At 38.6% G+C, this 516,401-nt stretch overlaps 4 protein-coding genes across 9 annotated transcripts; 2 read left to right on the forward strand and 2 right to left on the reverse strand.

Annotated features, from left to right (window-relative positions):
• Positions 1–7,991: 7,991 nt before the first annotated feature.
• KIF13B (kinesin family member 13B) lies at positions 7,992–157,132 on the reverse strand. Of its 4 annotated transcripts, none has more exons than XM_087960322.1 (40): positions 157,018–157,132; positions 144,316–144,409; positions 106,931–106,943; positions 105,856–105,916; positions 104,645–104,737; positions 101,281–101,461; positions 99,591–99,678; positions 95,628–95,762; positions 93,491–93,603; positions 93,006–93,117; positions 83,731–83,943; positions 80,498–80,608; positions 77,955–78,089; positions 74,184–74,314; positions 73,268–73,354; positions 70,592–70,782; positions 66,759–66,969; positions 65,486–65,648; positions 63,440–63,586; positions 60,667–60,816; positions 58,658–58,786; positions 56,494–56,664; positions 53,205–53,362; positions 52,339–52,471; positions 50,332–50,478; positions 48,318–48,347; positions 46,614–46,713; positions 45,587–45,713; positions 42,205–42,260; positions 39,734–39,858; positions 37,551–37,727; positions 34,139–34,231; positions 33,043–33,195; positions 29,416–29,493; positions 29,106–29,159; positions 22,951–23,053; positions 22,001–22,134; positions 13,212–13,274; positions 9,820–10,858; positions 7,992–8,438 (listed from the first exon to the last, which is right to left on the reverse strand). In XM_087960322.1, the coding sequence occupies exons 1-40, from the start codon at positions 157,070–157,072 to the stop codon at positions 8,140–8,142; spliced, it is 5,853 nt and encodes a 1,950-aa protein (XP_087816448.1). In that variant the 5' UTR covers positions 157,073–157,132; the 3' UTR covers positions 7,992–8,139. The 4 variants fall into 4 exon arrangements, with proteins under 4 accessions (XP_087816448.1, XP_087816430.1, XP_087816436.1 ...); XM_087960304.1 differs by having other exon boundaries at positions 39,734–39,855; positions 157,018–157,130; XM_087960310.1 differs by lacking the exon at positions 13,212–13,274 and having other exon boundaries at positions 157,018–157,130.
• A 73,215-nt stretch (positions 157,133–230,347) lies between these two features.
• On the forward strand, positions 230,348–449,139 carry MSRA (methionine sulfoxide reductase A). Of its 2 annotated transcripts, XM_087960326.1 has the most exons (6): positions 230,348–231,833; positions 301,182–301,250; positions 320,423–320,542; positions 348,218–348,322; positions 364,038–364,144; positions 447,454–449,139. In XM_087960326.1, the coding sequence occupies exons 1-6, from the start codon at positions 231,599–231,601 to the stop codon at positions 447,616–447,618; spliced, it is 801 nt and encodes a 266-aa protein (XP_087816452.1). In that variant the 5' UTR covers positions 230,348–231,598; the 3' UTR covers positions 447,619–449,139. The 2 variants fall into 2 exon arrangements, with proteins under 2 accessions (XP_087816452.1, XP_087816454.1); XM_087960328.1 differs by lacking the exon at positions 348,218–348,322.
• Positions 449,140–456,372: 7,233 nt separating this feature from the next.
• On the forward strand, positions 456,373–464,705 carry LOC113414510 (serine protease 55). Its single transcript, XM_087950533.1, is given in 5 exon segments — positions 456,373–456,424; positions 456,633–456,840; positions 457,220–457,487; positions 462,197–462,484; positions 463,666–464,705. Coding segments are annotated over 5 exon segments (1,128 nt in total). The 3' UTR covers positions 463,978–464,705.
• A 31,630-nt stretch (positions 464,706–496,335) lies between these two features.
• Positions 496,336–514,590, reverse strand: RP1L1 (RP1 like 1). 2 transcript variants are annotated; one of them, XM_087960337.1, is made up of 5 exons: positions 514,275–514,590; positions 507,761–508,418; positions 504,480–504,645; positions 498,711–503,320; positions 496,336–498,419 (listed from the first exon to the last, which is right to left on the reverse strand). In XM_087960337.1, exons 2-5 carry the CDS (start codon positions 508,394–508,396, stop codon positions 497,229–497,231), a joined length of 6,603 nt encoding a protein of 2,200 aa, XP_087816463.1. In that variant the 5' UTR covers positions 508,397–508,418; positions 514,275–514,590; the 3' UTR covers positions 496,336–497,228. The 2 variants fall into 2 exon arrangements, with proteins under 2 accessions (XP_087816463.1, XP_087816474.1); XM_087960348.1 differs by lacking the exon at positions 514,275–514,590 and adding an exon at positions 513,013–513,031.
• Positions 514,591–516,401: the final 1,811 nt, after the last annotated feature.

A 516,401-nucleotide genomic window follows, 5' to 3' on the forward strand; every position in this document is an offset into this window, starting at 1 on the left:
AATCAAGTGAGTCCAGAAATATTACATGAGAAGAGTCCTCCACTCCTCTACTCGCAATATGCCTCCAGACATGAAATTTTAGGCTTAGATAACTTAGAACTATGCCACCTTCGGTCTGACCTAAGCGTAGTACATAAACTTATCCATTACAATGTCCTACCTGTCAATGACTACTTCAGCTTCAACCTCACAATACATGAGCACACAATAGATACAAACTCGGTAAACCGCACAAAACTCGATTGCAGGAAATATGACTTCAGCAACAGAGTGGTCAATGCCTGGAATACTCTACCTGACTCTGTGGTTTCTTCCACTAACCCCAAAACTTTAACCTCATACTGTCTACTGTTGACCTCACCCCATTCCTAAGAGGTCTATAAGGGGCGTACATAAACTCACCAACGTGCCTACTGTCCCTGTCTTAATGTTCCCTTTTATTCGTATCTATTTCATGTATTAATAATCATGTCTATACTTATATATATTATCAAATGCAGGCTTGACAAAATTAAATAAATAGAATACATGGGCCTACAGTATTCAGATAGATTGTTTATTATAAGGTTTTATATATCAATCATTTCTATGGGTCCTATATCAAAAAAGATAAGACTGCGATATGATGGTGAGCCCAACCATGCGGTAGGCAGGATTTCAGCAATTTGTGAAAGGTGAAGAGGTAGCTGTAAGCTTTAGTTTGTTGAAGAAAAATCTATAGTCAGCCTTCTCTATTCTAGTCCCATAGCCAGAAGTCATGGCTGGCCCCAGTATTCTGCTTGCAGGTTGTTAAAAGCAGAGGTGGTATTCAGCAGGTTCTGACCAGTTCTGGAGAACTGGTAGAGGAAATTTTGAGTAGTTCGGAGAACCTGCAAATACCACCTCTGACTGCCCCCACCCCTATCTATTCTCTGCTTCCTGAGTCCCAGGTGATTGGGTCTTCTTTTGTTGCCCTGCACAGGAGAATGGAGCTGGAAAGCAGGTTAGTGGGGTAGTGAGGGAATGGGGATTTTGCAGTATCCTTCCCCTGCTACACTCACCAAGCCATGCCCACCAAGCCATGCCAACAGAACGGTAATAAATTTTTTTGAATCCCACCACTGATTAGAAGCTGCCCTAGATTCACCATACAAAACAAACTCTGGTGTAAACATGTAGGAAAGCTTTATATTGTATGAGACAGTTGCTCCATCTAGTCAGCATCGAAGTATTTATGGAGAACTGCAGAACTGAGCATTAGATGCCCTGTGTTGTGAGATATTACAATGATGTATATTATACGGTTACTCTTAGCAAATGTAGCTGATTTATAAACTTTTAAGGAGATATGTTCAGTAGTTTGACAAAACCTAGGACCAAGTAGAGGGGAAAATTCCAGATGTTACCCCTTGAAAGAGATTTTAAAAAATAATTTTCAATATGGAATTGATGCTATTTTAACATAAAGATGGAATTGGTCCCTAAGACTTGCCTCTGTAGCTAGGACTGGGAAATAATTGCAATAATATTTTTAAAAAATCTAATTCCTAATTCTAATTCAATAATATTTTTATATAAAGAAGATGGACATGGAGACGAGATATAGGGTAGAAATCCTGGAAGTCTCATACTATTTTTACATACCGTGTTTCTCATATAATAAGGCCGGGTCTTTTTTTTTTTTTGAGCCCCGAAAAAAACGGCTAGGCCGTCTTTTCGGGGGTGACTTAATTCCCCCCCATTACATCTTAGGGCGGGTGGCGATGGCTTGGATGTTGACCTCGGCGTTGGTGGGGCACTTTGTATCAGGGTCAACGCAGGCAGCACCATATCCGGGTGTGCAACAAAAGTACTTCCTAACAGCAAGCTCCCCTGCCATTTCCCCCCCCATTTCACATGTTTTAATATAGGCCTTAATTTGGGGGGAGGAGCTTAATTTCATTTCATGCCTATAAAACATGCTGGGACTTCCTATTGGGGGAGGCCGTATTGTTGGAGAAACAGGGTACATACATACATACGTACATACATACATACACACACACAAAATCATGCTTGAATGAACAAATGAGTGGTGCAGTGGCCTAGAGATGGAGCTCACACCTCACAATCAGGAGGTTTTGAATTTGATTCTAGGTAGCAGCAGATATTTCTCTCTCTGGGCACAATGAATCTGCTACAAACTCTGCATTGGCGATAGGAAGGGCATCCATCCAGTAAACACTGCTCCATTCAGTTGCCCCAACTCCACCCTGATGTAAGGGATTATGGGGTCATTAAAAGACAAAAAATATGCTTGAATGAACAGTTAGGCATAATGAAAGAAACAACTCACTAAAGAATTAGTTTGAGTCCTGCAGAGACACGTTCTTGCAAATTATTTCAAAATTAACTAGCATAGAGGTGGAGATACAAACTTCCTAGATTTTTGACAACGTTCAAGTCATTGATTAAATTAATTTAGGAGTGATTGGATAAGAGACCCACTAAACATTCAGAGGAAACATGCACCCACTAAACCCATTTACTCTTTCTAGCTTATTGGACATACTCTCAAAACTAAGCAAAGCAAATGGACATTTCATTAAATTAAGAACAAAACATGAAGGATGAATAGCATGGTGACTTTTTTTTTGTGAAAGCACACATTGCACATATTTTTAGTATACAAGTTAGTGAAAGGGTTAAACATTTTCTTGTCAGATTAATGGAATGACACATGAGCTTTAAAGAAATGTATTAGGTACTGAAATTTGGAGAGAAATCCTAACTTAGACAGACCCTACATCAGGGAATGGAACATTGAAATACAGGAACGAGCTTGACAGAAGGAAAGTATTTTATTTAGGTAACATTTGTCACAGATATGGTACAATATTACAAGTTTAGTATATAATACAAGAGAGAGCATTACAAACTTTACACTTCATTACAAGAATCTTTGGATTTTAGCATCTTTTAAAAAGGTACAACCAACAATACTTCTGAAAACCAGTCTCAACATTTGCTCTTTATATACAGGCTCCCAACATTTACAAAATCGTCAGACAAGAAACAGCTTCTCGAAAACAGGAAGTTAGTGTCCAGGCAATGAAATGCTTTGGGTTGCTTGGAAGGTGAACTTGCTTTCCAAACATAAGCTCATCTTCTGTTTGTAGGTCTTTCAGGATATCTTAAATGTGAACATCATGTTAGATGTGCAGTGATGAGAGTCATGAGAGGCCCTGCAAATACTGTCATGCTGAACAGAGTTCCATGTGGCTTTTGGCCTCATCTCAGTAAAAATGATTTTAAAATGCTGATACAAAATATTATTACTTTATCACACTTTTCTGCCCAAAAGAAAGGCATTGGGACCCTGAAAAGAAACCGTGTAAGAACTGTAAAGAGATGCCATGAAGAATCTCTCAATTTTCAAGCAGACAGGATGATGCCTTAGATTGGAATCATGCAGGATCCTATATTCCACTGTGTGCCAGTTGTCATTATTAAACACTGCTTAGTATGTAACAGTGCCAAATCAATGGATGCAACACATTAGTTGGCACCAATCAAGATTATGAAGAGTGTGTGCTAATAAAAAAGGAAGAGTTATGTAGACGAGAATTATGTAATTTTTGCATTGATTAATTTAAATTCATTTTTTCCTTAAAGTAAGTGACAAGCAGCCTATTAGATAAAGATATGAAGAGATTTCAATTCACACCCAGTGAACTTTGGGGCTACATGGGAGTTTGAACTTAGATCCTAAGAACTTTTAAGCGACAATTCCATACTATCTCAACATAAAGAGTTTTGTACATTGTCAGGGCAATTTACAAACAGAGCCATTATCGTAGTTTCACTAGAAGGAACTGTTCCAACTACATGGCTGACCTACTGATGTTACTCATCACATGATACGGTCAATCTCCAGGTCTGATGTATTACAGACTGAATTAACAGCCTCTTTATGAAGGTGCTATGGTGCACATGCTCATCATGCACCATAGATTTCTATTCTATTCTATTCTATTCTATTCTATTCTATTCTATTCTATTCTATTCTATTCTATTCTATTCTATTCTATTCTATTCTATTCTATTTCTATCCTATTCAATTTCTAGTTTTCTAATCTCTTCCATGAAGGTACGAACTTTGACAAAGAAAGATGATGGCAACCAAAACATTTCGAATCCATACACTTTGCAACAACAAAAAAACCCCACAAGCTTGCAGTATAAACCAATTGCCCTGCAAAGTGAAGGAAGCAGTAGACATGTGGGAGGTAATGGTCAACCAGTTTTTGAATTAAGGCACCATGGTTGTGGCCTGGTTAAAACGAAACAGCTGTAGCTATTGCAATTACATGTCATAAGACACAAGGCAGTGTCACAGATGCTTAACACAACTATTGTTTTGCTTAAAATGGCTGGATGCAAATCATGTGCAAAAGGAATGCAGTAGTAAATCAATTAGGTAACATTTTAGACATATTTTAATGTTTAAGACAGACTTCTTAGTTGCAGAGAAGTCTGAGATGGTGGTTTTAGCAGAGCACTTCAGAAAGCTTTTGCTTTAGAAGTTAATGGACGGAAACAAAAGGAATATTGTTTTCTAAACGGCACTACCAGAACCTCAACAATATTTCAAAAACCCATTTGAACAAGGGAATCACCTTCGTTAACACCGCTTCCTGAAGCTGGGGAAACCTCTTCAGCTTAATCCATCAGAGCTATCCCTGCTCTATTTGCTTTAAGAACAGAAATAGAGCTTAATTGGGAGAAGGGGGAGGGAGAGAAAAGAATTTCACTATTGGAAAAGAAGGCTCTGTCTTATAAAGTTCATTTTTCCAGTCCAGAAAACCAGTGGGAATCTCTTTACCCCCTCAGTTTGCTTTTAAATCAACACTTTTTTGTTTCCTCTTTCTTCACTATTTTTTCAAAAGAATCTTGAAAGCTGTTCTGCATTATAGATAGTATACCTTGGTTGCTGAATAAAATACAGATTATATTTAGAGATTTAGAGATGGAGAGAGAGAGAGCAGATACAGAGATTATAGTGAACCCAAACCTACAAGTATCTAAATCAGGGTTTTAAAAACTGCATCCCATGGAAGCCTAGAGTTTTATGAAAACTTGATAGGGTTATGTGAGAGTCTAAGGGCAAAAATAAAAAGGTTCCCTCTCATGCAGCCAGTTTTCTATCACCGGAACTCTCTCTTGATAAGGATCCTGGGATTTTTTTTAACTAATAGGTCCTATAATGTGGACTGAAAACATTTGAAAATCACTGTCCTAAAGAAACTCTAAATTGTCCACAGCCTGTCAACATTTCTTGTGGGGTTAGCTCTGTTTTCCTTTAGGACAGGGGTGTCAAACTCACGGTGTCATGGTGGCATCATGTGACGTATCGGAAATTTCCCCCCCCCTTTGCTAAACCAAGCGTGGGTGTGGCCAGCACGTGACACATTTGGCCTGCCAGCCAGGAGTTTGACAGCCCTGCTTTAGGATAAAGTGCATGGAAAAGACTTGGAAAAGGCCTGCACATAAAAAAAAAAAAAATTATTCTTTCTTTCCGCCTTTTTGTCTTTTTTTGTCTACCTTTTCCTCTTTTTATTTGTATTAGTTGTTCATTTTTATATCCTTTGTAAAACTTTTAATAAAAATGATTAAAAAAATTAAAATTCAATAGTAGGCAGTTAAACAGAAAGTAGCCATCCAAGTTATAGTTGTAAGCAGGACAGTGTTTGGCCATTCTTCTAGTGTTTGTCACCCACCCAACAAAGCAGTCCTGAAGGAGGGCAGAAATCTAAGAACATTATTAGTGCATTGATTTTAACAAGGCTTCAGTGTAATTTCATCCTGCCTGGATCGGCAGGAAGGTCTTTTAAGATTTCGAAATCGTCTTTCTTGTTGGAAAAAAAAAGACCGCTTGAAATCATGTAAATGTTCTACAACCATAAAATATTCCAATTCCATATACACAAAGCAAGTGAGAAAATGAAGGTTCTCTGGAAACCGCTAAGTGCTGCTACCAATTTCTTCATTCTCCTTAGCAGCAGCTTTAATTGTAAAACAGTTTTCTTCAGTTAGAAAATCAGATTAGTACAGAAGGAAGTCATTTAAGATGTAATAGTTAGATCAATTTCCTTAAGCTCACCAGTACAAAGAGAGTCTATTAGCAGCGTATGGAAGGAGGATATAAAAATATAGGTCATGGGAATTTATATGCTACGAAGCAAGCCCTTAGAATAGTCCAGCAGCTCTCCTTCTCAGTCTCTGTTATCTTTTGGTGGCAACTGTGGAGCTGAAAGATTTTTCCTCTCATTGGCATCATTTAGGCGCGTCTGCCATTGCCTAATATCCTCCATAAAATCCCTCTGCTCAATTCCCAACCATTTTACTTTGGATATTCCTACCTTCTTTCAAAGGAGCATCAGAAGCCAGATTATCCAAGGCCAAACCCCTGGCCCATGTAACACAGCTTCCCGGCAATTGTTCTCCTGAGTCTTTGTTGAGCAAGGACCTTTCTCAGTGCTCTCCGTAGCTGGGTTCAACCTGGAACCTGCTGCAGGCAAAGCATCTGATTCACCCCTGAGCTATTTACCCTCATTTTAAAAATAGCTAAACCTCTTTCTATCTGGGCAACAAAGCTAATTTTATCTCCCTGGTGGGACTTATCCAACAGAGATTTTCAAGCCACGGAGAAGCCATTGCCGGCTAAAAGTTCTGCAGATAAGATCCAATTGCACCCATGGAAATTATGCACAGCATTCAAGTTGTGACCTCAAAATCCTGCAGGCACAAATAACGTATATTCATTTTGAATTCACCCCCTCTTCTTCCATGGGAGGAGGACAGGGTGAGTATATGGAAAGAAGATGATTACCCTGAACCGTGTGTGTTTCTGTGCAATGGTAGGCAGTGGGTTGATTGTAAGTCGCAAGGGATTCCCTACGCTTCTCTTTAAAAAGAAAACAATAAATAACAAATAAATATATAGCTCTAGCAACATGGACACGCATAGTTTAACCAGGTTTATCACTGGTGAAAATCCAGATCGTAAGGAAGGCCCACCTTACCTCTAGGGCTTTGAATTCCCTCTTTGCGTTATGTTCCTTAAAACAAAGGCAAAGAATGCCAAATGCTGAGGTTTACTTTATAAATGCAACAGCACTGAAGGGAATGCTGAAAATAATAATAATAATAATAGTAATAATACCTTTACCATGAAACAACAACATCTGCCTGCCCAAGGTCCTTGGGGAAGGACATGATAGGTTGATAAAAAAGCCAAATCCGATCTAAACCTCTGGCTGACTGTGTAGCCAACCATAATAATAAAACACTAGAAGAAAAAAATGCACTATTTACTCTTCCATTTAAATGGAAAAGGTCAGATATGTTAGACTGTAATCACAGATTGGATTGAGAATTTTAAAAGAAAAGAAAAGCAATGTGCATGTAGGCTAGTCCCCAATCGTCATTCCAGTAGAACGAGGGACAATATTTCTCCACTGACATCAACAAGAACAGTTTAAAGATCATAGAAGAAGTCTTAAAGACAGGCACTTTTTCCAATAGGCTGTGATCTGCCAAATTCTATGATTCTCATTGGTTCACTGTGGTTTAATGATGAGACTTGGAAGGGCAACAGTTTGCTAGTAAGCAGCATTTGGCAGTCTTTCTAAGAAAATAAGCCCTGCCAACATCTCTTATAGAAGACTTCCTTTGAATGGCTGGGGAATGAAAGGAGAGATTTGGAAAAACACACTGGGAAAGGTCACCATTTGCATCAAGAGCCTCATGTTACTCCATCATGACAAAAACCAACAAATTTCAGTAAAAGAAATCCAAAATACTCATATACTCTGACACACATCAACCATCTCCTCCAACTGGCTTAGTAGTGCAAAGAAAGGCCATTCAGGAAAGAAGGAAAGGAAAGGAAAGGAAAGGAAAGAAAAGGAAAGAAAGGGAAGGGAAGGAAGGGAAGGGAAGGGAAGGGAAGGGAAGGAAGGAAGGAAGGAAGGAAGGAAGGAAGGAAGGAAGGAAGGAAGGAAGGAAGGAAGGAAGGAAGGAAGGAAGGAAGGAAGGAAGGAAGGAAGGAAGGAAGGAAGGGTCAGTTTCACACAGTAGTGTTGCGAGCCAGGCAGACATGCCCGTTGGGAGATGCTCTCAAGTAGCCCATGATTTCCTGTTTTCTGTATTCTTTTTACTTTTCTCAGTCCGTGGAACTGATCCTCCTTCTGTCTTGGCTAAAGCAGTCAAAGAAGCCAAATTGGAGGCAGAGCCTGAGAAGGTGCCACTCCGCCGGTGCTCAGTTGCGGTCCCAGTTGTGCCCTGTAGTTTCATTCCAGCACTCCGCCGCCTTGCAGAACCTGTAGCTCTTTTGACTCGACTTGGCTTCACAAGGAGCCCATAGCCTGGATTGCATTTGAAGTACTGCCGGCCTCCAATTGAACCATCGTTCTTACCTTTGAGATAAAGAGATTTTCTTTGAAAAGGGTTGTTTCATTAAATCATGAAATAAATGCATCTGGCTAAGGATACTGCCTAGTGGTTGCTGGGCAATGGGTAGTTCAATAAAACATGTTGCCCGATGACATAGCATCCCCATGGCAGCATTTGGCTACACATCAGCACACAGGACACTTTCTCTACCACCAATAATGTTTCCTGGGCTCCATAAAAATTGCTTAGGAAAGTAAGCCTCTCCTTCCTGCTAACTGAGGTGGTAGTTGCACAAATTAATTCAGAGCAACGATACAGTCTTAAAATAAACATTTTTATTTTCTATGGCATATTTTCAGCATGCTGCGTATTCAGCATATATTATCAAGGCTTTCATCTTTATATGGAAGCTCAGAAGTAGAGGCAGAAGTCCCTGTCCTTTGGAATATCCTCCCGCAAGAGACGAGGCAGGCCCCCACTCTCCTGGTCTTTGGGGAGAGTCTGAAGACTCATATGGGGCTTGCAGAGAACCAAAAAAAAAAAAAAAAAAACCCTTTCTATTTAGTTAGTGCCTCAAAGTCCCTCACTCCCCTCTTTTAACTTTAATAATTCTATCCTTGACTTCTTGATAGAACATTTTACATGACTTTTCTGATTTTAATTGTATACCATCTAGAGTTATTTTATTTACCTAAAACCCAATAAATGAATGAATGAATTCAAATATAGTATCATATGTTTTCAAGTTTTCTTTGCTATTCAAAACACAAAGTTAAGCCTGATGGAATTGCATTTTCACAATCAGTGCTTCTGGTCATATGAAGCTGCCCACTATTGCCTCTTCTGGCTAATTCACCAGACACTTTCCACAACCGCAATCTTTTAAATGGGAGATAGTTGCAAATTGAACCAGACTAATTGAACCCATCCACAAATCTTGTGGATGCAAATGTGTGTTCTGCTACTCAGTAAAGAAATCCTTTACAGTCAGCCAGATTTCCATGTATGCTCTGGATGAGTCACCCTATTTCCAATCACTTTTGTTGAAGGAACTGTATCTGAATGCAGGTCGATTCCCCTTTTCAGTAGAGATTAATCCAGGGGATGATGAACCTATCCAAGTGGAAGGTGGCAGAATTTCAAACAATACTGGACATTAAGGAGAACGGCTCACCAAACTGGTGACTTTTTCCACCTGCACTGCTCTACATGCCTTAAGAAAAATTTCTATGTGCGACTGACCTACACTGGAGAACAGTGAAAGAAACTAGACTGACTTCAATAAGAGATAAAGGTCTGAGGGAATCACCCGTGGATTGAGGGAAACAAAAACAACCACCGAAGCCAGCCACTACCATTTCCTGCACACCTTACTGCATCCCAACAACATTTCTCAACACTTACCTGATGGCAAATCCAACTCAACTCCAACCCAGGTTCCCTCCTGGAAATCTGTTGGACCAACATATCTCACAGTGCCTATTTTATTCGTGCCAACAGTTACATATTCGCCTTCTTTCAGCCAGTCTGGGATTTCATTGGTTTCTTCTGAGTCAGATGCTGCTGCATCCAACTTCTCTTCAGAACCAGCATCTACACTGTTGTTCTGGTCTTCTGAGTCTTCTGAATTCTGTCTGCTCTTTTCTTCCTCTGAACACAAAGAAGCTCCTGGATCCCCACTCAACATACTGGAGAAGGACTTGAGTTCTGATGTTCGTACTCTTTGGATTTTGAAGGGAGAACTTGTAGTGCTGGACTGAGAAGGCAGGTCAACCGTAGCTGGAGATTTTGAAGGTCCTGTTTTATAAATGGGAACCTCCTTTGGGACAGAAAGAGGGCTCTCTGATGGTAATAAGATGGTTGTCTGTGTCAATTGTATTTGTTTCTTATTAGGAGAGATAGAACAGCAATGTGCATCCTCAGTAACTAGGGAGGGAGAAACCTGATCGTCATTTGGAGCAATGGCAGAATCAACAGATCTTGATTTTAAGTTGCCATTATAGCTCATTTTCTCATTGTCCTTGTCTATTTGATCATCTTTAAGGCCAGGGAGAACTGGATCCCTCTTTGGAAGAGAATGGCAACATTGAGAAGCTAAATCAGAACATGATTTTATAGGATTATCTGTTGAAGACACCACCTTAGGAGTTTTTGAAATTGAGGGGGCATCATTTGTGGTGGAGGTCTGACTACTGGGTTGAAGATGGGGGTCGTTTCCTGATGCAAGTGCTTCAGAAAGGGTTGCTGTAGAAACACTGTGAGAGAAGTATCCACTGGAGGCTTCACTCAAGGGACTTGGTGGACCCTCTTGAGAATCTTGTGCTTGGATGTCCACTGTGGACTGCTGTAAAGGCACTTTGGTTGGTTTTTCAAGGTTCTTCCCCAACTCTGTCAACTGCAAAGCCACCTCAAAAGGTCCTTTGCTTCCTTGTCCCTCGGTAACCTGAAGCAGAAAAGGGTCAGAGATTGTCAAACTTACATTTAGGAAAACAGAAAACAACACAACAAAGATAAACTACACATTTGTTTAACTTCTGTTGCCATATCTGAAGAGGCTTGCCACATTTTGATTTATATTATGAAGGAAGTTGAAGATGAAAGATGGATCTGGGTAAGGGCAAACAAGAGCAGCCTTCCTGCATCATCCAAGATCCATCTGGTTTTTTATCCCATTTCTAAAAATGCTTAGTCAGAGGTGAAGGGAATGTCCTGTGTCCTTTGATTCCCCAGTATCTAGGGTTCTGAGATACAGTTTCTGTAAGTTAAAGAAGCAGAGAGAGCATATTAATCTACTTGTACTTCCTTGTGCTGTTGTTGTTTTTTTCCCTTCCAGGAAGCATATATGTCCCCCACTATATAATGGTATGTGGGGAAAACCATGGGGGCAAAATGACACTGCCAAGGGTATGGCCGAGTAAGAAACAACATACTGCGGCTGGATAGTGGGCTCACAAAAAGAGTTTTTCAGGCTATTAAGGGTGGGGGAGGGAAGAATTGTATTTTCATTTTAATGCAGCTTTACAATAAAATGAAATTAGCCGATGTGGTCATGTTTCCTATCAGGTCTACTTCGTAAGGTTGACATACTGTCTGCAATTGCGATTGGACCTATAGTACATGGACAGAGAGAAGGAAGTCCCAGTATATCATGCAGGAATTCTTAAAGAGTATACCAACAACTCAGAGGCCTTGCATTCATTAATACCAAATGTCCATAAATTCCTTTCCCGATCCCTATGAAGGAAGCTTCACCCATTATTCAAAATGTGAGAATTCTCATAGTCTGAAGAAGACTATGATTTGGGATAAGAGACATTCAAAATTAACAATTTTAGGATACATTGATATCCAAAATGGATGAATGTATCAGCTTATGGAATTACATATTTTATAGGCTCATTTATTGTTTTATCTTCTGCATTTTATAGCTTGTAATCCACTTTGCGATCCTTAGGGTGGTGGGGAAACTAAAAATACGTTAATAAATAAGTATGTAGAAATAAATAGCATGAATAACACATACTAATGAGTGTGTGGCTTATTTCTATGCTAGAGCATTAACAGGCTCAAAGGAGGCAGTCTGGCTAATAGGCTGAAGGTCTAGTAGGATTAATATATAAATGCATATAGCACATGAAATATGACTCCTATTATTTACTAAAAGATCATTTATATTACAGAAAGATATGTTTGCTGTTTGAAAGAGGCAATTTATGTGAAGTGGGAAACAAGCCAGATTTATAAGTCTCTCCCAGTTATTTGGCTTAATTTACAGAAGACATAAATCATCATTTCCAAGTCAAGTATCACCTTGTGTAACTCCATATGCCAAAAATGGCTTCCTTCCCAAATGTGTTAACCGCAACACTGCAAATCCACAACTTTCAGAATTAATGACTCTTTCTATGCTTAACAGTTCATAATATGCATATGATATATATACCCCCACATGCATATATACACAATATAATAAATATGAAGTAGCACCAGCCAACTTTGAAAAAACATGGGCTTTTGCCAGCCCATGCCTTCAGCAAACTCTTGACATCATGAGGATTTTTTTCAATGTCTCCTGATAAACTTTGCTGCATGTCTATTCCCTATTCCAGTCAACAACTTTAGACCATTGATTTAAGATCACATGGAAAGGAATGTTTCTGCAGAAGAAGGTGCAGTCCTTACAAGAGGACCTTGGAGGATAGAAAGATAGTTAACTATAGTGCGGTAGATGCAACTAAAGCAAGGAGACTCCAAGATGATATTTGCAAAGGAAGAATTATAAGAAAAATTGTGAATCACCTGATATTATGCAGACTAAATGTGCTATTATCTGAGATAAGGAGATACAGCCCTCAAACCTGGCTTCCTGTTTCTTATTCCATTGGATACCTACAACATGGAATACTGTTTACTTGGCATAGTACAGTGGTTGTGCACTTGCTGGCTTTTGGACACACTAGTGATGACATTACAATAGAATAGTGATAATTCAACAAGTCTTAGATCTTTTTATGTGAAAACCGAGCAATTAGAATATCTGGCTCATGCAGGATCAAGGCATAAAGTTGGATTTCTCTTTCTGAAAGCTTAATATGCATTGGGGCTTAGGATAATTCATAGGCAAATGTCTCCAATCTACACCATGAATGTATAAATAACTATAACAGCTTTCTGCATGTTTGGAGAACTCAGTTCTTTATTGATTCTGATAGTAGTTGTGGTATTACTGTTGCCTCCCAGCCCCATGTAACAACAATGTAGTTATTCAGCACCATGGACAGTTCAGAAGGACCCACCTGTTGGGTTTTTGCAGGACTGGCATCAATCCTGGCAGGCTGAACCATAATTCGTGGGACTGGCTGCAATAAGAAAAGACGTTCCTTTTGTATTAATCCCTGAATGACTATAAAAATTCTCAAACAACAGTAGAAAGTTACTTATTTTACAGGCATCATATTTTAGGCATAATGAGTCCTGGTAGCCCAGTTCCCTTAAAATCCTAAATAGCATTTTTTTGTGTGCTGTAAATAAGGGGCTTCATTCTTTATGTGCAAATTAAGCTGTTCCAATTTGCTCAACATCAGAGTTAAAAACCTAAGCTCAATGAGAACACAGTATTTCCCAATTATTTCACACTGTAGTTATTGCAGCTACTTCCAGTACCAATATGCTGAAAATAATACTCCCCTAGTATCAGTTGTGCCTGCCCCCCCCATAAGCATCTCGCCAAGTATTTTCAGTCTCTGTTTGCCTGACATTTAGTGTAGTATAATTTTTTGAACTGAGCATTCTTGTTACTAACTTCCTTCAGCATTTCCTAAGCATGCTCTACGGTGCTTTTTTCTAAAGGTACAAATAAATTTATATCTCCACCCAACCCAAGAATATTTGATGAACCATTTGTAATACTTTTCCTTGAAGACAATATATTTCCAGTGCTGGAAAATTTGCATTTTTCAATTCATCTTTTTTTAAACTGTGAAAGTTTTCCAACAACAAAGTAGTTTTGTAAAATAGTCTCCTAAAAATTATAATTTAAAACCACCCCTTACTAAAAGCTAGCAAAAAAATGGGTTCTTAAGACGGTAAACTTCTTAAAAATGGAATGAAGTAGCAATTTATTTATGCATATTTATTTTGAAGAAGTTGTGATTAGCTCAACAACACAGCGAACTGCTTAAAGACCACTGTAAAAATTGTTGAAGAATCGGTCAGACTCAACTTGTGACCTCAACACATTACGACAGAAATTCTGGTCCCGATTGTGGTTGTAAGTTGAGGACTACCTGCACTTGACAAGCTCTTCTTCAAAGATGGGAAATTTCCCTGCCATTCCCAATTTTTTCCTTTGGTTCTTCAGAATACGGGCTGAAAACCTGCAGTGAAGGTCAAACAGAACCTTCTCTCTCTTTCCTTTGAAGTGAACTCATTTCTTTCAACTGCTGCTATAACAAAAGCAGTTTCTTAATTTCCCTCACAGAACACCAATGTCTGTTTGTTTCTTGGTCTCTTGTCCTTGCCGTTTCCATGAATGCAGAAACTTACAAATGTCCATCCCTCATTTGCCCTCAGAAAATGTTACATCACTTTAATTTTTTAATCTTCCCTTTTTAAAAAGAAATCCGCTGCTGAAGTCAGTTTTCACTTTCCAGCTAGAGCTCTTCTAACACATTAATTGCTTTCTAATAAATAACCTTCCATTTCTGTAACACCCAAGAGTATCTGCATTGTGGCAAAATCACCAACTACAGCAAGCCTTCAGCACTGTAAAGCCATAATTTCCATTTGCAGTAATCAAATTTTTTCGCAAGCAGAACAGGAAGATTGTTTGGTCTCTTTTAAGATTCCTCTGAACACTTGACCCTCCATTTGGGAGATTGCTAGTGTATTTTTTCTACTATCCAATACACATTACTTCCCATTGTATTCCCACTCCATATTTAACTGTGGGGTACCTTTTTTTTTTTTTTCTACTGGCATTTCACAGTTGCTGTTTCTTCAGAGATTGTTCTCATTGGACAAGATCCTTCTTAGCTTTTGCATTTTTATTGATGCACATAAACGCCCACATATATTTCTTTTATGCTAACAAAGAATGAATATTGGATTATAATATAATATAATCTTTGCTATTCTGAGGTGCTGTATGGTAGCTGCAGAGATTCCCCAGAATTCCAAGATAAAAGGAAAGAACCTAAAGAGACAAAGATGTTCATAGGAATAGAGAAATATCTTTTGGGAAAAGAGTAATAAGAGAACAGATACCGATAGTAACTAAGAAGAGGCTGAATCCATGACTTGTTCTTCTTCTCCCTATGGTGCTACCAACAGGTACATCTATAGTTCCTTTTTCATATTGGGAGAGTTAAAGCAGGGTAACCGAAAGCAAATTAGAACACAGTATCCAAACCAGAACTCCAAGAACAAAATCTGCAAGTCTGGAAAGCACAACAAGCTTATGGATAGATTTGTAAGATCTCCCTTGAAGTTTGGAGTTCTTCTCCCTTCTAGTTATGGATCAACTCCACATTGTGTGATGGATATTGTCAAACTCCCAGGGGAGAAGGTGTGCATTCTGAAGGAGCAGAAGACAACACAGTTTAAATGGTTTGCATGAGAGAAAGAGGGTGAAAATGGCCTTTTCCCAATACTTGTCAGCTCTATATATGATGCACACGATCTGCTTTAGTCTGGCAAGATTTCTATCTATAGGTGACAAATACTAAAGAAATAAGCTCAGAAAAATCTCAATGTTTCTTTCTTTGTTTTGGGGGCCTAACACATTGTTTCTTCTTCACAAATATTTGATTTGTGCCATAAATGCAGTTGAAAGTGGGATACGTTGAGGTCTAGGGTTTCTTCAAAGATTTTGATCTCTCAAAATGAAAATTGTTATCCATCACTTCTCCATAACCATAAAGTGACCAAACATTTTAAAGAAATAAACTGTAGAATGCACTCAACATGATCTAATGACTATTGTCAGATTTGAACATGGAATGGAAGAAATAGAGAGCAAACATTTGATCTCATTGCTGAGCACAGTGGGATGGTGCTACAATCTGGATTATATATAATCAGACCACCCTGATACAAGCATGCAACAGCTTTACAAGAAAGCATCCTGGAAGTCATGGTTATTTTTTTAAAATTTCTATGCCAGCTTTCCAAACAAAGTCTATTTCAAGTGTCAAATGGGATGAGAAATTAAAAAAAAATTTATGAAAGAAATAAAATTAGAAATTCAAATAATGGGGTAAAATAGCATTATGAAAACAGAGAGGACTGAATAGAATAAAAATCCATTTCACTGATTTCAGGCTAGGACTTTATATAGAGACAGCCTTTGTTGCACTTGTTGATGATCTGAGATGGAGCCAGGGTGGAGGTAGTGAATTAATCCTTATGTTCATTGGTTTCTCACTGGCTTTTGATGCCACTGACTACAATATCCTTCTGGGCCAACTCTGGGGGTTGGAAATAGGGAGCACTGTTTTATTGTGGTTTTCTTACTTCTTCCAGGGCAGGTTCTAGTTGGTATTGGCTTGAGGGGGGGGTGTTATTTCCTAGACCCCTCCTCTGTGGGTGCCACAGGACCTGACTCTCTCTCTCTCTCTTTCTCTCCTCCTATTCAATGTCTACATGGAATGGGACTTCTAAGTTATAGGTAAAAATGGAACAGGAACTACTCACATTCTATCCTTTTAAAAGCACCCCCAAACCTGTGAAATGGCTGGAAACGTTTCCAGGATTGTTACATAGTTTTAGGTGTGGGAATTAGTTTGCCTCCATCGATCTTTCCAGTCCACCTTCACCCTTAATTTGAGGGGGGGGGGCATGATGATGATGATGATGATGATGTAGTAAACCTGTATGTCGCCCAACTCTCAATGACTCTGGATGGCTCAGAACAATCAAAGATATTTCAAGAAAATCAGTAAATCATAAAAAAATAAAGATAAAAGGCTAATGAAGTGTGAAGGTCCCACTCTCCCTCACAGGAAAAAATGGATTTGACACAAAAGCACTGCAATCTTGGAGAGGTTTTCAGAGGTTTTGCTTTGTTATCTTTTCACTCTGCTGTTTAATAAAATCTTTTCTAAAACTTTGCTAATATATTACTGAATTTTATGTCACAATGAAACATAAAACTTTTATACTGCAGTAGAACTTTTTATCTAATTTTTATCTAAATCATTACTCATTTATTACTCATTTATTTAACGTACATGTTACCAGACAGTTCACAGCATAGAAAGATGTAATCCAAATAGAGAACATAGGAATAATCAGGATGGGCAGATCCAGTTACAGACATTACTATACACCCAGGGCCTGGGAGAACCTTCTGGTGAGAGCCACCTGGATCTCAGAGGAAACCTCATTTTATTTGGCAAATACCACAATAGGGAAAATACTTGAGAGATCCTGATAAATAATGCTACTTAATCAAAGGATTATCAATCCTGTCAGATTGAACTGGCCAGGTCAACTCCACAGGAGATAAACAGTACCTCAAATAACCATATCTAGAAGCAAACCCACAACCAGTGCAACTCATGAAGCATGACTTACTGAGGTATGGCTATCACTGCCAGTGTCACTGCATTCTGATTAGTTGTAGTTTCAAGTGGTCTTCAAGGGCGGCCTTATGTAAAGCACACTGTAGTAACTGAACTGTGATGTGCCTAGGGTGTTAGTGACCAGGGAAAGGGTATCCTGATCTCAGATAAGCTTGCCTACCGGATGAAGTTCTGCAAAGGCCTTCCTGGACATAGCTGCCACCTGCTCATTTAAGAGAAACTGTAAGTTCAGGGAGAAAGAAGCATTCTACCCATGCAATGTTAAAGATGGAATTTTCTGGTGATCTAGGTGGTCCTAACATGGACAGCCACTTAGTCTTGGAAGGATTGAGTTGGAGATGGTTCCTCCCCATCTACAACTACATAATTTTCAGGCACTGGGGTAGAATCTTAGCAACTCACCTGACTGGCTTGGAATCAAAATATATAATTGGATATCACCAGCCAACTGATGACGTCAAACCCCAAACCAGTGAATAATCTCACTCAGTGAATTTCTTGTAATACTCCAAAAGGCCAGAATGCAAATTGGCATCCATGAGCTCTTAAAATACTGCCTGCTTCTATACCAGAAGATTCATCACTGCAATAATTCGGTTGCTCTGCCTTCAGTTTTTGTGCTTCTTTTGCTGAAGACTTTCTAATACACACGCTGCAGTGGATTCTCAAGAATAGGTAGCTATTGGTTTGTTATGACAAGCCTGAAAATTTTGATTCTTACAATCAGGTAGGATCCTCAACACTCTTTTCATTTAGGACTTGAACTGATTCTCTGATGGCCAATTTATGTATTCAGCACATATTATGACTTTCCTTCTCTACCATCCTTACCATCTAAAATATTCTTTGCATGTAGACAATGAGCAAGTCAAGGAACAGTTAGTAACATGGCTTCCTGATAGCTATTATCTCACATGCAAAGAATATTTTTTCCCACCACAACCATCATCCAGGACAATTTTTATATATAATTTTTTGGGATTGGGGTTGATGCTAGAGACCAGATTAGAGAACGAGATTCCATAGGAAATGCTGCTATCATCATAATCATTATCATCTTATGGTGAATTAGTATAACTGTCCTCTATTATAGGCCCAAGCAAAGCCAACAGAATACCCTCCATTCCACCAGCAGCACTATTTAAACGTATTGATAACACTTAAGCACCCAGCACTTTCATCTAATGTGATTTATGAAAACATCAGTTCCAGCAACAATAGTAAAATTTATGATGAGCACTTAGTGCATTTGTGTATTGCCAAGTAGAAAATGCACTTCTATTTTTAAGCCATGATTCTATTCCTCATCCCTCAGCTTCACTCAGATAATCCTCATAAGATAAGGTGGTAAAGGAAATGCTAGCGATCATGATAGAAATGGGAATTTGCAACTATGAGGTAAGGAGAATATTTATATCTCGCTTAGGGATTTTTGGTGGACATATGTTAGGAACCCTGATATCAACTTGGTTCTGAAAATGAACAAAACCATGAATTGTTAAGAAGCAAACTAACACCTAGGAACGAATATTCCAAGTCCAGAAATTTATTTCTGAGGAAATTATCATACATTTTATTGCTTTCTCATCTAAAGCTAACCTTCTAAAATCCCAAAGGACCACACTGACTTGAAATTGGTAATTATATTTCCAACAAGTCTGGCTGACGCCTGCTCAGAATAAGCTGAATTACAATCATCTCCACAGCGGAGGATGGATAGAGTCATCAATGGTCTTACACTACTTTCTAAATTTAAATGACCTCTTCTTCTTGCCAGATGCTCCCCCAAAAAAAAAAAAGTTTACTATTTGATTAAGATGGTTCTAGTTCAGATGAAACTGAAGGGAATATGAAATACTCAACGTAAGATCTAAGTGTTTTTAAAGTAGATAGACTTTATAGTTGCTATGTATGAATTGTCCCTTATGGATGTTGCACATGCTGTTTATCAAAGTATTACTTCGCAGAAAGAGTAATGGAAACGTGGAACCAAATTCCAGCAGAGACAGTGGATCAATCATCACTAACTGAATTTAAACATGTTTGGGATAAACACATGTCCATCACTCAACAAAAAAATAAAATAAAAATATATAAAACATAAAAAAATAATTAAAAATAATAAATACATAAATTGATACAACAACAAAACCTCAAAGGGCAGTCCACTAGGTCTTTTTCTGCTGTCAGTTTTATATGTTTCTATGTTTGACTTGGTAATGTTTTTTGCATATTTCTGTCAAGATCACCTCCCTTACTCTCTTTATTTAGCAAATTTTCTAAAAAATTAATTGCAAGTTATTGCAATTCTATGAAGAATCAAAAGAGGAGATGAAATGTGTTACACTTTTAAAAGACAATGTTTTTTATTTTCAAAAAGAGTTTTAAGGAGTGAATATTATCTATGAACGCTTCAATTTTGTGAAGCAACGAATCTGAAAAACTGAAGTAGATAATTTTTTGCTAGCCAAGAGCCACATTTAATACTTTTATAGAAGATGAACCCACAAAGAGAATGGGATCACATCATAGGCATTTAGAGAGAGAAAACTGGAGGTTGCTTTATATGTTAACTATCATCTGCTTGTTTTACAGATTGTGTTTCTGTTTTCATGACTTCCACATTCAAATGGCAAGCAACTGTGCTTCCAAATTTTAGGAATCATGTTTCAAGGTGGCTTCAAGAATTGCAAACAGATGAGCTGAAGCTACATGTTACTTATCACTTCTGCAAATGAAAGTATTAATACTAAAGCAGTTATAGACCAAGCCTCTGAAAAGATGACATAACTTTTAATATGCTTATCATTTCCCCCAATTTTCTATAAAACAGTATCAACTTTTTTCTTGAGAAATGAGGACCATTTTTGTGATGCTCTTCTGAATTACTATTTCCTGAAGGTCAGCTCAGAACTTGTGCCTGACTGCTACTAATTTGAAATTCATACTGGAGACCTGGAGCTCTGAACTTTTCTAATTGAGGTTTTTTTTTCCAGCTTTCTAAAATAGCTACTGCATATGCTGGTTTGGCAACTCAAATACCTACTTTTAAAGCCATGTTTGCAAGTGTAATACAATTACAGATTATACTGAAATGCCACTGCTTCAAACGTCTCTTTCTTTCCCTTACAAAGGCACGACACAAAGAAAATGAACATACATACATAGAATACATACATACGAAATATGAGCCCATCTAGAACATTTGCACAAACAAAAACAAACAAAATGTGCATAATAGAAATGTCAGCTTAAGTCACTCAAATACCTCAGGAGCTTGCTGTGGACATTCAAAAGACCAGTGACTGCACTAAAAGAAAACTCAATCTAAACAGGGAAAATCAATTTGATGTTTTAGACATTAACCTATCAACTTTAATCACACTGATAATGCAATACAAGGATGGCTTCTAACTCCCTCTCTTCTAAGGATGACTTCTAAAATAATCACATTATTCCCCTCTTAAAAGGCCCAGCTACTCTTTCTGTGGGATGTTTTGTAGCTTGTCAGTAACTTTTTATGGATGGCTCTACTCCAAGTTATTATACACAAACTAAGATGTTTATTATTCCAAAGATGCTGATAATCTTTCAGCAATCTTTATTAATTGATGGAACCATATTTTAGTTTTCTTCCGATTACTTCTTTCTCCTACACTTCCTCCATGGTAAGAGATCAAAGAGATCCTTACATATTTTGAACAGTGAATGGAATCAGACTGAAACAATTCAATGCATAGTTTGTGATTCTGAACTAAGTTTTCTAAAATGATACTTTTCAGATGTGTTCAGATTACAATTCTCAAAATACAACAGTAGTGTCATAAGATCCAGAAGGGCTTCATAATATATTAAGTACAATTAAAGGTTTTAAATCTTCTTTTCTTTGTTACTACTATTATTAGTATTAGCTATTTATAATATTTTTGTGTTTATTAGTTAAAAAACATGAATGTATTAGTAATAGAAGAGTGGTTATAATCCAACACGAAAATAAATGGAGTATATTGTGAATTATTTAGTACTTAGGATGTGACAAAGTGTGAATATGTGACTAGTACTAGCCAATAATGATTTTTAGGACTCATCAATTGGACAACAAATGTAAAAAACTATGTGTTATTATTTGTTTCTGTATTTTTGAAATTGTACGTTTTTAAATTTGTAAATAAAATTGTTTTTAAAACTTAAAAAAAAAAGATCCAGAAGGGCATCAGGCTGGAGAAGCCAAAAAAACTTCACAAAACTGTAATACCAACTACAATCTATTGAGTCATTAGTAACCAATCTTGGGGAATCACATTGTGTTTTGCTTCCCAAATTGTACGTTGTACTGAAATGTACACATGGAATATGACATGGTAAGTTTTTTTTTAAAAAGAACACCATTGTGGTTGAACAATTGTTTGCTAACCTCAGGAATCCACTCTAAACTCTATTCACTGGTGAACAATTTCGTTTTTATTCTTGCCTGCAACCCTCTAAATAGAACGCTCTTGTACCTGCTGTGCTAGGAGAGAGGTCTGCCTGCCCTTTTTTTCATCTCTAACAGGAAACAGAGATTTGAGCAGCTTTGGCATCTGAGGCATGAGGGACTTCACCGGATTCAAGTAAGAGGCAGCCAGACTACTGAGTCCTGAACAAGACAAATAAACAAATTCACAATGCTGCTACCTGTCTCTTGAACATCCACAATATTATTGAAGTCTACTTTGAACCATTTCTGAATGTAGGGGCTTTTGCTTAATGTTGAACTTGGCTGCCAAGAAACAACCATGAAATTTCCTGCCATTGTTTTGGTGGAAAAATACATAAATTCTGTGCAAGCCCTTCCATCCAAGGGAATCTGGCCTTGCTCATGACATTAAATCATATCCGTCTATCCAATGTGGTGCTCATTCACCAAAGAAATTAGAAACTGTTTCAAAGGTATGCCCCCTATTTGCCAAAAAGGATCTTATACTTTTATATAAAACCAGGGGAGAGAGGAGGAATCTACAGCTGCAGTGGCTAGTGTCAACCTGCAAAACGACTTCAGCTGAAGCCATTCTTTCTCATGCTTACTCCTTGATTGTTTCTTGGTTGCCATTCACAGAGGGAGGGATGGGGGAACTTAGGAATGTGATGTCTCAGTCACTAGTCAAAACATCTACAAACTGGCATGTGAAGCAAAGTCATGTCAACGGAAACCTGTCGGAGCAGGAAGTTGTGGCTGGCATGATTGGCCCATGTGACCTAAAAGACTCTGCGGGGTGGGAAAATCCTACTCTTTTAACTATCCCTAAGTGTGGGGGCTATTTAGAGCTAGCTTCACCTTTCTAAGTGCTGCTGTGATGTATTCAATAAAGGGTTTCTTGAACTTGCACAAAGTGTCAGAGTCCTGACTTCCCTGGGTTTATCATCCGGAACAATGACAGCTAGTTCACATCACTGATCTGCCCTACATTTTTACCTTGGTCTGTAGAACCATTTTGCTGAGTTGACCCATGGAGACTTGCACTGGACCTGGATTCTGTTGAAATCTGAGAAATATCTTGCTGGCTTTCCCATCGACTCTGGAATTATTAATATACATATATATTTGTACAATGATCATATTGAAAGTAGCAACCACTCAGACAACTTGAAAAATGCTGAAACATACAATGAAACAAGAACAGAAGCCTATTAATATCCCATGCTGCAAAGGGAAGGCACAGGCCCACTTCATGCTTTTCTGAGCCATAGGTTAAGATCTAAAAGGCCCTGTTGTAAACTGTAGCCAAATCTAAGCAGATCTAGGTCTGATCAGGGCCTTTATGGAAGACATCTGGCAATATTATTTATAGAACATTGAGTTTAGCAATAGCATTAGCACGTAGACTTATACACCGCTTCGCAGTGCTTTTACAGCCCTCTCTAAGCATATTAACAGAATCAGCCTATTTCCCCCAACAATCTGGGTCCTCATTTTACCCACTCTGGAAGAATGGAAGGCTGAGTCAACCTTGAGCCTGGTGAAATTTGAACTGCCAAATTGTAGGCAGCCAGCAGGCAGCAGAAGTAGCCTGCAGTACTGCACTCTAACCACTGTACACCATGGTTTACCTACCCTGAATGCAATAATTAAGGATGTACGTCAGCTTTCCCCACTGTGGCACCTTTCAATGGACCTTGCATGGACCTTGACTCACAGAATTTTCAGCTATCAACATGTTAGCTCGGGAATTCTGGGCACTGATGTTTAACCATCCAGAGGAAGCAATGCTTCAGAAAGATTAACAAAGTTAATTGTGCTATACTTCTTCTGTTGTGTTTCCCTAAGAGAACAGCCCTATATCAGAAGTACTTAGAACTTTATGTCCTGAGAAAAGTACAATTTCTTGTCACTTAATATTCTGATGGAGCTGTACTATTCAGATTGAGGGAAAAAAGTGCAATGAGGTTGAACATCTAGTACTCTCTTGAGCTGTGTGTCAGAACTAAGATTCAGGGCATGTTTAACAGAGAGGCTGAACTTACATTCTAGCTACTGATAGAACCTCTTGCCCTTCATTATTAATTTATAATTGTTGGCATAAAACGGGCACTCCAAAGCACCATTTAATAAGACAGCCTCTGTCTGTACAATTGCAATCAACGGAAAAAGCATCTGTAACAGTTGGTACACCTGCACTAGAATCCTAAAGGAGCTACTGAGTTGGCAAGCATTCATTCTGAAAAGGAGACAGAGTTATCTTTTTTCACTGTAATCTTAGAGGCTATCTCAAAGTCTATGGAAAGTCCAAGGGATGTAATTTAACAACCACTAGGTAATGAACCCTAAACAACTGTTGAGGCTTTTGCAAGTGAATCATACAAAAGAAAGAGGAAAAGTACAATGCAAGAAATTTCTGACTACAGCAGAGTGGCAACCAATTGAAATTATTTTATTGCAATGCAGCCACAACATTCTACTACGAATGAAGTTGTTTGTTCAACAAGTGGTGGGTACCAAGACCAACACTTGATGATATCGGAACAACCCACTTTCAGTTCTTACAAAAGATGATGCTCTTTATGATTCAACCTGCCTAGGTTTTCCCCATATTCTCTTTTCTTCTGAAGTAGATAAAAGAGACAGAAGGATGGCTATGTTTTCCACAAAAAGTCTGTAACAAGGAAAGAACTTATTCATTACTTGTCTAAAGAAATGTTTGCCAAATGACTGGGCACCAAGGTCAGACTTCATTAAACTAATTCTCATCAGTCCATTTAAGAACATCATGCTCTCAGTCTCACATTGGGACAAAGTCATTACAGAGATACCTTGGCACCTTCCAAATAAACCTTATAATTCTATGCCTTCTTCCTACAAACTCCGCCAACTGTTATTCATCCCGTGTATAGAACTGCCCCCATTATGCAGCTCAGAGAAGATTTCCTACACGGTCCATCCGCCACTCTGGGAAACAGGATGGTTCTTTAACTAGATCTTGGACTGCTCCAGCAAAGCAACTTACTAGAGCAGGGGTTCCCAACCTGGGGTGCTCGCACCCCCTGCGGGTGCGAGACGATATTCCAGGGGGTGCGAGAAAAGTCCAGGTAAATAATAGGATATTGGCTATATGTTGGCATTTTTATTTATTATGCAATGGATTAACTTTGTTTTCATTTTAGAGTTAAGTATCATTATTTAGTGGCCGTCACATACATAGCTGAAAAGATTCAATCCTACCATATATTTAATGCGTTCAGTAGTTCCTAAAGTCTAAATTTCAGGGGGTGCGAGGTTCGAGTGAAATTTCTTTAGGGGTGTGGGGTGAAAAAAAGGTTGGGAACCACTGTACTAGAGGGATCCCTAACCTGTAAAAAAAAAAAAAATGAAGCAACAATCAGGGTTGCTCAAACTGAACTGTGGGCAAAATAAAGTATCCATTTAAATGGAGGTCCACTGAATCCACTCATTCTGAAAACATTTTTTGCATTATTCTGCCATGAAAATTAAATGTTATCAACCAGAATATTTTTTAAAATGACAAATCCAGTATATGAATTCTATTTTTTAGAAAGATTCAGTAACTTATTATTACTTATTTTCATACTGCCACCCACCTCACAAACAACACCTAAAGATAATAAAAACAATAGTAACAAATAGTAAAACCTGCTGTGGTTGCTGAGGGTATGCTATATTTTTTAAATTCTGGTGACCACAGACACTTCCCATTGTCAAATTGGTGACCTGTGGGCCAGATGTGTCATGTGCAGGCCACACCCACCTCAGCTCCGCGAAGGGAAAAAAAAACATTGCTATACGTCACATGACGACAATGTGACATGGCGAGTTTGACACAGGTGCCATAAAATATCCTTAGCTTTCCCTTTGGTCATCAGTAGTTAAAAAAAAATAAATCAGGATTTTAGTTGATCTGTGCAACTCTCCTTTCTACTTTCACTGTCTTGAATTCTGCATGATTAACTACTTCGTTTTGACATAACTGCTTGCAGCTAGTGATCAACAAAACCAAGGCCACTCATACAAAATAGGCAATGGAAACTCAGTAAAAGTCCTGGGAATCTATGCCAGTCTGGGAATGGAAAATCACAGGGAAAGAGGTTATGTTCCATCATCTGATAATTCAATGGCTTGCAAAAGTTTGCAAGTTATATCACTATAACATGGCTAAACCAGATAACTGTGGTTTCTGCTGAAGAGTGAATTAAGCTTTCCTTGAAACACACTGGAAGGAGTTAGAAAACAGATGTATATGCTACTGCACTGTATAATCTGACACATCATAAACTTATGATGTATGACTGCATCACTGAAGGACTGGATGAATAAAAACCACCTCCTTGTGGCTTGAGTTTCAAGCTAGCCATCTACTAAAATCATTCTAACTCTTCAATGTGCACTGAATGCCATCTATAGGAATGCACAAATCCTATCTGGATTTATGGACAGAACAGTTCAGGAGCAGCCAATTTGGCCAAGCAAACTAATCTCACATTGCAGGCTCCCTAAGGTAGGTTATACTTACTAGACCAACTGGAATGGATCGGCTGTAAATTCAATAGAAGTTTAAAAAGGTACACTACTTCATTCTACAGTGATGTAATTTCTGAAATTCACTTACACAAGTGGGAATGATTATATGCTTAAATGGCTTCTCTTTCTTTTGCACACTGTCTTGCTCATATGAAAAGATAACAAATAAATTATTTAAATAAGTAAATGAATTAAGCAGATATATGGAGAATCGGTATATAACCCAGAAACACTGAGTCTTGTGCCACTTTAAAGATTTACAAATATATTATTGGATGGATGTCCACAGAACACAGTCTATCAAATGCCTATTACACGGTTTGATGAATATTCAGAAAAGAATACATCACATTACACTCCATACATGAAATAAAATGGACTGTCATCCACAAAAACAAATGCTAATAGCATTTGTTAGCATTTGTTAGTTTTTAAAGTGATAGCAGACTTGTTGCAAAATACTAATATAACCACCACTCTGGTTTCCATTCTTAGTTGTTCTATTGCACTGCTATCGGGGCAATTCATGGGAGAGATATTTCTTTTCAGGTCTTGCTTGTGCTGTTTCTACAGAAATCTGTCTGGCTACTATTAGAACCAGGATGCCATGCCTCTGGCCTGATCCAGCAGTCCTCGTGTACATTACAACATGCATACAATTGAATGAGTTCATGTTCATTCTTCATTTTCTGTTTGTTTCATTCTCTTATCAGTAAAGTTTAGATTGTAAATTCCTTGAGCTGAATAGCTAACTTTTTGATTTAGATAACTTTCTCATGTTTCTCGTACTTTGATGGCTCTATACCAGTGCATGCTATTTATGGACACATTTCAGACTTCTCCAACTGCTCAGATAAAGCAGGCAAGCTCTCTGCTTCAGAACCAAGGCCATTTCCAGACCAAGATTGCATACCACCACATTCAGAAATATTACCTTTATGCTAGGTTAATGAAGCAAAGAGGAAAAAAGGAAGCACAGTGGCAGCAAATCCAAAGCAGAGTGTTAGGATTAGAGCTAGGTCATAGAAGACCATGAAAAAGCACTCCAGAAAGGGATACTGTATTTATTCTGTTTATTAGATAATTCTAATGAGTTCGTTACCTCTGCCACGACCTTGGGACACTGAGACAACATATGCAATGAGGGATGGATATCGTTGAAGGGTTAAGAAACAAACAAATGCATTAAAAAAAGGAAAGGGAAACAATGAAGATTCAGATTATGAATTATTCTTCCTGCTGAAAATGCTGTTGTTCAAGGACTCTTGAACTATTTGTGGGTTCTTTGGAATTCAGCAGTCAACTACAAACACTAAAAAACAAGGAGACTTTGAAATTATCTAGAGATGAACAAAAGTATAAATACTCCTACTTGGTCATGATTTCCCCTCCAAAAGATTTACCAGCAAAAGATTTGTCAAACTGGGAATTCTCATTCATATAACAAACTTACATTATGAAATATCAATATCTTCCACATAGGCCTTGACTAAAAATAGAACCAAGCCCCTGCCATATTAAAAGAATCACATAATAACTCTGGACCAACAGTGGACTTGATCATGTGTCCCATTAGAAGACTGATTCAAAATTTATGCCCAAAGATATAGCTGAAAATTAGGAAAGTTATAATTCCCTTTATCATTACAATAGTCATACTTTAAAAAAAACTACCCTTTAAAAAAAGAAAAAAAGAAAAAAAGGAGGAAAAAAAAAGAAATTAAAAGCAGAAATGAAAGAAGGCTCTGCTGACATCGAGGCCTGGAGTGGTGGCAGCTGACTGAGGCTGCTGAAGGCCCCAGGCCTCTATTTCAGGCTCAGTCTTGGTGATGCTGCTGGGTGCTGCTGCACTGGGTAGCCTACATTATGGAGGACATAGGCAGATGTGGGAAGCTGGGAAGCATTTCTCAGCTGCAGTGGTGGTGCTAGGGCTGAAGTTAAGGCTTGGGGCAGTGACAGCTGGCTGAGAGTGCTGAGACCCCCGAGTCTCTACTTTAGGCCCTGACATGGGCCTGGTGCTGCTGCCAAGTGCTACATTGCAAAGCTAGTAGGCTGAGGTTGCTATGACTTTGCACCCCACTGCACCACACACATATACACACCCCAGCTTGTGCATGGCCTGTTTGTGTGGCCTACACTGAGCTCCCACTCCTTGAGGCATACCCTTAACAACCTCTGTGACCACTGAATGACTGCATCTGGAAGTACTGCAATTGCAATTGCGAAGCATTTCATTTAATAACCATTTTGCTCAACGACCAAGATTCTGGACTCAGTTGTGGTTGTAAGTTGAGATGATACTACCTGTATAATCTAAATTAATACCACATAACACAATTAATACAATTTTGATTCTTAGTGATTTGGGTATAAAACCATTGACATAAAATAAATTATGTCTTTTAACACCCACATCCCCTATTGGGTCATATATCTTAGTTAAAACAAACACCTCAGTTTAGAACTCATAACGCTTACAAAAATAGGTAAAGCAGTTTTCAAAATCAGTTTTTCCAAATAGTTAAATTCCTATTTTTCTGAAAAAGTGCAACCTCTTAAACACAATAAAGAAATTCAATAACAAACTGAACGCTTACTTTGTAAGAAGCAAGGCTGTATGATGGATTTAGATCTTGGCGGCTTCCTGATAGCTGAAAGAGTAACAATAAAATCATGACTTTCAAACAGAGCCTTCAGTCTGCAAGACTTAGAGCAGACATAGAGGCCAACAGTACACCAGAAGGTGAAGATACTTCCTATGCCTTCAGTAGGACCCCAATATGGTGTTACCAGATGATGAAATGCTCCTCATGTTCCTACAAACTCATCGTGGAGCCACTCTTTTCTTCTCTCACCCTCTTCCAACTATGTCTTGGAAGGATTTCAGCTCTAGTATTATAGACTCACTCGATTGACATTTGGTGAACTGAGACTCTTCCGATAAAGTTTTCCCTTGCCTGTTAGCTGTTCCTTCACAGCAACCTCCTGCAAGGAAGAAACAGATCATTCTTTCTCTGATATTCATTTACAAATAAAAGCAAGTTTGAACTGAATCAAGGGCAAGGAATGTTAGGCTTCTACTTCTGTAAGAACCATTGAGAACATTTATGCAAGTCAGTGTTACTGGCTTGGAATTATGGAAAATGTAGCCCAATATATCTTACTGGAGACAGCTAAGACAAGCACGTAATCAGAGACTGGAACAAACTGTCATATAAACGCAGTCTAAGATTGCATGCAGACCTCCTTGGATAACAACATGAATCCAACTTTGGAATAAGACAACACTGAACCCACCCAAAAAACAATACACCAATTTTTCCAAAATTAAATTACAGTAATAATCTAGTCATCGTGTTGTAATTATAATATAATAATAACATAGTCAGAGAATATTTCCCCTTCCCTACAAATATTGAAAAGGCCCCTCTGCTAGTGGTTAACCCACTTCTGGGTTGAAAGTAATAGAATAAAAGTGGGGCTGAAACCAGTCCCCTAAGGAAGGGGAGAATGCTCCTGTTTCAAAGCTACTACTCTAAAAATTTACAAAAACAAAACAAAAACACTTCCGGTTTGCAAGCTTGCGGCGGCGGCAGGGATTCGCGACACAGCGCGATCCCTGCTGTGTTCGCCGCCAAGGTTCCCCCGATCCGTTTGGATCTGGGGGATATAGCTGCCCCGTAGAGGCAGCTGAAGACAGGGGGGATCCGGAAAGGGGTTTGGGGGCGTCGCAGACCCCCTCCCCAGCCGGCTAAACCCCCTTTTCCCGAGGCGGAGGAACGGCGGTCAGCAATGGCCGCCACGAAGAAATCTGCAGCCGGACAAGCAGGTGCAGGAGGGAGAGAGTCGGAAGAATAGTGAAAGTTGCTTCTAACCGGGACAAGACAAGAGAAAGTGACCTGGAAACTTGAAGGCTGCTAAGTATGTATTGTCCCTAGTGAGAGTTACAAGCTGCGAATACTTTACAAGGGAAAGTTTTTTTCTTTGTTCCACTCTCCTTCCTAAAGTGACAGCGGAGGGAAAAAATCCTTTTGGCTGTGAGTGGGAAGGGAGAGGGAAAAAAATTGGAGCAAAATTTGAGAATAAGGAGAAGATTGTCTAGAATTGTAAAGAGTTACTAAACATCAATAAGACTTCCAAAAATATATTTGAAAGGGAACTTTGTGATCAAACTTTAACTGCAGAAAGAGAAAGTGAAGAAGAAGAAGGTATTTAAAAGAAACAGCCTGTTTGGATTGTTTGGTGATTTTGGAACTTTTGAGAATTATTTTTGATCAAAACATCTGGGTGGTTGTCTGGAAAAACTTTTTCTCTACACAATGGCATCACTTGTGGAGGGATTGAAACTTGTATATCAAAAATATGAAAAAGAAAAACAAGAAGGGAAAGATGGTCTTGGCACTATTTTTCAATTTTTGGAAATGGCGGTTTATACTTATGTGAAGCAGAATGAACAACAGGATGAAGGGGACAAAGAAGAAGCCATCTTTGATGAACAAATGACTTTGGTTGGAGAAGGGAAAAGAAAGAGAAAAAGGAAAGAGGACTCTAAGATCTGGAAAAACAACCCAAAAAGAGAAGAATAAGGTGAAAAAGGGACATTATGTTAGGAAACAACAGAAAGGGGGAAAACAGAATAAAAAGGAGGTGGAGAGACAAGGGGTTAAAGAGGACAAGGAGAAGAAGAAGCAAGGGAGAAAAGGAAGGGATGAGAAGCCCTAATGGTGGGGAGCAAGATGTTAAGAAGCAAAAGTTTTTGAGATAATGGATAAACTTTATTGATAAAGGGATTCTAGAAAGGTACATAAGACTGTATTTTTATATTTGTATTTAGAAATAACCATAGAAAATTGGAAATAATATGTAATTTAAAATGTGATAAAACATTTAACATAAACTAGTGAAATTTTTGTTAAGAAAAAAGGAGTACTGTAATGAAATATGATTTAAGATTGTGATTTTTTTTTTGGGGGGAATAATTTTTGGAAAGCATAATTGTTCCCACAAAGGCATGATATTTAATTGAAATGGATAAAATGTTTAAGATATAAATGATTGTTAATATTAATGATCAGACTATGGTATATTAGCGAAATTTTTCGTGAAATGATAGATTTGAAGTAGGAGGAGGAACATTGTAATGAAATAATGAGCTATAATATGTGATGTGGGGGGGGAATAATTATGGAAAATAGGGCTCCCATAAAAGTATGTGATTTAATTGAAAAGTAATGTGTTAAACGTTCAAGATACAAATGAATATCAATACTAATGATTAGATTTGTATCATTTTTGATAATATAGTATAATTTTAGAATGTACCAGACAGAATCCCAATGTAAGTTATGTGATTTATATTAAGTATTATAAATATAGGGGAGAGAGATAAAGGCATCATACTCCATATGTGTATAGGAGAAGTTTTTCTTCTTTTTTAAAGAAGAAAAATAAATGGATGGATGGAAATAGAACAGACAAAGAATAATAAATATTATGATCTGAATTGAGAGGAGATAATAAAATTGAGAAAATTTAAAAGAGAGTAGAAGTTATATAGAAAATTGAAAATGTTAATAAGATATGAAATGGTATATAAAAGGAATATGAATTTGAATTTGTGTCTGTACCAAGAGTTATAACCCGGGACTAAGCAACTTTCAGAAAAGAGATTTTTTATGCTTTTATGTTTTGTGTTTTTGTGTATGTATGTATTGTTTGTTTTGAAGAATTAATAAAACTTGTTTTTTTTAAAAAAAAAAAAAAACACACACCCCACACACAATGTAAAAGTGCTTTCTCAACAAAATCCTACCCATCTACTAGCATAATTCTCATTTATTTATTATTGATTAAATTAATAAAAATATTACTTAAATGCAGTCTTGTTTTTTAGATTATTCTTTGTTTGAATACAGTGAAACTTTATGTATAAACATGATTGCTGCCCGCTATTCTATATTCTTTGGAAAGTGCCCTAATGTTGTTCTATTTTCTTTGGAAGTGAGATATAACCCAAGTAAAATTTAAAAAAAAAATAGTTTGGTTCATCAACATAGGAGGCTATTTAAATTTTTAGGCCTTTAACAATAAAGTTAGAGTAGATGTTATAATTCCACATCTTTTTATTTTTATTTTTTATTAATTACACATTAGAATATTGGATACAGTGCACATCTTAAAATTGGTGTATGGCTCCAGAAGCGTTCAGGATCATACATTTGAAATTCAGCACAATGTATTACTACTTTTTAAAAATAAAACAAACCCTAAAATTGCCGGGATTACAGCTAGAGTTGGAACGTTTAGAACCAACACCCTCTTTTTACGGTCCTTGGTCTGACAACAGTTTCCTGGGATTTTTAGATGGAACCTGCAGGATAAACCTTAGAACAGGCAATACCCTATTAGCCTTGCTCATTTATGATGTGGTTTCACACACTTGGTTACTGAAGTCTACCCCAAAAATGACCCTGTAGCCTATAGCCTAAGAAAGGTTTCCACACCTTATAGCACTTTCCCTTACAATTAACTAACCTGGCGCAACCGATCAAGGGTAAGGATGTTTTCTACAGCCAACACACTTCGAAGGTATTTTTCTATATAGACTTCTGAAGCAGCAGAAGCTGCGTCTTCAACATTGGCCACCATTCTTGCTAATGCCTCACGTTCCTCTGCCCCCTGAGCATCCTGAAAGAGAAAACCTCTCAAGTTAGTGAGCCCATTGGCACATAAAAACGTAAAAGAAACATAGGTCACAAAACACTTAATATGCTGATATTTGTGATGGCAAGTTTAGAACTAGCGGGGAGCATAAATCCCTTCAAAAGTATAGCTGAAGAAATACTCTCTTGTTCTCTCTACTCTGTCTTCTCTCATACACAGACACACTCTGATATACACAAAATTGGCACGTCTCAGGCAGACTAAAGACTGAATTTAAATAAGGTGCTTTTCAATAGTCAATATTCATTCAACTACTGAACGTTCTTCAGTTTTTTTAAAGTTAAGCAGTTTAAATATAAATGCCTTTGTGCATTTTAAAAAACTTTTTAAAAGTCTAGATGAGGGGTCCCAAACTTGGCAACTTTAAGACTTGTGGACGTCAACTCCCAAAATTGCTGGCTGGCTGGCTAGGCTGAGGAATTCTGGGAGTTGAAGTCCACAAGTCTTAAAGTTGCCAAGTTTGGAGACCTCTGGTCTAAATGCAGAAATGGGAGAGTAGACTTCATAGATATTTGAGTAGCAGTCATAACATAGAAAGAAACTGATCTTTTCATTTTGATCTCCAAATAAGTGAAAGCGTGTGTGGACAGATAGCATTAAGTACTAAGAAACAGGATCTGTAAGATAAGGTGAGCTGAGCTGGTAGATACATATTTCTAACATGGCTCATGTTGAACTAGGAATATGGGAGAGGTTTCCTCCTGGTTTTCCTCTCCTTTGAAACCTCCATGGGAAATTGTCCCAATCAGTTGTAAGCATATGTTAAAAACCCAACATGTGGATTCTCTTAGGGTGTGATTTAGGAAACATATGATTGTATGCTCTCTAAGACTAGCAAGGGAAATTGGCTTGTATTTGCGTGGGCATATTTAGAAACAACATTACTTGAGTTACTTGTAATATTCACCTCTGGGATATTTGAAACGATTTCAAAGGTGATTCCACAGCCAGGTACAGAACTCCGGTAAGACATTCTTCTCATGAAACTCTGAGCAAAACCCTAGAGATGAAAAAGAGATCTTGTTGTTTCATATAAGTCAATACTAAAAGCAGATATTTCTCTTTCAGTAAGGTTAAACCAATACTCGTATCAGCAGCAGATTATTTAGCATGAAAGAAAAGCAAACAGCAACAGATTAGCCAAAGGAAAGACACAACAGAGCCATTTAATTTTTGGAAACCCTGTTTGTGTGGTGGACAATAATACTCCCTTGGCCATCTCCATGCCATATATATTACAAATGAACAACCTGCTCACTCACTTTTAATAAAGTAACCTCCTTCGTACCCAATTAAACATATTACTTTCACGATCATACTACAAAAATCTCCTTTTGGGGGTTATTCACACATTGTGAAATGACTCCAGTTTTGGAACCCTTTAATTTTCTTTTCCCCACAGTATGGAAATATTTGGGGATCTGGGTGGAATTCAAGCAGGCTTGTGTTCCATTAAGAAAAAGGTAAAGAGGGATCAAACATTGCTCAGGTACCCAGGAAGTAAATACGTGAAATGATCCCAAATTCTTGATGCTTGATGCTTGGATCATAATAGAATGCTGACAAGGTGACCGCTTAATTGTCACGCTGGGTTTTCTTTTTTTTTTTTCTATGCATGTGCATATTTACTTGTGAGCTTGGAATTACTGGTGCTTTGAATTGCCAACAAACCTGATTTCTGAATCCCAGGCCACTGGGATCATTACAAACAATGATTTAAGAGGATCAGTGACATTGTTTATTCTGACAGGAAGGTTCATGAGGTTAAAATCTTGACTCCTGAATTAATGCAGAGATGAGTCATCCAAAGTTGCTAGGTACTTGGAAGGTTATTGATACAGTTTTGTAATACATGCTTGAATTGTGTGTGTATTGACAAAAGACAGAATAGCTAAATAGCCCAGAGAGTCTAGCAAGCTGCATAGAAAATACATTTATAGAGAATTTATGCTAATGGATGTAATGAACTACACCAACTGAGCATATTTAGCACTGGCTATCCATGGTCAATGGCAGAGAGCATGCTTTGAAACTTTGATCTCCAACATCTCCAATAAAGTGACCTCTAGAAGCTGTCCCACATTTGAAATTTTGGAAAACTGCTGCCAGCCAGAGGAAAGATGAGCCCAAAATCTGAAACAATATATGACACCTCTATTAGCCTTATAGCCCTTCTATTATATAAGGAGCCTCTGTGGCGCAGTGGTTAGAGTGCAGTATTGCAAGCTACTTCTGCAGCCAGCTGCCTACAATTTGGCAGTTCAAATCCCACTAAGGCTCAAGGTTGACTCAGCCTTCCATCCTTCCGAGGTGGGTAAAATGAGGATCCAGATTGTTGGGGGCTATATGCTGCCTCTGTAAACTGCTTAGAGAGGGCTGTAAAGCAGTATATAAGTCTAAGTGCTATTGCTATAAGCCGGTGTGTACAAACACATGTGAAACTGTTTTATGAATTCTTTTCTAGATTAATATCAGATAGTTTATCACATGAATACCTTGCTTAATGCCTAACAAATATAAACTATCTCAAGAAATTTGTTGGGTATCCAATTTTAGTAGCCCAAGGAGAATATCACTGAGCACCCTATAATTACCACCCAATTTCATCTCATTTTCTGAAAAGTTTTTCTCCCACTTGGGTACTCACCAGATTGGGACTCAATCCCCAGCCGGCATAGCTATTGCTGAGAATACTGGAAGATGAGGTCCACATACCTGGAGGTTGGAAATGGCTGTCTTATGCCATTATAATTTACGTGCTGCAATAAACCAGCAAGACTAGGTCTCCGGAAATGTTTACCAAACCTATATCTCTTGAATTTGTTTAAGCATCATCTTTCTATTGTGTCACCCTCCCTCAAAACTGAGCTGTTGGAGAGCAAGGCAGAAATAAGCGAGGCAGATAAAGCACAAACCAAGGATCTGACAACAACATCAGTAACATTTCAACACACAGCAAAAACAAAGTTTCTATTACAAATGTCACCAAACAATATTGACTCTGTGGGTTGATGAGAGATGGGACAATCTGCTGGCAGCATAGATTTGCTGAAGCGTGTTTTGCTAACATGCAGAAAAGCTCATTAAGGTACAACCTATCAAATACTGCCTATAAAAGTCACTATGAGATGAACTATCTATTTCAGCAGTAAACAATGCTGACAACATGAATGATCCTCAATACTTCAGCTCCTTGCACACACAGAAGCCATACAGAAAAAAATGCTTGTTGCAAAAGTATTATATTACTACCCTCGTGGAACCTCTATGCAGCATTCTAGCAACTGCCATGGAATCAGGAGCAAGGAACAATGAAAGAAAGGAAAAAAAACAGTCAATTAGATAAGGAAATCTGGCTACAAAGAATACCCCAGACTAAAGTCTAAAACCACTCAATAGATGGAAAAAATACTGTGAATTCCAATCATACTGAATTCAGCACTTCCACCAAGGTTTGAGTACAAACAACTGGAACCTAACTGATAAATCCCAAAATCTATTTAAGCTTTCACTGAAAATTTTCTGATTAAAGGAAGCTGTTTTTTTTTAAACTGAACACACTTTACACATTTAATAATAATTATACTTTTGCCCTAGTACTTTCAGTCTCTATCATGTTGAGATATTTGATGGGATGGCACCCTTCAGAATTTTAAAAGTTATAGCCATGAATCTTAGGTCACCTTTTCACTGCAACAATATGCAACACTATTGACAGTATTGCCCAACATCACAAAAACAAACTGTAGGCCTGTGCACATAAAGACATTCTGAAAGTACATCTGAACTCCAGCATAACCATCTTTAAGGATGCAATAAGGGATCCTAACCACTCAACCGTACAAAAAAAACCCTCTCATTTAAGAGAGACATAAGTTCCTGACCAAAATATTTAAGGTGCTTTGATACCAAAGTTAATATCAGCAGCAAAAAAGTGTAAGAGAATATAAAGTTTTACCAATAGTTTAATCCTGGATAAACATGCCTGGATCCTAAAAGGATGTGAAAATGACCATGAATTTAGATAGCTTTCTAAAAAAAAGAAAATCTGAACAAATGTATGGAACATAGCATTCATTAAAGTCTATTAAGCAATTTCCTCCAGCCTGATGCCTTTTAGATGTATTTACAGTTTCTGGAGTTCTGGCAGACTGGCTAGAGAAGGGGGAACAGGATGGGGAGAAGCCATTCCCTTCTATATATTTTAACTTGGGATTTAAATGATCTGTCTGGCTAGTAGCTATTGGAAGACCAAATGGCTGACTAGATGGATTTTTGGCTTGATCCAGAAAGGTAATAATAAGGTTTTAATAGTGTACCTGTTTGCCATAAACATTGACACAGATCCGCTTACGAAGGACAAGCTGCATTTCTGCTGGATGGCTGAGCTGTACTGCAACTCTCACAATCAGGAAGACTCTCTGTTCAGCCATTGTTCCTCTGCTAAGCTGTGCACAGTTGTGAACTGTGGAATCCCAGGAAGCTTCAGCTTTTACCTGCAAAACCACCCAGAAAAAAATTAAAGACAAACTAGAGCCAGGATGAAATTATAGTATTACAAGACTTTGCACTCTGCTACTCTTAGTACTCATTCAAACCTAATGGGCAACTCACAGAGTAAAGCTGTGTTTTGTTTTGTTTTGCAAAAAAGAGGACATTCCACATATCTATAACAATTCATTGTGTTTACCCACAGATTGTGTTTATGAAGGGGGAGGTGACGGACTACAATTACCCAACTGGTATCCAAGAAGGAGGGAACACATTCTAAGGAGTAGAGTCACACAAGAGATAGCATACTCCAGAATGGACCGTGAAAAGATGAAGAGATTTAGGATAGTCACTCCCTAGAATCTCATCGGGCACGTCTATTAATTTAGGGTAGAATAGGTTTAATCTGTCAAGATTCTGTCTATATGGGGCAATCAAATAAAGAATTGAAATTTTGCATGACCGTGTTATGTCATTCTTGGACGAGGCCTGACATCCAAATAATGACAGGGAGTATGTTAAGTTTTGATTTGTTCAAATAAGTTTCGATATTTTCAAAACTAAATCACAAATGGTTAAGTTTTCATTAAATGCTTAAGTCAGGGGTGCCAAAAAGTACACCCAGAAGGCCATATATATTCCCTAGAGAGTATCTGGGCATGGAGGGGTGGGGAGGGGAGTATGTCTCAATCCAGACATTAAGAAAATATAGTCAACAGCAGGTTCCTAGGGTATGTCTAGGAGAATAGCCTTGTAAGCTATAATAATAGAGGTGCTTGATCATTCATTGGCTTCAGTGGCTCTGTTGGCAGTGGCTTCTCTTGTTTAGAAGATCCAAGGATCTAAGGCAGGAATTCAATTTCCATACAGAGGAGGTTCTGTTGATGTATTCTCAGTTATTTTTATTTTATTTATTTATTTATTTGATTTGCCAATTGTTTACAAGATAATAAGTATAAGTGTATACATAGTTGTGAATACATGAAATGGGTACATATAAGAAAAATAAAAGAAGAATAAGAGAACAATAGGACAGGGACGGTAGGCACGTTGGTGCGCTTATGCACGCCCCCTACAGACCTCTTAGGAAAGGGGTGAGGTCAAGAGTAGACAGTCTAAGGTTAAAGTTTTTGGGGTTTAGGGAAGAAACTACAGAGTCGGGTAGAGTATTCCAGACATTGACCACTCTATTGCTGAAGTCGTATTTCCTGCAATCAAGTTTGGTGCGGTTAACTTTGAGTTTGTATCTATTGTGTGCTCTTGTGTTGTTATGGTTGAAGCTGAAGTATTCATTGACAGGTAAGTCATTGCAATGTATGATTTTATATACCATGCTTAAATCAGACTGAAGACGGCGTAATTCAAGGTTTTCTAGTTCTAGAATTTCCTGAAAGCGCTCAGAAATTATGCTTAAACTATTCCCAAATATACCAACAATGGATCTACTATTCAGGTGGTAAGGAATGCAAGAATAGGTACTTCTCTAAATCAATAATTCATTTTTTTCACTAATGAGATAATAAACCTTCACTGTATGTCTAAGCTCACATAATGGAATGCATGCTTACCCTCTGCTTGTGCAGCTCCATTTGCACAAGCAGCAGGCACAAGTGGCCATTGCTTATGCAAATGGAGCACACTTGTCCATGCTTGCCCGCTGCTCATGCAAATGAAATGCGTGCATGCACTTACCAGTCACCTCTGCAGCCTGGTTCTGAAGGGCTCAAGGCCAAATAGTGGGCCACAGTCTGGGGGTTGGGAACCCTTAATTTAAAGTATAAGCTAGGAACCAGTTGACCATCTCAGTAAGAAATAACTACACAAGATATTTGCCCCTTTCCCTTTAACTCTCAGACAATAAATTATAATTTCAAACTCACTCCAAAATACATTAGTAGAGTGGAAGCCATTAAGAACCAAAGGATCATGCCATGATTTCCCAAGGCTGTTGTAACATCTCCCATTAGCAGCAAGAGAGCCTTCCAGCTCCAATGTTTGGGTACTGCCTTACCTCACTCTTGTGGTGCTTTACAATCTGTAACTCAAAGAATTCATCTTCATCTTCAGCAACAAGGGTAGCATCCCAGCCACCAGCTTCTGGCTCATCAAGATTATCCTGAGAGCTGAAGTCATCTGCTATAAGGGGGGGACACAGAAAGAGAGATTCCGTAAGCAATTGCTGTGCACAAAGTAATATTTTTTAGAAAGGTTTGAACACCATGGCTATGCAAGTGGTTTGGGTTCAGTTTCCAAAAGTTGCTTCAAAGCACATAGGAGCTCAAATGTACTATAGGTAGTCCTTGATATATGACCATAATGCAGCCGGCCCATTGTGATTATATAGCACTAGCACTTAGACTTATACACCACTTTACAGTACTTTACAGCCCACTCTAAGTGGTTTACAGCATCAGCCTATTGCCCCCAACAATCTGGGTCCTCATCTTACCCACTTCAGAAGGATGGAAGGCTGAGTCAACCTTGAGCCTGGTGAGATTTGAACTGCCAAATTGCAGGCAGTCGGCAATCAGCAGAAGTAGCCTGCAGTACTGCACTCTAACCACTGCGCCACTGTGGTTCTTGTCACAACAAACAGATTTTACATTTTTTGGGGGGTGGATGTTAAGCTAATATTGAGTGAACCAATGGCTCACTATGGGTAAGATTTTGCCAAAAACCGGAAGTGCTGTCCCAAAGGTGCTTTCTGGTTTTTCTTTGACGATGTTTCGCTTCTCATCCAAGAAGCTTCTTCAGCTCTGACTGGATAGTGGAAAATGGAAGGACCATCCAGTCAGAGCTGAAGAGGCTTCTTGGATGAGAAGCAAAACATCTTCAAAGAAAAAACAGAAAGTCCAACTGCCTCTTGAAAAAAGCACCTTTGGGACAACCATGTCCCGGATGCCTGAGAATCTCCACAGACAGCCAGAAGTGCTGATTTTCAGCAAAATCCATTGTAATATGTGCTCACATGACCATGAGACTGCTGCTGAGTGCCCAAAGATTGGTCACATGACTGCGGAGGGAGACTGAGCATCAGAACTTCAAATCCAGTTTATAAGTCTGCTTTGTCTAGTCGGTTGTAACTTCAAATAGTCACTAAGCTTCCTGTTGTAAGTTGAAGTCTATCTGGTTTTTTCTAAAGCTGTTTTTCAACTTCGGCAATTTTTCAGATTGCTGGCTGGGAAATTCTGGGAGTTGAGGTCTACACATCTGAAAGCTGCCAAGGCTGAGAAGCACTGGTCCAAAGCAACTTCAACATAACCCATAATTGCATAACTGTGTTTATAAAACTCTTAAGTTGCACAATAAATAACCCTTAGTTCCCGTGGTGAGGATATTTTGTTAGATTAAATCATGTAAGCATCCTACCAGATTAATTTGTTTCAAAAAAATATAAGAAATACCACCACACCATAAATGATCAGGGTATCATTTAAACAATTACTTCAAACAGGATGAATTGGCAACAAATTGGCCATCTGAGTTTCAACCTGGCCTCCATTAGTTTGTAAGTTGGACAAAACAATCATGATTAAGGGGCCAAAAGGCGGGGTTTTTTGGGTTTGGGGAACTTGGGGCGGGGGGGGGGGGGGGGGGGGATTCTTTAAAAATTGGCCATAGTTTCAACTGCCTTGGTAATGGAAAAAATGATAACCAAAATGGGATATTTTTATTTTCTTCCTTATCCAATCATAAGGAGATACATGTAAATCTTCCACTGTGAAGTAAGAAATCTGTGTGGCTGCTCCAACAGGATGTTGTTGCCCAGAAGAGGAAGATTTTCATGGTTAGAGAAGTTAAATGGAGGGCTGCAGTCCAGTGGTGGGATTCAAAATTTTTTACTACCAGTTCTGTGTGTGTGGCTTGGTAGGCATGGCTTGGTGGGCATGGCAGGGGAAGGATACTGCAAAATCCCCATTCCCTCCCCCCTCCTGGGGGAAGGTTACTGCAAAATCCCATTCCCTCCTCACCCCACTAACCTGCTTTCTGGCTCCATTCTCCGTTCTTTGTTGCAGGGCAACAAAAGAAGATCCAGCTGGTACTCAGGAGGCAGAGAATAGATGGGAGCGGGGCTAGTCAGAGGTAGTATTTGCCAGTTCTCCGAACTACTCAAAATTTCCGCTACCGGTTCTCCAGAACTGGTCAGAACCTGCTGAATACCACCTCTGCTGCAGTCCCAACGCATAAACTCAGTGCATTTACTTAGACTACATGCCCAGCATCTCTTATAGCCTCCAAGAACTTTTCAAGGTGAAAAGGCAAAGTTGCAATGCACAAAGAAAATGCTCTTGTTTTGGGGAAGGGAAATAAAGGAGAAGAAAAGGAGAAACACATGGTTGATAGGACCTCTTATAACTGCTTACAAGGGTGTTTTTCACTCACCAAGATCTACTCAATATATTCCTTTTGTATCCCCTTTCCTGAAATTCACCTCCCTTCACTAGGCTCTTATCTCATCTTGTTTGCCATAGTGAAACTTACCATTTAAATCAAGGAAAATGACTGGAATGTGTGTCTCCATACCAGGCACAGGTGTCCTAAAAGAAAACAAAAGCCATGGACAACACTGGCATATCAATGCAGGAGAATGTTAATGCAGGACATGTTCCTGGTGATGCACAGCCATTGCATATTACATTCAGTACCCAAGCAACTCTAGGACAAGGCAATGATAACCTTGATGAGCGTAGCTCTAGTGTAATTTTTTTTTCTCTTGCAGATGTAAAGGACAATCAGTAATTTTCAGCGCCGGTGTTCAGTCATGGCAGAATTCTCAATAGCAAGCAGACAAATAGGTGTGTCTATCTCAAGGAACTAGATTATTGTAATTTATGTAGTCAACTAAGTGCAAAGGTGTATGTCTGCCGGGGAAGGGAGAGTAAATAACTACGGCTTCTAGTTTTCATGGATAGGCAGAGAAAAGAAGGTTGACCAAGTGATTGACTGAAGGCCCCAAAACAGTTCTTGCCCTTTACAGATTGAACCAGAAGTAATGGCAAGATGTGCCATTTTTTTGACAATCATTTCTCCACGATCCAAAACATAGCTAAACCAATTGTGGTAGGCATACACAATGTGGGGATATAGAACCATTCTTGGGTCAAGGATGACACCAGAGCTTTGATTAATGTGCCAGTATCACACTCAAATTAGCAGATAGCAGAGGTATCTGCAGATGGATTGGACAACCCCCTTTTTATCTCTATGCCACATAAAAAAAGGGAGCAGGGTTTCTATCTGGCAACTGTAGCCACCATCTTGACTGAAAAGGCTGGAAACTAGCACAAAACATTGAAAATTAGTCATGTGATCATAGAATGTGTGCAGTTGTCAGAACCCAGAACCAGAATCATATCTAGCTTTGGGGGTCCATTGTCACTAAGCAAGAACTACATCTATGTGCAACATGTGAATGATCTTATGTGATACACAATATGTGATATCTGAAATTGTATCTAAATCAGGAGTCCCCAACCTGTGCGCATGGCCCACTACTGGGCTATGGGCTATTGGCCACCATGCCACAGCAGTAGATGGCTGGTGCATGTGTGCACAGCCCTACTTGTGCAAGCATTACTGCAAGCACTGCAGCCCCACTCAAGCGAGCAATGGGTATTTGCGCATGCACACACCTGCCCCTCCCACAGAACCATCCCCTCTTTCCCTCTTCCCTCCACTCTGGGCCACCAACCCCAAAAGGTTGGGGAACTCTGATCTCTATCATTTTTTCCATACCAATAATTATATATCTTACCCTACACATAAGAAAGAGTGACTCTTCCCAGGGTTTCATCTCTTGTACTGACCAATGACATTTCCTATGCAATTGAAGGGGTCTCTTTGCAGCCATAAGGACTGGAAGCTTTATTTTTAAAAAGGTACCCAAATTCTACATTCAGTAAAGCCTTCCTATACTTCCGTGGGGTGGCAAAGATTCCAGATGCATTTGATGTACTTTTTCAATATTCTAAAAAGACAATTTTGCAAAATATCTCTGTCTGCTCAGGACTTATGAAATGCTGAATCCAGGTTAATCTTACATGCAATACCACAAGGAAAGAGAAGGCTTTTAAGTGAATGAGCCAGGCAATTGCTATTCATTTTTTTCTTTTAAATCAGCTAAAGTGCACTAGCAATAAATATTGATTCAACTCCTACAGAAGATTGTAATTAAACTTTGTTTAAAAATTCCTCTACTTTAAAGAAAGTGCATAGAGACTAAATACTTTTTTTTCAAACATCCTCAGGAACTTGCTTTTACATCTCCTATCCTCCTTCAACTCAGGCATTGTTTACAAATCTCACATAGGGATCATTCTAAAGGCTATTTAACTGTCCTGAGGCAGCTTCCAAAATATATATTAGATATTCTTGAGGCACTGGAACTAAAGCTGATTAACTGTGCAAACACCAAGGGCAGCCATATTTTGTGGGAAATTATACAAACCATATCTTATTAAGTTTTACAACTGCATTGTACTGCCCTCAGATGTGATGACAGTCCCATATTTGGATGATTTTCAAAGAGGACTGGACAAATTCGGGTGGGGGATAGTCTCTCAGTTACTACTATTGGATGTCTACCTAGTCATTATTCACAGCCAGTAAATTTTAAACACCAGCTTCAAGTAAGTAACAACTCTGCCATGTTTGTGAACTTCCTATGCACAGCTGGTGGGCCACATGTGACCATGAATGTTGGACTAGATGGACTAATACCTTCACGCGATCCATATACATACATTTCTATTCGTAATCCCGGGTAAATAACATTATGCAGAGCACAAAAAAGGAATAAATAGATAAAAGTCCTGTCAAACTGTGGCCTGTGGGCCCGATGTGTCACACGCAGGCCACTCCCACCCCGGCTCTGCAAAGGCAAAAAATGTCACGATATATCACAATACGTCACGTAACGTGATCGAGTTTGACACCCGTGATCTCATTCATTATACCTCTCCAGAGCTTTCTAGCTTATCAGCTATTTCCGAGCACAACTTTTTTAGTTTTCCCTTTACTCTTGAGTCTTTCACTTTTCCTTCACAGATTTGTTTTACAGTATTATCCTAATTCTTTCTGTCTATATATGATCAAATAGCCTCATTGTTATTTCTTTTGAGTTGGTCACTCTCTTCTATATTAGGTCCACATTGAGTTGGCACCTGTTAAATTTTTGATTCTATCTCTTGTTTTTATATCACTTCTTTAGAGTCCCATTCATGCTATATTCAATTTACTTCGCTTTTCCTGACACAATTAACTCTCACTTTTGAATTACAAAATGGACAGAAGCTAGCTCCTATATGCAGACATTTCCCTGTCTTTCAACAAGCAATATATTCCTTGCAACAGGCCACATGTTACTCACTAGTCGTCTACCAGCACTTGCACATGTTGTATTTTGGTTCTCAACCAATAACATGGTATCATTTACATCTATGGCACAAACACATTTAGGCCTCCAACCCTCCCTAACTTTAACATCATGACTAACATTCCTTATATATTAACACATTAAACAATTAAGAAAACATCATTCTTTCTCACTTTTACTTCCTGCCCAACTCAAAACATTTACTAGGCATTTCATTAATTCTTATGCATTTTTTACTTCTGCAATTTCCTACTCTTACCACTTTCAAAAACCATATCTTCTCTTTATTTTTCTACCATCTTCCAGGAGGGTAACTGAATTTTTTTCCCTTCTCATCCCATTGGTACAATGCTTACACTTTCTTCTATGGCGACAAGCAATATAATAGCACCCTTCTATTTCTTCACCACAGTTCACCACACGCAAACAATAGGAACTCAAGCAATTTGTAAAGCTAGCAGTGTATGGCTTTTTTATTGCAGGCCTTACCACTCAGCAGGTGCTCCAGGGATCCCACTGCCTGCAGATGGCACCATTACAGCATTCCTCTCTTCTGTAAGGGTCAACCTCATCTCTAACAGTTGAGCTTCCCGATCAACATCATCTTCTGATTTGTCTAGGAGAGGTCAAGAAAGTTTCACTATATACTCAGCAACAACTCCAAAGATGACTTCAATGAATATTGGAAGGGAACTCAGGAAACCATATCAGAAGACGGCAGTATGTAGCTGGCTTTGTTCCTATGGGTTTAGGAGGTTAATACTTGAATGGGAGACCATCAAAAATACCAGAGGTATAGCTTAGATTGGGAAGTCAAAAAATATCCACAAACTATTTATCTACTATTGCCAAGAAAACTACTTAGTTGTACCCAAGTAGTCAACACAATCATATCTGACTTGAGAACTTATTGACTTTTACCAGTGAACACAAAGCCCTATCTTTCACCCTTGCCATAAACAGCAGAACCAAGGTCATATCAACAGACACCTGTTGAAGTTATGCAGGAATGTACATCTGGACTGATTGGCCCATGTGGCCTGAGACACAAAGGGGGCTGGGGAAATCTCATTCTTATAAGTATCCCTAAGCGCGGGAATAATTCAGAGCTAACCTGAACAAAGTGTCAGAGTTCTGATTTCCCGGAGTTCATTACTAGGAATGATGACATAAGGTTCCTTGGGAGGATTTTTTAAAAAATACTCTTCAATAGTTGTTTTAATACTGATTTGTATATTCTTCTGAAATACATACAGGTATAGACAGAAGATGCCATGCCTGGTAATTCCATTGTGGCCTCTTCTATCCTTATATGCATGTATCCCGCTCTTTCAGTCCTATATCACCTTGTGTTGAGCAGATAGGCTTGGAGTTATTCTATGTGCTTATAGTAGTCTGAGTGCAAGAATGACTTTCCATGCAGCTGAGGATGCCCTGAACATGTTTCAAGTTTCTTAGCTTCCCAACCAACTTTGGCAGCAGTTGCAATGGAAAATAATAAACTACTGATGCTTACCAGGCTTTCCCACAAGTTTCTGCAGTTGTTGATCTAGATATTCTTGGCGTTTTGTAAGAGCATTTAACCATTTCCTGCGCAGCCTTTCTAGATCTCTGTCCTGTGGAGAAATGACATTTAAAAAAAATAACAAAACAAAACATTCAGAAGTAACAGTTTGCTTCTGAATGTGGATGTTTGAATCTATGCATGCAAAATGTTTTGAAACTTAGCTCTCAGGACAATTAAATAGCCACTGAAAGTAAAGCAAAAAAAAAAAAAAGCAATGTGCTAAAGATACCCTTAGTTGCACTTGTAAGGCCATAGGTAACCAATGCAGCTTGTGCAATAGCAGTGGAACATGAGCGGAATGCCATATGCCTACAACTACTTGTACTGCCTCATTCTGGACCAGCCACAGTTTCCAAGTGTTCTTCAAAAGAATTTCAACATGATTTTGTAACCATAGCCCAAGCAACCATAGCCCAAGCAACCATAGCCCAAGCCCAACCATAGCCCAACCGTAGGATACAAATTACTGTGGAGGGTCTCCCAATCCAGGAATGAGTACAATTGATACACAAGAGGGATTACGGTAATGCAAAGATCTTCCTCACCATGGTGGTTCTTCCAGTATGAACCAGGAGTCTAGAACTCCCAAATTGCTCTTCAGTTCTACTAGGGGTAATGCAACGTGAACTAATTCTAACAACTGAAATCGTCCAAATCCATATCCACTTGTTTTGTATAGTTGAGATTAAGTTTGATTATCTCCCTCCAGACTCCCACAATCTACTGACACTGAGACAATGCTTGATTGGCCCAGAATTAAGATACACATCAGGGTATCATCAGTGATTTTTTTTGTCCCGTTACTTGTCCCAGCTTCTGCCAACCTAGCAATTCGAAAGCATGTAAAAATGCAAGTAGAAAAATAGGGAACACTTTGGTGGGAAGGTAACAGAGTTCCATGCGCCTTCGGCATTTAGTTATGCCGGCCACATGACCACAGAGACATTTTCGGACAGCACTGGCTCTTCGGCTTTGTAACGGAGATGAGCACCGCCCCCTAGAGCCGGAAACGACTAGCACGTATGTGCGAGGGGAACCTTTACCATCATCAGTGAACTGATAATATATGTATCTGGATGTCACTGAATGACCTTGCCCAGCAGCTTCATGTTAATGTTGAACAGTAATGAAGAGAATTTAGAGCCCTGCCTGAGGGGTCTAGGGCCAGACTGCACTCCCCAATATCTGGAACAGGCCAGTGAAGGAACATTTATTTTGTGCCATCCCTTCCCAATCCTCTGAGCCAGTCTAGAAGGATACAATGACTGATGGTTTGAAAACTGACCAGAAATCAAGAATCCAACTGACAAGATACATTTTATGTATTTATTAAATTTATAATTATTTATTAAATGTATATGCTTCCTATCTCACTATCCAAAGCTCTATCCCCATCATAAATCTTCCAAAGTAGTCCACAAGTGTAACCAATGCTGTTTCAGTACTATGCCCAGACTTATTTTATTCTTACCATGTTTTTTAAAAATTAAATTAAAATTATCTTATTTGATTAATGACCATAACACTAATAACTTTTGTTTAGAAAATATAATATTGAATCAAGGGTAGAATATAATGTTGATTAGATATTGTTATTTTTCTAGTGAAAAAAGCTAAATAATTCAAAGAAGAAACTAATCACAACATATTTACCTGATAGCTGTCCATGTCATCATCTTCCTCCTATGTAAAGACCATGCAGTCACATAAATTCCAAAATTTTGGCAGCCAAATTTATATTAAACATGCATATATTATGTACAAGGAAAGACTCTCAGTTAATGGGTCCATATGGTAGAGAAACACTCCCATTTATAGTTTATTTTTGAACCAATTGTTATTGGGGGGGAAAGATAGAATAGTGCTGCAATTCTGGGACAAAAATGTTCCAGCAGCTCTTTAAAATAGCTATTAGAGTATGTAAAAAATTATCACAAGTTGTTTCTCTTAAAGTTTGATGAAAAGAAGGATTAGGGGTGAAATGATAGCAATGTTCCAATATCTCAGGGGTTGCCACAAAGACAAGAGAGTAATCTATTCTCCAAACCACCTGAGGGCAGGACAAGAAACAATGGATGGGAACTAATCTAACTAATAAAACTAACGAGAGAAGCAACCTAGAACTAAGAAGAAATTTCCTGACAGTCAGAACAATTAATCAGTGGAACAAATGCCTCCAGAAGTTGTGAATGCTCCAACACTGGAAGTTTTTAAGAAGAGACTGGATCACCATTTGTCTGAAATGGTATAGGGTTTCCTCTCTGAGCAGGGGGTTGGACTAGAACAGGGGTCCCCAACCGCCGGTCCGCGGACCGATACCGGTCCGCGGAACAACTCTTACCGGGCCGCTGGTTGCTGGGCGCCGCCATCTTTTTGGTAAAAGTGCTTCCGGTGAGCTTTTCCGGGTAGAAAGCTCACCGGAAGCACTTTTTCATCAAAAAGATGGCGGCGAGCTTCGTGAGCTTTTCCGGTAGAAAGCCATTTCTACCCAAAAAGCTCACCGGGCGCTACACCGCCATCTTTTTGACGAAAAAGTGCTTCCGTGAGGTCACCGGAAGCACTTTTTCGTCAAAAGATGGCGGCGCCCAGTTGATGCCGGTACCGGCAGCGGCGCCCAGCTGATGCCGGTACCAGGCAGCGGCGTCAAAAAGGTTGGGGATCCCTGGACTGGAAGATCTCCAAGGTCCCTTCCAACTCTGTTATTCTATTTTAAACGTTATACAGGTCTAAATGAAGTATTTTTGTTCAAGTTCTGAATGCTAGCAGGCCTCAAAAATTGTGGCTGGCTGCAGCCTGATGCTTTGTTAAGAATTCTGCCTTCTTGCTCAGGAAAATGATAAGAGGCTAACTTGAGTTATGGAGCGCATTGTATGCACCAATAAACCATAAGCACTGATGATGTTACCTAGCTTGGTAATGAAACGTCTGCAAGAAAACAACCCAAGAAAGCACCGAGGACTCTTGCATCCTGTGCAGCCAAGGAGATGGATGGAGGAAATCTCATCTATTTGCCTTCTAGTAAATGGATACTTTGAGTTAGTTTGATGTAGTGCTTAAGACTCTAGAAACCAGAAGGCAATGTCAAATCACTTTTGAAATCTTGCCAAGTAAACCACAGGGACTTGTCCAATGCTGACTCAAAGACACACAAACATATACAAAAAGGATGCTTCATGGCCATAGTAATTGCTTGATCAATGGGAAGTCCTCTGCTACAGCCAATTGGTAAACACCCAAAACTTGTTCTCTACATTCAAAATACATATACACATGTACATTATTGTCTTTCTGAAAGCAGGTGTAGAGAACACCATTCACTGACAGGTGTTAACATTCAACCTCCAGCTTTCAAACAGTACTGCTCCCTGTCTCACACAGATGCATGTGACTCAGCACATATCAAAACTCTAATGAGCTCAAGAAAGTGGGTTCTAATGCACCATTCCATTCTGCATGGCAGTTCTGTAAGTTAAATCATAGCGGAGATATAGAAATGCAGTAAGCTTATTTGTCTAAGTAATTCAGAATGACCCACTCATTCCTGAAGCTGAAGCAGAGAAAAGTTCCCTGCCAATGATTTACAGATGGACATTTTTTGTGAGTGGATTTGACATATATGCACGAACACACTTAACTGCTTTGGTATGCAGTAATAAGAATCTTCTACCTGATAATTCTCATGACTTTTTGGTGACTTGATATGTCTGGTCTGCACACAGCCCACTGCTACAGATAAGATGGATTCTTCCATGAGAGGCAATGTTCCTGATTCTTGCACAGATTTCACTTCCACTTGGATTCGGTGTGACTGTCCCTGCAACATCCAGAGAAAATATTATTAAAAGTAGTATAGGAAGACCAAGGAGTAAGTGCGACCTCTGCTGGCAAAAAGTGGTCAGCAAGTCTCAGCATCTTGATCATTCAAATTGATTAACTGATTAATCAAATCATTTGCCCTCTCATTCCAAATTGCTCAGGGGGAGAGAGAACAGCAAATCGAAAACACTGTCTGCATTAAGACTATCATGCTAAGGCAGTTTTATAATCATAAAACACTAAAATCACAAAATTATAAAACTGCCTTAGCATGATAATCAGACAATTACTTTACCATTCTAGCATTCCTTAATTTTGACTAGCATCACTTTCCAAGATCTTCACCAAAGGTCTTTTTCAACACAGCTATCTGAGTTTGTTGGGGCACCACTGCAACCTAGGCCTCTACTCTGTGTAAACTTGGTGGTAAACTGTCGAGCTAAATCCTCGACTAAGAGCTTATCCTAAGTCTGTGAAATAAAACACTCACACACTATTCCTAAAAGCTGAGCTTGAAAAACGTTCCATTTACTAGGTGAGTGTTTGCAGTGTGTTGGGACTGCAACTTGCAGAATTGGAATGGGGAGGGACTGCTGCAAGTAGCAGATGCCAAACAACTGGAAGGTTCTAGGATGGGGAAAGCTATACTAGAACTGCTCTTTAACTACTGGTGTAGGCCAGAGGTCTCCAAAGTTGACAACTTTAAGACTTGTGGACTTCAACTCTACAAGTCTTAAAGTTATCAAGTTTGGGGGCCCCTGGTGTAGGCTTTAGAAAGTACAGATAGAGCAATGGTAACATGGTTTGGAGCAACTTTTCTTCGTTTACATATGCTTATTCATTCACGTGCATGTGATTAATGGCAACTGATCAAAGGAATGGATTCTAACATTGGCTGCTTTCACATAATATGCATAACCTAGTAACTGAATTAATTCATCTTCTGTTCATATACTGAAGCAGAAGTATCCAATTGGACTTAACTTGCCCAATGCTAATCTTATTGAAAGGTTGATGCTAAGATTTCTATTTTGTGCAAATGCATCTAAAAGCTTAGCTGGTCAGATTCACCTAGGGAGAAGTCTTCTTCAGTCCACAGAGTCTTTTCTATAGAAAAATAACTAAAACCTCAGATGGTAGAAGGGATAGTCATTAATTTAAAATATACGTTAAATTACTTCATTTGCATCCATTACACAAATTAATTGAAGAGATGTTCCCCAAACCCCAAAATCTTCAACATTAGACTGTCTACTATTGACTTCACCCCTTTCCTAAGAGGTCTGTAGGGGGCGTGCATAAACGCACCAAAACGTGCCTACGTCCTATAGTTTCTTTTTCTTCTTCTTTTTTTCTTATATGTATCCATTATATGTATTTATAACCATGTTTATACTTATACCTGTTATCTAATAATTGTTTGACAAAATAAATAAATAAAATAAATGTAGAACATTAATGCTATAATCATGCAAATTATATAAATTACATACATTTTCTAGTCTTGGAAACAACGTACTTTGTTGCTTGGGACGAGAAGTCCAAATTAAAATGTTCAATATCCAGTTAAGGGATGTCCAAGGAATTTGAGATTTTTCTACAGTATATCAAGGGGAAGAATTCTGTAATGTGAACAAGCTTGGCCTCCCTTAGAGGTGTTTAGAACAGCAGAGCAAATAATGGGAAGGAAAAATGTGATGCTAAGTTTGTTCATGCTACCACAGGAAGAACTGAGTAGCCTGAACATCATTTGACAAAAGCCAAATTCATAGTGTTTATGTAGTCAAATCAACCACTTCTCTAAAAAGAGAGGCAAAGTAACAACTATTGACATTATTGATGGTCTTTACCATCTTACCTGCCTGAGCTGAAAAATGCCACCTGAATGTACATCCTTTGCTGGAGTTACTTCTACTGGACAGTATTCTCCATTCTCATTGAGTTCCAGAATCTGAACCCATAGCTCCACTTTGCGGGTGACCTCACTCCACCTACCAAGCACAATTTTTAAGACAAATGAAACACTATGCCCTTTGGAAAAGTGTTCAAAGATTTTACTTTGCTTTGGAAACTATACACCAAGAGAAGAGATGTTTGCAAGTATAAGGATGTATGTGTGAAAGAGAGGAAGAGGGAGTATATGAAAGAAAGAAAGAAAGAAAGAAAGAAAGAAAGAAAGAAAGAAAGAAAGAAAGAAAGAAAGAAAGAAAGAAAGAAAGAAAGAAAGAAAGAAAGAAAGAAAGAAAGAAAGAAAGAAAGAAAAGGAGCATATGTGTGCGTGCATGGGAAAGAAACACTAAAAAGGGAAATAGTTTCAGTGCAGCTTCACTTCAGTTGGGAAAACACATTTAAGTTTCCCTTGTGGTTATGCCCAAGTTACTTAGAGTATCAAATTTTGCCAACATTGGCATTTACATTTTGAAAAGAGCTACTTATTGAATTGAATTGAAAACTACTCCATTCCTAATATAGTTATAATAGAATCTTGAGATTTTAGAAAGCCAGTGATTAAAGAGTAGGGGGAAGAGTTGTGGCAGAATGCAAACAAGAAGGAGAGAAGGTAGTAATGCCTGCACCCCCAGTGGCCTTTGGGAATAGATTGAAAGATCAGAAGAAAATGCACAATAACTCATATTTTGCTTGTAAATCTTCTCCTCTGACTTCTACACTGTTCTTCCTCACAAATTTTAAATGCGTTCATCAGCTAAGTGCCATCTCTTTTACCTGTCTCGGAGGCTTCGTGTTTTGGCTTGAATTATTCCTAAATCCCACAGTGCTGGGATTTTGCGAGAATCACACTGCTTGTGCCCGTATACTTCAATAGCTAGGGCACCATCAGAAAGATATTCCATAAAATCTTCAGTGATATTGACAGAGAGTTCCTGGTCAGAAAAGGATTAAAATAATAATGCATCGTTCACTTCCTTCCCAACTATTGCAACATATAGACGCTAAAATAAGGGAGCAAACATGTTAGCATACATTAGTCCCAACAGGATACCTGAACTGGAACAGTCAACAGCTGAGATCTGCAACTTTTACAGAAAGCTTAAATCACTATGATAAATGGAGTACCAGAAGGATCCAGAGAGCAATTTAGAAAGCTTTATGCTTGGAATCCTGAAGTAAACCACAGGGGGAAACATAGCAAAATTAATGGATGGAATTTGCTGTCCTACTTTTGGAGATTTATTATTGCTTTTCATTATGATGAATTCATTTCTCTCTTCAATGTGATGTTGCCTGATTGTACAGCTTCGACAGGCAATTAACCAGCAGTCTTTTGGAAAAATTATACATGCATATTGAAAGCTCCAAGTTGTTAGAGAATATATTATCAAGAATAATACACACAATATATACACACACACACACACACACACACACACACACACACATATATTCTTGATAATATATATTCTCTTACAACTTGGAGCTTTCAATATGCATAGATACTGTTTTTATCAGTTTCAACTGGTATATCAGCATTGCCCATTTGCAATACAAAGGCAATAATAATGTAGGGTTGCTATGCTGGATTCTTGTTATGATTCGAATAGTATTGAGATATGAGAAACTCTTTAAAAACATTTCCATCTACTAAATTAGCTTTCCTGAACCTGCTGTCTTCAAGATGGTGTGGTGGAGAATGCAACGTTACACACAGAAAGGGAACAGCCTAAATCACATCAAGAATAGCTTTCAACAATCTGAATCCGCTGGGTTTTATGATCAGTGCCAGAAGCAGCTGAGATATAGTTGGTCAACATTAAGAATGGGACTACTTGGGTGCTGACGTTAATTTAAACTGTTTTTAAAGGGATATGAACAGCATTTAAAAAGTGCTGGAAAAAAGGAAGAGAGATAGCTCATATAATTCAACAATATACTGAATTATAATTTGTTTTATAATACTTTGTATTGCTTTTCTATTTTTTTGTTTAACTAAGGGCTTTTTAAAATAAAAAATCAGAATATTTCAAATTTATAAGTCATCGTAAGGATTGATTTCAATTTTAATGGCATGGTATGAATGCTTTACATCAGGGGTGTCAAACTTGATTTCATTGAGGGCCCATCAGGGTTGTGTTTGACCTCAGTGGAACGGGGGGCGTGGCTAGGGGGGACATGGACAGCTTGACATCACTTGTGTCAACAGCGCCTGTGGTGGCTCCAGTGCTCTGCCAGCGAAAACGGGCTCACAGGTTCTGTTTTTGGCTGGGATGGTCTCCTGCAACCCGCTGCCAGCAAAAACGGAGCTCGGGAGGGCTGCACGTGGCCCTCCTGAGCTCCATTTTCGCTGCCAGAGGCATTGTGGGCCGGTCCTTTGCTGTTTCCGGGGCAGCCCTGCGGACCAGTTCTAAGCACCCCATGGGGCAGATCCGGCCTGCAGGCCTTGAGTTTGATACCCCTGCTTTAGACTGTATGAAAGAGGCTTGAAGGACTTGCTTATATTAGAAAACTGTTGTGGAAAAAATGTTTGGGAAAAAAAATGCTTGAGATGATTGAGATCTGAGGGTTTGAGATAGGCTTTTTCAGAATAGCCTTTTTACTTTTAAGAGTCCCCAGAAGAAAAATGATCCTTGGAAAACACTGTAGCTCAGCAAATAAGACACAGTAAGCCAGATCCACATGTTTCCCAGGGCTAGACGTTTGTTAACTGGGACAATTGTATTACCTTACTGCGCTGTCTTTCCTATTGTTTCTAGTCTGTTCCAAGATGCAATGAAAAATGCTGGTTTTGGTTTCTAAAAAGCTCTAAACGGTTGGGACTTTCTTATCTGAAGAGTCGCACCCTCTCTCATTTTCTCCCTGGACTTTAGTCTTTCGTAGAATCATAAAATGAAATTCAGAGGGTGTCTACTAAGGAAAATGGCATTTCTTCCAATGCTGAAATCTTGGTTATAAAAAGCTTTTTTCCTATAGAAGCCCAGCCTACTTTATATTCTTTTCAGTGAACAATCATTTTCCCCTTTATTTCAGGCTTATTGAGATTTTTCACATAGAAGTTTTTAAAGAATTTTCACAGCTCTTCAAGAACCTGGTAACTTTAAATTTCTAGAGTTTCAAAGTTCTACCTACATATGATAAAAAATAAGGATATTTTCTGATTTCTGAGTTTTAAAAATTTCTGCCACTAGTTATAAAGTTTTTTTTTTAATTTTTAAATTATTATTTTAACTCCTAATGGAAGTGATCCAGAGAATTCAAACTATGTGACATCCTAGAAATATTCTAAATAAATAGGTAGAGCATATATATAATGTTCAGCCTAATAAATGCTAGAAAAAAGAGAGAGATTTGGAGCAATGCCACTTTAAGGCCAGGAATCTTGATATTCAGTCATTAGCTGCATGCTTATTGAAACCACATGTTCAATCCTGGTTACAGGTAAATATAAACAGTACCAATGAAAGAATGTGACATGCAGGAGTGCAATTCTTTATGACTATACATGACAAGATTCATAAGCTAACAATCGGTTTAGAACTGGCTTATGAATACAATAAATTATTTAGGTGCAAAAAATCGGTATCTTTCATTTGGATGTTATGCTAAGTTTTCTCTATCTGGTTTGTATCTTTCAAAGAATGAGCTGCCAAGCATTCCCATTTTATTACTACTAGCAGAATTTCAAGCTTAAAATGAGACACATACATATCCTATGTAATACCGAGTCAGAATTTTTAAAACCATGATTCGTTGAACAATCCATAATGATTTTTAGGTCAGTCATAGTCTATATTTTAATATGTGTGTTAACACCATATGTCTGTTCCCCCCCTCCCCCACATACATATAAACATTATAGCAGGGGTCCCCAAACTTGTCAACAATCCTGGGAGTTGAAGTCCACAAGTCTTAAAGTTGCCAAGTTTGGAGACCTCTGCATTATAGCATAGCATCATATCAGAATTAGACTAGGAAGAAAACATTTTGCCCACCCATCCTGGCAAGCACTTTAATCATGAAATTAAAGTGGTAACTCTGAGATAGCAACAAAAACAATTACATTGCAATGGTCGAAGACAACCATGCACTGTGGCTCCTTGCTGACGGGAGACAAAAAAGGATCCATTTCAGGGGCAACCACCACAGGTTCCATCTGGTCCCAGAAAGAATACTTGCAGAACACAAAATTGGAGAGATGCTGAGGCAAACCAGTAGCTTGAAGGATTTTAATCTGGGGGATTAAAAGAGGCACATAAAACACATACAGAGGTCACTACAATAAATAATGAATAGGGTGCATTCACAATAAAAGTTCAATATATCTTTATAGAAATGGCTTGTTCATATTATTATGAAAAAGCAAAAAGTTGTGATTTGATGTTACAATGCCTTATATTTTACTGCAACAGAGAGAGTCGGAAGTCAATGCCTCTTTTTCTTTCTTTTTTCTTATCTTTCCTCACTTTTTTCCTTTCCCCCACTGCTTTTCTATTTACTTTTTTTGTATTTTATAATACTTTATAATTCAATAAAGATCTTGACAACAAAATAACAGTTCAACACAAAATGTAGCATAGCTAGTTTGTTCAAGACTAATGTCTACCTTATAAAATCAGAAGCTTCCATAATAGACAGTATTTAACTAAAATCTGTCTTAAATTATGCCTTGAAATAAACGTCTCCACCAGAGGTCAGCATAGGAACAGGCCTGCTATCTCAAAGGATGTTTCACTATAAAACAGAAACTAAACCAGAAGACTAGATTTGAAGATAGGACTTTGCTCCAATACAAATTGTATTGCTCCAACGCAACTGACATATTTGTCTTTGTGACCGTTGAAAAAAAAAACAGTAAAAGTTATGCACCTTAAGCTACCAAACTCTTGGCTTAAACAAAACTTCCACAATAAAATGAGTACATGAGTACATTCAAATGGGGGTAGTTAGGCACACACAATAGTGATCAACCCTGACAGATTACTTTGGCTCACAGCTCTAGTTATGCATAAAAATAACTAAGGCCACATTTCCTACAGTTGCTGCCCTTCCAACATATTGTACAACATGCATCACTTCTAGCCAGCACACCCAGCAGTCACAACAGCCTTTTTTAAAAAGTCAGAGTGGACTCCAGTCAACTATAGTTTTCTTGGCAAGGTTTCAGAAATGGCTTCCTAGGACTGAGTGGGGGATTGGTCCAAAATCACGCAGCTGACTTCACAGCTGGACTAGAACTCAGGGCCTTAATTTGGTTTGTTGCCTAATGCCTTAACCATTACACCAAACCGGCTCTCCACAATAACTATAATTAAAATTATATCCAAAGAGCACACAGTTCAGGACAGGCAGGCTTTTCTTTGTCCAACTGTTTTGTTTTGGAAAAGCAAAATTAGGAATGGAATGGAATGGAATGGGATGGGATAGGATAGGATAGAGCAGGGGTGTCCAACCTCTGGCACTTTAAGACTTGTGGACTTCAACTCCCAGAATTCCTCAGCCAGCTTTGCTGGCTGAGGAATTCTGGGAGCTGAAGTCCACAAGCCTTAAAGTTGCCTAGGTTGGACACCCTGGGATAGAGGATAGGATAGGATAGAGGATAGGATAGAATAGGATAGGATAACTGAGTTGCAAGGGTCCTTGGAGGTCTTCTAGTCCAACCCCCTGCTCAGGCAGGAAACCTTATACCATTTCAGAACAGATACAGATTAACAGAGTTGGAAGGGACCTTGTAGGTCATCTAGTCCAACCCCCCCGCCCAAGTAGATCCTACACCATTTCTGACAGATGGCAGTCCAGTCTCTTCTTGAAAGCTTCCAGTGATGAAGCTCCCACAACTTCCGAGGGCAACTTCTGTTCCATTGGTTGATTGTTCTCACTGTCAGAAAGTTTCTCCTTATTTACAGGTTGAATCTCTCCTTGTCCAGTTTCCGTCCATTATTCCTTGTCTGGCCTTCGGGTGCTTTAGAAAATAGTTTGGCAGACCCTCCTCTCTGTGGCACCCTTCAAATATCGGAACACTGCTATCGTGCCTCCCCTGGTCCTTCTCCTCACTAGACTAGCCATGCCCAGTTCCTGCAACCGTTCTTCATATGTTTTAGCCTCCAGTCCCCTAATCATCCTGTTTGCTCTTCTCTGTACTTTTTCTAGAGTCTCAACATCTTTTTTATAGCGTGGTGACCAAAACTGGATGCAGTACTCCAGGTGTGGTCTTTCAGAGAACTCACCATGCACACTAACTTGTGTTCCTGGAGATCATTCTCAAAGCAGCCCTCCAAGCTGTCATCGCCTCCTGCAATTCTCTCCCCGATGTCTCCGCTCACACGTACCACTTCAACATGCAGGCGACCTGCTATCTGATAAGGCACAAATCCCACAGAGAAGGAGGGGTAAGGTTCTTGGAAGCAATAAAACTACATTATTGGAAATAAAATATTCATTAGCAAAACTCCCATCAAACCCGGCTGCCCCAGACAGCAGTAACAGATTTTTCAGAGGGATTCAAAACTTTTCCACTGTTCTGCCTCGGGAAATACTGGCCTTCAATTTTCATTTTTCTCTTGGGCTTTTTAAGATCTATAATTTAATGTCTGTAATCTACTTTAAATTCTGGGGCTGCAAGCTCTTTTTAGCCCTGATAAATTTTGTTCCTATGTTATTTATCTGAGCTGTTGCCCTGCACTGGATTTGAAATGATTTATTGGGATGCCTATTGCAGTATTAAGTTTTGAAGTGATTGTTTCGTGCTAGGGGAAAATCACTCTATCATGCATTTATCTTATCCAAGAAATTAAAAGTAAAAAATTGGTTATGCCATTCTGCATGTAGCTTCTTATGCCCTGAGCTGGGAGATGTGGCACCAACAAAGTAATGCAAATATTCATGTTGTATATATTCCAAGAACAGACAATTATCAAGGGATTAATCCTCTCTGAAAGTCCAGTGGAGAAGCAAATGTTAATAAACTGGGAAGAGTAATCTCTTCTTTCTTGTATTTCAACTTCAAGGATCATAGAGCTCAGTGATAATATCAGAGATGTCGAGAGAAATTGTCCTTCAAGGGAGGTTTGCCCAAAAGGAGTATTAAGCTTAGGAGAAGTTTGTTTTAACAGCATTTCTAACTGTCTCACTCAACAGAGCAATAACAATACAATTAAAGCAAACCTCCCTTAATACAGTAACATTCATATTAAAAATCATCATGGGTCCCTCACTCAATCTGGCCAAAGGCACAATGGAATAACAGAATAACAGGGTTACTCCAAGGGACCTTGGAGGTCTTCTAGTCCAACCCCCTGCTCAGAGAGGAAACCCTATACCATTTCAGACAAATGGTTGTCCAATCTCTTCTTTAAAACTTCCAGTGTTGCAGCATTCATAACTTCTAGAGGCAAGTTGTTCCACTGGTTATTAATTGGTCTAACTGTCAGGACATTTCTCCTTAGTTCTACGTTGGGCCTCTCTTTGATAAGTTTCCATCCATTACTTCTTGTCCTGCCCTTAGGTGCTTTGGAGGGTTTACTCCCTCTTCTTTGTCAAGAGTGGGATCTGCAGGTACTTTGGGGAAAGGGGGAGGGGATAGAGTTCCAAAAAAAACAGAAGGATTGTTGCCTAGTCTGTATCCAGTACCAAAAAAAGTGGGAGACTCTCAGCAGGTTCTTTAATGACAATTTTGCAATCTTTCTCTCTCCACATAAAAATAAACTAAACAAAAGAAAAAATATCACAAAAATGAAAGCTTCTCAGTATAAATCTAAACAATGAGATTAATAATGTGCTGAATTCTATATGTGAAGTAGTTTTGGAGATGATTATTCCTTCATCTCCATTTCTACCTGCTGTAGGAATGGTATGGCTCAGAAACAGGTTTATCAGTTTAATGAGAACTAGTCATACACTAGTCTTCTCTAGTTCTGGTTTTCTTGTATACTGGTCAACATGGGTCCTATAGGAAATCTGTGTAGAGGATAAGGGCTTATCCCAAATTCAAAAATCAGCTTTGTCATGCCTGCTTCTACAGTTCACATGATTATCAAATCAATTCCTTCCAAGACAAACTCAAGGTCAAGAAAATTAGGAAGAACTAAGGATCAATTAAATGCAACTGCCTATATTCCAGGCATCTATGTCAAAAGACAGAGAATCAATAGTAATTGTGCACAGAGCTGTGATTCTTAAATAACTGAGTAATTATGTGACTAGATAATGATTAATAATTGACTATGCAGAAAGATACCTCTCCTTTCTGATTGATGATGGGCACAGCATATTGCAGCTTCACGTCATAAAAGAGACACTCAAGGAAGACATTGGCAACTCCAATGAGGCTGTGGTTCTTTTGCTCATCATAAAAAGGATCTGCTCGCCGAAAATAAGACCTCATAACCTTGAGTTGAATAGAAGGGAAAAAAGAATGAACAACCAACGTCTATGATGATTAGATCCTCTTATGACAGAAGTTCAATTTGGCAGGGGGAATCATATTCTCCCTTGTAACAGACATCTTAAGAGAAAGACCCATTCTCCTTCTTAGCAGTTCATTTCCAGTCATCTTAACATGGTGTCTCTAATATGGTTTAATCCAGCCTTCCACCATGTTAAGCCTTCCAGAGTAAAGACCATGCTAGAGGGGAATTCTGGAAGGACAGCATGTTGAAAAGGCATTGCACAGGAAGACATACCGAAAGTAGCTGCCTACATTGCATGTGATTTGTTTTTGTCTTAGCCCAATCACAACCCAGATTCTATTTACAACCCAGAAGTAGTTCGCTGTAGCTATTTTAGGGAAGCAGGTTATGAATCCATTCAGAGAGGACTATAGGTGTGTATAAGAATAGACCAGAATACTTTTTTTGACCAAGTGTGATTAGACACATAAGGAACTTGTCTCCGGTGCAAAAGCTCTCAGTATACATGCAAAGCAATGGAGCAATCATCATCTTCATCATATCACCAGTAAATGGGGCTAGTAATGAAGATAAGAAGGATAATAATACTACAGCCATACAACATGAATAAATAGACAATAGATAGTACTGTGAGAATTGGGAGTTCAGCGGAGTGAGGGCATGAGGATAATACTGTCCCTGTGTCCTAGCTCTTTTGGCAGGCAATGCCTGGTAGCAGCGTCCCGAGGGGAGGAGTTGAAACAGTTTATTTCCAGGATGTAAGGCAGAGGTGGGCAACTATGGCCCCTTTATGACTTGTAGACTTCAACTCCCAAAATTCCTGAGCTAGCATGGCTTGCTCAGGAATTCTGGGAGTTGAAGTCCATAATTCATAAAAGGGCCATAGTTGCCCACCCCTGATGTAAGGGGTCTGTATTTTCTCAGCCCTCTTTCTGACCTGTGCAAAATACAGGTGCCTTGCTTGAGTGAAGGGGAAAAAATTCTACCTGAGAGCTTGAAAAGTTACCAGACCAGGAAAAAAATAATTCACCGCACCTCCTTTCACTTTGCTCAGTAGACCACGGAGAAAAGAAGGAAAATAGAGGAAGAAAAGAAGGGTTCTGGGTTATTTCCTTTAAGGCTTGTTTTATTGTGTTACTGTATTGTTATAACTGAAATATATTTAAAGACAAGAGTTCATGGGAGCACCGCAGAATTACCTAGTTAAAAGAAAAGAGTTCAAACTTCTAATGGCCCTATTTAAAAGCCACAGATAAACATTATTTTGGTTCAGTCTATGTAATTATTTTTGGAACTTCAAAGATACAGCAATTAATTATGAAAAACCATACAGACTCTCATAAAATAAAAACCATACAGACTCTCATAAAATAAAAATCATGGTATGATTTAGGATCATGATCCACTTTGTACAATAAAAGCCACACATAAATATTTCCTTTGCAAACTGAACATGTCACATGAAAGATAAGTAAAAATGCTGTGGTTAACCTGATCCTTCTCCCCTCAACTTCATGTTCATTGTCTCACTGGTTGGGTTGACCGTGTTTAATGCATGTATGAGATGGCTGGGCAGGTAAGTGGATGGCCACTCTTAAAGGATGGAGTGATGTTCAAGCCTATAGGAACCTTTGACATTTTCTCACCTTCAAAGAAGCCTAGTGCCAAGGTGCAACATCATTCTCAGGGTATAACTGGGATTTAAACATTGTGCCCAACAACACAGGAGAAGCAAAAAATAATCTAGGCTTTCTCAGTTTTCAAGTCTTCTTCTTCCCAGCAATACAAAAGCAAAAGGATGTTTTTATTTGTTCTCTTAGTATCAGCATGAGCCACGGTGGCGCAGTAGTTAAGAGTGCAGTATTGCAGACTACTTCGGCTGCCTGCCGGCTGCCTGCAATTTAGCAGTTCAAATCCCACCAGGCTCAGGGTAGACTCAGCCTTCCATCCTTCTGAGGTGGGTAAAATGAGGACCCAGATTATTGGGGCAAGAGGCTGACCCAGATTGTTAAGGGCAATATGCTTAGAGAGGGCTGTAAGGCACTGTAAAGTGGTATATAAGTCTGCTATTGCTATCCTGTCCAACTTTGGGGCAAAAAAAAAATATTTTAAGGATTTTCAGCCCATACTTAATTTAAAAATAATAGCAGGAAAAGAAGAATTTTCTCCAAGGATCACATACATGGATACATGTTCCTTTATCTCCTGGTCTCATCATGTACCTTCTATGAGTGCTGAGTTTAATTTAATGTTATCCAAGGCTGTTGGGATCCAGTTTGGTGTAGTGATTAGGGAATCAGGCTAGAAACTGGGAGATTGTGAATTCTAGTCCCACCTCAGGGACAAAGCTGGTGACTTGGGGCCAGACAGACCCTCTCTCTCAGTCCTAGGAAACAGGCAATGGCAAACCACTTCTGAAATCTTGCCAAGAAAACTTGTCCAGGCAGTCCCCAAGAGCCAAAACTGACTCAAATTTCCAAGGCTGTTAGCTATGTTAGTTGAGAAAAATATGAGCAATACAACACATATAGAGAAAACTAAGCTGATCTATCATGTTTTACCAATTAAGAAAAGGTTTGTCCCCAAATCTCTTCCACATACCAGGTTGTCTTCTTCGCAGTCTTTCCATTCTTGATAGAGGTCTCGCATATCTACCAACCGGTTCTCCAGTTTCTCCAGGGACCAGATTTGTTTGCCTTTCCCTTTTCGTCTCACCTGAATGGCTGGCTCACTAAGTATTGCACCCCGCTACAAAACACCCAGAAGGAAGAAGAAATGCAAGGAGGGGGGGAGAGATGGAGGAAGGAAAGGAAGGAAGGAAGGAAGGAAGGAAGGAAGGAAGGAAGGAAGGAAGGAAGGAAGGAAGGAAGGAAGGAAGGGCAGAGGGAGGGAAGAAAAGAGGGAAGGAAAGAAAGACAGAGGGAAAGAAGGAAGGAAGGAAGGAAGGAAGGAAGGAAGGAAGGAAGGAAGGAAGGAAGGAAGGAAGGAAGGAAGGAAGGAAAGAAAGAAAGAAAGAAAGAAAGAAAGAAAGAAAGAAAGAAAGAAAGAAAGAAAGAAAGAAAGAAAGAATGCAAATAATGAAAAATCATTTTGTTACCTGCCTATCTTGAGAACTTGAGTAAACTCAAGATTGGCAAGATTTTTCTTGGCTTGATTATTGTATTATCCTCTGACACCTTCCAGAGAAGATAGAAAAAATATTTTCTTCTGCACGAATTTGTGTGCGTAATAAGAGGTGAAATAGTCAAATATAGCCTTTTGTTTTGGAAATTTTTATATTGGAGCTCATCACAGAATGATTGCCTCACAATTAACTTCATTAACTGACAAGTCTGCCAAATTTTATATTAAATGTTTGTTGATTAACCACATTCCAAGTATGTTATTAAAATGGGCATGTTTTGTCAGCGGCCTTAAGGTAGAGATTATACTGCAATGAAAGTTATATTAAATTTTTGCACTTGGCAGACTTTGTGTAATATGATCCATTTTTCCTTGTAACCAAGATTCATCATCTTATTTGGATTTATTCCTATTCTATTGACCACAATAAATATTCAGTTCAAAATCAAGACAAATTTACCTGAGGGTATATTTGAATTCTCTCCCCTCACACACAATGTTTTTTAAAAAACAAATCTCAAGAAGAGTTGTTGAGATGGGAGAAAATAAAATAATAAAATAAAATAAAAATTGAACAAATAAATAAAATATAACAAAAAGATCACTGCTGAATTTACATTTCAAAAGGCATTTTTCAATCTTTTAAGAAAATTAACATAACAGATTGAACATAAACATTTAAATTGTACTGATGGTTGGATCAGCAATTCATTATTATAAGATTTGTGTGGTTTTGTTTTTTTTTATAACTGATAGGAACATCAAATAGGCAAATGATCCCATGCACTGTGAAATTAAACATTCTCTCCATTTGAGATAATATCCTGCAATTTCTTTCACCATTTTCTCCTCTCTAGTTGAATTTCAGTAGGGTCTGTTTTGAGGACGTAGAACTTGATATATTTCCCACATTCTTTTCTTGAAATCTGAGCTTCCCCTCCCTTTTTTAAACAGTGGTGAGTCTGCAGCCTTTTTACTTATATCAGTAAAAAGGAATGTCATGCAGGTTACATAGTCACATAGCAATTCACAGAACTTGCCCAACCAGGTCAGTTAAAATCCTAGCAGTTGGTTTGCAAAAGTTCTTCAACTTTGGTTCAAGGTTTTTGGTAACTTTAGTGGTTTTTTGGTTAATTTATCATTCAATATAATAGGTGAACCCAGAAAAGGATTTTAATAAGTCATGACATTAACTAGTTCCATGAACCTGGCCTGTGAGTAGTAAAACTGCACATCAATGGCCACTGCAAACAGATACATGCATGTTTTTAATGGCAATAAGCAAACAAATAATTTAATTGCTCAGGTTTTGCTAGTTTAAACTGGCTGTGAACTACCCTTTGCCCTGCTCTAGCAAATGCCTACTCCCATTTTATACACATTGCATTAGATCAACAGAAACAAAACGTCTATATTCTGCTTACTGTAAATATCACCTTTGGAACAGGATGAAATATTTGTCTGGACGGCCATATCTTGGGAGAAAAGATATTGTATGTGTCTGAATAGACTTAAGTGCCTTACCTTTTTGTTTGCATTAAGGCTTGAGGCTGGGATTTGGAGGGTAACCTTGTATTCCGTCCTTTTGTCCATCTCTTCTACAATGAAGCTGGCTTCTCTAACATACAGGTTGGCCTTCATAATCTGCTCTCTCAGTTTCCTTAGACTGTGGTTGAGCATCTCTTCTCTATTGCAATACAAGGGAAAGAGGGAAAGGAGGATGGACTTTAAAAGAAAATATTTAGAAACACATTGCAATAATCACACTGATAAGGATGTTTTGCTCTGGTGCAAATCAGTTAATTATTTTTGCACCAATGAAAAGAAGGACTAGAGGTAACATGATAGCAGTGTTCCAGTATCTAAGGGGCTGCAGAAAGAAGGGATCAAGCTATTCTCCAAAGCATCTGAGGGCAGGACAAGAAGCATTGGATGGAAACTAATCAAGGACAGAAGCAACCTAGAATTAAGGATAAATTTTCTGACCATTAGAACAATTAATCAGTAGAAGGATTTACCTCCAGAAGTTGTGGGTACTCCAGCACTGAAGGTTTTTAAGAAGAGATTGGACTACCATTTGTCTGAAATGGTGTAGGGTTTCGTGCTTGAGCACGGGGTTGGACTAGAAAACCTCCAAGGTCCCTTCCAACTCTGTTAAACTATTATTCTGAGCTAGGGGCTATCTATGTTCTTGGCTAGACTGTGACATTCATGTGAACTCCTCGCCAGTAAGTTTGGAAGTCTTCCCTTCCAGTTATAGCAACACAGTTTAGATGATATGGCTTGACTCTGCAAATTTTTCTCATCATAATGATGGTCATCCTGCATTGCTTGATAGCGATTTATATAATATTTGTATATTTATATAAATATTCACAAGACACGATCATTGCTATCTCTACATGAATGAATCAAAAGGACGTGTGTGGAGACTTTCCCATTATTGGACAGCACTCTTGGGTCACTTAGGAGTCTCCATTTGATGTGTAAGAATTCACTTCCATCAACCTCATAGCCCTTTTCTGCAATAAATGAAATACACACAATATCCCATCCTTAGGCCCAAATCCTTTGTTCGTAGAAGTCTGTGCCAATAGCCCAAGTGCCTCCTTTCAGTGGCCACATGCAATTGAGTAGCACGCAACAACTTCCTTTTTGCTAATAAAAAGGTTATTTTATTCACTGAGGTATAAAATGTATCTATAGTCTTAATCCAAACATATGCCAAGATGAGTATTCTTCAAAGAAGAGAACAGGGAAAAATACCAGACCTCCAAAATTCATTCCCTTCACCCACCTCTCTTCCGCCCACTGGCGTAAACGTTGCTGTGCATTGGGAGAATGGAAGGAAAACCGGTCCATGGTGCGGAACTGCTGCTTCTCTGGAGACAGGCGTCTCCGGAGCTGTTCTAGTTCATGCTCGTACATGAGTCGCTGCCGCTCCAGTGCTGACCGTTTCTCTTCTTCGTGCTGTTGCTCTAGACTTTGTAAAATGGACTGCATTGGATCTAAGCAGAGAGGAAGAAAGATGTCACAAGATAAAAGCCTAGAACAGGGGACTCCAAGCTTGGCAACTTTAAGACTTATGGACTTCAACTCCCAGAATTCCCCCAGCCAGTCAAGCCCACAAGTCTTAAAGCTGCCAAGCTTGGACACCACCACCACCCGGCCTTGAACAAATGGCTCTACAATAAATTTAAGTGTGGAGCCACACAATCTGTGTATCTTACACAGGCAGGTTGGTTTTTAAAGGAGTTGTATACTCAGAGAAATACAAATCAATCTTTGCCTCAATTTCCCAGAGATTACTCAGATAAACAGTTACCTAAATCAGTTTGCACTAAAGCTAATATCACAGAAACCCAAATCTTGGTGTTGGGATTTTTCTTAATCTGGTCCAGCTAACAAGCCCGAAGACTGCATTTGGTTTTCCCCACAAAAATCATTACATTATACAAAATTAAACTCCTATTCCTTAACATCTAACCTTAATTCCAATTCTGCATTTGTTTCTATTTCCCTATTAATTCTACAGCCTTACTTTCAAGTTGATGACTATTTCTATCTTATTTAATCGATAAAGTTCTATTTTTATCTCTAAATTCCATGCCTATCTTCCCATTTTCATGTTTCTAGCATCATGTTTTCCTAAATTAACTATTTCTTAGCTCTTTAAGTGTTTTCTTTACCTTCAGGTCTTCATCTCCTATCCCAGTACCTAGTACATTTATATGTGAAAACTCTTTGCATTACTCTATAGCAGAGATGACGTCAGCCTTTGAAAGTTTAAGACACATGGACTTCAACTCCCAGAATTCCCCAGCCAGCCTAAAGTCTACAGGTCTTAAACTTGCCTAGGTTGGATGCCCTGCTCTATAGACTTTGCTCTCCCCTCCCCCACCCCAGCACTCACAGTCCTCTGTTTCTGGAGCTGGTTTGTGGAGCTCTGCACCTGGGTCCCTGCAGGCAATGGGCCTGCTTTGCATTGCAGATTCTGGCTGGTCTGTTTTCCTCTGCATTTCTCAGTTCTGCTTCTTGGTCTTGCAGTTCCAAAACTGCAGTTTTCTTTCACTCCCTGAAAACTGCTGCCTTTGCGTTGAAGGTTTCTCTTTCCTACTTCTTTGCTGTCTTTTTGGCTTGACTTTCTTTGAGGTTTTTTTTTTTTTTTTGACTCACACATGCTGGCTTTCTCTTTTGTTTTATGGGATAAACTTTCCAGTTAAGGAGTGGGTGGGGCTGCTGTTTTAACCCTCTTTCCCAGGCAGCACCAAAATTCTTGATCTCATGAGGGAAAAGAAGCGCCTGCTTCACTCTGGGTGGTAAATTTACTCTTCCACACTTGGTCAAATCACAATTAGACTACCGCAATGCAAACTGTATAAAGTTGACCTTTAAGAGTTTCCAGAAGTTTCCTTTGGCACAAAATGAAGCTGCTAGCTGTTAACTCTTGGCATAATGCGAAGGCCATTTTATGTCCATTTAAATGGTTTGCACTCAGTTCTGGTTATTTTTCATGCATGATTCAAATTGTTGCTTTTTATCTTTAATGCTCTAAACAGTTTACTTTGGCTACTCAACGGCTCTCCTTTTTCAGCATGAATCTTTTCTGGGAGAAAGATTAGTAGGAGAGGCCTTTTAAAAATGGTTCCAATTTCAAAAGTCAGCTTTTTAGATTATGAAATGGAATACGTAGCTTCTGCTCTCTTAATTTAGGAAAATAATCAACAGGTTTTTTTCAAATAACCTTTTGAGCCGATTATTATTATTTTGGCTGCCTTGTCTCAGCGGGCAGCATCTCTTAATTGAACTTACCTAAGCAGATTGGAATATGATTACCACTTGGATAGGAAACAACGGAAAAGCCCAGGATTGTAGCAGAATTGAGGAGTCAACAAAAGCTTGAAAGGAGGTCATAGCAAACCATTTCTATCTTGTTTCCAAGGAAACAACATGATTATTACCTATGTATCACTCTTAATTTTCTGGACAAATGGAAAAAGAATTCAGGTAGGCTAAGTGAGTCAGTACCTAAATATGAATTTATTAAACTATAATATAGGATGATGGGCCAAATTACTAAAAAAACATCTTTGTTTAATACTATACTTGCCCCTTACCAACAGCAGTTACATGCAGTTTAGTTCATTAGAGATGGGGACAATTGAGGCCAGTGTAGAAACAGATAGAAAAGATTATATTTAATTAAATACTGTATATTCCTCTCTTGTATGATGGAGCTTTCAAATGGAGTTCAATATTTGATTCTTGTCTAACAACTTGGGCTTGATGGTGCATTGTTTTTTTAGGCATGAACAAACCATCCCCACCAAAATCTTGCTAAATATTTTAACCCATGGATACTAGGCTTATATGCAGACTGAGTTGCAACTTCTAGACTATGGAATTGGTTATACTAGGAGGATCAATGGGAATCAGTATAAAAAACTATTAAGACTGCATGTTATCTTTCTTTCTTCAGACAATCTTTTGGGATATTTTCAGATGAAACCAATTGTAAGCTAGTATTTGTGAAATTATGTTTTTAAGTTCTTCTTCAACTGTCTTACAATGATAGTCTTCCTTGATAATATAAATAATGTTTTATATTATACATTTGTAGGGTTTCAAGTCTTGTAAAACAAATCAAAGTTAAACTCATATCTAGCCTCTTACTATTTTATACATCCATGATATAATCCTTAGAAACTGTATCCTTCAATCACAAATGACACACATTGTGTAATTTTTGTGTCACATGCACAATGATATCATAAGGCATGTGGCATGATTGTGGTCTCTACAGAATGCTTTGGCCACCACTGTTTATCTTCCATGATAACTTGCTATCACAAACGTTCATTGCATATAGCAATAGCAATAGCACTTACACTTATATACTACTTCGAAGTGCTTTACAGTACTCCCTAAACAGTTACAGAGTCAGCAATTATCCCCAATAATCCGGGTCCTCATTTTACTGACTTTGGAAAGATAGAAGGCTGAATCAATCTTCAGCCAGTAAGGATCGAACTCCTGGCAGTGGGTAGAGTTTTTCCTGAACGCCATCACTCTGCTAAATAAATAATTCCCTCAACACTGTCCAACTATTTACAAAGTCTGCACTATTATTACTATTAATCTTCTCATCACTCCTTATCACCCATCCCCTCCCCTTGTGACTATATGACCATAACTTTGTCGCTTGTATCCTTACGATTTATATTGACTGTTTCCTAGTATGATTTGATCGCTTATTGTACCCTATGACTATTATCAAGTGTTGTACCTTATGATTCTTGACTCTTGACTAATGTATCTTTTCTTTTATGTACACTGAGAGCATTTGCACCAAGACAAATTCCTTGTGTGTCCAATCACACTTGGCCAATAAAGAATTCTATTCTATTCTATTCTATTCTATTCTATTCTATTCTATTCTATTCTATTCTATTCTATTCTATTCTATTCTATTCTATTCTATTCCATTCTATTCTTTCTGTTCTATTCTATTCTATATTAAAATTATTGTTCAAGATACAATGTATCTCACAGTCATAACATAACCTTGAATTGCAACCACGTGCAAAATGGCATACCATAAAGTGGAAACAAAACATCCACATTCCTTACCATTTCCTCCAAGAGCTTTCATGGTTACTTCCATCTGGGCATATTCATAGTTGAAGCTGATTTCACTGGATACCTCGCTGGAGCTGTCTCCATCTAAATCCAGCTGCTCAGAGCTGTTGCTTCCTTTCATTGAACTATCTTTGTCTTCATCCTCTGCTTCTACTTTCTTTTTCTTTTTGGGCAAATTCAGCCTTAAACAGAAAAAGAAAAATGCTAAGAAGCACCGCCTTTGAAAACTGGTTTCATTTGATTTTGAAAAACAGATGCAGAGATGCCTTGTCAATGAGAGAAGATAATAGTATCTACTACATTAAGAACATAAAATTAAGGCTTCTATTAATGAGTCACAGAGATCTTTTCATCAATTATTGGGCAAAATTAGAAGCCGCATTCTAACACACCTGGAGGATATCTGTCAGTGAACATGGACCTGGCTAAATTCCTTGCGTAGGTTCCGCTCAGCTTTTGTCATAGCTTATGTATATTTCAAAAAAGGTTGGTGTAACAAAACTCATGTCTGCATTGATTTGTGGGAAAGGGGATATCAATATATTTTGCTCAGATATTAAGTTACGTCTTCTAGATAATTATTTATTTTGGTTAGAGGTCTTTGAAGGAAAACTTCCTTCTGCATTTGGGCCTTCTGCTGTACTCTATTTTAATTAACAGTAACAAGTGATGTTTGGAATTTCCAAATTAAAAAAAAAAATCTTGGGCAATTACTAACAGTTTGAAATATTCTAAGGATTATATTGGACTGTTGTAATACTTCAAGCTACTCTTGAAGACCACCCAGAAACTGTAGATGATCCAGATGTGATACAGGTAGTGTTGGGCATGCCTTGGTATGTCATGTGACATCACTGTTCTGTGAATTGAACTAGTTTGCCAGTATACCTTCAGGTGCAATTTGAAGTACTGTTTATCACCGATAAGCTTTTCAGGGCATTGGGCCAGTTTACTGAAGGACAGCTTAGACCCCATGGTTTCTTCCTGTTCAGTAAGCTTGTCTACAAGTTGGTATACTTCGAATCAATAGTCAAATTGGGACCCCAAAAGTTTGCTCTTCATTGAAGTTTGAAGTTTGTGGAACCTTGTTCATTACATTTTCAGTTTGAAGGACCATGTTTGTCCAACACATGGGAATGCCTTTCTAGTTTTACTGCTTTTTATTTTTATTTTATTTTTAATATAAGCTATTCAGAAGCAATTGAGAGTTGGGTACCCTCCAAATATCATAAAGACATTTTATATACAGAAAATGAATATAATTTCACTTCAACATCCAAACTGGAATAAAATCACACTGAAGAAAATCATTATTATTTTCGGGCTTTTATCTGTAACCACAGAGATGGAAATAATCCAAGAGATATAGATATGCCATACCAATAATACTTTAAGTTCAGTTTAAACAAGGACTCAATCTAAACAAGACACACACATACGTACACATATATCTCCCCCTAACCTAGTTCCCTTATAATTTTAGGCTAGGCAAATGACAAACTTTTTTTATTGCCTTAAAACATTAAGATGATACTAAGGTGGTCAGCCACAAATGATAAAAGACTGAGCCCTCTTTTGCCTTACTTCCCCTCCTGCACAGCTTCCATATACTACTAAAAGTCTCCTTTTGTCTGTTTGTGATCTTCAATTGGGCAAACAGTGCATCATAGGACAACATTTGTTTGAATTAACATACCTCAAACGGTCTAAGAATGAGTCCAAAATCTGTAGACCCGTTTGATCCATGGGATTGAAACTTGACAAAGTTATGGCCAATTTGGTGTTATTGCATGGCCGCATAAGTCAACCACAGTCATGAGATAATCATTTCCAATATTCCCTGCCAGTTTCCCACAAGGAAAAGCAATTTAGAATCCAGCAGGAAGTTGGATGTCCCAGGTTGGCAGGAATTGCTGCCAGGTGGGGGAGAGACGGAGAGAGCTGTGGGGATGCAAGGGAGGCTCAGTGTAGGCGAGGGACAGTGCATAGGATGTACAAGACGTGTCATGTGGATTTGGGAAGTATGAGAGAGGGAGTACTCAAGAGGTGCATGAGAGACCTGGGGAGGGTGTATAGGGATTTGCAAGAGGCAAACGGGTCAGGGAAATGTATGAGAGGTGCTTTATGGGTGAGGAAGGTTGTGCAGCTCGGCGGGTATGCAGGATTGTGAAGAGTATACAAGGGTGCAACAGCAAGAGTCAGGGAGGGTATGCAGGGGCATGGGAGTGGAAGTTAAGGAAATATCTCTGAAACAATACCCCAAAGAGTCCTGGGTTGTATAGCAACAATATAACATTTTTAAAAAATTGTTCAGCCACCATACAAGAGTTAACATTTTGTTGTAAAATTATGACCATAACATCAAAGAAACAAAGACCCAAAAAAATGGGTATACAATTCCTGACATTCCCAGCTAGCATAGCCACTGATCTTACTAGTTGGAGGGATTTTGGGACTTGTAATTCCAAAATATCTGACAGTTGCTTAGTTGAAGAAGGCTAAACTATCTTGACTTTGAGCAGAGGACAAGACCAGCAAATGCATACGGCAGAGTCGAGCCTCTGCAGCCAGCTTTTCAATTATTAAATGGTTTCAAAGGCAATCCAAATTCCTGTGTCTCAAAGCTGTACCAATTTCAGAAGACAATGAAAGGAATCAGCAGCTTACCGGAAAAAGTGATTGTTTCCCCACAAAATTCTATCACCGTGGTGTAGCTGTGTGGGACCTACAACAGCTGTGCCATTCACAAATGTCCTGTGTTGAAGGGGGAAAAAAAGTAAATATAGTCATTCCCACATCAAGGATTTGGCCTGCCCTTAATGCCACATGGCAGTGATTAAGAAAAACATAATGTGAAGAACTTGTGTTGATTCCCCTCCTTTGAGCCACAGCAACAAAGCAGAGACATTGCATGGTAAAATAAATTGATACCAATCCAACACATCTGAACACTCCCTTTTCCCATTTACAAGGAAGATATATCAGTGCTCCTACAGCTGGAGAAGAAAAGTCTTTGGCTGGAATCTTCTTCCTGCTTGAAAGAGGTAGTCATTTTTTTTCCAGTTCCCTTTGTCACAACTGTCCCATCTGCTGTTTAAAAACTTTCCCAAACAAACCTCTTTTGCACCCACCAGATACATGCCACCAGGAACAGAGCATGAAAATTTAGGAGAGGGAACAACAACTGGTTTGAGCAATTTCCTGTGCCACTTTGCTTTCCATAGCCGAAAACCACAACTCAGTCTCAGACATGTTGCTTGTTTCAGGGCTTCTGGTCAATGCAGCAGGGGGCAGGGATGTTCACTGAGTTCTCCCTCTCCCTTTACTGAATACATAAACATTCTGAGCCAAGGAAGCCCACGGTTTTGGCACTATTATTTATTCCAAATATGTGCATGCATTTACTCTACTGGAAAAATATTAGAATGAGGGGGAAAAAAGCAAGCAATAAGAGGCAATATGGGTCCTTTCATTTAGCTACAAAGATCCCAAAATCCAACTGTGGAACTTCTTCCATGCTTCATTTAATCCTGAATAAGAGCAAAGTTCTTGCCTCTATAGACAGAACACAGTACTCAATTACCTAGTATTCTTCTGAGGTGTCAACATGACTTGTCCATCCCCAATAATATCTATTATACAATGTTCAGGAAGAATCCCCAATCCACAGAGCTGTATGTCTTGAGAATTATCAGATCCAACGAGTGTGTGCTCCTGCAAAAGATTCAAGATCAGGCCCACTGAAATCCAACAGAAATTCATATTACTTACCACACATGAAACTGACCGTTCTCAATTCATCTAGTCCAGCTTTCTCAAAGTGCTCTAGCAAACCGTAATTGTCAAATGATGGCTGGCTTCCCATCACAATAAAGTAAAACTACTGCGGCACAACTTAGCATCAAGTGTGCACTCAGTCATTACCTTCCCTTACACTCACTGTATAAAATCATAACGCAAAAAAAAAAATGAACTGTGAGGAGGAAGTAGAGAGAAAGAGCAAGCTCAGCTTCCAGTCCTCAAGAGTTACAGATATTATCCAACCAGTTGAAATGAAAATAATTCAGGATTGTACTTTGTTTGCATTTGCTATAATGTGTCAATATTGACTGCAGGAAATAAATGGGAGAAACAATGAAAGGGTAAGACAAAAGGAAAGATAAATTAAATTTCTTATTGAACTAACTTTGCTTTCTTCTCCCCAGTATTATTTTTAAATTGGAGCACAATTCTGATGAAGAATAACATATCCTGCTAGTCAATCATCTGAAAAGATGCTGGCTGTACTGTAGTGTAAATTAAACTGTCCTTGACATTAAGTCTGCTAATGTTACTCATCTTCACCTGTCTTTCTAGCACAGTAGTCTACATGCAACCTGCTGAATGTCGAAAGGAAAAAGAAGCATGTTTCATTTGTTTCTTAAAATTCTATGGTCTTTTTTTTCAATTCCTCAAAGTAACTTTGCATTAAAACAAATTTAAAAACCATCGTAAAAACTCAATTACATTTACTAACATTCATCATAAATCCTCAGAATAAGAAAGCTATTGCCAAATAAGCCTGGAAACCTGGATAACTAGAATTGCTAAGTTACAGTTTACAGCAGAGGTTTCCAATGTTAGTTAGCAACTTTAGGATCTGTAGAATTCAATTCCCAGAATTCCCTAGCCAACCATGATGGCTGGGGAATTCTGGGAGTTGCAAGTCCAAAAGTTGCCAAAGTTGGACTCTCCTGGTTTATAGCATCCCTTAACCTCTGGGCTTCATCAACAACTCCCTTTCTACTTCTGAATTAGATAACCTGTCTGAAGGTGAATCAGTTGGAAATACTTTCTTCAGATCAGAAAGTGCTGCTTGATTGCCTAAATGCTTAATGGCAAAATATCAAGTGGATCTCATTTTGTTTTGTGGCTGCACTGAGGCATCATTCTGAGTAATCAAAGCATCCTTTTTGGATGCTACCTGCCTCATTTCTGAATGCAGGGAACACAACAATGGTCCCATTGAAGACCATAATAGAAAGACTGAATTGTAGGAGGGAAAATCAGAGTGGGGGCAGGGAACCTGAGGCCTTCCAGATGCAGATTCCCTGTTGAATGTTTCAACAATGCTTGCTGGAGCTATTTGGAATGATAACTTTTTATGGATTTGGGCTTCCTTGTCATTTTTTATTTCTTTGTGGTTTGGCATTTGGAATAGATTCCTCCCACAGACAATCTGGCATGTGGATCATTATCAACTCGAACTACATATCTGAACTGAAAGAAAGAGGGGGAGTGCATACTATTTGAGGATGAGTCTATCAGAGGCTATGAACCACAATAACCATGCTAAAAGGCAAAAGGAATGGGTGCTGCAAAGCTATTCTCTCAAATATCTCTCTGGAAATGTAAGAACGAAAAGTTCAATTAAAATATATATAAACTAGGAAGATGCTGAGTTCTATGCTGAATTAAATAATGCACAGAATTATTTCTCTAAATCTATTTAAATAAGGCTTATTCAGACAGTAAGATCTCAACTATTTTTTTTAAAAAAAAAGAAGCAAAGGTTTAACAAAATGTGAATTGTAGCCGATAAAGATGTAATGGTATGTGAGAATGACCTTGAGGGAGGATGTGAAAAGATATAGCAGTTGCTTAAGGGTCACAGAAGAAATGTCGAAAGGGCCCACCCTAACTGATCAAGCTAGTTGTTTGTACTTTCAGACTTGTGAAATTATGTTAATATAGCCATACAATATTTATTGTGGACAGAATTAGCTGTTGGAGAAAGAGACTTAGGAACTCTCTAATTGATCGTGCTGTAAAAAGAGACTATGGGAAATCTGTGCTTTCAGACTTCCAAAATTATGTTAATATAGCCTTACAATAAAGGAGAATTAGCTCAGCAAGTCATGTTTCCTGTCTGCTTTATCCAGGACAGCCTTCATATTGTAGTGCACCTGGGGTAATATCCTATTATAAATTTGTTCAGCCCTGTTAATATTTTAATAAAGAAGTTATCATTTTAGATTCCTAAAGAAGGAGTCTAAATTTACTACAAAATGAGTTGAAATGATTGTGCTAATTTCCTCCCTCTTCTTTCCTTCTCTTTCTGAATTTTAAGGTATCAGTATTAGGATGCTCAGATGAAATCTTAACATTTTGCAAATAGCCAAGGTCACCCCCTGCATGTATTTTGTTGCCAAGACATTCTTTGAGGGCCTTCACGCTGAGTAGCAAAGAAACAGATATGGCATCAGGAACTAGTTGGGAGGAGGGAGTGCCAGCTGACAAAGCTAGACACCTACACTGCCTTGAAATTCTCTGAAGCTATTCAAAGTCAGCTCTTGTGTTGCTTCAAGGGAACAGTGATGACTAAAGATTTCCCCAACCCACATCCTTACATTCTTCAGGGTGCTAGCCCACTATAAATAGGATTACTGGTTCTCCTTAAAGAGGCAGCATTTAAAATAATGTCACAGGTCTGAATAAGTTTATCAGTAGCTTTGACGTATCTGAACAATATTATAAGAAAAAGAGCCACTCATTGCATAACATTGCAAACCTTTCTGGTTCTGCAGTAAATATACTGTATTATTGGCTTGTTTTAAATGGTAGCCTATCCATTTAGGAGCTGGCTTCATGAAGTTTCATTCCCTGCCTAATGCTTCTGCTTTTGCATTATGACTTGGCATACTATATGCAGTAATGCAAGCCATGATTGTGCAAATCTAGTTCCCTCATAACCATGGCTTGCAATTGGCTAAAAAGCAAAAACTGGGAAATCTGTTCCAATTCCATAGTAGCCAAGCTTGGACTTTTCCAACCTTAAGGGGAGCAATAATGATGACTTATTGTACAAAGTTCCTGAGAAATATTGTATTGTATAGTGCTAAGTATCAGAGTATTTATATTTCTCCAAGCAGATTATATTCACAGTTGATGATGGCATTGAAAATATATTTATGGGGGAATCTGATTTGCAATTGCACATATCAAATCATGATTGATACAAATTGTCTGCTTTTCATAACAAAAAAGAATAACCTACATCCTAGTGTCTGCTGAAAACAATTCACAATTCACAATAAAATCTTGGGTTTGAGTACACTGACATTGAATAAACAGCTTTGTATGCTGAAGAGCCCAGCCTGACAGAAATGAAATATCACAAAATCTGCTTTTGCCCAACCAATCTGTCTTGATCCGTTAAAAAAAAATCAAATCCAGACTGGATTTTGAAATATTTTCTATGTGACTCTTTTCAAAAGCCAATGGATTATAGAGGAGAATTCAGAAACAAGATCTTTGGAGCTTCTTACATTTAAGCAATTTTAAAACAACCCCGTACATCTTTCTAGTATCTCACCTTTAAATAGTAGACCAAAAGTTCATTGAGTGCAGGGTCAGCATTCAAATTCACCAGAAAACACTTGTTATCACCCACTTTGATCCCAGATGACTGAAGAGAGATGCCGAGGCTTTCAAGTTGTTTCTGCCGTTCCTATTTGAGAGGAGCAGAATTACTATTAGAAAAAAACAACTAGAAGCATATATTCTCACACAATGTGTGGTTATTCTTCTCCCTGGACATAACAGAGAAAAAAAACAAAAGGAGAGGCACAGTCAATGATTGGCCACTGTAGCCTATCCACCTCTTTGAGCAGCTACAACCATGGCTGCTCTCCTAGTCTCTAAATTTCATTTTAATTAACAAACCGCAACCCTCAGCCCATGTTTGGCCCCAACCCCTTTTCACAAATCCAGAATCCCAGAAATTACACTACCAAACCGCTGAAAAAGAAAGGAATGAGTACCAACATTTAGGCTTAACATCAAATAATTAAGACAATATCTGCATATAAAAAAGAAATGATTCTGAAATCACCGACTTGTCTAATTCAATATGATGTTATTATCCTGCAACTACAGTCTTTGGCTGTGCTCATATAGCCCACCCATCTTTGGGGAAAAAGGATTGCTGATATGATTTGGAATTTAGCCATATGAAACTTCCCAGGAAAATCTGGGACAAAAGTAGCCACTGTAAAAAAAAAAAAAAAGGAAATATGTACAGTATATGATACAGAGAAGGGGAGGAGAAAAGAGGTTCAAGCTTCTCGTAGAATTTAGTCTCAAGGGCTATTAATTGAGAAGCCAGGGCCTTGAGTGCAGGGGTAGGATTCAGTTTTTTAAACAACCGATTCTGTGGGTGTGGCTTAATTGGTGGGCGTGGCTTGCTGGTCATGTGACTGGGTGGGCGTGGCCAACTCAACATCACTCACATCAAGGGCGCCTGGCCTCTCATGACAGTAGGGATGCTGCAACAGTCGTAAGGGTGAAAAATGGTCATAAGTCACTTTTTTCAGTGCCATTGTAACTTTGAATGGTCACCAGTTTTAGACCAAAACTCAAAAAGGGTATGTAAATTCACATTCGAATGTCAATCTTTCCAGCTAGCCAAGAAGCCTTGCTGAATGTCATTCATCTTGGTTCCTTGTCATTAAAAGCTTCTTTCTGGCAGCTCTGCTTCATTATTCAATTATTTATTCAAAGTGCTAACTCCAACAGGGGAGTATTTCCTCCCAACAGCAGTGTAAAAAGCTTAAAACAACCCTTCCCCTTTAAGAAAGTACCAGCAAAGAAAAAAAACCTCCTTTGGAGACAGTAAGTCTAGGCATACTGCCAAGAATGCAAGAAGGGTAGAAAAAAAACAAAAGGAGATTTCTTTCAACAACGGGTTCTCCGAACTGCTTAGAAAGTTAACAAGCGGTTCTAGCGAAAAGGTGAGAACCTGTAGAATCCCACCCTTGCTTGGGTGTATAAGCTAAAAAAGTATGCATGAAGATTAAGCTCCAAAGTATTTGTTCTCATCTAGTTTAATCCGACATGAAACCTTATTTAGAAAAATGGTTCCCAGCATGTGATAATAGGGTGTGGCTTTACACACACATAATGTCAAGAGTTTGTGGAATTGTGGTGCAACAGACAAATGCTAAATGGCCCAATTTTCAGGCAAGTACTCAATTTCACAAATGTTTGGCTTTCTCAACAAATCTGTACAACACCAACATTTCCTAAGATCTTATAAATTATTATTCATTCCTTTGGTACTTTAATTTTTTTCATTTGATTGCTGGATCTCATGGAGGCCCTCTAAGGGAGTACTTAAAGTAGGATTGACAATGGTACCCTTAAATGCTTGTTCCACACCTACCCCAGAATCATTTCTGCATGATCAGAAAAATAAAATTAGCTTAAAGCACAACCTCTTTTTTTTCTCCACATCACCACAGCATCTACTAAGTCCCTCAACCTTCAGAAAAATAAGTGCTCACCTTTCCTTTAAACTATCAATAAATCCATCGCTGCTTTTGAAAGTGTTATGACAACAACAAACATTCCTGAGGGTACGAATTAAAAGATGGAGGAAGGAGACAATCGAGCAAGGAATAATATTATAGGAAGATATGGCTGAAGATCCGACCTCCCTTTTGCTGATTTTAGTACCGTGAATAGGTTGAAGGTTGGAGTGGTTAAACATAAAACCAGTATGTTCCAAAGGAGGCTCTTAGCGAATAACAACACATCATCTGAATGTAGAGAGACACAGAACCCAGCCCATCTGCAATCTACAACCAGAAATATGTACCAACAATTATTTATTTTTGGCCAACAACCAAGCCATGAAGGTGGCTTCATTTTGGCAGTCCAAAGTTTGATCTAGACAGGAGATCACTGTTTGTGCAACAATAATCTCTCTTTGAATTGACCATCCTAGGAATTAAGAAATAAGTCATTCATGGGATCATAAATTATCTAGAAGTATCATGAGCTTTCACGAAGGGTTTGTTTAAATGGTGACAGTAATCATCACTGTGTGCCAGCAAAACTCAATACAAAAATGCAGACCTGTGCAATTTCCTCTGTCTTCCTGAGCTTCTCTTCCCAGGTTACTGTCATCTCCTGAATAAGTTTTTCAGACTCTTCCAAACGATCTTTTAATTCTGGAGATTTCATAGCCTAAAAGATTAAGGGAGGGGGAATGGAGGTGAGAAAGAAAAAAGCAAATTATGGAATTCTCCTTAGAAGGGCCATCAAATTAAGGTTTCATGCATTCTTCATGATCTTATCATTGCAATCTATGTGACTGAAAAGTAGCTACCATGAATAATACATGCAGGAAACCTACGTCCTTATTGAGTGTAATATTGGGAGAGGATGCCTGCATACCGGTAGAAAAATCTGACCTTCCAACTCAGCATTTTACTACAATGCTGATAAGAGGAAATCCTAGGGTAACAATTGTGTATTATTATTAAATTTATTACAGTTATGGAGCAGTATTTTCTGCAATTATTATAAGAGGTTACGTGACTTAAATTAAAAGCATAGATATTTTCTAAAACCAATTAAAATAAATGAAATGTTTCAATTATAATGATATAAATGCAGGTTATAAAATACTAAGGATTTTAAGTATTAAATATTAAACAGCTAAAAAGATAAGTTTCGGGCATCTAGAAGCACAGGTATGTGCATATATATATAAATCCTGCATGTATAAGCAAGCATGTATATGCAAGTATAGATGTATATAAATTTTTTTAGGATTGGTGACTGGTCAAATATAACCAAAAACTAACAAGCATAAAACATGAAAAAGGGGAAAAGTAAGTATATTAGTAGAATCCTAAATGTGTGAAGTTTTGACAACTGAAATAAATTCTGCAATGTTGGACATGTTAGTGTTCCAAAAAAAGCAAATGAAGATGTCCTCAGGAGTAATGAAACAGAATTATAAACATAGAATAAAAATGACTACAGAAAGGACATCTAAGAAATATGTTGGTTGGAATTTCAAGTTCCTCCAAATTTTGGGGGAAGATCTGATTTGTAAAATGAGTATTATAATATCCTTGCTCCAAAACTGCAGAGGACAATACATTAAAGGGGGCTAAGTGGGCTAAGGGATTGAATAGATAATTCACTGGCAGGAAAGCTTTCTGATTTAAATGTTACCAAATTTGCCTTGCTCTACAAGGAGAGCTTTATCAAGCAACCCCTGCCAGACTGCAACTCCATTTCTTCGTAATGCCATGGTCAGAAGGGCTGTACGTGAGAAGTCACATTGGTGTAAATCATCCTAAATTCTTGTTTTCCATAAAGAGGAAAATTTACTGAGAAGGATCACAGCAGCCTGGGTGTTACTAGAAAAGTGAAGTTTTAAGTCAAAAATAAACCCAGCATACACAACTATAAACCTGTTTATTCTCACAAGGTCAGCAGAGCCCAAAACTCGAGTTTTAGATTACTATTTCTATTGTAGTATATGTGAAACCACAGCATATCTAACTCTTTTCTCTTGACCTACCACAGCTCTGTAGAGTTTGAAAGTAACCTATTCCTCCACCATCAGGAATTCTTGCTTCGTTCTGCATCTAATCCATTAGAAGAAATTCTAGCTTCATCCTGCTTCCCAGTTCCTTCATTTCACAGGAGTGTTGTCCTCTCTATTTGATTGCATGTGTTTGTTCGTTTTTTTAGGAACTAGTGAATGGAAACTATGGCATGATGGAAGCAAATGCTATCTTCTTCAACCTGAGAAAGTTTAGATACGTTGAGTTTCTGCAACTTATATTCAGGTTGACTAATGATTCTGGGGATCCAGCTTCTGCAAAGCCATCTGCAATAGGTTAAAAACAAAGGTCCCCCAGAGCAGGGGTCCCCAACCACCGGGCCCCGGATCGGTACCGGTCCGTGGATCATTTTGTACCGGGCCGCAAAGAATGAAAGTAGGGCCTACTTTGCTTGGGCGCCGCCATCTTGTTTCGACGGCGCTTGAGAAAGTGCTTCCGGGTGAGCTTGTCGGCCGTCGGTTGGAAAGCGGCGTTTGGGTGCTGAAGGAATCCTCGCGCCTTAGTTTTGTCGAAGGGGGGGGCGGCTTCGAACGAAGAGCCGTCCCGATGGCGGTGGAGTCTCGCGTTACTCAGGAGGAGATTAAGAAAGAGCCTGAAAAGCCCATCGACCGCGAGAAGGTACAAAGGAGGAGTTGAAGGTGACGGGGAGAAGCAGGGGACGGCTGGCTGGCCGGTCGCTCGGCTCGCCTTGCCTTGGTCGTGCATGCTGATGCCGGTACCGGTCCATGGATCATTTTGTACCGGGCCGTGGTACAAAAAAGGTTGGGGACCACTGCCCCAGAGCACCCTCCTCTTTGTTGTGCTGGATACAATCATATCTGCAGTTCTCTTTGGCAATATTTTGAGAACTTGCCCTAGAATAATTCAGGAATCTTCAAGCTCCTGTCAGGCTAACAATCCTTCACTAGTGTAACACTGTCTTTCAAGTTTGTTCTTTAAGCACCTCCAATAGCCAAATCATCTAGATCCATCTTAGATTACCAGCCATTACTTTCCTCCATCAGAGTTCTTTTTTCCAGAGATCTGTTTTTCAGTACTCAGACTCCCCATCTTTTACCAACTGAGCAACCCATATTTTCTTTTTCCTATAAGAAAATCTTCCTATGGAAGACTAAGCTAACTCTGCTTTCAGCTTTTGCTTCTTAGCTCCCTAGAATAAAATGCCTTGGTTGTCTTCATGATGGATTCAGAGATCTTAACACAAAAATAAAATTCGCCTGAGCCTGCTTCATAATGCCAGGCATTTGTTTTTGGGAAGTCTATCTGCAAAGCTTATGTGCTTCAATATGGCTTCTGAATTTGGGAGATACTATTTAATATTTATGGAACGTATGACCTATCTGTGGCAGTAGATCTGCTTCCAGAAAACCTGGAGGGAAGAAGGAGAAAATCTCTTGCACACAGATTCAGAACTGGCTGCTTACTGAACCTTGATCTGTGTGATGCGAGAAGCAATGTTCTACCATTCTATTGGCGAATAGGCATAGCATGATCAGAGGAGACAGTGATGGCGAACCTTTTCAACACCGAGTGCCCAAACTGGAACATGAATGCACGTGTGCCAGAGTGCCGGAAACCAAAACCAACAGGTTGAGCACGCCAGCCAGTTGATCTTCGCACGTGCCGGAGCACCGGAAACTGAAGGCCAGCTGAAGGAGGGCAGGGGCATAATCTACTGACTGAATGAATTACTCCTTCTATTGCCCTCGGTGAAAGAAGACTTACCTCTGCTTTGGTAAGCTGTTCCTTGAGTTTTTCTACTTCCTCCCTCAGTTCCCGGATGATTCGGGCATTGGGATCTTCATTGATCACAGCATGGTTCACAATGTTCTTGGCTCGGTCTGCATACCTCAAGGTAGAAAGTATCTCATCGTAATTATCTGCCGCTGGACTGACAGTAGCAACCATTGCAGTCTTACTATTGCCACCAAGGCTATCCTGGGAATGTGAAATCAGAGAATAAGAATTTGAGGCGTTTTGATTGCTTGATTTAAAGAATTTATAAGGCAACCCATCTCCAAGATTAACAAGGAGTAACCTATCCATGACAAGGGACTGATTATACTTTGAGCAAAGCAGACGCCATACCACCTGCCTCTAATCCCTCTGACAAGAAAATATCTACTGACGATATTTCTGGGAGATAGACAGTACTATAACTCATACAAAATGCAGACAATAAGTGGTACACACACATACACACACACACACACACACTTTATATTGGCCTCACACAACCAGGCAGCCTACACAACCTGCTGTCAAGCCCGAAATTGACATATGCATAGCCATTTTATTTAGCCTTATTATATATTCCTTTTCTTTCTTTCTGCTGGTTATGGGGAGAAGGGTTTCAGGCTTGCCACATTCCTAAGGTGGGAGGAGTGGACATAGAGAGAGTTGTTTAGACTAGGTGGTTCTTCTTCCCGTGGGAACACGAGCTGACCCTGCTAAGGCCTTGAGGTGGAGATTTATGACACCAGGCAACTTTGATTTACTTCTATTGGAGAATGTGACTTTTGGGGGCTGTTTCTAACTTCCAATATTATGTGGTGTAATTCCAGGTTGTGTCAGATCTGGAACAGATCTACAACAGACTTTGCCAATTTGATGCTTTCCTAAGTAAAATAAATTGTTTTGGAAGATGGACTTTGTTCTTTTTTTTTTAAATGGATTTCATCGCTTGGAAACCTGACACCTGCCTCTGCTGCATTACAGTTCCATTAAGACCCCAGTTAGCATTCCTAGTGGTTAGGGAAGATGGGAAATACAACCTCAGACATCTAGAAGTCATTAGGTTGTATGAGGCTGATTTTAGTTGCCTATAAAATGTAGGTGTGCACAGCTGCTGGGCGTCATATTCACAAATCTTTCTGAGACATTCCTAATTATTCTGGTGAATTTAAGCTTTCATAACTAGCCTAGTTAAAGTTCAGCATAATTTCTTGTGCATTTGCTTTAGATGTGGGAAACTAAGCTTTAAATCTGTGCTAAGTAACCATCACCTTTCTCTGCCTGAGGCTGGAGATACATGAAGATTATTATAATGCATAACGTTCTAAACGCTAAGACAAAAGGCTAGATAGCAATGCCACTTAGTCCCAAATACTGCTTCACAGTACTTTAAAGCCCTCTCTAAGCAGTTTATAGAGTCAGCATATTGCCCGCAACAATCTGGGTCCTCATTTTACCGACCTCAGAAAGATGGCGGGCTGAATCAACCCTGAGCCGGTGAGACCTGAACTGCTAAACTGCCGGCAGCCGGCAATCAACAGAAGTAGCCTGCAGTACTGCATGTTAACCACTGTGCCACCATAGCTCTAGATACTGTTCAAAACACAATCTGCAGCAGTAGCAATAATATATAGCATATTCCAAATTTATAAAGCCCTTCAAAGACATTGTCTAAACCAGGGGTCTCCAATGTTGGCAACTTTAAGCCTGGTGAACTTCAACTTCCAGAATTACCCAGCCAGCAAAGTTTTCAACATTGGAGACCCCTGGTCTAAACCAACCAAATACATGAAGGACATATTAGTTCTCATCAGCAGATTATGGGGAAAGGGAAGTGCTAAGGCAGAGAAAGCAATGATTGGGTCAAGCAACAATAAAATCCTCTTTGCTACATCAGCTGTGCCACAAGAAATAATACACTAAGAGCAAAAGAGAACTATTTCTCTTAAGTAAATGGCGTTGACAGCTGCTGCTAAACAAATAAAGGACAAACAACCTGCACACATCTCTAAATAAGTAACAAATGCTTTGACCATGAGTGCTTAAAATGGCCTGGACCCAGAATATATGAAGACAGCCCTTAAAAGCCTAGTATCATCTAGATGTATTGGAATTATTGCTCTTTGAAATCTGAGCTAGAATCAGCCATCCGTATAAGGTAACTTTTATGGTACCTTCCTTAATGTTATAAATCCAAAAGGCTGAGATGGGTCACTGATTAAAAACCATGATTGTTGTTAGTTTCTAGTACTTAATGTTCAATGTTAATTAGGCTTAAAAGTATAGAAATTATATATAAAAGTGTAGTAAGGTATTCAAGCCTTTTCACAAGCATTTTACCCATGTTCCTTAGGTGGGAATAAAATGCCTTCCTACTTTTTCTATGGCTGACCTTGTGATAATAATAGAGATTTCTCCTTAATAAGGCTTAGCCGATGATTACTTTTATTGTGGACAGAAGCTTCCTTGAAGATACACTGTGGGCACTAATTCTAAATGAAAACTCAAGGAAAGAACGAAGGAAGAAGGGGAGAAATGTAACATCTAAGCTCCACCACCAAAGTTGCATGCAATGTCTCTTTTAAAATCAACAGAAATTAGACTTTTAAAGCAGATACAGAGGTGAATAACTATACAAGATGGTTAAATCAAAATAGCCATGTACTGGCTATAAACATCCTGGCGGAAAGCAACAGAAATGATAACTCCCCCTCCCCTTCTTGCTCTATAATTGCTAGAAATAACTCATCATATTTGTTTAGATTTCAAATGTTATGCCAGATGCTGCCAGCTTTGAGCCTAGATTGGGTTCTTTCGCTGTCCCATCCCAGTGCTTTTTCAGCCAAGCCAAGGAACTCCACATTCCCAGCCTTTTATTCAGCACAGGGAAAACAGTTGCTGAAACCTCCAAGCACTTGAGCACAGAATTCAATGCTCCTTTTCCCTGAGACCATAACACACTCGATAACAACTTGGAAGGTTGTGACTCTGAACGGAGGAAAGAGAAAAGCAAGAAAGGGCAATGGAATTTAATCACACTTGGCCAATAAAGTATTCTATTCTTTCTATCTATTCTACCAGCACTGTTTCCCACCTCAATATCACTCTCTTTACAGAAGCTGCTTTTTTATTATAAGGGACAAGATATTGAGTGCCTGTATTCCCCTTCCCACAACAGAAGCTTACGGAACATGATTTTTACCTGTAAAAAAAAAATTATACAGGAAAGAACACTGACACAATAGGAACCATCTCAAGCTGGAAAATACTACTGTAATGTAAGCATTTATTGTCTGCCTCTCAAGGCCATCAAGAGACTGGCTGAGGATTTATTAACTTGGAAAGGTGGTGTCAAACTTCAGTCATCTGGGGACTTTCAAGGAAGCAAGAATTGCAGAGCTAAGCTGTTTAAATGCTAGTCTGAGGGAAATTCAGAATTCTGGAAGTAAAGAGAATCTTCTAGGCCAGTGGTTCCCAACCTTTTTTTCGCCCCGCACCCCTAAAGAAATTTCACTCGAACCTCGCACCCCCTGAAATTTAGACTTTAGGAACTACTGAACGTGTTAAATATATGGTAGGATTGAATCTTTTCAGCTATGTATGTGACGGCCACTAAATAACGATACTTAACTCTAAAATGAAAACAAAGTTAATCCATTGCATAATAAATAAAATAAAATAATAATAAAATAAAATAAAATAAAATAAAATAAAATAAAATAAAATAAAATAAAATAAAATAAAATAAAATAAAATAAAATAAAATAAAATAAAATAAAATAAAATAAATAAAAAATAAAATAAAATAAAATAAAATAAATACATACATACATACATACATACATACATAAAAAATTTACCTGGGCTTTTCTCGCACCCCCTAGAATATCATCTCGCACCCCCAGGGGGTGCGAGCACCCCAGGTTGGGAACCCCTGTTCTAGGCCCTGCTTATAATGAGTTCATGTTAGTGGAGGGGAGTGTATCTCTTGGAATGAAGCTTCTTCACAAGTTTCTTGCCTCTTAGACCGAGACATTTGTAAGGTAAGTGGTCAATGGGTTTGCCTTCTGTCTCTTGACTGCTGATTATCTAACTGTCCTTTCCATTCATTTTCTCAGCCTCCCTAAAATCTCGCGGGCTGGAAGAAAAAAAAAACCTAGTTTAAATTCCAGTTTACAGGCTGACATAAAGGGACTTCATTACACTGTGGTGGATCAATCAGCTGTTGTGTTTAAAAATTCGTTCTTCTTTCCAATAAAGCTTCTAATATAACTAACTTGTTTCTGCGAGTCTCTTGCCAAAACTAGACTTTTAGGATTGATTATCCACAATAAAAGGAATAAGCAGTCAGAAAATACATTGCAGACTAGCCCTCGGTACAGCTCTGAACGCCCTGGAAAAGCTATTCAGATGCTGTCATGTATTTGGACTTACAAAGATCAGAACAGTGTAACCTATGACAGTCTATGGAACGGAAAGCTGGATTCTCAAAAGGCAAGATTGGAAAACCATTGAAGCTTTTGAATTCTGGTGTTGGAGAATACTCATGGACAGTCAAAAACAAACAAAAGGATCACTGAACAAATCAACCCAGAAGCAAAAATGACAGGGCTCAAATTATACAGGTAGTCCTCAACTTACAACAGTTCATTTAGTGACCATTCAAAGTTGCAACAGCACTGAAAAAAGTGGCTTAGGACTATTTTTCACAGTTACAACCTTTGAAGCATCCCCATGATCATGTGATCAAAATTCAGACGCTTGGCAACTGGATCATACTCAATGGCTCTGTCCCGAGGTCATGTAATCCCCTTTTGCAACCTCCTGACCGGCAAAGTCAATGGGGAAGCCAGATTCACTTAATAACTGGGTGACTAACTTACCAAGTTAGTAATGATTCACTTAACAACTTAACAACTGTGGCAAGCAATGTTGTAAAATGGGACAAAACTCACTTCACAAATGTCACAGTTAACAACAGAAATTTTGGGCTCAATTGTGGTCATAAGTCGAGGACCTCCTATGCTTTGGACACATTATGCAAAGATGTAGCTCTCCTGGAGAAGGCTCTAATGGTGGGAAAGGTAGAAGGAAAAAGAAGAGACTGACTAGCAGCAAAATGGATAGACTCATATCTGCAATAGTTGCACCATTGGAAGAACTGAAAGACCAACTTCTGGATACATCATCCTGGAGAAATTCTATGTAGTCAATTACAGTCAATGTCAAATTTGATGGCATGTAACCGTAAAATTACTGAATAAGGTATTCATATTGTACACCAGTCTGATCTCCCAAAGGTACTTTTTTCAAGAGGTAACTGGACTTTCTAGTTTTTCTTTGAAAACGTTTCACTTCTCATCCAAGAAATTTCTTGGATGGAGGATTTATACTCTTTTATACTCCTTCCAATTCCCACCATCCAGTCAGAGCTGAAGACGTTTCTTTGGATGAGAAGCAAAACGTCTTCAAAGAAAAACCAGAAATTCCTGTTGCCTCTTGAAAAAAGCACCTTTGGCCTAAATGACCTAAATGACTAAGAATTTCCATAGACAACCAATCTGATCTGTTCTTCCTTCACTTAGACTTAGCTGCAGTAGAGTCTTAGATGGAATAGACCTATTCTCAGGCTATGCCAGTTTCTGCTGCAAAAAGAGATGATTGGGATATCTCCCTCTCTCCATTTGCATATCTACAAAAGCCTTGCATTTCCTTAGAAAATTTAATTCTTATGTATTTGACTTATGTAAGGCCAAACTTCAGCTACAGGGTAGACTGGGTGAAAAGGCCATTTAAAGGTGGGCAAGGGGCCATTTTCACCACCTAGAGCTTGGAACAAGCAAAAAGAAAGGAGAAAGAAAAGGCAAGTCACTGAATCAATGCCTGAAAACAATTATCTCTGCTTCTCCCAACTCCGTCTGTATGACACAAAGGTACGCAATGCAGCAATCTCACTTAAGCAAAACCAGTTTGTCTTAATGTCTTTATACAAGACCTCCCATAATATTGTTAGCTGCCTTCAATAAAGTAATTTCCAAACCTTACTGAAACTAAAACCGAGTTTCATTTATCTCACACAGTGTACATTGGCATTTTATTGAGTTCTGACAGTTATTTGGGTCTTTTTTTTCTTTGTAATGCTGTTGTTGCTCCTGAAATTCGTATTTGTGACCTGGGAAGAATTAATTGTGGCTCCTAAAGAATTAATTCAGTTGTTTTTTTAAGTGAAAGAAAGTTGATGAATATTTATTTATAGAGCCTTGGAATAATAAGCTTGAATATGCTGTTCAGCAGTGAAGGTTGCTTTAAAAAAATGAAAGGAGTCTTTCTTGATCTTAAAATAAGTTTAGTATTTTGTTTTGTGTATACTTGACAACTAAAGTAAGGACTATCTGCAGTTGCCTTGGTGTTAGAAATGTAACATAGAACATTATCCTATAGGTTTGTTTTCTACCACCTTATTTGGGTCTGAAATCCACAAATTTGTCAACCTTTTGCTGCTATACTCTGATAATACTCTGGGCTATTTGGAATGTATTACCATATTAAGAACTATAGAGTCCTCCTGCACATTTTTCTACTTATTTTCCTTTTATATGTTTTTTTTGCCAATGTTTGACTTAGGAGGGTTTTTTTTCCCAACAGAAGGGTAAGGAAAAAGATTTTGATGAATTGTTTTGTAACCACTTTATCATATACATTTTCAAGCCTTTTGCCTTTTTAAAAGATGTTTAATTTTTATACATATTGTCATTATTTTTTAATGAGAATCCTCATTTATAATTTATGCTGCTCTTGAGTTTCCTTTCCCCAGTGGATGAAACATAGACGATATGGTATCTCCACCCCTATCCAAGATATTTAACAGAAGAACGAAGTCTCTCTATATCCAGTTATGGATTTGCCTAGTAGTGCTAATGAGGAAGAAAGAGCATATTTTATTCTTTTAGTTATATAAATCTATTAAATGAGAAATAGATTCTTTTCTATGCTTACAGTATGGAATTGTCTTGGCAGGAATGGAAGTCAAGCCACTTCATATCCTGCTTACTTCCTAATGTAAAATCTCTGAAAATATCACTTCGTACTGTTAGATTGAAAAAAAAGCGTAATCTATGTGTGCAGGAAAGGGGACAAGAGGATTTTAAAACACTGTTTCTGAGTTTCAAGTGTTAGAACTGGCACAACCTCTTAGCTTCACAAAAGTTGTCACTCGAAATGTTGCCACCAAATTGCAATGTTTAATATCACAGAGATAGCAATTATTAAATACATGAGAAGTAATATTAACATAATTCATGTATATAATTACAGATATGTGATTACTATAATATAATCCAAATTTAATTGTGTTGAAATGTATTCTGTCCCCACTTGCTCCTTTGTTCTGGGATTGTCAATTTGGGTGTGTGTGATCCCTGCCCCGCCATTCCTCCCCTCAAAAGATGGCCATCCTGATGTTAAGCTACAGATGGTACAGAAAAGAGCAATTAAAATAATGAATAATATTCATAAAGATTAAAATTATGAAGGAAGGCTAAATAATCGGAAAATTGGAAGAACTCTCCAAAGCCTTTTTATTTCATCACATTTGCATAGCTGCCCATCTTACCCAGTGCATGAAGGGCACATTTAGACTTAACACTTCCACCTTTTGGTAATTGAGATTTTTTTTTAAAGAGGGGAAAAACAATTTGCCTTGCAAAATTTGAATGTAGTAGTGAAAGAAAGCTTTCACATAATTCTAGCACACACCAAATGAAATTAGTGACAAATTCAGGATGCAGAAGAACAAACATATGGTACATAGTCCTTGACTTGAAACAGTTCATTTACTGACCATTCAAAATTACAACAGCACTGAAAAAACTGACTTAAGACCATTTTTCACACTTACAACCATTGCAGCACTCCCATGGTCACATGATCAAACTTTGGACGCTTGACAACTCACATTTACGACAATTGCAGTGTCCTGGGGTCATGTGATCACCTTGTCCAACCTTCTTACAAGCAAAATCACGGGGGAAGCCAGATTCACTTAACAACCAATAATATTAACGTAACAACTGCAGGGATTCACTTAACCACCGTGGCAAGAAAAGTGGTTAAATGCATCAAAATTCACTTAACAAATGTTTCACTTAGCAACAGAAAGTTTGGGCTCCATTGTGGTCATAGGGCTCCATTGTGGTCATAAGCCGAAGACTATCTGTACTACAGTTATTATTGAAAGAGGAATTTATGGAGTTCATTGCAGGAAATATAGAAACAGGCTTTTTCAGAGTAAGATAAACATTACCGAGGAGGTGAAGGGCTAGCAACAGGATTTAGCCATAATAACCAAAAAGGAACTATTAACTGTATACTCAAAGGCTTTACATGTTTGAATACCAGTTGAGAACTTGCTTATAAGAAGTCACCAGCAGGGGATCCATTGAGTTTATTAGCGTAATATCCATAAAGACTTCCCAAAAGTGTTCAAGAAGAACAAGTGTTTGCTGGTTGTTGTTTTTCCCCTCCCAGCTCTGGAAAACCACATATTGCTATAAAAAGTGGAATTTAAAAAACCTCACTGGCATTGACAGATTTGGATATATACAGTATAATGTCTCTGAATATTTGCATGACTATATTTTATTTTATTTTACAGGTAGCAACAAAATTTAGCAATAAGATTGTGTCACTGAACTCCTGCCAACATTTTGTTCCTGTTTGAAGTTCTTCCAAACTAGTTGCATTCTTCTGTAATCATCAAGCCAGGTTTTTTTTTTTTAACAGTGCACAGTCAATTCTGTGACTCTTTCAATTCGCAGGAGATTGACCTCCTTCGACCTTTCTCTTGAGCTACAACTGATATGTCTGTTGCAGTCCACACTCATATTCGATGGACATCAAATGGCTAACAATTGAAAGCAACATCTCTGATGTTAGCCAGTGGGCTAGCCATGGTAAAGCTTTTATGATAGAAAAGCTGTGGATGCAGCTGCCAGTAAATTGACTAAGAGAGTGTACTATTGATTAGGAACAAGTCTGAGTGGGGAGCCACCTAAGGGGATCCAACTCTATCAGAAAGCTAGGAAATTCTACTCCTGGAGAAAGAAGAGAGCTTGAGAGCTTCCTGAGGAGAATTATTCACAGAGCTACTGTGGTTTTCTACCGAAATCAGCAGCTGCAATCTTTTATGTTCAGCAGGTGTCCCTTCCAAATAGACCCGAAACAGAAAGTGTTGTCTTGCTTGACCTCCTTAATAATGGCTCACTTACTTTGAGCAGCCAGGTGAGCACTGAGTCACGATAAGGAACAAACTTGTTCTTATTTTTTCCAGCAGCTTGATCTGCCAGGGCTGAAATGACCAACCCAAGAGTTGTGAGAGATCTGTATAGGGGAGAAAAAGATTCTGCAATTATATGGTGACTAGAATCAGATATATGGTTAAGAATAGCTGGTCCTTGCATTTTGCTTTTAGGGTAAAATTGTCTAAGCATTAACTAACATATAAACAAAACCCTGAAAAAAATCATTCTTAATTTTTCTCTTGTTTCTAATCTAATAATTTCTGAGGTCTCAGAGAAGAGAAGAAGGAAGTCCTGTGTCTTCTAAAGAAAAGTTGGAGGGAAAAGTCAAAGGAGAACTCTGTTTCTTTCTTTTCTCTTGCTGTTCTGAATATGTAAAGAACATTAGGACATATTTACTTTTGCCTTCACCCTCCCTTTAAAAACATTTAGTTCCTTTAAAAGGTAAACTTTACTTGTTGATGTTGCTTCCTTCCTTCAACCTATCGCCTGCAGCTCCTGTCTTGGTTGCTCTTTCACTGCCTGCCAGGTCAACCAGGCTCAACTTGCCTACTTTCTCACCAGAGGTCTGTGGAATGAAAATAGAATTAACTCAATAACATATTACTTCCTCAGTACCCCAAAATACCCTTCATACTTTTTCTCAGTTTGTGGGAAAAGAAAGGAAGAAGGGAAAATGACAAGGAAAAAGATCTTGATGCTAAAGAGATCGTTAAGTACCGACTGTGTAATGCTATCATAAATGATTTATTGTATAACAAATGTGCCTATTCAAAAGAGTTTATAGAGAAATCTCTCATGCCTTCTACATAAGTTACATCTCCCCTAATCACCAGGCCAGAAGTTAACATCTAGCACAAATGAATGTGACCAAAGCCAATCTAGATTTTACTGGAGGGGGAAAACAAAGGGATAAGAGAGATTAAAAGCAAAGGTAATAAAAGATAAATCCCCCTCCTCTAATAAAATAATAAAGTTTATTTTATTTCAAAATGTGGACCAGAGAACTGAATATTTTAAGTCAAACTTGCATGTTGGTGAGTTTTAATTTTCCAAGTATCAAATAACCAATATAATTAATGAGAAAAGGCACAGGATTTCACTAGGATTGTTCAGACAATAATATGTGCAGATTTTTGCTTATACCAGGGGTCCCCAACTCCCGAGCCACGGCTTACTACTGGGCCTTGAGCTATTCGGAACCAGGCCGTGGAAATGGTGGGTGAGCATGCACGCACACATATCCACTTACAGAAGCAGCGGGCGAGCACATGCACGAGCAGGCAGATCAGCATGTGCGTGCATGCTTTATTTGCATAAGCAGCAAGCGTGCATGTCTGTCGCTTGTGCAGAACTGTTTCCTCTCCCCCTCCCCACCAGTCCACAGAGCTGGAAAGGTTGGGGAACTCTGGCTTATATGGAATCATTCCATCACTCAGGGATACAGGCATATAAAGTGAGAGCAGAAGACCTCTATACAGCCTTAGGTTCACAAGGTATTTTCAGTCTGCGTAGAAATTGGTTTACGTAGTTCATATATTATATTTTAGCCTACTTGAACAAAGATAAAAGAAATCTGAAAAATATAAGAAGTTTCTCAAATTCAATGCAGGCGTTCCCAAAATATGTGGAGAAGTATGGTATCACCTACCCCCCCCCCCCCCAAAAAAAGTGCTCTTCCTTTAATGAATTGAGTTTGGGGATGTAAAGTGCTTTTTAAAATGGAAACGTCCTTAGTAGTGTGGCTAAAACAAGGGATATATTATCTATTATCTGTGAGCCCCAAACAACCAAAGGTTGTTAGAGATGTTTGGATAACATTGAAACCCCCAGAAGAATCACTTTTCATACATAAATAATGTTCCCCTGATTCAGATCCCAAACAAACTGTAGAGAAAAGCAACTGTCCCTAACATTATAAGATCTGAGATTGCAACCTAAAAACATATCCCACACCATTTTTAAAAGTCTTGGTTTTAAGTAAATAGTACTGTTGTTCTTAGAAAGGCTGTGCTACCTCTCATGATGAGGTTGGGGATCTGTGATCTTCAGGAATCCCATCATCTCTGACTTTAGACCAGGGGTGTCAAACTTGATTTCCTTGAGGGCCACATCAGGGTTGTGTTTGACCCCGTGGGGCCGGGGTGGGCATGGCTAGCATGATGTGACTTGTGTTGGGGGGGCATCTGTGGTGGCCCAAGAGGTCTGCCAGTGAAAATGGGCTCCTGGGCTCTGTTTTCGGCTGTGATGGCCTCCTGCAGCCCTCTGCTAGTGAAAACGGAGCTGGGAGGGGGCGCGTGTGGTCCCCGTGAGCTCTGTTTTCGCTAGCAGAAGCACTGCAAGTCCACAGGCCTTGAGTTTGACATCCTTGTCTTAGACCAAAATGCTAGAGCTAATAAGATTACAAGAACATCTGAGGACTGCAGGTTCCCCAATCTTGCCTAGGGTAACAAAGATCTATTCTAGAAGCAAGTAAAACAAGAGTAAAATTCTGGCAAAAGTATTTGTTTTTATACTTACAAAACTCCTTTTTTTTTTCTTTTTTTAAACAGATCTCTGTTATTTATCTGCACTGCAAATTGCAGAACTCACCCCTGATTTTACATCATACAATATGTGTGTGAGGATAATTTTGAAAACAGCATGGGATCGACTACTCTCTTCATTCATGTTTGTTGCAGCAACTGTACGAGATTTATTGCCTTCAGACATCAAAGACTCTATGTCCTAAATAAAAGAATCACAAAACATATTGTGTTTTAGTGAAGTTCATGCATAACTTGTGATCTGAACTAAGCCATGTGGCTCATTTAACAAATCATAATTGAAACAAACCACAGCTTAATGTCACGTCTTGTCCCAATCACTGAAGTCTTGGTTTTGTCAAGAGGTTAGAGAATGCTATGTTCAGTGAGTAAAACAAGATCTTATTGCTCCACATAAACCATGGTTTTGTAATACATTTTCCCTGGTTCTCATCAGGAATCACAGAGTTAAAAGAAATCTTAGAAATCATCTAGTCAAAGACCTCCCAAAGGTGCTTTTTCAAGAGGCAACTAGACTTTGTTTTTCCTTGAAGAAGTTTCACTTCTCATCCAAGAAGTTTCTTCAGTTCTGACTGGTAGGGAATGGAAGGATTTGAATTCCTTGCAGTCATCTGGTCATTAGCACTCTTTTTGAGAGTTGTTGAGGCCACTTGGAGGTTTATCTGTGTCTATTGACAGATGACAGCAAGGGAATATAAATCCTTCCATTCCCCACCAATCAATCAGAACTGAAGAAGCTTCTTGGCTGAGAAGTGAAACATCTTCAAGGAAAAACAAACAATGTCCAATTGCCTCTTGAAAAAACACCTTTGGGACAACCATGACCTGGATGACTGAGAATCTCCATAGACATAGAATAGATAGAATTCTTTATTGGCCAAGAGTGATTGGACACACAAGGAATTTGTCTTGGTGCATATGCTCTCAGTGTACATAAAAGAAAAGATACATCCGTCAAGAATCATAAGGTACAACACTTAATAATAGTCAATAATAGACATTTAGTCAAAGACATTTTTCTCCTCTCATTGAGCATTTCAATATGTTCCAAAATCATTTGTTTAGAGACCTCTAGGAGTAAGGCTGATGATCCCTGGTTACAATTTTGCTTAGCATTTTCATTAGGACTTATTACATTTTTCAGCTAAAATTTAAGTATTGCACCTGAACTATTTTGGTCTTGCTTACATTCAGCACATTTCATGTCCTTATTTGAATAAGAGAAATTCTTCTGCTGAAACTGGGGAAGTGTAATGAAGGTAACACATGATGTATGCATGTGCACAGACGCAAGCTTAACATATAGTCATTTATTAAATCTCACAACAGCTTTATATAGTAGATTAGCATTATTATTACACTGTTGCAAGGTGAGTTGAGAAAAACCAAGACAGATAGCTTTAGAAAGTGATGGACTCTCCTGCGTTGAAGGCTTTTAAACAGAGATCTCTGGAGTGTAGAGCAGGGGTCCCCAACCACGGTCCGCGGACGGTGCACCGATCCGCGGAACAAGTCCTACCGGGCCGCTGGCTTGCTGGGCGCCGCCATCTTTTTGATGAAAAAGTGCTTCCGGTGAGCTTTTCCGGGTAGAAAGCTCACCGGAAGCACGTTTTCATCAAAAAAGATGGCGGCGCCAGCGCTTCCGGTGAGCTTTTCCGGGTAGAAAGCTCACTGGAAGCACGTTTTCATCAAAAAAGATGGCGGCGCCAGCGCTCGGTGAGCTTTTCGGGTGAAAGCCATTTCTACCCGGAAAGCTCACCGAGCGCATTGCCGCCATCTTTTTGATGAAAGTGCTTCCGGTGAGGTCACCGGAAGCACTTTTTCATCAAAAAGATGGCGGCGCCCAGCTGATGCTGGTACCGGGCCGCGGCACCCAGCTGATGCCGTGCCGGGCAGCGGCGTAAAAAGGTTGGGGATCACTGGTGTAGAGTACCAAAGGCACCCATTAAATGACCTTACAGGTCGTTTTCAACTGGATGATTTTATTAGATGCCTGCATTATATTTGCTGCAAAAGTCAACCAATAAAACTTACATTTTATGTATGGTAGCAAAACAAACCAGTATTCAAATTCTAAGTTACAAAGAGAACAATTTAATCAAAATACTTTGTGCAAATTTGTCTTAAACTTACACTGAAGTTGGGGGAAGGGCTTTTGGTCTGCAACAGAGCACAAGTGCTGAACAGGAGTCATGATTCATACATATTTCCTTGTGTTTTTTACTTGGTTTTTTGGTGAGTCCCAAGTTAGATTGTTGAAGTGCAAACATTCTCCGACACTTAAGGCTATTGCTAAAGTTCTGCAAACAAGCCTACCATAATTACTTGCTAAACCAGTTTTGCAAGATCTTTCTCTTCTTTCTTTAAAGGCAAAGATAAAAATCTCCCGATGACTTCATGAAAACATCCAGGTAATTTAAAGGTAAATATTTCCCCGTCCATCATTTCCAACTCTAGGGGATGGTGCTTATCTCTGTTTCTTAGACGAGGGAGCCAATGTTGTCCAAAGACATTTCCATGGTCATGTGCATAGAATGCTGTTACCTTCTCACTGAAGTGATACCTATTTATTTAGTTGCATTTGAATGCTTTCAAACTGCTATATGAGCGGAGCTTGGATAAGTAACAGGAGCTCATTCCATCGCCCAGCACTCGGGTCTCGAACCTGGGCTGTCAAGCTTTCCAGCTGACAAGCTCAGTGTCTTTAACCACTGAGCCACCCCCCCCTTTTTTTCAGGTAGTTTATTTGCCAATAATATGGAAGTGGTTTTACCACTGCCTCCTTCTCAGATGTTTTTTCAGCTGATATTTCCCATTCAAATGGTGTCCCATTCAAATGTTAACCGACTCCACCCCTTCTTAACTTTCTGAGCCAGCCAAGTCAACTAAGAGCTGGGTTGTGAAATCAGAGCTGATCCTCAAGATTATAGTTCTATAGATGCCTTCCTCATTCTGATTTCCACTAGAATGCAACAGACTAAAATATCCTCCACTATCAACTAACTGTAGCAATGCTGGTTGCAGACAATGGGAGTTATAATACAGTAGATTTCTGCAGCATTACAGGGCCTTAACGCCTACAGGGTTTATATGGTAGAAATGAGGATGGGGGCAAGCAAATAATGTTTAGTATGCCTCATTAGCTTCAGAGTTATAAACATTCCATGGATGAGAGCTTCCTAAAGGGCAGTTCATAAGTGCAAGGACACTGCGGGTGGAAACATATTGGTTGTGCAGATACAGCAAAGATATTAAAAACAAGATAATGATATTTCAAATAACACTTTATCTTTGCTTCTGGTGATACTGAACCTCAATTGTTAAAGTTTTGCCTTTAGGGAATCTCAAACTTAATCTTAAACTACAACACTGGAAAAGTATCTTCTGTAAAAAAAAATGTGCAGGTAACTTCTACCATTAATCTTGGAAAGCCATTATTAACCAAGCACAAGGATCACTAGGCCAGACAGATCAATCTGTCAATCAATCAAGGGGCGTGCATAAGTGCACCATCGTGCCTACTGTCCCTGTCCTATTGTCCCCATTTATTCGTACCTATTTCCTGTATTCTTACTCATGTTTATACTTATATCTATTACCTTGTAAGCGATTGACAAATCAAATCAAATCAAATCAAATCAATAAATCTGTCCAAGATCTGTTTAAGTGTACTGAAACCATGATACTCCCTCTCATCAATCCTGAACAGACCACGGAGAAGATGAGAAAAGCATGGGGTTTTCTTTTCCCTCCCACTAACTTCATCCCTGCACTTCCCTTCCAGAGTTCCTATGGAAAAATCACTAGTGAAGGGAATCAGTTGGCCCTTCCTTGTGGTGATTTTGCTTGCTGATTAGAGTTGCTCCATCTTAACCGATTCACTATTATTTTCTAATGTACCGTAAGTTGTTTTGGACACATGTTCTTATAGAAAACAGGTATATAAATAATTGGGTGATAATAACCATTCCACTGAACATTATTAAGCCTATATAATGGATATCTTTACCTTGTAATTGGCAACAGCTAGTTTTGAAAGACCATCTACATAAGGTCCGTAAACACTGTGCTCTCTGACTTTTAAAGATTGACGGCTCCTGTTTGAAAGCAAACACAAAACAAGATATTACATTTGCAGAATGTAAATGGGCAATATTGTCCATGCATTATTGTCAGGGAAGCACTTCTGAGTCATGCTGATTCACACTTGCTTAGACTTTTCTTCTTAACTTCAAATGAGGTTTTGATTTTGACTGGACTGTGTCCAGCATTTAAAGACGCTTTTGGATGATCAATTTCACTGTCCAACTTGGGGCAATTAATTCACTCTTCTCAAGGTGAAATTTTCAACAGCAAAAATGCTATCACACAAAGATAAGAAAAAAGACAGAGGCTATCCAGTTTGCATATTATCAAGATAGCAGTCAACATATTGCTCCAGGGACTGACTATTTAAACAGATTTTTGACCTTAAACTTCCCTGAGATAATTTTGAGATTTAAAAGCCTACTCAAATAGTTAAGATAAAACAGTTTCCCTCCCCTCCCCCCCAATTGCTGGGTATAGTTAACAGAAGAAGGGCAGGATGGCAGCTCCAATTCACCCCTGTTCAGTCTGGGTTCCATCTACCATTAACTTTTTAAAGAAAGTATGGGAGAACCTTATCATTGACATCCCAGTTGGACCACAAATTCTAGGAAATACAAGAAATCCTTTACACCTAGAATCGGCAGCAAAAATTATCAACACTATTTTTTAAAAGTGATCCTTACAAGTACATTAAATTTTATTTTAAAAAAGTAAATTAATAAAGAAAAAGTGTTAAGTTATCCTTGTCTGAGAATGCTAGAATCCTGCTTATTTCAGTATTGAGAACTTCAGCAAAATTTTAATAATTCTTTTGGGAGGGGGGCAGAGAGCTACTTGAAGACTTGGACCCCTGCCATATAGTGGGTCAAAGTATAGATTCACCTAGTGTTTCACCAAGTTCTGGTGGTGAAGCCAAAGAGAGTGGCTCTCTTAAATTCCAATGAGCCATGGCAGGCTACTTCTACTGACTGCTGGCTGCCTGCAATTTGGCTGTTTGAACCTCACCAGACTCAAGGTTGACTCAGCCTTCCATCCTTCTGCAGTCGGTAAAATGAGGACCCAAATTGTTGGGGGCAATATGCTGACCCTGTAAACCTCTTAGAGAGGGCTGTAAATAGCAATAGCAATAGCACTTAGACATATACCACGTTATAGTGCTTTCCAGCCCTTTCAAAGCGGTTTACAGAGTTAGCATATTGCCCCCAACAATCTGGGTCCTCATTTTACCCACCTCGGAAGAATGGAAGGCTGAGTCAACCTTGAGCCTGGTGGGATTTGATCTGTCAAATTGCAGTAGGAGTAGCTTGCAGTACTGCACTCTAGCCACTGCGCCACCGAGGCTCCCAAAGCACTGTGAAGTGGTATATAAGTCTAAATGCTATTGTTTTCCCAACCTATATAGGGAGGCTTAGGATGAAACCTAGCTCTTTCTGCATGCAAAGCATATATTTAATTACTGAGAGAAGGTCCACTCCCAGAAACAAAAATTACTGGTTTTGTTCTTGAGGAATGCATGTTGACTTGTGAGGAATGCAAAAGAAGACTTCCACTCCTATCAAATGATTACTGGGTTGCCTGCAATCTTGGTGTTCCCAAAAAACCTTCCTTACCCCTTTGGGTCCAGGAGATCTCTGACTTTCTCATTATAAATCTCCATGTAGGATACTTCCACCTTAAAACTCTGCTCTTCACTCTCCTCTTGCTGGGCTCTTTCAAAGAGACTGCTACAGAGCCGAGGTATTAATCCAGGTTCATCAGCTGTGCCCATCATTGTGTAGGATTTTCCAGATCCTGCATAAAGGAGAAAGAAAACATTTTTAAAAGAAATTAAAAATGATGGGAAAGCCCGTGAAGTCTTACTGAGGATCTTCATAAATAAATCTGCAAGCAGATTTAGGTAACTCTTCCATTATTAGTGATGAAAAGATGAAGCAAAATTATTATTCCAAATTCATGGGAAAGAGTGCCTTTACAAATATTACAGCACTATAGGCAGACATTTCATGCCCTACAGAGTGTAAATAATTGGCTATAGTTCTATAAATCAAGCTAAGTCTAATTAAATTTATGCACTGAGCTGCATGAATAAATTATTATAACTATCTTGTTTTCTCTGATCACATAAGCATAAGCGCACCAACGTGCCTACCGTCCCTGTCCTATTGTTTCTCTTATTCTTTTATTTTTCTTATATGTACCCATTTCATGTATTCACAACTATGTATACATTTATACTTATTATCTTGTAAACAATTGGCAAATCAAATAAATAAATAAAAATAAATAAATAAATACAAAACTGGTTTGTCAAACTGAGTTGGAAAATTGTAACTGTCTCCTTGTGCTGTTATGTCAAGGTGAGTTATACCACTGGGAGGAGATGCTTATATGTTTAATGTGGAAAAGAATCAAACCGTGGATAAATAAGGGTTATATCAGATTACATCCCTGCATAACAAATATTATCCCGGATCTCCAGTTCTTTTGTTTGCTATATATAAGTTAAAGAAAATATATCAAGGAAAGTCAAGAATAGGAAACTCCTGTCCTCAATCCATGGCTACCATAAGTATTCTCTTGCTATTATTCTGTGCCTAATAGTAGCCAATATCTTCAGTGACTAATGGAAAAACAAAAATACAAGCTGTTTTTTCCCAATTACCTCCATCCTTCTTTCCCTTCTCCTCCCCTCTTTCATACTTCTATTTCTCTTACCCTTACTGTCTTTCGCATTACTTTTACCAAGCTGGAGCCCTGAGGAGCACAGTCAACATTAATATTTTTGTTTAAAAATATCAGTAAAATATCTGGCTCCTAATTATAAGCCCCTATAGTTGGTTTCATTCATTTAACATTTTAAGGAAGAGTGAACAATGTTTCTGCAGCTGGTCTCTGAAAGTTGCAGTGGTTATGGCTGGTAATAACAGGTAAGATCAAACAGGTAAGATCAAATTTTCACCTTTCTTCTGATAGGTGGGGTTAAGCAGCAAAACTGATGCCTGGAGTCTTGTAGAGACTCACATAAATAGTTTTCTTCCTTAACTTCTCCCTCATAGAAGTAAATCAATTTGATCCAGAAAAAAATGGGTTTTATTAATGAGAATTCTATTTTAGTTCTTAAAATCCTTCCCAAACTCTAACATTTTGGTTCTTGCTCATTTTTGGAATCTACTAAGGGCTGGGGAGGGGAATCCTTGAGGGTCTATAGGTTGGCTATCTTTGCTTTAAATTATGACAGAATGTTGGGGAATAGCTTTAGGAAATATAACTAAATTATTCTTCAATATGTCTAAAAAGCTAAATTCTGAATTGGTCTATCTAAAGCAGAGCATGATAAAGCAGATCAGGAATTCAGGGAGTTGAATTCCACAAGTCATAGAAAGGCCATCGTTCCCCACTCCTGATCTAAATGACTGTCTATTCCCCACATAATCTGCTTGTTTTGATTGTTAACTGCTCTGTGGTTGACTCATGTTTGGTAAGTGAATATGTTGGACTAGGACTTACCTGCAATTCCCAAACTCCCTCCTTTCACCCCGACCCAATCATGCCCAAACCTTCCCATTAACTCTAAACATTCTAATATTAAGACACTATTTAGTTTACTTTACTTTATTGTCATTGCACCTTGTACAATGAAATTAAATACCATCTTCAGTGTACATTATGACTATGAAAATAAACACAAACATCCATCCTTCACATTCTATACATTGAATTGAAAACCCCTGATATTGCACTCATATTGCACTATACAGTAGAATTCCATAGAGTTACTGCCCTGGGATAGAAGCTGTTTTTCAGCCCATTTGTCCTCACTATGTGTGAGTTGTGCAGCTACAAAATTTTGTTAAATAAATAAATTGGTAAATGTTTATTTTTTTCAGTTGGCTTTCGGTATTGCATACTTTCCTCTAATGAGAGCCAATTTGGTGTAATGTTTAAAGGCAGCAGACTTGAAATGGGGAATGTGAGTTCTAGTCCTCCCATAGCATAAAATTGTCAGGTGCAAGAAGCCAGGGAACCAGGGTAAAGTTCAAAAGTACGACAAGTTTATTTCATACTACCTATATACAATAATCTGAACAGTCAGGGCAAATTGACACCAGATAAGAGTCAATGCACTTTGAGGATGGGTGCTAGATATTAGGTCTCTTATTGGAGTATAGAGACTCCAAAGTGATGATGTGTTTGACCCTGCCCTTGGGCTCAACTACAAAAACTAGCTGAGTGATTTTGAGTTCATTCCAGAGGTAGTATTCAGCAGGTTCTGACCAGTGGAGAAACGGTAGTGGAAAATTTGAGTAGTTTGGAGAACTGGTAGCAGAAATTTTGAGTAGTTTGGAGAACCAGCAAATACCACCTCTGATTGGCCTGCCCCCATCTGTTCTCTGACTACCAAGTCCCAGTTGATCGGCTGGGTCTTCTTTTGTTGCCCTGCATAGGAGAACAGAGCTGGAAAGCAGGTTAGTGGGGTGTGGAGCAGGGGTAGTGTTCAGCAGTTTTTGACTGGTTCTGGAGAACCGGTAGCGGAAATTTTGAGTAGTTTGGAGAACCAGCAAATACCACCTCTGACTGGCCCCACCCCCATCTATTCTCTGCCTCCCAAGTCCCAGTTGATCGGCTGGGTCTTCTTTTGTTGCCCTGCACAGGAGAACGGAGCTGGAAAGCAGGTTAGTGGGGTGGGGAGGGAATGGAGATTTTACAATATCTTTCCCCTGCCATGCCCACCAAGCCACACCCACCAAGCCACGCCCACAGAACTGGTAGTAAAAAAATTTGAATCCCACCACTGGTTATTGTAGTGAAAAACGCATAAGAAATCAAAACCAGCATTTGAAATTGAGGGAAATATGAATAATTAAATCATGACTTATTTCTTTTACCTTGACGTGTTGTTTGATACTGTTCCTAATTTGTTCAAAACTAACAAATTTCATCCTTTCCTTCAATGTCCACCTTGCTAATGCTTACCGGTCTGTCCATAGGCAAAAATGCACGCATTGTAACCTTCAAAGGCATTCTGGAGAATGTTCTCACCAAGGCACTTGAAAACAATATCTTGACCTAAAATTAGAACAAAAAGATTCAAATGTTTGGGGGGAAGGAGAGGAAGAATAAAAAAAATACCTTTGTTAAAACTCTCAAAAGCTTCAAACACTTCTAATGTGTGAAAACATTTAATGCTTTTCATGTGTGTCCAAAATCAATGGAGCCACCCACATGGAAAGCACAGAACAGATACTCATCTTAACTACACCAAGATATCCAGTAACTTCCTTTGGAATTGCTCTGTGTTTAACCAGTACCGGATGAATCCTACTAAAGCATATCTGTTGCGGAAAAAAACCCTCTGACCTCAAGGAAACTAGAGCCATTATTTTTGTTGCTATTTGAATTCAAGGCCAAACCCCCTCCCCAGCTCCTCCCCCAAGAACCTTATGTATAGGGGTTACTCAGTTTATATTCACAACCATTTTGTGCAATTCATTTGGATAAGAAATTGATTACCTCTATTAATTAAACAGGCATCTGAACCCATCCTATCCCTGCTTTTGAGCCTTTGTGATTAATTTATTCAATGTCAGTCCACAGGATTAAGCTAAAATGAGACTGAATAATTTGAAATTCAGAATCTTATGGGAACAGATAATGAAGTTAAACCATAATATATTTTTAGGCATAAGATATTACTAACATGCAACAACTGTGCTTTGTTAATTTGAATTTAGGGTTTAACATGCTGTCTAAATCTAACAGTAACATCTGATCCCAATCTGTCCTTTGCAAGGTCCAGGATGTGGATATATAAAGATTACATCTTCTTCTGTTTTGTTTGGATTGTTCCTTGCTTTTGTTCTCTTTTGTATGATAACAATGCAAAAAATCCTTTGTATGATAATAATGCAAAAGTAACTTGGTGTCTTCTAACTGCTTTTCTTTATAAAAGAGGGAATTCACAATGACAGCTCTTCAGAAATAGGATTGAGGGTCTTTTGGGGAAGGGAAGGAGATCTGATGCTGGTCCTAAAAATTATTTATTTTCTTCTAGAAATGCGTTGGCAATGAGGAAGCTCTCTTAAGTTCTGGAGATGACCTTTAAAACTTTTAATTCCTTTGACAAATGATTACTAGAGCCATGCCAATTTTCCTTCCACCAGAGTTGTTCATCATTACAATGATACCTGCATATTTTTCTTTGTTAGTTTCATCCATAGACCAGAAGCAGTGATCATAGGCAAACACCTGCAGAGATATAAACAAGAAATGCATTATGAACATAAAAATATTTAAGGCGCAGTGGTTAGAATGCAGTACTGCAGCCTACTTCTGCTGACTGCCGTCTGCCTGCAATTTGGCAGATTGAATCTCATCAGGCTCAAGGTTGATTCAGCCTTCTATCCTTTCGAATTGGGTAAAATGAGGTCGCAGATTGTTGGGGGCAATAGGTTGACTCTGTAAAACCACTTAGAGAGGGCTGTAAAAGCACTGTGAAGTGCTATTGCTAAGTGCTATTGCTATTCTTCAATTGCAGAATAAAAATAAACTACTGGGAAACAATTGCAATCTGAGTCTGTGCAAGAAAGATGAGAAAATGACTCTAAAACCAAAATACAAAAAAACCCTAGCACTCTTTTACCAATAACCCAGGGGTGGGTTTCTACCGGCTCTGTCCACCTCTTTAGAACTGATAGCTCTAAGAGCAGCAGACATAGAAACAGTTCTATGTCTGCTGATGTTTTTGCCCACCCGCCCATCCAGGCTCTTACCTGATCTTTATTTCCTGATTTTCCAACTTCAGCTGCCAAACGAGGCACAGCTGCAGTTAAAAAAGCAGGAAAAGGGGGCTGTTTCAAAGGCTGCTTCTCTGCACGCAGCGTGCTGATGACGATTTACAGGCGTGAGGCTCGCAGCATGCAGGGAAGCACATCATAAATCACCAAACTTCGTAAATCCCAAACCGGTAGTTAACCCTGTCATAACCTCTGCAATAACCCTCAATCCTTAGTATGTGCTACTGTTTTCCGACTTGTTCTTCTGACTCATGACTTGGCTGTCAATGTACTATGTGGGTTGTTTTAAAAAGGGGGGGAGGGAAGGAGAGGGAGAGAGAGAGAAAAGGAAAAACAGTTTCAAATGTTTTCCCCTTCCTCTTACAATAGCAGTGAATCCATCTGAAAAGAAAGTAGAAAATATTTTGGCAAAGAATTGAACATGATTCACCACCCAGTGCTGCACAGTATTATAAAAATCTTTTACCTTTGGTTGGCTCCTTCAGTTCCGTGAAGAAACACAACAGGACATAACAGAGAAGAGAGGGGGAAGAAAAGAAACTGATTAACATGTATATATTTTAAATGCAAAGGAAATGGCAAGTTTAAAATATATTAATCAACCTTAGTTCAAGAAAACCCACATATGCAATGTATTCTCTTTTGAGTTTTGGAGAACTGTGAAAAGAAACCTGACTGGCTTTGAATACAAGAACTTTCTTTGGAAGTGATACAAGCATAAGAAGGTCAACAAACAAATGCATCTTGAAAGAAGGAATCCAAAATTTCCCACAAGATCAACACAGTGCTCTCATTATTATCATTATATCTTAAACAGTAAGAGTTAAGTGTCTTCTCCAGTTTAATACCCTTCAGATATGTTGGAACAATTCTGCTATATCTACAAAATACTGTTGAATACCATCTGTTTTCTGCTCATGGAGGCAACTATATTCTCATAAGCCAGTAGTGTCAAATTCGATTTCATTGAGAGCTGCATCAGGGTTGTGTTTGACCTCAGGAGGCCATGGGTGGGTGTGGCCAGAGTGGGTGTGACCTGATCAATGTCACTCATGTCATGGGTGCCTGTGGTGGCCCAAGCGCGAGCTGGCAGAGGGTTGCAGGAAGCCTTTGCAGCCAGAAACGGAGCTCGGGAGCCCAGTTTAGCTGCCAGTGGCACAGTGGGCTGATCCCTCATTGTTTCCAGGATGGCCTGCAGGCCAGATCTAAGCACCCTGCAGGCCAAATCTGGCCTGTGGGCCGTGAGTTTGACACCACTGTTGTAAGCTCTCTCTTACATCCCAAATTTGAGAGGCAGCTACTCAAACATATTTTAGATACCTGCTGAAGACTCCATTCTTCACTCATGCCTTTCTGGTATATATTTTTAAAGAATAATTCTCCATTTTCATTAATAGGATACAGCTTTATTATTCAATATTATTTTAAATACTATGTTTTTTCTTCTGCTTACAGCTTCAAGAGGGAGCATATCAATATACTGCATTAAATTAATAATAATAATTCCCAGCTACTACTAGCCATATGGCAAACATATTTAGTGGATGAAGATAGGAGAAAACTGCATTCATAGATTGAATGAGATAGTATCTTTGGGTGATTTAAAATTGTGGTTTATAAGTGTAATATTCATAACATGAATGGTTCAGAATTTACGTTGGATTTTAGTTTAAGGAGAGTGGCTTAAAGATTTTTGTCTGAATCATATGCCACATCATAGTTTGAAGTAACAAAACTGATCCATAGGAAGTCCTGGTTTCATATACTCCTCTTAAGTGGGAGAAGAATCTGGAAACTCCACATGACATGAAGTTTGCTAAAGTTAATCCTTCTAACTATCAACAATGTGCAAACCAGATTATAGTGCTAGTGTCAACCAGCGAATCTTTCCTCCCGAATTGCCATAGGCAGGGGGATAGGAAATCGCGCCTCGCAGCTGCATCAAGGAATTTACTCCTCAGTCAAAACTAAAAACAGCCTGCCAGCTGAACTCAAGGCCATCTCCATGGAGACCCATAACCGCTGGATAGAATGATTTCTACAACCCGTGAAATTGCTTCTTTTGGCAATATGACTGGTGACACACTTTGGGGGAAGGGGGAAAAAGGGCCAGAGGCAAGGCACGAAGTGAGTGAAGTCAGAGCCGGGTTCACTTAGGTAGTGCCGACATGGTGCTCCTAATAAACAAATAGATTTTTATTGCTAGATGGCTTGAGACTCTTAATTTTGTTAGGGCATTGTCGGACCCGTGACAGCTAATTATATTTATATGAATCTGGTATCGTAAATCATCACTGCTCCAACATTTATCCCCTCCCCTTTTGATATAATTGCTGGCCATCCTTATCTTTGACACAACTCACAGAAATTCAAATGTAATACTCAGTTCATATTGGCTGCAGGAACTGAGAAATCTGGATAGGCAAGAGAGAGAAACTAGAAATGAAATGTACTGCCTAGTGTAAAAGAGTGCCTCTTATATTTTACCCCTCCCTCACCCTACTATGAGGAGAAACAGGAGGAAATCAGAATCTCCATTTCTGGTCTCTTTTTTTTCCACTAGAAAAGAGACATTTACCTCCAGCTGGGTGATTAGTCCTGTCGCATCATCTAAAAGTTATCCTTAACCACTCCTAATCCTTTCATATTGTCCATCACATCAAGCAACTTTCTCTTCCACAAAAAGAAGTCAGCTTTCTATGCTTACTGGGCATTACTACTTGGAATATTTTCCAGCCCCAATTCATGTAAGAAATGTTTTTGTACTTGGACAAACTGGGATTCTATAACCATGCCCATACATCCTTTATGTAGGCGGAAAAGCTATCCGAGAAAGAATTTTCCATTAGTTTATTGGATGGCTTAATTAAGACTCATGGCTAAATTTTACACCTCCAAATCAATATGACTAAACTGTATGGAAGTCACTCAAAAGTCCAGACCCTAAAACTACTGAGATGCATTGTCAAGCATCTATACAATTATACAGTGAGTTCATAGTCATCTAATATAATGCTATAAACAAATTTCAATTTCTTATCAGGTCTCTGCCAAAAGATTGTAGCAGAGTTTCCAATATCTTTTTGCTATTCCATCAAAAGCATAGCAGAGCATCTGCTTAAAGCTCTATCCAACCGAATTAGCCCTAGCAAAATGGAAATAAGGTAGAAGGGTAAGATGAGCCTGGCAATGTTTATGAAACCTGGACCTAGAAGTGGAAAAATGTCAGATGATTGTTTTCAATTAATGGTTTGAATGAGGCTTTCTGATATGATCAAGCCACATATAGTGTAGTACATGAAATTTGGTGTACAAATTGATCCACTGAACATTATGTTTATCTCAGGAGTGCAAGGAAAGAATAAATCTCAGTTATTATATCTAAGTGTTGAAAAAAGTACACAAAGCCATAATGACATTTAGACCCACCTACATTCCAAAAATGATTGCTGTTATTACTTTGGTCTTATATTGGTGATGTCCCTCCCATGTTCTCCCTGGATTACAAACAGCAGTAAAATATAACTCCAGTAAAAATATTATTTCTTGTACAACATTATTTCAAATAGAAGGTTATACTTTATACATAAGAAGTTCAAACGCTAATGTCAACTAACCATTGTATTATTTCTACATCAATGAGAACACAGTTTTATTAATTTTATTTTTAGAACAAGAAACAAAAGCCTTCAACTGAAAGGACAATTCTCACCTGACTAAGAGGAATAGTGCATACAGCTCTATAATATCAACCATAAAGTTGGCATATAATTTCACATTTTTTCATACATGTTTTTTTAAAGAAAATACTAAATAAAATATCTATAAAAGCAGATTTAAGTAAATATTCTGGGATTTATTTTCTTAGACAACACATTTTTATCTTCAAAATCCCCTGTAGAAGTTAAAATTGCAAAATGCAAATTCCAATCGGTACAGCAAGTGATACTCAAATAATTTTACATCAAAAAAAACCAAACAGATTTCCTCAAGTGTGCCATGAAACCTTAAAATCACAGACTGATTCTAAATTTAATGCATGATAGAAAACACAATGAAATTTACAGCCCAAACAGTACATCCTTGCCATAAACAAAGCCCCAAATCACAAAGAATTGAACAGCAGCAGTGTTTCAGGGCTTGCAAATAAAAAGAAAAAAGAAAAGCACCACACATATACAGACATCAAAGCCAGCAAATATATGGTTCTTCCTTTAATGGCAACAGCTGGCAAAAGAGGATGCTAAATAGATTCCTCCTTGTTGGGAATTAGTTTCATATGAATTAGAATGGATATATATATATGTTTTCTTAAGTTTTCGCGGGTACTTACATGTATGGTGTTCGGCTTGGTTCGGGTATTTTCCCACGTCATTGTAGTTCTTTTAAAGTTGTAGCAACGTTTCAGCAGAATCTCATCTGCCATCATCAGGCTTCTGTATTGTGTCCGTCTGTGGGTCAGACTTTTACAGTGGTTTCAGATTTAAATTTGGGGCAGCCTATTGCTGTGCCAGAATGGTTTTTTCTTCATCCTGATTGGTTGGGAGTCTTGGTCTGTGTTTATTGGTCTCGGAGTTTGCTGTGTTCTGCTTGATGGGTGTCTCTGATATCTTCTGTCTGTTTTTGGCTCTTTTTGTATCTTGATTGGCTGGCAGCATTGTGTTACTTTAATGGAGGCCTTTAGTGCAGCTTGGCTTCGGGTAAATGGACGGCTATCATTAGTTAGGAAGCTGGGTTTCATCTGGGTGCCTGGTTGGGGTGTGTTTGAGCTGGAGGTATCAGGGGGATCTGTTTGTGCCCAGGTGTTTGCCTGGCTTGTGGTGTGGAGATTTTTTTGTTTGTGAGTGCAGGCTTCCAAATGATTGACAGCCTGGTGGAATCATCTCTTCTGTTCATGCTTTCTGGTCTTTTTCAATCTCTATGGCTTCTCTGATGACTCTGTGGCTAGGGTTTTCCATAGTGGCCAGGGTTTTGGTGCCATTGAAGTTGATGCTATGACCTGTAGCTTCCATGTGTTGGACTAGTGAGGAAGTGTGTTCCAGCTTTTTGACTGCATTTTTGTGTTCATCCAGGCGGGTACTTATTCTTCTATTGGTCTGTCCAATGTATGTGGCTGGGCATGATGCACAGGGGACTTCGTATATGCCTTGGTTTTCCAGGTCAATTTTATCTTTGGGGTTGCTAAGGATGGCTGCTATTTTTCTGTCTGTTTTGAAGGCAGTCCTGATGTGATGTCTGTGTAGTACCTTACTAATTTTGTCTGTAGTACCTCTTATGTAGGGCAGGACAGCTGTTCCATAGGTCTGTTCATCTTCTGGGTCTCTATTATGTTTCAGTGTGTTTTTGTGGATCAAGCTGGTGATTTTGCTTTTGTGGAAGCCGTTGGCTGTCAGTACTTTAGTCAGGGTGCATAGTTCAGCCTTAATGTGTGTCTTGTCTGCCAGGCGTTTGGTTCTGGTAATTAGTGTTTTAGCCACGGAGTTTATCTGTGCTGGGTGGTGGTGGGATTGGGCGTTGAGGTAGCGGTTGGTGTGTGTTTTCTTCTGGTATATGGTGTGTCCTAGTGTGCCATCTGTTTTTTTGTAGATTAGTACATCTAGGAATGGTAGTTGTTTGTTTGTTTCTGTTTCCATGGTGAACTTGATTTTGGGGTGTGCGCTGTTTAGGTGTGTTAAGAAATTGTTTAGGTTTTCTTGTCCATGGGGCCAAATCACGAATGTGTCATCGATGTATCTTAACCATAGTTTGGGTTTGAGGATGGCATTGGCCAGGGCTCTGGATTCGAATTCTTCCATGAACAGGTTAGCAATGACAGGTGACAGTGGTGATCCCATGGGGGCTCCTTCTATTTGTTTGTATCTTTGTCCTTTGTATATGAAATATGTGTTGGTTAAGCAGTGTTCTGTTAGTTCCATGAGGTGTTTGGCTGGTTGGTGTTTATTTTTGATGATTTCAAGGGTCTCTTTTATCGGGACTTGAGTGAATAGGGAAACCACGTCAAAACTTACAAGCAGATCTTCTTGCTCCACGTGTAGATCTTTGATCATTTCCAAGAAGTGGTATGAGTTTTGTACATGTGAAGCTGCTGTTTCAGCATGGGGCTGTAGCTGCTTTGCTAGGTATTTGGCTAGGTTTTGTAGTGGTGCTCCTCTGGAGCTGACTATGGGTCTGAGAGGTATGCCTTCTTTGTGTATTTTTGGGAGGCCGTATAGTTTGGGGCATCTGGAAGATTTCTCTCTGGGTATAATCGTGTGTTGGATCTCTTTGCTTATGTGGCTGGTTATAATTTTCTTCTTGGTTAATTTTTCCAGATATGTGGTTGGGTCTGTGTTTATGGGTTTGTATGTGGAGTCTTGGAGTAGGTCTGTCAATTTTGTTTCGTAGTCTTTTCTGTCCATTACTACAGTGGCATTTCCTTTGTCTGCTGGGAGGATGATTATGCTGCTATCTCTTTTCAGGGTTTGTAGTGCTTTAATTTCATTTTTCTGTAAGTTGCTTTTGGGTGGCTTGCTTGTGCATAGGATATTGGTAACTTGGTGTCTTATTTTATCAGCTTCATCTGTATTTAATTTAGTTAGGCTGGATTCTACTGCACATATGATGGATTCTGTGGGGATTTTTTGGGGTGCTATAGCATAATTGAATCCTTTGGTTAGAACATCTGTTTCTGTTTTGGTGAGTTCTCTGTTGGAAACGTTGTGCACTAATTGTTTCAGGTGTTGTTGTGAGTTGTTGGGGGTTTTCTTGTCATGTTCTAATTTCTTTAATTTTTTCAATAATTTTTCCTGTTTGTAAATGCCTTCAGAATCAGCTCTCCAAGTTGTAAGTTGTTTTATCTTGTCCCAAAGTAGAGGGTGGATTTTGCTGCTCAGTTCCAGGTGTAGTGCTAGCAAATCTTTGTTTAACTGATCTAATCGGAATCTCCAAGCCGAACACCATACATACATACATACATATATATATATATATATGTGTGTGTGTGTGTGTGTGTGTGTGTGTGTGTGTGTGTGTTTTCTAAACATTTAGGAAAGCTAAATAATTTCTAGATATTGCAATTTCATATGCAGAAAAATTTATAATCTTGATGTCCCACAAATTATATGTGTATGTGTGTATGTGTCTCTGTGTGTGTCCAGCTAAGAAATTAAAATGTAAAGTATTTTAAATTCTCATATATAACAATATTAATCTTAAATAATAAAATGGACTATTTTTGTTTTTAAAAAAGCTCTTGGAGACCTCAGAATTACAGTTGTTTTTATTTGATGTTCATTCATTTCATCTGTCTAAAAATATGCAAACTTAATTTTTGCTTCTCATTCTATTATAGAAAAGCATATTGCTTGGTTAATCTTGGGCAGTTATAAGAAACCAATATACTTGGCTTCTTAAAATGCTTTAAAAACCACAACAGATTGCAGTGGCAATAACAATCAGTAGAGCCAGCATGGGTAAGTGTCTGAGCTGAATAAAAACAAAGGATCAAACAGAAGGGAGAAGCAATCCAGATTATAAGTAACACCTATTCTTTCTCATTTGTCTGTTTAAACAAAATCATTTATTCATTAGCTTTCCATCAGAATTTTCAATATTTTCAGCTGTCCAACTGAATCCTTAGTTTAGATAAGGATTCTTATTCTATTATATTAGTGGACTCCCATCTGGCCAATATCTCTTGGCTGGGACAATTCAGATCATTTGATTTGAATTCCCAAGAAAGGGACCCAGCAGGAACTATTTGAAAGCATTTATTAGCTTTGTCAGTGATAAAGTTGGACTTGGTCTGACTTGGATAGTAAATATTGAAAATCTGCAAAAGGTGTTGTTTACCTAATGAAATAGACCAGACCAAATGAGCTGATTCTATTTTATTATAAGTTACATTAACAGAATCTTACAACTTGAAAATACTTTCCCCATCTCCCCAGTCTGTGTGTTCCCTTTATAACCCTCAAATTAGGAGGAGTCTCTTTTTAGCCCCTTGCCCCACCCACATTTCTGCTGCAAGGTGCCTTTATCTGATGGTCACCTTGGTTGTGTCTCATTGCCTCCCAAGGTCATTTCCTCCAACTGGAAAGCTAAATAATTTCTAGATATTGCAATTTCTTTAGGAATGGCAGAGCTTTGTCAAAACTGAAGGAAGCTATTGAGAAATACAGGATGACATTGGGGGCTGATTTCTCTTACTCCCTGTTATGACTAAGATAACCATCCCAGTTAAGACAACCGTCCTAGCAATGACTGTCAGCCATTTGACCTAGTTCCATATGCAAATGCCTATACTCTAGCTTCCGATTGTCTTATGTTAATATTAGAACAGATTCCTTGGCTTTTAAAAAATGATAACTACAATCATGTTAATGAGTTCTACTTAGCATCTATACAGTATGTGTGTACGGTTTTCTTTAGTCCTGATAACCTTTTATATAAAGTGTAGGTTTTATTTAATGTTATTTAGATGCAATCAGTGTCTTCTTGGGCAGATAGATAAAATATATATTGAATGAATCAATAAATACCAAGCACAAATTTCTAACCATTAACTTCTATATTCCACAGCAACAAAGGAAACCTGAAGTTTTAGGCTGAAGAGAAACCAGGAGGCAAGAAAAGGAATCTTATCATCAGACAAGTACTTTTTAATATTCTTCTGCTCCAGTGGTAAGGAAGATGATGTAGAGATCAAGGGATCACACAAAAATGACATAAGAAGGATTTCCTTGTTCCTTTCTCACAAGTACATTGGGTTTGAAATAGTAATACAATACACAATCTAATTTCTGATCCTATGTTTTTGAAATCACCTTGTTCCCTCCCATAAATTTGCAAGATTCCATTCTGTATAGGGAAGAATGGGATTATCTTCTTAAATACATCAAATGCAGAAAATTAGAAAAATAACTTGGCATAATTAACATTTCCTCAGATGTCTTTATAGCATATTATAAAAAATGTGGATATTGCATTTTTCCATGTCATCTCTGCAATGCAGCCCAAACTTCCCTATTTCTGTCATTCTGTGTTAATCAGCTTTTCACTGGTGGGAAAAAACAGAACTGTGGGAGATGAGCTAATTTAGCACACACATACACACACACACACAGAAAAAGACAAAACAACAATTTTCCTATGTGTGACAGAAACTGCTAATAAATCCTTAAAACCAGTGGTGGGATTCAAATATTTTTGCCACCAGTTCGGTGGGCGTGGCTTGGTGGGTGCGCTTTGCACGCATGCACACACTTTGCATGCCCCGCATGTGCCAAACACACACTTTGCGCAGGCACAGAGGCATTTGCACAGGCACAGAGGCATTCTAACTCACCTCCTGCAAGCCTGCATGATCCCGGTCGCTTCAGCAGCTGCCGCACAGCACTATTCTGTGCCGCGCAAAGCAGCTGTGCTTCAAATTCAGCGGATAAAGGTGAGTATGGGAGCCCGGCCATGCGGGTGGGCCCAACAGCAGAGCGGTGGAGAGAACTGGTTTGGTCTCCACTGCTTATCGCTGCTACTGGCTCGCCAGAACAGGGCCGAACCGGTAGAATACCACCACTGCTTAAAATGCAGTTATACTCTTGATCCGTCCTGCTAAATTTCTGGAGTTTTGTCATTTTTGTTTTATATTTCCAAAGATGGGATATTTCAGAATTTGCCAAAAAATCTACATACACAAGACTTTTTTTTTTTTAATGATATGCAAGATTTGTCAGAGAGGGATGGATCAAAATAGAGAATGGGAAAAGGAAACAAGTCCAGCTTTTAGTGACAGATGGGCATGAAATCCAGGGAACAATCAAATAGAAGCTCACTACTCAGCAGCACTTCGAGACTAGCTATGTCCAAGGGAAAGAAGACAGCAAAGCATGAAAAGTATTTGGGTCTCTAGGGAGTATTTAAGTATTTCTATTTTCTTTTTTCTACAAGTCCAATTTTTGAAGAAGTCAACATTTTTACTTAACATACATTTCATCCATCCATCTGTTCTTCTAAAGCTTCTTTTACTTTTTTTATTCTTTGAATGGGCTTTCAACATCTGGTATATTATTCCCCTGCCCACTCAGAATAATTGAATTTATGAACGACTGGCAAGTGTGAATGACTCTTGTCCTCTCAAATATATGGAAAGGCAGATAAAAATACTAATTTTATTCTATTCCTCTTTTTTAATGCTGGATTTTTATGTCTTACCTTTACTTGTTCTTTCTTTCTCTCTTCCCAAGACTTTGTTTTTTCTCTATTCAAATTTTCTGTCACTTATTTTGTGCATTACTTCTAATTTCAACTGCAGAACTATGCAGTACACTGAAAGTCTATCTCACTTTAATCTGGGTTCCTGGACTACTGAGTAAGTCTCTTCGCCTTGGTTCCTTCCCCTTTGCCGAACAAACGCAATGCAATGAGATTCTTACAATCAACAAAGTCAAACTGATTCATTGTCCCTCTGGATATATCCAAGTGTTCTGATATATCTAATTTCTGATATAGTTTTACTATTAAAAGAGGGAGGAACTTTTTCTCTATCCCTTTTCTCCATAGAAAGTATATAGTAGTTTTATACACTCCTATTATTCTGTAGAGATTCTCAGTCATCAAGGTCATGGTTGTCCCAAAGGTGTTTTTCAGGAGGCAACTGGACTTTCTTGTATGTTTTTTTGAAGACGTTTCATTTCTCATCCAAGAAGCTTCTTCAGCTCTGCCAGGATAGTGGGAAATGGAAGGATTTATATTTCTTGCAAACAACTGGTCATTTGTATCCTTTTAGAGGGTCTTTGAAGCACTTAGAGCTGTGATGGTGATCCTATGGCACACGTGCCACAAGTGGCCCGCAGAGCCATTTGTGCTGGCACGCAAGCCGCAGGCAAACTTATTGCACTGCGCATGTGCGCGCCTCACAACTGATTTTTTTGCCGGTTGGTTTGAAGCCTTTTTCAGCCTCCCAGAGGTTTTGAAAAAGCCTCTGCAAGGCTTTTCAGGATGAATTATAGGCCTGTTTCGTCACTTTCTGTAATACCGGAAGTGACAAAACGGGCCTATAAAGCCTTGCAGAGGCTTTTTCCAAGCCCCTGGAAGGCCGAAAAAGGCCTCAAACCAGCCAAAAAATCAGCTGTGAGGTGCTGTGCAGGTAAGGAGTGGGCGGGGGGTTTGCGCACGCATGCGGAGGGGGCATGGTGAGGGGAGCACGCATTGCATTCTGGGTCCTGGCACGCAAGTGCGTGCACGCTGGTGCATGCACAATTTTGGCACAGGGGCCCGAAAAGGTTAGCCATCACTGACTTAGAGGTTTATCTGTGTCCTCAGGGTCACCAGAATAGTGCTCCTGGTTCCTGTAGTCTGCAATTTTTTCTCTGGAAATTCATTCCTACTCCCATATCATTCAAAGGGTGTTCATCCTAAATTGTATAGCTAAATGTCTGTAGAGATTCTCAGTCATCTAGGTCATGGTTGTCCTAAAGGTGCTGTCTGCAAGGAATATAAATCCTTCCATTCCCCACTATCCTGTCAGAGCTGAAAAAGCTTCTTGGATGAGAAGTGAAAGAATCTTTAAAAAAAAAACAAGAAAGCCCAGTTACCTCCTGAAAAAACACATTTGGGGCACTCCTGTTATATTACCTCCTTCCTATGTTGGTTCATCACTGTTGCAAAATGATGGCATGGCTTTGGCATGAATATATAATTTTTTTAATCTGAAAGAGAGAATGATGTGACCTGGGAGATATTAACTATTCTAAACAATTATGTATGTAGAAGCACTTACTTACATTCAGGGAAGTAATATTAGCAAGTAGTGCTATGCAGCCTATTGGATTAAAAGACAAAAGATGCTGGTTGATAGCAGCTGTCTTCAGTTCATCTGCATCTGCACCTTTTCCCAGCATCTCACTCCTGTTCCCAGCATCTCACTCCTGTCCCCAGTGTTCATATCTGCATGTATGCATCAACAAAATCTAGTAGCAGAATTACCAATAAAGGAGAATATTTGTAGCTCAGGGTTGAAACAAGGGGTCCTTGGTGGTCTCTGAGCTTGCTTGTTTTCTTGCAGGTATTTCATTACCTAAACTAGGTAACATCATCAGTGTTAGTGATCATTAGCACTGATGATGTTACCCAGTTTAGGTAATGAAATGTCTGGAAGAAAGCAAGCAAGCTCAGAGACCACCAAGAACTCCTCAGTAGCAGAATTGAAACAAAGGCCTCTTTCTCCATATAAACAATTCTATTTCTTCATTCAAAAAGAGCATTGCAGAAAAAGGCCAAAATAAGTGCTTTACTTTGTTTGAAATACTTATATGCCCCTTTTTCAGATTAAAAGTGTCTCCAATACTCCAAAAGCCTCTCTGCTGAGAGATTTTAAACAAAACAGAGTGATGCACACACATGCAAAGAATAAAAACATTGCAGCAAGTAAAAGTGTTCTAAAAATTAGAAACGGGCATACGAAAGTATATACGTTTATCTGCAAACATAGCTAGCTACAGTGACAGGTGGCAGACATTCTGCAAGTAGGAATCATTCATTCAACAGATGTTTTCCAGGAAATTTGTCCTATCAAAGCCTACTAGGAAGCAATGCCAATTTTATCATCCTCTTCCGCCATCTTTAAAAAGCAACACATTAGGTTTTGATTAAACTATCCTCGGCAGATGTAAAGTATTAATACCATGCTTTCAACTTCTCAACAGTAAGTTAGTACATAAGCTACATCTTGCTGAGAAAAATCCCTAAGAAAAAGGAAGGAAATAGATGGGCACTAATTATCAATCATAGCAGCACCGGCTGAGCTCAGGGAATGAAAATGGGAGAGGCTGTCATCCATTTCCTCAGAAATCCTCTAGGTTTTACACAACTTGGCCTTCCTGCCTTGGCACAACAGATCCACACATGCCACCATCTAGCTTTAGAGGACAGCAATGCCCTGACCTTAGCTTCCTCTCCTTAAGTCTGGCTGATGAGAAAGACAGGGAATCCCACAACCTGAGCACTTCCTTGCCAGAAAACTGGTCATAATAGTAATAATGGTGATGATAATTATAATGATTTCAAGGGAAAATTACACATCATAACATCATCTCTTGGCCCTCGTAGCTTGAGGCATATGGCTAGAGAAACACATCTTCCCCTCCTTTTTCCAGGAGTTGCGAACAAAACAAGAAAGTCTAATTTAAGAAAATACATTTATTTTAAAACTTTGAGGCTTTTCTCCGCCTTTCCCCTTTCTTTTCTTCCCCCACCAAATCTTCCTACCCCCTTCTTCTTCTAACCTCTGCCTTCCTGGGATCCCTTCTCTGTTGTGTTCCTTTTCTCTTGTTTGCTATCATTATATTTACTTTGCATCATATTTTCCTCTTTCTCAAATGTTTTTTAGATCTTAAGTCCTTCATTTTCCTTGCTCTCTTCCTTCCTTCTTTCTTAGATAAGTTTTGAAATTCAATAAAGATGGCGTCTTCGTTTTTTCTTGTTGTTGTTCTTCTGTTTCCATCTGTTTCATTGTCTGTTGGTAATTAACCAGCGCCATTTCTAGAAATAGAAAAGCTTTTTCCATACCATCTTTACAGGCTGCTTTTGTTTGCTCATATTCATCCCTCAGGTCCTCAGAAGGAAAAGCCATTATAAATAAATCTTTTCTTTTCTTTATTCCTCTTTCTTCTTACACCAACCAGATATTCAGAGAGAAAGGTAAAACAATCCCAAAGTCCACAATCCTCAATAAATCCAAGCAAGCCAAATTTCCCTTCCTCTTCCAGGGGTGGTATCAAACAAAACAAAAAGAGAGTCCAAATGTGTATTTTAAAGCCTTTTAAAATTATGTTTCTGTCCTCGAATCTTTAAGGCATCTCCTCCAACAAGATCCAGATTTATATATTTTCTTTGTCCTCTCCCTTCCGGCTTAATTCCGTCGGGAGGGAGAGTAAACTTTCCTTTCAGCACCTCAAAAATTGCCGCTTTTTTTCTCTTGTGGAAAAATCATCAAAAAACCATCTTTTCCAGGAATTAAATTAGATGAATCTCAAAGCCCTGGGTCGACTCAAGAATAACTTTCACTTTTAATAACTTTCCTTCTTCCTCCTGCGCATACTTGCCCGGCTGCCGACTTCTTTGTGGCGGCCATTACGGACCGCCGCTGCACCGTCCTGGTAAAAGGGGGTTCTGCCGGCCAGGGAGGGGGTCTGCAACACCCCAGACCCTTCCTCCGGATCCCCTTACCTTCAGCTACCCCTGCAGGGCAGCCTTGCTCCGCACCCGTCCGGATCGGAGCCCCAAAACGGCTAGCGGCAGGGATCGCGCAGCTTCGCGAATCCCTACCACTCGCCGAAGCCGACAAACCGGAAACTCAAAGTTTTAAAATTGGATGGGAGAAGAGGAATTTTTTAGGGACAAAGGATGAAATATAAACTTCTGTGTAAGAAAGATTCTGCTAGGTACAGAAGATGGTATTGTAACATTTATATTTGAAATAGTAAATTAGAATGGTTTAAGATTTAATAAGAAATTAAAATGTTGAAGTTTTTAATAATGATTGATTTTTAAAATGTAATAAAATATTGAAGGAAAGGAGGATACAATGTATTTAAACATTTTTGGTGGATAGAATGTACCAAGCAGAACCGAATTGGGTATTTGTTATGTTGAATGTTAATTTTACTAACTAAGGGGAGGATAGAAAGGCATCATACTCTGATTAGTGATTTCAGGAGAAATTCTTTTTATTATAAGAAGAGATAGAGGGATAATGAATGGGCAAAAGATATAAATATAATGATTTAATTAAGATGGATTAAATAAGATAGAATTGTGAAGAGTGAAATGCGCTGCCCATACAAAGAGAGGTAACTGGGGCCAAGGTACTTTACTAAAAGATTTTTATATGTTTGTTTGTGTTTGTTTGTGTTTTATGAGAATATTGGGGAAATTTTTGTGGAAATACAGGAAAGATTTAAATATGTAATGATTTGTTTGTTGTTGAAATTAATAAAACTTGTTTTAAAAAAAGAAAAGAAAATACATTTATTTTACAAATGAGGAATAATATAAATTTTCATTTTAACTTTACATAGCCAAATCACCAAAAGACAAATAAGTAAATGAAATAAAAAGTAAGGAGTACTGATAAAACCCCAACAGAACCATAAATATAAATTTGCCATAACATTTTTAAATTAAATTTTATACTGCTCTTGAGTTTTAAATATTTACATGAATAAATGTGTTTCTCACAAATTTTTAATTTTTAAATAAAGTAGCTTCAGGACCTTCTGGCTCCAATCTCTAAGCTCTACTCTCCAGAGAAACAGCTTAGCTATGTTTACTATGGATCCAGACAGTTTTATCTCTTCAAAGTCCTGAGGAATCATTTTTAGATTTTTAGAACTAAGCCTTTTTTGAATCCTTGAAGGCTTCTGGGGTCCCAATCCAAAGGTTCCTCCCTCTTCTCTCTTCTCCACTTTTTCTTTTCAGGTACATTTTCCAGCAATCCTGACTCCAACTAGTTTTTCTTACATACATCACTCAACAAGGCTTTGTAAACAGAAAAGGCTGAACTGTGGGGAAAATTCCTTTGTGACTTATCCAGACAAAACAACCCATCCCTCCTTCTCAAGGCCAGGATTCCAAAACAACTAATTTTTTACTCTCTCTTGCCAAAAGAGTGGATTGTAGCTTATCCCACAGTGTATGAATTATCAGGCATGTTCCACTTAGCAAGAAAAGATGTGGATTCTCTTATCTGATAGATTTGTGTTTAGACCAGGGGTGTCAAACTCAAGGCCTGGGAGACTGGATCTGGCCCGCAGGGTGTTCAGATCTGTAAACAGCGAAGGACCGGCCTGTGGTGCCTCTGCCAGCGAAAACAGCGTTTCTGCTGGCAGAGTGCTCAGGCCCCCAACATGACTAACATCGAGCTGGTCATGCCCACCTGGCCATGCCCACCCTGGCCCCCTGAGGTCAAACACAACCCCTCAATGAAATCTAGTTTGGCACCGCTGCTTTAGATCATCTCAAGTGAATGTGGGAGCACCTTGTCTCCTTAGTCTATGTCCGGCAGGTTCTTGACTGATAGGGGACCTGCACATTCACTACATTAGTGATCTATAAAGAATTCTATTCTATCTTTAGTTCTTTCAACTGATTTTATTTCACCTTTGTAACGCTGTGGAAGGAGGATGAATTTTAATCATAAAAATTATTAGGTTTCCAACTGATTTAGAAAGCCACACACATTTCATTTAGAAATATGTTCTCCTAACCCGAGAATTTGTGGCAAATCAGTAAAATTTAACTTGATTTCCATGGCTAGTTTTAAAGGGGAAAAAATCTTGTTAATTATTCCCATTGGCTCTCTCTGCAAAGGGGGAAGATAATCAACAATGAAATAGAATAAATGGATTTTTTTAGGAAGTTCACGAAACTGGTTTGTGAAACAGGCAGCCCTCAAGTCTACACAGAGCACCCGAGACAAGCTGTTGTTTGGCAAATGCATGAAGCCCTTACAATTTTTGCAAGTCAAGAACAGAAGCAATGGCTTCAGGCAAGCAGTCAGGCACCTGCATTTCCACCCATTCCCTAATTATTATTAGGGACAAGCTTGGGATTGGAACAATTGTATTCCAAACTCCCAAACTCTTATTATTATATGTCTGCTATATATGAAGCCTCCAAACAGCCTGCCAGTTCTAGAGACAAATATTGTGCTCCATTCTACTCCTGAAGGAGGATACCAAACTGATAGAACTTGAATATTTCCATGAGGATACAATCCAGGGCTCCTACTATTTTTAAATAATTTTACGTAGAAATATCTTACAATAGTTTCTCAGATTAGTATTCCAAGAAGAAATAATTCTGCAATTTATAACACACAGTACCTTTAATAGGGCTACATAATAAGGCCTAAACCACAATTCAATCTAAGCAAAAGGAAAAGATGGTCAGGAAGGAGAAACTCTATAAACTTCTTGGTGCTGTCTGAGCATGGTTAAGGTAACATCATCAGTGCTAAAAGAAAGTGGCGTATGCTCGCTTTTTATACACTAGTGGCTTGCCCTGTCAGTGTTGGTGTGTGTGTTCTTGACAGTTCCTTCATGCTGTGTGCAGTTTATTAGAGATTTGTGTCTGACACTAGTAGGCAGGACATAATGTGAAGGGCATTGATGTAGAAAGAACAGTTGTTTTTTGGTAACAATTATTCCAGAGAAGTTCCAGAGAAACTCTGGAAACGTTCCCATCTGTTTTGAATTAGAAACTATTCTTGGGTAAGTTGGAGAATATTTCTGTTATAATTTTTGCACTTGGATACCAACCATGGGCTAGTGCTAACAAGGTCCTTACTTAGCTTAGCTTGCCACACCACCTCTGGATTTCTGAAGCACTCTGACCCAAAAAGAAGGCTTTCTAAAATATCAGCAGGGAGAAAAAGATAATTTCAGAGTTTGTTGTAAACAACTGTGAATTAGAGTATCATGCAACAGCCGCTTGCCCAAGTGAACAGCAGAGAACAAAGGAAGCAAAATACAATTTAAAGTGGGCAAAAATCACATTTTTTTTGACGCTCCCATGACACTTAAGAGTCCTGAAGTATGAATAGAGATAATAAATGGATAGAATGAACAAGCAAGGGAAACAAACAAGAAGGAAGAAACAGGTGGCTCCTAACAGGATCCCATCTCAACATAGGACACCTAAATACTTGAAAGAATACTTCTAGCAATTATAACATCAGATTAGATGTCCAAAATTTTGCAACTGAATAATTTTGTAAGTGAATAATGTTTTTGTAATTGATTCAAGTGTCTAAATTTGGTGCAGAGACTGTGGTCCTTCATCTCAAGCCTTGTTCTATGTTGCTTTGCTGCACACACTTAAAACAAGAATTGGGCACTCAACTCTAAAAGCTTCAAGGAATCCAAAATGCTTTGGGGATCATTTGGAACAGATGTACATTAAATATCGATGATGTAGCTGTCATGAGGCTCTATAGATATGTTTTGTGATGTGCAACTTAATGCTTCAGTTGCATTTCTACCAACTTTATTCACTGCTAATTATGAAGTTTCTAATTAAGTGCATTGTTTTAAAATGTTGGAAACCCCTCTTATCCTAAATCCCCTTGAGAGAAAAATTCAGCTTGGAAAGGCAATGCAGTGTTATTTTCTCCTCAGCATGGCAACTGAAGCAATCTCTCTTCTCACCCTGCAATTATTTCCCTTCTCCATGTCTCAGTATCGGCACTCTAATGACTTAATAACAAAATATTCCCAGCGGAAGAATCAGGCTGCAAATCTAACCCACAGGCTTCCATTAATTGTTCCAGGGGGCAGAAGGGAAACACTGATTCTTTAAAATAAAATGTTAAAAAATAGACATTCCAAAGCTACACTGCAACCTTAGCATATCCAACTACTTCCTCCAACAAATAAAACACGATGTTTGAACACTATCATATCAGATAAAATTCAGGACATTTCATGATGGTGGAGGGGGCATTTTAAAATAAGAGAGAGCTTTCATTGAGGACAGAATCTTGGCCTGACTCCTTCTAAAAAACTGTGTAAGTAGTAGTTTAAATAGTGCCAACATATTTCCCTCCAATCTCAGGGAGGTTGAAGAAGTCCATACCCATCCATGTAGCCTTAGTCTCCTACACACAGCTACTATTTAGATCAGGGGTTCCCAAACTCATCAGTTCATCAGCCCCTTCATAAAGTTTTAGATTGTTCATCAACCCTCAAATGTTTATTATATGAAAATAATTCAATCAATTTTACCATTATGTGACTATTATTGGCTGAGCATATAACCTCCATAAAATAATAGCAATTTAAAAATTGCCACCTGATGTTGATTCTAAAACAAGAATCGCCTTTTGTCTGCCATCTCAACTCCATAATTTATTTTGATGATCTCCAGTTTTAGGATGGATTTCAACCTCACTTGAAAACAGACGTAGATTTGGATAAGAGAACCAACTGACTGTCAAACGTGACATGGAAAAATTGTGCTATTAAAACACATATCAAATGACAGCTTGCCCTTTCAGTAAGAATACACATATCATTTTACAATTTTTCCTGGCCTCTTTGAAAAGAAGCTCAAATAGTAAGCTAAGGTTCAGAGGAACCCGACTTTGCAAAATTGCTGTTTGAGACAGAACTTAGAGATGGAGTCCAATGGTGTCAGTTTGCCAATAACACAGATGCCATCAGTAGTATAGATCTTCCCTTATTATCTCACATTTCCCATATGCCTGCTAAATCTGTTCCAGCATGCTGGAAAATATGGGGAAGCAGAAAGGAAAAACAAAGGGAAAATTTCTTCATATGATGCTTGATGGAATTTAAGAGGTCCAATTGTAAAAAAGTATTTTTAAAAATTTTCAGACACTTTAATGTGACCACAGTTAATCTATTAGTGAATCATTTATAGAATTTAGAGATGGACTCTTCCTCATGTTTTATATTAAGTTGGGCTTGCAGATAAGTTTATTGCCTATTCTTTCCTCTATCTCTATCCAGTTATTTGTTATCTCTCTTCTATGGTTTGATGTTTTTATACTATATTACTTATTCGTTTATACTGGAAAGAAAAAAAATAACAAAATAATAGTAATAATGCATAATGAAATATAATACTTGAGTGTGCAAATAATAAGCATCTAGCACATAATATATCTGTGTTATCAACTTTGGATCGACAGAAGTTTATCTTATTCCACACTGTATTTTCAATATGTCCAATAGTATCCAACTAGGTACTTATAGGAAACCCATATGCTACAATTGCTATCTTTTTTTGCTGCTAGTATTTGATTGTGAAAGTTCTAGTGTGAAGTCCTACTTAGACCTTCTTAGAGCTTCATTCCTTTTTGAAACCATCCAGTCCAATATCCCTTGAGCAAGTAGAAACAATTTCCATACATTTATTAGAAGTTGTTGGAGATGTACTTTCCTTCAGCTGCTCCTGAATTTCCTGCTGATTCATTCCACTGAATGACCTCAAGTTTTCACACAATGGGAAGAGGAAAACACTGATCTGTTTTCACTTTTCCCATACCACACATAATTTTATTAGCCATAATAACATCCTTTCTGCTAAGTAATATTTTTTTCCTCACCAGCCTTCTCCAACTTCATGCCCTCCAGATCTGCTCTTCAGTTCTCTAATTCTTCCCATGACTCTCATGGCAGGAGGGATTACAGGAATTGGTCCAATGTATTCAGAGAGTGCCAGATTGGCAAAGATCAAGTAGGCTATCAGTATTGTCCACCTACTCAGACCCTAAACAGTAGAGCACAACAGAACTGCCACAAGTTTGCATGGCAGCCAGGGACCACATTTGGTCCAAAGCAACACCATGGCAACAGATCAGCCTCACTCCAGGATTAGTTTTTAAGATTCCTGTGAGTTCTCTTTTATTTCTGCCACTTATAAACACAAATCAAATTAGGCAATTTGTCACTACCAATTAAAAACAAACTAATAAACCCCTCAGAAAGAACAGTGCTGCCGTTGTTTTATTGCAAAGTTTAGCATACAGCACTGTGACAAAACCCCAAAGTATCTTTTAGCCACAGGAATCAAAAACATACACAACCCCTTGTCCTTTTTTCACAAGTCTCCCTAAAAGAGCGAAAGAGGCCTGGCTAATACACTTGTATTCATGTCTTTTGAATATACAGGTCTCAATAGTGCAAACGAAACTTCAATACGTAATCTGGGGCTGAAAAGGGTGAAACAAAAATAACCAGATTGCACAAAACAGCTGGATTATGGGACATAAACAATAAATTCAAGAAGAAAACACCAGCAGACTAATAATCAGGTTAGATTGTTGCAATAAGGATCACAGTGCGTGTCATTGCCAAATTAACTTCTGAAGAATTATACTAAAAGAATCACTGCAAAAACGGATGGACAGAAATGGGTATTTTTCAATGATACTTCCAATACACACACTTAAGACAAAGCTACACTTGGGCACATTTCAGCAATGTATATGCCTAAGAGCTGTATTTGCAATATAAGGAAGCTAAGTTTCTAGCAAGTCAAAAAGATACCATGTTTCCTTGCCAGAGTACTCTAGACTCAAAGAAGAAGATATTCCTCCACCTGGTAGAGACGACACAGTTCTGAGTTGAACTGAGGTCGAGATGATTCCACACAACACAAAGTAATACATTCAGCTTGCTAGAAACTACTTCTGGCAGATGCAAGCTCTTAACTTGCAATGGAAAAACAGCAGGCTGCTTGCTGCCTTGCTTCTGTGGGCAGTTTCTAATGGAGAAAGAAATGTTGCTGTGGAAGATATGTATAATCAAGTCTTGTTTTCACTTCTGAGACAAGGATCTTAAAAGCCATTTAGAAATGTTCCTCCACCTCTGTGAACTTCAACATCCAGAATTCTTTATCCTACATTGTCACAGTAAATAAGTTTGCTTTGAAGACTCAAAGAAGGGAAACGTAGTTTTAATCAAGCTTTCTCCAAAGCCCCGTCATGTGAACGGGTATATATCTACCGTGTTTCTCAGAAAATAAGGCTAGGCCATTTTTTCGGGGGTGACTTAATTTCCCCCCCACGTGCACCCACGCTTAGGCAGCCACGCCTCACCACCAGCCACTTCTATCGGCCATTAGGAGCGGCCTGGTGGAGAGGCGAGTCTGCCCATGGGGTTCTCTAGCCGAGGCTGCCTGCGGGGCTCTCCTAACGGCAAGTCCCCCCCCTCCCTTCCCCCCCATTTCTCTTCATCTCGCATTGTTCAAGCGATGTGAGAAATGGCGGGGAATGCATGCTTTAAATAGGCCCAAATTTTGGTGGCAGGGCTTAATTTCACCGCATGTGCATAAAACAGTGCTGGGCCTTTCTGTTGGGGCGGCGTATTGTTGGAGAAACAAGGTATATAGAAGGTTAATAGCATGGCTTGGAAGTCAGGCTGGTGAGATTAAAATCAACAAAGTCTTCTACTCACAAAGTATATGACCTGTACATAATCCTTGACTTACGACCACAGTTGAGCCCCAAATTCCCATTGTTAAGCAATGGAACAGTTGTTAAGTGGGATTTGTCCCATTTTACAACCTTTTTGCCAGATTTGTTAAGTGAACCACTGCTGTTGTTAAGTTAATCATGTGGTCCACAGGTGGTATTCAGCAGGTTCTGACCAGTTCTGGAGAACTGGTAGCGGAAATTTTGAGTAGTTCGGAGAACCGGCAAATACCACCTTTGACTGCCCCCACCCTCTGACTGGAGATTTTATACTATCCTTCCCCTGCCACGCCCACCAAGCCACATCCACAGAACCGGTAGTAAAAAAAATTGAATCCCACCACTGATATGGTCATTAAGCAAATCTGCCTTCCTCCATTGACTGTGTTTGTTGGAAGGCAGCTGGGAAGGTTACAAATGGTGGTCATATGATCCCAGGACAGTGCAATTGTTAGAAATACATACCAGTTGCCAAGCACCCAAAATTTGATCACGTGACCATGCAATGGTTATGTGAAAACAGTCATAAGTCACGTTTTTTCAGTGCTGTTATAACTTGAATGGTCATTAAATGAATAGGTCTACCTATAGTTGAAATTCTGGGAGTTGAAGTGTCAGAATATATAGAAGGCAATGAAAATGTGGAAAGCTGAGAAATAGTCAACTCAGCAACACTGAACAAGACAAATTCAATAACTTCCCAAATTCCAAGTTTCTATGTTAAATATAACATTTTCCCCCTCTCCCCCACCTTTTTTTTTAAAAAAAAAAAGACAGAAAAACAAAAGAAAATGGTCTTTTTAACCTGGAATACTTGCAACCACCCTTGCATTTTAATGAAAGCAAGGAAGGAAATTATCCAGGATGCCCAGATATACATCCTTTATCTGTATAAAGGACTTAAATGTTTTGCTCCTGTCTTCCCTAGAAAGTGGCATCAAATATGATGTGTGTGTGTGTAGGTACATTCAGACTATTTGCAGGAACGAACTGAAATTAGAAGAAGCCAAATCTATCACAACAATAGAAGCCAACACATGAACTATTTGGTCTGATTCCAAAAAACCTCAGGCTAATATGAAAGAATCTGAAATATTTTTCAAGTTCCTTTTCTTAGGATTATAAACAGTCTTCTTTAACAATTTGAAACTGCAGTTATGGGGGCAGGGGACCAGACTTTAAGTTTAATAGTCAACTTTTATATCAAAGAAGAACTAAGTGACAGGTTTCTTTTGCCAGTCAAAGGCTTCCAAGTGTGTGAATGTCTTGTTCTGTGAGAATGTCAAAGCAGATACAGAATAAGCTGTTGGTTAAAAGTACATAGAAATGCTTATAAATAGAAGACAGATTGAGCGCTGGCACACTTGTCTGGATTTTCTGTCAAAAGGGCAAATATTACAGCCCAAAAGGAAGGAAGGCTGCTTTCTGGTCAGCCAAGAGCAAATGTTGTCTTTCTGTTAAAACACACTTATAAAGAAGATACTTTAAGAAAAAAAAATACCCTATCAAATGCTGGATTATCCGGAGAAACAAAATGACCTTCTTTGCCTTTGTCTCTGGCATGAAGCGACATGGGCACTACAGAGATGTCAAGGAAGACAAAGAGAAAAGTATCTTATGCTGTCCCCAAGGATCTCATTAATTAAAAATCTTCCTTTCAGCAAAAGCCCTGAGTGTAATCAGGGATGGAAATGGAGTCCCTTTAAAAAAAACAACCGAATCTATTCCATAACCTTTCATGAATTCAGAGGGATTCCCTTCACAAAGTATTGGCAAAAATCATAGCTGAGTCATATAGAATGATACCGAGGCATTATTTTCAGACTATCTAAGCAACTGCTACTGAAGCTGAGATGCCAATTTTCATTAACGTAGCTAAGAGCTATGGAATAATGAGTTAGATAAAGGGAAGATCCTTTAAATTTTAAACAGAGAACTTTACTTTGCAGCTCTGTTGACAGAAAAAGACTTGAAAGTACAGGATGCTAGCAAAATAATAATAATAATAATAACCCTACCATTGTTGGAATGTACTAAGTGGAGTTCTCTGACAGAAACATATGCATTTAAGGAATAATGCCACACTTCCTGAAAAGTGGGGGGAAGGGTCAGGAATGGTCATGTGGAGCCAAAAACATCTGAGTCAAATTATTCAGGCCAGAATTCAGTTCTATTTATTTATTTGTGAAATGGCTCCTAAAGCAGACTTTTCCAAATTAGTACCCTCCCTCCCAATGTGCTGCCATACTCTGGGCTCCCAGTTTATCCAAATGCTGTACTCCAACACACCTGATGAATGAGGAGCCCTTGGTGCTCTCTGAGCTTGCTTGCAGATGTTTCATTACTCAAACTAGGTAACATCGTCAGTGCAAATCCTCTCTATACCACATATGGGCATCAAACGCTTCAGAAAGCACACAAATGGGAAAAATTTGCCTGTAGGTAGACTTCCACCAAGGAACTACTTTTCTTCCTGCATAAAGGCCCTGCCTACTGGTGTCAGTTACAAACCTCCAATTAACTGCACAGATGGATGGAAAATAGCCCCGCAAAATGAGCAGAAATTACTAGCACTAGTTTGGATAATGAAACGTCTGCAAGTAAACAAGCAAGTTCAAAGAGCGTCAAGGACCCCTCATTTCAACCCTGAGCTACAAATATTATCTTTATTGACACCTGATGAGTATCACATTGGAAAAAGCATTTTGTTTCATTTCGGTACTGTTGGCTTGTCTGAAGAATAAAACACCACACTACTCAAAGCCAGTGTTAAGAAACTGGACTTGGAATGAAGAGAGACAGTTCAAATTCCCACTTGCCTATAGAACTGAATATTTTACAGGTAGGCCAATCTAACTCCATAAGATTGTTATCTTATAGGGAGGGAGGAACCTTCCTACACTCCTCTTTAACTGCACAAAATATAAACACAATGAATACATGAATAACTAAACATTAACAGCAGAAACAGCAGAAAGGGGCTGTTATAAAATCTTCATCAATTTAGTTGGTTTGCTATTTTGTTAATACAATAGTTGGATAAAGATATGTATGCATGTACAGGGGTGGGATTCTACCAGTTCACACCTATTCTCTAGAACCAGTTGTTAACATTCTAAGCAGTTCGGAGAACCAGTTATTAGAAGAAATTATTGGCCTAATCCTGTAAGGAAGGCAGGAAGGAAACATTCTGGTGTTGCTTACAGAAACTGCCTCTCCATTAACCCTTATTACATTCTTGGCAGGACTAGACTTCCTTTCTCAGGAACTTCTCTGGAGTTTTTTTCTCCTCCTTTGCTGGTACTTTGCTTGTGTGGAGTGACCATTCAAAGTTACAATGGCACCTAAAAAAGTGACTTATGACCATTTTTCACACTTATGACTGTTGCAGCATCCCCACAGTCATGAGAGGCCAGGGGAGGAGATGCATGCCTCGATGTGAGTGATATTGAGTTGGCCACACCCAGCCAATAACATGACCACCAGGCCATGTCCACCCAGTCATATGACCACCAAGCCACACCCACCACTTAAGCCATGCCCACAGAACCAGTTGTTAAAAGTTTGAATCCCACTCCATGTATGTATGTATATATGTAATCCATGAGCACCAAAGATTTCTGTTGAAAGATGCACATGGAATTTTGCTGAATGCTGCCACATCTGTTTCTATTTAAATGACACGTTGGCACTAATGTTATGCCCTTTCCAATGCAGTAGCTTCCATCAACCGTTGCCTTCAAGATTGATGCAATAATTTACCAGCTCAGTGTTTACACAATATTTTGTAATAGTTACAATAAGTGCAATAGTGTTTACAACAGACTTATTTAGGCAAATCATTATTCAACCTAATTATAGATGAAAAGTAGGGGGGGAAATGTCAGGTGTAATGAACCTGTGACTCAGGGAAGGTTTTGAAGAAACAGCTTCCTGGCTTTCAGCATGTGCTTGTTCATAAAGCTATGGTCCCCTCCCCATAATATAAGGTTTTCTTTTCCCGTATTTTTTTTTCTGCCACAGAATAGCAGTCTCAGAGCCACAAGCCACTATACTGGAGGCTGTGCTCTGCAAAGGGACCAGATGTTTTATGGAGGAGAAAGTAAAGGATGACCATCTGTCGTGAAGACCAACTCCTTCCATATTTAGACCATGCTCCAATTATCCATGGGATCCATGCTGCCTGCGTGAAAGCGTTAACGTTGCCCATCACCATATCGTGTGGCCTCAAAAAAAAAAAAAGCTAAATACACTACTAACATGGGCAGCATCCTGCCCACACGCTTTTATCTTTCTTGGTGCCTATCTACCTCATATTAACTGGACTCTTAACGAATGTACAACTGAACCCACACATGCAACCTTCTACAATTCAGTAACAAATCTGGGACTAGAACAACTAGTAACCAACAACACTAAACAACTGCCTTGATCTCATCTTCTGCAATAGTTTGAATTCAATTTACGGAATACAAATTAAAGAACCCTTTTCAAACAGTGACCACAACATGATTGACTTTTGTCTCAACATACGTCCACACAAAAATCAACACAAAGATGAGATTCCCAATTATAACTTCAAAAAAGGCAACTATGATCTTATAAACAATGATATCTCATCCCTTGATTGGCAATTTCTATTCTCTGGATGCAATACCGTAGAACAGGGGTCCCCAACCGCCGGTCCGCTGGACCGGTACCGGGCGCTGGAACAAGCCTTACCGGGCCGCTGGTTGCTGGGCGCCGCCATCTTTTTGGTAAAAAAGCAATTTTTAGTCAAAAAGATGGCGGCGCCAGCGCTTGGTGAGCTTTTCCGGGTAGAAAGCCATTTCTACCCGAAAAGCTCACTGGAACGCTTGCGCGCCATTTTTTTTGACGAAAAATCGCCCGTGACGCCACCGGAAGTGATTTTTCGTAAAAAATGGCGGCGCCCAGCTGATGCCGGAACCGGCGCTGACGCCGGAACCGGGCCGCGGCGTTGAAAAGGTTGGGGATCCCTGCCGTAGAAGACCATTACAACATATTTTTACTTGAACTCAAAAGAGTCATCAAACTATATGTACCATTAACAACTCCAAAACCCAGAAAAAAGAAATTACCCAAAACAATAAGGAAGCTTCAATCCAAAAAGAAATCACTTTGGCAGAAAAACAAATCTGGTCAAATTGCCAACTTCAAAAGCTGATACAAAAATTTATGCCACCAGAAAAAAACTGAATGCACCAATTATCACATTAAACAAGAAGAAAACCTTCTACGCACCAATTCCACCTGCGCTTTCTACAATTTTGTAAACAACAAACTAAAAGACTCAAGGTCCATCCCACCCCTGAAAGGACCGAATGGTAAAGACTGCAACGACAACACTATTAAAGCCAACCTCTTTAACACATTTTTGGCTCAATATTTCTAAACAGCAATGGATCATGCCCAGTATTTCCTAGTTGAACCACAGACAACTACAATGATCTAGTACATATCGATTTTACAGAAGACAATGTTGAAAAAGCACTACGCAATCTAAAACCATCTATATCTATTGTACCGGACGGAATATGTGCCTACTTCTTAAAAAAGCTATCCACTGCCATAGCCAAACCTCTTACCATAATCTTTGAAAAATCTTTCAAGACCAGCTCCTTGCCATAACTATGGTCACAAGCCACGGTCATCCCCATCTTCAAAAAGGGAGACCCCAGCCTAGTTGAAAATTACAGATCAATCTCCTTATGCTGCCTCACTTGTAAAGTCATGGAATCAATTATTAACCAATCCATCATCCTTCACTTAGAAACAAACAACCTACTTTCTAATAAACAATTTGCTTTCAGGAAATCATGTAACCTGCAATTCCTACACTGCAAAAACATATGGACTACACAACTCGATCAGGGCAAAACAATAGACGCAACCTACATAGACTTCTGTAAAGCCTTTGATTCAGTGGTATATGACAAACTACTCCTAAAACTAGAATCTTATAGTATCTCTGGACAACTGCATAACTGGATAGAAGCATTCCTGTCAAACAGACAACAAATGGTCAAAATTGGGAGCGTCCTATCAAATTCTGTACGTGTCAACAGTGGTGTCCCCCAAGGCAGTGTTCTAGGACCAACTCTCTTCATACTCTACATAAATGACCTCTGTGATCATATCAAGAGCAACTCCGTTCTCTTCGCTGATGATGTAAAGCTATTCAATACCACAGACAATACTGCTACCCTTCAAAAAGATCTTGACTATGTATCAGAATGGTCAAACAAATGGCAACTTCAAATCTCAACAAATAAATGCTCTGTCCTGCATATTGGCAAAAAATAATAATCAGAAAATAAAATACAGGCTGAATAGTCAAGTCCTTGTTGATGATCCAAACTCTGTCAAGGACCTTGGAGTACTCATCTCTAATGACCTAAGTGCTAGAGCCCACTGTAACTACATAGCCAAAATGAGTTAAGAGTTGTTAACCTAATGTTACGTAGCTTTTTCTCTGGTAATATTACACTAATAACTAGAGTATACAAAACATTTGCTAGACCAATACTCGAGTACAGCTCATCAGTCTGGAACCCACATTATGTATCTGATATTAACACAGTTGAGAAAGTCCAGAAATATTTCACAAGAAGAGTTCTCCACTCCTCTACTCGTTGCAGATTACCTTATGCCACTAGACTTGAAATTCTAGACCTAGAAAACCTAGAACTATGCCGCCTTCGGTCCAATCTAAGTATAGTATATAAAATTATACATTGCAATGTCTTACCTGTCAATGAATACTTCAGCTTCAACTATAACAACACAAGAGCAAACAATAGATACAAACTCAAGGTTAATCGCACCAAACTTGACTGCAGGAAATACGACTTCAGCAACAGAGTGGTCAATGTCTGGAATACTCTACCTGACTCTGTGGTTTCTTCCCCAAACCCCCCAAAACTTTAATCTTAGATTGTCTACTATTGACCTCACCCCTTTCCTAAGAGGTCTATAGGGGGCGTGCATAAGCGCACCAATGTGCCTACCATCCCTGTCCTATTGTTTCTTTTATTTTTATTTTTATTTTTTCTTATATGTATCCATGTATTCATAACTATGTTTTTACTTATACCTATTATCTTGTAAGCAATTGATAAAAATAAATAAATAAATAAAATAAAAAATAAAATCTCTGTCTTGTGGGATTCTCAGCTTCAGTTGCAAATTTCTAAGTTTTGCCTGCAAAGGGATTATCAGTTATACAAGAAAATTAGTGGCAATAAGCATTCAGCTTGCTGACTAAAATTGCCTGTTGGAAACATTCTCTTCATATGTGGTTTCTCCAAAAGAATTTGTCTCTTTACAGGGATTTTATTTTTAGGGTAAGCCACACCTTTGAGGTTTTTTTTCCAAGGTTACTTTAATTGCAGAAGCCTTTATTGTGTGAAGGGCTCAATTGGGTTAATATGTAATAGAAAGCCTTCTGCACTAATGCAATAATAGAAGGCATGGTATTTGCTCAAAGCAAACAATTCCTTGAAAAGAATGAAATAATTAAGAAGCCATTTCAGGAGCAAATTATACAAAGTATAAATTCTGAGGTGCTGGCATATTGAGAATCAACTCGGTTGTTTTTAAATCACAGAGAGTGATTTTTTCCTTAACCTCAAGGGCTTACATCACACACAGGCACACACACATAAACTCAAAATACACAAGCAAAGAACGAGCACATTTCTCCTCCAGGCAGCTTGCTGGCAAAACACTAATGTGATCATGTTTGGATGACTAAATCTGATATTCAGAGTCCAACAATAGATTATCAGTAGCAACTCAAGAGGAGAATAAAGGGCCATGCTGCTCAGTTATTTAGTAACATACAGGCAATGAAAAACATCCTGAATTTTAGGAACTTGATTTGTATCCTGAAGCATCACATCAGTGATTTCATTTGTTCTGGGGGGATGGCATTCACCACAATCATCCATCTTCCTAAAGTTTGAAATTGACTAAGGAGACCTCATCCAGATTCCATAGTTATAGTCTGTACTTACCTGAAGCAGATGTTTTCTGTTATGGTGGTGGTGTGATTATGGTTGCTGTTATTGTTATTACCATGGAATAATTATTCTTGGAAGTTCACTTGCTCTCTTTTCTTGTTTCCATTGGGAAAAAGTAAAAGGTGTCCCTATTCTGCCAACTTTGAGAAGTATAGTTCACTAGGAACTGCAAGAGTACTTATTTTTTTGTCTTATTTTTTTTTAAAGGGTTGTGTGTACAGTGCTATTTACACAGGGTTGTCTGGAGATTATTAAGACTTGTTGCTTTAGATAACTGAAATCTTTTAAGAGGAAGAAAAAAGAAAGTTTATATCAATATTAACTATGATTTCTGAACTGTTAACATTAAGAAGCATAAGGTTATTTAAATTTTTACAAATCTAAAGCTGAATGCGGCATTAACAAAATACATTACATTATTTGCCATATAATAAAGGTTTTTATTTTAACCTTAATACTATGGCCTCCACTATATTATTACTTATTGTTGTTTAGGCATATAAATAAAAACAAAAACAAAAAAACACATTTAAAAAGCTATTTGTTTTCTAACCTTCTGCTTCTACCTTTTTGCCATCTTTATAAACATTCAGCCCCCCTTAGAAATCATATAAGTGCTTATATTTGCCCTGCTGCATGTACTGTATAAATACATACATACATACATACATACATACATACATACATACATACATACACACACACACACATACTATCAGCATCTGCATTTAAATGTATTCACTTCATTTAAATAGTTTTATGAGGTAAGGGAATATATAAATGATACAAATCATTTTGTTGCATTATTGCACAACATATTATTCCCAACTCTACTGCTCAAACATTTTCCGTTCTTTTATGCAACTCTATGGTTTCACTGACTCTCAGATTTAGAATTTCCTTCCTAAATATCTGTGTTACCCCAATTCCAGACATATATCACTTAAACTAGCCCTCTGACTAGACTGTCAAACAATCTTGGTGGACCGGATGATAAGAGGATGTAAGGAGCTGACAATGAATTCAGGAAGGGGAAATTATACCCCAGCTATTCTTTCAGTCTTTCCTCTGCTCAGATGAGAATGGCAGGCATTATTTCCAACCTCCTTCTGAGTGCAAGTTGGCTGGCTTATAAACTCTCCTCAAAAGCCACCTTTTCCAACTCTTAATCTTTTAAACTGCAGTAACACTGGAAGAAGCATTGCAAAAATGTGTGCAAGCAAACAACAGAGCCTTTCATGTTCTCTTAGAAATTAAGAAATGTATTGTTATGCAAACATTCATAAGCAAAAGTTCACTTTGTTAAATACACGTTCTAAGGAAGAAGAGTTACATTTTGCATCTAACTAGAGCAAAATGATGATGATTATTATACACAAGGAATAATTCCATACTACTGAGGCTATAACTTCATCCATAACAAGCCTTGACCTCTATAAGCATTCTGAATTGTATATGCGACCAGGGGATGGGGGGAAAATCCATAATTACTATCATCTATTCTTATCATAGGAAAATCAATAACTTCAATTTTTACATTATTAATACTTTCATTCATCCATTCATTTATACGGCTGTCCTCTCAAAAATGTCTCAGGGCAGCGTACAGTTGAAACAAAGAGCACCAGATGTAAATATTCATAAAATAATAAAAATTTATGTAAAATATGTTGAAAACAAATGAACAATAAGGCAGTTGGATAAGACAAGGTTACTAATCCTCTTCGCCCAACGCCTGGAGAAAAAAAAAATCAGGTTTTCAAGGCAGGATTGGAACCACCCAGGTGCTGACAGCCTTCAGACACTGAATCAGAACTTTGAAAGGATAATTTGAGCAACGAGAGCCTGAGGTGTATGAATGGTGGGCCCCGGGTGTTGGGGGGTGGGCGAGCCCCAAACAAAGGCGCCCCTCTGGGCGCCTGGGGCCTGCGTGCCTCTCAGTACCCCAGCTGGGCGACGGGTCAAAGGGAGAGAAAAAAACACACCGGTGCTTTTTAACCAGTTGGCCCGAATTCCAATACCCCCAAAAAAACTAGAAGGACCTGGGGTAGTCTTTCCTTTGGCTCTTTTAGTTTAGAAAAACTACCATTTAAAAAATCCGGTAGCTGGCTCCTGAAACCCAGAGTCGCTCTTTCGTCCGAGACGGCTGTCCAGGCACCAACAACCCGGGTCTGGTCTGGTGTTCCCTCTTGCTAAATTTTTTCTTCGCAACCCAGGCCCAAAGAGTGGGGAATTCGAGGATGGTTTCAAATGCTGTTGTTCTCTTTAAAGGTTTGAAGTAGGGGGGGGGGGGCATTGGGGGTTAGACTTAATAAATCAAGCAAGCAAGCAAACAAAAAACAAGCAAGTAAGTCCTGGTAAATGCAAAGATAGGTTATAAATATGAAGGTTACACTTGTTCTACTGGTTGATGCAACCAACCTCTTAAAATATTTTTCTGCAAGGGTGGAAATTATACTTCACCGTAGTATAGTGAACCTGCTATTATTCTTCCTCGTGCATAATATAGTTCTTTTTTTAAAAAGCCCTGAATAAGTTTTATATTATGAAATGCCTCCAAAGCAAAAATAAATTCACACACACACACACACACACACACACACACACACAAAATTTAGTTGGGAAGTGCATTATTTCTCTTTTATTATCTGGTGCTACAGACACAGAATCTTCACATTCTTCAGAAAGCAGTTTGCATGGCTGCAATTGTTTATAAATTTGAGGGTGCTTAAACTGGTCACCTAAAAAGCATTGCCCAACATGTAGGATTCATTTATGACTGATCTAGGTACAGTCCAGGACTTCCTGGGAGCTGTGGGGGGAAAATACACAATCCAAGACTTATTGCCATAATTTCAAGACCTGAGGTAACAATGCAACACAAAAATAATATACAGGTAATCCTTGATTTACATCCATTTGCTTAGTGATAGTTCCAATGGCATTGAAAAAAAGTGACTTATGACCATTTTTACAATCTTCGTAGCAACCCAATGATCATGGGATCAAAATCCAGACGCTTGGCAACTGACTCATATTTATGATGGTTGCAGTGCCCTGGGGTCAGGAGATTGCCTTTTGCAATCTTCTGATAAGAGAAGTCAATGGAGAAGCCAGATTTACTTAACAACCATGTTCATAACTTAACAACTACAGGGATTCACTTAACAACTATGGCAAGAAAGGTTGCAAAATGGGGCAATATTCCCTCAACAAGTATATCATTTAGCAACAGAAATGTGGGACTCAATTGTGGTCATAAGTGGAGGACCACCTGTATTGAAATAGGAAGGAATCCCTGATTCTCCTGCATGTCAAGCAATATGGTTGATCTCTTTCACAATATTAGCAACATTTCTAGTGGCTTTGCAAATCCAAACTGGAGTATTCAAGCTATTTATTTAAAAAGTGGACTGGTTGTCGACGTTCCAGGCACACAACCAACCTTGTGATCTTGATCTAGATGCCTGAACTTTGCTCAGTGCTTAAGTAAGCAGACTTAGCTGACAGAAGTGAAAGTTTGACTGCAAACACGGCATTACTCAGCTGGACACCAGCTCTCCCTGAGCCATGGATTCTAATTACATGTTTTGCCACTGCTGCCAATGATTCTCATACTTGCATTTCTGCTTAAACAACCTCAGAAACAGTAATTTTTTGTTGTTGTGGCTTTATAATAATTAGACAAGAGGTAAATAGTGTTTAGACTGTCTTGTCTAAACTTCCCTTTATTGTTTGGGGGAGTAATACAGGCTCATGAAACAATGATTTCCCAGCAAGATCAGGATTATCCAATCTGAAAAGTACCCAGAAGGAAGTGGAACCTAAGAAGCTCCCAAAAAACAGAAGAGAAAGTTTGTGGTACTGCTGCCGCCTGCCAATAGCTTGTGGAAATCATGTGAACTACTGGCAGTTGTTCCCAAATTTGCCTCCTTCCTCAGTTTTCCTGGACACTTCACCAGAAACAGAAGGAATATTTGCTAGGTATCATACAATAGCAATGACTAGGAAGAATAAAACTCATTGGCAGTTCCAAAGTAGAAATACTCTTAGCTGGACTGAAATTTTTCCTATATAAAAGGGCTTCTTGGACATTTGGATAGACATCTGTTACCAAAGTGGGCTGCCCAAAGTACCAGATCTTCCTAAGAATGCAGATGTGAGAAACACGATCTTCAAGAGTTCACCACGATTAAATTGGATTCAATTCTGCTTGTGTTTCATGACTCTCAGATTTTGGCTATTTTGCCACCACATTGACACCAATAGCACCATCACAGACCCCAGAAACTTCACATACAAGCTTAGAGGTGCCTTAATTTGACAAATGTCATCATCTGACAGCAATGCTCTTCCAAAATCTATGCAGGACAAATGAGCCAAGTTTTGCACAAGTTTGATTCAAAACAAGGACAAAGTAATATCAGATCATTTTAATACCCTAGGACATTTCATTACCGTTATGGTACAAAGAAATTTCACAAGCACAATGAATTGAGGAAGACATTTGCCAGCATTCAGGACTTAGAAGGTCTCAACACATCTAAGAGGTTTTTATCATATTACAGTTACTGTCCCCTACTGGGTACTTATAGCCCCTCTTTGAGGGAAATGGGCAGTTCAGAAGTTTGATAAATCAATCAATCAATGATGAGTCACTTTTAACTGTTTCACAAGCATCCTGCATCTTGCACAACCACCCTGTATTCCCCCACCTTTTCCCGCTCCCCATATCATTCCAGTTTAAATCCCACTTCGATTTCCCTATGCATCAATGAAAGAAAGACGTGAAAGATGCATTCCTTAGCTTTCAGAATTATTTATAAAAATCTTCTACTTGATCCACAAGAAGGCATTGTATTATTTAATTTAGGTAATACCACCCCAAAAAAGTGAAAATCACTTTGGTGTAGTAGTTAAAGCACCAGGCTATAAACCAGGAGACTGAGTTCCAATCCTGCCTTAGGTATGAAACCAGTGGGTGACCTTGGGCCAGTCACTCTACCTCAGTCTTTGAAAGCAAGCAATGGTAATTCACTTCAAAAATCTTGCTGAGAAAATAACAGGCACTTGTCCAGGTAATGCCAGGTACTGACTTGAAGGGACCAAAAATAACAACAAAAACAGCAACCTTATCAGCTGCAAGAATCATACAAATGAAGTATTTATATATCATCTTTTACTTGTGTTGTATGATTCTAAATATTTTATTTGATTCATAAGAGTCATATGGGCTTAAAATCCTGATGTAATTTGAAAAGACTGATATATTTATTTCTGCAAATTTCAGACCATTTCAGTTCTATATAATATACACAGGTTTGATTGTATGTTTTTTTTTATTTCTGCCACTACAGATGTATATCATAACAGTCTTCAATTTTCAAAACATCTACTTAGGAAGAAGCTGAAACAGCATTAGTGTACAACTCAGACATTACCACACTAAAATTGGACAGCTTGCTTTATGAAAGGGCACCTAGGAAGTAGTTTTTCTTGTATTTTACAGTTTATTTTTGAGATGCTTTTGTGCGGGACATCTAAAAGCATATGTGCTATTAATCTTGTTATATTAAATAAAAGTTGTAAGGTCAAGAGAAAAATGATAGTAAGCTGAATGTAGTGAGAATGGTTTTATTTAACTAGCATAAGAGAAAAGGGAAAAGAATAGATAGAATCAAGTCAATCAAGAATGGGTGCTGAATGAATGCGAAACAAAGTGGGTGACCCATATGAATGAAATATGCAATAATGAGTTAGCCTGAGCATATAGAGAAAATGGTGATCAAATCACACACACATACAAAAGATGAAGAGTGAATAAATGTATTGAGAGAAAGAGGAAAACGAAGAAAAGTATATTTGGAGAGTGTTGATGAAATCCTAAACAGAAAGAATACAAAACATAGGGAAATTATGGATGTGTTCTCGAGGGGTTTGTAAAGACAGAAAGAAATTGAGAAGTATCATAAATAGGTTGGTGTAAAACACATTCAGCAGCATTCCCCCTCCTCCCACATTATCTATGACTTCTATTTCTTTGGCTTATCATTTCTTTCTTTCCACATTTGTCATAAATTGATCAGTCTCAAAGGCAATAGTGTGAAGTGTATATTTGGGTGTACATCTAGGCATATATATTTTAGAAACTTAAGTGGGAGAATAACACGCTGTAAAATAAAGTACAACCTAGTGCGTCTTATTCATTTCCTAATATGGTTTAGCATCTCACACAAACCCTTTAGGGAGCATTTCTTTCTTTGGAAGCAAGCCCATCTGCCCAGAAAAAAATATAAGTTGATGTGGTGAGGAACAACTTCCCAATTTCTCCCAATGTAAATGGATATTTTATTACTGGCCATATTCAGTGCGGCAGCCATTTGCGAGGCTGTACCAACTGGCCCCAAAAGATTAGAGGTCTCTGCTTTATATGTTCTCACTAAACATGAACAAAGGGACATTTAAAATGAGCAAGAGTAATTTTATGTCCTATATAGCAGGATAGTGGACTTTTTCAAAGATGAACCTTCTACATGTTTTAGATTACAACCTTCTGGTCTAACCCGAAACAGCTCAAGTAGAATTTTGTTACTATCTAGAACAGGGGTCTTCAAACTTGGCAAGTTTAAGACTTGTGGACTTCAACTCCCAGAATTCCTGAGCTAACATGACTGGAGGAGGAATTCTGAGAGTTGAAGTCCACAAGTCTTAAAGATGTCAAGTTTGAAGACCCCTGATCTAGAATGACATATATTAACATTAATGTGTGCTAAAGCAAAATATAAATCACTTTCTTCTCCATTCTTTATCCAGAGTTTAGATCACTTCACTTCATGATTCTTAGCGCATCTTCTCTGCTACCTCTAACCTGCCTTTTTTCCCATTCTTTTTTTCTTCCCTACATTTTAGGCCCACAGAGCAAACATGAAATGCTTGTAACCTGCCAAGCATTACTGCAATCAAACCACTACAGAAATCAATTAGGGATTCAATATAATAAGGTTTTGGTATAAACTGGAATCAGTTAAATCTCCCAGGATCCCATTAACAAGGAAATTAATGAATAAATGAATCAATCAATTAAGAGGACACAGAATATGATCAGGAAATTAGCAACGTACCAAAACAGGTGCATTTTACCTGGGTCAGATATTATATTGCTTCGCACTAAATCAAGAAATAGAGCTAAGTAACTCATCTCACAATCTTCTAATTATTCTCCAGTACTCATAGCATAACTTTATGTCAGTATCCATAAAAACAACACATTATCCATTGCCTTCCAATTAAACCTATACCTCTCCAACCTGTTGCATTCAGTCATTCACCATTCAGAGGAACTAATCTGACTTAATTTTAAACAGTTGTATTCAAATGAAATATTTGAGCCAAGCTGTCCCAAAGGTGCTTTTTTCAAAAGGCAACTGGACTTTGTTTTTCAAAGTCTAGTTGCCTTTTGAAAGAAGCATCTTTGGGACAACCATAGCCTGGGTGACTGAGAATCTCCATAGACATTTGAGCCAAGCCTTCTCACATTGAAAAGAGTAATAATGTATGAGTAACTCTGCAGTAGGAAATTTATGTTTGTTAAATAGATAGCTAGAAATAGATATAAATGCACAGAAAGGCCATGTTTTGCTATTTTCAGCTATTGATACAAATAAGAGTGAACACCACGACCCACACCTTAAATAATAAAGTCAATTTACCAAGAAACCAGATTTCTCCTCAAAAGAGACTCTTCAATTTTCTTATCCACACTTTATTACCATGATTCATTCTTTAAAATATATTATCTTTTTCTTTAAAAACAAAGGGAAAGGGAAATAAACTTACCTAGCATCTCCTTTTGAAAGGTTAGTGTTCACAGGATGAAGAATAACTTTGTTTGTCTCCACATCTACCACACATTTTGTATGCAGATCTATTTCTATTATGAGAAAAAAGGGGATAAACATGTCAAATGCCATTTTTAGAACCATAGTTTTTTAATATTACACCCTGATCATTTCTATTTTGCTAACCAATTTGTCCCCTGATTATCTATAACTGCCTATCAGGATATTCAGCTTTATATTTGTTCTAAAAAAAAAGAGTTACAGCAGCCTTCCCAAATCTGCCATCACCCACATCTGTTGGATTGCAACTGTCTGCATTCCACTAGTATGGCTCCAATAAATGAGGGGAACTTTTATCTAACAGATGAAGAGAAGGGACCAATTTTGGGGAAACTACTGCAGGCTTCTTTCTGTTGCTCCTCCCATTTCCAAAAAGATAGTTGTATAGAATCTGCAGAGACATTCTCAAGGACTGTGAAGGAACTGTAAAGTTCAAAAATAGAGAGGAAGGAAGACAAAAGCTGTCACACAACAACTGTTTAGATTAGGTAAGTGGGAAAAGGACATTTCCTCTCTAGTTTCAATATATTTTGTCATTGTTACATCCAGAACAAAAATACTTCCTTAATGTAAAGAACCGGTTTTACATGAACATTTTATCAAACAATGTAGGAAAACACAGAGCAAATATTCTCATAGATCTGACAGTCAGACCAAAACAAATAAATAATACTGGATTAGACAGACCAACTGTGAATGACTGGTACAAGTTTACCTAATAAAAATGGTGCAAATTTTAAAAAAATGGTGCAGCCATGTTCTCTGCAGGCAGCTGTTGATGACGATTAACAGGCCCATAGCGGGCAGGGAAGCTCGTAAATCCTGAACCAGTAGTTAACCCTGCCATATCCCACCCCTGATGAGGATGATAGTCCCCCTTTGTTGCTCAACACTTCTCAAACTTTGTGTAAGCTGAGCCTCCATGCAGAAAGGACACTGAAGGTGAGGACACTGTATACATCTACAGTATCCTATCTTGACTGCAGCTTTCAAATTTTCACATTTGCGGCTGAGGAAAGCTTTGAATTGCTAGATATCAAGAAACATATATCTTTGTTTCACTACAGAGAAGTTGGGAACAAAACAATACATATTGGAATTGCAGGATATTGTCAATAATATTGAATCTATACTGCAGGTTCAAGTCTGTATCATTTACATTTCTACAACTGTAAACCCAGTTAATTGAAAATCCACCTTTTAAAACATCCATCCACAAACTAGTTTTATTGGCAAAAAGAAAGAAAAGATGGGGGAATCATTGTCTTCTAGAAAAAATGAAGTATAATCTGGTATTTGAATCATTTTAAACAAGCAGCAGATAAACATTCCAAATTAATAGTACCTGAACATTTTTAGCTTACACTAAAGAAATCAAATATATTCCTGCTTCTTCTTCTTTTGCATTTGCAAATAAGAGCTACTCAAAGGGAGAAGGAATTAGGTCAAACAAAGAATAAATTTTCTGATTGAATATAAGATGGAAGGGGGAGAAGGTAACCTAAGGCAACATATTAATTATTTTCAATAAACATAAAATAGGGCATGTGGCAAGCACTTCAAATATAAAAATAGCTTTTCAAAATATCCACCCTGGAAAACTGTGGGTAGGTTTCTTATAAAATAATTTTAGATTCCCTGAACTGAATACGATAACCAAAATTATGTATTTTATGCAAATACTATTAATATTAAAACATAATTATTAAGATACAAGCAACTTCAAATCATACAGACACATGATGCAAAATGATTTACAATCTAGCCAAGGCCTGAGGGTCAAATTTTATGAAGGACTCCATCAAACTAGTAAACATTAAAAAACATGACAAGAAGATCAGAAGATTGGCAATTGAAGTCTATGAGAATGAGATTTGACTATGATGGTAAATAAGTGATAATATACTTGAATCCCTTGGAGCAGAGGTCTCCAACCTTGGCAACTTTAAGACTTGTGGACTTCAACTCCCAGAATTCTCCAGCCAGCTGAGCTGGCTGGAGAATTCTGGGAGTTGAAGTCCACAAGTCTTAAAGTTGCCAAGGTTGGAGACCTCTGCCTTAGAGTATCTGAAAGGAGTTCAGATAAAAAACTGCACACTAATCGGTATCATCCAGGAATGTAGAATGTGATGGTTTTAAATTATAGGAATGAAGATTCCTCTGAGTTTTAGCAAAATGCTTTAACAATAACAGCAATTTAACAGAGGAATCAATTATCTGGTGAAGTAGTAGGCTCTATGTTGGTTGGCTGTGGAATTCTGAGAGTTGAAGCCACACATCTTCAAACTGCCAAAGTTGAGAAATGCTGAATTAGAGGCTAGATTACCATCTGCCAGGGATGTGTTGATTTAAGCACCTCCACTGATAGGAACCGGACTTGATGATCCAAGTAACCCCTTCCAATTTCAACAACTGATTCACAGATTGTTCTAAGACAGTTTGCTTAATTATGGTTTAAGAAGCATAAGATAAGATAAGAAGCAACAATTGAATTGACAGCGTTAAACCATAAAGTATGGTTTATAAACCACATATGCACTTTGCTAGATACTAGGAAATTGTGAGTTTAGTCCCACCTTAGGCATGAAAGTCAGCTGGGTGACTTTGGTTCAGTCACTCTCAGTCCAATTCAACTCACAGGGTTGTTTTTGTGACGAAAATAGAGGGAAGGAGAATTAGATATGTCTGCTGCCTTGTGTTAGTTATAAAAATAATAAAAGTAGGACAAAAAAATCAAAAACTATAAACTAAACCCAACTAGACATATCATATTAGTGCTCATATATTATTATATATTTAAGGAACTGAGCATGAAGAATGATGTTTCCAAAGATAATTATAGTAATAGGAGTTATTTCCATTACATAAAACAAGAAAACATTGTGTAATTGGAGTAGTTGTTCGTGAACTTTCTAATATTATGGAACTTTTACACTGAACCACTTGCTGAAAAGACTGTATAAAATAACAAAGCTCATTCATGTTATGGAACATGCTGGGATCCATTTAAGGTGAATATAACTACCACTAGTTAAGCTTAATTGCTGTCTCAAATGTAATAGATATATACACAAAACACTCTTCTGCAGCTATCAATTACAGGAACTTCAAAATCCTTATGATAGAAAGCTCCAGTGATTCTGGAAATAAATCCTACAGGTTCAAATAAATACCAGTTGGCATTCCAAAAGGAAAAAAAAAACAGAGGGAGATCTAAATAATGCTACCAATTAGAGAAACACGGAATGAAAGATAACTATATCTCTACTCAATTTCCCCAGTGAACGCTTGCTATTCTTCATGTATCTTTCCTTTAACACCATCCCTGATTGAAAAGTAAAATTTGCAATGACTCAACAGCAGTGAATTAGAAAGAAACCCAGAGAAACCACTGTTTTATTAAACATGCTCTGTCTTACATATTGGCAAAAAAAATCAGAAAATAAAATACAAGCTGAATAGTCAAGATCTTGTTGATGACCCAAGCTCTGTAAAGGACCTTGGAATACTCACCTCTAATGATCTAAGTGCTAGAGCACACTGCAACTACATAGCCAAAAGGCATTAAGAGTTGTTAACCTAATCCTACGTAGCTTTTTCTCTGGTAATATCACACTACTAACCAGAGCATACAAAACATTTGCTAGACCAATACTCGAATACAGTTCATCAGTCTGGAACCCACACTACGTATCTGATATTAGCACAATTGAGAAAGTCCAGAAATATTTCACAAGAAGAGTTCTCCACTCCTCTACTCGCTGTAGAATACCTTATGCCACCAGACTTGAAATTCTAGAACTAGAAAACCTTGAATTACGCCGTCTTCGGTCTGACTTAAGCATGGTATACAAAATCATACATTGCAATGTCCTACCTATCAATGAATACTTCAGCTTCAACCATAACAACACAAGAGCACACAATAGATACAAACTCAAAGTAAACCGCACCAAACTTGATTGCAGGAAATACGACTTCAGCAATAGAGTGGTCAATGTCTGGAATACTCTACCCGACTCTGTAGTTTCTTCCCCAAACCCCAAAAACTTTAACCTTAGACTGTCTACTATTGACCTCACCCCTTTCCTAAGAGGTCTGTAGGGGCGTGCATAAGCGCACCAACGTGCCTACCGTCCCTGTCCTATTGTTTCTCTTATTCTTTTATTTTTCTTATATGTAACCATTTCATGTATTCACAACTATGTATACATTTATACTTATTATCTTGTAAACAATTGGCAAATCAAATAAATAAATAAATAAATGTTGCCAAGAATGCCAGTTAAAGGTGTTATTCTTCTGCAGATGGGGAAGGAAGGAAGGAAGGAAGGAAGGAAGGAAGGAAGGAAGGAAGGAAGGAAGGAAGGAAGGAAGGAAAAGGAAAGGATAGGGATTCAGAAAATGTTTTATGTAGATTCAGTGATTAACTCTACAATACAGTGCATACCTTCTTGAGGGTCTCCTATTAAAAAATAAATGGACCTACTTCTGAATACTATGTGAAGTTCTCTGCTGCTTGTGACATTGATTTTATCTGAACTTACAGTTAAAAGTAAAGTTGGGGGAAAGGGGAATTGACAAAAAGCTTAAAACAGGATTTACAATCAACATTTCTCTAATCACCTTACAAAGGATGTTCCTGTTACAATCCATTAAAATTTCAGACTACAATAGTTCATTTATTATGTATGAGTACAGCAGCTAGAAAACACGCAATACTTGTCTTCAGATTTCCAGTGCTAGGTAAGATAGAAACCCAAAAAGTAGCCTTGCTTCTACACACTTGCAGAAGAATAATATACTTAGAAACGTTATTTTGAGCTCTAAGTATTTGCAATAGTGTAAAATAAAATCCAAATGAGTCATCTTTTCTTCTCACAAATCTATCCTTCAGCTAAAAAAAATTATTTACAGACCTCTCACATCCCGGACATAAACTGTTTCAACTCCTTCCCCCAAAATGACGCTATAGAGCACTGCACACCAGAACAACTAGACACAAGGACATTTTTTTTCCTGAAAGTGATCACTCTGCTAAACAAATAATTCCCTCAACACTGTTCAACTATTTACAAGGTGTGCACTACTATTACTGTTAATCTTCTCATCACTCCTTATCACCCATCCCCTCTCACTTGTGATTGTAGGACTGTAACTTTGTCGCTTGTATCCTTACGCTTTATATTGACTGTTTCCTTGTATGATTTGATTGTTGATTGTACCCTATGCCTATCATTAAGTGTTGTACGTTATGATTCTTGATTCTTAACGAATGTATCTTTTCTTTATGTATACTGAGCGTATTTGCACCAAGACAAATTCCTTGTGTGTCCAATCACATTTGGCCAATAAAGTATTCTATTCTATCTATTCTATTCTAAAAAAAAAAAATTAACAAGTTTCAAAGTGTACTTTAAATGAAAATCATCAGTCACTTGAGGGCTAGCTATGTTATGAATATGTTCTTAAATTTTGTATTCCTGTAATCTTTACATTAATGCTTTAAGTCACTAATAAACGCATGGGTTAAACAAGGACAAAAACTTTTAAACTGGGATGATAACATAAGGTGTATTGGGAGCCGATTTCAAGTGTTTCATACAAAACAATCTAATTGGTTCCTTTCAAAACAGGCATATTTAATTCACTAGAGTACCATAAGAGAACATTGAGACTTTCATAAAAGAATGTGGCTGTTCTATTTTGAGCATCCTGAAACTATAATATGGCCACGGGCTTCACTTCTGTAACAGTTTCCCCAGATTTTATTAGTTCTGGCATGCAACTTATGCGCACGTTCAGAATTAAATAGCACTATGTGCAAAATCTTGATTTGGAAAAGGATAATTGAGAACAGAATTCATAGGATTCTCTTACAGTATTTTGCTTGCAAACTTGAATGTGCCATTTTGTCAAAAGGATAATCTCTCTAACAAGTTTTGTCTCCTGTAATTAAACATTTCAGGTTACATCCATACATTTGCCATGTCTTATTTCAAAGATATAGAGCTCAATAGAAGTTCAAAAAGTTTGCAAGTGTTAGCAATATACACATTAGTTATGCAGGAAAGAGTGTTGATATTTGTGTAAAGAAGTTCAAAGGGAAATCCAATACGGACTATATAATTAAGGGAGAGAACTGAGATAGACAGAAGAGGATCTGTCGTATGAAAGATTAACCCCAAATTCATTTGCCCCTATCATAACAATGGTCCCTTATTATAGAAACTGGAAATTAACAGTTCAGAACCTCTAGTCCATGCTTTGTCACTTGTCTTATCTAACTTCTGTATAGCTTAGCCTTTTTCTGTCTTGCCTCCATAATGTTGTTGGGGTAGCTTCCACATTAAGCAGCACATCAAATAGTTAGTGATAATATGGTTGTAGGGATGTCCAAAATATATTAACCAGGAACGGACTATTTTGTAGAACTGCAAAATATTCCATTTCCCTCCAGACCATGTTAAACTTCCTCCAGACAATCTGTTCCAGGGGGCAGTTCAACAATTTATGGAAGAAGATCCTCTAAATGGATTCTCCAAATGGGAACAGTTTTGAAAAGTGACTGAACTCCCAACTAGCCCTATTTCATCTAGAATACCAGAAAGCATGTCCAGTCAGGATTTATTTTGGCTTTAATGTTCAATGAAATGTGATTTTTGTGAGGGAATTGTGCAGCCAGTGTCCAAATGGAGTCAGAAACACTGACATGAATTTGTAGTTTTATATAAATAAATATATTTTACAACTATATATACAACAAATTAGATAACCATGCAAACAGAAGCATCATCAGGTAAATCACAGCACACAGGGCACATACAGAAGAAAAAAAAATGTGAGAAAGGGAAAAAACCCTCCATACCCATAGCAACCAATCACAGCTCAGATTGCCTCACGCAGGAGCCGGCACTCTGGTACCAATCAACCACATTTGGTGTGTATTCTGAATCACTGCACAACCCCACTGCTTCAGCTACTAAATTTATCTTAACAGATTTGTTGTTATTTTCAAATCAGGATTCATCTTGTTTTTCCCCCCAACCAAAGCTTTATAGCTTCCATTGGATGACTTACCAACAAGTGGGCATTAATACATTTTGTTGTAAAGATTACTATGAAGTTTTTTTTAAAAGAATGCTATTTCAGCTCAAATAAATGTTACATTAATTTTAGCCAAACTCAAACTGAGCAGAACCTACCCACACATGTGATATGACATGGCTATTTAGTTGATAACACCACTTACATTCCTGTTTGGGAAACTAGTTCCAACAAAAGTTTTATAATTAGGAAGTTGGCTGACGGTCTTTGATATAAACATATCGATGAATGTAGCCTGACATAAATGCACTGCCTTCAATGAAATGTCACTTTGTTTTTAAAGTATGCATTATAATGGGTGTTTGAATATGTTTGTCAGTTTAGTAGATGGCAATGTATTAGTTTAAAAATCAGAAAATTAGCCAATATCAAAAACTATGGTTTTAAATTGCCTTGATTTTCTAAATCAAAATTGAAAATATGCTATTTTTCAGGTTTAGATTTACAGGTAGTCCTCAGACCAATTGCTTAATTCGTGTTTGAAATGATGACGGCTTTGGAAAGAGGCTTTATGGCCTGTAAAAGACTTCCAACCATTACGAAATGTCACACACAAACATAGCCATGTGATTATGATGTAGGTTCTTGGCACTGTTCTTGTGATAAGGGTTCTTCTGCCCACACTTACAACTGGTTATCAAGTGCCCCACAATTGCATGATTGCAATTTGCAGTCATCTTTGCCTACCTCTTCAGGATGTCAGTGGGGAAACTGGCAGCTGCTGCCACCTGCCAAGAGGGCCTCTCTTTTCTCTGGGGGATGGCAAAAAAAAGAGGAAAACCCTGCTGATCTTTGCCTGCATGAATCTCGATAACTGAAAGGCAACCAGGCATGGAGCTTAAAATCCTTCTCTCCACACACCTCCACAGAGCTCTCTGCAGAGGCAGGGAGACAAGGAACCCAAACTCCATTTATTCCGGGACCTCAGCAGTCAAAATTCAAGCAGGCACAGAGCTCCCCTGTCTCTGCGGAGTTCTACTCAGAGGCAGGAGAGAAGGACCCCGAGCTCCATGTCTGCCTGGATTTCCAAGCATGCACAAAGCCCCAAATCCTTTTCTCCTCACCTGCACAGTGCTCTCTGCAGAGATGGGGAAAGAAAGACCACAAACTCTGTGCCTGCTTGAGCCTTGGAAGTCAAATTGCAAGCATACGTGGAGCCGAAAATCCCTCTCTCGCTACTTCCTTCCCCTTTCCTTTCTCTGCCTCCCTGTTCTTTCATTCAAAGGGCTGTTCTCTGGGAGGGAATCTCAGCTCTCAGTTCTCAGCGGAGAAGTCTCAGCTCTCAAAGGGCTGCCTGACAGAGCAAGGGGGGTGGGAAATGTCAGCTGTACATGGAGCTGAGATGTCCTCCTAGCAGGCAGCCCTTTCACTCCATCCTTTTAATGACCCAGAAGATCATTTAAGGACCACAATTGCGAGTGCCATGTTTATGGTCATTGAGCGAAGTAGTCATGTGGGCATCTCACTTAAGGACTGCTTTGCTCAACATCCGAGGTTCCCCATTTATGATCATAAGTCATGTAACTCCATATCATTATTCGTTGAACATGGGAGGAAATGTTTCCTTCAAAATACAGCAGGGGAAAGGATTCAACTTAGTTATGATCAACTAAGCTATTGTTCTATTTTTCAAATGGCAAAACATTGGTTTTAAGGAATAAAGTTTTAAAACTATTCTTCCTATATGTTTGTGAGATGAATATAGAGAGATTTCAACATATGGCTCCAGGAAACTGAAGCATTTGTAATTGAAAACAAAGATCATTTAAACCATTTTTCTCTAGATAAGGCTATTGTTAGGGCAGACAATGGCATGCCTAAGACATCTTTACTCCAAAGTGAGAGAGAGCTTTGATATTTGCCACTCTCCAACACAGAAGCACAATTGTTACTGGAATCTCAACTCAGCCGTTCCCCCCAAGTGCCAATTTCTCCTCTTAAAATTCGGCTGTCAAACAAATTTTCAAGTTCTGTTCAATATGATGCACACACATACTGTATATGTTTCAAATGTAAAATATGCCTGTTTTGATGCCATGCATAGTTATGAAGCATTTGAACAGTTTACCTTGGGAAAAAAATAGCTAGATAATAAATGCATATCCACTTACCCTTTTACTTTCACAAGTTTAAATATAGAGAAATTTTACATGCCTCAACCAGTTCATGATTTTCTGCAATACTATAGCCTTTATGATATCTGCAAAAATGTCAACAATCATCTTAGAAAGATTGAAGAAGTTTCTGTCTGGGAGATCAGAGTGTAAAAGAATCACCGATACAAATTTTAGAGTACAAATTTAATAAAGAACTATGTAAGTGTAGCTGAAACAGACATTGTCCAGAGTAATGGAGAAGAGGAGGAGTAAGTCAGCCCCTTCCTGCCACTAAAAATTCCCTGCCCCTGCCCCCCCCCCTTCTTTTCACTTCCCAAGATGTTAGATGGCAGATTTTTAGCCAGGCACCAATTCAACACTAACAATTTTACGCTTGGGAACAAAGAGGAGAGTTGAGCATCTGGTTGGATGGAGAGAATATTATTCTTAGATCAAACCAGAACGACAATATTCTCCATCTCCAAACCAAAATGAATTGTGAATAATATGGTTCTGGTCTAACGGATCTCAACTACACATCAAGCATTTAATAAGAGTGACCTTTTTTTAAAATACTTTTTCTGAACAGAAGCCACATACAGGGAAAAGCAGCAGCTGAAATTCTAAATGGTCTTATGGCCTTGGGGGTGGGGCCCAGAGTGAATGATAAAGCCGTTTTGTTTAGGGCTTCATCTAATAATTACTTGACTGATAATTCTGTAAGCTCATGCAAAATGCACACTATTCAGAAGGACAGATGCCCTCAAGCACAAATGAAATAAAGGCAGGGTATTGATAAATATTATCTATTGATAAGAACTAGATATGCATCTCTTTAGGCTTGAAAAAGATTTCAGATCTTAGCATTTTGCTGTAATCAGATAATTACAAACTCATAGTAACAAAAATGACATTGGGAAGACATTTAAAAAGTATTGTTCCCATCAGAATTATTCCTGTTATTAGGGAAAATAAATTAGTGAAACATTATGAAGAAGCATCCATGAAACACTGTAAATTCTAAACTCAGATGAATAAAACATAATGGCTGTATTCATTTAACATGTTATGCCAATGAAGCAAACCATATTATTTGTTTGGCTGTAAATATACAATATGGTACTGTGGTTCGCACAGTATAACTGCTGGGTTCTCACAATGAACCCTAATCCAACCTCATTTTAGCCTAGAGTAGTGAATAGATTGGAGAAATTAATTTTCATCACAACTTTGGAGTAGTTAAGAATTTCTATATTCATCGTCTTATGATAACATCATTTCTGCTTGATGTAGAAGATGACCTAAGCAGCTTGACAGGGATGAAAATTCATAGCACAGGACAGGTTTCTCAGTGCAGTCTCTGCCTCTCCAACCTAACAGACAAGAAAGTTTAGACTACTTGGCATTTGAGCATCCTGTAAAATGCAAAGCTTAGCAACTAGCTTTTTGAAATATTAATTCTTATAGGAGGGGAGGAGAAAAGTCAAGACATCATACTATCAGGGGGAGGTCATATGTGGAGTAGGGGAAAAGAGGGTATTATATACAAAAAGTGCTATAAAATGACCTTTAAAAAGAAGGGGGGGCATATAATGAAAATACCATTTAGTTGCTTATCTAACTAATTTAACAAGTGCAAGAACACCAGAAAATTTCCTCCCTCCCTTCAAACATTATCAAAGAAGAACTATTCATGTCTATCTTCCATGATAGGACATGCTTCAATTGAAATATCAGGAGACAACCTGTCTTAATCCCCATGCTTGTATTACCTCACCCAGGTAGTTGACACCTGTGAAGAAACATATAGCAAAAAATGCAGCTATAGCACCTCACTGAGTGCTTCCCTACCATCATGCATGCAAATTTCTTAAGAGTAATATTACGATTCATATTGCCAACTTGAATTAAAAGCAGTGCCCTTGTGAGGCACAAATGCTGTACATCTGGCTACAATGTAGAAATAAATGTGAGTAGGTGAAAACAAGAGACTGTGAAAAAGATATACTAAAAGAAAATCACCCAAAAAGGGAAAAGGCAAATTTACAAGAAAGGGAAAAAGGATGAGACGACATTGACACAACTAGTAACTTAAACCAGGTCAATTAACAACTTGGCAGCCCACTTTCATCACTTGCAAAGCTTAGTTATTCTTAACCTTAAGGTTTTTGTTTGGTCTGGTAGCCGGTTAATGTGTAGTGTCATTTTCTTGTGCAAACCCAGAAAAGTTAACAACCAGGTGACCCATATTGTATAAAGGCAGTCTATCTCTCATTCTCATCTGGCCTCCAAATTGCTCAAGATTTACTTGGTTCTTTCTGACCTTAAAGGGAGAGATTTCACTTTAATCTACACACATATACAGAGAGTGTTTGCTTATTAACTCCTTCTTAAAATTTGGGTCCCGCATTTTCAATTGCTTTCCTGTCCCAGGCTAAGGAAGGACTTCCTATCTTATGAGCACAGATGATTCTGTTCTGGCTCCTATCCCAGGGGAGGCGGGTGGACATAGGACACTGGCCAGTTTCATTCTGGTCTACCTGCCCAAAGAGCAGCAGTGCCTATCAAGCAGGGAACTTCCCTCCAATTCCTATAACACAGGCTGGTAGTGCGCCTTCCTATCTTCTGTGTTTAGGCTTCCTGGCCACACTTTCACCTTGGCAAGGGATTCCCTCACCTCAGCAAGGAGGCAGGCCACACATACTATGTTTCCAGCTGCTGCTCCTTCTGACTCTTCTCCCGTTTTTGGTCTCTGCCTCCTGCCCCAGGGCAAAATATTTTTTTCCATACAGCGGTGGAAATATTTTTCCATACAGCGGAGGGGGAAGTGGCCCTTCTCTTCTGGACTTTCTGACAGAGGATTCCCCAGACTTTCTCAAATCAGAATGTGGGCTGAGGCTTTTCTTTCCCTCCCACATCTGCAGCCCTTCAATTCTGGGGAAAGCCACCCCTTCCCTCTACCCCTATATTGGAGGGGGGGGGCATTGTTAACTCCTTAAATATACACTTCAGCAATGGGGCAGTGGTTTTTCTGCCCCCCCCCCCCAGTCTTTTTTGCTTTTTAGATGCTTTTCACCCACTCAGCTGGTGGGTAGGTGATATTCGTCCTTCCTTCTCCCCGTGGTCCTGGAAGGGGGTCCCTCCCGCAAGCATTCCGAAGCGTCCTTCGTTCTCTCCGCTTTTAATCGTCTGCAGGAGGGACACCCCTTTCCAACATGGGAGGGGGGGGGGAATGAAAGTCCTGCCCAGCCACCAAGCCCTTAAGGAAAGATCGTTCTCGGTTCCTGCCCCTCGACGTTTGATTCCTTCCCAAGTGTTATTTGCGTGGAATTGGGGGGGGGGGGGATCCTTTTCTTTGGGCGCTGCTTGGGGAAGTCTCTTCTCTTCTTCCATTCACACTTAAGTGGAAGGCGCCCGGTCCGCGCTCATCAACTCACCTCTCTTATTCATGGGTCGGATCCGCACCGCCACCTTCACTTTGGAGCCCCCCATGTTGTCAACTCCGCTCCTCTTCACTTTTCCGCAGGCTTCCGTCTTCGGGGACGAGAGCGAGGGAGGAGAAGGAGGAGGAGCACGGCTGCGGGGGAAACCCTCCCACGAGGACTACAACACCCAGAGGTCTCTGCGTCACACGCGAGCATTTTTTTTTCTCTCTCTTCTCGTTGCCTATTGGGAAATGTGGTCTTCTCTGCACAGTCTTTTAAGCCTCCTCTATTATTGGAAACTGGAGCTCGAGGAATAGACCCGGGAGAAGGAGGTGAGCGTTTGGATGTGGGTGATTTGGGGAAACAGGTGTTTCGAGAAGAACAAGAAAATCTCTACATGTGAGCAAATAACACATCATGGAGTGTAATCCACTAAATGTAAACATAAGTACACACATGTATTGTATTCTCTTGGGAGAATTATCCATCCTCTTTTTAAGTGGGAAGTCCGAAATAAAAATTTATTGCAACACAACTAGGCCAACATTTTAACAGTGTTTTCGAAACTTTTAAAACAGAAACCCACAATTCAGGCTTTTACTTAAATTGAATTGAGAGGGAAATCTTATTTTATTATTTTTCAGAACGTGGGAGACCATGAATTTATATGTCTATGGCGGCATTAAGAAATGCAGCGTTGATATTCTACTGTTGCTACAAATAGTTTAAGTTTAAGTTTTTTTTAAAAAAACAAACAGATTACCCATAACAATAAGGAAAATTCAATCCAAAAAGAGATCACTCTGGAGGAAAAACAAATCTGGTCACGTTGCCAACTTCAAAAGCCGATACAAAAATTTATGCCACCAGATAAAGACTGAATGCACCAATTATCACATTAAACAAGAGGAAAATCTTCTACGCACCAATTCCACCCACGCTTTTTACAATTTTGTAAACAACAAACTAAAAGACTCAAGGTCCATCCTACCCCTGAAAGGATCAAACGGTAAAGACTGCAACAACGACACCATTAAAGCTAACATCTTTAACACATTCTTTGGCTCAGTATTTCTAAACAGCAATTGATCATGCCCAGTATTTCCTAGCTGAACCACAGAAAAATACAATGATCTAATACATATCGATTTTACAGAAGACAATGTTGAAAAAGCACTACGCAATCTAAAACCATCTCTATCTATTGTATCAGACGGAATATGTGCCTAATTCTTAAAAAAGCTATCCACTGCCATAGCAGAACCTCTAAGCATAACCTTTAAAAAATCTTTCAGGACCAGCTCCTTGCCTAACCTATGGTCACAAGCCACAGTCATCCCCATCTTCAAAAAGGGAGACCCCAGCCTAGTTGAAAATTACAGACCAATCTCCTTAAGCTGCATCACCTGTAAAGTCATGGAATCAATTATTAACCAATCCATTATCCTCCACTTAGAGACAAACAACCTACTTTTTAATAAACAATTTGGTTTCAGAAAAAAAACTATCCTGTAATCTGCAACTCTTACACTGCAAAAACATATGGACTACACAACTCGATCAGGGCAAAACAATAGACGCAACCTACATAGACTTCTGTAAAGCCTTTGATTCAGTGGTACATGACAAACTACTCCTAAAACTAAAATCTTATGGTATCTCTGGACAACTGCATAACTGGATAGAAGCATTCCTGTCAAACAGACAACAAATGGTCAAAATTGGGAGTGTCCTATCAAATTCTATACCTGTCAATAGTGGTGTCCCCCAAGGCAGTGTTCTAGGACCAACTCTCTTCATACTCTACATAAATGACCTCTGTGGTCTCATTAAGAGCAACTGCGTTCTCTTTGCTGATGATGTAAAGCTGTTCAATACCACAGACAATACTGCTACCCTTCAAAAAGATCTTGACTATGTATCAGAATGGTCAAACAAATGGCAACTTCAAATCTCAACGAATAAATGCTCTGTCTTACATATTGGCAAAAAAATAATAATCAGAAAATAAAATACAAGCTGAATAGTCAAGACCTTGTGGATGATCCAAACTCTGTCAAGGATCTTGGAGTACTCATCTCTAATGATCTAAGTGCTAGAGCCCACTGTAACTACATAGCCAAAAAGGCATTAAGAGTTGTTAACCTAATGTTACGTAGCTTTTTCTCTGGTAATATCACACTACTAACTAGAGCATACAAAACATTTGCTAGACCAATACTCGAATACAGCTCATCAGTCTGGAACCCACATTACGTATCTGATATTAGCACAGTTGAGAAAGTCCAGAAATATTTCACAAGAAGAGTTCTCCCCTCCTCTACTTGTTGTAGACTACCTTATGCCATCAGACTTGAAATTCTAGACCTAGAATACCTTGAATTACACCGTCTTTGGTCTGATCGAAGTATGATATATAAAATCATACATTGCAATGACTTACCTGTCAATGAATAGTTCAGCTTCAACCATAACAACACAAGAGCAAACAATAGATACAAACTCAAGGTTAACTGCACCAAACTTGATTGCGGGAAATACGACTTCAGCAACAGAGTGGTCAATGTCTGGAATACTCTACCTGACTCTGTGGTTTCTTCCCCAAACCCCAAAAACTTTAACCTTAAGACTGTCTACTATTGACCTCACCCCTTTCCTAAGAGGTCTGTAGGGAGCGTGCATAAGCGCACCAACGTGCCTACCGTCCCTGTCCTACCATCCCTGTCCCTGTCTCCTGTCCTTTTATTTTTCTTATATGTATACATTTCTGTATCATTCTTCATTACACCTCTTACAAGTAACCAGTTTTCACAAATGTGTCCCATGCTTGTTAAGATACCACACAAAGTATTCTGATGCAGTTCCTAAACATGTGATTTAATCAATGTGCATAATGATAGCTCCAAAATATTGGAGCAGTGGGATATTTATAAGAAGATAAAATTTCAGACAAGACATTATTCTGAGATTTTCAATATATATCAATACATACATGTGGTGGGAGTTATTGTTTTTTATTTTATTTTCTATACCAGTGGTGGCTAACCTTTTTCGGCTGCCGTGCCGATAATTGCACACACGCTCACTTGCGCGCACTCACGTGCCAGCACCTAGAAGGCAATGCATGCTGCCCCCCCCCCCACGCCCCCTGCACATGCACGTGCATCTCCCGCACACACCCCACCGCCCCTACACATGCGCGCCAGATACCCGACAATCAGCTGTTGGGCGGCAGCATGTGTGTGCATGCGCAGTGGGGCTCTTCCGGGCGATCTCCCACATGTGGGAAATGGCTCTGCATGCCACTTCTGGCATGTGTGGCATAGGTTCGCCAACACAATTCTATACTGTGTTTTTATTGCTTGTAAGCTATCGAGAGTCGCTGTGAGCAAGTAAACTTTCTGAATGAATGAATGAATGAATGAATGAATAATAAATAAATAAATAAATAAATAAATAAATAAATAAATAAATGTGTTTTTCAGTGACTGCTTGTGGTATCAGACCTAATTTAATTTTAGAAAGGTCTCAAATTAAATCAGAGAGAGGATGAAGTGTAATTATGAACAATCAACTCATAGGATAAGAACAGAATCATGGAATATAAACATTGGAAGGGATTTTGGAGATAATCTAATCCTATTTGCTACAACTTTGTCAAGAACTGTCTATCCAAATTTTGTTGAAATATCACCACTAAAGGACAGTCCATCACCTCCTGAGGAGTTGTGCTCCATTATTCAATTGCTATTACTGTTAAGACTTTTTTCCACTGATATCCAACTGCAATTTACTTCTGTATAATTTAAATCCACTGTTTCTTATCCTGTCTTCTTGAACAACTCAGAACCATTCTGCCCCTTTTCCCATAGGAGACTGAATGCTGATACTTGAAAACAGCATCTGTCTCCTTTTCACCATGCTAAATATACGCAGTGACTTCAACTGTTCCTCTTAAGTGCTTCCTTTCAGACCTTTTATCATCTTGGTTCCTGTCCTCTGGACACATTTTAGTTTGTCAATAAATTCCTACAATGTAGTGCCTGAAATATTCTTGATGTGGTCTGACCAGTATGGCATAGAGAAGAATGATGGTGTAATACTGACTATTACATTATTATCTAGCAATGCATTTGTTTTATTTGTAGTTTCATCACCCTTTAGGATTATGTTCAGCTTGTGATCCAGCTAGATTCTGAGATCCTTTTTGAATGTACTGTTGTCCATCAGAATTAATTCAATTACTTACATTAATTACATTGAATTAAATTAATTCAATGTAATTTATTACATTTAAATGCAATAATTAATTTTTGTTCTTAGCTTGTGTTCTTTGGAACACATCCCCCAGAAAGACTCTCAAAGTTCCTTGATCTACAAAAAAGAAGGGCATCTCTTGAAATTACCCACCGTATGATTTTTTAATGGAAAAAAAAAAGTGCCATAGTGTGTTGTGTGAACCCAGCCATTATAGTTTATACATTTTGATTTATGTCTCAGTGGAGTGTATGAATCCAGCCATGCACCTTTTGCAATCAGATGATCTCTGGTTCAATTCTTTATTTTTTAAAAAAAATATTGTATTGATTACACCATTAAAACATTGGACACAGTTTGGTCGTCCTGGCATTCATTTTTGCCATACATACTAAAGTATATGATACATATCTTATACACATCTATACAGTTAATTTATATCCATTGTATTATCCCTCGTGTTCCATTGTACTTATTTACATAATCTCAATTATCCATTCTAGAAATCCTAATCATTTTCTTTATTCTGGGTCCCTCCTTTCTGTTCCCACCATTGGTAAAAATGTATTCCATATCTTGTAATATTCTGTCTAATCTTTATTTTTAAATTCCATAGTCAGTCTATCCATTTCAGCACACCAGTATTTATCGCCTCATCTTCATCAGGGATTTGTCTGTTTTTCCATTTTTGAGCAAAAAACATTCTTGCAGCTGTGATAATATATACTATTAAATAGATCACCTCTTTACTATGTCTCTCTTTCATAATTCCTAGTAGAAATAATTCCACTTTGTATTCTATTTTCTGTCTAATCATCTCCTCTAACCACGTCTGGATCCTATGCCAAAACTCCTGTGGTTTTTTTTACAAGACCACCACCATGTATGATAATATGTGCCTGGTTCTTGGGCACATTTCCAACAATTTGGTGATAGATTTCTATACATTTTAGCCAACCTTGCTGGGGGAAGATGCCACCTATAGAACATCTTGTATAGGTTTTCTTTGTATGATGTGGCCAATGTTATCTTCCTGTTTCATTCCCATAGTTTAGCCATTATCCAATTCTATATTATATCCCAAAATTTTGGCCCATACCACCATTATAAATTTTCCTTATCAGTTTATCATCTGTCCCCCCCAAAACTGTCATGGCTCTAGTGTCGTGGCTTGTCTACTAATCCCCCACTCCTTCATATCTTTCCCATATTGTGATTGGATTTGTAAATATGCCCACCATTCCAATTCTACCCCTTGTTCTTTTAGCTCTTATTTATTTATTTATTTATTTATTTATTTATTTATTTGATTTGCCAATTGTTTACAAGATAATAAGTATAAATGTATACATAGTTGTGAATACATGAAATGGTTACATATAAGAAAAATAAAAGAATAGGAGAAACAATAGGACAGGGACGGTAGGCACGTTGGTGCGCTTATGCATGCCCCCTACAGACCTCTTAGGAAAGGGGTGAGGTCAATAGTAGACAGTCTTGTCAGGATTTCATTTATAATGTCCTTATATGTGACAATTTTCCCTGATTAATAAGATTTGGGTGTACCAACACCTCTAAGGTGGATAACCAAACTGGAATTTCCATGTAGTTTTGCTGTTTGATTTTGTTCCATACTGCAAATAGAGTTTGTCTTATCTGATGTCTTTGAAAATATTGACGTGCGACATGCCTACCATAACACAAAAATTTGTGCCATCCTAGGTGTAAGTCGTGGCCCTCTAATGATAGTAGCCTCTTGTTCTTGAAGGTTGTTCAGTAAATGTTGCTGCCTGGTAGTATATTTCCCAATCTGACAAGCCAAAACCTCCTCTTTCTTTAGTTTGCAAAAGTTTTAGTTTAATCCTTGATTTCTTTCCTTGCCATATAAAATTCAAAGTTATTTTGTTCTGGTTCAATTTCTTGTTGTTTCCAGTTAAAGAAATCTCAGGGTTCAGCCAAGAAAAATTTCAGTTTACAACTTTGAAGAACAGCTATCATTCAAAGGAAATTGTTCTGAGGAAGACTGACTAATAGTTGAGTCAGCATAAATATGCTTTATTCATACATATCAAGCTCTGTGTTTTATTAGCTTCATCAGGAGTGCCATTGACTTACTTTGTCCATGCAAACACACAGACATACACACCCCTTCTCTTATTGCTCAAGGCACTCAAGTTCCCTCCACCCAGCAGGTACTGGAAACCCTGCTCCAGAATCAACTTGGTCTGGTTCCACCCTCTGCTTTTCATACAAAACACCAGTTATTGTTTCCACACCCAGCCTGGTTGTATCAGGTGCTGCCCACAATTTTCATTCTTATAGAATAGGAACATTTAAAAATATCAAGAAAGAGATGAGATGACCGAATTTGACTGCTTTGTGATATATTTTGGGCTACACATCAGTAGCTGATGTGTTCGTGCCCGCCAATAAAATTGCATGTTATTCCAAATAAACCAATAAAATTGCATGTAATTGTTTGTTTGTCAGTCAAGGCATTGAAGAATAGATACTGGACAGATGGGTTGCATTTAGGGCTTAATTTAAGGCTTGGGTTTGGCCTCAGAACCAGTTTTTATTGCCAAGGTGCAAGATGATTCAAATACATGGCAGAGAATGCCTTCAGTACTAGGTCAGTCAAAGTCGTGCCACATCTGCAAAGAACGAGAGGAAAGAAACTGAGGTCAGAAGGGTAATTGTAGCCCTCACTTGCTCTCCTTTTAATTCTGTTTTTCCATAATTTTCCTTTTTCTGAAATCTTGAGGAAAATAATTCCTAAAATGGCAACATTTTCCCTTGATTTCCCCCCCCCCCCAGTCTCCTGCTGTCTGTTTGATGACTTTTGGGCACATTTAATCACCTGAGCTAGGGAAAGGACCCTTGTTCACCTGATTGTCCCACATAGCTGTCTTTTTTAAGGCAGGCTGCTTTCAGACATTACTCTGGTCTAGCACAAAGATAAAGTTCTATTTCTATGAATTGTCTGGGATATACAATGAAGTTTAAAGGAAGCAATGAAGTTATGCCCTTCTGGTTCATACAGTGAAAGGAGAAAGGATTCAGGTAGTTTTTCCTCATTGCATACCACCATTGTTACTTTTTTAGCCTGTGCAGATCACACTGTAAGAGGATTCTGAACTTGAAACAGCCAAAGCCCACGTAATGTACATTGCGGTTCCAAGCCCCAAGATTATCAAGGCATGTGTCACTGGGAACAAACTATTTCAGTACTGTATAGAAACAACCAGCCAGAATATTTCCAAACCTACTGGAGCTGCCTGGAGCTTCAAGGACTAGATGTGGTTATAAAATGACTCAGGAAGTGTCTACCTGCTCTTTTGGTTACTGAGCAACCACAATATCTCTATGCTTCTGATTAAACTAGTACAGGGAAGCAAAATCAACTTCTGGAATCAAAAGGCGGAAAGATTATTGTTTTGTTAGTTCAGAGGAAAGGCATTTACATTCAGCTAATGTTTAGGGACAAAATAGCTTGGAGATCATCTCTGAAAAATAGCTGACTTTACGTCTAAGACAGACTGACACCTGGTGGTGTGATTACATTTCACTCTAAATAAATATTTCACATTTTATTTTGTTACTAATAACTTTTATTTTGAGAAGAATCCAACACATGTAAGAGATAATTACAAACAGACATTTTGCAACTGTTAGAAAAAGGTAGATACCTTTCCAATGAGCTGGATAGAACTCAAAGCTGATGCTTTTCTTGTTTCTCCTGACTACACCAGTACTTTTCAAATCAAAATTTCCTCAGTGAAAGGGTAGCCACCTCTTTGAGAGAGAAAAACAAGCAACCCTTTTAAAGATTAATAGAGAGTAGTATATAGGCTTTAAATTAATCAGTATCAGAGGATGACTCACTATAGGATCTAACATGTTCTTTGCAAAATAACGTGCTTGTAATTTTAATTCAGAATCAGTTGCTAGCATAAAATAAATTAAATATTCAAAAGTATGGAAGAAGGAAGCAAATAAAATAAAAGCAAAAACATACAACAGAAAAAAAGAATTTGTCCTCTCTTCACCCCTTCACTTTCATTTATGTTAAAGTTTTCTCCTATCAGTTCTGCCCACAGAGGAGATTGGGTGGAAAATGCTACCCATTCCATTTATTTAGACATGCATGCATTCCCAACTCTACTGGCTTCCAGGTTCTTGTCCTAACTCCAAAACAAGAAAGAAAAGAGATACTCAATGGTGAAATGCAACATGACCCTCCTAAAAATCTCTGATTATGGACAACTGAAAATTCAGGGATCCCTGTTTTAGGCAACCTTTAGATGTAAAGTAAGATTAGAAAAAAACTGAAGGGTTCCAAAAGAAGATGCATCTTGTACTGTGACAGTACAATGTTGTTACAAGAACATGGCAGTCTTTACCCATCCCTATCAAAATGTAATGGTGTTCTGGAGTCGGGCAATGCTAAAGGAACAGCTTGCCCTCGGAAGTTGTGGGAACGTCATCACTTGAGACTTTCAAGAAGAGATTGGACTGCCATTTGTCAGAAATGGTGTAGGGTCTCCCGCTTGGGTGGGGGGTTGGACTAGATGATCTACAAGGTCCCTCCCAACTCTGACTATCTGTTATCTGTAAGTTAAATAAAATAAATCAATAAATAATCAAAATAATAGAAATCTTGTATTAGCAAATCTCATTAAATCTCAGCATTGTCTCTACAAAATCTTGTGAGATTTTGGCAGGTCTTTTGTCAATTATGGTCCTATCAGGCGGATCTTTCCAGAATAATTAATGCTATAATGACTACTTCATTGAATTACTGCAAGCATTTTTCATGGGACTGAAGACCACCTCAGAGCTGTAATTTGTATAAATGCCGTCCCCTGTTTGCTAATCAGAGTCTAACTAAGATCATATTTTATTATATGGACTGCTGTGATGGACAATAAATTTCTGAGTACAATTCAAAGTGCCAGTGAAAGTACCTATGAAATTCTATAGCTTGGTATATACTTAAGTATGGTACATACTTACTTGTGTGATTGCATTCTCCAACCAGAATCAAAGTTGTCAATGGAGAGGCTGCTTATAGTATCCCATTAAGTAAGAAGGGGCTGAGAAGAAAAGGGTTGATTTAGCAGCACCTGCTCTTCCGAGTAACCTCTTGGTTGAAGTTAGAATTTCCCCACACCTTGATTTCATTTTAGAAGATGCTTAAATCTGAGATTAGAGCATTTGTTCACTGTTAGACCAAGTTAGAATATATCTGTTTTGTTTTGCTAATGATTGCAAATTATTTTGTAATGTTTAATTTATTCTTCCTGCGAATGGTTTATAATTTGTTGTCTAACTTACCCAGGATACTTTATTGATTCATATGCTGTAGATATTTATATTATGTACATTGTTAATGGCTAGTAGTTCTGTGGAACCTGACAATATAGAAGTTGAATGAATGAATAAAATAAATAATTTTGACCTGTTTTCAATTTTTAAAATTTTGTTTTCCTTTTAAAAAACTAGGTGTACTAAACCCTTTTTCTTTATTTATTTTAATGAGTAACAACATTGTTTTCAATATTTACATTTATTTTAAATCGACTTACTTATTATTTAATTAATAAAGCAAAATCATTAAAGGATAATTGAATTTCCATGGGCACATCTAGGATGTAAAGGGACTTTTAAGGACTACAAAACAAGAACTGTGGACTATAGTACACAGCAGAGGTGGTATTCAGCAGGTTCTGACCAGTTCTGGAGAACTGGTAGCAGAAATTTTGAGTAGTTTGGAGAACCAGCAAATACCACCGCTAATTGGCCTCACCCCCATCTATTCTCTGCCTCCTGAGTCCCTGATTGGCTGGGTCTTCTTTTGTTGCCCTGCACAGGAGAACGGAGCTGAAAAGCAGGTTAGTGGGGTGGAGAGTGAATGGGATTTTGCAGTAACCTTCCCCTGCCACACCCACCAGGCCAGGCCATGCCCATCAAGCCACGCCCACAGAACCGGTAGTAAAAAAATTTGAATCCCATCACGGATACACAGGCTTCAATTTACCTACCATTGTAAAGCCCAGGACTACTACTTGTTAAACACAGAGATGTGGGTGGAGAATTATTAAAGAGAAAATAAATAATCAGACATTTAGAAAATGGGCCTGGCTGAAAAAAGCCTGCATGACCTGTAAGGAAGATTCTTGTCTCGCTAACTTATGAGATTTTGAGGGGGTCAATAAGTACTCAGACAGCAAACATCCATCAGAGACTGTATTCTTTGACTTTCAAAAGCTTTTGGCTAAATCCCCCAGCAAGGGAATAGCTGCTATCATGGATTGATTAAAGGAAACAGAGAATAAAATTACACATGCATTTTTTTCATTTGGATAGGTGTAAAAGGTGAAGCCTCCTGGGAAAGCATGTTGGGAAAATAGTTTAGTATTGCTGCCAAAGAAGCTGCAGGAATAGTAAGAAGTCAAGATGATCTTGAGGCAGTCTTTCTTTTTGCCTCTTTGGAGAGGAATGCAGAATCATAATGATACCAAAATATTCAAGATGGTAAAATCAGAAAGAGACCATTTCCAGATAATATCTCCTACAAGTATTTATGATGCAGTCCAAAGCACTTCTGAACAATTTTTGAATTTACATAGCTCAAGTTGGTAGAGCTATGCAACACTTCAATTTTTGAAGGCAAAAACATTCTCTGGAATACTCATGGGCAAGCATGTAGCATCTGTCTGCAATTCCTTACATTAAAGGCTTTTTTGATTGGCTTGTTCTGCATCTGTAGAAGACAACCATGCCACATTGGAAAAACATGCAGCTGCTTTAAAGAGTGCAGTGTGGACATGGTATACATAAGTATTTTATCACCTCGAACTATATTTTGCCTTCTAAAATGAAGCAGAGCATGATCCATTGGTGTTCGGTGAAAATTTTAACACAGTCCACAACTTTTTTTTTCTTTTCAAGGCATACCACATGTTTAGAATCATTTGGAATGGAACTGTAAATAAATTCAGCTAATCTTATCACTGTGGTGTAGCTTGGAAGAAACATGGGTAAAGGGAGATATGACAGAGATACAAGAAACCATATAAAGTATAGAAAATCTGAATAAAATTTTTCCTACCTCTCTCACTGTTTAAAAAAGTCATCCTTGAAATAAAATGAAGGGAGATTCAAGACTGATTACAATATCAGTCTTAGAATTGACCTCCTATCAGTGGTTACTAGGTCTGAGAGTGTTTCATATATTAATGAGCCATGGTGGCACAGTGGTTAGAGCAGGGGTAGCCAACCTTTTGGACCTCAGGGACCACCAAACTCATAGTTTTAACTCCTGCAGATCAGAGACCCTGGGAAAATCCCAAAAAAATTCCACACCCTGTTTTCCTACCAATCGATCATTCTTTATTTGGGATCGCAGGATACCCTTTCCAGCTCTGTTCTCAGGGAGAGAGAGAAAGAGAGAGAGAGAGACTTTTGGCTTCATGCAAGGAAAGCAGCAGAAGTCTTTTTTCTCTCCCCCAAACTCCTCCAGAAATGAGTTTTTGTGAGACTTGTCGTGCCGGCACAGCTTCTTGGAGCAGGATGCCTTGCGGGGTCCCAAAGACTCATTTCTGGGGGAGTTTGGGGAAAAGAAAGAAAGACATTTGCTGCTTTCCTTGCGTGCAGCCAAAAGCAGAAGAAGAAAGAAGCGGAAAGGAGCAGCCCAGTGGCCAGGCGAGGTGCGTGGGGCGAGTGGGACAAGTTCCCCCCCCTTTCCCCCCTCCCCTCACTACCTCGTGTTGTTTGCAACGCAAGCAACGCAAGCCTTGTGTTCCCGTGGGTGGCACAGCCTTGTGTTCCCATGCGGCCTGGATTTCTCTGCTTTGGGGATGACATCTCTCTGCGGACCACCAAAGTTCTTGTGGACCACCAGTGGTCCCCATCCCATTGGTTGGCGACCACTGGGTTAGAGTGCAGTACTTCAGGCTACTTCTGCTGCCTGCCGGCTGCCTGCAATTTGGCAGTTCAAATCTCACTAGGCTCAAGGTTGACTCAGCCTTCCAGCCTTCCGAGGTCGGTAAAATGAGGACCCAGATAATTGGGGGCAATATGCTGACTCTGTAAACTGCTTAGAGAGGGCTGTAAAAGCACTGTAAATCAGTATATAAATCTAAGTGCTATTGCTATTAAGTACCTGGAGAATAACAATGGAAGAGGACTGTCATCTTTCTTTCCATGCTTGTGAAGGCATCTTTTGAGTTATTCTGTGATATGATAGGCCTGACCTAATGGAACCAATTCTTCTGGCAATGTCTGAAGGGGTCCAGTTGATCCTACCACCTAGTTCTGATGTGGAAGATCAAGTATAATGTTTCAGCTACAAACAGTTGCATTTGGAACAGAGGTGGTATTCAGCAGGTTCCGACCAGTTCTGGAGAGCTGGTAGCAGAAATTTTGAGTAGTTTGGAGAACCACTTCTGACAGGAATTTTTACAGTATCCTTCCCCTGCCACACCCACCAAGCCACGGCCACAGAACTGGTAGTGAAAAAAATTGAATCCCACCACTGATTTGGAAGGTGTTGTATTTGGAAGGTGAAAAAGTTGAAGGTTTCTATTAGTACTACAAAGGGAATTCACTATGTAAGTGTAAAACCATCAGATCCAACTCCCCTTGCCTCCCAGTGTACACACCTATTATTAAAAGGCTTCATGTAAGATAGAGAATGGCTGGATTTAAAATGGGAGGCATTCTGTTTATCTCTGTTATTTTGATGCTGGGCACAAGAGGGTGCTCATTACCTTTACCTCAAAATACAGTATAATTGCCTGCAAGCAGTGGACATCCCAGAAAGAGGTTTTTGCAAAAGCAATTGTTATATAATATTTTAGGGAAATATACGAGTGAAGGCAAATATACATGTCCCAGGATAATGTTGTAGCATCCAATCTGGGTCAATCACAGGGACCAGAGGTTCTGAGCTTTCGGACTCATGCTGGAGCCCATCCTCAGGGAATTTCTCTCTACTACACACTCTGCTAGAGAGAAATTCCCTGAGGATGGGCTCAAGTACAAGCCCGAAAGCTTGGAAGACTAAACTTCTGGTCCGAGTGGCTGACACAGATTAGATCCTGCATATATAATATAGGACACAATTGCTTTCTATTAGTCTGTTGCATTGAAACAAGAAAAACAATGTATGAAGAGGAGGATCTTATGTAGCCACAGATCCAGCAGAACTACACAGTATTCTCTTATTTGGCCCCTGAAAAGTCTGGTGCATGCTTGCAGGAAAGAGTTCTCTGAGCATACATCTGTAGTTGAAATAGTGCTAAATCAGGCCCCTCCTGGAATTCTCTATTAATACATCGACATGAGAGGTGGTATTCAGCAGGTTCTGACCAGTTCTGGAGAACTGGTAGCGGAAATTTTGAGTAGTTCAGAGAACCATCATATACCACCTCTGACTGGAGATTTTACAGTATCCTTCCCCTGTCATGCCCACCAAGCCACACCCACAGAACTGGTAGTGGAAAAAAATTAAATCCCACCACTGATCTACATACATTCCTTCTCACAAATAACATTCTCTTCATCAAAGGAGAGGAAAGCAAGTGTGGTTTCCATAGTAGGCAAGCTGGCCCAAGGCTAAAAAAATTTTTTGGGGTGTATCAAAGAGATAAAATTCTTCTAATTCTAGTGGTCATCCGGATTTTTGCAGCCTAAATACGGTAACCATACAAAATAGTGCAGAAACATAAAAACATAACATCCAATCATTTTTTCTCTAGAATCTGGCACTTATAAGAAAACAAAGAGATCGAATATCATAGGTCTGGATGAAGTCCAATCCAATCCATAGCTCTTCTAGTCCCAACTCCCTGCTCAAGGCGGGAGAACTTTACTATCCTGATCAAATGGTTGTCCAGTCTATTTTTGAAAACCTCCAGTGATGGAGCTCCTACGACTCTGTGAGGCAAGCTATTCCATTGATTAATTGTTCTCACTGTCAGAAAAATTCTCCTTACTTCTAGGTTTGATCTGTCTTTAACAAGCTTCTACCCTTCTACTTCTTGTCCTGCCCTCTGGTGTTTTGGAGAAAAAGTCACAGCACATAAGAATAACAATTATACAAATATCAGCTTCTCTGCCCACCCCATCTTTCTGGGCATATCCTAAGGTTTCAATCCTGAATTTCTTTCCCCTTTTTTGTTACCGTATAATGAACAGTTTGCAGTCTGTTTTTCATGCTAGCAGGTTGATTATACCTGTGTTTACAAAATGGTCTTGTCTAATTCAGGACAACTCTTTCCTCCTTGCCAATATCAGCCCTCATACCAATCTGTAGTATCCTGCTTTTCCTAATTACGCCTTGTTAACAGGAAGGAGGGGTGAAATCACTACCCATTATTCCAATTTTTAAACACATTCCCCAGAGCATCATTTTCTTTAGAGACCCATTGGAGATGTTTTTTTTCAAGCTGTACTCTTCACTCCGACAGGAATCACAAAATGATTGATAGCAAATTGTGAATTGTGTCAGTTTCCCTGTCACATCTGAACACATGTTCCTCTTAAGATCACATATCAAATTTACGCATAAATGCCTCTATTATTCTCAGTAGGAAACCTTTTATACCTTTTCCTTCTTGAGGTTCTACCTGGATTCTCACATTTATGAAAAATGGCATTCTTTTCGATGAAGCGTGGATTGATGTTTTTTCTGTGAAATACTTTAGCAAAATAGTTTATGCAAAGAGTTGTGTGCCATTGAGAAATATAGATCTATCTATGTTTAAACGGAAAAATAAGCTAAGGAAACATAGCTAATCAGGCATAGTTATATGGCATGCTTTACTTTTGTGCCTCCAGAGATTCTGACCCTACTGACATAGGAAAGAAAAGACAAAAGAAAATTATTATCATTAAATAACTAAGGTGGTGCCTTGCAGTGGTGGGCTGCTGATGATTTAATTCCAATGATCCGTTGGTCCCGCCCACCCACCCACCCATCTTTTTTTAGGTCAGCTGATTCGCGCAGCACAGTAGATTTTATGTGCCTCAGCTGTTCTACTTACCAGGCTGCCCTGTAGAGGTTCAAATTATAGATTCAAAGTCCTACCCAACTCCATTGTTATAGCCTCAAACTTTCACAGCTTCAATCTCAAACTGTCTACCATGGACCTCACCCCATTCTTAAGAGGTCCTTAAAGGGGACGTGCATAAGCGCACCCGCGTGCCTGCCGTCCTTGTCTTACTGTCCCCTTTTATCTGTATTTACTTCCTTAGTTCTTGTTTATGTTCATACCTATAATTGTTACCTTCTGCATGTTTGACAAATAAATACATAAAATAATAAATAAATTGGTGTTTTTTGAATGCTGCATGCACGTGCAAGAATGCACTCACAGAACTGGTTGTTAAACCGGTTGCAGCCCACTACTGGTGCCTTGAGTTTAATTTTGTGAGGGTCAAGGATCAGCAAGATATTGGTAAGCAGACCATCTAGCATTTCCAGATGCAGTAAAGCACACTGTCTGATTGTTGGTCCAATAAGCTTTTGTACAGAGAATGGGAGAGGCATTCTGAAGCTATATGACCTTTACAAAAAGGATGGTGGGCATCATGATAAAATGCATATGGAGAACATCTTGGAACCATGTAATATAGGTGTCACCTGTCAGTTTTGGAATAGTGTCGGCGTTCCAGAGATTATCCATTCCAGTCAGTAACTCCAAGACAACCATAATATCAAAGTACTTTTATTAGAATAGAAACTTGGTACTTCTATGGAATTCCGAAACTAAAGTTTCCCCCCCAGACTTCCCACAAGGACCCAACCTACAAACCATCCTTTTCCCCCACATCATACATCACGTGAACCAATCCCCCTTCAGTCTCAATTCTTGCTGCACCATTCACAATGACCTTGAATTACTAAAGAATCTATTTTGTCTACTGAGAGCTACTCAAACGACATCAGCCCCCTCCAATCCTTCGCAGCTGTGTGGCAGCTTTTAATAATAATTCCAAAGCTGACAATAGGACTTACAACAGTTTGTTTCGTGACTGTTCAAACTTACAAGAGCACTGAAAAATGTGACTTAGTTATTTTTCATAGTTATGACCTTCACAGCATCCCCATGATTATGTGATCAAAATCCAGAGGCTTGGCAACTGGCTCATATTTATGACCTTTGCTGTGTCCCAGGGTCATGTGACTGCCTTTTGTGAACATCTGATGAGCAAAGTCAATGGAGAAGCCAGGTTCACTTAATAACCAGGTTACTAATGTATAAACTGCAATGACGGTTTACTCAACAACTGTGGCAAGAAAAGTCGTCAAATGGGGTAAAATTCACTTAGCAAATGTCTCACTTAACAACAGAAATTTTGGGCTCAATTGTGATCATAAGTTTGAGGACTACCTGTAGATGCTAAGCTCGATAAGATTCCATGGCACTAAATGGCTGAAATTCTTAAAATCTCAGTGTTTGAAATATTTGAATATTGATTAGCAAATAATTTCTGATGGATAAAGTGCAAATGGAAAGCAGACTACATGTTACAGGAGCATCTTGATAACAATCTTTCTGAAAGACTAATGGCCATGTAGAAGAAGGAATTATGTATGATATGATGTGTATAATGTATCAGACAAGATTTATTTTATACCTTTTCTTGCTAGATAATAGGAGGGAGTCTCTTTTCTGCAGGAAATTGCAGCTCTTTTAAGACACGGGACAAAACTCTATGTGTGTGCTGCAGTTTCCTGCAGAAAAGAGACTTGTCTTCTTTAAGAGCTTACAGATTCTGCAGAGATGACAAGCAAGCGACAAAGAAGGGAGCAGTATACAGAAAGTAGTAATAACATAGATTCAAAGCTATTCAGAATATGTTTTTCTCTTTCTGCTGGCTTGAAGCTTAGTTTTCTGGGGATCAGCCAAGGTTAGCTGATGCAGCCACCTGCTATGCCACCCAAGCAGACAGAACATCTGCTTAACAGAATTGAACACAACATGTTATTCTCATTTCAAAATTTTAATCTCCACCTTAAAAATAACTCGGCAAGAAGAATTAGAATTTATTAGCAAGTATCCACCATTTTCTGTACTGCCTTGGCTTGAAGAATCGCCATTTCGCTGGAAAGTAGTATAAAATGCAGCCGTAATCATCTCAGAAAAGTAGGTCACTGTGTACATTTGCTTTCCTCTGATGGTAGGAATAGGTGCAGCTTGCACTCTCCATTCAGTATGATGGGGACTTTCGGGATGTATAAATAACTTATTCCCTTCTTTTTGCCTAATGCAACTGAGTCCCATGGTGCACCCTAATTAACTGATTAATTTAACACTTCAGAGAGCAGAATGCAGTCTTGAAGAAAGCATTGCTTTATCACTGGTATCATAGGCACCCAGGTATTTCCTAACAACCTTCAGAATTTGGAGTCTTGATCCAAAGCATACACTGAGACCATTCTTGAACACTATATACCTTTACGTTTACCACCCATAATAGAAAAAAAGTAATAAAAAGTGTCAGATCCATGTATCTGCCATTCTTCAATGGAAGAAGAGGGGGCGGGGAGTTGGTATAAGTAATCCTTTTTGGTGTAACCTGAATATATTAAATCTTATATTGAATCTGTATAACTTGCACATGATATACAACTGGAGGACTGGAGCCAGATGTCTAGAAACTTGTCACCTCTTGGAGAGATAGCAAGAGGAAAAGGGACCATAAAAATTACAGCTCTGGAAGATACTCCTGGGAAACTCTTCTAAGATACGTTCCCAGAAAAGGGGAGGGGGGAATTAACATGTTGGTTCTTTGTTTGACTAAATCCACATCTAAATAAGGGGAGGGGTTCTAACTCCCTTTATCTATTACTGTATGCCTGGAAGCATCTTAGATTCTGCTTTGACTAGTACTGGATTCATTTCCTTACAATAAAGAATTCCTTTTGAAATACCTAGTTTTCAGAAGTTCATTCTTTTTGACTGAAGGAGAAAAGTCCATTGCTTACAGAAAGTAAGAATTCTGTCACTGGGTTAAACTGGGTTTTGATATGTTACAACCATCTGAAATAACCAAAAGACACAGGCTGCATCATACTGAGCAGAAATGGAGACAGTGATTATTATTACAATGTTCACCCTTCTTTATATAATGTTATTCACCTTCTCTTGCTCTTGGTTGTTGATGTCAGTTATTACATTTTAAAAGTTGTATTATTAAGTTTTGGTAGCAGGGAAGGGGGCAAGTTACATCACATACTCCATGACATCATTGGCCATTCAATGGCTGTTTATGCTTCATAAATTAATGATTTCTTTATGATATAGTTTATGATATAGAATTGTTTTTCACCTGCTAATTGAACTAACAGTATAAAGTTTTAGCATATAGCTAATTTCTATAAAGTTTAAGTCATGAATTCAATTTTTCTAATAACATTTACAATAAAAATAATATTTAGTTATTATTTTGTCCTGCCACTTCCATTTGAACAAAGTTACTATTAATTGTCTGCTGTCCTCTTGTCTTCATATGACAGCATTAATGTTGCCTTTACTTACCTTTGGCAGGCTACTCCATCTTTCCTAAATTCTTCCTTTTCTGTACCCTTGATAGATTTAATCAAGTAACTGCTGAGCTAATTTGAATTCCCGATATGTTTCCATTCTGTGTGGTTGTAATGAACTAAAGATTAGATTAGTTCATAGCTCTGATTAGTTGTCTAATTCCACATCTTAAAAATTCCAGTGTTTTTCGTGATCTTTATTAAAAATTCTGACATCTCTATCTCTATCATCTCTACCTCTACTTACCTACCTACCTATATCCATCCATCCATCTTGATACACATATTGAAGTGGTAAATACTTGGTGCGTGAACATAGTTTTCTTTGTGTTTGTGTGTATATGGGCATGTCCATAGAGTCTGTATGGCTGTCTATAATCTGAAGTAGCATAGTTTGAGAAAACTGATATCATCTTCTGCCAAGTTGAAAAGTGCAGCCTCTTTTGCCGTTTTTATTTCATCTTTAATTAATTATCATTATTCATAAGAAAAACTTATTCTGCAGCTGTGATAGTGCAGTGGTTAGAATGCAGTATTGCAGGCTAACTCTGCCCACTGCCAGGAGTTCGATCCTGACCAGTTCAAGTTTGACTTAGCCTTCCAACCTTCTGAGGTCAGTAAAGTGAGGATCCAGGTTGTTGGGGACAATATGCTGATTTTGTAAACTGCTTAGGGAGGGCTGTAAAGCACTATGAAGCTGTATATAAGTCTAAGTGCTATTGCTATTCTTCTCTATCCTCAAAATGGCACCATCAACTTGCGAAGCTTTCCTGACCTGCTCCTGAGTTACCATAGGCAGGGACATGGGAATCACGCCTCGCAGCTGCACCAAGGAATTCACACCTCAGTCATAACAAGACACAGCCTAGCTGGCTGAAGTCAAGGCCATCTCCACAGAGACCTGCAATGGCTGGAAGGAGTGACTTCTATGACCTGAGAAATTGCTTCATTGAGGAATGTGACTGGTGACACACTCTTTGGGGGAGGGGAAAAACAGGGTCAGAGGCAAGGCGCGAATTGGGTGAAGCCAGAGTTGGCTTCACCTAGGTAGTGCGGACAGGGTGTTCCTAATAAACAACTGGATTTTTATTGCTAGATGGCTTGATTATTTTTAATAATCACTACTACTCTGTGCCTATTTCTGCTACCCCCTCCTCCATTTTTAAAATAAAATTTATTGGCCAGACATCTTACCATAGGGTAACTTTGGGCAGCTTACACTCATAAAAGTGTGTCTATATATATATATATAATTAAAACATCAATTATTAAAATCAAGCATTAAAATCTATGGACACTTGGGAAGGGTGTCTCACAAATATAAAGCAATTTAAAAGTTGATAACTTGCAAAGAAAGTTATCAAAGTTTTAAAAGAAGAAATTCCTGAAACTCTTTTTCAGATATCGGATTCTTATGTTTTTGTTATGCAAACTTGCTTTAAAATGTTTCATGCCTGTCTTTTGATGGATGGAATTTAAAAGGCTTTTAATAGGTTTTAGTGGGGAGGGGATCAAGATTTAATTAGTAGTAGTAATAGTGGCATTTATAAATCCATTAGGGCCTTCATAATGATATATTCCTCCAATCCCCATCAGCCAAAAGAAACCAGTGCCTACAAAAAATTGTCATTTTATTTGAAAAGCACTTAATGAGATGAGGTTTCTTTCAAGATTATGCCTGCCAGACTATAAAGTTCTATTTTTTTTTCCTCCAGGCAAATGCTGCAGTTACTAGTCTGCAGTTTAACTGCATGATTGCTGTCCATGGTCCTGAATGGAAATTTTTTGCCTGGTAAAGTTATTTTCAGCACAGATTCCGCAGATTCCACAGCCTTTTTTTTTATTTTGCCTCTGCTCCAGTTGGCAGATTTTTGCTGGGCACGGAGAATGGAATCTCTAATGATCTAGAACTGCTCAGTGTGCAGAATGAGGTTGTTTAGGAGTGGTGTGAGCATGAAGATGTTTGTTGCACTGACTGCACACATGCACATGTTTGAAATAAAAATGTGTTAGCAAATTTTGTGGTCATTACATGAAAGTCAATGAGATGTTAGTATTCTTGTAAGTGAGGCCTTAAGATAACAGCTTTCTTAGATGAGATCTGGAATGTTTTAAGAATGAGATGGTTACAACTTCAGGAGATTTCTGCCTGAATTTTTAAATTTAGGTTTTGGGAGACATGTGTTCTGCAAAGGTTCATAGAACCCCAACCTTAACCCCCAATACAAGATAATAGTTGGTTTCACCCAACATGCTAACCCCAATCCTAGTTAACAAAAACAATTGCTGTGTTCTGTCCAAACAAATATATTACAATTACTAAAACTGATTCTCACAATTCATAGAGCCATAACCTTTTTAGTCCTTATTATAGGATGTTGTGTGAATCCAAACTAATAACTTGATCCCATAACATGTTTAATCAGGTCAGTTGACAACTGTTGTAATTTCATTGCTAGCAATTATGCCAAAACACAATTATACTGGGTATGTAAAAGGTCTCAGTGTTTGTAATTCTGAATCTCTATCCTGTTTTTTCAGAATGTGCCAAATTTTCCAACAGTATTTGCCTCAGGAAAAGATGGACAAGGCTTCATGGCATCACTAATCCTAACTCCAGATAAGTAGCAGTTGTTGTAATTTGGCAAGTACAGTAAATCAAGGTTTAGAACTTGTTGCAGCATCTTATCTGGGTTGGTCACTGGGACCAGAGGTTTTATCTTCTGAGCTTTCAGAGTCATGTTGGAGCTCATCTGCAGGGAACTCCACTCTAACCTAGACCAATCCAGATTGGATCCTGCAGCATTAACCTGGGGCATATATATTTGCCTTCATTCATTTAGAACTTGTATTTTGTGCTGTCAGTCTTTGGTAGTGAGAGGCATAATTTTTCAATCACTTTTAATTCTATTTTTTGGAGGGCTAGAAATGTAAGTTGAATTAATCAAATGGTTTTAATTCTTCCCAGAACACAACTAACAGAAAGGAATTAGTTTTAATTTGTGAATGAATGGATTTGCTTAGGGATAAATTTAGCCTTATAGAGTTATTCAACACGGTCAACATATATCATATTAATTTGCTCATTTAGTTAACTTTTAAAGCATATTGTGGGATCATGGCCCAAGAGTCTCAAATTAAACAATTAATCTAGCATTAAACAAAATCATTCAACCAAATCATTTTTTGTTGGATATTAAACCAAAAAGAATAGCCATCAGATGTTTCTTTTGCTCTACTACTCTACCCTATACTGTCTTATCTATTGTTGCTAATTGCAACTGATATATTGGTTTTCATTGTTTTCTGTCTCCTATTCAAAAATGAATATCAACCTACATTAAGATACGTCACTATTAGTACTAGAAAGTTCCCATGCAACTTAATCTACTAAGATTGTGCAGACTTTAATGATAATGCTATAGTAAAGCAGAAGGGTCAGCCATAACAGTCAAGCTGATCCTTCCCTTTTTTTTCACAGTCCCTTCCTTATTTCAGTTGGGACACTAAGCAGATAATTATATAAGTTTTCTGGAAGCTTTTCTTTATCAGCTCCAGTCAAATCCCCCACACAATTCATGGTTTTCCCTTTTGCCAGTGATGTTCTGGAAGCCTCAGGGAAGTCACTTCATTTACCTTTACCACCTTGGAAACAGGTACTGAAGCAGCACCCTGTTGTCCAAGCTACTCAGGTGGAACTTCTTCCCAAGAACTATGTGATTAAAGAGAAGGAAAGTTGATGGATAAGAAACTTAGCAGAAAGGTTGGGTTTTGTAACTATTTTATAGCCATATTCAATGCATTTTATAAACCAGCCTTTCTCATCTTTCCCCCTCAAGTGTACTGGGCTACAATTGCCAGAATTAAACCTCTAACTACATTTGGCTAGTAATTCTATGAGTTTTAGGCTAATATATTTGGAGGCCATACGAATGAAGATAGAAAAAAGTTTACATTTTAAAAATGCATAGACTATTTCATGAAATCAGAGTGCATTTGCTTAAAGGAAATTTTGATGGTCAGTGAGTTTTGTTATCTTCTTAATTATCTATCTTTGTTTCTTCCAGTTTCAAAATGGGAAGTTGACCCCACATAAAAATATCTGAAGTGGGATTTCCTGAGCACAGGTTGAAAAAAGAAGACCCGTATAAGTGTGATTAAGAGCTATGGTGGCGCAGTAGTTAAAATGCAGTGCTGCAGGCTTCCGACTGTAATTCCATCGCAGTCGGAGTGAGGTCCGCGATCATCCATCGCTTCACTTCGAGCTCTCCTTGTTGAAGGGTCCAAATCAGGACCAGAACCACCCTGGAGGGATGCTGAAGAAAGGGGGACCACCTGACAGGTAGAGGGGAGCTGTATTTCTCCTCCCTGGCAAGGAAAACACTCTCTGAAGACAAGCTATATCAGTAGCCAAAATGGCTGCCATAAAGAAGGGAGGCAGTCTGAAAACCTAAGACTGTGCTGGAGCAAAGAAGTAGTTAATGGTGTGTGGACTGGGTGAAAATACTTTGAACTACAAAAGGTAACCCCCAATAAAAATAACAGGAAAGAGATCTCACAAAAAACTGAACTAGCAGTGATCTTAAAGTTAGAGAAAAATTTGGGAAATGTAAAGAATTTAATATTTAAACAGAAAGGAAATTCAAAGAGAAAACTTACAAAAAATAATAGAAAATTGGAACTGGTGATTGTACAGGATTTGGCATTGGATAGGCATTATTTAAAATGCTGAAATTGACTGTGAGAAAAAGGAAATAATTGCTAACATTTAAAAAAACTGGCAAAGTTAATGAAAGTTTAAAGAAACAGAGGGGGGGGAGGTGTGTGGAAAGTGAAAACTGGATTAAGAGCACCACTGCTGTAAAAAGAAAAATCCTGTAGATCCCTTAAACTTCATGACCTACTTAAAGTGTGAATTTAAAGGAAAATAAAAGGAACTGTATTAGAAGGCCCCAGAAAGTAGAAATATTAAAATTAAAACAGTGGAGGAATATATGAAGATACTACTCCTGGATTTTTTTTGAAAAGGAATAGACTGATTAAACTTGGGAAATAAAGACTTAAGGATATTGGCTTCAAAGATCAAAGAAAGACACTGGTTTAAATAAAGACTGCAGGAAAATTGGATAATTGGACACAAAAATAAAATAAGCAAAATAAAAATGAATGAAATATGCAAAGAAATAGTGTTGGAACTTCAAACTACGAAAGAAATGATAAACAGAAGCTTGGACTTATGGAATAAAATACAGATCATGGTAGAAAATTTAGAAATGGTGACACAAACTACAGAAGAATAAGGAATGCAGCAGGAGGAGGAGTTAAATAAAAGAGAAACCAGTAAAACAGAGGAAAGGAAACAACAAATAATACAAAAGGAAAAAAAGGAAATTAAATCTAAAATGTTAATGATTGATGTAATAAATCAATGGGAGAATATTCTGAAGGTTAAGCAACAGGAAAGGAAATTACAGAAAGAAGATTTGGAGAGAGTGGGGGTAAAACCAGATAATTGGAAAAAGAAACAGTGGAAAGCAATATGGAAAGGAGGAATGAGTAAGAGAAAGGGTAAAAAAAATGATAGAAAATGGAAGGCAAGCTAAGAAGAGAGTAACTAACACAGTAAGGAGGGTAAGAGATGATGGCTGAAGATGGGAAGAATAAGGATTAATTAATGTTTTATTAGTTAAGATATATAATTATTGATTTTGATAAACCTGGAATTAATACTTCATCATAGAATTATTGTTAAAGATATATAAAATATCAATTAGAATAAAAATAAGGATTAATACTTTAATTGGAATAAAGATGAAAACAAGATTTTATTATAGGATTATTATTTAAGATATATAATTGTTTATGGAATATACAAGAAAATCAATATGATAGTATGGGGGAGGAAATGCCTTGTGGAATCTGATTGAGAACATATATGTACATATTATATGGTAATAGATAAAATGATTGTATTGTTATTAGACTTTACTTTGTTAAATGAAAATAAGATGGAAAATATGATATGTGTAATATAATGAAATTAGAGAGGGATGTTGCTTTAAAAAATACAATGGTGGCAAAATCAATATTAAAAAGGATAATATAAATTAAGGTGAATTATGAATGATTAATTGAATGATATAATTTGATAAAATTTGCAAATATAATGAATACAAGAATATGTGTTAAAAATGAATGATATTAGGAATATAGAGATTGATATAAAGTAATATATGAGAATATTGAATGAAAAAAATGGTAATAGGTAATGATATGAAATCAGATAAGAAAGCTAATAGTAGGAATATGTAATTATGGTCATGTTTGCTTTAAAATGTTAAAAAACCTGGAACCACACTGTTCACCCAAAGATGTATATAAAGAAATAAAATAAAAACTGTATTGAAAAAAAAAATGCAGTGCTGCAGTCTAATTCTGCTAATTACTGACTGCCAGAAGTTTAGCAGTTTGAGTCACACTGGTTCAAGTTGACTCAGCCTTCCATCCTTCCAAGGCTGGTAAAATGTTTGTTGGGGACAATATGTTGACTCTGTAAACAGCTTAGAGAGGCTGTAAAGCACTGTGAAGCGGTATATACCGTAATAAGTGCTATTGCTATTAAGTTCACAAAAATCCAGTTGTTTTGCTTTGCTGTGCTCTGCTTCTGAGAAACCCTTCAAAATAAATATTTCTGTAACAGCAATAAAAGAGGAAAATGCATATAATAAAGAATAAAGAAGGCTGGTTAATAGTAGGTTATGCACTGAATAAAATCTCAAAGGAGAATTCTTTGGATAATAATAAATTCCTCTTCTACATGCAACTTTTCAATCAGCAGACAAATAAATACAAGTGCTTTGAACACTAAAGTACTCAAAACAATTCATAGATCAGTAATTCTTATGGCAGCCCAGCACTCTTGGCATAACAGTTCCATCCCATCTTGACCATCTGATTCCCAAGCCCAGTGTGTTGTCAGCTTCCTTTTCATATCTCTTCTTGTGAACAGATTTTTAGGACAATCTGCCAAGCCATTTTCAGATGTAGATCTTCAGATTTTATTTTTGAAAGGTTAAAATTCAGTGGTGAAGAGACTATGTAGGCGGGAAAAAAGGACAGACACTATGTTTTTTTTTTTAAAAAAAAACTATTTATTTATGATCATTATAAACAGATGAATAATAAACATTTGACACTGAGTTTAGCATTCCAAGAAAACACATAAACTCCACTTGATTAAATATGAGCTGGAAGTGAATGGATAGCACTGTACTAAACTAAGGCTCAGCCTGAGAATTTTTCAGCCATGGCCTTAGACTAATAGGGAACTGATCCTCTCTTCATCTTCCAGGAATATGTCTAATGCTTTGTGAAAGCCATGTAGGGGAGCAGCTCAGGCCTGGGAAGCCCAATTAAATAAAAACAGATGGCAGAACCCATACAAGTTACTCCTGATTAATCACAAGGGGACCTCTTCACCTTAGGAATTAGCTAAGAAGACTGTCGTTTAGGCCATTGTGGAAAATGTTAGCTGAGCAGGTGAATCCTAGATCCAGCTGCCATTGCAAAGATCTTGGCCAGTGTAGGTCAAGGCTGGAAAGGTCCCTTCTGGAATACTTAGATCCCAGAGGCTGCTCATCAATATTAGGCTTTGATGCTTGCCTTAATGGATGATGCTTCCATATCAGAACCTTTTGCTGTAAAATGGGTTGATTATCACAATACTGCCATAGAATTTGGTTCAATACCCATCTCAAAAAGCAACTTTCAATTGTATAGTAGCATATACAAGAAAAAGAGAAAATGTCTGTTAAAGGTCATCAGTCAACCAAGGTCAGCAGTCAACATGACCTCAGTCAACCAAGACAGTAGAACTTTGACTCTCAGATATTGGAGAACAAAGCAGAAGATGACCACTATTTTGTGTCCAGGGATATCTGGTTTGTTCATGTAGGAAGCAGGATGCTGGAGGAATGTTGTTTGGTGGCAATATATCAGAATTAAAGTTCTTTTCTCAAAACTGAGAAATAAAACATTTTCTGATGCAATCCAAGCTTCTATTTTGATTCAGGAAAAAAAGATGTAATACTTATAAGGGTAAAGGTTTCCCTCGCACATACATGCTAGTCGTTTCCGGCTCTAGGGGATACTTATAATAGTGGATACTTATAATAGCGGACAGTAAAATTGCTAAAAACACAGGCCTCTTTCATCTGTAATGACAACTAAAAAAATACATTCATGAGAGTCCAGCTTTAAAGGAAATATACTTTTAAAGACATTGTATTGATGTCTCACTTGCTTAGTTTACTTTAGCGCCCTGCTGTAAATGTCAGAATTTGAATACAAGAAGCCAGCATTAACAATGCCTATCCTGCTCTTGAATCAAGCTATTAAGATTAATTTGCGGCTCATTGCTGCATTCACATATGACCCGAAACTTATGATTTTTAAAAAACCCATTGTATTGAACAAGCACAGGAAATGGTTTTACATACTCTGCTGATATTGGGGTTTTATGCATAAATCAAGGAAGTCTCACCAAATGAGATAAAATTAAGGAAATATGAACCTTCAACCAGAACTTGGTGTTTGTTGAGTGAAATTTGCTTTAGCCAATCTCCATGGAATTTAGGAAATGCTGTGAAACATTTGCTTTTATGTTATTTGATTAAATATCGTATAGCTGTTGATGATTTGTGGGTAACAAATTTTAATCTGATGTTATTTTATTGTATCTTTTTAGTTGATGCTCATTGACGAAAACTTTCATGTTTTGAATTTGAAAAATTATAAATCTTAATTGCTTCTTTCTAGCCATGTCAGACTCTTCAGGATGTTGAAGGTAGAAATAAGTAATTGTAAAAAGTCTATAACAAGAATCAGGCAAAATTCAATAATTTGGATCACTTTTTGACCACCAAATTCTAAATATGTATATATTGAACACAGTTATTCAGAATTTAATGTCCTTGCATTTAATAAATTTTACTCTGCAGATGAACCTGCAATTCTTAATGTACTTACCTGGAAGTGAAGTTTCCTGAATTCAGTATGGATTTAGTTCTGAATATGGATGTATATCTTCTAGCTATGACTATGCATTCAGTGTAGTCTGGCTCTGAAACATGGTAGTCTCTATTCTATCAGATTATATTAGGCTGAATTGTTGGTTCCCTCCACCTCCTGCTTTCGAAGGATATCTGTGACGTGGATGCAAGATTGCAGTACCATCATGTAACATTAAATGATCTGAAGTTGAATCTAAATATATATTTTGTTGGATACAAACCAATTTGATCCCCAGTGCAAGGCAGGTTGCATACACACATTTAGTGAGTTATTGCACTGTGGTTAAGTTGCAGCAAATGAGGGGCAGAGTTCAGTGATAATTCTATGTTCCATGCAGATGGCCCCAAATTAAAATCCCAGCATTTCCAGTTAAAACACTCAGTGTTGGTGATGGGGGGGGAAAAAAACCCTTTCTCTGCATGAGTCTTTGAAGAGTCATCCCCAGGCTGAAGAGACAGGCCTGAGTCAAAGGGATAAACAGTGTAATCTGGGATAAAGTATCTTTCTGGCTGACACAAAGTCTAAAAAGGTAACTCAGGGGGAAAATGTTGAATGTTAAGGTCCTGTCTAAAGAAAGAAGAAAAGATGGGATGGATGTGAAAAATCTGGCTCTTTCTATGGCATAGAATGACGTGGAGATGCAGTGACATATTTCTAATGGTACATCCATCCATCCAAGTAGTATAAAACCTTTTTAATAAGAAATTCTAGAATAAGAGACTAGTACATTCTCTTGGGGAGCAGAAACTTTAAATCAGTGGCTGCCTTAAACAGCTGTAGTAAAATGAGATTAAAAAAGAAAAGTCTTCCAATTTTATCCAAATCTGATTCAATTGTTCTTTCCTTGTCCTATAGGACTCATAAAAAAGTAGGGAGGGAGTTCACAAACCAGACCTTCTGTAGAAGGAACTTCCTCCCCGACTTCCTCATCCAGGCATTGTCTTACCAAGTCTCTTTTGCTTCATGTCCCTGAGCAATTTTTCAGCCCTTATTTACAAGGAGCCAGCTTATGCCTTTTTTCCTTCATCTTTATATTCCACTCCTTTTTCATTCCTTTTGGATTGCGTAGTTTATTGATACCCTCCCCTTCTTTCCTTGGCTGGCTGGTGGGGGAGGAAGGGGAGGGCTCTGTAACAAATTAAATAGGGGGTGGGGGTCATTTCTGGAGGGTAATTGGTCCCATTATTGGAAATGCTGGGGCAGCTGCTGGGGGGTGAGGAGATTGTGAGGAGGGATCTATATTACCATACAAAGGAAACAAATGAGTATGTTTTTACCAAACAGACTGACATCTCCCCCCACCCTCACCGCCTCATGCATATATACATATATACATACATATATGGAGCTACCCCTTTCCTTCCAATTTATTTGTTTTTCCTTTTTTTAAAAATCAGAAATGAGAAGAAAGCAAGCCTACAGTGACCCGGTGTGAAATATATACATATAAACACTCCGTTCTGAGAACTCACTTGCGTTCTTACGATATATTTTATTTTGATTTGAAATAATTGAAATGCTGCTTTTTCTCTTTTCATCTCTACCATGCTCTGAATATTCTGATTGACCCCATTCCACTGAAAAACAAATGCCAGTTAAAAAAAAGATATTTGTTTTTGCGGTAGAACCAGCTATAGCAATACTCTAATGCAAGAGAGAGATCATTGGCTAGAAAAGCTCAATTAATATTTCAAACATCTTTTAAAAAGGTGACAGAAGCAATAGCATAATGTTTATGGCATCAGGGAGAACATATATGTGTGTGTGTGTGTGTGTGTGTGTGTTTTACAACTCACACCAGCATATAATTCTATCCCAGCACAGTATGTTGCTAAATCACATTTAAAGGTTAGGGATGGCAGTCATGTAAGTATGTATAATTTGCTTTATTGTTATATTTGTTATATTTATTTGCTTTATTGTTATATTCAAAAATAATAAATGCTGTAATTATTCTCTCATCCTAGTATCTATGAAATTTGGCCGTTGATTGCGATACAATGCAAATTTCATCTCCATCACCATTACCGCCATTACTCTAATATGCATACATACATACAGGCACAGATATTCAGTGTGTAACGGTAACCAGTTGTCCCATTGCTTTAAATGATTTACTATTATATTTGATTCTCTATTTGCAAACACTACAAATACTTGTCCCTGATTTCCCTGTGTTCTGACTTAGTAGTTTTATATGTATTCTATATACAATAAGCTAAATATGAATTTATTTAGAGTATGATTAGAAATACATGTTTATACATTTATAACATCTGTCAGAATACTTATCTATGTTTCTGCTCAGGTATTCCCACATCTACTGTGTATGAATGAAGTATATGATTTTGTAAAGGCAGTGACATATAAATAGATAATATAAATAATGTATCCCTTCACCCATCCAGCCATTACAGTATCTGTTCTTGGTTACAAAGGAACTCTTTTCCCTTTTCCATTGTGTATATGCTACCGCATCATATGTAAAATATTAATTCTGGCTTCAAATTTAACCCTAAGTGGATTTACTTTTGTCTAGGATTTGCTGTCTTTTGCAAAATAACCTGGGCTATGGGGTGGGAGTAGAGGGGTGCCATGGAAGAGCTTTTAGGTAGGGCACCAAAATGCTTGCTTTAATTGTCATGGCCCATTGGAGTAGATATCATTAAGAATGGAGCAATGCCCTGCCTTAATAGGCATATCTGGGGATATGGGCACATGAAATCTGATGATTGTGGTTATTATTAAATGCCCAGCAATATATCATCACAAGTATCTTTTTTTTTTTAAAGCAATAAACCTTAAGCTCTATCATGATGTCTCCGGCGTATTAGATTTGTTCTCCCATCCTCCATCTCATTGCAGCAATTTTAAGTAGGGAGGCCATCATTCCAGATTGAAAACATCATGCAGGGGATTGCTAACTGAGAGACAGAAGGAGCCAGGGAACCTCCTGCAGGCACACTTCCATGAGAGCAAGGTTTTTCCAGCTCAGTTGGAGCTTGCATCTAAGTAAACATGTGAAGCAAACCTGTACTGCAGTTGCCAATGGAAAAAAAAAAGGGGGGTGGGGGAGTTAGTGCAGGAGAAGGGTGGGAGGTGGGCTTTGGGGCCCAATTCATCCCGACTTTTATATTCCCTCCCCCAATTAAACCCAGTTTATATCCTAAGATATGGGAGGAAAGGGCCTATGGTGCATCACACTTACCTGGGATTCAAGTAGGAATTCTTTCTGAGGACGCAGGTCTAGGCTGGGGCTATTGAAATCCAGGTACCAACCTTTGGCCAAATTAGCGCCCATTGTGCATCATCCACACACACACTCCGGTTCCTATCCCTCCTTCCCCGCAGTTCTCCACCCCGTCCTCCCCCAGAATTTTTTTTCTTTCTCCCCCTTCCCGGCCGGCCCGAAGTTTTTCCAGCCTCGTTCTTAGCATTCACCGCGTGCCTTAATTGTATGGACATTTAAATCAAGGTCCGCTGTGAACACGCAGAGAGGGGCCTTTGCCAGCAGCCGCTGGTCCTGATGCTGACCAGGGTGGGTGGTGGGAGAAAGCGAGAAGGACCCTTTCCTTCCTGGCAATGCGTGGGCGTGTAGAGAGAGAGGGTGTGTGTGTGTGGGAGGGTGGGGGGGGGGGGAAGGTGGTGGATCAAAGAGGGGGAGTTGCGGCTGGCGGGCAGGTCAGCCGGAGCCTTCATCCTCCGATCCCCACCCGCAAACAAAAGCGGGGAAGGAGAGGCGCGGAAGCTGCCTCTGCGAAAGGGCGTCTTTGTTCTTATCAGCCTCCTCGCAGCGCCGCGGAGATCTCCCGCCACTGCAATAGGCGGTGGGGCCTGTTTCTCCGCCCTCCCCACCCCCACCCCACCCCCGTCCCACAAGAGCTGCTGCAGGTGCCCCAGTCACTCAGCCAGGACGAGAAGCGGGGAAGACGGGGGGGTGGGGGTGGGGTGGGGTGGGAGGGGGAGAACATCCAGCTTGGGATGGGCGAGGCGATGGCTGGCTTGCCCTTACCTCCCCCTAAGACCATCTCTCTTTCTCTCTCGGTCTCGGCTTCTCTCTTTTATCCCTGCTGGTCCTGATGCTGCGGATGCGGATGCTGCTGCGGCAGATGCCGCTCTGTTTGGTCTGCCTGCAAAGATGCTCAGCCAAGGCCAGGGTGGGAAGGAGGAAAGGGAGGGGAGATAGAGAGATGAAGGGAGGAAAGGAAAGAAAGGAGAGGAGAGAGGAGAGAGAGAGAGAGAGAGAGAGAAGGGAGGGAGGGAGCTGGGGCTGCTGCATTCGTCTCTTTAATGATAAGGTACCAAGCGGTCCTCCATCCCCCCAAGGATTAAAAAAAAAAAAAAGCAGGGGGAAGGAACACGGGCTAAGCGGGGGCCCATCTGGCTTGCGCTCAGCTTTGTCAAGTCTCGCATACGCTAAAATGCTAATGACCTAGATAGCTCATGCAAAATGCAGCAGCAAAAACAGAAGGGGGAGGGGAGGGTGGGGGAGAGAGGGAGGGAAGGGAGAGCACCACATTCACCCCCACTCAAAAACCCATTCTTGCCCCACCCGAAGCCTTTCTAAGTAGATGTGCTTGACTACAGCATGACCAAAGGTCGCACCACGTTGGGGGTGGGGAGAAGAGAGAGAGAGAAGAGAACCTGATTTCAGGGATTACTTGACTGCATTGCGTGCATCCCTTCAAGCTAACCCCCCATCTTTATCAGAGAGGAAAGGATTGCCTCGGTCTCCTCCCTCCTTTCCCTCCCCCACACTTTTTTTTTTTTTTAAACTGCGGGAGGGTAACAAGCACAACATCTTCCCCACTAAATCCAAAAGCCAGCTCATTGCCTCCAACACCCAGCCCAGCAGGCTGGCTAAATTCCTCAAAATCTCTCTCTCTCTCTTGCACACCGTAACAGATATTGAGGCGCACAACGGGACAACTCCTTCCCTTCTCCATCTCTTTCATGACCTGCCCCGTGGCCAAGGTCTCTGCCCACCCTCACCTCTCCTTCCCAAACCCAGTAAGAAAGAAAAAGACAGGCGGAGAGAATTCCACGTTTCCCAAATGTTAAGAGAACCTTGCGTCTCTCGTCAAGTCTCCAAGCCCAAACATCCAAACGGATCTTCTTGGGTCAGACCAATTCTGCTTCCAACAGACGTCAGCCAGATGAATTCAGGAAACCCACCAACAGATTCCCACCCACCCACCCCACACACACCTATTAGGCAATAGCCCCCTCCCCCTGAGCTGTTTACCCATCTAGGAGTCAATACTCAGAGATAGATTACCTCTGAATGGAGAGACTCCACTTAACCGTTGATAGAGCTCTCCTCTGTGTCATTCTTAAGAGGTCGCTTCTGACCCCCCACACACACACTCCCACCCCACCCCAGCTCCGTTCCTCCCAATAAAACCGACCACTCCAGAGCAGAAAGCTTAAGCATCCTCCGTCTCTTCTCCAGATTGTCTTCTGGGGGGTAGGCGGGCTGCCCCCCCCAAGTAATCTCTTCCTTTGGGCTGGAGGGGCAAGCTGGAATGGGATGGATGCTGTGAGGGATGAAGATGGGGGAGGAATGGTGAGAAAGAAGGTTGACCTCGGAGCTGTTTTGAAAAGAATAAAATTGAAAATCCGCTGGTAGGACGGGACTCCTCCACGGCTTGGACAGGCAAAAGGTGGTCCATGGGGCAGCCCCTGCCCTGTGATCGGCCATCTCCAGCGAAGATCCAAGATGTGATGCACCACTCAGAGGAAGAGAGAAAGGCAGGGAGGCACGCAGCGTTTTTGTTGGTTGCCAGGCACTGCGGGCTATGCCTCAAATTGGAGCCCAAGCGAGCTTCAGCAGAGGGATGGGGTGGGCTGAGGGGCTGGGATGGATGGGGGGAGGAGGCTGTGGATCACCTGAAGAGGGAGGAGGCAGAGGAACCCTTACAGAAGTCCTTCCCAGGCCATGTCCCTGCTCTGAGCTCACCCGCTATTCTGGAAGTCTTGCCAGCAGCTTTCTCCCCCAACCTCACCATTTTTTAAAAAAAAAATTCTTGGAGGGATTTATCAGCTATCCCTAAAACCCACTATTCAGATCGTGTCCCCCACCCTCATTTTTGCTGCCTGCATGCTTGCTGTGGAAACAGAAGGCTTAGGTTTGTCCCCATTCAGTAACCTGCCTATCAGTTGCAAATATCACCTGAACTTTTTTATTTATTTCTTGAATCCCATGATTGTTATTTTTACAAATAACTCAAGGCAGGGTGTTGTTCTATTTTCCCCACAACAACCCTGTGAGATGGATTGGGTTGAGAGAGAGTGACTGGCCCAAGGTCACTCAAGGAACTTCCTTCCTTCCTTCCTTCCTTCCTTCCTTCCTTCCTTCCTTCCTTCCTTCCTTCCTTCCTTCCTTCCTTCCTTCCTTCCTTCCCTCCCTCCCTCCCTCCCTCCCCCTCCCTCCCTCCCTCCTTCTTTCCTTCATTATCCATGGCCTACTGAAAAGGAGAAGGAAGAGGATTAAAAAAACAGGAAGATCTCCACCATTCCCACAACCTTTGGGAGTAATAACAATCAGAACATTTACCTAGAAATAAAAACTTGACTGATTCTGTATTGGGGAATGTCAAGTGACCCCTGGTTTCTGGTTCTAATGTGTTAATTGCACACCCTCCTCCCTCTTCAGATAATGCACAGCTTCCTCCCCACCCACCTCCATCCATCCCCTTTTCCCTCTCATTGTATGTAACTATGTGTGCATATAGGTATACTGAACACACACACCCCTCCCCATATGGCACACACCAGCAGCCATTCATGAATACGGATGAATACAGAATACCCTACATTGTATGCATATCTGAAATACATTCAAGATTGTACTGTAATGTTTGTTTTTTTTTTTAAATCTATATATTGTGCCATTGGAATTATGCATCACATACAACATTTTTGGAACACTACGTTATTGCTCAACAGCCATGTTTTGGGGACTGTCAGCATGCATGAGTATTCCGAAAATTATGGAAAATATGTTTATATGTTGTTAACAGTCCTGTGTGGATTGTCAGACCATAGATTTGGAGATTTTGTTGTCAGTGTTATCACAGGTATGTCAGCATTTCTTTATTTATCCTCAAACCCTGCCTCTTGTAAAAGCTTGTTAGCTCCAGTTTAAAGAGGAAAATTAGATGGCTCGAAGGACAGATGGATAGAATGGGTGCATGCATCTGTGTGTTCAGAGAGTGAGGCAAATGGGCAGCATGTGTTTAATTCAAATGACATTTTAGAGCTTTAATCCTATCTCCTAAAACCCGTCTCAAGCAAAATATAAATGCTATGGGACTTGAGTAAGGAGGGTGAGGGAACTGTAGAGATAGGTAAGTTAGGAAGTAGACTTGGGGGGGTGGCGGTTAGTCAAATTGCTTCCAAGCTCTTGTCACCCTTTCACTGGAATTTATCTCAATGTGTGTGCATTTCTGTGAGTGTGTGTGTGTGTGTGTGCGCGCACATGCAAGGCAAGTAGAACTGTGTACATGGGGGTGGCGGGGTGGGGAGAGAGAATGTTGCTAAGGAAGGGAAGGGTAGCCATGTTTTGCAGCTGACAGCAATGCAGTGAAAGCAGAATTGACAGTTGGCTACATGCAGGCTGCAGTGGTTAGGATTTTTTTTTTAAAATAACACTCTCTTCTTCTTTTCCCCAGCCTTTTTCCACCAGAGAAGAGAATTATTCCATTCCACCCATCTCCCTCCACAGCTGCCATTATACCCTTTTGCACTTCCACTCACCTCCCTGCATCCAAGGTGAATTAGAAGCTTTTATGGAGGAAGATGCAGTGAGGCAGAGAGGCAGGCCAAGAATGCAAAAGACGAGGAAGAAAATTGAGGGGAGGAGGGGAGAAAAAAGGCCTTAAAGGCAGAGGCACATTTCCCCAAGAGAAAAGAATATGAAAAGGGATGGGTAAGAAGGAGAGAAGGGCAATGTGCTGATACTGGAGTTGTGGGATATTCCAGCCAAGCTGTAAAAAAAAGGAATTTTAGTACTTTATTTCTCTGCTCTTTGATAGAAGCGGGTGGGGGTGAAGTGGGCAGAAGAGATTTTAAGCTTGGAGGGAATAAGGGACACTTAGTGTGCCTTTCCCAACAAGATGTCTCCAGATGTGTCGAAGTCTGATTCCCTTCATCTCCAACCAGAATAGCTGTGTGAGTTTTGGGCTCATGGCAGTTGGAACCCATGAAATTAGCGGGCATCGAGTTAGAAAAAACTGGTTTAAGCAGTAGAAATAATTTTTTAACTTTAAAGGAGCTCTTTAACTGGATGAGAAGTTCTCTGTCCCTGAAAATAGAACTGGAGAGAGGGTTGTCGGAATACATATGTGTATGTTGTACATGTCTTGAGACTGAAATTCAGGGAATATATGTAAGCTTCATATTTATGTTAAGATGTTTACAATTTACATGTGTAACCATCTTAACATAACATCTTCTAGGGGCCATTCAAATCTATCCATAAGTGGTATGCACCTTGATCAAACTTAATTCCCCTGCTCAGTATCCTTGATGTGGATACCGCTTATGTATCCTTCCACATGGTAGCATTTAGCTGAAGTTGCATAAACACACTGACTTAAAACATGGTAACATTCAAGACAAATGAGAGATCTTCAGGTAGGAGAACCACTCTGAATATACTGAATATACTGAATATACAGTATTTTGTGAGCAAAACCATGCCCCAATGTTTTAAGTTAAATGCAATAGGGACACTTAGTCCTGCTTTTTTCCAAATCTGAAAAGAGGGACTTACTGGAGTAGATTTTCAGGACAAAGGACAGCACTTAAGCAGCTCAGATGCTTCTCTGTTGGTGGGATTCCATTGCCACACCCTACTGATTGTAACTGTATTTCCATATTTGAACACAGAAGCAAATAATAAAACTTCTAAATAAAGAGAGATCTTTAACCAGAACTTACCAGGAAAAAAATCAAAATTTAAAATGGGATATGAATGTCTCTTTACATATGATGATAAGAAGAAATAGAAGAATTCATAGAGCAAACCAATAAGATTAATATAATAAACCAAATGCAACTGATATTAATACCCTGATAGGTACATCAGAAATTCGTAACAATTATGAACAGAATCAACAACACTAAATTTTCTATCTAGGTCCTAAGCTTATTTTTATTTTTGTCTTCTTAATTTCTGTCCCAAGGGAAGAACTCTAAGAAGACCATTTGCATTACTCAAGATATTTTCTTTCTACCTATTGGCAAAGGACATCTTCCCTGGCCCTTGTTAATGGCTTTTGCAGCAAAGATTACTTGGTGATTGTCTTGGTTCACAAAGACAAATGTTATTATTTGACTCAGTTTAACCAGTCTCAGTTTATGGAAATCAAAAGAATAGTTTAGTCCTTTCTGATAGTTACTTTTGTCTCTTTAACCTTGCAATAAGAATCTGTACCTAGCTTGGATAGTTGTCCTAGATCAGGGCTGTCAAACTCCCGGCCCCTGAGCACTGGCCATGCCCACACCCGGTTTAGCAAAGGAAAAAAGTCCCAATATGTCATGTGATGCCACAGTGATGACATGAGTTTGACATCCCTCTCTTAGATGAGTCAACCAGGAAGGAAACCTAATCTGGAAGTTTGGGGGAGGGGTCAACTATAACATAATTAACCTTCCTTCCATCCATCCCTTTAATATATCTTTAATATCTATTCTGTACCAGTAGATAGTTCAGATCTGGCTAGTGATATCACCTTCCAGAAACATCATTGGAAGTCTAGGGACAGTAATGAATTTGAACTGAAGTCCAGATTTTATATCACACAAAGTGCAAAAAGAATGGGAGTTTTCATAATCTCTATATATTTCAATGCTACTTGTTAGTTAAACCAACCATTTTCTCTTGGGTAAGAGCTATGGGGGGTGGGATGGGGAGGGTTGGGTGTGTGTATATCTGTGTGGTGTATGTTTTGGAAGGTGAGTGATCTTGGCTAGCCAGTGAGAGTAGTTGATGGGAGAGGGCATAGCTGATTGGTTGTGAAAGGAAGTGGGTCCCTTTGAGTCCTCCATAGTACGTAGTATATGAGCTGCAGTGTCTGGAGGACTCAGTTTCCTCCTCTTTTTAGATCAGACCTGGCATTTTATGGCCTGCAGGTCATATTCAGTCCTTTGGCTGACTGTATCTGGCAGCAGCTGAGAGGTGGCTGAAAAGCAGCCACAACCATCAGTCCCAGTTTCTCATGCGATCCTTTGGAAAAATTAATTGCTTCTCCCTGCTTTAGACGAATGAATGATCATATGGAGTAAATGTGGGGATGCTCTATTTTGAAAACCAGAGGACAGGGGTGGGGATGTATGGGGATTTTGGGGGCGGGATTGGAGATGGAATGGAATATTACAGTGATGACAGGTATGAGAATTTATAGTGGGAGGTTAGGGGCAGGGCAGTATTGGGGAACACAGATCCAGTACTTTGTACTGATCTCATGTTCTGGCCCCTGAACCACAACCCCCAGTTCCTGATCAACAAGCCTTCAGAGGCACTGGCTTTTGGCTGCTACTACTGAATGTCAGGTCAGCCTGTAATAAAGCTTCCCTCATCTATGATTCACAGATAAGTAACCTGGTGTGTATTACCAAGACTTGCCTAAATCTGGCAGGTTCCCCTCTCTGAAATCTGTCCAGCTGGTTCTAAGGTATGAAATCAGTAAAGATTCCAGGCTGGGTGGGAATGTGACAGTTGTAAATCTCTTATGGTTTTCATGGGTGTTGGTCTATCAGATGTTGTATGTCTGGACCCTGTTCCTTAAATTAGATTTTAGGGGTCAGTTGTGGCTGCTGCTACAGTGCCAGCTTCTCTGCTGTACCGCAATCTCCCTGCCTATATCAGGGTGGAAAATGCAAATCCCCAGGCTCATGGCCTTGGAGATTTTGCTTTACTTACCCAGGTACCAGGGTCTGAGAAGGCTCAGAGTTTATAGCCACTCTGACAACCATGGGCCTGTATCAGGTCATATAGTACCCGACATGGGTGTGATGACCCATAGTCTCCCAAAATAACCCCAAAACCGAAACATACATTAAAGTCCGGTAATGCCTTCAATTTAACTTCACTGTTTTATTAGGCACAGTTTAAAGTCACAAAAGTAAATAATGAGGCAAAAGGAAACCAAAAACAAACTGCATTGACGAGAGTTCCGAAGCAAGCCAAGATAATTAATCATACATTCCAGGAAGATAACCGGGGAGAGTCCATGGGAAGAACACCAGCAAAGATAAACCTCTTTCTTTCAAAGGAAACACTAAATTTGACTCCAGCAATTCTGATTACGCAGTTACAAACTTATATACATAGCTTCCAGCTGCAAGTCATGAGGAGGATCATGGTAATCTCCTCCCGAGTAGACCTCGCTTTTCCCTGATTCTCTCCTCCCTGCGTGCCCTAGGATGGATAGGGGATGGGCCTGGGTCCTCCTCTGATTGCTCAGCCGGCCTCTGCCCTTCCCCAGCCTCCTCCACCACCTCTGGAGCCACACTTCCACTCCCTGTTGGCTGTTCCTCCTCTTCCTCAGAGTCAGTCTCCACCAGGGGCATGACAATGGGGTAGTGATCACAGACATGATTAGATTATTTGTCAGAATAGTGGTAAAGTGATCTGGGATTAGAGGAGCTTTCTGTGCCTTCGCTGTCATGATCAGATCATGCTCTGGTAACCACACCACAGGGAGGTTCAACCTATTAGATTGATCTGTCCTCAGTGACTGATGGACCATAAGATTCCAGGCGGAACTGTGGGTTGTTCTTTATAGTTTGATAAAGGCCTTAGTTGCTACTTGGAATAAGAGAGCAGCTATGGCAATGATGGGTAACCCTTTTGGCACCAAGTGGCCAAAGTGTGTGCTTGTGTGCATCCCCAAAATGCAATACATGTGTGTCCCCCATGCATGCGCCCCCTCCCTGTGCATGAACCCCACCTCTCCATGCATGCATCCCCATGCATGCGCACAGCCCCACACATGCGTACCCCCCACACATGTGTGTGCATCCCCCACACATGCACCCCACCCTCTGTGCATGCATGGCAGTGACCTGAAAATCAGCTGGCTGACGGGAGGTGCGCATGCACTTGCGTGGTGGAGCTCAGCTGGGGTGATGGCTTGCATGCCCACAGAGAGGGTTCTGCATGCCACTTCTGGCATGCGTGCCATAAGTTCACCATCATGGAGCTATAGCCTTGATCAGCTGGTGTTCATGCAACACCTTTTTTCCAGTGGTTCCTGTTTCTCTTTGTTTATGAAGGAGTTGAGGGAGATGAAATGAAAGAAGAGACATCTAGAGTACTGCTGAAGATCAACAGAGGATAAAATTGACCAAACATGGGTAAGAAATGCTATTAAGGTTACTTTGTGATGGTAGGCTGGCAAAGTGCCAATCTACTTTCTAAAAAAGTGTTAACCTTACGTCTTTCCTGTGCCCCATTTTCCCATGTACTTTTATAAGTTATTTTGGCAGCAGAACTTATTCTGCCACCTGTGCCATCTAAAAATAAGAGAGGTCCCTACCCCCAAAGTGATAGAAATAATGGGGAAAGACTCAATTTTCTTTGAAAAATCAAAGGTTTTTCCTTAAGTATTAAGTAATCTTTGACAGATAGGCAAAGTATGCATAGAGCTATGTTATTCCCAAGAGTCTTTAACACCCAGTGTATTGGAAACATGAGAAAATCAGAAATGAGCCTCCAGAAAATAAATCTTACATTATCAGAAAGAGGGATTTGTTTCAGCTGGAGTGACTGTTTGAATTTGTTTATTGTTGCGCAGTCCATCAATTAATTGTTTCAAAGGTAGGTGATTTATTAGTCAGACATTTATGCAATTTTAAGGCTGTTTAAAGTCAATATGTCTGAATCCCTAGGCCAATTCAAATTAACATTCTTAACAACAGGCAAAACCTGTCTAAAGTCAAGCTGAGTCCAAGCACTGAATTCCATGTCAACATTTTTTTTGTCTTCTTTCCTAGAATAAAAGTTTTATAATACATCCAGTGCAGAGATAGTGGAAAAATTAGGAAGGAGATGTTTAATGAAATATATAGTCCTATTCAAATAGGGGTTGCTTGTTTATTAGTTAGTTTGTTTGTTTTGGAATCTTCAAGTCAGTATTGACTTTTGGTGATTTTTTTCCCAGAAGTGATTTGCCCTAGCCTTATTCTTAGGGCTGACAACTTCCTTAGATCAACCAGCTGGTTTCTTGCCTAAGGTGGGATCAGTTGTTAGTTCTCTGCTTAAACACACCACCAAACTGCCTCACATTTAAGAAGCAATTCACTTTTAGCCATCCCATGCTTTCTAATTATATTTAAACAGTAGCTAAGGAGACCCCAGCTTGGTTATGGCACTTGAACATTTTTTTGTATAAATCAATAACTAAAGATATTCTAATCATGGAATTCACTCTACTTTTACCTCATTTGTTCAGTTTTCAAGAAAGAAATAACAACTTTCCTCTTCCCAGTAGGTTTTTGGAGTTGGATGAATAATATTAGATACTATTTTGTATTTGATATGGTATTGTTGAACACTTTAAATGCCCACAAATAGATATCCCGGAATAACAAGCGATAAACACTAAGTAAACCTTACAAAATGATAAATGTTACAAGATTCCAGTGTGAACCTATTTTAAGAAATGGTCTAAGCTGTATATCTGACCTAGACAATTAGAAAAATTCTAGCAATTGTCTTTTCAATTTCTTTTTATCTCTGTTAGAAACAGAATTGATATATCACAGATATACTGTAAATATGCTCTAGAGCCTTATTAGTGAGCAAGGCTTTTACCATAAGTCAGTGTTGCTGGAGGCAATTTTGCCCATGTCAGTTTGCATTTTGTCCCTGAACTTATACAGCATGATAGAATGATGGATTTTCCCCTTCACTGCGGGAACAAAGCATTTCTTTGATTTTCTTCCTACATCAAAATTGCAGTTAATTTGGTATGCCATATCTAATTAAGTATGGTTTGTATATGTTTAACTAAAACATCATCAGCAAGTTTCTATGTCCTTACTTGTGAAATTTGCATATCAAAAAGGGGACAAGTACTGAGAAACATTATATTTCCATGCTAAGATGAGGTGCTTTAAAAACTCTTTTAAGAAACAAACTCTCTTAAGAAAGGATCACACACGAAACAATTCCACATATGTGTATATTGTTTTGACCAGCTAAGCTGGCTGTGTTGACAGAAGCCGGTTGTCACAGAAACCCAAGAGAAGTTGCTAGACATAATTATGTAGTCAGCACCATAGACAGCTCTCTGACAGGCTTTGATGCAGAACTTAAGCATGTAATACAGTGTTTCCAAAACTTTTTCCTTCATTACCCAAAACCACATATCAGAAAGATGTATGTATGTATGTATGTATGTATGTATGTATGTATGTATGTATGTATGTATTTGTATCCAGCCTTTATTATTTTTGCAAATAATTCAAGACACTAAACTTATCCATCACACCTTCCTCCTCCTATTGTCTCCACAACAACAACCCTACAAGGTAAGTTGGGTGAGAGAGAGTGAGTGACCCTAGGTCACCCAGTGCAAGTAAAACATCTTAGGCCAAGTTAAATGTCCCCATTGGGATTGGGTAATGGGTTCGTGATTCATGTTCAAAGAAAAACCACTTTTGCCAAATTTGGGGGGATTTACCTAGGTTTGGGAAGCACTGACATAACAGCTTTTCTTTAACATGCTACCCTTTATGGCTTGACACCTGAATACCTGCATGACTGTCCACAGCTGGGTAGAGGTTGGAATAAGAGGCTCAGGAGGGATGGTCCCTAAGTTATTGGCCTGTAAAGGTGACAGTGGGAGAATTGTACTTTGAGACCTACAAGACTGATGCCAGCCTTAGCAGTCAGACCAGAGAGGAAACATGGCCAGATAAGCGGATTCTATTTTATTGTAAACTACATGAACAGAATCTTGCAGATATGAAAGGAAGCAAAAGCAGGGTATAAACAAACAAAAAGCAAGTTGTTTCAAAATGTATATAACTATAGGTCCAGAAGATCATATTTCCATCTATTTTCGTATAAATAATTCCAATTTCAATCAGCATATATTATTTTAAGAAATTGTAAGTATTTTAATTTGCAATGTATTGAGTAGAAAACCATAGAAAAGCCATTTTCAAAGATGCTGTTGAGGCATGCAGAATTATCCTAAAGGAGTCATGGAGGTGCCCAATAGCTCTTTCATATTGTATGTACAATATATGGTACGTGGTATGATTCATATATCATACCAAATATAAATCTGTCTGTCTGTATGTCTGTCCGTCCATCTGTCCATCCATCCATCCATCCATCCATCCATCCATCCATCCATCTAGTCTTTTGTAAGAACATAAGAGCTGTGCTGGATCCAATAAAGAGCCCAACTATTTTGTCCTACACAATGTTTAACCAGATGCACCCAAGAAGTGCATCAGTATGGAGAGGAAGGAATAGTCCTCTCCCATTGTTGCCTCCAACAGCTGTTATTTAAGTTTTTCCAGCTTTGTTTCAGAAGAAAGTACTGTATGCAATTATCAAGGGTAATGGCCATCATTTGCTTATTACTCCATGGATTTGTTGAGCTATCTTTTAAAATCATCTAAAGGGACATGTATCACCACAATGAATGAAAATGAATTCTGCAGTCCAAGTTGTTGTAGATAATAATGTTGCTGAGCATTGATAACCTCTGCAGCAGGTTCACTGAGAATCTGCTTAGAAATTCCATTACAGTCTGGATACCACTGTTAAAAAGAGGTTGCAATATTACCAGAGTGATAGCATTCATGCAACTATTTAATCTATCTAGACAATTTTAGAGTCTTTGATGTCCAGTGAAAAAATTCTCAAAATATCTTGTAAATGTAAGGTCAAATGGCAAAATTAACCTTTAAGTACCTATATAGTTCTTCATTTGTGTAAAGAAAAGCCTCTTTCAAGTTGATCTCATTTTGATTTCACTAAACTCAAATCTGCCATGCCTGCGTAGTTTTATTGGCATGAGTCATCCTTCCTACTTTACAGCCCTGGTATTTTCTCATCCAAGAACTAATAAGAGTTAAACCAGCATAGCTATTGAGACAGCCAAGTTTGACTAGTCTTCATGAAAATGTCTAGGATTGTTATGTTATAGAAAAACATTTCCTCCCTCCTTCCCTCCCTCCCTCTCTTTCTTTTACTTTCTTTCGTATAGCCATGAGCTTAACTAAGTAATTCTGGGCAGTTTGCAATTCCAATTTTATCCTGATAAAAAGTTATATATTTGGAATGCACTTGGTTTTCCACAATTACCTGATTTCTGGATGCAAAAGAATTTTCTTTACCAGAGGTTCCCATCTAAATATATAATTGGCCATTCAACAGCTGGAAAAAGAATAAACATTTTCTCTTCACTGTTATTGTGGCATGATCAGAATGCATATTGGTGCTTCATTTATTTATTGAAAACATTGTGTAATTGAGAATTGGGTTGACTTGTGATATTGCACTTTTACAGTTCCAAATATCTCCATCCCTACCATATATAGTAGAGATTTCTGGATATGATAATCCCAACTCATTTGGAAAACATCTAATAATGGATGAATGATTTGAGACTTTAAGTCAGATCTCAATGCCATTGGGATAATTAGTTTCTTCTGGACCTGCCCAGGAATCAGAAAATCCATTCCCCCAGTTTGACCTGTTTGGTTGCTTCACATATGGGGATGAAGATTTAAGTAGCTCTTTACATCATGAAAGAAGATAGCACTTGCTAGCTTCTGCTGCACACCATGTTGGGCCATGGTGTGGAGATACAGTATTTCTTTATCCAAAGGAAAACTTGGGTTGCTGAGTGTATTGAAGTGGCGGATTGAGAAGGAATTGATATTACCTCATTGCAAGGAAGGTGATTGAATCTCCCCACAAGTCTTTGTTCAATTTGTTCTCCAACACCTATCATGTGGCAGTTGTCCGTGTCAGATCAGAATACATTTGTAATCTCATTTGAATATTATTGTCACAGATTCATTGCTGTGAATTCATCCTTAGTTTTGTATCTTTTTCTAGTCCTGCCCTTGCTGCCTATTGTTAATGTACTGTTGTTCATTTAAGTCTCCAAAGACAAATTCTCAGATTCCTACTGTATATCTTTTGTTTCTAAATACAAGCTCACACTTATACTACACTGTGTATGGGAGATGTGTGGAAACTGAAGTGAGTTTTACACTCCATTCTTATCCAGAGCTTTCAAATTTTAGTTTGCTGTCAATACAAGTAACAATAAAGTAACACTGGTATCAGTATATCCTTCCCATAAGAGCTTTGCAATACATTGCTGCATAATGTAAAAAAACAAAGTAAATTTATATTCTTTACTGTCCAATCTTACCAGCTCCCTGTAAAGGAGGTTAACATACATCTCTCAGCTATTGTATATTTGTACAATATATTAGACTTGGTTAGATTAAATGTTCTGAAGAGAAACCAGTGTATTTGTTTAGCTTTCTTAGTGGAGAGTTTAGTATGTTGTATGAACCTAGACAATTTAGTTAGTTTATGGTTCAATGGTTTGTGCAAACCATTGATAGCTAGCCTGGCATCGTTGTTAAGATGCTGGCCTAGAAACCAGGAGACTGTGAGTTCTAGGCCTACCTTAGGCATAAAAACCAACTGGATGAGTTTGAGCCAGCCACTTTCAGCCTATCCACGTCACAGAGTTATACAGAAAATAGGAGACAGGAGGCACACTATATTCACTGCATAGATTAGATAGATAGATAGATAGATAGATAGATAGACAGACAGACAGACAGACAGACAGATATGGAATATAAAAACAACCCTGAAAATGTGTTAAATCAATACTAAGGAAAGCAAGTTGTGTGAATGCAGCCATATAGTACTACATTTGGTTTCTGCAGGATGCATACAAATGTCTACATTTCCACAAAAGGGGACAACAGAACAGAAAGGAAGATAAAAGGGTAGAAGAATGGGAGGCAGAAATGGCAAAAATGCAGGCAGCTTTTCATTTCTATGGGGATTGAAGCTAAGAGTTATGCAGATCCACATAATGCAGTGTATAGCCTCTGCCCAACCCACCCCCTGTAATAATTGCATTTTGCTGCTGCATTCAATTCTTGAAATGAAGGTTTTAAGCCTTCCTAAATCAGCTCTAGGCTTTTCTTGTTTTTGTTTGAATAAGATGTTCCTCAGAAAATGGTGCAAGCCTGACTTCATCTCCTACCTCCATTCTGTTCCCCTCCGCCCTGTCCCTTGATTCATTGCCCAAGGCTGCTGCAAGAAAAGTGGAAACGCTGACTGCAGCAAATTGCCATTTTTCTGCCTTTAATGCAGGGAAAATACACCAAGGAACAGAGTGTACAATCTTGTTCCCTGAGTGTCTCTTGATCCTAGTGATTTGTTGAATTTGCTGCAGAAATATATGGAGAGAAGAGAAGTGATGGTGGGGATGCGTAAAAGTGAGTTGGTGTGATGAGGGAAAGAATCTCTATCTATCATCTAGCTACCCATGTTTCCCTGAAAATAAGACCCTCTCTAATTTTTTTTTTTGCCACCAAAAAAGGCACCAGGTCTTATTTTTGGGGAGAATGTTGTCCACTGACTCACCTCATTTTCATGCATCGCCCCCAACCTCCTTTTCTCTGTCAGAGGCTTTCAAGAACTTCTTAGGCTTCAAATAGTTGCAGCCAGGCCTCGCATACCTTGGCCCATTTCTTCTGCAGCCAGCAAGGCTTTCCTGAAGGCCTCTGTAGCCAATAACAGAGCTCTGATCTGGAGTTCTGTTACTGGCTACAGAGGCCTTCAGGAAAGCCTTGCCGGATGCAGAAGAAATGGGCCAAGGTATGCGAGGCCTGGCTGCAATTATTTGAAGATAAGTAGTAGGGCAGCTCCACCAGCCCCAGCCCCACCCTAACTTAAGTTTTACCTGTGCACCCTGGAGTGGGCATGGCCTTAATTTATTTTATTTATTTATTTTATTTGGTTTGTCAATTGCTTACAAGATAATAGGCAAAGGAAAAACATAGTTATGAATACATGGATACATATAAGAAAAATAAAAGAAACAATAGGAAAGGGACGGTAGGCACGTTGGTGCACTTATGCACGCCCCCCTACAGACCTCTTAGGAAAGGGGTGAGGTCAATAGTAGAAAATCTAAGGTTAAAGTTTTTGGGGTTTGGGGAAGAAACCACAGAGTCAGGTAGACATTGACCACTCTGTTGCTGAAGTCGTATTTCCTGCAATCAAGTTTGGTGCGATTAACCTTGAGTTTGTGTCTATTGTTTGCTCTTGTATTGTTATGGTTGAAGCTGAAGTATTCATTGACAGGTAGGACATTGCAATGTATGATTTTATATACTATACTTAGATCGGACCGAAGGCGCCGTAGTTCTAGGTTTTCTAGGTCTAGAATTTCAAGTCTGGTGGCATAAGTGTTGAGGTAATTCCCTGTTAGGAGAATGAGCGCACACAGGGAGACATAGTGAGAGTAGTGAAGAATAACACAAAACTAGTACACAGATACACTGTGTAGTAAAATGTAGGTTTTACTTCCAGTAAAAATTTTAAGCAAAGTTCAAGAAAGAGTCCAAGTCATTCATGGTTAAAGCAGTCAGTTTTCAGTCCAGGGATAATCCAAATAACAAAGTCCAGTATCAAAAACAGTTCAGTAATAGACACATCAAATCCAGGAATAACGGTCATCAGTAACACTCAATAGGGAAATGCAGGAAAGGCAACACTCTCAGCAACAACAGAACAAAACAACCCAGGTTTCTGGCTCCATCTTATGGCCGTTTGAGGAACCACACCCAATTACAATTTTAGCATTCCCTTAAAGAGACAATATTAAAATGTCTATCCTGGTTTATATATTTTCCAACCCAACTGTTAGGTGACTTACATTCCTAACATTCTCCCCTTTGGGTAGGACAATATATACAACCTTACATTCTAAGTCCATAATCCTCACAGCAAGCCTTATGCTTTACAGAATCTTGGGCTTTTGTAAAATGATCTGCAATGTTATTTTCTGACATACAGTATTCCAGCTTAATCATCTTACTGTGCACACATTGTCTCACATTTAAATATCTTAAATCTGTGTGTTTTGATCTTGTCTTAACAGCAATATTTGAAGCCATTTGTATTGCTGATTGGTTGTCTTCATAAACAACAATAGAATCTGTTACATCAATTCCCATATCAATTAATAGTTGCTTATAATAAACTAAATCTGTACATAATAGAGATAAACATGAGAATTCAGCCTCCATTGTTGAAAAACTTATATGTTTCTGTCGAATAGATCTCCATCCAATCAACACCGTTCCCAATAATACTACAGTACCCGATGTAGATTTACGTGTATTTACGTCTGTAGCAAAACTTGCATTGGCATATGCAGTTAGACTTAGTTCATCCTTAGGCTCCAAATACAATGAATAATGCATTGTTTGTTTCAGATATCTTAACACACGCTTTGCAGCTTGTCAGTGCCTTTCAGTTGGCTCAGCGTTAAATCTCGCTAATTGGCTAACACCAATTAGCTTAGGATGCTATATCTGGCCTTGACCAATTACTGAGATAAGATAAACTACCAATCAAGGACTGATAAATGTTCTTATCAAAAACAGGACTTTGAACATCAGTATGGCTAAACTCCTGGCTCATTGGTGTCTTAGCCGGCTTACAAAGTTCCATTTTAAAATTCTTTAGTAATTGGTTAATTTTATCTGCCTGTGAGATCTTGTATCCTCCCCTAGTTTTATCTATCTTTAAACCAAGATATTGCTTAATTGCCCCTAACTGTTTTATTTTAAATTTCTTCTCTAACAGTGAAATTATTTTGGTAGCTTCTTGTTCAGTTTTGGTGATTAATGCTATGTCATCAGTAAACAATAGCAACAATGAAATTATACAGTTACTATCTTTTTTAAACAAACATGGATCAGCCATGCTGGCTACAAAACCTATTGTCAGCCTTCAAGATTTTCTCCCTTTGCTTTGCATCTTTCGGCTGTCATAAGTAACAGGGGGAGGAGGGGGGAATGGTTATGGGAAGTGAGCTGGAGGTGTTACAAACCAGAACTGTATAAGCTGGGGGAGGTAGATTCCTGCTTAGGTTTCTATCCTATACTGTGCGCAGCTGCAACTCTTTTTCAAAATATGTCAAGGTCAACGGAAGAGGCCTCATCACCACCTGGAGATACCCACATGATGATATACACAACTTTTAATTGGATGAGCCAATTGAACTATTGGGGGTGGGAACGTTGCCATTACTTTGTATATGTGATTTACGCACTCATTTTCTCAGATTCAGAATTCTTTTGTTGCTACCACTTGATTTCCAGTAAAAGATATCTTTTCTCTGATTAAAGGAGTCTAAGTATTTCTTTCTTGGATTTTGAATGGAGCACCAGCTGACATTATTCTGAATCTCCCCATTACCAGCCCACCCGGAGAATTAATAAATTTTCTTCCGAGGGGGTCTGAACACAATGTCAAATCCAGCCAGCAACCAAGAAGACCTGGGAGCAGCTGGAGGACAAGATTCTCTGCTGTTAGAGGTAGCAGGGGAAGCTGACTTGTTAGCAGAATTAAGTCTTGGCGAAAAACCAGCTGTAAAATGCAAATGGTCCCTGGGAGTCGGCTGGAAGGATCCTGAGGAAAATCCTCCTCCAGGAGTAACCACTACCCGTCAGCAAGAAAGAGAGGAGCCATGGCAAGAGAAGGAAAGAAAGAATTTTCTACTAACTCAAGGCTTGCATCTTCTAAATGAAGCTATCGGAGGACCTCAAACTGATCAAAGGTATGAGGGAGAGGAGGAGGAGGCAGCCCCAGCCAGAAGAATTAGAGCAACCACCCCCATAAATCAACCTGGGCTAGCGCAACAGGCAGCAGCAGCCCAGGGCCCCCCAGTGGGGGGAGTAATTGCCAGAAGATGTAGAACTCCAAAGGTGCCTCTGTTGGAAGTAAAATATGGGGGGATCCCAAGGAGTTAGGATTCTTCCTGGCACAAGTCTGGAGCCATATGGAGGAATATGGAGGGGCAGCCAAAGTTAGATGTGTTACCAGGGCTCTGGAGGGAACAGCTGCAAAGTGGATGGTGACTTTGCATAATGATAATGCACCTCAGCTCATGAATTATGACCTGTTCATGACTGTGCTGCGGGCCAAGTTTGAAGACCCACTTGCTGAACGCAAGGCCAGGATTAGGATGAAGACCATAAATCAGGGGCAGAGATCAGTGGCCAACTACACCCAGGAATTTAGAGAGCTGGTGTGTCATATTTGAGGCTGGTCCCAGGGAGCCCTAATAGAAGCTTTTAAAGATGGGTTGAATGAAAATGTATATCAAAGCTGTATTGCCAGAAGAGACCCCAGTGAGCTGCAGCTGTGGTACATGCTGGCAGCAGAGGTGGAAATTGATCTGACCCGAAACAGATGCCGGGGGGGTCTTGGTTGGAGTAAGTCCTCCCCCACCAGCCCTCGAGAAGCCTTAAAACCTCAAAAGGGAGGAAAGGCAGCAAAACCCAAGACCACTGCATGCTTCTGATGTGGGAAGGAAGGCCACCGGGCTGCAGACTGCCGTGCCAAGCTAGAGCCAAAGGGGGCACCAGGAGGAGGAAGAAAACTTGAAAAACCCCCAGCAAAGCCTCGCGAAACGGCACTTAAAGCAGAGAAGGATGTAGAGATCGCCTCTCCGAAAGGAGAGGAGCTGGGAACTCCAACCTCTTCTGAAGAGAGTGAATCCGAATCGGAAGACGACTCACTGGTAAGTCCAAACAAGGGCCCTATGACCATTCCAGTGAGATTAAGGGGACCCACGTCGGGAGCCAAAGGGGAAATGCTGGCCTTGTTAGACTCTGGGTGCACAAGGTGCGTAATCAGCTTGGAGGTAGTAGAGAAAATGGGCTTAAGGCTAAAGACTTTAAAAATGCCCATAGCCTTTTGCCAACTGGATGGATCGGTAGCTGGGGGTGGCCCTGCACATTTCATAATGGAACCAATAGAAATGACGATGGAGAAGCATAGAGAGACTTTGTGTTTTATTGTGGCTCCTGGGATGGAGTGCTCCCTAATACTGGGGTTGCCCTGGCTCCGGAAATGGAACCCCCACGTTGATTGGAGGAGAGGGTCATTGCGCATACATACTGACCAACGCCCAGAAGGGGAGGGGCAATCTCAACCGAAACTCAAGAATCCCACTGAGCTGGCCTCCACTGACACTGAGAGCCTGAAGGGGGCGGAGAAAATTCCAGAAAATTCCAATTCAACGAGTTTATTCCATTTAGGCCTCAGGGCTCCCGGGGGGGGGGGGGGGGGGGGGGGGGGGGGGGGATGGGGGGGGGGGGGGGGGGGGGGGGGGGGGGGGGGGGGTTGGGGGGGGTTTGGTTTGGTGTTTTGGGGTGTGGGGGGGGGGGGGGGGGGGGGGGGGGGGGGGGGGGGGGGGTTTTTTGTTTGTTGTGTTTTTTTGGGGGGGGGGGGGGTTTTTTGGGGGGGGGGGGGGGTGGGGGGTTTTTTTAAATGGGGGGGGGGGGGAGGGGTTTAATAGGGGGGGGGGGGGGGGGGGTTTTTTTCCCGTTTTCCTTGGCCGCAGGGGCCCTCAGTATTCATGCAAATGATCAATCAGGTGTTGCATGAACATCTATACAAAGGGGTGTTGGTTTATCTTGATGATATTCTTATCTACATGGAGACTCGTGATGAACATGTGAAACTAGTGCGGTCAGTTTTGGAAAAACTTCAAGCTGCTGAACTGTATGCAAAGTTGTCCAAGTGTGAATTCCACCAGGAAAAAATTGACTATTTAGGCTATCGCATCTCACATGATGGCATAGAAATGGATCTGGGGAAGGTTCGTGCCGTTTTGGAATGGGCCCCTCCCCGCACTAGGAAACAACTTCAAAGTTTCTTGGGATTTGCTAATTTTTACCGTCAATTTATCCCTGCTTTTGCGAAGATTGCAATGCCCATCACAAATCTCCTAAAAACCAAAGGGGAGGTGAAACCGAAGCCTAGTAAACCACTGGAGTGGTCCATGGAATGTCAAGCCGCTTTTGAGAAGCTGAAATGACTGTTTGCTGCTGAACCAGTACTCAAGCACCCGGACATGGATGCTCCTTTTGTAATCCAAGCCGATGCGAGTGACGTAGCTGTCGGGGCGGTGTTACTACAAGCAAACGAGATGGGGACTCTGCAACTTTGTGCATATACTTCCCGTAAACTAACTGAAACTGAAAGAAGATGGGCCATCTGGGAAAAAAGAAGCTTTTGCAGTTCGCTGGGCTCTGTTAACCTGGAGGCATTTCTTAGAAGGGGTGAAACACCCATTTGAGGTGTGGACGGATCATAAAAATTTGGAGGCTTTGAAAATGCCTCGGAAGCTGTCTCCCAAGCAAGTTGGTTGGGCGCAGTACTTTAAACGCTTTAATTTTTCATTGAAGTACATTCCAGGGGGGAAGAACTTCATGGCGGATGCTTTATCTAGATTACCTCAATATAATAGTGCTGGCCAAGAAGTAGTACAGCCTATTGCCCCAACCAAACAATTGGCAGCTCCAGTGGTTACCAGAGCCCAGAAGAAGAAGGAGGTTGATTTATCAAATGATTTGACTGCACAATTAAGAGATGCTCTAAAACTTGATGATTGTTTCCTTGCTCACTCAAATAACTGTACGGTTAGAGATGGATTGGCATGGGCGGGGGCCAAATTATATGTGCCAGCAAAGCTGAGAAACCAAATATTACAGCAAGCTCATGACTCTAAAGCTGCTGGACATTTTGGATTCGTGAAAACCTTACACTTGGTTAAAAGGCAATTTTGGTGGCCTACCTTGAAAAAGGACATTGAGACTTATGTGGCTAGCTGTCCTATCTGTGTTTGACTAAATCCACATCTAAACAGGGGAGGGATTCTAACTTCCTTTATCTATGACTGTATGCCTGGAAATATCTTAGACTCTGCTTTGACTAGTATTGGGATTAAATCCCTTTCAATAAAGGATTCCCTTTGAAACACCTAGTTTTCAGAAGTTCATTCTTTTCGGTTGAAGCGAAAAAGTCCAGTGTTTACATATGTATTCATTTTCTGTAGTTGCCCAATCAAGACATGTGACTCTGGGCAGTTTACAATTCTAATTTGAACTCAAAGACTTTTTCATGTAAACAGGCATTTTATCCTTCAAGCTTCATTCAGTCTTAAGTCATTGCAGGATCTTCTTCGTTGCTGTAGAGCAGGGGTGGGCAAACCACGCCCGTGGGCCACATCCGGCCCATTGGTCTGTCCAATGCGGCCCACCCCTGAAAAAAAATCGCTGCCATTGGTCTGTCCAATCCGGCCTGCCCCTGAAAAAAATCGCTGGCGTGGCGTATTGCCCTGTGCCGCGTGGCCCCCAAAGCTGCAAAACAGTGCGGAGTGATCTAGGGGTAGGAAAGAAAAGAAATTTGCAAAGGCCTCGGCTAGGAGTTCGAAATCACCTTCGAGTGCGACCTCTCTGAAGGTGAGTCCCCGCCGATCCCCCTTTTTTCCGGGCTTCCAGGCTTAAACTTTGCAAAGGCAAAGCTTGCAGGCTGGAGCATCTTCCCGCCGAGGAGCGGAAGGGTTCCACCCGGCGGGCGGGGTGGGCTGCTTGGAGCGGGCTGCCGTGCGGCTCGGGCGGCGCGAGCGCCCGCGAGTTAAAACGAAGCCAAAAGTTGCTGGGAAGTTGCTCGGTTTTCCGGGGCTTCCAGGGCTTTGCAAAGGCAAAGTTTGCAGGCTGGAGCGTCTTCCTGCCGAGGAGCGGGAAGGGTTCCGCCCGGCGGGTGGGGCGGGCTGCTTGGAGCGGCTGCTGTGCGGCTCGGGCGGCGCGAGCGCCCGCAAGTTAAAACGGCCGAAAGTTACTGGGAAGTTGCTCGGTTTTCTGGGGCTTCCAGGGCTTTGCAAAGGCAAAGTTTGCAAGCTGGAGCATCTTCCTGTCGAGAGTGGAAGGGTTCCGCCCGGCGGGCGTGGCGGGCTGCTTAAACTTTGCTCGGGTGGCACTTTAAAAGCCTGCTCCCAGCACCCGAGCAACTTCCCAGCAACTTTTAACTCGCGGGCGCCGCACCTCGCCCGAGCCACACAGCAGCCCGCTCCAACCAGCCCACCCTGCCCGCCCGGGCGGAACCCTTCCCGCTCCTCGGCGGGAAGACGCTCCCGCCTGCAAACTTTGCCTTTGCAAAGCCCTGGAAGCCCCGGAAACCCGAGCAACTTCCCAGCAACTTTCGGCTTCCTTTTAACTCGCGGGCGCCGCACTTGGCCCCAAGCCGCACGGCGGAGGGGAAGCCCGGCGGGCGGGCGGGCGGACTGCTTGGAGGAGGCTCCGGCTTCCCTCCGCCAGGCACTAGCGCCTGCGAGTTAAAAGGAAGCCGAGTTGATGGGAAGTTGCTTGGGTTTCCGGGCTTCCAGGCTTAAACTTTGCAAAGGCAAAGTTTGCAGGCTGGAGCGTCTTCCCGCTGAGGAGCAGGAAGGTTCCGCCCGGGCGCGGCGGGCTGCTTAAACTTTGCTTGGGCGGCACTTTAAAAGCCTGCTCCCAGCACCCGAGCAACTTCTCAGCAACTTTCGGCTTCCTTTTAACTCGCAGGCGCCGCGCCTGGCCCCGAGCCGCACGGCAGAGGGGAAGCCCGCGGGCGGGTGGGCTGCTTGGAGGAGGCGACCCGGCGGTGCTCCGGCAGCAGCAACAGGCAGTTTCACCCGGGCTCCGCTCAGGTGTCCGGCTGGGCTATCAGGAGTTGCTACCGCCGGTGCAGCTCCAGTGCGGCTCCAGTCCCGCGTTGCCTTGGGAAGGAAAAGGCAAAACCAGGAGCCGCTGAGCCTGAGCCTCCGGTGCCGCTGCTCCCGTTGCAAAGCACCGCCGCGGCTCTTCCTTTTTGCCTTTCCCTTCCCGAGGCAACGCGGACTGGAGCCGTGCGGAGCGCGCCGGCGGTAGCAACTCCTGACTCAGGGGCCTCCGAGGGGAGGGAAGGAGGAGAAGAGGGGAGGGAAGGGGGCGATTCCCAAAAATCTTGTGCTGACCCGGCCCGTCTGTCAAATTTTAAAAGTCAGTGCGGCCCCCGAGCCAAAAAGTTTGCCCACCCCTGCTGTAGAGCAACTTTTGCCATGTTTTCACTTATCCTGGATTACATATCCTCACTCCCAACTGTTGACTATATTGATTGGGGTGATGTGAATTGCAATAATCCTTCAGGTTCCAGCTTGAGTTAGTTGCCAGTTCCTTATACTTCATCCTTGGGCCTCTTTGTGGCAGAAGCTGGTCTTTTAGAGAGTCAGCAGTTGTATAGAGAAGCTTGAAAAATGATTTAATAGGGTGATGCCACAAAGAGATTCAAAGCAAATCTGCATTTAGGAGAGCATATTTGGATTATACGGCTTGGACTGAGGTATTTTTATTGGCACCCATCTCGAGAGGGAAATGTTATAAGGAAAAACAACCACAACAATTGCCGCACAAAGGAGATTGACAAGACTTTTTGAAAGGATGGAATGTTATCAAGCATTTCCAGAAAGCGATCAATGTGTTGGGAAGTAGTTTTGATTTAACTGGGTCTTCTTTAGGCATGTGGATTTACACCTGCCATTTAAAACCCAGGGAAAGAGTGAGCACCTGCTCAAGGGAAATTGCCACCTGTAACAAATTTGCACATTATTTAAGCCCTCATGAAAGATAAAAATGATGTCCAGTTCATGCACTGTTTATTGGCTGGTTTCAGATCTCATGGTACTGACACTACCATCTGTAGCACTAGGCTAAAACTGTTCACTGAAGTGGATGAAGGAGAATTCGCTTTTAGAAATTATTTCAGAGAAGAACAGCATTTTGGTGAAATTCTCACAAGTGGGTGTGATGCTACTGCACTTATTTATTTATGGAATGCCACAAGGTGTGCTTGTGAGGATGTCCTATTTTAGATAGTACCACCATCTCTTCAGCAATCTGAATTCCATCCACAAGCTTTTTCAGTCTGGAAAAATGAGATGCTTTTGTGTGATAGAAAAATGAGCAGTACAACAGCTATCTCCAGGGTTAAACTATACTCAAAACACCAAAAGACAATGGAATGACATTCTTCAGCCTCCTGAGATTGAAGTAAAAAAAAAAAAAACAGTATAAAAAGTATTTTTCACATTATCCTTCTTTTCCTTTTTTTAAATGGGGGAAGAAAATGTTAGCAGATTACAGGGCAGACTTTGGAGATTAAACTCCTGAACTGATGGCTGAGAGGCAGGAAGTGCTCGGCTTCATGATCTCATTTTGGAACACTGAAATTGACTCAGTGACACTGCTAAATTTGGCATGGTGTGTGTGGGTGGAGTACTTAGCACTAGTGGTTACTGCCCTCCTTCTTAGCAAGAGACACTCCAGGGGAAGACCACATATGATGGATAATTGGCCTTACCCAAAAAAAAAAAAGAGAGAGAAGCATTTTAAACCCCTTTCTGTATAATTCAGAAAACTAAATGTTATCTTAAAGCAGGGATGGATTTTTTTTTGGAAAGCCAGGGACTGCATTAGCCAAGGACCACTATCAATGTTTCAAGTTTTATAATCACTGCATTTTTAGGGCTGCTGCTTTAAAAATGTGGGGTATATCCATCTCTCTGGTGCAGGGGTGTCAAACTCAAGACTTGGGGACCGGATCCGGCCCACGTGGTGCTTAGATCTGGCCTGTGGGGCTGCCCTGGAAACAGTGCTGCGGGCAGCCCTCCTGAACTGATTTTGCTGGTAGAGGGTTGCAGGAGGCCATCACAGGAGAAAACAGAGCTCAGGACCCCATTTTCGCTGGCAGAGCGCTCGGGCCACCACAGGCACCCCCAACACAAGTGATATTGAGCTGACCATGCCCACCTGGCCCCCCAAGGTCAAACCCAACCCTGATGAGGCCCTGAATGAAATCAAGTTTGATACCCCTGCTCTACTGCACCAGATTGCTCACCTTTCTCTGAAATACTAATTCATTTCCATAAGGTCTTGTCCAATACAGGCACAAATAATAGTATGTATGTGAAGAGATTAAAGGAAGAGGGGAGGAAGCATCTAGCATCCTATTTAATGCTGGAGACAGTTTGGGGAGGGAGGGACAAGAGGTATATGCTATTTTGTCTCTTTTTTGAAGCAACAAAACAAAATGCTACTGCTAACAAATGATTTTAGAAGGCGGAAACCGCAAGGAAACCTGCTTGCGCCAGTTTGATGACAGTGACTGTCAAGTGCTGGGTTGCATTGGGGACCATTGTGCATCCCTTGTGATGCTTAATCTAGACATAGAAATGTGTGATTCCAGAATAAAAAATTGACTTTTCATAGACTGGGGGCAGTACATCAACTGCAAGTCACTGAGTGATATCTGATTTTGATGCCTTCTAGAGCCAACCTGGTAAAATCATGTAAGTCAGCTTTTCCCCTTCTGGCATTCTCCATATTTCCTGGGAATATCACTCTCGCTGCAATAAGAGATCTACAATCCATCATGCTGATTGTTAGTTGTAGTGTGGGGCTGGTGCAGGGGCTTTGTAACAGTTCCCAGTGGAAATTTTCTACTGGATCCTGCTGCAGTTTGTTTCACTAGAAGTAACCCCAGATATAGAGTGTGTTTCAACCTGTAGCTCCACTGAGATTAGTTTTTTTTTTTTTCTGAAAAAGAAGGTTTGTGCACCAAGGCTTTAAATTCAGAAAGGAAGCATTTGTGATTATCCATTGCAAGGACTGTCTCTCTAAGAAAGAAGCTCATCTAGTTTGACTCATAGATGCCATTAATAGATGGACTGTTCTGGCAGAATGAGCTAGAACAAAATGGCTCTAATCATTCATTTCCAGTCTTTGACAGAAGGAGTTGCTTTATTGTATTAATACCTGCCTGGGCAACTCTGATCTTTCTGACTTGTGTAGCACCAGGACTTTTATAGTTTCATCTGTCACTGGCTGTGAGATTATACCGGAAAAGGTGATTTTACACACATACAAGGTGTATAAAACAATACTGATGAAGAAAATGCATGTTAGCATACAAAACTGACTTGAAGGTTTTTATTCATACTGGTCTTTCTGCAAACACAACCAGGTTTCCTCAATATACTGAGGGAAGATAAATTGGGACCATAACTCTTTAAATTCCCAGTCAGCTAATTGCAAGGCTAGCTGGGAATTCTAGCAATTGCAATTCTAAATATATTCAAAGCGTGGGGCACTAGGGTGTGGATGTGGGCAGGATACATTGAAAATTCCAAACAAAGTGGCTTTTTCATGGATTAAATGACTTACTTTTTATAGCCTGCTGGACTTCTGTTATGGTCCCTTCTCAGCATGCCATTTCTTCTGTTTGAAAAAGCAATGTTCTTTCACCTTTGGAAAGAAACAAATGATGACTGCTTTCCATCCTAGTTCCCAATATGCTACCTATGGATATGTCCTAGGTCACCTTTCCCGTCTGAAAAAAATAGTTTGTTCTTTTAAGAATGGAAAACTCACTTTTTGCAAAGCTCCAGCCTACTTTGAAGATAAGAAAGAGCATATAGCGTTAGTGGTCAATTTTTCCTCTTTTTCTCTCAATCAGATAAACTGCCAAAAGCCTTGATCTGGAGATCCTTTGATAAGTAAAGCCTTTGATCTTCTTTTCCATCGTCTTCAACCTACGTACCTTATCAAAAAAATCCTTTTCTTGTTGAAGACTTTTCTCTTAGATCAGAGGTCTCCAAACTTGGCAACTTTAAGATTTGTAGACCTCAACTCCCAGAATTTTGAGAGTTCTGGGAGTTGAAGTCCACAAACCTTAAAGTTGCCAAGTTTGGGGACCCCGTCTTAGATTGTCCCCTCAAATTCTTCATGGACCTCAGGCTCATGAACTAAAGAGCCTTCAGCAGTGCAAAAACCCTGCATGATCCATTTTAAGGTATCACCATCCATCACTTTTCTCTGGATGGAAACCAACAGTTCATATTCATTAGTATTATGATATATGTGCATGTTGGTGATTTTAGCTGCCAGCCATAATCCTCAAGTCTCAACTTTTCCTTCCCACAGTCCTCCTGTAAAATTTTCAGACTTCCTTTTTCATTCCACCAGCTTTCTTCTCCTATTACAACCATTGTTTTTAATTGGAACCTAAACTAATATTTATTCTTGTCTACTTATTACCAAAGTGTATATAAATTGTTTTATCTGGGTGCACGATATTGGAAAAGCCAATAAGAAAATATGGCTGAGAGCAGCCTCATCCCTTTGTCTTTTTTCCAACCTTTTGGGCTGACTTAATAGCACTAGCATTAGCACTCAGACTTATATACAGCTTCACAGTGCTTTACAGCCCTCTCTAAGCAGTTTTACCGACCTCAGAAGGATGGAAGGCTGAGTCAACTTTGAGCAGTAAGAATCAAACTGCCAAACTGCAGGCAGCCAGCAGTCAGCAGAAGTAACCTGCAGTGCTGCATTCTAACCACTGCTGCCACCACATTTGGTGTTTTTTTTTTGTTCTCGTACTTTGACTGTGAAAGCATTTTAAGAGAAAATAAAGTGAATATTTTGCAGGTTACACATAAATGATGAAAACCACAGCCAGTAAATGAATTTGTCTTCCTTAATAGAACATTAACTAAAGATGGAACAATGAGCACAAATGGGAAGTATAGTGTAGCCTTTTGCAGGGCATACGGTCTGCAGAACATTTTTTTTGCTCTTGAATAGGTCTTATACTAAATAGAGTATAAGAAATAAGGTTTATTGTAAGTTTGTTGACGATAAAATATGATTAAATGAATAGGCCTGAATTATGGAATACTTTCACATTCTTATCACATTCAGCAGTTCCATACTGCTGAATACTTTCATAAAGTATTCAGCAGTATGGAACTGCTGTATGTGATAAGATCAGTACTGAAGAAGATAAGGTATTTGTGTGAGAACTGAGAAACTTAACAAATGATTTAATATTGATTTAGGCAGTAAAATGTCCTCTTGGCTATTTAATGTAATGTAATAAAACCACACTGTTGCATCTCTGATATACCTCTATATCATATATCATTAACACATACTGCTGTATGTTGGCTGGGATTATGAACTTCATGCAATTGATGTCACACTGTTGACCAAGACTATATGATACATTGAGGAGTATAGTTCTGAAAATTAATGTATTAAAGACTAATGTTTTTAACAGAGAAAATGGATTGAACAATTAAAAGTTATACTTAAATAGCACCAAACTAGAGCAAATAGATGGATTTGTATATCAGTAGAATATTAATTAAAAATGGGGAAATAGAGACATGCATGAGTGCTGGTATAAAACATTTTGTTTTTCCTGTTATAAGGAATGTTATAAGGAATGTCACTGGGATTGTTAGTGCTAGTGAATGATGCCCATAAGATTTAGATGTAGAAAGCTTGGAACATAGAACTATGAAACAATGTGGTGTCAAAAATCCATTAGAAGACCTTCAGCATACCATAATTGACTCCAACGTAGAGAAAGCTCTGGCAAGCCCCTGGAGGTGCTATATTTTAGGGCACCAGAACTAAAGAGCCAGCAGGCAAACTATTGATTATTTGCAAGAAATAACTGCTAATAAATAACAGCTTTTTTCAGAAATAAGCTGTTATTCTTGAATACTTTCTGGTTGCCTGAATACTAACAGTTGAGTTGGGTAAGTGGTCTACAAAGAGGACCATAAAAGCTCTTTGCAACTTATCAGCACTGGAATAATGTCCTTAGATTACACATCCATTGCGAGACACTTCTGTTGGATTGACTGTTGTTGGACTGACTTTTGATTTGGATTCTTGCTTGATAGTTTGTTTTGGCCTGAAATTTGGTTTTCTGTCCTTTATTTACCTTTGACTTTGACTCACCTATGCCTGTGAATACAATGGTGACTTTTATCTTCTGTATTACTGCATCAGGTACTATTGCTTAGGACCAAACTGCCCCATAGCAGGACATATTCACCATTTCAGCTTTAAGCCTACATGATAACTTCACAAAAATTTGGATCTGGCAGACCTATAGAGGATAAAATTCCAAATTTTGGAGGAGATTTCTAGGATTAAAATCAATGGAAAATTTAATCCATAGAAGGTCATAGATGGAGCATAGAAAGTGTAATGATGAAACACATGTAGTTTCTTAAGTGAATGTAGTAGATACAAGATGGACCACTAATTTGTTACCAAATCTCAAATCTTTAATTATATTAGAATAGTAATAGAAAACCAGTATAAACCACAGAGTATTGGAGAACATAAACACAAACTTAATTAAGAAGAACAGAGAATAGAATAGAATAGAATAGAATAGAATAGAATAGAATAGAATAGAATAGAGTAGAAATAGGGGAAAAGACAAAGGAGTGGCCACTTTTTTCTTTTACCCCTCAGTGGTAGATGGATTTATTTAGCAGGGGAAAATGAATTATATCAACTTGAACAAGAGCAACCAATGAAGTATTTGTTATGCAAATCTTTTCATTACAGCAAAACCAGAGTGCTTATCACAGATAAAATTTTTATTGCTTCCAACCCACCCTTGCAAGAAGCAACTACCTAGGCTGATTATCAGTGCAAGAAGGGAGAAGAGGCAGACCTTTGGGTGACATAGTCTCTTCTTAGCTTCTTTATTTTATTCCCAGAAGAATAAAAAGCTGGATTGATAAATGAAAAAAAAAAACTGCTGGGTTCATAAAAGTTTTCTCATTTTAATTTCTCTCTTTCTTTCTATGTCTCCAGCTGGGGTGACATCTGCTCTTGAATGACCTCAAGTGCCTTCTGTCAGTGAATATTCCTTTGGGGATAGCTGGCCATTTTTCATATGCGCATATATTAAGATGTTGGTTAGAGGCCTCTGTCCTGCTTTCTTGGATCTCTAGTCAAGTCCTGTCAATAGTCTAAAGTGATAAGATAGATGAGGGATAGGTCATTCGTGGCTTATGACAGACCTTAAACCATTTCTTGTAGCTTGACTAAGGCATGGTCTGTTGGCTGAAGCTTTGTCTACAAGAGGGACATACTGAACATCAGTACAGTTTCTTATGAAAAAGTGAGGCTTTGAAAGGCAAGGGTTAGATCTGATTTCTCTGGGAAGTGGGAAAGACAATATAATCTCATGATCCCTGAGCCCTTAACATCTGTATCTATGAGGATGTCTCAGGTTTCAGTGAAGAGATTATTTTACCGTCACATCTCATAGATTAGTCTTTATTGATCAAAGTGCTTTCCAGATGTGTGGATTTAAATTCCTAGAATTCCTCAATCAGAGGAATTATTAGAAGTTTTGGAGTTGAACTTTTCTTCTCCAGAGGCGCTAAGTTGGGAAAATCTTCCCCGAATATAATTTGATCCATTTTCGGACTGAGACACCCCAGAGGATGAGACACTCCAGATTTCACCTATAGCTCATTTTGCTGTAACTAGAGCTTGAGGCAAAAGTCAAATAGGGCTAGAAGGGCCAACCTAGAGCTTTGACAGGCTTTGGCTGCATTGCCAGCTGCTCTATTTAAGTCAGAGATGAAAGTCTGAGACCCAAAGGCTGGGAGGAGCCCCTAGAGCCCTTTTAAAAATTCCCACTGAATTGTAATTTTTGTTCAGTAACAGAAGGGGAAGATTTTTCAATGTGGGGAGAGTAATGTTAAAAAGATTTAATCAACAATTTAATGTTGAATACACTGAAATGTAATCAATTTTATCCCCCCTGCCTTCTCATAAAATACATGTAAGCTCATCTGGCATTGAAACATTACTATAAAAATCTTACCTTTCTATGTTTGTTCCAACTTCTCCAAACTACAGACTTTTCTGGCTTCTTTTTACTGCTTTTGACATACCTATATAATTGCTTATTCTCATCACATTTCCACTTATTATTTAAGTCAGTTAACAGTCCTATTTTTATGGTTCATTCAGGTATTTGGATGGATTTGCACAACACATTGGTTTAAAACGTGGCTGGTTAGATTTTGGTGCTATGTGTTGTGCAAACATAAACACTACACTGAACCCTTGCTAATATTCCTGACTATAGTTTACATTGCTTCTTGGCTTCTTGTCAGAATCAGCTCTGGCCCAACTTACATAATAGATAACAAATTGTATCCAATATTCTACATACAATATATATTGGCTTAAGAAGTTTATATAAATCATGTATAAGTCAGGAAACTGGGTGCATGACTAGATCAAGGCATTTCCCCAAACATTTACTTATAATGATATTGTACTCTGGGACATGCTGTGTTAATTATTTAAATATATACCCCACTTGTTCACCAGAAAGTTTTTCAAGTTATTATTGTTCTCTAGTTTATGTGCTTTTGTTAACATATTCAGGAGGAAAAAAGATGTAAGAAGGACAAATCTTGCACTGCTTTCTCTATATCACCATCTTTTCCCAACTTCGTAAAATTAACCTTAATTTTTATCAAAAATTAGTAGCAAAAATGGGCTGGGGACAGCCATAATTTGCGGGAAGGTGATTTATACTAGAACACCTTGGAGATAAATGGCTGTCTCAGGTATCTAGCTTTTTTTCCCTTTTTCAAGTTTCTGAGTCTGGCTTGTTTTCCTTTTTTGACTTGAAAACTTCTTGAAAACTGCAGCAAAATCCCCTTTAAAAAAACTTAATGCAGATTTTTTAAGAGAAAAAAATCTTCAAAAACACAGGAAAAAAACACCCAACAAAATACCCCACTCAACTACTTCTCCATGCTCCCACCTCCCAATGATTTCAAGTGAGTGAATCACAATCTCTCTGTATTTTCTATTTATAATAGTTTCCATTGACTTCAAGCAGATGTCTCCAAACTTCGCAACTTTAAGACTTGTGGACTTCAACTCCCAGAATTCTCCAGCCAGCTATGCTTTGACTTGTGAAGTCCACAAATCTTAAAGTTGTCACGTTTGGAGACCTCTGACTTAAACTCTTTCATCAATTAGGCAGGATTATTGTATATCTGGTTGCTACAAATTACAATGTTGTTATACTTGTGATATAGTAAGATTGTGAGTGACAAAGAGGAACAGGTCTTGACACATGAATGATTCTAATCTTATCATAGTCCTGAGAAGTGGAATGGTAGATGTTTTTCTGGCTCCATATAAGGAGGCACTTAGGACGTTCAAGGCATGTAAATATTTCTGAGCTAGGGAAGCTGCCTCAGCAATGCCTTGCTGTTGCTATAACACATCTTTTCCACTTAGAACATTTCTGCATAATGTACATATTTCACATGTGACTGAGGTTCCTGGTTCCTCCAGGGCATGTTCAGGACATTTGTTGTTTAGTACATGCTGTCACTGTGTGAAGTGGTTGCAGAAAGAGTGAGCAATTTCTTTGAGGGATGTTTGGCATGCAGGGAACCGCAGTGATGCATCAGACTTTCTCTCTATTAAAAAATAATCAGAACTTAATCTAGCTTGTTTTAAGTACCTAATGGGATCTGTAATTTCTTGCTAATTATATAATTATTATAGTTGGTTGTCTATGGCTGCCAATTAAACATAAAAACCCCACATAAGGAAAATCATTCCTCTATGTACTGTGTTTCCCTGAAAATAAGACCATCTTATAATTTTTTAAAAAAACCAAAAATGGCACCAGGTCTTATTTTCAGGGGATATCAACTGACTAACCTCACTTGCATGTGTCAACCCTGGCCTCCTTTTTGCTGTCAGAGATCTTCAGGAACTTCTTCTTCTGCAGCTGGTAAGGCTTTCCTGAAGGCCTCTGCAGCTGCTGACAGAGCTCCGGATTGATCCAGAGCTTTGTTATCAGCTACGAAGACCTTCAGGAAAACTTTGCCAGCCTTGCTGGCTGCAGAAGAAATGGGCTGTTTGAAGGTAAGTAGTAGGGTAGCTCCACCCCTCCATAGCTTAATTTTTACCCTTGCACTCTGGAATGGGTGGGGTCTTAATTAGGGCTTATTTTGGGGTATTTTTGGTAGTATATTGGACACACGTGTAAAAATCAAGCTAGGACTTACTTTCGGGTTAGGTCGTATTTTTGGATAAACAGGGTGTATGAATGATACCCAGTTTATGATTTCTGTCTCTGTTAATACTTCACATTTACTATTCAGATGTGTATTTCCTCTGCAACAGCTCCCACCCATTAGTTTGAATTCAAACAAAGGCCTGCTTCACACATTACACAAAGATCTAATGTACGTCTTCCTTTTTGGCTTTGTGTGATATGTGATCCTACATTTTGGCTTGAATGTGAGCCACAGCACTATGCTAATTTACCATTCAGCTTGTATGAATGTGTTCTGATTGGCCTTTTTTCTTATGCTTAAAGTAATGTCCAAAATAATGTCAAATATATAGTGTATAGCCACTCTTTCTATTTTTATGTAAAAATCAGAATCATGGTGTTTCAGATGATGTTCTATGGAAGTGAAAGTTGGACTTTGAAGAAACAAGATAAAAAGAGTACTGAAGCTTTGGAACTTTGATTTTGGAGACTTCTGAGAACATCATGAGCAACCAAGAAAACAAACAAATGTATCATCATTAGCCTACTTTGGACACATTATGCAAAGAAGCCCCAATACTGGAAAATATGGAAAGAAAGAAAAGAGAATCTCTTTGTGATTCTTCACTTCTGTAAGATAAGAGGTGAGATGGTATGCAGACACATTTTCTCTCTCTCTGTGTGTATACTTTGGAATAGCCTTCACCCAGAAATTCAATCTGGCCCCATGTTTTACACAATGTAAAATTCGTTAGAGGGATGAGTTTGTGCCATCAGATTGACACCGATAATTTACCATACTTTTTATTGTATATATATCAATGTATCTCAACTGTTAGGATATCTTTTGATTACAGTGGAATACAGTATATTTTACAGATAAAGGCATGCAGTAAATTATACAACTCTTAAAAATGGAATACTTTAATTTATATTATATTCCTTTTTAATTAATAAAAAGAGGAAAAAGACCAAACACAAGTGAGTTTTGTGATACTGATGAAAACACATACATTGTCAAAAGGAAGAAAAACACACATACATAAAAAGTGCTCTAACAAAGTGAAATACAAGAAAGGAAAAAAAATAATACATGTCATTAATAGTACCAATTCTATATATTGTTTAATGCAAATATTATTCAAATACGTATGTTTCTGATACATTGATAAAACTACCTTTTTAACCTGCTCTATTCTGCATAAATGAGTCCTATATTTCATTATAGTTGCCTATACAAAGTCTATGTCTACAGGCAACCCTCTCATAAGTGGCAAATGGAATTAGATCTTCAACCCATTGAATGTATGGAGCCATACATTTATCTTCCCAATGCTGCAATATCAGTCTTTTAGTAATAATAGTAAGGGCAAGGTGAATCAATTTTAGTTCAAATTCCATGTATTAGTTACATACTTCAAGAGTTTTATCATCTGAAAAAAAAAGCTTTTGTCATACAATTGTACAGTATTTATATAATTCATTACTTTCTCCCCAACTAATGATAAGTTTGTGATTGAAATTACAGATTAAGAGCTCTGTGAAACAGCTCTGCCTTTATTGCTTTTCTAAATGCTACTAGGAAGAATAGAAAGATTTCCTTGTATAGGCTATTCCAATGTGGTACAGCCAAATCAAAAAAGCACTTTCTTCTGCCCCTCTCTCACTGAACCTCACATAAGGGGAGGGGAAGACCATCAATCTCTCTGCTCAAGATGAACAGATCGGGTAGGTTGATTCTGCCTAAAGGTTACAGCAATAGCAATAGCACTTAGATTTATCTACTGCTTTATAGTGCTTTACAGCATTGTCTGTTTACAGAGTCAGTATATTGCTCCCAACAATCTGGCTCCTTATTTTACCAACCTTGGAAGGATGGAAGGCTGAGCCAATCAGAATTGACTTCTGGCAGTGGGCAGAATCAGCCTACAATACTGCATTCTAAGCACTATGCCACCATGGCTCTTGTGATATCCTGGGTGTATCTCAATGCAAGAACCATGGAAGATTTTATAGGTTAATATTAGCACTCTGAATTTTTGCTGAAAGTCTATTGGTAACTCAGGCAGCACCCACAAAATTGGTATTATGTGACTGTAATGTCAAATGGCTGCTTTATTTTACACCAATAACTTTTGGTTAGTCTTCAAATGCAGACTCTGTGCAATGTGTTGCGGTAATCTATCCTACCCATGATTGCAGCCTCTTACTCCTTACTCCATGGGAAGGCCATATTACATTGGTTGAGAATACAAGGAAAGATACACTTTTTTTATCTGAAAAAAAAAAGTATCTTAAATTCAGGAATGTCCTACTTTCTACTAAATATAAAACTTACCATAGTTCCTCATGATAGGGTTTTTACCTATCAAGATTTGGCTTCTGTTATTAACTTGTCTTAGTTAAGGGATACATAACCAAATAGCTCTTAAATTGATGGAATAGCTTCAGACCCTTATTAATGGCCATGTTGGGTGGAACACTTACTGCATCCTTTTTAGGGAAGCACTGGGTTTTTTCTTCTTTTGATGTATCAGCAGATAACAACACTTAACTGATCTTTGAAACATATTTGAATGGGCCCTAGTTAATTTTGGGTGGGAAGCACCAGGGAATTCTAGGGTCGTTGACTAGGTAGAAGTAAAACATATCCTGGAAGAAGACATTTGAAAACCATTTTCATTTCCCAAAGGTGCTTTTTTTCCAAGAAGCAACTGGACTTTCTGGTTTTTCTTTGAAGACATTTCACTTCTCATCCAAGCTTCAACTCTGGATGACCTGGATGACTGAGAATCTCCATAGAAATTTCTATTTCGTCAAAACTTCATGAACCTATCCAAGAAGTCCCCAGGAGTCAAATTCAACTCACAGAAAACTTTACTTTTTTAGTTTTGTCTTTGACAATTTGGTCAGTTTTTAATCCCTTTGATTTCCATTGACATCTGGATCAATTGCTGATTATCGTTCCTCATGACCATGATACTAAGGCAAAGTAGTACTTTAAAGCAGAAGAAAGGGGACCCTGGTGGTATCTGCAGTTCATTATTTTGTACCCCTCTTTTAACTAGCCTCTGAAATGTAGCCTATTCATCTCTGTCATATTAGAGAACAACTGCTTGGAAATTAAAAAAAAAACCTTTATACACATACACACCTCTTAATGGTCCTTATGTATCATATGGCATTGTTGTAGTCGTAACCTTGTGAGATATTGCTGTATGAAATCTTTTATTCAAGCCTTCTCTGTCAGTCAGGACTACAAATGTTCAATGTCTAATATTTAACTTCTTAATAGAGGCCCCTTGAAGGTATTGTTCTGAAAGCCATTTCTCCCTTCTCATACTTGGTATTTAGCTGGATCCTTCTATTCATTACTAAGACAGATTTTGAACCCTAGAGTCAAGGAAGAATGGCAACTTGTCAAAGAAAGGTTGACCTTGTTCTTTTAATCACAATACCCTATTTCTTACACCGATCCCTCTTCATCTTGAAAATGGAGTACAAGTTTTTAATTTAGTTCTGATCTCAAGTCTAGCCCTCTCCAACTTGAAATTTCTACCCTCAAGATTATCAGTCATTTGGAAGTGATGGTCAATCTTTGTTGTTTTATAGCTTGTATGTTCTACTTTATAAAGGACAGCCCTCTTCCCATTTGGAAGTATCTGAAGGGCTGCACAGCTCAGTTTTTCATTTAAAAAATAAAAAAATCCTATAAAGGAAGAGCAGGAACTTTTACTGATTAACAGTTAAGATTCTGGACAGTATGACCTCTGCCTCACACCAAGAAATGGTTCTTTCTTCAATGTTTAAAGATTACATTAGCTATATTAATGGCCAGATTTGCATTTCAAAATTAACCAGGTGAAACAGAGCTACCATTATATCTATGTAACATACTTAGTTGGTAATTTTGCCTTGAAGTTTTTTTGGGGAGCTCAATATATTATCTAACCAGCTGGTTTCTGTATAATTCAACATATAGTGTGACCCCCTATAAATAGGTTAATTCAATGATCAAGGTAAACCTGCTGTTGGAACCTTAAATTGCAAATCCATGCCTTTCTGTCTTTTTATTTTTGGTTATTATATAAGTGGTTATAAAACACCGAAGAGTTTTCTCTATGTCTTCTAATGGAGGCACACATATTTGGCCAATTTTGCTGGACTTCTTTGCTACATTATAAGGACAGAGAACATGCCCAATATTTATCTGTGCCTTGCTTGGGATTGTTTTTTTTATTACAATTTATACATCGCTCAAGTCAACAAAATGGCCCAAAACAACAAAACTAAGCAAAGAGTATCAAAAAAAAACCCACAAAACAACTCAGCATAAAAACTGAAAGGAAACTGAAGAGTTTCTGGAAAGTTCCAGAATATATGCTTTTCTTAGTATATTGAGCAGGTAGGCTCTAATAATCTTAAGGAATTTCACATTGAAAAAGTTTTACAGAGATAAACTGATAAATTTCTCTGATGTGGCCTGTTGTGAAATTGTGTAGTTTTATCTACAGCTAGAACTCTCAATTCTGTATTTGCTATAGAATAGAAACTGGATTCCAAATCATCTAGGAATCTTGTGACTTCTCTAGTCTAAAGGATACAATGGATGCTTTTATATTTCTGCAGCATATGTGTAACTTCCTAACAACTGTATGTACTTTGCCAACCTTTCAGTGAATAGTTTAACTCCAGCGTTCATCTGATATCCTCCATGTTTGATCAACTATCATGCCTTCCCAGATACACAGGATGACCATGGAAGTTAGTCCAATACATTTGGAGGACAATATCTTGGAAAAGGCTAGCCTAAAAATCATAGCTTCAGGTCAGTAAATTTGGTGCATGAGCTTCTCCAGCAGCAATAATCCTTATCTTAGTTTTTTTTTTCATATAATTATACGCTACTGCATTTAAATAATTAAATTGGCAAATGTAAAGGAGAAATATTAGCATATGCCAAGGATGGCTGATTCAATTATTATAGGCCATGTATTACTTGGGATTCATTCAAAGATGGAATGGCAGTTTTATATTCTGAGCTGCCACCTTAGTAGCAATCTCCTTGATAATAATTAAAAGCAGTTACAGAAGTATTTTTTTTAAATATAGTCAAATAAGGGGTGAACCATGAAAGACAATGGGCATATACTTATTATAATAACAGAGGGGATCAATCTCTACCTGTAGAGAATTAATTACTTCAATTATGCTGAGTAATGCCCATTTAAACACTTAGAAGTTGTTGAATATTGCCAATATGGAATGATCCAGTATTTTCCATGATAATATGTAATTTGCTGGAAAATAAGCTATATATACTTTATTAAGTCAAGAAAAAAACCACAATCCCCCAACCAATCAATATGCTTATATTGTCTGAGGCAACAGAAGGCAAAATATCTAGGTCTACATGCTTGCAATGATGTCCATATTTCTTTTCCATGATTGAGGCATAAACTTTATCACAATAAATATATTCCATTATAATTGGACATGCAGACTTCAATGTTACCCATATTTATTTAAATAATATATTCAGAATTAGTGTCCAAGAGTATTTCAGATGTTTATTTATTTATTGAACATATATAGCTGCCCAGATCACATAATGGCCAGTTTACAATAAATTAATATTGCTACTGATTGGCTTATGTAAGGGGCTGAACATTGTACACTTTAATCAACACCAATCACCATTGCTCGTCAGCTCATTTTGACTAGTTATTAAACTATGCAAGTAAGAAATTTCTATTCTCAAGAGAATAATGTAGATTGCTGCCAGATCTTCAGCAACCTTGCCTAAAATAACTTTTAACTAGATGCTTTTAACTAGATGCTCTGCGGTTAAAACATATTTAGAGGGAATTCCTGCATATACTGTTGGTGGCAAGCATACCAATCTAACTACCAGGTAAACAAACAAGAGATATCCACTTTTTAATTTTTTTGGAGACAGAATCAGGATTGTCATGTTGGATTTCCTTTTCTGTGCAAAACCGACTTGCCATCAAGTACACATTATCTGACATTTATTTAGAATTTACCCTTATTGTCATTGCATTCCACGAATACAATGAAATTTGAAAGCTACTCCAGCACAGTGTCCCAAACACCACATCACAATCACACTACAAGTATTTAAAAATTAAAATAATTAAAAACATTTAGTAAATAAAATGCCACTATATACATAAGACTAGATCACAAATGTGCTGTTTGTTTATCCAGAACTATAAACATCTTAAATTGAAGACCTGAATGTATTAGCCAAGGGATCCATAAGCTCTGGACAATGCCTCAGTATGCATCTGCTTCTTCTCTAGTGTGGTCACAGTATAGAGTTCTGTTTTGATGTTCCATGCTAAAAACTGGTCTGACTAGAATGGAAATTTTTTCATAATTTTAAATGCATCTTTTCTTTTGAAAAACACATGGCCAGAAAACTTATAAAGTGGCTATTATATATCCTCTTGCACTTTTCTTCTTCCATTGGATGGGTCTGGTTTTAAGCTTTGAAATCCAAAAGAATTTCCTGATGTAAACCAGCATGAAGTGCGTTGCTGCGCTTCCTCTAGAAATCCACCAGATGGCTTTGGAGAGCTCATAACTAAAACTGAAAATTTCTTCAAAGGAAGATAAACCCCAAGGGGGTCGGGGACTCCTAATAACGTCAGAGTTACCCTTTGGCTATAGAATGGCAAGAAAATTCCACGTTACCGAAAACATTACACGAGTTTTAACCTCTCCCCACCCTTTATCTTTTATATAGTAATTTGTTGTTGCACTGGTGACTAATGGTTGAGCTGAATCTCATGTACAGTAACCTCTGCCAGTTGATGAAAAAGAGTCTGATATTTTTTGTATGAACTCTATTTGGTCCATGGAAGGTGTCACAAGACTGTTGAGATCGCCTTTTAAATATTTATTTACAGCATTCCCAATTCTTGTGGCCTTAGGCAACTCAACCAAAGCTCTCCTGAAGATTTCAGCGTGTGCATTTTTTGTATATGTGGAGGCATTATATAGAAAAAGTTTATTCAATTTTTCTGGAATAAAACTGTATAGACTTCAAAGGTGATAACTGGTACTTTAACCACATTATTTATACACCTACGCATGCATATGTGCATACTAACACATACATTCACATATACATTACATGTAGGTGCATGCATATGTACAGACACATATATCTACACTACATTTATATATAAATAGTGTATTTGTATCCATTTAATCCAATTTAATATATGTCCATTGAAATACAGAGACATATTCAGATACAATAAACATATTTACACATCCATGCATCAACATATGCATATACATACTATAGAGAAACACCCACACACCCATATACCTATTGCATACATACGTTGTCCAGGGTAGTATAAAATTCTAGAAACTAATCAAGACTAGGCGTGATGTCTTTGGTAATCTGGACAAAAGGCTGCTACAATAATACAATTGCCACATGAGAATATGAGTCAAGAACGTAGCCATTTTACTAGTAATACTGATAGCACCAAACACATTTCTTTATAATCTCCCATTAATAGTTTTATATATATATGACAGAATGAAGTCCTGTGGACCATTATATAAATATCTGCCAATTCAATTAATTCCAAGCGGAAAATTGTCTTGTGCAGGTTCACCATGCTAAAAGCTAGTACTATTAAGGTTTTGGCGCGGGTAGTTCTTGGGCCCCCAGGAATGGCCCATGTAATACTACTGCTCTGCGAGCTGCATTGGCTGCTGGTCTGCAATTCAAGCTGTTGTTTAATGGAAGGATTTATACTCCTTCCATTAAAAAGGAACTTATACTTCCTACTTAAAAAGGATATATTTATCCTTCCATTCGCCACCATCCAGTCAATGCTCAAGAAGCTTCTTGGGTGAGAAGGAAACGTCTTCAAAGAAAAACCAGAAAGTTCAGTTGCGTCTTGAAAAGCACCTTTGGGGCAACCATGACCTGCAATGACTGAGAATCTCCATAGGCAATTCAAGCTGTTGGTAATCATCTTTAAAGCCCTTCATAGCATGGGTCCAGGCTACTTGAGGAGCCATCTCTTCTCACTGGGATTGACCCACCTGCTTGCGCTTGCAGAAGAGACATTCTGCGGGCCCTCTCGGCCCAAGTATTCCAGGTGGCAGGGTCCAGGAGAAGGGCCTTCTCTGACACGGCTCCTGCCCTGTGAGGTTGGCTCCGACCCACCTGACTTTCTGTAAGAGCCGAAAGACCTGGCTCTGCCAGTTGGTTTTAGGGTTCCAATGGGGGAGAAACACAGTGGAGGTGCTTATTTGATTCACAACAGATTCCATCTCCCCCCTCATCCTGCTCCGGTCCTTCCCATCTTTTAATTGGTCTGCTGTATTTGGCTATGTGCAGTTTTTTATGTTTTTTATTTTATTTTTTTATGGCTGTAAACTGCCCAGTTACCTTAAGATGGGCGTCCAATAAATTTTATTTCTTTAGAAATAAATGTCAGATTTGAGAGGAATATTATAGAAACTGAAACAAATGATTAAGTTCTACTACTATTTCAAAAACACATCTTAGTAATTGGACTAGCATCTGGTAATATTTTGGGCATTCCTTATTCATTAAGAAATTCCAATTTCTTTGGTCAGAAAAACCTTCTTGTGGGAAATTAAGGAATGGTATTATGGCACAATATGCTTTTCTTGGTCATAACTTAGTGTGGTACAAATTGAAAGCACTGCAATTTATGAATTATGGATTACAATAGAGCTTATGCTGGCAGAAAACACTATATTAGGTACTGAATGTTAATATGCAAAAACTGAGTATATGCATTTTCAAGTTACATGTTCTAGGGGGACTTCCCAAATTAGTAAACTATCTATAGTGCAGTACGTCCTTCAGTCACATTCACTGTATTGTGCAAAGCCAGCCACTTGTTTCATAAATCATATTTAAGCAAAGCTTAGATTACTGTCTGATATAATTTCTCCTTTTAGAGAGGAAGCAAAACAATAACAAACTTTTATCCAACCATGGTATAATAACATCCCCACGACGGATTTAACTATGGTTTATTCCAGTAGTTCGCAAGTTATTTTCCTTCATTATCCAAAACTGCTTATCCAATTTTTTTTTACCCAAAGCGTGCATAAGTGCACCATCGTGCCTCCCGTCCCTGTCCTATTGTCCCCATTTAATCGTACCTATTCTCTGTATTCTTGTTTATACTTATACCTATTATTTTGTAAGCGATTAACAAATCAAATAAATAAATAAAGCCAGGTAAAACACTTCATTCAATTTGAACGTCCTTGTGGACTGGGTAATGAATGCATTTATGTCTCGTTACCCAAAGAAAAAGCACTTTTATCCAATTTTAGGTAATTAACCCAGATTTGGGAAGTACTATTCACTCTCTTTTCCGAGTACTCACAACATACTTAACCACAAACTAAGCACGGGTGCTTGCTTTCCACCAAACTGTGCTAAACTTGCAGCCAGCTATGTCGTGGTTTAAGGTGCAAACCTTTCCTTTATCTTCCTATGGGCCAGATATCCCGTTGTAAATATTGCACGCAAGTCAAACGAAAGTTACACACAACCAGCAGCAAGACCAGAGGCAACGCCGGTGCAGTGCCAGTGTCTAGATGGGCTCCTCTGTTTTTCCCTCCCGCACGGATTGCTGGCCATGTGCTCCAAGGTCTCGAGCCCGGTACCTACGCAAGCGTCGTTACCGCCTCTTCCTCCTTTTTGCCCTTGGGGCTTAGAAGAAGACTGGGAGGGGCAAATGTTTTTTGCTGCTACTGCCTGCCGTGTCTTCCGTACTTTCGCCACCATGGGAGAAGCCGCTTCGGTTTTCCTAAAAATTCCCAGCAAAGAAGCAGCGTTGCCTGGTAGAAACCAGAGCCTCGTCCGTATTACGGGTAGGCAGAAGGAAAACACTACTATTTAATCTAACTGTTGGTGTGAGGCATGCTTCTTGCGCATGCGCTTTGAGAAAGAAGCTGAAGGAAAAACGTCAACGAGCTTTCTGAAGCCTGGAGGGGCGTACGCTTGTTTTCTTTTGTCCGACGCATGCGCTTGAGTACCAATATGGATCTGGCGCGGCTGCTCAGGAAAAGTAAAGCCAAGCCATTCAGCCTATTGCGCATGCTTATTCGTGCGTGTAGTCTTGTTTATTTTGCCTATCGCGTTTGGTTTGTGCTTAGTGAATGTTTTTAAATTACTTGAAATTTCAAGTGTTTAGACAAAAACAATGAGAAAAATGTATCTGGCTGCTTTTAACACAGTAACAAGCTTCATCCGTAGAAATCAGCAGGCAGAGCTTTCAGCTCAAGATTTTGCTATTAAAGACATAGGAAAATAAACTAGTATAAAGTCTTATTAGAAGGGCATTTTATGTTCTCCAGTTGTGTATCCAATACTTTAGGCTTCTTGAAATATTTGTATTATTCCTCTTATTTCTGTAACAATAGTTGTGTTCTTAATTATATTTTATATCTGCTTACTAACAACAGAACCTGGCTATAGTAATAACACGTTCCTGCTTCCTTAGTTAGCATTGTCAAAGCCAACAGGGCACATGGATAGGGAATTCAATACAATATGCTTGATGAAAGTTTAAAGATGCTGTTTAAGAATGAATCTAGGTTAGGTGAAGGTTTCTTTTATTGCACATTTTCTGGTGGGTCAACTGAGAAAATGCATACAGGTAGTCCTCGATTTACAACCATTTCTTTAATGATCAAAGTTAGAACAGCACTGAAAAAAGCAACATGGCACTTTTCTCATGAATGTTGCAGCATCCCCATGGTCACATGATCAAAATTTGCATGCTTGTCAATTGGCATGTATTTATGAAGGTTGCAGAATCCAAGGGCTATTGTGATCACCTTTTGACAAGCAAAAACAATGGAGAAACCAGATTCACTTAACCATATTACTAATGTAACTGCTGTGATTCACTTAACTATGGCAAGAAAGGTCGTAAAATGGGAAAAACTTGCTTAATTGTCTAGTTTAGTAATAGAAATTTTGGGCATATTCTCTAGGGCAGGGGTCTCCAACCTTGGCAACTTTAAGACTAGCGGACTTCAACTCCCAGAGTTCCTCAGTCCGCTAGTCTTAAAGTTGCCAAGGTTGGAGACCCCTGCTCTAGGGCATATTTATTTTATCTCCAGCAATCCTTTCAGTTTAAGTAGGGAATGGAAGTGAATGTGAAATGAAGTGAGGCCTATGTAATAAATACATTTATTTGTAGTAACTAACAGATGAAGGTGGCCTGTCCTTTAATATATATTTTTCTAAAGCTTTCTAAGCCATTTATTTATCATATCTATGCATTTAGGACTTTTGATTGCCAAATTGGCTAGCTTCATACATTACACCAGGGGTCTTCAAACTTGACATCTTTAAGACTTGTAGACTTCAACTCCCAGAATTCTTCCTCCAGTCATGTTAGCTCAGGAATTCTGGCAGTTGAAGTCCACAAGACATAAACTTGCCAAGTTTGAAGACCCTTGCATTACACTAAGCTGTTTTTTTAAAATGAAGTTTGTTCAAGAAAATCATAGTTGGCTGTATTCACACGTTAAATCATGGTTTACAAATACAGTGGATGTGTTCATATGATGCGTTATGAATAGAGTAAACCACATTATAGCTTAATACAGTTCATGAATCAGTTCACTGCCTTCTAGCATTTATGTTCTAGGAAAAAAATCTTTAAAATATTTCATTCATATGCACTCACTCTTTATATTCTTTTGTTGAAAATAAAATACGTTTTATGGGTAGTGCAAAGAGAACTTATGACTGACACTTGGAATTTCTTAATATAAAGAAAGCAACATGTCAAAGCACATACTTAAAGCTACAATTTCTGAGGTTATATCTGGATATTTGGCACTTTCTTATTATCTTGCACTGCAGTATTCATTGATAAGTCTTTCTCATTTAGAAGATTCTGTTCCAGTTTAATTCCTGGAGTTCTTGAAAAGTTGCTTATTGGTCCTCTTACATTGGTATTTGCATTATACTGAAATTTCTTCTCTCAGAAGGTTTGATGGCTTTGTAAACAGTTTGCCGAATTAAAATACCACTTGTGTTTTTATTTGTTTCTTACAATCTTTCTTCCTTAAGAAGAAAGTATTTCTTCCTTAAGTCTTTCTTACAGTCTTTCTTCCTTAAGAAGAGCAAGAAAGTTATAAAAAATATATATATATATATATATATATATATATATATATATATATATATATATATATATATAGATATATATATATATATATATATATATATATATATATATAGATATATAGATATAGATATATATAGATATAGATATAGATAGATAGATAGATATGATAGATAAGAGAGAGAGAGAGAGAGCACTTTGATTTTTCATTAACTTTAGTAAAGATAGAGATGGATTTTATTTTCCCTCTGTTGAGATCTAGAAAAAACAAAACAGTCCTCTCAACTGTATTGGACTGAGAATTTATTCTATTTTTACAGAATACTTTTAAAAAATCATGGAAAGTGGGTGAATTGGAGGGACTACTGAATATTTAGATGAATTGGCTTGGAGACTCTGAAGTAGATGCTATTTGGATTTCACTTTCTGATTGTTGGGCATTGTATTTTGGATGTTAGCAACGGAACTTATATGTTAGAATTTTCCTCTTGTTTTTGAATCAAAATATTTGTGGATTCATGAATTCAGTGACACACAATTTTAAATATTTTCTCTATATTTTCTTAGACAATGGCATTGCACATTAAATACTTTTTAATAACATTCATATGGATCCCTGTGGATTTTACTCAGTTAGTTGTTGCCGGCTATGGGGGTGCGTGATATTTATCTCCATTTCAACGTTCATATGGAATAGATTCTATATGAGCTTTGTTAGCGCTTAGTAAGGAATCCTATGTAATGTTGTCTAGGTTCATATGGTAGGCATATTTGCAGTTTGTTTAACTGTAATTTATTCAAGTAAATTGCATTTAGTGGAGTACTGAACACTAAGCCAGCAACTGCAACTGGCAGAGCACAATAAATCAAAACAGAGTATGCAATGTGTATCTGAACCCAGGTACAGATTTATATTCGTCCTGCAAATTTAAAATGCGTTGAGAATTTAAAACTGCTGGCAAAAGGAGCATCTTAAAAATATTATTGAAAATACTTACTCATGACACCAAATGCCAAAATGAGAAAAAAATCTTGCAGTCATCTATACCTATTTCCCAAATACAATTACATTTTTTAAAAGAACAGTGTTTCATGTGTTATAAACTGAGTGATGAAATGTTGATGTACCATAATAAACCATGCTAAGAGCTTTAGTAATGTTATTAATAATAAAACAGCATATCAGAGATTACATTATATCTTGTGCACAATGGCTTCTGGGTTTGCTTCTTTTAATTTTTAAATTAAAAGAAAAATTAAGTCTCTATAGAATCTATTTTTCACATAATAGGAATTACATTGAATAATAATAATTTCTTAATCCCTGTTACAGGAGACTTCTTATCAATTGTAGTATAATGTCTGTTGTGAATAAAACTGATGCTGCTTAACAATTAACTTGCATTCAAGTCAATCCTTTAATTTGTGGTTTACACTGAATAATAATAATGACTGTATGACTTTGATTTTACCACATACAAAATATTGGATTCTTTATGATTGAGTCCAGTGTGACCATCAGTTGTTAATATGATTCTTAGTCATTGTCTGCTAAACAAGTGTATGCCCTCGGCTGTATCCTTAGTATTTGGAATCTATCAAAACTTTGATTTTGTAATCAATCTAATCTGATTCATGTAAAGTTTGGGGAGCACAGATCAAATTTGTCTATAAGCCCAGCTCCACTCATCTGTTTGCTCCATCCTATCTTTCACTCCCCTTCTTGGTCCTAAATGTGCCACCACACCAGGCATATAACAGTGCTGCATCATCTCCATCAATGTTGATAGACAACTTGAAGAAGCATGAGATCAGATAGATCCTGGACTTCCACCAGCACTGAGTCATCTAGAGTGCTTCATTATTGACTGGAAAGGGTACAATCCAGAGGAATAATCTTGGGTGGATACTATGAGTGCTGAGGAGCTTTCCACTTCCCTAGATGCAGTATGTTCAGGCTATCCTCTGTCCCCACAGAGATCTGCCCAATCAGAGCAGATGCTAGGGGGCTGAGCAGACAACATGGCTATGTTACTATGGTCCTTTGTAAATAGTGAGTTGCTTGTGAGTAAGTGGCAAGGGGAAATGAAGCCCTCCACTGGGCTGAAAAAAGGAAGTGAGGATTGTGAAGACTCAGATTTCATTTCCTTGTAAAGTTCCTTTTTCCTTCTTTCCCTTTGTCTGATTAACAACTTGCTTATTGACCACTTCATTCAACAACCAACATTCTGGTCCCAATTGTGGTTGTAAGCTGAGGACAACCTGTATTGAATAAAACAGCATGCATTACATTATTCTGCTCACATTACTATAACATGGTATTACATATTAATATAAAATAGCATAGGGGTTGGTTATCTGAGGGAGTACCTATCTTTAATTGTTTGGCAGAATGGGTACGCAACAGATCCCCTCCATTCATATTATGGGGCCATAAAACATGCCTTATCTGTAGCATATCCTCCCAGAGATACATACGGTGATCACTTACCTGGTATTCTGGAAGGCGCCTGTCATCTTTTTATTGTTATGATTTTTAAAAATCCAGGCTGTCTTATATTTTTAACTGTTTTAATTGTATAGGTAGCCATGATGCATTTAATAAACAATAATTCATAATTTATAACTTACATGAATAAATTAAATATTTTGTGTTGCATTGAATCATAATATAAGTATTTGATTTTGGTTATAAAAACCTAACCAGCCAGCTGATATTGTAACTTGGCTTCATTTTGAAAAATGCTTGATAATTTGAATTTAAGATTGTTGTTAGTTTAAATTAAAATTAAAATTTTCATGGTTTGTGTGTTTTTCTAAAATGGTGGCATCTTGTTTGGCTGCAGCTGGTTCGGCTCTCAAGAGTGTTGGGGTTTTGGAGATGAAAGTGCCATCCGGTTTGAGTAATTATTTGGGAATTGTGACAAGAAAACCGAATTGTATTACAAAATTGTAATGACTGTCAGTCTGTACTGGATTTGGTGATATTTAGCAAGAGAGGAACTATTGATAAAGCTATTCTGGAGAATCTGCGTTGCTTCGGACTGCTTTGGTTGAAGGTGTAAGCAGCAGAAGTGTTGGTTGTGTGGAGGGTGTGAGATCGACTGCAATCTCTGAAAGTGCTTGGCAGAGCACTTTAAGAGTTTGGGGTGGTGGAGGCAGCGGGAACAGCAGCCTTTGCAACAGGGAAGACTCCTCTGGCGCTTCTGAGGAGGAAGCGGTATGATCGAAAGAGGAAACAAGGCAAACGTGGTGGGCTAACAACTAGGCTAAAGGCTAATCCATATTGTGTCATTACCATCTATTTTGTTTGCTAACATGCTCCTTAGAGCCTAAAATGGAGTACATGAAGCTACAGTTACTAACAAACTGGCAGGTGAGAAACTGCTGGGTCATTATTGCAACAGAAGCTTGGATAAAGCATTCCATCCTGGATAGTGCTGTTAACTTGGTGGATTTTCAACATTTCATCTTATTTTCCTTTGAGAGCGGGCATCATAATTTCATTTTTTAATGTGTGCCAGTGTGTTCATAAGAAAAAAAGACAATAAAGGTTATCCTATCCTATCCCATCCCATCAGCCAGTGTCAAGAAAATCTTAATACAATGTTTTGAGTTTGTTTATGTTATAGGAAGATCCTCCTATGTGAAAAGTTTCTCTGCTAAGTTTCTAGGAAAATTTCTTATTTCTGAGTGCTGCTTATAATTGTCCAGGCTTAATGAGTACAGAAAAAATTACTATCCCTCAGTGTAAAATCCACAAAATCTGTACTGGAGTTTGGCAGGAGAATGGAAGTTATTGCCAGGATATGGTTTCTGACCACCAGTAGAATTGGTCAGAAACCATATCCCGGCAGCAGCATCCATTCATTCAGCCAGGTTGTCTTACAGATATCATGGTTTGTATACTGCACAATGATAATTATTTACAATATGCACAATATATACATAATATATTGATTTTCAAAGGACTTCTATTGGAAACAAGGACTTCTGATAGGTTAGCACAGACTGGAGCTCCGCCAAGACTGCTTGGGAAGGTTGCCATGCTGGGAGAGATGAGTAGTATAAGATGAAGAAAAGAGGGAAAAAAAGGCAAGACTTGGCAAGGTTCAGTGAATCGGCTTCTTTTGTCTACTTTCTCAGCTTGAGCTTTGGAAAAGAAAATCATCTTGGGATAGAGGGAAAAAACCAGAAGTTCCTGGTATTCAGAATGATATTAAAGTCGCTTGAGATTTTTTTAAAAAATATGATATATTAAATTTGCTCATAAGTGACTTGAGAAACAACCTTTTTTTTTTTAAAAAAGAAGTCATTACAGTGTTTGTTTTGTACATGTAGGATAATGCGTAGGGTTGAATTTTGTATGTGTAAGATTTCAAAATGGGAGGTGGGGCAAAAATGATTCTAAAAGTGAAAACATTCTATATAGAAAAGAATGCTAGTAGTTTGTATGATAAAAGTTATTGATTTATTTGTTTTTAAAATTTGAATGCTTTAAAATTTGAAATAAGAATATAAATTTTCCTTTTCTGTTTTCATAACACTGCAGATATTAACTTTTAAAGGCTAAAAACTAAGATATTTAAATTGATTAAAAACTAGGAATGATAGTTCCTTATTAATTATCATAAAATGACAATTACAATGATAAAATATTATTATTAAAAAAAACTTTTCAAGGAGCTCCTTCTAAGATGCATCCCGAGATCTTCTGTGAAGCAAGAATATATCAGAATATTTTCTTAAAGCTTTTCTTTTTTATATTTTTTCCTCTCCTGGCTTATATTTTCCTTTTACTATTAAATATCAGTGGGAAAGACCAGAACATGCAATTGGAAGAAATCACTGTGTGCTTGAAAAGGAACAAGCAGTGTTGAAGATGGGATTTCTACTATTGCCCACCAGAAGTTTGGGAATTGACCTTTTATAACACAGGTGTGAGATCATTGTTCTTTTATATTATTTCTGGATAAAAATTGTAGTACAGAAAAAGTTCCTTGTATTCGCATGGTGACAAATTAATCACTTGATGAAGAATGTTTTTACTGGCTGTGTCTATAATTGCTATATCTAGAAGAAAAAGTGCCTCAATAATTATTGGTTTAAGTAACAATAGATGAAAATCAGATTCATTGTAATTTTAACTATGGATTTGAATATTTAAGGTGAAATCTAACTATTTGTCAGGAAGTAAGTTTCAGTGAGCTAAATGGATTTGAATGCTCAGTAAACACGTATATTTAGAGACTGTTTTCAGGACATAAGTAACTTATAATTTTTCTATAGCATATGTATGAAATATCAAGCCTTGAATTATTTTAACCTTGATTAATTTTTGAAACATGATAAATGTGTCCTCATGTATTAAAATTAAGTTTCTTAAGACAATTTTCATATAAATTTGTGAGTAGGTGAAGTGAACACAGTGGTGGGATTCAGCCAGTTTGCACCACTTCGGGAGAACCGGTTGCTAACTTTCTGAGCAGTTTGGGGAACTGGTTGTTGGAAGAAATCATTAGGGCAGAGAACCGGTTGTTAAATTATTTGAATCCCACCACTGGGTGAACATGTTTATAAAAGTATATATTTATTCCTATTTGTATATTATTGTTGTTAGTACAGCTGTAATAGGTATTTAGGCGGAAGTAAATCGATAAACAGTGAATATAATTTAAAAACAAAGCATTAAAATAGACAGTTTTCTAAATTTATATAGTATGAAAATTTATTTGTATTATTTGGATTAAAAAAGTGCTAAAAACTTGCTTAGCTGTATTATTTCCAGAAATTATTACAACATTATTCTTAAATGGTTCATTGCATAGATAAATCCCATATATGTTTTTGAAAAGGAAATATTTCATGTTCTAATTTATTTTGTAAAATTAACATTTTGTAAATGGAATATTATTGTATATTTTATAACTGAAGAACCATTATAATTAATGGATTTAAGATTTTGGTTAATCTTTCATTATATACATTTAACTCAATCCAGTCCATGTCTAAACTTTAAAATTCTATTGATTTGAATGTTTAAACATATGCTTAATATTTCCTTTGAAAATAAAGGGATTGATGGTTCAGTTCTGTGTGTTCGACATATCTTTATATCCAGTGGGACCCACACTCTAATAATTACCAAGTTCCTGCTATGCTTATAAACAGTCTATCTGAGATTAAAATTTGAGAAGTACTACTTTCAAGATCTGTATTAGATTATCCTTACTTGACTCAATTGGGTTTTTTGGTGTGTGTGTGATATTTTCTGTTTGCATGGAAATCCCAAATGAAGAGGATAAAATGTGTACTTATTATTTTAAAAAAATAATCTATTTTATTTAATACTTTACAGTTAAAGAATGTGTTTTAAATATACTTTAGATAATTAATTTAAAAAGTATTAATGTATTTGTTATTTTTCCAAAACCTTTAAATCGCCTTATAAGCTGAATGGTTACAGAACTAAGGAATAATTTTGATTTTCCAAATGGAAATTAAACAATAGCGCAAATGTACTTTATATATCAATATTCTGGAATTCTGGAAGATTTGAGGTGAATTCTAAATAGTTCAAGACTCTAGTTGATAGCTTTGCTACATAAAAAGACAGATTATGTAATATGAGAATAGGTAGAACTACATTATTTAATGTGAAATGCTTTTTAAAGATATAATTTCCAGTAAAATATGACCAGAATAAGTCCTGAGCAAGTCTCATTTTAATCAGTAATATTTTCAGCATTATTGATTGAAACACATTTCTGACATAGTATGGTTTTGGACTAAATAATATGTAAGTTTTTGAATATTTAAGCTCTAATCTATATATGTTTGTCAGGAAGTAAGCTGTACTGAATAGGACTTTAGAAACTATTTAGAAACTATTTTCAGGACATAAAAGGGGAATAATTTATTCTAATAGAAAGTATCATTGCTAGCTGTGTTAATGTACTATATGGAGAAAATTCTTAGTCATATTTCACTTAAATTTTGTAATACATAACCTTTAGGATAAATTACCGGTACAAAATTTACAAAATTAGGAATGTACAGTTTGCAGCCAGAACCTCAAATGCCTAGTATGTGACCTCAAATGCCTTTGATGCAGTCCTCAGACCCCATGCAAAACCTGTATTTGAGTTTTAATTTTTCATATGGAAAAAGATATTTATAATACTTGAACAATATTATATTATTTAATGAAGTATTTTATTTTTTATTTTTAATCAGATTTAAATGTAATTTTTAGTCTACTTCCCCTCTATATTTAGTATGTATTACAGACATAATCATCATAGATCATTGGTGAAAAGGGTTTCATTACAACTAAATTTTGTCTATATCCTAGGATATTTTTTGTTTTTTGTGTCTTTGAGTCAGTGTTGAGTCCTGGCAACTGCCTGGAATAATCTCTTCAATTTACTTGGCACATTTCGGAATGGTTTTCTATTGGTTGTTTCCTACACCACCCAGTTAGCTTTGTGCCTAAGATAGGACTAGGACTCACAATCTCCTGGTTCCTGCTCTGTCGCCTTAACTGCTTGATCAAAATCTGTCTTGGAACATATTCTGAACAGTACAATAGTCTTGGATGCTTTTGTTTTATTTCATTCAGGATGACAATTATTTCTAGACTTAATTTATACTGTATACTCTGTCATTTTAATTATTTGTTTATAAAAATTAAAGTTAATAGCTATGGATAAAAACCAATAATACAGTGCGTAACATTTATTAACAGTGCTAATGTGATAGAATGTACTATACTAAAGAATTAATAATATGGAAAAACATGTTTGTAGAAATGATCATGAAAGCTGTAATGAATCAAGGTAAAATCTTATAAAAAGCTCTCACCAAACAAACCCTATTGTTTAGGGAAGTAATATTTCATGCAGTTGATTCTCTATAACAACAGTTGAGCAAACAGCAGAATTGTGGGGCTACTCTGGACTACTTACAATAATGAAATGGGGAAAAATGATGGTCCTAGAGTGTTAATATAATTATACTCCTATAGTGTTAATAAGAGAACAATGGATGAGTTTTGGGGAAAAAATAATGCAACATTCCCAATACAGGTGATCTGGAGTTAAAAATTATTTCATGAAGTAACATACATAGATGAATATTGGCTTCTTACAAACAGAGGGAATGGGCAGCATTCAAGCAACGTAAATAAGTCGAGAATACAGAAAAATTAACTAGGTCATTTGGAGATCCAATAATTACAATTGATTGTTTGCTGAATATTTGCTTAGAAAAGGGCATGTTTGTTTTGAAAATGTATTTTAAGCATAAGAATAATTTATATGCATAACAGAAATGAATATAAAGCATGATGCAGTTATTTATTATGAAAGACTAAGTTTATTATTTGTTATGAAAATAGAGAATATAAGGAGAATAAGAGGATCTGAATGTGTGACGGACCATTGTTTAGTGATGTCAAATACACATCTTGTGAAAAAAATTGTGATGGAAAGAAAAAAGTAAAAAAAGAAAAAGAAAGAATAACTGGAGAAAGAGAAGATATGAGAAAGTAGATCAATCTTCCCACAAAATGAATGGAAAATAAGTATTTTGTGGAAGTGGCTTGGAACAAGAGTGAAAAGAATTACACTGCAAATTGCTATAGAAGTGTTAACTTCTTAATTTTAACCTTCAGCTTTGATATACTTTAAATTAAATGCTATAATGGATTTTACAGTAGAATGCACCAGTCTCCAATATCAGAATCAATCTTCTTAAATTCAATATTTCTGAGGATATCTTATCCTAAATATCCAGACTGTTATGGTATGTACAGAATAACCCTTGAGTAACAAGGATATGCACATGGAAACATTTATGAGAGTAGTTATGAATAATTATTCAGCCACACACAGATACAGTAAATTGAGTTAAAGTTTACTTTAAGAAATAGCACAGTCCAATAAACGGTGCAGGTCATATACGTTTTACAGTCCAAAGAATATCCAATTACAAAGTCTTCTTACCGGTTGCCTTTGTCATTTACAGTAAACAAAAATATCAAAGTATAAGCACAGCATAAATACAACAGAGAACCTTAGATAGCAACAGAATGTCAGAGAGACAGAATGTTAGAGAGATAGAATGTCAGAGAGAGCAAGCTATGAACTCTTGCTCTCTCTTATGGTAATTTGCAATATAATCAACCAATCAGAATATAGTATAAATCAAAACAATGATTTTGTCTTAAAGCTACAAACATACATTGTTGGTTTATATATCGCCAACCCAACTAATTGGTGGACAGATTCCTAACATTCTCCCCTTTGGGTAGGTCAATATATAATATATTACATCTTTAAACCATAATTTTCACAAGACTCCTTATGCTTAATTGCACCTTGAGCTTTTGTGAAATGATCTGCAATATTATGTTCAGTCATGCAGCATTCTAACTGAATTAATTTATTTTGAACATACTGTCTAACATTCAAATATCTCAAATCAGTATGTTTAGACCTTGTTTTAACAGCTAAATTAGTAGCCATACTAATTGCAGATTGATTGTCTTCATAAACAATAAACGGATCACATATAGTAATTCCAATATCCTTCAACAATTGTTTATAATACACCAATTCTGTACACATTAATGATAAACATGAGAATTCTGCTTCCATAGTGGATAAACTAATATGTTGTTGCCTAATAGACTTCCATCCTATTAAAGCATTACCCAACATTACCACTATACCTGATGTTGACTTATAAGTCATTATATCGGTAGCATTATATCGAGAGCATTGCATCAGCATATGCAGTTAACATTAATTCATTACTTGGTTCTAAATATAATGAATAATGGATTGTGAGTTTTAAAAACCTAATTATTCGCTTAGCTGCTTGCCAATGCCTTTCATTTGGTTCAGCATTATACCTAGCCAATTGGTTTACACTGTAATTAAGATATTTCTGGTCTAGACCAATTACTCAGATATGATAGACTACCGATTAAGGATTGATATATTTCCTTATCAAACATAGGACTTTTGATATCACTATGTGTAAATTCCTTACTCATTGGTGTCTTAGCAGATTTACAATGCTCCATGTTATAGTATTTTAATAATAGGCTAATCTTCTTGGCTTGCAAAATTTTAAAACCTGTAATGTCCTTAAAACAAGTCAAAATGAGGCTCAGTAGTGTGTATGGCTTTCACGTGCCTGTATGATCTCCCTACAATGCCTGGGCATGCTCCTGATGAGGTGGCGGATGGTCTCCTGAGGGATCTCCTCCCAGACCTGGACTAAAGCATCCCCCAACTCCTGGACAGTCTGTGGTGCAATGTGGCGGTGGATGGAGTGAGACATGATGTCCCAGATGTGCTCAATTGGATTCAGGTCTGGGGAACGGGCGGGCCAGTCCACAGCATCAATGCCTTCGTCTTGCAGGAACTGCTGACACATTCCAGCCACATGAGGTCTAGCATTGTCGTGCATTAGGAGGAACTCAGGGCCAACCGCACCAGCATATGATCTCACAAGGGGTCTGAGGATCTCATCTCGGTACCTAATGGCAGTCAGGCTACCTCTGGTGAGCACATGGAGGGCTGTGCGGCCCCCTAAAGAAATGCCACCCCATACCATTACTGACCCACTGCCAAAACCGGTCATGCTGGAGGATGTTGCAGGCAGCAGAACGTTCTCCACGGCGTCTCCAGACCCTTTCAAGTCTGTCACATGTGGTCAGTGTGAACTTGCTTTCATCTGTGAAGAGCACAGGGTGCCAGTGGCAAATTTGCCAATTTTGGTGTTCTCTGGCAAATGCCAAACGTCCTGCACGGTGTTGGGCTGTAAGCACAACCCCCACCTGTGGACGTCAGGCCCTCATACCACCCTCATGGAGTCTGTTTCTGACCGTTTGAGCAGCCACATGCACATTTGTGGCCCGCTGGAGGTCATTTTGCAGGGCTCTGGCAGTGCTCCTCCTGTCCCTCCTTGCACAAAGGCAGAGGTAGTGGTCCTGATGCTGGGTTGTTGCCCTCCTATGGCCTCCTCCATGTCTCCTGATGTACTGGCCTGTCTCCTGGTAGCGCCTCCATGCTCTGGACACTACGCTGACAGACACAGCAAACCTTCTTGCCACAGCTCGCATTGATGTGTCATCCTGGATGAGCTGCACTACCTGAGCCACTTGTGTGGGTTGTAGACTCCGTCTCATGCTACCACTAGAGCAGGGGTTCCCAACCTGGGGTGCTTGCACCCCCCTGGGGGTGCGAGACGATATTCCAGGGGGTGCAAGAAAAGTCCAGGTAAATAATAGGATATTGGCTATATGTTGGCATTTTTATTTATTATGCAATGGATTAACTTTGTTTTCATTTTAGAGTTAAGTATCGTTATTTAGTGGCCATCACATACATAGCTGAAAAGATTCAATCCTACCATATATTTAACGCGTTCAGTAGTTCCTAACGTCTAAATTTCAGGGGGTGTGAGGTTCGAGTGAAATTTCTTTAGGGGTGTGGGGCGAAAAAAAGGTTGGGAACCACTGCACTAGAGTGAAAGCACCGCCAGCATTCAAAAGTGACCAAACCATCAGCCAGAAAGCATAGGAACTGAGAAGTGGTCTGTGGTCACCACCTGCAGAACCACTCCTTTATTGGGGATGTCTTGCTAACTGCCTCTGCTTTCCACCTGTTGTCTATTCCATTTGCACAACAGCATGTGAAATTGATTGTCAATCAGTGTTGCTACCTAAGTGGACAGTTTGATTTCACAGAAGTGTGATTGACTTGGAGTTACATTGTGTTGCTTAAGTGTTCCCTTTATTTTTTTGAGCAGTGTATTTAGATTTCAGCAAGGCATTTGACAAAGTAGACCACAACTTACTTCTTAGTAAGCTAGAAAAAAGTGGAATAGATAGCACCACCACTAGACTCGCAACTGGCTGGTAAACCATACTCAATGAGTAGTCCTTAATGGGTCTACATGGAGGGAAGTAAGCAGTGGGGTGCCAGAAGGTTCCATCTTAGGTCCAGTACTCTTCAATATCTTCATTAACGACTTAGATGAGGGAATAGAAGGGGAACTTACCAAATTTGCAGATGATACTAAGCTGGCAGGAATAGCTAACACCCAAGAAGATAGGCTCAAGATCCAGATGGATCTTGTCAGACTAGAACACTGGGCCACATCTAACAAAATGAAATTCAATGTAGAGAAAAGACCTACACTTAGGCAAGAAAAACCATAAGTACACATATAGACTGGGTGAAACCAGGCTCAATAGCAGTAACTGTGAGAGGGATCTTGGAGTCTTGGTGGACAACCAGCTAAATATGAGCCAGCAGTGTGCAGCAGCAGCCAAAAAAGCTAATGCAATCCTAAATTGTATTAACAGAGGGATACAATCAAGATCAAGGGAAGTACTAATACCACTCTATAAAGCCATAGTAAGACCACACCTAGAGTACTGCATCCAGTTTTGTTCACCACATTATAAAAAAAATGTTGAGACTCGAGAAAAAGTACGGAGAAGAGCAACCAGGATGATTAGAGGACTGGAGGCTAAAACATAGAACGAACGGTTGCAGGAACTGGGCTTGGCTAGTCTAGTAAAGAGAAGGACCAGGGAAGACATGATAGCGGTCTTCCAATATTTGAGGGGCTGTCACAGGGAAGAAGGGGTCAAGCTATTTTCTAAAGCGCCTGTAGGCCAGACAAGGAATAATGGATGGAAAATGAACAAGAAGAGATTTAACCTGGAAATAAGGAGAAACTTTCTGACAGTGAGAACAATCAATGGAACAGCTTGCCCTCGGAAGTTGTGGGAGCGCCATCACTTGAGATTTTCAAGAAGATTGGACTGCCATTTGTCAGAAATGGTGTAGGGTCTCCCGCTTGGGCGGGGGTGGGTGGGACTAGATGACCTACAAGGTCCCTTCCAACTCTGATTATCTGTTATCTTTTAAGCAACACCAGAATGTTTCCTTCCTGCCTTCCTTACAGGATCAGGCCAGTAATTTCTTCTAACAACTGGTTCTCCAAACTGCTTAGAATGTTAACAACCGGTTCTAGCGAATAGGTGCGAACTGGTAGAATCCCACCCTGTGGAAAACCATTATACAAGGCAAAAATAGCAACAGAGTATAAGCTGAAATTATTTTTAAACTACATATACTTTACAAGGAAATTATTTTTCCTAATACTTATTTTCCATAATGCCTGGAAACAGCAGTTAAGATTTGTGTAAGACTCATTTAATAGAGTGAAATCAGAGGTTAATTAACTTGGAGATCAAGTTCAAAGAAGGAAAGCCAACACCATCAATATTTACAGTTTACTTTAGAAAACTAGCACTTAAGAGTATATAATAGAGGTGCATAAAATTATGCAGATGTTAAAATATCAGAATTGGGAGTGATTAAAAAAAGCTGAACGTTGGAGACTTCAGAAAATATTAGGTAACACTTGTTCCATAAAGCATAGTTAAAACAATGGAATTCACAGCCCTGAACTTGAATGTTTTTATTTTACTTTTATCTTTCAGTTTAAAAAAATACATAGTGCTGGTATACAAACAAATGAATAATCAACTCAGAGTGCTCATTCAAGGCACAAATGTACAGGCTCAAAATTACCCTACATTAGACACATTATGAAGACCTAGATCTCTGGAGAAAGCTCTAATACTAGAAAAGATGTAAGGAAAGAGAAGACAATGACCAGTAGCAAATTGCATGGACATTACAGTAGTGATGAGTGCACTGTTGGAAAACCTGAAGAAGCAGCTTAGGGACATATCATAGAGAAAATCTATGTGATCATTAAAAATGGATGATAACTTGATGACACATAATCACAATTTTGATAACAGTTTGATAAAAATGTGCTTATCTTTTATAGAAACAATGAAACCCCTCTGATCCTTGCAAAATAATATATTACTTTTACTTAGCATACATTTTTTTTCTTTTCAGAAGCCTGTTCAATAAAAGTTATAGAGTAGATTTTATCATCCCATCTGTCCATTGGAATATTACCTTGATATTTCCACTATTTAACTGTGACTAATTTGGCTGATAAACATACCTGAACATTTTATGAGGAATTCACTTTTTCATTGGGATTATGAATGGCTGCTAATCATAATTGCTATATATTTTCTCCCTTGTCTTGAATTACCAGTGAAATAATATAATATTCTTACATGAGTGTAAGTCAAAGAATTTTGCCAATCGCCCTCATCAGACCCAGACGCAAACCCATCCTATAAACGAAGGACAACCACCGTCCAGAAACCAGACCATGGCTGCTTCACCAGCTGTCGCACCCCCGACCCCAAAACCAAACAAGCTGACACACGCCAAGAACACAGACCCAGACCCCAAACTCGAAGCCAGACCAAAACCCAGAATGCTACATCACAGCCACCTGCTCAGGATATCACATCAGAAAACTCAGGAAATTACACCACAAGAACTCAAGAAGCTGCAACACAGCAAACGACCCAGGAAATCACAGCACAAGACCAAGGATACCACAGCAATAAAACTCACAAGGTCATCACACAACCCATTACCCAAGCCATTACAACACAGGAGGCTAACGGAAAAGAGATCAAAACACAAACTACCCAGGAAATTACAACGCAGGACCCAGGATGCCACAACAAAAGAACTCACAAGGCCATCACACAACCCATTACCCAAGCTGTTAAAACACGGGAGGCTAATGGAAAAAAGATCACTACAAAACAAATGACCCAGGAGATTACAGCACAAGATCCAAGATATCTCCACAACAAAACTCACAAGGCCATCACACAGCCCATTATACCAACATCAACTCCATCAACCAATCAAGAGGCAGCAGCGCAGCCAACCAGCCCAGCACACCAGCCCCCCCACCAGTATTTATAGAGAGACGGCAGCTCCGATCACACACTGCTTGCACTGGCACGAAGCTGAAAGCACCAGCCTGAGGATGGCGAGTGGGACCTCGCTGAAACATCGCCAAAAATGATGGTTTTATTAAAAATCATTTTAAACATTATTACATTATAACATGACCCACAAAATTGAATGAAGTCTCCCTGAAAAAGGCTGTTATCGGATTAGAGTATTTTTGGATTTTTTCATGCCTCAAGATGGGATTTATTTTATATAAATACTAAGAGTTTTACCCTATAAATATAACTCTGTTTAGTCTTCCTCTTATTGGAAAAGTCATTTAAAGGCTTTGTCTATTTATGAATAACCATCTCATAAGTGAAGGACGTTGGGAATGCATGGCAAAACTATATGCTCCTACTAGAGTCACCCAAGACACAAAGGTCATCTCAGTTGCCCAAATGAAACAAGCAGGCTATCAGGCAGGAGCAATGCTAGAGCTAGATGATCACTTAGTGACAATGTGACACTGTCACAATGGTAAATCTTTCCTGTATTTAACCAGAAAACCATATACCGGTACATAGAGAAGAAAAAGTAAATGATGTTAGTACCAGATGAGAGGGCCTCTCAACTGAGAATCTGTTGGCTTGATTAAAGTCTTAAGGACACCTAGTTGCCACTCTTGCCATACAGAAAACCTACAAAGACAGAATTACAGAGGGAACATGAAACACATGAAAGTTCAGCAAGATGAAGCAAATAGATTATACAGTGATATCACCGAACTGGAATGGATTTGGACATTTTTAGTCAGAACAGGTAGTTCTTGATTTGCAACTACAATTGGGAACAGAATTTTGGTGTTTGAACAAAACAGTCATTCGGCAAGATGCCCATGTGACTCCTACTCTGAATTATTGCTATCCTGGCACTTTGCACTCCTTACTATGATGTCTTTCTGCTCAGGAACTGAAAGTCTTCCTTGCTGAAATCCAAGCAGGATTTTCAGCCCCTAGCCAGAGGGCTTCCCCCACTTGCCTGAGGCACCCTGTGCTCATTACCTTACCATGTTGCCTTTCTTCTTTCTTGGATTTCAGCTCCCTGAGAGAATTGCCTGCTGAAGGTTGTCAGCTCTCTGGAACAGAACTCCAGTGGGGTACAGAAATGGAGCTGAAATCCTGAAGATTTCAGTTCCATTCCTGTGGCCCACTAGCTGTTATTCATGAAAGGCAACTCCTTTGGCAAAATGTAGGAATAGAAGTATTCCAGTTCTGTTTCTGCTCCTCACTGAAGAAATTGTTTTGTTGCCCTGCACAGGAGAACGGAGCTGAAAGACAGGTTAGTGGGGTGGGGAGGGAATGGGATTTTGCAGTAACCTTTCCCCAGGAGTAGGGTGGGAATGGAGATTGTACAGTATCCTTCCCCTGCCATGCCCACCAAGCCACAGCCACAGCCACAGCCAGAGCCACAGAACTGGTAGTAAAAAAAATTTGAATCCCACCACTGATTCAGCTCTTACACTTGGTATTCTTAGTACTTTGGAAACTCCTAATTGATTAATTAACTAATGCACTAAGTTCTAAAGATTAATTACTTTAGATGTCTTTAATTGACTGTTTGAAATTTATATGATCTGTTGCAACAAGATTGGCTATAAATTAGAGTTCAATTTAAAATCATAACTCAAAATAGCAGAATTGTTATAATTACACACTCCTAATAGATTCCATCTGCCTTTCTATGTTCCTATATCACATTTTGTGGTGTCCCTATGAACTGCAGTCATAACTTGTGTAATGTAGATGCCTTTGAAGTGTAGGAATTGCCCATGGGAGAAGAGAAATCAAAAGAAAATTAAATGATTAATTAATGCAATCTAGAGTCTTTTACCAAAGGCATTTTAGGCACATATTTAGCTCTATTAATGATCATGATCATAAAATTCAAAAGCAGGTTCACAGTGTTTTGAAGATTATAAAGTACCATTTTGTAGTTGCTACAGGGGAAATTATCTGAAAGTTCTCTGCTGAACCTCCCATTGAATATGGACTTAGAAAGGAGGGATTGAGAATTTCTATTCTTTTTAAAAAATGTTTCCATGAGGGGAGGATGAATATTTGGAAGGAGAAATATGAAGTAATTAGGTCTCATTAAGGAGCATGCACTATGACCTTTAATTTCCTGCATTCAGGCGCAGAGAAATAATGAAAGTTTGGTCAGGATTTATTGTGGAAATATGTAAAGCAACTGAGAGTTTTGGAGGACAACATAGGAACAAAATATGACCTCTGATATTCATAATCTTATGTCTATTAGTAGTGGAGAGAGTAACGGACTGTAGAGTCTGTATTTGGTTTCATAATTATGGCTTCAGATTAGAATTAATTGTAAATTCTCTGATATGTTGCACCATCTAAACTTGGGTCCTTGACTGTCACTTAGCTTAAGAGAATTGACAAGGGTATTCGTGAATCTTTTTGAATTTTCACTTCATGAATATCTTAAGGACATTTGTTCAGCAGTCATTTGAAGTTATGAAGGTACTGAATGAATGGTGTTTATGACTGGTCTTCAGAGTTACGGTTGTTGCAGCAACCCCATGGTCACATGATCAAATTTTGGGTATTTGGTGGTGTGCCTACATTTATGACCCCAGAGTATACTTCAATTCCTCCCACTCGCCTATATCCTTCCCCAATGTCTGCACTTTTGGCTGTCCTGCCATCCATCTGCAGGGAAATTGAGGTACAGATGAACATGAAGTGTGAGGTCCTTTCCCAATGATATGCAGTCCTGGTGTAATGGTCATAACCAGGTCTACCAGAACTTCAGTGGCTAAGTGGTTCAGTCATAGTAGTCTAACACGGCTCGCTTAGCAATAAAAATTATAGTCCCAATTAGGGTGGTTAAGTGAGGACCATATCAGTCAATCCGTTTGTATAGTAAACTTTTGCATGATCCCAAGGTTAAGTCTCATGGATAACACATACAACGTTGGCAATTCTCTGATATTGTTGCCTCCATTGCAGAGCAAATAGGCATCCTATTGCTGATATCGTAACAGAAAGTAATTATAATTAATGCTTTAGACCTAAATTCTGTGCACAATTATGCAGAGATAAGAACATTGAATATAGAGCTATATCCGAATACAGGAATAGATTTGTTTTGTGAAGTCTGAGGACTGCCTTCTTTTTTTAAAAACTGTATTTGCCCCCTTTTGGCAAGAATGTATCCCAGCTTTCTTTGATTGCATAATAAAGGAGGGAGGAAAGCATGATGAAAAAATAATCTGATCTTGAAATCTAGTTCAAACATGAAAGAGTTAATTAAATTTTATCAAGAGGCTTTTTTCTCTGGGTGCTTTTTCACACCTTTTTAAACCTTCCTCCTATTATATACATTCCACAAGGGAAATTAAATTAAAATTACATTTTATAATGGTTTTATTTAATGACATCACAGCTTTATGTGGTTTTTAATAAGCTGGAAGAAATTATATGGCTTTAGTGAAAATGTAAAACTATATACATGGCTTGGGAGTAATTCAGAGTGATCAATTTTTTAAAATTGATACTTTGGTAAATATTAGAAAGGTTTATAAGATAAATTTAAACATTACATATTTTAAAATTAAATGCTTTTTAAAATGAAAATATGTATGTATGTATGTATTTATATTTCATATTTCTAAACTGCCCATCTCCCTCTGTATATAAATTTATTCCAAGCATACATTTAGAACCAAGAGGATCACACATTATAGATTGTTTGGAATAAATTTATATACAGACTATATTTCAAAAGACTTTCCAGCATTCTTACTTCAACTCCAAAATGACACAGGGTGGTAATTGTAGCACATGTGCAAGAGCAGTCAGAAAATAATGTTCTTACAGTTTCAACACAATCATAAAGCTTAAATTAAACCTCAAGATTTGTTTTATTCTATATAAGTTCATAATATTATTCATTTAACCTCACACCCATTAGTGTAAAAATATGATTTATGTAGTCAACATCTCTCAAAAATGCTATATATCTTTAAATTTCCAGCAACATATATTTGATTCTATGGCTTATTTAGAATTGGAATTACTAGTTAAGCATTAGAAAAGTTATAACAATAAAGAACATTTTATGACTCCAGATCAGAAAATTTTTCTTTTCTTCTATATAGAACTTGTGTAGTTTATCTTTTTCTTCTGTTTAACATGCTGTTCAGCAGCATGATCAGGATATAAAATATGATTTTTATTTTGCATCTTGGTAGATATTCATTCCTTTTCCACCAAAGCTTGTGGAAGTCAGCTTTTCTGCTACAAATGTAAATCTTTCAAGGTTTGCTGTGACTTTGTAAAAGACTGGGACCCATGTAGTCCTTGACTTGCAACAGTTCATTTAGTGACCGTTCAAAGTTACAACGGCACTGAAAAAAAGTGATTTATGACAATTTTTTCAAACTTATGACTATTGCAACATCCCCATGGTCACGTGATCAAAATTCAGGCTCTTGGCAACTGACTCATATTTATGATGGTTGTGGTATCCTAGGGTCATATAATCATCTTTTGTGACCTTCTGACAAGCAAAGTCAGTGGGGACCTGGTATCCGAGCTCGCTGCTCTTTCCATCAGACAGGACCTTTGTTCCTTTCACGATGATAGGGTTGTTCTCCGTCTGGACCCCTCATTTATTCCAAAGATTAACACCTGGTTTTGCAGGTCCCAGGACATTGTGTTGCCTGACTTCTGCCCCCTCTCGCACCATGACTTAGAGCAGCAGTGGCACACGCTAGACGTAAGAAGGGCTCTTAGAATATACATTAAGCGCACTTCCTCCTTCAGGAAGTCGGAAGCCATGTTTGTTTCCTTTTTCCCTTTTCACTTGGGGCACAAGGCCTCTTCTCCTACTATTAGCAGGTGGGTCAGATCTTGCATTGAGCAGGCCTACAAAGCTGCGGCCCTTCCAGTTCCCCGAGGTCTGACGGCACACTCTATCAGAAGCATGGCCACTTCTGCTGCCTGGGCGACCCAAGCACTCTTGGAGGAGATCTGCTGTGCGGCCACGTGGACATCCCTGTCTCCTTTCATCAGACACTACTTACTAATTACTGCCCTGATAAAATCTTTTGTTCAAAATAAAGTAAATGTTCATATATCTTTTGATTTCTTATTTATTTATTCATGCTCATGTCAAGATCTTCAACGCAGACTTTCAACTTTTCTTCTTTGGAAAGCAATTTCTGTTCAATTATAAATATGGAATTAAGGGTTAAAATATCTTAGTAGAGTAGAGTAGAGTAGAGTAGAGTAGAGTAGAGTAGAACAGGACAGGACAGGACAGGACAGGACAGAACAGAGCTGGAAGGGACCTTGGAGGTCTTCTAGTCCAGCCCCCTGCTCAAGCAGGAGAACCTATACTATTTCAGATAAGTGGCTGTCTAGTCTCTTCTTAAAAACCTCTAGTGATGGAGCACCCATAGTTTCTGAAGGCAAGATATTCTGCTGGTTAATTGTCCTCACTGTTAGGAAGTTTCTCCTTAATTCCAGGTTGCTTCTGTTTGATTAGCTTCCAACCATTGTTTCTTGTCCAGCCCTCTGGTGCTTTGGAGAATAATTTGACCCTCTCTTCTTTGTGGCAGCCCCTAAAGTATTGGAATACTGCTATCATGTCGCCCCTAATTATTTTCTTTAGACTAGCCAAACCCAAATCCCGCAGCTGTTCTTCATATGTTCCAATCTCCAGGCCCAAATCCCTCAAGTTAAGTGCTGAAAATTTGAGACTGGATCCATTTGTTGTTGTTGTTTTTCTTTTCTGAGAGATAATAAGTTGTTACCATATTTTCTTTAGTTAAAAGAGAATTAAACAAATCCCTATTTCTCTGTTGTCATTATTCATTAAAAGAAAAATAATGTGCCACTTTGGACCTGTTTCTGTATTGTGAATCCGAATGCCTTTCTAATAATATATTTCTGTTAATCTTTTTTGTCTTATGTTTTTAATACCAAGGTTGCAGGGGAAAATCACATTTAAGTATTCTGAGCTTTGCAAAACAAAGGCAACGTAGTGGCTTCTTTCCCTATGCTTTTCCCCTTGAACTGACCTAGAGCAATTATGTTACCTCCCTGATGAGATGCAGTTATGTGTTACTATTCTGTTCCTAGTGTGCTTTTGTTTGTGTTCTTGTATAATTACAGAGAGCAAGATAAGCATGCTGTATGCTTTTCAAAAACTATTGTTTCATCATAGACATTTATACTCAAGGTCTGCTGGCCATTTTTGGAAGAAAAAATGAACAATCTTTCTTTCACTGTATTTACACTATAGTTATTTCAGTAAATGTTGATTTATTTTTGATGCATTCATATTTTTATGATACAAAATAACTTCCCAACTTTTTTACTGTTGTTTTTTTTCCTCTTTGAGATCATTCGGTTTGGAAAATATGGCTTCCTTTTCCTGAAGGGAAATTTGTTACATGGTGTTGAATTTTCAATACAGTGCTAGTCAGTTAGAAAGCTTCCTATCCTAAATTCTGTAACTGATATTCCATTGTATGTGATATAAAATAAAATAAAAATAGGAAGGTGTTATATTGTTCTGTTTGCTATTTGATGATATGGTTCACTTCTTGCAGTAAGTAACCAGCCTTATTTAGTCTCTGTATTAATTAGTTATTCAACTTTTTACTACAGGTAGTCCTCAATTTTTATCATTTACTTAGTGACCATTCAAAATTCTGAAGAACCCCCAAAAGGTACATACAATACTGTTTCAAAGTTGTAGTGGCCGTATTACTAGTCTTGTGATCATGTTTTGGGCACTTGGCACTGGCCTGCATTTCAATCCCGGTGTCAGTGAAAGTCCATTAAGAATTACCAGAAATAATAATATATGTTACTCTTGATCAATTAAATCATCTTTATATTCTTTCCTTTTACCCCTAACAATCTTTAGCACATTAAAACATTGCAGAACTTGATTTTTTTATTTTCTTTGTCCCTTCCTTCTCAAAAGAATTTTCAAAATTTTAACGTCTTTTTATAAATTGAATATAGGAAAGTCATTCTCTTGATTTATTGTTTATATATTCCTTTAATTATTACAAAATCAGATGGTTTCTTTTGTATGTCCAGTGTAACCTTGTTTTCCATATCATTTGTGAATCCACTTTAAACTTAGTCTTGAACTTGTCAGGTAAAACCTGTTCCTTCTCCAATGAGCTGCTCTAAGCATCCAGCAGTGGAAGGTGCTTAGACTTAGATTGGATAGGCTGGGCTTGATTGATAGGACGCTCCTCCTCCTCCACGTACTCCTCCTTAGCGTCCCCAGTTTTAGCTCAGCCTTCGTGAGGTAGGCAGCTTGATTATTCCTTGGCCGGACTAGGAAGAAATAAATAGGTTTGAATTAAAATTGTAAATGATTTCTAGACTCTCCTTTCTAAAGACCCATTATTCTAATGGCAAATTGGCAAGACAGCCATCAGAAGACAGATCGGCTCCCCAGGGAGCGCTCAGCCACTTCTGCAGTGATCAGAAGCAGCTCACAACTTGACATTGCGAAAGGCACTCAGATTGACTTGGCATCGTGAAGCTCTGCCACTGAGTCACTTTAGAAAAATCGAGCGGTTACCTTTTGAACTTTTTTATTTCCCCAACAGAACACCTAAAAGGAGGGTAACATCTTTTAGACACAGTCTCTACATAGAGGCAGATGTTTCTGTTGACACTATTAATATTCTGAGTACTTTCCCCCCCAAAAAATATCCTTCATTATGTCCAATGTAGAATATTTTGTTTCATTAAATTAAGTTTATGTGTTCTTCTCCTTTAATTGTAATCTTTAGTTCCCTGAAGTGTCCAATTTTTAAAATCATCTTATTAAGATTTTTAAAATTCAAAACAAAAGCATTTTCCCATGGGAAGGATTCTTCATAATAAATTCCAAAATTTTATTTCAAATATACCCTTACTTCATTTGTAATTTTCTGCCCTCACTCTGGTTTCTGTCAGCCTCAGAGGTGAAAACACAAATCCCAAAAGTTCAAGGGAAAATGGAAACTGCCCGAGAAAGGGAAAAACCTGCCTCAGAAGGGATGCCCACCTTCTCTAAGTTTCTTGGTGTTTAATTAGTCACCGTGCATTCGGTTTGTTTATCCCAACTAAGTCTCTTGTTTTCTTACCCTATAGCATTTCCTAGTCGTACCACAACTAACTGCAGTGATCTACAACATATTGACTTTACAGAAGAAAACATAGAAAAGGCTTTACGTAATCTAAAACCATCCCTATCTATTGGCCCCAATAGATTATGTGCATACTTCTTAAAAAAGCTTTCCTCTGCCATAGCAGAACCCCTAAGCATTATATATGATATATCATTCAGAACCAGCTCCTTACTGAACCTATGGTCCTTAGCTACGGTCATCCCTGTCTTCAAAAAAGGTGACCCCAGCCTGGTTGAAAACTACAGACCAATCTCACTATGTTGTGTCACGTGCAAAGTCATGGAATCAATCTTCAACCAATTCATCACCTTCCACTTAAGAGTCAAACAATTTGGTTTCAGGAAAAAATTGTCCTGCAACCTACAACTCCTACATTGCAAAAACATATGGACTACTCTACTTGACCAGGGTAAAGCAATAGACGCAATTTACATAGACTTTTGCAAAGCCTTTGATTCAGTGGTACATGACAAACTACTGTTAAAACTAAACTCTTACGGCATTTCCGGATCCTTTCATAAGTGGATTACTGCATTCCTGTCAAACAGGCAACAAATAGTAAAAATAGGGAGTGCTTTATCAAACCCTGCTCCAGTTAACAGTGGTGTCCCCCAAGGCAGTGTTCCAGGACCCACACACTTTATACTCTATATAAATGACCTTTGTGATCACCTTATAAGTAACTGCGTCCACTTCGTGGATGATGTAAAACTATTCAACACCACCAACAATGCTACTGCTCTTCAAAGTGACCTTGATTATGTGTCTGAATGGTCAAACAATTGGCAACTCCAAATCTCGACCAACAAATGCTCTGTCCAACACACTGGTAAAAAAAATCACACCAAATACAAACTAGGTAGTTATGACCTCATTGATGACCCTCACTCACTAGGTCCTCACTGAGGACCTAGGAGTACTCATATCTAATGACCGAAGCACCAGAGCTCACTGTAACAGCATTGCCAAAAAGGCATTAAGAGTTGTAAATCTAATCTTATGAAGCTTCTCCTCTGGAAATATTGTATTGCTAACTAGGGCATACAAAACCTTTGCTAGACCAATACTCGAATACAGCTCATCTGTCTGGAATCTGCACTGTATATCAGACATTAATACAATTGAGCGAGTCCAGAAGTATTTCACGAGAAGAGTACTATACTCCTCTGCTCGCAACAGAATACCCTATATCAGCAGACTTGAAATTTTGGGCTTGAACAATCTTGAACTATGCCGCCTACGGTTGGACTTAAGTGTAGTACACAAAATCATCTGGCTACGATGTCCTACCAGTCAATGACTACTTCATCTTCAACCGCAACAATACAAGAGCACACAATAGATACAAACTCAATGTTAACCGCTCCAAACTCGATTGCAGAAAGTACGACATCAGCAATAGAGTGGTCAATGCCTGGAATGCACTACCTGACTCTGTAGTTACATCCTCAAACCCCCACTCCTTTAACCTCAAACTATCCACTATTGACCTCACCCTATTCCTAAGAGGCATGGATAAGTGCACCATCGTGCCTCCTGTCCCTGTCCTATTGTTCCCATTTATTCATACCTATTTCCTGTATTCTTACTCATGTTTATACTTATACCTATTATCTTGTAAGCAATTGACAAACAAACAAACAAACAAATAAAAAATAAAAAAATAAACTTGAGTCTTTTATCGATTTTCCTATGGTCAAACTGAAACCTCCTTTCTTCAAACAAGGCAAGGACAGTGGTATTTGTTCCTGAATAAATTATAGGTAGCATTCTCTATTTCCAAGAAACGGTTAAAGTCTATTTTATGCCCAAAAGCATTTGGGTGAATAAAGATATCTAGTTGTTGGAGGCTAGCACTATACTTTGAAGTGCTCCTAAGAACCAGTGTATTTATCCATCCTGTCTGCTTGCCTATCTATTTAAGTGCCTATGTGCACAAATGCCAGCAAGCATTTGGACAGCAGAGGGTAAAATAAGCACTTTGGTTACTGAGCCTCTGTTCTCTGTGAGTTCTGCACCCTGAAGTTGTAATCATCCCATAGAGTAAATAGCCTGCTGGCAGGACTCCCCTGATTCCATCTGATGAGCAGCCTCTAAGATTTAAAAGATTTCTGATGAAAAACCACGTGCTTTTGTCCATTACTGACCTTAAATTGTATGTGTTTTCATTGTACTACTTTTTCTTTGGGAAAAGTGGTTGTTTTTCATTAGATGGATTATTTATTCATTCATTACACTTCTCAACCACCCATCTCACCTAAGTGACTCTGAGCTGATAAATCAAGCATATAATGCTGATATAATATATAAGTGCTACCTCAAGGAACTTAAATATCTTGTGCAATGTTGTTAACATTACAGCTGTTTTTTTCTCTTCCATTGGATAATACTTATTTTGTGGTGACATTGTTGTTAGTCAAGGCCCTTGTTTGAAAATGTCACCTCAGACCAGAATAAGCAATGGTAAGCTGAAGTCCCAGAGAACACTCTGGGACATGAATGAGTGTGAGAAGGCATCATCAGCTTATCTACTGATAAATAGTATTATATAGTTGCCAATACCTACCAGCTCAGCCCTTACTGGGAATATCCACATCATGCCAGTCAAATTTCCAAATATGTTTATCAGCCCAAATTCACAAAACTGAGTTTTTCTTTGCTCAATATTAGATAAAGAGACTGGGAATCTGCCTTGTTCTGCAGTTCAGCTTCTAACAGCAAAATCTCATGCATATCTGAGAGTTAGGTAATTGGCAACTAACTGCTATTATTGAGTCTATCTCAAGGGGGCAAGGTAACAATAGGCTATCATGTGATTGGATGCATCTCCCTCCAGCTACTAATCAATAGGAAGTATCCATTTTCCAGTTATATTCAGGTGCATATTTATGACTGCTAGACTTTTCTACTTAAAACATCTCATTATTGGTTTTTTCTTCTTCCTCCCCATTTTATTATCTTTTGGATTATGTATCCAAGAATAAAAACTTGCAATATATTTCTGATATTTTATTTACACACTTTTATGTATGTTAAGAACAGAATAATGAGACTGTCCCTATCCTTCTGAAAAGTGCTGTAGAAATTATGCAAGGACGAAGCATTTTTGGAATGAACACCTAAATATTATGAAACAATCATTAATTATTGTAATGTTAGCCACAATAAGCTAAACAAGACCCTTATTTCACAAAAGAGAAATTACTTCAACATTAAAAATTATATATAACATTAAAAATTATTTATACTATTGTTTGTTTTGTTTTTTAAAAACAAATGTTTCAAAATTTCTCTGTGTTAACTTTTTGTAGACTTCCATTAAAAAGCTTTTATCTTGTTTCCATAGAAACAGATGATCACTGTTTCTGCAAGAATATAAAATCTTTTCAGTATGTTTGGTAGCAATTTTCTCCAAATGACCTCCATATAATTAACACAATGGTTTAACCTAGGCATTAACATTATTTTCTGTGAACCAAACTCATTTTCCCCTTTAAAAATGTACTGCATTGTTCATCCAAGGAGAAAAAGGTCCTTGAAACTTGATCTTTTCTGAAGAGCCTTTGTGAATTGTCCCTGTTAAGATTTTTGTTCTTATTAAAACATTTGATCTAACCTTGTGGAAAGCTACATACGTATATGAATTGTATGTCTTTGCCAAATTGGCAATTAGAAAACTGGCAGTGAAAAACTGAGTAAATAGAGAATCGTCAAATCAGGTTATATATCATCAGGTAAATCTGACCTATCTTCCAGTTAGAGATGATATAATTTATTTTGGTATAAAAATATAACAACAACAACTCCTCTTTATATAGTCAGACAGATGTTAACAGTGGCATTTTTATCCATCTATCAATTCCTTGCTTCCCAAGGGTTGGGATAGGGGGATGATATTTGATGGTGCTAAAGGTATTGTCACAGATTGTAAGCTGTTCCAAGTTAAGATATCTTTTGCAATTGATGATTAATAGTGATCTTGTCAGTGCTGATGGCATGCAAATGATGCTCTAGAACAGTGATTCCAACCTGTGGTTCATGGAGCCCTGGGGGGTCGTGATGTCAGAGGGGGTGCACAAAGGCTTGAAGAAATGTTATGATTTAAATCTTGAGTTAAGTCTTAGGGGTCTGTATCCATGATCCGTGTCCATAAAAGGTATTTAAAGAGGGTTCATGGTGAAGAAAAGGTTGAAAACCACTGCTCTAGATGTTTTGGGATTGCAGTGAAAGTGCCTATCATTATTGGTATTATCTTTGCTTTCTTTTGCCATAATCTTTGTACTTCTATTTTTTATGATTTTGACTTTTATGATTTTTCTCCAGTTCTTTCTCTTCTAATCTGCTGTCTCCACATACTGCCACATCCACTATCCAAAAACGTCTTTCTTATCGACAATTGTAAAGACAATTGTAAATGTTATTGGCAGTTGCTTCTCTGTATTTTAAAATCCCAGAGCATTTTAGCTTCTTCATTTTTTATTTCTTTATCTATTCTGTGATCCTACCAGTTCTTGTTTGCAAGCAAATGGTACTTCTTGAGATGTTCCAATGCACCACTGTTGCTAATGTTGTTGTGATGTACTTTGTAGTCAGTCTGTGTGATCTTGCAACAACTAACTAGGTAGTCTACTGTTTATTAAGTTTCTTAGTGGTGGCAGGTCTACAATAGTAATACATGTATCTTAAAACTGCACTATCAGCTGTCCACAATAAATCAGTTTCTATAGTAAGGTTTGCGCTTGTGAATTATTTTCTTCAGAATTTTTTAAATTAAGTTTTCATTTACTCAGTCGATCAACCAATCTTGAACATTAAAACATTATTTAGCAATAATACTGTAAATATAGATGGTATGGGATACAAGTTATTTTTTTTTAAAGATACATACAAAAAGCTTCATGGTCCTTAATGACAGAATCTCTTTTTAGGTTGTCACAAGAGCTAACAACAAATACTTTTGCTTTGTCTATATTGGCTGTTTTCTTTTCCTTTCCTTTTTATCCTCTCAAGATTCTTGAACTCTCTTCTGTCTCTTTTCTCTTAACAACTCTTTTCTCCTTACAATGAAGTGTCCAGTTAACCTTTTAATTGCATTCTGCCAGTGGCACAAAGGATCATTTCATCATAATAAGAGTAGAAGGTCAGCTGGCACTCATCTTCACCTCAAGTCACCAGTTCAGAATGTCTCTCTTCTTGTCTTAATTTGTTTATTTTTTGCTCTGAATCAACAAGCTGATAAGTAGTTAAAAGGCTGTGGACAGAACTGTAGTACATAAAATTATCTATTGCAATGTCCTACCAGTCAATGACTACTTCAGTTTCAACCACAACAATACAAGAGCACACAATAGATACAAATTCAAGGTAAACTGCACCAAACTCGATTGCAGAAAATACAACTTCAGCAATAGAGTGGTCAATGTCTGGAATAGACTACCTGACTCTGTGGTTTCTTCCCCAAACCCCAAAAATTTTAATCTTAAGACTGTCTACTGTTGACCTCACCCCATTCCTAAGAGGTGTGTAAGGGGTGTGCATAAGTGCACCAACGTGTCTACCGTCCCTGTCCTAATGTTCCTTTTTATTCGTATCCATTTCATGTATTCCTAATATGTTTATACTTATACATGTTATCTAATACATGTTTGACAAAATAAATAAATCAAAATGTTTGAGGAACTGCGAGAAACTGATATGAAACCTATCTTATAAGGTACATGTTGAAAGTGATACTTTGCGTATTCACAAGAAATCTAGGCAGTCATTGGCTATTTTCTTATAATCCATTTGTCTCTGTTAGCTTCCACAGTATATTTTAATACCCACTGATTCAGTTATGCTGGGGGTGATCCACAAATTACCAACTAGCATTTAATATTGCCATGATAGCTGAATGTCTCCTGTGCAAATTGTCATGGCAGGATAAAGCAAACTTCTGCATTGTGCAATATAAATGATTCAAGGACTGTAACACTAAAATACATGTCTACCTCAGCATCAGTGAACATATCTCAGGTACATCAAACTTTTTACACCACTTGTCATCTGAGCTCCAGCTTCAGAAAAGCAAAAATTGCTATTATAATGTATAAATAGAATTGTTATCTTATCTCCCACAACTGATAAAAAGACATGTAAAGTCAATGCTTTCCCAAAATATAAAGCTAAGCATATTCAAACCTAAGCAAGCAGCATCTTTATACCATAACAAATTGTAAACAATCCAATAAACAAAAACAAGAGATCTTTTCCTGCAGATTGGATGAAAATAAGCAGCAAATAACAGAGGACGCAGAAAAGGATATTCTGACAGGTTGAATTGAATTATGTATAAAATTGTTATGTGAAGCTTGGAAACATTCAGCTATTAAGGCACAAATACACTAAGGCAACTAGTATTACAATAAATAAAATAAAATAAAATGTGTTTTTCTTATATAATTCATGCCTGAAAATAAAGAAAAATCACACTAGCAATTTTACGTAGTTATGTTACCACATTTGTTTGTTTGTTTGTTTATTTATTTATTTAACGTATGGCAAACATATGGATTTAATGTTAATGTTAAAATGTTAATGTCCAGTCCACCCAGCCATTCAAGGACAGGGTGGTCTATGTTGAAAAAAAATCAGATGTTGGACCGGTGCAAGCTCCTGATATACAGTCGGACACAATGTGATGGATATTTTGTCGAGGAGTACCACACTTGTAGTTTAGCCAGAAATAATGCTTGGATCTTTGAGGGCTGTTATACCTTTGAAGCCAAAGGTTCACAGCCCTTAGTAACAATTCTGAGGAATTTGAAATTGAGTTGCTCAGGAAGAATTTACCAATTTTTAGATCATTCATAGATCAAAAAAGATCATGTGTACAAGGAAAATAACTGCAGGGAGGAAATAATGGATACAGGAACAACTTAGTACTCTCTTCTGCCCTTACTTCTTTATCTGAAATTCCCTTCACTCTGCCAGACTTACATTTCAAGGCAAGGCCTACTACAACCTAAATATGTAGTTGGTCTTCACAGAAGCAAAACAATAGATATTTTAGAAGCATGTTAGTAATGAACTAGTCTGTTCAAAAGAATTTTGGCAATGCCTGATTTGTTCATAAGGCAAACAGGGTTCTTTGTCAACTAGGTCTGGAGAAGAAATACATTTTTCTCAAGTCTCCTCTTAAAGCAGCTAACTTTTGCAGGTGAAGCAGCAGCACATTTTTGAAACATGTAAAATACTAATAATCATGTATACACTTAAGCAATCAAAGTAGAGAGTTAAGCAGAGTCAGATGTGCCTAGTCTTAAACTGGCCACCTCTGATGAGCCAGCTGTGAACTACAATTGCCACATTTTAATTTCAGAAAAGGTTGGGAGAAGGAGGAGGCATTTGAATTGACACAGGGATAACATAATTATGCACAGCAGGATACTACAGAATTAATTTAGCCAATCAGAATTACAGTTGGGGGATGGGCTTGTGCAAGGCTGGATGTGGTGAGATAAGCATATATGGGAAAGCAGGAATAAAAATGCAACTTTACCTTGCTAATGTTTTGATTGGTCATCATTCACTAAAACTGAAAGACAACCAACTGAAAATATAAACTATTTTATGAAAGTTCTTGGCTCTTACAAACCATCTTCAAATTGGAGAAACAATGAACAGGGATCACTATACTACAGCATGAGTGCAATTATTGATACGTTATATAAATCTTACAATGGACAAACGTAAATTCCTTAGCTGTGATGCAATAAACAATTCAAGAGGTTTCCAGACATGCAGGAAAAATCTAACCCAGGGGAATACGGGAAGGTGGAAAACAGAGCATTCCCATTTCCATTCCTAGCATCCCAGTTACAAAGGGCAAGTACAGGTTTTTTGATTAAGATCCTTGACAGTTGCTGCCCATCTGTCATTGCCACATACCAGGTCTCAAACTGGGAGGACAAAAATCAGATAATATGAAAGAAAGGCATACTGGAGGAATCATCTCTAGAACAGATGCTCCAAATTTTCATTATAGTGATTGGAAAGTTTATTTTATTCTTATTTTATTAAAACATTTTAAATTCCTTTCTTATTAAAATAAAACATACAATAAAACTACTAAACTGCATTATCTTAGAAAACATCTCCGCACCCTCTCCAAAATGGAGGAAGCCTCTACAGCAGGGATGTCAGACTTGTGTCTGTGGGCTAGATGTGTCACACGCTGGCCACACCCACCCATTTTAGCAAAGGGGAAAAATGTTACAACATGTGACGTGACAACAACATGATGCCGTGAGTTTGACACCCTTGCTCTGCAGTCTCACATAAACTATTGATTTCAAACTATTTTAATCTAAAATACTTGGCTTCTTGTATATTCCTGAAATCTTTCCAAATTCATATAGAACTGTCTTTCATTTTTCTAGGACACTTGAACTATAACCCAACTTTGACACCTAGAGTAGCACTCTGTTCCTCTTAGCTTAGTATTTTATGAGCATAGACAGATTCACTTGGCATATGTGCACAGAGCAAATGGTATACATACAAATGGTATACATACATACACATACAACATTTTTTTTCAGGATCCTAGTTTCAGTTTTATCCCAATTACAATGACCTCAGAACTCTGGATTCATTAGAAAAAAAGGTTAAGTAACATGTAGGAATGTGGATATGTATTTTACTTCCATTTGAGAAGCCTACATGTAGTCATATTAAGGTGGTGTAGAATATGTGTCAATATGAGAGCTAGTTTGGTGTAGTGATGAAAGCATCGACTAGAAACCAAGCAACTAAGAGTTCTAGTCTTGCTGCAGGCATGAAAGCCAGCTGGGTGACTTTGGATCAATCATTTTCTCTCAGCCCATGATATTAGGATCAGATAACAAGCTGGTCAGTTAAATGTCTATGGAGATTCTCAGTCATCCAAGTCATGGTTGTCCCAAAGATCAGAGCTGAAGAAGCTTCTTGGATGAGAAGTGAAGTGTCTTCAAAGAAAAACCAGAAAGTCAAATTGCCTCTTGAAAAAACATATTTGAGACAAGCTGATCAATTAATTCCTGTCACAACCAATAGATTAGCATTTGGTTGATCTTTAAAACAAAAACAAAATTCCCAGACCCTGAACTTATGCTGAAATGCTTGGAAGACCAAAAAAAAAAATGTATGTGTAGATATCTTGAAAAAAGTTTGCAAGGACAGTAATTGTAAAATAAGAAACAACTCAGTTCTGGAAAAAGAAAAAAAGTAAAGAAACTCAAAATATCCTCAGTTCTGAAGTTTTCGGAGGTTATGTGCAGAGGGAAACTCTAACAGGCTTTTGAGATTATATTATTATAATTTAAAACAATATGGTAGCATTCCTGTAATCCTTGTACTATTTCCTGAAATGAAGGGTGTTCAAAGATAGCAATAAGACGCTATAGCCATCACACTGCTCTGACTCATCTAGAACAGCAGGGGGTGGGGGGTGGGGTGGAGAGACTGCGAGGATGCTTTTTTGTAGATTTTAGTTCTTCATTTAACACAATTCTTTCACATAGACTAGTGTCTAAACTTCTGGACCTTAGATTTTCTTATTCAATCTGCCTTTGGATTATTTCCTGTCTGGCCGCTCACAGAGGGTCAGATTAGATAATCATACCTCTTAAGCCCTTATTCTTAACACTGGTACACCACAGGGTTGCGTGTTGAGTCCCTTACTCTATACTCTTTATGTGCATAACTGCATTCCCACTCACACTAGTAATACTATTACTAAATTTGCAGATGATACAACAGTGATGGGACTTGTCTCCAGGGGGGGATGAGTCTGCCTACCGAGATGAGGTGGACCGATTGCTTTCATGGTATGGAGACAATAACTTGGTTCTCAGCACCAATAAGACCAAGGAGCTTATAGTGGACTATAGAAAGAACAGATCAGACATCCAGCCCTTGCTTATCAATGGAGACCGAGTGGAGCAAGTGGCCAGTTTTAAGTTTCTGGGTGTTACCATAAAAGAGGACCTGACCTGGGGTGCTTACATTGCAGCACTGGTCAAAAGGGCCCAGCAAAGATTATATTACCTGAGACTTTTCAGAAAATAACAACTGAATGAAAAAACTGCTGGTGACCTTCTACCGCTGCATCATAGAGAGTACCGTATTTGCCGGCGTATAAGACGACTTTTTTGCCCTAAAAACATGCCTCCAACGAGTGGTGGGAAGCGCGCCCGCCGTGTGAGATTTGGCATACCAGGGGCAGGAGGAGGCACGCACACACCGCGGCTCACTTTCCCAGCTCTGCCCAACCCTTATGGCTCTGGCGCGGCCCTGGCAGGATGAGCGGAGGGTCCAGCGGGAGGTGCTCGCTGCCCGCCAGGGCCGCGCCAGAGCCATAAGGGTTGGGCAGAGCTGGGAAAGTGAGCCGCGGGTGTGTGCGTGCCTCCTCCTGCCCCTCGTTGCCAAATCTCGCACGGGCGGGCCGCGGCTTCCCCACCACTCAGCAAGCAGGAGGAACCGGCTGCAGCCCTCTCCTCTGCAGCGCAGATGTTGACCTTGCGGGAGAGAGAGGGAGAGATCCTCTCGGGCGAGCGCCTTCCCCGCAGCCCTCCGCATGAAAGGAGGACCCGCCGGTAGGGGAAACCGAGCCGCGGAGGCACTCCGTGCAGGTGCCTCCAAAGGCAGGAAGGACGGGCTGGCGGGCGCTAACCTCGCCCGCTCCCTGCGTCGGGCTAAGGGTGGTGGCTGTTTCCTGCGGCGGCTCCCGCCTGGCCTTTCTTTGAGGTGGAAAAGGTCGCTGGGCTGAAGGGACCGGCGCGTCAGAGGCGCGCAGTGTAGGGAGGTCGGGGAGGAATGGAAGAGGCACCGGGAAATTAGCTTCCCCACGTTGGGTTGGGCTGCCCTCTCGGGCAGGGGAGGCTTTGTAAAATAATTCGCTTTACCTTTGAAAGCAAAGGGAAGACGGGCGGCAGCAAGGGAGAAGGGAAAGCAACGGTGGAAGGTCTCCGATATGAAGTTCCCCACCAACGCAGGCAGCACCATATCTGGGCATGCAACAAAAGTACTTCCTAAGAGGCCGGACTCCGCTGGCACCGCCTCCAAGTGGGGGTCGTCTTATACGGCAAGTATATAACAAACTCTATATTTTGAGTGGAAATGTTGGGGGGTCGTCTTATACGCCCAGTCGTCTTATACGCCGGCAAATACGGTATCTTAACTTACTGCACCTCTGTATGGTTTGCCAATTGCACAGTGGCAGATAGGAAAGCACTCCAGATGGTTAATGTCATTGCCCAGAAGATCATTGGTTGCCCTCTCCCCTCTTTGGAAGAGCTTTATAGCTCCCACTGCCTTAAGAAAGTTCAAAACATTCTCAAAGATCCATCTCATCCTGGGCACCCTTTTTTCGAACTATTACCCTCTGGCAGATGGTACCGAATAATAAAAACAAGGACAAATAGGCTGAAAAACAGCTTCTATCCTAGGATAGTAGTAGCTCTTTTGAATTCTACTGTATAGTGCAATGTTGGTGTGGTGTTGGGGGTTTTCAATTCAATGTGTGGAGTGTGAAGGATGTGTGTTTGTGTTTATTTTCATGGACATGATGTGCACTGAAGATGGTGTTTGATTTCGTTGTACTAGGTGCAATGACAATAAAGTGAACTAACTAATAGCACTTACACTTATAACCGCTTCACAGTGCTTTTACAGCCCTCTCTAAGAGGTTTATAGAGTCAGCATATTGTCCTCAACAATCTGGGTCCTCATTTCACCCTCCTCGGAAGGATAAAAGGTTGAGCCCGGTGAGCCTGGTGAGATTCAATCTGCCAAATTGCAATCAGCAGAAGTATCCTGCAGTATTGAATTCTAACCACTGCGCCACAAATCTTTCTAGTACAAAAAGGCATTTCAGGCCTTTTTTCAGTACAGATATGAGTGAGCAGAAATCGGCTTATAATTTCATTCCAAAACACTTAGCCTCATAGATCCAAATGTGACCACATATTTACATATATAGACATATATAGCCTCTCTCCTCCAACTGCATACACATGAACATCTTCACACACTAAAGGACCTTGGAATACTCACCTCTAATGATCTAAGTGCTAGAGCCCACTGCAACTACATAGCCAAAAAGGCATTAAGAGTTGTTAACCTAATCCTACGTAGCTTTTTCTCTGGTAATATCACACTACTAACCAGAGCATACAAAACATTTGCTAGACCAATACTCGAATACAGTTCATCAGTCTGGAACCCACATTACGTATCTGATATTAGCACAATTGAGAAAGTCCAGAAATATTTCACAAGAAGAGTTCTCCACTCCTCTACTCGTTGTAGAATACCTTATGCCACCAGACTTGAAATTCTAGAACTAGAAAACCTTGAATTACGCCGTCTTCGGTCTGATTTAAGCATGGTATATAAAATCATACATTGCAATGTCCTACCTGTCAATGAATACTTCAGCTTCAACCATAACAACACAAGAGCACACAATAGATACAAACTCAAAGTTAACTGCACCAAACTTGATTGCAGGAAATACGACTTCAGCAATAGAGTGGTCAATGTCTGGAATACTCTACCCGACTCTGTAGTTTCTTCCCCAAACCCCAAAAACTTTAACCTTAGACTGTCTACTATTGACCTCACCCCTTTCCTAAGAGGTCTGTAGGGGGCATGCATAAGCGCACCAACGTGCCTACTGTCCCTGTCCTATTGTTTCTCTTATTCTTCTTTTATTTTTCTTACATGTACCCATTTCATGTATTCACAACTATGTATACACTTATACTTATTATCTTGTAAACAATTGGCAAATCAAATAAATAAATAAATAAATAAATTACAGTTGAAGGTCTTTTCCAGTCTTATCCTAGTCCTTATAACTAAAGCAATATATTATGGATTTTTTTTCATCCAAAGCCATGTTGTGCTTTTGAACATCTTATTTTTTCTTAGATTTAGATCTTACATCATCAGTCTTCTATTTCCACCAGACTTAAGGATATTTATGGAATAAGGAACCAGGAAAAAATAAAACTATTTTTGGTAATAGTAACTTTAAAATGACAGGAAAACTGGTAGGATTTAAGGGTTCTTTGGTGCTCTTTGAAGTTATTTGTTTTCTTGTAGTACAATTTAGTATTTTGCAATAAGGGTTGATCTGTACTATTGTCAAAGAAAACCATGGTTCTGTCTATAACAGTGTAGAGTCCTATGATGAAAATGATGTAACTACAAATCCTTATTAACAATCACTGCAACACTAAAATGAGTTTCCATAGCAACAGTGGAAAATTATACAACATATATCTTTGCCATAGCAAATACATTATTCTGTGAAATGTTCCTTTTGCAGAAATCATTTGGTTTTCTGCTGCATTGATGCTTAAAAGTCTAGCAAGTACTGCTTCAAATGCTTGTGTCATACTTCCCAAAAAAGATGCTAAATTCCATCATCATTTGCAATTCAAATATCTCAGACCTGCTTTTCTAAAATGCACATACAAAACCACAAGCTAGGGGCCAAATTATTCAAATTAAAATAGGTGGTTTGTTTTTAACTTTAAATTGTCACTTATTTTGCTCAAAATATGAGATAAAGCTGTACTATACAGGTAGTCCTTGACTTACGACCACAACTGAGGCCAGAATTTATGTTGCCAAGTGAGAAATGTGTTAAGTGAGTTTTGCCCCATTTTACGACTTTCCTTGCCACATTCGTTAAGTGAACCACTGCAGTTGTTAAGTTAGTTACACAGTTGTTAAGTGAATCTGGCTTCCCCATTGACTTTGCTTGTCAGAAGGTCACAATAGGCATGACCCTGGGACAATGCAGCTATCATAAATATGATCCAGTTGTCAAACATCAGAATTTAAATTATGTGACCATGGGGATGGGACAACGGCTATAAGTGTGAAAAAATGGTCACAGGTCCCTTTTTTCAGTGCCGTTTTAACCTTGAATGTTTACTAAATGAATTGTTGTAAGTTGAGAACTAGTTTAGTCTCCCTTTTGAACTATTTGACTTGATTTTTCCTTATCTGTTTCCTATCTGAAAATGGTTCCTGGGCCTTAAGTAACAATGTTTGCTTTTCACATTTGAAAAAATTATTAGCAGATGTGAATAAGTAGTCTCCCAGTTGTTTTCTCAAGTTCTGTATATGAGATTAAGAAAGTACCCCTGGGATACTTGTGAATGTATATTGTATTTTAATCTGATGGGTTGCAAAACACTACTTTTACATTTTTTTTAAAGTCGAATTTATTGGGAAACTCAGTGGGCACTAAGAGCAATGTATCTGCTGATAATATTGCTACCATAGGTGTCATACTGAGGAATTTTCCAAAATGTAGCTAGTGGTGCAGTGTTCATAGCTCAATACCTTATCAATATATAAGCATTAGTATATTAATTAATTAATATAGCATTTTGTTGTGTCACCTGGAAAATACATCAGGCAGTTCCATTAAGAAGCCAAAATTGTAATATTAAAATTGCGGCTTTTGCTTACTAGTTAGCTATTTTCAGTGGCACCAATTAGGGTATGATTCACTGTGCCAATAAATAAAGTATTTTTTGATATAATTACTGCAAACTATTTTATTCAAGCATAGCAACTGATGTAAAAAGAACTAATCCAATCCTTGCTCTCCAATATATGAATTGCTCTGCTTTCAGTTTCTAAGCTGAAACTAAACAGCAACACTAATAGCAGCCTTTAGAAATTCCCCATTTCTGTCTATTTTGGGATCTTGATTCAGAGAGGGTGGCTTCAGTGAATATTGCTGGGAATATTGCTATAATTATACTTATTAATTCCTAATTCTCTTTTGAACAGTTTTGCCTTTTATTTCTGCAGAGTTGTCCATTAAACGTTTAGGAGTCTTGATGTATTTTCTTATCTGTAGATAGTTATGCTGAATCCTCATATAGGTTCTGATTTGAGAGAAAAATTACATTGTTTCTCAACTTTTATGTGTAACAACAGAAAAATATCCAGCAATTTAATTTAAATGTATGACTTCACCTCTTTCTGTCTCTAAGAAAAAGTGCACAGTACAGTTTAAAAATAACAAATCAGTCTTAACTTTGGATTAAAAATTTTACTTAAAAAGAAACTTAAAAAAAATCTTCCATCAGTGCTTCCCAATTATGAGTTCCATAATATAGCTAATTTTCTATTTACAACTGTAATTGAGCCTGGGATGATGATCATAAATCGTGCCATTGTTTAAGCAGGTCATCAATTAATGCAGCATCTTATATACTCTCTTACTCTTGTTGGACTTCCTTCTGTCCTAGCACAAAGCCTGTGTGAAGAATCTTCATTTGTGAACTGCCCAGAGTTGCTGGGAGTTTAAGCAATAGCACTTAGACTTATATACCGCTTTATAGTGCTTTACAGCCCTCTCAAAGCGGTTTACAGAGTCAACATATCTGGGTCCTCATTTTACCCACCTTGGAAGGATGGAAGGCTGAGTCAACCTTGAGCCTGGTGGGATTCAAATCGCCAAATTGCAATAGGAGTAGCTTGCAGTACTGCACTCTAACCACTGCGCCACCAAGGCTCTAATGCTATGTGTATGGATTGTATTGCAGTTAAATTATGGGAATGTTTGAAAAACATATTCCATGTGAACTGTGCTGTAGAGCTATTTTTCTGTTCTATATTGGAAAAGTCTATCTGATACTATACCTGAAAACTCATTCCATATAGTCATTTTCACATGACAGAGAATTCTATTAATGTAGCTTCCTGCATTCACATGAGAAAGCCATCTGCAAACCTGTCTCCGACCTCTCCTTACAATACCTATGCTTTGCCAGTATTTCATGTTAAAATATGGTTGCTGGTAGATGATGATAATGCAGCATATGATGAAAAACCTTAATATGTGATAGCGTTAACCTATACCATGTGGTAGTTTGGAGGGCATCACCGTTTGCTCTGAGATGCAGACTAAGGAGTATTTATATTAATCCTGGCTTTTCTTTACTGATAAGGTTCTTACAGCAGCTATATTAAGTAAGAGTGTAGGGCTGGAACATTGTTCTTATTATACCAAGACTTATTTTTTAAGTATCCCACTTATTCAAATCTGCTAATATCTTTTTCAAACATAAAAAGCAAAAGTATTTAGTATTCATTGTGCACAGACTTCCAGAAAACATATCCAAGAATTAAAGTATTACAGCAACCAAATTTGCTATCTAACCTCCCCCTCCCACTGCCAGGGTTCTTTCTTGATCTTTAATCAGTGTTCTGCTCTTCATTTATTGTCTCTCCTGAGTCATCAGTATTGGTCTAATGGACTGGAACAGCCTAAGGTGAATGATAATTACTTATTGAGTTGCTGATAGACAAGATGACAATAGGCTTATTAGGTCAGTAATAATGGAAATCTGTATTTAATATAGAAGTGTGCTATTCAGTTAGAAAGAAAAGAGCATAATCTTTTTTGGGGAGTGGGGGTGGGTCTTAGGTCAGAAAATTTTCAAGAGCATTGGAAGAAAATCATAAATTAATACAACCAATCCTGCTAGAAAAAGAGAAAAATACATTGGCCTTAGTCTTATATTTTTGAAGGCAAGTTCCAAAAAGACAATGTGATTTGCCTCAAAACATATGCATTTGGAGACAAAATGAAATATTTTATGTTCCCACAGTGTAGTAAAATTAAGAACTTTGGTATGTTAAAATTAATTCTATGAACATATTGGCAGCTTCTTAAATTCATATGCTACAGTAGTATAATTCCTATTAGCTGTCCATTATTTTCTACTTGTTGGTTCTGCCACTTTTCTAAAAATAGCACTTTATATATAATTATAAAGAAAATCTACATGCATGACAGCTTGAGGAGCAGATGAAGTTCCAAGAAGAGAGTTCAGATTCCCAGTCAGATTTCAGTACTCAAAGGAGCTACCTTGTGAACTGAGTTGTTTTCAAGATGAGATTCATTCCATTTCATCTTAAAATCTGCCGTGATGGATTCTTCCTCCAAAAGAGAGGAGGGCAAAGAATAATGCTGCCCATCTGCCTTTCCTGTGTTTGATGGCTATAATTTAATATGTACATGTGTTAAATCTTCTAAGATTAGGAACAACCTGCCTTTATATAGTTAAGGAAATAGGGAGAGGAAAATGTGTTCCAGGCCATTAGACAGATGTATAGCTGTGTAAAATAAAAAGAGTCAAGATTAGGTTCACATATTACTCTTGGTTACAAGATAGTTATTATGTGGTATTAGTCCAGGCGTTATTGTTTATAATACAGCCAGCTAGTTGTTTACTGTCTCACTGAAACTGAGAGAGATATGCTGAAGATCTGCATACTGACAATTAGAATTTAGGCAAGTTGGAAGAAATTTCAATATTTGGACATCATTTTAACAGAACATAGTTATGATTCTCCATTGTGGTGGAGATAGCATTCAGGATTGGGTGATCAGTCTCTGCCTGTGATTGGACTGAGTCTGTCAAAACTTTGATGACACTCCCTCTGCTGCTAGGGACCTCCCCAGAAATTGACTCAGTCAGCTTGTTGGACGACGTGTTAATTTCTTCTCCTAGCAAATTTAACAAATTCTTTCAAATTGATTGGAAAAATAGGAATAAAACCACCAATCCTGAATTCTATTGCAAGCCAGAATCGGTCTACCGCTTTGACAGCTGTCAAACTGCAGTGTGGCCGGGGCTCTGCCCTTGTCATTGGACTTTGGATCGGCTGAGGGCTGATCTACAAGGTACTAAGGTTCTGGTTGTGGGAGGAGTTTGAGTACCATCCTCACCTCCATTTTACAGCCCCAAGCCAAAGGACAAGGCTGCAGGAACCCAAAAGGGTTCCAAGGCAGCAGAGAGGGACAAGCGCCCCAGGGACAAGGCTCTGGATAAAGTGTGGGCTCGAGGGAAAGAGCAAAATGATGAGGAAATGGCGCCCTGCATAATTTCCCGCCCAAATGAGGAATGGCAGTTATCGAGAGGAGAGAGGCAACTGCAAACTGACAGGACTGCAGTAGCAGAAGCGGCCATAGGGGGAGCTGAAGAGCAGGAATTTATTGAGGCTTCTGAGATCAGAAACTTTTTCTCTATCTGCCCAGCAACAGAGCAACTGACAGTTATTGATCAGAGGCACAGAATGGCTCCAGAAGCCACCTTTACTCCCATGTCAGCTGGGATCAGACCAGTTAGGGCACAGGAACGTGAGTTCCAGGTTAATATGCAGGCTATGTTAAATGAGGCAGTGAGGCAAGGAGTGTCAGCTGTCTTGAGACAGACCAGAGGTTCTCCCTCAGAGGTTTCTGCTTCCTCATCCAGACGCAGGAGGAGACACAGGTCTCATTATGATGATGATCTTTCCCTGCATACAGAATCAGGTACATATATTCCTGCTGTAAGCTCCCACTCCATCACATCTGACAGTGGCCAGCTGATGGACAGGAACTATTCCGATGATGAGGGCCTCAACGAGGCTGACCAAGGCTCAATCCCTGGCTTGTTCCAACCTGCCATCTTTAGATCTCTCCTCTTTAAGGCCGAAAAGGCCACAGGGTGAGGCTTAGTCCCTGAACCGCAGGAGCCTGCAGACCCCTCTGAAGACCCCAGTGACCCATTGTTTTCTGAGAAAACAGTCACAGCAGATGTCATCCCTCTGCCAAAGATGTTCACCACAGTCATCCAAAGACAGTGGTTGTCCCTTGGGTCCAGTCCAAGCCCTTCCTCCCTAGACAAGAAATTGTTTAATGTAGGAGGCGATCTTTCCAAGGCCCTGGAAGTGCCCGAAGTCGACGCCCCAGTTGCGGCCCTGCAAGCCAGGGGCGTCCCTGACATCCCTGTGGAGCCTGAGGACTCACTGAAGGCTGAGGACAAGAAGGCTGAGCAAACGTTGCAAAGAACACACCTGTCAGCAGCATGGGCAGTGAAAGCTTCCTCAGCCGCATCTTTCTTCAACAGGGACTCTCTCATCTGGCTCCAGGAGCTACAGGAGAGAATTCCACTGGACGATGTCAGATTACACCTGCATGTGAACAAACTATTGGCAGCAGTAGAATTTTCAGCTGATGCCACACTGAGTGCTGCCAGATTTGCGTCCAGGGCAATAGGGGGAATAGTGACTTCTCGTCAGTTGCTCTGGCTAAAGCAATGGCAGGCTGATATGAGGCACAAGAGGAGGTTGGCCACGGCCCCATTTAAAGGGGATAAATTGTTTGGAGAGGCTCTGGACAAGGTCCTAGTGGACTCCAAGGACAAAGGAAGGTTTTGCCATCCAAGTCCAGAAAAAGTGATTATAGACCAACTCCCTATGCCAGACACTCTTATTATAGGACCCCTGAAACAGGAGGGGGATTCCTCAGACCCCAGAGGTCTTTCGCCCCCAGGCAGGAACAAAGCCAGGACAGGACAGGTAGAAATCATCCTTTTAACAATAAGCAGCCCTTTCGAAGGGCTGGGGTTCGTCCCTTCTGACGCCCCAGATAAAATGGAGACCAATCCTCCCATTGGGGGACATCTGGCCTTGTTTGCCAGGCGTTGGGAGGAAGTAACCACTGACACCTGGATCCTGGAGACAGTCCGCTCTGGACTATCTATAGAATTCCTCTCCATACCTCTGAGGTTTTTCATTTGTTTCCCTATCTCTAGGAATGCAGAGAGAAGGAACCTTATGGAAACAGCTATTCAGCACTTGCTGGAGATTCAGGCTATTCATCTGGTGTCTGAGGGCCAACAAGGCATTGGATTCTATTCCATATTGTTTGTAATCCCAAAAGCCTTGGGGGGATGGAGGGCAATTCTGGATTTGAAGCACCTTAACCTCCGGGTGAAATACAGGCGGTTCAAGATGCATTCACTCCAATCTATCCTGGAGGGAATTAGGGAGGGAGACTTCTGACCTCCATTGATTTAACTGAGGCCTATCTCCATTTCCCTGTTATCCCTGCACATCGACAATTCCTCAGGTTCTGCTACAATGGAAGGCACTACCAATACAGGGCCTTGTCCTTTGGACTTTCCTCAGCCCCAAGGTCATTCACTAAGCTGTTAGCAGCCCTGGCAGCCTACCTTAGGGCTATACCAGTTAGGGTCCAGTGTTATCTTGATGACATACTGGTCCAGTCATCTTCCCCATCTAGAACTGTAGATGATTTCGAGATCACCATTCAGGTGCTCCAAAAGTATGGCTTCTCTATCAACAAGGCCAAAAGCCACTTCACTCCCACCAATACCTTACTCCATCTGGGAGCTGTAATAAATACTATTTCCTGTAAGGTGTGCTTATCCCTAGAACATCAGGAGAGTATCAGGGAGTTAATTGAACAAGTGAAATCTAAACCTAGAGTATCCCTGGATATGCTTTCTAAGCTCCTGGGGAAAATGATATCATGCATTAATATAGTGCCCTGGGCTGGACTGCACGCCAGGACACTCCAATGGTTCCTTCTACCTTATCAGAAGACAGGTAGGAGTTGTTCCCTCTTACAGGTCAGATTAACTCCGTTGGTCCTTAAATCTTTAAGATGGTCATCTGAGGAGCTTTCCATGGGACTCATATTCAAGGAACCGAACAGGTTAGTGCTAACCACATATGCCAGTCTTCATGGCTGGGGGGCCCACATTCAATCCAGGGTGCTTCAAGGACAATGGTCACACATAGATTTGGACCATAATATCAATTGGTTAGAGCTTCAAGCAGTCCATCTGGCCCTGAGGCAATTAGAGGACGTGGTCTCAGGTAAGGACATCCTAATCTTGACTGACAATGTGTCTACCAAGGCATACATTAACTGCCAAGGGGGGATTCATTCAGGGCCTCTGATGCTGGAGGCAGAGCAGCTCTGTTTATGGGCAGAGAGACACCAGGTATTGCTCAGAGCTGAGCACATTGCAGGCGTGGCCAATGTTGAGGCTGACTGGCTTAGCAGGGCCACCACTGATCATGCAGAGTGGCGTTTGCATCCCGATTTGTTTCAGGAGGTGTCGGAGTGCCTTGGATGCCCAACAGTGGATCTCTTCCCAGGACAACACGCAACTACCGAGATTCTATTCCAGATTTGCGGTTCTGGGGGTGGAGGGAATGAATGCCTTATGCAGCCCTTGGCCACGGGAGCTCCTGTATGCCTTTCCTCCTCTGCTCCTGATCCTGAGGGTCATCCAGAAACTGTTGGTGGAAAGAGCAGAGCTTATCCTTGTAACCCCTCATTGGTCCAGGAGGCCATGGTTTGCAGACTTAGTAAACCTTTCCATTTCCAGACGTTGGAGGATACAGGAGGACAGAGTGTTGCTCAGCCAGGGGCCAATCTTGCATCCAGAGCCCCAGTGGCTTCACATGGCCGTCTGGAGATTGAGCGAGGATCTCTGATCCAGGACAATTATTCCTCCAGAGTAATAAGATCTATCCAGGCCTCCAGGAGACCCTCCACCAACCGCATCTATGATGCAACCTGGAAAGCTTTCAGTGCATGGTGTTGTAAGTATGATATTGTCCCTTCTGGGGCCTCGATTGCCCAGGTGCTGGACTTCCTCCAAGAGGGCCTGGACAAAGGGCTTTCACCTAATACCCTGCGGAGGCAGGTTGCAGCCTTGTCCTCTGTTCTATCCTTGGGGGGGAGTGGAATCTTTGTCTAGACATCCCACAGTCCGCAGGTTTCTGAAGGGGAACCTGAGGCCTCCAGTGGTTCATCGATATCCAACATGGGACCTCTCTAAAGTACTGCAGTCACTGACTGAGGCCCCATTTGAACCACTGAGGTCAATTCCCTTGCACTTTTTGTCTTGTAAGGTAGCCTTTCTGGTAGCGATCACCTCTGCCGGAAGGATTTCAGACCTGGCAGCCTTGTCTGTCAGGAAAGACCTTTGTGTGTTTCACACCAATCGAGTGGTGTTAAGACTAGACCCTTCATTCATGCCAAAAGTGAACTCGTGGTTCCACAGATCCCAAGAACTAATTTTACCTGACTTTTGTCCGCATCCTGTGCACACGTTAGAAAGACGATGGCATACTCTGGAAGTTCGGAGAGCGTTGAGGATTTACATCAAGAGGTCCTTCAGGAAGTCTGAATCCCTCTTTGTTTCCTTTCAACCTTCCACCATGGGCTGCAAGGTAACTCCAACGTCTGTGGGGAGATGGATAAGACTTTGCATATCCAAGGCCTACCAAACACAGGGACTTGCAGTTTCTCCAAGAATAACAGCACACTCAACAAGAAGCGCAGCAACATCGATGGTGTAGGCCACCCAGGCCTCTCTGGAGGAGGTTTTCAGGGCAGCTACCTGGGCCTCTCCTTCTCCGTTCATCAGACACTATAAGCTGGACTCATTTGCTTCTGCTGAGGCAGCTTTTGGATGGAGGGTTCTGCAAAAGGTCCATTCTGTGTAAGGGACTCGGACTGCACTAGGCCCACCTGTAGGACAGCCGGCTTTGGTATGTCCCAATCCTGAATGCTATCTCCACCACAATGGAGAAGGGTCGTTGGTCCTAACCTGATATGACCTTTCTCTTTGTGTGGAGATAGCATTCAGTTCCACCCTTTCGTGGTGCGTTCCGAATGTAATGGTGTGTATTATACTTATAGGTGAACACGTCAGTCTGTCACTATTCCTTCGCCAATTTCTGGGGAGGTCCCTAGCAGCAGAGGGAGTGTCATCAAAGTTTTGATAGTCTCAGTCCAATCACAGGCAGAGACTGATCACCCAATCCTGAATGCTATCTCCACACAAAGAGAAATGTCGTATCAGGTTAGGACCAACGGCCCTTTTACATGTCATTAACTCACCTAGATGTTGTATAGGGAATGGATCAGAATGACAGGTAATTTTGGTGGGTATGTCAAGAGCAACATGGTGCATGGGCCTGGGCCAGAGCCCAAAATAAATGGAGATAGCCAATAGCCATTATCTCTCTGACACCTTCTCTTTCCAAATCAATTTGCAGGGAAAGAGCATATGGCTTTTGCCGGAAGTACATGTGGGCCCTATGCATCACCCTGAAAGTTGTATATGACTAAAGGGAAGCAGGCTGCAGTGCCTCTGTTTTAATTCTATTGAAATTATTGAACTCATTATGTAACCATCATTGTTATATCAGTGCACTCCCAGCAAAGCCAGCCGATAGTGGTTAAGCCAGCCTGGTGATCAGGTGAGGTGGCTTCTTTTGACGCAGTAGTTAGATTTACCAGGTAATGTTTTATTTATCTGGTAAACTTCTAATCAATGTCTGGTAGAAATTTTGCTAGCTACATTCTGCTACATCAAGACTTTTAATGAATACCTTGAGAAAGTTATGTGATGTCAGGGAAATGTTTAACTGGATGGAGTATATTTACTAACTGCTGAGAAACTGGCTTTTAAATGATTGCCATTGGTAGAGAAAACAAAGCTACTGTAGAAATTATAGCTTAGGTTGTCTAGCTGTAAGATTTTGCTTTCTGGGTTCACATGTTGTATTGAGTTAGGTTTTTTTAAACCATGTTTTGTTGAAAAAGACATAGATGCCTTGTTCATGTATTATGAGTAGGTTCACTCATTGCACTAAGCAATCTACTCTCTACTTTATAGATAACTCAATCAATATATGTATCATTCCACACTTTTTCTCTTCTTTTTCCTGGCATGGAATGACTGATTTAAGATTCATTGTTGAAAGTATTATTTTGGTTTAAATAAAATCTACACCTTTTTGTTTAAATTAATGTAATATAATTAATTTAATTATTATAATGATTAATTTATAATTATTTTTTATAGAACATATTCAAAAAATCTATCAAAAAGAAGAGAAATCAGAAAGAGAACAGGGAGAGAAACAGAATGCCGAAAGATATAAAAAGAAAGGAAAACAAAAATATATATAATAAATGATTTCCGACTTCTTCCGAGGTTATAAAAAAAGATTTTATAACAAATATTTGGAGATCATTTATACTTATTAGCCAATTTATCTGAAGATGTGTACCATCTATACATAATTTTATAATGCCTTCAACACAACAAAAATATTTTGAGAAATGTTTTTGTAGTGGAGTGATATAAAGGACATTTTTCTTGCAAATGAAAAATTTGATGATCCAAGCTCTGTAAAGGACCTTGGAATACTCATCTCTAATGATCTAAGTGCTAGAACCCACTGTAACTACATAGCCAAAAAGGCATTAAGAATTAACCTAATCCTACGTAGCTTTTTCTCTGGTAATATCACACTACTAACTACAGCATACAAAACATTTGCTAGACCAATACTTGAATACAGCTCATCAGTCTGGAACCCACATTACGTATCTGATATTAGCACAGTTGAGAAAGTCCAGAAATATTTCACAAGAAGAGTTCTCCACTCCTCTACTCATTGTAGAATACCTTATGCTGCCAGACTTGAAATTCTAGATCTAGAAAACCTTGAATTACGCCATCTTCGGTCTGATCTAAGTATGGTATATAAAATCATACATTGCAATGACTTACCTGTCAATGAATACTTCAGCTTCAATCATAACAATACAAGAGCATACAATAGATACAAACTCAAGGTTAACCACACCAAACTTGATTGCAGAAAATACAACTTCAGCAACAGAGTGGTCAATGTCTGGAATACTCTCCTGACTCTGTGGTTTCTTCCCCAAACCCCAAAAACTTTAACCTTAGACTGTCTACTATTGACCTTACCCCTTTCCTAAGAGGTCTGTAGGGGGCATGCATAAGCGCACCAACGTGCCTACCGTCCCTGTCCTATTGTTTCTTTTATTTTTCTTAATGTACCCATTTCATGTATTCATAACTATGTATATACTTATACCTATTATCTTGTAAGCGATTGACAAATCAAAAATAAATAAAATAAAAATAAAAGGTTTAAAAGGTTGATAAGTGGTAAATATTGATTTTTTTGAAGTTAATAGATGAAGTTACTGTTCTATTACAATGTAATTATACGTATTTGCCCACAGTCTTCCAAAACCAAAAGATAATCTCTGTCACAAAGTCTTGTGACTGACAAAAGTAGAAGTTTCCTGTTGACTATATTTTATGATCCAAACTTTCCTGTTATTGGTGTGAATCATCGGACTTCTTATGGAAAAGTGGCATACAAATAAACAGAAGATAACATTGCCCAAAGCTAATAGATCAATGCAAGCTTCAAGTCTACCATCTGAAAGCAGTTGTGAGAAGCAGAAATTCCACTGTATTGAAAAAATATTTGATATGCTGAACTTTAATGCTGCAAAGAACTCCATGTTGGAAGCGCTGCAGGGTATCGGTAGTGATTAAGTCTGGTGAGGTTAGTCTAAAACATGTTGTAAAGGACAGGCCTGATACCATGAAGCTTATCTGAACATTTCTTCTGCTCATTTGTCACTGTCAGGAGGCAGTGGGGGCAGGGACAGGAATGTAGGAGATGCAGTGAACCATTGCTACTCATCTGTTGACTGGCAATTGAATGAAACTTTAATTTAACCTCTAGACAGATAATCTGCCATCAAGGTGTGCATAGTCGGGCCCCAGTGTGTATATGTAGGGTATTCACAGCCTGCACATTGTTTCCAGATAATGGCATCTGAACAATGGCTTCTTGTGAGATATGTCATTGGGGAAGAAGTGGGTCACAACTTTTGTGCTATATTAACAATATATGGGCTCGAGTTCTAAAATAATAATGCAGCCAACAGGTAATCCAGATGACAAAATATGAATGTTTTTGTCTTCATTTGTACAGAGGTAATCAACAACTATCAGCAGGTGATAACCTAATAGTGGTATAATGTGGGAAATCCCTCATGGTAGATCACACCCCTGCTATGAACCTATTTGATTTCATAAGACAAGGCCTATTTCTGCCACTTCGATCCCTTTCTGTAGCACAAATACGGACTGACTGTGGCATAATAATATGCCCTGGTTGCCTCTTTTTAAAAATAGAGAATAAATCACAGCTGCTGAGTTTGCAGTATATACTAAGCCATAAACTGAACCACATCGTGTTTTTGTAATGTAGGAATCTGGCCTTCAGATTTCTTTCCAAAGTACATCTGAAGCCTTACATTGTGACAGTTCATGAAAAACTTTTCTCTAGCTGCCCTGGATCCATGAACGCACGGCTGGAGAAAATAACTGGATAGAGCCTGGGATACTGTGTGATTGGAGGTAACAGACAATTGCTTCTCAGCTACATCTATGGAGCTCCTTTTGGTTTTGTATCTTCTGTCTAGAAAATGAATGGTATAGGAGAAAATCAAAAGAATAGATGAAAACAGGAAAATGTGCAGTAGAGTTATGGATTTCAAAGGCTGATTAGTTGTGTACTGCTTGAAACATAAACATATGAATTGTAATGTGAAAGTATTCTTGATTTCCAAAAAACAAGTAATTTAAAAGTGTATGGCTATTTTATTCCACATTTAATTTTCCCACTGATAGTAATATACTGTTGTTATTTTTCTTTGGTTTGATAGCTGCTTTCAAACAAAGAAACAAATCCAGAAGGAATTTGGGTATATCTTCAACTCATTCTAAAATGAATTTTGGAATAATCTGCAGAAATACTATGCTAAAATACATCATATTTTGTAATATTGATCAATATGCAGACAGTAGTACTCTTGCTGTAATAGATCCAATTGCATGTGAGGTATCAGATTGTGCTACATTAACTATATGAACAAATTGCTCAAACTTACCACAGTGCCCTTTGTCACTGTCGCTTTTAATAACTAAAGATAATTTGTTCTGAAGTATACATTGAAACCATGTTGTTTTTCATAAGATTCCATCTAACTAGGTGAAAAGTCACCTAGTTGGTCTGGAAGTTTTCTCATTCTTTACTTTATATTATTTGTCCCTGAAAAGTACTATAGCTGTAAATATAACTCTTTAAAGGTGGCTGCTGCTTCTGCTGTTTGAGGTGCTCCGAAACTATCTCAGTTCTAAGGGCAGCTCTTGGTAGTAGTTTAATTTAATTTAATCTTGTAATTTAGTTCTAGACAAGCTGCAGATTCAGATTATGTTCTTTGTATTTCTGTTTGTCCTGGGTATTATATATTGGTAAAATGCTTAAAGGCTGGATACATTCACACATCATACTTAGCCACATCATGTTTTGGCTTAGTATGTTGTGTAAATCTAGACACTGTGGTCTTAAAACCATGTTTTATGGCTTAGTGCAATGAAAGAGCTATAAAGAGTGGTTTATTCAATGAACCATGTTTTACCAACAATTTTTTAAAAAAAATACCAAAGAATTATTTGGGGACAAAGATCACATTTGTCTGTGATTTACTGGACTCATCTTGAAGAGAATAATGGGCCACGAGTCAAATGAAGAACAGTAGGTCAGTTTTTAAAAAATTAAATAGCTCCCTTTCCCACAATTTTCCTTTAATATCATGTACAGTTGCATGAAGGACTGATGTTTTGAAAAGCGAAGTCCAAAGGCCTTTGTGCAGCTATTTGGACAATTATTGGAACTGTGATCACAGGATGGCTACCATTTTCTACCTAGACAGAAGTGACTAGAGACTTTTGTTGGGAGGGAAAGTACTCAGCTGGAAAGCAGCAACAGTAAATGGACACAACTTTCTTTTCTTTTTTCATTTCTTTGCATGTCATTAGTTCTTTCTCAACCATATTGCGAGAATGCTTAGTCTTGTTGCTATATGTTCAGTGTGCATTTGGAGCATTTTAAGACAGATAAATCATTACCTATCTGATGAGAACACTGAAATTGGTTAGCATTTATACAAAGGCTGAGAGGTAACCCACTGGCTTACAGATTTATACTGATGTTCACTCATAGCAGTGAAAAATGTTTACATGGAATTGTGGTGAGGAATGAAGCCAGAAAGGGGCTAGCAGTTATTTGATGAGGAAATACGGACAAATAATACAGGTATTATTTAGGTTATGACTGCAATTGAGACAAGAATTTCCACTGCTAAGCAAGGTGGTTTCATCAAAAATTCAAAACATTTTGGCGAGTCTTGTAAAATCATAACCAAATAATCCATTAAAGCTTTGAACTTAAAACTCTCATTTTTAATTTTTTGTCCTCTTATCTCCTTATCTTATCAAATATTTCTATTCAACACTTCAAGAACCAGGATAAATAGCAAAGGAGACAAAAGATAAACTTTGTTTGGTTTAGTTAAACTGCCATTAACCACATCCTATTAACATGATTCAAATCTAAGAGAAATAAATTTAAAGAACACAAATTAACATAGGAGTTCTCAGACTGTGTTTTGTAACACCACAAGTAAATGTGAAAGGGATCTCACTGCTCCTACCTTTATTTTATTTTATTATTTTATTTTATTTTATTTTATTTTATTTTATTTTATTTTATTATTTTATTTTATTTTATTTTATTTTATTTTATTTTATTATTTATTTTATTTTATTTTATTTTATTTATTTTATTTTATTTTATTTTATTTTATTTTATTTATTTTATTTTATTATTTTATTATTTTATTTTATTTTATTTTATTTTATTTTATTTTATTTTATTTTATTTTATTTTATTTTATTTTATTTTATTTTATTATTATTATTTTATTTTATTTTATTTTATTTTATTTTATTTTATTTTATTTTATTTTATTTTATTTTATTTTATTTTATTTTATTATTTTATTTTATTTTATTTTATTTTATTTTATTTTATTTTATTTTATTTTATTTTATTTTATTATTTTATTTTATTTTTTCATTCATTCATTCATTTATTTATTTGTTTATTTGATGTCCTGCCTTTATTATTTATATAAACAGCTCAAGGTAGTGAGTATATTTAATATTCTTTCCTGCTCCAACAACAAACCTGTGAAGTGAGTTGGGGTGAGAGTGAGTGATTGATCCAAAGTCACCCAGCCATCTTTCATGGCTAAAGCAGAATTAGAACTCACGATCTTGCAGTTTCAAGCTTGGTGCCTTAAACACTAACCAAACATAGATAGCACTAGACTGATGATGGAATCAGAGTGCCAAGTGCTGTTCTTGAGTGAACTTTGCAGTTGCAGTAATAGCTTTGTAGTTATATGATTTAAGCATAAGTCTGTTCATATTCCATTACATGGCAAATGAATTAGTTGAAAAGCATGATTCATTCTTTCTGATGAAAAATAGAACTTGGGAACCTCTATATTCTTTCTTATATGCATGACAAGAGGTTCCAGATGAGGGATAGAACTTTTTGGTAGTATCAGGAGTGGATCTTGGAAAAAAATGAAAGAAGTGAAAGAAACTAGTAGAAAAAACTAAACTAAACTAAAAAGAAAAAAAAACAATTTCTGAAAGAGAAAGTACTATTCTTGTACAAAAAGTATTACAAGATAAATTAATTCTGAACAGAATGAATAGAAAATAGTCATACAGGAAAATGATGTGAAAGCTGCTTCAAACACAGTGAAAAGAATTGTATTATAGAATGCTATTGAAGTGTGTAGTTATGTTAATGGGAATTATAAAACAAGATGCTTGCTTGAATGATGACATGAAAGAAGCTGTGGATGAGGAAAAATGCAAGTAGGAGGATATAGTCAATGAGAAAGATTTTATGTGCACATAGAGGGAAAAAAGTTGTAAATCAACTAATCAAACAGAGCAAGGAACAGCTAAGTTTAAAAGAGGCATGAAAAATGCAGAATGTTTTCAATGAAAAAAGAAACTGAATGGGTAAAGAGGGCTAAAGAAGGAGCATCAAAGAAAGTAAATGGAATTAAAAATAAAAGTGATTATATGATTTGGGATCAAATTAAAATGAGAATAATTTTTCAGGCTCAAGAATTCAATAAATTTCTGCAGCATTTGAATAGTATTCATCTAACTATTCAATTTATGATGGAAGAAGAAAACTTCCATTTTTGAATGTTTTAATAATTAAGAGAGAATGTCAACAATTACTGAAAGCCAACAGACACAGACACTGTCTAATAAAAATTCCAACTAATATTCTTGCCAGAAGAGAAGGATTGTCAAAAGTTTTAGTGACCCTCTAAATATATCTGTGAATCTGAAAAATTATCAGAGGAATTCAGACTTTTGGATAGTGCTTTACAAGCTAATGAATGCTCTGCCAGGGAGATCAGGCAGGCAATTCAATCCAACAATAAATATAATAATAAGTATATAATCTAAGGGGAAACAAGCCTCAGTGGGAATGGCATTTCTCCCTTATGTTGACAAGGTTACAGATTAAATTGAAAAATCATTGGAGAAACACAATTTAGATCTCTACTTCTATAATCAGGGGTTTACTGTATCCCCCACAGTTATTTTTAGAACTGTAAAATATTATCTCAATGCTTAACTAAAGGAATGTAAAAGGCATTGCCATCTAGACACTATGAACAAAAGTTCCAATTTGAAGACAAATGTACTGGTAATGATGTCAAATTATTGCATGTGACTGCATAGAGAAGTTATAGAGGTTCATAAACATTCTAACAATGTTAACCAAAAGGAATCAAATCTGAAGGTCAACAAAGCCTGAATCCCAGCTTTACACTATACTATACTAGGACAAACACCCTTAATTAACCAATGACAAAAATAATCTATAGCATAGCAGCTTCACCTGAAAGAACACAAGCAGTAGCCTATCACAAGGACTAATCTTTTCAAATTTCCTCAGGTTAGGCCAATTGGAAGTTAACCTGGACAAAGAATCACCCAGGAACCAACTTCCTTGGATTCCTGTGTGTAAAATGTAAGAAAGATAACCTTGATGGAGATAGGTGAGATAACCATCACTACAAGGAGAAACATTTACATTTTTTTTTACATTTTATTTGATTTGTCAATCGCTTACAAGATACAGGTATAAGAATAAATATAGTTTTGAATACATGAGATAGATACTTATAAGAAAAATAAAAAACAATAGGGCAGGGACGGTAGGCACGATTGGTGCGCTTATGCACAGGCCTCTTAGGAAGGGGGTGAGGTCAATAGTAGACAGTCTAAGGTTAAAGTTTTTGGGGTTTCAGGAAGAAACCACAGAGTCAGGTAGAGTATTCCAAACATTGACCACTCTGTTGCTGAAGTCGTATTTTCTGCAGTCAAATTTGGTGCGGTTAACCTTGTGTTTGTATCTATTGTGTGCTCTTGTATTGTTATGATTGAAGCTGAAGTATTCATTTGCAGGTAGGACATTGCAATGTATGATTTATATATACTATATTTAGATCGGACTGGAGGCGGCGTAGTTCTAGGTTTTCTAGGTCAAGAATTTCAAGTCTGGTGGCATAAGGTATTCTGCAATGAGTAGAGGAACTACTTGTGAAATATTTCTGGACTTTCTCAACTGTGTTAATATGAGATACATGATATGGGTTCCAGACTGATGAGCTGTATTCAAGTATAGGTCTAGCAAATATTTTGTATGCTCTAGTTAGTAGTGTAATATTACCAGAGAAAAAGCTATGTAGGATAAGATTAACAACTCTTAATGCCTTTTTCACTATGTAGTTACAGTGGGCTCTAGCACTTAGATCATTTGAGATGAGTACTCCAAGGTCCTTGACAAAGTTTGGATCCTCAACAAGGTCTTGACTATTTAGCTTGTATTTTATTTTCTGATTTTTTCTGCCAATATGTAAGACAGAGCATTTATTTGTTGAGATTTGAAGTTGCCATTTGATTGACCATTCTGATACATAGTTAAAGTTTTTTTGGAGGGTAGTAGTATTGTCTGTGGTGTTGAATAGCTTTACATCATCAGCGAAGAGAATGCAGTTGCTCTTAATATGATCACAGAGGTCATTTATGTAGAGTATGAAGAGAGTTGGTCCTAAAACACTGCCTTGGGGGACACCACTGTTGACACGTACAGAATTTGATAGGACGCTCCCAATTTTGACCATTTGTTGTCTGTTTGACAGGAATGCTTCTATCCAGTTATTCAGTTGTCCAGAGATACCATAGGATTTTATTTTTAGGAGTAGTTTGTCGTGTACCACTGAATCAAAGGCTTTACAGAAGTCTATGTAGATTGTGTCTATTGCTTTGCCCTGATTGAGTTGTGTAGTCCATATGTTTTTGCAGTGTAAGAATTGCAGATTTCAGGATAGTTTTTTTCTGAAACCAAATTGTTTATTAAAGAGTAGGCTGTTTGTCTCTAAGTGGAGGATAATGGATTGGTTAATAATTGATTCCATGACTTTACAGGTGACGCAGCATAAGGAGATTGGTCTGTAATTTTCAACTAGGCTGGGGTCTCCCTTTTTGAAGATGGGGATGACCGTGGCCTGTGACCATAGTTTTGGTAAGGAGCTGGTCCTGAAAGATTTTTCAAAGATTATGCTTAGAGGTTCGGCCCTAGCAGTGCATAGCTTTTTTAAGAAGTAGGCACATATTCCGTCCGGTCCAATAGACGGGGATGGTTTTAGATTGCGCAGTGCTTTTTCAACAATGTCTTCTGTAAAATCGATATGTATTAGATCATTGTAGTTGTCTGTGGTTCAACTAGGAAGTACTGGGCTTGATCCACTGCTGTACTGAGCCAAAGAATGAGGTTTAAAGAGGTTTGCTTTGATGGTGTCGTCGTTGCAGTCTTTGCCATTCGGTCCTTTCAGGGGTGGGATGGACCTTGAGTCTTAGTTTGTTGTTTACAAAATTGTAGAACACACGGGTGGAATTTGTGCGTAGAAGGTTTTCCTCTTGTTTAATGTGATAATTAGTGCATTCAGTTTTAATCTGGTGGCATGGATTTTTGTAACGGCTTTTGAAGTTGGCAACATGACCAGATTTGTTTTTTCACCAAAGTGATCTCTTTTTGGATTGAAGCTTCCTTATTGTTATGGGTAATCTGTTTTTCCTGGTTTGGGGAGTTTGATAGTTTGATGGCTTTTTTGATTTCTAGTTAAGAATATGTTGTAATGGTCTTCAACAGTATTGCATCCAGTAAATAGAAATTGCCAATCAAGGGATGAGAGATCGTTGATTATAAGATCATAATTGCCTTTTTTGAAATTATAATTGGGGATTTTGTTGTTGTGATGATTTTTGTGTGGACGTATGTTAAGACAAAAGTCAATCATGTGGTCACTGTTGGAAAAGGGTTCTTTAATTTGTATTCCATAAATTGAATTCAAACTATTGCAGAAGATGAGATCGAGGCAGTTGTTAAGCCTAGTATTGTTGGTTACTAGTTGTTCAAGTCCCAGATTTGTTACAGCATTGTAGAAGGTTGCATGTATGGGTTCAGTTGTACATTCATTTAGGGTCCAGTTAATACGAGGTAGATTGAAGTCACCAAGAAAGATAAAAGCATGTGGGCAGGATGCTGCCCATGTTAGTAGTGTATTTAGGTTGTTTGTATGTTCGATGTCATAATCAGGGGCTCTGTAACATTGTAAGAACCGAAATGTGATATTTAAGGTCAGTTCACAGATAATGGTCTCAGGAAGAGCAAGCTCTTAGGTAATTTGGATGTTTTTTAGATGTAAGGACTTTTTACAGAAGATAGCAACACCACCTCCTCTACGGATTTCACGATCAGATCGGAAAACAAGATAGTCTCTTACTGAGGTAATGGAGTCAGGGAGAGATGCGTTGAACCATGTTTCACAGACAAATATGATGTCGAATTTAGCCGTATTTAGTAAGAGGAGAAATTCAGGTATTTTATTTACAAGGCTTCTTGCATTGAGTAGCTTGCATTTAAGGCCAGTTGTAGTTTGAATTGAGGTAGTTGAGGGCGTGCGTACACGTATCTTTACTCCCAAACAAGCAGGAAATATATGGAAGAAGTTCAGATAGACACTTCTCTAATTCATACAAGCATGGGAGGAAGTACAATACAATCAGATTTGCAGGATTCTGTTGCAAGACCAGATTCCTGGTCTGATCTACTGGTGAGGCTGATACCATTATATGAGCCAATCAAATATCAGCTGGAAAGTTCAATCAGAAGCTAGATCATAGTCAGCCCTGTTTAGTTGCCTGTGAGCTACTGAGAAGTTGTTTTGGAGCAGATCACTGCCTCTGAAGATGCCAGCAATAGTTGCTGGTGAAACATCAGCATCCCAGAAATTGCCATTTAGCCCAGAAGTTAATCATCATTAGTTGATTGTATTTTTCCTTTTCATTGTTTTAAAGAATTTATGCATATGTATATAAAAGTGCTGTGGGAACCCCTTATTGACTTTTTGCTGGATAAATGATCTGATTATTTATGGATTTGATTATTAGGGAAAGAAGGAAACTGATGTAACCTTAGAGAGGACAAAATATAAACATAATAACTGCTGTTAAGACTGGAAACCACTTTTTTATTTATTATTTTTTATTTAATTTTTTAGGTTTCTTTTTATTACTTTCTACTACTTTTCTTCATTTATTTTTAACTCAAAATCTCTTATTATTACTTCATGGAAAAATGTCTGTAATAAAAATTATATTCGGAATGCATACACATACACAGATATAAATATAGAATTCTTGTGGGTGACATTAAACATATGTTTCTTGGGGATGTAAATGTATATGCATATGATAGTGGGTAACAACTCAAATGTTTCGCAGCAAATGTTATATAAATAGTATAATGCAACTAGGTGTGTAATTAAAAATTGATTTCTTTTGACCGGGAATTGACAGAGAAAATGGGAGGAAGCCTCCATAAGTTTATAACACAAATAAAGTTATATGAATAGGCAATATACAAATGTGACTAAACAAATAAAGCCCACTGAAACTCCAAACTATAATAAATAGGTGAATTTGTATACTTTGATAGAATTTTACTGACAATTAAAAATGAATGAATAAATTTTAGGAAATGTAAGCTGTGGAGAATTGTAATAGGTATTATGTTGAGTGAAATGTTGAAAGAAGAGAAAAGCCTGTGTATGCTTCTTACTTAATTACATGGAAATGAAAACTGGGTATGTCAGAAGAAGCATAAAAGCAAGCTGAATGCAGTGAGAATTGGTTAAAACAAGTCTGTATGAGAAAATGAGAAAAGAAAGGGTTGAGAATGAATGGGTGCTGAATGAATGTACATTGAGTGCAAAAGTGAATGACCATTATGAAAGATGTATGTTGAGACAATTTAATCATATACGAGGATTGAATCACAACACAAATATATGAATGAAGAATGAATAGATGGAGAAGAAAAGGATAACGTTTGTACAGAATTAATGAGATCCTCAAAAAACGTGAAAGGTTTAAAGAAGAAAAGGCAATGTATGACGCTTGTACAGAAATGGTTTGCAAGAGAAGAAAGATATGAAGAGGTATAATGAATAGTATTAGTATAATTTGAATTTATCACTGTTTCCTTTTCTTATGTCACAGCTTCAATATCTTGAGCTTTCTATTTCTTAATTCTACTCTGTACAGTATTATGTATAACATTGCTTACTCCAAACAAAAGGTAGTAGCATGGTGGAAATATATGTATTTAACAATGCAGCATCTTGGATCTGTTGTGCAATTTTGTGACTTAATGGATAGTGGTTTAAAGAAAGGAGGAACAACCATTAATTTTCTTAAGACATATAGGAAGAACATGAGAAATTGGTTTTGAAATAAAATGTAGATGTGAATTTCATTTCAATAAGCATAACTGAAAGTATTTTAGAAGTCTACTAGTTTATTGTAAATACCATGTACCTGGGAAAGAAATATTGATTATACATGGTAAAAAGCATGAATAGCTTAAGCTATGGTGTATTTACCTCTTTCATTAAAAGTGAAAAGCTGCAGTGACCAGAAAAATATGTTGTTATATTCAGTTCAAATGTATAAATTTCATATTATCTTCAAAATAATAAGAAACAAAAAGTATATTCCTATATCTCTAAAGGTACAGGTAGTCCTTGACTTATGACCCTAATTGAGCCCAACATTTCTGTGATTAAGTCAGATATCTGTTAAGTGAGTTTTGCCCCATTTTACAATCTTTCTTGCCACAGTTGTTAAGTGAATCACTGCAGTTGATAAGTTACTAACCTGGTTGTTAAGTGAATCTGGCTTCCCTATTGACTTTGCCTGTCAGAAAGTCACAAATATGATCACATGGGACGTAGCAAAGGTCATAAAGATGAACCAGTTGCCAAGCATCTGAATTTTGATCAGATGATTGTGGGGCTGCTGCAGAGGTTGTAACTTTTTTCAGTGCTGTTGTAACTTTGAAAGGTCACTAAATGAACTGTTGTATGTCGAGGATTAGCTGTATTTTACTTCAGTGTCCATCACCACCAAGATGGCTGAAGAGCACTAAGAACTGAAATGAAAGCTGTTCTGAATGCCAGGTCTGCCAGCCAGCTTAGCATGATATATACAGTAAATTCGGTCAGAATAGACTTATCATTATAAATCTATTGGTTTTGCAGAACTGAGGCACAGGATATCTGTAATTCCCTATAGTCTGTTCAGTCAAATAGCACTTCATTGCAGTGACATAATTGATTGAAATTCATCATTTGCATCATTATGTCATCCACATGATGAGATTGTTCTTCTGCACTTACTGCATCTGCAGACTCTTGCCTAGAAGCCTTATTCAGAGTTACTGAGACTATTTTAAGATAAGATGGGTAAGTTAAATTTCTTTCAAGCATGACGGATGAATTTGTGGGTTTCTTGGTAAATAAAGTTGCTTGAATTTACTCTGTCAATTGGACAGAGTCCATTGTGATGAACAAGATAGTGTATTATTGACATTCCTTTCATATTGTAGGATTCAAATAAATGAACAGGTTTAGGTGTGGTATGAGTCTTGATACCTGTGAGCTGGATCCATATCTCTCCAGCTTTTTTGGATGGCCAGTAGGATGTGAGTGACTAAACATGGAGACTGTTAATCAGGAGTGGGATTCAAAGTTTTTAACAAACGGTTCTGTGGGTGTGGCTTAGGTGGTGGGCATGGCTTGGTGGTCATGTGACTGGGTGGACATGGCTTGGTGGTCATGTTATTGGCTGGGCGTGGCCAACTCAATATCACTCACATCGAGGCACGCATCTCCTCGCCTGGCCTCTCATGACTGTGGGGATGCTGCAACAGTCGTAACTGTGAAAAATAGTCATAAGTCACTTTTTTCAGTGCCATTGTAACTTTGAATGGCCATTCCACACATGCAAAGTACCAGCAAAGGAGGGGAAAAAACCTCCAGAGAAGTTCCTGAGACAGGAAGTCTATTCCTGCCAAGAATGTAATAAGGGTTAATGGAGAGGCAGTTTCTGTAAACAGCACCAGAATGTTTCCTTCCTGCCTTCCTTACAGGATTAGACCAGTAATTTCTTCTAACAACTGGTTCTCCAAACTGCTTAGAATGTTAACAACCTGTTCTAGTGAATAGATGTGAACCTGTAGAATCCCACCCCTGCTGTTAATGCTTCTTTGAAGGTGTGAATAATGCTACCTTGGTGGAACTCAGTTATTGAAGATCCTAGAAGAAACAGATTATCTGTATTTCAGAATTCAGGCCCAAATCATGGGGCAAAAATGACATTGTTAGCTATTGTTGAAATATAGTTGAATATAGAGACCCTCTTAATCTCTTTGAACTTATTGGTGACCTTTGATATCATCACTCCTGGCATTTTGCTGAGTCATCGGCAAGGGGTGGCAATTGGGGGACATTGCTTTATTGTAGTTTGCTTCTATCTGAACTCTGGAGTAGCAGACTCACATTTCTGGTTGCTTTAGTGCAGGGGTTCCCAAACTTTTTCAGTCCCCCCCCCCCCTGGTGTTACAAACTCATCCTCGGTGTCCCCCACCCAGGGGTGGGATTCAAATTTCTGTGGGCGTGGCCTAATTTGAGGGTGTGGCTTGCTGGTCACGTGAATGAGTAGGTGTGGTTTGGTGGTTATGTGACTGGGTGGGTATGGCCAGGTGACTGGCAAACCAAATACAAGTGGTCCTCACTTAATGGCTGGTTGTTTAGCAAGTGCTCATTTATGGCCTCCCCAGAGCTACTTGACCTGTTTTTGGAGTTTTGACAGCCGTGCATACACATACACACACACTCCCTTCTAACCCTGCAAGAGCAGGTCATTGGACTAGAATCGGAAAAGCATCTCTGATTAGATCCTAGTAGTGAATAAATCTAATCAGAGATGCTTTGCCAATTCTTGTTGATTTGTTTTATTTTTATTTCTTTATTTTATGTTGCTGAATTGCATTGACATATGTGTCCCTTCTTGTGCACAACCCAGAAGCTTTTGTTATTCTTTGCAGCAAAAATTACTGACTTACTGGCTTTGCTCGACTTTTCAAATGTGCCGCTACTGCCGCGTTTTAGGTGCTGGACCCGCAGGTCCACCCCATTGAGCCTGCTGCACTGGAGGGACCTGCCCAAGCAAGTCCGAGAGGAGTGGTGCACCAAGTCAATGGGGTGAGCCTGAGAGAAGGAAAGAGAGAGAGAAAAGAAAGAGAGAGAGAAAGAGAGAAGGAAGAAAAGAAAGAGAAAAGGGAAAGAAGGAAAAAGGGACAAAGAAAGAGGGGGGGATGAAAGGAAGGGACAGAAAGAAAAAGAAATAAAGAAGGAGGGAGGGAGGGAGGGAGGGAGGAGAAAGATAATGAGATATCTATTCTAGTCCAATCACCTGCTCCAGCAGGGTTAGAAGGGAGTGTGTGTGTGTGTTCTCTTTGTAATTTACTAGTACATTTTGGTTTTGCCTTCTTCAGAATTGGCACTCTAATACATTGGGGAAAAGTAATTTTTTAGGGTGGAGATCTGGTCCAATGGATCCTGTTTAAAGCCTCAACAAAATGTGAGAACTTCCTGATAGTCTTGACCATGTTTCGTCCACAAAACCTTTAATAGAAGCCAAAGATGTTTCAATGTGGAAAAGGGCCTCAGTCTAAACTAGGCCTCATTTCAATCTGATGCATCAGATTGAAATATGATCATGCCCACTTTGGGAACCACTGCTTTAGTGTGATGTGCCACAGAGGTCTTTTGCTCATGTTATCTAATATTTACAGTATATGAAGTTGGTGGAAAAAGTCATTTGTCAGTTCAATATATTGATGACACTTAACTATATTTTGCCATCCTGGGCCAAACCAGAGCTGCCCTGGAAAGGCTGAATTAGTGTGTCTCAGGATTTGGACGGATCCAGGATCTTGATTTAATCAGTTCTGATTAAATTTTAGCAAGGCCAAGTTGTTTTACATCAATTCACATTAGAGTGATCTGATAAAAGGGATGCTGGTAGTTACTCTAGATATGGACAAACATCCACAAAGAAGTTGGTTTGTGAAATGGAGCTCATCCAGGTCTTATGGTTCCTATTTAAACATGTGAAAGTTGTGGCCAAGGAGGAATAGGAATAGTTGGTATGCCAGTGCAACTCTTTCTGCTCCATTATCAGTTTACTCAATCCTTAATTAGTATGCATTTAGATTACTGCAGTTTATTTATTTGTTTATTTATTTATTTATTCATTTATTTGATTTGATTTGTCAATCGCTTACAAGATAATAGGTATAAGTATATACATAGTTATGAATACATGAAATGGGTACATATAAGAAAAATAAAAGAAATAATAGGACAGGGACGGTAGGCACGTTGGTGTGCTTATGCATGCCCTCTACAGACCTCTTGCCCAAGCAAGTCGAGTCAGTGGGGTGAGCCTGAGAGAGGGAAAGAGAGAGAAAGAAAAGAGAGAGAAAGAGAGAGAGAAGAAAAGAAAGAGAAAAGGGAAAGAAAGAAAAAGGGACAAAGAGAGGGGGATGGAAGGAAGGGACAGAAAGAAAAAGAAATAAAGAAGGAGGGAGGGAAGGAGGGAGGAGAAAAGATAATGAGATATCTATTCTAGTCCAATCACCTGCTCCAGCAGGGTTAGAAGGGAGTGTGTGTGTGTGTGTGTGTGTTCTCCTTGTAATTTACCAGTACATTTTGGTTTTGCCTTCTTCAGAATTGGCACTGTAATACATTGGGGAAAAGTAATTTTTAGGGTGGAGATCTGGTCCAATGGATCCTGTTTAAAGCCTCAACAAAATGTGAGAGCTTCCTGATAGTCTTGAACATGTTTTGTCCACAAAACCTTTAATAGAAGCCAAAGAGATTTCAATGTGCTGGCAAAGATGTTTCAATGTGGAAAAGGGCCTCAGTCTAAACTAGGCCTCATTTAATCTGATGCATCAGGTCTCTCTCTCTTTCTCTCTCTCTCTCTCTCTCCCTCCCTCCTTCCCTCCCTCCCTCCCAGACTGGCTTTGCTCTACTTTCCCAATGTGCCTGCGGGGCTGGCGCTTCGAACATGGATAGATTGATGGGTGGAGAGAGAGAGAGAGAGAGAGAGAGAGAGGTAGATAGATTGGTAGATAGATAGATAGATAGGCAGGCAGACAGACCTTTTGGATGAATGTATGGATAGGTAGGTAGGTAGGTAGGTAAGAAGATTGGTAGATTAGGTAGGTAGGTAGATCTATATTGGTAGGTAGGTAGATAGGTAGGTAGACAGAAAGACAGGTAGGTAGGCAAGCAGGCAGACAGGCAGACATTTTGGATGGATGTATGGATAGATAGATAGATAGATAGATAGATAGATAGATAGATAGATAGATAGATAGATAGATCTATATTGGTAGATAGATAGATAAATAGATAGGTAGGTAGACAGAAAGGCAGGCAGACAGACAGGCAGATCTTTTGGATGGATGGATGGACGGACAGACAGACAGAAAGAATGCAACAGCGGTAGCACTTTGGGAAAGTAGAGCAAAGCCAGAGTGGAAATTGAAGTCCACACAAGTTGCCAAGGTTGAGAAACATGGGCTGAATATATCAACCCAGCCATTCTGGTTTAGAGTTTAGCATGCTGTTGATTCCAGCTTAGTCAATGAATAAACCATGGCTAAGATCTTCCTGCTTCTTAATGCAGCTGCCCCTCTGCCCCTTCTGCAGCCCCCTGCAGTTGCCCCTCTGCCCCTTCTGCAGCCCCCTGCAGCTGCCCCTCTGCCCCTTCTCCAGCCCCCTGCAGCTGCCCCTCTGCCTTTCTCAAGCCACCTGCAGCTGCCCCTCTGCCCCTTCTCCAGCCCCCTTTGGCATCCAATTTTGCAATGCCAACCTCCCCAGGGCAGCGATGCAGCCAACCTCACCTTCTTTGCTTCAACCCAAGGTCCACTTCCATCGGGCCAATCAAGGGGAGGTACTCTGCACATGCTCAGAGACTCCCAACTTCAGTGAAGCGTTCCGCCCATCTTTATACTCCGCCTGGGAGGAGGAAGGCATGTGGAAGCAGCCCAGACCAGCGGAGGCGGAGGGAACGATTGCTTGGAAACTAAGCAAGCAAGCAAGCAAGCGCAGGGCTCAGTCGGAAGAACCGGGCTGCAGAGGGAGGCTAGGTTCTAGGTCTGGGACGGCCACATAGAGCTGAACCAAACCAAGCCACGTGACTTGGAGAGCTGCAGCTGCATCCACCCGCATCCTGCGCTCAAGCCCGGCTGGCTGGAGAGGCGGAGGCTGGGCGGGTGCTGCGTGCTCCCTTGTTCTCCTCTGGGGAAGGGGGCCCTAATGCCAGACCACACACCCCTTTCACTGTGCGCCTTGGGAGGGTTTTGCTTTCGGGCCTTCTGGAGCCCCTCCGCCACTTCCACCGGAGAGGGCAGCCTGCACGCTTAAGGCGCCCTCTTTCCACCACCTCCCACCTCTCTCCCCACAGGCTTGGCAAGGCTCACTGCGTGCGGGTTCCGCATTCGAGGCGCCGGCTACGAAGCGATGAAACAGTCAATGGGCTGCATGGCTGGCAGTCAGTGAGCCTGCAGGGCCGGCACCTTGAACGCCCCCCTGCCATGTCTCAGCGCCCCCCTGCCGGCCCCCTTGCCTCTTACCTCCCCCCTAAGGCATCCCACCGCCCCCCAGGGGGTGGTACCACCCACTTTGGGAACCACTGCTTTAAACGCACAGGAACAAGATACTATACAGAATGGTATTTCTCATATTACAGTAACTTGCTTAAATTTCAAAGGCCCTTCTTTTTGTCACTTCCTTTCGTAAAGGTCTGTTCTGTGAAAGCATGTAATCTGTAGTTATTTATTTGTTTGATTTATATTTCATCTTTCTGATCAGAAGATACTTGATGGAATGGCATTGTTTAAAATGTCAGTTTGGTTCCTTCCATTTTAGAATGAAAAAACTCATACCCATGTGGTTGCTAAGAGTTGAAAATGACTTGATGGCACATAATCAGTCCTTCCATTTTTAGGTGGTAATTTTTTTTTTTTTAAACAAGTTTTATTAATTTTCAAAACACACAAATCATCATTATCCATTACATGTTTAAACCTTTTTCCATTATAAATTTAACAAGTCAGATAAACTATAATTCTGTTTTAAACCATTTCCATATAAACATACAAAAACCTCTTATCCAATTTCTCTTTATTTCTCTTTACTCTTATTCAATTTTATTATTATTATTTCATCTATTTCTTTCTGACTTAGTTACCATTATTCTCATTCTATATTTCTGCAAGGTTTTATTAATTCTCCCCCCTCAAAAAAACATATACACACAACACACAAAACATAAAAAATCTTTTGGAAAGTAACTTGGACCCAGGTATCTCTCTCTTCATGGACTTCAATTATATTCATGCTCATCTTACATATCATTACTTATTTTATTTACCATTCTAAGTCTTCTATATTAACTTCTCCACATATTTCACTCTTCTTAATTCTATCTTAATTAATCATCTTAATTTGAGTCATTATATTTGTATCTTTTGTCCATTCTTTATTGTCCCTTTGTCTCGTTCCTTATAAAAAAAAGAAGTTTCTCCTGAAATCACTAATCAGAGTATGATGCCTTTCTATCTCCCCACTAAATTAATCAAATTAACCTTTAAAATAACGCCCAATACCCAATCCGATTTTGCTTGGTACATTACATCCAGAATAATTAAATACATAGTTAAACAATAGATCTAAATATTAAAAACAAATACTATAATAGAAATTGCTTAAAGCCAGTTTTCACCTAAAAAAAAATAGGTTTCTTAATATCCACTTATTTATTCCGTAGGAAAAGAGGGTAAGCTTTCCTTTCAGCACCATCAAACTGCCGCTTTTTCCCTCTTCTAGAAGGTATCATTCAGAAAGTCATACTTTTCAGGAATTTTGTTAAATATGTCTTAGAGTCCTAGGAACCAAGAAAAACTTTCTCCTTTCAAAAACTTTCTCCACTTCCTCCTGCTCTTTCTTACCTGGCTGCCAGCTTCTTTGTGGCGACCATTACGGTTCTGCCGCTGCTGTCTTGGGAAAAGGGGTTCTGCCGGCCGGGAGGGGTCTGCAACACCCCAAACCCCTCTCGGATCCCCCCCTATCTTCAGCTGCCCCTGCAGGGCAGCCTAGCTCCGCACCCATCCGGATCGGAGCCCCAAAAGCGGCTAGCGCAGCAGGGATCGCGCAGCTTCGCGAATCCCTGCCGCTTTCGAAGCCGACAAACCGGAAGTCAGGTGGTAATTTAAGGCCAATTTGTTTGAACTTTTGATTAATTGCTGCTACTTTGGGAATATTATCTTGTCGTTTTGTTCATTTTTTAATTGTGAGGTTCATCGGTCCTATGTAACTGTATTTAAAAGTAAGACCCAAATTAAATGGAACTTACATGCAGTAAATTAATGTAGAATTACAGAATATCTTTGAACAGAATAATAGAAGCAATATAAATTTTAAAATTCAATAATAGTTCTCTGATAATGTGAATGAGACTCATGACAGAAACATATATTCGAGAATAAGCATGAGGTTGGTAGCAAACCTTGCCCTGTGGAAAACTAGCATCCAGAAGGCCACCATCCTATTAGCTCTCTAGAAAATCTTGAAAATCTGGTTCCTTCCCCTCAACTTAGGGTGAAGCTGAAGCCCAGATAATGTGATCATTTATGTATAGAGAGGTATTGTTTTAGGAAATTGAGAATAGGGCCCACATGAAGATCCCCAGGTATATAAGATGAGCCATATAAGCCAAACAAACGTTCCTATTTGATAAGGTAATATTGCTTTGATTTTCAGGTAAACATCATGTGAATGGGAACAGTATGGTTGAACCCTTTCCAGAGGGAATGCACATGGCAATATTTGGTAAGTTCAATTTGTCTAATATTGAGACTTTATTTCTGTCTAGACTTATATTAAATTATGCTGTTTCTATTATTATTAATGAATATCACCATAATTCTTTGCCTCAATAAATTGTTTATCACTATTATCTCTTTTTAAAATGATAACTCATCGAAGTATGGATGAATTCGAATTTTCAATATCCAATCTAGTCTTTTTACTTGTTAAAAAAAAGACCCCTCCAATACATACAGATAAGTATATGTACCCGATATGAAAAATGAATGAAGATTGCAATATGGAATGAGGGAGCCAGTTGATATAGTGGTTAGAAACTGGGAGACCTGAGTTTCTAGGCCTGCCTTGGGTACAAAGCTAGCTGGGCAATTTAGGGCAGTCACCCTTTCTTAGGCCTTGGGAAGCAAACTGCTTCTGAAATCTTGCCAAGAAAAGTGAGGGACATGTCCAGGCAGTAACCAGGAGTAAAAACTGATCTGAAGGTAGACACACACAAAATTAAATAAAGGATTCATGTAATGATGGATTACAGCTCAAACTTACTGCATTACAATAAAGAATACATTCACTATTGCTCCTAGTTATTTTTTTTAGAAGGGAATGGCAAAAGATATTAGTCATTATTGTGTTTAGCCAGAAGCCATTTTAAACATTACAGGCTACAAATATAAATGTGGTTCTTAAAAATCAGCAGAAATTAAATATACTTTTATGATTAAGGATTTTTAGTCAATGGTTTGCACTGACTTAGCTGTTTCTCAAAAGATATTTGTGTTTTATTATCTTAAATGGTAATTTACAATCTTGTAAAGAATTTAGTTATGATAAGCTTATGGAATAACTCGATAGTTGAATGGAACTTTAAAATATCTAAATTGTAGAGAATTAAGATTGTGTTTATGGGAGAAAGAATAGCAGAAACTGGGGGTGGGGTGGAATTAAAAGAGGAATCAGACTAGAATCCCTATGTAGTCACCAGTGGACTAGGTCCAACTCCCCTTAAATTTAGTTGAACCTTATCTAACTTCAAGTAGGTGCTAACCATCAGTTGTAATATGCTAGACTTATTATATATTTATTTACAAGATTGTCCATTGCCTCAATCATGGGACTTTGGGTGAGGTACAACAAAGCAAAACACACTGATTAGAAATAAGAGTATTGGTGCATCATGCACCCACCCACCCCAAATTGCAAACAAGTACACAGATGTCTGCTATTATTCATAGTGGGGCTAAAGCTTAATAGGTTCTTCTACCTTGATATTTAGCAAGCTACAGTTCAAACTTTTGTATGAAAAATAATTGAGGAAACTAATCAATACAAGCTCACTACATGACTTGGGGAAGTCACTGCTCTCAGATTAAACTATTTTACAGTTATTTTGTGGGATGGTGCTATGTACATCATATTTAGCTCTTGAGTAAAGGTGGAATGTAAAGATAAAGAATTTGGTTTATTTCATTTTATAGCGCTTAACAAGGAGACAAGTATTCTGAAGTACTGAATCATTTCTGCAACTATTGAGATATGTCTTCATGTCAATTAATCTTACCATAATCTTTGGAACTTAAGCCTTTGATTAATTATCATGAAAATGTCCTTTGTCCCTCAGGAAAGTAAAGTATAACTCTTGTTTTAAAAATCAGATTCTTATTCTCACCTTATGGTGAGATGGGCAGCAAAGAAATTTAATAAATAAATAAAAACAAAATTGCTGGGATTTGACCCAATAGTGTTGAGTCTGGTGGGTTTTTTGGGGAGAAAGAATATTTTTGAATATGCTTGGTGGGCAACTTTAATGCAGTAGTGAACCCCAAAAAATATAATGCAAGCAATAACCCAAATAAGAAGAAAAGGAAAACACTTCCAAAAATATTCTATGAAATGATACAAGAATTAGGCTTATGAGACGTATGGAAAGAGATAAATAAATAAATAAAAATCAGTATACTTTCTATTCTTGTCCACACAACTCATGGTCAAGAATAGATATGATCTGGACGAATTTGGAACTAGGAAGAAACATAGAGGAAATAGAAATAGAGACAAACACATGAACAGATCACAATCCGATAAAAGTAACTTGGAAAGGTCAGAAAATAAAAAGGAGATGGATGTTAAATCAGAAGATCCTGAAAGAGAAAGAATATGGCCAAATGATTAAAAAAGAATTGGATATATTTTTTAGAGAAAATATGAAACATCAAACAATACCTCAAAACTTATGGGATACCACAAAAACATATATAAGAGGACTAACAATAGCATATATGGCACAAAGAAACAAAGAAAAAAGAAAACAACAAACTGCATTGCAAGATAAACTTAAAAATCTGGAAATAATACTACAAAGAGAGCCACAAAACAACAAAATAAAAGGAGAAAGGACTCTGGCTAGACAAAAATTAAACCTATTGATGCAAGAAGAATGGGCACAAAACATCAGAATGGTGAGGCAAAATTATTTCGAACATGCAAATAAACCAGGTAGATGATTATCGCACAAATTAAAGAAAGAAAAAGAAAGAAGGTCAGTACAACATCTGATAGATGAAAATCACCAGAAAGAAAAGAAAAAAGACATTACAAGGAAATATTTTGCAGACCTATATAGACGGGAAGATATAACAGAAGAAAATATACAATAATATTTAAAAGAAAGATATGTATCTAAAATTTCAGAAGAAAATAAATGTTAAATAGTGAAATAACTCAAATGGGATTAAAAGAAACAAAAAAACAACAAGACTCCAGGGCCAGATGGACTCCCAGAAGGGCTATATAAAACCCTACAAGAATCACTGGAAACAAGAATGCTAGAAGTATATACAGGTAAAACTCGAAAAATTAGAATATCGTGCAAAAGTTCATTTATTTCAGTAATGCAACTTAAAAAGTGAAACTAATATATGAGATAGACTCATTACAGGCAAAGCAACATAGTTCAAACCATGATTTGTCATAATTGTGATAATTATGGCTTACAGCTCATGAAAACCCCAAATCCACAATCTCAGAAAATTAGAATATTACATGCAATCAATAAAACAAGGATTGTACATAGAACAGTATCGGACCTCCGAAAAGTATAAGCATGCATATGTACTCAGTACTTGGTTTGGGCCCCTTTTGCAGCAATTACTGCCTCATGGAAGCTATCAGCCTGTGGCACTGCTGAGGTGTTATGGAAGACCAGGTTGCTTCAATAGCAGCCTTCAGCTCTTCTGCATTGTTCGGGCTCATGTCTCTCATCTTTCTCTTGGCAATGCCCCATAGATTCTCTATGGGGTTCGGGTCAGGTGAGTTTGCTGGCCAATCAAGCACAGTAATCGTACGGTCATTGAACCAGGTTTTGGTGCTTTTGGCAGTGTGGGCAGGTGCCAAGTCCTGCTGGAAAATGAAGTCAGCATCCCCATAAAGCTTGTCTGCGGAAGGAAGCATGAAGTGCTCCAAAATCTCCTGGTAGACGGATGCATTGACCCTGGACTTAATGAAGCACAGTGGACCAACACCAGCAGATGACATGGCTCCCCAAATCAACACGGACTGTGGAAACTTCACACTGGACTTCAAGCATCTTGCAGTGTGTGCCTCTCCCTTCTTCCTCCAGACTCTGGGTCCTTGGTTTCTAAATGAGATGCAAAAGTTGCTCTCATCAGAAAAGAGAACTTTGGACCACTGAGCAAAAGACCAGTTCTGTTTTTCTTTAGCCCAAGTAAGACGCTTCTGACGTTTTTGTTGTTCAGGAGCGGCTTGACAAGAGGAATCGACATTTGAAGCCCATGTCCAGGATCCGTCTGTGTGTGGTGGCTCTTGATGCACTGACTCCAGACTCAGTCCACTCCTTGTGAACACTTTTGAATGGCCTTTTCCTGACAATCCTCTCCAGGCTGCAGTCATCCCTGCTGCTTGTGCACCTTTTTCTTCCACACTTTTCCCTTCCACATAACGTTCTATTAATGTGCTTTGATACAGCACTTTGGGAACATCCAACTTCTTTTGCAATTAACTTTTGAGGCTTTCCCTCCTTATGGTGTGTGTCAATGATGGTTTTCTGTACAACTGTCAGGTCAGCGGTCTTTCCCATGATTGTGATACCTACTGAACCAGACTGAGAGACCATTTAAAGGCTCAGAAACCCTTTGCAGGTGTTATGGCTTAATTAGCTGATTAGAGTGGGACACTTTGAGCCTAAAATATTGAGCCTTTTCACAATATTCTAATTTTCTGAGATTGTGGATTTGGGGTTTTCATGAGCTGTAAGCTATAATCATCACAATTATGACAAATCACGGCTTGAACTATCTTGCTTTGCATGTAATGAGTCTATCTCATATATTAGTTTCACCTTTTAAGTTGCATTACTGAAATAAATGAACTTTTGCACGATATTCTAATTTTTTGAGTTTCACCTGTAATGAAGCAATGGTGGAAGTGAAACTACCAAAATCATGGGAGGAAGCATATATCACACTAATTCCAAAATAGGGCACAGATCACCAGCAGATTCAAAACTACAGACCTATATCGGAACTTCCGGTTTGTCGGCTTCGCCAGCGGCAGGGATTCGTGATCCTGCGCGATCCCTGCGGCGCTAGCCCGTCTTGGTGCCTCCGATCCTGACGGATCTGAGGCTAAGGCTGCCCGCAGAGGCAGCCGAAGATAGGGGGGGATCCGGAGAGGGGTTTGGGGAGTTGCAGACCCCCTCCCCAGCCAGCTAAACCCCTTTTCTCAAGGCGGTCTGTAATGGCCGCCACAAAGAAAACCGGCAGCTGGGTAAGACTGAGCAGGAGGAAGAGGGGAGAAAGTTTCTAAGAGAAAGTTTTTTGGCTGACCCAGGACTTTAAGAGACGCCTAATCCTGAAAACTATGACTTCTTGAATGATACTTTGTTTCCAGAGGAGAATTTCAAGCGGCAAAACTGAGGTGCTGAAAGGGAACGTTTACTCTCCTTCCCTATGGAATCAACAAATGGCCATTGAGAAACCTGTCTTTTTTTTAAAAAGGTAAAACTTGGCTTCTTGTTATAAGTGGGAAGGGAGAGGACAAAAAATATTAAGATCTTGCTGGAGGAGATGCCTTGAAGATTTTGAGACTGGAAATTAATTGCAACAAGGCTCTAAAATACAGATTGGGCTTTTTTTCTTTTCCTTTTTATTGATACCACCCCAGGAAGAGAAAGTGAGAACTTTGTGCTTTGTTTGGACTGATGTCTCTGGGACTTTAGGGAATTGTTCTAACTTTTGAAACATTTTGGTTGCTTTAAGAAAAAGAACAAAGAAAAGATTTACAATGGCTTTACCTGTTGATGAACTTAAGGAATATGGCAAAATAAAGAAAGAAAGCAAGGACGCTGTGAAGGAAGCCTTTCTTTTTTAGAAATGGCGCTTGCTATTTATCAGCAAACACAACAACAGATGGAGGAAATAGAAGAAGAAGAAGAAGAACAACAAGAAGGAGACGCCATCTTCAATGAATCTAAAAATTTAATTAAGAGAGAAAGGAGAAAGAGAGGAAGGAAAATGAAGGACTTAAGACTTAAAAACACTCAAGAAAGAGAAAAATAAGATGCAAAATCAACACAATATTACTAAGCAAAAAGAAAAAAAGGAATACAACAGAGAGGGGAAGCTAAAAGGCGGAGGTTATTAGAGGGGAGGTAAAAGGCCAGGTGGGATAAGAAAGGAAGGGAAAAGGGGGAAAAGCCACAAAGGTATGAAACAAGATGGGGGAAAAGGAATTTTTTTCAGGGATAAAGGGTGATGTATAATTTCTTTAAAAAAGAAGATTCTGCAAGGTACATAAGATGGTATTGTAGTATTTGTATTAGAAATAGAAAATTAGAATGTTATAAGAATTAATAAAAGATTAAAATATTGAAATGTTTAGTAATGATAGACTTTAAAATTTAATAAAATATTAAAAGGAATGTTTAAAATATTAAGTTTAATTAAAGAGTTTAATTGACTATTGTGTTGATTTTACTATAAACTTATTATTCTAGCATTTGTTTTTTGAAATAGATAATTGGAATGTTATAAGATTTAACATTTAGATTTATTATCTAATTATATTAATTATTTTGGACTTATTATTTTTTCTCTTTTTAAAAGTTAGCAGGTAGAATGTACTAAGCAGAATCAGATTGGGTACTAGGTGTTATTTTAAATATTAATTTAGGGAGAGGATAGAAAGGCATCATACTCTGATCAGTGATTTCAGGAGAAATCCTTTTTTTTATTGTAGGGAATGAGATAAATGGATAATTTGGAAAGAATGGACAAAAATACAAATACAATGATTTAAATTAAAATGAATTAAATAAAATAGAATTAAGAAGAATGAAAAGCGGGGAGAAGTTATATAGAAGATATAGAATGGTAAATAAGATAGGTAATGGTATATAAGATGAGCACGAATTTAATTGAGTCCATACAAAGAGAGGTAATCTGGGGCCAAACTACTTTCTTAAAAGAAGTTTTATATTTTTGTGTTTTGTGTGTTCATGTTTGTTTGAGAATTAATAAAACCTCGGAGGAATGTTCGATGAGAATAATGTGTAATCAAGTCAGAGAGAAATGTAGATGATGATTATAAATTGGATAAATATAGAAAATAACAATAATAATAATGAAATTGAATACGAAAAGAGAAATAATGAGAAATTTGCTAGGAGATATTTATATGTCCATATGGAAATGGTGTAAAACAGAATTATGTTGTATAAAATAATATTTTATTTGACTTGTAAAATTAATAATGGAAAGAGGTTTTATGTATTCAATGGTTAATGATGGTTTGTTTGTCTTTAAAATTAATAAAATTTGTTCCAAAAAAAAAACAACAAAAAAACTACAGACCTATATCATTGTTAAACATTGACTACAAAATATTTACTATTATTATTGCAGAAAGGTTGAAAAAACTCCTAAACGAAACTATACATCCAGATCAAAATGGATTTTTACCAAACAGGCAGATCAAAAATAATACAAGAACAGTAATAAATGTTTTAGAGTATTAACCTGGATTACTTGGAGAATAAAATAATATTATTAATAGAGGGATATGACCTGCAACGAGGGTGGCATGGATTTTTATGGGAAGGGAAAAGCAAAAGTCATTCTTATTTCCAAAGTCATCAGATCAGAGATGCACTTATTCAGGTGTGGGGGAAAAAATCATTACACCAAAATACCAATCTGGCTGTCAACGATGGAAGCAATAATATACCCCAATGCAATGGACTTAAACAAAATGAGAAAATATAAGGAATTGATCGACCCACAAGGAAGGCTGAAAACAGCATAAGAACTAAAACAACAAGGTTGTTTATTGATTGGTGGCCTACCTACAAATCCAGACAAGATACAAAAAAACAAAGAATGGGAACAGTATGGTTGAACCCTTTCCAGAGGGAATGCACATGAATATTTGGTAAGTTCAATTTGTCTAATATTGAGACTTTATTTCTGTCTAGACTTATATTAAATTATGCTGTTTCTATTATTATTAATGAATATCACCATAATTCTTTGCCTCAAGAAATTGTTTATCACTATTATCTCTTTTTAAAATGATAACTGATCGAAGTATGGATGAATTCGAATTTTCAATATCCAATCTAGTCTTTTTACTTGTTAATAAAAAGACCCCTCCAATACATACAGATAAGGATATGTACCCGATATGAAAAATGAATGAAGATTGCAATATGGAATGAGGGAGCCAGTTGATATAGTGGTTAGAAACTGGGAGACCTCAGTTTCTAGGCCTGCCTTGGGTACAAAGCTAGCTGGGCAATTTAGGGCAGTCACCCTTTTTTAGGCCTGGGAAGCAAGCAAGGGCAAACTGCTTCTGAAACCTTGCCAAGAAAAGTGAGGGACATGTCCAGGCAGTAACCAGGAGTAAAAACTGATCTGAAGGTAGACACACACAAAATTAAATAAAGGATTCATGTAATGATGGATTACAGCTCAAACTTACTGCATTACAATAAAGAATACATTCACTATTGCTCCTAGTTATTTTTTTTAGAAGGGAATGGCAAAAGATATTAGTTATTATTGTGTTTAGCCAGAAGCCATTTTAAACATTACAGGCTACAAATATAAATGTGGTTCTTAAAAATCAGTAGAAATTAAATATACTTTTATGATTAAGGATTTTTAGTCAATGGTTTGCACTGACTTAGCTGTTTCTCAAAAGAGATTTGTGTTTTATTATCTTAAATGGTAATTTACAATCTTGTAAAGAATTTAGTTATGATAAGCTTATGGAATAACTCGATAGTTGAATGGAACTTTAAAATATCTAAATTGTAGAGAATTAAGATTGTGTTTATGGGAGAAAGAATAGCAGAAACTGTGGGGGGGGGGTGGAATTAAAAGAGGAATCAAACTAGAATCCCTATGTAGTCACCAGTGGACTAGGTCCAACTCCCCTTAAATTTAGTTGAACCTTATCTAACTTCAAGTAGGTGCTAACCATCAGTTGTAATATGCTAGACTTATTATATATTTATTTACAAGATTGTCCATTGCCTCAATCATAGGACTTTGGGTGAGGTACAACAAAGCAAAACACACTGATCAGAAATAAGAGTATTGGTGCATCATGCACCCACCCACCCCAAATTGCAAACGAGTACACAGATGTCTGCTATTATTCATAGTGGGGCTAAAGCTTAATAGGATCTTCTACCTTGATATTTAGCAAGCTACAGTTCAAACTTTGGTATGAAAAATAATTGAGGAAACTAATCAATACAAGCTCACTACATGACTTGGGGAAGTCACTGCTCTCAGACTAAACTATTTTACAGTTATTTTGTGGGATGGTGCTATGTACATCGTATTTAGCTCTTGAGTAAAGGTGGAATGTAAAGATAAAGAAATTGGTTTATTTCATTTTATAGCGCTTAACAAGGAGACAAGTATTCTGAAGTACTGAATCATTTCTGCAACTATTGAGATATGTCTTCATGTCAATTAATCTTACCATAATCTTTGGAACTTAAGCCTTTGATTAATTATCATGAAAATGTCCTTTGTCCCTCAGGAAAGTAAAGTATAACTCTTGTTTTAAAAATCAGATTCTTATTCTCACCTTATGGTGAGATGGGCAGCAAAGAAATTTAATAAATAAATAAAAACAAAATTGCTGGGATTTGACCCAATAGTGTTGAGTCTGGTGGGTTTTTTTGGGAGAAAGAATATTTTTGAATATGCTTGGTGGGCAACTTTAATGCAGTAGTGAACCCCAAAAAATATAATGCAAGCAATAACCCAAATAAGAAGAAAAGGAAAACACTTCCAAAAATATTCTATGAAATAATACAAGAATTAGGCTTATGAGACGTATGGAGAGAGATAAATAAATAAATAAAAATCAGTATACTTTCTATTCTTGTCCACACAACTCATGGTCAAGAATAGATATGATCTGGACGAATTTGGAACTAGGAAGAAACATAGAGGAAATAGAAATAGAGACAAACACATGAACGGATCACAATCCGATAAAAGTAACTTGGAAAGGTCAGAAAATAAAAAGGAGATGGATGTTAAATCAGAAGATCCTGAAAGAGAAAGAATATGGCCATATGATTAAAAAAGAATTGGATATATTTTTTAGAGAAAATATGAAACATCAAACAATACCGCAAAACTTATGGGATACCACAAAAACATATATAAAAGGACTAACAATAGCATATATGGCACAAAGAAACAAAGAAAAAGAAAACAACAAACTGCATTGCAAGATAAACTTAAAAATCTGGAAATAATACTACAAAGAGAGCCACAAAACAACAAAATAAAAGGAGAAAGGACTCTGGCTAGACAAAAATTAAACCTATTGATGCAAGAAGAATGGGCACAAAACATCAGAATGGTGAGGCAAAATTATTTCGAACATGCAAATAAACCAGGTAGATGATTATCGCACAAATTAAAGAAAGAAAAAGAAAGAAGGTCAGTACAACATCTGATAGATGAAAATCACCAGAAAGAAAAGAAAAAAGACATTACAAGGAAATATTTTGCCGACCTATATAGACGGGAAGATATAACAGAAGAAAATATACAATAATATTTAAAAGATGTCTAGCTAAAATTTCAGAAGAAAATAAATGTTAAATAGTGAAATAACTCAAATGGAATTAAAAGAGGCGATTCGGAAACAAAAAAACAACAAGACTCCAGGGCCAGATGGACTCCCAGAAGAGCTATATAAAACCCTACAAGAATCACTGGAAACAAGAATGCTAGAAGTATATACAGGTAAAACTCAAAAAATTAGAATATCGTGCAAAAGTTCATTTATTTCAGTAATGAAACTTAAAAGGTGAAACTAATATATGAGATAGACTCATTACAGGCAAAGCAACATAGTTCAAGCCATGATTTGTCATAATTGTGATAATTATGGCTTACAGCTCATGAAAACCCCAAATCCACAATCTCAGAAAATTAGAATATTACATGCAATCAATAAAACAAGGATTGTACATAGAACAACATCGGACCTCTGAAAAGTATAAGCATGCATATGTACTCAGTACTTGGTTTGGGCCCCTTTTGCAGCAATTATTGCCTCAATGTGGCGTGGCATGGAAGCTATCAGCCTGTGGCACTGCTGAGGTGTTATGGAAGACCAGGTTGCTTCAATAGCAGCCTTCAGCTCTTCTGCATTGTTCGGGCTCATGTCTCTCATCTTTCTCTTGGCAATGCCCCATAGATTCTCTATGGGGTTTGGGTCAGGTGAGTTTGCTGGCCAATCAAGCACAGTAATCGTACGGTCATTGAACCAGGTTTTAGTGCTTTTGGCAGTGTGGGCAGGTGTCAAGTCCTGCTGGAAAATGAAGTCAGCATACTCATAAAGCTTGGCTACGGAAGGAAGCATGAAGTGCTCCAAAATCTCCTGGTAGACGGATGCATTGACTCTGGACTTAATGAAGCACAGTGGACCAACACCAGCAGATGACATGGCTCCCCAAATCAACACGGACAGTGGAAACTTCACACTGGACTTCAAGCATCCTGCAGTGTGTGCCTCTCCCTTCTTCCTCCAGACTCTGGGTCCTTGGTTTCTAAATGAGATTGAAAAGTTGCTCTCATCAGAAAAGAGAACTTTGGACCACTGAGCAAAAGACCAGTTCTGTTGTTCTTTAGCCCAAGTAAGACGCTTCTGACGTTTGTTGTTCAGGAGCGGCTTGACAAGAGGAATACGACATTTGAAGCCCATGTCCAGGATCCGTCTGTGTGTGGTGGCTCTTGATGCACTGACTCCAGACTCAGTCCACTCCTTGTGAACACTTTTGAATGGCCTTTTCCTGACAATCCTCTCCAGGCTGCGGTCATCCCTGCTGCTTGTGCACCTTTTTCTTCCACACTTTTCCCTTCCACATAATTTTCTATTAATGTGCTTTGATACAGCACTTTGGGAACATCCAACTTCTTTTGCAATTACCTTTTGAGGCTTTCCCTCCTTATGGTGTGTGTCAATGATGGTTTTCTATACAACTGTCAGGTCAGCAGTCTTTCCCATGATTGTGATTCCTACTGAACCAGACTGAGAGACCATTTAAAGGCTCAGGAACCCTTTGTAGGTGTTATGGCTTAATTAGCTGATTAGAGTGGGACACTTTGAGCCTAAAATATTGAACCTTTTCACAATATTCTAATTTTGTGAGATTGTGGATTTGGGGTTTTCATGAGCTGTAAGCTATAATCATCACAATTATGACACATCACGGCTTGAACTATCTTGCTTTGCATGTAATGAGTCTATCTCATATATTAGGTTCACCTTTTAAGTTGCATTACTGAAATAAATGAACTTTTGCACGATATTCTAATTTTTTGAGTTTCACCTGTAATGAAGCAATGGTGGAAGTGAAACTACCAAAATCATGGGAGGAAGCATATATCAACTAATTCCAAAATAGGGCACAGATCACCAACAGATTCAAAACTACAGACCCATATCATTGTTAAACATTGACTACAAAATATTTACTACTATTATTGCAGAAAGGTTGAAAAAACTCCTAAACGAAACTATACATCCAGATCAAAATGGATTTTTTACCAAACAGGCAGATCAAAAATAATACAAGAACAGTAATAAATGTTTTAGAGTATTACCCTGGATTACTTGGAGAATAAAAGAATATTATTAATAGAGGGATATGACCTGCAACGAGGGTGGTATGGATTTTTATGGGAAGGGAAAAGCAAAAGTCATTCTTATTTCCAAAGTCATCAGATCAGAGATGCACTTATTCAGGTGTGGGGGGAAAAAATCATTACACCAAAATACCAATCTGGCTGTCAACGATGGAAGCGATAATATACCCCAATGCAATGGACTTAAACAAAATAAGAAAATATAAGGAATTGATCGACCCACAAGGAAGGCTGAAAACAGCATAAGAACTAAAACAACAAGGTATTGATATTGACTGGTGGCCTATCTACAAATCCAGACAAGATACAAAAAAGACAAAGAAGAATATGGATTTTATAAAGATCAGCAACAATTAGATAAAATAATTCAGGGACCGGAAGAGAAGATGATATCCAAAATATATAACCTACTCTTGAATTTTAAAATGGAGGAAGAAACTGTAAAAGAAACTGATAGTTTGGGTTAAAAATTTGGGATACAACATTAAATTAGAATGTTGGGGAAAAATTATAAATTAACATTATCACCAGCGTATAAAGAAAATATATATAAAATGTTTATAGGTGGCACCTACCCCCTGCTAGATTGGCAAAGATTTCCAACTAGAAAACCAGAATGTTGGAAATGCAAAAATAAACAAGGCACTTATTTCCACATGTGGTGGACATGCCCTGAAGCTAAAATATATTGGAATAGGATTAAAAGGTGGATAGAGGAAATAACAAAACAAAAAATTGCATTTAGACCGGAATTGTTTCTATTGGGAATAATAATGGGAGTTTATACTAAGACTGACAAATATATTATTCTACATATAACAACAGCTGCCAGAATTGTGTATGCACAGTACTGGAAACAGGATAATATACCATCTGAGGAGACTGTGATAAGAAAGATTTTGGACTGCGCAGAGATGGACATGCTGACTTTCGAGTTAAAAGATAAAGATGATTCAGAGTACTATTTGATCTGGGACGCCTAGTATACTTGGCTAAATCATAGATACAAAAGTAACATAGTAACTAATATATGAATAGGAATGTTGATGTTGTAATGTTGTTGAAAGAATTGATTGTTATAAATTATTAGTAAATGTTTAATAAAAATATTTTTTTAAAAGAAGAATATTTTTTATATTACCTAGACAAGACTGAAAGACTCTCCTGAGCTTTGGCTGTCAACTATTTTTATGTGCCATCAAAGTAGTTTTGGTGTCATGTGCATTATAGGAATAAGATTATTAATTAACTATTTAGGTTGATAGCTCATGTTATGATCTCTCACTGTGGTGTGGGAAAGCACAGATTGCCGGAGCAGATTACGAACACCTGTACTGCTTCCTTCCCTCTTATCAGGATGACCCAGCAGCTGCCAATCAAACAGCAGTTAGGTGGGATGGGGGAAAGAGGAGAGGAGAGGAGGGGTGGTGGTGTTGAGATATTTGCCTGGAACTCTATAGTCTTCCTCCTCCCACATATCTGGTGTGAACTAAAAGTTTTGCTAGTTATTTCTCTCAGCTGGAGCCAAGAAGTAGAAAAGGAGAACAGTCAAACAAGCCAAGCAGAAAAAAACAAGCAGAAAAGCGAAAGAAAAAGTAAAGACTTTGACAGAACAGAAATAAAAAACAAAAACAAAAAAGAAAGAAAGTATCAACCCTTCCAGATAAACCAGGCAGGAAACGTATCTGGATGAGTATGTTAACAGAATCTTGCAAGTCTGGAAGTACAAACTTCCTGCCACCACTTTTAATTGATTGATCCATTAGGGCAGGTCCTTCTTCAGTTCTAATTCAGAATTATCTGTTCTAATAACTTCCCACCAGTACTTAGAACTGAAGAAGCTTCTTGGATGAGAAGTGAAACATTTTCAAAGAAAAAAAAAACCAAGAAAATCCAGTTGCCTTTTGGAAAATCACCTTTGGGACATGGAGACAGAGCACTTGGAAAAAAAGTGTGATAAAATGGTTGCCAAATTTTTAAAGAAATAGACAATACAATACAATAATGGGAAGAATTATGGAACAAATTTATAAAATTTACCCCACGTTACTATTTAAGGGGAAACTGATTAAAAATGTTTTACACATGGTATACAACCCCATCAATAATTGCTAATTCATAAAGTAAAATTTTTGGAAATGCCATGAGACATAAGGAACATTTTATCATATATGGTAAACAAGGAAAAAAAACCTCCAAAGTACTTGAAAGAAGTACACATTATTATTGAGAGAATTTTAGAAATCATATTTGAAATGAAACCACTTTTTTTCTAGGCATAAGTCTTAAATATACTAACAAAAATATCACAATTTACTAAATAAATATTCATAGCTACAGGGATAAACTTAGAACAACATTAGAAAAGAGTTATTAATGATAACTCAATATTTAAACTTAAATAGATTGAGAACCTAAAATTAGAGAATATAAAATAATGACAAAATTAAGAGTGTGTGTTTGCAGAAGTTTTACCTCATTCAAGCAAGAACGGTTTCCATAATACCACAGCAAGGTAAATTATAGATATTTGGAATATGGCTATTAAGAGGAAAAAGAACTGATGAAAGAACTGAATTCATAAATGTACAAACATTTTAAATGTTTAGAATATTATATTGTCAAGTACAACAAAGGGAAAGTTAGAAATTAAATATTTATAATATTTTTAGTAAAAATAGTGGAGATTCTGGCACGTAGCTCAAAGATTCCATTCTTTTGTCATATTGTTGAAATAATATAATGTACCTTATTTTTATGGTTAATTTCTTGTGCATAATATATTGAGCACTAAAGAAAAATTGGGTTGAGATGAGCTATAGAAATTGAATAAATAAAGAAAAGAATAAATAAATAAAAAGAGCCAGTTTGGTTTAGTAGTTAAGACACCAACACTAGGAGACCCTGAGACTTAGCCATTAAGCCAGCTGGATGATTTTGGGCCACTTACTTTTTCTCATTCCTAGGAAGGAGCAGTTCAAACCACTTACAAAAATGTTGCAAAATAAATTGCAGGGACTTGTTCAGACAGTTGCCATGAGTCAATTCTCATTCAAAGAGGAAGGAAGGAAGGAAGGAAGGAAGGAAAGAAAGGGCAACATGATCATCTAGAACAGGGGTCCCCAACCACTGGGCCGCAGACCGGTACCGGTCCGTGGAACATTTCCTACTGGGCCGCCGGTTTGCTGGGCGCCGCCATCTTGTTTGACGAGAAAGTGCTTCCGGGTGAGCTTTTCCGATTGGAAAGCGGCGTTTGGGTCCTGAAGGAATCCTCGTGCCTTAGTTTCATCGAAGGGGGGGGGGGGGCTTTGAACGAAACTAAGGCATGAGGATTCTTTCAGCACCCAAGGCAAGGCGAGCCGAGCGACCGTCCCGAAGCCGTCCCGAAGCGAAGCCCATCGACAAAGGTACAAAGGAGGAGTTGAAGGTGGCGGGGAGAAGCGGGGGACGGCTGGCTGCCCTGTCGCTCGGCTCGCCTTGCCTTGTCATGCATGCTGATGCCGGTACCAGGCCGCGGGTCGTTTTGTGATGCCGGTACCGGGCCGTGGCACAAAAAAGGTTGGGGGCCACTGATCTAGAAGTTAAAAGGGGAACAATTCTTATATGCCCAAGAAACACTTCCTATATTGATAATAGTATATACAAAATAAATTCAACCAATAAATAAATAAATAATGACTATTCCAGTTGTGTAATCTATTATTACTGACTGGTGCATCTGTTCCCTTTGAGCATTGTCTGTTAAACAAGATAGAATTTTGGGCCCAGACATGCATGTCAGCAAGAGAAGACTTTGGAATCCATAGAGAAAATTAACTATGTCATATTTTCTGAGTATCCCAACTTCAAAACCTTTTAATTAGAATATTTGTATCTGATAGATAGGGGCAATACTTGACCTAAGATCTAACATTCCTATTCTGGTGAGAGCCTCTATAGTCTATGGTTGCTTTAAATTACGTTGCTCTAAAATGTGGACCATATTAAACAAGAAATATAAACATCTGCTTTTCATGAGTTCCAGGTCACATAAGAAGTATGGAAGAATTTAGAATGTATGACACCTTCTACATCCATGAAGATGATTATATGAAAATAACTATTGCTCTAATTTCAATCAATAGGTAAACTGGAAACTGATTGGTTTCAAGATGCAGGACACAATTACACAGTTTTACTTAGTCCTTTTATCCATTGCTAGATTTATTATGGTTGTGTAATTATTTTTAGACTGTAGTAAAATTTTCTTTTTAGTACTTTTATACTAGTAACATAGATAACAGCTGGTCAGACCCCTTTAGTTTGAAGTTGGTTTCTAAAGATTCAAAGGAACTCCATACCTTTGTGATCTATTTGATGGCAGTTTTGGCTTTATTCTATTAAACGTGTTTCTAAACGAATGTTGAAAATGATAGGAGGTAGCAGTGATGTCCTACATTTCTCGATAGGACTTGGATTAAAACATTTCAAAGAAAAAAAAAACCTGTCTAGAATTGGGGAATAAAAATAAAGATAGGTAGCATCCTGTATTTCACATGAAAAAACTTCCTCCATTGCCAATGAAATTTAAGAGCTTAACTTTAAGATGTTTTTGCACTTTGATATTGGCAATGAAAATAGGAAGGTGTGAAGTTGCCTCACATTAATTGAAAATAATGGTCTACATGTAAACTAAATTTTGTTCAATATTTATACACATACAGAAGACACAGTTTCCTATATTTATCACTGCAAGAATTTTTGGTAAGTGATCCCTTTTATGTAAAAGAGATGAGTGATTTATTTTGTCTAGGAATCATAGTGTTGTTATTTTAATTTTTTTTTATTCTTATAGCTGCAGGCATCATGGTCTGCAGGAATCCTCCTGCCAGTTACTGTTGGCATAAGAGTGGATGGGATTGAAATTTTCCCTTTTTTATTATTATTAGGCGAGAGGGATAGAAAAAAAGTGCTTTAAAGTCTGAGGAATAATGAACTTGGTTTTTTTTTATTTGCATTGTAAAAAAGAAATCATGCCATTTTGCTGTCATATTTCAGTGGCTCAATCTTGGGAGACTTTGTGGTCTGCAAAAATAGGATTTACTAACAGTTGACCCATCAAAGCATTAATTGCCATGAAACATATGAGCTTGATAACAATTATACTAAATGAAAACATAATAATTCTGTTTTAACAATGCAAATGTCAATATATCAGTTTTTAGTTCCTTGGGACAGTTTCTCATTTGATCCACAAATCCACAAAGAAAATGCAGTCCCTTCAATTCCAACTGCAAATTTTTTATACTACTATGCTTTAATGCTATTTGGTTATCCCAAAGAATTCTGCACTTCCCAGTTTTTAAGGTGTTCTCAAGACTTTAAATCAGATTAGGGAGAAAGGATATCTTGCAAAATGTTGAAATAAGATTTGTTTAGGACAACATTCAAGATAATTTTAATGGCTATTAAATAAAGCTATTTTTGAGATGTTTTATGAATTTTCCTAGGTATATATTTTCTAGCCCAAAAATGTTAATATCTGTCAAAGCAACATGGATTCTTATCCCTGCTTGCTGTTAATTTAGTACCATTTGAGAGATTTCAATTTCATAGGATGATTTCTGAGGCTACAAGGTCATTTATATGGAGGTTTTTTGCCAACTTTATTCACATCAGTGAATAAATACTTCATTTGTGTATGCACTTTATATATTATTTGCATATATGAATTGACTAGGCTGAGGGGGCTTTTCCCACCTCCTTCCTGCATGATCTCTAATTTAGTTAATTATTGTTCTGCCACCTCTAAATATTGCAGATGCCAGGAAGCAGAACATTAAATGAATGTTTGCCATTAATACAGATTACTGTGCTTTGACAATTTGCTAATCAACTGAAAGAAAATTATGCTGTAAAAATATGTATGATTGCCTTTTAACCTATCCTAAAGCTCTTACATGGATGTAGTCTTTTCACTAGAGGTTCTGTATTTTGTAAGCAACTTTGATAAAGTGCAGCATCTAAAATTAGGGAGTATCAGTACTTTTAATATTTGAGTTTATGAAAAGCATTTTATTTTTTTTCTATTTAATTAGTTTTATATTTCAATCGATATATTAAATTTAAATATAGACTTGTCAAATTACTAAGTTGATAATGGAATAAACTCATTTCATTTCATGTCAGTATGTTAGATAGTAAGTTAACCACAGGTACAACATCTAGGTTAATGCTGGTCAATGTTGTTTAATAGTCATGTCTTTAACTGGCCTAAGGTATTTTTGTTAAACATTAACTTACTTAAGATCATGAGCTTTTGTGAATTACAAAGGACAAAGTGAGTTTGTCAGGCAATAAAAAAGAGGAAAAGACACCTTCCTGAATTTATTGATGCTTTTTTCAGAACAAGAGTTTTGGAACAAATTATGTGGTGTTCAAAGGACATTTTCATCTGCTTCATGCAGATCAAGATATTATTTTTTATTGAAACCTTTGAAATTCCTTACTGGTAACATTTTAATTAAATTGGAAGGGAAATCCAAATATCATTGTTTCTCTAAAACAGGGTCTACAGTTAAATTGTCATAAATGTTTTAAGATAGCTTGTTCAAGTAAACCCAAAGAGAGCACACATACCTTTCAATACACTGATATAAAAATCTCTAGTGAGACCAAATGAAAAGTATCATGGTATGCTATCAAGAATAAATACATTATTATTATATCAATTATATGTTTGATTTATGTTGTTTGTATCTAATGATTTATGTTGATTGCTTTATTTAGTATCCTATGACTATAACTGAGTGTTGTATATTATGATTTATGATGATGATCATGATTTATCACTTGTTGCATATATACTGACAGCTTATGCACGGGAGACAAATTCCTTGTGTATACAATCACACTGGGCCAATAAAGAATTCTATTTTATTCTATATGTAATGTAAACAACAGCTTCATTAGTATTATAATTGCTTATGCTTATTGCAGGGATGGGCTGTTTCTGGGGGGCAGAGAAGAAATTTTGGAAGCAGAAAGGAGTCTACTCTACTCAAGTAGGTTATGCAGGAGGATATACCCCAAATCCCACATATGAGGAAGTCTGTTCAGGTAAGGTTCATATTTTTATGGATTAGATATCTCTTATTGACAAAATTAATGGAAGAAATAAGTATCCAGGAAGTCAAGAAATAAAATAAAATGCAAGAGAAATCTATACAGCTGAAGTTATTCGCATATAAATTTATGAAATTGTTTTATACAAATTTATTTGTCTAGCTTCATTCTTCCTACTCTGTAAAACTTTGACAGTCCTACAGGTCAATATAGTTGACTGAATCAGTATCCTTCTTCCTTATGCTAACTATATTATTTTTAATATCCAGCGTAGCAGGATTGTACATTCAGTCATCACAATTGAATGTGTGGATGATCTTGGGGAAAGAAGGGAAGTGATACTGTCTAGGGACCAAACAGGCGAGAGAGGCAGGAGCCCTCAGTGGTTTTAATGCAACTTTCAGGAAAAAAAAATGGGAAGGACCCACCCTAATGGATCCAGCAGATAAAAATTGTGTTGGGATATTTGTGCCTACAGACTTGCAAGATTCTGTTAATGTAGCCTTACAATACACTGGAATTTGTTCATCTAGTCCTGTTTCCTGCCTGGTTTACCTGGGAGGACTGACAATCATTGCCCATTAATTTTGTTGTTGAGGATTGTACATTAGCATATTTTTCAAGAACAGAATGAAGGAAAGAAAAAAAAGAAAGAAATATTGTGTGAAAAATATTTTTAAATGGACAACTTAAATACCTAAATAAATTTGTAAAAACAATATATAGTGCAATAAAAATAAAAACAACAACCAAGCACAAACTTCCCACCATTCCATTTAAAAAACTTACTTTTTAAATTGAATTGGGCTTTCTTATTTATTTGTTTCAATTTATATGGCCTCCCATCTCAACATTATGACTCTGCCTAACAGCAAACAGTTAAAAAAATAGCATAACAGCAACATAAAAATAAATATATAATTAGCATCTGGGATAAAAATCACAAACAATCATCAGGATAATTATCTCATGGTCTCTCCTATAAGTTCTGATCCCAAAATAGCCACTAGTTTTAAAGAAACAAAAGTATTAGGACCACAGATGGTGCACATTTTGGAAACATAGTTTGATTTATGGTCCTTGAAACAATGTTATTTCTCCTTTGAAATGAATTGTACCCATTGAAATAGATTTTTTTCTCTAAGATTCCTTTGATTTACATCCATTTTAAATAAATCTATTGTTCCTTTGAAGCAATTGCTTTCCTTACCCTCATGCCATCACTTGCAAGTAGTTATCCAAATGTTGTTTCCTAACAATAATCAGGATCTTAAAATCATAATACATTCCTTCACCTGGTGTATTAAGCTGCAGCCCTTGGTTTTTCCGGTTTCCTTGAAAGCAAAAGCGAGATTATGATCTAGATTTGCTGTTTTGTGCTTGTATACTTCATTTCGTCTAAGCAAATTTCTGTACAATTAAGAATAAAGGAATTTTATATTCATTTATGATTGCTCTTTTTGCTCTTTTAACAGCCTTCTAAGTTCACTTCCTCTCCCCATGAAAATAAAACTGATGGTAATATCTGCAATACCACTTGTTAGTCAGAATGTGATTTCTTTGTGGATTCTTTGATGATAATGCAACATTGCATACCCTAATTCAGTGCTTTCTGCAGATCCTAACTATCTTTGTAGGTATTATAATCAGTTACACCAACAGTATTTGTATTAATGCTGTAGTGTGATGTAAAAACTGGATTTTAGAAGTCTGTGGAATATTTAGAAACTTGTGTCCAATTCAGCTTGCTCCTGGCCACAGAGTAGCAAGGGACTTCATAATATAAACTTGCAGCTCATGCAGCATAGCCATTTGGAGCAACGGAGTATTGCAGAATGTGTCTTATCTCATGATGAGATATTTTAGCAGAATGTAGAAGCAAACCTTTGTGAATTATGTATTATGCTTTTAAGAATGATTATCATCACCTTTTATGTTAGCAAATACAAACCATGTTGCTCTGAGCTCAGGGGTGGGATTCTACAGGTTCGCACCTATTCTCTAGAACTGGTTGTTAACATTCTAAGCAGTTTGGAGAACCAGTTGTTAGAAGAAATGACTGGCTTAATCCTGTAAGGGAGGCAGGAAGGAAACATTCTGGTGTTGCTTACAGAAACTGCCTCTCCATTAACCCTTATTTACATGCTTGGCAGGACTAGACTTCCTGTCTCTGGAACTTTTCTGGAGTTTTCCCCCTCTCCTTTGCTGGTACTTTGCTTGTGGCCATTCAAAGTTACAATGGCACTGAAAAAAGTGACTTATGACCATTTTTCACACTTATGACTGTTGCAGCACCCCCACAGTCAGGCGAGGCTAGGCGAGGAGATGCATGCCTTAATGTGAGTGATGTTGAGTTGGCCACTCCCAGCCAGTCACATGACCACCAAGCCATGCCCACCAACTAAGCCACGCCCACAGAACTGGTTGTTAAAAAAATTGAATCCCACCCCTCTCTGAGCTAAAACAGTAATCAAATTGCTCTGACTTCTGAAGATAAGTACCCTGATAGAAAATTATTTTTATATCTCTGTAAATTGTCTTACAGATGCATGTTTGAAAAGATATTTGTACTGGATAAATGTTTTGGGCTATTTCCAGTGCCTTTGACTCAATAGACAAATACACAGTTTTGGCTAGTATTATGTAAAATTCATGATGTTCATTCATTATGAAATATCTCTTTATAGTTTGCTTACAGATGTTCAGAACAACTTTTTATTTATCAGTATATTTAAAAGTGTTCTTAGATCAGCACATACACAGTGGAACTGAGGACTGATGGAAAGAAAAGCTGGTTGATTCAACAGCTGCTTGGAGTTATTAGCCTGTCTTTATCCCATGTAGTTGCTTAAGAGCAAAATATTTTTACATTATATTTCTGATTCAAAATATATAACCAAATAATTATCTGAAATTTTGGGTAGTCATTTAGAATATAATTATATGGAGGACTATGAGTTTTGAACATTATTTCTTATTTAGATACAGTACCCTAAAAATCATTTAGTTTGTATTTGAGCACCCTGTAATGTTTTTTTCCTCAGCAGCTATCACTTTGTTTTTTAATATGTGTGAATGATTTTTGAAAATTAATGGCAATTTAAATGCCTGTTTTTAGATTTGTTGCCATGATACCTCCAGTTTTGTTTAAGTAATTATGCTTGTTTCAGAATTAGCTTTTTTAAAAAGTTTCCTTCAATTTTAGAATTTTGAGACAGCTGAGAAGTGATTCTTTACTATTATATTATTATTTCATGCCCACTTCTATCCTGTTTGTTGTCTGAGAGTTTGTTGATTGTTGTTCATTTATTAAAAATGTATATTCTGAGTTCTATTTTATTCAGCACGTAACACTAAAAACAAAGAGCAATAAAATTATAGGAAAAATACATTAAACTCCACGTCTGTGGAGTTCAGCACTGGGTAGGGGATTAGAATTGATGGCCCCATGATTCTATGCTTCTGTATCACTTGTCTTTTTTCTAAAGAAAATACATAGCAATCTTTTGTTAATTATGTCTTTCTGAACATACTTCAGAAAAAGAGATGCTCAAATATCCAACTATCAAATGTAGATATAGCTAGAAGGGGAAGAAAGATAACTGTCCTATTAATATAACTGAGATATTATTTTACCTTGACAGATGTTCCTAGATTTTTAAGATGTTTTAGCTGCATAATAAAACTATAAACATTATCCCTGTTTTCTGGCACTACTAATGATGCCTACGGATGTGAGAACAAACTCTGAGGATTACAGGTCTGAAGTCTTCCAGGAGTGTAACAGTTGAGCATACTTTTTTTTGTTGAAGTATACTTTTCCATTGTGAAGGGAATGGATTTCTGTTAGATGTGTGACTATTTGTCTTACAGCTTCTCTTAAAAGAACAAGATGCAAGGATTTTAATATAGAAAGTTTCTGTATAGAGTGCAGCCTTCCTCATTCCAAAATCTTCTGCTTGTTTGGCTATATCATTTTTCACTTCCCTATGGTTGACTTAGTTGACATGGGCTGAAAGAGAGACAGGTCAGTTTGTCAAAGTAATCCCTATGCTTTGAAAGAATCTTAGGTGGCACAGTATAGAATGATAGCAATTCTCATTTTCCATTGTTTTATTGTTGTAAATAAGGGAAATGGTTCAATAAGAAAGCATTCACTGCGAATAGTTTCTATCCTGAACACTTTGATTCCTTGGAAACATTCTTTTGATTCCTTGGAAATATTTTTTTTAAAGTTTAGTAAGAGGACAGAAGCTTTGAAAGATAATTTGCTTAATTCTTTTTGTCATTGCTCTACAATATGTTCTGTCGGCATAGAATAAATATGGTTCCATTCACCTGAGACAATTTTGAGACCCTAATCATTAACATTACTTTGTCTCCCTAGAATTGGGGTGGATTGTTATCAGGCTTAAAGGGGGAGATGATTTCTATATTAGATAGATCAGACTCAAGTAGAAAATGAAGGTTTATATCATGCTTAAGATCTTTCTGAACTGATCTTTAACCTGAGAATTTGTAATCAGTCACAGATTTGTCCTTGGTTTCCCTTAAGTACACGTTTTCAGCAATCTATTTGGATTGTACAGAAACATTTGTGGATATAATGCAAACCATCCAGAGATTTCTGCTGCTATTTTCTGCCACTATTTCCCTAAACTTTGGGCAATTTTTAAGTTCCTTAGCAACAATATGAGTCTAGATGATGATACCATGACTAAAATCCTGATGCTGCTCTCTGAGTAAATGATATGCTTTATTTATTAATTGAATTTTAGGCTGCTAATTATTTTGCTTGCCTAGCCATTTTAATCCGAATATAGTGGTTTTTTTTAAATTTTCCATTGAACATGGCAGTGGATTTTAACTAATATGCATATTTTCTATGGAGATGAATAAAAAGAATAGGTATGGTCCATTAACCAAATGTCATGGTATATCCTAAATGTTAGTACTGAAAGAAAAAATGACCAGTGCTGAGCATCTTGAATGATCAATACTGCTATTAAATGCAAATATACAAAGGGCCACAGTTGATATAGATTGCTTACATCTTTCTCATTATTTGTAGTGTTTTGTTTAGTTTGGTTAAATTAATACTTTGTTTTCTCCCTCATCCTCTCCTATCTCAAAGTCAAAGTTCAGGTTCCTTTAATGACCCATCAGAAAGGAGCAATAATAATAACAATAATGATGTTTATAGGACACATCCTATTTCCCTGCAATCATGATATTCCAGTAATTACTGTTTATAATATTATATCCACCATTTATATACCACTATTCCCAAAGAACAAAAGCTCCATATGGCGGAATCCTTTCCCCCCTTAAGATAATGATTTTCAAATTGTAAAGAATTCAGAGTCGTCTTTTTCTTTCAATTTCATTGTTAGCATTTGGAACAATTGGTATAAATGGTTAACAAACAGAACCAAGAAGTGAGGCAAAAATGTTAATTGAAACAATCCTTAAGAAAGTAAAATAAAATTTTGTAAATTATATAAAGATATAAGAATAGTAATTATAGCTAACGATATTATTTAGTAGTAGACAAATGTAATATAATGTATTATGATATTCAAACCAAAAACCTGTATAGATGCCAAGAATATTGTTGATACCATGATGTTTTATGATGTAAAAAAAGAAAATTAATAAAAATATATTTTTAAAAAAAGACAATGATTTTCAGGTGTTATTTTCAAATTAGGGGGTCTTCATAGTGTAATTTGTGTTTATCCTGGTTTCATGAACTAAAGTAAATAAGAAAGACAAACTCTATGTTGAATTCTTGGGGTTTCAAAGGTCTTTTTCTGTGTATATGTTGAAGAAATCATAAGTTCCTAAACATAATGCATACGTTTAGATTACGAAAAGTAAACCTGTTCCCTTATGTTTTATTTTATTTCATGAAACATAATTTTAAAAACTCAATACTCCAGCATTATTTGCAAAGTTTATGTATGGCATGAGCTTCTTTTGTTAACTTTCAGTTCCCCTTCATAACAGGCTGAGGGAAGTCCAGCAAGATAGAACTTAACTGCTATGGAAAGCACTATCTTATTCAAGATGTTATGTTGTCGGCAAATGACTTATTACTGGGCAACCATTGCCAACTCTGGTCAGATACTGGAATTTTTTGCCCATCTATTCATGGGCAAGTATGTACAGACTTATGCAAGTAGTACAGAATAAAGCACAAGCCAACAAGCTATTTATATATTTATAAAATTTGTTTGCCACCCATTTCATCACAAAACAAAAACAAACAAAAATCCTTTCCTATAAGTTTTATTTCTTTGTATTGTATTTCCCAGTTGGCTTAAGACAGTTTTTGCTCACTGAAATGGTAAAATAAGAAATTAATTGTCTTCCCTTTCCAAAGAAGTATCAAATGTTAATTGTGGCTGAAAAGCCTTCCAATGATTCTGTTCTAATATCACATTTCCATAAAGTATATACAGCTGAACTTTCTGAACTGAACAGAATGCATTGTATCAGTCTGACAAGTTTTGTGTCTAATCTCATATTTGTATGTAAAATTATCATAGGCAAACAAAGAGCCATATTTTGGTTTCAGGCTTCTGTAGGTTAGCATAGGTTTTATATGTCTCAAGAACTTCAGCTGTTTATAGATCTGAGCAGAACTAGGACAGATTAAAAGATATAGAAGGGTGAGACACCACGACAAACTCAGATGCTAACCTTTCACCATATGTATTTCAAATTCTAACAAAACTATTGCATGATCTAGCTGAGATAAAGGCTCATTCATTACTGTTTTTTACAATGTGATATGCATATTTGTCTGTACATTTTCTCCCCAGAGGATTAGCTGCCTTACATAGAAAATAAATACAGAAATTAACATACATACAACTGTAGATTTTATTAATAATATATTGATCTGAAACTTAAAGAAACTTGCATTAAAATTGAATTTAAATTTGGACTAAGATCCATATATTAAATAAAGAATTAATTTAAAATGCACATTTTAAATAATACTCAGCATGACTTTTCAATAAGTACCATGTTGCATGGATAATGCCTGAAGTTGAAATTTTAACAAATCTGGAAATCTGGATATTTCTTTTATTCTAGAACTTCAAAGTGAGTATTCTCCGTAGAACTGCTGCGAGCATCCAGAGAGTGGGAGGTGCTCCAGTCTTCATTTCTCACAGGCTGAGTTATAATTAGGGAACGCTCCTCCTTCCTCCACGTGACTCCTCCTTGCGTTTCCCCAGTTTCGCTCAGCCTTCGAGAAATACAGGCTGCTAATTTACTGTTCCTTGGCCGTTTCAGGTTTCTTTCGTTTTTCACTGTGTCAGGTTTGATTAATACAATTTTCTCCTTGTCCCTGTGCCTTGGTATTTGCTCTAAATTTAGTTCAAGAGCTCTTTCGCTCTCAGGAGGGAGGTAAGGGAACAGAGCTTTCCCCCACCCCTCCTCCTCCTTTTTCCTCTGCCGTTTCAAGCATGCTGGGCTCAGCCGCTTGAATAGCCTGCACTATTTTTAGCGCGTTGATTGTGTCTTCCCCCCAGAACGCCTTAGACGAAGCAACGCTTCCTCTCCCAGCCCTTTATTTGTGCTTTTGGATTTCTTGGTTTCTGATTAGGGCTGGTGCGCCTCTGAAACGTGCGCTCAGTGCCGGGCGGCCATTTTGAGCGCGCCTCGTGGCCGGCGCCATTTTTAATTCATTCAAAAAAAGAATAAAACGAATTTTATTTTTTCCTTTCGTTGAGCTGCGTGGCCTTTGCAGGCCCTTAGCGGGACCGTCAGGCCGCGTGGACCAATTTTTTTCCTTTTAGAGAGTACTGTGGCTCCGTGCCCTGTTGCTTTTCTTAATTTTTATTGTTGGCTTCTTTCCTTGCCCGCAGCTCTTTCAGAGGCGCTGGCACGTACTCCCCATTGTTGTTGGGGGCTGCCTAGGAGGCCTATTTGTTCACTATTTGTTCACTATTTATATATATATATATTTACATAGTTTGGCCTCAGCGTTCATTTGATTTATTTGGGTTTTAGGTTTGAGGTAGAAGGCCTTTTTTTGCTGCTAAAGTTAATTGGCCTCATTTTCCTTTGGGCCTAGCCCACGATTTAAGAAATAGTAAATAATTTTTGTTTATATAGTTAATAGCTTTAGATAGATTTTTCTTCCTTTATAAAAAAAAAAAAAAAAAAGAAATTTGAATTAGATTAATAAGAATAATTCTAGTAATTAATACATAGTTAAATAAGTTAATATTTAGAATTAAGAGAATAAAAAATTTTTATTCCAAAAGGGGGACGTGACCCAACCTTGGGAAAACTGGCTTGCGTTGTAGGCGAACTCCTGGGCGTGCCAACCGCCTTTCTTATTGACAATTATTTGTTTGTTAACATGGCAGAGGCTAATCCTACTGGCTCTTCTTTGAAGGCCAAATCTAAGACGCACTACCTTCGCAAAAGGGACAAGGACTCTTCCACTACCGCTCAAAGAGACGCATTAAGACGCCATAAGGCCCTAGAGAAAGAGTTTAGCAAACGGGCTAGAGAATCACACTCTGTTACACCTGCCTTACCTTCTACCTCCGCCCCCCCCTCTGCCAAGTCAATCTTCTCCCTCCAGGTGCGGTAACACCCAGGGCCGCCAGCCCACCCGTGCGCCCGAGGCGACCTTCATGCCAACCGCTGCAGGCCTTCGCCCTGAAGATCCTGTTGCTGTTATCATCCCGGATAGTGTTAAGGAATGGATGCAGTCTGCCATCCGTCAAGGGATAGCCGAAGGAATGCAACAGCTGTCCAGGCCGGACAACCGTGAAAGGACTCCCGAGGTTGGCTCTTTATCCGGAAGGTCTCTCTCCGGACCAGCGTCTCAGCATGGTCAGGTACCTTCCCATATGGATACCCCATTCCCAGAGGGGAGGATACCCGCGAGGAGGAGGCAGCGGGCTTTGAGCCCTTCGAGGAAGACGAAGGCTCTGATAGAGGGTCCTTACAGTATTCGAGCCTTTTCTTGAGACAGAGCCTATGGAAGGGGAGATGTCAGAAGATGAGGGCATTCTTCCTGAGCAATCTACTACTGTGGGTCTTTTTAAACCTCATTTATTTAAGTCTTTACTTTTCAAGGCAAAAACGCTTCAGGTCTGACTTCCCAGTCTCCCTCTGACCCTCCTCCATCGAACCCAGAGGATCCAGATGACCTAATGTTCAGGCAGCCGGTGGTAGAGGCTGACACTATTCCGACCCCCGATCTTTTCAGATTTGGTTGCCAGACAGTTGGCTTCGGTGGGTCCTTCCCCGCCCCTCTAGTCAGGAAAAGAGGTTATTTAATCTTGACCCGGATTTCTCCGCTAGGTTGGATACCCGGAGGTAGATGACCCAATTGTAAGACTAGCCTCTTCCTCCAACCCTACCGATGCACTGGAAGCGTTGAAGCCGGAGGACAAGCGAGCAGAGATGGCGCTCCGACGAGCGCACCAATCTGATGCTTGGGCCATTCGGTCAGCCACTGCCGCCTCCTTCTTCACCCGGTCTTCCATTAGGTGGCTTAGGCAGCTGAAGCAGCATATCCCCCAGATAACACCAGGGCCCATCAGGATATTGCAAAAATCACGGCAGCGGCAGAATTTGCAGCCGGCGCCACCTTTCATTCTGTTAAGTTTTCATCCCGAGCCATCTCTTCCCATGTAACTGCCAGGAGATTACTTTGGCTTCGACACTGGCAAGCTGACATCAAAAATAAGTCCAAGTTGGCTTCAGCCCCTGTCTCAAAGGGAAAACTGTTCGGGCCAGCGCTTGAACCTTTACTGCTGGAAACTCGGAACAAGAAAAGTTCTTGCCCTCGCTTTTCGTAGACAGGAATCTAGGGGATCCCAGCCCTTCGGAGGGGCTCTTTTCATTCTCCCTTCCAGCCATCATTCACCCCTAGGTTTCAGGGTTCCCCTTCATTCCGGTCTTCCTACCAGGACCGGAGTGATTCGGGAGACAGAAGCAGAAGAGGGGCAGCTACAGAAGGCCCTTTAGGGGGCTGGGGGCAGGCGTCCCGCCGACCCAGATAGGATTACAGGTCTTTATCCCATAGGCGGCCGCCTCGGGCATTTGCCGACCAATGGGAGAATCCACTTCAGGCGCTTGGGTCAGAAGCTCCGTGCGTTTGCCCTGGTCCTACAGTTTCGTTCTTCCCGCCTGAACATTTCAGGATTTCACCCATTTCAGGGATCCTACTAAGCGGGCCCTCATGGTCTCCGCAATCAAACATCTGTCTGATATTAAGGCCATCCAACCTGTACCAACTTCACAACGAGGAAGGGGTTTCTATTCCCTCCTATTCTTAGTGCCTAAGCATTCCGGCGGTTGGAGACCTATTTTAGACCTTAAGAGACTCAATCGCTTTGTTATTCACCATAAGTTCAAAATGCAGACTTTACAGTCTATTTTGCAAAGCATCAGAGAAGGGGATTGGTTTCGTCTGTCGACCTCTCGAGGCTTATCTCCATATCCCCATCCATCCCTCATATTCTAAATATCTGAGATTTTGCTATAATAATCAGCATTTTCAGTATGTAGCCCTTCCCTTTGGTCTCGTCTCGGCCCGAGATCCTTCACTAAGGTGTTGGCGGCCCTAGCAGCTCACCTTAGACAGGTTCCCATACGTATCCATTGCTACCTTGACGATATCCTTGTTGCTTCCCTTCCCGACATCAAGCCGAGTGATACTAGCACTACCCTCTCGGTTCTCCAGGCCACGGTTTTTAGTCAATTGGGAGAAAAGTCAGCTTAGTCCTTCCACGCGTATAGCCCACCTGGGGGCTGTGATTGATTCTGTGGAAGGGAAAGTTTTTTCTCTCTCAGGAGGCTCATTAGTATCCATGCAGCTATCAGGGCTATCCGGCAAGCGGGGAAGGCATCTTTGCTCAGTCTATCCAAGCTGCTGGGAAAGCTGGTTTCTTGCATCTCTATTATCCCTTGGGCTCGCTTGCATTCCAGATCCTTGCAGTGGTTCCTCCTACCATACCAGCGTTCAGGAAGGAGCACATCAGGCCTGGTGGTGAAAGTGCCTCCAAGGGTCCTCGCCTCTCTCCTTAGGTGGACTCGTCCATCTGTCAACTCAGGACATCTGTTCAAGGAGCCTCAAAGGATCACTCTCCACGACGGACGCAAGTCTTTTCGGATGGGGGCTCACCTGCAATCGCTATCAGCCCAGGGAGTTTGGTCTCCGGCGAACAAACCCGAAACATCAACTGGTTAGAGCTTCGGCGCAGTGTGTACTTGGCCCTCCGAGCTTTCATTCCTCAAGTGAGAGGCGCCATGTCCTGGTCACTTACGGACAACACTACGACCAAGGCCCACATCAATCGTCAAGGGGCACCCACTCCATTCTCCTCATGAGGAGGCCGGCGACTGTGTCGGTGGGCAGAAGCACACCTACTGTCCATCAGAGCGGAGCACATCTCCAGAACCTCCAACGTCCAAGCAGACTGGCTCAGCAGGGCCACGCTGGACCAAGCAGAGTGGCGCCTACACCCACGCCTGTTCAGGAGGCAGCAGCCAGGTTATCAGCCTTTGGTAGACCTCTTTGCTTCGCCACTCAGCGCATAAACACCACGGTTCTTTTCCCGTTATCCCTCCAACGGTGCGGAGGACCACGATGCCCTGCGTTGCCCGTGGCCTCCCGGGCTGCTGTCGCCTTCCCTCCATTTCCGTTGATTCCCAGGGTGATTCAGAAATTAATATTCGAGAGAGCAGAGGTCCTATTGGTGGCTCCGTATTGGCCCAGGAGACCGTGGTTTTGCGGACCTGCGCAATCTGTCGATAGCCCCGCCGTGGAGGATTCCACCAGAGCAGATCTCTCTGTCACAAGGCCCACTCCTTCATCCAGAGCCTCAATGGCTTCAGTTAGCCATTTGGAGGTTGAGCGGGAAAGACTAATTGAGGAGGGCTTGTCGGCCCAGGTCATTAATACCATTTTGGCTGCCAGGAGACCTTCTACTACTCGTATCTATGATGCAACCTGGAACAGTTTTTGTAAGTGGTGTCACAAATCATTCGTCGATCCACGTTCTCCTTCCATTGCCCAGATCCTGACCTTTCTGCAAGATGGCCTAGATGGGGTTTATCACCCAATACCTTGAGGAGGCAGGTCACAGCTCTCTCAACGGTGGTGGCTGGCGGCCCTTTCGGCCCTCTTTCCCACCACCCTCGAATTAAGGCCTTTCTTAAAGGGGCTTCCAACTTGCGTCCTCCAGTGGTGCACAGGTACCCGACATGGGACCTTAACAAGGTTCTCTTGGCTTTGACTAAGCCTCCATTTGAGCCTCTCAGAGAGGCAACACTTCAATTTCTTACCTTTAAAGTAGTTTTTCTGGTGGCAATAACCTCAGCTAGAAGGATATCTGAAATTGCAGCTCTATCCGTGAGAAAAGATCTGTGTATTTTTCATCCTGATCGGGTGATTTTGAGACCAGACCCTTCCTTTCTACCAAAAATCAATTCAGCATTCCACAGGGCACAGGAGTTGGTCCTCCTAATTTCTGTCCAAAGCCTTTGCATGAAAGGGAAAGACAGTGGCACACCCTCGATGTTCGTAGGGCGTTGCGTATTTACATCTATCGCACACGGTCCATCAGGAAATCGGAGTCTCTGTTTCTGTCCTTTCAGCCAAAGGCGTTAGGTTGTAAGGTATCCCGTCCACAGTGGGCCGTTGGATTAGAGCCACCATATCCAAGGCCTATTTGGTTCAGGCTCTTCCGGTCTCTAGTGGAATAACCGCTCACTCTACCAGGAGTGCTGCTACATCAGTTGCCTGGGCCACTCAGGCTTCCATTCTTGACATTTGCCGGGCTGCCACCTGGGCTTCCCGTCACCTATCATACGCCACTACAAGATTGATACCTATGCTTCAGCTGAAGCATCCTTTGGCAGGCGAGTCCTGCAGCAGGTGGCGAGAGATACCCAGGAGATTCCGACCCAGACAGAGTCCCGCCCGTAGGACACACATGCTTTGTTATGTCCCACTCTCTGGATGCTCGCAGCAGTTCTACGGAGAATGGGCGTTGGTTCTTACCTGATCGCCTCTTCTCGTGGAACTGCGTGGCATCCAGCCCCCGTTTTGGTCCGTCTGGTGGGAATCCTTTTTGACCAATGACGTTGTGTATATAGTTGAGTTTGTACTATAGTTAGGATTAGAGGGTGTTTTTGTCCTCTCGTCTTCGCAAAACTGGGGAAACGCAAGGAGGAGTCACGTGGAGGAAGGAGGAGCGTTCCCTAATTATAACTCAACCTGTGAGAAATGAAGACTGGAGCACCTCCCACTCTCTGGATGCTCTACGCAGTTCCACGAGAAGAGGCGTATCAGGTAAGAACCAACGCCCATTATCTGTGAGCAAGTGTGCACAATGAGCAAGAATAGTCATTGTATTTATACTAGTCTCTTTTTAAATAATATATTTAAATAATATATGGATGTATTACATGGCAGCAGCTGTTAGATTTTTAGGGATGATCCTTAAGTATGGAGGGTATTCATTCAATACATTTCAGTAAATTAATCATTCCCCATTCATTCAACTGTGGAGATATGCTCACAGGGTAATGGATTGCCTATTAGTTATTGTAACTCTTTGCTTTTGTCTCAGGTTCTGAAATTTTGTTTGCGTCCTGCAACCTTCTATTTTCTCTCCTCTTAAAGAACCAGCTATTCTTCCTACTGTATAATGATTTAAATTGGACCCGATGCTGCCTTTTATATTGTTTTACATGTATTAGAAACATAGCTCATGTGGAGTTAGAAAGGGATACTTAGTCCATTGAGTCTAAACCGCCATCTTGTAGTACCAGAATGTTCACATTGAACTGGAATTTGTTTTCCTATAATTTGAATGCAACATTTTATGTCCTGAACTTCAGAACAATGAACAAAGTTCCTCACTAACTTTGCATTTCATTCTATTTGAAGAGTACTATTCAATTCTTCACATCCACAATATTTTCTTTTCAAAGTTATACTCTGAGAGCTAATGGGATATAGTTATTACACCGATGAACTACTATGAGGAAACCCAGATTTTAATCTGTGTCCTCCCCCCCCCTCCATCCAATCATGACTGGTTCTCAGAGGCTCCCTTGACAAGTCCCTGCAGTTTTCTTGGCAAGATTTTTTAGAATTGGTTGGCCATTGCCTCCTTCCTAAGGCTGAGAGAAAGTGACTAGTCCAAGATCACCCACTTTGTGTAGGCACAACTAGAAGTCCCAGTCTCCCGGTTTCTAGCTTTAACTGTTCCATCAAACTGGTCCCCAGTCTACCATAGATATTCCCTGAGTAAATTTTTGCCCATTAATATCTCTCAGCCCAATATAAGGTTGCTTTTTCTGGAGTTAAAAAGAAGGGAGACACCTTCATGTGAGTCATCTTGATTTCTGCAGGAAAGCTGAATATAAATCGAAATGACAAAGATGATGATCATCATTACAATGTTCCTTCAATTTCCTCCCCCATAGGATTTAATTTCTGATTCCTGATAATTTTTATTGCTCCTCTCTGACACTTTTGTTTTCTGAATTCTGCTGAAGTTTTAAGAGATTATAAGAAGGCCTGAAGTCTTCTGATCTTCACACAATCATATTTGGAGGCACTGTGCATCACTCTGTTTGTGAAAGCTAATCAGTTTCGCACCTTACTCCTTTTGCTCTGGAATTAGTGCATAGTATAATACATTCAGGTAGCCCCATAGTAAACATCTTGATTCTTTTTGCAAGAATTATTGTAATTTTTTTTGCAAGAAACATTATTACTGAGCAAATGAACACGTAGGAAAAGCTTCATGTCCTAAGAAATCCTTTTGCAAGGGACCAACATATCATTCTTCTCATCACCACTGAAGTGATGAGTGGTGCCACCCCTTGGTTGTCAATTAGCTCACACATCCTGCATGATTGGTTGCCTGAGTCACAAAGGTTTGATTCACAGCAGTTTTTGCTGTCTTGTTTTAAACAAAACAATAACAAAACACATCCTTTTGATGAACAGATGCAGAAGCAGACCTTTCTCCAATTCTTTTCCCTGTACCACTGTAGACTTTGCACTTCAAAAATAAGAGCAGCTGTTTCCCCATGAGCATTTAATTTCCTTTTTTGTCCCCAATCACTAGTGGCCTTGATCCCAAGAGAGAAAATTAATATGGACGAAGGCAGTGAATTAAATTCGTACCTAGTGATGTTTCTAGTTTAGAACCTTTCTAAACTGTGCATGTGAAAATACAGTGAATATGGAATTCCAAAGAGACAAGCAATCACCATTGAGGATGATGTCCCTTTGCCTTGTGTTCACAAAAATGTAAGATCATAACAGGGTGTGGGAAGCAATCTTCTATTCAAGAAAAGGGGCCGGATAAATAGTAAACAGTTTATCAAAGCCAGATTTAATTAATTCCCTATATGGTTCAAAACTAACTTAGTCTTATTGGTCCCTTACAGCATAATTAATCATCAGTAATAATTTATTTTATGTGGAGTCCTGAAGTTAAATATGAGCATAGCAATTCATTAAGAAAGGGATAGGAATTAATGACTTCTAAAAGGTTTATCACAAAAAAACCAGAAAAGATTTATTTAAAGGCTTAATGATTGATGTATATAGTATTTTATCTGTTAAACTTGGGAGTGTAAATTTGTGCCGAGTCCCAACAGAAATACCGAAGCTGCTGTTTGATCATTTGCTAGTGATTAACAATCTTTGAGGGGAAAAGATGTAAGATATAATTTTTCATTTATATTCTTGATAAGATTCTAGTCCTCAGTGAGCAGGAAATCCTACAGCAAGAATTAGGACTACATTTTATCTTTGTACATATTAATGAGTGCTTTGATTTATGATAACTTTGAAATTGTTATACTATGAAAGAACACAAATTCATTTTCTGAGCAATGATCCTTATGCAGCCAAACATGCATCTCCAATTCTTTTCCCTGTACCACTGTAGACTTTGCACTTCAAAAATCTGCAACAAGGTAAGGGCTTGAAAAGTATAGACACATTTTGAAAAAAAATAATTATAAGTAATGTATATAATTTATAAATAATTATGAGGGAAGCCAACCAAACTCATTTTGGCGAGTGAGATCAGGAGCGTATAAATTTAATAAATAAATAAATAAGGAAAAAGGAAGCCCCCAAACAGGCAATTAGAGTTAAGCTTATTCTTCAATCAATAAATCCTGATCAATCATTGACAGTGGAAGGTAGAAGAAGGAATTAAATTGGAATATGGTAGAATATCTTGGAAGAGGGCATGACTAGCTAGAACTCTAAAGAGGAGAATTTCACGTTGCTATATGCAGATTTTCATGCAGATTTTTTTTATTTTTTTTTTGGAGGAACATGAGATTCACAAAGTGAGGTAAATGAAAGGACTATGTTTAGAGGAAAGCCCAAAATTGTAAATTGTAAAATAGATGTTATAAAGCCTAAAACATCCATTTTGCCTCTAAAATCTCAACAAACATCCTCAGATGCCAAAGGCTTAAATGTTTAACTTCAAGAGATATTGGAAAATCACAAATAGGTCTCCAGCCACTTTTTGTACTGATCTATAATAACATGTATGGTAAGTATCACTCTGATAAGTTTGCATGTTATCTGCATATGAAATGAAACTGATATGTATTCATGGTTATGCTTTGTGTGGATGTTACATTACTGGGTCAGTTTTTCCTCTACTTTAGGAAGCTTTCTGATATTTAGCACAAACACAACCACTGGCAAATTGAAATTTTTCTTTGTCTTATTAAAATAGACTAAGGATATTACATATTATAAGTGTGAAGTTAAAGATGTATTTTCAATAGGGGCTTAAACAGGAACTGGAAGGCCAGAACTAAGCTGAAAAAAAAGATAATAAGTGGGGAAAAAAACTAAGAGAAAAATTGAGAGTGCTAATTGAGGAGGGAATTTCCACCTAAATTATTGGGAAAATTCCATCAAGCCCTGACTCTGCCAAATTTAGTCAGATATGTTCTGCTCTATAGTATTTTAAAATAAGTAAATTATGACATAAAAATAAAAAGTACCTGGATATGGATTTTCTAATGTATTGATATTGTGCCATTGATAATGTACTATGTTGACTTTTAGCAATCACATATAGTTTTTCTCTATGATGGCCTGTCCCTAACCTGGCGTTTAACTCAAACATTGCTGAAAAAGGAAATGGATGCCACTTAAATAGAACCCATGGTTATGACCATATATTTATGCACATTCCCAACATTTTCCTAGCAGTGTATACAATTATTACATTCATTTTCCTCATTTTAGTTTAGTTTACTTTATTGTTATTGCACCTCATACAACAAAATTAAATACCATCTTCAGTGTACATTATGGCTATGAAAATAAACACAAACACACATCCTTCACATTCTATACATAGAATTGAAAACCTATGATATTGCATTAATATTGCACTATACAATAGAATTCAATAGAGTTACTACCCTGGGATAGATTTTCAGCCTATTTGTCCTTGTGTTTATTATCCTGTACTGTCTGCCAGATGGTAATAGTTCAAAAAAAGGGTGCCCAGGATGAGAGATAGGTCTTTGAGAATGTTTTGAACTTTCTTTAGGCAGCAGGAGCTATAAAGCTCTTCCAAAGAGGGGAGAGTGATCTTCTGGGCAATGATGTTAACCCTCTGGAGTGCTGTCCTATCTGCCACTGTGCAATTGGCAAACCATGCACAGGTGCTGTAAGTTAAGATACTCTCTATGGTGCAGTGGTAGAAGGTCACCAGCAGTTTTTCATTCAGTTGTTGGTTGGTTGTGGAAATGGATGTCACTTAAATAGAACCCATGCCAAAATTGAATTGAATTAATTGAATATTTTTGTTTTGCTTCCCTGCTCCCTATTTAGACTATTTGTTGGATCGTGTTTATTTCTATTGATATGCTGAAAGTTACATTTAATATGAAAAAAGTGGTGCGCCCACCAACAATAAGGTGTTCTGCAACATTTCAGAACTAATTTTTTATTATGCTCTTAGTGGTTACTTCATCAAATACTCCAAAGGTGTATCAAATATTCCAAAGTTGTAAACCAGATGAAGGTTTCATTTTACAAGAGTCCTACTTCATTTATTTTTTTGGATGGTGGGCAGCATCGTCATACAATGCAATCTAGAAGCAAAAATAAAATAGGTATACTGTTATTTTGATTTATAGTGTTAGGAGCTATTACTATGGAAGTACCTGAAAAAAATGCATATACATAAAATACATAACACTGTATCTATACAAACATTATTACATTTGGAATTCACATTATATCACATTTTGCAGGGTTAGCTCAAAAGTTTACCCTTTGTTTCTAATTCAGTCAACATTTTTTGAGACATTCCTGAATGAATTTTTTGTATCTGTTTCTGGCTATGAAGTTCTAATTCTTTTGTATTTAATTGTTGTGCCATCAAATATGACCTCTAAAATAAACACATTGAATAGTTCCAACACATGAAGTCTGTGGTTTTGCTATAACTTTTCTGATCTCTGATCAGGTGCCCAATTCCTATAATTTTCAGTTTGAATATGACTTAATATTTTGCAAATCTGTGGAAGAAGGTTGTACATTTTAGAGTGTGAGTACAACAAATAATACAATTCACTAAAGACATTGTGGGCCAAACTGTTGGCTGGGATGTGAGTATATAATGGTCTGGCTAGCTAACTAATCAAGCCAGCATACAGCTGCTATAAAAATGGAATAAAGAAACAAATAAACAAGGCAAATTCCATGACCACAATCATTAGGAAGAGAACTAAAAATGGGATTGTCACTACAACAGTGCCATTAAATATGTGTGAGAGGCACATATGTTAGATTATGTGTAGTTCTAGTTACTATATCTTAATGATTATTACAGTGCTATGAAGAGTGAAAAAAATTAATAAAAATATTAAGGAAGTGGAAGAACTACTTTATGAAGGAAGGCAACTGCATTGGCTTTTTATAGCTTCAAAGCAAAGGATAAAGAAGATACAGTATGTATGAAATCATAAATATCATTGAGACAGGTATATCTTTCCTAATGTTAGAACTCAAGACCATCCACTGAAACTACATTCAGAGGAATTCAGGACTAATAAAATGAAATACTTTCATATGTGTTGCATATACTAGAATTTATTACCATTTGTTGGGATAATGGCATTAAATTTAAATGATTGTCAAAAAATTGAAAGGAGGATAAAATCCTGTTCAATGAAGATAATATTATCAATGGCCACTAAAACTGATAGAAATTTGAAATTCCAATGTATACACAATGTGTTGCAATAATGTTGCTAGGAAGTAACAATGGAAAGAAGCTACTGCTCTGTTCAGGTTTGCGATCATTACAACTCTACAATTCCCAAGTTATCCAGTTGGCCATGGAACTTTGGATTGGATGAGCCTATGTTTATCCCAAAGGTGAAATTGAGAATAGGTGCAAACTGAGAGTCAATGCAATTGAGAATCTGCATAGACGATGAGCCCATGGATTAACCAATTAGGGTTTTATATTCTTGTGTTTTTAAATTTTGATCAAGGGCAGCTTGACACTTGGTTGAGTTATCCTGTATTATAACTCCCATATAACAAATTTTGTGTGTTGCCACATACTTATATATGATTCATTTCAAGTACATATTGTTTGAAGAAACAACCCTACCATAGTGTACTGTATACTCAAGGATGAATTGAAAATGGATTAATTATAAAACGTAAAGCATTGAGAAACCATGCCATCTTCATATGCACAAAGTCTTATTGTATTACATCAGGAAACCATTTAAGATGAAACATCTCAGGATTTGTTTTATATTCTAATGGTTATATTGCATGTTGAAAAACTGTTCCCTAGCTATTCCATACTTTATTCCATGAGGAAGAATTATCTAAATTTCATTAACTTCCTCCTCTTGATTTTGCTTCTGCTTATATTTAAGGAGAAAGATCAAATGTTTAGTATTTTTTTAGTTCTATCATATCTCAGTTCTCTTTTGCAGTAGAAGTAATGTATCCTTTTAGAACTTATAATTGTTAATTTGCTGGGTGTAGAGCCTTTTCAATCATACTGCCTACTCTTTGGACCATCATCTCAGACAGAGACTAGATTGGCCCCAACCCTTCTGGCTTTTTTGCAAGACTTAAAGACATTAATTTGTCACTGGGTTTTAGGATCAAGATGCCTGATGAACTCAGGAAGTGGTTGTGTTAATTTGCTGTTGGTGGTTTTTTTAACTTTAGTTGGTAATTGTGTATGTGTATTTTTTTAAAAAAATATTGTTTTAAGTTTCTATATATAGTTCTTAATTTTTAGTTTTTAATTGCTTTCAGTCCTCCACAGTTTTAATATTTTGATCTGTTTGGTTTTATATTTTAATATTATTTTATTTGTAATTTTAACTTGATTGGGAGCTCCTCAGAGTTGGTTAGAAAATGGGTGATAATTTAAATGTGTTAAATAAATAAGGTCATGAATTTTAGATGGATGGTCACATAAACTGAAATGAATAAATAGTTCTTAATTAAATGAAAACAAGAGATTAATTTGAACTTATTTTTAAACCAGAAAATAAAAATTACTTAGTATTGGAAACAATTCTAGGTAGTAGAATTATCCCTTACTTTGTGGCTGATTAGAGAAGACATTCTCACATGGACTAAAAAAAATCAATCTAGCCCAGTAGAAGGTAGTTTGTATTAATAAATTGTGCTCTTACATCCAAAATCACTATAGCATAGTATCTTTCATCTCCTATTGAGGAATCTATCATCATTATCTTTCATGTTGAAGGATACATTTGACATTTATTATATGCTGCATTTCATAGTAACATAGTAGTATTTTTATGTTTATCTCCTGTTAGGTATGCTCTAAACTGAGCTGGAAATTAGCCTTAGATTGTCCACAACTGTTTGTTCTGTTGTTAAAAGACTTGGGCAATCTTGTCGTTTGAGATCCTTTAATTGTTTGTGCCAGGCAAAGACATTTGAGACTTTTTACAGGCCAAGTTATACTATACGATATATGTCAAAACATAATAATGCATCAAAATGATGTTGTTTGGAATTAATCTAAATTAAGACGGAAACCTGTTTATTACTGTGAATGCCACAGTCAGAAGATAGCTAGGTGACTGAACAAATCAGTGATTTTTTTTTTAGCACTGAAAAAAGTGACAATACAGTAAAAGGTAGAACTGGGCATGGCAGATTCCTTAAGTATTCAAAGAGAAGCACTAGGACATTTGAAAAGACAGGTAATTATTATAGGTATAGATAGTTAGGGCTATGTCAAATGTTTCCTAATTTTTGTGTCAACATTTGACATGGCCAAACACAGGACTATGTTCTTGGATGTTGCCCCAATACATCCTGTTACGAACTAAGCAAACGCGTTCGTTTAAAATCCTAATAGTTTTACTTCCACAGCAGGCTCGTAATCCTGCACTTCTGATTGGCCCGCGAATAGCGAATCGTGATTGGTCGTTTCTGGCTGATCTAATTGGCTGGCAGTGGGTCGCCTCCAATTGGACGCTTTTTAGAGCGGTAAACTCAAATCATTGGTTGTTGTGACAGCAGCCAGCTCTATAAAAGAGCTGCTGCTGCCCTAGTAATTTGCTCTGTTCTGAAGTCACTATTAAAGAGTTGAGTCACTATTCGATGTCTCGTCTCCGTTCCTTGCGCCCACTCTTCCAGAGCAAACACTGGCGACGAAGGTGGGATGCGGAGACGATAGAGCTGACTGAGCACTCGCTGAAGCACCAAACAGAGCACGTGGCTAAGAGCGCACCAACAGCGGCAGAATGACCAGCGGCACTATACCACCCGCTCCATTTGACCTGGCTAACGAAGACTGGGACTCGTATATGGACAGGTTCCAGATGTTCCTGGAGACCAACAATCTGAAAGATGCTACGCCTGGCAAGAAACGAGCTGTATTCCTAACCCATTGCGGGCCTGCCGTTTTTAAAATGGCTAAGGCACTTGCAAAACCAGCGGAAGTCAAGACAATGGATTGGGATAACCTCGCGCCTATCCTTCGGGCCCATTATGCACCCGCGGTGCCAACACTCATCCGGAGACACGAGTTTTACCAGAGGGACCAACAGGAGAGCGAAAGTGTCGTAAAGTTCATCGCTGACCTGAGGAACCTAGGGGGACTCTGTGGCTTCGCAAACCTCGAGGAAGCCATGAGGGATAGAATTGTTCTGGGTCTAAGAGACCCCACGACCCAGAGCAAGATCATGGCTAAAGGGGACATCGCCCTCGCAGATGTCATCACCGATGCTACTGCAGCAGAAGCAACCAGGAAGTCGGCCGCTCGAATGCGCCGCACAAACGCACTGCACCGCCAACTCGCCAGTGATACTACGCCTTTCTCCGAGACACACACAACAACTGCTCACCACGAAGACCTCGAATCCTCGTCTGATAGCGAGGAAGAGGAGGTCAACCAACTCAGAGCGCGACCAGCGAGACCAGTGGAGCCAGAAACCTTCACGTCAATGCGCAGGTTGCGGAGCCAATCACCCGCGATCTGACTGCAAATTCCACGATGCACTCTGCCGTTCCTGTGGGAAGCGGGGCCACATCGCAAAGGTCTGCAGAAGCAAGTGAGGGTCTAGTCCAATCCGAAGAGAAAGCAACTTCCGCCAGACAACAGGCAGCCCACCTGTAAATCGGGACCACATGAGCCACCAATGGAACCACCACCACTACAGAAATCGAGCACCTGCTACGTCAGCTAGACGAGAAGAAGCGCATCAAACCATTACCATCGGCCACGCCTCATCCTTGGATGCGAGAAAGATCCGAGTGAAGGTCACCATTGAGAATCGCCCATGTGTGATGAAAGTCGACTCGGGATCGTCCCTATCAATGGTCTCCTGGAAAACCTTCAAACAGCTGATCCCTGACATCCGTCGCCAGGACCTCAGCACTCAAAAAATCATATTAAAGGACTACCAAGGAAACAGAATTCCCGTTGTCGGGTCCAGCCACGTCCAAGTGTCCTTCAAAGACCACACCACAAGTCTACCTCTTATACCATCGTCGATCGAGACCGGCCCAGTTTGTTGGGTTTGCAGTGGTTCACCCCACTGGGAATTGAACTAGCTGGCATCCACCAGACCGGAAGCAAAGACTGGGAAGCGGGCCTCGTCCAGGAGTTCCAGGACGTGTTCACCGAGAAGCTAGGCAAGTACAAGGGATCCCCCATATCGTTTAGCCTCAGCCCCGATGTTGCGCCCATACGCCTTAAGCCTCGTTGAGTGCCCTTTGCACTCAAGCCAAAGATTGATGAACAATTGGACAAATTAATAGCCCAAGGTGTGTTAGAACCGATTGACCACGCCCGATGGGAAACCCCGATTGTAACACCCATAAAGCCTGACGGATCGTTAAGAATTTGTGGGGATTACCAGGCCACCCTAAATCACGCGCTTCAGCAGAGCGCTTATCCTGTACCTGTGGTCCAACATCTTCTTCACTCCCTGGGCGGCGGAAAAATATTTGCAAAATTGGACCTAGCCCAGGCATACCAACAACTACCCGTAGATGCAGAGACTGCAGAGGCCCAGACTATAGTCACGCACAGAGGTGCGTTTAAGTGTAATAGACTCCAGTTCGGAGTGAGTGTAGCACCGGGCATCTTCCAAAGCCTGATGGAGAGACTATTACAAGGCATAAAAGGGGTCGTGCCTTATTTCAATGATGTCTTAATAGCCGCCCCCACTAAAGACATATTAGAAAAACGACTCAGAATGGTCCTCCAGAAATTTAAAGACGCAGGCCTAAAAGTAAAGAAAGACAAGTGTCAACTTTGTACTGAGAGGGTTGAATTCCTTGGGTACCTTCTTGACAAAAAGGGGATCCACCCTACTGAAAAAAAACTAACCGCAATAAAAAACGCCCCAAGACCTAGGAATAAAACAGACCTCCAAGCCTTCCTGGGACTCATTAACTTTTATAACATCTTCTTGCCCCAGAAGGCGACAGTAGCTGAGCCCCTACACAGACTACTCGACAAGAAGGCTTCCTGGGTCTGGGGACATCGGGAAGAACGAGCATTCCAGCAAGTAAAAGATCTCTTAACTTCAGACGCTGTATTGATGCAGTATAACGAGACTTTGCCTTTAACTGTCACCTGCGACGCCTCACCATTTGGGGTGGGAGCTATTTTGAGCCACGTCCTGCCAAATGGAAATGAGGCACCTATTGCTTTTTTTTCAAGGACTTTATCAAAGACTGAAAGAAACTATAGCTAACTCATAAAGAGGCTCTCGCTATTGTGTCTGCTATCAAGCGTTTCCATGAATATGTATATGGAAGACCTTTTGCCATAATCACCTATCACAAACCATTACTTGGCATTTTAGCGGGAGACAAACCAACTCCCCACATCTTATCGCCAAGAATGACACGTTGGTCAGAGTTTCTAGCCGCATACGATTATCAACTGCAACACCGCCTGGGGAAAGCCATTCCCCACGCTGACGCCTTGAGTTGTTCTCCGCTACCAGAAGCCATAGATGATCCAGCTCCAACCCTAACTGCACTCCAAATTGAAACTCTTCCTTCACCACCACTGACTGCCAGAGACATCGCCGCAGAAACAAAGAAGGCTCTTGTTTTGGCACGAGTCCTCACCTGGGTGCAACGAGGTTGGCCTGACAACGAACCCAACGACACCTTTGCGCCCTTCAAAAACCGACAGACTGAACTGTTCTCTCAAAAGGGCTGCATTTTGTGGGGAGACAGAGTCATCATCCCTGAGAAGCTACAACATAAAGTCTTAAAACTGTTGCACGATGGTCATCCAGGCATCGTGCGAATGAAGGCACTTGCACGTAGCTACACGTGGTGGCCAGGTATAGATAAGCAAATAGAAGCCTGGGTGGCCACATGCAACAAGTGCCAGGAAATTCGCGCTGCCCCACCAAAGGCAACTCCAACTGAGTGGGAAGCACCTCGTGGTCCCTGGTCCCGTATCCACATCGATTTTGCGGGACCCACCAAAGGGCACACTTTTCTTATAACAGTGGATGCCTATTCCAACTGGCTCGAAGTCCACAAAATGAAAAGCACCACCACAGAAGCAGTCGTTAAAAAATTGAATAGACTATTCGCTACACACGGGTTGCCGGACGTTTTAGTCTCAGATAATGGCCCCCAGTTCACTGCCCTGGCATTTGAACAGTACCTAGCAGACCGGGGTATCCGCCATGCTTTAACATCGCCAGCTCATCCTGCGGCCAACGGCAGGGCTGAGCGAATGGTCCAATTCATAAAGAAGACCTTACACAAGATGGAACATGGGGACATTGATGACAAGGTAACCAGAATGCTTCTCCTTCAACACATCACCCCACACAGCACCACAAACAGAACCCTGGCCGAACTCCTGATGGGCCGGAAACTTCGCTCACACCTTGATCGCCTACACCCTACTTACACGCCAGAAAAGCCCTTGGGGTCCAGCAGCAAGTGTCGTGCTTTCAAGGTAGGCGACTTGGTCTTTGCAAAAAACTTCTCAGGTGACCCATTGTGGGTCCCCGCTACCATAATTCAACTCACGGGCCCTAGATCCTACCATTTACAAACTGTTGATGGGAAGTTATGGAAGCGCCACATAGACCAGCTTCGCTCCAGACTGGCACCTACCCCCAGCTCAACCCCTGACTCTCAAACCAGGGGGGGAAGGGAAATCGAGGGGGCCGAAAAAGAAATAGCAGACGATCCGATAATTGAAACTCATCAGTCTGCACAACCAACCATGGGATACTCACCTTCCAATGGAGGACCAAGCCGGGTGATTGCCTCGCCGTGAAGCAGCACCGCCATAGAAGCAAGTCCAAGGAACCCGAATGACAACATTGACAGAAGCGGAGATGACAGCCCCGAGTCATCCAACGGAGCAGGGGGACCATCTTTACCACCCAGCTCAGCAAACAGCCCACCGGAACCAGAACCAGGACAGAAACTGGTGGAACAGCGCAAATCAAGCAGACAGGTGAAACGACCTGCCTATTTGCGAGAATACGTCACCCCACCCCTCAGACGGAACCTAGGGGGGAGGGGTGTTACGAACTAAGCAAACGCGTTCGTTTAAAATCCTAATAGTTTTACTTCCACAGCAGGCTCGCAATCCTGCACTTCTGATTGGCCCGTGAATAGCGAATCGTGATTGGTCGTTTCTGGCTGATCTGATTGGCTGGCAGCGGGTCGCCTCCGATTGGACGCTTTTTAGAGCGGTAAACTCAAATCATTGGTTGTTGTGACAGCAGCCAGCTCTATAAAAGAGCTGCTGCTGCCCTAGTAATTTGCTCTGTTCTGAAGTCACTATTAAAGAGTTGAGTCACTATTCGATGTCTCGTCTCCGTTCCTTGCGCCCACTCTTCCAGAGCTAACACATCCTCTAAATACCATTTTCCTCTATCTCACATTACAACTGAATTTGGCCAAGGAAACCTATATGACTTTATTTGCAGTTTCTATCAGTGTTATTTCATCAGAAATAGCATTACAATGCTTTTTTTATGATATTGCAATGTTATAAACAAAAAATATATTTGTTTTCATAGCCGACTTCATCAGAGGTGATACAGCTGAGAACAGTGAGGCCAAGCTAAAAGCAAAAATCAATAGAGGTTACAAGAAACTTTGCTGAAATAATATGAGTTTTGTACCAAGCAGCTGTTAAAATGGGAAGCACTTTGATAATAATATTAAACTAATAAACTTTGTTTTTTAATTATATTAAACTAATAAACTTTGACTTTATTCTGCCCACAAACTATGATATATGATTATTATTAAATGTCCTAGCAATTTTCTCCAGCTCAACTCCCCTGCAGTGAGCTGGCAGGGATGGGCAACCTTCAGACACCTGTCACTACTAACTATTTATATGCCACTTTCAGCAATGGAGAAAATTGTGCTGAGAAAAGTCTATAGCGATTCTCAGTCATCCAGGTCATGGTTGTTCCAAAGGTGCTTTTTCAGGAGGCAACTGGTCTTTCTTGTTTTTTTCTTTTGAAGACATTTCACTTCTCATCCAAGAAGCTTCTTCAGCTCTTCCCAACTATCCTGTCAGAGCTGAAGAAGCTTCTTGGATGAGAAGTGAAATGTCTTCAAAAGAAAAAAACAAGAAAGTCCAGTTGTCTCCTGAAAAAATCCCTTTGGGTATGCTGAGAAAATTTGGCAGAATCCTTTTCTGTTTACTTTAGAAGAAACTGGCAAAACATGTGTTAATCTAGATTTATATCGTAGATGTAACATATCAATTTTCCTTTCAAAACTGAACCCACTCACTGCCTAAAAAGTAACGGACAGAACTAGAACAAAAAGGAATTGAAACTATCTCTTGCCATCTCCTCCTGGTCCCCCTGGTCACCCATGTGATCTCATGACTTTATTGCCATGCCATGCAGAGCTACAAAAAAATGAATCAAAAAAGTACAGCTTCCTAATGGAATAAAGCATTGCCATTTCTGAAATTTACCAGAAAAAGTGGCATGGCTTATAACCGTTAATCACCAGTCTTTTCCTGTCCACGTATTTTTACTTGTTTAACATACTGGGGAATAAAAAATCCATTTTTGTGCTGGTTTCAGTGATTAATATTCCTGTTTCTTATTGTTTCATTGAAGGCAAAACTGGCCATACTGAAGTTGTGCGAGTGGTATTTCAGCCAGAAATCATCAGCTTTGAGAAACTGCTCAAGGTCTTCTGGGAGAATCATGACCCGACACAAGGTAGAGTGATGAGTGAGCCAGTATTTAATTATCTTACTAATTACAGCTGGGATAATTAGTGTTTGAGCTGCTTGGAAGAGATGAACCTTGAAATCACACCACAGCTCAAGAGTATGATTGCAGGCATTTATTGATGGGATGGCAAGCATGAGGAAGTAGAATTTCACAAGCCGCCCTCCTCCCCACTGCTCCCAATAGATGTCTATGCTGTGAAAATTCCCACAGAGAGACTTATAAGACAATAGCAATTCTTCTCACCTTTGGATTATTATGCCTTCTTCCTTAATGGAATCTCTCTATATACCTTTCAAATTAAAAGTCTTCTTTCTACATAACTATACATTTGATCATTTCAATTATGATGTTGCTCTGTGAGTTTGATCTATTTGATTTTTATTTTTTGCAGTACCTTTTACGTTGAGAGAAAAAATATTGAGGTGTTTAGAATAACAATGTGGTGGGCAGTTCTTTTAATCTCTGTAACGAGTTCTTTCTCTGTAACGAGTTCTTTCTTGAAGGTGTCTGCAGGTTACATATAATATGCATTAGCATGACGGAAGCAAGAAAATGTTTTAGTTTGGCACCTTTTCAAAGGGTAAATACTGTCATGATTTCATGATGGCATGAACATACATTTATGGCTAAATCTCCAACTTAGTGTGATATTTAATATAACAATTTTTTTTAAACAAATTTTATTGATTTTCAAAGACAATACACAAACAAACAAAACATAAAACATAAAAACATAAAACATCTTTTCTGAAAGCTGCTTGATCCCGGGTTACATCTCTTCGTACAGACACGTACAGAAATTCAAATTCATGTTCATTTTATATACCATTCCATATCTTATTACCATTTTCCATTTTCTATATAGCTTCTTACCTCTTTTAACTCTCTTAGTTTTATTTTATTTATCTCATCTCAGTTCAGATCATAATATTTATTATTCTTTGTCTGTTCTGTTTCCAGCTATCTATTTCTCTTTTCTCTTTAAACAAAACTTCTCCTGTACACTGATTGGAGTGTGACGCCTTTGACTCTTTCCCCTAAATTTATAATGCTTAATATAATACATGACTTCCATTGGGATTCTGTTTAGTACATTCTAAAATTACACATTATATTTTATAAAAAGAAAAAATTTATAGGTATATAATATAATTAAAACAACTATCAATGCCAATACAAATCTAATCATTAATGTTAATATTCATTTATATCTTCAACATTTTACACATCACTTTTCAATTGAATATCATACTTTTATGGGAACACTTATACCTTCCATAGTTTTTTCCCCCCCTCCACATCACATATTTTAAATCATTGTATTTAAATCGTTCTATCATTAAAATGTTCCCATTTCCTCCTACTTCAATTCTCTCATTTATTTCATTGCCTTCTTTTTATTCACAAAAATTTCACTAAGTTACACTAAATATTTTATCCTATTTTTGGTCACATGTTGTTTCCAATTTTATAACAATATTTCTAAGTACCAATATAAGAATAAAATCTTATGTACCTTTGCAGAATCCCCTTTTCAATTAAATTTAACCATTATCTCTAACTGAATCTTGTTTCTTTACATCTTGCTCCCCACCATTAAGGTTTCTCATTCCTTCCTTCCTCCCTTGCTTGTTCTTCTCCCTGCCCTTTTTACCCCCTTGTCTCTCCACCTCCCTTTTCTTCTTCTGCTTTCCCTCTTTCTGTTGTTTTCCAACATTATATCCACTTTTCACCTTATTTTTCTCTTTTTTGGTTGTTTTTTCAAGTAAAGTCCCCTTTTTCTTTTCCTCTTTCTCCCTTTCTTCCCCAAATAAAGTTACTTGTTCATCAAAGATGGCTTCTTCTTTGTCCCAATCATCTTGTTGCATAGTCAGTTTCTCATAGGTGCAAATCGCCATTTCTAAAAATTGAAAGAGAGTGCCAAGAGAGTCTTTCCCTTGTTCTTCTTTGTATTTTTTATATTCAATTTTCAATTCATCCACAAGTGATGCCATTGTAGAAAGAAAAAGTTTTTCCAAAACAACCACCCAAGTGTTCTTAGTCAAAAATAATTCCCAAAAGTCCCAAAGTCACCAAACAATCCAGATAAGCTGTTTCTTTTAGCACTTTCTTCTTTCTTCACTTTCTATTTCTGGGGTTACTGTTTAGTTACAAAGTTCCAGTTAAAATGTATCTTTTAGAAGTCTTGTTAGTATTTAATAATTCTTTGAGATTCTAGGCAATCTCCTCCTTACTTCCAAATCCTGCTCCAATTCTTTTCCTCTCCCTTCCCACTTACAGCAAAAAAGATTTTTTTAAAATATTCAGAAATCCTTATGCCTTTAGCATTTAATTACCTATTAGTGCCAATGTGGGTTTTTCTGATTTCTCTTGCATTTCCATTCGCTGTCACGTTAGGAAGGAGAGTGAAAAAAAAGAAAAACTTTCCCTTTTAACTTCCATTCGCCGCTTGCAAATCTCTGGAAACGATGTGTCTTTCGCAAATTTTAAGTACCAGGGTACTTTTGTTGTTGCTTTGTCCCGGTCAGCAAAAAAACTTTCACTTCTGCTTGACTCCTCCTGCACTTTCTTTTTCCGGCTGAGCGCTTCTATGTGGCAGCCATTTCTGACCGCCGCTCAGCTACCTTCGGAAAAGGGGGTTTAGCCGGCTAGAGAAGAGAGGTGCGATATCACTCGACCCTGCCAGATCCCCCCTATCTTCGCCACCTTCTACGGGGGTGGCTAGCCCTGAAACCAGGTGGCTCAGGGCACTCCGGCAGCGAGCGCAGGCAGAAACCGCGCACAGTCACGGATTCCTGCCTGCCCCGAAGCACTGCAGACCGGAAGTCCAATATAACAATTATTTTTATCCTGCTTTTATTATTATTATTTCATAAATGACTCCTGGCAGCCAACATACCTAATACTCCCTCTTCCTCTATTTTTTCCTACAACAATAACCATGTGAGATGAGTTGAACTGAAAGAGAGTGACTAGGCCAAAGTCACCCAACCTTCCTTCATGCCCAAGGCAGGACTAGAGCATCACAGTTCTATTTCACATATTTCATTTCACAGTTTCTTATGAAAATACTGAATTCCTGCAAAATCTCAGAAAAAACTCTTGAGAGATTTTGAAGTAACTTAACATATAATGATTTTCAGGGATTTCTGTTATTATTAATATAAATCATTTTATACACACACACACACACACACACACACTCATTGTAGAATTCTAATATCTCTCTCTCTCTCTCTATATATATATATATACATATACATATGCATATACACACACACACACACACACATATATATACACACACATGAGGAGAGGAAAAAGAAGCCCTTTCCCTTTTGTAATAGGCAAAATTCTTTCCTTTTGTGGATTCAAATTTCCCGGCTGGGAGAAAGGCAAAATGATTTGGTCAGCTGCGTTGAAAGTCAGAATCAGTTTATTAATAGGAAGGCAGGTAAGAAATCTCACAGCGTTCCTAGGATTAATCTAATCTTGTGAATAGAGAAACTCCTTTTTTATACCCTTCAGATCCTTTGATTTTGTAAGTGTGAATCTTTGATTTGTGTGTGTGTGTGTGTGTGTCTGTGTGTGTGTGTCTGTGTGTGAGATGAGTTCCTGTCTTTTGATATTGGGATCTCTTCCTGGGATCTTGGTAATTGTTTTATAGTAGCTGTTTGTTGCATTAGGTTGCAATATCCTGAGTTTCCTGTTATGCTTTTTGATTTGCTTTTCACAAGTTTTATAGCTTGCCATCTATTTGATTTCTATGGGAAAGGATCTTAGTTAGTTTGTCGGTTTTTTTTCCTCTGTATCTCATGCCTATAATTTTCTCCTTCCTTTGTTGTGAAAAGTAAGGTGGCTCCAGCTATTTTAATAGCCCTACTTGACAAAGGGTGGGGGCTGATGGAGCTGACCCTGCTTGTGTTTTCACCTCTTCCTTTCTTCTAATGTTTTCCGAGAAGACAGGGGAATCACAACTTCCAACACACACACCTATATATATGTGTGTGTGTACACACACACACACACACACACACACACACATATATATATTGTAGAGTTCTAATCTCTCTCTCTCTATACACACACACACACACACACACACACACACACACACACAACCTTCATCTACATGCTTCCATAGTATGTAACTGGTCAACAATGGTCTCAGCCCCACAATCCTGTTTTCCAGTGGTTCTTTTGGATACATTTCAAAAAATATTCAACTATTTAGATTGGGGTGATTGCTTTCAGAAAATTTGAATATTTTTTTATTTGCAGGCCCAATTTATAAGTGTCACTGACAGGTTACTACTGGACCATCCTTTAAGAAAACACGAGCATGTGACCGCTTTTTCCTGCAGAAATTTGAGATATGTCAGGATTTTTCATTGAAATACTTCTCCAGGCATCTTCTCTTTCAAATAAAATATTGAAGCACAAGAAAGAAATATAGCTTCAGCCTTTTGGATCATACTTTTGTAAGAGGATTATTTTCTGTTGACTATATTGCACACCTATATATTGTATGTATTAACAGTGTGCACATACCAACTCATGTTAAAGAGAGATCTAATCTGGAGCTAAGGAGAAATTTCCTGAGTATAAGAATAATTAATCAGTGGAAGAGCTTGTCTCCCAGAGTTGTGGGTGCTCCATCACTGGAGGTCTTCAAGAAAATATTGTCCAGAATGCAATAAGGTCTTGTGCCTTGGGCAGGGGGTTGGATTAGAAGACCTCCAATGTCCCTTCCAGTTCCATGATTCTATGTCAACCATGGGAAACATTTGGGGAAAATGCAAGCTTCCTTCAAGTAACCGTTTTATGAGAGTATCCATGATGTGTTCTCAAAATATCAAATACAGTATCTGATCCTAAACTTTTTGGGAACTTTAAAATATATTATATTTAATTGTCATTAAATATATTATATTTAACTGTCATTTAACTATATTTATCTAGCTGTCATTGAACAGGGAGAGAAATGCAGTTTCTGCCACCTTAAAGTGTTAAGATAGCTAAAGAGTAGAGTAGTGAAATAGGGACTTAGGATGCAAAGCATTTGAGCAAAATGCTTTTTTTGCTACCTCAGGGAGGAATAGGTACTTCCTAGCTGTTTGAATGCTTTTGGCATCTGTGGTAATAAATTATCACCATAGAAGACTACAGGATTTTGTAAACCAAGTCAAGTGCATGAAACTGCTTAATTTAGGATGCTAATATTAAATAGTACAAGGCTGTAGACCAGAAGATTCCTCATTCTTCTTATCGAGATGTAACTGCCACATTCAATACACACAGAAATGGACACAAATTTGTGTCAGGTCTTAACTGCTTTCTTTCTTGTTACCTAAAGGCCCTGGTTATTAGTCACTGAGTGGGAAAAGCTGAGCCCTTTATGGAGGCTGCACAAGGAATCTATCATCTGCAAATAATTAGAATTAGACACTAGAAATTACATTGTTTTTCTAATGAGCAGATGTGTCTGTCTGGAGAAGGAGGACAGCTGTACCCATATACAAATGTGAAAGCAAACCTAAACCAATATTGCATGTTTTGTGATAACCCTACTTTTATAATTTCAAATGGGTCATTACATAAGGGATCATTGCACAAATTGTTCAAGATGGCTCCTCCAAAACTTTGAAAAAAGATATATAAGAAATCCAGACCTCACTAACAGAGCTCCTTTGCATAAATGAAGCAAATTCAGTTATTGGGATGGTACCAGGGGTGGGATTCTACCAGTTTGCACCTATTTACTAGAACCAGTTGTTAACGTTCTAAGCAGTTCAGAGAACTGGTTGTTAGAAGAAATTACTGGCCTAATCCTGTAAGGAAGGCAGGAAGGAAACATTCTGGTGTTGCTTACAGAAACTGCCTCTCCGTTAACCCTTATTACATTCTTGGCAGGACTAGATTCCTCTCTCAGGAACTTCTCTGGAGTTTTCCCCCCCTCCTTTGCTGGTACTTTGCTTGTGTGGAGTGGCCATTCAAAATTACAGTGGCACTGAAAAAAGTGACTTATGGCCATTTTTCACACTTACGACTGTTGCAGCATCCCCACAGTCAGGCGAGGCCAGGCGAGGAGATGCGTGCCTCAATGTCAGTGATGTTGAGTTGGCACTGCCCAGCCAGTAACATAACCACCAAGCCACGTCCACCCAGTCACATGACCACATGACAAGCCACGTCTACCAACTAAGGCACGCCCACAGAACCGGTTGTTAAAAAATTTGAATCCCACCCCTGGATAGTACTTCCTATTTACTAAGACTTATTGACATGATGATGTGTTCTCTTCTGCTTCAGCTGTTAAAGGAGTTGTTCTGGGTCAGACAAAGATATCCCTGCATGGTGTTCTTTTTGCACAGTAGTCAAATGGAGGCTTGTGAAAGGTTTACAAGTAGGACATTTGGGTGGAATAGCATCCTCTCTTCTATGTTGACCCTGTAGGCAATGTCCATGAGTCAGGAGAAATAATGGTTTTCTTTCAAAAGACAACTATTTGTGGGGAAGTGGAAGGATAGGTGTTTCTTTTTATCCCTTGTTCAGCAAGTCTAACTGAAATTTAAAGGCCTTAAATAGTCTTGGTAATGAGACTAAAACTTATCAGAAGCATCTATAAAATTAACAGGGGAGTGAGTTGGAAGTTCTAATTCCATTCCCTAATTTTTCTTGCTGGCAAATGATGTTGCTCCCACAAATTATTCTCTAAAGTTATGTATGTGTTTATATATATATATATATATATATATATATATATATATATATATATATATATATATATATATATATATATATATATATATATATATGATCTTGTTATCGGTTTCTCCGAAGAATTACGCGGGAAAACAATATCATATATATATATATATATGTATGTATGTATGTATGTATGTATGTATGTATGTATGTATGTATGTATTTGTGTTAGGAAACATTCATTGGGACAGAAGAAATAAGCAAACCATAATCAGAAATCTCACAAAATGAATAGGCAGTAGGGAAGAAATTGTCTTTAATCATGTCATGTCCCATGTCTATGGTACTTCAAAGTAAACATCTAAACAATTTTATACAATGATATTTGGATGTAGAAGATGAAGCAGCTACAAAGTGCATGAAAAATGGCCACCAGGGAAGCTCCAATACTATACTGATGGTCTAGACTCAAACAGCAAGTTAAAATAGACTTCACTGATTTGTAGTTGTTCAGTATGTAGTAGGAACCCAACATTATCTTAGCATGTTGTAGGAATCATGCCATTGTGTTAAGCCATCGTTTAACAAGTAACATACTGTATTAAGTAATATAGGGAATGTTCTAGTAATTCAGGTCTAAAGTTTGTCTTAATATTTAAACCCAGCCTTTGAACTGTTTATCTTTTGTCTGTACAATTGATACAATTTATTTATCATATTCATACTTACCACCCATCTCATAGAATTTGATTCTGATGGTGTGTGATAAAAACATACAAACAATAATTACAAAACCATGCTACCATTGTTTCAAAAAGGCTTTAAAAAGGGTAAGAAGAACATAGATGTAACACACAACGAAGCCACCTCTCCAATTCCCATTTCCACAGGATTCCCAAGCCTATTATATAATCAAGTTTTAAGAGACATCTGGAAAGATGTCGAAGAAGGGTAGGTCACCTTAGGAGTGGAAGAGATAATGTTTCATAGTGCAGGCACAACTGCAGAAAAAAGACCCTCTTTTGAGTCCCACCAAATATAGTTCATTAGCAGACAGGACCTGGAACAGGTGGAAGTAATCGGGAAGCAACAGTTTGTCAAAATAACCTGGTCCATGAAGGACTTTAAAGGTCAAAACTAGCATCTTGTATTGGACCTGGAAGCACACTAGCTATGTGCCATTCTAGGGATACAAATAACTGCATGTGCCACTGCGTTTTGTACCAGCTGAAGCTTCCAGATAGTCTTCAAGGGTAGCCCCATATAGAGCACATTACAGTAGTCCATATTACAGTAGTCCAGCACATTACAGTAGTTACTAGGGGTGACAAGACTTGAGTGACTGAACAGAACCTCCTGATCCAGCAACTGATGCACAATTTGAAACTGTTCAAAGGCAATCCTAGCCAGGACTGTCACCTGCTCTTCATGTGTCTTGCATTATTACTATCTGTATCTATGTGCTGATGATATCCAGTTACAGGTAGTCCTCAACTTACAACAGTTCATTTAGTGACTGTTCAAAGTTACAATGGCACTGAAAATGTGACTTGTGGCCATTTTTCACAGTTACGACTGTTGTAATGACGAGGCAGTCGAGGTGTTTGATCATGATCAACTGAATCATGATGAACTTTATTGGAGTCTAGTCTTGCATTTATACACATTTTTAGTAATCCTCCAACATTGGTTAACTTTGGTTTCTGCTTGACTTTCGTTATTGTTCAGCATAGTAACTAACACAATTAATGATCTCTAGTCAAAGTCCAACATATGTTTACTTCCTCTCTCTAATCCTCCTTTAGATGAGTAACTTTGTTTGCTTGAGTTGTATTTGCTTGGACACATTCTTTCTCTGAGGTTTGCCATCCAAGATAAGGACATTCCTGCAATTACAACTCTACATATGACCTTTGCATCGTCGCCATGATTGTGTGATCAACATTCAGATGCTTGGCAACTGATTCATATTTATGATGGTTGTAGTGTCCCAGGGTCATGTGATCATCTTTTGCGACCTTATTATAAGCAAAGTCAATGGGGAAGCCAGATTCAATTAACAACTGAGTTACTAATTTACCAGGTGCAGTAATTCACTTAACAATGGTGGCAAGAATGGTCATAAAATGGAATAGAACTCACTTAAATGTTTCATTTAACAACATAAATTTTGGGCTCAATTGTGGTTGTAAGTCGAGGACTATTGTATACTGGTGAATTAAACAATGCTATTGATGTTCTGTTCTGGTTCCTGGAAGCTGTGGGAATCTGGATGTGGAACAGCAGGCTTCAACCAAAGCTGTTAAGACTGAGTGGCTCAGGGTTTGGGGGCTTTCTCCTTCTGGGATCCCCAAGTTGCATATTACGTCTTCCTGAGGCAGTGCAACTCCATTTAGATAGTGTAGTCCAAAGATAGTGTAGTCCTAGAAGGAGAAAACCCCATATGCCTCAGGTAAAGTTTTTGTTTCCACGTGTCTCCTTTTTCCCTAATTCACCTGCACTTTGTCCGCTGCCCTTTGCTTCCATCTTTGTCTCAGGTACACTGCTCTGCCTTTCTCTTCTTTTTCTCTTGCAGACGAGTTGTGCTTCCTCCAAGATCTTTGTCATGATTTTATTTCCTCTATTCTGTCCTGCTACTATTCATCATCTGTTGCCCCCTCCATGCTGCATGGCACAGTCAGTGAAACTAAATCACTAGCACTTTTTAGGAAATGTTCTGCATAGCCAGGTTGAAGCCCATCAACTGCTATTATATCTCCCCAATTTCCAACACATTTTTATCACATAAGGCAACTGACATTTTTACTTTGTATACTGAACACAAGGTCAAAGCTTCTTTTACCAAGACAGGTTCTGAATTCTGGGCATTATATATCTGATCATTTCAGGCAGGAAATAAAATAGTTGCCCGCAGTCCAAAAAAATAAAACTCAGCCAGTGTAACCAATAAGCTCCATCACAGTTTTTTTTTTCAGAACGTTTTTAGAATAATCTGACCTGCTTTTCACATTTTTTGCTAACCAAGGGATTGGGGAGGGATATGATACAGTGACTGTATCCAGTACAAAATCCCCTTCATTATTTATGCATTATTCATGGCATTTTGTGAACACTGCATTCCTTTGGTCAGTTTGATTTACATGCTGCATTAAAATTCAAGCGTAAATGCTACATGGATTAGTAGTAGGCTTTTAATCTTTGATTTCATGTCTAATTAGTTACAAGAGGTCAAATCTGATTTTCTCTTTCTCCTTTTTTCCTGAAACAGCATTTTCAATGGCTGTTTTTCTTCCCTATTACCTAACGCCTCTACCTTCCCATAAATGTGATGCAGTAATAACTTGCCTTAATGATAATATAAGAGACCTCTATGAATTTTATAGAAGTTTTAATTCTCAGTATGCTGTAATCTAGATAGGCTTGAGTGATTCAGTGCATAAGTAAAACAAAATATTGAGTGCATTAGGAAGCTGTATTGTATGAAAGCAACTCACCCATCCAGCTCATCGTGTCTAAGTGTACTATGGTTTGGTCAACCCAGTTTTATGGATTTGTATGATACTCTGTATGAACTACATAGGTGAGGTTCTCACAATCTATTAGGTGTAATGGGCTTGTCTAATTTTGTGGCTTGATGTATTATGCAAGCATCCCTTAATAGGCAGAGAGATAGATCCTTCCCACTCCTGTTGCTGACTCTTTTAATTCTAGAATTATAAATGAATCTTAGACATTTTGCTTTTAGATCACGGATATTGCCAAGCAGGTACGATTTCTCTCCAAAGTTAAACTGATACTGTCAATTCTTTAATGTATACTAGGTCAGTGAGCAAATATGGACCAGTTGCCGAGTGCTCAAAATGTGGTTGTGTGATGGGGTGTGGTCGTTGGAATCTCAAATCCAGCTTATCAGCAGCCCTGCAGTGGTAGTCCATCAAGGAAGACTACCCATACTTCTCTATGGCTACAGAGGAATACTAAGATAAGGGACTATCGCACAAAACAAAATTTCTTGTTTCAACTAATATTACAGTTTATGGCTAGTGAGATCAGCTATTCTGATATTACAGAATAGCTGATTTCAATAAAAATATTTTTAGACCTCCTATGGAATCGAAGTCCTGGTCTGGTTACCAAGTGGGAGTGATATAATCCTAGAACATAGAATCATAGGGCAGGAAGGGAACTTAGAGGTATTATAGTCCAGTCCCTTATCCAAGGTAGGAGACCTCATGCCATTCTGGTCAAATGGTTGTCCAGTCTTTTCTTGAAAACTTCTAGCAATGGAGCACAAGCAACTCTGGGAGGCAAACCATTCCAATGATTAACTGATCTTACTGTGAGGAAATTTCTCCTTAGTTTTAGGTTAGATCTCTTTTTAACAAGCTTCCACTCATTATTTCTTCTCTATCCTTTGGTGTTTTGGATAATATGTTAATTTCCTCTTGTCTGTGACAGTCTCTCAAATACTGGAAGACAGCTATCCTGCCATTTCTAATTCTTCTCTTCAAAAGACTAGACATATCTAGCTCTCTCAACTGTTCATCATATGATTTTGCCTCCAGATTCCTTATCGTCTTTGTTGCTCTTCTCTGCACACTTTCTAGGGTCCCAGCATCTTTTTGTATCATGGTGATCGGAACTGGATTTGTATTCCAAGTGTAGCCTCACTAGTGTGGTATAAAACAGTATTATCTCTTCTTGTGATCTAGAATGCTATTCCTCTGTTGATGCAGACTACGACTGCAGTGGCAGTCCCAAAGGTGCTTTGGCATTTTTGGCAGTTGCAGCACATTGGTGATTCACACATAAGTGGTGGTCCTCCAGAACACATAGATCCCTCTCACAGTTGGCTCAACTATTGTGTCAGGTACTGCCTATTCTATACCTATGCATTTGTTTTTTCCACCCCAAGTGTGGGACCTTATTTTCTCATCACTGAACTGCATCTTTTTGGATAGGACCCATTGCTCAAGTCTGTCAAGATCCTTCTGAATCTTCAGTCTGAAATGACATATTGACATGAATCAATCTAACCTTTGCTCTTTGCTTCTGTTAAAGAAGTTGCTTGTACTATTTTGCTAAGGATGGAAATCATTTGTTAGGAATTCATTCTGTAAGAGAATTGTATCCTTTTCTATCTGGTTTCTCGCCTCTGCAATTTGCTTCAGAGCTAGACACATCCGTGGAGACAATTCCCATGAACATCCTGCTCCATAGATAAGGGGGTGGCTACCCAGGAGCATGAACACACAAGGACAAGGGATACTGTGTAAAATAACAAAGTATGGACAGCACGGACAAAGAACGCTCCATGGATAAGGAAAGGGAGGGCATGGGTAAGACATTGCCCACATTAATAACGAACCTTTGTCTCTGATTGGATAAACTTTGTTTCTATCAGCGTAAAATGTATATAATACTCTGAGCCACTCTTGCAGGGTGTGGCTAGTTCTTACATGCATTTTGTCTGTAGGTTTTGGACATAGTATTCACCCAGACTTTTTGCTTTGGCCAAAGAATAAAAAAGCTGTTATTTTTGCAAGCCTTGTCTCGAGTCTCACTCCTTGACATGTCCGTGGCTTGGGGAAACTTCTGGGACCTTACAAGTCTATCTTCTGAAGTGTTAGCAATTTCCTGCAGCTTGATGTTGTTTGCAATTGTTGATGTTCTTTTTTTCTCCCCTCCTCTAGATGATTTAGGAATGTTGAAGAGTATTGGGCCAAAACAGAACTCTGAGAGCCACTGCATGTTTCCCTCCACGTAGATATAGTTCCAACTGTATGCTGGGTATAGTTGGTCAGCCAACTATGAATCCATCTGGCAATGGCACTGTCCATTCCACCTTGTTTTACCTTATCAAGAAGCAGGTTGTGGTCTACTTTGTCAAGTGCTTTACCGAAGTGCTTTACTATATATTATGTCTGCAACATTTTTCTGACCCAGTAATCCACTAAAAGAAAAAGAAAAAAGATTTGTCTGGCATAATTTGTTTTTAACAAACCCATGCTTCCTTCTTGTTCATTTTTACATGCTCACAAATCTGTCTCTTGATTATCTTTTCCAGGATTTTCCCAGGTATTGATTAAGCCGATTGGCCAATAATTTCCTGGATCCATTTTCTCCCCTTTTTGTAGATAGGAACCACATCAGCTCTTTTCCAGTTTCTTGGTAGTTCCCCTGTGCTACAGGAGCTTTGAAAGATTAAATTCAATGAGTAAAAAAAAGGAAAACTTAAAAAAAATGACGAAGTAAGCTATCAGCTAAAATTGATAGGCATCTCAACAGTTCTGCAAAAAGCCATAGGAATGGCTTTGAAATGAATATTCTTAAGTTGTTTCAGGAACAATAAAAGAGAAGTGCTCCTTTAAATTCTGGGAAAGGAGATGCTATTAGGAAGACACTCAGAGTGTTTTTCTCTGGCTCAATGGGAAATAAGAGGGAGGGAAATACAATACAAGCAGACTTACAAAGTTCTTTTTCCATAGCTTATCTCAATAAACCTGTGGTTTCTAATGTGGTCTATCAAATGACTTATTTATTTTATTAAATATACATGTGATCTATCTAACTAATGAAGCAACTCTAGGCAGCTTACAAAATAGATTAGCTGTGCCTGCCCTAAATTTTGGAGAGGTTTGGGTCTATTTTTCACATCTTTGTAATTTATTATTGTTAGTCCTCTTATTAAACCTATTATGTTCCATAACAAATCCTGTTGAAGAAATTATAAAATCATTGTATACTCCCAACAATCAAAACAGTTCTGGGAAGCAGCAACCATTGGGTGTGGAAGGACGGTTCATCTCTGTGTTGCCTTGGCCATACAAATGGCTTTACCATACTAGCTGATTTTCATACTGTGACCTTCTTTTCAGTTTTCTTTTCCCTTGGCAACTCTTAAGCTTTGTTCACATAATCGTTACAGTGAGTGATGAGATCAAACCAGGGCAACACAATATAGTTAACTTTTGCTAGATAATAATATGAAGAGCTGCAGGAAAGGAGTTTTTATTAGTCTTAATTCAGCAGGTATTGATTGGGGTGGAGAAGGAAAATGGTGGATCAATATATTAGAAAACAAATGGCAGATATAGAAAATGTAAATCAAAGCTCTGTTTTTTACAATCTAAGAAACTATGAGTGCCCTTTACAGTTTCACTACACCACACCAAAGAGAGTTTCAGAGAGTAGTAATTTGTTTCCGTTATTAGTATAATTTCATTTGGGAATGAAAGACTAGAAAAAAGAACCATTAGCTTTTTGTCACTTATGGGAAGGAAATTAGAAATGCTACAGATTTGACACTCAAAATATAATTACACCTTAATACCAGAAAGGAGGAAAAACTGATAATTCCATAACCTCAACAGAGAGATTGACAGATTAAAATAAATTCATCTAGATGCAAACTTCATTGCAGTGTAATATGATTTTTGCTTTCCTCTGAGTTGTACCAAAATTTAGTAATTCTTCTTGACTTGCCAAACACATTTTATACATTGCTGGTGGCTTTGATTAAGAGGTACCTATCTATTTTGCTAATATTCAGCTTTATTTTATAGTTTTAATAAAAAGACAGGATGCCATATATCAGGAATAATTAGCCCAAACCACTTACGATTGTTGCAGCATCCCATAATCATGTGATCAAAATTCAGTTGCTTGGCAGCTGATTCATATTTATGACAGTTGCAGTTTCCCAGGGTCATGTGATCACCTTTCGTAACCTTCTGATAAGCAAAATCAATGGGGTAGCCAGATTCACTTAACAACCAGGTTGTTACTAAGTTATACTAAGTTATTAACTGCAGTGATTCATTTAACAACTGTGGCAAGAGAAGTTGTAAAATGGAGTAAAACTCACTTAACAAATGTCTCACTTAACAATAGAAATATTGGGGTCAGTTGTGGCCATAAGTTGAGAACTACCTGTAGTACTTTGGCGCAGTGTATATTCTAGAAACCAGAAGACTATGAGACCTAGACCTCCTTTAGGCATGAAAGCTGGTTGGATGACTTTGAACCAGTCACTCTTTCTCAATCCGCCCCACCTCACAGGGGCAGGTGGGTCTCTGGAGGCCTTGAGCTTCCAAATCTACTGGTTCCACACTCTCCTCCTCATCCCTCCAATCATGACGCAGTCACTTATTTTTTGGGTAGGTCTTTGGGAAACAGCTGCTCTACTATGTGGCCTTCCTACCCAGTGGAGACCGTGTGGTGCTATCCCAGAAGGGGATACCATTTGGGAGCAGATGGAATGAATTGTGGCTGCTCCAAAATGGCACCCACTTCCAGGAAGGTGCCACATAGCCTCCACTTGTAGGGAGGCCAAGAGCAAGCTCTCCTTCCCAAACACTATCTCTTTTGATAGAATCTTCATGTAACAAAAACATTTCTATCTGATGATTCTCGGTTTGTGATCTGCTGCGGAATTGCATTTTCTGTTGTAATTTTAACCTAATCATGATCTAATCAGCTCTGAATTTATCTCCTTCAAAACCTTACATTTGCATTTTAGGTATTTAAAACTGATTTTATTTCAGGGTTGCTTTATTGTTTTAATAATAAATTTTGATTTTGTTTATCATCTTTGAGATTGGCCTGCCTCCCACAGGAAGAAAAAAAGGACTGAAATCTCTAGTCACATGTTTACATAATACATAGAAAGACGACTGAACTATTGAATTTATTTTGCTTTTTGTATTTTTTAATCACCAGAAAAAGGTTATGAAAGCTTCCTTCTGACACAAGAAAGTATAAGTGAACACCATTGATGTGACCCCTGGAGGAGATATAGTATCAACTGGAAGTCATAAGGTTCTGACCCAAAGCAGGAAGTGGGGCCATGGGGAGGGGACCAGAGGACTTCTAGAAGAAATTCTAAGTCATGTGGATTTCTATCTTGTAGGATCCATTACTCTGGAGTTCTGGCATTACAATGGAGTTCTGTAACTAAACATTCTATCCTTTCCGTTATTTTTATTTTTAGGGATGCGGCAGGGAAATGATGCTGGGACACAGTATCGGTCTGCTATCTATACAGTCACCCCAGATCAAATGGAGTCTGCCTTGAAATCTAAAAATGATTACCAAAAGGTAAGGATAAAGTGCTTCCAGGTCACCTTACAATATTCAGATTGAGAAAAGCCATTACAACGTATCCTCTCAACTTATGTCTACAATTGGAACTGGAGTCTCAGTTGTTGAGTGAGGTAATTAAGAAAGACATCCACATGACACCACTTTGCTCAATGACTTCAATCCCAGCTCTTCCTGTTTCAGTTGTTAAGCAGATAGAGCGAAACAGTTGCCCGCTGAAAAAGGGAAGATAGCTCCTCTTCATGCATGGAGGTGAACTTATGTGCCGGTCTGGAGAAATGAGTCAGGGGTCGTGAAGATTATTATTTTGTTTCTCCACGACAGTGCACAGGTTCCTCTCTTTTCTGTGTACAGAAGGGAACTCATGCACAGAGCTAAAGAGATGAGATGATGGGGATTGTGCAGCTCCACAAAGGATTTCTGTACCTTTTCCTGCCATGCATGGAGGAGAGGGGATTCTTTGGCATGTCGGTAGCAGCTTGCAACCTTCCCTATCAGCTTCTCCATTGACTTTCTGGCAGAGAAGATTGGAAATGATGATCACATGACCACAGAGCACTTGACAGTCAGTTATAATATGCACATGCTGCCCAGCACCCAAATCACGAATGCATGGGTGGAAGTACTTGACAGAATGTAAAGCAGCCTTTCATGCCATCATAACTTTGAAAGGTTGTTAAACTACCAGTTGTATACCGTGCTCTACCAGTTTTGTAACCACTAGCCCAGGGATGGGCAATTAATTTTCCAAAAGGGCCAGATGAGAAACTGGGACTCTTGTGTAGGATTGCTGCTGCTCCACCCGCCACTGCCAACACTGCCCCCAAAGCTGCTCTCCTCTGCCAATACTGCACTGATACTGCACAATACTGCACTGCAATGCTGACACTGCTCTACACCCCACCCACCAATGCTGCCTTGCAGTTGACACTGTTGATGGCCGCTGCCTGCTGTCAATGCCATGTGATTAGGACCGCCTGTGCCCACGGGCCATAAAATGCTCAGGTTTGCATTAGTCTGTACTTTGCTGAGAAGAGGGTTTTTTCCGACTCCTTGAAGACTAGATACCTATTTTATTTCCAATCTCATTGTTAAGGTCAGTGTATTTATATCAGATATTGTTTTGGCATTGCTGTACTTTTCATGCTATCATTCATAATGAGGAGAAACTCCATTCAGAACCATGAATATCTTCCAGTATTGTTTGCTGTCTTTGAATAGTTAATAGCTGGAGACTCTATAAAATATGTGATGACTGACATCACTACCTTTGAGTTTTCTTTCCGCGAAGGATAGCGAGCAAAGTAAAATATCAGCAGGAAGATTTGTTGGCTAATGATTTCACATCAGTTAGATATAAAGAAAAAAAGAATGGAAGACAGTGACAAAACATGTAACTCTCATAATTGCAAGCTTGAGTTGTTTATTCACTTGAGAACAATTTTACTTTATGAAATAGTATAAAGTATTTTATATCTACATAGTTAGAAATGTAGGATATTTCCAAATCAAGCTCCCATACAGTTGTATAAATCAAGTCAAGTGACACAATAAACTCTAAAATTCATATACTTGTTTTTGTATTTATCCTGAATATATTGAGTATATCTGAAATAGCAGAGATAGCAGCAAGTAGTGGCATGGGAAAAAATGGTGGTCTGCTACTATATTAATGTCTTTTTCCAAAGTCTTCTTCTCATTACTTTCCAGTGAATTATAAACTTTATTCTAAGGAATACCTGCATCATTATTATTCATTCCCCCTCCCAAGAGGACTAAGGATGTTTCTCATTAATTTATATTGTTTTCTTTCCTCTAGTTCTATGTGCAGTTTTTGGGAGATGGGTTTAAGATTGAAAAATATCTGGGTTTTTCCCCCTTGCCACAGAAAATCTTTTCCTATTGTATACTGAAATGATTTTTTTTTAAATGGGGGAAGGCTAGCTATCTGTATTTTTAGATTGTCAGAATATTCTGTAAAGCATATTAAGTTTACATTTTACAAACTAGCAAACTTCAGTCTCACTTTAGCACTCACATAACTGAGTTTTGATGCCAGCAACTCTTCTCCACTTCATCCTGGGCTTAGACCACAGCTGATCAAGCTATCATTGTCTGTCTGTTTTGGTCTGTCAACTTGGAGGGAGAAGTATTGTCTTGTGACTGACTGTTATAAGGTCATCTGTGATCTTGACAACATGCGGGTATTGATCCTTTAATCAGAAGAAGCTGCTCAAATTGTGAGACTTTTTTTGTTTATCTATACTTTCCTCTCTTTTCTTTCCTGCTGTTTTATTCTTGATGTGCTAGTTTTTCATACATAAATTTTATGGGTAGGTATTTGACCCATTTAAATGGAAAGAATTAAGAGGTTTTCAGAAAAAGAAAAGGTTGAAGTAGTTCCAGGCATCCTAATCAGATCCTTTCTGCATATCTCTTTTTCTCAATATAGCTTAATGTTTTACATCTTAGTTTCTCCAGTCACATGCAAGAAGCTTTTAAAAGGTCAGATCACTGACAATTATTCATGTAATTTTTTACATTAACAATTGTGTCTATCGAATTTAAATAATATGGACTACAATTCAGAAACAAGTCTTATTGAGATTGAAAGAATTTTGCCCTGGGGATTGGCAAGATAGGATTTAAGCTTTAGATATTTAATTCAAGTCAAGTTATCTCTCTGTAATCCGGCTGTTTTAAAATCAATTATGTATGTTCAATCTGTAATATTCTGTGAGCAACTTCTATAGACAGTTATTTCATTTGGTTGTTGTTTAGTAGATTTAAAAGCACAATGGGGATCTGCTTTATGTGGGTATTCTCCCTCATTGATGTAATTTTTCCTACCCTACATCCAGAAATAGGAGTATCTGCAGAGTTATGCTGTCAGTCTCTTGCCTTTAGAAAACTTTGGAAAATATGAAATTTGCCACATAATTGTTTTGGATAGTTCCTATAGAGGAAAGCAGGCACATAGGTACATGTTTCATCTATGAAGTATTTGTTTATTGTTTCACAGGTAGTGTTTAGGTTTTGTTCATGTATCATCTTAATCATATTCTTATGTCTAATTTACTCTGCGTTCTATTTATTTTCTATAGATCTATTAATTTATTTACAAAACTGTTCAGTATTTTTTCATCATTTGCAAAATAGAGTGAGTCCAGCTCACATACAGTCTCTGCATTTATTTCAAATACTATTCCTCTAAGAACAGTAGAATTTTTTCCCCATTCTCTCTAAACAGTATTTTCTTAGCCTCCCAGTTCATGGTATAAACATTTGCCTCTCTCTCTCTCTCTCTCCCTCCCCCCATCTCTCTCTCCCTCTCCCTCTCCCTCTCTCCCCCTCCCCTCCCCCTCCCCCTCCCTCTCCCTCTCCCTCCCTCCCTCCCTCCCTCCCTTTCATTTGTCCTCAGACTTATCCTTAATATAGTGCTCAGCTATATATTTTTTTTACCACATGATAATTTAGTGTTCCTTCCGGCTATCATGCACTGTTGTCTTATGGACTTGTGTCTTCTCTTTTCTAAAACTAATATGCTGTAAGCTCAAAAATGTCAGTCTTGTCTCCAACACACTCCACACTCCAGCACCACAGTCACTTAACGACTAAGCAGTGTTGATCTTCAGCTATCTTTTGCTTCTGAATACTAGTTATCACTTGCAAGTAGACAGGGAACACAGAGACATTTCTATTTTTTTCTAGAACAGTTGTGGGTCTACTATACAAAAAAGAATTTGTATATTCCAAAAGCTTGGCACCAAACCGAAGAAAAATCCTCATATACAGTTATACTTCTCTATACATAGGAGGAAAACTTTGCATTTTCCAGCCTCTTCAATACAGGCTTTCTGATAGTTTCAGATTTGGACTAATTTTACAATGTTCCATCAAGATTGCTGCTATGTGTAAAAGATGCACAGCCGATCAATCCATAGGGGTCTATTGTTTAATAGCTAACTATTGCCAAGAGAAAAATACATTGCAAGTGGATGCCAAAAAGATACAAATTCCCAGTCCAAACACATGATTAGGATAAGTCAGGATTCAAGTGCTATAATTGACTGGGGTTTGAATTGATGGGCCATTTGCTGTAAAAATGCAAAGTTATGGCATGAACTGAGAAGAAAAGGAGATGTGTATTTGCAAAGCCTCCATAACAAAGATAAAGGAAGAGGGAGTGTGGACGGGTGGAGCCCCTTTCAATGTAGAAAATAAGAGCTAAGACAGAGCTAATAGAAGACTTGCTAAAGTCTTCTAGGATGCCTATTAGTTAACTTTTAAGAATAGGGTTGAAGTAGAGCTGATAGAATACTTGTTAGATAACTTTTTAAGTATTCATTAGTTAAGACTTAGAAATAGGAATGACATGGAGCCAATAGAGGACCCTTTAGATAACTTTCAAAAAGCCTATTAGACAGTTTCTTTATCCTGCCTTAAAAAACTATAAAATCTTGTTGAATCCTTTGTTCTGGGTCCTGGCATTTTGCTGGCTGGGACTCCTTTGGCTGAAGCGCTTCAATAAAAGGACATCAATCTTGCACTTCATGTCTGATAGTCTTCATCAGCTTTGGGGCCAGGCTAAGACCCGAATTTGGGGACAACAGAATGGTCAGGATATTTTGTGGAATGTGTCTTTGGTTTAACATCTCTGCTCTTTGTATTTGTATTACATTTTACAATGGCATTAGTATGCCATGAGTTAGGTGTTACATTCCCTATTCTTTGAGTTGGTATAATTTTTTTTAACTATTTCAGTTAATTAAATTAAAAAGAGGGCTGTGAAAATATTTACAGACCCCTCACATCCTGGACATAAACTGTTTCAATTCCTTCCCTCAAAACGACGCTATAGAGCACTGCACACCAGAACAACTAGAAACAAGAACAGTTTTTCCCCGAAAGCCGTCACCCTGCTAAACAAATAATCTTCTCATCACTCCTTATCACCCATCCCCTCCCACTTGTGACTGTAGGACTGTAACTTTGTTGCTTGTATCCTTATGATTTATATTGACTGTTTCCTAGTATTTGATTGGCTATTCTATTCTATTCTATTCTATTCTATTCTATTCTATTCTATTCTATTCTATTCTATTCTATTCTGACAGATCATCCACCACTCCAAATTCATTATTAGCGCTTCCACATGTGCAAATTGGTGTTAAGCATCAAGCAGCAAATAAACTTTCACATTATTCAATGGCATTTTATTACTACAAAAATGAGAAATACTGCGGTGACTGACTTGCCAGCTCCAAGAAATAGTATGGAAATTCAGAATTTTGATCAAGGCAGGACTTGGTTTATTTCATTGCCCTCTGGTGGCCCTAGCACATGTCTGCAACATTGTGAGAACGGTTCATATTTCTATTTTTTTTTAAAAATAAATTTTATTAAACATTTTTAAAGGACCATAAATACCAACACAACTAATATAAAATAGAAATGAAAAAGAAAAAAACAACACAAAAACAAAACTGCAGTAAAAATGAATAAAAAGAAATAGAAGGGAACTCTGCAGCAAATATAATTACAAAATTTTCTTTTATTGTATGATTAAAGAAAAAAGCTCACTTTTTTCTATTACCCATTTTTTTAAATAATCAAAACTAAAAGTCACAAGTGCATTTTTTATGTTTCATGCAAATAGTCTATAAGAGGTTTCTCTCTTTAGGACTTGCCAATTGCTCAGTATTTGTAACCATATGAGACAATTCAGAGAAGTTAAAAGAAGCTATATAAAAATGTTAATATCGCAGGAAAAATGTAAGCCATCTTGATTCCCTGCATGTTGCATTATGTAGTAGTGATAATGTCAATATCTAAGTATTGCTATGTATTATGTTTTCCCATGTTTTATTAGAAGCTAAGCCAATTCCAGTTCATCTTGCAGTAGAAACTTCCTGCAGAATCCAGAAGAAATGGACAAGTGTCTTTTCAATCTGGAAACATATAAAAAAACATGATATGCTTTTCTTTGCAACTGAGAAATTAAATAGAAAATCAACATCCAACTAATTAAATATGATAGTCAGAAAAGCTTTAATCTAGCCTGACAATAGGGTTTTTTTTTCTTTTTAAAAGGCTAAGTAATTATTGCTTATTTAATTTGTATTCTGATTTTATCTTCAAGATTGTGAAAATTAAAAAACGTAAGCAGCTTTGTCCTTTTCTAACAGCTAAAAAGAGCACAGTTCCCAAAGAAGCTCAGTTCATTGTATGAGGAAAACAAAGGAGCAATAAGACTTATATACCGCTTCACAGTGCTTTATAGCCCCCTCTAAGCAGTTTACAGAGTCAGCATATTGCTCCCAACAATCTGGGTCCTCATTTTACCAACCTCAGAAGGATGGAAGGCTGAGCCAACAATGAGCCGGTCAAAATTACCCTGCAATACTACATTCTAACCACTGTGCTACTCTTAACTACCGTAGTACTCCTCTCTATCTCTTCCTATATACTTAACCTAGTCTAAAACAAGATTTTCATTTTTAAAAAGTACAATTAAAACCTAGGCGGGCTTAAGAAAAACCTCCTAACTTCATAAAATTTATGAAAGTTGATCATTTGTTAGAAGAAGAATAGTATGAGACATCACTGGAATTAAAACTTGTCAGAGTGTTTGCAGCATGACGACTATTGTGAGACAACCAGGAGCACAACACAGCACACAGAGGCTTTGTCTTTTAACAGTGGTTTATATACAGGACAGCTATATACATACATATATGTGGTATGCAAATACCTGGCAAGCAGTCAGTCTTCTTTACTCTGCACAGAGAACCACAATGGAGACAGAACCCAAGGAGAGAGAGATAATCCCTCTCATGGCCTCCTATATATAGACAGCTTCTTAAAGTGGTAAAATCCTGTGGAACCCATCCTCAGTCTTAAAGTGGTCATGCTTATTCATCCTCATTGCATCAATCTTACAGCAGCTAGTCAGCTATTAAATCTCAATACCTTAACAAAACTGAATTGTGAAACTGTTGGGGAGCAGTTTTCTTCCCTGAAGCCCTTCCTCCCAGTTCTGATTTCACAAACTTATAATCTTTATTAAAAAATATAGGACACGTTTTTGTAAGGAGTTAAAAGCCAATTATAAATGTTGATGGTTATAAACCAGGCTTCCTATTTATATAGTGAACATGATCTGAGATATCATTGTGAGCTAATAGAGGACTTGGAAATATTGGCAGCTTATTACTTGCAGCACCTATTAGCCAAACTTGTCCTATCTCAAAAAAGTTAAGCAGTGTTGGATGTAGTTAGAACTTAATAGTACACTCAGCTGGAAAAATTAAAAGAACAAAAAACAAAAGCCTACAGCCTGCTCTATTTTTGTTACTGTTTCCAAGAAAATAGCATCAGGCATCAAGTTGGAGCTCAATTTGAGGTAGATGTTTATGTTCCCTGTAGTATTTCTACTGTAGTATTTTAACTAGGATATGTTCATTAATTTACTCTTGATCCTTTTAATGGAAAAGCAGGTTGCAAGTATAATAAATTTCATGAAAAGAATCAATTATCATATTATTTTGGGGTAATAGTACAAATTGTTTAAAGCTAATTTGATGTCAACCAAATGGATTGTTTTCAAGAATACCTTGAAAAAAATGAGATTTTTTTTTATACCAAAGAAGGAAACTTATATCCTCCAGATGTTCTTGAACCCCCTTCAATCACTCTTGAGCATTAGTCTATCTGGCTAGGTTTGATAGATATGGAGGGTTTATATTCCCTTCCATAGCTTTATTTAATATTTGAACAGGGCTGGGGATAGTAGAAATTTCCAGGGCAGTTCAGTGTCAGTCTGATCAAAAATGAGTCTTATGAGCTTTCTGGAATTCATGCTAGAGACTTAGGGAAATAAGTTCTTTGAATTACTGGATCAACTTCATAGAACTTTGACTGAATCACAATTTCACCCCAATTCCAGCTGAAATTTACTTGGAATGCATGCCTTCAGTTACAAAGTCTCTTTATTCAGAAGGATTGGTATTCTTCAAAAATAGTTTCCGTCTGCCCAGTGGAAACATTTTCTTTCCATGTTCCAGTGTTGAGCTCTACCCAGATGGCAAATTCTAAACTGTAGTGCTAGTCAGTTCTGAAGCAAATGAACTGCACCTAAACTGCTCTAGTTGGGCTTGTAGAGGAAAGATTAATATTTGCAATGTTCACTTTTAGTCAAATAAAGCTGTTTTTATTTGAATAGGTATGGTAGAAATAGTTCTGCTATTTTATTTTATTTATTTTATTGTATTTCATTCAAGTCAGTGTTGGCCTCTGATGGCTGCCTGGACAAGACATCACAGTTTTCTTGGCAAAGTTTTTTTAAAGTTGTTTGCCCATTGCCATCTTTCTAGGGCTGAGAGGTAGTGACTGGCCCAAGCTTACTCAGATGGCTTTATGCCTAAAATGGAAATAGAATAACAGAATAACAGAATTGAAATGGACTTTGGAGGTCCTCTAGTCCAGGGGTCACCAACCTTTTGGACTTCAGGGACCACCAAACACATAATTTTAAATCCTGAGGACCACTAATATGAATTTTGACTGACAGTAAGAGAGAGAGGGAGAGGGAGAGAGGGAGGGAGGGAGGGAGAGAGAGAAAGAGAGAGAGAGAGATGGCTGTCCAATGTTTTTTAAAACCTCCAGTAATGGAGCACCCACAACTTTTGAAGGCAAGCCATTCCACTGATTATTTCTCACTGACAGGAAATTTCTGCTTAGTTCTAGGTTGGATCTTTCTTTGATGAGTTTCCATCTGTCACTTCTTGTCTTACCCTCAGGTGCTTTGGGGAATAGGTTGTCTCCCTCTTCTTTGTGACAGTCCTTAAATATTAGAAGACTGCTATCATGTCACCCCATAGTCCTTTTCTTCATTAGACTAGACATATCCAGTTCCTGCAACCTGTTCCTCATATGTTGTCCCCTAATCATCTTTGTGCTTTTCTCTGCACTCTTAATATCTTTTTCTTTGTATAATGGTGGCCAAAACTGGACACACTATTCCAAGTGTGGTCTTGCCAAAGCAGTATATAGTGGTACTAATACTTCTGCAGCACATGGCTGGTTCATACATAAGTGGTTGTCCACTAAGATTTCTCTCACATAGTTACTACTGTTGAGCTGGGTATCACCTATTCTATACCCGTGCATTTAATTTTTCTTGCCTAAGTGTAAAACTTTTCTTACCACTGAATTGAATTTTGTTGGATAGGGCCCAATGTTCGAGTCTGTCAAGATCGTTCTGGATTTTGAGCCTATCTTAAAGTGTTGACTATTCCTCCAAGCTTGTTTTGTCTGCAGCTTTGATGAGTTCCATTTCTGTCCTTCATCTAAACCAGGGGTCTGCAACCTGCGGCTCTGGAGCCACATACAGCTCTTTCAGCCCTCTGCTGTGGTTCCCTGTCAGCTGATCCCACCACTGGGTGGCACCTCCCCTCCCCATCACTCCTCGCCTGGCCTGAGAAGGTAAGGGTGATGGCAGGGGATGGAGACTCGCTCCATAATCCAGAGCAGGAGGTGACTGGGTGGGAGTGAGTGATGTTGAGTTGGCCACGCTCACCCAGTCACACCAGTTGTTAAATTATTGGCTCCCGGGGTTTTCTTTTCTGTGGGAAACAGGTCCAAATGGCTCTTTGAGTGTTTAAGGTTGCAGACCCCTGATCCAAACCATTTATGAAGATGTTGAAGTGTACTGGGTTTAAGACAGAAACTTGAGGTATCCTACTACATGCTTCCCTCCATATAGAACTCATGGGTCTTCCAGTTTCTAGCCAGATGCACCAACATCAAACCACTATAGATGCAGTTTGAAAATTAGACAAAAGTAACTAATGGTTCTCATTAATAACTGTACAGTAATGAATAATATACTGTTATTTTATTATTTATTATTTTATTTTTAGGAAATGTTTCTAAAAGCAGAAAAGGAATTTTGGTTTCAGACATTATTAACTTTTGAACATAAAATTATTTCTATATACTATATTTCTATGAAAGAGACTGGCATTTCCCCTCTTTTTTCTAAAGAAAATATGATAGCCTCACATTGAATTAACTAAATTAATTCCTTTCTTTTACATAGAGAGGCTGCACATGTCCTGTTGATAAAACTACATTTCTTTAAAAATGTGAGTAAGTTTGTTGTGTTAGCAGGGTGAAACTTATAAAGAAGACAGAATTGGAGCACTTTAATAAGACTTGCTCCTTCTGATGAGAATGTTTAATCCTGAATCTAATCTTCTACTCAGCCTCCCTCTTCTCATTTCTGCCTCCACCCTTACATGCAATACATTTATCTTCTTCCATGTGATACCTTGAATATGCTGCAGAATCAGCTATAGTTACTATAGTAACCAGCCTAAAAACCATGTCCATTGGATGCATCCTTGGGTGGAAGAAGAAAAAAAAAGCTACCCACCATTGTTCCCTATCAACTCTTAGCTCAGAACCCATTAAAAGGAAGAAAGGGCAACACCCGGAGGTCACTTGAATTGCCAGATGTATACCATACTTGCCTAGCTGTGTCACTGAGAGCCCCTTCCCTTCTCCCTGGGTCAATACTATTAGTTTGACCCTTGGAAGTGGATGTTGCCAAAGAACAGGAGTCCCGCAGAGAAGTGTAAGCAGGGAACTTCTTTTGTTTAACATCTTGCCACATTTCCTTTTGAACTGTTTAGGATTCAGATGCAGTTGCAAGTGGGGCCTTTCCTCCTGCCAGTTCAAATAGCGGAAATGCAGATGACAGGCCTCAGATATTATAATTAACTTCCATTTACAGCACAGCTGTCATCAGAATTGCTATGACAATTGAACAACCAAGAGGGCTATTCTGCACCTGGACCAGATTAAATTCTAAACTTGGTTCTCCTTTGATCTTCTCTTCACACACATATATGTACATATATACACTCACACATACATATAGATTCTGATGGTGTTTTATTTGTAAAATTAGAAATATTTAAATATAAGTATAAATAAACTCAGCACAATCTTAATATTTCTAGCATCCTGGCATACAACAGCCTGAGCTTCTTTGCAGTCTTCATTTCTTGCAAAACAATGAAGCTTTAGGGAGGCAGATGAGAATTGTTCCACTGAAAGGTTCTGTTCTACCAGCAAATAGAAAAGGTTTCATTTCATTTATACGTTTTTAGGATTTTTATCTTTCCACCTCCAGTTCTGTTTACCTCCAGTGAACATTTTAATGTTCACTGTTTTTGCATTGTGACAATTTTACAATACTATGCTATCAGGATATTTTTCAAGACTGAAAATTGTTGGGGGAATATTTAACACTTAGATGTAATTCAGCTCAGCCCCATCCTTTGGATGAAGAAAGGCCCATTATTTCAGTTGTTCTCCAGTGATAATTTATATCTGTTCGAGGATATTTCAGTGATTTCTGATTCCACCCATCCCCTTAATTCATTGTCTTCCGTTTCTACTTCCCTCAATCAAGCATTTTCTCAGTATCTTCTCACATCATATGCCCAAAGTATATGAGTTTCTAATTGCTGATCATTGCTTCAAGAGAGCAGTTGATTTTTATTTCATCTAGGATCAACTAAATGGTTTTTCTGTAGTCTGTGATTCTCTTAGTAATCTTTTAGATTGAGAATCTTTTAGATTCTCAAAATACCTAACTTGAAGGTAGTTATTTTAAATGTTTTTCTTATAGTGTCCAAATTTCACAGTCATACATTACTACTGGGGGGAAAAGTTTATTTCCATATTTGTATTAACACAGAAGCATTCTTAAGGACCCTGTCTAGGCTTCCACAGCACACTGTCCATCTATTTACTCTTGAGTCCAAGAAAATGAAATTATCTGATACTTTGTCACCAACAGCGATAAATTTATTTGACCTCCTGGTTGACATTACCTTTATTTTAATATTTAATATGATTTCAGATTTCTATATTTACTTTAATCTATGTGTTTGGTTACTTTCAGTTAATCAAGTGGAAATTTCATATTTCTAATTGTTTGTGTTCTGGCTTCCAATTTTGATTTCAGATGCCACCTTTTCTAATCCCACCATTCTTACAGTAATTCATTGTTCACTACAAAGCATCCATAGAAAAATAAATAGATTCTTGACCTACCTATTAGTATTAACATTTCAATGTGAGCTGCAGAAGAAAAGTCTTGCTTTTATTATGTGTGGACTAAGTATAATGGATCTACACAAGCCAGATTCACATGCATCTCTTCTTTTATATAGACATGTGTTCTGATCCTTGTCAGTCTCTAGGCAAATATTTCCATATTAACTGAGAGAACTTTTAATAGCCTTTTTTCTTTCAGCTTTAAATAGTTCAATAAGCATTTCTTCAGGCTTGGACTTTCTCCATTTTATGGCTGGTTCAATGCTTTTGGTACATTTCTTCCCTGTGAAAGCAGTTCTCTAGTCCCCATAGGTTCAACCTTATGGACTTGTCCTGCACTCTGTTTTCTGCAACAGCAATCAGCTGATTATGACAGGGGTTATGGGGAGGGAGTGGTTTTTCTCACTCAAAGATGGCCCTACCCAAAATTAGAGAGGAAGAGTGTGGGAGTGAGGGCAGCTACTGATGATTTCAGTTTCATTGTACACATGTTGTGCATTGACAATAAATGTTTGATTGATGGATTGATAGAGGTTTTCTCTTTCCTGGAGTCCATTAAAGAAATTGAAGTTCCCAATTTCCCCATTGTGTCCATGTTATGAAGGCAGAAGAGATATAGTCTAGTAAACAAAAATGTACATTAACAGCTCCCCCCACCCTCCAGCCAAAAGAAGAGGTAATAGTGCCCTTGAAGGGAGAGAAACATTTTGTCAAAGAACAGGTGAAAAGAGGAAGAGAATTAAAATCTCCTGGCATCTGTGGATCTAAAGAAGGAAGGAAGGATGAAGCTGGAAAAGAAAGTAACGTCAGGATTGAAGTTAGCAAACCCAAAAGAGGGAAGGATAGGAATACAAAGTTTATTGTGAACACCTATCTGTTGCTGTAACATAAAACTGAGAAGAGGGTGGTTACACTTTGTTTGTAACATCAGGATGAGAGAATGAAACCTAGAATTGAACCCTGTGAGGCCAGATCCTTTACCTGGTAAAAGTTCCTCTTTGTTTAGTTTGATATCGCTGTCATAATCACCTGAATGAGTTATCTTTCCTTATTCGTTCTTGTTTCATGTTCAAAGTCTATATAGTACTTATATATCCTTGTTGCCCAAGGCTTTCCTCATCCATCTTTCTCTAGTCGTTATGATAGTACATTTTGAAAAACACTTTGATTTTTTCCTCTTTGAAATTTTGGAATATTTTCCTCCAGTTCATTTTTATAATGGCCTTTTCTTCTTTCCATAATTTCTCAAATTTTTTTGCATAAGTATACTGAACTGTTCCATATGTTACACTTAAATTTTGATAATGTCTTCTAAGCCAAATTTTACAAGCACACCTGGTCTCTTTAGTTTTCTAAGTTTAACCTCTACATTTGACACTAATAAGTCATGTTCTGTTTTATAGTCAGCATCTGAAAATGTCCTTGCTGATTAGATTTCACTTCTTCTATTTCAATAAATAGTTTGACTCTGATATTATCATCGTGATGTGTGAATGTAGAATATACATTTATGCTATAATCAACTGAAAATAAACACATCTGTTTGTAAAGCTTACTCTATCTTCATTGTTGAATTTATCCAATATAAGTCCTTTTACAGTTCCAGGTTCCTCTGTTTTTCCCCCAAATTTTATGTACCAATTATGTGTTAGTAAATTGTTTTAGATGTTGTATATTACTACATTATTGTAAAATATTACTTTTAGCACTATCGTCAATGTGCCATAGTATTCTCCAATAATTCTTTCAACAAGCCTGGAGACTCCAGAATGATATGGAGCCCATTAAGTGGCTCATTTGATTGTTGTCACTAGTGAGGGGGGTATTGTTGTATTGTTTTTTTGGGGGGGGGATTTTTATCTTTTTAAGCTGCTCGGAATCACTGAGAGTGAGTTGGGTGGTCATATGAATTTTCATAACTAAATAAATATACATAATACATAATACATATATTATGTTATTTTCACTGAATACACAGACTTTAATAGATATATTACAAATTACAGTCAACTGCATATTTAACAATCTCCTTTTAACATTTCATTGACACTCCATTCCTTCATCTGGTCTCATGCCCTAAATAGTATGTAATCTAATTATCTATTTAAAGTGGCTTCTCCAGTAACTAAATGACTGATTTCTGATCTAAAATCTCATTATCTGGCACTCAAATTCTGTCTAAACATTTTCTTTTTGTTCCAGTGTTGAGCTCTACCCAGATGGCAAATTCTAAACTGTAGTGCTAGTCAGTTCTGAAGCAAATGAACTGCACCTAAACTGCTCTAGTTGGGCTTGTAGAGGAAAGATTAATATTTGCAATGTTCACTTTTAGTCAAATAAAGCTGTTTTTATTTGAATAGGTATGGTAGAAATAGTTCTGCTATTTTATTTTATTTATTTTATTGTATTTCATTCAAGTCAGTGTTGGCCTCTGATGGCTGCCTGGACAAGACATCACAGTTTTCTTGGCAAAGTTTTTTTAAAGTTGTTTGCCCATTGCCATCTTTCTAGGGCTGAGAGGTAGTGACTGGCCCAAGCTTACTCAGATGGCTTTATGCCTAAAATGGAAATAGAATAACAGAATAACAGAATTGAAATGGACTTTGGAGGTCCTCTAGTCCAGGGTCACCAACCTTTGGACTTCAGGGACCACCAAACACATAATTTTAAATCCTGAGGACCACTAATATGAATTTTGACTGACAGTAAGAGAGAGAGGGAGAGGGAGAGAGGGAGGGAGGGAGGGAGAGAGAGAGAGAGAGAGAGAGAGAGAGAGAGAGAGAGAGAGAGAGAGAGAGAGAGAGAGAGAGAGAGAGAGAGAAATGGCTGTCCAATGTTTTTAAAACCTCCAGTAATGGAGCACCCACAACTTTTGAAGGCAAGCCATTCCACTGATTATTTCTCACTGACAGGAAATTTCTGCTTAGTTCTAGGTTGGATCTTTCTTTGATGAGTTTCCATCTGTCACTTCTTGTCTTACCCTCAGGTGCTTTGGGGAATAGGTTGTCTCCTCTTCTTTGTGACAGTCCTTAAATATTAGAAGACTGCTATCATGTCACCCCATAGTCCTTTTCTTCCTTAGACTAGACATCCAGTTCCTGCAACCTGTTCCTCATATGTTGTCCTCTAATCATCTTTGTGCTTTTCTCTGCACTCTTAATATCTTTTTCTTTGTATAATGGTGGCCAAAACTGGACACACTATTCCAAGTGTGGTCTTGCCAAAGCAGTATATAGTGGTACTAATACTTCTGCAGCACATGGCTGGTTCATACATAAGTGGTTGTCCACTAAGATTTCTCTCACATAGTTACTACTGTTGAGCTGGGTATCACCTATTCTATACCCATGCATTTAATTTTTCTTGCCTAAGTGTAAAACTTTTCTTACCACTGAATTGAATTTTGTTGGATAGGGCCCAATGTTCGAGTCTGTCAAGATCGTTCTGGATTTTGAGCCTATCTTAAAGTGTTGACTATTCCTCCAAGCTTGTTTTGTCTGCAGCTTTGATGAGTCCCATTTCTGTCCTTCATCTAAACCAGGGTCTGCAACCTGCGGCTCTGGAGCCACATACAGCTCTTTCAGCCCTCTGCTGTGGTTCCCTGTCAGCTGATCCCACCACTGGGTGGCACCTCCCCTCCCCATCACTCCTCGCCTGGCCTGAGAAGGTAAGGGTGATGGCAGGGGATGGAGACTCGCTCCATAATCCAGAGCAGGAGGTGACTGGGTGGGAGTGAGTGATGTTGAGTTGGCCACGCTCACCCAGTCACACCAGTTGTTAAATTATTGGCTCCCGGGGTTTTCTTTTCTGTGGGAAACAGGTCCAAATGGCTCTTTGAGTGTTTAAGGTTGCAGACCCTGATCCAAACCATTTATGAAGATGTTGAAGTGTACTGGGTTTAAGACAGAAACTTGAGGTATCCTACTACATGCTTCCTCCATATAGAACTCATGGGTCTTCCAGTTTCTAGCCAGATGCACCAACATCAAACCACTATAGATGCAGTTTGAAAATTAGACAAAAGTAACTAATGGTTCTCATTAATAACTGTACAGTAATGAATAATATACTGTTATTTTATTATTTATTATTTTATTTTTAGGAAATGTTTCTAAAAGCAGAAAAGGAATTTTGGTTTCAGACATTATTAACTTTTGAACATAAAATTATTTCTATATACTATATTTCTATGAAAGAGACTGGCATTTCCCCTCTTTTTCTAAAGAAAATATGATAGCCTCACATTGAATTAACTAAATTAATTCCTTTCTTTTACATAGAGAGGCTGCACATGTCCTGTTGATAAAACTACATTTCTTTAAAAATGTGAGTAAGTTTGTTGTGTTAGCAGGGTGAAACTTATAAAGAAGACAGAATTGGAGCACTTTAATAAGACTTGCTCCTTCTGATGAGAATGTTTAATCCTGAATCTAATCTTCTACTCAGCCTCCCTCTTCTCATTTCTGCCTCCACCCTTACATGCAATACATTTATCTTCTTCCATGTGATACCTTGAATATGCTGCAGAATCAGCTATAGTTACTATAGTAACCAGCCTAAAAACCATGTCCATTGGATGCATCCTTGGGTGGAAGAAGAAAAAAAAGCTACCCACCATTGTTCCCTATCAACTCTTAGCTCAGAACCCATTAAAAGGAAGAAAGGGCAACACCCGGAGGTCACTTGAATTGCCAGATGTATACCATACTTGCCTAGCTGTGTCACTGAGAGCCCCTTCCCTTCTCCCTGGGTCAATACTATTAGTTTGACCCTTGGAAGTGGATGTTGCCAAAGAACAGGAGTCCCGCAGAAGTGTAAGCAGGGAACTTCTTTTGTTTAACATCTTGCCACATTTCCTTTTGAACTGTTTAGGATTCAGATGCAGTTGCAAGTGGGGCCTTTCCTCCTGCCAGTTCAAATAGCGGAAATGCAGATGACAGGCCTCAGATATTATAATTAACTTCCATTTACAGCACAGCTGTCATCAGAATTGCTATGACAATTGAACAACCAAGAGGGCTATTCTGCACCTGGACCAGATTAAATTCTAAACTTGGTTCTCCTTTGATCTTCTCTTCACACACATATATGTACATATATACACTCACACATACATATAGATTCTGATGGTGTTTTATTTGTAAAATTAGAAATATTTAAATATAAGTATAAATAAACTCAGCACAATCTTAATATTTCTAGCATCCTGGCATACAACAGCCTGAGCTTCTTTGCAGTCTTCATTTCTTGCAAAACAATGAAGCTTTAGGGAGGCAGATGAGAATTGTTCCACTGAAAGGTTCTGTTCTACCAGCAAATAGAAAAGGTTTCATTTCATTTATACGTTTTTAGGATTTTTATCTTTCCACCTCCAGTTCTGTTTACCTCCAGTGAACATTTTAATGTTCACTGTTTTTGCATTGTGACAATTTTACAATACTATGCTATCAGGATATTTTTCAAGACTGAAAATTGTTGGGGAATATTTAACACTTAGATGTAATTCAGCTCAGCCCCATCCTTTGGATGAAGAAAGGCCCATTATTTCAGTTGTTCTCCAGTGATAATTTATATCTGTTCGAGGATATTTCAGTGATTTCTGATTCCACCCATCCCCTTAATTCATTGTCTTCCGTTTCTACTTCCCTCAATCAAGCATTTTCTCAGTATCTTCTCATCATATGCCCAAAGTATATGAGTTTCTAATTGCTGATCATTGCTTCAAGAGAGCAGTTGATTTTTATTTCATCTAGGATCAACTAAATGGTTTTTCTGTAGTCTGTGATTCTCTTAGTAATCTTTTAGATTGAGAATCTTTTAGATTCTCAAAATACCTAACTTGAAGGTAGTTATTTTAAATGTTTTTCTTACAGTGTCCAACTTTCACAGTCATACATTACTACTGGGGGAAAAGTTTATTTCCATATTTGTATTAACACAGAAGCATTCTTAAGGACCCTGTCTAGGCTTCCACAGCACACTGTCCATCTATTTACTCTTGAGTCCAAGAAAATGAAATTATCTGATACTTTGTCACCAACAGCGATAAATTTATTTGACCTCCTGGTTGACATTACCTTTATTTTAATATTTAATATGATTTCAGATTTCTATGTTTACTTTAATCTATGTGTTTGGTTACTTTCAGTTAATCAAGTGGAAATTTCATATTTCTAATTGTTTGTGTTCTGGCTTCCAATTTTGATTTCAGATGCCACCTTTTCTAATCCCACCATTCTTACAGTAATTCATTGTTCACTACAAAGCATCCATAGAAAAATAAATAGATTCTTGACCTACCTATTAGTATTAACATTTCAATGTGAGCTGCAGAAGAAAAGTCTTGCTTTTATTATGTGTGGACTAAGTATAATGGATCTACACAAGCCAGATTCACATGCATCTCTTCTTTTATATAGACATGTGTTCTGATCCTTGTCAGTCTCTAGGCAAATATTTCCATATTAACTGAGAGAACTTTTAATAGCCTTTTTTCTTTCAGCTTTAAATAGTTCAATAAGCATTTCTTCAGGCTTGGACTTTCTCCATTTTATGGCTGGTTCAATGCTTTTGGTACATTTCTTCCCTGTGAAAGCAGTTCTCTAGTCCCCATAGGTTCAACCTTATGGACTTGTCCTGCACTCTGTTTTCTGCAACAGCAATCAGCTGATTATGACAGGGGTTATGGGGAGGGAGTGGTTTTTCTCACTCAAAGAGAGGTAAAGATGGCCCTACCCAAAATTAGAGAGGAAGGGTGTGGGAGTGAGGGCAGCTACTGATGATTTCAGTTTCATCGTACACATGTTGTGCATTGACAATAAATGTTTGATTGATGGATTGATAGAGGTTTTCTCTTTCCTGGAGTCCATTAAAGAAATTGAAGTTCCCAATTTCCCCATTGTGTCCATGTTATGAAGGCAGAAGAGATATAGTCTAGTAAACAAAAATGTACATTAACAGCTCCCCCACCCTCCAGCCAAAAGAAGAGGTAATAGTGCCCTTGAAGGAGAGAGAAACATTTTGTCAAAGAACAGGTGAAAAGAGGAAGAGAATTAAAATCTCCTGGCATCTGTGGATCTAAAGAAGGAAGGAAGGATGAAGCTGGAAAAGAAAGTAACGTCAGGATTGAAGTTAGCAAACCCAAAAGAGGGAAGGATAGGAATACAAAGTTTATTGTGAACACCTATCTGTTGCTGTAACATAAAACTGAGAAGAGGGTGGTTACACTTTGTTTGTAACATCAGGATGAGAGAATGAAACCTAGAATTGAACCCTGTGAGGCCAGATCCTTTACCTGGTAAAAGTTCCTCTTTGTTTAGTTTGATATCGCTGTCATAATCACCTGAATGAGTTATCTTTCCTTATTCGTTCTTGTTTCATGTTCAAAGTCTATATAGTACTTATATATCCTTGTTGCCCAAGGCTTTCCTCATCCATCTTTCTCTAGTCGTTATGATAGTACATTTTGAAAAACACTTTGATTTTTTTTCCTCTTTGAAATTTTGGAATATTTTCCTCCAGTTCATTTTTATAATGGCCTTTTCTTCTTTCCATAATTTCTCAAATTTTTTGCATAAGTATACTGAACTGTTCCATATGTTACACTTAAATTTTGATAATGTCTTCTAAGCCAAATTTTACAAGCACACCTGGTCTCTTTAGTTTTCTAAGTTTAACCTCTACATTTGACACTAATAAGTCATGTTCTGTTTTATAGTCAGCATCTGAAAATGTCCTTGCTGATTAGATTTCACTTCCTTCTATTTCCAATAAATAGTTTGACTCTGATATTATCATCTGTTGATGTGTGAATGTAGAATATACATTTATGCTATAATCAACTGAAAATAAACACATCTGTTTGTAAAGCTTACTCTATCTTCATTGTTGAATTTATCCAATATAAGTCCTTTTACAGTTCCAGGTTCCTCTGTTTTTCCCCCAAATTTTATGTACCAATTATGTGTTAGTAAATTGTTTTAGATGTTGTATATTACTACATTATTGTAAAATATTACTTTTAGCACTATCGTCAATGTGCCATAGTATTCTCCAATAATTCTTTCAACAAGCCTGGAGACTCCAGAATGATATGGAGCCCATTAAGTGGCTCATTTGATTGTTGTCACTAGTGAGGGGGTATTGTTGTATTGTTTTTTTGGGGGGATTTTTATCTTTTAAGCTGCTCGGAATCACTGAGAGTGAGTTGGGTGGTCATATGAATTTTCATAACTAAATAAATATACATAATACATAATACATATATTATGTTATTTTCACTGAATACACAGACTTTAATAGATATATTACAAATTACAGTCAACTGCATATTTAACAATCTCCTTTTAACATTTCATTGACACTCCATTCCTTCATCTGGTCTCATGCCCTAAATAGTATGTAATCTAATTATCTATTTAAAGTGGCTTCTCCAGTAACTAAATGACTGATTTCTGATCTAAAATCTCATTATCTGGCACTCAAATTTGTCTAAACATTATAGCCTTTTTCATACTATTTTGATGGCAACGTTATAGAAATGGTTTGTCATTATTGATGCTTGATTTTGCAGTTTCTTCTTATAGATAGGTCAGCTTTTCAGATGCTTGCAAAATCTTACTTAGTGTTTTATCTGATTATCTTCACTTTCATCCCTCACCTTTGATCTTTATCAGCAAGGATGACTCTGTTATAAGCTCATGGTCCTGCTGGCATTATTAAGGATAATTGATACTATTGGACCTTCCTACTACATCAAGGGTATATCTAGCAAATATCACTTTTCAAAAGTTGCATGGGACATTTCTATCTTCCTTTCTAGTGAGATAAACCTGGAAACAAATGGTGGAATCTTTTCATTTGAAAGTACAATACTTTTATTCAAACTTTCTAGGAAAAAGCCATTTTTCAAAGCATCATACTAAATTTAGTCACTAGCATACTGTGTTCAAGACTGAAGACTGATATTTCTCTGCCAATTCAGATGTAGAAAGGAGGAGAACTTACCATACTTCCATCTCTGACATTGGCAACATAAATGGGACATGACTCAGAGGCTGACTGCCCCTTTTATCTGATAAATGGTTGAGATGGCTAGCAGAACTATAGCAACTTCTGGAAATTTTATAACAGCTGATGTATGTGACACCAGATGAACTGGCCATTCGCTATTCTTTTTTCAAGGCATAGGGTAGCATTAGAGATTAGAAACCACAAAAGATGATGGGCTAAACAAAAATCTAGGAAAGGGCTAATCCCAGCAAGACAAAGGCTCAGCATCAAACAATCTAAGTCAGGGGTGTCAAACTCATGGTGTCACATTGTCATCATGTGACATGTTGTGACTTTTTCCCCCTTCGCCAAAACGGGTGGGCATGGCCAGAGCGTAATGCATCTGGTTCACAGGCCACAAGTTTAACATCCTGTTCTAAGTGTTGCTGGCATTTTTTTATTTTTTATTTTATTTTATTTTGTCAAGCGATTATAAGATAACAGGTATAAGCATAAACATAGTTATGAATACATGAAATGGATACATATAAGAAAAATAAAAAGAAACAATAGGACAGGGACGGTAGGCATGTTGGTGCGCTTATGGACCCCCTACAGACCTCTTAGGAAAGGGTGAGGTCAATAGTAGACAGGTTAAAGTTTTTGGGGTTTGGGGAAGAAACCACAGAGTCAGGTAGAGTATTCCAGACATTGACCACTCTGTTGCTGAAGTCGTATTTCCTGCAATCAAGTTTGGTGCGGTTAACCTTGAATTTGTATCAATTGTGTGCTCTTGTATTGTAATGGTTGAAGCTGAAGTATTCATTGACAAGTAGGATTATGCAATATATAATTTTATGTACTTAGATTGGACCGAAGGCGGTGTAGTTCTAGGTTTTCTAGGTCTAGAATTTCAAGTCTGGTGGCATAAAGTATTCTGCAACGAGTAGAGGAGTGGAGAACTCTTCTTGTGAAATATTACTGGACTTTCTCAACTGTATTAATATCAGATATGTAATGTGGATTCCAGACTGATGAGCTGTATTCAAGTATTGGTCTAGCAAATGTTTTGTATGCTCTAGTTAGTAGTGTGATATTACCGGAGAAAAAGCTACGTAGGATAAGATTAACAACTCTTAATGCCTTTTTGGCTATGTAGCTACAGTGGGCTCTAGCACTTAGATCATTAGAGATGAGTAGCACTTAGATCATTAGAGATGAGTACTCCAAGGTCCTTTACAGAGTTTGGATCCTCAACAAGGTCTTGACTATTTAGCTTGTATTTTATTTTCTGATTTATTTTTTTTGCATTTATTTGTTGAGATTTGAAGTTGCCATTTGTTTGACCATTCTGATACATAGTTGAGGTCTTTTTGAAGGGTAGCAGTATTGTCTGTGGTGTTGAATAGCTTTACATCATCAGTGAAGAGAATGCAGTTGCTCTTAATATGATCACAGAGGTCATTTATGTAGAGTATGAAGAGAGTTGGTCCTAGAACACTTCCTTGGGGGACACCACTGTTGACAGGTACAGAATTTGATAGGACTATCTCTTGAACTCAAGAAATTGAAAACAGCAGAGGAGCTCCTTGGTGTAGTATGTTGGGCATGAACAGTATTGGGGTTTCTGGAGCTGGAGTTAGGAAGAACCATCCCTAAGAATTTAAAGCGCAGGAAATATTTTACCCTGTGTCCCTCAATACTTCAAAAGCAGGGCTTAAGCCTCTTGTCAAAGACCATAAGTTTAGCTTTCTGATAGTTTATTTTATCATAATCTCCAAAGAGGCAGTCCATGTTCTTTTAAGGCCTATTGAGGCCTATTCTCTATCCTTGAGAGAATAACAGCATAGACTGCATAAAGCAGGATTGAAATGCATTCGTTGGCCAGCTTGCAAGGGTGAAAATTTGGGTTCTGTAGATGATTTACCATGCTATTAATGTAAAAGTAAAAGAGGAGGGGAGCAAATATACATCCTGTTTGACTCTCTTCTGAGTTAGAATGACATTCAGATCTTGATAGATAGGTATGCATGAAGAGAGAAAATCAAAGGATTGTCTGTTGGTCAGTTGAAGAGGCTTCCAACCTCTGTCAAAGTCTGACTTGAGATTTCAAATCAAAAGAATAGCATTTATATGTGGCATTTAAGATCTATAAGTGTCATATACAAGAAGGTTGGGTTTTTGGAAGAGCATTTTTCAATAAGATAACTATAGCACAAAGCACTGGTCTATTGTGGATCTGCCTCTCTAAAGCCACCTGACTCTTCAGCCAGATTTTTTTTTTTTTTTCTCAAGCCATCCCTAAGTTTTTTCAGTAAAGGTATCTATAGTATAGCTTATAGTGTTAAGCAAGCTGGTGGGTCTATATAGCCAGTCTTCATTTAGTGACTGACTTATTTAATGATCATTTGCAATTAGGATGGTGATGCAAAAGTAACTTGGCAACCAGCCCTCACATTTGCAGCATTTGCAGGTCTGCAAAGCAAAGCAAAGCTGAAGTAAGATTATAAATCTTGCTGTTTCAGTTAGTGACTGCTTTGCTTAATGATGTTTCCAGATTTTTTTTTGTCATTATGCAGCATAATTAAGAAACCAAGATGATTTTAAGTTGGCCTTTAGTCAGGAGCACACTGTGACAAAAATAATGACACTTGCTTTAAAAACGAACACAAAAAAACATCTGAGTTTTTTCTACCATTGGTGAATAGGAGCACTGTTTTCAGTGAAATAATGTTTTGGCACAGCATCTTTTTCTTGTCTTGAGTGAGACAGAAATGTTTGCTAAAAGTGACTTCCGGTTTGAGCTTCTTCAGCGACAGACCGAAACCTCGTCTCTGCGAGGCTTTGATCCGTGCTCGCCGCTGGAGCGCCCCGAGCCGGCTGGTTTCAGGGCTAAGCCACCCCGTAGAGGTGGTGAAGAGGGGGAGACTGCCAGCAGGGTTGAGGAGAGCCGCATCTCTCCTCCCCAGCTGGCCATTACTCCCTTTCCCGGCGGTTGCAGCAGTGGTCAGAAATGGCCACCACAAAGAAGAACTCGGCCGGAAAAGAATGTGCAGGAGGAAGATTTGGTTGACCGGGTCAAACAGCAAAAGCAACAAATAAGGTACCCTGGAATTGAAACTGTTAAAAAACAATAACATTGTTCCCTAAGAAGATTTTTAAGCTGCGAAGGAGAGAAAAAGGGAAAAGATTTGGTTTTCTTCTTTTCCTATACTGACAGCTAAGAGACTTAAGCAAGAAGTTGGAAAAAATCCACTTTGACATCAATAGGCATTTAATGCTGAAAATAAAAAGTCAAAGGGATAATAAAGATTTCTGGATAATTAAAAGCTTTTGAAAACAGGAAAGGAGAGAAAAAGAATAAAAGGGTAGGATCTGGAAGGGAGGAGACTGCCTGGAATTAAAAAGAACTTACAGCAAAATCTCAACAAGACTTCCAAAAGATACATTCTAACTGAGATATCGCAACAAAAACCCCAGGAAGAGAAGTCGAAAAGAAATAAGAAGATATAACTCGGGACTATCTGGATTACTTGATGATTTCTGGATTCTTGGTTATTGTTTTGAATGACTAAAATCAATCGGGTGGTTGTTTAAAACTGTTTAAAATGGCTCCACTTTTAGAAGAACTGAAAATGGAACTTAAAAAGTACAAAGAAGATGCACAAGAAGGGAGAGGTTCTTTTGGCTTCGTATTTCAGTTTTAGAAATGGAGATTTGGAATTATGAGAAACAACAAGAAATGCCTGCAGAACTAGAAGATTGCGACAAAGAAGAAGCCATCTTTAATGAACAAGTAATCTTAGATGGGGGAAAAAGGAAAGGGGGGAAAGAGAATGGAAAGTTTAAGATTGGGAAAAACAACTCCAAAAAAAAAAAAAAAGTGAAAAATAAGTATAAAATCAGAAAGCAACAGAAGAGGGAAATGCAGAAGAGAGAATTAGAACTAGAGAAACAAGGGGGTAAAAAGGGGAGGGAGAAGATGAGAGGGAAGAAAGAAAGGAAAAGAAGTTATAAAGGACAGAAGCAAAATATAGAGAAACAGGGCCTATTTAGAGATAATGGGTGAAAACTTAATGGAAAAAGGGATTCTGCAAAGGTACATAAGATAGTATGGTTATACTAGAAGCAGAAATAATTTTAGAAAATATGAAACAATGTATGATTAAAATGTCTGATAAAATAGCTATCGTAACTCAGTGGAATGCTTGTCAATAAATAAATGTAACAAAAGGTATATTTAATGATTTATAAAACATATATGAAGAGAAATAAGGGAAAAATTAATTATGGAAATTATATGTGTTTTTAAGGAAGTATGATATTTAATTGAAAAGAAGTGTTAAAGATGTTAAGATTTTAATGATTATTAATGATAGAACTGAACTGGAATGGAATGAGGGTTTATAATTACATATATTTACAATCTTTCTTTTTTAAAAAAAGAATATAGTGTGTATTATAAGAATGTACCAAGCAGAATTCGATTGGAAGTTATGTATTATGTATTATATTGAAGGTCATAAACTTAAGGTACATATTGAAGTTTAAATAAGTGTTGAATGGATGTAATTAAAAGATATAAAGGTGTCATACTCCAATTAGTAACTACAGGAGAAAATTTGTTTAATGAGAAAAGATAATATGAAATTGAAACAGAACAGACAAAAGTATAAATATAATGATTTGAATTGAGATGAGATAATTAAAATAAAATTGAGAAAATTAAAAGAGGGGAAAAACTATATAGAAAATGTAAAATAGTATAAGATATGGAATAGAATACAAAAAGGAGCATGAAATTGAGTTTTGTGTCTGTATAAAGAAGTTCAACCCAGGACCATGCTGTTTTCAAAAAAGATGTTTTACTTGTATTTTGTATGTGTGAAAACCCAAATAAAACTTTATTAAAAAGAAATGTTTGCTAAAAGTAGGTGCCAGGTTTCCAAGTGATGAAATCCATTTATAAAGAAAAGCACAAAGTCCATCTCCCAAGACAATTTCTTTTATTTAGAAAGCATAAAATTGGCAAAGTCCATGGTAATTCCGGATCTGACACAACCCGGAATTACCCCACATATTAGAAGTTAGAAGCAACCCCCCAAAAGTCACATTCTCCAATAGAAGTAATTCAACATTGCTGGTTGTCATAAATCTCCACCTCCAGTGCCTAGGCACAGATAGCTTGGGTTCCCATGGGAAGAATGACCACCTAGCCTAAACAATTATCTCTATCTCCACTCCTCCCCCCTTAGGAATGTGGCAAGCCTGACACCCTTCCCCCATGACTGCCAAAGAGAAAGTCCTGATTAGCATGCCAGGATTGTGGGCACTGTAGTTCAAAAGATTTGGAGGTACCAGATTGCCTACAATTAGCCTACAAAGACAACTTGATCAAGGGTCACCATTGGTATGATGAAAATAAAAAACAACCATTTTGCACTGTCTTCCATCTTCCTTCCTCTGCTTTTAAACAGCTACGCCTCATGCATTTTAAACTCTACACTTAGAATCTGGGAATTGCTTGTTGGTGTTATCAATTAAAGCATTTCAGTACCTGTTTAAAGTTAAACCACCAGCATAAATGGAGATATATTTCCTTCAAATTAGATAAGCAGCTTCCATTCCCATTCCTCTTTCCCTTCCTCTCTCCTCCTTACCCCTCCCCTCTCCACCCAACAGCACCTCATCCCACAACCAAACAACATTGCCAGCATGTATGCTTATTACAGCTTCCTCCCCAGGATGTACACATGATGAAAGAAAGAAATGGATGAGATGCAAATTTCTAAGAAAGAATTACAGAAATATTAAAAGAACAGTAAGCAGAAAAGGCCTGGTTGCTAGGATTTAAAGGAAATAAAAAGGCTCTTTTTTTGTTCAGCCTGGTCCTGCTGTGGAACAACAGCTATGAATAAACTGGTACTGCCTAGTTAATGGGCTTCCAACTAAATCTCATCAAACTGCATCTAGAAAAATCAATGAGTTTTACTCCCCCCTCCCGCCAATATAAAAAACAGCCAATTGAAAACAAGTATACCTGAGTTTCTCTTCCACTCATTCTATTATTTTTTAAGAAGATGGCTTTTAAAAATGCAATTTAATAGTTTTAGAAAGCAATTAATTAATTTCTGACTTTGTGAGATTTCTGTTTTTTAATCAATTTTATTAAAGACTAAGATTTACAATAAAAATTAATACACACTAAAAAATAAAAGAATAAAAAAAATAGAATATATAAAAAATTATCTTCCCCCTTCATCATAGCAAATATAAACAACTTTTAATCAAAGTTGTAATTGATGTTTTGCTGTTTATTCCCCAACATTCAAAAAAAGTTTTTAAACTTGTATTTAAAATAACTTTTGCTACACATTGAAGGAAACTCACCTGTGTTTTAAAACCTCTTGACTCAAATAGCTGAAAAACAGTTAATAAACAATATTCAAAAGTGATTAGAAAAGAAAATATGCAAATTCAGTATCCTTTTAAAGGCAATGATGTGATTTAAGCCCCCCCCCCCCCACACACAACGAGCTCTAAACCTGCCAGAAACCAGTGTCTTGTGTCTCACACAAGGAGCAACTGTTTGGAACACTTGTGTGTGATCTCCAGTCCTCTCCTTGTCCAGAGAGGAATTAGGAACAGCTGATCTATTCACCAGCTAATCATGCTATCTTTTCATCGGCACTGCTTTTTGCAAAAATTTGCCATTTCTTCCTCAGAAGTTGACATTTCTGGTATTTTGATATGTTGATTTATCACAAATATTACAGTAATAAGCATCCATCATAGATGTTGCACCAAGCAAACAACCCTTCACTGACCAATGGGTTGAATTAGATGACATCCAAGATCTCTTTTAACTCTGATTTTATTATTTTTAGCTCCTCTTGGTCTAATGTAGTACTTTGTTTTCTCCTGACATACTTTTTGTTGTAAACATGATGTAGCATGCTTCATTGAATTATAGAGTCAGGTTGAGATCTGCCTTGTGGCCATGTTTAGTATCCAACCCAACCAAGGAAAGTAATGCCCTTCCCTTGGTTGACTTGAATTTCAGAAATATTTACCTGTGAAATGCCTGACTGGAGTTTTGTAAGGTCCTGGTATACACAGATTTAGTAGTCTTTTGGAAGAGCAGTAGACTTTCTATGCTTCACAGAAGGTCTTAAACCAGGGAAGAAAGACAGATACAGCTATGAATGGCTACTTCTATGACCAGTGGGTGCATTACAGGTTTTCCACTATTTCTTTCAAGAAGCCACGTCACATGGCTATAATTATTACTCTTTTTATTAATGGATAAGTAATGGATAATAGATTTTACCTATTCCACGACTGACTTTTTGGTGCTACCACTCATAGCCATTTGCTGCTAGCACTGCTATTCTTTTACAGCACTGGTCAAGGATAGCTAGAAGTGGGTCATGGACACTGAATATCTAGGGAAAAGTTCATGTGGTTTGTCATTAGTCCTTCTATTTCATGGAAAAATACTGGAAAGAGGAAAATAATACTGCAAAACTGGCTGCATGCATAGTATGGAACTGTAGTCTGATGATAACATTGCAGGCCTGATGGGCTTCACCTCACAAGGATTAAAAAAATATTTTCAGGCAAAGCATGACAGGTTTGATTAGAAGCTCAGTTCTATCTATGGGTGCTGGAGATAAACCCTGAACTAAAGACCTGAGGTAGAAGGAGCTGGAAATATTGCTTTAATCATGTTTGTGAAATATTAAATTAAAAACTTCTAAATTAAAAAACAAGAACATTGGGGCATAAAGTTCATAGTATTTGTAGTCCAAACACTAATGTACAAACATTGGGAGCTTGAACATTTATTAGAGATAGGCAAATACGATTTAATAATCAATCTAATTATATTTCCTTAATAGGAATGTAATAAATAGTGTATAGAAGAACAGCCTAGCTGCATCAGGGCAAGTGCATCTTATTTCAGAATTTTGTTTCTCATAGTAGTCTGCCATCGGGACGCTTGCAAGCAGAGACTGGAAATACAGTATATCCATTTCCTGTTACAATTCCCCTTGCTGTCCCCACTCCCAACCCCAAGGTCACACTGAATTTTAGAGCTTATGGTTCTTCATAGATCCACACTCCATACCTACTTCCCTCTTCCAAATTAATGCCCATGACCACATCTTGTGTTAATGCAGTTTATTGAAAAACAGTGGAAACAATAGGAATTAAAAAGTTGCAGCTTACAACCACAGTTTACAATTTATGAACAAGTATCTATACTATGCAAGTGAATTTAGTGATACTGTACTATAGAGGTTCTGAGGAATAGGAGGAAGAGCCACAGGTTAGATTTTAAAAATCTGAATCTATAAAATTATAAAAATATATCTTAGACCCCTTCTAGTTCACATGATGATAAAAGGAAAGAGGGAGACATATATTCAGACTTGCAAGATTCTATTACTCTATGTTTATAATTAAAAAAAACCATACCCGGGATTGATGTTTGTCATTGTTTAATGATCCCTGCTTTGTTAGAATATTTTAGTTTCGGCTGCCTTTTGATTTAATTTTTTTTGCTGTTATTATGGGTTTTTTTAGTTTTGAGTGCCACCTGAAACTCACTGGAATTGAGCAGCCAAAAAATGTAAACAAACAACAATATTGATTTACATGATTTGGTTCTTTTAGTCTGGTCTACCTTGAAAGGCTGGCATGTAGAGCATCTGGATTAAAATAAGTGAGTAATGAAAAAAAGATATACTTTTATTGGTACCTATAGTTGACCCAAAGAGATCATGACGACAATATTTTCTAAAACATATTGCAGATTGTTACTGGTCATGTTAAGGGGAACAAAAACATTTTTATCAGGAGCTGGGAGCCATTGTCCTCCAACAAGACCAAGTTGTTCCTGGACATTATTAGAGGAAGACAAATAAAAGTCTTCATTACCTGTTCTTTAATGATATGACACAATAGGGGATCAACAAGGGGAAATTGAAAACTAATAGCAGTATTTTATTGATGTCTGGCACTCGATGAAATTAACTCAAAGTCAAACGAGAGAGAGGGAAAAGCTTTATTTTTGGCTAATAAGAAATTTTTAAGCAGCAATTCCAGTATTATTGCTATCTTGACTCAGGTATGCCAAGAGATGGATCTGAGTTGACAGTCCTCACCCATAAACTTAGCCAAAAGCATCCTGCTGAAATTAAGGTTCTTTATTTTTGCTTGTTCAATCACTGCAGCATAGTACTACCTGCCCCTTTTTTTGACTATAGCTACAATTTATTCATCAACACTGCAACTATTTGCTTACTTGTTAATTTGCAACGACTAAGATGAAAAAATATGGATAATATTTCCTGTTATATCTGTCTTATCAAAAGAAATGTCGCAATAGTGATGGGAGTCTTTAATTACTTTGACACCTGTCTGGAGAAAAACTGACAAACATCATCCTTCCATGAACTTTCTTGCCTGCATTGTTAACAATTTTTTCCTTCAGAGGGTGGGAGGAGGCACAGTTGATATAAGCCATCTTTGAGCTACCCTTAATACAAACCAAGTAAAAGTATTTAGTTGAGGGACTAGAAGCTAAGTCCTATAAAGAGAGGTTTCAAACTGATAAATGAGCATATAATAGCTCTCACATACTTGCACAGCAGAAGGTCAAGAACTGTTATCTATTGTTTCATAGTGCAGGACATAGAATAATGAATGTAAGTTACAGGAAACGAGATTCTGATGAATGGTTAAAAAAAGCCCCTTCATAATAGTAATTTATCAGTGGTGGGCACCCCTTCCCTTGATATGTTCAAGGAAAAGGTAGATGATCATCTGTCAGAGATGCTTTCATTGGAGTCTTGAAATGAGCAGGTAGTTGGACTTCATAATTTAAATGTCTTCTTCAAACTTTGTAATTTTTAAAATGCCCATATTGTCTTTGTCATCAGGGTTTGTTTAGTTTAACATATAAAAATGGTCACATTTATTGACTTGTACATTTTTTCAGGCAGGCCCCAAAGATTTTCCTGTTTACTTAGATACCATATATAATTTAGTTAGTACATTATTGAACACAAGTACTTATGTAGGGGCATCTGATTTTAATTGTTGATTTCTTTTTCTTCTTTTTAAATGTTGCATTATCTTTTGTTGTACTTGACCTTGAAAAACATTATACTGAAAGGAGAGGGCATTAAATCTTTGAATGAATGTATCAGTGAATCAAGAAACAATGCAGCAATTTCTTTCACATCTGTGGCATTCCCTTAATTGTAAATGATCTAGAATGGCCTCCTATCATTCTGGTACTGAGAGCTTCCATAAATGCAAAAGATATGCAAGGAATTTTTTTATTCTTTTTGCGTAGTATTACTTTTAAAAAATGGCAGATTTTAACCTTGACATATCATAATTAACCCACAAGCAGTATATGTTTTCAAGAAAAAAAAATCCCTCTCAAACTATTGATGTGAAGCAATGAATTGACAACATAATTTCTTTAGCTGGAATCAGAGAAACTTGTGAAAAATCTCATTAATCCAATCATATAAGTACAAATATGGCAAGTGGAAAGAAGGAAGTGAACAAAATGAAACAAAGAGAGCTTTTCGTCTCTGACATAGTATTGTTTATGGCAAACTTGTTTGGCTGAATTGTACATTTGCCCATTATCCTAACGTGTTATATGTATGCAAATTGCATTCCTTGCTTATTGTGCAGCATACATACTGTTAACATAGCCACAAGGGTGCTAGAATAGCATTATTTAAGCGTCATTAGTATGCAACAAGGTACCTTGCTTCTCTCTTAATCCCTTTGCAAAGTGGGCCTACAAGCTCTCTGTCTCTTTGTTATGACAGTGCTAGTCTTTGTGCTTCTAATGCAATACTAATAAGGCTTTAAACTAGAGAGCTATATTAGGTAGACAGGAAATTGAGAGGAGATAATAAATCCCAAGAATGGGGAGTTGGGGGAAAGAAAATGAGCAGAGGGGAGATCCTATTTGTGAGCAGAATGAAGATGGGCTAGAGAAGCACAGAGATACCCTGGAGAATTTAGGTAAAATGTCCTTGCAGAAGGGAAATATGTGAAAAAAAAGCTTTTAAAAATTGTTTTCTTCTGCTACAGGCAGATAAATTTGCAGTGTCATGAGGTTGGGACCCAAATGTAGCTTTCAAAGGCTATTTGAACTTAAGATTCCTCAAAATCAGGCTCTTTGATGGATTTTTCTCCTGAGTTCTTGGTGCACTGCTGGTTGGTAACCCTGTCCACTACAAAGCCATGGTGTCAACCCTTCAAGGTAGGGAAGGTCAAAAGACAGAGGAACAGGGATTTCAGGTGGGTCACTACTTTATTGTCGTAGGGTTTATTAACAGTCTTGAAAGCCTGTCCAAAACTTTCTCTGACTCTTTTAAGAACAACTAAGTTAATGCAGAGTTGTTCTGAATCTTTCTCTAGCTTTCTACTTTCTAGGGTCAGACAACTCTTTTCCCACTCCAGCTTCATTAAAAGTTAAATTCCTCCACCCATGGGCTTAGAATTTGCTATGGGATGGCCAAGCTGGACAACCTAAGGCATGTGTGTCATAAGCTGTATCTTTTTTTCCCCCTTTCAAAACAAGCAGCTGAAATTATGCTGGATTTATCAGTGCTGTAAACCAGTATAATTTTCCACTAAAATCAGAAATGAAAATAAAATGGATACATTTAATTTCCAGGTGGTCTCATGTAGCTAAAAACAAAATAAAAGCACTTAGAATAAGACTACTTAGAATTCTTCCAAGAAGAAGAAAGGTGGAATGGAACTATCTTTTTTTTCCAGGGAGGGAAATTTCTGCCATCCTGTTGTGGTTAGCCAGCAGCAGGTGCAGATGGCTAAGGAGAGCAAGGACTCTGATGAGGGGCCAGGACCATCAGGGAGTGGACTGCTGCCTTCGGAGATTGTGGGGGCTGGCAGCAGTGATGAGGAGGTTCCCGAGGAGCCTGTGCCAAGTGCACGTCTACGTAGGATTGATCGTAGGAGACAGCAGTTACAGCAGCACAGGTGACTCGGGAGTAAGGCTGCAAGATAATTGTCCCTCCCTCAAGAGGATAAATGCCAGGTTTGGAAAAGTGTTCTTTGCAGACAGCAAAGAAGCTCTTAACCTCAACTGGTGGACATCTTAGTTCGTGTTTGGAGAATCTTGTAAATTCGTTCTTATCTCTGAGTTTTTGCCAGCCTTGACAAACAACTTGGCAAGGCTCTTTCTTGTCTGAGCTAATTAGTGGAAAGCAGCCTTCAGAGCAGAATTCGTTATTAAACCTTAAAAGGTGAGGGCTGCTACCTTTGTCTGTGTTTGTTCTTTGGGAACCCGTTGGGTCAGAACACATCCCAGCTATATATTTGCTTTGGGGAATATCTATAGACCTTGGAGGAGGAGGACATGGAGGAGGAAGTAACCTTAATTTGATGTTTAGTTTCATCTTCTGATTCTTTATAAGATTTACTGGTGGCTGTTTTGCATTGCTAACTTTTAAAAATACACTCTGCTCAGCATAGTTTCTTTGTGTAAACTACTGTATACTGAATAGGACTTGTGGAAGGGCATAGATTACATCTGTGTAATGAGTCAGTATAAAAATTCAACTACAGCATCAAGCCCTACATGTCATTTCCTTCAAATGAAAAAGAAAGGGATATTTAAATTAGAAAATATGCAGAGAGAACGTGTAGGCTTTGTTGTGGTCCGACAGTGGACAGCGGAGCTGGCAGCAGTTTTGGACAGTGAGGAGGTTGGGGAGGAACATGGGCCAGTCTTAGAGTCTGGGGAAGGCAGAGATGGGGCCAGGGCCATCTGACAGTTATCAGCTGCCTTCAGAGTCAGATATCAGTGAGGCAGAAGAACAGCTAGAGCCTGTTCCCAGTGTGTGCATGTGCAGAGTTGCCAGAAGAAGGAACAGCTGAGGAAAAAGGACCGACTTGGGAATAAAGCCACAGGTGGATGGTGAATGGGCCCTCCCTTAGAGTACAAAAGAGGAGCAAAAGGTGAGTGGAGCTTTGCAGGAGACAATTAATTCATTCCAGCATGCTTGCCAAGTATTGCAGTATCTGAAAGATACTGGCCTGGTCACTCTCCAAGCCTGATAAAGGTCTGTAATTGAGAACTATTTTGAAAGACTGTTGGCCGGGTTTGTTGGAGAGGAAATTCATTGTAAATTAAATAAAAGAGGTTTATCTGGACAAGGACTTGGCTTTGTGCTGTTGGGGAAGCCTAGGTCAGAACAGGCTTCTATTTTGAAGTAACAGTGATCCATAAACCAACCAGTAGTGGTCTTTGCAGTATGACTTGCTCACATTACATGAGCAAGCCTGGCATGTGTTGCCAGTGATCAATGGTTGCTATTATAAGTCCACAAGCATAAACGCTGCATTTTCTACCATTTATAGTATCCCAGTATAAGAGCCAAGGTGGCGCAGTGGTTAGTATGCAGTACTCCAGGCTACTTCTGCTGACTGCCGGCTGCCTGCAATTTGGCAATTCGAATCTCACCAGACTCAAGATTGACTCAGCCTTCCATCCTTCCAAAGTCAGTAAAATGAGAACCCAGATTGTTGGGAGCAATAGGCTGACTCTGTAAACCGCTTAGAGAGGGCTGTAAAGCACTGTGAAGCTGTATATAAGTTTAAGTGCTATTGCTATTGCTATCCCGGTCATCCTCAAAGGCAATACCTTTGCATCCCATGGGCCTAGTAGAGCACAGATATACAGGTAGTCCTCGACTTATAACAGTTCATTTAGTGATCGTTCAAAGTTACAACAGCACTGAAAAAATTGACATGACCATCTTTCATAGTTATGACCTTTGCAACATCCCCATGATTATGTGATGAAAACTCAGATGCTTGGCAACTGGTTCATATTTATGACCTTTGCTGTGTCCCAGAATCATGTGATCCCCTTTTGCCACCTTCTGACAAGCAAAGTCAGTGGGGAAGCCAGATTCACTTATTAACCAGGTTACTAACTTATAAACTGTAGTGATTCACTTAACAACCATGGCAAGAAAAGCCAACAAAATGGGACAAAACTCATTTAACAAATGTCTTACTTAACAACAGAAATTTTCGGCTCATTCGTGGTCATAAGTCAAGGACTACCTGTGGCATGTTAGTGTCTAGCTTCCCGTACATTATGCTGTCTTAGAGGCAATTTCTCCAATATGTACATTGATAATACATTTGTGCTGTACACTTTTTTGAACCAATGCTTTTTCTTCTGATGAATGCGAACAGATATTACATGTCGATTTGTACTGCAATAGATCATATGTAAGCAGTGTAGAATTAGAATATTTCATCTAAAAATAATTCAGCGACAGCATCTTTTATATCTTTATGAATTCTGCCAATGTATTTTCCACTCACCAATATTATTACTCTGTCAAAGTCCCCTTAAGATAAAGCTGATTCTATTTTAATGGTGAAAGACTATAGCTCTGTTGCAAAGACTACCAGTTTTAATATATTGCATCTTTAACTTAAAAAAAATCAGATAATAGAAGATTTGAAGCTCTGAGGAAAGGAATCGCAGATGAAACAGATAATTCTGTAGTAGACAAAGAATCATATTTCTTAATTATGTTCCCATTGCAGCAAGTAATGGGAAAGAATAGCTCTTCACAGTTTTGTTGGAAAGCATGTGGAGGTAGTCCTCAACTTACAACAGTTTGTTTAGAGTCTGTTTGAAGTTACAATGGCAGTGTAAAAACTGACTTATGACCGTTTTTCACACTTACAACTTTTGCAACATCTTCATGGTCATGTGATCAAAATTGCAGCTTGGCAACTGACACATATTTATGATGGTTGCAGTGTCCCGGGGTCATGTGATCATCTTTTGCAACCTTCTGACAAGCCAAGTCAATGGGAAGCCAGATTCATTTTACAGTGTGCTACTGTCTTAACAACTATTGTGATTCACATAACAATTTGGGCAAAAAAAGGTCATAAAATGGGGTAACACTCACTTAACAGCTGTCTCGCTTAGCAACAGAAATGTTGGGGTCAATTATGGCCATAAGTCAAGGACTACCTGTACCAGATTATCCAATAGCTTTGAGTGGGGTTAACACAGTCTTACATGCCTGATACCATTGTGTGATTTTGGATACTAAGCAAGCTTCACTTTTCCAGTAATTGGAATCCCTGCTAAATCTCATCTCAACATTAGGTTCCTTCCGTAAGGTCAAAATGTTTTTAGCATTCTTACAAACAAGTTTTCATATTTGATTGTCAATATTTCTAATTCACAAAATCTTTGAATTGGTACAAAATATGGCAATCTTAGCACAAGAAGCTTGGTCTCTTTTTCTATCCATAGATGAGGGGATGGGTGAGTTGCCATTGGCATTTTAGAGTGGAATAGATGCATCTGTAGTTGCCACCTTGTTGGTTGTAGGCTTGGATGTAAAATGAGCTTGGTCAAGGTCATTCTGTGACAATTATGCTTGAAAAAGAATTTTTTTCAAAAAACAAATAAAATTCCTATTTAAAAATGTTTGAAAAAGAGCTTATTAGCCCACCATTGTAATGTACATCCTTGTTCTTGCAATTACTTATATTTAGGAAAAGGCAGCCACAAGAATTTCAATATGAAAACAAATACAGAGGACATTTCAAATAGTAAAATAATCATTTTAGAGGCTACCATCAAAGCATATATATAATATTTCATCTATTTAACAATGCATGATGAGACAGTTTAATAATTCATATTTTAAATATGTAGATATATCATAAGACTGATTATAAATAAATAAATGGCATATGTCTTTATGAAACTATCCCTTTTGATTTGCTAAATAAATAATACATAACTTTATTTTCATGATTCTGGTTAAAAAAGCATAGCAAAATATGACATACATTGAACACCTTATTTCCTATATTTTCTAGGTCTTTTAAATACTTATTTATTTCTTTAAGGAATTTATAATGGCTTCTTATTTTCTCAAAGTCAGCATATAAGAAATTAAAATAATTAAAATAAACATAGTGATATTTAAAAAAAACTTCAATTAAAATGCTATACATAAACATGAAATAATGAAAATGGAGGAAGAAATAAGCAATCATCATTTATAAATTATTTAAGAAACAAACTACATATTTAGCATGCATATAAAGAAACCCTCAGGAAAGAGATATATCTTCAGCAGGTGTTTAAGGCAGTACAAAGTTGAAATTTCCTAAATACCAGGTGTGTGAGAGAGAGAAGATTCCAAAGATGTAATTGATATATGATAAATGATAAATGAACATGTAATTGTAAGTTATCAAGTATTCATAATAAGTTATATTAAATTACATTCATAATTCAATGTTATATTCATAATCAGAAAAGCTGCCTCCAAAAATCAATTTTATAGCCATCACTCAGTTTTATAACAGGGAAGATAATTTGGTCCTAAGTGGTTTTGGGCTTTAGTTTCTAGCGTAAGGTTTTGAACATGATTTAATATCCAATTTGCAGTGATGTAATCTATATGTCCATTCCTCCACTCAGGATTCTGTAAACATTTCTTTAGGACTCATTTTTCAACTGGTAGTGTGTTTCTCATTCTATATGTCCAATATAAATGAATTTATCAGCTGGATAAATTTGAATCAGGCAAGACCCAATATAAATAATATCAATATAATAATGTAATATCAATATTGTATTCGTTTATTCAGTGTGTATGCTTTTCTACTGCTTTGGTCAAGAAACAAATCTCAGTTGCTTACCACAATCATCTTAGGAAAGCCCATATTCCTCCTAAGCTCATATATCTACTAATTGTTGTTAGTTGCAAAGTTGTGTCCGACCCATTGCGACCCCATGGACAATGTTCCTCCAGGCCTTCCTGTCCTCTACCATCCTCCGGAGACCATTTAAGCTCACACCTATTGCTTCAGTGACTCCATCCAGCCACCTCATTCTCTTTCGTCCCCTTCTTCTTTTGCTCTCAATCTTTCCCAGCATTAGGCTCTTCTCCAGTGAGTCTTTCCTTCTCATTAGGTGGCCAAAGTATTTGAGTTTCATCTTCAGGATCTGGCCTTCTAAAGAGCAGTCAGGGTTGATCTCCTCTAGGACTGGCCAATTTGATTGCCTTGCAGTCCAAGGGACTCACAGGAGTCTTCTCCAGCACCATAGTTCAAAGGCTCAATTCTTTGGCACTCAGCCTTTCTTATGGTCCAACTTTCATAGCCATACATTGCAACTGGGAAAACCATAGCCTTGACTATACGCGCTTTTGTTGGCAGGGTGATGTCTCTGCTTTTTAGTATGCTGTCTAGATTTGCCATAGCTTTCCTCCCCAGGAGCAAGCATCTTTTAATTTCTTGGCTGCAGTCCCCATCTGCAGTGATCTTGGAGCCCAGGAAAATAAAATCTGTCGCTACCTCCATTTCTTCCCCATCTATTTGCCAGGAATTGAGAGAGCCAGATGCCATGATCTTAGTTTTCTTAATGTTGAGTTTCAAGCCAACTTTTGCACTCTTCTTCTTCACCTGCATCAAGAAGCTCTTTAGTTCCTCTTCACTTTCTGCTATTAGAGTGGTATCATCTGCATATCTGAGGTTGTTGATATTTCTTTTGGCAACTGTTGATATTTCTCCCGGCATATCCACTCTATTAATCCCTAAATGCTGATCTTTCACAAACCTTTTAAATCTGAATCGTCTCAAGTCACAACAAGGAAGATCTTATTTCATGGGAAGGGAATTCAACATAGTGGGAGTTTTTATTTATTTTATTTATTTGATTTGTCAATCGCTTACAAGATGATAGGTATAAGAATAAGCATGAGCATGAATATAGGAAATAGATAAAATGTTCTGGCAGAGAATGCTCAGTTTCAGGTTTCTTCTCACTGGACCTCAGGGAGGGGAGAGAGACTTTCTATCAGGGGTGGGCAGATTCGTCTTGGAATAAATAGATTCATATCCCATTGCCCCAAGGCATGTTGTACAAGTGTTATATGGCAATATTGAGATATTTCCATTATTATATAGGCCGTTTTATTCTGCCCCAACTTTAGAGTGATTTCAGGTCTAGTTCTAGGTAGAGCACCTTACAGAAGTCCATTTGAGAAATGATAAAAGTATGAGTGAAACTTGGCAGTGCTTTCAACTGCAGGAACAGTGTAACAGGCACTGGAGCATTCATAGCTGGAGCTTCCCCCAGCTGCTTTAGCAGAAGCTGTCAATCCAAGAGAGCCACCCAATTAGGAGCCTTCTCCTGAGAGAAGAGCAGAACATGGAGCCAGTAAATTCATCTAACTAGAATGAGAGAGAAAATGAACATGTATTAAAATACGTACAGTATAAGGATGGTCTATTAGATAAATTTCTCCCCTCCTCCCATGAGCAAGCTGATTAAATGAAATGAGTTGGGAAATAAAGTGTTAATACATATATTCCCCAGCACATGGAGAATGTTAGTCCTCTCCAGTCCATTTCACATATGGGTTAATTTTCTGTTTATATCCTCCAGCGGCCAACTCTGGCAAATGTAACTTGAACAGCTTCATCTTTAATTCCAATGTTGTAGATAAAATTGTCCAATCTGCACAATGAGATATGGAAGATATGTGTGACTTTATATAGAGATAGGGAAAAGGAGAAATAGATACAGAAACAGATATCTGGATAACATTTTCTAGTTATTGATATGGTAATTTTACAGTGTCTTTGGAGCTCTTCAGTAAGCTCTCCTTTCTTGCTTGCAAAATTATTTCAAAACATAAATAATGGAAATGCTTTTCTTTCTTTCTTTTATTACTTTTGCTTTGCAGAATATTCCTCAACAAGATAAACTAAATTCCATGTTATGTGTTGTTTTCAGCATTGTCTATACATACGAAAAAGACTCTTCAGAGCAATGCTTGCCTGACATGACTTCCTCCTGATGGAGGGAAAGGAAGAATGTGCTTTTCCTATATTTTCCTATATACTTGTATATTGGTTTGGCACAGGCTGCTTATTGGTGTGATTCTGGCAGCTGTGAAGCCCAGCTGCCCAGTTCCAATTAATCTCTTCTTTCTGAATATTAGCAAACCTTCTTTTAGTACCACATTGCCAAGAATCAAATTGAATATTGTGTTTGGCTGTTTTAATGTTTGTGCAGTACACTCCTAAGTATTGAGTATATAGGGGGGAGGGGTGATTTTCTTCTTTTTTAAAGTAATATTTGTTTTGTAATTGTTTTTAACCCTGTAAGCCATCAGGAGTCTTATGACAAGTGCAAAGCTTTAGCGATCTATGAAAGAAATGCATGAATTTGGAGTAGTGTAATAGTTAGGGTATTGAAATAGGATTAGTGAGACCCAATTTTAAGTCTGCCTTTCTATAATATTAGGCCAATCACTCTTATAAGGTAGGGGTTCACGTTTATGCAGCATGAAATGCTATGAGCGCCTGGAAGAAACGTAGGATATTAATATATTTCTGTTTTCATTATTATTAGATTTGTATGGCCACCCATCTCAAGTACATAACTCTGGACAGCTAATAATATTAAAAATTATAAAAATATATACAACCTTCTTTCCAAGACGTAAAAGACCAGAAAAATTACAAAAATTACATTAGTCAGTCACTTGACACAGCCAAGAAAATGGCCCCATCAACACAGCCACGACCCTACAGTAAGCATGAGCACAGATTCAAGTCTTCCAGGCCAAGGGAGCGGAGCCAATCACTCCAGAGGGGTGATAGTCCAGAGCAGGGGTCTCCAACCTTGGCAACTTTAAGTCTGATGGACTTCAACTCCCAGAATTCCCTAGCTTCAGGGGATAGTGTCATTGCAGAGACTCATTTACTACGTCCAGTCTTTCTGCTTAATTCCATGAATCTATAAAACAAATAATTTAAAGAAATCTAACTGCTAGGAATAATATGTAATATGCATTATCATGTTTTATTCTCTCAAGCTGTAGGGATGTTACTTTGATTGTACTTTAATGTAAGCTAGTGAGAGAAGGCAGCATGTTCTCAGACCTTCCACTTGGGAAGATTTGAATGAGAGGTTTCTTATTTCACAGTCTTAATCTCTAGTCTTGCTACATTATTTCCTCTGCAGTATCTGTATTGTAGAGCTAAGAAAACTGTTTAATGATACTTTACTGCACCAAACGCTGTGTAAAGTAGTACCTTATGCTGCTTTTCATTTATTTATCCATTTAATTTATATGGCTGTTCATCTATGCAACATGATTCTTGGAGGCTCATTACAACATACCGAAATAACAAAACTTAGGAAAATTAAAACCATTGCATACAACCAAGCATCTACACCATATACAATGCACTTGCTCAACCCCCATCCTGGCCAAACCCAGGGGAAAAGTCAGGTCTTAAAACTCCAGAAAGCCAAGAGGGTAAAGGCCCTCCTGGGCTCATGGCTCTTGTTTAAGCAGGCAATGGCACCCATGGCTGGGAGGTGCTTTTGCATAGATCTATCTTTGGTGCTGGTTGCACTCATTCCTGGACTGGGAGGCCCTGCTTATGCTTACTCACACTTTAGTTATTTTCCAATTGGACTGTTCCAAAGAGTTCTACAAGGTATTGACATTGAAGACTAACGAGAAGGTTCAATTGGTCCATAATTCAATATTTTAGGAAAATGACAGGTACAGTTAGGAAGCCATGATCCCATGAGTTGGGATAGTCAGAGCTTTGGAGCTTCTGTGTTGTTGTTTTTTAAACCTGATCAACTATTTTGTGTGACAAGTGACGAGAAAGAACATTGCTATTTTTCATCAAGGCAGTTGGAAGGGATTGATGAAGCCTTGTATACTGACTTTAAAAAAAATCATGCAACATGGCTTGTTTGATATAAACTCTTTTCTTTTCATTTCTAGTGAAAGGACTCTTGCCTTATGCCAGTAAAATAGCTGCTCAGAGAAAGTTTATAACCTGAGCATGATGAGCTGCCAGAAACTAGTAACCATTTCTCTGTGGGGCAAATTGCAAGAGAAATTTCTCGGGCTGTTTCATACAGCAACATCCATCTTGTCCATCTTGACTGGGGACTTTGGGGATATGCCTCATATCTCAAAGACATATTTGTAAAAAAAAAAAAAAAGCTCTAGTATTAAACTAAAAGTAGAGGAAATTAACAGAACATGGTGTCTGTCTTTCCTCCCACTTTTCATTATGGGGATTATTATAAAATTCATCATAACTGCTCAAATCTTTGTAGCTTGAGTTGAAATGGATCTCCTGTGGATCTGCCAACATGGTTTGATTCTTTTATGGGATAAATTTTAAAGAATAAAGAATTTCCTATCTTGAAGTTGAATTAGATAAATATCAGCAAATTTAAGTTCACAAACTATCAGTGTGACTTTTCTTTCTATGGTAGCCTTCTCAACCTGCTGCTGTCAGATGAGTTCCATCATCCTTAGCCAACACAGCCAGTGGTCCATATGATCCCTATTATGGTATGGCACATGTTCAAACAGGTTTTTCAGATTTGAGCACTTCATCTGAGGCTGCTGTTAAACAAAAACTAATCAAAAGCCAGCCACAATTAGAACATGTTGCATAAGCACACCATGTCCCTTTTAACACTTTCTTCTCAAGCAGCACCTTTTAGCAGTAAAATGCTTCCTAAAATATTCCGATATTTTTAGCCATCATATATGAATCAGTTTGTATAGCATTGCACATTTCCCTGGTGAACAAAAGAGATGAGTTTGTGTTCATTAACTCTGGGCCATCTGGTACAAACATGATGCAGTCTGTGAATCAAAACATGGACCAAACTCCAGGGATGGGGAGAGGTGCCAGGGCCTGTACTGAGGACCTGGGTTGGGTAGACAGCAGTTAATTGCATAGATATTTTTCTTTCTCTCCTTCTCTTAATTATCTTTCTTTTACAGCATATCTGGGCTGTAGCTACTATCTCGTAAATCTGTGTTCTTTTCACAGAATATGTAAATGGTTTTGCAATCCAGCTTTATTATTGGCAGGTTAAAACTGAACTGAATGGGAGTTTTCTGCTTTCTAAAGGGAGATTCTTCTACCTCAAAAGAAATGGTCCGTGCACTGCAGCAGGAAACCCCCCCCCCACTCTATATCAAAAGTCATCTTCTACTCAATATGTTTTGTGTTTTTATATTGGTTTAGCCATTGTTCAATTGTCCATCCTTAATTCAATCTTTTAAACTACACACATACATAGGCTGTGTTTGTAGGGACATATTAATTGCAAATGTCCATTTAGCACATCTGTGCTCACTTTTTTTTTTTACTGTGATCTGCTTAATAAGCCATTGTGATTACATTCATGTAGCCCAATAAGCTAGAAACTTAGTTTTCTAATCACAGTAGTAAATTCAATAACTGCTTGGAAGCAAAACATTCCCCATAACCACATTTCTAATTTCTTTGGATCAATTTCCAGTTCTGCAATATAGTGAGGCAAACCTGCTGGATTCTGAATAATATTGACTATCTTGACCTTGGTGGGAGGCAGGAAGAACCACACTGGAATAATTGTTTGGAGGATCAGAATTTTCCCTCCTTCCCTCATCAGTCATTCCTATGGTAATTAACTGTGATGTCATGATCTGAAGACTGTAATTATAGGTGCGGGGAACAAGAAGCATAAGTGAATAAGAGAAGTGTTCTGCAGAGCCAAGATACAGTTTCCATGCCAATACTGTATACTTAGCACAGTCATTTTAATAGTCCTGATTTTCTAGCTATGTGTGGGAAAGGCATTAGCAGCAAAATGATAGACAAAACTATGGCAAGAAAATGGCCTGGGAAAAGAAAAAATGTATAGTTCAGCATCTCTTCAAAATAATTTTTTATATTAATGAGATCCATTTTGCAGCATCAGCCTTCATATATAAAGTATCTAAACTGCCACGATGGGTCAAGCAATAATCCAGTGTGATAACAATAGCTAGATATCATGTCAGTCATAGGAAAGTGCATTCTGGGCAAGATTGTCTTATTAGTTCCAACTAGCCAAAGCAGCAGTCCGATGATGGTCCATTTCCTCTTCTTCCTCGGTGTTCCTTCTGAAAACCAAGAAGCTGTGCATATTACAATACATGTCAAGAAAGAGCCATTGAAAATGACAGAATAATACAGAAGGGCATGCGAGAATACAGGAATGGGAGTATTTCTATCATAGATATTTTTTTTCTGAACTTTTTTTTTGAAGTGCAGGGAACAATTTCTCAAGTCCCCCAAATGGCAGAGAAAAACTGTGTTCTTCTATAATCAAATTATATTGTTTAGAAATATTTTTAAAATGCTTCTGAACATATGCAGTAACTAACCACAGCCCTTGAAGTTAGTTCAGGTATTCCTTGATTTACAACAGTTCATTTAGTGACCGTTCAAAGTTGCGGCACTGAAAAAAGTGACTTATGAATATTTTTCACACTTATGACCGTGTCGGCATTCCCATGGTCGTGTGATCAACATTCAGATGTGTGGTACTGATTCATATTTATGACGGTTGCAATGTCCTGGAGTCACCTTTTGTGACCTTCTGAGAAGCAAAGTCAATGGGGAAGCCAGTCACTTAACAACCATGTTACTACTAACTTAGCAACTTCAGTGATTCCCTTAACAACTGTGGCAAGAAAAGTTGTAAAATGGAACAAAATTCACTTAACAAATGTCTCGCTTAGCAACAGAAATTTTGGCCTCAATTGTGGTCGTAAGTCAAGGGCTACTTGTGTTGCATTTTCAACTGAGTTCCATGAAATACTAAGAACTTTTTTTGCAAAAATTTCAATTGTTGGACTATAGCCCTATCTATAACCTTCCTCCATTTTCTTATTTACACAGTGTATATCTCTCTTTCTGCCCATGATGGCTAACAATAAAAGTAGTGTTTTTAAAAATTAAAGTCATAATCAACTCCTTCAAACTAAAAAGGCAAAATAAAATTTAAGCTCCTTCCTTATAAACAGAAATTTGAAGAAGAGAGCAACTCCTTAGAACAGGGCTGTCAAACTCCTGGCTTATGGGCCAGATGCGTCATGTGCTGGTCACGCCCACGCCCATACCCACATCCAGTTTAGCAAAGGGGGGAAAAGGCCCGATATGTCATGAGTTTGACACTCCTGCCTTAGAGGGTGAAACTACAGAGCTTAGGAGCAACTGATATTGTATCATTAACATGCTTCCCTCACCTGACCCACACATTTCAAACAATACTTTGCAAAGATACAGTAATAGTTAGGGCAGCCTCTGCCAATATACTGTAAATGTTGTAGCTAGGCTTCCAAAAGTTATACTCATTTAATATCTACAAGTTTACAGACTGGACAAGATTGAGCTGGAGATCTTCCTTCCTTCCTTCCTTCCTTCCTTCCTTCCTTCCTTCCTTCCTTCCTTCCTTCCTTCCTTCCTTCCTTCCTTCCTTCCTTCCTTCCTTCCTTCCTTCCTTCCTTCTCTATATTCTGTTTTTTATTTATATATATTTATATATGAACATTTAAGACAAAATCAAAGTTATTAAAGGCTTTATTTGATTAAAACCATGATGGGCAGCAGAGGTCCATATCTATGGCTCCATCTCCTGATGATATAATTTGGAATATAGGAAGAGTGCATGATAATTAGAATTTATTAGCAAACAAAGTAAAAGAGAGAAATATAAATAGTATGCTGTAACTAAGAACAGAGAAGGGAGTGGTTAATGTGAATGAAGGTAGTCTGATCTTGTGGGATGAGTTGACTAATGTGTATGTAGGGAACTGAAGGTGTAAGTTAGGTTACTTATCATGAAAGGGCTATAACGTGTCAGAAAATTTGAATTGATGTAATCTAGGTAGATGTGGGAATGCTGAAAGAAGGATTCCATTTGTTTGTGACAGTTGCATAGTTTGCTCCAGGAAATAATAACAGTTGAAGGACCACTATTGCACTTAGGAAAATTTGTGCAATAGTCTGAATATAGATGATTCATGGGGAAAACTACCAGTATTAATATGCTCTTATGGCAATGAGTGAATTTAAATGCATGACTGTGATTATTTCTGATTAAAGATTAGGGGAATTAGTGAAGGAGTCAAGGGAGGAGAAAGTGCTGAATGTGGTGAGAGGACATTACTTGACAGGGTCAGGAGTAGATCTTGAGAAAAAAATTGGATGTGAAGGACAAGAAAAGAAGTGAAAGTATATGAGTCCTCCATTAGCAAAAAAAAAAAAAAGGGAACAAGTGGTTTATTTAATGTATTTATAAATAAAATTCAAAAATGTTTGTAATGATATTAAAAATGTATTGGTTGACAACATAAACATACATAAAGTTTTGTGTGCAGAGAACCTGAATATTCAAGTATTTCATACTGACTGTGAACCTAAATGATTTGCAATGAATGCTAATAGGTTGTGTTATACTAACAATAGGAAAATGGAATGAACTTGTAAATTGCACATAATTGACAAAAAGAATGAAATAGATGAATTTATATACCTAGGTAGAATGTTTATTAAAATTTGGAAAATGAATAGAGAATTTTCAAGATATGCAGATGCTGGTAGGATGCTTGTGGCTAATGCATGATCAATATTTGTTAAAGGAAGCAAAATTGGCAGTGTATCATTTTGTCCACTCTGTTATATGAATTATAACAGATATAATTATATATATATATAATATAACTCATATATATATATATAACTCATATATAATTATATATATGAGTTATATGAATTGAGCGGTAGACCGAATGCACCAATTATCACATTAAACAAGAGGAAAACCTTCTAAGCACCAATTCCACCCGTGCTTTTTACAATTTTGTAAACAACAAACTAAAAGACTCAAGGTCCATCCCTCCCTTGATAGGACCTGATGGTAAAGACTGCAACGACGACACCATTAAAGCCAACATCTTTAACACATTCTTCGGCTCAGTATTTGTAAACAGCAATGGATCATGCCCAGTATTTCCTAGCCGTACCACAGATAACAACAATGATCTAATACATATCGATTTCACAGAAGACAATGTTGAAAAAGCACTACGCAACCTAAAACCATCTCTATCTATTGGACCGGATGGAATATGTGCCTACTTCTTAAGAAAGCTATCCACTGCCATAGCCAAACCTCTAAGCATAATCTTTGAAAAATCTTTCAGGACCAGCTCCTTGCCTAACCTATGGTCACAAGCCACAGTCACCCCCATCTTCAAAAAGGGAGACCCAAGCCTAGTTGAAAATTACAGGCCAATCTCCTTATGCTGCGTCACCTGTAAAGTCATGGAATCAATTATTAACCAATCCATCATCCTTCACTTAGAGACAAATAACCTACTCTCCAATAAACAATTTGGTTTCAGAAAAAAACTATCCTGCAATCTGCAACTCTTACACTGCAAAAACATATGGACGACACAACTCGACCAGGGCAAAGCAATAGACGCAATCTACATAGACTTCTGTAAAGCCTTTGATTCAGTGGTACACGACAAACTACTCCTAAAAATAAAATCCTATGGTATCTCTGGACAACTGAATAACTGGATAGAAGCATTCCTGTCAAACAGACAACAAATGGTCAAAATCGGGAGCGTACTATCAAATCCAGTACCTGTCAATAGTGGTGTTCCCCAAGGCAGTGTTCTAGGACCAACTCTCTTCATACTCTACATAAACGACCTCTGTGATCATATTAAGAGCAATTGCGTTCTCTTCGCTGATGATGTAAAGCTGTTCAATACCACAGACAATACTGCTACCCTACAAAAGATCTTGACTATGTATCAGAGTGGTCAAACAAATGGCAACTTCAAATCTCAACAAATAAATGCTCTGTCTTACATATTGGCAAAAAAATCAGAAAATAAAATACAAGCTGAATAGTCAAGATCTTGTTGATGACTCAAGCTCTGTAAAGGACCTTGGAATACTCACCTCTAATGATCTAAGTGCTAGAGCCCACTGCAACTACATAGCCAAAAAGGCATTAAGAGTTGTTAACCTAATCCTACGTAGCTTTTTCTCTGGTAATATCACACTACTAACCAGAGCATACAAAACATTTGCTAGACCAATACTCGAATACAGTTCATCAGTCTGGAACCCACACTACGTATCTGATATTAGCACAATTGAGAAAGTCCAGAAATATTTCACAAGAAGAGTTCTCCACTCCTCTACTCGTTGTAGAATACCTTATGCCACCAGACTTGAAATTCTAGAACTTGAAAACCTTGAATTACGCCGTCTTCGGTCTGACTTAAGCATGGTATATAAAATCATACATTGCAATGTCCTACCTGTCAATGAATACTTCAGCTTCAACCATAACAACACAAGAGCACACAATAGATACAAACTCAAAGTAAACCGCACCAAACTTGATTGCAGGAAATACGACTTCAGCAATAGAGTGGTCAATGTCTGGAATACTCTACCCGACTCTGTAGTTTCTTCCCCAAACCCCAAAAACTTTAACCTTAGACTGTCTACTATTGACCTCACCCCTTTCCTAAGAGGCCTGTAGGGGGCGTGCATAAGCGCACCAACGTGCCTACCGTCCCTGTCCTATTGTTTCTCTTATTCTTTTATTTTTCTTATATGTACCCATTTCATGTATTCACAACTATGTATACATTTATACTTATTATCTTGTAAACAATTGGCAAATCAAATAAAATAAATAAATAAATAAATAAATAAATATGCCAAAGTAAATATAAAGATAAATATAGTATAGTGCAGATTTGCATGTTTGTGTAATGAAACAAGAAGAAATAGTGTCAATAACAAATAAGTGCTGAATTAATTACAATTGCAAAAGAAGTGAGTAACTGAGGTGATTTAATCATATATGATGAAAGAATGAAGATCAAATTAACAAGAAGGAAGAGTGAATGGATTGGCAAAAAAAGGACTGGTTTATAAGGAAAGAGAAGTAAGAACAGATAAAGTGAATTATCTTAGTGTGGACTGTTTCAGCTAGGCTTCATGTTCATTTTTTTTAATCTTTTGCCCTTAATTTTATTGGCTTTACTGCTTTTTCCCCTTTTATATTCTGCATAATATTACTTACCCCAAAATGTGAATGCATGTACTATATATACAATATCTATGAAATAATAGTTACCATGCTCCATTTGTGCTTGGTATGCCAACTGGTAGCCATTATATGTTTAGAATTTATTCCCTACTAACTCCGGACAGCATGTAGAACTTGTAGCCCTAAACAGCTGGAGAAAACCAGATCGCTCATTACTAATTTGGCAATGGAATTCCTGGGCTTTTCCCTGTTCAAATATCCTTTGATGGCCAAGCCAATAAATAAATCCTACAAATCTACAGACTTGAGATATTCAGGCTTTGTTAACTGAACTGCATATCTTAGTGTGGCAATTGCTGGTACAGTATTTATAATTCTGGAATTAGCTGTTTTGAGCTCTAGAGTCTAATAACCATTACTAAGATATACCCAGTCCTAAAAGGCAATGATTAAGCTTTATACCAACATTTAACATTTAAAAGCTATGAATTTTATATATGATTTTCTCAGGAACTAATATATTTATAACATGATTATACAATACCTTCCAATATAATGAATACCCATGCAACTTTATTAAATAGTGCCTCACCAATCAACTCACTGCTGCATAACAAGTACAAACTATGAAAAGGGTAACACTACCATACATTAACACTTTTCAGAAACAAACAGCAGACTATTATAACCAGATGGCATTACATCTTAAATAAACCAAAAGATGCAATTCCCCCCCCAAAAAAAAGAGGGGGGCAGGAATCATTTACAATGCACAATGTGAGGGATAGTGGAATTAACTAGTTAAAATAGTGTTAACTAACTGACATAGGTGCAGGTAGCAGGATCTGAGAAATGAGCTACAGTCTCTTTTGGACAGTCATTTTCTTCATCTATGACACAGGTGTCAAAATCAACCACGTCATGTGACATCACGTGATGTATCGTAACTTTTTTTGTCTTTATGGAGCCAGGGTGGGCATGGCCTGTGTGTGATGTATCCAGCCCACGGGCCACCAGTTTGACATCCCTGACCTATGAGCATCTTCATCAGCCTGGAATCAGCATGACAGTTGATCATATCTTTCTTGCATTTGTGAGGAGATGTAATCAATATCACTGTCAGATGAGTGAACTTACCACAGAAATAAATTTACATTTAAATATTTACAGAAGAAATACATAAATTGCCTTCCATTGCCAATGGAAATTTTCCTATCTACTGCAATCTTTTCAAAAGATTTATTTAACCCTGATTCAAGTAATATTTAAATTATTCTCATTTTAAATGGGATCCTGTTAAATCAAGATGGCTTCCAATCCAAATTGTGCTTTTGGTATTTGCACACTTCCAGTCCGCTACCATCAAGTTGTACAGTGTCCTAACCCAACTCTTCCCTAAAATCAAAATTATACATGAAAAGTATCTTCCAGGAACTGCACTCAGAGATCTTTAGGGCTGGTGGGAGAACATGCAGCACATGGTAAGAAGTGTTATCCACTTCCTGAAGCTCTGCCATCTTCAGTCTCACATCATTTGTAGTTCTGTACTTGAAACACCTAGGAATCTCTGTCGCAAAAGGAATTTTCTTTGGATCTGTACAGACCTATAATGCAACTCAATTCCTAACAGTGAGAACAATTAACCAGTGGATAGCTTGCCTTCAGAAGTTGTGGCTGCTCCATCACTGGAGGCTTTTAAAGAAGAAATTGGACAGCCATTTGTCTGAAATGGTATTGAGTGTCCTGCTTGAACAGTGGGTTGGAACAGAAAACCTCTGGCGTTGGAATAGAAGAACTCTTGTTATCTATGTTCTGTGTTCAGTAAGAAAAGGCCTTAAGAGAAAAATAAACCACAGGAACATTTCCAAATTGATCCTCATTATTTATCTATGAATTGTCCAATCCCTAGTGCTAGTACCATCCTTTTAAAAGCAAGGCTGCCCGATGTACATAGACCTCAGACTTCTAGAAACAACTTGACAGCCATTGAACTCAAAGGGGGCCTGATTTTTATCACTCTGTTCACTTTTGTGTGTGTGCGCACACTTTTTTTAAAAAACAACAACAACAAAGTGCTGATTGAAAAAAAGAAACTTTCAGTTAATGATGGTCTCTCTTTCCCCCTGTGAGTCTCACTACTGTTCTTAATTTCCTGACCAGCTTGTGCCCCTCCCCCGCTCCTTTCCTAGCATCTGTGATTGTTTCAAATGGAGCTGCACTACCTGCTGCTCTGACTTTCTAACACAGAATACATGTTGCACTGCCAAGCAGTGAACTGCCAGCCATCTGCCATCCAAATCAAAATTTGCATTGTTTCTTCTTAAAATAACGCCTTTAGAATACAAAGTAACTCTCTGCATCAGGTTTCAGTGATGAAAGTCAGCCAGAATTTAGAAGAGGGAAGAGGGAAAAGAGAGAGGAATAGAGAAATAGACCTACCAAATCTGCTTGAAAAAGAAAAACTTGTGAACAGCTTTAAAGAGTTGAAAGGTCTGTTTTGCTTCCCCCCCCCCAACCTCCTTGCAATCTGATTATGTATTTATAGAAACCCAGAATAAGAAAAAAGGTAGCAGAAAGTTCAAAGATGCAGGACTCTTTTGCACCATTCCCAGTTCATATATACTGCAAAACCTGGAGTATAATACTACACAAAGGGCAGATGCACTTCAGAGACTCATACAAGCAAGCCAGGTTATATCTAAATAGGTACGAAAGAAATACGATATTGTATGGTATTTATAGCTACTGTTGCTTTTATATTTTGGGCACGGTGTCATTTACAAATTCTTCTTTCTGTGTTTACTGCAACCTGGAAGGTGGGTTGCTATGCATTTCACTTTGCAAATGAGAAGGAGAAAGGGGGAGAAGAGAAGATGTAACGTACCTTGCTTTCTCAAAAACTGTACGTGCAAGCAGAGATTTGACACACACACCCCCATATTTAAGCATCCTCTATCTCAAAGATAGTAGGATTTTAACCCCCACCTGTATTGTTCAATTCTGCATTGCCAAAGCAGCAACAAACATTGGAAGTGAGTAATGAGACAGTCCATGTTTGGAAGGTTTGTGACGATGTGATGGAAAGACAACTTAGTATCAACCATCCTCCAGAATGACATATGGATTTGGAACAGGAACTATAGTAGATGTCAGTATAGATCAGGGGTGGGCAAACTTTTTGGCTCGGGGCCGCATTGACTTTTAAAATTTGACAGACGGGCCGGGTCAGCACAAGATTTTTTGGGAATCGCCCCCCCTCCCCCCCTTGCCCGAGCAGGACCGCCGAGCTGGGAACGGGCACCAAGGCAGGGCAAGGCTCCACCAGCAGCAGCCTAGCTTTAGGTGGCTCCAAGCAGCCTGCCCCGCCCGCCAGGTGGAACCCTTCCCGCTCCTCGGCGGGAAGACGCTCCAGCCTGCAAGCTTTGACTTTGCAAAGTTTAAGCCTGGAAGCCCCAGAAAAAAAGGGGATCGGCGGGACTCACCTTCGAGAGGTCGCACTCAAGGTGATTTCAAACTTCCAGCCGAGGCCTTTGCAAATTTCTTTTCTTTCCTACCCCTAGATCGCCTCCGCACTGTTTTGCAGCTTTGGGGGCCACGCGGCACAGGGCAATACGCCACGCCCAGCGATTTCTTTTCAGGGGCGGGCCGGATTGGACAGACCAATGGCAGCGATTTTTTTCAGGGGCGGGCCGCATTGGACAGACCAACGGGCCGTATGTGGCCCAAGGGCCGTAGTTTGCCCACCCCTGGTATAGATCAAATCTAGGACACATCCAGAGTTACAATGTGTAGATTATTACTAAATTGTAAGTTCTACAAGCCAGTTGCAATCTTTAGTTTTTGACTTAGGTTACTTCTTTCTATACTTGATCTAGGCTGACAGTTTATCATTTATAATATGATATAAGAATATAATAATCTTCTACCTATTTGTTTTATAAAAGCTGGGTTTTAAAAATGAAATATGTTTAGTTGCTCATCTAAATGCAAAATTATAATTGAAAGTGCAAGTTTACGAGTGATTAAAATCATGGCTTTAAAAACAAGTTAGGTAACCCCTGACCTCCACATCCATTCTTTATGGCTATGGCATTCTCTGTGACAACTATTGATTGAAATTGTTGATGTCATTTTCCTCCATTTTGGGGTGGAATACACCTGTAAATTAATAATGGAAGCTGTATAACAGTTTTACAAAAAACATGAATAATTTTTTCTCCTAATCCTACCCACTTTGCAGCCACATTTGTAGCCTTCCATCACTGTAAAATGTTAAGTGTGATTGCATCCTCTAAAATTTTACTCATTGCTGTTATAGACAGTGGATACTACCCTATAGTTGATTAAACTGTTCTGGAATTATCACCTGTTTTCTTATGATTACACAGGACATTAATAAGGAATAAGCACCTATGAATTAAGAACCGTTGTGTCATTAATATTAATATGTGACTCCTTGCATCTTTACTCTTGTAAGTACTCAAATCTGCCAGTATCAGTTAACATTAGGACTCATAGTTACCAAGCTTCTTTTGAGTGGTAATTTGAGTGGGGGATGTATGTGTGTATGTAAGTAGCATAAGTAGCACAGGAGCAAATGTAGTTCAGCAATTGAATTCATCTACAGATCTGAAGAATAGTCAACTAGGCTACCCAGGATACTCCTTCAGACACTGTGTGAACAGCTTGATACAGTTCTACCAGAAAAATGACCGTGTAGTGCTAGAAACATGCATGAAAATGTGGAATCCACTTAAAGGGTTTTCTCATGAGCACTATTGTAATTGATTTAATTATTTATTCATTCAATTTTTATACTAGCAATCTCCCCTGTAAGGCAGGGGTCTCCAACCTTGGCAATTTTAAGCCTGGCGGACTTCAACTCCCAGAATTCTGGGAGTTGAAGTCCGCCAGGCTTAAAGTTGCCAAGGTTGAAGACCCCTGCTGTAAGGCATTCAGATTCTAAAAAGACAAAATAAAAATTAATTAAAGCATTAAAACTATGCAAATGAAAAATGTAAAACTATACAATGCTTGAAAGTTACACCTATTACTATTAATGCTACCTTTCTAGAACTGATGCATTCTTTTCAGACATCCAGCTGCCTTTAAGGCTGAAATACTCTGGATGGAGCAGAGAAAACACAGCCACTAGTTTTCCTTGTCTCATTGGAAGTTCCGTCTTCCACAAAGAATATAGGTATGATTGACAGATGACCCCATGTCTGTTTTTGTAAGTTGTGGGGAGTCATTTTATTTTGGCAGGATTTTGTCTACTACATGCAGATCCTTTGATTGTAGTTTTTAATCTTCATAATTTTCTCTTCTTCTATATTATTTCCTTTTTACTAAATGCATTGTTTTATATTGTATCACAGTTTTGAATTGTTACAAAATGTTCAGAAGGGTGCAAAATCATTAGGAATGGTAGGACAGGACCCTCTAATAAATAAAAATAAATTTTAAAATTCCTTCAAATATTAATATATTTTCTGCTTTTCTCATGCAGTTTTTATGTAGCAAGACAGCAAAAATGAATTGGAAAGGATAATGGGAATGTAATTTGGCATTCCTTTTGCTTTAACTCCAGCCCATCAAAAAGAAGAGAATGCAACATATAGGTGCAATTCAATTGGGTTTGAAGGTCTCATTTTTATCTCTTTGAGTTGCCTGTAAAGCTGCCATGTCATATATTTCTGCATCTATTCTTTATGGTTTGTAGGGTGGATGCTAGGGGTCACAAGCCTTTGTTTGTATTCATTGCTAGCACTAACAAAATATATCAGAAGGAGTGCTATGTTTTAATCTTGCTATTCAGTTCAAGGAGACATTGATAAAGGAACTTTGGAGCTCTTGAAAATATCTCATATCTACCATTTTGAAAGGGGTGTGTGTTAAACTTTGCTGTTATTCATATGTTCATCAGTGATGGTCGGAGCTTCCATTCAAGCATCAGAAAGGAATATTCTATCAAGGCCATTCCCATATTCCAAGTCTGATTGGGATGAGGAAGATGGTTGGCTCTCTGGGCAACATGATGAGGTTTGCAGTATTCTTTGTCTCTCCGCCTCACCATATTTTTATTACTTCACTTTATTAGACTTTTATTTCATCAGATAACAATAACATTGCATATTGTCTTGTCTGCCATCAGATTTTTAAAAGTTCTGATGTTTGTTTCCCCACAAATCATAATCCTTTGCATCATTCAGTTGAAATATCATCTGTCCACCAAAACTCTATTACAAATAAGAAAGAAGTATTATGGGAGGCAAAACTCCCAAGAGTTTATTTGTTTGAATAAAAATGGAATAAATCATATTGTCATTATCCTTTTATTTTATTTTTTCTCAAGTTACCCAATTCTTGGAAAAACATGCAGCATAAAAATGATGAATATGTCAATTTAGTAAATGCATTATGCCTTCTGGGCTACATCAATGGGATCGCCTTGTGGTGAGATAGGCAGGAAACAAATTTAATAAATAAAATACAAAAAAAACCCACCCCCACATCAAGCCTTGACCCCTTGAGATAAATCTGAAAGAGATTCCCACTTTGAATTTTGTAGAAAAGGTTTTCAAATAATTTATCATTTGTTTGTTTGTTTGCACCCCACCTTTATTATTTTTACAAATAGCTCAAGGCGGTGAACATCTCCAACACACCTCCCTCCTATTTTACCCACAACAACCTTGTGAGTGAGAGTGAGTGGCCCTAGTCACCTAGCTGAACATAGAGTCTCCTGATTTCTAAGCCAACATCTTAACAGCTACATCCAACCACTTCTCTAAACTAAGATTTATTTCAGTTATAAAAATAAGCCATGACGATCTGCTTTATCTATAAACTGTTTTACAAATCATAGTGCCTGTATTCATTTATTCTTTCTTTCCTTCTTCCTTCTTTTTTCCTTCTTTCCTTCTTTTTTTCTTTCTTTTCTTCCTTCCTTCCTTCCTTCCTTCCTTCCTTCCTTCCTTTCTTTGCACCTATCTCACTGTCATGTGACTCATTCATACATAATATCTATGGAGATTCTCATTCATCCAGGTCATGATTGTCCCAAAGGTGATTTCCAGAAGGCAAGTGGACTTTCTTGGGGTTTTTTTTCTTTTTGGGTGTTAATTTGACTAATATGAATTGCATGTTGTTTCAAAATAGCTGTGAAGTTATGGAATGAAATTAAAAAAGAAATGCTAAAATGGGAAAATTACAATTATCATTGTTTTCGGGGAAACATGGTATATATTTTGATGCAGAAGATTTTAAAAGGGAATGTATAATTGAAGCCAGATGCTTTTCTTTTGGAGTTAATGAAGGAACAAATAGAAAAATACTATGGGACTCTGTTTTTATGTATGCTAAATGCAGCAAGACTTGTATAAGCTTAACGGTGGAAGGACTACAAATACCAGCAATGGTAGAATAAATTGTGAAGCTAGAGAATTAGCAGAGATGGCAAAATTGACAACCTTCATAAATGAAAAGACTTTGACATATATATCTTATTAAAGAAAGTCAGAAGTCATTTTTTCTATCTTTTTTTCTCCTTCTCTCTTCTCTGCACTTTTATTCTTTTTCTTTCCTGACTCTGTGTGTATGTGTGTACGTGCACATGTGCATATGTGTGTGTGTGTGTGTGTATTTCCTTTTCTTACCACATATCTTTAATGGATGTTGTTTCCTATTACTTACCCCTTTTCTGGGCTATGCATAATGCTTCTTACTTTGAAAGAGAACAGCATGATGTATATTATCTAGATATGTATATACCCGTGATGGCGAACCTATGACACATGTGCCACAAGTGGCACGCAGAGCCATTTGTGCTGGCACACGAGCCGCAGGCAAGCTTACTTCACTGCGCATGAGCGCACCTCACAGCTGATTTTTCAGCTGGTTTGAGGCCTTTTTCGGCCTCACAGAGGCTTGGAAAAAGCCTCTGCGAGGCTTTTCAGGATGAATAGACCCGTTTCATCACTTACTGTAATTCTGGAAGTGACGTAATGGGCCTATTATTCGTCCTGAAAAGCCTTGCATAGGCTTTTTTTTTAGGCCGAAAAAGGCCTCAAACCAGCTGAAAAATCAGCTATGAGGTGCAGTGCAGGTAAGGGGGTCATGGGGGTGAATGGGCGTGCATGCACAGGAGGTGTGGGGGGTGCACATTGCATTTTGGGTGCTGGCACATGAGTGCGCGCGTGCTAATGCGCATGCAATTTTTGGCACAGGAGCCCAAAAAGGTTAGCCACCACTGGTATATACTGAAGTGAGTGGGAGGTTGGGAAACTCTTCCAGACCATTCACAGACCATCTATGCAACTGGTACTTCAGAACCAATCAATCAACCAGAATAGAGCTGGAATGGATCTTGGGGGTCTTCTGGTCCAACCCACTGTTTAAGCAGGAGACCCTATACCTTTTCAGACAAATGGCTGTCCAGTCTTTTCTTAAAAACCTCCAGTGATGAAGCACCTACAACTTCTGAAGGCAAACTATTCCACTGGTTAATTGTCCTCACTGTTAGAAAGTTTATCCTTAATTCCAGGTTGCTTGTCTCCTTCAGTAGTTTCATCCACTGTTTCTTGTCTTGCCTTCTGGTGCTTTGGAAAATAAGTTCACCCTCTCTTCCTTGTGGTAGCCCCTCAAACATTGGAATATTGCTATAATGTCACCCCTAGTCCTTCTTTTGTTTACACTGGCCATACCCAATTCCTACAACTGTTCTTCTTATGTTTTTATCTCTAAGCCGTTAATCATCTTAGCTGCTCTTCTTTGCAGTTTGTCCAAAGTCTCAACATCTTTTTTTGTAATTTGGTGATCAAAACTGGATGCAATATTCCAGGTGTGGTCTTATTAAGGATTTATAAAGGGGTACTAGTACTTCACATTAATTAGATTCTATGCTTCTGTTTATATAACCAAGGATTGTATTAGCTTTTTTGGCAGCTGCAGTCTATGGAGAGGCTTGGGACAAGCTCACAAATGCCCTCTAAAAGTTGCTATCACTGCTTGAGGGAAAATCATGTTACCTTCTTTAATGTAAACATATGCTAATGTTAAATTGCATGGCATGACACTAAATTTTGTACTGTATGATCAACACAATATTTACAGATCAAGGCCAACCCTTGGCTTGGAAAATGTGCACACCTCTGCTATATAGCAACATAATATCTCAGTTACAGTCTGAATAATAGCTGTTATCTTGGAATCAATGTTAACAGGAGTCCTTAGCCCTCCTGAATTCTTTTCAGAAGACAAGAAATTTCAAAAGAAAAAAAACAGCAGGAAGCAACAGAAATAAACAATTGTTGGGCTTCTCCGCCTCCACTGGGTGATGTGGGTGGTAAGACGTGGGGGGAATTTGTCAACAGCACTGCTGTTTTTAATGAAGCAGGGAGCTAATTTGAAACTTGGCAGCATTCAACATCACTTTCTTCTAGAGACTGTTGCCATATTGCATCATCTGGATATGTGCTGCTTTGATTCATCCTATTATTTTTTTCTTTCTGCAGCTACAGTGCAGCAGATTCTTCAAAGTGCAGTGCAAAGGACTTGCTTTGAAGCGTTAAGCTAGAAATTTTATAAAGTGAAAGTGTGGGGAATGAAATATTGGTTGACAACTGGGGTCACCCAGGTTCAATCCACCTTCAGCCATGAAATTTCTAGAAGTAGGTTTGGGCCAGTCACTCTCTCGCAGCCCCATCTATCTTGCAGGCTGTTGGCATCATCTGCACATTATCTGAATTAAGAGTAATCATCCATAGACTTTTTTTTTCAGAGAAGTGCCTTTTCTTTCCAGTAATTAATTAAATAAATGCAGATTTTGATTTGTATAAAAAATAGGCATAGTACCTTTGTTTGGGCATTAGCCTGTATTTTGTTGTTCTGATTGTAAACTCTTTGAGCTAATAGCTTAGCCTTCTTTCTGTGTGTCCTACAGGAATAAGGCTACTCATAATAGGTAAAATAAGTGGCATGGCATAACTCAGTGGCATGAACTCAGTAGCACAGATATCAAAATGCAACTAGTGTTATGTGTACAAGTAAACTTAATGATTGTTATTGGCACTGGAATTTCCATCACAAACTGAAGCAATTAAATCAATCAGAATAGAGCTGGAAGGGACCTTGAAGGTCTTCTAGTCCAGCCCCCTGCTCAAGTAGGAGAACCTATACCATTCTAGACAAGTGACTGTCTAGTTTTTAAAAACCTCCAGTGATGAAGCACCCACAACTCCTAAAGCAAGCTGTTCCAATGATTAATTGTTCTGTGTCATGTTACCACACTGCAGCAGTTCTGGCATTCCCAGTTAGCATTGTTAAATGAGGACTGTATGGGGTCATTAAGTGAGAATTTCATGTGACCACGACTTCTGACTTCTTGCCGGCTTTCCCAACACTATTAGGGACAAACTGCAAAGAGAGAAGAGTTGCTATGTGTGCCTAAGCAATCCGTTCTCCTTTTTGCACCATCACTCCCTTAAACTGTTTTGAAATGGATTTACCTCACGTTTTGGATGCCAGCAGATAAGTAGAACCTTCTTCTCCATTTATAATGTTTTTAAAAATTACCTTTAGAGGAGGTATGGATAAATAGATGAAGTGTAAATAATGCCTCAGACACCTTCAGGTTCCACATAAAGTTGGAATGGTTGATGCAGGAGTTCGATATGTAGGTCTATATTATATATGTTACATGATGTTTCTTTAAAATAGTCACTTCTGAGCTATACCAGTAGGGAAAAGAAGCTCAATTACCAGTCTGTGGTTTTGCTCTTCCATTAAGGCTATGCTGTAAGGCTACTCTGATGTTTTAATGTTTATATTTCATTCCACACACATTGCTATTGCTGGATTAAGAGGTATTTTACTGTTGGTTTCTTTGCAATAGATTTTCTTTTTTAGTTCAGTCACATAATGCCTTGTGTTGTCTTTCTTCCTATTGTCAACAAGAAGTCCTGCTGGCCTTAAAGATTTTAATAAATGATATTTGTCCTTCTGCGCAGGTTGGCTTATATCAGAAACACCATAAAGCTGTTGAGGGTTGTGGGTATCTCACAGCTACTGCAGACATCAGCTGCATCTGGCCACAGGATCTCACATGTCATTCCCTCCAGTGTGTTTTTGTCTCTGTTCTTCCTTTCCTCTGTCTCCTCTAGCAACAACATTAGCATTCCCCCACCCATTTCTCTTAGTTTTTTATCTATTTGAACATGCAAATAGATACTTCTTTTGCTTTTTTTGTGTTTTGTTTTTTAAAAGTATGCTCCTAGATGGCTGTAGGGGTAACTTGCAAGTTCTGGATGTGTAATCAGTGATACAGTTCTATCATTTTCCTCATAATGTCTTCACTTGAGAGGCTGCAAGGGGTAAAAAGGAAAAGGGGTTGTTGTTTTTTTCCAAACCTTCTCTGAAGATACTACTGAGCTGCATGCAGAAATGAAGTTCAGTCTTTGGGATATCCAGATAAAATTGAGCAGGATTCTTGCCTGATATCTTGGGGATGTTTACCAATCAGTGTGACAATGCCAAGCTAGGTGGCCCAGTAATCAAACTTGATACAAAGCCCTTCCTATGTACATGTATGTGGGCTAGCAGCTGTCCTTGATCTATAAGTATCTCTTAGTTGAAAATGAGAATAAAAATTAATGTCCTGTCACAGAGGCTTTGTTTGTCACTGCCCTGATAATGCTAAATTGGTTTTGAATGAGCTTTTTTTTTTTAGCAATGAAAGCTTCATATAATTGATAATTCTTGGATATTTCATTTATTTAGATGGCATTATCAAGGGGCCTATCTATGTAGACTTAAAGTATAATGAAGCTTTAAAAACTTTGCTTTCACTGGTTCATTAAATAGCATTTAACCTGAAACCTACTGTGAAAATGAAGTGACTTTCTCTGCATTGCAAGACATCTCAGGGAAATTAATGCTCAGGGTCTGATGTTATTTCTGTCCTCTTAAGCTTCTACTCCCTGCGTCTCCCTTTGCTAATTCCTTTTACTGTTAAACAAGAATTTCTTGTCATCTTCTCCTGAAATGTTTTATTCTTTGGCACAATGCCATGGCTGTCTATTCACCATTACACAGCAAACACTTCCGTCTCTGATTAGTCACCCCTATCCCAAGGACGGGTATTTATCAGGTGGCATTTCTTTAACTATGGTTTAGGTTACCTTGCTCTGAATCCAGTTAAATTGCCTGGGAAAATTATCTCATTTGTGCCCATTGACAACGTTTGTCCTTGGTGTAAGTGGTACATCTCCAAGATGCAGGGTTTTCTTTTTATTTTCTAACACTGTCACACTTCCCACTCTTAGTTTTATTGGTGTATGAGAGGGTTAAGTTGTTGAGTCTCAGAATAAAATTGGAGGAACCTTTGTTTACTCCATTCCTTGTTTTGGAGAAATTTCAGCTGGGAAAAAATGTCCATAGTGATACCATGATTAAAAGCCTAGGAAATGAGAATTGCCAGGAAAATTATATGCCCAGGATTATTGCTGGCCAAGGTTTGTGATATAGACAATTCTGGAATGTGATAGTTATGATAGAATTAAAAAAAAAACCCTCAGGATGCTTCCTACTTACCCATACTCTCTAGAAATTTCCTTCTTCTGATTACCACATGTTTGACATGTAGCAGACTATATCTGAAGATGCAAAACAAAGGCATTCATTTGTTTGGAATCAGCAACTGTGTGACTGTTACGTCACTTATTTTATCCAAATTCCTCAGAGTGACTCATATCCTTAGATATCCATGTATATAAAATACTTTCATGTTCTGTGTATGTTTATGTAGGCTTTCACTGTTGTTGGCCTTACTTCCCTTGTTGGGAGAGAAAGTGTTTCCTTATCTGCAAATTAGAGGAAGCAAATTCTGTAATATTTAGATATTACAAACCTTCATCTACTTTTAAGCACTGAGTTGATGCCAGTGAAACCTGTGGGTGAGGAATAAGTAAGAGTATGGTTACCATATCTGCATTTCAGAGATCCAAGCAACAAGTTGGGAGCAAAAAAAAAAAATACAGAAAACAGTAATTATATATCTGGATTTTTGCAGTCTAGATTTGGTACCCCATCTTTTCACTCGCAGCATGATTAAAGGCCTTATTACATTCTGATTTCTCTCCATTGATGCCTTCAGCTTATACCTTAACTTTCAAGAACTTCCTCAGTAGCAATTGCCTGATCTTCTCTTCTTCAAATTTGTGGAAATCCTTGCTTTATGAGAAAATATATACAAGTTGAGGATGATTCAGTATGGGGATTTTTGGATCCCATGTTGATCTATTGTAAGGTGTTGTTTTACTGTGGTTTTAGTGTCACCAGTTTCATTAAAAAAAACAGCACCACCTGGATTTGTATTAGATTTAGAAGTTGCTTGAAATGCAGGGATTTGAGAGGAGGGGCTCAAAAGAATATGAGACTGCTGCTTCTCCAGGGTCCTGAATTACAACTCCCATCGTTTCCAGATAGCCATAATGGAGACTGTAGTGCAGTACTTCCAGACCACAGCAGGATAGAAAACACAGATCAGAGAGGAAACCAGTTTAGAGAAAGGGTGCTTTATTGCCATGACCTGTTTTTAAGTGGAGGAACTTTTCTCAGCTTCACACTATTGGAAGGGAGTGTGAGGATAAAACTTTCCAGCAACAAGCCTAACCCACTTCTATGTTCTCTTTTCATTTATTTTTCCCCCCATCCTGTCATTTCAAATGCCAAGATTTTTTTGAAAGACGATAACTTTTCAGCGTCAGTAATCACTCTTCCATCTGGTCCAGCCTGCTGCTTCCAAATCTGCGTGTTCTTAGCTGTGGAGCATTCAACTTCCTGCTTGTCTTCCTCTTGGAAATAGAGATGCCAGCAGAAGTTAAATTGTAACAGCCTGGTGGGGAAGCATCTTTCAGTTCAGCTTAAACACTAGAAGAGGCAATATTTAGCACTCCATCATATTTTTTTAAAAATAAATCAAGGTTCTTCCTTGTAACAGAAATTTTAAAAATAATAATAGAAAAAACAAAACAAACACTTACTCTATTGCTGGTAGCATGAATTACCTCATCACTGAGACCCTTCACACCTCACCTTATCCAAGTTTGAAGTGGGGGTTGAGGTGAGGTACAAATATTCCATTCTTACAGACCTGATTGCTGTGATGGATTTTGAATTGCACAGCAGAAAGAGCAAGCAAAATGAAACTGCCTGGTGCCCCTGGAAGTGAACGAGATAGAGAAAAGAAACCAAGTTGTTATCTTTTTCTTGGCATGAAAGATCATTGTTTATATAAGAAGGTGTCAGTAGAAAGGGTGGGCTTAGAGCCTCCTTAAAAACACAGAGTTTAGATGCAGCAGGTAAGTCCATGCTAAGGTCACCCGATTGTTCTTACCAAATGCTACATTCCAGCTGTAAAAGCTATGCTATAATTTATCATGCTTTTGTAAATATTATATACCATTTCAGAGAATGCATAACTTGTAACCTTGTGGTTTGGGGGCTTTGTTTTCTGATGAGGAGCCTAGTCATCTCTCTGGTGTGCATGCCAAAAAAACAACAACACCCCACCTTTGTTGCATCTTCCTCAAATTTCTTTGGTTCCTAATATAGGTGGGCAGTTCCTCTACATTAACACTGGTTTCCACTTCCTATGTTAAATGAAGCATAGATTTCTTATGTCTCAAAAGCTAAACTGGGCCATGTGTACTTTAGAAAACAAATATATGCAAAAAGTTTCCCCCCACAGAATTTAATGAAATCTTGGTGGGCAATATATACAATGTCACCCTGAAGAACACAAATGTGTGTATTTCTGTTGAGAAGTATTATTATTAGTATTAGTATTTTAACAGTTTATGTTATTGGGGTTTACTTCTCATTCCTCATGAGAGGATGACATTTCTAAAGATGTGATCAAAAGTATTAGACCCCACCACTTTCCCCCAGAGAATTTCCCATGAAATGAATCAAAACTGATACAAGTAGATAAGATAGCAATAGCACTTAGAGTTATATACTGCTTTACAGTGCTTTACAGGCCTCTCTAAGTGGTTTACAGAGTCAGCATATTGCCCCCAACAATTTGGGTCCTCGTTTTACCAACCTTGGAAAGCTGAATCAACCTTGAGCCACTGAGAATTGAACTGCTAAACTGCTGGCAGCCAGCAGAAGTAGCCTGCAGTACTGCATTCTAACCACTGTGCCACCACGGATGCACCATTCTTTATTCCATAGTCCATACAGCAGACACTTTGGTTTTGATGTATGATGACATAGTTTTGAAATAATAAAACAAATGAAAATGTCATGGACATAATTATTGGTTCCTTAAAATGCATCATTAGGTTTTAGTGATCTCTCAAGCAGACTGCTTATATTAATTAATTGCACAGGTATATTCAATCTCATAATCGGTTGCTCAACCTATTTGAATGAAGAAAAGTATTCATGCAGGCATTTTATGTCATTGTGTGCAGCACAGTGGACATGGACAAGAGAAAGAAAATAAGAGTTGCCTGAGGAGGAAAGAAAGAATAACAAAATAAGAGAGTTTAAAGGGACCTTGAAGGTCTTCTAGTCTCACCCCCTGCTTAGGCAGGAAACCCTATACCATCAGACAAATGATTGTCCAATCTTTTCTTTAAAACCTCCAGTGTTGGAGCACACACAATTTCTGGCAACAAATTTCTGGTTCCACTGATTAATTGTTCTAATTGTCAGGAAATTTTTCCTTAGTTCTAGATTGTAGCTCTCCATTGTATAAACAAACAAACAAATAATACATTTAATACATAAATAAATAAAGTAAATAAGTATTGTGAAGGTGAAGGTTAGAAAACTATATCTAAAGAGCTTCATGTTGCTGTGATGTGAAGCTATATGGGACTCTGGCCATCCTTCCTGGACATGGCCACAAGAGAAAAATTGACACCACACTGAATGGAACAATAACTTGAATGGTGGAGAAAAGAAACATCAGAAGAGATCCTAGCTGACCTCTAAGATCAAGAAATAACAATATCAAGTCCATCATCCCTTACTGCCTCCCTGGTAGAAAACCCAGGAAGATTACATTTCTGAAAGCCAACACAAAAACCTAGATTGAGGTTTGCATCCATGTTGATAAGTCGTATGGCTTTTGACAGATGAAACAAAATTCAAGCTTTTTGATAAGTCACAGCAGCTCAATGTTCTGAACAATGGTTGTAAACACCAAGATACCTTTCTGGTTGTCTGTCAAATTCCTGGACCTGTATGTCTCTGCATTTTTTGGATATGTTTAAACATATATATTAGAGGGACACGGTGGCTCAGTGGCTAAGATGCTGAGCTTGTCGATCGGAAAGGTTGGCAGTTTGGCAATTTGAATCCCTAGCACTGTGTAACGGAGTGAACTCCCGTTACTTGTCCCAGCTTCTGCCAACCTAGCAGTTTGAACGCATGTAAAAATGCAAATAGAAAAATAGGGACCACTTTGGTGGGAAGGTAACAGCATTCTGTGTGCCTTCAGCATTTAGTCATGGCAGCCACATGACCATGGAGATGTCTTCGGACAGCACTGGCTCTTTGGTTTTGTAACAGATGAACACCACCTCATAGAGCTGGAAACAACTAGCATGTATCTGTAAGGGGAACCTTTATCATTAATTGGTAACTGGGAAACTGAAAAGCAAAGCATCCAATCTTTATTCTTGCAAACTAAACCAGGCAGGCTGTCCCAGACCAAGTTTTTGTTTGAAGTAAGTACATCACTTGCCCAAGAAAAGAGATAAAAAGAAAGGGGAAAGTGGTTAGAAAAATATTAATTTTATATGTTAAATCTATTTTGGTTTCTTTTTGTAAAATAAATGATGACATGGTGTTATATGTCATGTGTCATTGTCCATGTGAGGTTGTATTTACTTATTTTTAAGAACTGCTAAGGACCAGATAATTTTTACTATGTTCTGATATGTAAAACTATAGAACTCAAAGAGGGTTTACTTCCTTTTTCTCATGACAATATGTTAGGCTCAATTCCTGTTGCAAAACAAGGAGATTTCTTTCTGTCCCTCCCTGCTGTTATATTGCCTGCACACTTCAGTGAAGGGAAACCTTTTTCATGTATACCAGGGAGTCCTAGTGAAATAATGGAATTGGCTTGAAAAGCATAAATAGTGTTGGGCAGAGCTATGTGGTCCTGTGGTCAGAAGCACTCCTGTGAAGACTGAAAGCAATTTTATTTCCTGTGATAGAAGCAGAAGTATATTGAAGCCAGGAGCAAATGCTCAATACAAATCTGAGTCTACATAGTAAATATATAAACTGTTCAAATTGCCAGTGCAAGACTATACGTGCCACTTTCTCTTAAAAGCAACAAACTTTGAAAGTGTATTTAAATTAACTAGGAGGGGGCCAGAAATCCCATTCATCAAGGGAAAACAAAACAAAAAGTTTCCTGTTGCCTCCCAGTGAATTGTTCTGTTTATCTCTACTGAAGAAGAGATCGCCCCTTCAACATCTTTGCATCTTTACTATCTCAAAAATTAAATCTACAAAACAAGAAAGAGAGTGTAAACCCTTGCTCACTGATTGTTTTGAAACAGCCCAGGAAAAGAGACCTCCTGCCAGTTTATTAGGGGTTATAAACCTATTCTCAGATATCAGCAACTGCTAAGCAAAGCAAAGCAATAACCCTTTACTTACTAACTCTCAATACTACTTCATTACTTTCATTATCTCAAAAAAACAATTTCTTTAAAATAATTAATTTTTATCTAATGATTAATTGATTTATTGTTTTTATTGATTAGTGATTATGATTGAGTGTTTTGTGCATATTACTGAATATCTGATTAGTAAAATCAGAGATTTAATGAATTTAATTGACCAGTGTGTTTAGTAAGTACTGTAATAAATTAGGCTGTTTGTTGCTTAGCAAAATTATTTGATTAGAGTGATTTGAATAACCAATTGATTGATTGATTGATTTTTAGTAATAAGTAACCTTACTTTTGATTTGTTCTCTAACATATCAATTAACATCTATTTATTACCAACATTCATTAAGTAACTGTCTACCTATCACATTAACTAGCTATTGTAATTGATTACTGTACTATTGCCATTGCCCATGCCAGCTAAAAACTCCAAACCAAAACAAAAGAAAAATATCTCTACCAATGACCTCCCAGACTCCTGCACATGTTTCAGATGTCTTGAAACCATCAATGAAAGCAAAATTTACACCAAATGCCGCCTATGTGATAATCTAGCCTGCTTAAATGCAAACAAAAGCCTAGCTGATATGGTTAAAAATTCAGATACATTCTTTTATCTATGTCCATCATGTTCTCCTAAGCTAAACAAACTGAGTACCCTACCTGACAGAGTTGAAAGCATAGAATCACTCATTCACTCAACAGAAGAACGCTTAGCAACACGTTTTGAAACAACTATACAAGCAAGCCTAATTTCTCTTGAAAAAAAATACAGCACAGATAAGTGAGTACCTATCAGCTCAAAATCAAATCCCACAACAACCACAACCACTACCTCAAGTACAATTACAGCTACAACCAAAAATAACCACCAAACCACAGCCACAAACAATTACTATCCCTTCAAATAATTTCATAAATAATATCTCCTTACTCATCAGAGACACCATGGAACGTGAAAAGAAACGTCCAAATGCCATCTTATTTGGTCTCGAAGACACCAACAAATCAGATGACAACACCAGTTCATAATACCATAAGCAACTCTAATACAACAAACATCTCTCCTGAAGATATAATTGAAATAACCAGAGATGGCCATGGGTACAAATACAATGATGGCTTTGTGGCCCCAAGATTTTGTAGAGTTGTATGCAAACATGAGTCCAGCAAACGCATATTCATTCATACAATAAATGCCATTGCAAAAACCAATCCCAACCACAAAAAACTTCGCTCAAGGCCAGACTTATCCATATTGCAAAGAATCCACTCCCGAGAATTCTGCACAGAACTCAAAAACCGTCTAGACAATGGAGAAAAGGACCTATACATTGACTACAGAGCTGATTGCATCAAAAGAAAGTCACACAACCCACAACTCCACATCCAACCCCACCCTGTCAGCTAGTGCTCCATTCAAAATCCAAGAAAGAAATACTTAGACTCCATTAATCAGAGAAAAGATATCTCTTACTGGAAATCAAGTGGTAGCAACAAAAGAATTCTGAATCTGAGAAAATCACATATACAAAGTAATGGCAACGTTTCCACCCCCAACAGTTCAATTTGCTCATCCAATTAAAAGTTGTATATATCATCATGTGGGCATCTCCAGGTGGTGATGAGGCCTCTGCCCGTTGACCTTGACATATTTTGATAAAGAGTTGCAGCTGCACATAGCATAGGATAGAAGCCTAAGCTACCCCCCCACAGCTTATACAATTCTGTTTTGTAACACCTCCAGCTCACTTCCCATAACCATATCCCCCTCCTCCCCCCGTTACTTATGACAGCCGAAAGATGCAAAGCAAAGGGAGAAAATCTTGAAGGCTGACACACCCCATCCAATTCAACATCACTCAAAACTAGGCACGCACACCCCTAACTACCTCTATTCTGACCACAGCTGGCCTTAAATGCAAGCTACTCAATGCAAGAAGCCTTGCAAATAAAATACTTGAATTTCTCCTCTTAGTAAATATTGCTAAATTCAACATTATATTTGTCTGTGAAACATGGCTCAATGCATCTCTCCCTGACTCCATTACCACAGTAAGAGACTATCATGTTTACCGATCTGATTGTGAAATCCGTAGAGGAGGTGGTGTTGTTATCTTCTATAAAAAGTCCCTACATCTATAAAACATCCAAGTTACCCAGGAGCTTGCTCTTCCTGAGACCATTGTCTGTGAACTGTCCTTAAATATCACATTTCGGTTCTTACTATGTCACAGAGCCCCTGATTATGACATCGAACATGCATACAAGCTAAATACACTACTAACATGGGCAGCACCCTGCCCACACACTTTTATCTTTCTTGGTAACTTCAATCTACCTCATATTAACTGGACCCTTAACGAATGTACAACTGAATCCACACATGCAACCTTCTACAATGCAGTAACAAATCTGGGACTTGAACAACTAGTAACCAACAATACTAGACTTAACAACTGCCTCGATCTCATCTTCTGCAATAGTTTGAATTCAATTTATGGAATACAAATTAAAGAACCCTTTTCCAACAGTGACCACAACATGATTGACTTTTGTCTCAACATATGTCCACACAAAAATCATCACAATGACAAAATCCCCAATTATAACTTAAAAAAAGGCAACTGTGATCTTATAAACAACGATCTCTCATCCCTTGATTGGCAATTTCTATTCTCTGGATGCAATACTGTAGAAGACCATTACAACGTATTTTTACTTGAAGTCAAAAGAGTCATCAAACTATATGTACCATTAACAACTCCCAAAACCAGAAAAAACAAATTACCCATAACAATAAGGAAGCTTCAATCCAAAAAGAGATCACTTTGGCGGAAAAACAAATCTGGTCACGTTGCCAATTTCAAAAGCCGATACAAAAATTTATGCCACCAGATAAAAACTGAATGCACCAATTATCACATTAAACAAGAAGAAAACCTTCTACACATCAATTCCACCCATGCTTTCTACAATTTTGTAAACAACAAACTAAAAGACTCAAGATCCATCCCACCCCTGAAAGGACCTAATGGTAAAGACTGCAATGACGACATCATTAAAGCCAACCTCTTTAACACATTCTTTGGCTCATTGCTTGTAAACAGCAATGGATCATGCCCAGTATTTCCTAGTTGAACCACAGACAACTACAATGATCTAATACATATCAATTTTACAGAAGACAACGTTGAAAAAGCACTATGCAATCTAAAACCATCTCTATCTATTGGACCGGACGGAATATGTCCCTACTTCTTAAAAAAGCTATCCACTGCCATAGCAGAACCTCTAAGCATAATCTTTGAAAAATCTTTCAGGACCAGCTCCTTGCCAAAACTATGGTCACAAGCCACGGTCATCCCCATCTTCAAAAAGGGAGACCCCAGCCTAGTTGAAAATTACAGACCAATCTCCTTATGCTGCGTTACCTGTAAAGTCATGGAATCAATTATTAACCAATCCATCATCCTCCACTTAGAAACAAACAACCTACTCTCTAATGAACAATTTGGTTTCAGGAGAAAACTATCATGCAACTCTTACACTGAAAAAACATATGGACTACACAACTTGATCAGAGCAAAGCAATAGACGCAATCTACATAGACTTCTGTAAAGCCTTTGATTCAGTGGTATATGACAAACTACTCCTAAAACTAAAATCTTACGGTATCTCTGGATACCTACATAACTGGATAGAAGCATTCCTGTCAAACAGACAACAAATGGTCAAAATTGGGAGCATCCTATCAAATTCTGTACCTGTCAACAGTGGTGTCCCCCAAGGCAGTGTTCTAGGACCAACTCTTTTCATACTCTACATAAATGACCTCTGTGATCATATCAAGAGCAACTGCGTTCTTTTCGCTGATGATGTAAAGCTATTCAACACTACAGACAATACTGCTACCCTTCAAAAAGACCTTGACTATGTATCAGAATGGTCAAACAAATGGCAACTTCAAATCTCAACAAATAAATGCTCTGTCCTACATGTTGGCAAAAAAAAATCAGAAAATAAAATACAGGCTAAATAGTCAAGACCTTTTTGATGATCCAAACTCTGTCAATCGAATTGCTAACTAGAGCATATAAAATATTTGCTAGACCAATACTTGAATACAACTCATCAGTCTGGAACCCACATTACGTATCTGATATTAACACAGTTGAGTTTGTCCAGAAATATTTCACAAGAAGAGTTCTCCACTCCTCTACTCCTTGCAGAATACCTTATTCCACCAGACTCGAAATTCTAGACCTAGAAAACCTAGAACCTAGCGGCGTACGCCTTCGGTCTGATCTAAGTATAGTATATAAAATCATACATTGCAATGTCCTACCTGTCAATGAATACTTCAGCTTCAACCATAACAACACAAGAGCAAACAGTAGATACAAACTCAAGGTTAATCGCACCAAACTTGATTGCAGGAAATACGACTTCAGCAACAGATCAGTCAATGTCTGGAATACTCTACTTGACTCTGTGGTTTCTTCCCCAAACCCCAAAAACTTTAACCTTAGATTGTCTACTATTGACCTCACCCCTTTCCTAAGAAGTCTGTAGGGGGCGTGCATAAGCGCACCAATGTGCCTACCATCCCTGTCCTATTTCTTTTCTTTTTAATTTTTTTTATTTTTCTTATATGTATCCATGTATTCATAACTATGTTTTTACTTATACCTATTATCTTGTAAGCAATTGACAAAAATAAATAAAAAAGCAAAGAAGTGGCCAGGACCTTATAGTGCAAATTTTAGGACTTTCAGGCTCATATGAATGGACAGCTGGAGGGGAGAAAAGGAACTTTTGCGCAGAGAAAGGTTCCTTCTGTACTGATTTCCATACACACATCTTTTCTAACACTATCAGGTCTGGACTATAAAAGACTGAATGACAGCAGCTGGGACCACTTGAAATTTTGTGTTCCAGATCCGGTTGTTCTGTCTCTTCAGTAAAACTCTTTTTAAATGGCTTTGTTTTGCTGTGATAGTTTTTGTCCTTTTCTCTCAGGTAATTGTTTTGAAGCCTGGTGCAAACATTTTTATACTTTTACACATTGCAACATAAACTACCTTATAATTTAAATTCTTCTCAAGGAAGAGGATCACTAAGAGAATGAAGTGATGGCTTGAGTGATGTGGTGGGGCTCTTAAAGTAAGGGAAGCTCTAACTTCCTACCTATCAACTTTCTCATTTGTCTCTGACAGTTGTCGGCACTCCTTTGCTTCTTCTTCAGTCCCTATACTTCCTTGTTCCTACGCCCATCTATTTTCTCAGAGAAGGCAATACATCAAAAATAGTTGCAAGTTGAAAGAAAGAGAGCAAAAATGAAGGACTTTGAAAGAGTTTCTGTCCCAGTTCTACAGAGTTGTTGCCAACATTGCTGGGTCTCTGAGATCATGTCCAGAGATGTTCATATTATTATATCACCAGGCAGTTTCCCCATCTCTACGTATGTTAATATTAATGTGTAGACCTATGATCCCGTGTCAGCAGAATAATACATTGTGCTAAATCTTTCACTAGATTGATATTTCTGTGTCAAAAACTACCCACTATATAAGCCAGGTGTGTGATCTCTTCCTCAGTCCAAACCATAGAGATTAGCTTCCAATGACTAGCTGGAGCAAGTCATGTTCATAGTAAATATTAGTCAATAGGAACTTGCCAGATCCCTGCCTTGGAGTGTATTATCACCCACCCTATAATGAAAGTGTCGTTGATCATTTATTTAGCAAGCGTTGTGGAGGATAAAGAAGAAGACACAATTTTAATAGTGGACAACTACAGACAACTTCAGGCTTCCATTACAGCAGGCTGGGAATGGAATAGTTAGTGAGCATCTTCATAGCAGGTTAAGTGGGATGTGAGAAAGAGACTAAATGTTTATAGATAACAACAATAGGGATAACACCTTGCAGAGACAGACTATTTTCTGACCTTCTACCCTCTTTCTGCTTTGCTATGGTAATAAAGGGAAAGAAAAATATTAAGGTATGGCTAGGGATTCTGAATGGGCTCATTGGTCATCAGATGTTTCATATAGAGACGTGCAGTGGGGGGGGGGGGGGAGAAATCTGTTATTTATTTTAAACTTAGCACGTCATCCACAGGTTCCTTCTAGTCACAACTAACCTAAAAGCATTCCTAGAAACAAACTAGGGATATTCTTTGGTGAACTATCAAAGTCTACTTATTGGATGATGCAATAAATTTTAAAAAGCTATGGTTGTAAGCAAGCAATCTCATTATTGTGCTTCTTAAGGGCAGGAGTTCTTTGAGGGATTCACTTGAATCCTTGATTTAATACAGCAAGGTACTTTTTAGATTCTTGTTCTTCTAGGTTTTTTAGGTGATAAAGAAAGCCTTTTGTATTTTTTTCAGAAATTTAGGTATCTGGCTGGGTGTATGTTTTTGTTTAAACCTAACCTTCTAAAAGGTTGTAGAAATGTTGTCTTTGAAGTGGGAAGATCCTACTTTTAATAGCTAGTAGAAATACCAAATGATGCAAGGGAGCTGCTTGTAAATGAAAAGCGTGGGGAACGTGTTATGTTTAATGGCTGAAAAAGAACAATAATGAGGGAAGCTGCCCCCAAAGGAAGAGAGAGAGGCGTAGATCAGAACAGATTTTTCTAAGCTGATGCCTTCCTGATGGGTTCCTGATGGCTCATGATTCCTGCAGTCAGTCTACGTGACAAGTGATGTGAGTAGTCATTCATCCCCAGGTTAAGTCAACCTCAGTTAAAAGATTGAGAGAGAAAAGTTAGACTGTTCATTTCATTTCCTATCTCACCCCCACCTCCCCGTCTAGAATACTCCAGTACTTTGATGAATCAACTGAACCTGACATTAAAGAAAGGGAGGAAACTTCCTGTTTCTGGAAACTTCCTGTAATCATATAACTGAACAGTTTTGAGATTTCACAATGTTTTCCGTTTCCTAATTAGGACATGCTTAAAAGGGAACAGTTGGCATTCCCATTGGTGAGGGCCATGTGTTACCTGCAGCCGGCCAAGTCGAGAATGAGCTTGATTTTTCTCTTACCTACGTTTTGCAATCGGCAGCTGCTCTGAACAGGTGCTGGCTCTCTTTAGAGCAGATGGCACCAAAAGTGAGTTTGTTGGCAAGTGCCTCTGCAAAGCAACCCTTCTTCTCACACATATTGATGTGTATGCAACATGTCACATTCAGTCAGACCCATTTTTTTTTTGTTATAGAGCATTTCATTTTGCAATAAAAGGCCAGTGAGAGGAAGGCTCTGACTTGGCCTGATAACTATTGTGATCTAAAAAGGGTTGCAGTTTAAGGACCAGACCAAATGTTTTCAGGCTTTTCCGACTATGATATCCAATTCACTTAAAGAAACATGCATTGATGGACCCTTAATAAGCAGTCAAATATTTTTAGATTTATATTGAAACTTGAGTATTTTGATTTTTTTTAAAAAAGGTAGTAGTGCAGATTATTCCCATTTGAGATACTTTCTCCAGCAAACAGACATAAAAATGTGGTCCACTGAGATTGGTCCTAGAGTGAAGTAGGCAACTCCACCTGGGTAATATGGATTGTAGCTTACTTGCTTTGCCTAATTTCCCCTTTTCATATTTCCTTTTAATCGGTGGTCCCCAGGTTTTTTGGTTTGGCGTCCCAGCAGTGGGGAAGGAGGAACTGCTCTGTGCAAGCAGTGGGCAGGTACACAACTCAATGTGCAAGCAGTGGGCCATCCTGCATGTATATCCGTGCGCAGCTCGACTTGGACAAGTTGAGCTGCATACGCATATGCACACACGCTGGCCCGCTGCTCACACAGCCCGATTGGGGACCTCTGTTTTAAATGATATGTGCCTCTGCCCTTTCCTATACCCAAAAAACAAGATATTTGATCAAGTAAAAAAAAAAAGTGGGTAGTGTATTAATCTCTGTAATCAGCCTATGGTTTCTTTCTTTGACCAGCATTAATGGGGATCTTACAGAATTTTGTCTGTGAATTGTGATATGAACTATATTGTTCTATGAGGAATTTTGTATTTGTTAACTTTACAGTGTAGTTCTTAATTCAAGAAACATTCTGGAAGTTTCTGTATTTTTGTCTTAAATGTATTCATAAATTTGTAATTTAGCTAAAATATGCGAAGAAATATGTTTTCATTGAGAAAATATAGAAGTAACATACTCATATACAGATGTTTTGTGTCGAATCCCTTTTTAAATTCCCCATTACAGTGGGAATTGGATAGAATTAACTTCAGGTTGAACAGATATGAAAGTGACACAGCCCCATAATAGCCATAAAGAGACTGATTTGCCCATCATTGGCTGTCAGTTGCTTTCTCCCCTCAATGAGAGAATTTAAACCTGGCAAAGGAGGCTAGAGGATGATTGGCTGCATATTCAAGTGTCTGCTCATGCCATTTATTAGTAGTCAGCAATGGTAAGTAGTACAGGAAATGCCTGATTCTTCAGACTTCCATTCTTCAGACAGTCAATTCAATGGACAAAACATTATTTAAACTAGCTCCTCATATAATGGACTAAGTTTGTTTTTTTGTTTTTTCAAGACAATATATAGGCAGATACACACACACACACACACACACACACACACACATATAAATCTACTTCATGTATATAATTACATAAATTATGTTCTATGTCATTTGTGCCTGTTTTATTTACATATGCAAATGACATAAAATTGATGCAATAGATGTAAGTAGACAATAATGTAAAAGATGTCAGTAACATAAATTTGGACAGTGGATATTCAGATTGAAAAGATAATCTATTTCCACCAAACGGTATCTTAAACCAAGGTTTGACTTCTAGTCACTAGCACAGAGAGGAGAGGAAGGCAAATGATGAAATAAGCATTGTGACATTACAATGCAACCTCCACTCTTTTTGGTGTATGTGCCATGACATATGTCAAGAGCCGACTGTCCCTTGCATAGTGCTTGCTTTTTCATTCTGATGAGTCAGATTCTTCAAGTGCCTCTTCTATACGCTGGCATTTTTACTATACCAACTTTCAATATCAGCTAGGAGAGAGTACCTAGCTAATCTTGATTGGCATCAACAGATTGAGTCTCTGGGTAGCACTGGAATGGGAATCCCGTAGGAAATTCCTGGATGGTAGGCTCGTTTGGGGAATTGAAGAAATATCCCAGAAGGTAACAGTGGCAAACCAGAAGTCAAGCTCCTTTTCCACAATCTTTAAAAAACAGCGGCACTGCTTTTTAATGAAAACATTCAACCAAAGAATTAAAAGCGTAGCCACAAAAGAAAAGAAAGCACAGCCCAACAGACAGATGTGGGATTTTTGTTCTCTTGTATGGTGCTAAAATTTCTGTTGAATGAGATATGTGTGGGTTGGCCTTGGTCAATGCTGTTCTTATTTCTATTATAACGTAACAGAAATAAGAAAGTGTTTATAACGTATTCTATTTCTAATGTCTTGGTTTTTTTATTTCTGCAAATTGTAACTTGCCCTAAGTTACTTACTGAACTGAACAGAATATGTTTCTAATAAATAAATCTGGTTAATTAATCTGCTTTTTGAGTTCATATATTACACCAACCCAGAAACTAGCCTATACAGTTTGTTTTGCTTAACATACAAAGAAACCAGCCAAGTTACTGCTAATCAATTTAATGTGTCGTGCAAATACATCTGTTCAATCTTTGACCATGGGTTGTGTGCAGTGGTGGGATTCAAAAACTTTTACCACCAGTTCGGTGGGCGTGGCTTGGTGGGCACACTTTGCACACATGCACGCACTTTGCGTGCATGTGTGCGCCAAACATGCACTTTGCACAGGCGCAGAGGCCTTTGCGCAGGTGTAGAGGCATTCCAACTCACTTCCTGCAAGCCTGCACTCTCCTGTTCGCTTCAGCAGCTGCCATGCGACACTCTTCTGTGCCGCACAAAGCAGCTGCTCTTCAAAAGCAGAAAATAAAAGTGAGTATGGGAGCCCGGGAGGACAGGTGGGCGCAACAGCAGAGTTGCGGAGAGAACCGGTTTGGTCTCCACTGCTCATCACTGCTACTGGCTCGGCCGAACCGGAAGAATACCACCAATGGTTGTGTGCATGGAGCTGACTTTCTGGTTTCATAGAAATGCCTGATGCAGTGTGGCATGCACTGACTTTTCCATAGCAGAATCCTATATAATGGCAAACAGCCTAAAATGCCACCCTTTGTGACAATTGCAGTCCCTTTGTAACACATTCAGAATAAAGTTCAGATTTAGTAGTGCCGTATAGAGGCATCAACCATAAAAAGTGTGAAATTTTGCCTGCTGATCATCATCTCAAGGGAGCATTAGCATTTTCAAGTGTTTTAGCATAACCATTAGCTTTAAAGTATTCACTGTAGCATGATCTAAAAATTCAAAGGCATTGCTGTAGTCAATGAAGCATGGATAAACCTCTATCTTATGATGGCCATCTGATCTCATGCCCTTTTTTTGAAACCTAAGTATTCATTTAGTCTTTGTCTCTCCATTGTTCTTTGCAAAATCTTCAATAAGTTGTTTATATAATGATTTACAAATTGTTAGTAATTTATCTTTTCTCTTGTACCTTTTTTCTTCTGCACAAATATATAGACCATTTCCCCCCTAATATCTAGGCCACACTGTTTTGTTCCATAGCTACCTCTTGGCACAGAACTGTTAATACTTTAGCTACCTCTTCTCATAGAGCTTCAAACGATTTGGTAGTTCTTTCTGCTTGACAGCTGGTCTATTGCCTTTCATACCTCACTTTTTAGTAGTCAATTCTGAATATGTACTCTCTGTACAAATGTTTCCATCATTCTACAATCCTGCCTGTAAAATTGCTTTATCTTTTTCTGCAGTTGAATGGTACTTATTCCCAACTATTTTCGATTTTAGTCCCTAATTTATCCTGAAATAATGGTTTGTGTACATTTTTATTTGCATCTTTCGTTTTGTATTATTTATAAATGCATTGGGCTTCTTTTTACAGTTTTAGTATTGGTACTTTTAATATTTTAAATTGTTTTGCAGTCCACCAAAGGAAACTCTGGCCATCGGGTGATCGAAAATTATTTTTCATCTGGTCTTGATAGGTGCATGCTCTGTGAATGCGGAAATGGAGAGAATAACAATAGCTTTTATTCCTTTGCTTAAATTGAAGCAATTATAACATGAGCTGCATAGGGAAGGGAAGTGTTCATTGTGTGTATCTGTCAACTGAAGCAGTTATACACAGGGCTCTCGAAAAATGGAATTCCTCTCTTGCTTTGTGATATATGTGTAACTTGAATTCCTTGCTTCCCTTTTATCAGTTTCATACCTCACAGTAGGATCTTCTTTCACAACCCTGTTGCTCTGAAGTCACTGGTATCTAAGCCAATGGCTCCAGTTTATGTTAAAAGGCTTCAATTAGTACCATATCCACTTCATACCATCAGATAAACATTAATGATTCTTAAGCTGAACTCCATTCTTTGGCATTCCCATGCAGTTTCTTGTCAACAGTAAAAAAGTGGCTTCTTTTGCCTTTGGGGGGGATTTTTTTTTCCAATCCTCCACTTTAATTTATATCATTGGGATTTTCTGGAATGGTCCTCCATTAAACTATTAACCAGATATAACTTTGCTTACCTTTTCTGAGGTAAGTCAAATTGTGCTCGTCCAGACAAGGAGCATCAGCACTAACTTTATTATAAGGAACCATTAAACAGAATCTTGCCAGACTGAAAATATTTCTCCCATCCTCTCTTTTTAGCTTTTACGAAACTAGGCAGGATCCCTTCTGAAATGTTTCCCATGCTTTTCCCTCATCTGTGGACTGACTTCCCTTTGTTTTCCTGGCTGTAGGCCTTTTTTTCTTTCTTTCCCAAGGTCATTTCCACATACCATCACAAATTGGCTTGTGCCGATACCTTCTGAGAAGCTTGCATTCAAGTGTACCTTAACCTTCTTTGTTTAAAATTAGATTCCTGGTTTTTTTTTCTCCATGGCTACGTCACATTCATTCAAGCCAGAGGAAAAAGAACTGACCAGAAGGGGTTGGTGCATTTCCTTTCTCCCTGGGCACCAAGACCCCCATGCCAGCTTGGTTTTGCTGTTCATTTTAAACAAACAACTGGAGTCGAGGCAACCAGATGAGGCTGACATCTGCTTCTTCGACTCTTGCCAAGTCATTGCTGTTCCATAGCTAGCATGGATGAGAGAGGCTACTGATGCCAAGTTCTCTTGGAAAGGCACAGTGCATTCTTCACATCTCTCTCTCCCTGTCTCTCCCTGTTCCACTGGTTTTGTTCATTTCCTCCAATATACTAAGGAGTGCATCTGAGGTGGATATGAAGCTGCTTGAAAAAGTGCAAAGAACGTCTCAAAGGGCTGGCCCTGTTTAGTGAGGAAAACAAAAGCCCAAGAGATGATCTAACAGCCCTCATGAGGAGATCATGCCACCAAAAAAAAAAAAACATTTCTGCCAAAGAAGCAGTATCTGTAAGCACTGAAGGATAAATTAGGTTCAGATGAAGGGTTTAAAATTGTAACATAGCAGAATTCTGGAAACATGGCCTTTAAACAGTCGCTGAAGCACATTCTCTGCAAAAAATTTTTTAAAAAGCATCACTGTATATCTAGCAATCTAGCAATATATACACACACAAACTCATATTTCAGTGAAGAACACAGAAAGCTGCTTCACAATAGTAAGACCAATGACCCAAGTAGCTCAGTGATGCTGCTCAGACAGGCAGAGGCACTCCCACCCCTATTTGGAAAAGCCACAGCAGAACAGGTCCACCTGGTTGAGCTTTGGAGAACAGAAACTTAATTCTTGGACAGGTTGGGAGGGCATGCAGACTGTAGGTGAAAGAGGAACTCTTCAACAGTTTTTCAAGGAGAAGATGACCTATAGAAGTGATTGTGGGAATGCTGAAAAGCTCCAATAGAAGGAATTATTTCAAGATTTTGCCCTTTTTAGTGGCGGGGAATTTAACTGAAGTGTGGAATGCCAGTGAAACTACACACTACACTATTGGAAAAATTATTGTACAATAGAGGATTAGACACTCACATGTACCCCATGGCTACCTTGTAGCTAAATTAATTTAAGAACCATATACCTTATCCATGGCAAATTTTTCAACATGCTATTTTTCTTTTAAATTTTCTTTTAAAATAAATTCTCTGTCATCAAGTTTAATACGAACCCTAGATGTTTAAAGGCACTATTTCTGCTTCAAGTGCTATAGATTCTTCTTAATTTTTGATAACTGAAAAAAGTTACATAATGTGAACATTAATTTTGTACATAAAAGAATTGTTTGAAGTTCTGAATGGCTCATGCAAACCATAATCCAATACAGATATTTTAGTAATTATTTTGCTAGCAGATTACAATGAAGAAGAGCATGGAAATCAGCTAGCTTTGATATGTTCTTGGCATCGAATAAAATTCCTAATTTTATTCGATGCCAAGAACATATTTGTAAACTAAGATTGAAAATTGATCCTGTAGCATGGGGACTTGTGGACTTTTATCTGTTAGGAACATTATAAGATGACAGAATCTTTTCTGCCAGATGGATCTGGACGATGGACCAAATTGCATCTCCAATCTTAAATGATTGGTCCCTAGGAGAAGAGACTTTGAACTTTCCAAAACCATATCATATTATTCTAGATATTACTCAAAAGCTTGAGTGCAACCCAGCTTCAAGCAAATTCTACTTTTACCTCCCCAATCCACTGAAAACTGGCATCAAAAGCACAAACTCATTTAATTGGTATCAAAATTAAAGCTAGGCTGCCAATGTAGGCAGTTCTGAGAATCTGTAAGTTGAAGTTTATATGCCTCAAGGATGCCCAGCTGGGAAAAGTTTCCCTAATATTTGTGCATCTTAATAGTAAAAGTTGTTATCAGATTATTACAGAATTTACAAAATAACATGGTTGGAAGGAACTTTGGAGGACTTCTAGTCCAACCCCATGATCAAGCAGAATCTCTTTCTGTTCCTTCTTGAGGAAGCAAATAGATAGATAGATAGATATAGATAGAATTCTTTATTGGCCAAGTGTGACTGGACACACAAGGAATTTGTCTTGGTGCAAATGCTCTCAGTATACATAAAAGAAAAGATAAATTCGTCAAGAGTCAAGAATCATAAGGTACAACACTCAATTATAGTCATAGGGTAAAATAAGCAATCAAATCATACTAGGAAACAGTCAATATAAATCATAAGGATACAAATGACGAAGTTACAGTCCTACAATCACAAGTGGGAGGGGATGGGTGATAAGAAGTGATGAGAAGATTAAAAGTAATAGTAGTGCAGACTTTGTAAATAGTTGAACAAATATACTGCACATATCCAGAATTCATCCAATTTTCTAATTATCTCAAAACTTTGGGTGCTTATCACCCCATCTCTTGTTTTTGTAAAGTGGCATAAAGGGTCTAATGAAAAGTAATCCCTTTAATGTTGCATATTGACAACAGTATTAATGCATTAATACTCTGACATTTTCTTTACTGCATGTTCTCTCACTTCAGTTCAAGGGGACTTGCTGTGAGAAATTTATATCTTTTCCCCAAATTAAAGGAATACCTCCGTGGGTATTTGTTTCTTGCAAATGAAAAGGTGGAAATGACTGTCAGGATCTGACTGAAGAAACAAAATGCTGAATTCTTTCAGATTGCTTTAATTGTCCATTGTAAAAATGTATTTATTTATTTATTTTATTTATTTATTTTGATTTGTCAATCGCTTACAAGATAATAGGTATAAGTATATACATAGTTATGAATACATGAAATGGGTACATATAAGAAAAATAAAAGAAACAATAGGACAGGGACGGTAGGCACGTTGGTGCGCTTATGCACGCCCCCTGCAGACCTCTTAGGAAAGGGGTGAGGTCAATAGTAGACAGTCTAAGGTTAAAGTTTTTGGGGTTTGGGGAAGAAACCACAGAGTCAGGTAGAGTATTCCAGACATTGACCACTCTGTTGTTGAAGTCATATTTCCCGCAATCAAGTTTGGTGCGGTTAACCTTGAGTTTGTATCTATTGTGTGCTCTTGTGTTTTTATGGTTGAAGCTGAAGCATTCATTGACAGGTAAGTCATTGTAATGTATGATTTTATTTACCATACTTAGATCAGACCGAAGATGGCGTAATTCAAGGTTTTCTAGGTCTAGAATTTCAAGTCTGGTGGCATAAGTTATTCTACAATGAGTAGAGCAGTAGAGAACTCTTCTTGTGAAATATTTCTGGACTTTCTCAACTGTGCTAATATCAGATACGTAATGTGGGTTCCAGACTGATGAGCTATATTCAGGTATTGGTCTAGTAAATGTTTTGTATGCTGTAGTTAGTAGTGTGATATTACCAGAGAAAAAGCTACGTAGGATTAGGTTAACAACTCTTAATGCCTTTTTGGCTATGTAGTTACAGTGGGCTCTAGCACTTAGATCATTAGAGATGAGTATTCCAAGGTCCTTTACAGAGCTTGGATCATCAACAAGATCTTGACTATTCAGCCTGTATTTTTTTTTCTGAATTTTTTTGCCAATATGTAAGACAGAGCATTTATTTGTTGAGATTTGAAGTTGCCATTTGTTTGACCATTGTGATACATAGTCAAGATCTTTTTGAAGGGTTGAGGTATTGTCTGTGGTATTGAACAGTATATGCAGTGAATGGTAGCTATTATGTAGAAAAGTAAATATTGGTAATAAGAGAGCTCATTCCAAGGATTATTTTCCCATTTCATTTATTAAAATATCCCCATTTAAACTAAAGTTACAGCGATGAATGCTTTAGCTTTCATTCAACCAAAATATATAGGAAAATACTTTATTGAGGGTGATTTTTTATTATTAGTAATAGGAAAGCACTAAAACTAATACTCACCTGTTTTTATCTTGTTTCTTTGCAAGACCTGTAATTCTCCTATAGTAAACTAAAACTATCACAGAATCATTTTTCCTGTTGTCTTTAGATCGTTTGTCCAAAGAGTTATAGATAAATATCCAATATTCATATTTCTACAATTGTATCTAGTCACCTGCAGAAGTTTGGGCTCAAGAATATTGACTAGATTTATAGTCTGAAGGAATCTATTCAGATTAACTAACCCCTGATTTTTGACTACTATAAAGTGGTATGTCTCCCCTTCTACAGAGAGTAGACCAATGTCATCCAGGGAGCTTCTAAAGAGTATGGATTTGAATTTGGGTTGCCCACTCCTAAATTAATTGTCTACCCACCATGCTATACTTGCTCAAGTTCACATTAACCCTAGATTTAGAGCCAAGCATGTTCTCTGTTAAACTGTTAAATATTTTCTCTTTCTTATCAGGTTCAAAGTTCTGTTATTAATTATTCATATGACTTCTTGTAAATGATTCCTAATAAGATTCTTTGCTTCTCTTTCTTTCTCTTGTCTTTGGCAGGCATTGACAGAGAATAGTTTTGGGATCATCACAACTGAAATCCGCGAGGCTCCAGAGTTCTATTATGCTGAAGAATATCATCAGCAGTACCTAAGCAAGCACCCTAATGGTTACTGTGGACTTGGAGGCACAGGGGTTTCCTGTCCTATTGGTATTAAAGGATGATCCTTACTCACAGGGCAATCATTCCCTAAACCAAATGTCAAACTTAAAGAAATGTGTTTTGGATTTTTACCGCAGACTTCAGTGTAGCTTTCATAGATATGAAATCACTGGCATTTATTCTCAAGGAAAGGCATAGTATCAAGTAATGCAAAAATAATTGTGCAATCTTCCTTGGACTATATCCTTTTCAGTTTAGATAGGAAAAAAACCCACATTTTAAATAGAAATAAATTCATTACACTTAGAAAATCTGCATAGTGGAGGAGGATTTTCCGCTTAAGCGTAGTACCCTCTGCCTTTTCAAAAGATGAATAACTTCCTAAAACTGTGAAGGATCACTCTTAAAAATATAGGAACATTTGAAGTGCGTCCATGATGGTTTATATCAGAGACATGCAATTTCTGAAGCTATGAAGGCCATAATGGTCTTTTTATGGCATGTTGAGGGCTAAACTCCAGTTGGTGCAACATTTAAAAGATTTGTTTTTTTTTTTAAACAAATGATTGTTCGTTTAACAAACAAACTATTGCAAGGATTATGGTTAAGGAAACCTCACTCCCTAAGCACTCTCCCAACCCCTAAAATGAAGCGAACAATTTTAATTGTTTAGCTCTGTTCATTGGCCAGATTTGCAAAAGTGGTCATGGTAGATTGTATGTGACATATAGGCTGCAATTTTGCACACTTATAATCTTGCTAAATATGTATACATCAGAATCCCATTAGTGCCATGTGGGTAAGATTTGGTGGGATTTTGTATCATATAAGCTAACATAACTTTTTACATTAATACTATAAGCTGAAGAGTTAAGGCAAATGTATGCATGTCAAGTTTAAGTAACAAGAAAGGATATTAGCAAAATTATTATGGAGAATGTTTCCTGGGAATGAATTGAATTTGAGAAACAGGAGGCAAAGGCAGGGTTAACATCTCCACACCTCTCCCATTTCTTTACTCAAAATATCCAATCTTGCAATTCACTTTATAAATTAACACCAGAGATACAATATTAACAACTAGCTATTAGCCTGATAGCTCTGCCCCAGGTTGTGGTACCATTATATATATGCTTTTTGAAGTCAAGTGCTAAATAAATTTCAAGTGGGAACATTATGTAGCTATAACTACCCTTAAAAACTATTACATTAACCAAGAAATTGGGTATTTGCTGAAAGGAAGTGAGGGATGTGAACATTGATATTGAATAAGTTTCTAAATTGATTTCTCGGCTTGATTCTGAAATATAAAAAGAAAGCTTGAAGTTTTATGAGTTTTTTCCACTCACAGATTTCTTTTATGTCCCAAACATTTGTTTCATACAAACATGTTTAAGGTGTTCCCTAATTCTTTCACCAGTTGCAGTCTCTTACACCAACACACTTATATAGAGAGAGAGTTTCTCAATAGTGGAAATAGATCACATGCAGAAGAAGCAAAGTAGATTCTGTTGACCTGAGAATTGGTCTGAATTACTAGGGAAACTGTATCAAATGTATCACAATAAAGGGCTGCAAATATTGATAATGGTTCTTTGTGCTGTTATTGTAAGTATATGAAATCCAGGTCTGGGACTTGACTTTTGGCTCACAGCTTGGTAACTATAGATCAGATATTCCTTCCCGGAGGCCTCCACATAGCCATAAATATGTAGCCTCAATCTTTGTGTGCATCTCTCTTCCAAATGTTCTCTTGTAACAAAGAAATATGGTGAAATTGTGAATGGTCACATCCTTTAAGTCACATTCACACAACCACTTCCAGTTATTTGCTTCTCATCCTGTCGGTCAATGATGGAAATCAGCAAAACATATGGTGCATTTCAGTGTTGGCTATTGGCAAGGTCTTAATGTATAACTCTGCCTTCCCTCTTGGATCTCCCCACCACTTGAAATGCCTGGTTCCTATAGTAACAGAATGTATTGTGTTGAGCATTATACCTCTGAATTGTTCTATTGTTCACTGTCAAGGAAACCAGCACTATCTATAATTTCCCAGCCACTTGGTGAAAAGGAAATGAAAGGGAGAACGGGTATAATGATGATGTTGGTACCTTACTCCTGCTATCTTTGCTTCTGGCTAATATTGGTTGGTGTGGGTGTGGGTATTCTACTGAGTGGGATCTCTTTGGCAAAACAGCGTTCATTGCCAAGGAGCAATTACAAATTACAGCTTTATAATCACCATTGTTTAAGATGAAGAGTGCTGTTGGAGTTTGTATTCATTAGCACATCTTGATACCATTTGATTTTGGGTTTAGCAAAGCATCAAGAGAGGTTTTCTCCTACCAGAAAAATTATTTCTCATAGTAGTTGCTTAATGTAATGCTGTCGGATCATCATTTCAAACAGGCCCTGCCCAGCCTGCCTTAAGATTGTATTTATTTGTGTACTGCCTAGAAATGCTACTGATCTGTTCATTGCTTTTGGCTTCTTGACCTTTGTGCCAGTTGTATAGAGGTAATGAATAATTTGTCTCCTTAGTCATTATTTGTTAATGTGATCTAACCAATCCAAATATAGGATAACTATATTTTTGGATGGGCTGCTGCATTTGTCTCCTGCGAGAAAACCAGAGAGATTTCTGATATCTTAAAGAGAATCATAGCCTGACTCCATTTCTTCCCAATCACAGCATAAATATATTTGGCAACACTGTTTTCCAGCCATGTTCCCTCCCATGATGCTACATTCATCTTATTTCAAACCATGAATGAGACAGCTTAAATAATTCCTATCCCTACCAGATTTAAAGTAGTATTCCTCCTCCCCCATTTCAACACTATCCAAGATAAGGATTTGTCACCAGTAACTTTGGAGGAAAGTCAAGTGACAGAAATGATTGAGAATATAGGCAGGTTAGAGTTTGATAACGGGGAACATCAAAATTCAATCTGGCATTTTTTGCCACCTCACGTATGGCTGAATAGGCACTTCAGCTCATCAATGGGGAAAGACCCTCTATATCAGGGGTTTCCAACCTTGGCAACTTTAAGCCTTGTGGACTTCAACTCCCAGAGTTCCTCAGCCAGCAGCTGGCTGAGGAACTCTGGGAGCTGAAGGTCCACCAGGCTTAAAGTTGCCAAGGTTGGAGACTCCTGCTCTATATAACATAGCCATTTACAAATGAGAATATCAGATGCGAGAAAAATATCACTCTAGTGCTGGAGAGGGCAATCCCCAGTCTGCATACAGCTGCAAGCCCCCATGTGCAGCTCCCCTAGGTAGGTTTGGAATGACTTTTAAATTTTGATATTTAGGGAAGTTAATAGACAAACTCAGTACCATAGTAATGCAGAGATATAAGGCCTCCCATCTCTCATTTTAAAAACCCCAACTCCTCCAAAAATTGGGGTCATTTTTTCCATTCTGGGATAAGGTCAAAGGGTACAGTGAGTGACTTGAGCTATAGCTTCTTACTAACCTTCCCCCAAATTAGAACAAACAAACAATGGGGCCAGACTATTCCCAGTAAGTATAAAATAAACACATAAAAAACAAATTCTGGTTTGCTTAAATTATAGCTGTGTTCTTTTATTGATAGTTGTCCTTATCTTGTGCCCTTCAGACAGAGTATCTGGCATTTCAACTCCATAATCAGCTATGTACAAACTTATAAATACTTGTCTTCCTGCCTTCCCCCCACTCCCAAAAGGATCTGGGTGGCACACACTGTCCTCCTTCTATATATACGTATTTGTAGAGAAGCGAAGACCTCACCTCACTGAGAGTAAAAAGGTTGGTGCCTGCCTTAGTTCCAATAAGAGCTTGTTCCATAATAATTGCACTATGACAGAAAAAACTGCATTTGCTTGCCACAATCTGGAGAGCAATGGGGTTCAAAGCCAGCGATGCCCAATCCCTATTGTCTGCTACCTTCATGGTGGATGCAATCTGAATAATGCCTAATTCTCAGGCAAAAATGTCATATGATAGCTGCCAGTATCAGACACCATCAAAGGGACCAAGCTGCTTGTAGGGTTTCTAGATGAGATCTTAAGTGGAATGAAAGACAAAATGAAAGTCCTGCCCATATTGCACAAAAAGTTGATTCTGAGACTAAAAGAGATGTGGATGGTCTTCAAGCTATGGGGCACTCCATCCTCAACCTGAATCTAGAGCAAGGGTGTTGAACTCGATTTCATTGAGGGCTACATCAGGGTTGTGTTTGACAGGGCAGGGTGGATGTAACCAGGAAGGCCATGGCCAGCTTGACGTCACTCATGTCAGGGGTGCCTGTGGTGGCCCGAGTGCTCTGCCTGCAAAAACAGGCTCCCAAGCTCTGTTTTTGGCTGCCTCTTGCAACCCTCTGCCCGCAAAAATAGAGCTCGGGAGGTCCGTGTGCGGCCTCCTGAGCTCTGTTTTCACTGGCAGAGGTACTACAGGCCGGTCCTTCACTGTTTCTAGGGCGGCCTGTGGGCCAGATCTAAGCACACCATGGGCTTTGAGTTTGACACCCCTGATCTTGAAGCATGTTTCCTTACTAACAAAGAAGTAATATGAAAAACAACAGTCTCTACTGCTGGATGGGCAGGTTTGATCTTTGCCCACTTATATAACACCAGATTCATAGGTACTAAAGATGGTATTGTGTGGTCACATCAAAGATTTCATCATTCCTTTGGATACACAAGGTGACAAAAATTAACCACATTTTCCTGAAAACCATCAATTAATTACCTTATCTAAGCAAATGATTGAGTAGGTACTTCTGGACAAGAGATTCTTTTACTCATATTCTATAATTTTCATTGAACCAAGAAAACAAGAGATGGTACATTATCCTGACTGGAGCAAGTGAACTGTGACACAAAGCATTGCCAATTCTGAAGGAGACTCTGAGAGCCATCATAGAATGCCTTCATATAACAGTGATACTGATGCCTCATTAGAACTTACAGGACGCCTGCCTACATATTCATATTTACTCATCCCACTTGATAGTTCCTGAGGTTTGAATAGCAGAATATTTGTTAGCAATTGAAAGCCATCCATCCATCCTGTGCTCAGGTCCTAGAATGTTTATAGAGGTGATTATAATTGTAGCTATTTCAGATCCCCCAAGAATTTGTCTGTACTCTGTCTATGATTTGTTTTCCTGATTTTCATTTATCAAAGAAGGAAAAAAAATGACACCAGTGGTCAAGGATTGTTTCCTTATCAGTGAAGAAATGGCCATCCTTCCACTAGCACATACCTACAGCTCCTCAGTACCATTCTCACCACTAATAGAGTATCTTCTTAATAAGATGGAATTTTGAACCAAGTTTTATTCTTGGCTTCTGATTCATGGCAATCCAGGAAGTCTATTTGAATTGTAACAGGAAACAAATTATCAATAATGGTTTCCTGATCAGTTTAACTATTTCCATAATGTGGAACAGGCAAATAGAAGTGATATTGGGGTAACTCAAAACACTTTTTGTGAAATAAGCTATTATTTTGTGCTTGTTAATTATTTTAGTCATAATTGCTTATCCTACCCGTAAAACTCATGCCATATCCAGACTGGACTTACAATTCAATTTTTCATTGATTTTTCTGGTGGTAACTTTATTTAACTTATACCAATGAATGCATGATTTATGCACTTTTCAAGAACATAGGCCATCACCCCACAAAATGGCTTGGTGGCCATGGAGGACATTTTCACAAAACAGGCATTTAAAAAAGTTAACTGAACACATTGTGATCAACCTGTTACTTTAATCAGTTCACTGAACTAGCAAGATAAAGTTGAGTCCTTCTGAGGTGAGATTATTTTGTAGACATTCCATCTTTAATAATTGGACTTAAGAAAGTGTGTGTAAAAATGGAGCCTATTCACTTTTTTTTGCTAGTTGGCAATAAAGTTGGCATTCTTCCTCTAAATAAAGAGCAACTGCAAGTGTATATTTTGGCCTAGCTTTAGATACCTTCTCTTCAAAGGGGTAACATATTGGCAAAAGTTTTGTGTCTGTGTGTGTGTACAACTTCATTAGTGTCTGAATAATTAAGGAAGAGATGCAAGAGAATGGCCAAATGTCAGTATCCATTTCATGCCATTTTGCTTCATGTTTGTCAAAGAGATGGATGGCTTGCTTGTTAGTTCAACTGTGGCAAATAGCAATAATTTACAGTTCAGAGAAAATGATTCATTCAGAAAACAGCTTGTGTAGAGAAGGTCAAACTTTTTCCTTCATATCAAGTGCTTCCAATCTGTATTTCCCCTATAATTGCTATTTTCTTTTTAAAAAACATACAAACTCAGGCTTTCTTTCCCTATTGTGAGCTTTCCTCATTATTACCATTTATGAATACAATATGTTTTGTAGCCGGAATATACCCGGCTGTAATATATAAACCACAATATATCTGCTTTCAATGAGAGTTATAGAACTCAGTCTTTCTCACTCAGAATTTTCCTTTGGGTGTCCCAGTTGCTTTCCTGAAAATGGCATCCTTTCTAGTAGTGTTGTAGATTTCTTTCATGCTTTCTTCTTTGACATCACTCTGGTGCTAGCTGGGATTCTCAACACTGTCAAAGGGCATTCTGGTGTATTTATTTAGAAGTTCTTTTTCTTGAGCTAAGTAGGCATAGCCAAATCTCTCTCTCTATGAAATATATGAGAAGTAAAACAATCCTCTAGAACTGTATTATCTAAGAATCAGTAGAGCAGGTTAATAAGAACATAAAGTGCATGTGGAATTAAATCAAAGGCTTCTTTAATCCAAAATTATTCTTCCCATATTAGCCAACCAGATATCATTGGGAAGACTGCCAGCAGGATATGAGAGCAGTTTTAGAGTACTGAGAAAAATATCTCTAGTAGCCATTGATAGCTCCAGGAATTTGGTTTGCCCTTGGAGATTGGTGCGGATAGATGGCTGTCAATTCTGCCAACACTTGCTTAATTAATGGAACCTGGAAAGGAGCCAAGCAATTTTTACATAACACTTCAGCATTTATTCTTCATTGCAGAGCTCATAAGCATGCACACACACCCCAGTTAATTAGGGAGCTGGGAGTAGTGAAGCAAGTAAAAATACAACTAGATCAACAGTGGAAAAAGCTTGAGTTTCATTGAGGACAAATGAGACATCATATTTGGAGGTGATGATGGCAACAAAATCATCTTAATTATATGCCACTGTTGCATATCTGCAATATCATTGAGAGAGCTATGCTTTTGAGTGAAAGGAGGATAAATTGCCTCTCAAACAAGACTGGGGAAATATCTCAAAGATCCCTATGACTTGCATGCAAAGTATTATGTGGATAATGATCAATATGTGATAATCTGTTGGTAAACAGACTATAGTGTTCAGAAATTTAAGATTACAGCAGGAATTGCAAATGCCTGGTATGTAAATTTAAATATCAGGAATGATTTAAAATGGGTCTCTTTCACTTTTAGCATGCTTTTCTATGACAGAAATGTATAGTATATTATGTTTTAAAGTCCAATCAGTTTTGAAATCTCATGTTTTTATTTTTTATTTTGCTAAACTTTTTTAGACACAAGTTCCCAGTGATTCTTACAAACAGTAAAGCCAATTTTCCTACATAAATCCCAGGGGATAATTTTAATGTGTATCATGGAACTGTAATATTGTCATTCTGTTCAATGGCTTTATTACAACCACTAATGAGATTATTTCCTAGTTTATTTTATATCACTGGCCTTTTTGGCTTTGTGGGCATTTCTTTGCAGGATTTGTTCTTGAACTGATATGATTGTTCCTGCAGTTTCTTTTTTAATATATTCCAGATTTCAACCAGAGTCATATTTTGACTCTGTGCAACATCCTTTTACTAGCACTATTTCTGGATATGTATAATCTGTGAATGTCACTTCTTTGGTGAATAGCATGATGCACAGTGATTAGTTTTCCTATTTTCCTACCCAGTTTGTCCAATCCAGGTTGGGGACAGTCAATTATCCCTGCTGTTTAGCTAATTGCATGGATTGACCAAGTATATATTGCTTTAATAATATTTCCATGATGTAATTTAAAACATTTGGGACTCATTTGATATAATTTGAACTCATAATCTTTTTAGCTAAATCAAAGGCTTCTGTTAATCCTAAATTCTATTATTTTTTAATTTTTTTGAAAAGTTTTATATAGAAACCCTCCAAACATTGCTGCCAAATTATAATCATATGACCTAATTTAAGTGAAATAAAAATTATTTTTTCTTGAATCTTCCCAGTTGTTTCTCCTAGAGAAGGGCTGTCAAGCCTGCAGGCCGTGGGCTGGATGCGTCATGCGCTGGCCACGGCCACGCTGGTTTAGTGAAGGGGGGGAAAATTTGCTATATATCACGTGACGATGCCGTGACAACGCAAGTTTGACACCCCTGTCCTAAAGCCTCTACTTTTTGGAATGTAACCCATAGAACTCATGTTAAAGATCAAATATACCCCTCAGTCTCAAACTTGCATCAGTCTTTTCTTAGGTACCTGCAACATTTTATCCTTTCACCATTAAAAAAAACACCGGGTGCCTTTGAAATTTGAAAACCAGAAACCTGGATGCACATTCACCTCCCTGTTGCTGGGCTTGCAAATGCCAGGCAAACCCCTGGATTCCATTATGATATCATCACAGGTGATTTAGGTAGTGCATGAGGTCATATGGGGCAGAGGAAGTGTGGGTCATGCCTCTTCTAGGCAAATACATTTCTTCTGAGCTACATGGTGATATTTGTAGGAAGTTCTTTGTTCAGCATTCCATTTAAATGTGGAGGTCCCCTTTAAAAAGAGGGCAAGATGCAGCTGCTTGTACTTCTGTTTCTGGTCTCAGTGACTGTCTCTTATACAAGTAGGTGGAATCCTTTTTTAATGTGTTTATTCCATATATCCCAGAAGAAAAACATAATTTTGTAGCTGTCCATGTCATTTATACTGTATTATCACAGAGGATTGGCTAAGACAAACAGTTCCAATAAGTTTACACTTACCTTTCTCATACTTGGAAAATAGGCATAAATTTAGAGGAATGAATTCCACTTTTTTAAAACAGAATTAAGAAGTTCCGATTTCTTCATGTGGCCTGAGTTCCAAATTCAGAGCCACTTCCTGGACAGTACCAAGAATCAAAGAAGGAACCTCATCAAGGACATCTGAAATCCTACCCTGGCAGGTCAGCATTCGAACCAAAGACAAGATTATCTGCAGAGGAGCAATTCTGAGCAGTTGGTGGATCCTGTCTGCAGCTCACTGTTTCACGGAGGACCTGTGAGTATTGCAGAGAAGATGTAAGAAAGATGTCAATACGTCTGAGGGAAGTGCAAACATATTCAGGAAAATAAGGAGTGATTACACAGACTTGTAACAATTGAGTAAGAACTAAAGCAGGCTAAATAGATGTGGATGCCAATGGACTGCAGAGGAGAACTAGCAAAGTGAATTAGGTAGGAATAGAGCTTTGAACAGGAACATCCACATGGTAATAAAAAAAACAGATATACTCATCCTTTATAATATTTTTGCACTAAATATACCATTGTCCCAACTGAACAGTATGTCTCATCTTTTTGATTCGTCAGGCCAGCTCTTAGGGTCTGAATACATTTCAGTAATGTGTTGCCTCCCTCTTTGTTCCCAAGTTCTTTAGATCATCCCATAGAGATCATCTTGCATGGGAAGCCTTCAGAGAAAAGAAGTTGGACGTGGTGATCATCCATGAAGACTTCAACAGTACCAGCTTGAGAAACAACATTGCTTTGATCTTATTGGATTCTCCCATCAGCTTCAGTGAAAAAACGACACCAGTTTGCTTGCCTTTGTTGCAGGACCTCAGCGTATGCCAAGACTGCTGGGTTGCCACATGGAAGACTATAATGGCTGGTACTGCATTTTCTAATCCAAGCCTGAGCCAAATGGCCTTCCCCTAAATTTGTCTACAATCTCAATTTAGGGAGGAATTTTAGAAATGGTGATATTTTTAAGCTTTTGCTAGTGAAGACTTCACTTCTCCCACTGCACTGTGCTTTGGAAAAAAAGTTTTCCTTTCTTTTTTTGTCCTTTTCAATAAGAGAAATTTTCTAACTCTGCCTTCCATTTTTTCTGGCCAAAACCATGAAATTTGAAACCAAAGGAAGGGCAAGAAGAACTGCATCCTACTTCTTACTTTAATTTAGCTTGAAAACAAGTTAGTTAGCCTTGAGTCAACTTTTTGGAGTAGACCAGGTTAGGAAACTCACATCAAGTGCTGGCACTCTACTTTATTATTATAGGGTAGAGTGACAGACTTTGGAAAGCTGGGTACAGATTATCGCTCTTACACTAAAGAGAATTGAGATGGGAACATTCTGAGTTGCTTTCCTCATCCACCCACCTATCTTCTCCACTTCCTTCCCACCTCCAGGCTAAGGTGATATTTACATAAAGGTCACTGAATTCATTCTTAATGGCCATCTCTCACCCCCCCCCTTCAAAATAAGGGATTATGAAGAAGCAAACACTTCTCATTTAGAGAGGAAGAAAGGGGTAAAAAGAGTTTTTACAAAAATACAGTCCATAGTAGCAGGAAAGGTAAATTAGCAACTTCATAAACAAAAACCAGCAGTGGAAATGGAATGTTTTCATGGGCAGTGGCCCTTCCCTGCATGAATTCAATCTAGAAATAGAATCTTACAAATCTCCCCCCCCCCTCCACCTTCCTTTAAATATTGGTTATTCCTACTGTGAGGGTTAACAAAAGACATTGGTGGGATCTCTGGTTCCAGGGAAAGGGGAAGGAGTAAAGTAGCAGCCAACTTCCCTTCTTTTCCCAATTTAGGTTGCAGACAAGATTAAAGTGAAGAGTTCCCTGACATGGATCTCTCAATGAGCTATTAATTAGGGCAGGGTATTTTTGTAGCTGAGAATGGTGTGTGTGTGTATGTGTAAATACACCACATAAGGGTATGCATATATACATGTACAGTTAGTTACAAATGATTAGGCACCCTTGTCAAATTGTATGTTTTTATGATTTCTATGTGCGAGCAAAGCGTGATCGGAGCTGCCGTCTCCCTATATATACTGGTGGGGAGGTTGGCTGTGTTGTCATTTCTTGATTGGTTGATGGAGTTGATGTTTGCAGATTGGCTGGCTTTTTCGTAAGAACATGTGTGGCCGAGATATTGGCTGTGTGTCTATCAGCCTCCTGTGTTGTAACGACTTGGGTAACAGGCTGTGTGTTGACCTTCTGAGTTATATTGTTTTGACATCCAGGGTCTTGTGCTGTAATCTCCTGGGTCGTAATGAGGAAGAATGGTGGTGGTGTCATGTGTTGTTTTGGGTCCGGTGTTGGTTTTCGTGGCTGGGACTTGTTTGTTGATAAGGGCTAGTTTCCAGATGTCTGGTAGGTGGGAGGCATCGTCCCGTTTATTCAAACACCTCCATAACATGAATACATGGGACAATGCCTCCCACCTACCAGACATCTGGAAACTAGCCCTTATCAACAAATGAGTCCCAGCCACGAAAACCAACACCGGACCCAAAACAATACATGACACCACCACCATTCTCCTCACCAGACTCAAACCCAAACCCATCCCATAGGTGAAAGACAACCACCGTCCAGAAACTAAACCATGGCTGCATCACCAGCTGCCACACCCCCTGACCCCCAAACCAACATATATCCAGGCCTCAAACTCGGAGCCAAACCAAAACCCGGAACGTCACATCACAGCCATCTGCTCAGGATATCACATCATGGAACTCAGGAGGTTACACCCCAAAACCTCAGGATGTTGCAACACAGCCAATGACCCAGGAGATTACAACACAAGACCCAGGATGTCAAAACAATAGAACTCAGAAGGTCATACACAGCCCATTACCCAGGTCATTACAACACAGGAGGCTGATAGACACACAGCCAATAACTCAGCCACACATGTTCTTACAAAAAAGCCAGCCAATCTGCAAACATCAACTCCATCAACCAATCAAAAAATGACAACACAGCCAATCTCCCCACCAGTATATACAGGGAGATGGCAGCTCCGATCACGCTTTGCTCGCACAAGCATGAAGCCGAAAGCACCAGCTTGAAGATGGCAAAATGTTGCCAAGATACATGGGAAAAGACCCAAACACGCCAAGACCTGCATACCTGTACCCATGAAAATCTACGAAAATATATATATATGTGTGTGTGTGTGTGTGTGTGTGTGTGTGTGTGTGTGTGTGTATAGATAGATATAGATATAGATATAGATTTATTGGCAGTTGTTTACAGATTCAGAATAAGGAAACTGTGTATGTGGCAGGTGTAGCCTGGACCCTTCCTTTGGTAAAAATAGGTTTTCCTGGAGCCAGCTAAAAATCTTCCTTGCTTAGTTTTGGAACGTTTCCCATCCTTCTGCACCAAACTCTTTCATTTTTAGAAATGTTGTATGGGAGTTTTTATAAAGTCTCTAATCTGGGGTTGTGGAGGCCTTTTCAAAATCTTGATCTTTGTTCCAGTAAGTATTTCATAATTAATTTGGAGGTGTGTTTTGGATTGTTATCTTACTGAAAAAGCTGTTCATTTTTCAGTTTTGGTTCTTCACTGATTGTGGGGCATCAGTTTGAAGATGAAAGAAAAATCTATTCCTTAACTCTACTTTGAAAACTGGCATAAGATACAGTTATATACATGTATACTGTGTTTCTCCAACAATACGGCCTCCCCCAATAGGAAGTCCCAGCAAGTTTTATAGGCATGAAATGAAATTAAGCCCCCCCCCAAATTAAGGCCTACATTAAAACATGCGAAATGGGGGGGGAATGGCGGGGGGCTTGCCATTAGGAAGTACTTTTGTTGCACACCCGGATATGGTGCTGCCTGCGTTGACCTTGGAGTTGGTGGGGCACTTCGTCTCGGGAGACCTTCCGCCACCGTTGCTTTCCCTTCTCCCCATGCTGCCGTGGCATTTGGAACAATGCCACAGCATTTGGCGCAGCCACGCATGGCCAGCCAGGGCTCTTCCCTGCAACCGGAGCCCGGTGGAGACACTCGGCTTCAGGCGCTCCTGTCACCACCTTCCCGGGCATTGTTTGAAGGCAAAGCCCATTCTTTTAAAAACTATGCCCTACTACCAGTACGACAAAGCCTCCCCTGCCTGAGAGTGATAGTGCCCACCAATCCAGGGACAGGGAGGCGAGGCAACAGCAGCGCTGTTTCCCTGGCCGGCGGGTCCGGTGGAGTGAGCCCGAAGCCGCCCATCCTTTCCACCCCGCGCCCAGCCTGTCCCCGTCCTCATGCATTTCAAAATGCACCGGCAGCTCCAAACGCTGCAGCGGCACGGGCATCGGGCAGAGGCGCTCACTCGGCGGGGCTCAGCTCGCAGAAGGACGCAGCGCGGGCCATCGCCTTGCCTCCCTGTCCATGGATGGGTGGCCACTATCACTGCCTCAGGCAGCCTCTCCCGGTGGCCCCTTCGGGGTCAGGCTGGAGGGACTTGGGAAGCCAAGCTTGGGTCGGCCCAGCTCTTTCGCTTGGCAGGCGGGCGCGCACCCGCAGCTCGCTTTCCCAGCTCTGCCCAGCCCGCCCGGCTCTGGCAATAAGCAGAGGGCCCAGTGGGGAGGCACCGAGATGCTGCCCAGTGCCAGGCAGGGATGGTGGCTGGGCGCTTCTCCCGGGTGGGCCAATCCTGCGCTGTGGCCTCGGGAGATTCGCCTCCCCACGTGGGGTTGGGCTTCCCTCTCAGGCAGGGGAGGCTTTGTCGTACTGGTAGTAGGGCGTCATTTTTAAAAGAATTGGCTTTGCCTTCGAATGATGTCCGGGAAGGTGGCGAGAGGAACACCTGAAGCCAAGTGTCTCCGGGCTCTGGTTGCAGGGAGGGGCCCTGGCTGGCCGCGTGTGGCTGCGCCAAACGCTGCGGCATTGCTCCAAACATCGCAGCAGGACGGGGAGAAGGGAAAGCAACGGTGGCGGAAGGTCTCCTGATACGAAGTGCCCCACCAACACCCAGGTCAACATCCAAGCTGTCGCCGCCCACCCGCCCGAGGATGCACGGGGGTGGAATTAAGTCACCCCCGAAAAGACGGCCTAGCCATTTTTTCGGGGCTCCAAAAAAAAAAAAAAAAAAAAAGACCCAGCCTTATTATATGAGAAACACGGTATATACTTATACTTTTAACTGGCCCAAGAGTGAGCTTAATTTTAAGGAGTTTTCAAGGATTTCTACAGATGATTTTATCTAATCTAACTCATTACAGAAGAGTTAATCTAATCTAACTCATTACTTTTTTTTTCTAGAACAACATTTGTCAACCTTGGCAACTTTGATGTGTGGACTCAACTCCCAGAATTCCCCAGCTAGAAAGCTAGCAACTAGCAATCTGGCTGGGGAATTCTGGGAGTTGGTCCATGTATCTTAAAGTTGAGAAACACTGCCCTAGAAAATATTGGAAAGTCTCCGTGATTTCAGCCACACAGCCTTGTGGATCTGCAAGGACCACAGAAAAAGGGATTCAGGCAACAACATGCTGCCCACCCACTTCAAAACTGTGCACCCATTCCTAATTCTTTCTTCCCTTCCTTCATTAATATACGAGACCAGAATCCCTTTCTATCACACGAGAGCAAAGCTGGCATCTCTGACCTAATTCCATGAAATTGGCAGGGCTGCTCCTTGTTTATGGTGACAGGGCAGTTACATTTCATAATGTATTCTGTCCTGTGAAACGTTCTTATTCCTATCCATTATTGGTTGATTCTAAACTGTTAATTGGCCTTCACCCTTTCCTTTTGCCTGCAGATGATGTTGAGAAATTAATCCACATATTAATGAAGGTGGGTCTAATTGACCGAGATGTATGTTCCAAGGAAATCCAAGGGTTAATCGGGAATGTCTTCTGTGCTGTTTCTAAGGAAAACATGGAGGAGAACTGTGAGGTACACTTACCTTGAGCTACGGTACAAGAAGACCCCAATATCTCTTGCACAACAGACTCTTGCCCCTTTTTTGTTATTCAACTTTCAAACACCTAGAGAAGATATTTTAGGAAAGTATGCTAAAACTGTTCCTTAGTGCATAGGGATATATTAAATTCAAGCCCACAATATTGGAGACCAGATATTCAGAAAAGGAGAAAAGGCACATCATTATTTTCTTTGCTTGTGTTCCTTCTGCTTTTCCTATCCCTTCTTTCTTCTTTGATATTGTTCTGATCCTTTGATTTGTTTGTTATCTCTTTAAGTAACAAAAATGAGAGAAAGGTTTTTGCTACAACAGACAGATCTTGTGTATTTTGTGTGGGAGAGGAAGAATTCAGAAGTTTCAGAAGATTTTTTGGGGGGCGGGGTGTTAAGTAGAAAATTTTGAAGGCAATGGGAGAGCAGTGGTTGGAGGATTAAACTGTTTCAAAATTTTATTATATATGTAGTACCATCCTATCGAAGGGACGCGGTGGCTCAGTGGCCAAGACGCTGAGCTTGTCGATCAGAAAGGCCAGCAGTTCGGCAGTTTGAATCCCTAGCACCGCGTAACAGAATGAGCTCCTATTACTTGTCCCAACTTTTGCCAATCTAGCAGTTTGAAAGCATGCAAAAATGCAAGTAGAAAAATAAGGACCACTTTGGTGGGAAGGTAACAGCATTCTGTGTGCCTTCGGCGTTTAGTCATGCTGGCCACATGACCATGGAGACGCCTTCAGACAGTGCCGGCTCTTCGGCTTTGTAACAGAGATGAGCACTGCCCCCTAGAGTTGGGAACCACTAGCACGTATGCGCGAGGGGAACCTTTACCTATCCTATTGATACATTTTAGAAAATGCAGGACTATCCCTTTTGATGTTTACAATCCAAAATCCAAGCCAGGAGAAATAAGACATGGAAATTAACATGGAGGCTAGAATATGTAAGGGGAGAATGTACATTTCGTTTGGGTAAAGATTTATTACAATTTTGACAGATTTGTATAAAAAAGGAGAAGAAAGCTGATCTTTGCCTGTTGGAGCAAAAATCACTATGACAAAGACACATTTGATTGTCCATGATTAACATATTGTTTTGAACCCTTCAAAGCCTTTTGCTTAGGAATTTGGGCTTGTTCAGCTATACTTTTATTTCACCAGATGGAGAGTGGGAGTCCCAGGTTCTGAGATTCTGGAAGCAACATGAAATGGTTTGTGGTTGGCATAGCAAGCTGGGGAGGTAACTGTGACCCAGAGGCAAGCCTCAGGGTCTACACTGCAGTCTTCAGCTACCTTGACTGGATACAAAAGGCCACTGGGCAAGAAGGAAAGCCCTTTATTCCTGAAGGAGCAGATGACATTGGACCCTACACTCAAGTCTTTATCCCAGATTCTTTTTCCGGTTCTTCCCTCCTTTCAATGACCTGCGCAATTGCACCAGTTTTGTTTACACCGGACTCCTTTTTATTATAAAGTATAGATATTGTATATTGTTCTGCCCCCAATCCAGCACCATCCTAATGTGTTGGACAAAGACTTCTATTCTGTTGGAAGCATGATGGGAGCCTGTTTATCTGATATTTTTGTAAAGCAAATATTGGTAAAGGTTGCTGGAAGCAGCTATAACTCTCAGCAGAGTCTCCTAGGACTATTATATATGTATAATAAATAGGTTTTTTTTAAAAAAAAAAAAGACGTAAAGTTTTTTGTACTGAAGTAAGAACACTTCCTGCATAATTCTGAGCACTATCTTTATCAGCTATTAAAAAGGACCCATGTGTATATTTTGTGCAAGATAGGGAGACATCCTGTGGGCACACTGGGTATTGCAAGACACTAAAGCCATCAAAGACTATTTACGTGTGTAAAAAACGCTTGTGGTGACAATTCAGGGTACATCTGCTTTTCCTTCTGGGAAGCCTTCCAGAATTTATTATGTTTGGTCTTCTTTCAGACTAACACTAAATGGTAATTTAGACCAGAATCAATCTTGATCTGTTGGTATTGTAGCGTCATAGATATGGCCCCAAGATATTTGGCTATTATGAATGTTGATCATTGTATGAAATTGTACTCTGGGAAGAGTTCTGGGCTGAAAAAGCAGTCCTGCAGCCACTGTGGATTTCAAAGGAGGGTGAGGGTGATTTGGATTCCTAGTCCCAAGATATTGCAGTCTCCATTAAAATTTGTCTCAAATTGAAGGGAAAGTCAGTTTCTTCAGCAGGTAAAACCAACATCCAGGCTTATGCAGAAGCCTGTTGTTCCAGGGACTGCTTGCAGGTAGTTGTTAGGCCTCTGGAAAACGCTTACAAATGAGACACCCTCCCACTGCTGTGTTTGTTGCTGACTGGATTTGTATGGAAGAGATATTTGCAGCCCTGTTACAAACTATAGGAAAGTTGGTTTTTAGCTTAGGACAGTTTTCCCCCAATCTTGGCAGCTTGAAAATGTGTGGACCTCAACTCCCATAATTCCATAGCCAGTTTTATTTATTTATGAAATTTATTGGCTGCCCATCTTACTATAAGGTAACTCTGGATGGTTCACAGTCATAAAAATCTAATCTAATCATATAAATCAAAACAGAAATAAATAAAAGTTAAACCTTAAAATCTAAGGACAGGTGGGGAGGGCGAGTGAGGAGTGGGGTGGGGAGATGGGATCTGTTGTTAATCAACTACCTCCAGTGTGCTGTTCCCCCATGGGGCCCCAAGCCAACTGGCAGAGCCATGTCTTTAGGCCCTTACAAAAGGATAGGAGGGTTGGCACAAGGGAGCAAGGCCAATTCCAGTGGGGTGACACGGGTCCCTCAAGTAATCTGGACCAATGCTATAAAGGGCTTTAAAGGTGATCACCAACACCTTGAATTGCACCTGAAAGTAGACCAGAAACCAATGCAGCTCACGGAGCAGTTGTATTACAGGGGCCATTGTTGGGGCCCCCAAAACTGCCCCTACTGCTACACTCTGCACTAGCTGTAGCTTCTGAATGCTCTTCTAAGGTAGCCCCATGTTGTTGTTGTTGTTGTTGTTAGTTGAAAAGTCGTGTTCGAGCCAAAGTCATCGCGACCTCATGGACAATGTTCCTCCAGGCCTTCCTGTCCTCTACCATCCGCTGGAGTCCATTTAAGCTTAGCATTAATAAATACATTCATCCCCATATAGAATATGTTATAATAGTCCAACTGTGAGATGACTAGGGACTGAGTGATGGAATGCAGGGAATCCTGATCCAAGAAAGGCCATAACTGGTGCACAACATGAAGTTGTGCAACGGCTCTCCTAGCCACGACTGCCACCTGCTCCTTGAACAGGCGTCACGAGTCCAGGAGAACCCCTAAGTTGTGGACTGGCTCTTTCTGGGGCCGTGTCATCTCATCCAGAGTCAAAGATGAGATTCCCAGATCCTGGAACCCCGTGTACCCAAAGCCATTTGGTCTTGCCAGGGTTCAGTTCTAGCCTGTTGTCCCCCATCCAGTCCCCCAAACCTCCAGTTGCCATGAGAGGGCAGCCACAGCATCACCTGGGTCACCACCAAGAATAAAAAATATAGAGTTGGGTGTCATCAGTATACTGTGCGTACTTCAATCCATGATGATGGATGATCTCACCCAGCAGTTTCATATAGATGTTGAAAAGGAGTGGACACATGTACCATGTCATGGTTGAGAAATGATGCTTTAGGGGGATAAAGACAATTCTCCCATCAATCCAGTGACTGGTTTATTTAAAAATCTGGAGAAAACAGAAGACACATTCCCACATAGCTGGAGGTTGGAAAAGAATGGTCCAAAGAGCTTGTTCTCTGAATATTATTTTGTGTGTCTGATCGTCTGGTATTATAGGAAGTGACAAAACGGGCCTATTATTCATCCTGCAAAGCCTGCAAAGGCTTTTTTCAAGCCTCTGGGAGGCCAAAAAAGGCCTCAAACCAGCCGAAAATCAGCTGTGAGGTGCGCGCATGTGCAGTGAGGTAAGTTTGCATGCGGCTCGCGTGCTGGCACAAATGGTTCTGTGTGCCACCTGTGGCACATGTGGCATAGGTTCATCATCACGGCCATAGACCCTTTACCTGACTCTCTAACTGATAATGCAATTATTAATCTTCTATTGAGTGATACTTTTCTATTTATTTGTAACTTAAAACAACTGTTGTACAAGAAGAATATGTTTTAACTGAGTGAAGAATTGCTTCTCTGTGTGTCTTCTGCCCTTTATATAACATAGATTTTGGGGGAGCCCTGTTGTTTCTACTGAGGCTAACTCTGAGTTTGAGAAAGTGTACCCCAGAAGAAAGTTCTACAGCTGAGGGTCCCTAGTCTTTCCTATCCCCAGCAGGAGGAGAAGTAAAGGGCAGCTGCCTAGATCCTATAAGATTCAAGACACTCTGATTATGAATAAATAATACCCTTTAGTTTTTTGCTTTCAGAATGAAAGATGGCTGCTTAAGGCAAGTACTAAAACAGAGCTCTTACAGTCTCACAGACCTACATGATTTATATAAATATGAGAATTATCTTACAGAGCAGAAGCTATGAAAAAAAAAATCAGTCCTGAGACACATGCTAAGAAAATGGAGTCCTTCTGTCTCTCTCACTCTTTGTCACCCAACAATCAGGGAGGGTGCTTTTCAAAACCCATTAGGTTTAAAATGTCAAAAAATTTAGTTGACTTGCAAACATCTTGTTTCCGGTACCTTCCTTTTGGCCCTAATTGATTGCTCTTGTTTCTCCCCTCCCTCCCTCCTGACCCTGATCCAAATCTGGATTGTCAGCTCATTGCTTCTTCCAATCATGATCCAGCAATCATACATCAAGCTAATCTCTTGGACTCACCTGTCCCTGACATGCCTAGTGGTGCATATTAAAGGGGGCAGGGCTTCCATTGTGGCCCATCTTGACATATACAATCTGTTGATGTCTCAAGTCCTGCCCATTGAGTTGATTCTCCTCACAGTGGAAACTTGACCACTTATCTAGCTCCCTTGAATCTCTTTTGTGCCTGAATTTCCTTCCTTGGCTCTCCAAATTTGACAGCATCATCCTTTCCTTCTCTCATTTTGTCTTATGAGTGATTCATGAGAAGTCTTCCTCTCGCTTGCCTCCTTTTTCCTTTACTCTCGACTAACCTTTCACTTTAAATCACCGATTCCTGTTTATTTCCTCAGCTTGTTTTCCTAAGCTAACTACTTCATTTCCTTTTTTCCTAGTTACTTCTTTCAGGCTTGGTCTTTCTGGGTCAAAGCTTGTTTTGGTCAAAGTCCCTAGATATTTTCCCCTGAATCCAACACTGTATATATTTCCTTTACTCAAAGTTTCACTTCTGTCTGTTAACTCTATGGGTGATATCCTGGTCCCAATAGAAAGTCCCAGTTCAGGTTTCTTTGTGAGGTTCCCGCTATCTGGCGAGAGTCGTATTTTAGCCTACGATCAGCTTACCTATTGCCTGTTCTTTATCGACATACTCTTCTACCTCTGCTTAGATACCCAGATTTCTAACATCCAGATTATTTCCTTGCTTATCATGACATAGCCCCCATATGAACATGCACCAAAGTTATTAATTTCCTTAAGTTTATCACAACTTCATTTTAAACAATATTTTTCTCCTTTGGATAATGACTTCTTCGGAAAGGTATGTTTTTAGATTATGAAGCAGAGGGTTCTGCTTCCTTTTCCGCATAATTTTTTAACAGCACCTTGTATTGTATTGTATTAATTGTATGAAATATCCTGAACAATAGGAATGATGTTCCTGAAGGAACACAATAGCAAAAGAAGACACTGTTGCTTTGCACATGTTGTGGCCTTCTCCAACCCTGAAATATACATCAGCTGAATTTTATCTCTTCTGTTTCTGAAGGCCAGACCTCAGGGACCCATCCTCTGGAGCTTCCAGGATCTCATGTTTGGATCTTATCGTCCCGACCAGGGGAGGTCAGGTCTATTGAATTCATTTCAGTTTTTCAGTAGCCATGTGTCACAATGACTAATTGTAGCCTTAGTGTTAAGAGACACAAATATCCCTGAATACCAGTTGCTGGGATGGTTGCTTTGACACCCTGCTTCAGAGGCCCACGTGTCTTCCTTGACAAAGGAAAGCCCTGCATTTGAGGGCACCCTCCATCTCATCTTTCCCCACCATGTTACCCTTCTGATGAGTTAGATCACAACCTCGGTTGTCTAAAGGGCTGCCAGAAGCAGGTGTCTATCCAGGTCAAGGCTAGCTGAAAGACAAAAGACCCATGAGGCAGGAAGGCGGCTGTAACTGTCCATCTGTGACTGGTGCCTGGTGCCTGGGACTAGCTGGAGAAACCCACAAAGAGTTTCCAACATACGTAAGATAAAAGAATATGCAGATGCTTTAATAAGGAAAAGCTGTGAGGACAGTTTGGTATGACATGTGATCCTAAAAGGTGGATTAATTCAGTAAACAAGTGTTAAAATAAACATGAATATCATCACATTTCTCTATTATCTCCTCAAAGCTAATTATAAGCAGCTTCCTGAATAATTCAGAACAGAAATCATTGAAGGATTTGTTTGAAGCCTTAAAATGTAATGCTCTGGTCCAAGGTTTAGAAGCCAGCCCTTCTAAAGTTGCATTTGAATTAGCAAATGTCCATTTTAAGTAAATCTGTGTCCTCTTTTGTTGTTGTTGTTGTTGTTTGGGTGGAAGTATTAAGAGGCTACCCTATTTTGCTGGAGGACTTCTGGAGGCACACCAGGGCAATGGACCAGACTGATCCATCAAATGCCACTAGGTTTCTATGATTGCCTGAATCTAAAAGCAATCATTTTTTTTTGTTCTACCAAAATATGAAAACTGAGCCTTGATTATGTTGTTTTCATCATGAAATAAATTTACACATGATTGTGTGTGTGTGTGTGTGTGTGTGTGTGTGTGTGTGTATAGGTGCACGTCTTTGAGTCAGTGTTGACTCCTGGCAACTGCCTGAATAAACCCCTGCAGTTTTCTTGGCAAGATTTCAAAAGTGGTTTGCCATTGCCTGTTTCCTGGGCGGGGGGGGGGGGAGTGGGGAGAAGGTCAACCTTGTTCAACTTGTGCAAGAGGTTTTTTTTAAAGTCCTTTGGAACTAATCCTGCTCTGGAAGGAGGAATTTTGTTTGCTTAGCAGCTCCTTAATTTACTAATTTTTCTAGTTCTTTAAATGGATATTGGTTTGGGGTCTAGAATTGAATACTTTATTGGCCAAGTGTGATTGGACACACAAGGAATTTGTCTTGGTGTAAATACTCTCAGTTTCCATAAAAGAAAAGATACATTCGTCAAGAGTCAAGAATCATAAGGTATGACACTTAATGGTAGTCATAGCAATCAATAAGCAATCAAATCATACTAGGAAACAGTCAATATAAATCATAAGGATACAAGCAACAAATGTACAGCCATACAGTCACAAGTGGGAAGGGATGGGCTATAAGGAGTGATGAGAAGGTTAATAGTAATAGTAGTGCAGACTTTGTAAATAGTTGGACAGTGTTGAGGGAATTGCTTGTTTAGCAGAGTGATGGTTTTCGGGGGAAAACTGTTCTTGTTCTGGTGTGCAATGCTCTATAGCATTGTTTTGAGGGTAGGAGTTGAAACAGTTTATGTCCAGGATGTGAGGGGTCTGTAAATATTTTCACAGCCCTCTTTTTGACTCGTGCAGTATACAGGTCCTCGATTGAAGGCAGATTGGTAGTAATTGTTTTTTCTGCAGCCCTAGCATAATGTAACTGGGTAATATACAGATTCTTACAGGTAAAGAACCGTAGACCCCTCTCCCCCCCAAAAATCAGAATGGCTAGAAATTCAAAAGCTTTGGGAGAGATGAGTTAAGCTGGAAGGATTGGTTTATTCTCTGTCCGAGACTTTGGCTGTAGATTTCACTGCCCTTAGCAGGTCAGGCAGCAGTTCCTTGGCAAGGCCTCTGGGTGGCAGCATTGCTTTCTTTTCTTATGCTTCTTGCTTTAACTCACAAATGGGCTACCTTTTATGAGTTCCTCAAATGTCATTCAGCCATCTTTGATTCCAGCTATGAGATGAAGACAACTTCAAAATTGCAAACCAAAAGTGTTGGATGACTCCCCGAATCAAATTCTCTAAGAATAATTCCTTCAAAACCTATGCTTTTTCTTTAAAAGTGTCGAACTGTTATCGTTTAGACCAGGGGTATCAAACTCGATTTCATTGAGGGCCGCATCAGGGTTGTGTTTGACCTCAGGGGGGCAGGGGGTTGTGGCCAGGATGGGCATGGCCAGCTCAACGTCACTCATTGAGGCTCTGTTTTTGGCCGCAACAGCCTCCTACAACCCTCTGCCAGTGAAAACAGAGCCCGGGGAGGCCATGTTTTCACTGGCAGTGGGCTGCAGGAGGCTGTTGTAGTTGAAAATGGAGCCTGGGCGAGCTGTGCGTGGCCTCTCTGAGTTCCGTTTTCACTGGCAGAGGGTTGCTGGAGGCAATTGTGACCAAAAATTAAGCCCAGGAGTCCATTTTCACTGGCAGAGGGCTGCAGGAGGCCACTGCGGTCAAAAATAGAGCCTGAGTGGGATTCAAATTTTTTTACTACCGGTTCTGTGGGCGTGGCTTGGTGGCATGGCAGGGGAAGGATACTGTAAAATCTTCATTCCCTCCCCATCCCACTAACCTGCTTTCCAGCTCCGTTCTCCTGTGCAGGGCAACAAAAGAAGACCCAGCCAATTAGCTGGGACTCGGGAGGCAGAGAATAGATGGGACTGGGGCCAGTTAGAGATAGTATTTGCTAGTTCTCCGAACTACTCAAAATTTCTGCTACTGGTTCTCCAGAACTGGTCAGAACCTGCTGAATACCACCTCTGCTGGGCAGGCCACATATGATCTCCCCAAACTCTTTTTTTGTTAGCAGAGGCTGCTGTTTCCAGGGTGGCCCCATGGAATCCTGCGGGCCAGATCCGGGCCCCTGGTTTAGACTTTCCTGGAACCTGTATAGGCTAATGTCTATCACAGTGGCCTCTTAGGAAAGATTATGGCTTGTAGACCACAGCAGTACAATATGTTAGATCTGAGCCCTCACTGGACTTGTTTTGCTGCACCTTAAGAACCCTTCCAGTAATTGTAGCTAAATTTACCATTTTAACATTTCAGAAAGAAGAAATAATTTCAACTTTCCAATTCAATGTACAATCCTCGGTTTTTCTGGTGCTCTGTATTAACCAGGTCTGACTGAGGTTTTTTTTTTTTTTTTTTGAGTAGTAGGCTACCTGTTTCTACTTTCTATGGCATTATATTCCCTACATATTTATTTGATTTTAGATTCAAGCCTTATTGAAATCAAATTTTGTTGCAGCTCAAGGTCCACCAAATGTTTGGAGAGCAGTCATTCCCTGGCATGCTATTAGAAGACCACAGTCTCTGACTCATAAAAGACATTAACCAGACAAAGGCACCCATAGTGCTGGTCACCAGCTTCAAAATTGGAGGCACTACCAGATAATTAAGATTTCATCTCCCTTTTATGTGTGCAATGCATGCAACACATATTAAAAAGGAAAGGAATTTTGGTTAGCAAGTTAGGCTTGTCATTTTGACCCAGTGATCACGCTACAAACACCTCTAGCCAAAGATAGCCTAGCTCTTTGTAATATTGACATAAAGTACAGTAATCTCATGAGCACTGTAAAACAATAATGTGCCCCACTGAGTCACCTTGCTCTGTTCTTCTTAAGCCTTCACTTAAGAATCTTGAACATGATGGTATTAACTAGAGAAAACTTCCCAAAAAAATCCAGAAGTATTTCACAAGAAGAGTACTACACTCCTCTGCTTGCAACAGAATATCCTATATCACCAGGCTTGAGATTTTGTGCTTGGACAACCTTGAACTATGCCGCCTATGGTTAGACTTAAGCATAGCACACAAAATTATCTGCTACAATGTCCTACCAATCAATGACTACTTCAGCTTCAACCACAACAATACAAGAGCACACAACAGATACAAACTCAATGTAAACTGCTTCAAACTTGATTGCAGAAAGTACGACTTCAGCAACAGAGTGGTCAGTGCCTGGAATGCACTACCGGACTCTGTTGTTACATCCTCTAACCCCCACTCCTTTAACCTCAAACTATCCACTGTTGACCTCACCCCATTCCATCGTGCCTACTGTCCCTGTACTATTGTCCCCATTTATTCATACCTATTTCCTGTATTTTTACTCATGTTTATACTTATGTCTATTATCTTGTAAGTGATTGACAAATCAAATAAATAAATAAATAAAAATAATAAAGTAAAATTTTTTCAGTAAAAAGATTTGATATACAATGCACAATTGACTTAATCCTTAATTATCTATCTATCTATCTATCTATCTATCTATCTATCTATCTATCTATCTATCTATCTATCTATCCATCCATCCATCCATCCATCCATCCATCCATCCATCCATCCATCCATCCATCCATCCATCCATCCATCTATCTATCTATCTATCTATCTATCTATCTATCTATCTATCTATCTATCTATCTATGGTTTACAATTTTAAAAAGATAAAGTTTTCCAAAAGCTATACACAATAGGAATTAAATAATAATAAGAAAAGATAAATATACAATCCTAACTAAAAGACGGGAAAGGAGAGAATAAGATGAGTGGGGGGAGAGGGAGGAGAGGGAGAATCTGTTCATAGTCTGTTCTTAATTTATCAGTTATTTATTTTATTTATTTATTTATTTATTTATTTGATTTGCCAATTGTTTACAAGATAATAAGTATAAGTGTATACATAGTTGTGAATACATGAAATGGGTACATATAAGAAAAATAAAAGAAGAATAAGAGAAACAATAGGACAGGGACGGTAGGCACGTTGGTGCGCTTATGCACGCCCCCTACAAAAATGTTGCGCCCAACATTAAGAGTCTCATGCTCTACCGACTGAGCTAGCCGGGCTGTTAAGCTCTTGCAGAAGGTCTGAAGAATTAGAGCCAACCTCACTGTTGGGGCAGGGGAGGCAATACTATTGCAAAATGGCTGCTTAGATCTTACTAGGGCAGCATAACCACTTACGAAGCCCTGGTTTACCAGAATGCTGGCTGCTATGCTCCCTGGCTCCTCCACTTAAGGATGTTCTGTTCTAACTTTGAAGTCATAACGTATCTGGCAGACAGTCCTCTGCATAAAATTAGCCACTGTGGTTTCCTTGTAGCCTGCATGCCTTGTCTGTTTCCACCAGATGATCTTCCTCAACTATGTTGCATGTGAGTGCTTTACCAAAGGAGCCACGGAGCATTTCTTTATCAGGTTCTCATTTTAATGATCAATAGATAGACGTTAAGGCAAAAAGCATTCACCCAAGGACATTTGGCTGGATGCAGAATGAGCTGAGCTTTGAATCCAGAGTTTCCAGGATGATACCCAACCTGGTATCCAACATGGCATCCATACGCAACATGGTGTCTGTCAGGACTCATTGTTTAAGTGGGGTTTTGTCTTTAACCCTCAGTGTGACTGTGGTGCTCCTCAACAAAATATCCATAACATTGTGTCCGAATGTCCATCAAGAACTTACACTGGCCCAATGTCTGATTTTTTTTCCAACATAGACCATTCTGTCTTTGAATGGCTGGGTGCACTGGACATTAACATTTGAACTACTATAAGTCCATGTATTTTCTATACGCTAAATAAATAAACCCAGGATGATAGCAACATTCACTGTGACTATCGTGGAAAGTGTCTCTTAAGAACTTCCTGCTTTGAGGTAGATGGAGGAAGGGATATATTTTTCATTTTGGCAATAATATGAACAGGAGGAAAGAAGAAATTGTGAATTAACAATCCTAAAGGATTGCAACCCCCACCTCACACCTTGCTCTCCATTCAGGCTCAAGACAATAAACAAGGTCATTTCATTCATTCAGTTCATGAAGTAAACAAAGTCTCACAATAATAAATTTCCCCCTTTCCGTTCACCCTGTTCTGCCTCCCCTCCTCTTGTCTCTAAGAATAGCTGGGCCTCCCTAACTCCTTCTACCTTCATCTCTGCCTCTGAGAAACTGACTTGCTGCAACTTCCTCAAACAGAGTTCAGGGTTCCACAAAAGAAGCAGCATTTCCTACCCAGTGTGGGAATCTCACCTACCCGGGTAACATCTGCATGGAGACACCCCTCCCCATCCTTTCTTGTGTTTGTCTGTCATTCCTTTCTCTGTTGCAAAACAAAAAAAATAAAACATACCAGTAATTATTAAAGCAATACATATTGGCTTAGCTGGTGCACCCTCCAAGTGTACCAGGCTATAACATTTAACTCCCTAATCCAGCCTCCCCCCAACCCCACAGTCTGTGGACTGACACTGGGCTGTGGCATGCCAGAAAACAGGCCTTGCAAACAAGTGAAGCCCCATCCCTGGGATGCAGGCAGCCTGTGAAACCACGCAACCTCCGGTCCACGGAAAAACCTGTCTCCATAGAATTGGTCCCTGGTGCCCAAAAGGTTAGTGACCTCTGCTCTAGTCCATGGGGTTGATGGAAACCATGCTCAACACAAAAAATAACAGGCCTGCCTGTAATTATTTTAACTTCAAGATGGCCTTATCATGCTAAGAGGTTAGCTGCAGACAGCTAGTAACCAAGCCAACAAAGGTAGTGGCTGTTTCACTGCGGAATGGGAAGTGAGCGTATTTCAGGAGAGATTGGAAGGCCTCAGGGAAGGTGGTAGCTGAGCTTGTCCTTTTTATTTGGATGTGGATTAAGCAGGAGAGATGCCTAAGGATTCATCTCCCTGTTCTGCTTGCCCCAGCATCAAGACGCCCACGAACTCTTGAAGACGTGAATGTACTACATTGTCCTCAACATACCTCAGGCCTGGAAAACAGCTTCCATTGTTTTATTTTTATTTTATTTTTTATTTATTTATTTTTGTCAATTGCTTACAAGATAATAGGTATAAGTAAAAACATAGTTATGAATACATGGATACATATAAGAAAAATAAAATAATAAAATAAAATAAACAATAGGACAGGGACGGTAGGCACGTTGGTGCGCTTATGCACGCCCCCTACTTATGCACGCACCCCTTAGGAAAGGGGTGAGGTCAATAGTAGACAGTCTAAGGTTAAAGTTTTTGGGGTTTGGGGAAGAAACCACAGAGTCAGGTAGAGTATTCCAGACATTGACCACTCTGTTGCTGAAGTCGTATTTCCTGCAATCAAGTTTGGTGCAATTAACCTTGAGTTTGTATCTATTGTTTGCTCTTGTGTTGTTATGGTTGAAGCTGAAGTATTCATTGTCAGGTAGGACATTGCACTGTATGATTTTATATACTATACTTAGGTCGGACTGAAGGCGGCGCAGTTGTAGGTTTTCTAGGTCTAGAATTTCAAGTCTGGTGGCATAAGGTATTCTGCAACGAGCAGAGGAGTGGAGAACTCTTCTTGTGAAATATTTCTGGACTTTCTCAACTGTATTAATATCAGATATGTAATGTGGGTTCCAGACTGATGAGCTGTATTCGAGTATTGGTCTAGCAAATGTTGTTGGTGGTTATGATTAAAAAAAAAATATTCTCAAGAAGAAGGCCAGAATTGTGCAATCTTCTAATAGCTGCCCTCTTGGCATTTCTGACTCCCTTGCAGTTGCCTCTACCTCTATCTATTGTTTCTTGCATTGCTGCAAAACTGGTATTTCTCCATGCTGGATCAATCAGACCAAGGTGTCTTTAAATGCAAAGCACACCTGGAAGAGGAAAAGAGAACGCAGAACTTCTACTGCCAGTTCTTCAATCTCCATGGGATGAGAAAATCAGCAGCAAAGGAGCCACACTCCCCTGTTTCCCCCTCACTCTTTTTGGAATTTGTTATTATGATTCAGTAGTTACCAGTAGATCATTGATTTAAGCCAGGGGTTTTCAAACTGGACAGCTTTAAGACTTGTGGACTTCAACTCCCAGAATTCCTCTTCCAGTCATATTAGCTCAGGAATTCTGGGAGTTGAAGTCCACAAGTCTTAAACTTGCCAAGTTTGGGGACTCTTGATCTAAGCCATGAATGCCCTTTCTATATTCTGTGCAGGTGCATCAAAACCACATTTTTACATGTGTTTTTGCTATGGAGCTGCTTGCTCAGACTCCCCTGCAGCTTTGCAGTGAAGCTCTACACTACTTTACTGTGTTATCATTTTACTGCTCCACTGTAGGGTTTCAGTGAGAGGGCTCCACAGTTAGGTTACATAGAGCTTCACTGTGGAGCTTCTGGCTGCAGCTTCTGTTGGCAGCTTTGAAGTGATGTGCATCCCAGTTGGTTATTATATTATATAATATCAGCACTGCAAAGTCCACAGTGAAGATGAATAGTATGGAGCTTCAGTAAAGAGCTGCCAGATCAGTTCAGTGCAGTTTCAATGTTGGAATACAGCAGTCCTTGCTTTCTCTTCTTCTCTCTGTGGGAGGTAGAAGCATGCAATATGTGCTTCTGAAAGTTTCTGAAAGCAGAACCTGAGCAAGATTTTTGGTGAAGCAGATGCTATAACTACAACATCAAGGAGATTATTTATAGGAAATATATCACAAGAACAGGCACTGCCAAGCATCTATCTACCTGCATCCTTCCAGGAGAAGGACATATGGTCCATGCATGTGTGCCCAGGAAGAAAGACAGGAGACCCTGACCTAAGATTAACAATATTTTAGACAAACGTCAGGCAAAGGGATCGATAGAAAGAACACAAAATAGTTAACTGCACCATACTTCCCCTCTTGGGGTCAGTAGGTCACTAGACGCTGAAGTCCTTGTTGCATGTTTTGGATCTCCAATAACCAACCACTGGTTCAGTAATAGGAGAAGAGCATGGCAAGAGCATGGCAGAGGCCAGGTTTTCTGCTTACAGTGCTCCACTTCCGATGTGGACAGAAGCTCTAGTCGTCTTCATTGCCAAGATAAATGAGAATTGGAAATGTGTTTAGCATTTCTTTAAGACAGCCTATTCTTCTAGTGGCTTCCATACTTAATATCAGCATGTAGAATAAACCATTCTACTATGCAGAATGAATTAGAATAACTATGTAAAATTATGAAAAGAGGGTTTGGCTTTGCTTAGCATAATGAGTGAATTAACCTAGTGCAGTTTGTAAACTATGGTTTATGATTGAGGGCAGGGGTGGGATTCTATCGGTTCTGTCTGGCTCTGTAGAACTGGTAGCTCTGAAGAGCAGCAGGCATAGAACCGGTTCTATGTCTGCTGCTGTTTGGCCCACCCGCCTGCTCGGGCTCTTACCTGACCTTTATTTTCTGGTTTTTCAACCTCAGCTGCCTTATGAGGCACAGCTGCAGTTGAAAAAGCAGGAAAAAAGTGCTTTTTTAAACGCTGCTTCCCTGCATGCAGTGCTGCTCAGCTGTCCAGGCAGCAAGCTGACGACGATTCACACGTGCGCACAATACGTGTCAGGTGCACATGAGTGTGAAACGTGCATGCACGCACAAATCGTAAATCACCGATCGGATCCCATCCCTGATTGAGGGTGCTGTGAGAATCCACCTCAATGAGATTTATTTAATAAATTGTGGTTCAGTAAACATGGTTTAAGAGAAATAGTGAGCCCTAAAAAACCATAACTGCTTTACTTGGGAGGGCTTGATTCCGTTAATACCATTGTTTGATTGGTATATGGTTCCCCATACTGGCTTTTAAGAGTTGCTATCTTGTCAATGATCATTATTTATCAGTAGAGTTTCCCAATACTTTAAAGGAAGCAGTGAAAAGCAATCTTCACTGGCAGTGCTAATGTCAGGGTTCCAAGTAACGTACCCACAGCAAACAAAACTCCATGGTATGTAGATTCATCAAAGAATAGCTTGATTTGATACGCTATTGGCACAAGTGGGTGAAAACTAACTCTAAACAATCTGCGGTTTTCACCTAATTAAAAGTAGAAGTTTTTCACTTTCTCAAAACCATCGGTCATGTGGTCCAATCAGGATACAATCCAGTTGCTAGATGACCTCAGTCCAAAGGTGGTATTCAGCAGGTTTTGATCAGTTTCCCCAGTAGGGGAAATTTTGAGTAGTTCGGAGAACTGGCAAATATCACCTCTGACTGGAGATTTTACAGTATCCTTCCCCTGCCACGCCCACCAAGCCATGCCCACAGAACCGGTGGTAAAAATAATTGCCTCAGTGCTCTCCTTCCAGGCATCTGCTGAAATGTCCTTAGTTCCCAAAAGAAAGTATTTTGTTTTGGCTACAAACCCCAGCTATCTCTACTCCCTCCTACCTATCCCTTAGCTCCAGTTGTGGCAGCCCTGAAGTCTCAGAATGGCCTCAGTCAGATCAACTTCAGGGTTGACAGCTGACTTCAATACCTAAGCCACTAGACCATATGCCACGTTTAGCTACATTTATGAAGCATATAATAGCACTGTATCTCCAGGAAAGTGATTATTTTCAGCCTTTCCTGTCCAGATATGGTTCTGAATTTGACATGTGGACCTCTGGTCATCTTGGGATGATCTGTACAGGTAGTCCTTGTTGAACAACCACAATTGGAACGTGCAACTCTGCTGCTAAGGGATGTGGTCATTCAGTGAGATATCCAATGACCACAACTTGTGGTTTTACTGCTAGCTTTTCCATTTACTCTGTTTGTTGGAAGCTTTCTGTGAAGGGCACAAATGAAGAAACAGTCAACTGCCCAGATGGATGGAACCAGTCCAGAGCTGGCAGTCAACCAATTGAGGTTCTATCTACAGCAAAGTCTCATTGAGTTGTCAGTTCTACACCTAGTGGTTAGAAGCATGGTCTATAAAGCGAGGAGATTACTCTTCACATACTTGTGCTTTCAAACATTTATAATCACTGTTGAGGAAATTACTGTATATGTTTGGAGGCCTCTCTAGTTGTTTAAGACTACAAAGTGCATAACACACTGCAGTTTACCATCTATTCTGCATGCACTCCAACATTAAGAGGCATACCAGTATATTTGAAAGAAGAGAGAAAACACTCCAAATGGACTCAGTTCTGTTCAGGTTATTAACACTCGCACTTTAACAGGTCCTCTATTAATGTTGGTGGAGAGGCTGTCATTGACCCATTGAACAAAGGACTTTTTCTCTCACCGTCTGGCCAGAGCCCTAGGTTTTGGCTGAAAGAACAATCTTGGCAGTCTGTGGCTACCTATCTTATGAATGAACAGAAGGGCCAAAGGAAGCACCTGCTGGGAGAGGAAATCCAGGACAACTTTTATTATCCCTTTTCACAGGTCTATTCAGAACTCCATTAGGGGTTTCCTTTTCCCCTTGTGGATAGCTTCTGCATTCATCTGTGGCAGAAAAAAAAGAAGACTGCATCCAGTCCAGCCCGATGCCAATAGAGAACAGCCAAGACTCCATATTCTCAACCAAAGGGCTATTTTGAAAAAAAAAAAAAAAAAACTAGATTCCCCGGTGACTCATTATCACAGTTATGTTTCGCGTATAAAAGATGTTGCAATTGTGTGCGCCTACTATAATTTTTAGCTTGTTTGTTTTGGGTTCTTTTTCTCAGAGCTCTCTGCTTCCCTTCTGAAAACGCAAATGCCATTTCGAGTAGATTACGCAGATCCTTTTTCACGCTTTACGTGATTCACCGGTGTTTCCTATGGATGATTGGGTGTTTGCTACATTTTTTTGAAAAAAAAAGTTGCCTAATCAGCAGAATTAGCAAGATGAGAGACAAGTGAATTCAAATCATACAAGCCAAAATAAAACAAAAATAGCAAACAGTACAAAAATACTATACAACACAGAAGGGAATGATAAAAGAGTATCACAGTGTGAAAATAATAGTACAGGTAGATAGTACAGGTAAATGAACTTAATGTCAGCATTGCAGAAAAACTCAACTCTAATTAAAAACTCCGAGACAGGCATCTTCTCAAAATTTCCTTTCATTAGAGCAGTATACTAGTAGTACCAGAAGCTTCCACATTGCCATTTACAGCAGTTCATTTAATGACCATTCAAAATTACAACGGCACTGGAAAGAATGACTTATGACCCGTTTTTCACATGTACAACCTTTGTAGCATTCCCCATGATAATGTGATCAGAATTCAGATGCTTGGCAACTGGTTTGTACTTATCACTTTTGCTGTATCTCGATGTTATGTGATCATCTTTTGCTACATTTGACAAGCAAAAATGGGGAAGCTGGATCCATTTAACAACGATGTTACTAACTTATCAACTACAATCATTCACTTAACTACTGTGGCAAGAAAGGTTGTAAAATGGGGCAAAACTCACTTAACAAATGTCTCCCTTAATTACATAAATTTTGGGCTCAATTGTAGTAGTAAGTTGGGGACTACCTGTAGTAGGAGAGTAATTGATTAATTGATTAATCCTATCACCATATCAAATAAAGTAAAAGTAAAGTAAAATTCAGGATCGAATCTCAATACAAACTAGATCAGGGGTCTGCAACCTGTGGCTCTGGAGCCACATATGGCTCTTTCAGCCCTCCCTGAGGGCTGATCCCACCACTGTCTGGCCCCTCCCCTCCCCATCACTTCTCGCCTGGCCTGAGAAGTTAAAGGTGATGGTGGGGGATGAAGACTCACTACATATTCCAGAGCTGGAGGTGGGAGTGGGAGTGAGTGAGTTGGCCACGCCCACCCAGTCACATCGGTTGTTAAATTATTGGCTCCCGGTGTTTAAGGTTGCAGACCCCTGAACTAGATGAAAAAAACAAACAGTAATAAAATACACAGATGACAAACACAAATGATCACCCTTACATGATGTCCCAATGTGTTTAATATAATGGGTTCTTAGTTAAACTGCCTTGACTATATAAACTTAGGAGTTCCGCTCACAGAGGCCAGGAGTAAATAGGACAATGTGAGATCCAGGTCCCCACAGGCTATTCTTTCAAATAGATATGTTAAATATCTAGCCCTATAAGGGGCATAGAGTTGACAGTTGAACAAAACATGAGCAGTATCTTCAATTGGTCATGTCCTCATGATGTGGCAGGTGGATGGAAGAGCTCATATTTGGCCATGGAATCCAACAATGCAAATATTGCTCTAGAATAGGTCCTCCTTAAGCATTGCATCAAACCGATCGGCAGGTATTGCTTGAACTGATCTTTGGGAACAGATGCCTTTAAAAATGGCTAGAGCAGGAAGGAAGAAAAAAAATATTATCTAGTTTTATTGATTAGATTTTTTATCTTATCTTCCCTTTGAGAATTTAAAACGGCACATTTTATCCTCAAAATACCAGGCGATGAGATTTGTTAGGCTGTCAGAGAATGGCTGGCCTTGTTGTGGTTCGCCAGCAGCAGGTGCAGACTTCTGAGGTCTCGGAGAGTGAGGACTCAGATGAGGGGCCTGCGTGTGATGCAGGGATGGGGCCAGGACTACCAGGGAGTGGAATGCTGCCTTCGGAGATTGTGGAGGCTGACAGCAGTGATGAAGAGGTGCCCAGTGTGCGGGTGCACAGGGCTGCTCATAGGACATAGGGCAACTCGGGAGTAAGGCTGCAAGATAAGAGTTTCTCCAGCTGAGAAACTGGAGTTCTTTGCAAGAAGCAAATAAGTTTTTGGACTCAAGCCTAGTGGACATTCGGACTATCTTAGTTTGTGTTTGGAGACTCTTTGTGTTTGAAATATTTCTTGGCAACTTTGTCTAGTGTTCTTGGCAGCCTTGTACAACCTTGGCAAGGCTCTTTCTTATCAGAAACGATTAGTTTGAAACAGCCTTTTAACCGTGAAGGAACAGAATTCATAAAGAATCATTAAAAGGTTTTGCTTTTACCTCCGTTTGGTGTTTGTTTCCTTGGAACAAGGTTTGGGTCAGAACAGGCCCTAGTCATCCCATGAGTTACTATGATCAAATCTGACCAAGTCCCAGTCCAACATTTTAACCATTATACTATACATTGGCCATACTATACCATGGTTTTCTTGGTTAACGTAGTATTTGTTTTCGCAGTCTTCCTAATTTATTGGATTAGCACAACATGCCATAAACACATGAACTGGGTTTGCAGATCACCTCAGACTAAACTGTGGTTGGTAAGTTCTTAGAACAATGTGCTCTTCAAATAGTCTGATTTTTGTGATGGTGAGAGGGCCATAATGGGTTAAATTTTGTCCTGTAGAATTAAGATTGCAATCTAAGTTATATGATGTGACTTTCTACTGATAAGGCAGAAATGACTAGCAATAGCAATAGCACTTAGATTTAAACACTGCTTCACAGTGCTTTACAGCCCTCTCTAAGCGGTCAGCTTATTGCCCCCAACAAACTGGGTCCTCATTTTACTGACCTTGGAAGGATGGAAGGACGAGTCAACCCTCATGCCTGGTGAGATTCGAACTGCCAAATTGCAGTCAGCCAGCAGCCAGCAGAAGTAGCCTGCAGTACTGCGCTCTGACCACTGCACCACCACCACTAGACTCAAATTACTCTACTTTGCCTATAATGTGTTATGCAAAGACCGAGCTGTCTGGGAAAGGCTGCAATGTTGGGAGAGGTGGAAGGAAAGAGAAGAAGAGGAGGACCACCAGCAAGGCATCATTGGGTGTGAATTGGGTGACTATATTCATTTGATAAACAAACGAACAAACAAACAAACAAACAAACAAACAAGTAAGTAAGTAAGTAAGTAAGTAAATAAATAAATAAATAAATAAATAATAAAGTGGATCCACTTGTAGTGGGATGGGTTCACTAATCTGAAAGTCCAGGTTAAGGACAGATGAATTTTATTTATTTTTATTTATTATATTTATATGTCCCCACCCCCAATAAGGCAATCATTATGGGGAAAAAATTACATGTTTGCTAAGAATAACTTGACGGCACTTAATCAATCAATCAGCCAATGAATGTTTCTCCTAATAGTAGAAATACCAGTAGATGCCACTAGAGTCAGGAGTAGTTTTTTAACATTTCAAAAGAACTAACTCCAGTGACTAGACTAGCTCAAGGTTACTGCATAAACAAGCATCTGAGCAATTTCAATCATTTTGTGCTGCCACCTGGTGATCAATTAGAAGACAGCAGGTTCTTTGGGATTCTAAAACTGTACAGGCTCAGAGCAAGATGAGATGTCAAAAAAGATTTCAAGAGAATTACAGAAAAATATTTTAATCTCTTCAGCTTGTCAGGAAACTTGAGAAACAGTAGCAGATGTACAACCAGAGCTGGGCAATTCTTATGCAGCACCTCTTCTTCCTAGGTTTTTGGGCAGAGGTGGTATTCAGCAAGTTCTGACCAGTTCTGGAGAACTGGTAGCGGAAATTTCGAGTAGTTCGGAGAACTGGCAAATACCACCTCTGACTGGCCCCGCCCCCGTCTATTCTCTGCCTCCCGAGTCCCAGCTGATTGGCTGGGTCTTCTTTGTTGCCCTGCACAGGAGAACGGAGCTGGAAAGCAGGTTAGTGGGGTGGGGAGGGAATGGGATTTTGCAGTATCCTTCCCCTGCCACGCCCACCGAGCCACGCCCACAGAACTGGTAGTAAAAATATTTGAATACCACCACTGCTTTTGGGTCTCTGCTCAGGTTTCAAATATCTAGGGAATTTGCCATCTTGTAATACTTTTTTTAAAGAAACGTTTTCCATGATAGCACATCTTAGCAGTGACTTGTTCACGACTTCAGTCAGCTGAGATATTTCCAAGTAAGACAGGGTTTCTAACTGACAGTACCTGGGAAAAGTCTGAATGGCAACTCCGGCCAATACTGTGGGAATCCAATTGATTCTATGACAAAGATGAGGCATCATTCCTAATAGACAACACCTGGAGGTCATATCTGGTCAATAACTTGTGAACCCACAAGTGACCTTTTGCTAAGAATTGTTTTAATGAAAATTATTTCTAGCGTGCATCCATGGCTCTTTCTCCTCTTAATAGGTGATAGAGTTGGGAACTTACATTGTTCTTTTTAATTCAATAGTTATAAGTATGAATTCAGGTAAAAGGCTTGTGGGTGAGTGTGATTTACAGTATAATGATGCAATCCTTAGTTTGCTGAGTGACTTTTTCTCAGTTTATATGTGGAGGAATGTACAGTACAAGCTTGTTAAGTTAAATTACACATACGTTGGCTTTTCCAGCTAAATCTTATATGCGCAAAAAGGAAAAAGAGTTTCAGACCAATCTTCTACTGTCTTCCACATATTTTCCACATATCTAATCTTCCACATATCTAATACACTCTATCCGTCCCAACTCAAAATTCTAAAAAGAATCATAACAGCTGGCCTGGTGTAGTGATTTAAGGCACCAGGCTAGAAACCAGGAGACTGTGAGATCTAGTCCTGCCTTAGACACAAGTCCAGCTCAGTGATCTTGACCAGTCACTTCTTCTTATCCCTAGGAAGCAGGCAAGGGCAAACACATCTGGAATTCTTGCCCAGAAAACTGCAGGGATTAGTCCATGCAGACACAGGAAGTTGACACTCATAAATAAATAAATCTGGAACACATTTGAAGGACTCATAGCTATCTGAATTCTCTCTACATTTTTAGGTAGGACTTGTGCATCAGTGATGTGACATAATATGTAGTTTTTGTTTGAGAAAAAAACTTGTGAGGCGTCATGTTTGAAGACCAAAATCTAGCAATATTTCCAGTGCTGCTTTGAGGTTTTCCAAAAGCATTTCATCTAAAAGTGCTAGTTTGGATGACACTCCATAAATAATGTTGTTAGAACTATATAGCCCCTTGTGGTGCAACCATGGTAAGAAATATCTCTATTTCCATCTGTAAATAAGAGTCTGCTAGGTCTGTTTCACTAAAATGCTGTCCCTTGATGAGATTAGAAAAGTCCTCAGGGGCTTTGCTTCGCCTGTCATAGTGGATTCATGGTAAATCATCAGAGATCCTGACAATTCTAGTCTTCCATCCTGAGGCTGGATGATCATCTTCAAATATACTGTAATATATCCTGCACTAAGGTACTTTCAAAGGTCTGATTGTTAGCTAGGAAAATCCAAGTGTGATAGGAGCTCCAGTCAACTTTAGAAAGAACTTCCTCCTTCCATCTGACCCCTCTCAGTTTCTACTATGGAACTGAACTTGTTTTGTGAAATGTGGCTATGGCATTTTTGTGTAAAGCGACTTTATGTTTGGTGCTTGAGTGTGCCAGTGCCATCTATGAACATGGTACAGCATTATCCAACACATATTTTAATTTATTTTTAATTTACTCTTGTTGATTCTCATATTGTACACAGGTTGTTGATAGAATCCCAATTCAGCAGCAGCTTCCCTGCCAGTCATGATCCCAGAGTGCTGGTCTGCTTTCATAATAATATATAAATATAATATAAACATATAAATCCCATATACCTTGCTGGTCATTGTATTTTACAGTAACAGGTATGCTCCCAGGTTTTTATTTTTAGGAGAAATTGCTTTCCTAGTCTCCAAAGGGGTGTTCAAGAGGTATAATAATTTAGTCCATTGCTGTTAACAATGTTTGTGGAGTGTCCAGGACTTGGGGTCACTCTAAGTGCTGCTCCTTCTCATTGTTGGGGAGCGGTGATACTAACTTCATTTCTTTCCTTGCAGATCTTAATCAGTATTGTTGTTTGAGCCAATGCTCATATAGACCTTCTGAATGTTAGGCTTTGGGCTGTGTTTTCATAACAGGAAGCGGCCTGCTCCCTTTTGCAGTATAAAGGAACTCCATTGTATGTGAGAGAAATCGGAAATCTATTAGCTGCAAACTTGTTGCCAAGTTTCTGAATATTCCTTCTAAATCAAAATAAAAAGCAAGTCAGGTCTGTTTACTCTCCAGAACAACTTTCTCCAACCCAGTGCCCGTCACACATGCTGCACAATGCCCACTTTTCTGGGCCTGTTTGTTAGAATATTAATAGGAAACTCGAGGTAGTAAACTCAGTGCTTCTGGACACCAAGATACTTCTGAATACCTTTTTGGGTGCCTGTCAAATTCCTGGGCCCATTTGGCTCTGCATTCTTTGGATAACCATTTTATATGTTTGTATGTATATGTGAACAGTGGTGGGATTCAGCCAGTTTGCACCACTTCGGAAGAACCGGTTGTTAACGTTCTGGGCAGTTTGGTGAACTGGTTGTTGGAAGAATTCATTAGGGCAGAGAACGGGTTGTTGAATTATTTGAATCCCACCACTGTATGTGAGTATATACTGTATACACACACACACACACATTGTTGAGATCCTGAAAAGCAAAGCACCCACCCAATGGCATCTTCATTCTTACAGTCTAAACTTAGCAGACTGTCCCAGTTCAAATTTTTCTTTGAAGAAAAAATCACTTGCCCAGGAAAAAAGATAAAAGGAAATAGAAAAGTGGTTAGAAAAGTTTTAGTTTAATCTATTAAAATGAACTACATTACCACATTACTAAACAAGAATGATTCTGTGCCATGTAAATATATACAGCCTCTTCCAGTTGGGTTAATCCAAATGCAGTTCCATAGATCACTTGCACCATAAGAACCACATACTGGGTACCACATTTGCTGCAGATGCAAAGGCTGCTGCAATGAGTTACTTTCTTGGGAACTGCAATTAGAGGGCATCAAACTCCCAATGATCCTGGGTTAATTGGGTAATTCGTTGATAGCTAGTTGTACCAGGAAAGAGTCATCACTGGTCTATACATGTGGAGCCTGGCCATATGAAATGGCTCTGGATTCCAGGTGCCATTTTTTAAACAGGAAGCTAGCTTGTGCCAAGTTGATGGAGTATATTTGCACAGCTGGTGCCTTAACTGTACCCATTGCTGGTCATCTCCGGTCTGGTCATAGTGACTCACACTTTTGTCTGGCCACCTTGACTTGCCTTTGCAACATTTTAAAAGATGTTTGTGTTAGTCCAGAATGCATCTTCTATGCTGTTGAGCAGGCAGGATGCACAGGATAAAGGGCTTCCCTGTTACAACATTGGCATTGCTTACCAGTCTGTTTCTCAGCACAATGAAATTTTTGGTGGACTGATGAAGGATGGTGAACACGAATCTTTCATTCTGCCTCCTCATATTCTAGAGAGATGAAAAAGGCTCTTTGGTGATAAGATGAGGTCTCTAGAAGAGGGAGGGAGATATAAATTTGCCAACTTAAGTTGACCAATAGCTGTGATAAAAGTATAATAGTCATAATAGATAATAGATGCCTTGGGTGCAATTTCAAAACACCTGGACCATCACTTGAACACTATTGTCATTAACAAAATGACCATCAGTCAATTGCAAAAGGCAGCTTTACTTAGAACAGTTTACAACCAGCAACAATACCTTTAACATCATCAAGCATCCACAGCTGTCTATCCCAGGTCCTTGATAGAATCGATAAAAATGCCAAATTCAGTCTAAACATCTGGTAGACCAATAATAATAATAATAATAATAATAATAATAATAATAATAATAATAATAATAATAATAATAATAATAATAATAATAATAACAATAACAATAATAATTTATAGCCCATTTGGGATATAGTTTTGGATTATATCATTTTAAGACTGGGAGTGGAAAGTCTCTCAGAGGCCAATAATCTTTGCAGCAAGCAAGTGCAAACTATTAATCATACTTACTAGAAATCACCCCAGTTTTGTTCACCACATTATAAAAAAGATGTTGAGACTCTAGAAAAGGTACAGAGAAGAGCAACCGGGATGATTAGGGGACTGGAGGCTAAAACATATGAAGAATGGTTACAGGAACTGGGCATGGCTAGTCTAATAAAGAGAAGGACCAGGGGGGGCATGATAGCGGTCTTCCAATATTTGAGAGGTTGCCACAAAGAGGAGGGGGTCAAGCTATCTTCTAAAGCGCCTGTAGGCCAGTCAAGGAATAATGGATGGAAACTGAACAAGGAGAGATTTAACCTGGAAATAAGGAGAAACTTTCTGACAGTGAGAACGATCAACCAATGGAACACCTTGCCCTCGGAAGTTGTGGGAGGACCATAACTTGAGACTTTCAAGAAGAGATTGGACTGCCATTTGCCAGAAATGGTGTAGGGTATCCCACTTGGGTGGAGGGTTGGACTAGATGACCTACAAGGTCCCTTCCAACTCTGATTATCTGTTATCTGCTATCTGTTATCTGTTATCCTTTTCCCATTATCATCTTTAATTTGAATTTCGGTGGTGGTGGTGAATGAAGAAAATACCTAGTCCAAATTTAGCCATCGTTCCATCAGGAGTTATGTTGCAATATCAGGATGCGAAAGGAATATCCTTTTCCTGGTCTAAATAAATGAATACATAAATGGGATGGGAATTCTCCCTCTTGACAGGAAAGTGATCAATTCTCCACAACCCCACCCTCCAAAATCTGATTTAACAAGTTGCCTTTCAACAGTCTGGTTGAGGAAAGAAGTAAACAAAGACAAGCCTGCAAGGAAAAAACTGTTTCCTAGCTGTACCACCATAATCTCTTTCGATGAAGGGGTTCAGGGATTGAGCCTGAAATCTTCTGGAGGCGGAGTTACTTGTCTGTCACTATGCTGTGGCTCTTTCTCTCCAGGGAATGCTAGGATCTCAGTGTTAACCTGATTTTTGTTATTTCAATGTGTGGACGGTGTATCTTCCATCAATTGTACATTTTCTTGAGGTTTCCTCCTCAGGAGTGTATGGTAGGTGTCGACTGAATTGTTCAATTCAAGCCTTTCAGACAGGATACCAGCTGAATGCCAGGTGCTGAAATATTTTCCTGTACAGTGGTGCGGTGCATGTGAATTGCTGATAACACAAACAATACAGCAAAGGAAAAAGTAGTAACAATTAGATGCTGGAAGCTCTTGGGACATGCCCCATTTGCCCACCCCCACCTACAATATTTATGTGGCCTTCCAAACTCAGCAAGGTAAGATATAAAGAAATACATATATAAACTTGTTCCAGAAGATTGTTCTTAAAATTATGTTCTAGACATATTCTTGTAAACGCTTGATAAACAAGAACAGGTAATGTTAAATGAAGAGTGACTACTCTGACAAATGTTAACTCACATGCAGTAGCATGTCTGGCAGTAGATACCTTAAAACAGTTAATTCTTGACTAATAGATTACCTTGTAGGAATGTCTTATGGAATCTAATAGTTAACATCCTGATGTGATCTGATGGGTTGCAGACAATATTTGAAAGAAGAGATAGCTAACGTACAGTGGGAATCAATAATGGATAGGATTTAATGGGTTACAGTGATTGGTGGTATCAGCCAGGTATTATTGATGTGAAATAAAGAATTGTATCCTACCTTGGACACATTATGCAAAGACCTAATTCCCTGGAGAAGGGTCTGGTGATGGGAAAGGTGGAAGAAAAAGGAATTGGATGACCAGAGACAAGGTGAAGGAATTCAGGTATAGTGGTGAGGGGCATACTGTTGGAAGGACCAGGTTATGGAAAGATCATCATAAAGAAATTCTCTCCATGTGGTTGCAAAAAGATGACCCCAACTTGATGACACTTAAAGATAAACCTTGACTTACAACCATTCATTTAGTGACTGTTTGAAATTACGACACTGAAAAAAGGGGACTTATGACCGTTTTTCACTCTTATCCCTAGGGTCATATGATCAAAATTCAGACACTTGGCAATTGACATGTATTTATGACAATTGCCCTGGGGTCATATGATCACCTTTTGCAATCTTCCGACAAGCAAAGTCAAAGGGGAAGTCAGATTCACTTAACAACCATGTTGCTAACTTAACAACTGCAGGGATTTACATCTGCAGCAAGAAATGTTGTAAAATGGGGCAAAACTCAATTAACTGCCCTTCTTAGAAAAGGAAATTTTGGCTTCACTTGTGGCCATAAATGAAGGAGTATCTATAATCAATCAAAATCAAAATAATAATATTTGGCCTACAATTGACATATAATTTATGTCATTTAGTTGCTTCTGCTTCTTGTTCTAACAGACATAATTTTACCAAGATTATTTGCCAGGAACTGCTTGTTAAAATTCCCTTAAAATAATTCTTGTGCAATCAGCAATAGTTTTCTAGGCACTTGTCATTTGTTGTCCTCTTTTTCTGTTTGATTTGATTTGATTCTTCAATTCTTCCAAGCAGATGCTTGCCTTTTCTTTATGTGTCAAAATATTTTTGCTCCATTATTATTACTGGGCTTCCAGTAAAGTTTTATTTCTTCTAGTTTTAAGTTGCTGTTCTTCTGTTACTCTGCTGCTGAATATTTTTTTTTAAAAAAACTAAGATTATATCAGCAACCCAGTACAAATAGGGGAGAAGTAAGTATGTTAGTAACATACCTTATTCCCTAGGCTCAGAAATATTCAAGGATGGGTGTAGCCATGAAATAAATATATGTCTGTGGTTTGGGATAACTGTATTGACAGTTCTAGACAAAACATTGAAGTGCTGACAATACTGTAGAGACCATGTTTTCCTATTTTTAGCATGTGATTATGAAAGCTTGCCATCCAAAAGACTGAATGAAACAAAATGAATGCCTTTGAATTGTGATCCTGGAGAAATTTGTTGGAAATCCTTTGGACCACAAGAAGAAAAAATAACTCAATTTTAAGTGAAGTAAAACTAGAATGCTCCCTAGAAGCACTGTGGCATCTAATAAATCTTATTCTCCATAATGAGTAAGTTAGTTATTTAACTTACTGGCCATACCCGCTTAAATGAAAGAGAATGAATTGCGTAGCATCACTTTATTATGTCAAATTTCATCTCAAGCATTTACACTTCTAATTGTAACACTGTATTTTGAAAACCATATTTAGCCAAGCTCAAGTCAAATCTCAGATTCTTATTTTAATGGTTTATTCATGCTCAAATGTCTTAATTTCATTCATTCATCAGTCATCAAATGCACTCTAACAAACGGACTTGACAACATGGGGCAATGCTAAGTATTTCCATTTACTGCTTTAGTTAGTCACCCAAGTTAGTCATTCTGCAAAATGTCATGACCCACTGTGTCAGTTCTTCAGGTGTTCCCAAGTACTCAATCATCACTTGATATGCTCAGTCTTCATTGGGCTAGTTGCTTTTTTTGTTTCAACTTAGGATTTTTCCTCCCCTGCCCAAATATTTTCCCAAAGCTTCAGAAGTTGTGGAAGTTGGTGTTTATGTGTAGGTGGGGTGGTTCTTTTTGACTGTATAATATCAGCCCTCTTTGCTAAACAATCACAACAGAAAGGTTGTGTAGGGAAATCAACGGATGGGATACGAATATTGCAAAACTACCCCCCAGCACAAATCATTTCAGAAAGCATTTCAAGAATTTACCAGCCGGTCTATTACAGACCATCTGTTCTTATTTTTTTTCCAAATGTTGTTCAAAACCACAAAGATTGCACCATTTCCAAACTTAAGCGGGAGGCCCATATTACAAAAATATTTTTTTAATATTCTCTCTGAGCATTAATCCCCCCCCAAAAAAAATCTCGGTTTGGTTAGAAGTTTTAAAGCAGAGGCTAGATGTCTGCCTATCATATCATGGAGCCTTGAGCAGCTTCTATCCTTTCTTAGCAGAGAATGGGCTAAATTATCTTTCTTTCAGTTGTGTGATTTTATGATATTTTATGACTCTTGAGTACCTGATTCCAAATCAGGATTTACCCCCTTCTGTATATACATTATGGCCAGTTCAGCCATGCTCCTTTGGACAAACTGTTTTGTCAGCATTTGCCACAGAATCCTGCGTGAAACGACACCAATTAGGTTTGTCAGGCCTTCTTTGGAAGCCTGAAGATGTATGAAATCGAGCTGAGGAAATGATCCATCAAACCCCGAAGAGGGTCCAAGACTTGTCATAATAACTCAGTATTGAGTGAACCTGCGGTCTCTCTGGACCATCAGGTTATGGAGAACATTATATCATCCCAAGTCGATTCTGAAACTGAGGGGAGTGAAAAATGAGACTGAGGAGTTGTTGATTTGGGATATTGACCAGGAAGAGTCTGCAATGAGATGCAGCATATTGCATATAAGCTCCTAGAGACATCACTGAGGCTGCAGAATCAGGTGAGCAATGATTAATGAGCATTAAGGAACAAAATAACCCTTCTGAATTAGCCAGAAGTCCATCTTGTCCAGCATTCTCCCTCCTGAATCAGTTAATCAAATGGCTTTAGGAAATGCACAACTAACATTTTCACCTAAGAGAGAACCTGTAGCTTAGCAGATGCCATGTTTGTTTTGCCTCTCCTGCTAGGATTGGAAATGCTCATATCTGAAACACCAGAGAACTAGAGATCCTCAGTATGGACAGCATCAGAGTTGGTGGACCTGTAGCTCATCTTGCCTTCCTAGATTCCCCTTTGGTATACATAGAACATAGAATGAGTTGGAAGGAACCTTGGAGGTCTAGTCCAACCCACTGCTGAAGCAGGAAATCCTATACCATTTCAGATAAATGTTTTTGAAAGCCTTCAGTGATGGAGCACCCACAACTTCTGAAGGCAAGTTTTTTCATTGGTTGTTCTCCCTAGTTCTCTTGGTACTCAGAGATACACTACCTTTGGGCACAGAGGTTCCATAAGGATAATTGCCAACATCCATACCAGAGGTGGTATTCAGCAGGTTCTGACCAGTTCTGAAGAACCGGGAATGGAAATTTTGAGTAGTTCAAAGAACCTGCAAATACCACCTCTGACTGGAGATTTTACAGTATCCTTCCCCTGCCATGCCCACCAAGGCACGCCCACAGAACCGGAGTAAAAGAATTTGAATCCTACCACTGATCCATACGTTTCCCTTCCCCTCGTGGATCTTATTATGTAACATCACTCCCCCAGATTGCCAGCATCAAGCAACTCTGTAGTCTGAATGAGAATGACCTCCCAGATACACAGAGTGTATTTTTCTTATGGAAATATAAAACACAAAGGCTGTACTTTGAATTATGACCAGGGAATGTAAAAGTTAGACCTTCCCTATTCCTGCCCCCATACCATGCTGTGGTCCCAAACTTGCTCTCCTATAGTTTCTTTGAAATGGAACATGTCATAGACAACTAACAACTTAACAACATTTTTAATTGCTATTTGAATATATCTGGAAAATATCAGATTTTAAAAATTAGCTTTATGGAATTGAATTATCCGTGTTACACTTAAATTATTACAGGTAAAGTAATATTTTTTTAGCCAGGCATGGGGCTGAGGTGGAGGCTGCTTATATTGCATCTGATCCTTGTTTCTTCTAGCCATCAAACCAGCCTATCAAATTCTTTGGGGTCTAAGATAAATTCCTGGGGAAACCCCAAGGTGACTCCATTTTAATAAAATATTTAAAACACTCTTATCTTTTTATTACATTCCATGCATTTTTGATAAGGCTGGTAATACAGTTACAATTCTGAACCCTTTGGTTTGAAAGGACTAATAGGAAAGAAGCACAAGACTTTGTGAGTAAATGCACATGCAAATATGGATTAAAGAGTTAATTAAAGGCTCAAGATCTAGCTGTAACCCTCATCTGCTGCAGAAATTCTGGGGAAATATTCTTAACTCATCTATAGATCATAGACCCAGAGCAGTGACATAATAAATAATCCACTCTAAATTTTTAAAGGTAAGCCTTCAAACACAATTAATAACAGCTGTGGTGCCATATATCAAAATGAAGTCTTCCCATTATAGTTGATATCTGCTCTCCAGTCCCCTCCTTCCCCTGTTCATAGTTTGGTTTGAGGATTCAAATCATACAGTCCAACATTTTCATTTTCTGAAAGCCCAGGTTATCTTTTTATGGAATTTCATGCCAACTAGCCCCAACTATTTTATCCAGCAACTGTACTGCAAAGTGAGAGACAAATAAAGACTTGAAAATATCTAGAATAGAGATGAAGTAATGCAGGAAATCAAATAAGAGAACCAGTTTAGTTTGGTGACTAACAGGTGGACTAGGATTGAGAAGACCAGATTCCAGGCCACTAGCTTCTAAATAGGCTATTTGTCAAGCCTGAATTTGGTTAGGTTGTGGATTTGGTTGTATCCTGGGTTATCCATATGAATTCAGTTTGACACATTATCATTGGTTGACTGAGCCAATCTCTGTATCTCTCTCTCTACACAAATACCACACAGAATGTTTCTGTGGGGCAACACTGAATGAGAAAGTGCTGAGTAACATCTGTTTAATGAATAAATAAAATTCAAAATAATACTTATGTGGTAACCAGCCTAAGCTAAACCTCTGATTCTGTTTCAGCATCATAATTTATCTTAACCAAATAAAATTCTTGATCAATTTTAAGCTTGAGTTTAAGCAACAGAAACTGTGGAATTAAAGAAAGCATAATATCAGGACAATCAAATTGGTCTAATGAACAAAAGCTATCTATTTACTTATTATTTTTCTTATTTCTTGATTTGTTAGAGTTATAGCCCACCCTTTCTATAGGAATCCAAGGTGACATTTATCACATTCTCTCCTAGAAAATTTTCCAGCGCAAAAATCCTGACTGGGCTGAGAATCTTTTGAAAAGATTTATCACATTTAAAATGACAACTTTGAATAGCTGGAACATTTAATTTGGGCCAAGTGATACTAGATCTGGAAGCTCCCAGTATTAATGGACTATCAAATTAAACCACCTGAATTAATTGAGAAATAAAATTAACCAGCTGGTTGAAGAAGGGGAGTACAAGGCCTTCCAAATAGCTGGTAGAACCTGATTTCTAAGCAAATGCTTTTCACATTTGGTACTGCTAGTTATGAAGACCTACAGGACTCTGTCATTTCAGCCAGCACTAACATTCCCTTGCATTTCGAATTGAGATTTGAACTCAATACAGGTAGTCCTTGACTTACAACCACAATTGAGCCCAACCAATGTTGCTAAGTGAGACATTTGTGAAGTAAATTTTGCTCCATTTTATGACTATTCTTGCCATGGTAGTTAAGTGAATCACTGCAGGTGTTAAGTTAGTAACATGGCTGTTAAGCGAATCTGGCTTCTTCATCAATTTTCCTTGTCAGAAGGTTGAAAAAGGTGATTGCATGACTCTAGGACACTGCAACTGTCATAAATATGAGTCAGTTGCCAAGTGCCTGAATTTTGATTGCATGACCATGGGGATACAGCAACGGTTGTAAGTGTGAAAAACGGTCATAAGTCATTCTTTTCAGTGCTGTTGCAACTTTGAGTGGTCACTAAATGAACTGTTGCAAGTTGAGGCCTAGCTGTATTGATCCTGTTGGGTACCTTCCTTTTCTCTCTTTCTTTATTCTGTGCTCCCTGCAAAAATAGTTTGCAAACTATAGTTTGCAAAAATAGTTATTCAAACTATTTTTGAATACAGACTTAATGTTCTTTCAGAAAAGGATTTATACCTGTGTTCAGAAACAATCCTATTAACAGGGATATAGAAGAAGGGTTGGAAGGAGAAAAAGGAGACTTGTGAATCATCTATGAACCAATCTAGATTTCTTGTTCTGGAAGACCCCTTTATTATCATCACACAGATTGTTCCATTTCTTTCCTATCTAATGTAGATATCTTGATAGAAAGTGATTAACATACCGTTAACAGTAAAGTTATGCTGCAGGCTTATAAATTTTTTTACATGCAGAATCTTATATAATTGGAGATTCATAGGTTTAACCCTTTAGTAACAAGTAGACCACACATGAAATCACTGTCTAACTCTCTTCTATTTATTATTATCAGATTTCCTCTTTTTCACCTGAGCTAAGCATAATCAATGTTTTCTTTCTTTCCTTGCAGGGCATTATTCCAAGTTGCTCACCATTTTTGTCACTGGAGAATTCATTTTTCTCAAAAGATTTCATAAATTGGATTGTCAGAAATCTTCACAAAACATACACACACCAAAAAAAAAACTCTCAAAAAACATTTGTCTTTGCATTTTTATTTAAAAAGGTAATTGTAAAGAAAGCTACCACATTAATAATATAATACTGAGCATTGTTATTCAGAAGACTCATTAAATCTACTGAACCTAATGAGATTGCTCCCTAAAGGGTGTTTGGAATTGTAGTCTTAGTTAACTTTACTTTTTGCAAGTGGCTGCTGTTACCTTCAGATTTTAAAGGCTGGCAACCAGTATCAAACTGAAGTATCTGTCCACCTCAATTAGCACCATCAATTTTGATTAACAGTGGAATTAGGACTTCAGGAGACATCTTTTTCATCATCTCCTATCTGATCATTTACTTCAGATTAATTAAGTTTAGGTTTATGAACGCCATTTACCATTCAGCATACCCAACAGATACGTATTGGTAAATTAATTAAGGGAAAATATATCTATACTTATTAGGGGGAAAAAATGGCACTTTCTCTCATAGCTCTCATTACCCCTAGATAGAAAGTCTAATTATAAGGGATTATGGGAGGTTACTTTTCCTCTGTTCTGTTATCTCTTCTTTTAATATTTAAATAATAACTTGGGATACATCATCCACTGTACATTGATATTAATCTTGAAATATGAATTGGAAGGCATTAGATTTCAGGAATAGACTTAAGAGAAAACCTGCACGGTTTGTTTATCATGCCCATGACTAGAAGTGTGAAAGTTTGCTCAAAAAATAGCAGTGATATAAAACAAAGATTTTGCTATAGGAAAACTCTATTCTACATGCCTCAAACAAATGAGAAGGAAAACATTTTGTTTTATGCAGAAGTCATACTGGAATATACCAGGTGATGTTTTCCCTTAAAGTCTCATTTAATAGTTGAGAAAAATCCAAATATGTCAAATATGCTCAAGTCAATTCATTTTAAAAGTCCAGATCATCTTGATCAATAACGTTTGAATTCTGCTTCTTCTTTTTAGAGACTTGATGACTATCTTCATTGTCTTCATTTGGGGGATCTTTTTCCATCACAATGCTTGCCTGAGATGATTGGTCTTCTTCCTCTTCTTCGTTACTGTCAGGATACATCTTTGCAGGCTTATGCTCTATAACCAATTTAGATTCCCCATCACTTCCACAATCACCATCCTCATTGCTAATATTCCCCTTTTTCTTAGACTCATCTTCATCACTTCTACATTCAGATCCTTCCTGACACTGCTGTGAAAAAATCCCCTCAGATCCTTTCTCTGGTGTTTCAGGGGCCCCATTCTCTCCTGTTTCTCTGTCATCTCCTGGGTTCTGTACAAATTCATTGCTATCTTCTCCTTCTGCTTCATTCTCTCCAGCTTCATCATCCTCTTTGTTTTCATCCTCTTCTTCAACTTCTGCTGTTTCTGAACATGGTTCACTTTTTGCCTCCAAACTGGCATTGTTCTCAGATTTCTGTTCACTGCTATCAGGAATCTCTTCCTCAATAATGGCCTGAGATTCACCATCATTTTCTTCAGGTTCAGCTCCTTGGCTTTCTTTTTCATCCACTTCTATTGCACTATTATCTGTTGCATTAGGCTCATCTTCAGCTTCTTGATCATCATTTGAGGTTTCTTTTTGTTCTCCATCCATTTCCCCTTCATCATTTAATTCTTTGGCTCCTTCACTTTTGGCTTCCATTTCCTGATTATTTTCTTCATATATTACATCTGTTTCTCCCTGTTCTTCATCTTGTTCTACTTTCACTTCCTTCTCCCATTCTTCAGCCTCTTTTCCTTCCTTAAGCTCCCCTAATATTATGTCCTCTTCTGTTTCTTTCTCCTCTTCCTTTTCTTTTCCCCCCACAGATTCTGTCTCACTTTTTTCTTCATCTTCTTGTTTTGCTGCTTCCTCTTTTTCATCTTCTTTCATAGACTCCCCTTCCTTTTCTTCATCTTCTATGTTGGGTTTTTCCTCCCCTTCATTCTCTTCCCCTTCCCCTTTCACACAGTCCTGCTGCTCCACTTCCAGCTGTTCCTCCTGCTCCTGTTCCTCCTCCTGCTCCTGCTGCTCCACTTCCTGCTCCTGCTCCTCCTGCCCCTTATCCTGCTCCTCTTCTTCCTGCTCTTCCTCCTGTCCCTCCTTCTCCTGATCCTCCTGCCCCTCTTCCTGTTCCTCTTCCTGCTCCTCATGCTGCTCCTCTTGCTCTTGTTCCTCCTGCCCATCTTCCTGTTCCTCCTCCTCCTGACCCTCCTCCTGCTTTTCTTCCTGCTCCTCCTCCTGCCTCTCTTCCTGTTCCTCCTCCTCCTGACCCTCCTCCTGCTCCTCTTCCTGGTCCTCCTGCCCCTCTTCCTCCTCCTCCTCCTGGTCTTCCTGTCCCCTTTCCTGCTGCTCCTGCTGCTCCTGCTGCTCTTCTTCCTGCTCCTGCTCCACCTGCCCCTCCTTCTCCTGATCCTCCTGCCCCTCTTCCTGCTCCTCCTGCTCCTCTTGCTCTTTTTCCTCCTGCCCCTCTTCCTGTTCCTCCTCCTCCTGCCCCTCCTCCTGCTTTTCTTCCTGCTCCTCTTCCTGGTCCTCCTGCCCCTCTTCCTCCTCCTCCTCCTGGTCCTCCTGTCTCCCTTCCTGCTGCTCCTGCTGCTCTTCTTCCTGCTCCTGCTCCGCCTGCCCTTTCTCCTGCATCTCCTCCTGCCCTTCGTCACATTTTGCTTCCTCCTCCCCATCACTTTCCATGGTTTCCTTTGCTGCTTGTTGGGCTTCTTCTTCCTGCTCTGCTTCACTAATATCATATTCTGTCTTCCTAACAGCAACACTGGTGTTCTTCATCCTCAGGATTTCTTGCAGATCAAAAGCCTTCAAAACTGGGTTTGGAGCCTTAGCCATCATTTCAGCTGTATGTTGTGCAGTCTTGGCCACCATTGTTTTCCTCATGCACACATCGCAGGGGCAATACTCTTCATTTTTTAGCTGATCATCATATCTTTCATCTTCTTGAATTGTATTATAAAAGAAGTCATCTTTGTCAATGTCCCCTGACTCCAGTTGCTTGTTTGAATTTGTGCTGTGGTCACTGATATTATTGAGTGATAACATACTTGTCAAACGGCGCCTCCGGTTTTCTAGTTCTGGAGTAGATTCTTGCCTTAATTCATTTTCTGGAGGTTTTGGAATCTTCTTGCCTGTTCTGCTTTTGATTTTATCTAGTTCTTCCTCCACACTCTTTTGTATCCTTCTGCTCACTTCTTCTTTCAATTCTGCAATCATCAAATCCAACTCTTCACTGTTTGTCAGGTTCCATTTCACTTTAAACTCGTTCATGGCACTGACATAATGTGTCATGAATTCCTTCTCGATCTTCTTCAGAAGTTTTAGCACCCAAACTGGGTCCTGGCTGCCGGATCTTTGTTGGATCGTTGGAGAAACTTTCACTGTGCTTTGATGAGATACGTTACTAGATTCTGTATCATCTTTAGTCACAGACTGGTTTTCTGAATGGATCTTGGCCTCTTCCTCATCAATAGCCTCACTGACACTTGAGTCAGGTTCTGTCTCATTGTTGCCTGCCTCTTCACTGGGATTTTCTTCTACTTCTTTGGCCACGGTGTCTGTGTGAGCCTCCACTAGGACATCATCTTCATTAGAGACATTCTCTGCATCATCCACATTTTGATCATCCTGTGTACTATTTTTCTCCAATTCAATATTGTTCTCGTGATCCTGGTCTTCCTTTCCTTCTATTAACTCCTGAACTCCAGCAAGTTCTGCTTCACTTTCACTTTCCAGTTTTGAACACAGTGGCTGAGAATGTTCCTCTGGCTCTTCCTCATTACCATCTTCCCGCTCTGGCTTTCCTTCTTCAGGTAATTTGACTTTATTTCTTTTCTCTTTTAACAAGGCACAATCATGGCCACCCACACCAATTTCTTCTCCTGAACCTCCGTCACCACTACTTAGATCAATCCCTGAAGAGGTCATTGGTGTAGAGTCACCATCTTTTGAATTCGGGTCTTTGAAACTCGAGGATATTTTTATCTGGCCTTTTCCTTGCAGCCCTAAATTTGCATCCCCATTTTCAAGTATGTTTCCAAACCACATTGCCTGGAAAATGTTTAAGAGTTCTTTGTATCTGAACCAATTCAGGCATTTATGTTGTTTATTGGATGGATCCAATTCTTCATCAAGGAGCTGTAGGGTAGCAAGGCATTGTATCAAAATATTGGCTGAGTTGCTGAGGTTTTTTCCTAATGTAGGAGACACTTCAGGCAAACTATATGAACGTTCCAATTTTGTTTTGTGTTTGGAAGCCAGCAGTACTTTCATAATCTGCACAGAGATTTGAATGGTGTTGGGCAAGTCTTTTTTGTGGTTGTTTTGGCTGGGGATATCAGAATACTGGCATTCTCCTTGGTTAGTTTCAGCTTCTCCTGATATAATTTCAGAAGCCTTCTCATCCTGGGGACAGTCCTTTTCTGAAAGCTGTTCACAATCTTCTCCTGCGTCTTCCTTCTCACTACACTCCTCTTGCAATGAATCCTGGATGTCTGAACAGTTGGGAATTTCAAGATGTAATTCAATTGTCTCCTCATCTTTCTCCATCTCACATGTCATCAGCAGAGATTCTGAAGGAATCTTTCTCAGCCACTCGTGCACAACTTCTTCTGGAGAGGCATTGGGAAGTGAAGATGGGATAATTTGGTCACAGGTTTCTGAAGCCGCTTCCATTTGGGCCACTGTCTCTTCCTCTATTTGCTTTTTCTCATGCCCAGAGCCTTCTTTTTCCTCTGCCTCATTTGCTGTGTCCATTTCAAGCAACTGTGAACCAGCCATTTCTTTTTCCAGTTCATCTGCAGTTGGCTCCAATTCATTGCTCTCAGGGGCACTGTTGATGTTCATCAGCAGAGACCGACTGTTCTTGCTGCTGGGTCTCCCTCTGGGCGGGACAGGGGAGTGGAAATTAAACTGGGTTGTAGACACTTTTTCTGAAACCTCGCTACAATATTTCAGGCTAGCATTGCTTCTCTTTTTTTGCCTTTGTTTGGAAGATTGTGCTATGCTTGATTGCGAGCTAACATCATTATTCTCTGACGCTTGCATCTCTGAACAAGTGCTCTTAGCACCAGAATGTAACAAGTTCTTTGAACTAGCACCCTGAAGATCATTGTTTCTGGTTTCTGCTATGTGGCCACATTTGGAGCACATAGATTCTGAGTTACTTCCTTGCCTGAAAATGTTTTCTTGAGTACTATTTTTGGCAGTATTGGCCCCATTTTTCTCATCATATTCTAAAACATTGGAAACAGAGGATGATACCTCAGTATCTTCTCTCTGGGTCCTTTTATGACTACTTATGGAGGACTTACTGTAGCATTTAGATATCCTGCTGGAATGTTCCTCACTGTTGGCAGCTGCTTCACTTAAAGATGACACATTTGAATGAGAAGAATTATGAGATAATTGACTCCCTTTGTCTCTTTTCCCTACTTCATTTGAGTTTTCTGAAGAATATGTTGTTCTGCTGCTTCCATCCTCTACATGTAAAGGTCCTTTGGTTCTCTTTCTCTTGATAGTGGATTCTCTACTTGACCCACTAGATACTTTGGAGTCTCCTTTTGAGTCATAGTGGTTGCATTTACTTCTACTGAAGATTCTGGAGGCAGATAAAGCAGCACTATGGATATCCATCTCACTGCTATCACTCCTATCTTCTTCACTACAAACTTTGGACTGGAAGACTCTGGTCTTGGACCTTTTGCTACATCTATTGACTTCATCCTTGATAAGACTATTGGACACTGTCTTTTCTGAAACAGAATTTATTTCATTATTATCCTCATCTTCCTTTTCAACCTCTACTTGTGTGGCAATTTTAGGGGGGCAATCATCACTTGAAAATGATGATATGTTATTATATGATAGTATGTGGTCATTATCTGAAATCTTTTCTACCTTGTCTCTTGTTCCAAATGTACTACATTTACTGGATTTGTTACAGGCACTATTTGGAGAAGAAGAGCAGCCAATAACTTCTTCTCTTTCCTTAATGCTACAGGATGAAATTGTCCTTACCACATTACTTGTTTCCTCTAACACTTTTATCTGGCTTTCTATAGAATATTGACATTTTGATTTGTTACTCCTAGCTCTACTTCTTCTACTTTCATTTCTTTCTTTCTTCACTATGGAACCATGTTCATTTTCTGAACTGGCCAAGCTAGCTACACCATCCATTTTCTCTGATAGCTCTTTTTGGCTTTTGCTTGTTTGCATATAGTTATCTCTACAGCAGCAATTTTTAATTCTATCATTCTCCTTTTTATTCCCTAGAGTCTCTGAGAAATCTGAAGTCTCTTGTATGATGTGTTCAGAATGTTTTCTTTCATTTGATGAAGCATGGATACTCTCAATGGAAGCTGTCTTTTTATGGACAATTCTCTGGTGTGATGAAGTGCTTGAGCAAGAAGAGTGTGTGTACCAAGTGTTTGTTATTCCTGGCTCTTCTTTTTGAGAAGCATGCATGGGGTTCTTCCAAATATCATAATTGCTGTGTGACTTGCTGGAACAATGGCAATAAGTCACTTCATTTTCAGATTCATCAAGATTTGAAATGTAAGAGTCAGCATCACAAGGATATAACGAGTCTTCCATTTCAAAACTAGTTTCTTGGTTAATTTTCTCTCTTGGCTCACTTTGATTATCTTCCATGACATCTGATTCTTCACAGAGTGTTTGATTCATCAAGCTGGACTTCTTGATTTGTGTGGACCATTGAAGAGTCTCATCAGAGAGCAGATGAAAGCAGACTTTCATTTCAACTGCTAGGCTGCCATCTTTATTCATGTATACTTTCTTTTCTATGTCATCATTGACTAAGGAAGGGACCAAACCCTCTCCTTTAGCACAATTGTTTGAAGAGGAGACTCCATTTTCTGGTGATGTTGCTGGACCATTCCTGTAAGATTTTTCAGATGATAGTGAAAACCTCATGGATCGATTGCTCAAAGATGATCTTGGGTGAATTACACTTTTTTTGGCTTTCAGTCCAAAATTCACTGCAGTTTGCAGCAGTGGGGGAAAAGATAATGAAGAAACAAAGGGCAAAAATGAGAAAAATGCAGGCTTAGTATCGTGAACTAATAATAATAAATTGTAGCATTTGCTTTAATCACAAAGAATCTGGTTCAGCTTTTAGAATCTCCACAATTGTAAGCAAATCTATCGCAAATCTATTTTCAAGGGGATTAAAGACTGCCCCTTGTCTTTTTCTGGTGATGTGTCTCAGGGCTTCAAGTTGTGCCAAGAGGAAAGGAAAATAGATTGCAGATGCAACCATCTCCCCCCCACTTCCCAAAATAGGAAGTGTGTTTATTCCAAATCACCCAAAGCTTTTAAAAATACCAGTACTCTTATTCATAAAATGGAGTTGTTATTATTAGGGAAAAGCTAAAACCAGATAACTACTCAAGTCTCCCCCCCATCATCACTCATGTTTGGATTGCAGTGACCAGGTGAACAGATTATTGTCTAAAGCAGGGGGTTCAAACTCAATTCATTGAGGGCCGCATCAAGGTTGTTTTTTGACTTCAGTGGGCCAGGGTGGGCGTGGTCAGCTTGACATCACTTGTGTTGGGAATATGCCTGTGGTGGCTTGATCACTCTGCCAGTGAAAACGGGCTCCCGAGCTCCATTTTCGCTGGCAGAGGCACTGTGGGCTGGTCCTTCGCTGTTTCCAGGGCAGCCCTGTGGGCCAGATCTAAATATCTGGTGGGCCAGATCTAGCCCCTGGGCCTTGAGTTTGACACCCCTGGTCTAAAGCAATTTTAGTGATACTTTCTACTGTTGTTGTTTTATTCTGCCCCAAACTCAGGAAATTAAACAGTAAACATTATGAATGCCTATTACTAGTGTTATGGTCTTTTTTTTTAAAGAAAGAAAACAAATGCTGGTTTTAATGGATGGGGGGCAAATAGTTTTTGATTCAAACAACTGAATTAATTAAACAGAAAGAAAGGGGGTAGGGGAATTAGACCACTGAAGTTAGATTGCTGGAGAGCAGGAACTCTTGCTCTAATCTAGAAGGTCATTTTCCCCTGTTCATCTGATAAGCCACCTGATACTTTCAAGAAGGCTTCATTCCTTTCCATTCCATCCCCCAAATCTAGAAATAAAGAGCACCAGCCCAAATTGCAGTCACCAGTCACTTGTTCTTACTTTCATTCTTTTTGCCTAAGGTGTTACTGTTGGAGTGGGAAGCTAGACCAGGTAATTTCTCCGAAGAATACTTCTTTGGATTTTGCATTAGGAGTGGCTTGAAGGGTTCTTGGCCAACGCAGATGAGCACATTTGGGCAAAGCAGCAGACCTTGCATACTGTCAATCTGGAGAGGAGGCAAACACAATAGCAGTCAATAGGGAGAAAGCAGGGAGCAATACACGGAAGGTGCCAGCATTGGCTGAAGTTGACTTACACCTCAGTCCAAATCTAGAATGGTCACATCATTGTTAGGACAGCATGTTTATGTGCATGTCTTCCAGTCTACGTTTCTGTCAAACTGAAGACTGTAGAAAGGGTGGTAATGATGCACAGTAGACAGAGCTGCATCATGCATATGGATGGAATGGAGATTTTGTTTTGTTTCTTAGGTTTCTCTGTCTCAAAACAACAGAAAACCACAACATTTGGTGGCACAATTCACAGGGAACTGAGGAGCAGAAAGAAAACTGGCATATGATGCTCAAAAGCAGCATGCTCCTATACTCTCCTATTTGAAGAGCTGTCCAGTCTACATCAACTTTAAAGATCAAACATTGTAAGAAAAGATAGAGCAAATGTCCCATCAGTAATTAGCAGCCTCTGGGCAAGTGACTTAATAGCAGACACTGTAAGATTACCAGCCAAAACAAGGTAATAGACAGAAATGACCCTTTTAGGTTATATTTAATATAATAAATCAGATTAATCAAGAAAACACAACTGATTGCAAGAAAACATATTCTCAGGAGTGGAAATTGTGTTATTTGTCTCTATTAAGACTTACCGTATTTATCGGCGTATAACACGCACTTTTTTCCCCCTGAAAATAGGGGGCAAATGATGTATGCGTGTTATACGCCGATATAATGTTAAGAAGCCTTCGGTGAATGCTGCTGGGATCGGGGATCAAGGACACAAATGAAAGAAGGGGAGGGAGGAAGCAACCGAAGCCTGTCCTTCTCTCTGGGTCAGCTCTCTCTCGCTCCTCCACCAGCACAGGAAGAAACTGCTTCAAAGAAGCGGGGGGGGGGGCTTTTCCTGTCGCCTCTCCCCCACCCCCACCCCGTCCGCCCGCCCGCCCGCCCGCAGTGCTCCGTTCTGCCTGCCTGCCTGCCTTCGTTAATGGTTGAATCGGAACAGCTTCGGCTGAGTAAAAGAGGCGAATAGTTATTATTCTCAGCCGAAGCTGCTCCCAAACAACCAGAAACTAAGGCAGGCAGGCAGAATTTTTTTAAATTTTTTTTCCTGAAATTTCCCCCTTAAAATGAAGATGCGTGTTATACGCCTGTGCGTGTTATACGCCGATAAATACGGTATGTCTTATATACTAGCATGTCTGACAGCTCTCCTTTGCCTTCTCATTGGGTCTCTCACTGTGATTGAGTTATGGGGTGAATGGAACAGAAGGACTGACAAAAAAGTAAAGTATTAATGTATAGAAGAGAGTGTAGAGCATAGATGTCAAACTTAATTACATTGAGGGCCACATCAGGGTTGTGTTTGATCTTGGGGCACTGGGTGGGCATGGCCAGGGTGGCTGGACCAGGGTGGGTATGGCCAATTTCAGCCAGGACAGCCTCCTGCAGCCCTTTGCCAGTGAAAACGGAGCTTAGGGGTGCATGCGCCCCCCCCCAAGCTCCATTTTCAATGGTAGAGGGCTACAGGAGGATGTCCCAGACAAAAACAGAGCCTGGGAGGGCCATAAGTGGCCCTCCTGAGATCAGTTTCATTGGCAGAGGCACCGTGGACCGGTCCTTCACTGTTTTCAGGGCAGCTCCATGGGCTAGATCTAAGGACCCCACCCCCCATGGATTGGCTCGCAAGCCTTGAAGCCCCTGATGTAGAAGTATACCACACTTACAGGTAGTCCTCAGCTTACAATTGGTGGCTTAGTCACTGTTCAAATTTATGGAGAACCATCCAAAAACTACTTACAACCCAGTCCCAAAGTTATGGCTGCTGCAACATCCCCATGGTCTTTTCCCTTTATAACTAACCATAGGGATGCTGCAGCGCATCTGTGCCTATCTCTCCCTCATTTCCCCCCAGCCAGGTCCTGACAGATCTTGGGCCTGCTTCTCATCTCACTATGCCCCAATCTCTCCTCCTAAGATCTCTGGAGCTCCAGAGTTTAGGTTAGGGAAGCATAGTAAATCACGTTGGAGCTTTTTGCAGCACTGTATTAGGGAAGAAGAATGGACCAATTTGTTGGTGGGCCATGTGGCACAAACCTGGAAGTAGTTGCCATTTTCCAAGTAATCACAATTCCTTATGGCCATGGTAAAATGGTGGCTGCATTTGTGATGTACCCCAGGAATGCTGAGGGACAGCATTCCTGGGGTATATCACACTTTGCCCACTTTTCGCAATGTGAAATGTGGACCTCCAGAGATCTTCGAAAGGGTGATAGGGCGATGGGGAGGAGGCCCAAGGCCTGCTAGGACCTGTGGGGAGGAGGCCCAAGGCCTGTAGGGATCCCAAGGGTCAGAACATGGAGCACAGGATATCTTGGGGATGGTGAGACCTCAGGAGGCCTGGGATAGGTGGGCCTGTACCTGCATTAGGCCTCCAAGGTCCTCTCTCACACTTGAGGCACTCTATGCTCCATTTAATGATCACTTCAGGGAGAGCAGGGTTTGGGGGTCAGTAAACAAAGCTATTTCACTCAATGGCTATCACAATATGCAACCATAATGGGAAGGTCCATTACAGTCATAATTTGAGGACTATCTGCAGATGTTTAATGCATCATCCAGCTGTGTTGGTAAAAAGTGCTTAGTTTGTGCTTCCTTACTGAGTTGCTAATCAAAACTTTGTGGTCAAGGATGCTATGCTAATAAATGTTGGCATATTGTTTTCTCCTTTCCTTACTAAGATTTCAGCGAGACTCACTTTTAATTTTCTCTTCTCTCCAGTTTACCTTTTTTGACTTACAGTTGACAGCTTGGTCCTCAATTATTTTGATGGGCTGTTTTGCCTCCTTATTTTATTTATGGTTTTAAAATATTTGCAGTTACGTATACCTATTAGCCAGGACTTTCTAAGATAAGCATCCTGATACCTATCTTTAGATCAAGGATTACCTTTAGCTAAGTAGAAAAGCTGATTTCCTGTGTAAATATACATATAAATATACAAAAATTTATAAATTCAGATTAGACTTATTTCTGTGTGATCACAATGCATGACAATTATATTTACACAAGAATTCTGCATTCACATCAAGACCTGAGACTCACCCTTTTCCCATCTATTGTGTAGAGCTTCCTCACTGTGAACTGCATAATTTCTGAAATTTCATCCAAGAGAATTTTGAAGCTTTGTGCATTTCGACGGTTCAGGATAATTGGCAACTGTGTTGTAATATCTCCATTTTTGATCAGAGTGATTTTCTTGGGTATCCTTGGACTCTGTTGGGTAAAAGCCATTGAGTAATCTTCTTGTTTGATATCTTGAACTACTCTCTTGAGAACACTGGCTGGCTGTCTAACCTTTTGGGAACCCAATTTCCGGTTGGCAACACCAGCATTAAGAGGTGTGACATATTTCTTATCTGAACAAAGATAGTATCCTCCATCCTCCAGCTGATCGAGTGTGCTGATGAAGTGTATTCCCTGTGGGGTTGTGATGGTCCGCACCCCAAAAGGCAAGGGGATCCTGTGGGAGAGGTCATCCACGAGAGCATTGAAACTTTTGAAACTGCGTTGATTGATGGCCATCTTGATTCCTGCAAACTGTGGGTCCCCACTTTTGTAGAATGTTATTTTCTTGGCTGGAGGCACCTGGGTGAAAGCATTTGTACGAACTGTTGGAAGAAGTGGTTGCTCAATGCTATAAGAACTGGTGAACTGACAATCGACAGGTGGAAGGTTCATCCTACAGAAGGTTTAGAGGTAACTGCAATGCAACAAAAAGGGAGTATAATTATAATTACTTACACATGAAATACTGTACATATATCTCAATAACCAGAAGTCTAGCAAACAAATAACCCAGCTAGATTTTCATCTGATTAGTCCATATATTTTATATCCCACCCTACTACTGATTTATTAGTAGAATTAAGAAGGAGAATTAATGGAATACTTTGTGCAGTGCCCACCTGACAATTGTTCCACAATCTTGAGAGTGCATTTTTCCACAGTTACTTGGACACTCTCTTGTTCTAGCTTTGCCTCCATTTATGCCAAATTTACCTTCCTTAAAGTTTCTTGTTTGCATACATAATTTCTAGGATCCAAATCTGATTTCTGAGGCTTTAAAATTGTTTATCTATATGCATGCATGCAAGTAGATGCACACACACTCACACAGACACAGATACAGACACACAGAAAGACACTTCATATTTTGCCCAAGATATTGGGTTTGGTTGACCTAGATCATTTATAGAAACATATTTCTTTGTACCTATGTTCCAATTGTCCAAATCTTAAAAAGTATGTCAAAAATAATTAGGAGCAATATTGAAGAAGAACAAGACAGAATTTTTGAGGAACAACATAAATATATCACTTGTGGAATTGAATTGTGATTTAATAGTTTGAGAAAGACAAAATGTTATCCTTCCTCGTGCATTCTTTAGGATCACAGTCCAGATTTCCTAAAGCAAAGGACAGGAAGGACAATGGAGTTGTGAAAACCTCACTGGAGGTTTTCAAAAAGAAACCGGACAACCATTTTTCTGGGATGAAGTCTCCTGCCTTGAGCAAGGGTTGGATTTGAAGACCTCTTAGGTCCTTTCCAACCCTATGATTCTATGTTCTACATTCAGTGCTCCAAAATACTTCAAAAACTTTGATCCCAGAATTAGGATTTGCTTTTTCTGCTTGGACATGCTGGAATTAGGAGCAAGGAATGTTCTAAGTGCAAAACATGTGCTTTATTCAGACCAAGAGGCCTTTCGTGCTAGATAGCACTTGTGGGCCACAGCTTCTCAGTTATGTAAAAAATGTGGTGCCATCCATTGAGATACATTTTGTAGACAGGGAAGTAGTGATATTCTTCTTCTGGAAGTGACTTCTTCTAATCTTAGCTGTTTTAACACTGGTTGAAATTGTGATACGGAAGTGGTATCATGCAGGATATTGAGGATATAGTCCATTTTTTGACACACTGACACAAAATAGAAGTAAAATGGGCCAAGAAATATAAAGACCTGGAATCAGTTTTATAGTGAGCAAGATAAGCTAAAGTTTGAACAAAACTAATTACGTTCAACGGGCAACTGGACTATGTTTTTTCTTTGAGGAAGAAGAAGACATTTTTCTTCTCATCCAAGAAGCTGCATCATCAGGCCAGAACTGAGATGTTAAACAGCTCAAAGAAAAAACATAGTCCAACTGCCTTTTGAAAAATCACCCTTAAGACAACCATGATCTGGATGACTAAGACTGTCCATAATTTCATTTAGTACCATTTGCAAAACCATCCCCTTCCTTCTTATTTATTAACATTGATTCCCAAACCTTTGACCAGAAAGATCTTTGTTGGGGTATCCAAAAAGTGTCTAGGCATTTTGGGTCAACTGGTAGGAAACCAGTATTTGGGAGTTCAAATCGAATGCTCAGCTTTTAAAACATAAAGATATATATTCTTCCCATCTCAGACACACATGGAAATGTTCAGGTGTGAGGGCATCTCATATACATGCTCTTGTACCCCAATAAAGCAAATGGGTTGCTTCAATTTATATAATAGATGTCCCACTTTCTGTGGCACATTTCAGGAAAACCTTTCAACCCTATGAGTCTATAGCTGTATACCATATCTCCTGGGGAGAGTTTATTTTGGTTTCAAACATTCTAGATATATTATAAATCCACTGTTGGTTTAGATCTAAACTTGTTAAAGCTGACTCAGAACTTCAGTACAATCTTCAGCTGCTTGACTCTTGTGTATAAACTGCCTGGAAATGAAATCAACTTACGAATTTCCTTTCCAAACTTTGCTACCTTCCTCAACTTTGGTCACCATAATAGCAGACTATGGTTAACACCATCTCTGTTGGGAGATTCTCCTTGTCATTTGAACAAAAAGAACAAAACTGTCACAATTCTTGTCAAAGAAAGAAGAAAAAAATGAAGAAAGGAGAAAAGACCAGCTCTTTACCCTTCCTGTGCTAAAGCTGTTCAAGACAAACAAAAACAAAGGATTTGCCAGCAATTCTTTGTTTTTCTGCTGTTCTTATAAAAAACATAACAACAAGCTAACACCCCTGCAACTCCACAATTAAAGGTCCAGCCTTTCATGGCAAGCAGCTCAGCATGAAATGACTGTTGAGAGAACAGAGAGAAAGGACTGAGGAAGTTTGCCCCAAATCCCACAACAGTGAACCAGAACAGAGACATTTGTGTAAAATGGAGTGAAGTACAGCAGGAGACTTAAAGGGGGAAAAACACTTCTGCTGTGGAGTAAGAAAACTCAGAAGGAAGTCACCTTCTCAGCAGGCTAAAGGCAGGCTGAGGACAATATCACCTGATGCTCCCCTCCCACAAGATGGTCCATATAATATACAGTAATCTTTTTTTGGTCAATGACCAGCAAAAAATAAACAGATGAACAAGGAGAAAATACAAAGTACATCTCAAGCAGAAGGGAGCACCCCGTAATATACTCTAGGAACAGAGTAATATGCAACTATATAATATTTTAGCATCAAAATTATAATCTATAAGACTAGAGTTCTATAAAACTAAAACCAATACAAGATACTTTCTATAACTAAAAATATCATATTTTAACAGTTTAACTATAACCTATAGCTCGATGGAACTCAGTCAAAGTTCCATAGAGTCAAATAAAGTCAAGTGAAATTATTCCTATATTGGCTTTTGTCTTATTTCCATTCTGGCAACATACCATGTAATTACTGAGAAAGTGATGACAGGTTTCAGATTTTCTGAAGGAACTTCAGAAAGTGCTTGTCTGATTTCCAGCATGTTTGCAAACTAGTAAAATAAGACTGGTCCAAAAGGTGCTGTAAAATTTACCGTGTGACAATTCATGGATGATTGTTTCCATCTCATTAAAGCCACATGGGGAGGTGAACACAGTGAATGGAATTTTAACAAACCTGTCTTGTAGCAAAGCAGGGGAAAAGATGTTATGTCTAGCTTTTTTTTAAAAAAAATATTTTTTTCCTCAGCTAAGGGAAGATGGCCATCCATTTCAGAACAAATAGGAAGCGTGGATCTATTTTTACAGATATGGGACTGTATGAGATGCACCAGCTTCAAATTATATTTTTAACAAATTGTTAATAAATTCAATCAAGAGGATTGTCAGGGCATCTCCCATATTTCTTCTTCCAGAATCTTTCCAATTTTGATGTCAGGGTGATAGGTCTGTAGCTTTCTGGATCCATTCCCCCCCTCTTTAAAGATGGGAACTACATCAGCCCTTTTCCAGTCCTTTGGTGGTTCCCTGGTGCTCCAGGATCTTTCAAAAACATGGTTCAGTGAGTCTGAGAAGGAACCTCTGCCTTCAGAACCTTGGAGTGTAATCCTGGTGATTTGAAGTCGTGTAGAGTGGATATGTGTTCTCTTACCATTTTCTTGCTTTTTCTGACTTGCATTCCTAATTTTATAGTATTTCTTTGTGATAGGTTGGACAGGTTTTTTCCCCCCCTTTTATGTAAAGATAAGTGCAAAAAATGAGAAGCGGTTCTGTTTCTACCTGCTGCTGGTCACCTTCTTGCCATTTTTTCCCATTAATAGACCAACTGTTTCCTTAACTTTTGTTCTTGGAGAAAAAGAGATCTGATGTAGCTTCTTTCCATTCTTCTGGCAGACTAGTGGTGCATTTATTTGCAAATGTTGTCGTTCCCTTCACATCACTTTGTGGATTTATTCAGAATATTACATTCTGCTCATCAATTCCTCAATTACTCTAAGAATCTTCTTTGGAAGAACTGAAGACTCCAATGTCTTCTCTGGAAATGCTTTCCAGAGAGATTAAGCACAGTACTAAAATAGGATGAAAAGATCTGTTCATGGAAAACATTTAGCCACTGCCCTGTGACATAAATAAAATCAGCTGGCCTTTGGTAACACTTTTGAAAATCTGGCCCTCAATAAACTCTTTCTTTTCACTGCACAGGACAGGACAAGCTATTCCTCTCAGGGGCCCAGAGTGCTTGAGCACAATTAGGCAGCAGAAATCAGCAATTATCCTCTGTGCAACTAGTTAAACTGCTCTGGAAGTGCCTGAATATGTGACTTGCAGGATTAGTACAAAAGAGAGGAAACAGAGAGAAAGAAGTGTATTCTAACAGTGTGGTTACAGAGAAAGTGAAAGAGAATCAAATCAAAAGGCAAATATGTAAAAGAAAAATAAATGGGTCGAGAGGGAAAAAAAGATATGTTTGGATAGAATCTTTTTAAAAAGAGAGGTGAGAAGTTTAAAGTGTACTGTAAGAAGTGGTGGATAGATGTGATGGAAATCAGGATGATTTTATAACCAGGATAGTATGGTTAAAAACTAATTTTACCTAAGTTTCTTTTTCTGTCTTCAGTTTCTTAGCCATTATTATTTCTTTCTGTTCTTCTGCATTCTGTACAAAATGTCTTGTAAAAAGCATAATATAATGCGTATAACTGCATTTGAAATATCCAACACAAGAAATTCATGTTGTATGTATGCTAAACACAAAAAATAAAGATGACAATCACAAAACATATTTTTTCAAAAATATACAATTATTTTAACCATTCTTATAGGAGTTCCTACACCTCTTAGGAATTGGGTTACTTTGCTGAATGTATTCTCCTTTGCCTGTGTCTTTTTTGTATGCGATACTTAGAATTTGGAACCTTATTCCAGATATAGCCTGACCAACACAAAGTATAAAATGACTTACCACATGGTGAATTGAACTAGGATATTGGTAAAACTCTTTGCAGGTATTTTAATTTCATATGCACCAAGATGAGTAATATTCTAGCCAATAGAAAGTACAGAATACTAATATTGCCACATTAATAGTATCTATATGAATATAGTGGATACATTTTGAAATATCAGGAATCTCAAAACATCCTTCCTATAATTGAGCTGTAATGTGCTATTCAGCATGTGGGAAAACTAATAAATGATTATCTTAGCACAGGAAGCAGCTAAAAATCAACACACACCAAAACATATTCAACAATCAGCTCTCATATTTAATATTTCAATATATTTGATCTTCTTGTGAGATTCCCAGTATTTATTCCACTTGCACATTGTTGTTTGCTCACTGACAGTTTTTGACCTTAGTCCATGTGCCTTAAAAACCCAAATGCTGACACTAAAGTCAATCAAATTACAATATAGTTTACTTATTTGGGGATTACAAATTTGGGGATGACATAGCAAAAGGATTTATTTGGAAGGTGTTTTCAAAGTATTTGATACAACCATGAGCTTCGGCAAAATGAATAATGAGTTTCTCAGGATCCTGCATATCCCAATAGATAATGTTTCTTTTCCTTTCCATTGGAAGATTAACCAATAACTCAATTACGTGCCAGGTAAGATCCAAACCAGTCTAAGCTTTAAGCCCTTGCATACTTATCTTACATTTTAAATTTAATAGGGCTTTTCTAGTCAATGACCTAATTGTTAGAACCCTAATCCCATCAATATCAATAGATCAGGATCTAAATCCAAGTTCTTTGGGGAAAGCAACCCACAAATTGGCTTGCAACAAAAATGACAAATTGCTTTTGTTTAATCAACTTCAATTGATTTCCAGCGTAAAGTAAGACTTACCAGAGTGAAGACAGACTAAAGACATCACGCTGTTCTACTCCCCAGCTCAAAGCAGGGTCTCTTTCCTCTTCTGGGCAACTATATAGGAAATATAGAAATCTCTTAGAGAAGACGGTATTCCAACTCAAAAGATAGCAGTAATTTCTGTATGATCACTCAGTTGCAGTCCACCCATGCAGTTGACCCTGATAAAAAAAGGTAATCATTTGAAGACTTTGAAATTAGTCAACTTCTCCCCTTTGGAAACTTGACTTCGATGGCATCAAACTGTGTAAAAGGAGACCTCTTTTTCTTGCAATATGAAAAGAAAGTGGTACGCTGTTGTTCTTATTTAATGGCTAATCCAAATAGGATTATGATGGCAGAAAAGCTACTTAGATGACAAATGCCATCTGCACAGACCAATGAGGCACAACTGAGGATGGGAAGGTCCTTATTGCTAAAGATTGAGCCCTAGCAGCTTCAGAAGAATGCTCTGTTATGGTCCTACAAAAGCAGGCCATGATCTAAACTGTTTTAAGCTCCCTTCCTTGATAAGGAAGAGGTAAGCCTCATAGGTAAAACACACACTGCAATTACTCCTAGAAACAAGATTATAGGACTGCAATCTTTGGGGCGTGTTAAAATTCTATCCAACCATCCTTGAGTCATCAGAAAACTACCCCAGTATGAACGCTGCTATTTCCAGTGCTGATCTTTCTCCTGCCTATATTCTCGGCAGCTGTCAGTCCCACTAGATAGATTGGAGCAGGAAATCAACTGTACAGGAAAGCTAAAGGATTTTTTATCTCTTCATGTTGTTACACTCCAGTGAATTGGAGAGGTGTGTGATGAGTCATTTCTGAATATTATGCCATAGTTCTAGGCTTTAAAAATGCCACAGCTACTTCTAATGGTCCCTACATATTTCCATCCCTTTCATCTTCTTCACTCTCTACACTACCCTTCAAGATAAGGAGGGAAAAGTCTAATAGATTTTAGACACATTAAGGCTGCCCTTGGATGTTGTGAGAACAGGGATAAAAATACTACTTTAACTCCAGGACAGCTAAGGAAGATTAAGGCTTCCAGTCTCGTGGACCAAGGACAAAATGAAGACCACTTTGTGAAATGATGGAAAAAAAGATGTTGTCAGGACATGTTCTGTCCTATGGCTAGGGGACAAGAGGGATGCAACCATAATTGTACTTTTCTACAACAGCTGTTATTTTCAGCTTTTCCTATTTTGCATTTGTAATTTCTTTTTCTTTTTTTTGGTAAATTTTATTTGAGTTTTCACAAAAAAAATACAAATAAAACATCTTTTTTGAAAGTGGCGTTATCCCGGGTTACATTTCTTCGTACAGACACAAATTCAATTTCATGCTCATTTTTATGTTCTATTCCATATCTTATTACTGTTTTACATTTTCTGCATAGCTTCTCCCCTCTTTTAATTTTCTCAATTTTATTTTAATTATCTCGTCTCAATTGAAATCATTATATTTATATTTTTTGTCTGTCCTGTTTCAATCATCTATTATCTTTTCTCATTAAACAAAGTTTCTCCTGTAGTTACTGATTGGAGTATGACACCTTTATATCTTTTAAGTTTATCCATTTAACTTATTTAGGCTTCAATATATACCCTAAAGTTATAACATTCAATATAATACATAACTTCCATTCGGATTCTGCTTGGTACATTCTTAAAATACACACTATATTCTTAAAAAAAGAAAAACTTATAAATATATGTAATTAAAACAACACATTCCATTCCAATTCAATTCTATCATTAATATTAATATTCATTAAAATCTTAACTTCTTTAACATTACTTTTCAATTAAATATCATACTTCTATGGGAACAATTATAAGCTTTCCATAATTAATTCCCCCCCTCTTCACTTATATTTTATAAAACATTAACTAATTAAAATGTTCCCGTCCCTTCCTAATTCAATTTTCTCATTTATTTTATTTCACTTATTTTATTAACAAACATTTCACAAAATTACACTAACTATTTTATCCCTCATTTTAATCATACATTGTTTCCAATTTTCTAAAGTTATTTCTATTACTAATATAACAACACAATCTTATGTACCTTTACAGAATCCCTTTTTCAGTTAAATTTTCAC

This window comes from Notechis scutatus, chromosome 1 (assembly GCF_049901735.1).
Source record: "Notechis scutatus isolate UNSWTSFEM ecotype Mainland chromosome 1, rNotScu1.2, whole genome shotgun sequence".
In the NCBI taxonomy this organism is placed as follows: domain Eukaryota; kingdom Metazoa; phylum Chordata; class Lepidosauria; order Squamata; family Elapidae; genus Notechis; species Notechis scutatus.

Bases quoted from the DNA above. Each gene is read 5' to 3' on its own strand.
- RP1L1 (XM_087960337.1), bottom strand. From the start codon at position 508,396: ATGAACCTTCCACCTGTCGATTGTCAGTTCACCAGTTCTTATAGCATT. The intron at 504,646-507,760 runs GTGAGTCTCAGG...CCTCCTCTCCAG, and splicing joins ACACAATAGATGGGAAAAGG to ATTGACAGTATGCAAGGTCT. The intron at 498,420-498,710 runs GTGGAGCAGGAG...GATCAGGAGAAG, and splicing joins ATCAGGAGAAGGAGGGGCAG to GAGGGACAGGAGGAAGAGCA.
- MSRA (XM_087960326.1), top strand. From the start codon at position 231,599: ATGTGCTCCAAGGTCTCGAGCCCGGTACCTACGCAAGCGTCGTTACCG. The intron at 231,834-301,181 runs GTAGGCAGAAGG...TTTGATTTTCAG, and splicing joins GAGCCTCGTCCGTATTACGG to GTAAACATCATGTGAATGGG. The intron at 320,543-348,217 runs GTAAGGTTCATA...GTTTCATTGAAG, and splicing joins ATATGAGGAAGTCTGTTCAG to GCAAAACTGGCCATACTGAA.
- KIF13B (XM_087960322.1), bottom strand. From the start codon at position 157,072: ATGGGGGGCTCCAAAGTGAAGGTGGCGGTGCGGATCCGACCCATGAAT. The intron at 99,679-101,280 runs GTAAGGAAGGTT...GCTTTCAAACAG, and splicing joins GATCTCCTGGACCCAAAGGG to GAGCCGTCAATCTTTAAAAG. The intron at 22,135-22,950 runs GTAAAAATGTAG...TGTCTTGTTCAG, and splicing joins AAATGGTTCTACAGACCAAG to GACTCAGTAGTCTGGCTGCC.